The sequence below is a fragment of the Caretta caretta genome, chromosome 3 (genome assembly GCF_965140235.1).
Source record: "Caretta caretta isolate rCarCar2 chromosome 3, rCarCar1.hap1, whole genome shotgun sequence".
In the NCBI taxonomy this organism is placed as follows: domain Eukaryota; kingdom Metazoa; phylum Chordata; order Testudines; family Cheloniidae; genus Caretta; species Caretta caretta.
Window position 1 is genome coordinate 114,931,396 of NC_134208.1, and position 575,530 is coordinate 115,506,925.

The 575,530-nt window shown below is 41.4% G+C and overlaps 2 protein-coding genes across 6 annotated transcripts; both read left to right on the top strand.

Moving 5' to 3' along the window:
* Positions 1 to 5,473: 5,473 nt before the first annotated feature.
* PLEKHG1 (pleckstrin homology and RhoGEF domain containing G1) lies at positions 5,474 to 221,285 on the top strand. 4 transcript variants are annotated; one of them, XM_075126804.1, is made up of 20 exons: positions 5,474 to 5,764; positions 46,016 to 46,120; positions 65,678 to 65,752; positions 135,877 to 136,415; positions 162,848 to 162,948; positions 169,694 to 169,763; positions 189,956 to 190,002; positions 190,429 to 190,579; positions 192,595 to 192,726; positions 195,674 to 195,856; positions 195,953 to 196,048; positions 196,279 to 196,365; positions 200,539 to 200,572; positions 201,802 to 201,897; positions 204,367 to 204,405; positions 205,597 to 205,619; positions 206,503 to 206,721; positions 208,250 to 208,366; positions 210,833 to 212,519; positions 214,875 to 221,285. In XM_075126804.1, the coding sequence occupies exons 2-20, from the start codon at positions 46,093 to 46,095 to the stop codon at positions 215,981 to 215,983; spliced, it is 4,833 nt and encodes a 1,610-aa protein (XP_074982905.1). In that variant the 5' UTR covers positions 5,474 to 5,764; positions 46,016 to 46,092; the 3' UTR covers positions 215,984 to 221,285. The 4 variants fall into 4 exon arrangements, with proteins under 4 accessions (XP_074982905.1, XP_048700200.2, XP_048700201.2 ...); XM_048844243.2 differs by lacking the exon at positions 46,016 to 46,120; XM_048844244.2 differs by lacking the exons at positions 5,474 to 5,764; positions 46,016 to 46,120; positions 65,678 to 65,752 and adding an exon at positions 121,851 to 122,201.
* Positions 221,286 to 228,294: 7,009 nt separating this feature from the next.
* On the top strand, positions 228,295 to 484,177 carry MTHFD1L (methylenetetrahydrofolate dehydrogenase (NADP+ dependent) 1 like). Of its 2 annotated transcripts, none has more exons than XM_048844238.2 (28): positions 228,295 to 228,609; positions 230,302 to 230,386; positions 231,727 to 231,777; positions 231,862 to 231,915; positions 238,561 to 238,685; positions 239,709 to 239,809; positions 241,162 to 241,301; positions 254,334 to 254,445; positions 261,481 to 261,569; positions 264,733 to 264,830; positions 271,088 to 271,261; positions 298,127 to 298,263; positions 299,004 to 299,050; positions 301,369 to 301,476; positions 302,280 to 302,354; positions 305,116 to 305,218; positions 316,981 to 317,057; positions 325,040 to 325,180; positions 330,639 to 330,707; positions 347,084 to 347,195; positions 388,881 to 389,020; positions 393,056 to 393,097; positions 397,698 to 397,798; positions 398,514 to 398,691; positions 415,780 to 415,887; positions 418,316 to 418,468; positions 472,982 to 473,090; positions 479,141 to 484,177. In XM_048844238.2, exons 1-27 carry the CDS (start codon positions 228,422 to 228,424, stop codon positions 473,069 to 473,071), a joined length of 2,898 nt encoding a protein of 965 aa, XP_048700195.1. In that variant the 5' UTR covers positions 228,295 to 228,421; the 3' UTR covers positions 473,072 to 473,090; positions 479,141 to 484,177. The 2 variants fall into 2 exon arrangements, with proteins under 2 accessions (XP_048700195.1, XP_048700196.1); XM_048844239.2 differs by having other exon boundaries at positions 228,296 to 228,609; positions 241,165 to 241,301.
* Positions 484,178 to 575,530: the final 91,353 nt, after the last annotated feature.

Sequence of the window (575,530 nt, forward strand, 5' to 3'; positions counted from 1 at the left end):
AAGGCACATACAGCGCTCTGACTCCGGGGCTACACTGCTGGTACTGCACCTCGGCGAGTGGAATAACATTTGCTGCGTCCCCGCTGGAGCGCCGTGGTGCCAGTGTGGATGCTCTGGTCCTATAGTGTGCTCTGATCGGCTTCCAGAAGTGTCCCACAATGCCTGTGCTAGTCATCACTTTGAACTCTACTGCCCTGCCCTCAGGTAGCCAACCATCAGACCCGCCCTTTAAATTCTCTGGGAATTTTGAAAATCCCCTTCCTGTTTGCTCAGCCAGGCATGGAATGCTCTCAGAGAATCTTTCCAGGTGACCATTCCTCCATGCGCCAGGCAATCCCCAGTACGGAGCAATGGTGAGGTGCTGGACCTCATCAGTGTTTGTGGGGAGGAAGCTGTCCAGTCCCAGCTGCACTCCAGCCACAGGAATTACAATACCTTCGGGCAGATATCAAGGGACATGATGGAAAAGGGCCATGACCGGGATGCACTGCAGTGCAGATTAAACTGAAGGAGCTGCGGAATGCCTACCACAAAGCCCGCAAGACAAACAGCCACTCTGGTGCTGCCCCTGCAACCTACCGTTTCTACAAAGAGCTGGATGCGATACTTGGGGCTGACCCCACCTCCACTCCGAGTACCACCATGGGCACTTCAGAGGCCAGTTCAACAAGGTAGGAGGAGGAGGAGGAACAAAGCAGAAGCGAGGGTGCTGAGGCAGAGGAAGACACCCCAGAATCCCTAGATGTATGCGGCCAGGAGCTGTTCTCAAGCCAGGAGGAAGGTAGCCAGTCACGGTGGCTGGTGCTTGGGGAAGGACAGACACCAGAGGAGGTTCCCAGTGAGTGGCTTTTATTTTGGGAAGGAAGTTATTCGGTGCGGGCTCTTGGGGTAAGGCGGGTTAGGGCTGCATGCATGCCTAGATGCGGAATAGGGCGTTGATGTGCTCTCTCACATCGTGGTAATCGGCCTCAGTGATCTCTTCAAAGGTCTTCAGAGGTCTCATCCAGAACTTGGGCAATGCTCTTACGCAGGTTTCTCAGGAGAGCCACTGCGTTCCTTGTCCCAGTAAGGCTAACTTGTCCACGCCACTGTGCCGTGAAGGGCGGGGGGACCATTGCTGCACACAGGCAAGCTGCATATGGACCAGGGCAGAATCCACATTGCAGTAGAAGACACTCCCTTGCTTCTCAGGTCACCCTCAGCAGCAAGATATCTTCCAGGAAGAACTCCTGTGGAAAATGTGGGGACAGTGTTCAGTATAGGGGCCCCCTGCTGCTGTTGGCTGTCCCCAGGGCACAGAACCCCAGAGGACAGTACAGCCGTGAAACAATCCGTCACGCTTGACCCTGTGCTTACTCACGGTGGGTTACGTGCGCTCGCTTTGGGACAGACAAATTATGCTATTGTGTATACTGTGCTTGCCCTTGAGTACAGGGGAATCATTGCTCTGTCTGCAGTGAACAACGCTGCCTCTGTTAAGTGTTGCATTTTGCCTTCACAGATGCAACCTTGAGATCTCAGCCGTCCATGTTATCACCGGCTGAAAGACTCCAAAGAATCAGAAAGAGGCCACGTAGAAGCAAGGAAGACATTTTGCATGAAGTAATGCAGCATGCAAGTAGTGAAAATTGAAAAGTGCAGGAGTGGTGGGACAGTGAAAGGAGGATCCACCAGCAGAATGAGGAGTGCCAGCACAAAAACGCGGTGCTCCGGCAGCAAAGCATGGATTGGCTAATAAGCATAATGGAGCGTCAAGCAGACTTGATCCAGGTACTTGTAGCCATGCAGGCAGAACACTACTGTGTGTGACTCCCCTGCAGCCCTTGTCCCAAAACTCTTTCCTTTGTGCCCCCATGTCACCTCCAACCCACTTTCCCCAACATCCGGGTTCTTACCGCCACCAGCTGCCCCCAACACCTGTAGCTTCACCACCCAGCCCTGAAAACTATGTCCCTTACCCTCTGCACTCAACCCCCCTCACCATGCAGTACAGCCATCCTGAAGTGCAGCACTCATTGCACAGCACTCCAGACAGGAAGGCTGAGTATGATAATAGGACATACGCAAATCTGTGATTGTACCGTTCCCCACCCCACTCCTTGTCCTTTCTGCTTACCAAGCAGCTGTGTTTCTTTTCAGTAAATGAATTTTCTTTTCAATAAATGGATTTTTTGGCTTTGAAAACATTCTTTATTATTGCATAAAGTAAAAGATACCTTAGCCCAGGAAAGAAACAGGCACTGCAAGTCAGTGTAGCAAACACAGATTCCTACTAACATTGGAACCATGGCACTTCATTCCCATGCAGGGCACCAGACATTCCTGGTGGCTTTCAGCCTCAAATTGCTCCCTCAAGGCATCCCTATTCCTTGTAGCCCCACGCTGGACCCCTCTAATAGCTCTGCTCTCTGGCTGTTCAAATTCAGCCTCCAGCTGTTGAGCCTCCGAGTTCCATGCCTGAGTGAATCGTTCACCCTTCCCTTCACAAATGTTATGGAGGGTACAGCACGCGGATATAACCGCGGGGATGCTGTCATCGGCCAGGTCCAGCTTCCCGTACAGAGAGCGCCAGCAGCCCTTTAAACGGCCAAAAGCACACTCCACAGTCATTCTGCACCGGCTCAGCCTGTTGTTGAACTGCTCCTTGCTGCTGTCAAGGCTCCCTGTATAGGGTTTCATGAGCCACGGCATTAAAGGGTAAGCGGGGTCTCCAAGGATCACAATGGGCATTTTGACTTCCCCTACGGTGATCTTCTGGTCTGGGAAAAAAGTCCCGGCTTGCAGTTTCCTGAACAGGCCAGTGTTCCGAGAGATGTGTGAGTCATGCACCTTTCCGGGCCAGCCTGCTTTAGTGTCAATGAAACGCCCACGGTGATCCACAAGCGCCTGGAGAACCATAGAGAAATACCCCTTCTGATTAATGTACTCGGAAGCTAGGTGGGCTGGTGCCAGAATTGGAATATGTGTGCCATCTATTGTCCCTCCGCAGTTAGGGAAACCCATTTGTGCAAAGCCAGCCACAATGTCATGCACCCTACCCAGAGTCTTGGTTCTTCTGAGCAGGACGCGATTAATGGCCCTGCAAACTTGCATCAACACGATTCCAAAGGTCGACTTCCCCACTCCAAACTGGTTAGCAACCGATCGGTAGCTGTCTGGAGTTACCAACTTCCAGATTGCAATAGCCACCCACTTCTCCACCATCAGGGCAGCTCTCAATCTTTTGTCTTTGCGCCACAGGATGGGGGCGAGCTCCTCACACAGTCCCATGAAAGTGGCTTTTCTCATCTGAAAGTTCTGCAGCCACTGCTTGTCATCCCAGACTTGCATGACGGTGTGATCCCACCACTCAGTGCTTGTTTCCCAAGCCCAAAAGCGGTGTTCCACGGTGGTGAGCATGTCTATGAATGCCACAAGCAAACTCGTGTGATATGCGTTACTCTAGTCAATATCATCATCGGAGCCCTCACTGTTACTTTGGATCATAAAGAATAACTTGACTGCCAAACGTGACGTGCTGGTGAGACTCGTCAGCATACTCCTCAGCATTTTGGGCTCCGTTCCCGCAGACCGAAAGGGAAGACAGAGCGTGCAGTACAAAAAACATTGAAAGATGGTGCCAAATGTGGATGGAAGCACAGGAATTGCTGGGATGCAAACCAATGCATCACGGGGCATTGGGACAGGACCCAGAATGACCCGCACCTCCTGCCCCCTTCCTACAAGCCACATCGCCAGAATGGGAAGAGGTGCTCTGTGGGATAGCTGCCCATCATGCACTGCTCCCAGTGCTGTTGCAAGTGCCGTAAATGTGGCCGCGCCAGTGCACTTGTTTCTGTCAGTGTGGATAGATTGCAGCACTTTCCCTATTGCGGGTTTAACGCAAAGCACTCTACATCTGCAAGTATAGCCATGCCCTAAGGCTATGGCTACACTACAGAGCTTTCAGCTGCACCGCTGTAGCGCGGCTAGTGCACACGCTCTAAGTAGCTGAGACTCCTGTTGATTTAATTACTCTAGCCCCCCATTAGTGGTAATAGCTATGTTGGTAGGAGAAGCTCTCCCACCAACATAGCGCTGTCCACACTAGCACTTAGGTCACTGTATCTTACTTCAGTGTTTGAAAATGTGAATCTTAAAAGCTGAAAAACCAGAAGCAAATAGAAATAAGACAAAGTTTATTATTATTTTTAAAAATCTCATGAATTTTAAGTCACTTGGGTTTTTGACCCCTTGATGGTGTCAAGGCTGAGAAATCGGATAGCAAAATTGACTAGCTAAGGGTTACAAAAAGTGAACCAGGCTAGCATTCAAGCAGGCCACATAAGAAGTGAAACTGACTAATTATCCAAGCTGAGAGAGATACAAAGAGTGAACAAATAGCACAGGTGGAAAGTATATCACCCTTCAGCCTGAAAATTATTTACCTGCTATGTTTATAATAGCAAAGATGGTATAAATGGAAAACAATTAGAAGAAAAGAAATATCTCTATTTATTTCAGTTTAACAACTTTGTGCATTTGACTGCAATGGTGCATAGTCAGTTTTAATTTTTCTCTGTGTGGTCAGTTAGAATATCCCGATGTAGGATCGGGGCCTGAGAGCTTGATCCCTTGCCTTCAGTGAGGCTGCTTGGCCACAGAGTCTCATCCTGATGCAGGATTGGGGCTTTATGTTACACTTTTGTTGGCAGTTTCCTCTGTTTGATTGGATCTTTCATAAAGCAACACAAAACAAAAACACATGTTTAAAATCAGGAAGATGTGATTGTAAAGCCACAAAACTGCCAAGGAGACTCAGGGGGGCAGGTGTAATATGTAAAGCCACTTTGAACTTTTTTTTTTAATTGACTAGATTTCAAGTTGACATTGTCCCTTTCCCTTGTTAATGGCCCAAACTAAATCACAAGAGACGCAATTACTTCATTAATCACCGTCTTATAATGTTTTAAAGGGACACGGTCTGGTCTATCACCTTGCAACATCAAGGGGTGTGTCTCCACTCTCCAGTATGTGAGTTTCCTCTTGGGATGTAGACACTAGTAGCGTGATTTAAAGTGTAAGAAGGTAGTCACTCCCCCCATGGGGGGCGTTTAATAAAAACAAAAAGCCAAAAAAACAAACAAAACAAAAACAAACAAACAAACAAACAAACAAGGGAAAGGCTGTAAGTTTAGCCCAGGCCAGGAAGGAAGCCCCCGGAAAGTAGTGGAGTGCTTGCTCTTGTGTGTGTGAAAACAGTAGCTGAGGTTTTTTCCAGCGGGCTGTAATTTGACTGTTCTCTTTGGCTTCACTCCAGAGCCAAGTCCAAGTGGTTAATCTCTCCATCCCCCCCCCTTCTCCCACCCGTGGGGGGAAGTCAGCTGCAGCCCGAGGCCGAGCCGAGCCGGGCCTCCCTCGGGAGGGGCTGAGCCTGCAGGCAGAGCTGCGACTGGAGGAGGGGAAGGGGGAGTTTTCCAAGCCGCCCCGGCCGCACGGGAGGAGCAGGAAGTTTGGAGACTTTAAGCTGCTGCCCTAGAGCCTGAGCGGAGCGGCAGGAGCCGCCAGAGGACTTGGCGCTGCGGAATGGGCACCTAGCGCCGGCGAGCCTCGACGCGACTGCAGGAGACCAGCGCTCACCGCCCCCCCCCCCGGATTTAAACACTCAGGGGGTGTGCGGGGCTGGCTGGGGGACGCCTGTCAGGAGCCGCCGCCGGCATCCCGGGGAGAGCGAGCGCTTTGTCCTGCGGAGCAGGTTTCCTCCTCCGCTGATGCAAACCCTCAGGTAGCGCCTTCTCCTGCCCGTTCCCGGGGCTGCAGCTTCTCCCGCTCTCCCCGGGGAGCCCCGAGCGCCCGCGCTCTCCCCTCCGGGGCGGTGCGAATGGGTCTCCTCCCCCAGGGGGCGCAGGGGAGAAGAGGGCTGCCGGGAGCCGGCTGGGTCCCCCCACCCCGTCCCAGAGGCGACGGCTGCTGGGGGGAAGAACTATTGTCGGAGCAGGCAGCGGCGGGGCTAGGCTGTGGGGAGAGGCGGCCGGGAAGAAGGGCGGCCTGAGTCCGCTGGAGCGGGAAGGGGCGTGTGTGGGAGCCGCTCTGCACCCGCCGGGGTACGGCAGGGCTAAGCCGCCGCCCGCCCGCGGGGCCATTTGCCCTGCTGGTCGCTGTGGGCAGGGACCGAAACGGGCGCCGCTTCAGAAGCGCAGCGCTGGGGCGGAGAGAAAGGTGAGGCCGCGCCGCTCCCCGCCCCTGCGCGAGCCGGGCGGAAAAACGGGGTTCAGGTTCCCGGGGGATTCGCCGCGCGTTTGCTACCTGAAGAGAGAGGCGGGGCAGCCACGCGTTGGCTGGCCTGGCGGGGGGCTCGCGTCACGGATAGTCTCAAATCCTCTTGTGTCCCGGCACGCCTCTAATGCGGGGCCGGTGTGGCCCGCAGTCCTGTGTCGCTCGTGTGGAAAGGGGGACGCGGTTCCCTTGCACGGCTGCGTGTTTTGCTGGTGAGCACGAGCCTTTAGGTTATAACACAGGGGAAGGCAGCAAGCGTGGCTGGGGCTGGAGGGAAACACCTGGCGTGTTTCAACTTCGTTAAACTCTGGCGTCTGGGGCACGGGACAAGCTATTGCTTTAGTAGTACTCACCTTCCTAAGATCTCTCCTGCCTGGGTAGTCACTGAGAAGTGTAAGCCAGTGGAAGAGCTATTGTACCTATAACCTTTCTGAAACTGGGGGGTTTAGACTCCAGCCCATTCCTTCAGTTATGTTTGCTTTGAATGAGGAAAATCCATCCATTTAGAAGTTGTTGGGACTACCCTCCTTCTTTATGTGGCCCCTCTCTTTCTACTCCAGCACTGCAAAAATTGGTAGTGTAAATAATGCACTGCAGGCATATCACATCAGGTAGTAAAGCATCCTGTGTGTAATATATTTATGAAGGGTACAAGCAATATTCAGCTGTTTTTGTCCACAAAAGTACTTTTGTGTTTGGCTACAATTCAGTGTGATCTTAAAATCTGAGCAAGGGAGATATTTTGTACACACAGCACCAGAAGTAGTTTTCATTAATGTTTAACATACTACATTATCAAATCTCTGAAAATTTAATACAGGTTGTATATAATGCCTCTGTTTTGGACCACATGTTGTTAAAGCCAAAACAGATGGTGTTAATTATTTGGAATTAAACTCTACAAATTCTAATGTATTTTTATTAAACCTGACTCTTTTAAAATAAATGTAGTTAGTGTAAATTTGGTTCTGGTGTCTGTTCCCTAAAGCATTTAAAAATGTGACCAATCATATTCATATATATTTTCTCTTTTGGGTGAGGTGGTAGTCTTCCTGTTTCCCTTTTGGAGCCCTGACAATTTCCCTGTTCCCTGTCCTTGGTTTCTTTTCCTGACTGTGAAGGCCTTATGTCACAGCTGTTGTCCTTCTGGAAGGACAGAATGGGAGCCCTCCAGAACCCATCAACTCCAATCCTTAAATCAGCCAAAGGGTCATTGTTGAATAAGATTCACTTCATTTCCCCTTTTCTTTGCAAGCCCACAGCACTCCCAGCATGAGGCACAAGGGGCCTCGAACAAAACACAATTTAAACATTGGGCTGGCTCTTGGTATCTTTTTTCCCCTTAACTGGTAATTGGGGTACTGATACAGTTGTGATTTAACTTATTTCTTGCCCTTCCAATCCTAATGTTGTTTGTATCAAAAGTGTGAGCAAATAATGACATGAAACTGCCTACGTAAATCACAATGAATGGGTGATTTAAAAATAATAATTAATACTAACTCTATATTAGTAGTAGTCTTCTTTGCCTCTCTGTTTCCTTCTTGGAAGGAACTGCCTAACACTTGTGGTTTAGATTTCCACAAGTGTTTATTGCTCAGGTCTCTAGCTAAATTTATAAAGGAATCCTGTTAGCGTGTACAAAGCTAAATTTGGCTGTAGCAACCACTGGATGTATAACTTATTGTGGTTAGAAAGGTACATATGTAACTGTCTTAAGCTTCTGATTTTTTTGGCATGCAGTTGTCTTAATTCTGAGAACTTCTAAAGATGCACATGGATGCTTTGGCTGACAGTATACACAAAATATGAATAAATAAAGTTAAATGTCATTAACTTCACAGATGCTTCTTTTAGAATAGTAGAGGGGGGAAGCAGAAGTTCTTGCCCCTAGAGGGCATTAAATGGTTCCCTTATACATCCAAATATTCAGTTCTTTAACTTTAGCTCCTCTCTCCCTGACAAAGTTGACAACCTGGAAACTATGCACAATGCTCTGAGAATGTTTCAGTAGTTTCAATATTAAATGTTTGTCATATTACCATGGTGTTAGCATATTATTGGATATTTCTAAATGTTTGAACAGTGTAGAGTGGGATGTTGGTGGATTTATATATGTTATAATGTTTAGAACTTCTATAACTAAATTTGTTAGTCTCTAAGGTGCCACAAGTACTCCTCGTTGTTATAATTTCTCTGTCATTAATATACTAGTGTTTGTTCTTACTGATTCTAGTGTTTGTTCTTACTGGTATTTAATTTACCATAATTCTTTGGCCTTTTTAAAGAGGGAAAGCTCTGTTAAAATTATGGCACAGAGTATACCCTTCAAACTGGCTTAAGTTTGAGGTCAAATATTTCTCCTTTTGAAAATCCTGTGCAACTCTTTGAAAGCTTTCCACAAATTGTCCTTATTTTAATAGATGGTGCAACAAGATTTCTTAACTAGAATGCTTTTTAATTGTTAGAATCACATCTAGAGAGAGAAGTTTAGAAATGTAGCTTCTAAAGGGTTAATCTCTGTCCAGATTGTTAGTGCTTTGTGGAACAGAGGGAGAGGATTTATTTAACTTGCATATTTACGTGCACCTTTGAAGTGAAGCCCAGGTGGAAGATGATTTAATACATGGCTTTTGAGATCTTTTCAGTGGAGGACCTCTGCTTCCATTAAACTTTATTTATAGAAATCACAAAGAAGTAACCTCACTTGCTGTGAGTCATCTTCAGCTTTTTACTTTCCTTGAACAGTATGTAAGGGTGGGATCTGTGAAAGGATTTAGGCCTGGTCTACACTAAAACGTTAGGTGGACCCATCTACATTGCTTGGGGATGCGAAAAATCCATGGGGGCGGGGAAAGAATTCTTTCATCAGCCTAGCTACCGCCCCTTGGGGAGGTGGATTACCTACATTGATGGGAGGACCCCTCCCGTTGGTATAGGTAGTGTTTTACATTGAAGTGGTATAGTGGCGCAGCTGCAGCGTAGTGTTTCGAGTGTAGACAAGGCCTTATGTGTTGCAGTGCTGCGCATCACAGCACCTAGAAAATCACAGGAACAATGCTGCAATTCACAAAGCTGAATTAGGCACCTAGGATCCCTATATGGTGAATGGGGAAAGATAAGTACCTAGAAATGTGATGCACAAAAGCCAGCATGCTAGGCAGAGAGCTAGCTAAGCTAGCCAATGGGAGATGCTGATGAGAGGCATGTGTCTTAAGCCCTGCCCCTCTCACAGAGGTAGATGCCTTCCAGGAGCCTAGACTTAGGCCAGCGTTTCTCAAATGCGGCCACCAGGGGGCTTTTCTTGTGGCCACAGCCAACCTGGGTGGTGACTGGGGGTGGGGCAAAGTGGCAGCCCCTCCCTCAGGACTTCCAGCAAATGCTGGTCCATGCCTCCTCCTGGAGCCACAAACACTGTAAGAGCAGGTGACCGGTGTGAATTCCCCACCTTCCCAGGGGCAGTGGTACTTGGGTGTCAGCCCTGGGGTGGTGGGTGGCAGGCTCTGGCTGTGTGGGGGCAGGCTTTGGCCCCCAGCCATAGGGCTTTGGGCTCTGGCCCTGGATGTCCAGTCACAGGCTCACCCCCCCCACATGTCACTGCTGACCCCTCCAGCCCCCACATCACCCCTGGTCCCCCCATCTCCTTACCTGCCTCCCCATCCAATTTGTCGCCCAGCTTGCTGGGGCTGAGTAAGTATGCTGTGAAAACTGATATTAACAAATATCATTTTCGCAGTAGCAAACTTACTAACTAGCAAGTCTAAAAAAAAAAAATCAACCAAAAAAGCAAAACATGAAAAGCACCTTATTTGTATTTCTATTCTGTTAAGGTCCAGTAAATAATGGAGACAACTGTACATTATTTTTATTATTGAGTCTGCAATGAATAAATTACAATGACTTGGACACATATATGTGCATATTTATTTGTTTTTCCTAAAGTTAATTAAGTATTTTAGGAAAAATTGTCAGTGTGGCCACCAGCAAGTGCAGCCACCAAAAATTTTGTTGTGAGAACCCCTGATTTAGGCGCCTATCTCAGTTTAGCAGTCCGTGAACAAGAGCCCATCACCTGGAGTCAGGCATCTAAGATGTTTCTTGCAGGAATGAGTTAGGCATCTCCTTTGCTCCACACAAATCCGAAGAGGAGGGGGAGGTGGTGTTAGCGTCCACCTTATAACTTTTAGCCCAGTGGTTAGGGTACTTGCTGGTCACAGGGGGAGAAAGGATGTGAACGTGGATCTCCCACCTCTCAGGAGAATGCTCTAACTACTAGGCTGTGGGATGTTCTGATGTCAGGATCCCTTAGTCTATCCTACTGCAGCTGTTCCTTGGTGGATAAATAATCAAAGAGTGATTGGAGCAGGGGGGAGTGGACATGGGGTCTCCCACCATTCTCTCTCTCTCTCTCTCTCTCTTTCTGGCTGTTCCACGGTGGATAAATACTTGCTTAGTCATTGTGGGGGGGGGGGGAGAGAGAGAGTGACTCTGTATCCCAGTGTTAGGGCACTGCTTGGTGAAAGATACCTATTCAGGAAGGGTGTTTAAGCCCTATTGAAATAAACTGGATATCATATAAGCATGTTTTCCTGATTTTTTGGGCTTTAGACTGTAAACACTCCAGTGCAAGGATATTGTCTTTTCTGTATTTGTACAGTACTCGGCACAACAGGGCTCTGATCCTGATTGAGGTCTTCATATACTATCATAATCTATGACTAATGTTCTGAATGGACTCAGATGAGACAGTGGTAAAAATGCTGGTACCCTGCCTATAGTAACTCACCCATCATCAGCATTACTGGTGGGTCTGCATCAGTGTAGACACAGCCTCTATCTATCTATCTATATATATAGGCTTAAATAGAGACTGGGAGTGGCTAAGTCATTATGCAAGGTAGCCTATTTCCCCTTTTTTCCCCCCCACCCCTCCCAGACGTTCTGGTTAAACTTGGATTTATGCTGGAAATGGCCCACCTTGATTATCATACACATTGTGAGGAGAGTGGTCACTTTGGATAAGCTATTACCAGCAGGAGAGTGGGGTGGGAAGAGGTATTGTTTCATGGTCTCTGTGTATATAATGTCTTCTGCAGTTTCCACAGTATGCATCCGATGAAGTGAGCTGTAGCTCACGAAAGCTCATGCTCAAATAAATTGGTTAGTCTCTAAGGTGCCACAAGTACTCCTTTTCTTTTTGCGAATACAGACTAACACGGCTGTTACTCTGAAACCTCTATCTATATAGTAGCTTCATCTGCAGCCTATGGTTAGGAAAACTGTTGAAGTCTAACTAAAGATATCATAAACTGGGGGAGTGGGACACAAATATAAACTCTTATTAGTGTTTTAAAAGAATACTGTAATAGATTAAACACAGCACTCCAAAAACGACAAATTGAAATTAGTTTGTATATTGATAGACGTCTGATCTCTAAGACTTAAGTGTGCAACACTGGATTTTGTGTTTTTAAAAAACAAACAAAACATTCAGAATGGGTATTATAAAATGTTTAATAAACCCCAACTCATGAACACAACTTTTAAAAAATAGCCTGAAGTATGGAATTCATGTTTTCTTTTTTTAAAGACTCAAATCAAAGCATTTGATAAGATAAAGGAAACATTTGCAGAATTCCTCCTAGGAAAGTGTTTCTCAGATTTAATCTATAAATCAACATTTAAAATTCTAAGTTAGTTTAAAGGAATCTGTCCTCTGTATACAAAGCAAAATATAAACAGGAACCTACAAAAGAATAATTTTCTAGGTGAGTATTAGAGAAATACATCTTATCTGAATACAGTAGAAATTAAATTGCCCTAGGCTTCTTGGAAATGCATTAATAAAAATACATTATAAATATGTAAAATAGCAGCAACCATTAGTGTACTGTAAACATGAGACACATCTGAAGTGTGGTATTACTCTAAAAAGTAATGGTAGAATATGGCACTCTGTTATGCAAGAGATCTACTCCCTGACTCTTCAAAGTCTTCATACCTGCTCATGTTAATAACAAAAATAACATTTTACAACTTTTTATTCCCACCATATGTTCTGCAATTTTAAGAGACGGTGAGTGGGAGTCACTCCAGCCCTGTACCAAATTTGAAGAAAATAGGACTGTAGGAGTGTCACTGAATTCTTAGTTTGGCATGGAGAACCTATGGTGGTGATGAACGTGGACTGAATTTTCAGGCCAGTTGGAAAAGATACTGTTTTACTTGCAGAGTGAGAACATCTGACATAGAAATCACTGAGAGAGGACCAACAAGGATCCCTATAATACCATTTAACTTATTTTCTTACAAAGATGTTCTTCAGAGAAGAACTAGACTTAAAACTTTTTTTTTTTAACAGATTCTTTTGTTCTGGGGGGGGGCAGAGAAACTAGCCGAGCTCCTTTGTGTAGCTGTAACAGTATTGCCGACTGAAAACATTAAAAACAACAACAAAAAAATCACAGGTCAGGCGCATAGCTTAAAAATTGTGAGATTTTTTTACCCCCCCCCCCCTTTATTTTTGTTTTTTGAGCCCTGGGGATGGTATATTTTCCAGCTTTTTTCTGCAATTATAATTAATAGGATTTTTTAAAAAAAGAAACCTTAGATTCCCATGTAATAATAACGTGACGCCAGGACTTGGGTTTTGAGTTACACAGAGCTGTGTAGCTTGAAAGCTTGTCTCTTTCACCAACAGAAGTTGGTTCAATGAGAGAGATTATCTCACTTTATTTCTCTCATATCCTGGGAACAACACCATTGAAAAAGTTAATTAAATATATCACTTGAACAGTAACAAAGATATTGAAACAGTGTTTCGTCTGCTGACTTGAGCTTCCCAGGCTCAGGCTCTGGGGCGGCTTCATTGCAATGTAGACTTCTGGGCTGTGCCATCCCACCTCACAGGGTCCTAGAGTCCCGGCTCCAGCCTTAACCTGAAAGTCTACACAGCAATGAAACAGCCCCACAGCCCAAGCCCTGTGAGCCTGAGTCAGCTGGCATAGGCGTCTAGTTGCTGTGTAGACATACCCTAGAAATCTTCAGAAAAATCTGCTGGTGGCTAATTTCATTAATCAGTTACAAGGTCTTATGCAGATTGCCAGCAGCTTGACCCCATCACAACTGGCAGCTGCTGAAGACTTCTTGGTGTTGGCCTTCAGGGCTAAGTAACCAGAGCACAACCCTTTTTGGCACTTATTTGTGTCGCTCAAGAGCGTGAGGTGACTGTATGTTTGGGATTGATAGTCCAGAAAAAAGATGACTTCTGTTTTTAATGGTACTCCAGTATTTGACTCTGTCAGGCTTGTCAGCATCTCTTTATTACCTTATTGATTTGTATAAGGTAGCCTAAACTCTAATGCATTTTTAAAATGTGCTATTAACAGTCACTACATGTGAATTTTTACTTTAGAGCTCAATGCAAATTAATGAGCCTGCATTGTTGCTCTCTGGCTAATGTCAGTTCACACTTATGTAAGTAACATTGGGGTATTTAAAATATCAAGGTGCACATATTGTCTTAGGAAAACTATTAGTATTTTATTAAATTATTTTAAAAAACCCACTGCATTAGATTCTTACCCTCAAGGTTTTTTGTGGAGTGCGCAAATGAACCAAACGTGCTCTGTGTTGTCTGGATATGAGACTTAGTTGGGGATTATATGGGAGTATGGGTTAACAGGCTGATTTGATGGACTGGCATTCCATTTGTAGGAGTGTTTTGAAATCTGAATAAATTATTTGTAAGACTGTGGAATACCATTTGTATTGGGTCAAAAGTGAGACAGGTGGTCTCGGTTTGGGTTCCTCTTTTGTTCACCACAGCAGAGTAGAGAGAAAGCTCTGCTTTTAAAATATATTTATTGTGTTGAGACAACTTCTATGCTTTGGGAAAATCTTTTGAGAACATCCAATATTTCACTCAGCGCCATAATTCTGGCCCATTTGTGTGCTCCAATGATGAGTTAAGTGCAACTTCAGAATGCTGCCATAGGCAAATTTGGAAATGAGGATGATTTCAAAGACTAGTGTGAGAATAGTATATAGCACCTGTCGTCTTAATACTGGAAATCATTTTGGCTGACTTCCATCCAGAATATGTTCTGGAAAGAAAACTTTGTCCTGACATGTTTTTGAGAATGATGCAGTTTTCAAATTTGTGTGTGGTTGTTTTCTGTGAAGTGCTCCAAGCTGCCAAAGTGTTTTACATAGAAGAACGTTGTCATTACTGGATAAGGTTTAGTTAACTTTTTATATAAAGTGTCTACATTTTGCTTTCTTTAGTGGGTTTTGCTTAACTTGGTCCTGTATAAGGCTTCTCTTTAGGTCTGAAATACTCCTAGTTAGATCTATGGGATACTCACACATTCTAGAGATATCTGTTGTTAATGTCTTCTAAATGTGGTATGTTTTCTAAGAGTAAGTTTAGTTTGCAGTGTTTTTATTAGTTGTAGTGAATTTCCAGAATAACTATTTTATAAATCACAGTATCAAATCCTTATGTACTAGATAGCTAACTGGTTTAAGGAGACAACCTGCCTCCTAAATTTTCTGCACAACAGTGAAGAAAGAATGGCTTTTATGTTAGTGTATGAGAAGAACTTTATACCTGTTGACAACCTAGCTATTGCTAGGATGCCTGAATAATCTCATTCCTCTAGAATTTAAAGAGAGTCCCTTGTTTACTGGAAGTCTTTAGAACAAGAGAAACATATGAACTAAATGGAAAAATAGGAGAGAAAGTATACAGGCCATTTCTCATCTTGATTTTACTTTAATTACAGCCATAATGCAACCAGGTACCTGGACACGTGTGCAATTAGAATATAATCAAAGAGTAAACCTTGTGAAGTTACTTTTACATAATTGTTTCCAAATTCTGAGAAACTTTACTGGCAGTTATTCGACATATTTAAGTAGAGTAGAAAGCTGACTCAAAGTCTTCAGGAGTACATTAAAAGAATATATTTTTTTTCTCTTCAGGTAATTTTTTTACTGAGAAAAATATGGAAACAAGACTGCTTTCTTGAGTGACATGAACAGTTATCTGTTCTGAAGGTCTATTACAGTTTTCAGCATTGTGTTACCCTGTAAGTTTAGTAATTACGTGGTGAATATTTTTTTTATTAGCTCCTCCTAACTAATGTATCTAAGTTGGTGTAGTTTGGTGGCTATTTTTGTGTTTGTTTGTTTTTTTTGCTTAAACAGAGAATCTGTTTTGATGGGCATCATATCTCTTTGGTAAGAGTGCATATAAAGCAATACTGAATAATACAATTCATTCGGGTAGGGTCATTTTTTTTTTTTTAAGATGTAGAACTTTGCCTGTTTATGGTTTGGTTCCCCCTAAACCAAAGTAGTTTGGAAACCAGCAGGGATTCTATTTGTTCTGGCATAGGAATAAGCATCAGGCCGAGCTTTCTGGTCTCAAGAACTGGTAATGGTAGGAGGCCTCTGTAATATTGCCAGCCAGCTAAATGCCTGCAGTATTTTGCCATACAGGAAATCAATTGCAGCTGAATGTGCACAGCTTCCACTCCAAGTATATAAACATACCTTCCAGTGATTTTTTTTTAATCTGTTTTTTATCTAGAGTCTTAACTTTAATAGTTACTTGAAAGTTCAGAGTCAGAACACTTGATATTTTGTTTCCAAGGCATCTACCCACTCTCTGGTATCTTGGCATTAGATCATGGTGGGATAGAAGTATGAAACAAAAAACACAAATACTTAAGGAGGGATGATATCACTGGATCATGAAATTCTGAAAAGCAGGTAAACTTCAACCAGTGGCTTACTGAGACCTCATTAATAAAAGGAGGTACGTTTACTATACTGGTTCTAGAGTAGGAGCCATGTTAGTCTGTATCTGCAAAAAGAAAAGGCGTGCTTGTGGCACCTTAGAGACTAACACATTTGTTAGTCTCTAAGGTGCTACAAGTACTCCTTTTCTTTATACTGGTTCTGTTCCTGATTGTATAACTGCATGGAATCTGGAAATGAGCAAAGATGGAGGAGTTGCTGAATATGGATATACTTGAAGAACTGCTATTGGAGAATCTATTTTCTCCATGAAGTCCACAATTCTACATTCTTCGGGGTTTGAGATCAGTTAAGCAAAATTTGTTAGAATAGGCTGCAGCACCATTCTACCAAAATAGACACCTGATCTGGCTTCTGACAACAAACCAGAGTGTGTTGGTATTGATGTGCACCTTACTTTGAGTGGCTCCCTTAAAATATCCAGCTTAGATGTGGTTACCAGTTAAAACAAGTTTTTGAATCCTAAGGTGGCTCTAGTGGCTTTGAGGCCTTTTTTAACACACAGCTGCTTATATCAAGAACAGATGTGTGGACTATCCATTTTGGATAGATCCTGATTCCCTTTAGACTTGTCTCCATAGGTGACAAAAATATCTTGAGTCATAGAGAGGAAGGATTAAGCTAAGGTGATAGCCTGGAACTCAGGAGATCAGCTTCAATTTCTTGCTTCACCACAGGCATAGTATGTGACCTAGGGTAAGTTATTTAGGGTCAGTTTTTTTTAAAGGTATTTAGGTACTGAAAGATGCAGCTAGGTGCCTATTGGGATTTCCAGAAGTGTCTATGTGTCTAGTTCCTGTTTACAATGGGAGTTAGGCACCTAAGGATTTTCAAAAATCCCACTAGGTGCCAACTGCATTTTTAGGTGCCTAAATATCTTTTTTTTTTTTAAACTGACTCTTGACAGGGCAGAGATACTATCTAGAAATAGAGGTACTTTCCAGCCTCATGGGGTAAATACTTTAAAGATGGTGAGGAGATAGGGAACTACAGCAATGGCAGGCATGTAGCTACCTAAAGATAATTGCTATGGATACACTAGAGAGCGTATAGTGACACAGCTGCACTTATGCAGCTGTGCCGCTGGAAGCTCTCTAGTGTGGCCAGTGTGAACCGACAGGGGGAGGGCTCTTCCATCGACTTAATTAATTCACCCCCAATGAGCGGTAGCAGCTATTTCAGCAGGAGAAGCTCTCCTGCTAACACGGCACTTTCCACACCAGCACTCTAGGTTGGTGTAACTTATGTCATTCGTGAGTGGCTTATTCACACCCCTGCATGACATACATTATATAAATGGTATATTAATGGTAGTGTAGACATAGCTAATGTAACATCTAAAGGGCTAATGTGTTAGGACAGTATTTGTTAGGCCCTGCCCACTCTAGGACAATAATTAATTGCAACAACACACACTATTGGCCAACCCTAAACGTTCAAATATCCAAGTAGGACCTCCCATCCTCCTACCACCCCACCCCAAATCATGCGGCAGGTTTAAAATTCTAAAACAAAAAGAACTCAAATGGGGTTTTGTTTTATATGTCTTCTGTGTCTTGAGCCTTTAGGGAGCATTGAAGTAATGTCTTTTAAGTTTTTTTTCTCCAGATCCATGAGTGTAGCTAGTAGCTTAGTGTAAGAAAAGAGCTAGAAACCATATGATGATGTATCAATGAGTATTGGCGTGACCAAAATGTGATGTAACCTGGTTGAGTCACAACAGAGTTTAGCCACCATTGTTAAACTAAGCTGTCTTCCTGTGCAGATAGGACCAGGGTGATCATATGTATTCTGAGTGATGAGAGTTGAGCTCAGGGAGATACACCAAGAAAGATTTCAAGCATATATAGTGTGATTGAATCTGCTCAGGAGGAAATGATGTATATGTGCCTAATGCAAAGATGTGTGTTTACTAATATTATTATGCAATTATCTGCATATTCCTCTGTCTTAGAAATATAACGGATAAAAACAGAATGAAAAGGAAGTGCATTTTCTTACCAAGGAATGGTCTTGTGTTCCTAGCTCTGCCTGAGATTTCCTGTGCGAATGTCATACCATTTCAAGAACAAACTGGTAGTTTTCCTCCAGGCTTATGTTGTCATAGACCTAGAGGTTCTATATCCTGTGGTAGAATCCTGATTATCTGAAGATCTTGGGAGACCTCAGCTCCTTTGGATAATAGGAAAAGCTGACTCAACAACGTCTGAATCTGTATGACCAGAACAGACAACTTGTTCCCCCCAACTATCCAAAAGGTTCTGGTGTTCCTGAGGCCTTTAGATTAATAAGGATGGAGATTCTACAGTAGGTTTATTATACATGGCAACTGGGCATAGAAATGATTTCACTCCAACTCACAAATCTGACTGACTGACTTCCAACAAAAAAGGAGCCTTTGGAAGATTGTCTTGGAAGAAAGTGTGTATTCAGTGAACAGCCTTGTGGGTAACTCCAAGGGCACTGAAGAGGCAAAATACTTGGAGAAACCCAGTTACTTGCAAATAACCTGATTTTATTTCTTCCAGATGGAGTTTCTAAAGCTGAAACCAATGCGGTGTGTATGTATGTATAACTTTAATAGCACACCCTGTTTGTAATGCAGAGTTCTGAAAATCAGAGTTGCAAATTAAAAAGAAAAAAAAAAGTTACCTAAGATGGTAGTGTTAGAACATTAATTTTAATAATATCTTTCGTTACTAGCTGATGCCAGGGTTTAGAACATATTTCTGTGCTTTACCTTAGCAATCCAAATGCATTTGAGAGCGTAACCAATTCTTGGTAAGCAGCATTTCCTGGCAGAGCTAGTATATTGAAGAGGAAACGAGAGTCTGCTGTGTTTTTGATTGTATAGTATTTAATTAAAATGAAATTCTTTCCGTAACTTGCATCTGATGAGAATGAGAGGCCTTACGCTCTGTTGGATCAGAAGAATAACTATCACTTTAATTATCAAAATATTTCATGGAGGCCCAAGAAGAACTAGCAGAAATTCTTTGTCAGTATTTTACTAAAATAGCGATGCTTAGTATGCATATTTTAATACACAATTAAAAAATGTTATGGTCTAAATTGAATACATTTGTTGCTATGTTATTTGCTAAAAGTCAATTACAAAGAGATTTATTTGACCACAAATGTTGTGTATGTACATTTATAAACTGTACAAAATAAAGCATTTTATTAGTGTTCAGTATGATATACACACATGCAAAAATGCACATTGAGCTTTTGCTCTGGATCTGGAAAGTTATTGATTTTCATAAATTGTTCGTCAACTCAAATTACCCATTCCAATTCAATCTAACTTAAATCTACTTAAATCTAACCTTTTCAAATTTTGATGAGTTTAATATGTTCCGATGATGAACAAGGAATAAAACTGATTAAAATACTAACAAGGGCTCTCAGGTATTCCCATCTTCACTGCCCGCTGAAATAGCAGTGTTCAAAGAAGCAAAAGGATTTCTAGAGTTCTTTGGGAGATATGACAGGGACAATATGCATGTTGTCAATGAAGCACATCGGCAAGCATTGTATTGAAAAACCTGGAGTGTAGGAATATGCCTTAGAACAGGCTGTAAAGCAGAGAGACTGGGGGAAAACATGAAGTTTAAAGATCTAAAAAAGAATTAATGTCTTGTGAATGTGGGAGGAGAGAGCTGAAATATGATGCATTGATCTTGCTTTTCTGTAAAAGCTCAGTTCAGTGGTTGGGTCTGATATTGGCCCTTTGTGGCTTTACTTTTAATTATATAAAGAGCTACCAAATACTGGTTAGCGAATGTGCCACACCCATAATTCTGATGTTTCCGATGACATTTCCTCTGTAAAAGATTTTGAAGAGGAAAAAAAAAGGTTGGCTGTGTGAAGTTTATATTTGTTCTGATACATCCTAATTCAACAATTACATCAGCACTGTGGTTTCTCTCCCTCTCTCCCCCCCGCCCTTTTTTTTTTTTCTGATCGGTTTCTAAGCTTGATTCCTTTAAAAATAACATTAAGACACAGCCGGCCTGATTTTTTTTGAGCAGAATTAATGGGAGCTGCTGGTGCTCAGCACCTCTGAAAATCATGCCCTCTGTGTAATGGAGAAGGAAATATCAGATCTATGCGATTGCTCCAGGAATTCAGAGGCTGTGTTTAATATGCAAAGTGTGTTTTCTTAAAAGGCCAATGCACTTTTTAAAAAATGTTCACTGCTCATCTGAGCATCATTGTATTCTTTGTTTAGGCCAGATCTAAGCTTTGTTTCTCATGCCCCAAAATCAAATGCCTAAGAGCTAGAAAGATGCATGGGAAGGGAAGGGCACTGTACAGCCATATGGAAATTGGTTCCTTAAAGATCTTTTCTGTCATTAGTGTGTGAAGAAGGCGCATAGAATGAGCAAAAAGGGTTCCAGCTGTGGTGATGTCATTTTGTGATGTGGAGACTTTATTTATTTATTTATTTTAAACTGGTAAAGTAAGTAGTGAGTTGTTAATACAACGACCCTGCTAAATTTATAACCCACTCCAGTGGATTCTGTCTGACGTTCTCCAGCAGGAGGGCAAGAGAGATCATGCACAAATAAAACCTAATGTTCCCGTGTGATATTTAGACTCAATGTACTAGACCAGGGGTGGGCAAACTTTTTGGCCTGAGGGCCACATCTGGGTATGGAAATTGTATGGTGGGCCATAAATGCTCACGAAATTGGGGTTTGGCTGCAGGAGAGGGTGAAGGCTGGGTGTGCAGGCTTTGGGGTGGGGCCAGAAATGAGGAGTTCAGGGTGTGGGAGGGGCTCCAGACTGGGGTAGGGGGTTCCGGTGAGGGCTCTGGCTGGAGGTGCAGGCTCTGGGGTGGGGTTTGGGATGCAGGAGGGTGCTCTGGGCTGGGATCAAGGGGTGCAGGAGGGTGGGAGAGGGATCAGGGCTGGGGTAGGGGGTAGGGGCACAGGTTGGGGTGGGGGGAAGAGCTCCGGCTGGGAGCGCGGGCTCTGGGGTGGGGCTCAGGATGAGAGGTTTGGGGTACAGGAGGGTGCTCCAGGCTGGGACCGAGGGTTTCAGAGGGTGGGAGGGGAATCAGGGCTGGGCAGAGGGTTGGGGCACAGGAGGGGGTCGGGGTGCAGGCTTCGGGTGGTGCTTACCTCAAGCAGTTCCTGGAAGAAGCGGCATGTCCCCACTCTGGCTCCTACACAGAGGCACGGCCAGGTGGGTCTGTGCACTGCCCTGTCCGCAGGTGCTGCCCCTGCAGCTCCCATTGGCCGCAGTTCCCGGCCAATGGGAGCTGCAGGGGTGGCTCTTGGGGCGGTATGTGGAGCACCCTGGCTGCCACTACGCATAGGAGCCGGGTGTGTGTGTGTGGGGGTGCTGCTGCTTCTGGGAGCTGCAAGGAGCCCTGACCACGCCCCAGGTCTGGAGAGCCGGACCTGGAAATCCCCTGAATCATAGAATATCAGGGTTGGAAGGGACCTCAGGAGGTCATCTAGTCCAACCCCCTGCTCAAAGCAGGACCAATCCCCAATTAAATCATCCCAGCCAGGGCTTTGTCAAGCCTGACCTTAAAAACTTCTAAGGAAGGAGATTCCACCACCTCCCTAGGCAACGCATTCCAGTGTTTCACCACCCTCCTAGTGAAAAAGTTTTTCCTAATATCCAACCTAAACCTCCCCCACTGCAACTTGAGACCATTACTCCTTGTCCTGTCCTCTTCTACCACTGAGAATAGTCTAGAACCATCCTCTCTGGAACCACCTCTCAGGTAGTTGAAAGCAGCTATCAAATCCCCCCTCATTCTTCTCTTCTGCAGACTAAACAATCCCAGTTCCCTCAGCCTCTCCTCACAAGTCATGTGTTCCAGACCCCTAATCATTTTTGTTGCCCTTCGCTGGACTCTCTCCAATTTATCCACATCCTTCTTGTAGTGTGGGGCCCAAAACTGGACACAGTACTCCAGGTGAGGCCTCACCAATGTCGAATAGAGGGGGACGATCACGTCCCTTGATCTGCTCGCTATGCCCCTACTTATACATCCCAAAATGCCATTGGCCTTCTTGGCAACAAGTGCACACTGTTGACTCATATCCAGCTTCTCGTCCACTGTCACCCCTAGGTCCTTTTCCGCAGAACTGCTGCCTAGCCATTCGGTCCCTAGTCTGTAGCTGTGCATTGGGTTCTTCCGTCCGAAGTGCAGGACCCTGCACTTATCCTTATTGAACCTCATCAGATTTCTTTTGGCCCAATCCTCCAATTTGTCCAGGTCCCTCTGTATCCTATCCCTGCCCTCCAGCGTATCTACCACTCCTCCCAGTTTAGTATCATCCGCAAATTTTCTGAGAGTGCAATCCACACCATCCTCCAGATCATTTATGAAGATATTGAACAAAACCGGCCCCAGGACCGACCCTTGGGGCACTCCACTTGACACCGGCTGCCAACTAGACATGGAGCCATTGATCACTACCCGTTGAGCCCGACAATCTAGCCAACTTTCTACCCACCTTATAGTGCATTCATCCAGCCCGTACTTCTTTAACTTGCTGACAAGAATACTGTGGGAGACCGTGTCAAAAGCTTTGCTAAAGTCAAGAAACAATACATCCACTGCTTTCCCTTCATCCACAGAACCAGTAATCTCATCATAGAAGGCGATTAGATTAGTCAGGCATGGCCTTCCCTTGGTGAATCCATGCTGACTGTTCCTGATCACTTTCCTCTCATGCAAGTGCTTCAGGATTGATTCTTTGAGGACCTGCTCCATGATTTTTCTGGGGACTGAAGTGAGGTCCCTGAGCCTGCTCCCCGGCAGGAGCTCAAGGACCGGATTAAGAGGTTGTCTGGGCTGTAGTTTGTCCACTCCTGTACTAGATCCACCTACACCAGAATGGCACTCTTTCATTTTAAAAAGGTGACCAATCAACATGACCCTTTAACCAAAGTGTCCATTTACATGGCTGGAGTTCTAAAGAGACTAATACAATGAGAAATGTAATGATCAGATAAATATTTATGCACACTTGTCTTAGCAGCATCTTCTTATTTTAAGGTTTGGCATGTATACAGTAGCATTTTAAAGACCATTTTTGTTTGTCTACATTACAAAATCTGTTGTAGTTCTGAGGCATCCATATTTATTATATATATTGTCAATTTTAGTGAAAACATTTTCTGCCCTTTTTTCCCCCCCAAGTAAATTCAGCAAAACAGTGTGGACCTAATGCTACCTCCATTGTTGGATTAAGCCTTGTATGTTATATGGTGAAAAAGATATTTTGCCAAGAAATTCTTGCACATTAAAATGTCAAACAAAATGAATTAAAACAAAATGCCAAGACACATGCTCTACTTCCCGGCATATATACAAGCAAGTAGACAGCACTTTCCCTCTGACATTTTCTATTGTTACAGTCAAATGATCAGGGAAAAGTATACACTTCCTTTTGTGTCCAGCAGATAGGAATTCTTAATTGGTGACATTACTTTTTTTTCTCAAAAGGAAATGAATAGGCTACAGTTGATGATTGCACATCTGTTGTTTTGTGTAAAGCATCCTGTACAGCAGTGAAACTGTCCTGAAGATTTTTTTTTTCTTTTTAACAGGAGGGATATTAGTTACATCTGATTACATTGTTTCATAGACACAGGTGTAGCCAGAACATAGGAAAACAAAATGTAAGCTGGAGGGTGACTTTGCTTATACTTTTCCAAACAAATACGTTTAAAAAAAAAAAAATCTTGCAAAGACTTCAAGGGTATACTGAGTTGTTTGTGTGTCATTGTGGGGTGAGTCATGTCCTTGCAGTGTGATTAGGGTGACCAGATGTCCCGATTTTTATAGGGACAGTCCTGATTTTTGGATCTTTTTCTTACATAGGCTCCTATTACCCCCCACCCCCTATCCCGATTTTTCACATTGTATGTACAATGCTTTAAATCACAAACTGACCAGGGCTTCCACTTTGGAAAGGAGAGACAAATATATTATGTTGTATGTTAATACCGAAGTGTTACATAACTTTTATTACATAAGATTTCAAGAAAGTTATTTTTAAACTTGCCAGACCCTTGATCCCTACATTTTACTGTGAAATTTGTTTTTTGTTTGACAGTTATAAAATGTTTTAAAGTCTCTCTCTTTAAAAGTTAGTGGCGGAATACTCCTGTGGCTTGTGCATATGTAGTGCCGCTAGCAAATTTCAAAACTCTCTGAAAAGAGCTTAGGCAAAAATCATTAGAGTAAGCCCCATGACACTGTCTTTTGAAAACTGTGCAAATAATAGTGTGGAATCAGTTGCAGTGGTGGAGGCAATGTGAGAAGTGGGAGAACTGTTACAAAACAAGAATAGCTATATTGTACTTTCCACATACATGGAAAAATAGCTTTTTTAAGTCGTCATAAATAACTTGTGCTACAGTTAACACAGAATTGTTTTGTATGTCCTTGCTGTTCCATCAAAACAGGGATCAAATGTAGCTGCAAGTAGGAAAATCAGAGCAGAGCAGGAGAGACTTGTGCAGACAGTGCTCTGGAAAGTCTAGTACAGTGCAGGATAATGCTTTGATTTTATTTATTTATATTATATGTATTTTTACAACTATGAAACACGGATCACTGTGTAAAAAATTTCAACATTTGCCAAGAGTTATGGAATAGTGGCATCTGGCGTTACTGCATTCCCCTTCACCGTCTCTCCCCCCCCAGCCCCCCGTAAGTTTATATTCAATATTAATGGTACTGTGTGTTATCAATTTGCAAATATTGACTTTTTGTAGTGGCTTCTCCTGTTAAAAATTCATACTCGTATCTTGGGGAAGGCATAGAAATTGTGTATACATATGCACAAATCTTCGGCCACCTGTGAATTCATGTTATTGCCCACTATTACTTCAAAGGCAGGGCTCAAAAGAATGAAATGTCACTAGCAAACAAATGTGATTCCGTCCATCTTTGTATGAAGTTTATTCCCTTCTGAACACTTCACTTGCTTTTGTGTAGATCTTGAACTTCAATTTCCTGATTTTGTGGTGGAAGAAAACAAAACAAATAAACAAACAAATGTGGCATCACACCAGAAGTTTACCCATCTCTCTCTTGCTATTCACTTCTAAACAGTGGCCTGACTCTTTTCCCCCACAATATAAAATTACAGCCAATACAAAATAATTACTAGCATAAATGAAGTCTGTTATCTTGACCTCTTGCTCCTACATATGTGAATTATTATTATTTCAGAAACATTACTGTGTCATCTACAGTCAAATGCATACAAATAACTGGATGAAGTGTGGATGAAATATTAAGATCAAGCTTCATAAAAGGGGTAGTTCTCATATCCCAGGAAAAAAAGAAGCAGCAAAAAATGTGGACGTTTCTATTTTACTAGTAGTAAAGCTGGCCCAATTTTCTGTAAACTAAATTGTCCAAGAGTAGTTTAAACAATTAAGCAGTCCCCTTGCTTTCTGAATGCGAGTTGTAGACTTTCTATTCATGCCTCACAACTGTCATGCCTTTTAAACATTTAGCTTATCCCCACAGGATTTCAGACTTATCTTGCATCTGTTGGCAAGCCTTACATTGTAGCTAAATATTAGTCATGGCACCAGTCAAGTAATACAGGATAAACCCATAGAATTAATTGATATCTATTTGTATAACTTACAAGTGTTTGTAAATTCCATTTCAACAGTCCCTTAAAGAGACAGTTACACTGTACATTTTTATATTTATATCACATCTTAAAACATATTGGAGTTAGTTTTTAAAACTTGAGAGAGACATTTGTGTCTCAAATATTATACTAGTATAACTTTTACGTATATGTATAGAGTAATAGCCCTAATAATTAAAAAAAAATTAATCTTGATGAATTGCATGTTTAATGACACTGTTAAACAATAATAGAACAACATATTTTTGGGTATTTTCTACATTTTCATATATGGTGATTTCAATTAAAACACAGAATATAAAGTGTACAGTGCTCACTTTATATTTTTATTACAAATATTTGCACTGTAAAAAACAAAAGAAATAGTATTTTTCAATTAATCTAATACAAGTACTGTAGTGCAATCTCTTTATCATGGAAGTTGAACTTACAAATGTAGAATTATGTACAAAAAATAACTGCGTTTAAAAAATAAAACAATGTAAAACTTGAGAGCCTACAAGTCCACGCAGTCCTACTTCAGCCAATTGCTCAGACAAACAAGTTTGGTTACAATTTAAAGGAGATACTGCTGCCTGCTTTTTGTTTACAATGTCACCTGAAAGTGAGAACAGGTGTTCACATGGGCACTGTTGTAGCTGACATCACAAGATATTTATGTTCCAGATGCACTAAAGATTCATATGTCCCTTCATGCTTCAACCATCACTCCAGAGAACATGTGTCCATGCTGATGATGCATTCTGCTTGATAATGATTCAAAGCAGAGCAGACTGACACATGTTCATTTTCATCATCTGAGTCAGATGCCATCAGCGGAAGATTGATTTTCTTTTTTGGTGCTTTGGGTGATGTAGTTTCCGCATTGGAGTGTTGCTCTTTTAAGAGTTCTGAAAGCATGTTCCACACCTCGTCCCCCTCAGATTTTGGATGGCACTTCAGTTTCTTAAAGCTTGGGTCCAGTGCTGTAGCTATTTTTAGAAATCTCACATTGGTACCTTCTTTGTGTTTTGTCAAATCTGCTGTGAAAGTATTCTTAAAATAAACTTGTGCTGAGTCATCATCCGAGACTGCTCTAACATGAAATATATGGCAGAATGTGGGTAAAACAGAACAGGAGACATACTATTCTCCCCCAAGGAGTTCAGTCACAAATTTAATGAACACATTATTAATGAGCATCATCAGCATAGAAGCATGTCCTCCGGAATGGTGGCCGAAGCATGAAGGGGCATACAAATGTTTAGCATATCTGACACGTAAATACCTTGCAATGCCGGCTACAAAGGTGCCAGGCGAACACCTGTTCTCATTTTCAGGTCACATTGTAAACAAAAAGCAGGCAGCAGTATCTCCTGTAAATTGTAACCAAACTTGTTTGTCTGAGCAATTGGCTGAAGTAGGGACTGAGTGGACTTGTAGGCTCTCAAGTTTCACATTGTTTTGTTTTTGAGTGCAGTTATGTAACAAAAAAATCTACATTTGTAAATTACACTTGCATGATAAAGAGATTGCATTATGGTACTTGTATGAGATTAATTGAAAAATACTATTTCTTTTATCATTTTACAGTACAAATATTTATAATAAAAAGCGAGCACTGTACACTTTGTATTCTCTGTTGTAATAGAAATCAATATATTTGAAAATGTAGAAAAAGTCCAAAAATATTTAATTTACGTTAGTATTCTATTGTTTAACAGTGCGATTAATCGTGATTAATTTTTTAATATCAATTAATTTTTTGAGTTAATCATGTGAGTTAACTGCAATTAATTGACAGCCCTGCTAATAATATTTTACATGTTCAAACTCCAGTACAGACACTAGCTAAAATGCCCTTACTGTTATGGTATCCTGACTTTGGAAGCAAATGTAAACTTTCCTAATATATTTTAAAATAAATAAATTAAAAAATGCATCTTGTAGCAGTAATTTGTATCCTTATACCAAGCGTGATTAAAATAAAGCATTTTAAACTGACCTTGGATGTATGTATTTACTACGTGTGTATATAATAAAACACGTTTGTTTTTTGAAGTAACCTCAACAGAACACTTTTAACAAAATCTTGTGGTATGTATCTCTAGGGTAAAGGAGCTGTAAGGAGCACATCTTAAAAACAGAGGTTAATCTCTTTCTATATCAATAGCAGTTCAGTTTGCAGAAGAAATTAAACAATTTCCTTCTGGGAAACATATTTTCTTCTCTTGACCTTTACTAAAAATAAATATTTTTTTATTCTGTTTTGGAGGACTTTTCAGAAAGTATTTTATACGTGGAAAAATAAGGCCTCTCTGTACATATCTATGTAACTGAATAGCTGCAGTACATCAGAGGTTTGTTATGGTTTTGGTTTTGTTCCTGTTCCTCTGTTGTAATTCAGAATTGTGCCAGCATGGAACATGACAGGAGCAATAACTACTGTGTCCCTCAGGAGAGGATAATTTCTCCCTCCATCCCCTTAAACATTATAATGATGAATTTAGCCTTAGGTGCTTTCCGCAAGCTATTGTGATAATCTATAATTCAAGCCAGTGTGTATTGTATATAATTTAGATATGTGAAGTCACTTAGTAAGAGAAACTAATATTCTGTGTTGCTTTGCAATCTAAATGTACAAGAACTTTATGGAAAACTGATCTCTAACCCTGTTTTCAAAGCAGATCTGAGACCATATAAATACTTTAAAAAACAAAAAAACCCCACACATTACCAGGTGTATTTTCAAGTTTTCTTCCAGTATAGACAAATTTGAACCCTCCAAGAAAAAAAAAAAAGCAAGAGTACTTGTGGCACCTTAGAGACTAACAAATTTGTTAGAGCATAAGCTTTTGTGGGCTGCTCACGAAAGCTTATGCTCAACAAATTTGTTAGTCTCTAAGGTGCCACAAGTACTCCTGTTCTTTCTGCAGATACAGATTAACACGGCTGCTACTCTGAAACCCTCCAAAAGTATTTTCAGGTTTCAAACATGTTGAAGTATAGGGCTGCAGTGAAAAGTCTCTTCTGTACATATGGAGAGTAGATTTTAACATTATGATTGGTTTATAACTTTGGTATGTGTGTATTTAAACTAAGGAAATGTGTTGGTCTTTGAAATGTTACATTTAAAGAATGAATTGAACAGTTTCTTTAAACAAATATCAATGCATAATTAGTCGGAAGAATTTTTGTTTTTCTTTACTGTGAATTCTTCCTATTCCTTTATGAGTTTAGAAGAGTCTCCCCCTCCCCCCCTTTTTTTTGCACTAAGCAAATATTCCTTTATTAAACTTTTTTGTTTAAAATGCACTTTGACGTCCCTACATTTTTTTTCAGTGATGATCCATCAAAGAAATTAAGGATCTGGTTCAAATTCCGTTAAAGTTAGACTGGACTTTTAAAGGGGGATTTGTTTAAAAAAGTTATGTTGTGTCTAAACTGTATTGTACATCGTTCTCTATTGCCAGCAACAAATAATGGAGAGAAATAAGCTGATGCCTTTCAAAAGGATCTCTGCACTGTTTATGATTGTGGAACAGAGAACTTTTTGAACGTTTCGTGTACAGGATCATTGTTGAAATATGATACAATTCTATTTAAAATGTGGAATAAAAACTTAGTCAGATTTTTCTGTGTGTTTGCATGAGAAACAGGTTCACAGTTTAATGTCTGGCTTGTATAACAATATTTATCAGCAGTTACATTATACCTGCTTTTAAACAATGCAATAATAATGTTTGATTCTATTGTGTCTTCTAATAGCCTAACAGATGTGCCTCAATTTGGATAAGACAATGACTTCTTTATAAAATGAGGATTAGTCCATTTAATTTAGTTTGCTACTGAATTAATTATGAATAAGGGTGGATTTATTATAGTAGTGACCATCTGTTGTGCCCAGAAATGTCCAGCAGACTTTGAGAAGTGGAGATGACTTCAATCACAAGTCAGTACTGAACATAATATACACACTGTCATCATCATAGGGCAAGGAAATAAAAGATGGATGAATAGATAAATGTAAGATGTAAATAATTGTTTTATGAAAGCATTATCTTCCTCATCCCTTCCACATTTTTCTGGACCAATAACCATTTAGCTGTTCATATATATCAGTGTACATTAGTGAGGTGTGGAGTGCCTCCTGCAAAGGGCAACATTAGATATTGTCCATTGCTGTTTGCAGTGTTGTTGTAGCCGTGTTGGCCCTAGGATATTAGAGAGAGACAAGGTGGGTGAGGTAATATCTTTTATTGGATCAACTTCTGTTGGTGAAAGCGCCAAGCTTTTGAGCTTGCCTGATTTCGAGCTCGGTGTCAGCTCGAAATCAGGCAAGCTCAAAAGCTTTTCACTTTCATGAACAGAAGTTGATCTAATAAAAGAAATTACCTCACCCACCTTGTCTTATGCAAACGGGTAATTCCTTCTGCTCCCACTGGAGTAAATGGAAGTTGAGGGCACTCAGCACCCTGTAAGAGGAGTCCAGAATCCCACAGGATCAGGCTCTCCTGCCCATTCTTTCCATCACTCCACCTCCTTCCTCACAGCATCTGGCTGTGATGCAACCCCACGGGCCTATCTAAGTTATTGCTGTAAAGTCATTTTGTCTATATCATTCATTATGCAAAATGGAGTTCGTTACTGTATATTGTCAAATCATATTTTGTCTCTCAGTGATCTCATGTCAGGAGATTGTATATAAAAATTATTACTGTGATGTACGTAGTTATATAATGGTAGGAAAGATAATATGATTGCAGTAGAACCTCAGAGTTACAAACACCTTGTATATGGAGGTAGTTCGTAACTCTGAACAAAATGTTATGGTTGTTCTTTCAAAAGTTTACAACTGAACATTGACTTAATACAGCTTTGAAACTTTACTACTCAGAACAAAAATACTGCTTTTAACCATCTTAATTTAAATGAAACAAGCACAGAAACGGTTTCTTTACCTTGTAAAATCTTTTTTAAAAGTTCCCTTTATTTTTTTAGCACTTTACATTTAACACAGTACTGTGCTGTATTTGCCTTTTTTTTTTTTTTTTGTCTCTGCTGCTGCCTGATTGTATATTTCCGGTTCCAAATAAGGTGTGTGGTTGACTGGTCAGTCTGTAACTCTAACTTTCTACTGAATATTTTTTGTACTCTAGCTTTAAGTGTATGGAGTTTCCTTTCCCATGTGCTGGGATGGGGGCTGTAGAAGATATCCTCTACAGAGCAATAAACACATTGTATATGTGCTTGCATTGAGACTTTGTGGGTTGTTTCCTTAATGAAATAACCACTCCAGACTGAAGTACATGTTTTAGTCTTTCTATATGAAAAATAGAATGCTTACCTATAATGACATCTTCAATCATTAAAAGTGAAATAATTTTAAAAATCTGATTTTACTTTCTACAATTTGTACTGTTTAACTTTTTGCACTTCCTTCAGCTTGAATGATTAAAATAAGAGAGCCAATTTCACTTGCAAGTTCTCATGCACAACCCCATTGTTGCAATAAATGGATTGCTAAAATGCTATTTAAGCAGATATTTTTAAGGTGTCAATGGCCATCTTATCTGGACTCCATAGTAGGAATAAGAATAGACAAAATTCCCAAAGGAGTGTATTCTGTACTCTGCACAACATGTTGATATTACTCAGTGTGTTTAATTTTTGCTGGTGAAGTATTTGTTTTTCTTAGAAATGACATTCTACAATGGTAGGCTCAGTCATGCAGCTAGGATATTTTGATAACTGAAGATACTTTTCAGAAATGTTGCATCTTGAGGATGGAAAAAGGAAAATACAGAAGTATTTTAATTGGCTTTGATTTATTTGTTCAGCTTTGCCTGAACTTCAAAGAATTTTAGAGTAGTAATGTCTTGTGTTGTGATTACTTAAACCTGCTGACATTTTGTGGTGAACTTTGGTGGGGTGGGGAGAAGCAGAATTGTCTAACTGGAACATCACATGTTTTATATTTCTCTGCTCTTTAAATTGTTGTGGATGTTTAGCTGAAACCAGAATTGTCCAACTCCCCTCCCCCCCCCCGTCTCTGCTTTTTTGTTTTTTTTTTATGAGAAATCCCAACTTAGTGGAGTTTTTCCAATATTTTTGTCAGGTTTTCCGCAGTTTCATTCTTTTGGACTTGTATGCTGCTATGTATGACCATATATAATATGTTTATACTGTGAACAGAATTGCCAATCCCCAAAGTTGAAAAATCATGAAATTGGTCCCAAAATCTTTCCTAGGAAGTAGAGAAATGAGAGTGGCAACCAAACAGAGCTTCTTGGTTTCTGAATAGAGTAGTGCATTACAGGTGACATTGTCACATTTGTCCTGTACTATAGATAAGGTGTGGTTAGAAAAAGCATGTTCACAGAACTTTTAGAATGCACATTCTGCTTTTATATGGCACTTTTGAGACTTTACTAGATGAAAAGTGCTTTACAAACTGCGGTACATATGTACAGATTCTGTAAAATGTTTAACCCCTGTGTGAAGGGGAGCAACCATGTGGATAATTGCTGCATAGTATGTTGAACAATAGTGGGGATGGAAGATAACACAAATCTCTGTTAAGAAAATTGCTATGGATTCATTAGTGTCCATGAAGAACAGACAGGACATCTTCTCAAGTTCTAATAAAAGAAACCAAACTGTATGTGGCAAGGTACAATAAATTTTGTAGATCTCAGGCATAACCTGCACTTCTGGAAAACTTTGGATCCAGATCTGAACTGTACATGCATGAACTCATGTTCCTTATAATGCCTGGAAGGATAAAGTGATAAGTTATCCCTGCTAGGTTTTAAGCTTCTAGTTGTAGGTTATATAGTTATTTCAAACCTCCTAACCTAAATGAATTGTCACCCTAAATGAATTGTCCATTTGAACATTCCAGGTTTAAATTTGTAGTGCTCTTTCATGTCCTCCATATTTTTTAATTCATACATTCTTTTTTCAGTTGAAACGATAAAAACAATATTTCAATTGGTATGTTTCCAGTAACCTAGCAGCATATGATGTAAATGAGTTTTGTGGGTGCACTAATGGATCAGTTACTCTAAATCAGGGGTGGGCAAACTATGGCCCGGGGGCTGCATCTGGCCCTTCAGACGTTTTTAATCTGGCCCTCAAGCTCCTGCCAGGGAACAGGGTTGGGGGCTTGCTCCACGCGGCTCCTGGAAGCAGAGGCACTTTCCCCCCTCTGGCTCCTACATGTAGGGGTAGCCAGGGGGCTCTGCACGCTGTCCCCCTTCCCCCCCCAAGTGCCGCCCCCGCAGCTCCCATTGGCCAGCAAATGGGGCCAATGGGAGCTGCGGGGATGGCGCCTGCGGATGGGGCAGTGTGCAGAGCCAGGCTGTGCCTCTGCGTAGGAGGCAGAGTAGGGACATGCTGCTGCTTCCAGGAGCTGCTTGAAGTAAGCGCCACCCGGAGCCTGCACCCCGGATCCCCTCCTGCGCCCCAACCCCTCACCCCAGCCCTGATACCTCTCCTGCCCTCCAAACGCCTTGGTCCCATCCTCCTGCACCCCAGAGCGTGCACCCCTACCCCAGACCGGAGCCCCCTCCCACACCCTGAATGCCTCATTTCTGGCCCCCACCTCAGAGCCCTCACCCCCCTACCCACCCCAACCCCCAATTTCATGAGCATTCGTGGCCCACCATACAATTTCCATACCCAGATGTGGCCCTCGGGCCAGAAAGTTTGCTCACGCCTGCTCTAGATGTTTGAGAGAATCACTTTGGGGGGAGGAGACTGAAGTGGAAACAACACTTTGTTCTGATGACATTTAAATATTGTTGAGATGTAACAAAACAGGTGGTTTAAAGTAATATAAATCAGCGAACAGCTTCTTGTTCATATGATTGTGTAGCCAGGTCTCTGAAATGTGGAGTCACAGTATTGTATTTCCAGAAAAGTCTACTGAATCATTAAACTAGGATACAGATTTATAGAGAATCTGGTTTGGTTTCTGGGGAAGCGATGATTATTATGGGAAAATGTTCTGAGTGGTGCTATTAATTTAAAAACAACTGACTTAGACAAATGGTTTCAGTTATTAGCTAGATTAATCCAGAACAACGTCTGTCTGTCCAGCTTGTCCACAGTTTACTTTTAAAAATACAATCACTTAAACACATCTTATAGCTAAGCAAACATAAAACTTAATTATCATATGATTAATATAATCTGTAAATCAAATCTGTGTCTTAATTTTTTTCACACCATGCATTCTTCTCAAATAAAGCTAAGTCATAAGAACAATTTAACAGAAGCAATGTATTGTATTGATTTATACATTAGGTCAATTTTTAAACTTTTTTTTACAAAACTTTAAAAAGTGACTAGTAATTTTGGGTGTCCAACGTGAGACATCTGAAAGGGGCGATTTTAAGAAAGTGCTGAACGTCCACCCTCAGCAAGGTATCTCAAATCGGGCATTCAAAATTGCTAGTAACTTTTTCAAAAATCTTGGCCTTGGTTCCTTGTTAGAATTGTGATGCATTTAGTATGTACATGTGCACCCTTGAGGGAGGGTCTGATCCTTAATGGTTCTGTCAATGGGAATTGAGAAACGCTGAGCATCTCTAAGGATGACTACCATTTTTGCAGCCCAGAGCAGTGTTCTGAATATTCACATGTTGAGAAGATTTCTCTCCCCAGCTCACCATATACAAACTGCCAACTGTTTGAAAATAGGATGTAACTGACATTTCTGAAATTGACATTTCTGAACCTATTCGCTGCTGGTGTTTAGCTGAAAAGAAAACTTTTGTGACATTGGCAGTGTGGGTGGCCATTGAAGAGACTGCAAACTAATTCATACCTTCCTCTAGGAATTTATCAGTCAGAACAACTTCATTGTTAAAAAGCTGTGTCACAGGGTTCTGAACTACATCTTAAAGGAATTATTTATAGTGCTGACCTTTGCTACTTTCAAGAGCCTCGCCTACACTTGAGAATTGCACTGTCAAGAATAAATAAAACTGTTTTTTAAATTGTGTTACTGCAGAGGCTCAGGGCTCTAGTTATGGACGAGGACCTCTGTGTGCTAGGTGGTGTACAAATGCAGAACAAAAAGACTGTCTCTGCCTGAAGGCGCTATAATCTTTAACTGAACCTTTAATGGTATCATGTGGCTACAGCAGCCATTTTGGCTAGCATTAAATCTGCCTGACATATCCACAAACAGCATTTTCTCTGATTCTTGCACTCCCAATGGATTGTGGATGCCTACAGTTCCCAACCTGGGTCCTCAAAGCAGGGACTTGTGGCTGTGATAATCTAGAGTTGAAGAGATGCTGTAACAAGGTTCTTTTGGTTTTTTTTTTCCCAAATATGACCTCTATAGGGAGGACCAACTGCATATTGCTTTTTCCCTGCAGGAGCCACTGCATTGGTGCAGAGTGACCCAATCTGGTGCAAGTGTAATTACAACAGTTCTGGCAACAGTTGTGCATCATTTCAGGCTCCTTTTGTGCAAGAACACAAGTTGTGTTAAGAGCATGGCAGGTGCTCGCAACAAAGCTTGCAATCTTAATGCTCAATCTTAAACTTGGCAATGTGTGACACCAGCATTCTAAATTTGTGACAGATGGCTCAAATATGGAACTCATGTATTTTGCTGCATTTCATACCACGATTGAATGATTAGAATGGTTTTTAATTTTAAACAGTGTTTTGTCACTGTGTGAATTAAATAAAACATTTAAAAAAAACTGCACAAATTCATTCACATGTAAACATAAAGACCTCTTACATAGATCATCAGAAGGATTATCCCCAACCCAGACCTCTGCTGGAATAATTGTTATCCTTCATGTGCACCAGCTACTGAAGTTAAATTAGACAGGTATTTAGCTGGGGGTTACACAACTATTTACCAAACAGCAGTAGAATGCTGGGGATTAGGAAACCTGGCCTCCGATCCCTGGCTCTGGGAGATGAGTGAGGTTCAGGGATTAGAAACAGGATAACCAATGCCTGTCTCGTTGACGCACACCTTCCAGAAGTGTGGTTAATTAGATTGGATTTGTCTGTGGGTTCTATTCCCAGTCCTGCCTGAAATGATCTTGTGCAACCTCTCTCAGCCTCCTTTCCCAAATTTTACAAATAAATCAGTATTTGACTGCCTTCTAGGGTTGGTGCATAGGGTCTTGCTCATTAATGAGGGCTGTGAAATGCATGGAAAGAGTCAGCAGTTAGATTTGAACTTGGGTCCCTGAGGCCATGGGGTGTTTTTGCAGTGTAGTAGAACAGGCAAACTGATTCAGCCAAAATCTGGTATATTTGAGGAGTCTGTTTGCAATACCAAAATTCTCTAGTGCAGAAAAGACTCTGTGGTGTTGTAGTTTGGACTACATAACCATAAGGCTGGCTGACTCCCCCTCCGGCCCCTTCCAAACCTGATGTTTAATTTATTCTTTCAGATAGAAATATCATGAAGTAAACATAACTTTTAGCAATGTGGGCCAGGATTACCACAGATGTAAATACCAATGGAAGGGTTTATGCTGCCTCAGCAGTCCCAAGTTGGCAGCCTTTGCTTTTGTCCGCAAAAATAGCGGCAAAACCCTATAAAGAGTTCAGTGCATTACTGTGCAGTGAAAAATGGGTGGTATGCACTGAAAAGAGGGGTGTGACTTGGACAGCTGGAGCATGTGCCTCTTCAGTGGCTCTCTTCAGAGCCTCCTGCCAGCAGGATCCTCCCTGTGAAGTCCCGGCAGAAGTTAAATGTGATTGCCTGCATGCAGATAGACGCTCCCCAGCAAAACCTCTGCTTCTAGATTGAAATACTGCCTGCCGTGTACAGGGCTGAGTCCCTCCTCAGCCATGATAGGCTTTGCAGGAGCACAGTGCATCGTGGAATAGACTTTATGCTTTCCTCGGAGGTAGCTTTGCTGAAATTGGCTCAGAGTCCATTAATTTGTCTCCCTCCTTCACTTTCACCTATACTTAATTCTTAAGCATAGATACTGTAACATTTTTAATAGTGCTTCATGATGAGTTTAATAGCTTTTTTTAAAAAATTTAAAACTGTACTGGAATGTATTGGTTTGAGTTAAAATTCTCTTTTATAAATTCTATTGCCTTTGGGAGGCTAAAGGGCCCCTGTTTAAATTTGATACGTTAGGGCTCTCTAGATTATTTGTAAAGGATTTGGTGGGGGTTGAACTTCAAAATTGTACGTCTTGTTGAGGTACCATTTGAGAAATGTCTTGCCATCATTGCACTAAAAAGGAGCTGGGCAGTATTATTTATACTGTGCCTTGTGGCACTTTACAATCTAACACAAGAAAAGGAAACACCAACGAAGCTTTACATAAGAGTTCAAATCTTGGTCAGAAAGTTTTCCAAATGGAGAGTTAGAAAATGTTTCTGTTAACATGAGACGTGACTCATTTCAAAGGCTGTTCTTGAAATACCTTGAGTCCAATAACTGTACGCACAGGGAGAGAGAGCCGTTTAGTGGAATACAGGTAGGCTAGTGCACATAGCCTTCTGCATTTGAGAGACCATGAATATCTTCCTGTTTTTGTTTTTAAAGAAGGTTCCTGAGCTGGTTTAATTTTGTGAAACTGATTAGGCCAAGGGGTAAAAAAGAGTTTGCCTCCCCAGTGAGGGAGGGGGGAAGGGCCAGGGTAAGAAAAAGTAAGGAAAATGAGGAGCTTGTGACTGATGTGACACTTGTTAAATTAGCATGCCTTATTGGGTCAGCACTGAACAGGCAAAGAGAACTTCAGTAAGGCAACATATGATACATCAGCCCACTGATACCATGGGAAGTACTACAATGGATGTGGAGATAGTAATGGAGAGAAGGCTGAGATGGGAATATAGAAAAAGTGAAAGGAAACATGCAGTAATCCTGCAGAAACAGCCATGAAGTTGAATCTAATGAAAGCAAATGCTTCTTTCTTTTTCCTTTCCTTTCCTGAGGACCCAGAAAGCTCCCATATTTTAAGAAAGCTGTAACACCTCATATTCAGACTCTGCCTGATGAGACAAGACACCTGAAACTACAGTTAAATAACTGGCTCTCTGTGTGTTTGAAATTTTAAGGGTGTGGTGGTTCTTTGTTTTTTGTTTTTGTTTAGATGAATATACTGATGTGATCTCACAACTGGTAGATGACTCTGTGGTCTCCCTGTGTAGTTCAGCCAGGGTTGTCCTTCGGATTTATGGGGCCCTATGCAGTATTATTAAATTGGTGCCCCTATGGCTGATGGCAGCACGGGCTCACAGGCCGCGGGAGGGGGGAGGGACAAGGCAGCAAAGGATACAGAGATGCCCGGCCCACCTCATGGCAGAGGAGAGTCGCTGTTTCCCACAGCGAACCCCTTTATCCTCTCCCTCATGCAGAATGTGTGGCGCCTTTGGCTCTGTGAATACAGCCCCTGTCTAAGGAGACTGCAGTGCGTGCTGGGTGTGTGGGAGCCGACCCGCTCTTACCTGCTGTCATGGGCGGTGGGTGAAGCTGCTGCTTGGGGAGGCTAGCTCCCTAGCCCACCTCTTCTGCCTGTGGCCCCGCCCATACTCCACTCCTGCTCTGCCCCAGGCCCCACCCCACTCCGCCCATGCCCCGCTGTCTCCCCACTGTCTCCCTCCTCTGTTCCCTCCCCTACCCCACTCGTCCCCTTCCAGCCAAATCCCTGAACCCAAATGAAGCAAATGACATTTGAAAACACTCTTCTGCAATTTCTTTCTAAAGAAAATGGAGCATGTTTCCCGCTGCAGGCCAGATGGTGACGACTGGACATGCAGAAGATACCTAATTAAAAGCACTAAATTTGGGGAAAAAAAATGCCAGTCACAGGTTTTTTGATATGCCCTGAAGTTTGTCAGATTTATTTGCAAAAAACTTTGCAGTAAGGGTGAGTCAGCTAGCTGTCTTGCTGAATACAACATTAAATATTATGGAATACATGATGCAGCTCTTCTCTGTTTACATTTTCTTAATCAGTATTTCAGAACTGATTTTATAAGATTACTACATATTTAACTCATGAAACAAAGACATTATTTTAAATTAATCAGTCACAGGTTTAGTGCGTTCATAACAATGTTCATTGCCCTTAGAAAAAGGGAACACGGTATATCAACACTACGAAATTAGGTCGAATTTATAGAAGTCCGTTTTTATATAGTCGATTGTGTGTGTCCCCACACAAAATGCTCTAAGTGCATTAACTCGGCGGAGTGCTTCCACAGTATTGAGGCTAGCATCAACTTCTGGAGCGTTGCACTGTGGGTAGCTATCCCACAGTTCCCGCAGTCTCCGCCACCCATTGGAATTCTGGGTTGAGATCCCAATGCCTAATGGGGCAAAAACATTGTCATGGGTGGTTCTGGGTACATGTCGTCAGGCCTTCCCTTGCTCCCTCCGTGAAAGCAACGGCAGACAATCGTTTCGCACCTTTTTTCCTGAGTTACCTGTGCAGACACCGTACCATGGCAAGCATGGAGCCTGCTCAGCTCACTGTCACTGTACTTCTCCTAGGTGCTGGCAGACACAGTACTGCATTGCTACCCAGCAGCAACCCATTGCCTTGTGGTAGACGGTGAAATAGGCCTGATAGCCATTGTCATCATGTCCGAGGTGCTCCTCGCCGCCTCAGTCAGGTCGGTCAGGAGCGCCTGAGCAGATATGGGCGCAGGGACTAAAATAGGGGTGACTCGACTGGGTCATTCTCTTTAGTCCTGCTGGCAGTCCTATTGTACTGTCTTATGGCAAGCTGGCAAGAGATGAGGATGGCTAGCAGTCCTACTGCACTGTCTGCTGCCAGCCAAAGATGTAAAAGATAGATGGAGTGGATCAAAACAAGAAATACACCAGATTTGTTTTGTATTCATTTGCTCCCCCCTCCCTCCGTGAAATCAACGGCTGACAATCGTTTCGGTGAGGACTGTCAGGGGCACCTTGAAAAGTTTAATGGAGATTCAGTTGTGCCTGAAATACCAGGGGGAGGGATAGCTCAGTGGGTTGAGCATTGGGTTGAGCATTGGTCTGCTAAACCCAGGGTTTTGAGTTCAATCCTTGAGGGGGCCATTCTGTGTGTCAGTTGTTCTTGTTTCTCCTTGATGTGAAGTCACCCCCTTTGTTGATTTTAATTCCCTGTAAGCCATGTCGTCAGTCGCCCCTCCCTCCATCAGAGCAACGGCAGACAATCGTTCTGCCCCTTTTTTCTGTGCAGATGCCATACCACGGCAAGCATGGAGCCTGCTCAGATCACTTTGACAATTAGGAGCACATTGAACACCACACATTTTATCCAGCAGTGTATGCAGCACCAGAACCTGGCAAAGCGAAACCGGGCGAGTAGGCGACGTCAGCGCGGTGACAAGAGTGATGAGGACATGGACACAGACTTCTCTCAAAGCATGGGCCCTGGCAATGTGGGCATCATGGTGCTAATGGGGCAGGTTCATGTGGTGGAACGCCAATTCTGGGCCCGGGAAACAAGCACAGACTGGTGGGACCGCATAGTGTTGCAGGTCTGGGACGATTCCCAGTGGCTGTGAAACTTTCGCATGTGTAAGGGCACTTTCATGGAACTTTGTGACTAGCTTTCCCCTGCCCTCAGGCGCAAGAATACCAAGATGAGAGCAGCCCTCACAGTTGAGAAGCAAGTGGCAATAGCCTTGTGGAAGCTTGCAACTCCAGACAGCTAGCGGTCAGCCGGGAATCAATTTGGCGTGGGCAAATCTACTGTGGGGGCTGCTGTGATGCAAGTAGCCAACGCAATCAAAGATCTGCGGATATCAAGGGTGGTGACCCTGGGAAATGTGCAGGTCATAGTGGATGGCTTTGCTGCAATGGGATTCCCTAACTGTGGTGGGGCCATAGATGGAACCCATATCCCTATCTTGGCACCGGAGCACCAAGCCGGCGAGTACATAAACCGCAAGGGGTACTTTTCAATAGTGCTGCAAGCACTGGTGGATCACAAGGGACATTTCACCAACATCGTGGGATGGCCGGGAAAGGTACATGACGCTCGCATCTTCAGGAACTCTGGTCTGTTTCAAAAGCTGCAGGAAGGGACTCCCAGACCAGAAAATAGCCGTTGGGGATGTTGAAATGCTTATAGTTATCCTTGGGGACCCAGCCTACCCCTTAATGCCATGGCTCATGAAGCCATACACAGGCAGCCTGGACAGTAGTCAGGAGCTGTTCAACTACAGGCTGAGCAAGTGCAGAATGGTGGTAGAATGTGCATTTGGACGTTTAAAAGCGTGCTGGCGCAGTTTACTGACTCGCTTAGACCTCAGCAAAACCAATATTCCCACTGTTATTACTGCTTGCTGTGCGCTCCACAATATCTGTGAGAGTAAGGGGGAGACGTTTATGGTGGGGTGGGAGGTTGAGGCACATCACCTGGTTGCTGGTTATGCGCAGCCAGACACCAGGGCGGTTAGAAGAGCACAGGAGGGCGCGGTGCGCATCAGAGAAGCTTTGAAAACCAGTTTCATGACTGGCCAGGCTACAGTGTGAAAGTTCTGTTTGTTTCTCCTTGATGAAACCCCTGCCCCCACCCACCCCCTGGTTCACTCTACTTCCCTGTAAGATAACCACCCTCCCCTCCTCCCTTCAATCACCACTTGCAGGGGCAATAAAGTCATTGCTGCTTCACATTCATGCATTCTTTATTAATTCATCACACAAACAGGGGGATAACTGCCAAGGTAGCCCGGGAGGGGTGGTGGAGGAGGGAAGGACAAGGCCACACAGCACTTTAAAAGTTTAAAACTTATTGAATGCCAGCCTTCTGTTGCTTAGGCAATCCTCTGGGGTGGAGTGGCTGGGTGGCCTGAGGCTACCGTGTTCTTGGGCATCTGGGTGAGGAGGCTATGGAACTTGGGGAGGAGGGCGGTTGGTTACACAGGGGCTGTAGTGGCGATCTGTGCTCCTGCTGCCTTTTCTGCAACTCAACCATATGCTGGAGCATATTAGTTTGATCCTCCAGCAGCCTCAGCATTGAATCCTGCCCCCTCTCATCACGCTGACGCCACCTTTCAGCTTCAGCCCTCTCTTCAGCCTGCCACCTCTCCTCCCTGTCATTTTGTGCTTTCCTGCACTCTGACATTGTCTGCCTCCACGCATTCCTCTGTGCTCTGTCAGCGTGGGAGGACAGCGTGAGCTCAGAGAACATTTCATCACGAGTGCATTTTTTTTCACCTTCTAATCTTTGCTAGCCTCTGGGAAGGAGAAGATCCTGTGATCCTTGAAACACATGCAGCTGATGGAGGAAAAAAAAAGGACTGTGGTATTTAAAAAGACACATTTTGTAGAACAATGGGTACACTCTTTCACGGTAAACCTTGCTGTTAACATTACATACATAGTACATGTGCTTTCGTTCTAAGGTCGCATTTTGCCTCCCCCCACCACGTGGCTAACCCCACCCCGCTCCTCATGGCTAACAGCGGGGAACATTTCTGTTCAGCCACTGGCAAACAGCCCAGCAGGAATGGGCACCTCTGAATGTCCCCTTAAGAAAAGCACCCTATTTCAACCAGGTGACCATGAATGATATCATTCTCCTGAGGATAACACAGAGAGATAAAGAACGGATGTTGTTTGAATGCCTGCAAACATACACTGCAATGCTTTGTTCTGCAATGATTCCTGACTACGTGCTACTGGCCTGGCGTGGTAAAGTGTTCTACCATGGTGGATGGAATAAGGCTGCCCTCCCCAGAAACCTTTTGCAAAGGCTTTGGGAGTACATCCAGGAGAGCTTTATGGAGATGTCCCTGGAGGATTTCCGCTCCATCCCCAGACACGTTAACAGACTTTTCCAGTAGCTGTACTGGCCGCAAATGCCAGGGCAAATTAATCATTAAACATGCTTGCTTTTAAACCATGTATACTATTTTAAAAGGTACACTCACCAGAGGTCCCTTCTCCAGCTGGCAGGTCCAGGAGGCAGCCTTGGGTGGGTTGGGGGGTACTGGCTCCAGGTCCAGGGTGAGAAACCGTTCCTGGCTGTCGGGAAAACTGGTTTCTTCGCTTGCTTCCTGTGAGCTATCTACAACCTCATCATCATCATCTTCCTTGTCCCCAAAACCTGATTCCGTGTTGCCTCCATCTCCACTGAAGGAGTCAAACAACACGGTTGGGGTAGTGGTGGCTGAACCTCCTAAAATGGCATGCAGCTCATCATGGAAGCGGCATGTTTTGGGCTCTGACCCAGAGCGGCCGTTTGCCTCTCTGGTTTTCTGGTAGGCTTGCCTCAGCTCCTTAAGTTTCACGCGGCACTGCTTCGGGTCCCTGTTATGGCCTCTGTCCTTCATGCCCTGGGAGATTTTGACAAATGTTTTGGCATTTCGAAAACTGGAATGGATAGCATGGATTCCTTTCCCCATACAGAGATCAGATCCCGTACCTCCCGTCTGGTCCATGCTGGAGCTCTTTTGCAATTCTGGGACTCCATTATGGTCACCTTTGCTGATGAGCTCTGCACTCACCTGCAGCTTGCCACACTGGCCAACCAGGAAATGAAATTCAAAAGTTTGCGGGCCTTTTCCTGTCTACCTGGCCAGTGCATCTGAGTTGAGAGTGCTGTCCAGAGTGGACACAATGGAGCACTCTGGGATAGCTCCTGGAGGCCAATACTATCTAATTGCATCCACAGTAACCCAAATTCGACCCAGGAAGGCCGATTTCAGCGCTAATCCCCTTGTCGGGGGTGGAGTAAGGAAATAGATTTTAAGAGCCCTTTAAGTTGAAAAAAAGGGCTTTGTCATGTGGACGGGTGCAGGGTTAAATCAATTTAACGCTGCTAAATTCAACCTCAACTCCTAGTGTAGACCAGGGCTAATTTACTTTGTGTGATCTCCATAACAATAGATGTGTGTGAAATTTCACCAACTTTCAAAAATGTTTCCAAAGATTTTAGGCATAACAAAGGATTTTATATCTTACTAGGTACTGATTTTGCTGGAGCGTTCTCTTAAAACTAGTTCATCAGCTAGAGGTAAAGAAAAGGAAACTCTTTGTCCAGCTATCTGGAAGGACAGGGGTGTTGTTCCTTTATGGGCTCTCTTCAACAGGTGTTGGTAGTGGGGAAGAGGGTGAAGGGAGAAAGGGCAGGAAGACTTTGGAAGCATGTTTTTTTGTACTATAGTAATTAAAATTAAAATGTGTATTTTAGATAAGGGTGGTCTTTTGAAGGATTTATTTACAACACTATATGTCTGAAGATCCAAGCATTTAAGGTTAAAGATGATTATGCATCTAAAAATCTATGCAAGGATTTTTTAGAGATGTGATTTTTTTTTTTTTTTAATAATCTTCACCAACTCACTAATGAAATGTTTTTAAAGCACATTTTAAACTAAGGTCCTGTAGACTAACCTGTTCTGAGTAAATATTACAGTAATGCACAACTGTTTTGCTCAGTAAATTCAGAGACTGACAGTATATACTGGGGATTGGCAAATGCCTGTTAAATGGCTTCATTACCACTCAATGGCTCTTTAACAGTTTCAGTGTTGTGCTAACAGGTCTGGCAGGCTTTTTCACTTTTAAGTTATTAGATTCCCTCTGGAGTAAGAGTCGCCAGGCTGCAGCAGCCAGCTGTGAAAGCCTGCAGGAAGGGTCAGAACTGGGCTAGGAAGAGCCAGGAGGGTAGACACTAAGATCCAGTGGTGCCCCAAATTTTCAGGTGGCTTATGCAGCCGCGTATGCCTAAGGACGGCCCTGAATTCAGCTATGCCTTCCACTGATTAATTTAATTGAAAGTTAGTGTCAGTATTATGTACTGTATGTGCCAAAATTCTTTTATAGTATGAACTGTGGAATAGATCAGAAAAATTAGAAATTATTAGGCTTTCTTATATACCAACAATGGGATTACATAACTGGAAGCATTACAGGAATTCCATTATGGTTTTACTTAATAAATCAGTACTTTGATTAAACTTTAATGTCTGAATAAACCAGACAAATATATAAATACAGTTATGTAAAAATTAATATTTAATTACTATCATAGTTAGGTTGTGGTTTGTTTGGGTTTTTTTATTCATTTCTTCATTACTAATTTTGGGTGGCTACTCTGGAAAGGTTTCACTTAAGTTGCTTGTACCCTGAAAAATGGAAGAAGAGATACTTTAATCTGAATTCACTGGGTTTAACTGTGGGACACTAATGCTTCTGTGACTAACTAAGATCAATCCCTTCATAATGAGTTGGGAAACATTGTCTTAAATATTTACTTTTCTCGACTCATAGTTCTGTTTTTTCCACTTCTACTGTATTTCCAGCACTAGATCATATCACTGAGTAAGATCTAAAGCATGTTCTCCTCGGGGAAGGTGCTTCAAGTGTTGTTCAATCTGAACCTTGCAGTCTAATTCTGTATCTACATACATTTAAAAAAAACTTGATAGAATGCGTTTTACATCCAGCCCTGTGGTATGGCATTGTGCTGCCAAATAGAAAATGTAGAGTTAATTTACTGACTCTAGTTCAGCTTTTTTCAAATGTGGTCACCAGGGGCTTTCCTTCTAGCCATAGCCTTCTCTGGTGCTCCTGCATACACTGCCTTGGGTGTTGGTTGCTAGGACTGCCAACAAGGGTTGGGCCCTGCCCCCTCTGGAGACACCTGGGGCACAACACTGGAGGAGCAGGCAGCCAGGCAGCCCATCTTCCCAGGGATGGTGGAACTCAGGCTTTGGGCTTCAGCCCTGGGGTGGTAGGGCGGCAGGCTCTGGCTGCAGGGCTTCAGGCTCCGGCCCCAGGCTCCAGCTGTGTGTCTTTGGGCTCTGTCCTCTGGCCACAGGGCCTTGGGCTCCAGCCCCCTTCTGCCTCCCCCGATACCCCATCCAGGGCTTAATTTGTCCCCAAACTTGCCAGGGCTGAGTAAGTCTACTGTGAAAAGTGATACTTGTATGTTTTGTTAATATCTCTTTTCACAACAGATTTACTAGCTAGCAATAAATAAAATACTCTGATTTGGACATGTATATGTGCATATTTATTTGTGCATATTTTTGTTTTTCCTAAAGCTAATTAAGTATTTTAGGAAAAAGTGTGAGAGTGGCCACCAGCAAGAGTTGGTGGCCGCAAATAATTTGGCTGAGAACCCCTGCTCTAGTTGTCTTTGGCACTGGGCCTATGGAAATGTATATGTTATGAAAAATGACCTTTTTGGCCTTTGAAAGACGCATGCCAGATGGTTGCTTGTACATGTCTGGCTCTAGAGCAGGGTTCAACAACCTTTGAGAAGTGGCATGCCAAGTCTTCATTAATTTAAGGTTTCGCGTGCCAGTAATAAATTTTACATTTATAGGGGTCCCCAACGGAACCCCAGACTGGCAACAGACTGAGCGGAGCCAGCAGCCAGGACCCCGGCTGGCATGGAGCCGGATGGCTGGAAACCCAGACCAGCAGCGAGGTGAGTGGGGCTGGTGGCTGGTATCCCAGGCCGGCAGCAGGCTGAGTGGGGCTGGGACCCCGGATGGCAAGGGGCCGGAAGCCAGGACCCCAGACTGTCAGCGAGCTGAGCGGGGTGGCAGACAGAACCCCAGACTGGCAGCGGCTCACCCGCTGCTGGTCTGGGGTTCCACCAGCTCCTGCCAGCCGGGGTCCTGGCCTCCGGCCCCGCTCAGCCTGCTGCCGGCTAGGGGTTCTGTTCACCCAGGCTGGCAGCGGGCTGAGTGGAGCTGGGACTCCGGCTGGCAAGGGGCCAGTGGACGGAACCCCAGACCGGCAGCAGGCTTAGCAGGTTCGGCGGACAGAACCCCAGACCGGCGGTGGGCTGAGCAGCTCATCCCGTCACCGGTCTGGGGTTCTGTCCACGGGTCCTGCCAGCCGGAGTCCCAGCCGCTGGACCCGCTCAGCCCGCTGCTGGCCAGAGGGTTTCATTCACCCAGGCAGGCAGTGGGCTAAGTGGGGCCAGTGGCTGGGACCCCGGCTGGCAGCAGCGTGCTAGTAAAAATCAGTTGCATGCTGCAGGTTGCCGACCCCTGCTCTAGAGTTTTATATACAGAGACTTGATGAAATTCATTTCTTTGGCCTTTTCTGTGAGTTTTGTAAGTACACTTTTTAATACAGTACATGCAAACTTTCAAGGGAGTATAAATATTGATACTTTCCTTTTTTGGGTTGTTGCCTAATTGGGAAACAGATTATTTTTCATGATGCTTTGCTTGCCGTTAGCCTTTCTCCTGTATTTTTCAAGACCTAAATTAATGGCCTGTTTTCAAAGTAATTGAATACACACAGCTTAGTTGATGACAATGATTTGTGCATGCTTGGCACTTCTTCAGATTAGTTCCCAACTGCATACGCTCTGGAATAAGTGACTGTAATGAGCCATATAGAAAACTTAAGATGTGACATGTTTTGAAAATGGTAGGCAAAGGAAAAGGCAAGGCATCCTTATTCAATGGCCATTCCAATCAAAGCAGCAAAATTCCATTCAATGCCATTCCAATCAAAGCAGCAAAATTTAGTACAAGGGTTGTCTCTGGACTGGTCAGGTAAAAGGAGACTGGGTGCAACTCTCAAGAAGGTGAAAAGGGAATTTGAATAAAACTGACATGCATACAGATTGGTGCAGACAAGAAAAAAATTGTTTTGGGGTTAAAGATAGAACAAGGAAAATTGGTCTTGTTATCTGTGTATGAAGTGAAGAATATCTGTTAGCAAGTAGAAGTCAGAACAGACTGGAGAAAGTAAAAGCATTCCAAAATTATAAGGTGAGACAAGTAAAGATGCTTTGTTACTGTCACCCAGCATTACATCCACAAAACCTAGATAATTCTGTAGTGAATTATCAAATCATTGTGCAGAAAGATTTCTTTGGATTGGCTGAATATGGATTTAAATATCATGATTACTAGATTTTTGATGTTCCCTACCCTGTTAAAAGCCACCTAGCATACAGCTCCACCAAAGTATTTTATTTAGCTTTTTAATACAGTTGTTACAAAAGTTAAATTATTAACTATTAGTTTCAAGAACTTGAAGGAAATGATGAAACCCAAAAGATCTCCTCCTAAAATATTTCCAAACTGTGGTTGGTCTTGTATACTGTCCATATCAATTGGAATAAATAAAAGACACTTTTAGTTTGAACTCTGAATTTCCGTGTTTTTGTAGTTTAAGGCACAGCCTTCATGATCTCATTTATTTTAAGCTCCTAAAAAGTTAAATGAAACCTTGTCAATATGCACAGTGCATCTAACTCCATGGTGTGTTTGATAGTTAATTTTAAACAACTAATATATTCAATCATGGTTGTGTTTTTGTTTTTTGTTTTTTTTAAACTGATGTGGAGAAGAGAAAAGGGCATTCAGCTAAAGGAAATTACCTTCCCAAATATAACATTTTTAAATGATGTAATCCCTCTTCTCCCCCCCCCCCATATGTTTTTTTGAATAGAACTAGTGTTCTCATACAGGGCAAGTAATAAGTTGGGTTTTAGCCATACAATGTTGAGCAATAACTCTATATTTTCTAGGTAAGCATATTGAGATAAGAAACTTCATTTACGGAATGACAGAGATTGTGCTCCCCCCCCCTTTGGCTGGAGAACACTATTTTAAACTTAATTCAGTTTTTACTCAATTGCTTTTTCATTAGTCAAATTTATTCTCTGACATCCAGTTTCTGTTGAGATTATTTTTATTCAACTCCCACAAGGTATGTGGTTTTAGTTTTACATACAGTGGTCTTTAAAACTGCTTAACATAGAATCTAGAACGATGGAACCATGTCTCTCATCTTTCTGATCAATATGAAACACTTCCAGGATCACATTCATTGTAATGGCAGCTGAGAAAAGCTCTGATTTAGCAAAGCACTTAAACATGTGCTTATATTCCTCCCCATTTAGCAAAATACTTTAGTATGTGCTGAAGTACTTTGCTAAATTGGGGACTCAAGACCTGGGTTTTTAATTGAGTGTAGATGTCCACTGTATGTGAAACTAACGTGTGGAGGGAGATTTGGCTTCCCCAAGAAAATCAGTCAGTGAGGTCTGTAGATAATTGCAAACTTCAGTTTCAGGAAATATATTATTTGCAAACCACACTTCAACAGTTGCGCTTTTGTTGGAGTAGTTTGATAAATAACATGTTGCTTTTACAGGAAATGTCTCAGTTTAAATTGAGGCCATTGATTCAGGCAGATTAGAAGTTAGTATGCAGTGTGTTATTAGTCTGTTTTTTATTTCCTCCTCTTTTAATGTATATCCAAAATATCTTGGTGGGGGAGAAGACATGAACTTGTGCACCAGTGAACTGCCCAGATCGAATCTGGGAGGCAAACAGAATCGGCGTTTGGACATATGGAGCTTGTCTGAAGTTTTAACCCATGACTGTTCTATGTTCTCTGTTGTGTACAGTTTCTGATTGCATACGGTCTGTGATCATCAGTGATACAACAAAAGCCCATAAATCATTGAACATGATCAAAAGGATGGATAGTTTTATTTTTTCCTTCAATCTTTTATAGAAACTAATTTGTCTTTGTGCATCTGCCCAAATATCAATATCTGACTCTCTTTTTTTCCTTTAACTTAGTTGGTCTCCACTGTTGTTCTTTGGAGAATAACTCAAACCATTATTTCTGAAAAAGCCTGTTTTGAGTACTACATGAGTTTGTATAAGTGAGGAGCTCTTATATAAGCCTTTTACTGCAGTAGTTTGTAACTGTTCTTAATAATACAAATCCATTGCAATTATATAAAACACACCAGCCAGGCTGGTGTATCAGCAGTTTCCCTGCAGTTTGCTTATTAAGTCAAAACTCTGTGCATTTCCTACCTTGATCATTATGTTGGGAAGAGTGAGTCAGTGGAGTACGTGAGAGTAAAGTGATAGTTATCCATTATTATGGTTTTAAACAGGGTTTTTTTGGGTCATGAATAACCGTCAGCAGTGCCAAACCAAACATTCCTTTGCATCCTTTTTCTCTTGCTTTCCAAAACAATTTACAGTTGTAGAAAGAAAATCTGTCCTGTCTGTTACTCACTCTGCAACTAATTTGTTTAGGAAATTTTTTAATGGAGTAAATGGGCCTTCTAGACAACACTAACTTTTTGGCATTTATTGGCAGGAGTCAACGTCTGCTGGAGGTTCCATAATTTTTCTAATGCAATAGCTGTAAAGTTTAAAGAAGGAGAAGAAAAAGAAAAAACCCTCAAACAACTCTCAAACATTTTAGATAGAAGAGATAATCAAAACCTGTTGAGTGCATAGCTTTAGAATGCTGAATGTAAAATAGATTGCATTTGGGTATTTGATATATAGTATATTTTATATTGGTTTGATGGACAGCATTATTTTTGTTACTAGCCAAACTACTTTAAAATTCTAAACATAGTGCATAGGTACATTCCTTTAAAGTCTCTGTGTATTCACAATTTGCATTTGGTGCCAAGAAGAGTTTATTCCGCAGTTAATTCATTTTATAGATATTTCTTTAAATGGCTGGAATTTAATTCATAATGTTTTATCTTGTAAAAGTAGCATACTCAATCCTGAGGGATTGTTGTTCTATTAAAAGCAATGGGGCTGATTCAGCATAAGTGAGGCTCTGTAAAGGAGTCCTGACTATTTCTGTCGCGAAGTGGTAATGGCTTTAATACAAGATGTTGATTTATTGAATCAGGTATGCGAACTAGGAAGACTTATAGGGTTGTAAAAGGCTTTCTCCCCTATCTCAGTATTTCTGGCTTGAGGCATTTTAAAACCTTGAGTCAGATACCCAAAATCAAGAGATTGGTTTTAAAATCATGAGCTTTAGTTCCCTCCCTTCTCCCGCTCCTTCAAAATTGAGATTTTATTTGTCTTCTAGATTTTTTTAGGGCCCTTATGGTATGTTTCCAAGCTTAACACAGTTGTTTCGCTGAAACCATGAGGGCTAGAAACTTATTTTAAACAATCCAGATGAAAAGATGGGGGAGGTATTTGGACAAAGAAATTTATCTGGATTAGTGGGCCTTTTACATGGGAAAAGGGATATACATCTTCAATTTGTGGAGCTCATAAAGGAATTTTTTAAATAAATGTCTGTATAGACAGCATTTGTCTCCAGTTAAGATCATCATATTTTTGCTACTAGGGAAGTGCTCTGTTGGAGGGGTAAAGGAAACATGTGACAGTTATGTCTGGGAATAGATGGTTTGGGGAAGCAATTATTAAAGAGATTAATTTTATGGGGTGCCAGCATCCTCGAGATCTGCTTACTTAATGTTGCGGTAAAGCATCTACATTTTTAACAGAATGACAAATGTATTCCTTATTGTTAGCAGCTAGATTTTGTATACACTTTACTAGAAAAATGTGACTCTACCTTTGGAACTGTAATATAGTAAAATATGGACTGTCCTTGTTGTGCAAACTTTTCATTACAAACACCTACACAAGAGAAGTGCAAAAAAGTGGATAGGTGTTTAGAAATTTAGTTAGCCTTTTTAATCTACTCAGAGGAGGAGGGCTGCCCAGGCAGAAAACCAGAATCTTCAGCTAGGATTTTGAATATTAACCTGAATAGGTAATGTACAATGTAGTATTTGATCATTTTATTGTAACTTTGCCTTAATAAAGAATAAAAAACAAAATGTTTCTCATGTAATCCCATGATTTTCTAGAAGAGAAACACTGCAAGACTCACAATAAAATCACAAAAGTTGATAACACTTCTATCTGCTTCACTACATCAAATAAGTATGTAGCAGTCTTAACACTCTGTAGTTTGCAGGCTAGGAACCTTCAGTGACAGAGTAGAAGTCTGAAGTACAAGTGGCCGATGCAGTGTTAGCAAGTGATTACATTCATGTATAAACATTTTTCCCCAATATGGGGAAATCCTTCCTATATATTCTATCTCAGTGTTTTATACTGCCATATATCACTGTAGCATTTGAGAGCCTATATATTGGACTCAAATGCATTTAACATTCATATATATTTCTGTTACCTGTGTTTGTTGCTACTTTCCAAAGTTCTTTGTGTTTAAACAAAGCCTTTGTTTCTTTGCATCCTATCTTTTTCCTACTACTTAATCCTGTGGCGAAGTCAACAGTCCCTTTCCAAACAATGAGTTGTGATATCCTAAGCACAGGCTGAAACAAAAGGAGAAGCTTCTGTATTAAACACTCCCACACAGCTCCAATAATAGAAAAATAATCAGCAGAAACCTAATATGCCTTAGAAGTAAATCTCAGGGGTTTTCTTCCTCACATTCAACCTCACAGAAGTCTGGGACTTCTCTCTCTTTAGAGCCATTTCCTTTAGATTACTGGGCAACTGCTAGCCATTTGTACAGACAGTGTCTCTAACCCAGGATTTGCCCTTGCTGATGATCCCAACTCCTGACTCTGCTTGTGCCATCAGAGTAGCAGCAGCAGCCGCTTCTGACTAAAATCTGGAATCTGTGGTGCAGGTGCTGGGAATTAGAGAACCAAATTTAAAAAAATTAATTCTAAAAGGGAAATGAGCATGTTTAGGTGTCTTTTAGCCACATCAGAGTTTATAGGAACAGTTTTATGTTTTTTGAAAAGTAGTTCTGGTGTTTGACACCAGTGGGACCCATAAACCCATATTTAAGGTTTCTTTCCTTATGTGAGTGCACAAGAAAGGCATTCATTAGCGCTGAAGGAAATGGCTTCATACATACTGAAAGACTTTTGTTATAAGCTAGCGTTACTGGTCAAATGGTGGTGTTGTGCTATAATTAGTGGTACATTGTCAGTCAATATGGATTTATATGCACCACACTTATTAGTGTTAAATCTCTTTGCAGTCAAGATTAAATATATCTAATTGTTCTCCTTGTAGTTCTGTCTGTCTTTCATGCAAGAAGATAAGATGCTGAAGATCAATAAATACCCAAACCATGCGTTTCAACTTGAGGAGGGTGTGTGTGTGTGTGAGAGAGAGGAACTATCACTCTGCCATTGTGTGTGTATATCTGATCTTGACTCCCTCTAGTGACTGAGTTCAGTGGCTATACAGCTAATTATGATATTGCAGAGCTCAACAAAAACAGGCTTGTGCTTTTGGTGTTCAAAGTCACAGGTTTGGTTCCAGACAATTGTCGTGTGTGTCCGTGTGTCCAAAGCTCTTTACACAGCAAGAAGAGAATGTCACTGTTAGTTCAAGGAGAAGAAAGCTAGGAACTACAGTGCAGAAAAGATCCAAGTAGTTTTGAATACAATCTATTTAGGCTGAGAATAGATTGAAGTGTGTTACAAAGCCCGTCCAGTCTAAAACTGCTAATGACTCTTGAAAATGTCAGACCATTGTGTGCTAATTCTTGCCAGTACTCTGTCCTTTGAATAGGTTTGTAGATTAGATTTTTAAATCTGATTTTCCTTATGTAGGCCTAGATAGCATCCAGCAGTAAAACTTACTTTTTGTAAAAAGCAAATCCTATAGAACATAATGCTATAGCAATCCGGTTACTGTTTATCTTGAAAACTGTGCCCTAGCAAATTTTTATAATGAAAACCACATTGTTTAGATGTTATTGTGGAAAAGTGAATCTGATGCAATGCATTATACCTGGTGCTATGCCTTAAATCAGGGTGGGCAAACTTTTTGGCCCAAGGGCCACATCTGGGTATGGAAATTGTATGGTGACCCATGAATGCTCATGGAATTGGGGGTTGGGGTGCAGGGAGCATGCAGGGGCTCTGGCTGGGGGTGAGGGCTCTGGGGTGGGTCTGGGGATGAGGGGTTGGAGGTGCAGGAGGGTGCTCCGCGTTAGGACTGAGGGATTCAGAGAGCAGGAGGGGGATCAGGGCTGGGGCAGGGGTTTGGGGCATGGAAGTGGGTTGGGGTGCAGGCTCCAGGTGGCGCTTACCTTAAGGAGCTCCCGGAAGCAGTGGCATGTCTCCCCTCCAGCTCCTACACAGAGGCATGGCCAGGCAGCTTTGTGTACTGCCCTGTCTGCAGGAGCTGCCCCTTCAGCTCCCATTGGCAATGGTTCCCAGCCAATAGGAGCTGCGGGGGTGGCTCTTGGGCCAGGGGCAGCGTGCGGAGCCCTTGGCTACCTCTATGCATAGGAGCCGGAGGGGGAACATGCCACTGCTTCCTGGAGCCATGAGCAGGGCAAGCCCCCGACCCTGCTCCCTGGCTGGAGCACTGGAGTGGCTCGAGCCCCAGACCTCACTCCCCGGCAGGAGCTTGAGGGCTGGATTAAAATGTCTGAAGCGCTGGATGCAGCCCCCAGGCCGCAGTTTGCCCATCCCTACCTTAAATCCACTGAAATCAAGCTAACACAGAACACATTACCTGCTTGCTGACCAGTATATTGCTTTGTGAACACATGTCAGTAGTGTTCTGTGATCTGCACTGGCTGCTGTATGCGTTCCTGATGGAGTTTGTGTTGACTTTTACCTATAAATCATGAAACAGCTCGGGACCAGATTGCTTCTTTATTAGTATGATACTGCCATAAAGTGTATTCCAGGAAGGGCATAGGCTAGGCCAGCCACCTTGCCCTGGCTCTTTGAAATAGCCCAAATTTGTTGAACTTCAGGACAAGTTACAAAGTCTCTCAATATTCCTTATGCTTTGAGGGATCAAGGGTGTGTTCAGGACTAGTACGTGTAGATGAGGTGGGGTACCGTTTGGGTTAGTTTTACCTTTTTTCTAGTTATTGTCTGACTTTGGGGGAGTGGGGGATTGAAGAGAGGCTACTGGCTTTATTTGCACCTGTACAGTCGTGCATATATGTATATGTAAGGTGGATATATATATATATATATATATATATATATATATATATATATATATATATATATAAATTTAAAGTCCATAGAGCTTTGCATAGGAGCTTCCACACTTTTTTATATTGGTGTTATAAATCAAAGTAAATGAAATAAGGGTAGTAAATGGTTTGGTTCAGAAACTGCCTAGACACTGAAGCTAAGCAGAACCCCCTCAGATAGCCAAAAACCATATAGAATTATCCTGCCAGTTTGGGGCTGATCTGTAGCAATTGACTAAAGCTACTAAAGCATGGGTATCATCCACAAATTACAAAGAAACACAATGTTGCATTCTCAGGAAGTAGCCAGTGCCACCTGCAGGAACTATGTTACTACATGCTGTTTCTGTAGTTCAGTGGACAGCAACTTTAAAAACCATATGAGATAGAAGTAACAAATTCAAATATGATCATATCCGAGGATGTTGTATTCCATTTTTTTACTGTATAGATAGCATCATGATGATACACAGTTTAGGATAAATTGTTTGGTTAAATAATCCCCAAACAGCAACACTAACTAAACCACAGAAGTATGGGATGATATGGACACCACCTTGCTTACACTAGGAAATAACCATTGGAAGTTGTCGACTTGTAGACCCTTTTTTTTTTCCCTGGAAATCTCGTGAAAAGTATTACTGTACAAGTACAGAAATTACTTAAACTGTGGGTAAAGGATGAGCAAACCTATGTGTGATGGAGATCAGAGGTAAGTATTATTCCTGGACTACTGTTGAGTTTATAAATCACGCAGTGACTCCTGCATTGGTTTACATCACATTACTACTTCATAAATATATATATAAATACCTGTTTCACTGTTCAAAACCAGTGTTTGTTCATCTATGATATCGATACCCATCACTGACTACTTGAACATCTGCCAGATTAATAGATTGGTGTAACATGGTTCCTAGTATATGTTTGAAGTTTCATTTTTCTTTCTCCTCCTCATCTTCTCTGGTTATGGAAAACTCTGTCTGGGGTAGGTTTTCTTTTTCTTTTTTCCCTTGGAGGATTGGGGGCAGTAGTTGTAAAATGGAAGGTCTTGGAACATGACTGTAAATTGGTCAAATTCTGGATTAGTCTGATGTCCTCAAGATGTTCATTTGGCATCCCTTGGTGGAGAATGCCTTATCTCTGGCTCTTGCACACTTTATCCTGGATTTCATGATCTGCATTGCCCCAGAAAAACATGCTGTCTTGGTTCACAGATGGAGATGCCATCTCTAATGTAGCTGGGACCTGATCCAGTAATGGGTTTGGAGATCATTACCAAGGTCTTGAGCTGGCACTGAAAGTGGATTGGTAGCCTGTTATGAGCACATTGGCTAACTCATGGAGAAAGCAGACGGCCACATTCTGCACAAACTGGAATTTTTGCATTGTTTTCAGATTACATAAATCAGTGACAGTAATTCAGTCCAGAGGTGACAAACGCATGGAACACTGTGACCGGGTCTTCATTTGTGAGGAAGGGCTGAAGTTTCCTAGAAAGCTGGAGAAGGCAGGAGGTGTGTGTTATGTCACTGATGCTACTGGGACTGTTCGGTTCAGTGATTGTTCACATAGGGTCTTGAGGCTTTGCATCATTTTTTTGGAAATGGGGTGGTGTGGTGATGGTGCTGGTGCATGCCTTCATTTGACAGGGAGGACAGCATCTCTGCTAGCTCCTCAAAATGCTTCCCTTCACACCAAAATAATGTAGATCCTTGCCTGGACTGAGTTGGAGCCAGCTGCTCTTTACTCAGGAACTGGTCTCTTGTAGGTGTTGTGACATCTTAATAACAGTGATATTGATTGCAACTATGGGGAAAAGAGATAGAACTGAGTGCTGTCAGTGTGGTGTTGACAGTGGAATTCATGGCATCTTGCTTTAACTCTCAAGTGGTCTTTTGTATATTGTGATATGCAAGGAAGATAGCACAGACCTCTGTGAGACTCTGCGGGGCCCTTGGGAAGAAGAGCAGTTACTCATCAACACTCTGGTTTCTGCTGGACAGAAATGAATGGAGCCATTGTGGTGCTGTGCCGTGTACTCTATATGGGAACTTCCAAGGTGAAGATATCGCCAACTTAATATTTATCATAGACAAGAACTTAACTTTCAAGAAAGGGGTCTTAAGCTGCTGGAAACATATTAAAAGAATTAAGGCCTTTGGACATGCTTAACTCTGAATTTTCAGGATTTCTATTCTTTTATCCCCTCTTGTCTTTATTTAGAATTTTTCTGGGTTTTCAATGTATTTAAGAGTGGACTTGATTTTAAAGAATGTTCTTGTCTATTACCTTTATTATTACCATAATGACAGCATGGTGGAGATGTTTGTCTGAGGGTGTTCACCCAACCAGTGACAGTGTGGCTTATGTAGAATCCGTGACACCAAGGGGAAAGGTAGAGGGCCAGTGGACCAGCACTCCATGTTAGTGTGGAATATAGATCCAGAAGATTAGATACCATGTTCCCTTCCAAAGTCCTAGGGTGAAATCCCCATTCCCTGGAAGTGAGTGGCAAAACTTTTGGAGACAGGATTTAACCCTTGGCAATGCAAAAGGAAATCTCAGCTTTTCAATAGAAAGTATTTGATCTATACATAATAAATCTATACATAATAAATATACTATATTGTCCGTGATTCAGGAAAACACTTAAGCATGTGATTAACTTTAGGCAAGTGCTGAAGTCTGATTTGGGTTAAGCAAATGATTTATGTGTTGTCTTGAATAGGGATGCTTTCCTGAACTGAGGCCAACCCATGCAGTTGTTGCTGCTGGTGTCCTACAGGGAGATGTTTTGCTTGTCTCTCAAGAATTTGGCAGTGTCTACACTACAGACCTTACAGTGTCACAGCTGTACTGCTGCAGCTGCAAGGTCTCCCCTGTAGCCGCTCGGGTGCACGCACATGCTTGCGCGCGCACGTGCTCTCTCTCTCTCTCTCTCATATATAATTGGGGATGGTTTAATGAGTGGTGGTAGCTATGTCAGTGGGAGACCATCTCCCACTGACAGCACTGTCCACACAGGTGCTTTTGTCGGTGAAACTTATGAGGGCCGGGGTGTGTGTTTCTTTCACTGATTTGTTTAGTTCAAATAAGAATCCAAACACTGGGAGGTGTTTATTTCAAACTGCTGACCCTTTTTGGAATACAATTAGTGATTGCTGCTTCTATTAAGGCTCACTTTAGGAGAGCTATGCTATTTCACTGTGCTATTTCCTTATGTAATACAAACAAATTGCATTTATGTTGTGTTCTTTTTTAAATACCTTTTAATTACTGATATGCTAATCACTATACATTATTTTGAACATTGCAATGAATGGAAATCTGTCATTTTTGCTCCGTTTTTTGGAGCACTTCATTTTTGTAATATTAAATTTGACTTCTTTTTTGCTTTTTCTGTAACTCCTGAAGTATTTGCAGCAGTTCTGGGTTTTGAGAGGAAAACTGATCTACCATTAGAGAGTTGAAGAAATTTTTGCTCTGAGACCTCCCACTGGGCCCATTTGGGTGGCCCTGGCTGATTATGGCATGTAAAAATGCATGGCCACGGATCTGCATGCTTTTGGTTACTGTTAGAGCCTTGCTTATTTTACTTGAGAAACATAAACAGTATAGTTGTATGTATTCATAATATCACAGATAAATGCATATTGCATTTCAAGCTTCCTAACTGGATAATAATAATACAGAGCTCTTATGTAGCACTTTTCAATGTTCCTGCAAAAAATAGTGCCCAAACATATACAGTAATTAGAATCACAAATACTGTAACTTTTGTAAATAGTGATGGACCCAGGAATTTTAAGTGTCATGTGGCCTAACAGTTGAAGCCACAAAGGACAGGAATAATAATGGCTTTGTCAATAATTGCAGCTCAGATAAAAACATTCAGAAGTGTCCTGTAAGATTATTTTTCTTGAGGTCCCTTATATAATTGAACTCACAACTGTTTGTAACCCAGAGGTTCACAGTAGGATTGTTGTATACATTGAGTTATTTGGATTAGAAGGTAAGCGGGGTTGCATTCTTTTATCTCTTATCTATCTATCACCTACAAGAATATGGCCATTGCAAAAGGAAAGGATCCCTCCCTTAATTTGAAAAGTAGGCTTTATACCAACTGCTATTGGTATACCCCAAATGATCAGAATTCACGTTAACATCCCCTTTCAAACAACAAAGAAACATGAGATGAGAAAGGTTGAAGATGTCGCTGTCAATCCGATATTGGATGCCAATCCCCTGTGGTAGATGATCTTGAGTTAGTGTTTTCATAGCTGCTAAGAAAATGAAGAAGAGGGTGGGTGCCAGTACACAACCTTGTTTTATGCCAGTTTGGATGACACAGGGGTCGGAGGTAGAGCTGCTGCACAGGGTGGAGGCAGTCATCCGGTCATGGAGGAGTCTTACAATGGTGGTATAAGTATACGTATAAGTAGGGGCATAGCAAGCAGATCGAGGGACGTGATCGTTCCCCTCTATTCGACATTGGTGAGGCCTCATCTGGAGTACTGTGTCCAGTTTTGGGCCCCACACTACAAGAAGGATGTGGATAAATTGGAGAGAGTCCAGCGAAGGGCAACAAAAATGATTAGGGGTCTAGAACACATGACTTATGAGGAGAGGCTGAGGGAGCTGGGATTGTTTAGCCTGCAGAAGAGAAGAATGAGGGGGGATTTGATAGCTGCTTTCAACTATCTGAAAGGGGGTTCCAAAGAGGATGGCTCTAGACTGTTCTCTAGACTGTTCTCTAGATGACAGAACGAGGAGTAATGGTCTCAAGTTGCAGTGGGGGAGGTTTAGATTGGATATTAGGAAAAACTTTTTCACTAAGAGGGTGGTGAAACAGTGGAATGCGTTACCTAGGGAGGTGGTAGAATCTCCTTCCTTAGAGGTTTTTAAGGTCAGGCTTGACAAAGCCCTGGCTGGGATGATTTAACTGGGAATTGGTCCTGCTTCGAGCAGGGGGTTGGACTAGATGACCTTCAGGGGTCCCTTCCAACCCTGATATTCTATGATTCTATGATATATTTGCTTGGGCAGCCAAACTTTAACATGATTTTCCACAGATCCTCATGGTTGACCAGAGTTGAAGGCTTTGGTCAGATCAATAAAGGCCATATACAGCTCCTGGTGGTGGTGGTGACATTTTTCCTGAATCTACCTGGCTGCAAAAGTCATGTCGGTGGTGCCTCATGATGGTCTGAAGCCAAATGGACTCTGGAAATACTTCCTCTGCAAGAGGGAGCAGACGATTCAGTCAGATTCTAGCAAGAATCTTCCCAGCGATAGAGATGAGGGCAATGCCTCGATAGTTGCCACAGTTGGCCTGGACTCCTTTTTTGAAAATGGAGATGATGATAGCATTACGTAAGACATCATATATCATAAGACACAAAAAAAAATAGTGTTAGTTGGAGCACTGTGTCTACCTTCCTTGGAAAATGTTTAATTTATGTCAAAGTTCAGAATGTGTATTGATCATGGTTTTACTGTACTTATATTAAAGTCCTATCCTGCAAGTGCTTATGTATGTGAGTAACTATACTCAGACAAAGTCCCATCGAGATCGATCTGTCTGAACAATACAGAATTCGGGGTCAAGGCCTCAGTTTCTAACTTTGAAAATAAATCTTGCTGTTGCACACCTCTCCTTCTTCCCCCAGCCTTGCCGTTCCTCTAATCAAAAACACAAAACTAAAAAACGTTTTTCTGAATTCTGTTTACCTAAATATCCAAAGTGGAAGCTGTTATCTTGACAATTTGGTGATGTGAGTTGGAAAGAAAGAACTGCCTTTCTTCATCATTAAACTGGACTCCTGCATTTTAAGTATAATTTAAAATTGTAGCCTTCACTTAGTCCTGGTCAGTGCTGCTCAGAATAGATCTATACAACACTGGCTTAGAAAGCTCAGGTGTAAGCTGATGCTGCCACTGTTACTAAGGCTGGGGGAGCTCTGCTAGTACTAGAGTGATGATGGTAAACTTCTTTAAATTGTCAGTGTAGAAAAATCTAGGATAATCAGTATGATTAGGTTTACTGGTTTTATGAAACTGTGAACAAGTATTTCTAAGCAATGTTTTGAAAATTTCTTTTTCTAGAGCAAATGGGCCTTTTAAACTTATTGCATATTTATTTAGGTGAATAACAATTTGAACATTGTAGCAAATCACAAACTTTAGCAGCACTGTATTATACTTACATATAGTAAACTGGTAAATAGTGAAAATCCATCAATGGAATGATGGTGTTGAAATTCATTTGGATTATCCAAATGAGTTCTTCTCACAGACAGCCATTAAAGCTGTTGAAAGTATGAATCGGTTCAGTAAACACCATGTCTTGTGTGGCGTATTTGAAAATAACTCTTTCAATTTAGAACTCCATTATGAAAAATGTCAAGGTCATTCAAATGCCAGCTTGAATCTTGTTTGTTTTTTGTGCAGCAAACAATAGGGCATGCTCAGTGAAGAGTTGGACACATGCATGTCATTGGAGTCCTAAGATGTGAAAATTGGCAGGTGTCTCATTTTAAATGTAATGTTCTCTGGTAACAGATTGGGGTGTCACAAAGGCAAGGTTATGACTTCTTTTTAAGATCAAGCAGAAGGGAATGATTTATAATGTGAAGGGGAAGTGGTCTGAATTAAAAAAATAAATAGAAACAGAGGGAAGACAGAAAATGAGTGTCCAAGAAAATAGTTTTATGTGTAAATGTTTTCTTGCTTCTTATTTAGCCCCAGTACAAAGTTCCCCTTAAAAAAACCCATAGATTTGTGAAGGAGATTAGGAATTTTATTTCATTAAATTGTCATTGGCATTTTAGTGACTTAATACCACTTAAATGTTTGTTAATTCCATGTTGCTCAAAATGAAGAGACACTGATATCCATGTTTTATTCTTTATTTTTAAAAAACATGGAGAAGTCTGCATTTGTAATATGAAAACTGTTTTTTAAAAAACCTACAGGTTATAGAAACAGTTCTCTGGAATTCTAAAAGGGATGATAGAATTAAATACTGCATTTACTTATGTCATTTCAGTCAAACATATAAAGTAATTGATTAGTACCTATAGGCCTTACTGAATAAGCAGCATTTGACTTTATATATTGGCTAAATATTCACAAACAATATGCATCATTGAATCCAAAGTGATGGCAGTGAGCTTGCCAAGACTGTAGAATTAGTGTTTATGTATTTATTCCAGCCAACTGTTTCATGATGATAAGCATATGTAATTAATTTCTAGCAATCTGTTTGAAAAGCAGATGGAGATGAAAAATTAAACTCTGCTGGAGAATGGCTACAACTTGTGTTTCTATTTTATTATAGATTTGATTTTTTAAAGGATTTTTAGAGAACTTTTCTTAAATCATGTGTCAAGGCCATGCTTGTTTAAATGGTGTGGGAGGTTGTACAACTGCCCTTTATATAACTACATGGATGGTAATATTCAATTGGATAAATGTTGTATAAACTTATAACCAGTGAATTCAGGGTGGTGCGGAATTCAGAAATTATAATCAACTACTTCATAATAAGTAGTAGACTAATTATTTGTGGCTGAAATTTACATGCTAGGTACCAAATCTTGCAGATCTTACTCAGGCAAAACTCTTTCTGAAGTCAATGGAAATTTTGCCTGTGTAAAGACTGTGTAGGATTTGGTTTTTATGTGAGATGAACAGAACTCTTCTATAAAATCCCTTTGTTAACAGAGCTTCTGATGCTTTCTAAATAGGCATCAATAGGTCTCCTATATTCTTATGTTGAATTCCACCCTGAAACTTGTAAGACTATGCCTATCATTTATAAGATTTGTATGTATTTTTAAAATTGTGAATGCCTCCATAACACTGGACAGCTATGTCTGGTATAAATATAAATAAATATGCCTGAGAAATCAGAAATAAATTGTATTGTTGCATTTTATATATACAGATTATTTGATAAAGGTCAGTGCTGAAATGTTTATTTTTGTTCTAGGGATGGCAGTAGGGATTTGAACAAACCATATCTGATACACAGGGTTTGAAAAAATGGTTTGAAAAAATCTGAAGCCCCTTATTTGATTAACAGACACTCTATTCCCTAAGTCACCTTATACCAAAGCTAAGATGCAGAAGTCTTCCAAAATGCTGTATTTGGTGACCTTGTAGACCATCCTCTGAATTCCAGGGCATATCCATACATGTAAACCAACTCCCTTGTGTGAGGAAGCTGTTAAGTTGACTGATTTTTTTTTTGTATGCCTTTTAAGCTTCTAATGCCATAAACTGGGATACTATTACTTAATACAAAAATGTCTAGTGCCATAAACTGCATTGCACTTCATAAATCATCACCAGACATGTTCCATTCCCCAATGAGTGCTCTCTGTTTCTCTGGTTGGAATGCAAGCTCCTTGGGGCAGAGAACTGTCTTCCTCTGTTTCATAAACTTGCTGTAAGAGCTTAACTAATAGTAAGGAATGTATTTTTAACCAGTAATGGGAAAATGTTAAAATTTGCAGAGGCTTAAAAGTAGGACTTGAAAAATGTTTGACACATACTAGCTATAAGCCAATACAAAAGATGATCCATTAGCATAAACCAGTGGCAAAATCTTGTTGTGAAGTTCATTCAAGTTGAGAAACAGATTGGGAGTTGAAAAAGCAGCAAGGCTTGTTTTTGTTTTCCAATCTATAAATAAAAGCTAGACATGAGAGAATGACACCTACCAGTTCTAAAATCTTGAAGGATATGGTGATAGTGAATTGAACTGATTGTCTTGTAACTACAGATAATACTTCCTTTGTTTAATAAATCAGTTAGTTTTAAATACAAACATGTTTTGATAAACTTAAGAAAAATTATGTATCCAGAATATTTTAGGTAGCCTTATTTAACAAATGAAAAAACATTTTTAAAATGCTGTTTTTGTGCATTTTAATTGAATTCCAATATCCATACAAACACACCTTGCCACAAAGTTTAAAAAAAAACCATAGTGAATAAGAAATGCGTCATTTTCCATATTATAACATAATAAAAATGTAAAAATGTAAGGATCTGAATAAATGTACGTTAAGCTATGCAATTGTTTAAATAAATGTAGATTGACAGACATAGTGTATCCTCCTGATTAGCAAAAGAAGTACAAACTATAGTGTAAAGACTGTACTTAATTGTGAAATCGACATGTTTTAAAGGTTACTAACCAATGAGAATCAACCTTTTTGTTTAGGAAAATAACAAAGTACAAATGCAAAACAAGATTAAAATCAATTCTTTTTAAAGCAAGGTTTCCTGCTTGCTGATTCTTAAATCATGATTCAAATAGATATTTTAAATCACTTTGATTCAAAACCATTCCATCATGTTAGACACTCTTGAACTGGATGAAATGACTATTGAAGAAAGGTTGAAAGAATTAAATGTGTGTGGTATTGCTAAGAGATGATATCAAGCATAGGGTGTGACTGGGAAGCGGTGGTGGTGATCTACAAATGTTTGAAGGGTTTAAACTAGAGGAAAGTCAAAGGTATAAGGCTGGTGCAAACCGGCCAGGCTTAGTGGGATGCCACTGAGAGGGAAAAGTCAGGATGAATTTCAGGAAATACTTCCTGACAGTTGGTTCCATTAGGCTGTGGAATATTCTCCCAAGGGAAGTGATTAAAAGCCCCGTTGAAGGGAAACACCCCAAAATAGGCTGGACAATACGCTAATAAATACTGTGTACTGTTATGAAGGGCCTGTTTCCCAAAGGTGTTAACATAATCCAGAAAATGCCCAGTATTAAACAAGGGCTGGGGCCTGTTTAATACCATGGTGAACACATCATTAAAAATCCTTTTAACCTTTTATTAAAGATAAGGAAAAGAAGGAAAGCCATTAAAGCATTTGAAATATAAAGTATTGAATAAGGCTTTCATTTTAACATCATCCCTTGTTCCCTTTCCATTTAGCTAGAGAGAGCTTTTAGAAGGAAAAACTGCCTTGTTTAACAGTCTGTTAGATGGTAATAACTGTCATTTGGGGGAAGAGAGAAGAAGTTAACTGAGATTGGCTGCAGCTGTTGCTGCTGCTGTTAGTCTGATCCTGTTTCATCCCAGGTGGTGGTTTGGGGTTCAGATGGAGCTGGTAAAGGTGGCGATGTCATGTGGGTCCCTCTTTCTGGCCTAATCTGGTCATGATATCTCTCAGGATCAAAATGAAGAAGGCCCAGTGTCCAGGGAAATGGTGGGGGTGGCAGTCGTGATGGTGAAGCTTGCTCCAGGAGCAAATCTTCCTCTCCAAAGTCTCTCTCTTTAAGGACTCAAAAGGAACGGTGGGTGGAGTAGCCTATTCCCTCATCATTTTGTCTACCATCTTTCCAACACACCAATTTTCATTCACTGATTTCTGGTTCTGCATTTTACGTGTTTACTGAGCATGATCTTAACAGCCCTTAAGTTATATCAGTAGGCTTTTTTTGTTTGGACTAATTCAGTTTGTCTCTCTTTTGTACCATTTCTCACTTGTTGCTCTAGGTTATTGTGACATCTTGTGAACTTTTATATACTTTTCATAGTTGAGGGTAAATGTCACAATTGTCACAACAGGCCCTGCAGTGGCAGGGAGAGGAGTGACCTAAAAGATCTTTTCTCTCTCTAAATTCTATGATTCTGTTTTAAGACTGACATCAATAACCACAATACAGTGATATTTTAAATAAGCAAACACTATTTTTCCCAACAGACTTAAGTAAAAACATTATTTTTTTAAAAAGCTTAAGATATCTACTTTGTAGTCTTTCCCAGTGATGTTACTCTCAAAGTAAGAATTTTGTTACTACATTGGTTAACATGTGGCTATGAATAACCCTTCTATTGAATGGTTGCTGCAGAGGTTTTTGATTGAGAATTCACTTTAAAAAAAATTGCAACACTGAGACAAAAACAAAACAAAAACATACAAAACCATTTCTACTTTGCCTTGATCCTCTAAAGTTATTGCACATATCTGTCAGGTTCACTGCTACATCCAACTGTGTTTATAAAGCCTTAGCACTACATTTATTAATCTGAGATTCATATTATCGTGTTGAACAACACTTGCTGAAATGAATGGCATTCTTTTTTGGAGTGTGAGAGTGATCTAGGCTGAAATTGTATCCCTAACCTGGGGAAGGAAAGGTGTCCTTCAGCTGGAATGTACTGGCTTTGCTTTAGAATACTTTCCTTTCTTTCTCCCTCAGGTTTCACTAAACTGGTCTCAGCTGAGATGCCAGATAAAACACCAGGGGGTTCAGAAGCCATCCCCAGGAATGAAGGTTAGTATTGTTTTCTTCTTGAGAAATCTCTCATTTTCTCTGACTAAATATTGCAGGCAAGAAACCTTAAAACTTTTTGTGACTTCAGCCTGTGAAAAACTTTAAAATTAAAAAAGAGAGAGAGAGAGAGAGAATTGGCTTTTTCAAAGATATGACTTATAGGAGAATAGGAAAGCTTTCCTATATTGCCTAATTCAAAACATTTATTCCTCAAGACAGATTTGTTCGATATTGATTATTTTTCACTTATTTGTGAATAGCCTCTTTTTTATAATCTTTATTTCTTGATGGTATTTAAATGCATAATATTTGAAAAGATTGAGCTGTTCAATGACCTAATAATTTTTCACCTTTTGGAGAGGGTGACTAGTCGTCTTCAGTAAGAATAATGAGAATACTCTTATTGCCTAAGACTAATATTTTCAAATGTGGGACGCTTAAGTTAGCCACCCAGATCTGTATTTAGTCACTTAAATAAATGGCCTAAATTTTCACAGGAGCTGAACTTGTCTTGTTCCCATTGAACTTCAAATGCTCAGCTTCTCTGAAAATCAAGCCACTGTTTTTTTTTAGATGCATTTAAAACCTTTGAATGTGGTTACTAGTGAAAATTTGTCATTGCAAATATATCACATGCTCTTGTATGTTGAATGGTCTCCTTTTAGAATAGTCCCAGGACTAGAAATAGAAGGGTTTTCCAGATCAGCACTGAGGTAATTTGACAGAGCTTTGTGGGGGAAGCTTGCAGAGCTTGTGCCTGTCCCTGTGATCTTTAGCGCACTTATCCTCACTTTCATAATTACTGTATTCCCTCAGTCTTTTTTAAAAATAATTTGTTATGAAGGTAATTTGCAATTCAGGTTGCTTTACCCTACTCTCCATATTGATTTTTTAAAAAGAAATATACAGCTTAGAATTGGGATTTTTAAAATATCTATAAAGTATCTTTCTTGACACTTAGCCAGTGATATCTAGACCTTATTTGTCACTTTGACATATGAAAGATATTTTGAAACACTTTTTATAAACAACGGCAGACAACTAATTCCTTTTCCTTTGAAAACTTGATGTGTTTGTTTACAAAGAGCCTCTTAAGTTCTTGTTGATTAATTTACTATGTGGTTCAGTAGGCATTGCTAAGGGCATCTAAATGCAAGATTGAGACACATGCAACTTTACACCGAACCTTCAGATGACTGCTCTCAATACAAACCCTACAGACATTTTTATTTGCCTATGAATGATATATCTTGTGCAGTAAAAGCGTTGTGATTAAAGTACACTTAGAACTGATGTTTGTATTCTTCTGTTAGAAATTTTATTTGGAGCAGATTGTTGCATACCTCGTTGGTTGTATTTCTTAAAGCAAATTTCAAAAACATGTTTATGGTTGTCTCTGTAGTAGCATTAATAAAGCATGAGTGAGTTTTTTTGATGTAAAATTACCATAAATTCGTTGTGGAAATATTAGATTACAATTTCTGAATTGTGAATTCATTTACAATTTGTGTATGCAGGTGATAAGTCATTCACTAATCCTTTGCTTTCCAGAGAAGAACTGGGATAAACTAGCACTTGGATATAGAAACAATTCAAAACTTTCAGTGCACTTCTGTGAAAGATAATTTTTTTTGTTACTATAATACATTTTAATTCACCACTTCAGTGTGGACCAATATTCTAGTAAATGGGTCTTGTTTGTAAGGTGTTTTTTTCTTTTTACTTTCCATCAGGAAGGAAACAGGGACAGGGATTTAAAGGGACTCAGAAAGAACAGAGAGAGGAGATTTCAGTATACCTCCTCTCTAAAGCTGGAAAGGTAATAGAGATCTCTTTGATGCCACACCTCATGGCTGGACAGTAGGTCTATCTTTTATTCCTAGCTTTCTACCAGGTCTTGTTTTCTTTCTTTGTTCTTGCTGCAAAACCAGTTGGCTATTATTGCTCTTTTGGGTTTCTATCAAAGTTTTACACTCCTCAAACATCCCACCACCACCAGCGTTTCCTCCAATTAACCTCAAACACAGTGCTTTAGATTATTCAGAACACAGCTAAACATAGGGATTGGCCAAAATGTTGTCTGTCTAGAAATTTGCATTTGTACTTGTCATAAGGTGGCTCCTGCTTGGGATGCCTTCCTGCATCAGGCTGCAGCACAACAAATGGTGCCTACCTCAGTTTCCACTCAAGTGGTCCCCAGAAATAGTCTCATCAGTCTTTGAGTATAATTAGGGGGTAACTTATTACAGAAGAAAACCCTGTGTGTATAAACTATAACAAACCAAGTTCCCAGCTATCCAGCAGTGTACAGCCCTGGCATGTCTCACTGTATGCAGCTCTGAGGTATGACTCGGGCATCTCTCATCATGTATCACCCCAGACTTTACTCCTTTCTGGCTCTCCAGCTTCAGCTTTATGGCTCAGAGAGACAAACAAGCATCTCCCTCTATTGATCTCAGCCTTCAGCCCCCTCTAGCCTTCTCTGGCTGGGGCTCTCTGGTAGTTTCCTAACAATTCCTTTCTCCTTACAGGGATGGACTGTGCTCTCTAGAGTGTTCCTCTAAGCAATTCTGTACTGCTCCTTCTGTCACTCTCCTGTGCTCAGGAGTTCTCACATGCCCTTCTCTCTCCTCTCTACTCTAGGGAAGCTCTGACTCACCAGGTCTTTCTCCCCTCTGAGGCCCAGATGCCCTCTTTTAAGCTTCAGCTGGAGAGGGTCAGATGACTAAGAAGGAAGAGACCAGTGTACTGTCATAAAGGCCAGTGGCACCACTTGGCAATGCTGGAACTGAATTTATACTAAGTTTAAATACAGGTTGCTAACACAGGAAGAAAAACAAGCAGAGGTGGATCCTGTAGAAGCAGCAGTGCAGGGAAGTGATAGGAGGACACGGGAGAGGTGCAAACTATGTATATCCCAGTAGGGGGAAGTGACAGAAAAGAGAGACAAGGTCTACTCTAATAAACACTCTAAAAAAAGCAGTGTCCAGAGGCAGGGTAGGAGGGGTCTTCAGACAGAGGCCCCAAACCATTTACCCAATAATACCAGCCCTAACTGTAACTTACAATGCTGATACTAGGTAAATGTGTATTTGTAAGAGGGTTTTTTAATGATGAGAATATACCATTTAGTATATGGTTTCAATTGATTTTGTGAAAGAGGATGTAGTTTCCTTTCTCCATAGCTACCCACACGTGAAGAAATTTTCCAGAAACACTTCAATTAAGCCAGGATCTAGGGACTGCCAAGAGGATCCTCATCAGTTTCTAGTGAATTTTGGGTTATTGCTTCTTAGAATGGTGAGAGGTGAAGGAAAAATAACCTGAAATTTGAAGAATGCAAACACAATTCTTAAGTGGCCTCTGGACTTCCAATTTATTTGAAAAATTCTTCTGAATGCATGGTTTCTCAATGTCCCCATGGCTCATAAAGTGACCAACGGACACTGCGAAGGAAAACATTTTACAGGGCATCATGAGTGGTTGTGATTTAAAAAGGAGAAAGTTAGAGAGGAGGAACTGTGATTTCTCTTTCCTCTCAAGGTTATGCATCTTAATTTTAGTGTGCAGGCAAAAGTCAAAATTCTCCCTTATAATGTTGGCATTTTGTGCTACTCACTCATGGTAGCTAAAGTATGCAAAAAACTAATTTTTCTGTTTTGTTCTAAAGTTCTATGCAAATAGGTTTGCTGCCATGTACATCAGAGCTGAAACTTTAAATCTTTAAAAAAATGAATTTCAGAAGCTGATTCTTTTTATATTTATATTTTCCCATAACACTCTATTATCTAAAAGAACTCTTCATAGAGAGATCCATTCAAAGCGCTATTCATACTGTTGTACTCTTATAAACTGTTGTCTAAACAATTTTGTTTTAAGAAGGATGTTTTGTTTTCTTTCAAGGATGTTACCCCTCCAAATCAGGGAGTTAAGAGTAGTAATTTTGTTGAATTCAGATATCCAACATCCAGCAGGGATATCTGAATATTATCCAGGGGCAAGTGTGTTCTGTTAACCCTAGGAGTTGTTGTGATGCTGTCAGATGAAATCCACTCCCAATACAACAGCACTAGAAATATTAGTCACCACAACAAAAGTCCATTTAGTGTTTAGAGAGCCCAAATTAGGAGGGAGCTGGATTTCTCTTGTTTTCTGTGGTGGCTGATAATTAATAGTCACCAATTTAACTCCTACATACAAATTTATTTCCCTTTCAGCAGTGGATGTTCACATGGATCAGACATATTTTAGCTCCTGAGTCCAACGTGCATTATCAACTTCTTCTTCCCTGGTGTTGCTTCCCTCTGCTTGGGCAATTCAGTCTCAAATGGGCTTTGTGACATTACCTGCAAATGTCCTATGGCCTGGGACCCACTCGTGAAACAGTATCTCTCTCCTGACCCATTTCATGAAGTGCGGCTTCTGGTATAAAGGAGGCTCCCTGAGGCTGAGAATTAACTGCTGATACCTTTAAGGAAACCCCAGTTTCTCCTTCCAGATTTTGAACTTGGCATATAATTTGGTCCATAGGTTTATCCATTATGTTATCTTCCTTCACCAGCAGGTTAAAAAGTTCCCCTGCTAAACCATTTAGAAATTAATTTTTCACATGGGATTCTCTAATGACCACTGTGCATATGCCTCTCTCTGCATGGCTAGTTCCAGATTCAGCACAGTAGATTGTTTCACTTGAGCCATCTCCTGGCCAGGGTTCATGATAGGGCTTTCCATGTACCTATCTCCTTAATGTACACATATAACTATCTCCTCCTGGCTTCCATTCCTTCATAATATTTTGAAAGGGCCAATTCCCCCCTCATATCAGGTGTACAAATGCTTGCAGAACAGTCTCTAAAATACACAATCAGTCCTGGGAAACTGCTGGTAAAATGCTGGCATCACCATCCAAAACACTGCAGCAGATGGTCACTGCAGTTTTTGTCAATTGTTATGGCACGTCATCATATATTAGAAATAACCCTGCGAATTCCGGAAAACGGAATAATTATGAACAATGTGGGTTTTATCTGGATTGGAGTAGCAGATTCTAAGGTGCTTGCATCTGATTATGGAGTTGCTAGTTACTTTTTATGTGGCAACACTGGAAGATGTGATTAGTTAAACCTGTGAAATACTGCACGACATACCTGAGTATTTTGATAGGATTAACACCTATGCAGTTCTCTAAAATACTGTAATTTTTGCTAAGAAATCTGTGTTTTAAGTCTATATTTTAATATCACCTATGCAAGATAGATTAAACTGAATGTCTAATTGTTTTAATTTTTCAAACTTTAAAAAAATTCATTTTAGTAATTTTCATTTTCTTCCATGTATGTTTAAAAAATGAATTCCCATACAAAAACATTGTTGGCATAAGTAAAGGTTGCAACAATGAATAAAAGAAACCCCTACACAATATAAATATCAATAACACTGCAAGTAAAAAACAAACTAACAAAAACCCTAGAATTGTGGAAATGATCACTTAAATTTTCACAAATATTCCACTATCCTTACAGAACTTATGTAACCCTTCTGCCCGTCAGAGTTGGCAGCAACAAGGGCCGGGTTCAATATGTAGGGGATCCATTCCAATAACACAATGCAAACTGGCTCGAGCCCCCACCCAGTGACCTGGGACAAATATATACCACCCCCGCTGGGTGCCTCCAAGAGGCAATACTTCCCCTCTCGCAAGCACATAGTCTGAGTGTAGCAAAAAGCCTTTTAATAACAGAGAGAAACAATGTGGCATTATGTTGGGGAAACACCACCAACAGGATTCATAACACAACCCATGAGCGAAAAAACCCACCCCAAGCAAATTGGGGCATGCCCCTTTCCCTTTGGTTCTTGAGTCCAGCAACCCCAAATCACCCAAAGTCCCAAAAGTCCAATGACCCAAAAGTCTCTGTCCCTGGTCAGGGCAGCCCCAGAGTTCGAAAGTTTATCTGTGGAGCTTTACCTCCCAACCTGGGTGGAGATGGGACGGGGGTAAGAGGCACCTTACATGATCTGAAGCTGACTGCCCCACAGCTCCATAGGCCTTCGCTTCGCTTCGCTCCGCCAGTCGCCCCACAAACTCCTCCACCAGCCAGTCCACAAACTGCTCCGCGTCCCACCAGCAGCTCCCGCCGTCCTACGAACTGCTCCACCAGCTTGTCCACAAGGCACTCCAGCTCCCCCACTACTTAACACAACGCTCAGTGATTTCAGCTCTTAGTCAGTTCAGCTCTTTGGTGAATTCAGCTTATAGTAGGGGAGCCTCAGTGCTGGTGCACCATTAGCCCAAAGTGAGCTCAGCAGCCTGTAACTAGACTCCTAATGGAATCAAAATTAGCTCTGATATTCCACAGTGGAGAGAGGAGGAAGTGCAATTAGCATGTAAGGCCCTCACCAAGGGGCCCATGCCACCAAGTAGTATTACTTGTCCTCAGCCTCTCTCAATTCACAGAGTTTTAAAACCCATGACCCTTGCCTAGCGAGTGCTACTTAGTTGATGGTGAGTCCCTCCATCATAACAAAAGGCCAAGTACAGTTCCAAGCACAGTTCCCATAATCAGGGTAATAACAATTTATTCTTCCTGCCCCAATAACAGAGACACTGGGGATCCCACAGCAGCCAAAGTGACCATTTGGGCAGCTATGGCCTCATTCTAGGCGGGGTGGGTGTGCCTATGCAAATGAGATCGGCCCCTGAAGTTCTTTTCCACAACTTGCCACACCTCACCACCAGATGTCAGGGTGGAGCTCATCCTGACACTGCTTACACATATATACATCTTACAATATTTAATTATGAAAAAATATACATATGTCAATAACAGCTTTAATGTTGACTCACCACACCATATATAATCTTTTATCATCTACATCTCTAATTATATTTATTTAGAAAGTATGTGGTTAAAGATATATCTTATTTATACCTCCAGTGTCGTCTTGGTGTAAGAGTAAGGCTTATAAATCAGAATTAAGGTTGTTTGAATGTGTGTTTTTTCATGTTAAAATATTGTTAACTGAATGTATGAACTATAAGGGAAAAAGAATGTTTTTGAGAATTTTCTTCACTGATTACTTACAGACTTTTTAATGTTGCATTTTTTCCCAAGTAATATTCTCAGAACAGTCCTTATTTTATAGAGGATTTACATCTTTTAACCAAGCCTTTTGTGTGAGAGTAAAGGGTAGGAGTTTCAGCAGTGTATCAGTAAGATGCTAACTGAATTTTTAGAACTTTGCTTATCTAACAATTTTAGTATGACCCCCCCAGTAGTTAAACTGAACAATGTACAGAAGCAGACAAGTAAGAAATGAGTTTCCTGTAATTAGTTTACTGGAACTTGGTCCTTGACTTGAGGGCCTCTGATGTTTGCTTCTCTATTGCCTGCTCTGTCAAGCCCTTTAGAATCAACAAATAAACCTATAAATGCCACTGTTTGCTTTAAACCAGAGAAAAGCTAGAGGTACTGTAGCTGGATATTATGAGTATGTTTACCACATATATGTGAAATATTTCTCAGGAAGTCTGTGTGTGTAACAATGAGTAGTAGATAGACTCCATATTAAAAAAGAATCTACCATGATCCATTTATATACATTTTTCTACAGGAAAGCTTTTATATTTCAGTTACAATAGATGCATCTCGAACAATGAGCTGTATCAATATAAGGAAGTGGACAGGAAAGATTTCTGTGTTTTAGCTTGCAAAAGGTAATAAGCATTTGTTCTGTGTTATGAAAGCAAATCTTATATTTGCTGAAATGTCACTCTGTAAACCTGTGGCACACATTTCATTTTTAGTATAGACCATGGCAGCAGAATTCACCCACTGTGTACATTTTCTCTCAAATATGAAGAGCAGCAGGTCTGGTTCATGAACAGTGTTTTATTGGAGCTAGGGAATTATTTGCAACATTTTTTTCCAGTTATTGTAGCCCTTTTTCAGTTGGTGAATTATACACTAGCAGATGTAGATTAAGAAATGGTTGCACCCAATTTTTGGATGATTGACTTATGCAGCCATACGGTATTTTATACAATGTGGTGTTGGTGAGTTGTTGGGTGAATAACTGACTTTTTTGGTTTGCCCAAAACAAAAAAAAAAAATCAGTTTGGGTCAAACTGAATCTGAAAATTCCAAAAAAATGTTGACAAATTTCATTTGAGATCATTTGTTTCTTGACTTTAGCAAAGCTTTTGACACGGTCTCCCACAGTATTCTTGTCAGCAAGTTAAGGAAGTATGGGCTGGATGAATGCACTATAAGGTGGGTAGAAAGCTGGCTAGATTGTCGGGCTCAACGGGTAGTGATCAATGGCTCCATGTCTAGTTGGCAGCCGGTGTCAAGTGGAGTGCCCCAGGGGTCGGTCCTGGGGCCGGTTTTGTTCAATATCTTCATAAATGATCTGGAGGATGGTGTAGATTGCACTCTCAGCAAATTTGCGGATGATACTAAACTGGGAGGAGTGGTAGATACGCTGGAGGGGAGGGATAGGATACAGAAGGACTTAGACAAATTGGAGGATTGGGCCAAAAGAAATCTGATGAGGTTCAATAAGGATAAGTGCAGGGTCCTGCACTTAGGACGGAAGAATCCAATGCACCGCTACAGACTAGGGGCCAAATGGCTAGGCAGCAGTTCTGCAGAAAAGGACCTAGGGGTGACAGTGGATGAGAAGCTGGATATGAGTCAGCAGTGTGCCCTTGTTGCCAAGAAGGCCAATGGCATTTTGGGATGTATAAGTAGGGGCATAGCGAGCAGATCGAGGGACGTGATCGTTCCCCTTTATTCGACATTGGTGAGGCCTCATCTGGAGTACTGTGTCCAGTTTTGGGCCCCACGCTACAAGAAGGATGTGAATAAATTGGAGAGAGTCCAGCGAAGGGCAACAAAAATGATTAGGGGTCTAGAACACATGACTTACGAGGAGAGGCTGAGGAAACTGGGATTGTTTAGTCTGCGGAAGAGAAGAATGAGGGGGGATTTGATAGCTGCTTTCAACTACCTGAGAGGTAGTTCCAGAGAGGATGGTTCTAGACTGTTCTCAATGGTAGCAGATGACAGAACGAGGAGTAATGGTCTCAAGTTGCAGTGGGGGAGGTTTAGGTTGGATATTAGGAAAAACTTTTTCACTAGGAGGGTGGTGAAACACTGGAATGCATTACCTAGAGAGGCAATAGAATCTCCTTCCTTAGAGGTTTTTAAGGTCAGGCTTGACAAAGCCCTGGCTGGGATGATTTAACTGGGAATTGGTCCTGCTTCGAGCAGGGGGTTGGACTAGATGACCTTCTGGGGTCCCTTCCAACCCTGATATTCTATGATTCTATGAAATGTTTTGGTCAATCTGAAATGAACTGGTTTGTTTAGTTTGTGGGCACGTTTTCACAAGTAAGCACAGGAAATGAAGGCTAGATTCAAGTGGCTGGAGGAGGAGGTGTCAGTGCTGTCCTTAGAACTTCAAGCCCAACGCTCATATGAGACTGGGGCTTTCGAGCCCCCCGATGTGGAGAAGGAATGTGAATTTAGGTCTCCCATTCCTCGGGAAAGTGACCTAACTGCTGGGCTATGGGATATTCTGGTGTGGATCTCTGTTGGTCTCTCCTGTTGAACCTGTTCCACTGTGTATAAAATACTGAAATAGTCACTGGACCAGAGAGAGAAAGTGAGAGTAACTCTGTCGTGGTAGTTAGGGCACTTACTGCTGCTGTTTTATGAGTTGTGCCTAAGTCCTGTTCCCCTCCCCCAGCTTCCCCCCCCCCCCCCAATTTTTTTTTATGAGAACTGTTTGGCAAATTTGTGTTTAAATTTGCTAATAGTTTCAGATAGACTGAAACTGCAGTTTTTGATGGTTCTAGTTATCATGATTGCTTCAGATGACTTGTTCATAATTGGTTGTTTGGTCACAAAAATCACATAGCATTTGTCTCCAATTCCTAATTGAAAGGTTCCCAGAGTCTCACTGTTTTTGAGATCCCTGCCAAACATGACCTCTGGAAATACCTATGTGCAAAAAAACATTTACCAGTAATCTAATAGCTGCAGCCTTCATTATGTTTCTCCAATCAATTTGCTGACAGACCTTGCAGTTTTCCTCAGTGTCGTGGAAGGAGAATTTCTAAAAAGATGGGTGGAAGGAGTTCAACATAAAAAGGCAAAAAAATTAAGAGACCTTTTGGGAAGCATCAGTTTCCCACACTAGGAACCCTCCCCACTGGTTGTTTGTTGTACACTAGTGTACCAAAGTAAACTGCAGTTTCACTGTGCTCTGCAAACAGGCAGTGACAGGACACAGGCAAGAACAGGGGGGATTACAGACTTACAAAATATCCAAAATAGTAGTAATATTTTCCCATGTACAGAGCATGCCCGCACTTCCACAATCACATGATAAATTTTGTTATTCATAGTAAGACTCGGAAATTAAAATCTAGAATTCTACAAGTAGCAAACTACCACCTTCTGACAGATAGAGGGTTTGCATCACACATGCATAATCACCCACAAAAATTAAGTGCTATACATTAAAATTTCCCTGATTGACAGTAATGGTGTCATTCTTCTCACCACACACATAGTGTATTGTTTCCCCCAGTTTCTACCAGAGACAATTTCTCCATAGCTGTAGTCCCAATGTAGGCTGGCCTGTTGATTTTTGCACAGCAGCGTGCAGACTTTGAGAATACATAGCAATTTCTTGCTATATACATATATACTGAGAAATATAGATTAAAAATAAAAACAAAAAGCCCCCAAGGATGATATATAAATACATTGGAAAGCTGGGCCACTCTGACCCCTTTTCAGATTTTAAATTGTGTATAAAGTTTCAGATGCCTATAGCGGTTGTATAGTCATATGAAACAACAGTTAAACATTGTAGGGAGAGAGCAAAGTAGAAATGGTCCCTACATATTGATGGGTAGTGATATGAGATTGTCCACCCATAGTTTGTCTCTGTACCCCTTCATATTGATGCTAGTTTGCATTCAGTCTCTGTTTCTTTCTATGTGTTTCTTCCAGTCCCCGGCTTATTAACTGAAGTAAGATGGTCTCCGCAAAGGCAGCATGTGCTCTGTTTCAAAGAAATGCACTGGCAGGTTTTTTGCATGGAGTATATATTAGTGCTCAAAGACTGCCTCCACGCTATGCTCCTGCTCTGTATAGCTTTTCCCTACTGCTACTAGTAGCCCCATTCTGCGTCAGCCTATACTCCCACAAAAACCGTGATTCAGAGAAATATTGAATGGACATGGATAATAATAAAATCCAGTTATAATAGTTAATGGTAAAAAGAGATTTGAGGGGATATTAAACCTCATATTTCAGGGTTTAAAACAATCTCAAACTATTTGGGATTAGCATAACACCTTCATGGGGGAAGATTATCCCATGTCTGCCTACCTGTGGAGTTCTTACATCTGCCTCTGAAGCTGGTCACTGTCACAGATGGACCATGGGTCTCATCCTGTATAGCAGTGGTCACCAACCGGTCCACCACGATTGACTAGTTGATCCTAGAGGATCTCCCAGTCAATCCCATGATCTCCAGAGGTGCAGTGTGGCTGTCGCTAAGTGTGGCTGCCTATCCTGGCCCCACGCCACTCCCAGAAGCAGTGAGCGTAGCCCCAGGGACCGGGGGGCAGGGGTTTCCCTCCGCGTGCTGCTCCTGCCTGCAAGCACTGCCCCCGCAGCTCCCATTGGCTGGTGCTTGTAGAGAGGGGCATCAAGCAGAGCAACATGTCACCCACCTCCCACCCAGGGGCTGCAGGGGTGCATTGGCCCTTTCTGGGAGCAGTGTGGGGCCGGGGTAGGCAGGGAGCCTGTCTTAGCCTTGCTGTGCCCACCGCCAACTGGGAGCCGCTGGAGGTAAGTGCTGCCCAGCGGGAGGCCGCACCCCAACCCCCATCCCTGAGTCCCCTCCCAGAGCCAGCACCCCATGCCCCCCAGCACCCTGACCCCCCAGCACCCTGAGCCCCCTCCAGCCAGCACACCCCGAGCCCCCTCCTGCATTCCACCCCCCTCCCCCATCCCTGATCCCCCTCCTGCACCCAAACTCCCTTCTAGAGCTTGCACCCTGTCATAAATATAAAGGGAAGGGTAAACCCCTTTGAAATCCCTCCTGGCCAGGGGAAAGCTCCTCTCACCTGTAAAGGGTTAAGAAGCTAAAGGTAACCTCGCTGGCACCTGACCAAAATGACCAATGAGGAGACCAGATACTTTCAAAAGCTGGGAGGAGGGAGAGAAACAAAGGGTCTGTGTGTCTGTCTATATGCTGGTCTTTACCGGGGATAGACCAGGAATGGAGTCTTAGAACTTTTAGTAAGTAATCTAGCTAGGTATGTGTTAGATTATGATTTCTTTAAATGGCTGAGAAAAGAATTGTGCTGAATAGAATAACTATTTCTGTCTGTGTATCTTTTTTGTAACTTAAGGTTTTGCCTAGAGGGGTTCTCTGTTTTTGAATCTAATTACCCTGCAAGATATCTACCATCCTGATTTTACAGGGGGGATTTCTTCATTTCTATTTACTTCTATTTTTATTAAAAGTCTTCTTGTAAGAAACTGAATGCTTTTTCATTGTTCTTAGATCCAAGGGTTTGGGTCTGTGGTCACCTATGCAAATTGGTGAGGCTTGTTGGAGGAAAGGAGGGGTGCAAGTGTTGGGAGAATTGTTCATTGTTCTTAAGATCCAAGGGTCTGGGTCTGTAGTCACCTAGGCAAATTGGTGAGGCTTTTTACCAAACCTTGTCCAGGAAGTGGGGTGCAAGGTTTTGGGAAGTATTTTGGGGGGAAGGACGCGTCCAAACAGCTCTTCCCCAGTAACTGGTGGTGGTAGCGGCCAGTCCAAGGACAAAGGGTGGAATATTTTGTACCTTGGGGAAGTTTTGACCTAAGCTGGTAAAGATAAGCTTAGGAGGTTTTTCATGCAGGTCCCCACATCTGTACCCTAGAGTTCAGAGTGGGGGAGGAACCTTGACACACCCCTCACCCCTTCTGCACCCCAACCCACTGCCCCAGGCTCAGCCTAGAGCCCCCTCCCACACTGCTCCAGCCCAGAGCCCACAGCTCAACCCCCCTGCCCCAGCCCAGTGAAAGTGAGTGAGGGTGGGGGAGAGCAAGCGACAGAGAGGTAGATCCTCTGTTACCCTTAGGTTCAAAAAGTGATCTTGGGCATAAAAAGGTTGGAGACCACTGCTGTATAGCAACTCCTGTGTTTTAGTAAGTTGCATCTCGTCCCATGTCCTCCATCTTTATGTTGTCTGTCTAGACTTTTTTAAAAATTATTTTGTCTATTTAGGCCCTAAACTTGTTGGGCAAGGGCCATGTCCTCTTACTTGCCAATAATAATAATAATAATTAATAATTAACAATAATTATAATTAATAAAGTGTGGAATGATGGCTTCCAAAAGAATTATCCCTTCTCCTTCCTCCTTTGTCCATCCAGAGCAGAGAAGTCATGGGTAATCCTCAGAGAAGGAAGGGGAAGGCCCACCATCCTAGTCACCTCATGATGAAAGAAACTTTGTAAGAGTGGTTTTTATTATATTGGGGCATACCGGTGGGGTTCTGCTTTATCTCTTGCAGCTGCATGGGGCTGCTGGCCAGCTAGACTTATGAACTTTCACAGAGGAAGTAAGGCAAAAGATTGAGGAGTAGGAGGTGGTAGCTGTTCTGCTTCCGGGACAAAGGAGAGTGAAGAGAGACAGCAGGTTGATCTGGCTATCGTGAAATGCTGCACAAAACTACAGCACATACAAGAGCTGATGCATCTCACGTACTATGACATCATGGTACTAAATCATAGTTTAAGTAAGTTATTTTAAGAGCTGAGGAGAATATTAGCTGCTAGAATATTTTGTTCTTCAAGAGCACAATAGTTTCCATAGAGCTCTATCTGGGTTGTGTCTAATCAGAGTTCAGTATCCCAGTCATCTATGAACTAATACTCCTTTAATCAGACCTGGAAAACTCACATGGCTTGAACTGTTTAAAATTGAGGCTTGGAAAACTGAAGACTTTTTTTTTTCTTTTAGCATTGAACCAAAAGTGTTTTTTTTATTGCTGCTTGCTTCCCCCTCAAATAAGTTAAAGTATTCCTAGCTCTCAAGCAATTAGAGAGAACTAGGTGTGCTTAACCAAGTGTAGTACTTTCATTAAGAAATAATTCCTTTTGTATGCATAAGTGACGCACATAATAATAAATAGTAGACAATTATTAAATAACTGAAAAGACAAATTATAAAATGGGGAAGCCCAGACCAGCTTGTGTAAAACAATCAATTGTGAAGCAGCTAATCATAGTGAAAAATACCTAATGTCTACTGTGGTTTTTTTTTAAGCACTTGTGAATGATGGAAATTTCAAATCAGTCCTAACTTTTCCAAACTAATGCTTTTCCCCCCAGCTAACTTGAAACTTCCAATGAAAGTCAAACATTTTAGAGAAGTGAAGAATTCTGGTTAGAGCAAAGAACCAGAAGCCAAGACTGACACACTGATTTATTGTGTCTGTCATTGGGCAAATCATGTGACCCCCTTCTCCTTGTACTGCACCCTTCTCAACCTGACTTCAAATGATTAAAGCTGGACATCACTGGAAAAATGGCAAACAGTGACTTTTATTTGCTGACATTCAGCAACAGTCTCCCCTTCTGCTGCTAAACTGCACTGCAAGCCAGGTTTATCTCGCTAGCCTGAAAAAAAAATTGGGGAAAAAAGGAAGGATTTATGATATGAAGCGCACAACATTCATTGTAATCATATTTATTCTTCAAAGAAAAAGGGCCAAACTCTCCTCTAAAACTTACATAGAGTCCAAAATGAGAAGCTTGTAATTCTGTATGTAAGATGCAAGGATACCATAATCGAGTTCCCAGTCACTTGCTCTCAAATCAGAATGCAAGTGTTAATATGGACTGGAATAAATTATTATACAAGGTGCTGCACAACAGTGAATTGGGCTTAAGTGATGTGGTCTGTGTGGTAAAAAAAGGCAGGAACCAATCCTGAATCCTTGTCATCTTTTGTGCTGTACTGGCTGGCAGGCGCTGCCTGCTTATGCGTTGGGACCTCTTCCAACCTGAGAGCTTGAATCTCAAGGATTGTTTTTAATCCTCCTTTGATAGCCAAAAAAAACCCAAAACCCTGCATCATTAGGTAAATACTTTTCTACTCTAGTTTCTGGTTAGGGTAGCTGTACCCGACTTTTACACATTCTCAGATGTCACCTGAAATGATTGATGATAGCAGTATTCCTTGTCATTAATCGTAAAAACAATCTATCCTACTAGAACTATTCTTTGGTTTTGTGCTCTAGTATTATGTCAAGTGTAAATGTTAAATATAGAGAGAGCACTTGTTTGTACAGAACACTCAGGATTGCATGCACCAGCATACTTTATGTATGACTTCAGCATAGGCATAGCTACTGGTAAAAGGTGCTTATAAAAATATTTGCTTCAAAGTAATGTTGATAAATGTAAAGTAATGCACATGGGAAAAAATAACCCCAACTATACATACAATATGATGAGGGCTAATTTAGCTACAAATAATCAGGAGAAAGATCTTGGAGTCATTGTGGATAGTTCTCTGAAGACGTCCACGCAATGTGCAGCTGCAGTCAAAAAAAACAAATGGGATGTTAGGAATCATTAAAAAAGGGATAGAGAATAAGATGGAGAATATCTTATTGCTCTTATATAAATCCATGGTATGCCCACATCTTGAATACTGCATGCAGATGTGGTCCCCTCATCTCAAAAAAGATATACTGGCATTAGAAAAGGTTCAGAAAAGGGCAACTAAAATGATTGGGGGTTTGGAACAGGTCCCATATGAGGAGAGATTAAAGAGGCTAGGACTTTTCATCTTGGAAAAGAGGAGACTAAGGGGGGATATGATAGAGGTATATAAAATCATGAGTGGTGTGGAGAAAGTGAATAAGGAAAAGTTATTTTACTTGTACCCATAATATAAGAAGTGGGGCCACCAAATGAAATTAATGGGAAACGGGTTTAAAACAAATAAAAGGAAGTTCTTCTTCACACAGCACACAGTCAACCTTGCCTGAGGAGGTTGTGAAGGCTAGGACTATAACAGGGTTTAAAAGAGAACTGGGTAAATTCATGGAAGTTAAGTCCATTAATGGCTGTTAGCCAGGATGGGTAAAGAATGGTGTCCCTAGCCTCTGTTTGTCAGAGGGTGGAGATGGATGGCAGGAGAGAGATCACTTGATCATTACCTGTTAGGTTCACTCCCTCTGGGGCACCTGGCATTGGCCACTGTCGGTAGACAGGATGCTGGTCTGGATGGACCTTTGGAATGACCCAGTATGGCCGTTCTTGTGTTCTAAGTATCTTTTAAAATTAGTATCATTTATTTTTCTATGTTTACCCTCCTTAGCAGCTTGAAAATAAGCTTAGATCTGTGTGCTCCTGCTTCTAGACAAGCCAAGGCTCTTATCAGTTCCCAGTATTTGGTTCAAAGTTGCTTAGGTACAACGAGTGCCACACAAGATCCTAGATAGAGTGAATTCAAAAACACAGATATTCTAAACCTGCAGTTTAAAACTGTCAAATCTGGGGGTTAAACTACTTGACAGGGTCCCTTTAAACCACTATAAATGACAATAAATAGCAAGCTTCTTCTTTCTATAGGTCAGGAATGATTTTCAAGTATGTTAGCTGCATCTTTTGAAATTTCTGCTCCAAACCAGTTATTTTCTTGGAGGCAATTACTGTCACATAACTATTTTAAGGGACTCAGTCATATTGAAGTCTTGTCAGCTCAAAAAATAAGTATAGGTACACATCTTCCCCCTGCCAATTCCTATGATTTTGTAATCATGTTTCCCTTTTTATGTTTGTATTTCTCGTGTTGCTTGGTGGCAAATCTCACATAAACAGAAAGAATGGACTGTTTACAAAGTGCTGTCAACTGTATTATATAAACAAACTAAAAAGTAGGAGAAATATTTTTTCTCTGATCTTTCAGTTATATTAATATAAGGTCTTACTTTGTACCAAAAATGTGTAACATAGCTAAAAATAGAACTGATTTTTTTAAAAAGTCAACAGTGATCCCTTTCATGTAGTTCAACTTTTGATCTGCAAAACTTGCTCTGATGGATTTCTTTTTGAAAACTTTCTCAGAATTTTAGCTTGCATCCTTAGTCAAATAATATACTATTTTTTCCCTGCTTTATTGATTTTTTTTATTTTTTCTTCTGAGAAATAGCCATATTTCTTACAAAGCAACTTGAAGGGCATGGAAGGATTAAAGAAAAGTATTGATTGAATGCTATCTTTTTAAAGTGTGTTATCTCTTTCAAGGTAAATTAGAGTCCAAAAGTCACTAGTTTAAAAATATCTCTAGTCTTTTGGTGAACATATCCTTTTAAACTAGCAGATTTTTGATGATTTCAAAGTACTGAAAAATAGCTACAGATGCCCAGAAATTGTACTTTTAGCCCTTTAACAAAAGGGAAGGGGACCATGTAGCATGAATTGCTCTCTGTTAGGTAGCAGCTTCCCCTGAAACATCTCACAGCAAGACCAGAATTAGGTTGCAGATTCAATTGTTTTGGGTTTTTTCCTTTCTAATATTATTTTCAGGTAATAGTTCTATTTAACTCACTTCAATCTCCTAGCTATACAACTAGCCATTACCTCAAACTCTACCGATTACATTAGAATGAGACTGCGATAAGTCCTAAACTTAAAAAGATTAATATGGAGGAAATCTTAGTTATTAATCTTCACTTTTTTAATTGGCTCCCTGTAGTTTAATTTTAAAAAGGGGAAATTACTGCTTGCTGACAGACCAGGAAGATAAGCATCTTTGATGTTTCATGAGTAATAAAATATTTATAGAAACATTTGTATTTTGTACAGAGATGTGTCAAACTACTAAATATACTTTTGGAGGAGTCAGCAAACCGGAATCCTGGGTAGAATGGTTACAGCACTATCAAAGTACTTTCTAACCACAGGGGGAAGAAGGTAGCAATTTGGTTGGATCAGTCTATATTCAGATACATTAACGTTATTGGCAAAAAGCTGCACACTGGATTTAGCTCCAGCTAGGCTCTCTTTCTTAATTTAAAAGCAGCATTACTTCATGATAGCTACTTACAATCCTTTTGTCAGAACATACTGTTGAACTGATTTAGCAATTTAAAACATAAACATATCTTTTTAATAGTTACCGTGCCACAAGTACTCCAGTTCTCTTTGTTGCGAACTCTGTGGGGAAATATTTAACATGGATCCCATTATGTTAATTTTGGCAGTAATCCCACAAAATGTATCTCATGATGTAATGCAAACATTGAGACAACCTCTTGGTACAATGCAGAATAAAATGGGCTGTGTCCCTCTTCTCTTCCCTCCCACCCTCCTCCACTGCATGAGCTCATATGCTGGAAGGATTAAGAAATTGTTCAAGGTGGCAAGAATCCATATATAAAAGCATTATATCTCTAGTGCATATATACAGCAGACGGCAAAATGAAGGTGAGGAAGATGCTCCTTTGTTAAAGAGATTAATGTGATAGTGATAACAAATGTTTAACTCCCGATCCCAAATCTTTGCATATAGTTGAATGCAAGAGCAACAAGCAAGCAAGCCAACCAACCTTACCCCCACTCTGCACAATCCTGCAATTACAGCCCCAGTTCTACAATCAGATCCATTTGTGTAGACTGTTACACCCACATGGGACTGCAGTAGGGTGCAGGTATCCACCCCCAGAAATTTCATTGCAGGATTGAGGCTTCTGGGTGCAAGTTAAGATAGGTGTTAGGATATATAACTGTTATAACTTGGCCAGGCTGCATGTCATTCATTTTATGTTATGCGTTTGTTGACATAATATAATATTTTAAATGACACATTTCATAAGAAAATCGTGGAAAGAAAATAGTACATATGTTGAAATGTCTAAGTCTATTGTTTTGGAATATGTGCTCTTGTGTTTCTTAACCTCTTGTAAGTTTCACTGTGGAACCTTAATAGTTTTACCATTTTTTGTTTGCAGTGTTGTCGTAGCTGTGTTAGTCCTAAATTATTAGAGAGACAAGGTGGGTGAGGTAATATATTTTATTGGACCAACTTCTGTTGATAAAAGATATGAGCTCTTCTTCGGGTAGATCTGAAGAAGTGTTGTGTGGTTGAAAGCTTGTCTCCTTCACCAGCAGAAGTTGGTTCAGTAAAAGACATAACTTCACCCACTTTGTCTTAAAGGAAAAAAGTGAAAGTTGGCTAGTGAGTGAAGAAAAATCTAGAGCTATAATTTCTAATTTTCATGGCTATAACTATGGTAATGTGGATTTCATAACTTTGACCAGTTCCTCAAATGCTGTTTCTGCCTCATTTCTCTGATGGTGAGGTTTATGTGCTCAATAGCGTTGCGAATTTTTGCATGTTTATTGAGAGTAATGAGTCTTTGGCCTTTGCTATAGGAGTTCCCAATGATGTGAAAAGCTTTAGCCTTAATTTGATTTTTAGAAAAGCAAGAATCTGAGCACAAGATACCCTGTTGACTTGGGGAAAGTGCACTAAACTACTAGCCCAGAGACTGAGTTCTTGCCCCAGTTGTCTCTCTGATAACTATTAACTCTAAATATTTCTGTGCCCTTCTCAACCATTATCATGAATCTCATAGTGTAATGTTGGTGAGGTGGGGGTGGTAATGTTATCCATCTGCTTCACTGATAAGATAACTGAGAGCTTTGTACATCATTTCAAGCAGATGAGATAATGGAACCCAACTGTACAATAAAAAAAGTCAAGTCTAATCCACTTTGCCACACTGTTCTCTAGAGGAATGTGGCAAATTAGATACTTGGGTAACCCACACTAACACAGTGCGACTCTGTGGCATTCTAGCAACTAGGTTATTAATAAAGGTTTAGGACTCTGTTACTATTTACATTCTAGGTAATCTGGTTCTTTTGCTCATATGATATAGGATCATACTTTTACATCTAGAGATCCCAGGCTCAGTCCCCACAAATGGGTGTTGTTACTTTTGGCTACGCTGTCTGTAACCACTAGACCACAATCTGATTCCCAACCTGTGCAGTGCTTAATTTGTAATGAAAGAGGTGCCAGGGCTCAAGCTGTTTTTATATATTCATAACTGATGCAGCAAGCCCAGAGGTGCAGGGGTTATGAACTGCCAAGCCTAGAGGTGCGGGGGCTCAGCCCTGGCAGAAATTAGGCACTGGATTTGGGATTAGAAACCAAGAATCCTGATGTCCCCTATTCCGCTGCTCTCTCTCAAATACTTTGTGTAACTCGCTGACAATGTGTGTGTTGTGTCTCCGAGTAGGGACTGATCCACATATTAAATAACATACTGTGTCTTTATTGTATGCTTATAGCTGAAATGAAAGAGATCTGTGCTGTGGATCTGAAGACTGTGGGTTCAACTGTGCTGATGATCTGTGTGGGGATGGAAATAATAAATATTGTGTAAAAGGACCCTGGAATAATTCTTGGAAATTTGAATGATTTTACATTGCAGAAAATTGTATTGAGAAGTGAATTTGGATATTGTGTTAATAATAGTTTAACTATTATTTTTATGGTTGATATTTTGGTTCATGGGAAATGTCCCTTTTTGAGACCAGGGTATGATGTGCCAGAGGGTGAAAGATCCCTAAGGTCAGCACTTTATTTAATAAAAATTTACCTTTTCAGAAAGCAAGCTTCCTTCTCAAATGTGTGACATGAACACTTATGATGCACTGCATATATCAGGGCCTATAGGTCACCGGCTTGAATCCTGTCCAGCTCAGCAAAGAGTTAAGTTGTTCCCATCTACTGGTTGCTAGGTATCCCCCTTGTGATTTTATCACAAATCTCATTATATTTGTGGAGCTTTTTGTTTAAAGACCCCCAACTTCTGGTGTCATGTGATTGTGAGAATTTCTGCTTGCCTCTTTTTTTTAAATGAAAGCTTCTCGTCTTTTTGCTTGTGGAGGAAAGCTATTACCTGGGCATACCCTAAAGGCTCAAAAACCACAATATAGAAGAAAAAGGAGCCAACATTTATTTTTTAAATTCTCATTATTTGGGGGAGAGGAGCCTGACTTGTAACTTTTGAACACTTGGGGTTCACAGTACTGAACATGGGGTGAGTATGCATTCCAGTTCCACCTACATCACAAAGTCCTCACTATGCTTTGCATTAGATTTTAAGTTCTTCTGGTCAGGGACTCTCTTATTATGCAGTTGTACAGAATTTAGTACAACTGGGCTGTTATCTTCGTTGTGTCTTGTAACAGGAACTCCTACAGTTTGAGCCAAAATCACCTTATTCACTATAAATTTGCAAGAGTTGGAAACACTATAATTGTCACATACAGATTGGAGGTGCACAGTGGGAATTCAAAAAAAAAATCTAAAGACAGACCAAAAATGTATAATTTCAACTTTTTAAAATCTCTGAGTTCTGACTCATGATATTTTAACTCTGTCAGGAAGTGGCAGTCCTGCCCTCCTGGCAAGTGGCTCCTGATTCAGTTTCCCTCTTCTGGGGTCCCCAATAACTCTGCGCAAGATTTCTGAATATAAATAGCTGTTGCAGTGTTAATTTATTACACAAGTCCCACAATCATGAACCAGAATTGCCCAGCGCAGTCCATATAGTACATTCAATCCTTCAAGTCCCAATAGTCCATCAACACACCAGGTACTGCTCCAGCATCTCTGACTCCGCTTAAACTCTCAGGTAGGCATCTGGTGTGTCACACCACGCTCACCTCTCAGCCATGGCATCTCTCACCACTTCTCGCCCCAGCCCTTCTAGCTGTGCTCTGTTTTATGCTCTGGTTTGACTCTAGCTCTTGCTTTGAGATATCGGTAGCTTCACGACTCCATCATTCCCCAGCCTTCACCACTTTCTGACTTAAGCGTTTTGGCTCAGAGAGGCAGCAGGCATCTCCCTCTGCTGCTTTCAGCCTCTGGCCATGGCTCTCTGCCCTGGGGAAGTTTGCAGGTGAGCTCCTGATTACCTTCCTACCTGCTGCTTTCACCAGGTGCCTGATCTGGTTCTACTGCTCAATCAGAGAATTCTTGCTGCTTCTCTCCTGCAGGGGCATCCCCCCTTGAAGCACTCAACCCAGCTCTGCTCCTCTTCTGAGCTTTTTGTGCTCTCAGGACTCGGAGTTCTGAACTCTTTTGCCTTGAGCTGTCTCCCATTTAGAGCTCCCAGCAACCTCCCCATCCTCCTCATCCTACCAAACTAGGTCACACTTGGACTGAAACAGGAGAGCTGGGCTCAATTTCATTGAAGAGGCCAGCTGCCCTGTTACAAGCCCATATTTGAACCTCTGCATTCCTGAGAGATCGCATTGCGTACATATTCCTAGTGAGATGGGGAACTCAGGGGCAGTGCTGGAGAATAAAAAATGAGTGTGCAAACTTTAAAGTTGGAGAATTTGAAAAAGATGGAATTATTGCTGTGACTGAAGTGTATTATATCCATAACAAGCTTACATGAAGTAGTTTGCATTTAACCACAGTGGGAAAATGTCACTGTATTGTTGTTTGTTCTAACAACAGACAAATAACCACCCTTTTTGTAATCTAAGTTTATATAGGGTTGCTTGTTTTACAGTTACTTTTAAAGCTATCACACCCTCTCCTTTATGTGGAGGAAAGAATTGGGAAGGGCACACTGATGATGTCATACCAGGGCATTTTTAATGTGGACTAAGAAAAAGGAAAGTTCTGCAATACAATCATCTTGTAGGTAAAGAGATAGAAGAGGCAGCATGGTCCTAGGTTGCTTCTCTTTAAGTGTCTTATTTCAGTGTTTTGTCTTTTTTAATGAGTTGGGCGTGAAACAATATTATGTAGGTTGCTTTTCACATGACTCCCATAAGGGCAAATGTAAGTAAACTTTCCAGACAGTGCCTCTCCTAAGCCTTCCATCTCTGATGCTTTTAATTCTTGTAGAGATGAGTATAAACAAAAACATTAGCATCTGCTTGTATATGACATGAGTGAAGAGTTCAACATTCTCTGCTATGTATTGACTATACTAGAAGGTGCTTATTTTGCTACTGAATTTGCAAATTCTGCCAAGTTTCATCATTTCTGAATGTATTTGTATTTGACAGAATTTGTTTGTTACATTGGATAATTTAGGATCCCAGTTCAAAGATTCAACCCCAATGGGTTTTTCTTGCAGTCTGCAAAGAAGCACAGCTCATTGATGTCACAATGTATAAGCTGAATAACCTATTTCTGACGATATATTATGCATGTGGAGATAAGATTGGGAGCCTCATTCCAAAAATGTAAGAGTGTCCAAAAACTGACATGTTGGTTTCGGTTGGACCATATTGTAACAGATTTGACTTCTGCAAAATATGAGACAAGATAATTCATTCTGAACCTCTTCTATCCTTATTCAAAAGCAACCAATTTTTCTGAGTCTTAGATTAAAGTGTTCTAAAGTTTAACACTTGGACTGTTTATCTTAACTATCTTTTTAATTTAAATCTGAAATTTCATTGTGTTGTAACTGTAGGGGTCCTAACTCAAAAAAGGAGTTGTGGGGAGGTTGCAAGATTATTTGCGGGGGGGCAGGGGGGGTGGGTTTACGGTTCTGCTACCCTTACTTCTGCACTGCTGCTGGCGGCGGTACTGTTTTCAGAGCTGGGCGGCTGGAGAGCAGTGGCTGCTAGCTGGGAACCTAGCTCTGAAGGCAGAACCACAAGGGTGGCATGGTATAGTATTGCCACCCTTACTTCTGTGCTGCTGCCTGCAGAGCTGGGCCCTCAGTCAGCAGCCCCCACTCTCCAGTGGCCCTAAATACTGCGGCCCCCCCTAAAATAATCTTGCTACCCCCTTGCAACTCCCTTTTGGGTCAGGACCCCCAATTTGAGAAACACTGATATCCCCTGTGAAATCAGTATAGCATAAGGTAAAAACACACAAAAGACTAGATTTCATGGTGGGAGACCAGATTTCATGGTTCATTACGTGTTTTTCATGTCCGTGAATTTGGTAGGGCTCTAGTAATAATGTACTTAGTCAATTCTTGTTTTTCTGCTTTCAAACTTTCATCCTAGCATCTTGTATCTCCCAGAAAGTCTAGAAGAGCTCCTCTTTCTTTCTCTTTCCTCCTCTTCCAAAGGGTAGGCTAAAGATGATTCACACCTTTCCACCTGCTTTTTTTAGAACCTCCTTCAAGTTTTGTGTGATCTAGCTTTAGCTATGGAAGACTGGATGCACTTCTTGTCAGAGACAATAAATGCCAATCCTTCAGTCAGCCAGAGGGGTCACTCATAGATAATAGTGCCAGAACAGATTATTATGATCAACCAGTTTGACCTCTTGCATAACACAGGCCACAGAATTGCACCCAGTAGTTTCTGCATCAATCCCCTAACTTCTGTGTGAGCTACAGCGTATCTTTTAGAAAGATATCCAGACTTCATGTGATAGGTAATCTACCAGATCCTTAGGTAACTTATTCTAATGGTTAATTGCTCTCACTTTCTAAAATATTTGTATCCTAATTCTAGCCTGAACTTGTCTAACTTCAGCTTCCAACCATTGGATCTCATTTTTTTCTGCTAGATTAAAAAGACTTTTACTATCAGAAATTTCTTCCTCAATCAGGTACTTGTGGACTGTGATCAAGTCCCCACTTCGCCATCTCTTGGCTAAGATAAATGGATTGAGCCTTATAAGTGTCTTGCTCTAAGGTACTTTTCCAGACATTGAATCATTCTTGTTGCTCCTTTCTGAATGCTTTCCAATTTTTCAACATCGTTTTTCAACTGTGGACACCAGAAGCGGCCACAGAATTCCAGTAATGGTCTCTCTAGTGCTGTATACAGATGTTACATCACTTCTCAACTCCTGCTTGGTATTTCCCTGCTTTTACATTCAAGGATTGTGTTAGCTCTTTTAGCTTCATCTATCATTATCCCTAAATTCTTTATTACATTACAGAAGAATGTAAAGCATTTTCTGCCAGCCCAGCAATTGAGGGACCCTGGATTTAGAAAATATCCCAGTGGGTGGTGACAGTACCATACCAGCATAGACTAATGGACCGTGTGTGTAAATCCAGTATCCTGTTCATTGTTCTCCATGTTGGATGCTTTAAAAAAATGTCCACTATGCTATAATTTGGGTGAAATCCTGGTCTCACTGAAATTAATGGCAAAACTCCCATTGACTTCAATGGAGCCAGGATTTTACTCCTAATTTTGTAATATTAACCACGTGAAAAATGTCTTTTGGACCCCAGCTGTTATGTCTTATATTTCAAAACATTATATCTGACTAGTCCTTATAATTTTTACTGTCTAAATTCTTCCTTGGCAGAGAGTACATAATTTAAACAACACAATAAGACCCCATACTGTGTTGATAGTAGTTTGTTTGAAGCCAGACAAAGATTAAAGTAAATATATGAGCCAATATATATAACATTTAGATTTTGCTTGTGATCAAGGGGGAAAAAAGCCACTTAACCATCAGAATTATGCAGTGCAGGCAATAAATTCCATGAGGTTAAATATTACTGTGTTCATAAAATAATCCTGAGAGGTTTCTAAACAAAAGGCACTGTCCCTTTAGCAGATTACACAGTGTCAGATACAGATTCCCAAGTAATATAAGTTTTTACATCAGATTCAGTTGGAATGACCTATTCTGTCTCCTTACCTGATTGATGTAAATGATGGGAAATGTTTTATGTAGATGTAGGATAAAGGCTGATCTGGGTGAATCAGTAATTTATTTTATATACATAGAATATATGTATCCACATACTTAAAAAAAAGTTGGGGAGCAATCCATGGTCTAAAGCTCCAAACCAGTCTAATAGCCAGTTTAAAAGCTCAGAATAGAGTTCAGATTACAGGGTAAAATTACTAACAACATAGGCTTTACAGCAGCATATGGTGGTATTCAACTCTTGAACACTGAGTGTTTTTTGTTAGAAAAGTTGTTGTAGCAGTTCCTAGGCAAACTGATTTATTACATTATAAATAGACCTATAACATCCCTAGGGATTTTAAAAGGAAAAAATATGGAAAATTAATAAAATACGTTGTCCAAGCCTTGGGCTCAGACAGTTATCTTGAACTTTAAACATTGCTGCAGTAGCGCAGTAATCTGCAAACGGATATTTTAGCCAAACTGCCACCTGCAGCTATGAATGTCAGAACATGAAGTCATCCAAATATTATTATTATTATTTATTATTATTTATTTATTATACAGGAGATCAGACTGGATGTTCAAAATGGTCCCTTCTGGCTTTGGAATCTATGAATGTCTGAGAAACAACCCACCAAATTAATGGTTTAAAAAAACCTTTAAAATGCCAATCTTACAATATTATTTTGTTCCTTAACTCACCCAGTTGTACCTGTTGGAGGGTATAAATGTTAAACTTCTTTTCTGAGATCTCTGCAATACCTTAGCACAATGGGAGGAGCAAATAATGGTCTCTTTATGCTAATTATATCTGGATTTCTTTGCTTATTTTGGTTTCATTAAGATTCCCAGTCAGAAATTTTGTACACTGATGTTTCCATCTTCCATCAAGTTATCAATCTTAGTTTCTTTTATACATCTCATTGAGATCTGGTTAGTAAATGAATCTTGAAAAACAATGTAGAAGCTTGAAAGTCAGGAGTGTTTAAATCAGGGTATTTTATACATACAGAGTAGTAGTTTGCTATTGTAACACTAACAGAATGTGGCTTTTTGTACCTTTGTTGAGGTTGGAGGGCTGAGACTGCAGTTTCCTTATGTTAATGTATCTGACCCTGCCGCTCAAGCAGTAGAGGGTCATGCTTTTAGATCCATAGATTTTAGGTTCAGTCCCTACATATGACCCATGCAGGAATGTCATAATTTTTTCTTGTTGGAGAATATTCATACAGTGGCCCACTCTAGTTTTAAAGCAACCAAAAATCTTAAGTCATTCCAGAGTTTTTTGGAGAATTAGGTTCCAAAGATCTCAGTTAAGGAGGATGGGGTTTCTGAAGCATCAAGTGAAAGAATTCCCATAAAGGAAATTTAAAAAATTCCGTAAGGCTGAATAGCTGCATAATTTTAAGCATATGAGTAATCCTCTCCCTGTTCATCAGCAAAGCACTTGCATACTTGACTTTATCAGGCTTTTCTCAACAAAAATATATCAAAATGTTCTTCAGAGAACTGCAAGATACCTCAGATAAATTATTTGATTACTATTATATGACCAGCTCTAATTATTATAACGTAATCCAAAATGTTTCATATATCAAGTAACAAATAAAAAAAAATAGACCTGCTATTATACTAAAAGTTCTCTTGTAACCTTTTTGATTCTTTCACTATAGAATTGACTCAGTTCATATATCTGTGGTATTTAAATATTTAGCAAACTTCTTTGGTCTCCAAGTAATATGTCAAGTATATTTAGTCTAAGTAGTGGTGGCTAACACACACACCTCTGTCTTCGCCAAGAGTCCAACATTTCTAAGAAAACATGCATTACAACAAAAAGCTTGCAGTTTGATCTTCTTAATGCACTCTGTGCATGTATTTATGTAGGCCCTGATCCTGCAATGTGTATGGGTTGCCCCTGAAACTCATGGAAGACAATTGACTTTAATGGGCCTCTATATAGATGAAGAGGCCTGCTCACGTGTATCAGGTTCAAGATTAGGGCCATAACTAGTCATTTAGTATTTTTAAAATCATATGTGGTTCTTACATTTGCCTTTCTCTTTTCTTCAGTTTATCCCCATTAGCCTTTCATCTATATGTGGTAATGGGCTTCAGTGACACTGGGCCAAATTCTAATTGCCAACACCAAATTTAAGAGAAATACTGAATTTATTTCTAAAGCGCAGGACTGGGACTCAGGAGATTAATGTTTTATTCCTGGCTCTACCACAAACTTCTTGTGACCGTGGCAAGTCACTTAATAGCTCTGTGTCTGTGTTTTTATGCAGAAAACATTGTTCATGGATAACCATTATCTACCTAAGAGGAGTCTTGTGAGGACTATTTAGTGTTTTCACAATGGTTTGAGATCTCAGGCAAAAGGTGCTGTAGAAATACAAAGGATATATATAAGATGCAGGAAGACCTATGAGCTATAACAAGACTGAAAGGAAAATAAAAGAAAATTGAAAGAGAGAAAAGGTTTGTTAATATCCCCTTTAAGTCCTACCTTGACTTCAAACTTGTTCAAAAGAGGAGAAGTCAGTACTACCACAGATAACACGCACATTTTGAATATACCTATGGAAAGTAAGTAGTATCTCCATTTTATAGACTGAGAACTGAGGTAATGAGAGATTGCGAATAAATACTTAGTCCTGCCTCGGTGAAGGGGACTGGACTAGATGATGTGCTGACATCCATTCCGGTTCTCCATTTCTGTGGTTCTATGACTTGCCTAAAATTGCACAGCAAATCCATGTCATAGCCAAGAATAAATTTCATCTCTCCGAAGTCCCAGGCTAGTACTTAAACCAGAGGACCATCTATCTTCTTGTATAACCTCTTGATCATGTTTAACAAACACTCTCTAGAATAGTTCTCATTCTGTTTACAACAAAAGTTAAATAAAACCTGTAGTTATAACCTGTACTTCCAAAATCCTAATTCTCTGAAAAATCACTTAAAACATAGCAAACAGAAACTCTAATTTAAGATGTATTCCAGGTTTTACTGGGGCAATTTTAATTGTGTTTGCTCAGTAGTCACCATAGTTCCATTAAAAAGTTTTTGCTTTCTTGAGCATGTTCTGTCTTGTTGACAGTGCCTTATCACACTTTCATAACAGAGGAATTTACTTAATCTTACTGAAATCCAACAAGGTTCTGAGTTCCAACCCAGGCTAATTTTATTTTCTTTGTCATTCTGTTACCATTTCACTCTGAGCAAACAGGTAGCACTTTTGACAGCTATTCTGTAGCTAACAATCACACTGAAAGCATGTGAAACCAATTTTTATACAGAATAAACATTCTGTGGTTAGTAGGGTTTAATTACTGTCGGTGTATGTCCTTATCTTGAAAGCAGTATCTACTGACTAATCCTTTATTTTTATTGAACTTTGGAATTTCCCTTGCAATGCCTGTTTGTAACCTTTTGAAAGATAAATGAGAAATAAACTGAATGTCAAATAAGTGGGGAGACTTGCAGATAAACAAATTAATAAAATACATAAATATAAGTATGTGTAAATGAGGAGTAGACTGGTAGAGGTTTTGATTCTCCTGAAAGAGATCAGTAGTACAGTATTTTATTCCTAAAATAAGGGCATTACTTCTCTTATTGCTTCATTTAAAAAAAATCTTTTTGAGGTGTTAGTGTTAACGCACATGGGGACTGAATTACCATAGTTAACAGAATTTCTAGGCTATGTCTTCAATGCAAGAAGAGGATTTAAAACTGAGATAGCCATCTGAATGTAAAATCCTAGTGGAGATAAGGCACAAGTAGTTTTTTATCTTTGCAACTAGTAGAGGTCAACGCTATACTCTCCAACTGGGGTTTACCTTTAGTGTTATATTGAGGTGAAAACTACAGTAGCTTGTCTCCAAGAGGATTTTACACTGAGATAGTGAACTCCAGTAAGCTATCTCAATGTGAGAACATCTTTCTTTTTGCAATGAAAACAGGCTAATTTTGAACAGTCATGCAAACCATCTCAATCCAGATGGTTCAGAACAGATAGGTTGTTTTATACTCACCCCTCCTAAGTGGCTAAGTACATGACTATAGCACATTCTGTTGTGCTCGCTGTGATTTCTTAGATTTCCATTTTCTGTTGCTATATCATTGTCGACAAGAGTGTTGCCTCACAAAGTAAAAGAATCACAAAACTGGCCAAGCTCATTAAATATTGTGTGTCAAGAGATGTAAATATATTACTATTTCTTTTCTTCAATGTTTTGAATCTTAAAGCATGTGAAATGGGTTGACCTATCAAAAATAAGGTCCCCTCAGGTGAAGGAGGGGCCACAAGACCGGAAATCAAGTGATTTACATGAGGCAAAGAAAGAGAAAAAACCAGAAACAAGAGTGTGAGTCAAAGGCAGGGGTGAAAGTAAGTTGAGTGACTTACCAGTACGCTGGGTCCAGCCCGGAAGGGGCAGGGCCTAGGGCGGAAGGGGTGGGGCTGAGGGGGTCGGGGAGCCAGCCCCAGCCCACCCTGTAAGGTAAGTGCCCCCTTCTCCCCTTCTTCCCCCCTCCCCCACCAGGGTAGCAGCAGCCCGGGGCTCTGGGAGCTATTTGAAGGGCCCGGGCCCCCCTGCTTCTACTGTCCCGGTCCTTTAATTAGCCACCGGAGCCCTGGGGAAGCGGTGGGGCTCCAGCAGCTATTTAAAGGACCGGGGCGGCAGAGGCAGCTGGAGTCAAATATATCTATATTGTAATATATTTTAAGTATGTTACTTTGTTTAACAAATGAAATAATGTTTTATTTACTTGCAATTACCACATTGTACTCTAGAACACAGTAGAACCTCAGAGTTATGAACACCAGAGTTATGAGCTGACCAGTCAATCACACTGCATTTGGAACTGGAAGTACATAGGCAGCAGCAAAGACCAAAAAAAAAAAAAAAAAAAAAAGTCAGTACAGTACAGTACTGTGTTAAACAAAAACTACTAAAAAAAGGGAAAAGCAGCATTTTTCCTCTGCATGGTGAAGTGTCAAAGCTGTATTAAGTCAATGTTCAGTTGTAAACTTTTGAAAGAACCACCATAACATTTTGTTCAACTTCCATTCCCCAGGTGCTCATAACTCTGAGGTTCTACTGCAGGGGTCAGCAACCTTTCAGAAGTGGTGTGCGGAGTCTTCATTTATTCACTCTAATTTAAGGTTTCGCATGCCAGTAATACATTTTAACATTTTTAGAAGGTCTCTTTCTATAAGTCTTTAATATATAACTAAACTATTGTTGTATGTAAAGTAAATAAGGTTTTTAAAATGTTTAAGAAGCTTCATTTAAAATTAAATTAAAATGCAGAGCCGCCCGGACCAGTGGCCAGGACCTGGGCAGTGTGAGTGCCACTGAAAATCAGCTCGCGTGCCGCAGGTTGCCTACCTCTCTTCTACTGTATATTGGAATTGAGGGACTTACGTGTATATTAGTCCACTCTAAAGGCCTTAAGTTAGAGCCCAGTGCAATACCCACTGTCTTCAAGGATTTTCACAGATCTGTGGAAAATATATGGCCTTTATTGGATATTGCAATTGCAGCAGTTTGGCTGGAAGTGATCATGTGAGTTCCCAGCTGGCAGATAGTGTATCTAAGTGAAACAGAAATGCCCTTTTAAGCCTGTTTAAAACAAAAGCTCATGAAACCATTATTCTATTGTGTGATTAATCTTAATAGTAGAAGTGGTGTGACTGGTATAACTGAGGATTTATGTTAAGATTTCTCTAGAACAGAGAGGGGCCTGAGCCACAGATCACATACACGAATAGGTTGACACAAGGTGGATTACTTTAATGTAACTTTATAGTGTAATCCAAGACTCATTCAAATTTTGAACATCGCAATGTTTTCTTTTTTAGGGTGGCAGAAGCCAGAGTGTTGAATTTGGGTCCAATTCTTGTTTAAGGCCTCAAAAATTGCGGTGGAGGGGAGGGGGAAGAGAAACTGTATTCAGGGAAAATCCTGGAAGTGTGGTATTTCAATTCCCTTTAGAGTGGAGCCAGTAGTCTTTGGCTTTAAACACAAAGCAGGTCATAACCTCCTCCCACAATTTTTTTCCTCGTTTCTGGCACAGGAAACCTGTGGAGAGGAAGAAAGAATTGATAAGCTCCTTTTATTATTTTATTTCACTGCACCTCAGTAATCAGAAGTATTTCTTAATTTAAAAATTTGGGAACATAGAATCAAGCCTGAAGACATCTCTTTGGGGTCTACCTCGAAAGACTTATGTGCATGCTTAATTTTAATTTTAGTCCCATTGGGTCTAGTCCTCTGCTTAAAGATAAGCGCGTGGGTAAATCTGCAGGGTTGGGGCTTCCACTCTATCATTGTCTATTATCACTTAATTACTAAATACTTAGATGACCTCACATGGTACAGTTTATCTGATATAAATATTTTAATATGTATTTGTAAATTACATTTATAATCTTACTCTGGACAGGAAATCTATGTACCATGTAACTTTGTGTGAAATTTGTGCCTTTAAAGGCAACTTATCCTATAATTTGACAGTAAGTTGGAGGCAGTTTCCATTAAGTATAATAAGTAAAATAAAAACATAAAAAAGCCCTCAGAGCTTTTGATTGCAGCGGCTATAAAAATCACTGTAGCATTTGAAAAAATCATCCAGTCTAAATATTGATATTTGGATATGTTCCATACATGAGACGTTCACATTTGAAACAGTTTATTTGCCTTATATATTTATTTTGGTATATAAAGCACACATATAAGAGCATTGTGTTAGAGCATGAGAATACTTAGAAATAATAAACAATATCATCAATTGGTTCAATGTCAATAGGACTCAGTTCCTCCTCCATTTTATGAAGACCCCCCAGAACTCTTTCAATGTAACTTCCGGTAAAAACAATTATACATAAATAAAGCTATTGGTTCCACAAAAAGAATATAGATGGAAACATTTATGAATACATGGAGTTTGAAACTGATAAATATATACTTGACTATTACAAGAATAAAATTAAGTAAGAAAAATATCATGACACTAGATGTGTATATAAAGATGTAAGAAAAAATGTGTGGTATTTGAATAACTTACTGTTTCTCAAATACTATATAATGAAATTGTATCATCATGCAATCTCACAAGGCAGTAGAATTATGGTAGGGAGTGCCACATGACCTTAATTTTGGTATTTCCTACTTTTGGGTGCATGCCCATGCAACCTTAATGATAGATGAACGTCATTTGAGTATGTGTGTGTTGAAAACACTCATTCTCTCTTTTCAGAGCTTATTCTGAGGATCCTTTTTTTTTGCTTCTCTTTCCAATTTCAATCTCTAAAAATCCCATGCTCATTTTAAATTTAAAGTAAAAAGGGACCATATTTTTATTCTGTGTTTATATGATACCAAGCACATTGGAGCCCTGATCACTCACTGGGGTCCCTAGACACAACCACAATAAATAAATAAATGTAACTAGTCTTTGGGCTACAGAAACATGGTGGCAGCTTCTAGAATTGGGTGACATTTTTGGCGAATGGACATCCCTGAAAAATGCATTTTGGAGGTCACCGAACTTATTAGTGTATTCAGAGTAAAATACTTTCATCTGGAAAACAGGAGATTTATTTTTGGAAAAAGTTGAAATGGTTCATTTTATTTAGTTTCACTGTGATAATTAAAAAACAAAAACAAAAACCAAACAAACCACACACAGGTTTCAGAGTAACAGCCGTGTTAGTCTGTATTCGCAAAAAGAAAAGGAGTACTTGTGGCACCTTAGAGACTAACCAATTTATTTGAGCATATGCTCAAATAAATTGGTTAGTCTCTAAGGTGCCACAAGTACTCCTTTTCTTTTTGCGAAACCACACACACACACCCAAAAATTACCTTGGGGAGGAGAAATGTTTCAGGTTGAATGAAATATTGTGTTCAACATCAAACAAAAATAAAATAATAATTTGAGTCCAACAAAACTTTTTTTCATCACAAAATATTTTCCTGTTTTCCTTCCCTCCTCCTCCTCCTCCCTCTCCCCCCCCCCCCCCCCATTTTTGGCAAGAAAACCTGAAAACATATTTTGGTTTAAACCAAACCAGATATTTGGGAGGATTTTCAATTTGGCCCCAGAATCAAAATATCAGTTTGCTGAGCTCTAGTGGTTTCTGTTAGAAATAGCATAATAAAAGTGTCACAAACAAACCAAGAGTACTAAACGAATAGGAAGATAGCTTCTAATCAAATATATGTGATGTATGTGTCGCAGTAAATCACAGGAACTGAGTTTAAAAAAAAGAAAAAAAAAATCATGAGTCCCTGATCTGCAAACGTTCTCATGCTTTCCCCATGCAAATAAAGTTAAGCACAGGCGCACACATTTGCAGAATTGGGACCATGGTCATTGTCATTGATATTTTAACGCATTAGGCCCAATTCAGGGCTGCAATAAATGGGTACAACTCCATTGACGTAGTGGAATTGTGCCACGGCAGAATGTAATTCATTAAGTGTTGCCTCTTCCTTTTTAATACACGGTAACCTAAATAGATATGTCGTACACATCACATTCATATGCAGGTTTTCAAAAACACTAGAAAATCTTTCAATATGTGGCATATCTAAAATAATTGTGCTCACATTTTTCTTTGAAACACAACTCCTCACCCTTAAATGTAAATAAAAGCAATGAGAATGAATCTGCTAATCATTACATAGCAAAAAGGCATATTAAAATTCAAACCATGTATTTGCTTCCTAATTCAGGTTCAGGGAAATGTTAGCTCATCTGCTTAGTACTACGTGCAGTACATCTGCTTTCAGCATCAGGAGAATAGCTAAATTATTTTTCTGTTTGTTTGTATTATGGCTTGGAAGTGTATCACTGTCAGCCTTCTTGTCATTTTTGTTCCAAGTAGTATACAGGATTGATGAGAAGGTAATGGTTACCATGTTTGTAGTGGGAAGTAAGCCTGGCCTTCTTTTCTTCACCTCATGCTTTATTCCTTCCTCCCCCACCCCTTCCCTATAATAATAATAATTAATAACTTAAAAAACATCCTTCAATAATTTCTTTGTATGTGAATTTATGGAAATATTGCCAGCAGTCCAAAGCTGCCAATGTTAATTAAACATCAGGATTTGTCATCTCTTTTATTAACTTAAAATGGAGCTTTGTAAAGATTATCTACAGCCGTGACTTCCATTATCTCTCTCGGGGCACTGGCTTATTTAATGTCTTTAAAAGTATTTCTGGGGAGTAAATTCATTATATCTTTCGTAATTTACAGCTCCTAAATTTTTGGAACAGTAAACGAAATAGCTACACGAATTAGTCTTTTGCCATTGCCAATTTTTCTTGAAACAATCTGTGATCATAATTTTTAAAGGAGGAATCAATAAGAATCAATTATATGTATAAAGATAAATTTGAGTTTTTTCACCAGATAGTGAATTCTTTTGGATTTCTGCAGGGTTGGTTGGTTTGTTGTTGTTTTTTAAAGGATGATTAGGATAGTACATGGAGGCATGAGATTTAATGTTTCATTTTGCTTGATGATGACTTCCTTTGTTTGGGGGGCATGATGATGCACTTTCTCTGCCTTTGGAGATTTTTGGTGGTACATGTTGATTTTGGATTTTAAAAGTGACATTGCTCGCCAGTTCATTGCATTTTCTAGTAGCTTTCTCTTGAACTTAGCATTAAAGAAACATGAACAGATGATAGGAAAATAGGAATTGCCATACTGAAACAGACCAAAAACAACAAGGAGTCCTTGTGGCACCTTAGAGACTAACAAATTTATTTGGGCATAAGCTTTCGTGGGCTAGAACCCACTTCGTCAGACTGGTAATCTAAAGACCTAGACTAGTGATCTCTTGTAGTAGCTAACACCAGCTATTTTAGAGAAAAGGTACAAACAAAGGCTCTGTTACATTAGGCCACAGTTCACATCTAGCCAGACAGGAACTCCGGTCCACCAAAAGAACTGAACTGGAAATCTGAATCAGAAGCAGGATCGAGTTGTTGAATGTAGATTCCTTTTTCTGTGTCACAGGAATATCAGATGATCTGGCAGAGAGCAGATTTGGGACCGTGAAGTCTAAATAGCTGAATTGATGGTTTGATGTGCTGATTTGCTGGTTTGCTTGTTTTCTTTGCACTCTTGTAATGGAGTTCGCTGTAGGGAATCTGGCAGTGTGCTTTTGGATGGTGTCCTACAAACTGGAATGTGTGTTTTGGCAACAGCTGCAGGACATATACAAGTGCTGGTAAGACTGATGCAGCTGGTTGTCCACAGCACAGTTACATTTGTCACTTTTGTCATCTTTGTCCGGCTTGTCCTTGTCCGTCCCCCTATGAATGCAAGTTGACAGCACATCTTTCTATTTTGTTGTGAGCACATTCTTTCCATTTCTGGCCAAAGAATTTTGTCATGGGATCTGCCCAGTGGTCGCTTTTGATCTCTGGGGATCCAGTCACTGATGTGGGTTGCCCACCCATTGTCTTGTCTGCGGACTACATGACCTGCCCATCTTCGCTTTGCATCATACGCTGCCTGCACTACATTGGTCACCTCTGTACACCTTCTGATCTCCTCCTTCGGTATATAGTCACAGAGCGATATCTTGCACATTCGCCTTTCCATTGCTCTCTGGGTGACAGTGAGTTTTTCTTCATCCGCTTTTGTCGTCAACCAGCTTTTTGCTGTATATATTTGTGACTCCATTTAATTTCTTTGTCTTAAGGGGAGTTTGATTGCTTGAGTCAGAGCGCCTTTTTATGGATGTCTTTAGAAATGCAGAATTTTTCTTCATTAATCTCTTTTTCCTTGTTAAGTTTGTGCTGTTCCCTCTGATTTGCTATGTGGTCCAGGAACTTCTGACCCATGATCAGAAAGTTACAACCTTGTTCTGTTTCCTAGTTTTCAATGCTCCTTTTCAGTTCTTTTCCCAACTTTAACAGCTTGTGGATCTTTGACCACTTTCTCTCTTCTTTCAATAGAGTGCCACATAGACACACAGATGAACATAATTTGTTGGGGAAGAGTCAACATGGCTTTTGTAAAGGGAAATCATGCCTCACCAATCTTCTAGAATTCTTTGAGGGGGTCAACAAGCACATGGACAAGAGGGATCCAGTGGATATAGTGTACTTAGATTTTCAGAAAGCCTTTGACAAGGTCCCTCACCAAAGGCTCTTAAGCAAGGTAAGCTGTCATTAGATAAGAGGGAAGGTCCTCTCATGGATTGGTAACTGGTTAAAAGATAGGAAACAATGGTTAGGAATAAATGGTCAGTTTTCAGAATGGAGAGAGGTAAATAGTGATGTCCCCCAGGGGTCTGTACTGGGCCCAGTCCTATTCAACATATTCATAAGGGATCTGGAAAAATGGTTAAACAGTGAGGTGGCAAAATGTGCAGATGATACAAAACTACTCAAGATAGTTATGTCCCAGGCAGACTGAGAAGAGCTACAAAAGGATCTCTCAAAACTGGGTGACTGGGCAACAAAATGGCAGATGAAATTCAATGTTGATAAATGCAAAGTAATGCACATTGGAAAAAACAATCCCAGTTATACATATAAAATGATGAGGTCTAAATTAGCTGTTACCACTCAAGAAAGAGATCTTGGAATCATTGTGGATAGTTCTCTGGAATCCACTCCATGTGCAGCGGCTGTCAAAAAAGTGAACAGAATGTTGGGAATCATTAAGAAAGGGATAGATAAGAAGACAGAAAATATCATATTGCCTCTATGTAAATCCATGGTACACCCACACCTTGAATACTGTGTGCAGATGTGGTCGTCCCATCTCAAAAAAGATGTATTGGAATTGGAAAAGGTTCAGAAAAGGGCAACAAAATGTATAAGGAGTATGGGATGGTTTCTATATGAGGAGAGATTAATAAGACTGGGACTTTTCGTCTTGGAAAAAGAGACGATTAAGGGGGGATATGATAGAGGTCTATAAAATCATGTCTGCTGTGGAGAAAGTAAATGTCTATCTTTTAGTCTCAGTGATAAATGGGGGAACTCCATGCTGAAAGATAATTGTATCGTCTAAAAATGTAATTTCTCTTTATCCGTTTATAAATTTATTATTCAGCTTAATTGAAGGTCCTCATGCTCTTATATTGAGAAGATAAATAGGAGTGCCCAATTTTCCTGTTTACACCTTTCATTTTTGTGTGATTCTCTGTTATATTCCTTTGTTTTTTTTCATCTCGTCTCTAAATTAAACAATAGCAATCTTTTCAATCTCTGTTCATGTAGAATATTTCCCCTGCCTCGATCCAGTTTTGTTAATTGTCCCTGAACCCCCTCTATTTGTTACAGCTTTTTGAGATAGTGTGAAGGAGTGTCATCAATGTATACATTTGTATTGCATTTCAGACATCATTTGTATCCCATTCTTTAAACATCCCAACTTTTCCTTTTTATTGCCACTATGCACTGAGCTGTTCCTTATAACACCCATATCTCTTTCCTTGGTATAGTTAATGTAGAACTCCAGTAACGTACGTGTGTGTGTGTGTGTGTGTGTAGTTCAGATAAATTATTCCAATATGCATCATTCTTTGTCAGCTGTGATTATCATCTGCCATCATGCTCCCATTCACCTAGCTTTGTTAGGTCATTTTTAGTTTTGACTAAGGTAGGCTCTCTTGTCTTGGATAGAACTGGGCAACATTTTTCAGTTGAATAGGAAATTCACGAGGAATGCAGTTTTGGGGTGACTGAAACTATCATGAATTTTTGTAAAATTTTGGTAAATACTTTCAGATGTATTAAAAATTAGGGGAATTTTTTTTAAAAAGGTGAAATAGTTCATTTTGACATTTTGAAGATGTTTTGACATTTCATTTTGAAACAAACCATTTAATTTCAAAATGTCATTTCAAAACAAAACACTCTACAGTTTATTAGAGCAGCTGCCAGTAAAATGACTTCATCTGTGTCCCTTACAGCCTATGGTGTTTTTCTGGAATCTGAGAGTGGTTTCATATTTGTTTAAGAAAATGGAAGGAAGATGCAGCAGCCTTGGTTAATTGCAGGAACAGATTCCATTTAAGAAAGTTCAGCATGAAATCTGTTAGCAGGGAAGCAGTGCAAAAGTAGATATTAAATAATGTTGAAAAAATATAAGCTGTGTATGTGACAAAGGAGCAATTAATTTAGTTCCAAAATGAGTCCATTTGTAGTCAACTGAAGACTAATGCTGTAGTTTTTGAAATGTTCGAGTATTTACATATTTTAAAAAAACTACATGGATTTTTTTTTCAGGTTTAATGGTGCTTTAAGTGATTTGAGCAAAATTGAATGAAGGATTAAGTAAATGTTGCCATTGCTCTTGTCATATAGCAACATTTAACATATAATGAAATTCAGACAAATATCAAGCAAATTCATCAGAATAGGATTATGCTGAAAAAAATTGTTGCATTGCTGTGAAATTTAAAATTTGTGTTTGTAGCTTGATCATTTGCAAGGCTATGATGACTTCACTTCTGAATGCTAGCTTGTTCCTGCTCACATTGAAACAATGGCCCTTCTTCTGTTAACTGAGAGCAGGAACCAAGACCTCTCTATCGTTAGAACTTGGCACTTCTATAGCATCTTTGAGACAAGGATCAAAAAGTGTTGTACAAATATTTGTTAAATAAGCCTCGCAACATCCCGGTGAGGTAGGAAAATATTACTGAATCCATGTTACACAGGGGGAAACAGAGATACAGATTAAGTAACCTTCATACTGTTATACAGCAAGTCATAGACAAGCCAGGAATAGAGCTCAGGAATAAAATTCCCCAAGCTAGACATATTGTTCCCTGTTTTAACCTATACCATCATGCCTCATTATAATGATAGATTCAAAGATTCCAAGGCCAGAAGGGACCATTGTGATCATCTAGTCTGACCTGCTGTATAACACAGGCCAGCGAACTTCCCCAAAATAATTCCTACAACATACCTTCTTCAAGTGAGGGTCTCTAGATGTATTCCAACCATAGGTGCGCATGGGTGTCTTGTGCCGGAACTGTAAGTTTTTCAGTAACAGTGTCTATTGACCTGCATGGTCGTCTTTTGTCGCCACATGCTCCATGCAAGGTTATAAGCAGCCAGGCAGGGCGATGCACCCTCAGTTCTCTCTTACCACATGGTCAGAGTTGGAATTTTCTTTTTACACTCATAACCTCTATGAAAACAACAGTCAGTTGTAGGTAGGTAGATCTGCTTCTTTCTTCTTACCTCTGTAAATAAGTTAGTTGGTGTATATAGCAGCCCCGTATGGGGCCGAGCCCTTCAGGAGATTTGCCCTGCATCCTGGGGTTCATGAATTGTGCCTCATGCCCTGGCTCATTCTCCGTCAGCGACAAGCATATGCATTGTCTCTACTGCTTGGGCGAGATGTACCTTGTTGCGTGTTGCGATATCTGCAAGTCCTTCCCATCAAGGACAAGTGACGCTTGAGTTCTGCATCTCTGCAAGTTGCCCGTAGTGGAGGCACTCCAGCCTTGTGTGGAGTCTGATCCCAGATCATTGGTGCTGATGGTGCACCGCCCCTCACCGGTGGTGAGCACTCCGCCCTTGGCTTCATGCCCAGATCCACTGGCACCACTGAGATGTGAGAAGGCACACAAGGAGAACCACAAGCGCTCTCACAAACATTGCAGCAGGTCTCCATCATGCACCACTGCAATGCATTGCATTCCCTGCTTGAGCCAGGTTCGGTCAGGTGAAACATTGCGCAATGACCCACAGGGCCACCCCCTAAGGCAGGGGCAAGGTGAAGCAAAAGCGAGACCCACCGGCACCACATGGCTCCCATTGGTGCATGCTCCTCAGCCATGGCAGGATTCTTTGGACTCTGCTCTGCATACCCCTTCTCGGTCTGGCAGACAATGGTGATGTGCCCTGGACACTATGCCGGACCGATCCCCACATCCCACCTTGAACTGCTGTACCCATCCTCATGACTTCTCTCAGCCCCATGTGTACCTACACCAGCTGATGAGCCGCTCCTCCTCAGTCACGACCTGCCTCCAACAGTTGCAGTACCACCCACACCGATGGCTCTGCCACTTCCAGAGGCTTCTTCAGACTCAGCGGGCTTCTCAGCAGAAGAGTTTGGCTTCTCCCTGGTCTCCCAGCACAGTGGGGACTCCCGGGCATGCCCACCTTTTTCCGATGCACTACACTCCGGGCCTGCCTGGGTGGGTCCCCATCCTTGGGGCTCACAGTACCATTAGGACCCAGCCTTGTGGCACCCACTGTTGGTGGCCTCATACCAGCCCACCCAAACCCCTCTGCCAGCACCGATCGACTTGGACCCAGAGGAGGTTCTGGAGTTTGAACTTGCACTGCTGGTTCCAACAGCAGCCGCATCCTCTCCAGATGAGGCCTTCATCCCACTGACCCTCTCACCTCCTGACATCCATCACAAATTCCAGGAGCTGCTACAGACGGTGGTCCTCAACTTGGGCATTCTCCTGGAGGAGGTCCAGTTGCTGAACGTTCTCCAGCCTCGGGGACTGACGTGTATAACTCTTTTTTGCTCACGACTCCATTCTGCAACTCACACACGTGGTGTGGCACACACTGGCGTCCTGCACCCCTACGCTCAAGAGGGCGGAACGCAGGTACTTCATGCTGGCTGGGGGGCTGACTTTCTGTTCTCCCACCCCACCCTACCCCAGTCGCATGTGGCCAGAGGATGGGCACACCAGCACTCTCCACCTCCACCCTCCAACCCCCCTCACCTCCCTGATAAGGCAGTGAAGCGCCCGGACCTCATGGGCTGCAAAGTCTGTTCCTCACTGGCCCTCCAATTCTGCATCTCCAATTATCAAGCTCTGCTGGCGAAGTATGATTTTAATAATTATGCCAAGTTGTCAGACTTCTTGGAGGATGTCCCACAGGACAAATGCCAGCAGTTCCAGGCCCTGCTGGATGTGGGCTGCCTGACAGCCGAGGTCGGCCTCTAGGCTGCGATAGATGTGGTGGCATGTCCTCCCACTTCCTGACCACGAGGGTGGCAATGAGAAATGTGGCTCCAGTCCGGTTTTCAATGGGAAGTCAATATACCATCCAGGACCTTCTCTTCAATGAGAACAAGCTGTTTTACACAAAAATGGATGAAGCCCTGCATTCACTGAAGGACTCATGAGCAATCCTCCAAACCCTTGGGTTCTACACCCTCGCCCCTCACCACTGGCCACCTAAGCCAAAGTTCTGGCTGGGCCCCTACCTGCTGTACCAACCCACCTACACCATGTACTGAGAGCTGCCCTCTGGCATCCCCGATCCCAGTGCTCATGGCCATCGGCCACAGACACCTCCACCACCACGCCTCGCCACCCGCAGAATGCCCAATTTTGATGTGATGGCTGGGAGCTGTGAAGCCCCACCGCCCCCCGCATCATTGACTGCGGCCCCCAGTGCCACCTTCGGGGGACATCTTGCCCTATTCGCACACCACTGGGGTGAGATCACCATGGATCACTGGGTATTGGTGATCGTACGACACGGCTTCTCAGTAGAATTCCTCACCTTCCCATCTCACCAGGCACCCCCCGGTTCTATCTGGAGAGCCCTGCCCTCAACACCCTCCTACAACACGAGGTGGACACCCTCCTCAGGAAGGGTGCTACGGAACCCGTGCCCATCCCCTTCATCAGCAGGAACTTCTACTCCCTGTATTTTCTCATCCTGAAGGAGGACGTCCCCACAGCCACCCTCACCATAGACTCCTCCCTGGCGGGGTGGGACGCACACTTGGTCAGCTGTGCTGTTCAGGGGAAGTGGAGTCACGGGGAGGCGTGCATGCACATCGACACACTGGAGTTGCACGCGGTCCGCTGGGCCTGCCACGTGTTCCTGCCTCTGCTCTGTGACCAGCATATCCCGATCCTCTTGGACAATATCACTAACATGATGTACATACACAGACAGGGTGGCATCAGATTATGGTCACTCTGCACAAAAACCATCTGCATCTGGAACTGGTGTCTCTGCCACAACATCGTGCCCCATGTGACATACCTCCTGGGGGTACGGAACTCCCTGATCGACACACTCAGCAGGACCCGGTACCTCAACCACGAGTGGCAACTCCACAACCCCATGCTCCATTTTATCTGCTGGGCCTGGGGCACCTCCCTTTGGGACCTCTTTTGCCACCCATGCAAACTGCAAGTTCCCTCTCTATGACTGCGGGGAGCAAGGGATTAGGACTCCAAGAATAACACCCTCCTTCTTCCATGGTGCGACAACCTTCAGTGTGCTGTTTCTTTCCATCCCCACGTCCTCTGCAAGTTACGCTGAGACTGAGCCAGGGTCATCATGCTAGCCCTGACAGTTCTCGTTTCCTGATCTGTTCAGATTGTCAGCCCACCCACTGATCAGCCTCCCCACCCCGCCAGACCTTCTCACCGAGAACAATGGCAGGGTTTGGTACCCCAACACAGGCTAACTCCTAGTGATGGCCTGGTTTTTGGGTGGGGCTCATGCATAGACAACACCCGTTCATCACCTGTCCACTGTATTCTTACACACAGTGGGCATGCTACACCACGAAATGAAAGCCCTTCACCTCCTGGACACAACCCTCCATGCTGTCCCCATGCCCTTTGTCCTAGACTACCTCCTGGAGCTCAAGAACTTGGGCCTCACGCTCAGGTTGATCTGTGTCCACCTCGTGGCACTCAGCACCTTCCTCTGTCACATGGATGGTCGGTGTTTACCTACCCTACAACCACCTGGTTTCTGAGGGGCCTGATTAACTCCTTCCCACTGGTCCTTACCGGTATTCCTCCCGTTCCACCCTACCCCCCCAGCTGGGACCTCAGCCTCATGCTGTCTGCCCTTACCTGGTCTCCATTCAAATCACTGGCCACATGCTTCCTTGCCCACCTATCCATGAAGGTCCTCTTTCTGGTGGCCATCACTACTGCCCAGCGGGTCAGAGAATTGGCGGCCATGATGGCTGACCTCTCCATATGCCAGTAGTTCTCAACCAGGGGTCCGGGGCCTCCTGGGGGGGCTGCGAGCAGGTTTTAGGGGGGCTGCCAAGCAGGGCCAACATTAGACTCACTGGGGCCCGGGGCAGAAAGCCAAAGCCCTGCCATGCAGGCTGGAGCCCGAGGCCCCACCACTCGAGGCTGAAGCCAAAATCTGAGCAACTTAGCTTCACTGGGCCCTGTGTGGTGTAGGGCCCCGAGCAATTCCTCTGCTTGCTGCCACCTAATGCCGGCCCTGGCTTTTATATGCAGAAAAACAGTTGTGGCACAGGTGGGCTGTGGAGTTTTTATAGCATGTGGGGGAGGGGGGAATGTTTTTTATAGCATGTGGGCGGCTTCAGAAAGAAAAAGGTTGAGAACCCCTGCCATATACAGTTTTCCGTAAGACAAGGTCTCCTTGCGCCATCTTCCTAAGTTCCTCCCAAAGGTTGTCTCCGAGTTTCATCTCAACCAGCCCATCCATCTCCCGGTCTTCCATCCTAAACCGTGCGTCATTCCCGGGGACAGGATGCAATGCTCCCTGGAAGTCTGTGAAAATATAAACTCTCTTAAGTGGAACAATCTGATGAATGTCTAGCTTCTTTCTGCCCAACCCTCCCTACCAGCTTCCACCAAAAGTATAATGAACAGTTGTCTCACGTTGTAGCTAGATAAATGACTGCCTCAAACGTTAAACCAGCTCTTCTCTTGGTGCCCACACATGGAGACACTCACCTCTCATCTTTCTTGTCAAAATCCTGAATCATGTTTGCATACACATCTATCACTTCTAGGCTGCTAACCCCTAACCATATCTTCACAATTCCTTTAGTTGTAATGTGTACATTAGGCCCCAGGCACCAGTATATGTTATTATAGCAACAGTTAGGTTTTAGCAACATCTGCTGGCTGTGCTATAATTTAGCTGAGATAGTGTGGTCATTTCCATTTAAAACTTCATTTTCTTTTCAGGGGTTTATAACTCTTAGTTCCTGCCTGAGGCTCAGCAGCATAGGCAGCTTCAGTTCAAAAGAGCACCTTTGTACAAACTTTCTTCATTAAAAAACAAAAAGCCAATCTGTCTTGTTGCTTTGGGTCTGTGTAGCTGTACTACAGCAGTGTGTTTTCTTTTTTATGTTTATAAATTTTGGATTTCTTCTCTTCGATTCTGAAAATGGATCACTTACAAAAATGTTATATTAAAATATATATAATTCATTTGCAATGTATGCACATATATGTGTGTGTATTGGTTATAAAACTTGTGTATATTGTGTATATTAAGGGCTTGATCCTGCGTGAGGTTCCTAGCACCCTAAACTCCTAGTGACTCTAAACTAGACAGATTCTGATAGCAAGGTATTCTTCAGTATATTTCGATGTGAGCTACTACAGAATCAATGGGGGCACTTATGTAGTAAGGTGCTACTCAGCAAAAGTAAGGATACCCGTATCTGACCCTGGGGGAATTTCCATAAGTGCTGTAATAACTAGTTAGGGTGGGGAAAACTTATCAGTCTATTTATTTGTAGGTATTTTTTTATTTTAGGTGATTTTATATGGCCCCCAATACTGGGATATCCAAGCATCTGATAATCTTAATGGATTTATCCTCACAACACCCTTGTGAAGTAGGGCAGTGCTATTATTTTGGTGGGCACCGCTGTGGAACTGAGTCATGGAGAGACTAACAGCTTGTCCAGATGGAGACTTGGCAGCAAGCCAGCGTGTAAATCTTCAGTATTCTAGCCTGCCGCCCACCAAGTCACTGCATGCAGTATTGCCATCCTAATGAGTCTGACTCCGCCCTCCAAATCATGAGATTGGCTCAAATAATCATAACGTTTAAAAAAGATTATATTGGTGTTTTTTGGTCTCCTTTGATTTTTGAACTTCCCCTACCCATCTTGTGTTGTCCACTCTCCCAAATATATTGGAGAAGGTGATTTTGGCCCCTGCTGTGGAAGCTCTCACCCCCCGCATCTGCCTGTCCCGTGACCTTCATTAATCCTGTCTCCCAGGCTCACCTCTGCTCCTCTGGGGGTTCTTCTCTCCCAGGCGGGGGAAACTATCCCTCTCCCTCTTCCTAGGCTTGGGAAGGCAGCTCCAGAGGATCTTAACTCCCCTTGGCCCCTGCTTTCCAGGCTATAGATGCTATGGGAGGGAGGGAGGGAGAGGAGCAGATGTACTATCCTGTCTCTCTCTCTGACAGGAGGGGGATGACAGAGCAGGATTGCACTAAACTGCTGGGCTCTTTGCTGCTCCTCCTCCTCTCAGCAGGGGAGAGATTCTGCTGGCTTCCAGCAGGACTAAACTTTCCGAGAGGTCTGGAGCTTCTCCAGCACCGTCTCCAATCCCATCACTTGTGGAAAAAATCATGAGAGTTGGCAACACTGGTAAACCCTGCTACTGCCCATTAAAAGTTCTGTAGAGTGCTTGAACAGCAGCATGTAAAAGTGCACTGTAGAACTTTTACTCCATGATAGCAGGGTTTGCACACTCAGATCAGTGCTGTAGCCTGCCATGCGCTTATGTTTACACCTCGGCTTGCAGTGCACTAACTGACCGGGTAGACAAGCCCCAAGTTATATGCTCAAGATCCCACAGGAAGCCTGTGGTAGAGCAGGGAGTTGAATCTTGATGTCTCAGGTCCCAGGCTACCTCCTAACCATGGGGCCATCCTTTCCCGCTGTGGCCTAGAGAATGCGATGACGGGCACTTGAGAGAGACCTAAAAATAAGCATTTGGTGGCTTATGTTATATGAATCAATGTCAAAGTCTGACATTATTCTGCTTAATTTTTAATTTTTCTAATCTTAAAAGAAAAGGAAAAAGGAAATGGATACATAAAGGGGATACATGAATACACTCAGAAAGTTTGGCTTTATTGTTTTTAAATCCTCATATGACATATGTGGTCATAAAATATTTAATTAGTTCTTTCATTTCCTGAGGGGAGAAAATAAGATTTTGCTTCAGCTTTTCTCTCTCCTCCCTCCCCCCATTTTGCCTTACTTCACTTCTAATTTCAAGATAAACTAGTGATGGCAGTATGCAAAATATCTGAAGAAATGAGATTGTAGTTCATGTCTGTGTCAGTATTTTAAGCAGTCGTCTTCCTCTGTCGTTTCTGCAGTGTATACAGGGAATTCAAGTTAATACCTCAGGCAAATAATTTGACAATTGGCAGTTCCTTGACAGAAAGCTCATGAAAAGAAAGGCATGAGGATTCTTCAATTTTTTTTTTTATTTTTTTTTTAAATTTAATATGTGTTTTTAGATTTCTAAAGTTTTCTGGCATGGGGGAATGTGAAACAGGCATTGGAATAAACATGCATACCTTGAGAATATTGAAGATGCTGTGGAGCAGCAGACTTGAAAGACATTCTTTTGGGAAAATTCTTCCCTTTTTAAGCTCTTTACCACTTTGAAGCCTGCAGTGGTGGCAAGTTGCCAGGTATGGTATCAAAACTGCAGTTTTAAAATGGGAATCAGAGGATGGCTCTTAGTCACTTGTTAATATTGTGTTAAACACCTCTGAGACAGTAACCAGTTATACTGCTTCTTGGAGAATGAATTAATAATCACAGGAGTGCACTCTCTGATCTGTGCACATTTAGCTCACTTTGCAGATGTATTTCTGGCAACAGCGTGATGCATTTCTATATGTAAAATGCTTGAAAGCAGTCTTAAGCCAATTGCCATTTGGAAAATGAATAATTGATTTATTGGAGTAATTGTAATTTATAGGTTTATGAGTCCAGACTGAAAAATGAATGTGTTTTTTGCAGTAGAAAGGAGCCTTTTTAGGGTAAGCATTTATTTTCTTTTTCTTGTCTTATTTTCGACTGCCTCTCCTACCCACTTACACTTAGAATAAACCATGCTACTAAGTTTCAGTTTTATAAAATCCTGTAATGGAGCATCTTGAAACGTTTTGTTAAAAATGTATAATGTATTGATATGTCAGTTTATTATTAACATAGCCTTAATCTTATTACATTTTAAGTGGTTTTGGTTTCTATATCTTACACCATTAATTGAAATGACATTTAATAAACATAAATATATAAATATAAAAAATAATTAAAAAAACTTCAGAGCCATTAAAAATAAATAGGAAATGTACTATACCTTTTATTTTAATTTCTAAATATTGCAGAACTGAATATTAAGAGAAAACAGCCAAAGCAGTATTCTGTATTTTGCTGCCAAAAGTTTGAAGAGGAGTATTTACTACCCAAAAATCAGCATTGTAGCATTCTAAAATATGGAATTATCATGCTCCAATGAGCTCATTGCACCATGCTTATTTAGATATCAGTTATATGACTATGCTGTACACTGCTAAGATCTCAATCGTTTGTCATGATTTCTTCAATTTACAACTTGAGTTGAGAATATTAAATGTGATGTTATGTTGATTATTATGTTAACTAAGTTGTGTACATACTTTACACAAAACAGTTTTGCACCTCAGTGCTTGCACTGAAGGGATGAGCATATTGGTGGGTAATACTCTAGAAATTAGGGGGATTAAGGGAGAGGGGGATGGCTGAGAGGGAGAGTTATACCACTATTTTCAAATACTTCAAGTACTGCTTTAGGCTGAATAGTTCAGTGACTTGCACCTGAAGGTTTTCTCAAAAGATAAGTGTGTTTATAATTTTGACAGAATAAAACAGATGGCATATGAAGCCCTGGAAGTGAAGTACATTTTTTATTATCTTTTTGCATTAGTGTAACAAATGTTTTGTTCTTTGTGTGTGCACGTGAGTGGATAGATACAGATAGGTAGTAGATCACCAGTACAAAAGTTTGAGAACCACTGTAGTAGGCCCTTCATAGTTAGTCAGAATCAGCATCTGTTATAAAGTATTATTTTAGTCCACCTATAACTTTTGGAAAATACATTTGGCCTGAATGTTGCCAAATTTACTTTGCAGGTGAAGTTTCTGGCAATGTAAAGGGAGAATGTTTCTGCAAAGATTTAAGAAAATGAGTCAACCATTTCTGAATTACAAGTCATTAAACAAGTGTCCTGAAAATGTCTTTTGTCTATCATTTCTTTGTCTCCCTCTAACTTAAAAATAGCTTGTTTGTATACTTTAAACCTTCCATATAGCTCCTAAAATTTTTTTGCATTTGATATATTAAGAGAAAATAGCTTGTAATTAAACAGTTATTTGTGATTTTTTGTTGCGGGTACTTTTAGACACAGTCCTACTATCATTAATTTCAGTGGGAGTTACATCCACTGAAGTCAGTACAAGTTTCCTTGCAATTGACTTATGTACGGATGTGCTTTGGCCCTAAGTCAGCAACCACTAAACACATCCATATCTTTAAGTAAGTCAGTTATTCCAGTGAAATCAATTGGAGTACTCCTGGTTAGTTATGCATGTAATTAAATGCTTTACTGGATTGTGTGTATGTGTATATGTGAGCATGTATCTTTCTAATAGCTGGTAATAGTTTACAAAGAACATAAGCATCCATTGGTGGTGGGTAGCTGTTCCTGTAGTTATAATGTTAGATACCGGTGATTTTGGAGCTATGAGGCCAGGGCTCTAGTCTGAAGTCTGGTTTGTTAGTGTAGTTGATTGATCCTTCTTATAACTCCAGATTTAAAAAAACCCTAATTCTTTTAAGTTTTTATATGCAAGTCTAAGTAAAAAGTCATTTGTTTTTTAAATAAAATGAGTAAACTTGTTTTGAGATTAAACAACTTTAAAATGTCTCCTTTTTAATTTTTTCCCTAAAATGTCATACCTTTATTTCCTCTACCTGTCCAGTGAAATTATGTTATACCACAAAATTAAGATATATAGGTATATTTTGCTCACTATCCAGCACAAGGCTTATACCTGTTTTTTAATCCATATACAACTACTATGGGGAACACTTTATAATTCTAGATAGATAGATGTTGCCATTGGCTTATGTAAAAGGAAGTTTTCAAAGATAGGCATAGTAAAATGTTTAAGGATTTGCTATTTTTTTTTTTTAAAGATGTGATGCTGGATCCTTTGAAGCTGACAAAGAACAGAAGCCGATGGAGAATGTATACTATGACCGCCCTTGTTGTTGATTAATTCTGTGAATTACAAAAGCAAAGATACAGGGATGATCTGTTACTTGTACACAGTGTGCTCATTCAGTCAAGTGCTGTCCAAGATCCTTACAAACATACTTGCGTGATGCATTAGCTTCTGATAATGCATTTCACTGTAGACAGGGCATTTGAACAACAATTTTAAGGCTTCTAGAGGAATACAGATGTTGCTTCTCCAGTCATTATCTTGGCAAGATCTGCTCGTTCTTTTAATTTTGTGACCTGGTGACCCTCCATCTCATCTCTAAAAAGAAGAAAAAGTTAAGGTGCTAACTGACAAATGTAACTGTCACATCATTTCCAAAATACAAGTGCTTGAAACAAATAACTGAACAGTTAAGGGCCTCATAAATCTGGCTGCCCACATAATAAATGTTACAAAAACTTTTCTAACAGAACAACCTTAACTCTGCCCCATGATTTATGTTTAATGTACTGTATTTATTATTTTGGTGTCAAATAACTACTATTTAAAATGTTCTTTTATACATAATAGGAGAGAGACACTTTGAGTGGGTATATATTTTTAGATGCTTTTACTTTTCAAATTGAAGGGATATCATCCAGTTTTCTCAAACCCAGACCATTTGTTTAACTATTGCCATGTTTATTTTTAGGCTGATTGTAATTCTCCCTTCCCCTCCCCTCATTTAAAGCAACACAAACCATTTGTTTTCAATGTGTTTATCCCCTTTGGACTGGGGAGCTGAGATGATGTCTTCTGCTCTTGCACAACTGGAGGGAATCTCTCTCTTCTCTTCTTGACCTTGGTGTTCGTGATGGCGGATGTAAGTACACGGTAAGGACTACAGAAAGGAACATCATCTGTGAATGATGGGAGTGTAAATCTAGCATAGCATAACACGATATGGTACACTTACAAAAATCTGCTTATGAGACAACCCTTCCCTCCCTCATCCAGTTGAACAGTAATTTGCCACAATAACAAAGGGCATCCTGCACATATTTCTTGAGATGCCTTATAAATTAATCAATCACAATTAAACCATTGACTTTCCCCCCATATTTTACAATGAAGACTCTAAGCTGTCTAAAGATTATTTTCTGGTTTCGTGGGAAGCTTTGAGGGGGATAGTCACCAAGAAAAATCAAAGCAACTGACTTCCATAGGGAGACACTGAAACACCTTGAACGTTGGAATAAGCAGTTTAATTCAAAAGTTCAGACGTTCACAAAGGAATCAATTACTGAAACTGTATACTCCCTTGTATTTTAATGGCACGGTGTTTTTTGCCCCAAACTCTATACCTTTAAAGCCAAGCTGTTAAACGGATTCCCAGATCACTGGTGCATGTACTTCTCTTTGTTGCTAAAATAAAAAAATAGCTTCATCAGTCCTCTCTGTCCTAGGGTTTTCTATTCATCAAAGCAATTAGATCTTTTTGTAGGCGTCTGCAATTTAACACCCATCCTACTCTTATCACACCTGGAGCCCTTTAATCTTGAAAGTACAACATTATAGCAACACTACTTAACCTTTTCAACACCTCCCATTATAAATGGCAGTTTTGTAACAGCTGGGCACGATGACAGATTAATTTTTCATCCAGCAGCCTTTAACTACAAAGCAAGATACCATCAGGTTGTAACAACCTGTAGTGTTAGTATTTAGGATCAGCAGGGGTAACCATGTAAAAAGATCTTGGAAGATAGTAACAGTTTACTACTTCCCCCATGCTTGTATTCATGAAAACACGACTGTCTCCTCATATAGAAACTTCTTTCAAAGTATTTACCAATATTATTTTAGCCTTACACCCCCATAGAATTTATAAAAAGAAAAGGAGTACTTGTGGCACCTTAGAGACTAACCAATTTATTTGAGCATGAGCTTTCGTGAGCTACAGCTCACTTCATCAGATGTATGAAGTGAGCTGTAGCTCACGAAAGCTCATGCTCAAATAAATTGGTTAGTCTCTAAGGTGCCACAAGTACTCCTTTTCTTTTTGCGAATACAGACTAACACGGCTGTTCCTCTGAAACATAGAATTTATAAACTCCTACTGCCGCAGGAAAAGAAGCTGTAGCACCACAGAGATTAAAGATTCTTTCTAGGTGCCCAACTTGAGATACTTAGAGTAAATTGTCATAGTTATGAGGTTATGAAAATTTGTACTAGCTGAAGATCTGCCCCCAGGGCCTAATTTTTCAGAGGTGCTGAGAAAACTCAGCTCCTCTGGACTGCAACTGTAGTTATGAGTGCCCAACACTGTTGACTAGCAGGTGTCCCAAGTCTGGCACCCAAAATCAAAATGTGAAAATGTGCGTCTAATATTTTGACCAAGGTCATACAGGAAGTCCGTGTTATAGCAGGGAAAAGAAATCAGGAGGCTGAATTGAAATCTTGAACCTAAACTTTCACCTTCAGTGTCCTGTTTTATTCCTAACATCGTTTATATTAAATGGCTTCCCTTTTAAAGTGGTATTTAACCAGAAAATCCATGTGGCTGCTACTAGTCAATATGTTTCCATGTCTACAGTACACACAGCTACATTTTGATCCTGAATCATCTGTGATCTTGTGTGCCAACTTATGGAGGAAAAAAAAATCATGTTTATTTTTTCTTTCAGTCTTTCTTTTACAGTCTCCCAACTAATCCTGCTTATGGGATAAACTCCAAAATATTAGTTGTAATCATCACTCAAATCTCATTTTTAATCAAATTAAATGTTTTACAGTGGAGAAGAAAGAAATAGTAAGGAACAAAGTTTTACTAGTTATACATGGAAAAAAATAATCAAATCAAGTTCATTTTTATGGCAGGGTAGAATATAGTCTCCCTTAGAGGATTTGTTTTTTATTTTATTTTTATTTATCTAGTTTTAAATAATTAAAAAGATGGGTATCCAAGGCCCGGTCACATCATTAGTAATACTGTAAAATCCCAACAGCAAAGCAGAGTTTGCCACTAAGTGAATACAAAAGATACTTTTGAATTTGTAACCATGAGAAACTTTTTTTTAATTATTTCCAGTTCATGGTTAAATATGTTAGAAATACTTCATTAGGCTTAGTCAGGGAAAAGTCTGATAACTAGACATAGTAGAAATATACTAGAGACATTGTCATGTTCTATGGACATTTTTCTAATCTAGTTTCTGTGGATATTTTTGGCAAATCTGAAAGCATTTTTAAGCAAAACCTACTCATATGGGAGTGTGAAATTTTCTAGTAAATTGTTTTTATTACTTGCTAGTTTTGAATAAAACTATTATTATTTCACCCATTGTTGTCTTTATAATAAAGGAAGGCGGGGGGATAGGATATGATCATCATCATAATACTGTCAGTGAGTGAAAATTATGAGAATAGAAGATTCTGCTGTCACCTTCTGGGGTCTGAAGGGATGGCTAGTTACACCACTAAATGGGTAGTTTAGAGGAATATTAGTTTCAAATCAGGCTATCAGTGCTCTCAGACATGAGGTCCAGTGATGCATGATGCACTGTTGCTGAGTCTCATACCTCTTTAAAATATCAATATCTATATATATATATATATATATGGTTAAAGTGGACTGGGGGGAGGGGAGAAATGCTGGCCTCTAATGTAATAGGATTGGGGCATACATCATGATTGTTTGTTTAAGTTTCATATTGAACTTCTTTATTTTTAAAATAATCCTGCCATGGGAAAATAAGGTTCGCACTGGAATATCCAAAGTCCCACAGTGCCCTACTCAAGGCAGAGACCTGATAATAAATAACCAATAGTCACTCCATTAAGAGTTCTAACAAATCAGTTTCTGATTTTGCTTCAATTCCTGGATGGCTATTATGCTAGTAAGTGACTACTAAAAGAATCCTACATATAGAAAAATCGGAACTCAAAATCCTGAAGACTAACATCATAGTAGTGATTTGATAGGCCAGTTTACTTGCTAACCTCCATAATTCTTTCAAGTCCTTTTAACTTGACACACTTCCACCCATGCAGTGTTCTTCCAAAACTGAACTGTTGGCAAATGGAAAAACACTAGCAACAGAATATCCCTCATGTCAAGAACTTCTCTTTAATGTTTTGTTAATGTTGAATACTTTGTTCTCACTAGACACCAGTACTGGTTTTAAAATAAAACAAGATAAGTAAAAAAGTCAATATGCATTTATGGTAGTGATTAAATTTAGAGTAGGGTATATACTTGTTTTTGGTGAGAAAGACAGATATGTCAGGGGCACAGCTTATTTTCTCACTCTTCTTTCACTCCTAAAATGTATTTATGTAGCTCAATGGTTCCCAAACTTGTTCCACCACTTGTGCAGGGAAAGCCCCTGGTGGGCCGGGCAGGTTTGTTTACCTGCCACGTCTGCAAGTTCGGCCGATCGCGGCTCCCAGTGGCCGCGGTTCACTGCTCCAGGCCAATCGGAGCTGCTGGAAGCGGCACGGGCCAAGGGAGCTGCAATCGGCCGAACCTGCGGACGCGGCAGGTAAACAAACCGGCCTGGCCCGCCAGGGGCTTTCCCTGCACAAGCAGCGGAACAAGTTTGGGAACCACTGATCTCGCTAATCTGGTGGGGCTGATGCAGTTATTCAGGTAAATATGAGCAATAATGTAGAACATATTCTTTATACTTGTAGGGACAAATCCAGTCCCAGCAGCCAATCTCAGTTTCTCAGTTGAGGAAATTTGGGGATGGGGATCCTCCCACTAATGCAGCAGAACCCTTCAGCAGAGGTTGAAATGACCTCCCTGGCCCTAGTGCAGCCCTCTCCTAGAAGAATCCATAGATCAGTGGCTTGTCCTGCTCGGAGACAGCTCGTGTGCATTGTTGTAAGGCAGCTCCATCAGAGCCAGGTGGTGAAGGGCATAGGGACATCTTGTGCAGCTTCCGAAGCTTTCCATTGCCCTGTTGCACCAGTTCCGCTCCATAGAAGCCCTCCACAATTGTGGAGTTATGGGTGGGATTTGCCCCTCTGGTAATATTTGTAATGTCACTATAATAATGCCTTTAGTCTTACAGTAATAACTCTACTATGTCTGGTAGCAGATTTTGTTCTTTAATGTAAAACACAAATGTTACAATTTGTCCATTCAGCACTTATGCTTTTTCTGAGCAGAGCAACAATTTCCATAGTAATAGCAACAATGTGACCATGGTCAACTTGGCTTTCCTTGTTGTATGTTCAAGCTATTTGTGCTTGTAAGCCTTTGCTGTTGATGATGTTTTAAAATAATTCTGCTGTAGTTACAGGAAATGAAAGCTACCCAAAAACATTCTTAGTCTTGAAAATATCCTGCAATTAATTTATAATTGGCATGTTCAATTCATACTTAAAATGTCTTGAGTCCTGTACTTTGGATTAGTAAATTTGGGGTGGGGGATGGAGAGGGGAGTTAGACAGCTGAAAGAGCTTCGCAGTTGAAACTAGAGGAACTATGAATGCAAGATCAGATTATATTGGCCAAAAACACAAGTAAAATGAAGCAATTATTCTTTCTTAGGAATATTTGTATTTAAGAGAAAATATGGCCATATTGCTATAATCTATTTTATTAGCTGATTAATGGAGTCTGATTGCAAAAATACCATTATTAAATATTGGGCACATCTATGGATTCATGTAAAATGTAATGGAAAGAAAAAAAGGCAACTAGGGGAAAAAACCATTAGACTATTTTTTTTTATTTTAAAAAAGCAGGTTCTATCAAATAGGATAACACTTTTAAAAATTGTAATGAGTTTAATTAAGAGATTATTGAGAACTGCTAATTCCAAATCAGTGAATGTATTTAAATGTCTGGTAAAAATAGTCATAGTTGATAATCTGTCTCCTTTGTTACTGATTTAAATGTTAGAGCTTTTGCTAAGACTTTTAAAGTATATATATTTCTTAAAATGGATGCATATTCTGTACATTTACTGTAAAAAAGGGACCTTTTTAAGGAGAACTTGAATATATTTTTAAAGCAAAAGAAGAGGAATAGGGGAAACCTTAGCCACTACTTTTAACATGTGGCTCTTTGTAATAAAATAATGGTAGTCAGGGTTTCCAGAGAGATTGGGATTTGAAAAGTGAGCATGCCAGCTAATAGCTGTGGTAACAGGCTGTACTCTGTGAAATAATACCAATATAGTGGCCTCCTAGAGATTCACTGTGCTTCAGAGCTCAATAGTGAATGTGCAGCATTGTTCAGCAATGAAAAGTCTGATAGCTATAAGTATGTCTGGACAGAGCAAGAGAAACTGATTTTAAACTTGTAGCCTCATTATAACTGGGCTTTGAGGAAGTGTGGGGTAGAAAGTAGGAGGGAGGGAGGAGGATTTTTCTGTTCATGCTATACCATCTGAGACAGGTTGCCTTACCAGTCTCTCAGTGGTCGTATCCCCTGGGGAAGTTTTTCAGCTCAGCCCTTAACCTATTGCAGAAGGAAAGAGAATGTGGAAGGATTTCTTTATTTTCTTTCCAGTTCATGAGCTCCATGGTGGGATATTAAGTGGAAGCTTGTCTCAGGATAAGTTAGGAAACTCCATTTGAAATGAAGGAAAGGCATGAAAAAGACAGGAGAAGCTTCATTGAGGATTTGCAGCTTAAAGTTCTTATTTTGATCACAGGATCTCGGGGAAAAAAAAATGTTGCTTTATTGGCCTTCCTTTTAAGGAACAATGCCTACAGGTAAGTGGCAAGAGTGCTTCTTAAATGGCATGCCAGACATTGAATTTACTAAGAATTCATACTTATGTAGGATGGAGAGTTGGGTGACTTTTAATTAATTATTTAAAAACTTACCTGAAACAAAAGATGTCCTCCAACTTTCAGTTAGTTTAGCAATTCCTAAAATTACTACAGTAAAGGTTTAAAATCTCTGTCATATTTAACAAAGATTAGCCTGTACCATAAGGTTTGCATCCAGAACTGAACTTCCCCAGAGCTTGGCGGAGGAGAATGGGTTGCTGGATCTGGGCTTTTGGTTTGGTTCCCATCTCTAATATTTAAAGATTAGGAGACTTACAAACCCCGTTACCACAGAAAAACAAACAACCCCTCCCTTTCTCCCTCGGCATACCACCCCCTCCCGCACCAGAGTTAAACCTCGCTTTTTGAACAGGCAGAGAAAAATGCCCCATGTGAAAGAGGAGATCCCAGAAAATAAATCCACATTAAGGTACTTGTTAACAAGAGGGATTTCAGTAGAAACTTAAACTGAAGTTGCTCAGCAGCTAACAAATTGAATCCTTGTATGCTTTTTGACAGCTTGCTTACTGAATACTCTTAGCTATAAATTCAGTTATTCACACTGTATGGACAAACTTGAATATTGTTCACATACACTTGAATGCTTGGGCTACCTGGACCAATGTATACCTTCTAATTTAGAATACATGTTTGTATTATGTTTGGGCAACGTGACTGAAAAGTAGCATGATGTAGACTATAATTAGCATTGGAGTAAATGAAGCAGAGAGAAGACAGTTTCATGCACTTGTCACGTGACACATTTCCTCAACATTTTAACTGGCTTTTCCCATATCTGATACTGTCCCGTAACTTGGGGCAGTACATTTTTATGAACAAGATAATTTCAGGGTTTTCTTGTTCCTTTCTAAATTCTGATTTTTTGTTCAGTTGGTTTTCCTGATTGAAAAATATTATTAAAAAAAATCAGATTGCCACTAGAACTTTAAGATACCCCTTTGCTAAGTTTCCATATAGCACAGTGAGGAAAAAATGTGTGGTATGCATCTAATATAAGGTTCTATTAAAATGTGTGCCCTTTTTCATAGGATCATGGAAGTTAGAGAATGAAATCTTTTAAGACCCATAAAATTATTGCATGTAGCTGTCAGCAAAGGAGAAATGCAGTTCCTGCACAGAAGGTGTATTTGATATTGAGTTGAGTTGCTTGATCTTAGCCAGAAAGCTCATTGTTTTTGTAAGAAGAAAGTTCAGAGGAACACTCTTGGCAGAAGGAATCAACTAAGTAGTTCCTGAGTTTTACATCAAATGCTCAATTTAATTAAATCTAGGATTCGAATCTGTTTACTTGCTGCCCTGTAATATTTTACCTTGTAGTGTGAATTCTGGAATAGTTAATCTTAGATATTGAAAGGAGCATGGGTTTCTGTAAGTATTTGTGTAATCTGCACATAAATGCTGTGGCACTGATCTTCTAAGATCATCTTTCTTGCTCTTGTTTATTAGTTAGAACAGATGAGTGCAAAGTTGTGACGAAATTATTGTTTATGCCCTGAGCATTGTTGTTTTCAATGATTTGCCTGCAAGAAATAATAATAGTGGTAAAAATAATACCAAGCCTGCTGTATTAAACATTATAGAAGTTTTCAAAGCAACTCCCTCAAACTTTCTTACCTCTTTGAACACACCTCTGTGATGCTGATCTATTATTTTTTTTTCTCCACGAAACAGATTTAACGGGGATGTGTTAAGCTCAGTAACAACACAGTGGAAGACTACCAAAGGTTTTAAGGGGAAGGTCAGGGTGTTAGATGGACTTTCTAGGATCAACAACAAAGTGGAAGTGAGGGTTGGCTTCTGACTGAAAAATACAGATGATTAACAAGCTGCAGCTCTCTTGTGTGCTAGTACTGAGAGCAGATTGACCTTCTGGTATGGCCGACTACTTTGCTGCAGTTCAGTTGTTAGACTTTTGGACAAAGTTTGTAAAAGTACCCACATGCACATTGTGGAAGAGGAGGAATAGAGGGCCACTGTGTTGCTTAGAAACTGTTCCTGCAAAGTTTTCTTTTTAAAAAATGGTTTGCAGAATACTTGCCCAGACATTTCTTCCAGTTAAAATTACACATAACAATTAATTGGGGAAACTGTACTTTTATCTTACTTGCAGTATTTCTTATTGGCAAAACCTGACAATTCTTTATTCTTTGCTATAACAATTCATAATAATACTTTGAAATTTTATATCACCTTCCATTCTAAAAATCTCATGCTCATTTGGAAACATTTACTAAAGGCCTCGCTTATTTATCAGTCATTGGAAAAACTCCATCTGACTTCAGTGGGCTTTGGAACAGGCCCTAATTAAGCCCGGCAAGCTAAGAATACATTATCTCCTTTCAGTAGATTAGGCCTAGAGAAGATAAGTGATTTACCTAAGGTAACAGTCTGTGATTGAGAGGGAAGGAAACGGAGCCCATATTTCCTGACTCCCACTCCTGTGACTTAAGAACAGGGCCATCCTTCCTCCCAAACAAATAAAAGTGCAAGCTGTTTTTGTTTTCTTGTCCAAGTTGCACTAAGGCCTGGTCTACATTGGGGGAGTGGCGGGGGGGGGGGGGGATCGATCTAAGTTGCGCAACTTCAGCTACGTGAATAACTTAGCTGAAGTCAATGTACTTATATCTACTCACTGAAGTGTCTTCACTGTGGTGAGTCGACTGCTGTTGCTCCCCCGTCGACTCTGCCTGCGCCTCTTGCGGAGCTGGAGTACAGGAGTCGATGAGAGAGCACTCAGGGGTCGATTTATCGCGTCTAGATTAGACACGATAAATCAACCCCTGCTGGATCGATCGCTGCCCGCTGATCCAGTGGGTAGCATAGTCATAATGCTTAGACAGGAAGTTCAAAGGCAAGAATATTTACTGTTACTAGTGACTCAGTTTTATTACTTCAGTATTATTTCAATCACCAAGCGTTCTGAGATGCAAAGGCTTCTAGAACAGGGGTGGGCAAACTACAGCCTGGGGGCCACATCCGCCCCTTCAGACAATTTAATCCAGCCCTTGAGCTCCTGCTCCGGCTGGGGAGCGAGGTCGGGGGTTTGCCCCACTCCGTGTGTGCTGTGGCTCCATATGGCTCCCGAAAGCAGCAGCATGTCCGCTCTCTGGCTCTTATGCGTAGGGGCAGCCAGGGGGCCCCGCTCCACACACTGCCCCTGTGCCAAGCACGGCCCCTGCAGCTCCCGTTTGCCGGGAACCGCATAGGAGCCAGAGGGCGGACATGCCGCTGCTTCTGGGAGCTGCTTAAGGTAAGCACTGCCTGGAGTTTGCACCCCTGACTCCCTCCCATGCCCCAGCCCTGATCCCCCTCCAAACTCCTCAGTCCCAGCCCAGAACACTGGGAGCCCAGATCCCCCTCCCACAACCCCTCATCCCCAGCTCCACCCCCACCCCAGAGCTCACAGCCCCAACCGGAGTCCTCGCCCCTCCCCCCATGTCCGAACCCCCTTCCCCAGCCCAGAGCCCCCTTCCACACCCTGAACTCCTCATTTCTAGCCCCACACCAGAACCTGCACCCCCAGCGGGAGCCCTCACCCCCTCCCACACTCCAACCCCCAATTTCGTGAGCATTCATGGCCCGCCATAAAATTTCCATACCCAGATGTGGCCCTCAGGCCAAAAAGTTTGCCCACCCCGTTCTAGAAAGTGCTTCCAATTCAAAACAAATTAGTTAAATAATTTAGCTGGAAGTGGAAGGTGAGACCAACTTTAATTCCACTGAAATTCACCCCTGTCCAAATCTAACTTTCAAGAAAGGCAGCTATTCCAGAGAACGGGCTTTTGCAAAATGCATTTGTTTAGGGATTGTTGTGTCTTTTTAGCGGAAGAGCTTAAAGTTGACATTTTTAAAATGCTTTTTAATGGTAGTAATATCTGTTATGTTAAATGTTTTGAGTTGTGAATTCCCTGAAGTTACAACGTAAGAGATGAGTTCTAGAGAGAGGCCATTTTCTTGGTGGCATAATTGAGATTATCTTACTAAATATAACTATACTGCTTAAGAATTATTTGTTGAAGCTGCACAGTGCAGTTATTGAAAAGGTGATGCCTTTTTAGAGTGCATTTGTTATTTGACATCTAAAGTTCTGAAATGCCTGTTTATAGCCAAAAATTAATTTAATCTCAGAAAACAATAGGCAGAATAAAGGAACCAAGTGTGTTGTGTTCATGCGTGGAGAGACAAGTAAGAATTCCTGTGCCCTAATGCTACTATGGTTGAACTTGAAAGGTTGTGAACTTCAGCAACATTTTAGCCTGGTTGAAATGAGGCTGAATATGCAGATAACCCATGCTTTATCAGCATGGTAGGGGATTTGCTTAAAACAGTAGACTGAACAAGGGACGGGCAAATGAAAGAAATAAGTTATGTCCAGTCATGGTTACAAAGATGTAATGTAGACTAGGAAGGTGTGTCTTCTAACATAGCAACTGTGCATTTTCCTCTGTAGTACTGGGCACAGGAAAGAGACTGTGAATAAAGAAGAATTACCATTAATGTAATTGGATAAAAGTTTTGAAATGTACATACTTGTTAAGAATTCAAGCAGCATCCTGTCAGACATTTTACCATTAACCTTCTGCATTGAATGCCACTTGGGGAAGAAAGGAATATAAAAGCTTGCTAACTGTACTGTAATCTCATTTAGAGAGAATAGTGTATTTACTCCTATGTATGTACCTGTATGACAATGGTTTAGTTTAAACTAGGCTGCATAGGTACTAACAATAATGAGACAGTTTTTATTTTTCCAAAATAAATTCACAATGAGAATGAGCCATATTTTTGAAAGTCCTGTAAATGGACGGTTAGCTGCGTACATTTTACTTGTGTTGCAATGCATCAGCAGCACATGATACGTGTCTTTTGTTAGAAATCTCTGCAGTGCTGTATACAGATTAAATAGCTACTGCATTGCAGAGAGTTATTAATACATTACACTGCACTTTCAGTGAGGGCGTCAGAGTGTCCTACAGAAGAACTGGAGCCTGTGTGCGCACTCTTACTGTTGAATTATGGGTTGTTTTTTTTAATGTTGCTGAAGGGAACCTATTTTTTTCAGTAAGTTCTTAACTAATCATGATGAATGATAGAATGACATCACCCCAGCCTCTATAAACTCAGTTTGCTGATTAAGTTTAGAAAGATAAGGCTTTGTTTTTAAATGAAAAAATTTAATATTTTTACTACACTTGATGATTTATTAACAGTTTTTATAGCAGTCAAACCCAAAGACCTCTGAATACTTCATAGAAAAAAACCCTGTAACCCTCAGAAAAACAACAGCCAAAAACCAAATGAAATGGAACATGGACTAGTATAAAAATTACTTCCTACCCCATTATCACAGCTACCCTTCTTCTCTACCACTTTTATGAACTTTATTAGTGTCATAAATATTTTAATAACATGGTGTGAACTCTGGGCCAGATTCTGGAGGTCATCAAGTTTATTTATGAAGTGCAAAGTGAATTTAAAGTGTCCAAAGATTCCTACTGGAGAATCCCCTATGTAGCTGAATCTCCCCTACTTTCCCTTATGCCAGGCAGTGGGTGTTTCAGGAGCACCAAGGTAAATGGATGTGTGCAGGAGGTACAAGAGGGATGACACTGCTGGGATCTGCTGCACCCAGTTCTTTGCTGGTGTTGGGTACCTGATGGACCTTATGCCAGCAGCATAAATTAAAGCTGTAAGGAGGCAGATTTAATTTATGCCTGAGCCAAATGACTGGGAATCAAGGAGCTTCTATTGGCACCCTGTCAACCCCCACTGTGAACAAATCAAGCCATAAGGTTTTTGTAGGTAAAAGTTAAAGAACTTAGCAGCCTTTTCACTTCGTGAGTATATTATTTCGTTAATTTGTATGACCATCGCTCCTAATGGCACCAACTGATGGCCTCATTGTGCTAAGCAGCATACAAGCACAGCAAGAGATAATCCATGCCCCAAAGTGTTTACAACCCAAATAGATAAGATGGGGAAAAGGAGTGGGCTCCAAGCATCCAAAAAATCATGAGATTGTCACATAAATAATGAGATTTTAAAAAAGTGGGGTTCTCTTTGTATGTCTTCTGATTTTTGAGCATTTGGGTTCACACATCTTTGTACTGATAGAGCCTGGCTGGTATCCTCATGGCTCAGAAGCAGCTGATCTACCCCATTAGACAAAAGGGACCCTCACCCTGGCAGAGCAGTAGGTGAAGATGAAAATTATCAATGGCCTTAGAGTACAAATTTAAATGGAGACCAAGGTCATTTGATGCACAAGGAATGGGAGGGAATTCTGAGCATAAGGAATGGCTTCAAAGATGGTATGAAAGCTACATCCTATGCAGAACAGAGTTGGGCCTGCTACCATAGATGCATTCTCCGTTGCCTGTTCTGAGAATTAGGTGCCACCAGCTGAAAACCCAGCTGATTTCTGCTGAGCCTCAAGACTGTGGCATCAAATAACATCTCCTCTCATAGGAGATGGGAGAAAATGTCCCCTTCCTGGCTATTCAGTTTTGCAGCTTTTCTTCACTCTCCCTCCTAGGCCAAGACCAAACTAATCTATTATTACAGCGTTTAAATGCTCTTTCTAGTGCTAGTTATCCAGTACAGGCAGAACTAGAGAGAGTGGCACTGAAGAACTCACAGGCAATTTGAGAACAGGTGAAAGCCTCCAATGACCCTGCAGCGAGAACACTAAATCCCGCAAAGGTGAAGAGCCAGGAATAGGATACCCAGGCTTGCAGTATGGAAAATCTGGGACCCATGTCAGGGTGGAACTAAGGCAGGAGACCATTCTAGCCACAGGAAGTTATGCACTGGAGGAAGAGAAAAGTGGTGCCCACATTCTTCCTCTTCTCCTTCTCGGCCAGGCAACACCAACCCCTTCTTCCCACTCCCATTTCAGATTAAAATCTAGACATGACACAGTAAAGGGCAACAGCAGGGATAATAGGATGTATCCAGCAGTGCTCCCTCCAGTGCTTTCTACTTCTGCCAGCTCACTGTGTTTTGTACCCTCTGTTAATTTGTATGGCCAAAAAATATTCCCATCTTATTTCTTGTTCTGAGTCGCATCTTATTCCTTGTTCTTCTCCACTTGTAACTCTGCTTCTCCTCCTCCTAAGTGTGTTTTTCTTTTGTTTTTATATTTTCTATTCTTTTACCTTTTTTAAAGGTCCTTACTTTCTTTCATCTCTTTCCTCCCCCCCCCCCCGCCCCCGCCCCCGCATGCTTTTTTCCTGTCTGTTTCCCGATCCCCTAACCAGGCTCCTTTCTGTCCTGCCCTGCATCATCACAATCCAGTGGTGACTGATCAATGTGTGGGTTTAATATTGTTTTCTAAAAATCTCTTATTTTTTAACTTTAAAAATATAATGATTTTACAAACTCACTTGAAAAGTTTTTCCGGACCTGCTGTAGAGTCAGCATAAGGTCGAAAATGATCCCATTTAACTAGCAGCACAAATTCACATGGAATTTCTAGCATTGAGGGATTTCACAGTACCATTAAGTTGATTTATTTACTTTGCATGCTCATCAATATCTTCTAGTGAATCAAGGGGTGAAGCGTAAAATATGCTGTGGAAGTGTGGGTTGTATTTGATGTTTTTACAGTCTTGTGCCTGAAAGAATAGAAGTTCCAGGGTGTTGCTCAGTGAAGTGTGCATTTTAAAGTTACCCACAGTGGTGTCTATTGTCCTGTCCCTGAATTGAATGATGTCATGTTTCATTTAAGGCTCTTAGCGATGCTGAAGACTGTGGTGGGTACACTGGGAAAAAGGCAGTGGGAAAGTTGTGAATCAGGTTTCTGTGAAGCCTTTGTGTACAGGGTTTTTATATAAAAAAGCTGACTCATGCAATGTTTCTACCGAAGGAGTTGTACAGACTAGTAAGAGCTTCTCATTTTACCTAAGTGCTCAGTGAGGTAATTCTGGAGCCGCTGAAGGCAGAAGATGCATTTATTCTCTGTTACACAGGTAGGTTGTGAGTTGTTCACAGAGCATTTGAGATACAGAGAGGAACTTGTTCATTCACTGTGTAAGGAGCAAGATACATTCCACAGTGGTGAGATACTGTCGCAGAGGATTTTCCCTCACAACACTGTTCTGGGACATTAGTGTGATCTGATATGACAGAAGGCTATTCTACTTTAAATATAGAACAGTGGGGAGATTAATTTATGGAGGCAAGCTAGTTGATGGATTTTGTTCCTCCCCTTTTCTTGTGATCTCTAATAAATGGGATTTTTGTTGCTCAAAGTTCAGTTAAAGTACTTGGATAGCTGTTGTACATGAGGGTTACGAGTGAATCCACAAAATTATGTGCTCTAATGCTGCAAGTACTGTCTTTCCAATGCGATTTTGTACACAGAGACTGTTCAGTTGCAGATGATGCTATGTTCATGTACATTTATATTAAGTGTTCAGTAATGAAGTAAAAGCTAAAAGTTGAGTTTTCCAAACTTGAATACTTTATAGGAAGGCCAGTTGTTGTTGTGTGGCTTTTTATTTTATTTTTCACAAATGACTGTTCTTCACTTCACTAATATTCATAGTAGAGAATGCCTTCATCAGAGGAATGTATTTATGTAAATAGTAACGTAGTGGCATCATTGCATGCATTTTAATGTAACTTTTATTCTTTTTTTTTTTTTTCAAACAGGAAACTTCTCTCTCTCTCATTTAATTTCAGATAAGGCTATCCTTTAATTTCAAATATAATATATTTTGCAGGTTGGTTTAGTAAAACTTCTACGAAATGCATATACAGCATGGACCAATGCCTTTTTATTATTAAAAGCTTTAAACAAAACTATAACTAAGGATTGAAAGACATACTATAGTTATTATTTTTATTCAGCTAAACTTTCAGAGCATCTGAAGTAAAGACTGATTTCTGCAAACAGTGATCATGTAGATTATGACTTAAACTTAATTTTCGTATGTGAAGAAAGGCAATGCAAATTCTGAATAGTAAAATTCAAGTTGCTGGTCATGTGTATGTAATATATCTGTAAAATTACATGCACTAAACATAGAGGAATAAAAACTAATACTCTAAGGCTTACTTCTTGTTTCTATCTCAAATTGCATCGTACTATTGTATATATTATATAGTGGGAGGTTTTCAGAACAGACGAAAATGTGGCTTATGGTATTTGAAATAATAGACAAAAATCATGGTTATTGTGAATACATCTATTAAAACATGTAGAGGATTATGTATTAAAGAAATGCAGCAGGTGATAGTTGATATATCTGAGCAAGAAATTTTTGATAAATGCACGTTGAAAGCATTGGTCATGGTAAGATGTTTGCTTTATCTGTAGTCTTACTAAGCATTATAATAAGCATCCCAGTTGCCTGTTAGTGTGGAATGAATGTATTTTTCACCTTGCACTGCTATAGAATATGCACGTCATTGCTTTTATTAGTTAAAATTCTCCTATTGGGGAGGTGCAAGTGGGTTGCATGCTGTTTCACTGGGAGTCAGACTGACTGATTGGGAAGCCTAACTAAGGGTATGTCTTCACTAGCACCATTAAAGTGCTGCTGGGGCGGCACTTTAACGTGGCTGTGTAGTTGTGGCACCAGCGCTGGGAGAGAGCCCTTCCAGCACTGTGAAAAAACCACCCCCACGAGGGGAATAGCTCCCAGTGCTGGGAGCGCGGCTACTACACTGCCCCTTTACAGCGCTGAAACTTGCAGCGCTCGGGGTGGGAGAGGTTCACACCCCTGAGCGAGAAAGTTGCAGCGCTGTAAAGTGGCAGTGTAGACATGGCCTAGATTAATGGAAAGCCATGAACAAGAAAGATTTTGGTGCGGAAGCACATTTCCTCGTGAGTGTGGACAAACATGTAATTATCCTCATCTCTGTGCTGAACTAACAAGTAATTATTGTTATTCATTAATTAAAGTATGCAAATTTCAGGTTGATAGCTTTTCGGAACACAAGTTAAATACCATTATTCAACCCTTCCAAAAGATCTGTTGTTTTTTACTTGTTGTTGCAAAAGTTTCAGTAAACAACAAAACACATAACAGGTAATACTGTGGGTCAAATGTAGATCAAAGAATACAGCACTTATGTAAGTATATACTTCTCATTATGTAAGCAAAAGATTAGAGTCTTTTTTGCTCCAGAAGTACGGCACACCCACACAATGGCCAGATTATGTCATTGGCAACTGTGGGTGCTCAGCAACTTTGTAAGACAGCCCCGCAGTGTGTTTGAAAAATGAATTTGCTCATTATGAAGAGAAGTTTCTGAGGGAAACAGGATTTTGAGGGAGGTTTCAGTGTTCTTTGAGGCGTTCACAGTAAAAGAAGTTAAATCATTGGGATCATAATATTAGACAAATCTTTATTAGGGATGGTGATTTTTTCCATTGTTAACACCTTTGAGATTATTTTGCCAGTCAGGCAGTAGACAATTTGGGCAATCTATTGAAGAGAGATTTACAATGGAGATGGGCTCAAAAACCGAAAGCAGAAATCTGAACTTCACCCAGGGAGGAAGAATGGGCTTGTAGTTATGCTTCTGGAGTGCATTCAGTTCTTGGGCTTTTCCAACAGATTGTTCATGTGCCCTTGGACAAATATGTTAATCTATCTGTTCCTTATTTCCCCATCTGTAAAATGGGGATAATACTTTCCCACCTCACAACTGTTTTGTGGGGATAACTTGGGGAAAAGTCAGATATGATGGTGATGGGGGCTGTTAGAAGAACCTATAGGTAGAACAGAAGTTCAGTGGCATTCAGATCCAGTTTTTATTCGGGCTAGTCTCTGGGCTTATATTAAGCAAAACTTAAAAACAATTGTAGCTGTGCAAAATGTTTGTAATATAAAACAAAAACACTGGAAACAAATCTGCTTTCTGGTTTTGTTTTAAGCTCAGAACTCCAATCAAGCATGTCATACAATTTTGCTGAGATTCACAAAATTTTTGTAGAATCTGAACCCATTTTAAACAACCTGGGGTGACTTGTAGTTCTTGCATTGAGATCATGCAGAACCGTTGAGTTTTTTATGGGTTCAGCATGAAGTTTTGAGAGGTGAATCTGTAGGATCACTTACCTATTGACTTTAAAAAAAAAAAAAAAAAAAGTTTCTCATAAGCTGCTGTGAAGCCAAACTGCAGAGTTACACATGACTGTAAAAGTACTAAGAATTTTAATTAAGGAAAAAACTAGTTTCAGGGGAGCAGGAAGAAGGATAAAACAGAACAAGATCTTTAAGGGGGTAAATGGTTTGCCTGGTGTACTTCGTGTACCATTCAGTAGCATACTTTTACATGGTGCTGCATGTTTACCTTTAATGACTTTTGTGAAAACAGATGATCCTTCGTCAAATGTGTCCTATATACAGGTGCCCTGAACTCTGTTGTGTTTGCCAAGGTCATGCTTCTGTAGGCTTTTAAGAGGAAGTGCATTTTAACTACTGCAACTAATCCTTGTTGTTTCATAGGCCATTAAACTGTTGTAAAGCAAGCAAGGAGAACATTATGGAAGGTTTAAAAGGCCATGCTAAATTTTACTTATACCTTGTGTCTGTAAATATATTTATTTGAAAAACTTCTATTAACATTTCTTAGAACTTCAATTTTACTGACCCAAATTATTGTTTTTTTTATATTAATGATCACACAAATATTTGTGGAGCAAACATTACTTAGTAATATCTTCATGTTATCTAAAACCAGACAACATATCAGTGAAACAGGAAGATGGAGTATGAAGTAATTGAATGAAACAGGAACCTTTTATGTTCCAACCAAATGCAACTAATTATGTGATCTTTGTCATGTACTTTAGTAATATATTTTATGATAAGTTAGTGTAAGGGTATCCCCGTTACCTTATTTATCCTGTGCAGTTTTCAAGAGCCTCTAACTCTGCACTGCTAGCCTCTAATTTCTAACTTAACTTTTAAGGTGATTTCACACTGATAACAAAAATGCATACTTTTTTTCTTATCAAAATCAATAAGGATGTGAACATTTTTGCTGCCAACTTGGGGAAAAATAAACTTCAGTTTCAATATTTTGCTGCAAAAAATATATTTCCGTTATATTGTTCCTTTCGGAGTTTGCACTTGCTATCCGAGCTTATTCAAGAAAATGTTACATGCAAGAAGAAGAAAGGGAAAGGTAGAAGGTAGCATAGTCTTAAGATCTGGTCCTTCTCTTCCTTACAAGCATAAAACAGGGCATGGTGTTAAGCCAGTGTAAATGAGGACAATCAATTTAAGCCTCTAATGGCCAAATTGTGTCCTCTGATACATACTTGACAGTACCCATCAATGTTGATGTACACATATGCATCAGAGGGCAGAATATATTATAGACAAGACAGAGAAACCCACTTTTATTTATGTATTTTTAAAAGAGTTTGCTGCTTGTTTGCAAAAGTTGTCAGTCTTGCATTCTCTGGAGAATGAGGTTCTGGCTATCCACAGACCAAGTGTAGCATAAGTCATGGCAGTGCGAGTTTCCCATACCACCAATATGCCTCAATTCTGACCTGGAGGGGCCAGTTACAAGAGTAGGAAGTTTCAGTTCACAAGCTCATTCATTTCTTGGCTTCTCTACTGAGACAGACAGCTTGGTTTCTCAACTGTGGACAGCTACCCATTGAATTAAGTCTAGGGCAGAGTGAAATTCAGCATGTCCATCCCATGGGAAATTTGGACATTTCAGCACTTGTTTTCATCTGAAATTGGAATGAAAATGTGAAGTTTCAAAAACTTTACTGAAATGGAAATTCTAAAAAAAAATTGATTCAGAAATTAATTGTTTCAATATTTTTGATCAAAACAATTAAACATTCCTCCCCAAAATTAAACATTCCAAAAATTTGTTTTGATTTGTTGAAATGACATGAAACACTTAATTTTGAGCCACTTTTATGTTATACTGCATTTTCTTCTCAGTGCATTTCCTCATGGGAATTCGTAGTTTGAGACCCAATGGGCGAGGCTCCCTCCAATGGGCGAGGCTCCCTGGCCAGTCTGACTCTCTCACATCATGCACCGCACAGAGCTAGGCCGGAGGGAAATTTGTATTGCATTATCAATGATGATGTCCTCCAGAGAACTCAGTCCATAGGAAAGAATGGAGGCCCAATGCACTGATAGGCAAAAACAGCTTAATGTTTTATTGAACTGATTACAAATTAAAAGTTTGGAGTCAGATCAACAAAACTAAATATTCTATTTGAGTCGAACTGACCCAAATTGAAATATTTCATTTAAATTTTCCTAATGGAAAATTCAGTTTTCACCAAAATCAAGATTCTTCCTGTGGGAAATTTTGATTATGTGGAAACTGCATTTTCTTGCCTAATTGGACCACCAAATTGTTTTCTCGCAGGCCACCAAACTACTGTTGGATGACTATAATGATTAGCCACATTGACCTAGTGGTGAAAGGCATTAGATTGTATTACAGTGACCACCACTGAGCCTTCCAAAGCCTTCTGTTTCAGCCGTCTGTGGAAAAACAGATTTGCGTTTGTTTTGTGTGTACGTGGTTTTAGATGACTGTTGGCTAATTTGTATTATGAGATATTGTAACTGTGAAACACTTCCTTATTTTTCAGATGATTACCATTTGCCTCTTGATGTCTTACCGGCTGTGACTGAGGGTCCTGGCCCCAGATCAACAAAGGAAGATGTGTGCAGGGGGAACAGACCTTCTCGCTACTGTGGAATAAATACCATGGAACTGTCAGACAGCGACCGCCCTGTCAGCTTTAGTTCCACATCCTCCTCTGTCTCCTCCAGGGATAGCCACTGTTCCTTTGGCAGCAGAATGACCTTAGTTTCAAACAGCCATTTGGGTTTGTTTAACCAGGATAAGGAAGCAGGGGCCATAAAACTAGAGCTGATTCCAGCCCGGCAATTTTCCAGCAACGAGTTACAAAGATATAACCCCACAGAGCAACAGAACACCAAGGAAAGCCCTGAAAAAAGGCCAAATATGCCAAGGAAAGCTGAATCTAAGGGAACAAACAAAAACTGTGCCATGTCCCTGGTCACAGAGCCCACAAGTCCAAAGCTCCTGTATGTTGACAGAGTTGTCCAAGAAATTCTGGAGACCGAGAGGACGTACGTGCAGGATTTAAAGAGCATTGTAAAGGTAGGAGGCTTGGTTAGAGCTGCCTAATTTGGTAAATTGTATCACATGAGAGTTCTACAAGGGAGATGCACACAGAAAAGGACCCATAAAATATGTAATCTTCTAACCGGGGCACTTAAACTTTGCAGTACTGTAGGCAGCACTGGCAACTTGCCAGGAGCTGCATATAAACTTACTACAAGGCTTTTATAAATGGATGCAATGTTGTTGTACCTGTGTTGGTCCCAAGGTATTCAAGAGACAACAGGGAATGAAGGGTGGGGACAAGGTAGTATCTTTTATTGGACCAGCTTCCGTTGGTGAGAGAGACAAGTTTTTGAGCTTGTACAGAGCTCCTCTTCTTTATAAATGAACACATACAACACCATAATTCCTGCTAGCATTCGTAGCTTCTTTGGTAGGTTAACATAAATTGATGCTCATTTTAATTAATTAGTAATAAAACAACAAAAAACCCTTAGTATTTAATATTTTTACCCCTTGTAACCCAAGTGGTTAGCCAATATATTCAGGGTCTTATGGGTTGTTTCCATTAGGAAGAAAAACTGGTGGTGGAGTCCTGTAGTTCTTTGATGCTATCCTGTTGATTTACAAAGAATGTACATGAAGTCCTGTTTCCCTGAGCACAGTAAGAATCATAGACAACAAGAGGCAGTATCTTTGTTCACAGTTCCAAGCCTCTTTCCAGACAACACTTTACACAAAAGCTCTCAGCTTTTTCTCAGGATCACATTACAAATCTTTCTCTGGCTGTCCTTGCCTTTTTGCTGCCTTTCCTGTCTGTTTCTGTGGCATTTCTATTTTGTGCATGCACACACAAATGTGCAGCTGCTGTTCAATCAATCTCCCATCCCCGCATTTTTGTATCAGACCCTTTGGCCCGTATGGCTCAGCTTCTCCTCCAGCCTGTGGCCCATATTTTGGGCAGAAACAATTATTGTTTCAGCTATCTATTCTATAAAGGAGCTTAAAGGTGACTGTTACACCCAACAACTTCAAAGAGATTTCGCCAGGTCCCCAGCCAAAAAAAAAAAAAGCTCCGCTGTCACTTTTCAGCTATAGGGAAAGGATCACAGTGGCCTGCCTTTTAGGGCTCTGTATGTAATTCTGTCTAGGTTCTTATACCATGTCCATCACTATTGTACCTGCACACATTACCTACTTATTAAAATGACTCCTACGTTTCTTTGACCTCCTGCCCTGTGTGTATAGGTTTACTACAACAACAGGATGATTTCATAGGAGGTGAATGTCTAGTCTGGTAACTTTATAGTATGTAGCTTTAGGCAGCTATATGTGTTAAATACATTACTAATCTGGAAAAGAAAAGGTGGTCTGTTACTGACAAAAAGCAAAAGGATTTAGAAGAGTGAAGGGGGAAAATGATTACTGTGGCTTTGATAATACCAATGCATGTCTTTTAAAAAAAAACACACACAAGTCTTTTCCGGCAGAATTACAGTATTTTCTATGACTGATGGGATTACACTAATATCAGTTATTCAGATTTCATTTTTGGAAGGGTTTAAAGCAAGATTGTAATACAATGTTAAAACAAGTCATTCTGTGTACAGTCATTATTCAGTATATACAGGATTGATCCAGTAAACCTGGCCTGCTCTTCACTTTTACCCCCCTATTCCTCTCTGCACATGTTTATACAGACACATACAATAAATTATACAACACTAAGTACTGGAATCTAAAATAAAGATAATCTTGAAATAAATTATCCAATTAAATTTAGAATGGCCAATAAATCCCTGCTAGAAACAGCTTAAGTATCATCAAATGCTGAGTAAATGAGACAAATCATCTTGAAATTATGGAAGTGCTGTAACTTGCTCTTCAGGAGAGCATTTGTGAAACTGTTAAAGCATTTAGAACATCTTATTAAAAAAAGTCTTCACAGCTTTGTGGCAGATTAATTGAAAGTCAAAATACTAGGCAAGGGAATTTTTGGTTTAGCTTTAAAGGATAGGGTCCCATCGTAGCAAAGAAATCTCTTTCCAAGTAATAAGGATCATTGGACAAGAGTGGGACCCCATATCCCTCACTGTGTATGTAGTGTTTGGGTTTTTAACCCACTGTACATGACCCTGTCCCTGATCCCCTTTTTTCCCCCATCCACAGGACCTCAGTGATGCCATACGAATTTACCTAATAGCCCAAGCATCACAAAGAGAAAAAAGGGCAGAATCCTTGAAGATCTGCTTATTTGTATGAGCATTCCAAACTCTGAGTTCATTGGGTCCTAGGCACACAGTGAAGCAATGAGCCTCTTAGCCGTGGCCTTCCATAAGTGGCCCATACAAGTTTCGAGCCAGTTGACTTGAGGAGAAACAGCTAATGCATACTACCACATAAATACGTGTCGGGATTTGGTCCTTTGTCAGGAAACAGGGAGAGAAGGAGGAAAGAAAAGCTAAGGAAGAGGCAAAGGACAACAATCAGAGTGTGTGAAGTCTGGGTTATGAAGATATAACTGGAGGGAGGAAGGTGTTAGGAAAGGTGGACAAACTAACCAGTGCAAAGTTGGAGGGAAATAAGAGTAAATCACAGAACAAAAAAACAGAGAAGGAAATGAAAGAAAATACAGAAGGAGCAGAGTAAGAAATAAAGGAGGAACTGGAGCACAGGTTAATGGGGAAGCAAGGGGAGTAAAAAGGAGCAGGAGGGCGGGAGGGGGACCCTATTTGGACAGGTAGAAAGTACACTGAATTGGGTGGCCTAGGAAAAAAAGATACCAGAATATGGACAGATTAAAGGGCTATACAATTGTGGGAGGAGGAGGGGAGAAAACAGAAACATTTTCCAGTTTATCTGTTTGAAAATAGCAGACTGATGGCTCAAAGATAGTGGTGTGAGTACAAATTCAGTCTGTTCTTTCATGTCTATATATGAAATAGTGGGGATTTCATCAAATTCTGAAACTCTGTATTCTCTAATATGAGATGGAAATATGCTTAAAGGAAACTCTTTCCCAAACTTTGTTTCCAAAACTTTTTGAAATATGTGTGCCAGACACAGAGCTGTGAAAGTTTGACTCTCTTGCATGTGACTGCACTGTATGAATCTGTCATGTGAAACTATGTATGCTTTGCCAGTGAAATATGTTTCTGAGGACCTTTCTAATAGGTAACCATCCCTAATGTAGCTGTGATTCTGTTCCTGAAAAGAAATACCTAAAAATATTGGTGGGTTACATCTCAAAAGATTGACTCTGGGCTGTAAACTAAAATGAAAAATAAGACCAGCTTAGAGCTATGAAAATGGTTAACACTGGCTGGCTGAAGTTCCACATAAGAACACGGGGATGGCTAGACATGGGATAAGACTGACGAGTGTAATATCTCCGGCAGTATCCCTCTCTGCCCCTGTTGTTTTTTACAGCATTTAAGAAAGTTGCAGTTATCATCTCTCCAACCTGAGAATGCTAAGGTGGGTGAGAAAAGTAAAATTTCACTTTGGGGCGGGGGTGTCAATTATTTAAATATGGAATTTTGGTAGCATTACTTTAGTCTTCAAAAAGCAGGGTGGTCTTGATGCTAACAGCACCAAACTGTTGGACAGAGGCAAAAATTTCTTTCATAGCAAATGGCTGTTGTGATTTTTAACTGATATTAGAGGCTTGCTGAGGTTCCCCAGCTTTCTTGCAAATTTGTATGCAGAAGTATTTAGACAGTTAATGAATGACCGGAGTTAGCACAGGGTTTTCACTACGTGATCCTCTTTCTGTAGGGCACACTTTTAAAAACAAAGACTACTCAAGGAAACTGTTTTGTATGTTGTCTAGAAATGTAGTTTAATTATTATTGTTTTGAGGAATGACTTTGTGATTCTTAGGCATGGGATATACAGAGGACAGACATAGCAATAGGGTTAGAACAAGCTTTTTTTCTGCTGTTGGGTATGTTTAATCAGGTGACACTTATGGGGTAATTATAATTTTGAGTAGTACAGCTTGAAGCCTACTTTGGGAAACTAGTGATACCAAACCAGATTAGCTGGGCTTTCTGCTTGCCTCACTTTTAGAGCAGGCACACTGGTCCACAGCAAGGCTTCAGTGTCTGCAACATAGGTCTGCAGTGAGTCCTTACGACGCAGGGAAGCAGAAAAGCAAAAATGTAATTTTTAAATGTAATTTCTCAAAACGTGGTTCAGTTAAAAAAAATACATAAGACAAATAGAAATTCACTCATAATGATTAACTAGTGCTATGAAAATATTTGGAAAACTGAAAAATTTGATGGTTTTGTTGTTCTACAAGTTGCTACTAATGACTTATTCATAAACATTTATATTGTGATGATAGCTAGAAGACAGAACCCCATTGTGCTAGGTGCAGTATGACTTTATTATTATACACACATGCACACAAAACTATGCTTGAACCATTATTAAGGTTGCAAACTCAAGCACTAAAGAGTTAGCAAATGGCAGAATTGAAGTGGCCTGAGCAGCCTAAATTTGACACTCTTATGCATATGCATTATGATACAGTAGTTGCTACACCTCCTCCAGCTTCTGCAACAACTGAAGCAAGGATTCTACATGCAGCTGTCTCCTTCACTACACAATCCTAATTAATCCCCAGCAGATCCATTCTGTGCCCTGAATAAGACAAGGGTCCGGAGGGAAAAATAGTATTATATACTGTAGGTAATTAAATACTGTATCGTAATGCATAGGCACAAGAGGCTCAAATTAAGGTTGCACAGACCACCTTAATTCTGGCATTTCCTAGCATTTGATTCTGATTTTGCAATATTAATAACCTTTTAACATCATTTTTTGTGGCCAATTTTCTAGTAAACTGAAAAAACAGAAGTTCTATCATGTGGCATCATGTTGCCATCAGCATGAGTCATCAGTAGGGTTGGAGCTTTAGATCCATGAGCTAACAGAGTAATTGGTAGCAATAGTAGGTTACCATCCTCTGTATGGACCAGCTCTAAAGGGGGACATGACACTTTTCCAGTGGGTTTCACAGATAGTGATAATTTCACAGATTAACTCTTTTAATCTTGATAAATTTTTGTGAGTTAATTGCGTGAATTAACTGCGATTAATTGACAGCCCTAGTAACAAGCCTTGTGGATAGGGAGGAAATGGTAGATGTGATACATCTTGACTTCAGTAAGGCTTTTGATATTGTCACATGACCTTCTTATAAATAAACTAGAGAAATATAGCCTACATGAACCTACTATGAGGTGGGGGCACAACTGGTTACAAAAGTGTACTCAAAGTAGTTATCAATGTTTCATGATAAAGCTGTCAGGGTATATCGAGTAGGGTCCCGCAAGGATTTGTTCTGGGTCTGGGTCTGTTCAGTGTCTTCATCAGTGACTTAGATAATGGCATAGAGAGTATACTTGCGAAGTTTGTGGATGATACCGTGCTGGGCGGGGTTGCAAACACTTTGGAGGACAGGATTAGAATTCAAAATGATCTTGACAAAACAGAGAAATGGCCTGAAATAACTAGGATAAAATTGAATAATGACAAATGCAAAGTATTACACTTAGGAAGGAACAATCAATTGCACAAATACAAAATGTACAATGACTACCTAGGAAGAAGTACTGCAGAAAAGTATCTGGGTTATTATGGATCACAAATTAAATATCAGTCAATAATGTAATATTGTTGCAAGAAAAGCAAATGTATTTCTGGGATGTATTAGCAGGAGTTGTAAGACACAAGAAGTAATTCTTCCATTCTACTCAGCACTGATAAATCCTCATCTGGAGTATTGTGTTTAGTTCTGGGTACCACATTTCAGGGAAAGATGTGGACCAACTGGAGAAAGTCCAGAGGAGATCAACAAAAAAGATTAAAGGTTTAAAACACATGACCTATGATGGAGGATTGAAAAAACTGGGTTTGTTTAGTCTGGAGAAGACTGAGGAGGGACATGATGATAGTCTTCAAGTATATAAAAGGTTATTACAAAAGAGGAGGATGATAAATTGTTCTCTTTAACCAATGAGGACAGGACAAGAAGGAATGGCCTTTAAATTGCAGCAAGGAAGGTTTAGGCTAGACATTAGGAAAAACTTCCTAAGTGTAAGATAAGCACTGGAACAAATTGCCTAGGGAAGTTGTGGAATCTCCATCACTGGAGGTTTTTAAGAACAGGTTAGACAAACACCTGTCAGGGATTGTCTAGATAATACCTATTCCTGCCTCAGTGCAGGGGACTGGACTAAATGACCTATTGAGGTCCCTTCCAGTCCTACATTTCTTACCTAGCCAGTCTCCACTCCTCAGGATTCTCATCCAAGTACCACCAAGTCCTAGTCTCACCCTTCTAGACTCTCTGACTCAGTTCCCCTTTTGCTGGTAAAATCTAAGACATTTCTACTGAGTACGTGCAACTGCAATTTTTCAAAGGCTTTTAACTTGGCCAGATCTGGGCAGATTTTCACAGGGATGGGAAAATGCGCATTCCCAACGCAAAGGGACCTGCCAAATTTCAAGTCCCTGCTCCAAAGCACAGGAGAACTAGAGCTTTTGAAACAAAAGTTTGCCAGAATTTAATGTGGCCAAAACAATGTATTTTTCACTAGAACTTTTCTCATAGGTGGCTAAACTGCTTTGGCTGAAAACTTCCAGAACAATTCAGCCAGAGACAGATACCTAGGATTTAACATTTCAGCCCAAATTATTAAACTTTGGCAAAATTTTGTGAGCAATTGAAAACGGGGTTTCATAATGGGAAGTTTGAGGTACCCTTAACAATACCTGCGCTACTAGCCTGGGCTATAATAAATGGAATCTCTGCGCGTCTAGAGTATGAAAACTACATTACTCTTAATAGAATATGTGTTGCCACATTTATGCAAATTTAAAGACATAGGCTTCTTCTGTTCCCATTGTCTTTCCCTCTCCAACTATCATTTTCACTACTAAGTTTGGTGCTTGATGTTTCCTGCGTAATTATATGTGGAAATTTGTGTTGAAAACGGGAATAACTGGTAGTTTTTTCCATTTAAGAATACAAACTCTGGTACCCATCAAAAAAGAAATGAGTTGTCTTATAGCAAATGCCCTTCTCTAAAGAATGCTAAGAACATTCCAGAGGCTGCTCAGTGGAAAGTTATTTGAACATAGTTGAGAAGATAGCTGAGATGCTAAACGTCTTTACTGGGCCCCCCGAAGACAGGCATAAATCCATTGCGCTTTGTGACAGTGCTGTAATCGGCAAATAGTAATAATTATACCGATAACATTCTTCTTAGTGTTTTGAGATCACCTGGTATGGGAGGGGCTGCTATTGTGAACCTGACATCCAATCTCACAATCTGTATTTTCTTGAACACATTAAACCCAAAAGACTAGGTATGCACGAGCACAATGATGCCTGTAAAGCTGCAGGGCGATACCACAGCTTCAGGGATAGGCATTACTGTTTGGCAAGGGAATATAATCCTCAGAAAGATTGCTGACAGAGTTTATTTATTTATTTTAAATCTCCTGCACAAAAGAGAGAATGCAGGTGATAGGTGTGTGGCGTTCAAGCAGTTCACTTTAATTTTCTCCTGGAACAGTGTGACACTTTAGAAACAGGCTTTTCCCTCTTCGGGAGGCCAGTTAAAGACTTTTACATTGCCTGCCCCTGACTGAGAGAGAAGCCATTCAGTTTAGATTTAAAGCAGAATAATAAAATTCATACTGAGATATCTTGCTTCTTAGTGACACTTTCCCATTTTAGTAAGATAAATTCCAAGTAAAGGTAAGACTTTTTAAAAAGTAGTTATAAGCAGATTAGTTTTCCATTAGTTCATTCGCCTTTCTTGCTAACCAGAAATAACTCTGTAGGTCTTTAAAAGGTTTGGATGAGCAATTTAAATTACCTTCAAATACAATTTGTTCATGGCTATTAAAAATATTTATACTGATGAGATTTTTCTAACTGTGGATGGTATTAGATACACAGGTCTTTTATTCTGGTGAACTTTCTCACCGCTGGCACACTCAGACATGAAGGAAAAATTGTCAGATTTTGTTTTCATTTATACCTGTGCAGTCTCACTGATTTCCCTGAGGATAAATGGCTGCAAAGGCAGAGAGAATTTTGACTAATTATATTCACATGTGAAAGTTGAAGTTAAATTTGTCTCTGTTACCCCAATGTAAATTCAGAGTAACTTCCTGAAGTCAATGGAGTTTCTTTGGATTTATACCAATATAAATTAGAACAGAATTCTGATATATTAACCTAATTTGTGTTCCTTGCTATGGAAAATGGTTTCTGTAAAATAACCAATAAGGAGCTTGCTGTTTCTTTTAAATGTTTATATAATCAATGTTTTCTGTTTATTTCTATTTTTGGTGTTTTAAAAGTATGTTATTGTAATCCATATTTAAGATTATTGGAGGGTGAGATGTCTAGTTCAGAAACATACCTGGTCTTGTTACATGTGTAAACAGTTGTTCTTGCTTCCTGTAAGAATCAGCTAATGTAACTCAAACCTTTGCCTCCTGAGGCAAAATCTTATTGCTTTAATGGGCCCTTTCAGTTTTGCACATGGTATTTTTGCTTTTTGGACATAGGCCATATTAAATATCCTAAAGCCAGAGTGAGTGAGCTGGTGTGCATATTCTGTTCTTTACTATATGTTTGTCTTATATTGTTTCAGATTAAGATTTTACTATACTCCAATTTACCCTATACAATTAAAATCTTATAAGTATGTATACTTTTATGACTCCTACAGCCTGCACCATGGTCAAAAGGTTCTTTCTTGATATAAGAAAAGGAGTACTCGTGGCACCTTAGAGACTAAGGTGCCACGAGTACTCCTTTTCTTTTTACGGATACAGACTAACACAGCTGCTACTCTGAAACCTTTCTTGATATAGTCATTCTGCCCGGTGAAGGGGTTTATTACAGTATGAATAAAGTATATTGTAAACAAAGGATATCTTTCTAAACCAACAGAGCGGAGCTTAAAATGGAGATACTATGTGCAAATTAAGGGACGTATTAGGATCGGTTCTAGGCTAACCTCATACGAAATAGATAAAGCCTTGACTAAATGTGATTGGCTCATACTTTCATTTCTAATAGATATTATAATTGCCTTATCTCATTTCTCACAGTAAAGGCTGTTCCTATCCTTTGCTCGGTATGTCCCTAGTAGCTGGAAAACTCTGATGTAAAAAATAATAATCCCCTTGGGCTTTTCCCTATCTGTTTGTTTTATCCACCTATTGTCTGTCATCTTAGAATGTAAACTTGTTGGGGCAGGGACCATCTCTTTGTCTACCCAAAATGTGACTTGGACCCTATGCACTACCACAACACAAATAAATAATAATAATTAACAACTTAAAGCTGACTTTAAAAACCCACTGTTTTTTGGTCCGTATGAAATGGTAAACTATGCTACAGTAATAAGTAAGGCTTTTACAAATCCACTGTTAATCTTTGTAAAGCTTTCAGTGGAAGATAAGTGGCCAAGATAGCTGCTACTGCTGCTCCAATGAACTATCGAATTGCTGAAAAGACTTATTGCTATTGTGCTCACTATATTTGCAGCAATGGATAAATCACTCAACCATGCTGTCTGTTTACAGCCTAGTAAATGCTGTTCTAAATGCAAATCAAAGGGTGAGAGTTAATCTATCTCTGCTCTGGAAAGCTTTGATTCTTTTCTTTTGAGGGGATGGGGGGAAAGTGTAGTTATATGTGGAATGCACCATTTAGGAGTGCTTGTCATCCTCAAGAGATTCTGAGGGTGAAATGTTGTCTCTCTAACTAAAGTGAGGTTGGACCGTGGGGTTGTGTTACCATTTAGTGAGATGCATAGAACTTCTTTGTCATTTAGAAAGCCATAGATAATACATCTGCTAACCCCTGCCCTCTGGCTCTGATTTACTCCCTGGTAGCAGATGGGTAACTCTTGGTGTTATGTACATTTCTATGAAGCCCAGCAATGCTGGGAAGGTAAGTTTTCAGTGATAATTTTAAGGTTTGCAATAGCTTTTGAACATGACGACAGATCCAAGTAAAATGATTTTAATTTCCGTTCTTTCCCTCTTCCACCCCAACAACAAAAAACCCCAAACCAACAAAATCACGCAAAAGGTAATTTTGGTTATGTAACCAGTTAAAAAGCAAAGCAAAGTGAGTTCCCAATCAGGTCATAGCTTCTCAGAATTTTTTGTTTTTTATAATGAGGAAGCTATCATGACTGTGTTCTCTGGAATATATAAATAATTGACTGTTGATCTTTAAACTTGCATTATTATTATATATAAATTATGTCAGTAACTGTGTTATCTTTGTTAGCCAGAGAATACCTCTGACCTTTACACCTGAATAGGTGATAAAGCAAAGTATGTCTTTGAGTCGAGAGAGTGCTGTCTTGCAGTTTATTTTTTGGGTTTGTTTGGGGGAGGTGGGAAGAGTTGCCATATTTGTGGTTTCACAAGAAAACCCTTTGCAAACAAAAGAAACTCTTTTTTCCTTCAGTAACAAACCATCCACTGGCATGTCCTGCTTCAGCATTGTAACTTATCACTCACCCTGAAATGGTAGTAATTAAATCCCCTGCTAAATTTTTGGCCATGTGGCTAGTGAAAAAAGCATATGTGTTTGTCTTCATTATACTTGGTTTTAAGTTCTTTGTTTTTGTTTTTCCTTGGAAAATAGACTCACCAGACTTCCCATCTGTATTTTAAAATAAATGTAATTTTTCTTCTAGAATGTCTAATGTAAAGTGATTCAGAAGGTGTTTTAGAATGCCTTTAAAGATTTTTAGTGCTCAGTCATGCCATAAATTAGTCATAAAAGGAAGGCTCTTTGAACAGAGTAGGGGTCTAGGATTTGGGACTTTGGGGTTCTCTGACTGGCAATGCCACTTTTTCATTGTGTGACTATATCAAATACCTTAAGTTCTCTGTGCCTTGCTTTATCCATCTATAAAAAGGTTATAATCAGTACCTACCAATTCCCATTGTGATGATTAATCTATAAGATGTGTCAACAACTTTGAGACTCTTAGATGAAAGGTGCTTTATAAAAACAAAGTATCTGTGCAATACCTTTATTTGCATGCAGAAAAGTGTAATGGAATATAGCATTAAAAACAATGTTCTGTCTGAAGAATCATGCAATGTGTAAGCCAGTTGTTCTACTTCTAAATGCATCTGATAGGTTTTTTTAAAAAAAATTCTAGGCTATGGGACAGAGGTGGGCAAGCTACGGTCCGCGGGCCACATCCGGCCTGCGGGACCCTCCTGCCTGGCCCCTCAGCTCGTGGCCTGGGAGGCTAGCCTCTGGCCCTCCCCTGCTGTTCCTACTCCCCCGTAGCCTCAGCTCACTGTGCTGCTGGCGCAATGCTCTGGGCGGCAGGGCTGCGAGCTCTTGCCGGGAAGCGCAGCTGCAGAGCCACGGCCTGACCGGGTACTCTGTGCTGCGCAGTGGCATGGCTGGCTCCAGGCGGGCGGCACGGCTGCCTGCTCTGGTGCTCTGAGCAGCACGGCTGTAGTGCAACCAGGGTTGGATAGAGGGCAGGGGAGTTCAGGGTGGTGGTCAGAGGGCGGGGTTGTGGATAGGGGTTGGGGCAGTCAGAGGGCGGGGAACGGGGGGTTGATTGGGGACACGGGTCTTGGGGGAGCAGTCAGGAAGGAGAGAGGGGGCTTGGATGGGGCAGTGGGGGGCAGTCAGGGGTAGGGGTTCCGGGGGCAGTCAGGGAGAAGGGGTGGTTGGATGGGGCAGGGGTACTGGGGGGGGCGCAAAAAGTGTGTGGGGGGTCGGATACAGGGTGGGGCCAGGCACAGCCTCCCCGAACTGGTCCTCCGTACAATTTCGGAAACCCGATGTCGCCCTCAGGCCAAAAAGTTTGCCCACCCCGCTATAGGATGATAATGATAGTTTCTATTGATACTACCCAGTGTAGGTTGCAGCTTTAGCTTTAGGAACTTTGGGAGAGATTATTATATCTGTTCAGTGACCAGACACTATTTGACACACTAATTGCTGGGCCTTACTGTTTAATGTTTCCATTTAGTGTCCTAATTACTGAACAAATGGCTTCTTTTGTCTTGTGTAGTTTTCTCTTAAGAGTCCCTGGAAAGTGGAAAGTTTGATGGATGGTGACCTCACAAAGCCCGTCAGTAGAATGTCAGTAAAAGGCTTAAAGATCTGGGTTTTTTCCCAAGATTTCCATTCCTAATGTCTAAATTTACCTGCTACCCACGCTCCTGTGAGTAAAGATACCAAACACCAGTCTGTGGCTGCAGCCATGACTTGATAATCTTCTTAGCATATGTACAACATGCCTCAGGCGGCATGTGACCAGAATTAATCACCGAGTTTGGTCTGCTGGCTAGATCGTTAGCTTCCCCAGCTTGGGCCGGTACTGATGAGGAGTGCAACATGAACGCTGATCCATGTAATATCCTGGAACAGGCAGAGAGAAGATCATAGTGATGAACTAGGTGTCCCAAGAATTAGACTGTTTTTTGTCTAGGGTCCATTTGGCTAGTCCTGTCATTGCTAAGATGGCCCATCATTGGCTTGGCACAGCTTTGACGAACAAATGGTATGACCAGTTCAGCACTTCAGTAGTTTAATTTTGTGCTAGGGTGGACAATATTGTCAGAGTTTTGTAAATGTTTCTGTTGCATGATATTCTGTCAGTCCTGAGATACCTTTCATTTACTAATGCAATACTTTAGAATTTTGATGACCTGATAACATTGCAGTAGAGACTACAGCTTGCATCTATAGAGCCACGTATGAGCATCCCTAAATATCACAAGGACTTTCTTAAAGCACTGAAAGAGTTAATTTTAAATGGAGACTACTGCAACTTTTCACATTTAGTATTAGGATATTTGACATTAGGGTGACCAGATGTCCCGATGATACCTAGGGGCTTTGTTTTATATATGTAACTATACCCCTTCCCCTGGAAAAAAAGTCCTGATTTTTCACACTTGCTATCTGGTGACCCTGTTTGACACTAGTACATTGGTATTCATGCCATTTGAAAAAAATGTCGATATAGAAGTTTGTAGTACAGATTCACCTGTCTGTATGAAGTGATCTACAGCTTCTTTATGCTGAATAGTCTGGCCTTCAAATTTTAAAGCTATCTTTCTTGGCAGTGTAAACTTCAATTTATGACCAATGACAAGTCTATCTTTGTTTTTTAGTATGTTCTTAAAATCTTTTAAAAAGAGATTTTATTATTTTTGAAAATAATAGTTCTTTTAGTTGTGCAGTTCCATTAAAGGCAAAAGTAGCACCACCTTTGAATATAGTGGGCTGCAGTGATTGATATATTTAATGTGTAGGTTCAAAGGTTGCTATGAACTTATATCTTTAGTCAGATATTTTGGAGTAAAAGGCATGGATAAAAGGAGAGGGTTAATCCTGATTAATTTCTGGCACCTTTTAAACATATTTGAAAAGTCCAGTCTTTGTTCCTCAGTATTTTTTCCATAGAGCTATATAGACAGGTTTTACCAAAAAAATGATCAAATTTAAACTCTTGGGACAGATTTGACTCTGAAAACTTGATAATGTACAACCAAGTCTCCTGATTAAGCCATGCTGTTGCCGTTGTACACCATGGAAGATTTCTAAACAATAAGTAACCACAAGCTGCTTACTGCATATAAGTCAGCTTTCAAAGACTGGCACTATTTTGTCCATATATCTAAGATGTGAAGAAAGGCATGTCTTAGCCCCGTCTATACTGGGGGATTGATCTACGTTACACAACTTCAGCTAAGTGAATAACGTAGCTGAAGTCGACGTACTTAGATCGACTTACCGTGGTGTCTCCACTGCGGTAAGTTGACTGCTGCGGCTCCCCCGTCTACTCTGCCCGCACCTCTTGCAGCGCTGGAGTACAGGAGTCGATGGGAGAGCGCTCGGGGGTCGATTTATCTAGTCTAGACTAGACACAATAAATCGATCCCCCCTGGATCGATTGTTGCCCGCCGATCCGGCATGTAGTGAAGACATACCCTGAGTGGTCTAAGCACAGGGCTCGGGGGTAGGAATTCCTGACTGCTAATCTTGGCTAGGATACCAAATTCCTCTATGGCCTTATATAAGTGCAGATGAAGTCAATGGCCGTTTCCAGATCTCCGCACTTCTGGTCCTTAACATCTGTCTATTTCCCTCTCTAAAATGAGGACAGTATTAGTTCTGTCTCAAATGAGTGTTGTGAGGAAGTCGCCATGGGTATGGAGGAATTTTTCATTGTTAGATATGGGGATATCTTTCTCAGTTTCGTTGTAAGTGAAAGGTAAGGATAAAAATTCAGCTTGTTCTGCAATTATGGACAGCATATGGGGAGATCTGTCATGACCTCCTTACTCTGACATGCTGAACTTAAAAAATATCCTTCTCTATATATAGCCTTTCTTCCTATCATATTCTCATCAAATGCCTTCACCATCAATCTTTGCCCTTTCTACATAGAGCAAGTAAATAGAGGATCCTTTTACTGTATCATGATGCCCACTTGTATTGCTCAGCTATCTATGAAGAATTATCTATCCTTAATATGTAAGCTAATCAGTCCAGCACAAACTGTGGAAATTAGCCATAGACCAAGTGAGAATGCCTGTTAACTGGTATTTATTCTTGCCACAAACCCAAGTGATGCAGTAGTAAGTAAAGAAAAAAGGAACCTATGGAACACGTCCTTTGCTACATCCTTTGGAATCAGAAAACTGCAGTATTCTGCACCTAAATCACAGGTAAAACTTGCTGATTACAAACGAAGTGAAAAGAAAAGGTTTATATGAGGTATTTGGAAGATTGTTGCCGACCCCACCGAAGGGTATTGCTGAAAGTGTGGTGGTACCGCAGTCCTTCTAGCTGTCTGATAGTGTGCTCTGTGTACCATGAGCTTGGAGGCAAGGCCTGTAGGCGTTCCCAAGCACAGAGGCTCTATTGGCTGTCACCTTCAGTAGGTTCCCTTACACACTCATGTTTTGAGTAATGGATTGTTCCTGTACGAGGGCCACTGGAAACTAAAATCCTGGGCACAATTGCTGTGTTATAGTACCAGTGACGATCAGTTCCTAACGCAGACCCCAAGGGCAGTCCAGTACAGGAGTATACGGTTAACAGCATAATTGTAACTTCTCTTCACCATCCTATGTGCATTCAGGCTGCTCTCCTCTAGCCTCCTGCTGCAGCTACTGCTGATCCCCTGCCAATAACAGGATGTGACTCTGCCTGGCTCTCAGCCTTCCTGTCCCAGCGCCCAAATTGCCCAGACTTCTTTCAGCAGCCAGCTCTCATGTCGTTGCCTCTGGCTGGGGCTCCTGCTCTAATGCTGGTTCTGGAGCACTCTCAAGCCTACTGCCCTCTGACCTCAGGATATTGCTTCCTATTCCAATGTACTATGGGATTATGGAACCCTCTTCTGGCTTCATGTCATACTAAGCAGCACAATGCCTTGGCTAGATTCCCATCCTTCCAAATTAGCTGGAGTTGGAGGGAAGGTTCCCAGTGGGTTCCTTACACAGTCACTTTGTGTGCAAAGACTGGGAAAGTTGCACCATCCCCTCTCGATCAGGTTTTATTTGTTTGGGGTATCCTACATGTTCTGCAATTGTCCATAGTCTTGAAGAAAAACAGGATAAACAAGACATGAGTTTATGAACAAGGATAAATACAGGATGAGGAAAAGATTTCACTTCAGTTAAGTGGCTTATAAAAAGTGCATGTTCTGTAGACCAAGAACTTTTCCCTTTTTGTAAAATTGTGTGTTTCAGGGGCACAGCAAAATCATTTAACCATTCTTTTAGTATAATGATTTAATTACATGATTTTTGAGTTACTGCTTTAAAAATGCATCAGAAAAGGGTGGGGTCATATAAAATCTTTTTTTTGTGGTTTTATGTGAAATGAGCAACCTAAGGATTTAATTATCTGGCAAATGAGTGACAGGTTTATACTGAGTCTGTTTAGTATTGCCTGGAAAATATGCTTCTAGACTCACTGTTTAATTGTAGAGAAATCATGTGTCACTGAAAATCATTTGCTTTGAATTCCTTTTTTCCTCCCCAGTCCTGTGGATACAGATACCATCTTTCTTTTTTGATGGCAAAAAGCGCTAAGAATGTTCAGACATTTGGTTTATTAGTATCTTATGTTAAATTAACATACATTGTATGTAATAGAAGAAAACTATGGATCAGACATCTATGGCAATCAGACTGTACATATGTAAATATACATACGTTTACATATTGGTAAAACATTTAAATATTTGGTACTTTACTATATACTATCAGAATATATAGTTCACAGTTCATTTGGGTAGGGTAGTGAAATATTCATAAAAACATATGAGATGATTAAATTGCTTAATCAAAATAAATCGTAGCAAACAAAACTGCCAACAAATTTTATGGAAAGCTCTGATTTTTTTTAAAAAAAATTTTGGTGGTGGGAGGAGGGGTATCTGAAGTAAAGCTCTTATAAAATTGAAGGAAAAAAGTTAATCACAATATCACAATAGTTCGGCAACTGCATCACTAGCAATGTAAAATGCTAATATAACAGAGAAGCTATCCTAATAAGTATTTATTTGGGTAACTGAATTTAGTAGAAAACAGCCATAAATTGCGTGTCTGGAGAGGTTGTGTATAACTGAGATGGTGTAGTAGTGCCGGTTTTATCCTTGTCATCTTTACTGAATGCTTGGAGTCATCATTACAATGAGAGACTGAGTTGGAAGAACTCAATAGCTTGTGTATGTGACATTGTGCATGTGTGTTTTGTGTGTGCCTATAAGTTGTGCATTGTTTGATTCAGATAACACAAAGATGTATTTAAAGTTTAACAAAATGTATGTTTTGACTCCAGCCCTTCAGTAGAACAAAAATTTCCAGCTTAATTTCATATATTTTATGTGAAGAAACTTACATTACATTAGTCCTTTTTGTCTCAATAAAGAAGCAGTAAAGGATTAGGATGAAATATCTCCTTTGGGATAATTATTGATGTGAAAAATTTGGTCCATAAAGAATATATGAAATTAACTTGGATGTTCTTGTCTATTGAATTGCTGGTCTTAAAAGTAGGACTGTCAATTAATTGCAGTTAACTCACGGGATTAACTAAAAACAAATTAACTTGAATAAAAAAATTAATTGCGATCAATCACAGTTTTAATCACACTGTTAAACAATAATAGAATACCAATTTAAATTTATTATAAATATTTTTGGATTTTTTCTATCTTTTCAAATATATTGATTTCAGTTACAACACAAAATACAAAGTGTACAGTGCTCACTTCATATTATTATTTTTGAAAGCAAATATTTGTACCATAAAAAAGATAAAGAAAATAAATAGTATTTTTCAGTTCAGCTCATACAAGTAGTGCAATCTCTTTATCATGAAAGTGCAGGTTACAATGTAGAATTACTTTTTGTATATAACTGCACTCAAAAACAAAACAGTGTAAACCTTCAGAGCAGGGGTGGGCAAACTACGGCTCATGGGCCACATCCAGCCCATCAGACCATTTACCAGGGAGCAGGGTCGAGGATTTGCCCCGCTCCGGTGCTCCCGCCAGGGAGCAGGGTCGGGGGCTTGTCCCACTCCGTGCAGCTCCCAGGAAGCAGCCGGTATGACCCCCCTCCGGCTCCTACGTAGTACGCAGAGGCGTGGCCAGGTGGCTCCGCACGCTGCCCCATCCACAGGTGCCGTCCCCTCAGCTCCCATGACCTGGCCGCACCTTAGAGCCAGAGGGGGGGACGTGCTTCCGGAGCTGCTTCTGGTAAGCGCTGCCCGGAGCTTGCACCCCAGAACCCCCCACACCCTAATCCCCTGCCACAGCCCTGATCCCCCTCCTGCCCTCTGAACCCCTCAATCCAAGCCCAGAGCCCCCTCCCCTCCGCATGCCCCAACAGCGTGGCCCATCCCCGATACTCCTCCCACCCTCTGAACCCATTGGTCCCAGCCTGGAGCACCCTCCTTCATCCCAAACCCCTCATCCCTGGCCCCACCCCAGAGCCCTGACACACACACCTCCGCGCCCCAACCTGGATCCTCCTCCCACACCCTGAACTCCTCGTTTCTGGCCCCACCCCAGAGCCCGCATCCCCAGCCAGAGCCCTCACCCGCTCCCGCACCTCTACCCCCAATTTCATGAGCATTCATGGCTTGCCATACAATTTCCATATCCAGATGTGGCCCTCAGGCCAAAAAGTTTGCCCACCCCTGCTTTAGAGTGTACATGTCCACTTAGTCCTACTTTTTGTTCAGCCAATCACTCAGACAAATGAGTTTGTCTACATTTATGGGAGATAATGCTGCCTGCTTCTTATTTACAATGTCACTTGAAAGTGAGAACAGGAATTCACATGGCATTGTTGTAGCTGGCATTGCATTCATATGCCCCTTCATGCTTCAACTTTATCTTTTTGATTAATCACAATTAATTTTTTTAATCTTGTTATTCATTGCAATTAATTTTTATCTACTTAAAACCATACAATGAACCAGCATTTCAAGTCACTTTCTGATTAATTTCAAATTGACTTGCTGCCTTAGTCATGGGTGTTGTACCTGCACTTACAGCATATATATTGTGTGGAGCTAGAAATATTTTCTATTAGATAGCACTCCTTCACCATCTGTCTAATAGTAACATTTTCACGTGGAATGAAAGATGTCCTCTCTCTGCAGAGCATTTAAAAAATTTCCCTGTGAATATGATACCAAAAGAGCCAATTCAAATAATATATTGAAGTACAGCTGTGGCTGCTAACACAGATGACTTTTAGATGTGGCTGTTTAAGGTAGCTAATTATCTTGACACTTATGGATCGCAGCCTTCCCTGTGAGGACAGGTCAGCGTTTCTGGTGCAGATTTAAAATTGCAGTGGCAGAAAGCTGAGAGATTTGAAATAATTTGAGCAAGTGTGTGCCATTGGAGGAGTGATAGGAATGATCATCTAAGTCAAAGTGAGGCTGTAATGGTATTCATAGTTTTGCTGTCACTAGTGAATGCTTGCACTGGGGAAGGAGTGGAAGCAATCAGAATAATCTGCTAAGTGTGGTCATAGGACATTTTCCAGCAATTTAAATGGATATCCCAAATAAAAAACATAGTAAGAGGACCAGAAAAGTGCCACTGTGGCTAAACAACAGTTAAGAGGCAAAAAGGCATTATTTAAAAAGTGGAAGTTTAAACCTTATTGAGGAAAATAGAAAGGAGCATAAACTCTGGCAAGTGAAGTGTAAAAATAAAATTAGGTAGGCCAAAAAAGAATTTGAAGAACAGCTAGCAAAGGACTCAAAAAGTAACAGCAAAAAAAATTTAAGTACATCAGAAGCAGAAAGCCTGCTAAACAACCAGTAGACGATCAAGATGCTAAAGGAGCACTCAAGGAAGATAAGGCCATTGTGGAGAAACTAAATGAATTCTTTGCATCAGTCTTCGCAGCTGAGGCTGTGCAGGAGTTTCCCAAACCTGAGCCATTCTTTTTAGGTGACAGATCTGAGGAACTGTCCCAGATTGAGGTGTCGGTACAGGAGGTTTTGGAACAAATTGATAAATTAAACAGTAATAAACCACCAGGACCAGATGATATTCACCCAAGAGTTCTGAAGGAACACAAATGTAAAATTGTAGAACTACTAACTATAGTCTGTAACCTATCATTTAAATCTGCTTCTGTACCAAATGACTGAAGGATAGCTAATGTGACGCCAATTTTAAAAAAAAGACTCCAGAGGCGATCTCAGCAATTACAGGCCAATAAGCCTGACTTCAGTACCAGGCAAACTGGTTGAAACTATAGTAAAGAACAGAATTATCAGACACCTAGATGAACATGATTTGTTGGGGAAAAGTCAACATGGTTTTTGTAAAGGGAAATCATGCCTCACCAATCTCCTAGAATTCTTTGAGGGGGTTCAACAAGCATGTGGACAAAGGTAATCTAATGGATAAAGTGTACTTAGATTTTCAGAAAGCCTTTGCTTAAGAGCCTTTGGTGAGGGACCTTGTCAAAATAATCTGTCATGGGATAAGAGAGAAGGTCCTCTCATGGATTGGTAACTGGTTAAAAGATAGGAAACAAAGGGTAGGAATAAATGGTCAGTTTTCAGAATGGAGAGAAGTAAATAGTGGTGTCCCCCAGGGATCTGGACTGGGCCCAGTCCTATTCAACATATTCATAAATGATCTGGAAAAATCGGTGAATAGTGAGGTGGCAAAATGTGCAGATGATGCCAAACGATTCAAGATCATTAAGCCAAAGCAGACTGCGAAGAGTTACAAAGGGGATCTCACAAAACTGAGTGATGGGGCAACAAAATGGCAGATGAAGTTTCATGTTGATAAATGCAAAGTAATGCACATTGGAAAACATAATCCCAATTATACATACAAAATGGTGGGGTCTAAATTAGCTGTTACCACTCAAGAGAGAGATCTTGGAATCATTGTGGATAGTTCTCTGAAAACATCCACTCAATTTGCAGCAGCAGTCAAAAAAGCGATCAATGTTGGGAATCATTAGGAAAGGGATAGATAATAGGACAGAAAATATCATATTGCCTCTATATAAATCCATGGTACGTCCACATCTCAAATACTGCATGCAGATCTGGATATATCTAAAAAGATATACTGGAATTGGAAAAGGTATAGACAAGGGCAACAAAAATTATTAGGGATATGGAACAGCTTCCGTATAAGGAGAGACTAATAAGACTTGGATTTTTCAGCTTGGAAAACAGACTTCTAAGGTGGGATATGACAGGGGTCTATAAAATCATGACTAGTGTGGAGCAAGTAAATAAGGAAGTTTTATTTACTCCTTCTCATGACACAAGAACTAGGGGTCACCAAATGAAATTAATAGGCAGTGGGTTTAAAACAAACAAAAGGAAGTATTTCGTTACACAATGCAGTCAACCTATGGAACTCTTTGCCAGAGGATGTTGTGAAGGCCAAGACTATAATAGGGTTCAAAAAAGAACTAGATAAGTTCATGGAGAATAGGTCCATCAATGACTATTAGTTAGGATGGGCAGGGATGCAAAACCATGCTCTGACATATCCCAGCCTCTATTAGTCAGACGCTGGGAATGGGTGACAGGGGATGGATCCCTTGATGGTTACCTGTGCTTCAGAGGGAATGAACAGAACCTGCACTGGCCACTGTTGGAAGACAGGAACCCTGGGCTAGATGGACCATTGGTCTGACCCAGTATGACTGTTCTTATATAGCAGGTGTATTCATTAACAACTACAGAATAAGCGAGAGCTGTTTTAAAATAGTGACATGTCTTCTGCCAGTGTAAGTGAGTATATTACAGAGAGACTTCCTTTGTTCGAGAAGTCCTAGCTAAATAGTTTTGGTTTTTGAAAGGAGTGGATTGATTTAAACAATTTATAAAATTAACCCTTAGACTGATTCCTGTAGTCAAGCAAATAGGATATATTAACAAGGAGCAAACCTGTGAATTACTTACAACTGCATTTTCACTGTACTTTATATTAATTGTAATGAGCTGCTCTCAGATGAATCCAGCATTTAGCTGTCTTATTCTGCCTGCTTGATGTGACCAACATATTTGTCAATATTGTTTTTAATCTTTGTATGGTATCCAGAAGCTGTGGCATTGGATGCCAGATAAATATGTAGATAAAATATACACATAAAAGAAGCAGCTGGTGCAGATGGCAGTTGCCCACTTGCTTGGCAGTATTAGTCACAGGAAGCATGTTATAACAATTCTCCAAAGGCTGCACTGGCTTTCCACTTGCTTTCAGCTAAATTCAAGATATTGACATATGGTTTAAGTCTTGGCTATCTTCCTACATGCTGCTACAACACTTGAAGTCAGCTGAGGCATTCTTGCTAAATCTCTAGATATGAGCATGTTGGGGGCTGGAGGAGAGTGTTTGCAGTGAAGGGTCCTCAATTGTTGAATAAGACACTAAGACATGGAAGGCAAAATGTAGGGTCAGTCTGCTTTTTCCCACCTCAGGCCTTTGTCTGAAGAGGATGACTGTGAATTTGATATCTGGTTTTATTTTGTGGGTAAGAATCGTTTTAATGTTGATATTGATCAACACGTGTCATATTTTATGTGCTTGCCTTTTCGCAAAGGAGAATGTCTACATTGTTAGTTTGTTTTAAGCAGTTTTACCCATTGACCTGTGTCTTTTGTATCCTCTTCTTTAAAGATATTCAGTCCCATCCTGTAAATGGATAACTGGGAGCTTCTCTAACATTCATATAATGTCTTGCAGAGCTGAATAAATCTTACAAGACAAAGGCATAAGACCTTGTCTTTTCTATGCAGTGTGTTTTGGTAATGTAGTTCCTACCCTCTATGCTAGTGGTTTTCAACCTTTTTTCATTTGCGGAACACTAAATAATTTCAAATGGTGGTGCGGACCCCTATGGAAATCTTTGACATAGTGTCCACAGACCACAGATTGAAAACCACTACTCCTTGCCATAGGTATTCCCATATTTTAGTCTGCAATCTGAGCAATCTATTCTAAGGCTAACTTTTTAAGTGGAATACCTCCACATGCAAAAAATTCATAGGTGATTAGTTTGGTAAAAGTGCTACCAGTGAATTTGCGCTTAGTTCCCTGAGGCTAGGACTTCAAAAACTTGGTTTACTCAACATGTGAATCTGCACAAAACTCTCTTCTTACAAATTGACAGTTTATTCCATTTCCTAATTGCGGATCATTTACTGGATAACCTGAAGTTAGTTTCCATCTCCTTTTCATAGCCCTGTAGGGTCATTCTCACATGATTATGGAGGAGACCAATGGAAGGGTGAGATAAGAGCTTGTAGGAGATTTTTTTTCTCCATAGATTTGAAGGGTGATGAAAGATAAACGGAGAAAATGTCAAACCCAACAAGGGAGGCCAAGCAATCCTTAGAGGGAATCTGGCATGACTCTTCCAGGTGTGGAAAGGTTTGAAGAAATAGGACTAGAAAATTGTGTGATGTCATTAAAGCAATCCTTGCACCGTACATCAATTTGAGGAGGGTTCTTTTTTTCATAAAGTGAGGTTATGTGTTTTGCTGGGCCTTCTGGCAGGCAATAAAACAGCAATAAAGGCAAAGGTTATAAACAAATCCCTCGGCGCAGGCAGTGGGGGCCATGAGTGCTGACAAGAAACAAATACAATTATTAAGCCTTGTGCTCAGTCCTAATAAAGTTTGTTGGTTTCTGCACCGTATCATTACGTTGGCAGCCTGGCCTGTCATCTGAGAGCTTCAAACCTTTCATTCTGGCTTCAGATGATTACAGTTGTTAATACGCAGTATGCGGCAGTAGATTTCAGTAACTGACTTGGGGTTAAAGTATCGTACTCTAAAGAGGTCATTAAAATTAGGGGGGAAATCATGACTGTAAACCTTTGATCTGCTTTCATCATTGACCCACTGAAGGTTTGCATCCTAATACCACGTCTACTTCCTGAATGAGTTTATGAAGCCTTAAAGATAGCACATATGATGTTATAAAGCTGATACAAATTAAGGGGATAATATTTCCTTACGGTGCACTCTGTCTACTAATGCAAGTGCTGTCCTGTACTTTGTGCCCGGCCTTTGTCAAAGCCGCTTTGTGAATTAAAAGACACATTTTGGACAGGATTTCTCTCTCCCCTTTCCTCTTCTGCTTTGTTGAACGTCACTTTAATAGTTGCAGAACTTGTGCCTGTGAGTCAAAAGACTTGTGCCTACCATCAAAAGACATTAGGATTTTGAAAGCAGTCTCAAGTCTCAGCAGTTCCCTGAAAGTGAGGTAGTATACCCTTCATTAACTCCGTCATCTGCTTTAACAGATGCACTGTGTTCACATTAATCTGCAAAAAGCAAAAATAGAACAATGAGTTCCTAACTTCTCTCTAAAGTAATTTGGGGGAAGGGAGAGGATGAAATGTAGCTATAAGGGAAATTTCTCAAAAGAGAATAGCAATCTTGAATCTGTAGTTTCACTGTATCAAAACATAGGCTAGTCAAACAGTGTCAGCAGCTAAAGCACCAACTCATGTGGAGCTGGTTTTTTTCTTCTCTTTTTCTTTTTTGTGTACAAAGTCTTTTTATTCCTTATTAAGAATTAGTGATGGACACAAGAGTGTGTGGGTATGTGAGATATATGTGGAGTATAACTAGATGAGATGTGAAAAAAGTCACAAAACTGAGGTCATTCTCTGTACACTGGCTACAAGAAAATTTAAAAAGTGAAAGTATTTGTGGAATATTCCTCTTTTGGGAAAATGGAACACCAAGGTAAGATAGCACTAATGTGCAGAAGAAACTTTTCCTTTATTCAGTAAAAAGTGTGTGTAGGTGTTTTTTTAAACATGTTCTGTCATGTAACATCAGAATTCTGTTGCAATCCTCGGTGCTAAAAATAACATTAAACGTTTTTAAAGGATGGGAATTATGCCTGAGATTTCCATATTATTCATTTTTACATGGTTGGTTTTACTGGTAGGCAGGGAAGGTTAATTTATTACATTCATTCATTCATTCTTTACATTTTGTTGAAAAGAACCACAAGTTAAAACTATAGCTGGAAGTGTCCCTTCTAGCTCTATTTTGCATTTGCTTCTGGCTCTTTGACCTAGAGTGCTGTATCTAAGCTGCCCCACCAAACTTCTAAAATTGTCTATTCTTAGGCAGCTCCTGAGTAAAAACAAAAGGTCAGTTATAAGGTTTAGAAAGCCCCAGGGTCTTTGTTCCGAGGACTTATTATGCAAACATACTTCAAGAACAGACTTGGACTATGAGGTCACAGGCTGGTAGAGGTACTGGTGGGGTAGGGCTGTGCCTTGCAGAGCCTTTTTGAAGAATAAAGGCTATGCTGCTTACTTGCTGCCTACCACTTGTGAAACTGTCTTTGAGTAGTACAGTTTTCGAACGGTACCAGTTAGAAATAAGATGCTGTTTTTAGACGGTGCTGGTGAACGATCCTTTTAATTGAGGAGACTGTTGGGGTTAGAATTTGTGTGAGGTAAGTGAAGGAGGGAATGCAGGTGACCCAATGGTAGAACACAAAGGAACAGGAATGACTGATCCTGATTTTTCTTACACCTATGATTGTGCTGAAGCCAGTGCAGCTCCACTAGTGGGAAACGGGGATCAGTGAATGGAGACTCAGGTTCTGTAATTCAAAACCCTTCTTGAGAGGGCATCTAAATGCCAAGGGTCAGATTCATGCCTGATGTAAATCATTTGTCTTGGCGGGATTTACACTAAGGCTGAATCTGGTCCTGTATGTGTGGTGTTGTCTTTTTTCTTTACTTTTTTTTCCCCCTTTTGTCTTTGGAATGCCATTATACTGTAAAGATTTTCATGATCTAGCTGACATCTCACAGGGTTCCTTCCTTTTAGTGCTGTGGAATGTTGTGTGGCTTTTGGTACGGTGCCACACCACATTGTCTAACCCCAGGGTAAGGGACCTTTATTTATTTTCATTTCACATTTTCAGCTGTTTTCACTTTTCCTTTATTGTTTTCCTTCCTCCTGCAGAGTTTCTTTATAAATGTTGTAGTGATGTGCTGGGTTCCTTGCTTTATGACTTATGCTCTGCTAAAGAGCTCTGTGGATTTGGTTGCCCTTATCTGAGGAGCCCTAATACTGTAACTGCACAATAATGAAAGGTGACACGTTGGGGAGTAGAGCCCTTATCAGAACCAGAGGAAGAGTTTGGCAGCTATTACCCTGCAAGAATTATACTGTCCTGACTGTTTTAAGTAATCTAGTTTATATGCCATTAAATAAACCATATTTCTAGACATGAAAATAAATCTTTGCTAGAGTGTATGTCAATGTAACATTCAGTTTAGCAGTCCACATGGATGAGTTGTGTGTTTATGGATAAAAATATAGGAGTTCTATCCTGTACAAACTGGTGGTGAGTGCATTTTCTTCCTTTTAGGATTAAAAACAAATCCTCTTTATAGCTTTGAAATGATTGCATTTTCCAAGCCTCTAGTCATGGAATCACTATTAAATCCAGGTGTCTTACCAATATAACTCACTTAAAAAAAAATCCTAAAAACCACTGATTTAAAAAGAAAATGAATATGGAAGAACATCATTGACTTTATTGAGTAACTAACTGAGACAATTCAACTATCATGGGTCAAATGTGTACGTCTGTAGCTATAAAAACTGTACTCTGTCCAATGTAAGCAATATAGTGTAGCATTCAGTCTTCAGTAATTTTCTTGGTTTGAGTGAACAGATAAGTATTGTTATCTTTCGTAATAGAATGACTGCTCACAGAAGAGCTACTGAGGGGATTACTGTAATAATAATGTGAAACTGATAGGAAGGGACTAATCTCTTGCACAATTAAAGATAGCTCCATTTACTGATCTAGAAAAGAACAGGAGTGTTTAAGGCCTCCTTCTAATTTATTTCACAGGACTACCTTGATTGTATCACTGACCAATCCAAGCTCTCTCTGGGGACAGAAGAACGATCAGCTCTGTTTGGAAACATACAAGATATCTACCATTTCAACAGGTAAGTTAATATTTGACAAAGTGAAAACAAGGGAGGATACTGTATTAACGGGGGAAAAAAACAAACAAATACTTTTCCTTGGATTGGTACAGCCAATGAATGTAAAATAAGAAATTGATATTTCTTTGATCTCGACAAGATTTGTTTCATGTTTCTGATTAGGTCATCTATGCCCATCCTGATAATTTTAGCTGCTGATTGTATAAGTAAAAATTTCCCTTCATTTTTTGGTGTATTTTCCTTTCTGCCTTTGGAGGGGAGGAAATCTTCTCTAGTCTCGACAGGTGTTGTCAGGTTGTGTAGGTCTTGCAACATCTGCAGGCATAGAACCACAATCTTGCCAGTTCTGACAGAACGTTTAGAAGGAAATGCTGCAAACTGAAACTTGCTTCTGAATTTCCTGTCCCATATGCAGTTTCTTCCCACAAAGGAAAGAAATTTGGCCCCATAAAGATAACATTTTGCAAAGTACTAAAGTTTATTTCAAATGGCAAAACAATACATAAAAATAAATTTATATTTTTAAAATATCAATGTTTAAGAATTAGTTCTTTCTTTATTGCTTAGAACTATCTGCAAAGTCCCCCATCCCAAGCTAATTATGGTGTATATAACAAAAAAGTTTTAAAAACCTCTATCTCATGCTCCGGGTATTATTCACGAACATTTGAAAACACTATTGAATCTAGCAGTATAATTTTGCCTACGTACCCAAGGTCAACCGCCCAAAACAAAACAAACAAACAAACTTTATTGATCATATTGGTGTCCTACACTCCCTCAACTCCCTTGCCCATTGCTTATTTCTCCAGAAAGCCCAAAATAGTTGTTTTTCCTCATGCCCTGCAGGTCATCAGATTCAGACTCTCTCAAACCAAAATGTGGGAATGAATTCTAAAGTTGAGAGTTCATCACAAAGAATATCCGTGTCAACAGACCCCATCCCTATGGATTGCCAGACTAAAATGGTTCTGCTGATTATAACTGGAGCAGTATCAGATGGAGAGAGAGGTGGATTCTCAGGAAGGTCCATTAGGGCTTTATTGGAAAAAAACAATGCCTAGAACTCCTCCCAGAAACCCAAAGCAGATAATGCAGATCATGGAAAACTGGTGCAGTGTGCTCACAGTGAGGTACCCTGCACATTAAGTGGGCTGCTGCATCTTGCGCAATCTTCAGTTTCTGAATGGATTTAAGGTGTAACTTTATGGAAAGCATATGGAAGTAGCCTAAACATAAGATGATGGAGCCATAAAATCTCATGGTATTGAGATTATAACTTCTGGGCTAGACATAGGGAAAAATAATCTTGACCATTGCTGTCACCTAATCCTCCAACAGCAAGAACCCCAACTTCCCAATATGAGTAAGAAACAGCAGACAAATACTGTCAATTTAAGGGACCAATATAATCCTCACACTATGTTCAGGTTCCGTCCTGCAATCTACTAACATCAAATTTGACTTATTTGGTGTGACCTCCAGACAGTTAGTGCTTGACTTCCTCACCAGGTTGAGAATTCAGTCATCACCCCGTACTCTGTGTGGGGCAAGGTGTACACTACAAACTTCTGCTGACATAGCTACATAGGTCAGGGGTAGCATGAGGTGTGATTTGTGACCAACAGAACTGTGCTGGCAATAGCCCCTATTGTAGATGCAGTTTTTCTGGCAAAACTGTAAATACTGTTTAGTATATGTGCTGCTTAGTAGTATGTCAACTGTAGCAGGGGAATAGCAAAATTGCAAACAAAGATCTTAAGAAGTTAATAAAAAAACAAACTTTTCAAATCACTTTTGAGCAGAAATAGTTGTGCTACAATTTTAGAGAATCATCATGTGCTTTATACTTAGTTTTACTAGAACTTTGGAAGAAGTTTATCTTTAATGTCTTCCAAGGCCCCCAATTTAAAGTTCTATGTGGAAACTGTAGCTTTGAAGATTGACCATTTTCATTATAGATCCCAATATAGATTCAGGGATTTAATTCTCCTCTATAAAAATGTACTCGTGTCTGAAACTTGGCATGTAGCAGCTGGGTCTTAAATGCGCTCTAGAGTCTGCTTGCTAACTTTATTTATTTTTACATTTGAAAAAAGTTGCATTTGGCAGTTATGAGTTAGCAGTTTCAAGTGCGTGTGTGTGGTTTTATAGCTTCAAAGTGAGTTTGTTTTTCCAAACTTGTCTTTGGCCATTCATCTGGAATGTGGATTTTGATGCCTATGGGTATTCAGAGAAATAAAGATCGGTCACTTAATTTTAAAACGTGGTTATTGTACACACATGGTAGGATTTATCTATGGTGATTTCATAAGGGTTTGTAATACTGGGATTTTGTGGTCTTTACTAAGACATGGTAGACTGTGATCTAGTTCAAGTTGCTTCTTGTAGCTGAACCACTGTTGAGTTTTAGACTGCACCAATTATCAAAGTTGCTATTGTGATGCTAGTTCCAGTGCTTGCGTCATGGCCCCCTCTACTTTGAAAGCTCCCCTTGCCATTTCTCAGAAGAGAGCACCTGAATATATTCCTTCTGTCTTGCTTCATATCATGGAGGAAGACCCCACTCTCTTTTTCCAATGTGGCTTATGTTGTTTCACTCCTTACATAGGGAAGAAAAATTCTCTCCTAACCAGTTTCTGCTGTCTTGCTTCTCTGCCCCTCCTTCCCAGAGAAGTCCTTACAAATACTTTTCAGTGTAAAAGATAATCTAAGACAAACTCCCCACCCAATCAGGTACTGTACTTAAAACTTGAAATGAAGTTCTGCATTGAAGTGCTGTTGAATACTGCAGCTAACCTTTCCTAAGCATAGTGGAAGGGGGCCAGCATGTGCTGAATCTGTGCTGGAATAAGGGAAAACTGCTGACCTGGATCCTGCATTATCGTGTATCTACCACTCTGCTGGCCTGGACCTGCCATTAACCTCCTATTCAATTATACAGATACTGCGGCAGGAGCAGTATCTCTAAATATATCATGTTAGATGATTCCTGCTCTGTTATCTTCATGCTGACATCATTTGGATTGTTTTCAAGAGAAGCATTTTTTAGAAATAACTCTGGGTGCTACATTTAGGGGAAAAGTAACTTTATATTAAAACAGAAGAAACATAAGAAAAGTATGTGTCTGCTAAGTAATTTTGGCCAGAGGAACTTTATTGGGCTACATGTAGTTATGCTGGCGTTGTATTTCTCCCTTGATTTTTCTTTTTTACCGGTAGCCTGAAGTTTTCATTATAAACCTGTAAAAACACTTGAAAAATGAAAAATCAGTTTTAAAGTACTAATTACTTGCCTGCACTTGCTGTTTTTTCTTTTTTGTTCACCAAATGGTGCACTTTGTCTGTTGAGAAGATGAAGAATTTTTCAATAATGCCACTGCAACTGGATTACCCCTCTCTTTTAGATATGCGCAGTACTCCATGGCCATTTAACTGTTCTGGGCTGGAGACTAAAAATGCTCCCCCACATACACTCATCATTCCCCTCTCTGTTCCACTCCGTCTCAGATCAGGAAGGGGGGGAAAGCCTTGTCCTCAGCTTGCTTCTTTCTTTCTGTCTTTCTGTAGTATGTTGATTACAGATGATGAACAAAACAAAAGCATGCCTAACTTCATGTACAATCAAAAGGTATGCAGCATGCAAGGTATTTTCAAAGACACAAATGGGAGTTTAATCCCATTGACTTTCCAGTAGGAGCTGGGTGTCTTACTACACTTTGTCTTTGAAAATCTTCCCCTAAACTAGGCCGCTCACAGTATTTTGCCTTGAAACCAACAGTCAGTCCAATTAATCAAAGACTCCTCAAGGGGTTATGGTGAAAAAACTGACCAGCTAAAAGGAAAATATTGTATTGAAAACCTATCTGTGAATTCTGTTCCTCCCTCCCTCTCAATCACTGGATTTTAGTACTTGTTATTGTTACGATTGCCCATCCAGCCCATAGCAACGCTTGTTGTATTTCCCCGTTTGTCAACCAAACTGGACTATAACTAGTAGCGCACACCATTTTGATTCCTTTCAGTAATTTAGCTAGAACAATATTAGCTGCTTCCAAGTACTCATTCTGTACACTCATGAAGTCTGTGGCCAGTGAGCATAAGAGTGGCACAAATACTGAGGACTGTTGTTTTTCTGTTGTCTGTGAAAACCGTAACATACATGGCAAACAAGGCTAAAAGAGCTGCTGCCTTCTCATGCCATTGGACTCCCACAGGTCACTTCAGCAAATCAAGTGCCCAGCTGTAACTGTGATAGGTAGGACTTGGGAAGTATCCCTTTTTATAGTCTGTGAACTCTCTAGTTCCCTTTCTGGTGCAGTTTGCAAGATGGCATCTCTCTACTGCCACATGGAAACTTGAGTTGCTGATTGGCAACAAGGGAGGCAAGAGGATTATTACAGGGGATTCAGTTATTCAGATTAGAACCCCTGGGCAGTACTCCTCTATTTTATGTTACTCCCCCACAAGCAGGCCCTTCTTACCAATACTGATGTTCTAGATGTTCATTTCTAGAACCTACTGAAGCAGTGTAGAATCTTATAGGTAGTGACACTGGCACCTCTGAGAGAAATAATATAGCATTAGAGAACACCAATATCAGTAGAACTGACAACATGAGTGTTAGAAACGAGGTGGGTGAGATAATATCTTTTACTGGATCAGCTTCTGTTGGTGGAAGGGAAAAGCTTTTGAGCTGCACAGAGCTCTTCCTCAGATCAGCTAACAATATGTAACAACTCATAAGTGTTTACATATTCTAATAGCTCAAGAGAGCTTCTGCTATTGGACAACAGGAATTTCCTGGGGCTGTTCAGGACAGTTGGCATGATTTCCAAAACTCAATCGCAAAAAAGGAATCAGTCTTTAAAATAATAACTTGGCATTACTACAGCACCTTTCATTTGTGATTTCACAGTGTTTTACAGACAAGTAGTATGAGCAAGTGGTAGCATTATCCCCATATGCAATATGGGGAAGCTGAGGCACAGAGGTTAAATTACTTGCCCAAAATTACATAGTGAGTTGGTGACAAAGCTGGGAAGAAAACCCAACTCTTTTGACTCATAGTCCGACTACTGGACACACTGATCTTTTTGAAAGTTTGAGGGGCAAAATACAAGTCTGAACTCCTAGTTCTGTTACTACTTTTCTTGTTATCGAGTGGGAATTGATGTCCACTGGAAGAAGAAATCTTCCAGGTGCAAGCTTAGAATTCTCAGCATGCAAAACTGCAGTGGAAGAAGCCAACTCTCACCTGGGACAAAAATGGCACCTAAGGAAGGATTTCCTTAAGGGCAGTTGGGTCCTATAAGTAATTTGTTTGACAGGAAATTAGGATTATTGTTCCTAATTTTGTCTAAGTGTGACTATCATTGCAGCTCAACAAAGTTGAAGACTGTAGAAAGCTCAGAGGTTTTCTTCCTCTGCTTGAATTTTCTTGCCTTCATTTTCTGTGTGTTTTACACTACAAAATCAGAATGATCAAACCATGTCTTGACTCGGCCCTCAAGAATGGAATCTTGGGCAACAGTGACCATACTCCCTCAGTGCTTTGCTCACACTATAAAAGAATTCATGCTTGGAGTGTCAGAAGTATTACTTCTAGGGGTTTTATTTTCTTCTGCATTTTCTTCCAGACATCCAGTGGTCCAATTTTTATCTTTATATCTTTCTTTCAAGGAAAAAGCTTCTTTCCTCCAGTTATTAAAGGTAGATAAGGGTTTTTTTTACTCTGAAGTTATTACAGTTCTTTCTGTATATGCAATCCATTCCTGCTTCTCATCTGAGATTCTCCGAGTAGCTGAGATACCTCTCCTGATAGATTAGGAGAAGTTATTTCTAGCCTCCTAGAACATATGAAGTCAGGAAACAATTGTTACACAATAGGACATTTGCTTCACTGCATTTTACATTTCACTGTACATGAACATCACTATTGGTATTCAAATGTAACTGATGACCAGTTCCTTTGTGTGAGTAGGATAGAAACACTACAGCCAGCATATTTCAAGTTTGTGGGAAGGGACTCTAGTCACAGAATTTGTTCATCTCTTCTTAGAAGACCACTATCCCATGATCGTGTTGTGACTTGTGGTTTATAAATAATACAAGGGACAAGACCAGAGAATCCCATGAAGTCCACTAACAACTTTGTCTTGCCCATCTATTTAAACTGAAAGGCCCTCCAGTGCAATGGTGATGGGGTCTAGTAGAAAATCCTGAGGGAGAGAAATCTGAATTCATTTGGGTAGTAGTAGAAGTGCTGCTCTTTGACCATTTAATATAGTGTCAAAAATGAAACTCCCTGAATCAGGTGCATGTAATTCTAGACATACCTTTGTGTGTGACTATTTTATGCATGTGTTGAAATTGGCCACATGCAATTCTCCAGTCAGATGACTAATTGGCTGACATGTGAGTAGATACCCATTTGTGTGCACACAAATCAGTATTTTCATATGATTGTGTATGACTAAGTTTGCCTAATGAAGGGGAATAACATGAATAGCACAGAAGAAACTCAAATTACAGTTGTGTTTTTGCAGAAGGAAACAAGAAATGTGTAGCTATGAATGTTGATGTGGTTATAATTAATGCTTAAAAAGTGATGGCTGTTATGATGTGAGAGGAGACAAAGAAGCAGCATATATATGTGTGTGTGTATGTGTGTATGTATGTATATGTATAAAAATACTGTATATATGTTAAATTTTTCTTCCTTTTTATTTATTTGTTTTATTAGTGAACTTTTGCAAGATTTGAAAAACTGTGAAAATGACCCTGTGGCTATTGCAGAATGTTTTGTTTCCAAGGTAAGTGATGAAAGTCTTACTTCTGAAAAGAATCTTCATCAGAACACCTTGCCACTGTATGCAAAATTAAGATGAACCTATTAACTTCTGAATACCTAAACTTGATTTTTGGTGGTGATTTCAACAAGATAATCCTTGCAGAACAAAATAGAGGGGAAGAATCACTTTTCTGTCCATTGGGTTCCATGGGCACCATTTTTGGATCACTGTTCATACTTTTTTCCCTTTTTTAAATGCTGGGTGATTGTATAATTGGCCAGCAACTGGGTAATGGTCAGATGGGTAAGCAGCCTTGGAAGCTTTTTGGAATGTGAAGTCTTAGCAAGCAAAATCCCAGGAAGTCCTAACTTCATCCAGATAATTGCAGACAATTACAAGCAAAAACAGAACTAAACAAAAACACAAGTAAAGGACAAATGCAAAAGTACTCCACTTAGGAAGGAACAATCAGTTGCACACATACAAAATGGGAAATGACTGCCTAGGAAAGGATCTGGGGGACATAGACTTAAATGAGAGTCAAAAGTGTAACACTGTTGCCAAAAAAAAGCAAACATCGTTCTGGGATGGATTAGCAAGAGCATTGTAAGACACGACACAAGAAGTAATTCTTTGGCTCTACTTCATGCTCATTAGGCCTCAGCTGGGATATTGTGTCAAGTTCTGGGCACCACATTTCAGGAAAGATGTGGACAAATTGGAGAAAGTCCAGAGAAGAGCAACAAAAATGATTAAAGGCCTAGAAAACATGACCTATGAGGGAAGATTAAACAAACCCAATTTTTTCAGTTTGGAGAAAAAAGAATGAGGGGGGACATAAGTTTTTACCAGGAGGAAAAATTGTTCTCGTTAACCTCTGGGGATAGGATAAGAGGCAATGGATTTAAATTACAGCAAGGGCAGTTTAGGTTGGACATTAGGAGAAACTTTTAACTGTCAGGATAGCTAAGCACTGGAATAAATTGCCTAGGAAGGTTGTGGAATCGCCATCATTTGAGATTTGTGAGGGTAGGTTGGACAGACACCTGTCAGGGATGGCCCAGATAATGCTTGGTCCTGCCTTGAGTGCAGAGGACTGGACTAGAAGACCTATCAAGGTCCCTTCCAGTCCTACAATTCTATGGTTCTAAACCAAATTACCCCACCATTCGGTTTTTGTAGGGGTAGAATTCAGTATGGTAATCTCTGGTTATGTCTTAGTAGATTCCAGTAGTCAGTTCTGGGTCTCTAGTATCTTACAAGCCTATATCATGGAGATAAAACTGCCTCATTAAAGAATTGCATGTGCTGGATAGGTTCATTTGGGACTCTGGTGATCAAAATGTGCTACAAAGCAAGAACTTTGATCTGAAATAAACATGGAAAGGGACATTTATCGCATTAAACATCATAGGTTGGATCCTTAGGTGGTATAAATTGGCAAAGTGTCATTGTCTTCAGTAGAGCTATGCTGATTTACACAAGCTCTGGATCTGGCTCCATACATTTTTAAAAAAATTACTTCCCAGTGTTTTCATATTTTGTTTACTTTTTGTATTTCATTAAGCTTTGGAAATGAAAGTAGACTATTCAGTTTAGCTGAGTTTTGGTTTTAGGAAGTCAGTTTCACTTTCAGGCTCTCAAACGCAATGTGATGCTACAGCATTTGAGGGCACAGGATGCAGGAGATTATCTGTTGTAAAAATCCTGTGTTTATTGGACTGATAATATTATATTCATGAAAATATGTATGGTGTTAGGGCTGACGTGTGTCTGCATTTAATAAGCTTCATTTTGCAAAATATAATTTTGGTCCAAATTGGACCATACTCAGTCCCTTTGAACTTGAACTCACCATATGACCCTGTGCTAAATAAAATTTGCCACAAAACAATTTTGCTTTCATTGCATAATCATAAATACAAAGGAAAATAGGCTCACAGTCACACAGTACTTGATCATTTGAATTTCACCTAGAAAACATTCAGCCTTTAAAAATAAGTGCAAATGCATGATTTGATACAACTGCTTTGAGAACTGTGAACTTGTTAGTACATTTTCAGCAAAGACTAGTAATTGTGGATTTGAATCTTTATCTTAGTAAACAAAATACAGGCTGCCCATGGTAAATAAATACAGACTAAAACAGCAGTTTAGGTTTGTTGGCCTCAACACACCTTGGATAGTAAACTAGCTGATAATGTAAAAATCACTAACTGACAAAAGAACCATGCAAAGATATGACACTACATAAATATTTAATAATAACTTACAATATTTAAATAAAAACCTGTTCATACCACTTTGTATTTTATTGCTAGAAGCTGTCAATGGTTTGGCAAGGGACAAAAGGTTATTTTCTATATATTTTTAGCTATCTCACAGTTTGCCAATGGGTCATTTGTTCACAGGTCATAAATAGAATTTAAAAAATCCTGAAGGATTGAGACTAACAATATTTTAATACACTGTGGGCCAGATCCTCACCTGGTATGAAGTGGTGTAGTTCCATTGAAGCTAGTGGCACAATGCCAGCTAACACCAACTGTGGTTCCTACTTGTATCTCTAGAAGGAGAAGTATGTTAACTTCAGTACATTAGTTTTCTGAAACATTTTGGCTTTTGCTAATAACTGTAATCAGTGGCTGATAAAAGGCTTCCATTGCAAGCTCAACTATGGCTTAATTACAGGTTTCAGAGTAACAGCTGTGTTAGTCTGTATTTGCAAAAAGAAAAGGAGTACTTGTGGCACGTTAGAGACTAACCAATTTATTTGAGCATAAGCTTTCGTGAGCTACAGCTTATGTCATCGGAGTGCATTTATATATTTTCTTGCCAGCTCCCACTCTCTCATTTTCATTGTAAGGATGCCAATGTAATTAGAAGACTGACTTCAGTATTCCACACATTTAAGTGAGGAGTTGTCAGGGAGTGTTTAATTCTGGCACTCTGCACTTCTCACTCAGCACCCAGAAATTTAGAACGCTTCTGAAACACCACCAGCAACCTAATGGGGATGGGGAGACTTGCTTTTAATTCGCAAGATCATTAAAGTGCTTTTTATGTATATATATAAAACCACACAGCAGCAAGAGTTGAGAGAGGATTGGAGAGGTTGTCTTTTGCCTGATGTCAGGTGTAGGAGACATCCTGTTCCAAATAAAATTTGACAGTATTCGCCTTGTGTGTTACTCTTGGGTGGAGCTAAGCATAAGCAAAGTATAGTTGAGGTGTACAGGTTGTTCTATTGCATCTGAAATTCTTGCTGAATTGACTGAGGTTTTTCTTACAGGTGGCACTGAGGTAGCTAAGGCTTGTTGATTAAGGAGGCTTCATAGTCCATGTAAGGAGCTTTTTTGGGTTGGTGAGGGAACACACACACTTTCTGGCAACTGTGGGCCCATACAAGGTGATTTCAGACTCCAAGCAGAGATGACTACTGTGACAAAGTTCCTCCTCTACCTTGGTGGGTCCTGCACTTATTGGCGGATAAGCTTGCCTCAGAGATTCATGGCAGCCCTCAGTATGGCCACTTCCATGGCTCAAATCTGCCGTTCACTCAGATAACCTCATCACTGGCCAGCATGGGGGAAAAGAGAAGAACCACCCCCACAGTCTCTGCCGATCCACCATGTAGGTCGGGGAACAGCCCAGAGACCTCCCCTCTGGTGGAACCCACAGACCAGGTCGACTTCTCCTGTGTCCGACCAGGAGTTGGGAGGTTTTGGGGAACCCGGGCCCGCCCTCTACTCCAGGTTTCAGCCCAGGGCCCTGTGGATTGCAGCTGTCTAGTGCCTCCTGTAACTGCTACAACTTCCTGGGCTACTTCCCCATGGCCTCCTCCCAACACCACCTTTATCCTCACCACAGGATCTTTCTCCTGGTGTCTGATAACGCTTGTATTCCTCAGTCCTCCAGCAGCACGTCCTCTCACTCCCAGCTCCTCATGCACCTCTCCCAAACTGAAGTGAGGTCCTTTTTACACCCAGGTGCCCTGATTAGCCAGCCTGCCCTAATTGATTCTAGCAGCTTCTTCTTAATTGGCTCCAGGTGTCCTAATTAGCCTGCCTGCCTTAACTGGTTCCAGCAAGTTCCTGCTTGTTCTGGAACAGCCCCTGTCACCTTACCCAGGGAAAAGGGATCTCCTTAATCTGGGACTAATATGTCTGCCTTTTTTCACTCTTCTGTAGCCATCTGGCCAGACCCTGTCACATAGCCCTGCACTCTGCTCAACAACACGGGGTTGGGCAACTTGGGACGTCAGGCAGTGTACCCGTGGCAAACCATCTGCATTGCCATGGTGGCTTCCAGCCTGGTGTTGTATGGTGAATTGAAAAGGTTGTAGGGACAAGAACCATCTGGTCACCCTTGCGTTCTTCTCTTTATTTTGCTGCATCCACTGGAGGGTGCATAGTCAGTCACAAGGGTAAATCGTCGTAACAGATGGTAATAACATAGTGTTTCCATGGCCCATTTCACAGCTAGGCACTCTCTCTCAACCACGGCATACTTCTGCTCTCTCGGGAGGAGTCTCCTGCTGAGGTAGAGGATCGGGTGTTCTTCGTCTCCGACCATCTGTGATAGGACAGCTCCCAATCCTACTTCAGATGCATCTGTCTGTAAAATGAATTTTGTTGAAATCTGGGGCTATAAGCACAGGGTTACTGCAGAGGGCTGTGTGAAACCACGCATGCTTTCTCTGCGGCATCTGTCCACTTCACCATGTCTGGACCATGGGCTTTTATCAGGTCTGTCAGGGGACTTGCTCTGGTGGCGAAATGGGGAATAAATCATCAGTAGTACCCCACCACACCCAGGAATGCCCGGACTTCCTTTTTCCAATTCGGACGGGGCCAATTTTGGATAGCCTCCAGTTTGTTTAGTTGGGGCTTGACCATGCCCCTTCCTAAAATGTAGCCAAGGTATTTAGCCTTGGCTAGCCCTATAGCGCACTTGGCTGGATTAGCTGTAAGGCCAGCCTGTTTTAGGATGTCCAGGATTCCTTCCACCTTTTCCAAGTGGGTCTCCCAGTCAGTGGTATGGATAATTATGTCACCCATGTATGCAGCTGCATAACTGGTATGGGGCCGCAGGAGCTTGTCCATAAGACGCTGGAAGGTGGCAGGTGCCCCATGCAGTCCAAAAGGAAGAACAGTATATTGAAACAGACCCTCTGGTGTAGAGACTGCCATCTTTTCTTTTGCATCTCGGGTAAGGGGAATCTGCCAGTATCCCTTTGTTAAATCAAGGGTGGTCAAAAATTGGGCATTGCCCAGGCGGTCAACTAACTCATCAATGCAGGATATGGGGTATGCATCAAATTTGAATATCTCGTTCAGCCGGCGAAAGTCATTACAAAACCTAGTGGTGCCATCGGGTTTGGGCACCAACACAATCGGGCTCGACCATTGACTGTGGGATTCTTCAGTGACTCCTAGTTCCAACACCCTTTTTACCTCTGCCTTGATCGCCTCCCTTTTTGCCACTGGGACCCGGTAGGGCCTTAAAGTTACCTTTGTCCCAGGGTCTGTGATAATGTGGTGATATGCTTCGGTGGTCCAGTCTGGTTTAGTTGAAAACACATCCTGGTACTGGCTGATCATCTCAGTTACCTGCTTCTTTCTGTTCGATGTCAGATCAGGGGATATCCTGATCTGCTCATGTAGGTTATTTCCTTGGATTGGGGCTTCTTGGGCCACCACACTGGCCTCTCGCTAGTGCCAAGGTTTCAAGAGATTAATGTGATAAATCTGTTCTTGTTTCCAGTACCTTGGCTGCCGCACCTTGTAGGTTACTTCCCCCACGGGTTCAGCCACCTCATGGGTCCCTGCCATTGGGCCAGAAGCTTGCTTTCTGCCATGGGTACCAATACCATCACCCGATCCACTGGTTGGAACGGTCGGACTTTTGCCTGGCGATTGTAATGAGTTTGCTGAGCCTCCTGCGCCTTTTCCAAATGTTCCCGTACAATAGGGGTGACCTGGGCTATCCAGTCTCGCATCTGCAATACATGTTCAATTATATTTCTCCCCTCATTGGGTTCTTCTTCCCAGATCTCTTTGGCGATATCTAGTATGCCACAGGGATGATGCCCATATAATAACTCAAAGGGAGAAAACCCAGTTGAGGCCTGAGGTACCTCCCGGATGGCGAACGTAAGGTAAGGTAGTAGGGTGTCCCAATCCTTCCCGTCCCGACTTACCACCTTCCTTATCATAGCCTTGAAGTTTCGGTTAAACCTTTCTACCAGCCCATCGGTCTGTGGATGACAGACTGAAGTTCTCAGGGTATATATATGGAGCAGCGTACAGAGGTCCTTCATTAGCTTTGACATAAGTAGGGTTCCTTGGTCTGTTAATATCTCCTTTGGTAGCCCCACTTGGGTAAAGATCCCCACCAGCTCTTTGGCTATCATTTTAGAGGCCGCGTTCCACAGGGGTACAGCTTCTGGGTAGCGAGTAGCATAGTCCAAAACAACCAGTATATATTGGTGGCCCTGAGTCGTCTTCTCCAAGGGTCCCACTAGGTCCATGGCTATTCGCTCTATGATGGGAAGGGGTACTAAGGGTGCCCTCAAGTGGGGACGGAGACTGTGCAGCTGACACTCTGGGCAGGACGCACAGTACCTCTGCACTTCTTCATGTACTCCGGGCCAGAAGAATCATTGTAGGACTCGTGCCAGGGTCTTCTCTACCCCCAAATGCCCCCCAAAAAAGATGACTGTGGGCAAGATTTAATACAGTGTTCTGGTATTTTTGAGGTACTAGACTCTGTTGTACCTTCTGCCCCTGTACTGGTGCAACCCGGTACAAGAGAGCCTTCTTCATTATGAAGTAGGGTCCTGGTCCCTGGGTTTTCCATTCCAAGGGGACCCCATCTATTTTGGTCATCTCCTTCCTAATGTTGTCATACCTTGGGTCTTCAGCTTGGTCCCGTCCAAAATTTCCTCTCCTGGGGCTAATCTGCCCAACATCTAAGGGGCCAGTCTCTGTTGCCTCTGCTGGTTCAGAGGTGTTAGGGTGGGAGTCAGACTTGGGTGCTTCTTCCTCCTGGGCGGCCTCCTTTTCAGCTGCTCGGGTCTGCCTACCTACGAGAATGACCCTCTGGCTTTGGGTCAGTATTCGGATTCTCAAGGCCTTAGCTACCCTTCTTTCCCTTTTCATCTTTCTACCCTGTCTGGGAGTGGAGAACAAATCCGGGGATATTTCAGAGAAGACTGGGGGTTGACAATCTACTGTGGATGCCTCACTAATTTCAGGGTTCCCCTCTTTCTCCAATCCCCCTACTGGGAGTAAGTCTCCAAATCCTGGGAAGTCCCTCCCTATGAGCACTGGGTATGGGAGTTTAGGGACGACACCTGCTGCTACCTCAGTAGTGTTCCCTTGGATCTCGATTTTTACTGGGATGATGGGGTAGTAACTAACTGTCCCATGGACACATGTTATCCCCGTACGTTTAGCCTGCAGCAGCTGACTACAATTCACAGAGCTTCTCAGAGATAAGTGTGATAGCACTTCCTGAATCAATCAGTGCCGTGGTCTCTACCCCATTTAGTTTCACTGGTCTGGGGTACATATGTGGGGTTAGTGAGACTCCACAAGGTGGATCAGGGAGCATGGGTCTGCCCAGTTCCCCAGGTTGCACTGCATAGGCTCCTCGCCATTGGGACACTGTGCAGCTATGTGTCCCCACTCCCCGCAGGCGTAATATCTGTATGGGGCCCTAGGCATTTCCCAGTCTCTTGGTTTGGGCAGTCTAACGTCACAATCCTCTTCCCCCTCCGTGCTCTGACTCTTTGTGGCCTCTGGTGGGCCTTCAGCCCCTCTCTTTTTCCACCTGGGCCCTCCTGGTGGCCCAGTCTTCCGAGCTCTAGGGCTTGGTGCTGCTAGTTTAATCCGGGGTGCCTCTTCCTTAACTGGTCGGGTCAGCTCCCTCACCGTCCTTCACCTCTCTACCAGTGCGACAACCTTGTCGTAAGTGGAGGGTTCGTTCTGGCTTACCCAGGTGCGAAGGTCTGGCGGTAATCCCCTCATGTATAGGTTGGTGACCAGAACCTCTAGTATTTCTTCCAGACTCCGGGACTCAGTTCACAACCACTTTTGTGCGAGATGGATGAGGTCATATAATTGGGACCGTGGGGTTTTGTTTTCCTGATACCTCCACTCATGATACCGGTGGGCCTGCACTGCAGTCATTACCCCAGATCTGGCCAGGATCTCTGCTTTCAGCTGGGGGTAGTCTGCCGCAGCCTCTTCAAACAGATCATAGTAGGCCTTCTGGGCCTCCCCACACAGGAATGGGGTGAGGATGCCAGACCACTGATCTCGAGGCCAAACCTCCCGTAGGGCTGTCCTCTCAAAGGCTAGGAGGTATGCCTCTATGTCATCCTCCCGTGTCATTTCCTGCAGGCAATTGCTGGCCCGTCTGATCCGCGTCCCATCATGGCCACGGTTCACCTCTGTAAGGGCCTTCACTTGGTTTACCAGTTCCCGCAACATAGTACAGTCTTGAGTGGCCTGGTCCATCAACAAGCGATTGGTCTCATGCTACAGCCATACTGCCTCCTGTTGGGCAGCTGCCTGGACACGGGTAACCTCCTCCTGGGCAGCTGTGGCTTGTATCAGTGCCTGCACTACGTCTTCCATTGTGGTTAAAAAAAACAAACAAACCCTCTCCTTTTTTTTTTTTTAAACAACACCCTCCTTCGTCCACCGTGCTGTGCACACAAATCCCACTCCTGACACCAGTTGTGACAAAGTTCCTCCTCTACCTTGGTGGGTCCTGCACTTATTGGCAGATTTGCTTGCCTCAGAGATTCACAGCCATAGATAACCTCATCACTGGCCAGCATGGGGAAAAAGAGAAGAACAACCCCCGCAGTCTCTGCCAATCCACCATGTAGGTCGGGGAACAGCCCAGAGACCTCCCCTCTGGTGGAACCCACAGACCAGGTCAACTCCTCCTGTGTCTGATCAGGAGTTGGGAGGTTTGGGGGGAACCCAGGTCCATCCTCTACTCCAGGTTCCAGCCCAGGGCCCTGTGGATTGCAGCTGTCTAGAGTGCCTCCTGTAACTGCTACAGCTCCCTGGACTACTTCCCCATGGCCTCCTCCCAACACCACCTTTCTCCCGGTGTCTGATAACACTTGTACTCCTTAGTCCTCTGGTAGCACATCCTCTCACTCCCAGCTCCTCACACGCCTCTCCCTAACTGAAGTGAGGTCCTTTTTAAACACAGGTGCCCTGATTAGCCAGCCTGCACTAATTGATTCTAGTAGCTTCTTCTTAATTGGCTCCAGGTGTCCTAATTAGCCTGCCTGCCTTAACTGGTTCCAGCAAGTTCCTGCTTGTTCTGGAACAGTCCCTGTCACTGCGGCTCCCGCTTCTTCTATGCCCTGGAGAAAACGAGGGGGGCCAAGAAACACGTCACCTGCCTTCTAGCGGAAGACGGCACCCCCCTCACGGATCCGGAGGAGATGTGTGGGAGGGCCCGTGACTTCTACGCAAGCCTTTTCTCCCCGGATCCGACCGATCCTGGCGCTTGCGGGGTGCTCTGGGAGGAACTCCCCACGGTCAGCGTGGGCGACCGAGACCGACTAGAGCTGCCTCTCACCCTGGCCGAGTTCTCGGAAGCCCTCCATCGCACGTCCACCAATAAATCTCCGGGCATGGACGGGCTGACCATGGAGTTTTACCGCGCGTTCTGGGACATTGTCGGCCCAGACCTAGTCGCCGTCTGGGCTGAGTCTTTGCAGAGCGGGGTCCTCCCTCTGTCGTGCAGGTGAGCGGTGCTCGCTTTGCTGCCGAAGAAGGGGGACCTCCGCGATCTATGAAACTGGCGTCCCGTCTCACTCCTCAGCACCGATTACAAAATCGTAGCGAAAGCAATCTCCCTGCGGCTAGGGTCCGTGATGGTGGACGTGATTCACCCAGACCAGACCTATACTGTCCCGGGTCGCAGCATTTTTGACAACCTATTTCTAGTCCGAGACCTTTTGGAACTCGGGCAGAGAGATGGTCTGTCGTTCGCCCTCCTGTCTCTTGATCAGGAGAAGGCGTTCGATAGAGTAGACCATGGGTACCTCCTGAGCACTCTGCAGGCGTTTGGATTCGGACCTCAGTTTGTGAGTTTTCTCCAGGTACTGTATGCCTCCGCGGAGTGTTTGGTTAAGCTCAACTGGACCCTGACTGAACCGGTCAGCTTCGGGCGAGGAGTGCGGCAGGGGTGCCCCCTCTCGGGCCAGTTGTACGCTCTGGCGATTGAGCCTTTCCTCTGTCTCCTCCGCAGGATGACAGGGTTGGTGCTGCGGGAGCCGGAGCTGCGGCTGGTCCTGTCGGTGTACGCCGATGACGTACTCCTCGTGGTCCAGGACCCGGGCGACATGGCGCGAGTGGAGGCATGTCAGGCCATCTATTCGGCAGCCTCCTCCGCCCGAGTCAACTGGGTCAAGAGCTCTAGCTTGGCGGTGGGAGACTGGCGGCAGGTGGGCTCCCTCCCACCCGCACTTCAGACCATCCGGTGGAGTGCGGGTCCACTGCTCTATCTCGGCGTTTACCTTTCCGCCATGCACCCTTCCCCGCCGGAGAACTGGCAAAATTTAGAGGGTGGGGTGATAGAGCGGATCCGGAAATGGACGAGGCTACTCCGATGTCTCTCCCTCCGAGGGAGAGCACTGGTGCTTAACCAACTAGTCCTGTCCATGCTCTGGTACCGGCTCAACACCCTGGCCCCGGCCCCAGGTTTCCTGACCCACCTCCGGAGATTGATTCTAGAGTTCTTCTGGTCAGGAATGCACTGGGCCCCTGTTGGGGTTCTTCATCTACCCCTGAAGGAAGGAGGGCAGGGCCTGAAGTGTCTGTACACTCAGGTCCGCGTTTTCCGCCTCCAGGCCCTGCAGAGGCTCTTTTATAGTGCACGTAGTTCGGCTTGGAGCATACTGGCGCACGCCTTCCTGCGCCGCTTCCAAGGGCTTCGATACGATCGGCAGCTCTTTTATCTTTCTCCGAGGGGTTTTCCGCGAGACCTCTCCAGGCTGCCGGTCTTCTACCAGGACCTCCTCCGGACCTGGAAACTGTTTCTAACAACCATGTCCGTGGCGGCCACCATGGGAGCAGACCTCCTCACGGAGCCCCTGCTACACAACCCCCAGCTTCGTGCGCAGGTGGTGGAGTCCCGCTCGGAGCGCCAGAGGTTGGTCCTGGCGGAAGTCACGAGGGTCGGAGACCTCCTGGACTACGACCGGAGAGACTGGCTGGATCCCCTGACGCTCGCTCGGCGCATGGGGCTCTCCAGCCCCCGTAACCCCCGGCGCGTACTTCGGGAGGTGAAGGCCGCCTTGACCCCCGCTGCTCAGGCTTATGTTAGCCGAGCCTTGTGCAAGGGCGCACCCCGCCCATCCTTCACCCCAGGCCCACCAGACCTTTCCATCGGGCCCCTACCCTGTAGATCTCAACAAATCCCTCATCCTTTCACTGCAAGCCGGCTGCACGAACTGCAGCCGGTTAGTTTTCAAATTGCACCACGGAAATATTTATATACACTCACGCTTCACACCCTTCACACCCACACCCTGGTGTCCCGCCCCGATACAAAGTGGCGGGACCTCCTGCCACCTTTGGAGGGTGAGCAACCTCGGTGGGCCAGCCTGTATTCCACCTTGGTCCCGAGGCCCGTCGGGGACATCAGTTGGCGGCTCCTTCACGGAGCTGTGAGCACGGGCGTGTTTCTGACACGGTTTACCCCCATCCCGGACACTTGCCCTTTTTGTAATGTGAGGGAAACCCTGGCGCACGTATATTTAGAGTGTGCCAGATTGCAGCCCCTTTTCCGGCTCCTCACAAATATTCTATTACGCTTCTGGCTTCATTTCTCCCCTCACCTTTTTATCTATACACTTCCCATCCGTGGCCCCACAAAGTCGCGGGATCTTCTGGTCAACCTCCTCCTAGCCTTGGCTAAAACAGCGATTTATAAAACCAGAGAGAGGAGGTTGGCCCATGAAACGTCCTGCGATTGTGGGGCCTTCTTCCGATCCTCAGTACATTCACGTATCCGGGCGGATTTCCTCTGGGCGGCGTCCACCGACTCCCTTGACGCTTTCGAGGAGCGGTGGGCGCTGTCCGGGGTTCTCTGCTCAGTGACCCCGTCCGGTTCCCTCCGTCTGATCCTTTGATTGAGGGGAAGAGCGAGAGACGCCAGCCCCAGCCGTTGCCGCTGTGGATACCATCATTCCTGTCATCTAGGAGGGGTCCACTAATACATGGGTGTCTCCCCCCCCACCCCTAAACCACCCACCCCGCAGCCGTGCCCATCTTACCGGGCAGTCTCAGGAGAGGGAGGATCGGTGACACTGGGCGCGGCACTAGGTAACTCGAGGGGGTGGAAGACCACGAGTGTTGAGGAAGCCCCCCCGCTCTGGGCCCAGGCTAGCCTGAACACTTCTCGCTCCTGAAAGCTGCTGTGTTATACCTTCTGTTTGCGTTGTTTTGTTGCATAGTTTGTTTTGTTTTCTTGGTAACTCTTTGCAAGTGTTACACAATAAAATTCTTTTCTGTTTCTAAAAAAAAAAAAAAAAAACAGTCCCTGTCACCTTATCCAGGGAAAAGGGATCTCCTTAATCTGGGACTGATATATCTGCCTTCTCCAGTGGAGGTGCTCAAGAGATGTCTGTTAGCCAACTGTTATTTGAACTGGACACTGTGGCAAGGTACTACTGACTTTTATTTCGTACTTGCGTCTTTACTAACAATCCTGAGTGCAGCCAATGAAAAAAATGTAGTTTTGTTGGAATTGAGATCTTTTCAGTAAAATATTATTTTGACTGTTTTTGAGGCATATATATATGTAATATTTGTGTATCCAGAGGAATGTTTCAGTAAGCAAATTGGTTTCTGTTTTTAAAAGAAAAAAAACAATGTTTAAGTTTCTGTATGCTTCTCCCCCTCTCCCCCCCATACCGCATGTATCGGGTGTTCTATACAATACTTAGCAGGAAATGTGTATTTAAAATTAAGACATTCTATGGGCTGTAGCTTTAAACAGTATCTTTAAACTTAGATTATGTAAGCTTGCATATGAGTTCTTATGTCTTGGAAAGTCACTTGCCTTAGTTTGGCAATAAAGCCTCAAACCTGACTTGAAAAAAAATCACTCTTCTGTAGCCATCTGGCCTGTCCCTGTCATGCCACACTTTAAATCCAGTTTGGTGATTGCAGAGGTCGATATAACAACTTTGGCTTGGTCAGACCTTTTCCTGCTTTTGCATAGGCCAGTGTTCATCTTAGCTTCCACACAAGGATACAATTGGGTTTCAGAACTCTGTAAGGGATATAGTCCAGTTAGTTAGCCGCTGTGTAGGTTCCCCAGTAGTGGGATTCCTCTGGTTTAAAATATTCACAGAAACACATTATTTCACCACTTTGCTGGCTTCCTAACTATTTCTGTGTGCAATGCAAAGTGTTAACTTTAGTCTCTGTAGTTTGGGCTCTGGGTTGTGGTGGGGAGGCGGTGTGTGGGGTGGTTATGTCTTCACTGCAAAGTTAGCCTGGGCTGTAGCCCGGGTGCCTCCCTTCCATCCACACAGAAAAACATCTAACCCGACCTTGAGGTGCTTTAAGCCAAGCTAACAGGCATGGCTCAGGGTACATGATTTAACTTGGGTTTCACTTCAGCCCGGGCTGGCAACCTACTTGTTTTGCAGCAAGAACACAGGCTAATCAAACCTGGGTGCAGTTAGTCCTCCAGTCCTATCCCACAGTTCTATATGGGCTGTATTTTCTTGTCTAACTGCTCCCTTCATTTGTACTGCATTTTAACCCCACGTTTGTCTGCTCCATTTTTGCTTCACTTTCACAACATTTGCACATAGATACTGTCCAAGAAATCCCTCTGCCATGCTGCCACTTGGCCAAAACCTGGCATCCCCTTCTGGTAAAGCTGTGGCGTGACACCAGTAAGATCTGAAGAAGAGCTCCGTGGTAGTTGAAAAGCTTGTCTTTCTCACCAACAGAAGTTAATATAATAAAAGATATCACCTCACTCACCTTGTCTATCAGTAAGACCCATCATTTGGGGAAATGTATCCCAAATGACATTTTTGTTTAGTGGGCAGAAAAGAAACAGAGGCAGAAAAGTCACTCAGGTGCTCTATGAATCACTGTGGTTTGCAGATTGAATTCCTTAGGGAGATTCTCATTAAAAGTTCTTGCTACCAAATTCTGTTTGCTTTCACCTTCAGAACAGTCTGTTTTAGTAATGAGTAACTTTCCTTGGAAGTTATTTACATAAAGTATTGTTCTCGTGTCACTGGCATGGACAGCAGCTCCCTGCTAGGTTAGAGAGACTGAGCACCTAGCAAATGACTAGAGCAGCCCAGTTTAATGCACTGCTAAGAACCATGGGATACTGCACTAGAAATACATCCCAGTTAGATGGGTCTGGTACGAGTAGCACTTTGCAGTGGGAATGTTCCACCTGAGCTAGGCTAACTCAGACTAACTCTGTCATGAAGACATACCTTGGTAGTACAACCCTCTCCCTAGAATCTGTTATAAAGCAGATGATATCAGCTGAGGCATTTGAGCTAACAGGTCTTTACTGTAAATGTAGAGAGACAGGTACCCAAGCAGTCTTAGTGGAGGAACATTCAACTCTGCGATTTTCATCCCAAGCTGGTCCAGGGAGTTTGATTATTTTGACTTCAGAAGTGCAGTGCAAAGCTGTCTGATCTCTCAGGGACTTCTTGCAAGAGGAAATGGGGGGCGAGAGGGAGGATGAGTACCAGGTCATAATATAGGGGAATTTGATTTGATTATTCATAGGTCATGTTCTCTTTCTTTAGCTCTGAAGTGAGGTAGATTTTATTTTTCACTAAATTTTGTAGTGTGCTATGAGCCTTGTTGAAAGGCACATTCATGTCTAAAAATAGATAAGTAAAATCTAGGAAAGTTTATATAGTATGGTTGCTTTGCTTTTAATACTACAAGATGTTAATGTTTCTAAGAATTCGGGATTGTTGCATACTATAAATTGCAGATTTATGCCCATAGTCTGACCTCCATCCATATGTTTAGCTCTTGCAAACATCAAAGGAATTCTGCAACTGATTTAGGAAAATATATGATGTTGACTGATAGATTTATAGCTTTGAATGAGTCTAAATTATACCATACTGGAGATAAAATGTTCATGGTTCACTATCTACTGGCCTTTCTGCTTACCTAGCTTATTAAAATCTAATGCAGTTATGATACTGCCCTAGTTGTGATGAAATGCATTTGTGAATCCAAAGGTACCTTGAGTATAAAGTGTACAGTCTGGCCCAATTCAGAGGGCAACAGTGTACATGCCACTATTTTTAAAAAGACTTTAAAATGTTGAATGTGTAAGAATTTTCTGTGGTATCTCGCTAGATAAGCAGATAATTTTTATTTTGTCATTAATTTATTTAAAATTTATTTTTATTTTAAATATATAGGTTTGTCCTTCCTTATAACGAGACTAAAATTTATTATTATTTAAAAAACAGACAACCCTATCTGCCCAAAGCAGAATTTTAGCCTGAAAAGGGAGATGTGCCAGAGATTCTATGAAGAAGACTTCTCTGTTGCTACTGATTTTACAAGGAAGATCCTCAGATATTACATTGATGGGCAGCAGTGTAAAACTCTAAGCTAGATAGAGTTTTTTTATTTAACAATGAATGTTTTCTATTAAAAGTTTACAAACTATCCTTTTTCATGAAGTTTGAAAAGCAGGGCAGTCAAATGAAGTCATACATAGTTTAAGGTCAGAAGAGTCTGACCACCTGTATTTCACAGGCCACCCAGCACCTGCACAATAAACCCAACAACTGAAATGAGATCAAACTAAATAAGACCCCCCCAAGAGACTAAGCTAGTATGTGCCACAGGCAGAGAATAGGAGAGGTTGAGATGCACCATTGCTCCAGGCTATGGCAATGGAAGGGAAATGGTTAAATCAGATTTACCCAGATAATCCTGGCAAGTGACCCGGACCCACACACTGCAGAGGAAGGCGAAAAAACTCCAAGGTCACTGCAAATCTGACCTGGGGGAAAATTCCTTCTCAACCCCACACAGGGCGATCAGTTAGACAGTGAGCAAGCACCAGCCAGCTCGGCTTCTGAGAGAGAGAATTCCACCTCAGAACCCTGACCCACCCCACCCAGTGTCCCATTTTCAGTCATGGCCATATCTGATGCTTCAAAGGAAGGAGATTAAAAACCCACCCTCCCAGAATACACTGGCTGGGGAGAGAGGACGGAATCCCTTCCTGAGCCCTGCTGGTGGCTGGCTGAAACCCTGCAGCATGAGCTTTAGGAAGTTTATAAACTAGAAGCGAGCCTGAGGGCTGTTGAGTTCTGCCCCCCCCCCCACCTTCAATCTCCCTGTTATTTACCTTCCTAATGTATTTATAGAAAGCAATCATATCCCCTCTCAGCTTTTTTTTTTTTCTGCTAAACTAAACAAGCCAAGCTCTTTCAGCCTCCTCTCATAAGACAGGCCCTCCATTCCCCTGATCATCCTAGTATCCCTTCTCTGCACCTGTTCCAGTTTAAATTCATCTTTCTTGAATATGGGTAACCAGAACTGTACACAGTTTTCCACATGAGGTCCTACCAATTATTTGTATAATAGCATTAACACTTCCTCTGTCTCTGTTGGAAATGCCTCACCTAATACATTCTAGGATTGCATTTGCCTTTTTCACAGCTGCATAACACTGGTTTTCATTATCCTTCCATTTAATTTAAACTGAATCAACTCATGATCACTCGATCCAAGGAGATTTCTTATAACCAGCTCTTCCATAAAGTTCTCACTACTTACTAGTTTAAAATTGCATCCACCTCTTGTTGATTCAGTGATGATTTGATAAAAGAAAACTGTCATCTATCACATCCAGGAACAACTGGGCCATACCAACGTTAGTGGTATTTATTCTCTAATCTATATCTGGGAAGTTAGTCTCTCATTATTGCACACATCCCAAAAGTATTTATCTCTCTAATAATATTAGAGAGATCACTATCCATACCAGTCTGACACTGGGAGTCTATAGCAGACCCCTAACACTATCCCAAAGGACATCTTTTACAATCCTTCCCCAGAGTGTTTTTGACCCAAACAGATTCTGTTTTGTCCATTCTATCACTTCATATTTCTTTACAATGTATTGCTTCATTGATGTATAAAACTATCCCACCATCTTTACCTTTATTCTCATGTCTAGTAAACAGCACATACTCTTCACTATCTGTGTTGGACGCATGAGTGTGCTATTCCACCATGTTCCTGTAATCCCTATGATAGCTGGTTTGACCTTCTGCACCAATAGTTCCAGTTCCTCCATTTTATTGCCCAGACTCCTTGCATTCGTATACAAGTATTGCAGTCATTTCCTTCAGATTTCACCCAGTTTTCTACCTTGTGGTGTTCCATTATCCCTTACTATATTTTAATTTAGCTGATTTTCCTGCTCCTGTTTATTGAAGGGAGGCATGAAGTTTCCACAAATCTCTCTCAAACGTCTTCCCCTCATGTCCTAGTTTAAAGCCCTTCTTCTCAGTTGAACAGAAGAGAAGCATTATGAATTACTGGTCCCAGAAAATGTTATGTGCTGTACGTAAGTCATGTGGTGATGTTTATAAATTGTATGTTATGATTAAGTGGCCATGGGAATATACTGTACTTATAATATTGTAGGATTTCTTGTTATATTTTGCCTTTTCCTACTTGCATTTGATATTTTTTGTATTGTAGTTGTCTGTCTTTAATTGATACTGAATTTCATCATATTTATTGTCTTTATAGCACTCCTGACTTAATGAGAGTGATAGCTAGATTGATTATAATTTTCTTAAGCAACTATTCAGTGTAATGTCTGCTACAGGCTGAGGTTGGGTTGATTCCTAGTTTTTAACTGAGATGGTTTTTACCCTTAGCTGTTAATTCCAAGCATGTACGTTAATAGGTTATGACACAAGCTCATTGTCTCTGGGTGTGGATACAGGGCATATGTAAACCACCATGAAAACTAGCAGTAACAGCAAAATTAGTCCAAGCATGAAAGACTAAAATAAATTATTGAACTATATCTATGTCAAGACCAAACCAAAAATCAGTAACGGAGATGTGGGGTATTTAGAAGGAAATACCAGATCATAGCACATTAGTGAACAAATGAGTCCTGTGAGAACTATATTCCCCTGGAGAAATTTGGCCTGGAATTAGGATTTTTTTTAAAAAGACATTAAAATCAACTGATAAAAGCTGAAATAATTACTGAGCTGTCCCCAAAATTGACTCCACATATAGGACCAAAATGCACCACCCTTCTATCATGGTGAGTAGTCCCTAAATTTGCAAATAGCTCCAATGGATTCATTGGGGCTACTTGTGAAGTAACATACTACTCAGTGGGAGTAAAGGTGGCACACGCTAGTTTATAGTGAAGAGACTGGAAAAGGTGAGAGGGGAAGAGAGAAGTAACTGAAGGAAGTGTGGCTGGGAAGACAGGCAACTGAGTGTGCTCGTTCTGTCCAATGACCATTCTAAAACCCATTTATCCCCTGAGAGCCTTGTGCTGAAGTGACGCTGTTCTTAGGACTCCAAATATTACAATTGTGACTTTCTTTCAGCACAGATATTTGGTTTTTGCTTTAATAAGCTATAACTGCTCAAAAAGAACCACTCCCGGGGCATGGTGATTGTGTTGCATTGTGTCAGAACAGCTTATGAAGATATCTGTAGTGGAATCTGGGTGTCTTGTTTACTATTCAAGGGTTAAGTCCTGTAATCACAAGGATGGGGAGAGTGATTGCTTCAAAAATATTTTATAGGTACCCAACACTTTTTTTTTCATCCTCAGGATACCAAAACACTGCATAAATTGCACACCAATAACATGGGATAGAGGGTGACAGTCATACATCACATCAAAATGCAAAAAAAAATGTTGTTTTTAAGGTCCCATGCAAAATAAAGTGATGATGAGTAGGGGGGAAGTTTTGGAGCAAGCAGGAATGCAAGGGAAACCAGGTTCTGGCACCTAGAACCCAATTGATACAAAAAGCTATTATGAAATTGCATTTTTCAATGGGTGCCAGGTAACCCCACTAAAGTTAGTTAGAAAACAGCTTCAATGGTAACTTCCTGTTTTCATACACACACAATTTTCTGAAACACCCACCTTTGTGGCTAATATTTTCCATGCTTAGTCTCTGCTCAAATGTGAAATTACTTATGACAGTCTGAAAACTGCATACTCAACATGTCCTTAACTCTACAGGTGCACACATGCATGCAAGTTATTCCTTTGTCTTTTCTTTATGTAAAGAAAAAAAATAAATTTAAAAAATATAAAGCCAGCAAAATAATTTTAAGGTAGTGACAAAGATGTCAAGGTCAAGATAAAAGATTCATTAGTCAGGAAATTCAGAAGTTAATTGCTTAAGAACATAAGAATGACCATTCTGGGTCAGACCAATGGTCCATCTAGTCCAGTATCATGTTCTCTGTATGTATATATATCTCCTTACTATATGTTCCATTCTATGCATCTGATGAAGTAGGCTGTAGCCCACAAAAGCTTATGCTCAAATAAATTTGTTAGTCTCTAAGGTGCCACAAGTACTTCTGTTATTTATATAGCACTGTTATGTGTGTGGCATATTTACATGCCAAACCAATAAGGTTCCCTATACCCAAAGAGTTTGAATCTGATCCTCCAAGGTGCTAGATGCCTTGAGTGGGAGTTGAGGACAGTCCACATGCCTACAGAAGGAATTCAGCACTTCATGGGATAGGACCCTTAACATGCAAGTCAGTAAATAAAGAACAGTAAACAGAGAAAAGAGTGTCATTTGTTTCTTTTCACTCCAAGGCTTGTACAATAGCTGAATTTAGAGTTTTTGGAAGACTGGGAAAGGAAGATTGGCAGATGTTTTATGGGAGGTTGTTCCAAGGATGTGGAGTGATGTGAAAACAGGCATCCAGTTAGGATTTGGGCAAAAAGGAGTAGCCAAGGAACAACCTTAAACACTTTGTAAGGCGGGGATAATATTAGTGTAATAAGTGGCAACAATATGGTTGAATTTACATTGTCAAATGAAAAATGTGCATTGATCCTACTGTTTGTAGATAGTTTTGATAAAATCTGATTATTCAATAATCTTTCCTCCCTACACATAGAGTGAAGATTTTCACATATATACACAGTACTGCACCAATTATCCAAGGTAGGAATATTTTGTTCCCTTTTTTGCCTTTTCTTCCTGCGTTGTCCCTTTTTGGAAGGTGTATAAGTAAAGAATACACTTAAAATACAAGCAAAAATATTTTTTCATATACACAAAGGTGGTTATTTACTTTTTTTTCTTTCAACTCATGATGATACAAAAAGTGAAAAGTACTTATCCTAAGGGATTATTATTATTATTATTTTATAAATCCCCATCAGCCTCTACTACTAATAAAATCAGGACCTTATTCTGCAATGTAAATTCCAAAAAGAGTTCTGCATATGAAAGGAAAGTAGGATTGGGCTCAAAACTAATACAGGAATTTCATGATTGGCAGGAGTTTTATATTCCTAGTAGGGGGAAGGAAGGGTACATAGATACAGAAACAGCATATCTTTAAGGAGATTTATTATATGTTTTCAGATCGGTGGCTGTGCTAACAGAATGCATGAGGAACAAGACACTGGCCAAGTTCTTCAGAGAACGGCAAGAAGCTTTACAACACTCTCTGCCTTTGGGATCATATCTTTTAAAACCTGTCCAACGAATCTTAAAGTACCACCTGCTTTTGCATGTAAGTGCCCACACAAAAACATCTCTACCTAGCACTGCTGTGCCTCCGCCTCCCTGCAGTATTACTACACTGGGAGGTTCTAGATTTTTTAAAGATATGTATTCTTTTGTTGATCAACTTTTTACATGTGGAAGCATTTTCTGTCTCTAATCTCTTGACAATATATAAATACATTTTGAGTGAGGAGCGTATGGTAATTGTTTTAGACACACTGAATAGGTTAATGCATCCAAATAATTAGATTTTTTCCGGTCTGTAATTCCAGTCTTGCTTGGGAGTGTCTTGCTGTCAGGAGTAAGCAATTTTGTGCAAAAATTTCTTTCAGATGAAGAAGTTCTTTTTCTCCATGTCTAAATGCTGGGGGCGGTTAGAAGGGAAGATAAATACTTATAAACATGATTTATTTGTATTTTTGTGAGGAGTAATGATTGGGGAAGCAGGAATCATTGCTATAGCCACTGGACTGAATTCAGAACATTCTCAGAAATTCCTGCTTGGTTAACATTTTCCACATATGTTTCTGTTACAAGATCATATTAATTAATTAAAAGTAAAGACAGAGAGATTTTAAAGTATCTGGTGAATCCCTTCTGCCCCACCCCAGACTAATGCTGTATGTAATCAAGTTTCTGTAGGCAGGGTACATACACCCATTTGTTTTCAGAAATCAAATGAGCATTGGCCTAGAAAGGGGCAGTGTGGGGATCGGTGGTAAGGTTTTTCAAAATGCAAAAATGGGACACCTGCAGGAGTCCTGCCCCTCCTTGTGGCTTCGCCTCCTGCTCCTCCTCTTCACCCTGAGGCCCTGCCCCTGCGTAGGCCAGGAGATGGAGATGGAGCCAGGCTGTGGTAAGAACCACGTAGGGGAACCCCAGACCCTCCACCTGCCCTGGGTGGGGGACTGGGGTGTCCAAGAGCAGCCCGTGTCCTCCTTCCTCCCCCTTTCCCCTGGGGCAGGTGGAGGGTCTGGGGCTCCCTGGGCAGATCTTACTACTGCCTGGTTCTGACTTCTGGCCTAGCTAGGGGCAGGGCCTGAGGAGGAAGAGGAGGAGTAGGGGGCAGGGCCCCATGGTGACGGGGGAGGCTCCCTTCTTCCCCTGCCCCCATGCCTCCCCACCGGGAAGAGGCTGGCACCAAGGGTTACCATCTGGCCCAGTATTTGACCACCCTGGGTGGTTGTTTTTTTTTTTTATGAATTTGCCAGTTGCCAGAAAAATAATTTAATCTGCCAGGTTTTTTTATGTGAGTCTAAAGATTAGCGTTATTAGCACACTACACTGAAATATCTAATGTTAAATTCCAGCTAAAGACGCTGCAGAGTTCCCACTTCCACAGTTTAAGTGATAGCAGATCAGAACTGCTGAAAATAACAGCAGCTGTCTGCCCGCCCCTATGGAAGCACATCACAATGTTATCAGTCTTATCTATATGTGTTCTCTCTCTAGATACTATAAGTGGATGTTGAAGTGGGTTGCCTTATGGTTGGGGATTGGAGTTGCGGTGAGCTTACCAGGTGGGTGGGTGGGGAGCATTTTTTTTGCATTTCAAAGGTGGTAACGCTACTGGTGGCCACCCCCCACACACACTTTCCCACCTTGAGTCTTGGGCAGGCACAGAGCAGTGCTCAGGGAATCTGGGACAAATGCTGTTCCGGAGTCAATCAGCCCAGGACTGGGACTTGAAATGTACATTTTGGGACTGTCCTGCCCAATTAGGGGTGAATGATCACTTGTGTGTGTGTGTACGTATGTATATATTAACACATACCGTGTTGGTGGCTCAAATCTCATTCTGCTAGTGTGTGCATTTGCATCAGCAGTGGTACTACAGGCTGTAAGGCTTTGCCTTGCCAACTGTGCCTAGCCCAAATTGGTGACAATAACACACTAATATCAGAGGAAGCAATACTGGATTCAGGGATTTTGATGCCAAGACAATAAAGGCCTTGTCAACCTTACATCTGATTTGAAAAGTCAGGCTGAAAATAACTGGCTCCTTATTGGTTTCTTCATTAGGAAATAGAAAACCACCTGGATAAGGACACTGAGGGTTATGATGTGGTGCTAGATGCCATAGATACAATGCAGAGAGTGGCATGGCATATTAATGACATGAAGAGGAAACATGAACATGCTATCAGGCTACAGGTGAGTTCACAAAGAGATTTCATGGGCTATTGGCAACTTTTTCGCTTGTCTATGTGACTTGCTTTTGCTGTTAATACATACACCATCAGCATTTTCTATTACTCTGTTTTAATTTGTTCCTGTATTTGCTATATCTAGACTCCAGTTGAATATTGTGAGTGTGTCTGTTGGAACTCAGAAATGTTGGTCATAGGTGCTACAGAAGAACCTCAGAATGTACTATCTCTTACATGCAGCATCCTGTGAAATATTTGTTTGCAGAATTACAGATAACTTTTCTGTCGTCCTGACACTTCCATTGTACACCACTACTATTTAACCACAGGGCATATTTTTGTTGAGAACTCCTGTAGTTCCCTATTTCAGACTTTTGTCCTTTTTAATTTTGTTTGGTTTGAGACATTTCTCATCTTACTGCTTATTTTGTCTCTTCCTCTTAGCTATTGAAGTGTGGCTGTATCTGCCTATGAGTTGCTGTGTAAAATATACAGAGAAGTTGTCAGAGCCAGCAATATGCCTTATAAAAAAAAAATCCAGCTACTCTGCAATGAAGCATTTATTGAAAAGGGAGTGACCCTAGGTAGTCACCGTAGTTTATAGTAGATTTTCTTGTGCAGACTTTGTTTGAAGAACCATCATTCCCTCTAAAAGTTTCACTGATTCCAGACCTTCTCACAAAGGGTCGCATACACTTTCTATTGTATTAAGGAAACCAGCAGGGCTCTGGGGAAGGAGACATCTCCCATTCAAGTGATCTATAAGTTATTCTTTGTTTCTTGTATTTCTGAGCAGAGATGGCGCTCACTAAATCCCATATTTGTATGTTAATTGGGGAATATAAATAAATGAAGAAAAGATCATTCATTTTAAAATGTCTTCCCTGAGTCCATGTAACCTTTCCTAAGTCACTGACATAAATATGGATATTGATATCTGAAATACTTGGCAATAAAGTTGGTTAGATGCTGTGGAAAACTTAGTTTAATAATTTACAGTCTGAGCTGGTAAATGTGGAGTGGAGAAAACCTTTCGTCTCAGTTTGTCATTCTAACCGTAATTTCTGTGTTCTACAAGGGTACTGATGTCTCTTCTATGTACTATCATGTAATGAAGTGTCTGTAATTCTGCAGCTACTATGGCTGCATTTCTGCATGAATTCTCTTCCAAAGTGGATAAATTGATCTCTGGGGTACACTTTAACTGATGTACAAGTTACTAAAGAGAAGTGATAAAATTGGAACTTTTCCATTCATTGTGTTTTTTAATCACAGTCTTGTGTATATTCCAGAAATGTTGCTTCAATGTATTGTCAGATGTACAGCAATCACTGTGCTATTTGAAAGAAGCTCATAGATTCATAGATATTAAGGTCAGAAGGGACCGTTATGATCATCTAGTCTGACCTCCTGCACAACGCAGGCCACAGAATCGTGCTATCTTAGAAATATAATTCTATAGGGTCATATCTGTAATAGGGACATTTTCCCCCACATTGCTATCACCACCAGAGTTAAAGCAGTGCTAGCTTTGGTTGGAAATTTTTTGAAAATGTCTTAGTGTTGGTGGGGTCTAATCCTGGGTTACTAGCACCTGACATGTTAGATGTCATGCTTATAGAAGTTATGCCAATGGAGTTGGAGAACAAGGAACTAGAAGAAACAAGGAAAGAAGAGCGCAATAGTGTAGAGCTTCATTTTCTTAAGGCTATCACTGTGCTAACCTATGTTTATTTGTATGTATTAATTATTTTTATTTAAATAATAACTATGTTGTCACCCGAACGTACCATTAGCAACACAAATATATCTCGGCCACATTGAATGATCAATTCAATAGAAACTCAGCCAGTCATCTCCCCTTCTGTCATCTAGAAAGCATGCCCTCAGCTTTCTCCCCAAACCCAGTCAAACAGATGTCTTTTGCAGCCTTCCCAGAAGGTCGTCAAATCTGGACCATTTCAGACTGGGTTGGGGAGCAGCGCAAGCTGGAGTCCATATTTGTAAATTATTTTTTTATTCTCCAGGTTGCCTACATCTAACCCCTGCTAGGCCAATCACCAATAACAAGAATCACATGGAGAAAGAATATTAAGAAAAATTGGACCAAAATTGGGCAACTAAAAAGAGTTAGTGATTTTTAGTGCTGGTGAGAAGTGCTAGATTAACAGTCCTAGCAACTGAAGTTTTATAGTTCTTCACAGGACAGGTAATGGTACTGCAAGGTAGCAACATTACCAAAATTCAATCTCCGTGCACTTCAGTCCTTGTCATCTCTGCTGTGAATGGCAACCAGGGTGCCCATTCAACTAATTGTGATGGTAGTTTTTGTAACGTGGACACCTATCATCCACCATGAAGACCCCTAACTCTTTTCACATAGGCCCTTAAACAGCCGTCACGTGGGGATTTTACATTGTTAAACATAGGTTGTCAATAGAACTGAGCTAATAACAGATTTTTCAGTTTGCTGGTAATTCTGAAAAATTGGGGCAAAAATTGTTTTGGATTGAACTGAAAATGAATTTTCATTGAACAGAAAAATAAAGTAAAGTAAGTTTTGGATTGAACAAAATGCATTGTTATGTTAAAATTGAACCATTTCATTTCAATTTTGACCATTTAAAATGTTTTTTTATTAAAATTAAAGTTAATTTTGAAATTAAAAATTGCTTTGAACTGAAAATTCAAACTATTTCATTTTGAAAATAAAAGTTTCAGAATTTTCTTAGGTTTTTTACCAAAATAATAAAGCAAAGTCAACATGAATTTGCTAAATGTTTTGGTGTCAGTACATTTTCATTTTTCACAGAAAAGTGTTTTGTCAAAAAATTTCACTCAGCTCTAGTTGAAATAGAACATGTCCTAATGTCCTCAGTAGATCGTACTTTGAATGTAAAACTCATTTAATAAAATACTGTTCAGAAGGTGCATTGTTTTCTCTGTTTCAGGAGATACAAAGTTTACTCACTAACTGGAAAGGGCCAGATCTCACTAGCTATGGGGAGCTGGTTTTAGAAGGAACATTCCGCATTCAACGAGCCAAAAATGAGCGCACTTTGTTCCTCTTTGACAAACTGCTGCTTATTACAAAGAAGAGAGAAGAAATGTTTACATACAAAGCTCATATATTGGTATGTCATGGAGCACATTTTAATGTGCTGATTGAACCAATTTCCAGCTTTCTTTATACTTTCCTCTGTGATTCACTATCTCTTCTCTCTATACAGTGTGGCAATCTCATGCTTGTTGAAGTAATACCAAAGGAACCACTTAGCTTTAGTGTCTTCCACTACAAAAACCCCAAGATGCAGCACACAGTGCAGGTATGACAGAAACCTCCCTGCTCTGAACATAACCTTACATGTTGTTATACATGATGTCAAATAAAACATTCACCCAATTTGCTGTATTTAAAGCCCATCTCCCCTAATATTTGTGGTAACGGGGCCAAATTCTGCCCTTAAGTACTCATGTACACCCCTGTATTTATAGTCTCCAATCCCTGAGTGGCTACAGTAATGAGTAATTTGACTGTCTCATGATTTTACAACAGGCTAAATCACAACAAGATAAACGCCTTTGGATTCTTCACTTGAAGAGATTAATTCTAGAAAATCACCCTGCTAAAATTCCTGCTAAGGTAAATAAACTAACTCTCTAATCTTTGTATTAATAATAATATTTGTATTATTTAAGGCACTTTTATTAGCAGACAGTCACAAGACAATTTGGAAGCAGCTTTTGATATCGAAAGTCCTCTCTATGTGAATGAAATGGAATTCAGGAAATATGTTTTTTGTTTTTTTTTTATTTTATTTTTTTTACATCTTCAGACGATTCATAAAGCTGAAAGGGAAAAGCTCCAGCAAAAACATCTATGGGAGTTGGCACACGAAACCTAGAATCTCATCGGTTTGTCATACTCTTTGTCTACCCTGGGATTTGTCCTTTTGCACCTGTAGTTATACCAGGGTAGCTGCACCAAGGTAAACCTGTAGTGTAGATACATAGCACCAGTGTAAAAAGTGACTTGCATCAGTGTAATTTAGCTTGGTTTAAAACTGGGGTAAACTGGACTGATGTAAGTCACTTTTTATGCTAGTGTAGTACTTCTGCTCTGGGGGTTTGCATTGGTGCAGTGACCTTGGTATAGCTCAAGCAATGTATTTCTGGAATTGCCTACACCCAGCTGATGACAAGGCTTTAGAAAAAAGCTATGGGCTTGAACTTGTCATTGTATGTAGAACACCCACTGGAGTCAATATCAGTTTTGCATAAAAACTGATGGAAGGATATGGTCCCATATTTGTAATATAATTAACATTATAATAGAAAACTGAACACACACTATAAGATACATTTATACCAAGCTACTTATTAATCTTAGACTCTATTTAGTCCTTAATAGAATTTTTAAAAACATTTTCTACCCAAGTCTCCTGCCCAAATACAACATGTTGCTTGTATCACAAAGAGTAATCTTAAAGTTATCCCTTTGAAGCCCTGAGAAATAATTTACACTTATGGATTGTCTGGCTATGTAGACTCCCTCCTCAGGCCCTATGCTACCAGCACTCCTAGCTATCTTCGGGACACTGCTGACTTCCTGAGGAAACTACAATCCATCGGTGATCTTCCTGAAAACACCATCCTGGCCACTATGGATGTAGAAGCCCTCTACACCAACATTCCACACAAAGATAGACTACAAGCCATCAGGAACAGTATCCCCAACAATGTCACGGCAAACCTGGTGGCTGAACTTTGTGACTTTGTCCTCACCCATAACTGTTTCACATTTGGGGACAATGTATACCTTTAAATCAGCGGCACTGCTATGGGTACCTGCATGGCCCCACAGTATGCCAACGTTTTTATGGCTGAGTTAGAACAACGCTTCCTCAGCTCTCGTCCCCGAATGCCCCTACTCGCGCTATATTGATGACATCTTCATCATCTGGACCCATGGAAAAGAAGGCCTTGAGGAATTCTACCATGATTTCAACAATTTCCATTCCACCATCAACTTCAGCCTGGACCAGTCCACACAAGAGATCCACTTCCTGGACACTACGGTGCTAATAAGCGATGGTCACATAAACACCACTCTATACCAGAAACCTACTGACTGCTATGCCTACCTACATCCCTCCAGCTTTCATCCAGATCACACGATCCATTGTCTACAGCCAAGCTCTACGATACAACCGCATTTGCTCCAACCCCTCAGACAGAGACAAACACCTACAAGATCTCTATCAAGCATTCTTACAACTACAGTACCCACCTGCTGAAGTGAAGAAACAGATGGACAGAGCCAGAAGAGTACCCAGAAGTCACCTACTACAGGACAGGCCCAACAAAGAAAATAGCAGAACTCCACTAGCCATCACCTTCAGCCCCCAACTAAAACCTCTCCAACGCATCATCAAGGATCTAAAACCTATCTTGAAGGACAACCCATCACTCTCACAGATCTTGGGAGACAGGCCAGTCCTTGCTTACAGACAGCCCCCCAACCTGAAGCAAAGACTCACCAGCAACCACACACCACACAACAGAACCACTAACCCAGGAACCTATCCTTGCAACAAAGCCCGTTGCCAACTGTGTCCACATATCTATTCAGGGGACACCATCATAGGGCCTAATCGTATCAGCCACACTATCAGAGGCTCGTTCACCTGCACATCTACCAATGTGCTATATGCCATCATGTGCCAGCAATGCCCCTCTGCCATGTACATTGGCCAAACTGGACAGTCTCTACGTAAAAGAATAAATGGACACAAAACAGATGTCAAGAATTATAACATTCAAAAACCAGTTGGAGAACACTTCAGTCTCTTTGGTCACTTGATTACAGACCTAAAAGTGGCAATTCTTCAACAAAAAAACTTCAAAAACAGACTCCAATGAGAGACTGCTGAATTGGAATTAATTTGCAAACTGGATACAATTAACTTAGTTTTACTTTGTATAAGGACCCATCCACTCCCAGTCTCTATTCAAGCCTATTTCCCCATGTTTATTCCCCCCCCTTCCCGCTACCCTCCCTCCCCCCACTGTTCCTCAGATGTTCTTGTCAACTGCTGGAAATGGCCCACCTTGATTATCACTACAAAAGGTTCCCCCGCCCCCGGCTCTCCTGCTGGTAATAGCTCACCTTACCTGATTACTCTCCCTACAGTGTGTATGGTAACACCCATTGTTTCATGTTCTCTGTGTATATAAATCTCCCCACTGTATTTTCCACTGAATGCATCCGATGAAGTGAGCTGTAGCTCACAAAAGCTTATGCTCAAATAAATTTGTTAGTCTCTAAGGTGCCACAAGTACTCCTTTTCTTTTTTCAAATAAAATAAATATCTAGTGTCTACTCACACCTGCTGATTCCCCTCCACCTTCCCTCCCCCGCATCTTTTCACATATTAGTGGTAGTCAATTCATGACACCTAGTGGAAAATAACTGAACTGCATCCTTATCAATGCAAACACTCTAAGCTATTTATTTATGTATTTTTATTTTTTTGGCTTATATGTCCAATGATATTTTTTTCTTTAGAAACATGTTAACACAGGAAAAGTCTTGGGATATTGACTTTGCTATTTAAACAGTAATAAAATATTAATTTTTGGTGGTGGTACTTGTCTCTAGAGCAGATGACATCCAAAAGATAATTTAAAAAATAAATCTGGTTAGAAATTTAAAAAATAAATCTGGTTAGAAATTGCTTAGCGGGAGCAATGTTGATACTTGTTTTTCATGGCACACAATAAATTTTCTCCTCTTAACAAATGAGTAGTTTTCCAATTTAATTTTTTTGGATTTTTTTTTTGTTATAACTCTCAAGATTCCAGAAAGCATTCACATTCAAATGGACATATATTTAGAATCCCCAAATTATGTTTAAGATTCTGAACACAGCAGATGCGGTAGGTAGTGGGAGGAGCTGTTAGAGAATTAGTACAGCTCCCTGATTCTGATGTCAGTTGTGTGCTGGTCCCAGCAGAGGTTGGAGCAGCCTTTGGGCTGCTCTAAATTCCACCAGCTGACAACAATCCCATAAGGGTCTGTCTGCCAAGCCAAATCTAGCCAAAGGGCTACGTGTTCTCAAAATACTCACTAGAGGGGCTAATGTAATCAGGTATGCCAGCTTCACACCTGCTGGTATTTCCTCACACTAGAAAGATACCTAGCTAATACAGTGTAGCCATTCACTGCTCCCTTGGCAGTGCTGGAATGGTGGGTGGTAAGGGAAATTGTGGTGGAACCTGTACAGTGAACAGCAGCAGTTGTTACTTGCTACCTGGAAAATTTATTTTACTAAACTTGGAAGAATAAAATGCCAGTCCAGTATAATGTGTAGTGTGTGGAACCATCCACACCAGAGGTTCTCAAACTTTTGTATTGGTGACCCCTTTCACACAGCAAGCCTCTGAGTGGGACACCCCCCCCACCCTTATAAATTAAAAACACATTTGTTTATATGTAAATGTTACATATAAACAAATGTTATATGTTTATATTATAAATTCTGGAGGCAAAGTGGGGTTTGGGGGGTGAAGGCTGACCGTTTGCAACCCCCCCCCCCCACACACACACATAATACTTGCAACTCCCTGAGGGGTCATGACCCCTAGTTTGAGAATCCCTGATCTAAACTGTATATAAAGTGACCAAAGAAAAATTGCTTATAATGTTTATTGGGTAGAAATACATTTTAATTGTTGAGCTCCTGTATGTGTCATGTGACATTATTTAGCATATTTGTATTGTGTGACCTGGTTTTGCACAATTTATATCTTTCAGGCCAAGCAGGCAATTCTAGAAATGGATGCCATACGTAAGTTTTTTTTCTTTCGCTATAATTTTTTCAACCATTCATCTTTAGCTACATATTCTTTAGATTTCATCTAAAATACAAGAAACCTGTGTGTATGTTCCTTAAAATAAGGCTTGATCCTGTGCAGATTAGTGGGAGTTGAGGCCACTCAGCAACCAACAGGATGTGGCTGATAGTAAACGGGAAGGTTAGATCAGCCCTCCGATGGACCACTCCATCTGGCTCTTTCTTATTCTGAACAGAGACAGGGTGTGGTTGGTCAGCTGCTTTAGCAATGTTATCTCCTCCTGGCCAGGACCCATGGAAAAGCTGAGAATAAGTTAAATGCCATTTGAGGCTTTCATACTTCTGTCTCTTCTGCACGCTGGCAAACCTATGAAAGCAGGCATCATGGGGGAGCTGCTACTAGGGATTCTCTGGTAATATAGCAGTCTGGAATCCAGACAGAGCCACCAGGGAGGTATGAGGCTTCCTCATGGATGGCCTTGCTCTCTTGCAGACTAGAAGGATATGAGGGTAGAATTGTAGGGTATTCAACAGGAGGCAATTGCACCCAAAGAACCACCTCAAGAAAACCCCATAATGGGACCCTGACAGAGTTTCCCTTTCCTCCAGAGTTCTCTTCCATGAATATTTTTGAGGGATGTGTGTGCATGTGTGTCCATCCCATGCCAGAGTTAGGTAATGTTAGCCTAAGATGTTGCTAATGTTCGAAGATGAACCCAATCCCCTCTGTACCCTGTCTTTTTTTATCTCTCTTGCTTTCTGCTTTTACTAATGATATGGTCTGACCAGCTCTTCCTGTCCCCTATGTTATTAGAAATCTCTGGTAAGTTAGTAAAATTCACTCCAATTATAGATTTAAACACAATATAGCTAAATGCCCAGGAAACCTTGGAGCAGATCAGACTCATATTTTTTTGTGGGAAATGGGACAGGAGGGCACTGACTGTGACTGCAGTACACACATCCAGATTAAGTTAGACATAGTAATTGTGCAACAATATTGTTGTGTTAGCAATCCATTGATAAAGTAGTATTAAATATGTAATGTTTTTTCAGTAGCTAATTGGTAACACTACAACTACCATTATCAGTTATTTGTGCAGCTCTGACAAAGTATGTTCCACAATGTAAGACACAAAATGAAGGTAAACCCTTCCCAGAAGTGCTGATGTGACACATCAAATAATACTTAACGTTTATTGATGCCTCTGATTATTTTATAGATCATCCAGGATTCCACTATACTCCAGAGGGAGAAATGAAAGCATCATATAATTCTAAAGAAGGTCTTACCCCACGGAGGGTGAGAAGGAAGTCAGGTGATTAAAATGTGTACTGTCAAAGAAAGCTAAAGGAAAATGTATTTAAATGTTTTCAAATTATACATAGCATGGAAGGGGGCAAAGATTGAGTTACTGTAAGAGGCATTATGTGAAAAGAAAATGCCCTCCACTGATTGCTGTTTTAAAACTGAAATGTATTGCCTCCTACAGATTGTCATGTTTGTTTGCAATCAGTAGGTAACTCCTAATCTATAATTATCCCTATTGAAATAAAATTATCAGTAGAGCCGGCCAGAAAGCACCATCCATCCCATCAGAAATTCTGAGTGTTGGAGATTTTGTTTGATTCTGAATCAGAACAAAACCTCAAATCTCAGAATTTCTGGCAAAAGGGAATATTCCGTGATGGAAAAATACTGTTCCAGGTCCCTGTCCAGCAGCGCTGTTCCTGGGCTAACAACAGCAGGGGGCAGGCTACTGAGGAGGAACCAGGAGGCTGGCTGGCTGGCTGTTGAGGAGCTGGGAACCCAGGTTCCTGTGGAGCTGGGCAGGCAAGCTGGCAGGTTTCAAAACCTGGTTGGCAGGCAGGTTTTCATGGGAAAACCTGCCTTGTTTCTGTAGTAATTGGACATTCCCACTGGTACAAATGGGATTTTCTGGCAGAAAAATGGTCCACTGAAAAATTTCCAGTTTGTTCTAGTTATCAGTTTTGCTCCTTCAAACTCAAAACACATACACTCAAACACATAATAAAGTGTGTGTGGATTTTTGGTTTTTTTCGTCTTTCCTCACAAGCTACTAGCCTAGTTTAAGAGGTTTTTGGAGAATGATGAGGAGAAAGCTCTGTGGTTTATAAGACACAAGACTGGGAACCAGAAGACCTGGGTTCCATTCCTGACTGTACCATAGTAACCTTAAGCTTGTCACTTAATCTCATACAGTTTATACAGTGGGATTTAATACTGCTCACTTCACACAGGTATTGTAAAAGTTAGTTAATGTTTGAGGGGTAACTTGAGATTCTTAGAAGGTACTATAGAAAGACAAAATATTATTTCTATCTACTGAACATAGAAGAAAAGTAGGAATGTGCCGAAAATTAAACTAAACTAAAATTTCAAAAAAACAACTGAACTTGAGTCTTTTCAGTGCCAAGTATATTTGAAAGTGATAGATGCCTCTCTTGAGGGGGGGGTGTGTATGTGTGTGAGAGAGAGAGACACACACACACATACATTACTTACAGCTAAATTTTTTCGTGAGGTGACAGTGGGTTTCAAATGAAGCTGCATATTTCCACATCTAGGATGTATATTGCCAAGTGTCATGGCAAAGTGAGATTTTAAAGCCATAGTAAAACACTCATGCATTGGGTAGAGAAAAAATATGGGTATCTTTTAACAGCTTGTTTTGATAGTCTTATGGTATATGTGCCATTTGATTTTATTACGTTACCATAAAATCCAAACTGCACACTTTAAAAAACAATGGATGTTTGTGGGTGTGTATTTATTTATTTATGCATATATCAGAAAGCCAAGTACTTTATGTAATGCTGACATGCTTATTTTTTAAAAAGGTGAATAATTAATACCTTGGAACCTGTTTTTACCTTAATTACATTTAGCCTGTTGTTTTAAAATCAGAATCCTATCACCCTTCTGAAGGCTAGAGATTTGATAAATGGTACTGTTGGTCTTTTTTCATCTTTAATAACCTTTCCTGGTTATTTATTGTTTTTCTTGCTGCAGTTAAAATGTTTACATAGTTTGACCAGTTTTGCACCCTAACTTTTTATTATGTCTATCTTCAACTACTTAATTAAATATTAAGAGACAGTGATCAAGTAGATCAGAGAAATGTAATATTCAGTTTATACCAAGTCATTTAAGTATAGTTTGCAGGAATATTGATATAGTGACTTAACATAAAGCAACAATTACCACTGAGAAACAATCAAGTCAATAAAGATTTTCAGTTGTTTTTCAAGCAGAATCTTCTATATAATGTTTCCAAGGTATAAGATTACATTGACAATGTGAAATAGTAACTGAATGGTCCTGTTTGGAACACTCAATACTTATACTTTCAACCTACACTAAACTACAAATCTCACCAAATGTTTCTAATAGAGCAATAAATCTCCAGCAATTTAGACCAAGATTTTCAAAAGTGGAGGCCTCAAATTAGGCTCCTAAGTACAAATTTAGGCATCTAAACAAGTGGCTTCATTTTCAGAAATGCTAAGCAACTCCCACTGATTTCAAACTCATACATTGACTTCAGTTGTGTGCTCAGTACTTATGCAAACCGTGCTAGTTCCTAAGGGACAGGATTTTCAAAATCACCTGCGTGATTTAGGAGCACAAGTCCCATTATCCAACCCAAGGTTCCTATGTATGGACTCAGGAGCTTAAATTTTGGCATGCATTTTTTAAAATGTTGGCCAAGATACCAGTAACTTTCTTTGGAACACTGTAGGGTTAACTATGTGTATCCTTTCAGAACCTTCATCCAGAGTCCATAAAGTTATGAAGCCAAGTGGTAAGTTATATTGTATCCAATAGTATATGCTATTAACAGTAAAAAATCAACACGCTAAGCAGTATATACCATAAATTAGGTAAACTAACATAATGGAATTCAAAGATGTGCTATCATCTTCTTCATGACTCTTCCCATTGTGCTTAGTTTACAGCACTTGTAGAGCTGGACCCTCAGCTTTTGTAGACAGATGTAGTTAAAGGTAATGGAGTTGCACTGATTTACATCAGCTGCCTATCTTGTCCATAGTATGCAACCTCAGCCTTGAGAAAACTGCAATGCAGAGAAAGCAAAATGAGTTAGTGTATTATCCTTATCTTTGAATTTCCATGTTTAGGCCTGATCCTGCAAACACTGAAGCAAGTAAATAGTCCCACATACATACAGTTATTCATGTGTTTACAGGATCAGGAACTTAATTGGGATTCATCATAATGTTATTCCGAGAGAGACTGGTAACACAAACCTCTTGGAGACAGGGTGTGAACACACCTTTCAATAAACATCATTGTCAGGATAAATTAATCACAAGCGCTGCCCCCTCTCCTCCCCCCCACCCCCACCCCCAGCCTAAGACAAAATGGTTTGTGAACATGCCCAGGAGTTTCTGGACTGAATGGGCAGAGGAATTTTGTTGAGTGTTGATTTGTGTTAGAGGTGGGGGGGTTGGAGGCAGAACACAGATAATGAGAATACACAGAACAGAGAGAGAGGCCACAGCAAAAAGCAAGAAGGCCAAGCAGTAGCCTCTGAGCATGGTGTATGACGGGGGGGGGGGGAAGCTAGAGCGCTTTGGGTTCGCTGTTGGCTGAAGATACTTGGGGGTCTAGCTGCTGTTGGTTCCTCCTGCATTTGGAGAATTAGGACTTTGTACATTCCTTGCAAATAAAGATAGCATCAAAGGACATACCAGACTCCATCAGTTTCTGTTTCCAGCTGGAAGACCCCAGGCTTGGACAGCCATTCAGGTCAAAAAGGGGCAACAATAAAATTAATATTTTTAACTGTAATTATTATTTATTTAATTCTATTTGTGGGGAAAGTAAGGCTTTAGCACTAAAAAAATTTAATTCTAAATCTTAGAAAACAGGATTCAGAGTTGAAATATTAATGTAACATTAATAAAGTGGCACAAACTGACACCTCTGTGATTATTTATCATGCTGTACATATTTTTGTATATATTTTCAGAAATAAGTCCAGAGATGCACAAGGTAAGTCCTTTTTGTATTCCATATCTCAGTAGATTGAAATAGTACATGGGGTTGTTTGAATCCAGAATACTTAATAACTATAAAACTTTCAGAATGTATTGTGCTTTATTGGTTTTAAATAGGATACAAGAAAAATACATTTCAGAGACTCTCCAATTACATTATAAAGAAGTACAAATTTTATTTCAGCGATACCTAATGAATAGAACTTGATTGATACATGTCTGCGTGCCTAGATTTTATGATACAGTGCAATAAATCTATAATGTAAATATACTTTTAAAAATGCAGTTAGGATAACTAAAGTGCTATGCAAAGATGGCATCTTTTTTTGGCAGTTCTGCTACTTGTATATATTTCAAGTCACATGTCACATTTCTGCCAAAAATAAGCTTGTAATACACATTACTCCTGTTAGCCATGCTGAGTCAATATGGAGGAGTACGTTCAATAAGCCATTGTCCATTTGCAATAAGAATTGTTAATGACATTCTAATTGAAGCAGGAAAGACTTGTCTTGAGTTTCAGATCTTAGGCTAAGTTAGCAGGTCTGACACTTAGGGGAAAAATGTTTTTACATGCAAATGGAGCACATTTTATCTGGCATCATTGAGACACAGTAGCATCAAACACCATTATGCCATTTTTCACAGTCCTTTTACAGAGTATATCATATGATCCCTATATATCACAGGTGGAAAGCTTAGTGATCAATTCAAGTCCTTTTCTTTTATGTTTCCCTTAGGTACAGATGAATGCAGCAAAAACTTATGTTGTATTTTGGGGCTTTGTTTGTGATTTTTATTGTGAAGCATAAATAAATGTTGATCATGGCATGTTAAAATATAAACATAAAGGGGATACTTACTTTTTTTTTTTTTAGCGGAGCAGTATTGAAGGAGCCCTACTTTCTCAGGCTGCCAAACTGGGATCAAGTGAAGCCCTGCTCAGTTCTAGGAAAAAAGGTTCATTGAATCTCAGTGGGCTTGTCAATGAATTTCAAGGGTCCATTGAACCAGCCTACAGCAGTGATCAAGATGAAAATCTCCACCCACGTGCTACAGAACAGATAGATGCTGATGATGAGGAAGAGTGTGAACAGGTAATCTCTTTGCTTTGTGTGTGTGGGGTGGGGGGGCATAAATTTATTCACAAAACTATCATGTGGCAGAGTAAATGTTGTACTAATGCCCATTTAAAGGTGTAGATATATTGCTTACTACTGCTGCTGCTTCTAAGTATTGTTGCTTAAGCCATGGGATGTATCCCAAATATTCATTGAGCTTTGGCAGTAGAGTTTTAGGAGTTTCAAATGTGGAACACGGTAGCCATAATGACAGCAACATCCAAAATGAGCATTTGCATTTAGACATCATCAATCCTTTGTTGCGATTCAAGAGAGAAAGAAACTGAGTTCTTTCTGGACTACATTCTGGGGGTGAAATTCACCCCTATGCAGAGGACCTGGGCACTTATGCCAACAAAGTTTGTTTTTACTCAGTCTTTTCTACTCCTCCAGATTGCCTTTGATGTAAATGCTGCTATTCTTACTCATTGTACAGGACTATCTTCTTATTGCTCTGGTGCTTGTCACTGTATGCACTTAATTTATACTGTTAAAGAAGGTGATTGGCTACCATTATGTTCATTGTACAGATGGTATCCTTTCCACTCTACGGGATATCTTCATGCATGTGCAGCTGTTCTGAATGACTGTAGGCCCCAGTTTTTAAACGTGGACATGTTAATAAGGTGTCCAAATCCCACACTTGATTGCTATAATCTATGCTAGGGAACATAAATACCCATCCAGTAGTCTTAAATACCAATTTGAGTGGCCAGATATGTTATTTGGAGATATGTCTAGGCACTCATGGTTTTAAATTGAGCTACTCATCATTACATAAAGAAGTTTACAATGGGGCACACAAGCCTCCAGGCATGGAAGGAAGGGGTTAATGGGCTGCTGAAGGCCCAGTTAGCCTAAAGTGAACCACCTGGAGCTGGAGGCAGGTTTCCAGGGAGAGGCTTGGAAGGAGCAGGCAGAGAGAGAGAGCTGACGTAGGGCTCTCACTGTCAGAGAGAAGGCTGGCTAGGGCCAGGGGCTAGGGAGGACTTGTGGATCTTCCGGAAGAAAGGGAAGAGTTTATTTTGTACTTGTTTTGGACTTTGAGTGCCCAGCAGGTATAGATCTATAAGCGACCTAGCTGGAGGGCTAAGTTCTGCAACCCAGAAAGGTATTGGAGGTGGGTGGAGCAATGGAAGAGCAGCTGGGAAACTAAGGCTGAGAGGTGGTTGTGCTGCAGAGGGTGCTCTGGTAAGAACGTGCTATAACAGAGCCCACTCTGAAAACTCTTCCCTGAGCCTGCTGCCTGCCAGGCCATGGTAAACTGCATTGCTCTGAGAATTTTATTGTGAATTCTGGAGGCAAGTAACATTCTGTAATGAATGCGGTCTCTGATATCTAGCAACACAAAAGGGATAGCACAAGAAAATGTCTCTTCCACTGCAAATTCTGATTTAGTTGCTTCATGTTGAACTCTGGCATTTCCCACATTTGGCTGTGACTAAATACACTGCTTTTCAAAGAACCATAGATCATAATATACCCTTTATTTTTTTAATCACAGGGCACACAACAAAATTCACAGCAAAAACCAAAAGGAGGTAGAAAAAGACTTAATAGCCAAGCTGCTGAAAATGTTGAAAAGCGAAGAAGTGTTAATCTCAACAAATGTGAAATGCAGGTATTTAAAACTAAATGTGTCAGGCCTGATTCTCTCTTATTTTGTTACATCTCTGTGTATCATAGCTATGTCATAGGCATCTATATGTATCTTTCTAAATGGACAGATGTAGATAAAACTAAAATTGTCATATCTAAGTAATGTCTTCTGCTCAGAAATGCTTTCCCTAAAGCTTAAATACACTTTAAAAGAGTAAGAAGTAAAATCTGTAAAAATAATGACTCCAACAAACTGCAGGTATTTCACAATATGTGATCTTAAAAGAAAATGAACATTTACTTAGTTTTAATGTAAAGGAATACTAATAAAATTATCACTCCAAAGTGCTATTTTGTATGCACTACAGTTTTACGTTATTTAATTTAAATTTTAATCCTATTGTCTAAAAATAAATACTAAACATTTTAGTGCAGAATCTTCCGTCTGAAGATGATGATTACTAGATACACCCACTAATCTGATGCTATTACAAAACAGCTTGATGTAATATTGGGAGGCTGAACACCTGGTAGATAATAATGTACTTTCTTTTAAAGGACTCAGTCCTGCAAGGTAATGAGTATCAAACTCCCATGAAAGGCCTGATTCAGCAAAGCACTAAAGTATATTCTTAATTCTTCAAGCATAAAGTCAGTGGGAGCTTAGGGTGTGCAGCATCTCTCAGGGTATTAAGTAACATGCAGGATCAAGCCCATGCAGCTTTAGAACATCCTTGACATAAATTGCAAAGTTTTAGCCACCTCTTAAAAATGAAGTCATTGATATTTTGGAAAGAATCCAGTGAAGAGTCATAAAATGATGAAACTATCACGGAAAAAAAGTTTACCTTCTGTAGTGACCTGTGATTAATTTATATTGTATTAATTATATTATATTTTAATTCCAAGGCCATGCCCTGTGATGTGAACTTAGGGACCCCGATACATATTGTTTAGGGGAAGAGATGACTAAGGGGATCTGTCTTCCCTGCTTATTGCCGCCCCATTAAAGTCCTCCTATATGTAGGGGGGAGAATCATACTTATATATTCAACTGCTAGATAGTGGAAAGGATTGTGGGGGGTGGCAAAGTTTTACACATCCACCTCAGTTTGCAAGGGGTGACAATAGGACTGCAACAATAGAGCCAGATTGTTCTATATTCCTCTGCTAGGCTCCACACTGCACAGCATTAGGGTCAAGGTTATAGTCCTCAGTACCAAGGATATTACTGCAGAGAGAGAGAGACTAACAAAAGTTACCTACTACAGGACAGGCCTAACAAAGAAAATAACAGAACGCCACTAGCGGTCACCTTCAGCCCCCAACTAAAACCCCTCCAACGCATTATTAAGGATCTACAACCTATCCTAAAGGATGACCCAACACTCTCACAAGTCTTGGGAGACAGGCCAGTCCTTGCCTACAGACAGCCCCGCAACCTGAAGCAAATACTCACCAACAACCACATACCACACAACAGAACCACTAACCCAGGAACTTATCCTTGCAACAAAGCCCGTTGCCAATTGTGCCCACATATCTATTCAGGGGACACCATCACAGGGCCTAATAACATCAGCCACACTATCAGAGGCTCGTTCACCTGCACATCCACCAATGTGATATATGCCATCATGTGCCAGCAATGCCCCTCTGCCATGTACATTGGTCAAACTGGACAGTCTCTACGTAAAAGAATAAATGGACACAAATCAGATGTCAAGAATTATAACATTCATAAACCAGTCGGAGAACACTTCAATCTCTCTGGTCACGCAATCACAGACATGAAAGTCGCTATCTTAAAACAAAAAAACTTCAAATCCAGACTCCAGCGAGAAACTGCTGAATTGGAATTCATTTGCAAATTGGATACTATTAATTTAGGCTTAAATAGAGACTGGGAGTGGCTAAGTCATTATGCAAGGTAGCCTGTTTCCTCTTGTTTTTTCCTACCCCCCCCCCCCAGATGTTCTGGTTTAACTTGGATTTAAACCTGGAGAGTGGTCAGTTTAGATGAGCTATTACCAGCAGGAGAGTGAGTTTGTGTGTGTATGGGGGTGGGGGGGATGTGAGAAAACCTTGATCTATGCAGGAAATAGCCCGACTTGATTATGTAAAGAGTTGTCACTTTGGATGGGCTAGCACCAGCAGGAGAGTGAATTTGTGTGGGGGGGTGGAGGGTGAGAAAACCTGGATTTGTGCTGGAAATGGCCCACCTGTTGATCACTTTAGATAAGCTATTACCAGCAGGACAGTGGGGTGGGAGGAGGTATTGTTTCATGATTTCTGTGTGTATATAAAGTCTGCTGCAGTTTCCACGGTAAACATCTGATGAAGTGAGCTGTGGCTCACGAAAGCTCATGCTCAAATAAATTGGTTAGTCTCTAAGGTGCCACAAGTACTCCTTTTCTTTTTGCGAATACAGACTAACACGGCTGTTCCTCTGAAACCTAACAAAACTGTGTATTTTAAATCTCCACAGAGCTCCAAAGATCCTTCAGATGAAGAATCTACGCAGCTGAATACAGACCTTTCCTTTTCCTGTTCTGCTAGGCAGCCATCTCGACAGTTTAGCACACCGCAGAACAACTCACTAATCATGGATATCCTGGGGGGAACTACCACTGAGAGAAACATCTGGACTGACCATCAGATCAGACAAGCCTTGTTTCCTAGTAGACGGCCGCCTCAGGAGAATGAAGATGATGATGATGATTATCAGATGTTTGTACCATCGGTATCTACATCCAATTCAAGTTCAATTGTGTGTGAAGAGAGGGGCGCTTCAGGTCGTCCATGCAGTTGGCATGTGGGATTAATTAATCAAAATGAGATCTCTGGCTCCAGTCGTCATAGAATTGTTAGACGGGCAAGTAGTGCTGGTGAAAGTAACTCTTGCCGAAATAATGCAAGACGTAGAGTCAATGACTTTGTCCAGCACGGTTCCCAAAGGGAAGTGAAAAGTAGTTCTGGAACTGATGTGGGCAATATCAGTCCTTACCCAGAATCTTCAGAAGAGCTGACCATTGATGATATAGAGCATGTCTATGATAATATAAGTTATGAAGATTTAAAACTGATGGGTCTGACTAGAAGGGAAGAGTCTGGTCACAGTTCCCAAAGATCTACTAGAGACACTCTCTACAAAAGCCAAAACAAAAGCAGCTTGGTGGAAGCAGCCTCTGAAAAAAGGCAGGCAAATCAAAATAGGACCTCCATTCTTGCTAGTAAAGATGAAATCCTACTCAGAAGAGAGGCACCAACTTTAAGTTCACATGAGCTCAGGATTGTTGAGGAGAACATCTATGACACCATAGTGCTTCCAGAACCACCACTGTTGAATTTCAAATGCAACCGCCTTAAATGCTCTAAAAGGAGGAGTTTTTTGGGCCTGGAAACAGACTTTGCATGTTGTGATAATCTAAGGCAGTTTGTTTCTGAAGAGAGTCTCCAGTTCAGTGAAGATGAAAGTCCATATCATCATGTTCCTTTAGATAATGACTATTTGAGCTTAGTAGATAGCTCCTCCAACTCTGATTCCCTCTCCCACAAGTCTGCAGCTGATAAATTATCTGAAGAAGTAGATGAGATCTGGAATGACCTGGAAAATTACATCAAGAAGAATGAAGAAAAGACAAGAGACCATGTCCTGGCAGCCTTTCCTGTTTGTAAAGATGACATGCAGGAAAGACTCCATGTTGGAAGTACTCCTGAACTGAGTAAAGATGTGGAATATTCACTTTCCACACTCTCACTGCCAGAAACGCCTGTTTTCCGTAAAACTTTGAAACACAGGGTAGCCAGATTAAGTGAGGCCAGTCTCAGATTTGATGAAGCAACATCATCGAAAGATAATTCATTTCTGAGTCTTAACAGATCTTCCTTCTCCAGTGAGTTGCCTTTTATAGACAGCCCTTATGAATCTGCCAATAGTATTTTATCCAATGCACATACAGAGAGCGCTGACAATGAAATGGATATTGTAGATAAAACAAAAAACAGAGTATTTATGATGGCAAGGCAATACAGTCAAAAAATTAAGAAGGCCAATCAGCTTTTGAAGGTAAAAAGTCCAGAGCAGGAACAGCCATCCAGCCAGCAACAGAAACTGAGGCACAAAGATCTTGCAGCCATTTTGGAGGAGAAGAAACAAGGTGGTCCTGCCATTGGTATGTTAAAAATATTGTCCTCCTTAATCTCTCTCCCCACCCTGTCTTCCCCCAATAGATTTCTTTAATAATGTTCTGGTGAAATTTACATATTGATTTAAAATGCTATAACCCTGATCACCTCTTGATCTACCAGTTGGATGATGATGACCATATTACCTTTAATGTGTTACCACTGAGATTAAATTGAGTTCTTTATGTAACTTTAGTGCAAAAAGGATATAAATGCAATTCTATATTAAGAACAAAATTTTGCCATTCATTCATAGAAGAGAAGAGGAAAGAATGGACCAATGTCCGCCATCTTGCTTTCACAGGACAGGTCGGTTCAGGATAGCCTGGGAGTAGAAGTGTGATCCTGGACATTCAATTTTTTTTATTTTTTTTTAAATAAAAATTTTCTTGCTTAGGGGGGTCTGCAGATTTCAGCTGAGAAGGGGGCATAGTCACTCCTTCTCTGTGCTCCCTTGAGCAGTAGAATACCATCCATCACAAAAGCCAGGTTCAGCTCCTTTATAGAAACTTCCTGTTTGTTGCTTGCAAGCATGGGGTTGGGGTCAAGGAAGAAAAAGTCTCAGTCTTTACCCCTTTCTAGAGCACCTGCACTGTGGATGGAACAACAGAAGCTTCCTGTGAGAAATTTTTCCATGGACGATTTTAAAATAAGTTGGGGACTTGGATTCAGCAAACTCCCAGTCACCAGCGTGTGTGCATTCTCATTGTATCTATAGAATTTTTAAAAATACAGATATCTTATTTATCACATCTGATGCAGTTTTCAGGATGCTCTTAAAGATCAGATTTTTACCAGCAAAAAATATCCACCAAATACAATATAGTACGTTCTGTGCTCCATTATGGTGCATTGTGTGACATGGCATCATCAGTCAGTGGTGGTGATTCATCAGAACGATACGATGTTGAAAAACGTGAGAACAGCAGACCTTGCAGCCACTATAGCAATATGACTCTCGCAGTGGGAGAGCCTCAGAGTTGGGATAAACATCCCAAGATGCAGATGTTTAATCAAATCTCCGAGGTTCCCGGCACACTGCATGACCCTATTCCCCCATAGCTATCCCTTCCCTTGGTAACTTCTGGGAGGAGCCCCAGTGGCCTGCTACCCTGGCTGGTGTGAACTGAAGGCAACCTATAGGCCTGCGCCCTCTGGCATCTTTCTGAAGCATGTTCCTCTCTCCTCTATTTCCAGCCCTTCCATGGGGGCATCTCCCATCTCTTTCTCTCTCTGCCACCTTTGATGGATTCCATTTCCTCCTCTTCTTCCCTCTTCCACAAATGCAGGAGTCTTCCCCCCTCATCCCCCTCCACACCTGGCACCTGTTCTCTCTTTGTTGGAGGGGTTGCAGGCTGCCTCCATTCCTATGACAGCCAGCACAGGAGCAATGAACAATTGTAGGAGAAGACTCAGCCTCTTGTTGCCCAGATACAATAGAAGGAGGAGACTTTAGTGACCAAAGGTGAAAGCACTGTAGTGAAATATTCTTCCCAATCAGCCACTTAAGACAGGGCAAAAAACTGGGAGTGTTCCACCCCCAAATGGGGATGTTACCAGTATGCCTTAGTGTTATAGTCATTTAATCTATTTCTTAGAGGTTCTAAACTGTGGTCCATGGAGCACTTGCTGGTGATCTGCGGAGGGCTGACTAGGCACGTGGTACTGGCTCTTCCTCTCCTTTCCCCAGCTGCTCAGTCACTGTTGAAATACAGCTAAAAATATATCACTTTCCTAATGTTACTTTTCCATGTATGGACTTGCTGCCAGAGGTCTGGGATGAAAGGTGATCTATATGACTGCAAATGAAAGGAGAGGTATCCCTGCCACACTGTGTGTTTTTTAAGACTGAGAATGTCTGAAGTATCAAAATCAGTAGATAGAAGAAAATATATATGTGAAATAGTTTTCTTTTAAGAAGAAATAAATACTCCAGCAACTTTGAAATGGTGAACTAAAAAAGAGAACCGAACTACTTGATATTTTGCAGTAGCAATGTTTTTAACAGTTACATAAGTTATCTCTTCATAACTACAGATCAAATTGATGCTGGCATCTTATTCCCAGAATGTCTGGTACATAGTTGTTCACGGTTTTGTCACAAAACATTTCATGCTTGTCAGTTCCATGTTTTAGTATAATGAATGACTGTGTACATGTCACTGATCTGAAATGTTGGAGTCTAGAATTGCATTGTTTTGTCAACTGTAAGGATGAAAAATGTTGATTATAATGGTCAAGGACAAAGATTTAAAAGGGTTAGTTTGAAACTTTAATTTTCATATAACTTGTGTTTTACACTGTTGTTAATTTTGACTAGTTTATATATTTCTCTTCTCCAGGTGCCAGAATTGCTGAATATTCCCAGCTTTATGACCAGATAGTTTTTAGAGAGACTTCACCCAAAATGCAAAAGGATACATGGGCCACTCCTCAGAAACCATCAGCCTTAAGGTATTCATCCCCAGTGTCAATATCTCCTTCTCATTCTCAGTTAGCTAGTGAACGCTTAAGGGCAGAGGACTGGCTTTTGCATTCTACGTATAGCAATGGAGAACTAGCTGATTTCTCTCCCTGGCCCGAAGTCCAAGATCTGAAGTCAAAGAGCTCCCCTGTTGAGAGCGGTACAAAAAGCAATCCAAGACCATTGCCATCAGCTTGCTCAGTTCCTTCCCTTCAGATTTCTACACATCTGCATGTCCCAGCACAGAGGTGGAGTGCTATTATTAGTCAGCCTAACAAAGAGAATTTACACCAAGATCACATTTATAACTCACTAGGAAGGAAAGCAAATCATACAAAATCACAAGCATATAGCAGGTCACAGTCTTCTTCCTCAATTGTGGTCAACAGGTCTGAGGAACCAATAACTTACCTAAATGAAATGGACAAGAAACAGCTGTACTCAAATAGAAACTTTATATCTGACAGTCAGGAGTCTGTGCCAAGTGCTGCTTCAGGATTCACAGTATGTGATGTGAAGAAGCAGTTCCCTGAAAACTGTTCAGAGATGATTCTTCAAGACTCTCAAAAAGTTCTGAGAGTGAACAAGAACTCGCCACTAAATGCACAAATAGCTACGCAGAACTATTTTTCTAATTTCAAAGATACTGAAGGAGGAGAAGAGGATGATGATGATGACTATGTTGAAATAAAGTCTGAAGATGAGGGATCTGACTTAGAGACTTCTCAGAACCAAACAAAGAAATCAGACCCAAAGATAAACAATGTAGACTCTGCTTCTTCTGAGACTCTCTGTAGCAAAAGCATGTCTTGTACTCCTGCAAAACCAGTGAATAGCAAACTTGCCCTTACCCCGTACCTGACTGCATACAATGATTCAGATAAACTGAATGACTACCTGTGGAGAGTTCCATCTCCTAATCAGCAGAATATTGTCCAGTCTTTAAGGGAAAAGTTTCAGTGTCTTAGCTCAAGTAGCTTTGCTTGACACTTTCAATAATTTCTAATTGTACTGCCTTAACATGTCAGAGTATAGATTAGTACAACCAATACTGGCATCCTGTACTTTAATAATGTGTAGACATCGAGCACTGTATCACAGTAATAATAGGAAACTTAGATGTGCAATGTACCTTTTTTACAGTACAGAAAGTTAAAGTGGCCAGGTGTGCACTGTCTGGGATTAAGATCTACTTGTATCTTTATAATGCAGACTGATTTCTCCTAATCTGTCTCATTTAACTTTGCATATACTTTACATCTCCCTTCTTTCTCCTGTCTCTCCATGTGGAAATCTTAGTATTCAGACTGTTGGAAGGTAGCCAATGCTGAGTCCAAAAATGCATGTACAATTACTGTAATTGCACATGAGTGCTCAGTTGAGCATCTAGCCATCTGAGTATGCAAATACCAGATTTCTGAGCACACTTGAGGGAATGCACCAACAAACTCGGTGTGCAGTTGCACATACATTTTTTGCACATGATCTTTTGAAAATCAGACTCCAGGTCTGTGGGACCGATGCATAAAACACGATATATACTACTACTATAGAAAATAGAATTATTACATTTTAAATAAACTAGCTTGTGAATGGTGCCAGATTGATAACCCTGATGTCTGAAGACATTACCTTTACTATAGCTTGATAACAACTAAAGCACAGGCAACGGCAGAGTGCCTCAGTCCTGTTCTGGAGGTTATTAGCTTTAGGAAATGAGAGGGTAATTCTGTTTCTAGGCCAGTTCAATGTTTGGGCTTGTGGAGACTAATGCCCAATAGGCTAATGCCTATTGTGATTGTGGTGTTTGTAACATGGACACCTTTCTTTTAAGAATAAGACCATCAGTAGCAGATAAATGTAAGTTGTAGGTGAAAGCTCTTGGTTTTTCTAGTATTTGTAAGATGGTGGGTTCCTTTGGCTACATTTATAGGTAATACAGTCTTGTTATTCAATAACAAATGCTCATGATTGGGCTTCTTGCAATCTGATCCTCTCTTAGTTCTGAACGTATGTAGTTCTCAAAATGTCCACTGTCAACCTAATTTAATGTAAAAGATTTTAAAAAAGGGTCGTGCTATCTGTATTAGAAATGAAGTGGTATCTTCATACACTTTCATTATTACCAATAGTGTCTGGCCATTAAGAAGACTTTTTTTAAAGACCCTCTGAAGTAGAGTATTTTTCTTTGTAAGAGTAGTAACATTTCTGTCTTGAATATCAGAAAAGTAAAAGGAAGCAAAATACAATAGCAAATGTGTTTGTCAAAAGTTGTTAGCTCATATCATCTTAAGGCAAGAAATACCTTAAGGTTGGGTTGACATTGACTTTGAGGGCTAATTCAACTCTCATTAAAGTCATAATCCTCTATTTTAGACAATGTTACTGTTTGGTTAGCAGCCATTTGTGAACAAACAGGAGAATAAGTCATGTAAGACCAAAGTTCCTGTTACATACATATAAATAAAAGGAGTTGGAAGGGAAACTGAGAGAGCATGATGCATTGTCAATTTTTTTTCCTAAAGAGAGAGTTTTTCAAACTTTTCACTAACGTATCAGTTTCTCTGTCACGGAAGAATATGTGGAAAGCGCGCTCTTGCTCTCTCTCTCTCTTTTAAATTAGTAAGAGAGACCTGACTTAAAAATATTCTCCAATAACCTTTTGTTGGTCCAGGTTTTCCACTACCTTGAGAAATAAAATGACTTATACAGTGATGGGGATGAAAATGTTCATTTGTTACACAGACCAAAATGGAATATCTGGGATTAAATAGGGGATGAGGATGGCATCTTTACCTCTTATAAACATCATTCTCAATGTTTGATCTAATTCCAAAATGGCTGTGTGTGTGCGTGATTTTCCCAAATCTCATTATTCATTCCTAGCTGTTCTTCCATGCCAGCAGGACAGATAATGAATGTCACCTTGTACAATTTCAGAGAACAATCACTCCTCCCTTCACACAAAACAGGTTTTTCCCTCTCTTAATCTCCTCTCTTCTGTTCCTGGCAAGATTTATCCCATTTCCCTCTCTTTCTGACCACATAAATCATGCAATGCCTTTATTTTTAAAGAGGCTAAAAATGCTAATGAACCATTCCTTTTCAGTTGGCGTACCTGAAAACCCTGGAGATGGGACTTTTAAAAGTATTAGTCCTCACTAGCTGGAAAAGGAGACCAGCCTGGCTTTAGCCATTAGGAATCAAATTGAGCTTCCCAGAGGGGAAAAAAATACCAGTGGAAGTACAAACACTTAAAAATCTGCCCACAGTTTTGAGGTCCTCCTAATGGGAAAGCACAAACTACTTTAAGTTACTTCATCAGATTCTCTCCAGGGCCTACGCAGGGAAAAGTTAGTATAGCCATTAGCTCAGAGCTCCCAGCAGTAACAAGGCTTCCATGGAGGTGTGGTAGTGTGCAAAACATCTACAACTTCTAGGGTTGCCACCTTCAATATTCAGAAAAACTGGCCACTGCCCCCAACAGCCTGATCCCTCACCCTTTCACCTTTCAGGTGCCTTCCCTGCACTGCACCAGCAGCCTGCCCCCGTCCTGTCTGACTGGGAAGGAAGGTGGCTCTGGGTCCTGGTCAAATCCATATGCAGCTGGTGGGGAAGGTGGCCCCACAACAACAAACCCACTTGTCCCCTTTCTCCTATCTAGATGGAGGCTAGAGAGTCTGACTGACCCAGAGCATGCCAGGAAGAAGGGGAAGGGAGCTGAGTCCTCCAAAGCAGACCCAGCTCTTAAAGGGAGAGGTCCCTGGGAAGTCTCTGCTGAGTATTTTCTCCTCCTTTATCCTCAGGGTGGGGGAGCAGCCCATTAAATCATTTCACTGGCAAGGCTTGTTAAAAACTGGCCAGGTGGCAACCCTAACAACCCTCCATGTGCTGGGGCCTGCAGGAAATTTGCTCAGCCCCAAAATAGGTGATGCTGGCAGTGTAAAGGGGTTTGACTAGAGCAACTGGGGGATGTGTTAACTAACACATCCTTACTGCAGGTCTGGCTAGTAGGGTGCTCCTTTAATGCCTCTGACTGACTGAAGCTGCCCTTCCTGATGGGGTGAATCTCCTATATAAGAAGTGTGATCCTTGCTGGCGCACTTCCTGAACCAGCAAGAGGTGAATCTTGATCATTATGTTTAGAAACAATGGTTCAAAAACAACACAGCTTTCTTTTAGATTCAGAAAACATTCCATTATTTTGCAAACGATACATATTATACTGGCTTCTGTTTAGTTCCCTTTATTTTCTTTGTTGGACAGCTTTGGATTCTACTACTTGAAAACATTGTACTTAAAAGAAAGCCTAAATGTGTGTACTGTACAGCCATGGATATATCTTCTAAATCTGTTTTTGTGGTGCTTTAAATTTTTCAGAAGAAGTAGATGAACTGATACAAAGTTAAATGTATTGTAGTAAGCATGGTCTTATTAATGTTCTGTTTCCACTAATAATGCATTACTTCCCTCAATTACAAAGCACAGTAGCCCACCTAATTATTTTAGAACTGTCAACAGTTACTGTATAGGTTATTCTGAAATACATGTGAAGTTGCCAGGGTATATATTCAATGGCTTCTGTTTTGTGGAGATGCAGATTTCAGGAGTTGTGCTTGTTGATTACGTTGAACTGTCTACTACACAAGTCTTTGCCTTGCTAAGGAATGTGTACTTTGGGGTTTATTTGATCATTGTACCACAAGTTCCAGTTTTGTTATACACAAAGTCATTTTTGTTATAGTAGATGTTCAAACAGTTTTGGAACCTGCATCTACTGAAACACAGTTGAGGAATAAAGTTGTACATATTTAAGATACTGAAATTTAGTAATGCCGATATTTATTTAATATAGCTTGTAAAGTAATGTAAATATGAATAGAAATTAACATTTGTGTGTTAACTTTAGCATATCTAGATTTGTGTAAACTACTAGGAATTCTGTTTAAACTTTAGAAGTTAATGAAATCTCATGTAGTCAATGGAACAAAATGGAAGGGAGTTATAACAATGTGTAACTGTTTCCAGGGATCAATTTCATATGATTTTTAATTTTGGGTACTTTAAATTATTTTAGCTTGCTCTTGGCAGATAGGCAGCTGAAACTGACAAAAGTTGATAAGCACTGGAAACATTTTTGTCGGTAAAACAAGATTAACAGCTTTCAGCTCTTCCATGAGTAAATGAGATCTGAAAAGATACAAAAATATTTCCTAGGCTCTACTGGTAGGAAGTTTGAGTTGTGTTGGCAGCTCCTGTTACAGTTTACAAATAAATAAAATAAAATGACCAGTAACAGGAATAAGGAAAGTCAATACCAACTGAAAAATGTTGATCCATTAGGATTAAGTGCAGTATAATTGTTGTTATGGTGATTCCCACCCAAAATACATGTTACGAAGACATGGAAATAATGCCAGTAAAAATCCATATTGATTTAACTCAATACTTGTTTGATAATACTTGTTTGCATGGAGTTGGAGATACTGTACATATCTCTGCAGAAAAACATTTTTCTGCATATTTTCTCAGACTGTATTAGACCTCACTCCACCAGACTCAATTAGCTTGGTGCGAGCTTACTTTGATGGGGGGAGAAAAAGGGGCGAGGAATGAAGAAGAACAAGTTGTCCCACAGGAAAGGTTAAAAAGTTAATTTTCTAAACAGAACAAAGTTGATGTGAGATTGTCAGAATGTGAATTATCTGCAGCCTCAGGGCAACAAAAATGTGAATAGAATAAACATTGCAACAATTCTGTAATACAGGTGGTAAAAACTGATGTTTTTGTAGCATGTGTCTCTTTCTGTTGTTGCTGTCCCATAGATGGTTTCCTCATCCCTTTGGCAATAAACCCATCTTTTTTTTAAAGCAAATTTGTTTGAAAGAGAATTTATTTTAATCCTGTAATATTGCTGGTAAAACTCTCATGTTACTGTATTGTTTAAGCCTGTATTTGTTTGTAGTTCCTGCACTATGCTACCAGACAGGGTTAAAAAATGAAGTTACTTGTTCCAAGTTTAACTGTATATTTCTTAATTTCTGCATATATATGTAATATCTTGTTCTGTGGATAAGAGATGGAACTTATATTGCACTTTTTAATGACTTGTTTTGTAAAGAATATGTAAAAATATATGTACATGTAGGAAACTTCTTAAAACAAGCTTTTCACCATTTTTTTCCTTAAAAGCTGAGTTTAAAGCATGCGAAAACTAAGAAAAACATGGAAGTATGTACTGCTTAGAGAGAAAAAAGCAATAAATGCAAAATTTGTTTGTAAAAATCAAGGTGTCTGCAAAACAGCCGTGTTTAAATGAAATGTTTATAGGACAATACTATCTTGTAACAGGACTCCATTTTTTAGTATATGTACAGCCACTGACTCCTCTGCCTGTATATAACCTCCATCACTAAATCTGTGGCAATTGGCCAGAACTAGAACCTTAAATATAACACTTTCAGCTGTTGGGAGTATGGGTGAATTTTAATCCCTGGATCTAAAATCTCCCTTTCAGTTCTAATTCCAGTTTGGATGCAAAACCAGAAAGGGCCTATTTTTCTACTTTAAATCCAGCCAAATACTTGCAAGAACAGTTCATCAGACTTTACCAATTAAATAAAAAAACAAAATGTACTGCATGTAGTGTTCTGTCACACAGAGGTTGATGAACTTGCTACAGCTTTGGCAAAGAGAAATGGGTCCTTTACCTCATGGTATATCTATACTTAGAATACCGTGTAGAGTACATACACAGCCCACAGCCCTACCATGGGTATAAACAGCATTGTAGATGGTGAGGCACTGCTTAGGCAAGTAGAGTAATGACATGCCAGAATATTCGGGTATATACTGTAGACATTTCTCTACATGCCCAAGCAGTGCCTCTCATGTGGACGCTGCTATTTTTAACAGTGTAGTTTCCCACTGCAGAGAGAGGTTCTGGCAGGGGAAAGCAGCAAGGAGAGGCTCCAGGCTCCTCACTGCTGGAGCTTTTCCTTGACACAGGAAGCTGTTGGAGTCTTTCCCTGCCACAGGGAAAGACTCCAGCAGCTCCCCCCTACCAGAGCCTTTCCCCACTGCTTCACCTGTTCTGGAGCCTTCCACGGAAAGATAGACACAGCCTGCTTTTCACTGCAGTGTGCCACTGCAGCTATGCATGCCACCGCCAGTGTAGGCAAGGCCTCAGGCAGTAGTGTCTCATGCTTTTAGATCCAGAGGTCCAGGGCTCTATCTCTGCTGCTGACAACCTTGTATTACACTGGTCTGGCTTTAGACTAGAACCCAAACCCTGTTTTAAACCTAATTGTGTTCTGAACATCTTCTCCTTGGCCCATCTGATTTGTGAAGGTTTGCTCATCCCAGCAATTGGAGAACTCAGGTAAATGTTGTGTAGAGCAGTGGTTTTCAAACTTTTTTCTGGCGACACAGTTGAAGAAAATTGTTGATGGCCATGACCGGAGCTGGGGATGAGGAGTTTGGGGTGTGGGAGGGGCTCTGGGTGGGGGGGAGGGGGTTCAGGGCTGGGGCAGGGGATTGGGGCATGCTTAACCTTGGGCAGCTCTCGGTCAGCGGCGCAGCGAGGGTGCTAAGGCAGGCTTCCTGCCTCTCCTGGCACCGCAGACTGTGCTACGCCCCTGAAGCAGCCAGCAGCAGGTCCAGCTCCTAGACGGAGGCGTGCAAGTGGCTCTGTGGGCCTCTCACCTGCGGGCACCACCCCCCAGCTCCCATTGGCCAGTTCCTCCCCATATATTGGCATAAATCAGCAAGGTGCGTGCCTCCTGCTGGAAAGTCCAACACCAGTGCTGGGCCCTAGTTGGGAGATTAGGAAGCACTCACATAAGCATGGAATTAAGTCTTTCTCTAAATCCATTCTGAAGATATCGAACATACCTATGAGCAAACCCACTGGCTCGGCCCATGAGGACGTTCTATGTCCTAAATCCCATAAGCAAAACAAGAAGGTACAGAAACCTAGGGTTCCATCAGCTCCACACCAGGGACCTTTGATACCGTCATCCACAGCTCCTTATAAAACCTGAGACTCTCCAGACTGACCACCACAGGATAGCATCATCATCACTGGCACCGATGGCCTGGGCAAAAAGAGACCCTCTTATACTAGGGAGGTCCAGAACCATGGCTGCACCATAGGGCATTTTTGCTCTTTCGAATTCAGAATCCCCTCCACCCCCATCAGAGCCCTCCATTTCCAGAGTTTATATTGCCTCTGAGAGATCTGCTGGTGGGATGGAGTTTATCACCTCTCCCCCAAACCCCCCAATACACAATCTACATCTCTCCATTGGTACTGCCAGTACTGCCATTGGAACCAGAGTTAACTCTTTCCTCCTCAGGAGATTTGGAACCATCAGAGGAACCACTCCTCCTGTACCACCATTCCCCAGGAGACCCACACGACCCTGGGACCAACCACTACCTCACCTGGCTTGGAGTGATTGGTACCCCATGCCATGGGGACCACTGCCACCACCTTTAGACCCCACGTAGTGGCCATAGGCACAAATATCCCCCTTTGGAATCTATCTGATATGCTAGGGAGTTACCACCTGCGGTCCTTTCGAGGGAACGATCAATTTACCTTCGAATCCGATAGAAGAGGAGTAGGAGTACTACCACGCTGTCATCATCATCACCAGATGAAACAGTGGCTTCAGCATCTCTTCCCTCCCTCCACCCCTTTGAAAACATTGGGTCTATCCCTCAGTTCCCTGTCAGTCCACTTGATGGCTATCAGTGCATTCCATCCCTCTATGGAGGGCTACTCTATTTTTGCACACCCACTAACCACGCAATTATGGAAAGGCCTAATAAGAACTTTCCCACCTCCTTGAAAGATAATACTCCAATAAGACTTCATTCTCATTCTTTCGGTTCTGACATGCCCACCCCTCTTTGGACCCTTAGGGGACTTGCTCCATGTGCCTCTTCTCCATGAAGGTCGCCTTTCTTGCAGCCATCCCATTGTCGAGGAGAGTTGGTGAACTTGGTGCAATGATGGCAGACCTTCCATATGCTATTTCACAAATATATAGTTTCTTTACACCTACACCCCAAATTTATGCCTAATATGGTTTCAGAATTTCACCTGTATCAATCCATTCTTACCTGTATTCTTCCTGAAACCGCACGCATCTATTGAAGAACAGGTTTCGCTCCCTAGATGTTTGATGAGCCTTGGCCTTTTACCTGCAGAGAACAAAACCATTCAGAAAGTTCCCAAGGCTGTTTGCTCTATAGCGGAGAGAGTAAAAGGATACACCATCTCCACCCAGAGAATTTCCAAACATATCTGGTTGCATTCTACTCTATCCACTCTCGAACCTCTCCTCCTCCCCCTCCAGGGGTATCAGCTCACTCCATGAGAGCCCAAGCTGCAACTGTACTGTCTCTTCAGGACATACCCCTTCTAGACATCTGTAAAGTGGCCACTTTTCTGTCCACACATTTGCAAGACATTACACCCTGGTGCAAGACTCAGCTACTGATGCCTTCTTTGGGAAGGCAGTTCTCTTCTCAACCCTACCATTCTCATCCTCGCACCCTCCACCTATGTAGGTACTACTTGTCAAACACCCCCAATGGAATACAATAGAGACCATCACTTGAAGAAGAGGAGGAGGAGGTTAATTACCTGAAACTGGAGGTTCTTCAAGATGAGTGGTCCCTATCTTTATTCCACAACCTACCCTCCTTCCCCTCTGCTTCAGATATTCTCTGATTCGTGGTGGAGAATGAACTGGAGAGGCAGTTAGCCCGCCCACCCTTTATCACCTCAGAAGCACAAGATGAGCCAGAGCACATGAGAAACAGACACTACTTTCAAATTCTTCACCTTAGGGCGCATGGTGCGCATACGTAACCCACAGTTGCACACAGATAGGGACCACGCATCTCGAAGAACCTCCAGTTACAGGTAAGTAACCTCCTCTTTCTATTCCTAGATTTACATAGTGAAGTTTTAGAGTCACTCACATTACCTGTTCTTGGAAGAAAGAAGGATACAAAGCATTCATATGTTCAGACAAAGGGCTCAAATTACTCCTGCTGGCTTCAGAATGGGACTACAGTAGCTGTGCAGTGTTAGGATATAGATATTCAGGCCTGTCTGTAAAGGCCTATACTCTAAGAATTTAGGTGTATTCTTATCACTTGGCTAGTGATAGAGGTATAAAAGAAAGAAAGAATCAAAACCACTGTCTGCCAGTGTAAGGGCCTTCTCTTACTGTGACAGTTTGTGGCCCTGTGCTTAGGCTCAGGCCTTTGGCTAAGCAGCAGAGGCAGCCATAAGCTGGGAAGCGACCGGTCACATCCTCACATTCCAAACTAGTCACATTGAAATAAGGTGCTATTGGGCTGTTAGGCACTATCAGGACAGGATTGTATTCCTATCACCTCCAGAGAAAGGGAAGTGCCTAGAAAATGTAAAAGGAAACTTAGTTTGATAGCATCCTGTCTGGCAAGAACTCACTTATCAATAGCTGGGATGTGAAATCCTCACTTCTGTATTGTTTTGTCATTATAGTTCCCACTTTGCTGTTGTTTGTCTGTATAATCTCTGTCTGGTTCTGTGATTGTTCCTGTCTGCTGTATAATTAATTTTGCTGGGTGTAAACTAATTGAGGTGGTGGGATATAATTGGTTACATAATCATGTTACAATATGTTAGGATTGGTTAGTTAAATTTCAGGAAAATGATTGGTTAAGGTATAGCTAAGCAGAACTCAAGTTTTACTATATAATCTGTAGTCAATGAGGAAGTGACGGGGTGTGGGTGTGGGTGGGGGTAGGCATGTGGGTGTGTGAGATGGGAACAGGGAATGGGGGTAAGAAAATTGGAATCATGTTTTGCTAAAGGGGGAGATGGGAACAGGGAATGGGGGTAAGAAAATTGGAATCATGTTTGGCTAAGGGCAGGAATGGGAACAGGGACACAGGTGTAAGGCTTTGTGGTGTCAGAGCTGGGAAGGAGGATACTAAGGAAGGAAACTGGAATCATGCTTGCTGGAAGTTCACCCCAATAAACATCAAATTGTTTGCACCTTTGGACTTCGGGTATTGTTGCTCTCTGTTCATGCGAGAAGGACCAGGGAAGTAAGTGGGTGAAGGAATAAGCCCCCTAACATGCAGGATTACTGTGCTGATCCTCCTCTGGAGTCTTCCAGAGGGTATGGGAGGCAAAGCTACCATGATAGTAACTATGTGGGTGAACCATCAGGGGAAAGCAGCATTAAATTTCAGCTAGGGTTCTTCGGAAACACTGATTCAGGGCATCTCTCAGTCAGCCCAAGCCTGAATGCTGTCTCAGCTGCACCAGCTGGCTTTAGGCTCTCCAGCAGCACATGGTTTGCGGATGGTTTGTGCTATCATGCCCCACTCTCTGTACATGTAGGCCACCTTGGTTTTACAGCCTGAGTTCTGCCCACAAAAGACAGAATTAATTATTCATCATTTTCTTGCCTAAAAGATACTGTTACGTTCATAAAAGGTATGGTCATAGTATCAAACCACTTTATAGAGACAAAATTATTGCAATCTAGAAGTAATGAATGTTATACAGCACCCTATGAGAACAGTGAGGCGTGAATGTGAAAGTGTTGTTAGCCTGTGAAAACACTAAAAGGGTCTGCAAAAAGAAAAGGAGTACTTGTGGCACCTTAGAGACTAACCAATTTATTTGAGCATGAGCTTTCGTGAGCCACAGCTCACTTCAAAGTGAGCTGTGGCTCACGAAAGCTCATGCTCAAATAAATTGGTTAGTCTCTAAGGTGCCACAAGTACTCCTTTTCTTTTTGCGAATACAGACTAACACGGCTGTTCCTCTGAAACCTAAAAGGGTCTGGTGTCTGAGAGTATTTCAGCAAGGTTTTCAAAGACCTGTTCTACAGGTAGTAAATGACTTTCCATTGCTCTCCCTGCCTATCTTAAGTCCCTGCTCGTCCCTTAAAATCCTATTCTTTCATTACATCCCATGCTCAATGGTCACATTGTTATCTCTGCTGAAATCCTGCTGCTCTACTCTAAAGGGAGTGTTGGGTCACCATTGCCAAACCTCACCTAAGATCCCTAGAGACACTTCATTCCCTCTAAAATATTCCTGCTGTCTGACAGAGTGAGCAAGTTCCTCTTAATTATCCTGCTTGGTTATGGGAAAATAGAACAACCCATTACAATATGAAAGGCCTGGCACATCTCTGCTCAGCCTAAAGTTGATTCTACATTCAGGTCTCTTGTGCCCCATAGTTTTCATATCAGTGTCATTCGCTATACTGCAAGACATCTCTGACTGACAAGTCCTAGGTTGTGTACCATTTAAACTAAAGTGGATCAGCAGACTCCAGGATAGTTCTTGGTCTCTTGGCTGTTCTGAAGAATGAGACCATAGGACAAAGTGTCAGCCTGATCTTTATCAAACTGTGTGGCCTATTGACTAGATAGTGGTGGGGTAATACCATGACAGCCAGACATCATGATGCAGGGGTGGGTGGGTGGACAAACATAAAATATTTCTAGTTTTGTCTGAATGCACCTGAGCATTGGAGGTTGTTTGCTTACATTATACATTTATTTATAGCCGGTAGCAACATTTAGTTTTCATTACAGATGTGACCTTTGGTGAACGTAGGCTATTAATATTATATTACACAGAGGTAAATGTGACTTTGACTAGTCTGAGTAAGGTTGTTGTTCCATTGAGACAGGCCCTAAACTGCTTTATGAAACTTTTAATCTTAAAGGAACAATGTCAACTTAAACTGTAGTCATGTGTATTGGGGGGGGGAGGGCTTGCAGTGTGCCACCCATTGTAAAGATGGGAAAACTGAGGCCTATGGCACTTAAAGCTATGGGGTAAACCTATAGGGAAGAAGCTGGGCTCATACCAGTCCAGGTTTCTAAGCCTGTCCTGGAACATCTGCACTGCATTGTAAACCTGAGTTGAGGGTTGCTGAGCCCCAGGGTATTGCTCTGCTGTCCACACTGCACTATACAGCCCCTCTCTGACTCAGGGCTGGGGCTTGGGCTTGAGCTGTGCCGTGCTGCACAACACCGGGCTTGGGGCCAAGACTTAGCAGCCCTCTGGGTCCGAGGCCCTGGCTGCCGGCGGCGCACTGCTGACTCCTGTGAGGCTGGAAGGGGGCCCTGGCTTCTCCCTGAGGCCGAGCCCAGCGTTGCAAGGCAGGCTCGACAGCACCAGGGGGCCAAGGCTGCAGGCGGAGCCTGGCCGAGCGGCACGGGAAGCCGCTCTGCCTTTGCGGCGGGACTAAGGGCCGAGTCGGGGCGCCCCTAGCGGCTCCTGCTTCACCCTCCGCCCGAGCCCGGAGCTGCTGCTGCGCTGTGTCCCGCCCCTTGGCCCTCAGCCGGCTCGGCCCCCTCACGCCGCCCCGCTCCAGCCGCCGCCGCAGCATGAGGTTCTCCGCGCTCTGCCGACTAAGCCGGGGAGCCGCCGCCTCGCTAGCGGGCAGGAAGGGGCCCGCGCCGCTGCAAGCCGGCTCGCCCGCGACCCGCCGGGGCACGGCCAGCACTTGGGGCCGCTGGGAGAAGCAACAGGCTGGCGGCGGCGGGAGCTGCAGCGCGCGGGGCTCGGCGGCCGGGTAAGCGGAGCCAGCGCAGCCACGTGCCCCGGGGGCCGCGGCTGGGCGGGGAGGTGCCGCGGGGTCTTTTCTGCCCCCCGCTGACAGCCTCGCGGCGGCGGCGCAGCTCTTCTCGCTTGTCGTCGGGCTACGGCTTCCCGTGGGGGCTCCGGGCCTGCCTGCGCCCCGCTGCGTCTGATGCAAGAGCTTGGCGGAGTTGGGACAGAGGCTCCCTCTGGACCCCCAGGCCAAGGCGGGTGCTGCCATCCCCCGGCTCCGGGAGGTTCAGCTTTCCTCTCCCTGCCCGCGCCACCTCTTCTGGGGGAGTCACTTCGCAGCAGCCCCTGGGCATGACACGCTCCGTGGGCTCCCGTTGCTCCCCTCGCCTCAAGCACAACACTCGTGGGCGCGTAACTTTCTTCTGACAAACCAACGTGCCCTGATATCAGGAAAGGGAAAACTAAGTGAGGGCTCCGCGAGTACAGCTAACTCTGCCACGTTGCACGTACTCCATGGGTTCTGTGTAATAACATAAAGAGTAAAACCAAGTGTTGCTCTCAGTGAAGTCAGTTGTGTATTAAATTACAGTATGTATAAAATTATGTATTAAAAATCCACTGTGCATTAACATTATACACCAGAGGCGGTGAATTGATTCCTTTACTATGTTTTAGTAATGCTGTAGGTTAGTAAACGTGAAAGAATTTAAAAGGTACTTCTCTACTTCTGCCCTTTACTACTGTTTACTACTCATATTTCCTTCAGCTTGGAGAATAAGAATCATTGAAGCTTTTGTTTATAGTCAGTTTCACTTTCAAATTCTTGGTGTTGCATTGCTTGTGTTTCAAACTCTGCAAAGAGGTGGGAAATTTCTGCTGCTCTCTGGGGGTTTTAGAGCTTGTTTTTCCCAGCTCAATTTTAAGTTGTATTCCTTAAATGTACCTGTAAAGACTGTAATTTTTGTACCCCTGGACTTCAAAGTTTGTAATGTTTATGTATTTTATTTTCTTCATTACAAGCTTATATATTTTATTTCCTTAATTTTTGAGTGAGTGATTGATTTATTTCCCCATTAATACAGCAGTGAACTGGACAAGGCTCCATTTGTTTCAGTGCTGCTCACAGGCAGCGAATAGCAGCACTGAAACTTAGTCTCATCTCAGCAAGTTCACTTTGTTGCCTCTTGAGGAAGCTAGATAGCCCTAGAGCTACTGGAGCTATCTGCAGTCTCAGGAAGAGATTACTTGTTTGGATCACATTTGAAAATCGTTCCCACCCCCTAGATTTTAGGGATACTAGAAATGAAACAAACTCTGCAGAAAGTGCATATGTCAGTGTTACCCCTCCCCTCTAGCTAATAAAGTATCCTGTTCACTGGTGAGTGGATTTTCCAAGCCTTGTGGAATAATTAGAGGTGCAGAATCTAAAGGACTGGGCATGTCGGAGCAATGGTAAATGCAAGTTAAATAATGAAGTTATTGTGGCTGGATTTGTTACTTCAGTTTTGCTATACTCAGCTGCCAAATGTTACTGTACTTATTAATATATACATATTGCTTTGAAAATGAAAACCATTGAACATGTTTAAATATTCAGTAGTTCTGAATTCTGTCACTAAAATAGTATGGAAAATTAATGTCAACAGCTTTCTGGTCATGGTGTAACAGGGAAATGTGTAACAAACGTTGATACTATGTTACTGTTGTGTTGCAGAGAAATCATTCAGAGTTCAAAGAAAGTCCTGGCATCTTTGCAGAAAGGACACCCTACATTTATGCCGACGCTTGCCATTGTACAGGTAAAGTATTTGTTTGTTTATTTAACTAAAGGATTGTTTCTTCTTATTTTCATTTTGAAACATTTAAAAAAATTATTTATGTACTATCAGTAGAGTAGCAGAAAAAACTTTAATAGAAGGGCACTTGTACTGATTGGTGTTTCCTAGTTAGCTTCTCATAAGCTGTGGAATGAAATCTAATAATAGATTGGGTTGGGGATTGGTCCTGCTTTGAGCAGGGGGTTGGACTAGATGACTACTTGAGGTCCCTTCCAACCCTGATATTCTATGATTCTACGAATAAATGCTATATACGTACAAAGTATTATTGACAACTTTTAAAAGAAGCAACAAGTTCTACTATTTGAGAATTTCATGAGTGATCAACAGCTGGCTTTATTGCCAAGTCTTAAAGAACTGCTGTCTTAGAAGTATACATTCTTAGTGCTGTATAGTTGGTTTCCACAGAAAGTCATAGGATAACTCTCTTTAGGTTCCGTATGAAACCAATTTCCATTGTCAGAATTGGTGTCTAAGGCATCCAGACTGGGAAGATGTGTAATAATCCATTCTACTGAGTTGTTAAAATGAAAAATTACTAGACAACTAGAAGGATAGTGATGGGATGCAGGTCCTTTTACTTCTAAGTCATTGGTTCAAAACTGTCCCAGATCAATAGTCGCTAAAAACAATTGCCATAAGATAAATTTCTGTTGGGGTCTGTGAAAAGAGTTGGTGACTTTAGTCCAGTTCCCAGTAGATAGTGGCTCACATCACATACAATAGAGGTGGAAAAGACTTGAGTTGGGGCATATTTGGGGGGCAGTGTAGAGAATGCTTTTATTGCCCATTGACTGTACTTTACCTGTTATAGGGATTCAAAAATGACTTCACTTTCAAGTATTGTTGGACTGGTGCCTTTTCTAAAAACTAAACAAATTTGCTTAAAGTAGGGAAAACATCCAACTCTTATCTTTAAGATACGTATTTCAACATACCAAGCCAAGATAAATATTCCAAGCTGGCCTTCTGTCAGATTCCTATAGACTGGGCAACTTTAACCCCCTTTCACTACTGGGGTTTTTATAGTGGGGTTGCTGAGAGCCATTGAACCAAACTGTGAACCCTGTATATGATGGAAACTGCTTCAAGCCAGGGGGTGCAGCAATATACCTAGTTCCAGCATCTTGAAAAGAGAGAAATGTTTGCGCTGCACCTTCTTTCTGTAGATCTGTGGATCAGAGTGCACACAATTTTTCTTAAAATATAATCCTATATAATCATAAAATTCTCTTTGGTTTCAAATTCTGTCCTTAGATTACTTACATTCTGCCTTTTTTTTTTTTTTTGGTCCCCTTAAGGCAAGTGATGAAGATTTGGTGCAAGAAATAAACCAGAACTTTGCCAAAGAGGTGAGGATTAGGAGATGTGGTTGATTTTAATTGTGAGCCCTCTGACTGTTGTAGTAACTTAAAATATTTGTTTTCTCTTGGCAGATTGGTCTGCACGTTATTCACATTTGCCTTCCTCAGGGTAGCAGTGAAGATGAGGTAACTGTAGCACTTCGTTGGAATCTTTTTCTTTACACTTGAATCATAACACCAAATGGAAACGTTTAAAATTTATATTTATGGCATTCATCACCATTGAATCCTCTGAGCACTTTCCAGACATTACATAAACGTATACTCTTAGCACTCCTGTGTAGGTAGGCAAATATTTACCCATTTTTACCTATATATAGGAAGGGTCAGAGCAGAAAACAGAACTTGGATCTCCTTGTTCTCAGTTTAGTGCCTTAACCATAAGAACAGAGTGCATCATGGGTATAATCTTGCAAATACTCCACATGTGGAACTTCTGTTGAAGTCAGTGGAAATTCTACATAAAGAGAGTTTTCACAGTTGGGACCCTAACTTGATATCTTGTCTAATGCAGTTTCTTTTCCCTCCATGCTCTCCAGAATACATATACTCCTTCACTGTATTAGATCAGGTTTTAGCCAGAGAAACTTCTAAACTGAATATATTATTTCTAGAATTATTTTAAATATGTTTATAACTGGCTGTTTACATCACTGCCAGAGGTAATGTTAAAAATAGTAGTAATAAATTCCTTCATTTGGTAACATAGAGGTGACCAAATTCTCACTTTGGTTGCACAGTTTTGTCAGAGGCACTGAACTAATGTAACCGAGGTCAGGATTTGGGCCTGTATGTATTAAATACAGAAACCTCTTATTAACATTGTAAAAGGGCCAAATGAATTTAAAAATAAAAAGGGATTTCAGAGTTAAGGCTATCACCCTTTCCTCTCCTCATCTCATCTCATCGTGCTTGGGAAGTTTAGGGTATACAGTCGATAATACATTCATCCAGACCCTTCATACTTTCTAAATAATGACCGGGTTGCAAAGCACAACAGAAATGTAGATTTCATATACTGTGTTTCATGGATTTTATTAATAGAATTTTACTTTATTTTACTTTAGTAAAGTCTCAAAAATAATTTCCAAATGTGCTTTCTATAACAACTAGCTCTTACATACACGGATCCTTCCTGATACAGATTTTTCTGTCTCGACCTTGTGGTTGTTATGGATCCTTACTTTAATATTTTTGGTAAGCCGCTTTTACAAATAATGCATTGAATCTGTTACCCATTTAAGAAAACCAGACCTTTCAAACAACAATCAAGATACGGTTTGCTGTGTTCATAATGAATGGGAACCTCATCTGTTGAGTAACACAACCCAGAAGCAGGTAGAAGTTTGTGGATATGAAATCATAGCCTCTGCCATTGTGAACCATGGAGGTAAACAGCTTTGAGTAACACAAATCAGATGTCAAGAATTATAACATTCATAAACCAGTCGGAGAACACTTCAATCTCTCTGGTCACGCAATCACAGACATGAAGGTCGCTATCTTAAAACAAAAAAACTTCAAATCCAGACTCCAGCGAGAAACTGCTGAATTGGAATTCATTTGCAAATTGGATACTATTAATTTAGGCTTAAATAGAGACTGGGAGTGGCTAAGTCATTATGCAAGGTAGCCTATTTCCTCTTGTTTTTTCCTAACCCCCCCCCCCCCTCCAGATGTTCTGGTTTAACTTGGATTTAAACTTGGAGAGTGGTCAGTTTGGATGAGCTATTACCAGCAGGAGAGTGAGTTTGTGTGTGTATGGGGGTGGGAGGGATGTGAGAAAACCTGGATTTGTGCAGGAAATAGCCCAACTTGATTATCATGCACATTGTGTAAAGAGTTGTCACTTTGGATGGGCTATCACCAGCAGGAGAGTGAATTTGTGTGGGGGGGTGGAGGGTGAGAAAACCTGGATTTGTGCTGGAAATGGCCCACCTGATGATCACTTTAGATAAGCTATTACCAGCAGGACAGTGGGGTGGGAGGAGGTATTGTTTCATATTCTCTGTGTATATATAAAGTGTGCTGCAGTTTCCACGGTATGCATCCGATGAAGTGAGCTGTAGCTCACGAAAGCTCATGCTCAAATAAATTGGTTAGTCTCTAAGGTGCCACAAGTACTCCTTTTCTTTTTGCGAATACAGACTAACACGGCTGTTACTCTGAAGCTTTGAGTAGGAATTCTGTGAACCATGGAGGTAAATAGCAGTAGCAGCTGTCTCTCTTTCAGCTGTTAATTTGCACAGAATCAGGTTATTTTAAAACTCTAGATGTGGATTTGTCTTATTCCGGGCAGGTGTATTTTTAAAGATGGTACTTTAGCGCTTGTGTATTCTCTTTCTGTTTGCTTCTCTATTATGGTTTTGTTTTGCTTGTATATGGCCTGATATTTTAGCAATAGCCCCAAATGTAAAAAAAAAATGCTTAACTTCGTTTATCTTCTGAATTATGTATTTCAATAGAAAATAGGGTGTGTGTTCTGTTTTCAGGTGGGCTTGTTATTACAACTCACTGAAGAGAATTTTGTTATACGTTGTGAAAGGTTTTTTTAAAACACTATAGGGACCCCATAACCATAATACAGGCTGTCATGATTACAGGGATAACTGTACCTCTGTCCCCTTTTCTGATCTCTCTGAGAGCCCCCTCAGGTAATAGGCCTCCTGCCGTCACCTGCCCAGGGGTGGAATCCTACATTTCTCCCACTCTAGGACTGAGTCCTAAGTACAGCCCCCCATGTACTAACCATGATTACTCAGCAGGCCCAACTAAGTTTAGCACCTACAAGTCTTCCTTTTGAGAATTGTGACCAAACAGCTTCCTCACACCAAAATACTGTTTAATCATATCAGGAGCAGAGCATAACATAAAAGGAAAAAAGATTTTACACAACAGAAGGCCTACAACGTGTCTGTCTTACCCTAGGGCTCTACCTCTGGGGTAGAAGATCAGGCAGGTTTTGCTTTTTCAGATCCTCCAGCAGACTCTGCATCAGTCTGTCATGGGTGTTGTAACTATGGCTGGAGCCTGGAAATAGCATCTTCCCAGCTAAAAGCTCAGGCATTGTCTCCCAATGATTCCTGTCACATTTACTGGGAAGTTGCTGATTGGGAGCCATTGTGTTGTCTTCTGGCTAGTTTCTTAACAGCTCTACTAATCCAACATGTGCAAACAGTAAACATTCCAGTAACCCAGTGTAGCCATACTATCCCACTAACTGTCTCACTAGCCCCATCACATACAGGATTTGTAAATTATTACGGATCAGCCCCACATCCTTCACACAAGTTTATCTAGTACCACAGCACTTTCATGCTCCACTTCATATTGTCTTCTGACTGAACCATCAAACTAGAAATAGGAAAATGTGTGTTTCTCTTCCTGGGTCAGCTGTAGATGTCCTGGATAACCTTGAGAAAGTCACTTCGTCTCTCTGCCTCATTTTCCCATCTGTGAAATGGGGATAATATAGCCTTGACTCACAGAAATGCTGAGAGGCTTATCGGATTATGGACTTTGAGAGTTTGAAGTATACTTAAAAAGTACAAAGTACAAGTAAAAAGATTAGAAGTATAGGATAGTCATATGGAATGGTATTAAGCATGTCAAAATGATCAGGTGTTAATAATTATTAATAAAAGTTTAGCACTTGTATAATGCTTTTCTTCATTAGAACTTGCAACTGCTTTAGAAAGACCAGCCAGTATCATTATCTCCATTTCACAGATGGAGAAACTGACTCTGAGAGGTTAAATGACTTGCCTAGTATCACACAGCAGGCTCATTGCAGAGTCTGGAAGCAAATGTGGATCTCCTGATTGAGTGAGGGTGAGGTCTGTGAGGACTCTGTGCACTCAAGAGTTTCTTTTACATGTACATACAATTTACATAATTTTTTAAAAGCCAGGTTTTTTTTAAAGCTATTTAAAATTTATTTTCAAGGTAGTCTTCACAAGCTCTTACTTAGTGCTAGCCTCACTTTCCATTATAAATATAAGCTAAAATAAATGTAAAATTACATGACTTTATAGTAAATTTTCTTTGATTCTGTGATGCACAAACATACAGCTTAGCCAGGTAATGAAGAAGTGTGTGCTAGTTAACTTTTTTCAAAAGGAAATTTTGAAATACTGTAATTTGTTTACAGTATAAGTTTTAATTTTTGAAGCCACAGGAAAATGGAATGTATCACAATGGATCAGGTTTGATATAGATGTTTTTATTAGAGATGGATTCAGACACAAAATTCAAATCTGGATTGGGAGTGTTTTTGTCTAAAATATTGTTTCAACCAGATTTAGGTCAGTATCGAAGTTTTATAAACACTTAAAAGGTCTGGAAGTAGTTGGGCCTCTAGTTTTGGTTTGAGGCCCAACTTTGTGCTTCTTGTGCTGTTTAAGGATATGTGGCTGTATCACTTGTCTGTTATTTGGCCAGTTTAGATTATCAAGTTAAACACTTCGTAATAAGGGAAGATAAAACCTTTTTTCTGAGTGTCATTTTGTTACATCAAAATCACCTCCTGCACTAGATATCATTGTACGTATTCCTATATACAGAGGTTATCTTTTGTTTGGTGAAGAACAACATTTGCACCAGCTGAGCACAAAAACGTTCAATTGGTTGTTAAATCAAACTTTACATTCAGTCATTTTAATTCTTCTGGAAATGTGTTTCCCTTTTAAAATATGTATTTTTTCTTTTGTTCCTAGTTTATCATGTCTTCACCCTACCCATATTTAAAAACCAAACACACAGAGTTCCAAAAACAAGTGTTTAAATTTATTTTGGTGGTCTTACCAAAAACTAATTTGTTTTTTAAAAATAGTTTTGAAGGCTATACTTCATTAAAGTATATTAGGATCTTGATATTTTGAAAAACATGAGTTTAAAAACAAAACCCTCTTGTGATCATTTAAGTGCTCTTTTATTGTAACAAATTTCATATTCTTCTTTAGATGGTTTCTGTCCAAAACCACGTTTGTTTAAACTTTGACTTCTGAATATGTTCTTTGGAACCGTTATAGTGTCTAGCTTTTGCTAAGATTCTACACAGTAAGAGACCAAATCCTCTCAATATTCAGGATTTCAGTACATGGAAGAACGTTGCACCACAATGAGTGTTATGTGAAATGTAAATAAAATGCTGACATTATAAAATGCTACAAAGGAAACCTAGTGGTTTAATTCATAATATATTAGGTTAAAAGGAAAAACAGAAGATTTAAGCAAGAGCAAACAAGCTTTCCCTTTTTTATAATTTAAAATAGAAAATAAATTGCATGGGGAGGTGGGGAAGGAGGTTAAAGATGGCCACCAACCAATCATAGAAGTGTATTGGATTCCCCCTTAATTATGATTGTATGGGCCTGCATCATGCAGATAGATATCAATATAAAAACTAATTTCTACCCTCTGTTATTTCTAGGTCCTACAGACTTCTCTGACCAGTTTGATATAGTCATTCAAGAATGCAAAAGCCTACGTTGTTATTATGAAAACTCTTGTTTCATTGACAGGGCCTAGGGGTGTGTGTGTCTTGGTCTTTTGTCCGTGACATAGTTTTCAAAACTTATAATGTTTTTTTAAACATGCCATAGACAAGAATATCATGATTTACTGGGGATATCTGAATAAAAATGTAACATCCCACAATGATAAATTCTAGGACATCTGCAGCAAAGCCCAAAACAATCAGTGGGCCTACGAAGAAGACTGTTGTAGGGGAAGAGTTAGTTAATATGAAATGGTACACAGAATATTTTCCCTACTCCATTTTGACCTAAGTGTAGAAGGGAGCAAGATGGGAGATTGCAGGTGGGTTGTGACAGCTAGGAAGATTGCAGGATAAAGATTTTGGTGATAGAGAGTAATGAATGGATTTTAGAGGTGTCAGAGAGCAAGAACTGACAGGATTTGATGGTTGTGTGGATGCAAGAGGATGAGAGCAATGAGTTAGAGGACATGGGGTTGTGGCTTTTCAGACTTACGAGGCTAGTGGTACATTGATTTGAGCTGAATGTCTCCTTTGAGGTTCTTAGAATTCCTGACAAGTGGTCATGATCCTGTGAATTTTTGTTGTATCAGGTAATGGTTTCACAACTGCTATTTTTTATTTTTACTACCTCCAAAAGTTTAGTAGGTGCTATTTAGAACAAATAAGAGTGTTCCCTGTCACAGAGTTTACAATCTCTATTTTGGATGTGTTATAGGAAATGAGAGTGATAAACAAATGGGGAGGTAGAGTTATGGGGAAATGGAGGGTAGGACAAGGGTCACAACAAAATCACACAGTTAAACAGTTTTAGCCATGTAAACATCTTGATGGTTCTGAATTGTAGTTAGTTTTGTTTTTGGTTTTAATATGGCTAATGGAAATTGTTTTTGCAGGGTCTTATTCTGTGTCCTTGCCCTTTAAATATCATAATTAAGCTCTCTTCCCTTTTCCTTCATAGTGGAACAGGTCTCTTTACATACACTTATCTGTTGACCATCATTTCAGCAATGTTGGGGACAAATTCCCTCAGTTATACCCCTGCAACTCCATATGTGGGGATAACTGTTAATGTACTTAGTACTCACTAAGCCTTGTGTGTATACTCCACAGATTCGCTGCATGCTTCTCTTTCTGCTAAACCATGAGAGAAATAGCCAGATGACAAATGCCATGTGTTATAAGCATTATTTAAAGCTACAACCCATTTTTATTTCATAATGTTCTACTTTTGACTTTATCCTGTCTTCTAAAGCATTTTATTAACTTCCTAGATTGTTGGTGAAATCTTGAGACTCAATGAAGATCCTACGGTTCACGGCATTGCCCTTCACCTCTCTGAAAATGCATACAGCACCAAAATATTAAATGCAGTAAAACCAGAGAAGGATGTGGATGGGTAAGCTAAGTAGTAAGAGGTAGCCAGAGCAGATACAAGTTTTATGGCTCTAAAAATCTATTTTCCCCATTGCTTTTCACGAATGGACTCCTCAGTCACTGCGTTTAACTGTGTCATTAAATGTGGACAAAAGATTATAAAATCAAGCACACGGTGTCTGCTTAAATCATTTTGATGGCATTGTGCTTTAATCTTTGCTAACTGTAAGCCTGAGAAGTAGTGTACTTAAAGGCAACAAAAACCATGTCTCAGTTTTATTCTCTTCATTCAGTGTTAAGGTAGTCCAGTCCTGCGTGGTTATCATTTTTATTAATTTAATTGACAGCATTTTTAAAGAAAGCTCCAAGGTGAGGGTTTTTGCTGAACCTCTAAAGGGGGCATGGGTCTAAGGTAGTTTTAAGACAGGTTTTCACCCTCTCAGTCTATCCTGAACCGCTCCAAGGGCTGGAAAGGCCCTGGCATAACTTAAACAGTCCTAGGGTCCTGTCTAAATTACAGCAACTACCCTGGGCGGCCCTACCATTTTGTTCCTTTTGTCTCCTCCTCTCACTCTTGCCTTTTCTCACACGCTCCAGTCTTCTGGAATAACATTCCTTCCTATGCATCAGATATCCTGAGTACTTCCAAACATCTTTAAACCCTCCACTGCTTTTATGTAACTTTCCATCCACCCCTGACAGATGCTCCTGTATCCGTTTTTCCTCCCCTCTTTGTTTCCCTCTTATTCTACTTGAACATGTGACAAATTGTCTTGCGCTCATTTTATTTCTAATAGCCCTTGTTCCCCTTCTTTTATCTATCTTGATGGTTCTATGTTTGTTTGAAATCTAAACTCTTGGGAGTAGTGCTAGATATAGCAGTTTAGAGATTAAAAAAATCTAGTAACCATATACTATTGCTAGTTCTATGAGCCTTGCAGTCTGAATTTTAACACATAGGATGTAACCTATAGGGCAAGCTCTAATTAAAATACATCTCTCACACACATTCTGTTCTATATGTTTCCATGTTTTTCCTTGATAGAGTATCAGATGTAAACCTGGGACGGTTGGTGCGTGGAGATACTTACAACTGTTCAGTTTCTCCCACTGCCAGCGCTGTGATGGAGCTTCTTGACAAAATAGGTAAGACAGTCTTGCGCAATTCTATTTCTAATATTGCCAAGTACAAGATTTTGTTTTCTGGTTGATTTGTGAGATTCCTGTATAAGATCCTTGGTAGTGAAATCTTCCCCTAATTTTTTTTTTTTTTTTTTTTTTCAGTTTTTGTCATACATTAGTCTTGTTCTGTATTTCTTCATCCTTTTTTCTGATATGCACAAACTAAACATGTAAACTCAATGTAAATCCACTGTAGTAGTTTTGCCACCTGAAAAACCATGGTAACAAGTTAAAATAAATAAAGCCTACAAACACCCATTTGATCTGGTTTTTGTTTTCTTTTATAAAATATATGAAAGTAAAATGAAGACTGTGGTCCCAGTGACCCTCACAGCTGTATGGGAACACATTTTATAGACATAGAGATGAACTGTAAAGCAAAACTTTATTCGTTTTGTTTTGCTTTTTATTGCTTTTTTACTATGTACAGACACAGCCTCAGTTTTTCTTGCTTAATTTTACATTTGAAATAACAGCTCATTGCTTCCTTCTTTTGATGGAGAATCTCAGCAAGATCTGAATTCAGAACTGCAGATCTGTTTCTAGGAGTAGTACCATGGCCTTTGTCTATAGACTCACGTTTTATTGGCTTGGATGCTTCTATAGGCAAACCTATTTTATAAGGTCTCCAGAAATACCTGAAACTTTTATAAAAACAGAATTAACACAGATTTTACCTAGGAGATCAGAGATGAATTTTGGATAACACAAAAATTTGGATAAATCAAAAATTTCCTGTAGATTAGTAATGAATGGCTCTTTTGTTTTGGGTGACATTGTATATTTGGTAACATTGAAATTGCAGATGACTTTACCTGTAAACCCCCAATTTTTTTTTTTTAACATCTTTTATCAAGGCTTAAATCAATCATTCAAAAGCAGTCTCTTATCCCATTGCGCTTCTGAATTTTGGAAGCAACTGTCCTTTAAAAGTAGGTGAATTTTAAATAAAAAGGTGAAGTACCTGGTTACAACTGGATAAATTAAAGGATTATATGCAGACAAACCCAGACAAGTGACAATCTTACCCTTATTAGTGTGAATGTTCAGTACATATTGCTGAATTAAATGGAATCTGGGTTTGTGTTAGTTCTTCCAGAGACAAGCGTATGGCATTTTCAACATCACAATGATCAGAAATTTACTAGCATATGGAGCCCTTTTATAGTGCTTCTTGTAATTAAAAACCTTGTCTCTTAGTAAGGCAAATAGCAGAAAGTCCACTTACATGGACATCTGTGCTCCAATGAAGTTTAGTAGTGAATGTCTTTTACTACAATAGACAGCTTAACTGACTGATGGCTTTTTTTGTCAAGCAGTTAAAACCATAGATGGAAAGAAGGTGTTACTAGTGGGAACTTGTGGGCCTCTGGAAGCCTCTTTGCAGTGCCTGCTTCAGAGAAAAGGTGCCATGACTATGAGCTGCCAGTGGAAAACACAGCAACTTCAGAGCAAGGTAAATATTTTCTTATGTCAAATCATAAGAAGCCACTCAGCAACTCTCCAGTCTTTTTAACATTTTCTAACATTGTAGGATGATTCTGACAATTTACAAAAGGAAGTAAATAATTTAAGAAGGCTTGAGTTCATTCAAAACTTTAAGAGAGACCCTCTACCACTAGTAGTGGCAGGGAATATTTTAACTAGTGCAAATTGTTACAATTTATGAGATTTTTATGCTTCAGCATAGGTTTGGGGAGGGAGGATATTTAATGGCATAATTTCACTGATACAGTGATAGCAACCTATCAGAAAACACTTTAGTGAACTAACAACTCAAGAATAACTTCAGAACTGTGTGACTGACTTTTGCCCCTTTTTAACTGAAAGTGGTGAAGCTCTTTTAAAAAGCAATCTCGTAATTGGATGAGATGAAGAAAAATGTGTTGTAAGCATATGTATACTGTTTTATGTGGTATCTAAAGGGTTGCTCTTACATTTCATTCTCATCCTCCCACAAATTTTTAAATCTCCAGTTCCTTTTGATAATTAATAATGAGGAAAAAATCAGTTCGCGTATCCTTTGACCTCAGATTTCTCTCAGAATTTGACTTTACTTCCTGATTGAAGGAAGGGTTGGAGGAGGGGCCTGATGATGATGATCGGGGGTGGAAGCAGAGGAGATAGTAGCTGAAGGAAGCTGGTTGTATAATAAACTTCTAGAGGAGATACCTTAAAACTGTCCCAAGCAGAGCTATTTATAACCCAAAAAGAGAGAAGAGCCAGATGTTCCATGAAGTTCAGTAGGGACCTCTCTGTCAATCTGTTTTTTGTGGAAGGTGCTTCAGTACTACTGTATTGGGTGGCAGTACAAATCTCAAGCTATATAACTCATGAGAAGGCTCGCTGTTCCATTGCCCGGACCATTTCAGCACTCAGATAATTTTCCTTCCCCTGCTCGCTCAAAAGCTGTAGCTCAGTGAGACGTTAAGATCCCTGCTTCAGAATATTATGTATAGAACCACTTGTGAACTTTTTTAGATTGCAAGCTGTACACTGGTGTTCACACAAGTGTATGTTCTCTCACACAATTTAAAGCAAGTTTTATACACTTGTGTGCTTCAATCAACCCTTTTCCTCAGTGCTAGAAAGAGACACCTGCTTCTCGCTGCCATAGCAATAGGACCTCTTGCATGAGGGTACTGTTACATAGTTTATGACCTAAAGAAATTCACAAGTGCTTCCCTTGTTAGGACAGAGAGGAGCAGAACTCTTTCCAGCACTGAGGGACAATGGAAAAAGGTTGATTGAAGTCTGAGCATGCAGGATTTGTTATGAAACGTTCCTTTGAAGTTTGTACGTGTTTTTAATTTTTTTACACAACGGTTAGCAAAGGGACAGTCCTAGGGTCTCCAGGTTCTACTGTATTACAAATAATAATAAGCGCTAGAGAAAAGTGTATGTTATTCCACTCCCTTGTATCTAGTTCTTACATGTACTGAGCAATTTACAGTGAATAAATCTAATCTGATGTTCCATAGAGAATACCACAAGGTGGCAGCCAATTCAAAATTTTAATGTAAAATGTTTGTTTTGGATTCAAGGCTAGAATGAAAGAAGGGAAATATACTTTGAATTGAAGTTGAACAGGTGTGGTGTTTAAAAAAATTTTTCTTTGGCAAATCAGTGTTTTTGCAGCTGATTATATCATTATTTGGGCCATCTTAATTTTATGGTTTTAAATGATAGACAACATTTTAAAAAGTATACACTTCTTTCATCTGTGAAAAGACGTTTCCATAATTTTAATTTAAATCTAGTTTTTTAATTTCATTCTTTAATCATGTCTGTCTGTCTGTGTTTTATGACCATGTACTGCAAGGGTAACTAGAAGAGAAGGATGTGTTTTACTCATGTGGAGGGGTCCTTACTAATTATAGTAAGGGCTTGTCTACATACAAAATTAGCTCGACTTACAGCCACCAGAGTAATTACATCTGTTGGCTGTTGGTGTCCATAATACTTCCTTGTGCCAGTTGTGTGTGTCCTCACAGTGAGTGCTTGCACCAGTTGAAGTGGGGTATTGTGAGGCACTGACAGCTGGAGTAAGGGGTACTGACAGCCACTTGGGGCTCACAGCTGAAGCTCCTCCGCCCTGGGGCTGCCAGTTGGAGTGGGTTGGGGCTCAGTTTCACAACAGGGAGCCTATTAGTTGTGAAATTGACAAGAATGTCAATTTCACAGCTGCTATTATTTAATATTTGGTCTCAGGCTCTGGCTGTCAGCCCATAACCATGCTCAGCTTTCTGGCATTTCCTGTGACTTACCTGTCCTAGCAGATCACTGTTAGGAAGCAGAATTCAAGGCCCAGGCAGGATGAGGTTTGAGGTTTTACATGCCAGTCTTCTCCTGTACATTTTAACTTTTGTCTCCAAAGGAGTTTCCAGTTTGTCTGGAGGTCTAATCAGTGGAGCTCTGAGTAAACTTGCCTTTGCCTACCTCAATTGCAAGCCTGGACTACCATAGCACCTGAGCAGTAACCCTCCCAGTTCTAATAAACTTAGTCATGTTGTTGTGTAAGCTTGTGGCTTATAGATTGTTACTCTAACCTATTGCGTATCCAGAGGTCTTCACCTTTGTCATGTCCCAAGAGAGCCCAGGGATCAGGAGCTAAACAGAAGGTTTCTTGCTTGCCATCATCGAGCATTGATGGTCCCATATTTATAGTGTCACATTACAAGAACTATGGTTATATTTGAGGATGTGGACTTGTTAGTTCCTGTTTTCCCTTGCATGTTGAAAGGCCTGACATATGTTTTGTGAAAATTTGGTAAAATGCATTTTGCTTATTGATGAGGGTTCTACCCCTGCCCCTCCAGTTAATATTCATTGAAGTTAACAGAGAGAAAAGCAAAACATTAAATAATGCAATCATACTTGGAATTTCCTGACTTCTGTACATATATATCTATATTTGAATATATTATTGTGGGCATTTAACAGAGGTTTGCAGGGGTAGACCAAACAGGTTTGCTTTGTGGTATGTATCATGGCAAGGCAAATTAATTTAAACTATTTTAGTGACAATTGTGATAAGTGTTTATTTTATACATCAGTTTTTCAGACCAAGTTAATATGTCCATTTTCACTGAAGCATGAATCTCATTTTTGACATTAATTTTAGCATTAGCTAGGAATTAATCAGACATGTAACTCAAGATGGAGCTCTGCTAGCTTATTATTTAAAAAGGAAGGGGTTCTAATAACTGTTTTCCTCATTCATGTTAATTTGCTAATAGATATTTTAGTCATTGGGGCCTGATCCAAAGCTCAATATTGTGGATTGAAAAATTCCCTTGGATTTTAATGGGCTTTGGATCAGGCCCTGTACCTCCATTGCTTTTGTACTGCCTCTTTATTTCAGACAGTTTCTTTTGCAGGAACATTTTGAAGGAAATTGGGGAGTTGGTGTGTACTTTAGGCTGGTTAATTAATTTGAGTGAACATTTGTCATTCACTGGGACATTACAGAAATTACATTACACAAATACCTAAATGTTGCCTTCATTACCTTAAACATTACCCCGGAGATTTCTAAAGGAACAAATGGAAGTTAGCTGATTAATTCCCAGTTGCATTGTCTGCCTCTACATACTAACTTTCATATTGTCCTTCTGATCTTTAGAATTGTTTCCTGCATCCCTGCAAAATAAGCACTCTGGTAAAGTTTACTTTCTAATTGTACAGTGAAAGCAGAATGCTCATAAATGACAATAAAGTGCTTGGTTACAAGAATTAACCAGGATACAAAAAGTGCTTGAAACATGCCAACGATTGTGTGTCACATGAAAACTCGTGTTCTAGATACCATGATGATCAGTGCCTTTTAAATAGGCTTCTTAAAATAGAATACATTAGAGGCTGGCGTGGCCCTAAGCTTGGCTTACCAGCTGCATTTGAGATTTATTTATTTTAATTTTTTTGTAAATTAAATCTTTTCCTGCCCCTCTCAGCATACCAGAAGTAAAAGGACAGCTTTAACATTCCCGATTCTTATATTTTAATTTAGAGGTTGTGTAAACCATTCAGCCTTTTATTTTCCTCCTCTTTATTTCCTTTGATTTTGGTGCAGTGAACAGGCAACTACATTTCTGCCTCAGAATTTGTTAGCTTGACTTTAGCCATTGTAAAAATAATTGTCTTGTCACAGCTGCATTATGACCTGACTCTTAAATACCCCTGGATTTTCAAAGAGTTATAAATGGACAATTCCAATGTTTCAGAAAAATCTAGTACAATCATGTGCAACTGCTGTGAAGAGATACTATTCTATTTCCATTTACATTGTATGTAAAATGGGATTATTATGAACTAAGAAATATTCAAGCCTTTAGATAAATTAAGATAATCTATTAACCTTCTGTTAATACTTACATAGAAAGCTCTTGCAGATACTGACCCTTCAGAGCGGATTTGGCACACGGGGAAGTTTTAATGACATAATTTTAAGAAACAACTAATTTTGTTACTTTAAAAGCCAATAATCTGTTCCACTGTTCACAAATGATAAAAGGGAAAATGTAATGTACTTAATTGCTGTATGATATATTAATTTTCTACCAAGATTAGGTAATCCAGATGGTGGAAAACTATTGTACCTTCTAATGAAAAACACAGATAATTATTTTGCCAAAACATGAATAATACTTAGCACTCATGAGAAAATTTACTAAGACCATTTCTTCAATTATTTTTTGAATATGACCCATGTTGTGTCTATTTTAAAAGACCTTGCCTTGTGTTCATATTTATTGTAAAGAAGCCTAGACACACACACACACTCTTATGTAAAAAGAAAAGGAGTACTTGTGGCACCTTAGAGACTAACCAATTTATTTAAGCATAAGCTTTCGTGAGCTACAGCTCACTTCATTGGATGCATACCAATTTATTTGAGCATAAGCTTTCGTGAGCTACAGCTCACTTCATCGGATGCATACTGTGGAATATGCATCCGATGAAGTGAGCTGTAGCTCACGAAAGCTTATGCTCATATAAATTGGTTAGTCTCTAAGGTGCCACACGTACTCCTTTTCTTTTTGCGAATACAGACTAACATGGCTGTTACTCTGCAACACTCTTATGTGTCAACATAATAAAAGATGGATAAAACCCATCTGAACTCTAGTTCACATTTTCAACCAAATCTAGGTTTTATTTAAGTTTTGATTTGGGTGCCTCCTTCCCTCTCTTTGGCTCAAAGCAGGCCTGTTATCTTTGCTGAAACTCATCCTGGAGTTTCAGCCTATTTAGCTGTCTTTGTTGAGCCAGCTGTGGACTGTCCTTTCAAATCTCAGAAGAACCAGGATTTGTGGGCTGGGTGGGACTCTATGGTGTTTGACCCAGGCAAGCGTAAAAGAGCATAGACATAAATGGAACAGCTGTCTAGAGTATAGCAGAAAAAAAAGATTATATGGGAATTTCTACTGATAATACTTTGTTAGATTACTGTTCTACTGTGTATGTGTTTTCAAGACATTGCAATTCTTACAGGGTCATTGCTGTTTCTTGCATCTTAAATTTAATCAGGCATTCTAAAAGCCAAAGAGTAAGGATAGCAGAAGCTAGAAGGGATAAATGTAATGATCTGAGTTCTAGTCCCTTGCTCCGCACGCTGGTAGAACCTGGAAATACAACATGTAAGCATCTGTGGGATAGGGAGCACCTCCCATTAGTCTTCCCCCTGCCCTTTTTTTCTCCCTCTCCCCCCATCCATTGAGCAACACTGACGTGCTCCAGAATGAGCTGAGATCAGGCCATCTGAGCTAGGGCTTGTCAGTGGTGGGAGTTGAGGTTGGAAATTACTGGAAAAATGGTCTCTGCCTGCTTTCTTTTCCAGTGCCACTATCCTGTTCCTCCCCCAGTTAGAGGCTGTATGTTGCCATTATGGATGGAACCAGAATAATTGAAACTGATGCTTGTTTCAGATGTGATGAAGAATATTATGATGACTTTCTTAGGGTCACTGACAAAAAATATCTTAAAAGCTGGGGAGGGGGCCATCGCTGCTGCTAACTAATGCTTAGAACATACTGAGCTGAAGCACTGTATCTGCAGTAAGTTTATTTTGAAGAACTAAACACTTCGTGATAACAGCATTGTCCCCTATCATGGCTTGTTTTTATCCCTTTCTTTTGGTGAAAAATAATGATTTTGTTGTTGTGTTTGAACACTTAATTAGTCAGTTCAGCTGTTACACATATGCTACAAATCCTAGTGGTGTTAAAGTGGGGACCACTGGTTTTTAATGTTCTCTGAAATCAGTGAAAACTCCTTTCCTCCCTCCAGCAAGCATGTGTTTGTATATCTTTTGTCCCGTCCCCCCCATCAGAACAATGCCATTTGTCAAAAATAACTTGTATTCATTGTGTACGTGCAACTGGAAGAAGGTAAGGAGAGTATGCCTGGGTGAAAAAAATGAAAATTTACTACCTCAGTGAAGTCCAGATAAAATTTAAAACATTAGACCTGCAATGGCCACAGGGTTTTAAATGATTACTCTTTTTTTTCTGTTTAAATCAGTTTTTGTATATTTATTTCCACTGAATGTGGCTGCAAGGAATTCCATATCTGCTTCTCCTTCCCCTCTGCACTTATTAAAACTGAAATAGTCCTAAATCAGGCCTAGAAAACCCATGTCTTCATTATGCCCATTTACATTTCAGTTTAAAAAAATATATATTTTTTGTCTTTGATCATCTGGTTTAAAAATGGCTTTTGTAGAAATGAAGGAAATGAAATATTTATGCAACCCTTGCGGCAAAATAGGTTTTCAATTATCTGGAATATACAATTACTCCATATCATTACCATTAAATGTTTGGCTTGCCCTATTTGTATTGTTACTGTTATTTTAGTCTTTTGTCTTGGGAATGGGTGGTGGTACTTTAATCTGCTTCTACTTAAATCTCATTGGAGAGAGTCGTGTTTTGTTATGAGGTAGGGTTTCAAATTATTTATTTGAACATGTCTTCCCAGTTGAAAAGATTTGCCAGTGAGAATGCAAGATTCTTCTTGAGAATCTTTGCCCGTCCTTAAAATATTGCTTAATGTGGTATGGATTATTTCATGTGACATTTGTCATTCTTTCCAATGTGATCTGATAACAGAATGTTATTTTACCCATTTTACAATGTATACTTGGTTATTCCATGACTGCATATTACCGTTTGTCCATATCTTCTCGTTCTTTTGGCTAAAATGAAGTGTAGCATCTGTTTTGCATCTGATGCATCCTCTGTCTGGGGACTATATAATGCACTTGCAGGGGGATAGACTTGATGATTTAATAGATCTTTTCCATCTCGAAAGTCTGATTTATTTCTGATTTAGAAGATTAGCCCTCTGTATGCCTCTCTGAGCTTTTTTTGAGTGATTTATAAGCAGTGGAAAAAAATAGGTGAAGGCAAAAAAAAAAAAAAATCATCCTGTGTGAAATGAAACTGAAATGGCCTGATGGGGTTTGTGCAAACCTCTGTGACTCTCCTTGGTCAATCCATCAGCCAAGTTTATAGGAAACGAGTTTTTAAAAAAAACAAACAAAAAAAACCTGTTGTTGTAGCGCTGACAAAGACTATGGCTATAGAATATTTTTTACGCTTCAGCTGTTGGTTTTCTTTTATGAATTTGTTTTAAAACCCTTGCAAGGAAAAAAAGTATTTGTTGTCCTTTCTCTTAGTGTAATTGAACTTATAATATGTGGTTTTTCTTTCATTTTCTTTCTTTTAAAAGTGGGGGAAAGGAAATTAGCAGGGGAGGTTTATGCAGAGGTTATAAATCACCTGCTTGAAAGTTGTTGGTTACATATGAGGTAACCTTTTAAAAAAAAAAAAAAAGGCCAGCTGTTTTTGTGATATATTTACAGATATATACAATTTTGGCCATCCAACCTGCTGTTTGCATTGGCTATAGAAATATTATGTTACTCTTGTTAAGATAGTTATGCGATGTTATGATCTGTAGTCACGGAGATGAGAACAGTTGGTTAGGTCAATTGTTTTTCAACCTTATAATTGCATATATCAGAATTGATCAAATGTATTGGATAAAGGCTCTTTGGAATTATCATTTGTTGAGAGGTCTCAACCATATAGAGGTCTCAACCAATTCAGGCCACAGTGCTAGGCACTATACAAATGTACTGTCTTTGTCCCTGCTATATGGCATATACTAGTTGACACTACATATCTGAATTATACCTGTATTTGAATTATGCTTGAATTATAACAGTATTAATCTTTGTTTTGATGTGGAAAAGATTGGGTTCCTGTAACTCACAGGACACACTATTTTCTACACCAAAACATAAATTATTTCTTAGGGTGTAAGCACTCACTATCATAGTCTAAAGTACTTCTAATATTTCTACTTAGTAAACTGCTTGTGAAATGAAAAGTCTTTGTAAGTGAAGCTGTAAGTCTTTACAAGCCTCTTGGTGGGTATGTGTCCAAAGAGCCGATCTGCATATAGTGATATGTATAGATCAGTTTGTAGGGATTAAAAAAGTACCAGTATCTAGGAAAGAGCAGATAGTGATACAAGGGCCTGTATGGTACCTCAGTTTTCTTGAACCATTGAGTCCCTAATTTGGTAAACCTGTACCATTCCTTAACTGATCCATGATTACAGGTGCATGATCCAAGATTTAATATGGGAATACAATATTACACAATGCAAACTGAAACTTCTCATTGAAATTCTTATCAACCAAAATGTATCTAAATAACCTCAACAGTTGCTAAGATTATGAAACCAAGCGAAGTAGATATTTAACTTATTGCTAACACTCACATTTTAGCAGCAGGAAGACATTAAATAGCCCAAAAGTATATACTTATTGTCTTTCACTTGCAACGTAGAGCACATATGTCTGTTGTCTGTTCCAATAAGGGAGGGATCACGAGGAGTCTTAGAAGAAGAAGAAGAAGAAGAAGGTGTTTTTCTCAGAATTTTACTGCATATATTATTGAGAAGCAGTTTGAAATACTAAGAAAATGAAACCAAACAATATAAACAAAGCAAAAACCCAGCTCCATTGCACAAGAAATAAGATCAGATTAAATCAACATTGAATTTGACCAATATCTATTCTAGCAGTAGCCAGGTATAAGCCAAGGGTCTCTAATTAGATGAATCTTAATATCCTAGAATGAAGGTCAGGTATGCTGTTGATTAGTGTTTGAGACGAGCACAAGATTCAAATTCATGAAAGCAACTTGCTCTCTCATCCAAAGCAAGCAGTCATGTTCTAAAGCGTGCATGAAATTTAACTCGCAAGATTGACTTCCAGTGTTGAACAATATCGCACAAAGATTGGGGACCAGATATTAATTTCCTTTCCTTCACAAGAGAGTTCCGTACAAGAATGAATAATTAAAACCAAAACGCAAGAGAGCCTAATAACATTGTGTTGGTGCCCTTAATAATTTTTAATTTCTGGTTTTCTTTTATGTCTTGAATAAATAGGCTTATACAAAAAAGTTCTGCAAAACAAACATTAGTTAAGTTTTTTTTAACATGCTTAAGAAAATACATTAAAACTATTTTTTTGAAAAAATAGAAGTGCATTCTAAATTCAGCTAAGGTAACTGTAAAAGCCAAATCTAAATACAGAGTTCAAAGTTAAGAATAAGGTATTTTCTGCATGTATAACTCTTTGGACTATGATTTTAGCAGCAGTCAAAAAAGCAAACCAAATGTTAGGATGAATAGAATAGAAGATAATACAGAAAATATTTTTCTGCAGTTTCCACGGTATACATCTGATGAAGTGAGCTGTAGCTCACGAAAGCTCATGCTCAAATAAATTGGTTAGTCTCTAAGGTGCCACAAGTACTCCTTTTCTTTTTGCGAATACAGACTAACACGGCTGTTCCTCTGAAACAGAAAATATCATAATGGCTTTGTATAATACAGTGGTTCATCATCATCTGGAATACTGACTACAATACTGATCAACCCATTTCCAAAAAGATATTGCAGAATTAGTGGGGGTTCTGAGGAGAGCAACGAGAATGATTAAAGGGACAGAAAAACTCTCACATGAATAGATAGCAATTGTTCACCCTAGAAAATAGGTGAGTAAGAGGAGACAAGATAAAAATATATAAAATAGTGAATGATACAGGGAAAGTAGGTTGAGTGTTTCTATTCTCCCTGTTTCACAGTACAAGAACAAGGGGACAGCCAATGAGACTGAAAGGCAGCAAATTCAAACCGAATGAAACAAAATAACTTTTCATACAGTCAGTGATCAGACTGTGGAACTAATTGCCACAGGATGTTGTCGAAGCCAATTAATTTAGGAGGATTCAAAGGATTTGGGCATTTGTATGAATAACAAGACTATCCAGTGTTACAGTAGTTAATGTTAAAAGATTTTAGAAGGGATGTAAAACATTGTACTTCTGGGTTTAAGGCAATAGCTATCTCTCAAGGGCTAGGGTGAGACCATCATTGGGGCAGATTATTCCTCATCTACTGTGCGGTTTTTCATATCTTCCTGTGGAGCTTCTGTTTCTGGCCACTGTCGGAGACAGGATACTGGACTGGAAGAACCACACGTCTGATGCCCTATGGCTGTCTCAATGTTCATCAGGTCTCAATCAAAAAGAAATTGTGCTAGGTCAGTAGGTAGATGGGAGACCTCCATGGGAAAATGCAGGGAGGTGTAGGAAATAGTGTTTATCCGTTTGATGGAACCCTTAACTGTGTATATCAGTCTTAAATTTAGTAGCTGTGTGTTAACCAAGGCATGATGCAGGATGAGACATAAAAACTACCTGTACTTATCAAAGAAGATATTTCTCAAAAGTGTGGATGTTAACTGGTTCTGTTGACCTGGCCACATTCTGTTTTGAATAAATGTATTTTGCATACTTAAATTCCGTGCTCTTTTAATTAGAGAAATGTATTATTCTTCACTTACTGCCTTTACCGTTTGGTTAGCGGTGTTTTGTGTTTAGAAAATGGGGTGTAGTTAGTGGTAGGTGAAGTGATTCACATGAATTTAAGTTGCTGAGAGTTTTAGGATTTTACAGGGTGAGAGACAATATATAAATGTAAGAGATTTCCTAATGCCATTTAAAATAATTGTAATATTAGTAATACCAAAAAAAAATTATGGCTGGAATACAATTTACAGTGACACTGGTACATGTGATTTTAACTATGATAGAACAAAACTGAGCTGGAAGCCTTGGGGACACTGATCACTCTAGAAAGGAGGCTGCCTATTGAACGAGTAATGTTCCGTCATAAGGTTGTTTGGCTTGTCTCACTCTGCCTGCCTGCCTGCCACTCCTGCTGGGGAACGGGGTCTGGGGGCTTGCCTCATTCTGCCTGCCTGGCATTCCAGCTGAGGAGTGGGCAAGCCCCCGCACCCCAAGCCCTCTCTCCGGTGGAAGTGCTGGGCAGGTGGAGTGGGGCAAGCCTCCGACCTTGCTATGCCCCTGCCTCAACCAAGCTTCACAATCATCATTGGTGAGTACAATATTAAAATGTTTGTTTATAATTATTTAAAACTCATACTGTATATAATGCCTTTTGTCTGGCAAAAAAAAAAATCCCTGGAACCTAACACAACCCTCGCCCACCCTCCCCCCACCGAATTTATTCTTATAGGGAAATTGGATTCGCTTAACATCGTTTCGCTTAAAGTAGTGTTTTTCATGAACATAACTATAATGTTAAGCAAGGAGTTACTATATCTGATTTCAGTCTGAATCAACTTGGTATATCCTCCAGTTGTCCTGTTAGTAACTCTCTCACATCTCCCTTGCCTTGCAGCCTTATTCCAGTTCCTGAGGAAAAAAAAAGTTCAATCCTTTTTTCCCCCTGCCCCCGTTCTTTGTGCAGATGATAGAGCTGTTAGATTTCTCCCATTTCCACCAGATCCACCTTCCCCCTTCCTTGCCATTGGACAGTGCCAAAACTGCTGTTCTGATGGAATTTTTAATTGTTATTTCTTGGCAGGAATTTCTTTAATATTGCATCACACCTGATTTGGCAAGGATACTAGGCAGTCTTAAGTCAGTTTGTAGTGAGGCTTGCAGAGTTTGTGACGCTCAGCATCTATTGACACATCTTTAGTTATTTCCAAAACCTCTACTGTCTAGAAACTATTTCTGCATTCAATCTTGATGCAATGCAAGGCCTGTCTTTCCATTTTGAGTACCTTTGTATATGTCTGTGTGTCTGCTTATAATTTAGGATACATATTATTCCTTACCTTGTGTAGATTCTTGTATCGTTTACAGTGCTCTATTGGAGGTAGGGAGGAAACAACAGCTTATGCCTTTGTTTGTTACTAGAAGGGCAATGTCATGCTCTGTATTGTCCTTGACTCCACAGAGCCTGATAAAATCAGGGGCTTCTTTTGGTAAACATGAGTTAACAGGGAAAAAGGTTTTAATTGGAATTTTTTGAAGGCGCTGATGAATATAGGACAGCTGATCAGCTCTTATGTTGCCTTCCGACTAATGTGACTTGAGTATGTGGGTTTTTTTTGTTTTCACCACTTTCACAAATCCAGCTTTGAGCAGTGCCTTGTTTTGCCCACAATTGAGATGTTCAGATAGTTGTTCAACAAATTGTAGTAATTTTGAATGTTTAGTTTCTTGACCTCATTTCTAATCAAATGTTATCACATTCTTTCAACCCACATCTTCCACAAAAGAGAAGTCCCTCCAAAATGTCCAGTTGCACAGCACTTTCAAGCACAGTGGGTTTTTCAAGATATGATTTTCATGTAATATTATGGGCCCTGATTGTGATCTCACTTTCCTGACTTTACACTAGAATGTACATATTGATTTCAATGGAGTTATTCCTGATCCTCAGTAATGTAAGAATCAGGCCTGTAGTCTGGATCTTTTGCATTCACTTGTGGATACTGTGAGAAGTTAAGTATAAGTTGGGCTTGAATGTTAAGTCTACACTGCATGATATATTCCTGATTTTAGAATATTTTTGTTTGTCTGGTTTTTAGCTTCATCAGGCAGATGTGGTGGTGGTTGGCAGTACCAAACCTAAGGAGATTCCAGTCAGTTGGATAAGGCCTGGAACAACCATTGTCAGTTGTTATCCTGACTTTTTATCAGGTAAGATCAGTTTAAAATTGTATACCACTCGAAAGAAGTGTAAGGGATACAAGGATAAGTACAAGATATGGTAGCAAAGACCTGCAATGTTTAGAATAGCTCATTTAAAAATAAATGTATATGTATTGTGTGTATGTATGCATGTATATGAGTTCATCCCTTCCTGTACCTGATATTTATGAGCTTGGGGTTATGCAGGCAACAGTTGATGATGTTACTAGCTTAATTATCAGTATTATAGAATGTACATTATTCCTGGGGGAATTCTGTGCCACTGAGCATGTGCAGAATTTGTCCCCTGCAGATTTCTTTGCTTCCCCGCAGAAAAATCACTTTCTGATTGGGAAGCAAAGGGAAGCCACAAGAGTGGTCATGAGACCCTCCCAGCAGTATGTTTTGGGTACCCAGGGCAGTTGGCAGAGAAGTAAATCACTCTGGGGCAGAGGGTGGGACTGGGGAAGACCTGGCTGGTGGCTCCTACCCTGCACCGAGCTCAGCGGCTAGTCCTGGCTGGGCTGGGGAGGACGGGACTTTCTATTCCCTGGCATGGGATTTGGGGCCGTGTCAGATTTCTCCCCTGGCTATAGGAAGTTCTGCAAACTCTCCCCCAACTCCCTCACGCTTCCTGCACCCATCGCTCTTCAGCTTCACATGGAGGGATCACTGTACAGGGAGCTGCTTCTCCATCCACCCAACCCCCATGCATCCAGACCTCCTCATACCCAGACCTTCCTGCCAAGCCTCACCCTCCCTCTGCACCCAGAACCCCCCCGATGAGCCCCCTGCACCTGGACTGCCCTGAGAAGCCACCCGCACCTGGATCCCCACCCTACCACGCCCCAACCAGCTGCACCTGGATCCCTGCCCCACTGAGCCCCACTCCCCCAGCATCTGGACTCCCCCACACACTGAGCTCCCCACACCAAGACTCCCTGCCAACTTTATTCCCACCAAACCAAACCCTCTCCCCACTGAGCCCCAACCACCTTCACCTGGACCCCCCCTGCAGAATCCTATTACTGTTGCACCCAGAACACCCCCTCCCACCTGGATCCCCCACTGAGCCACCTGCACCCAGATTGCCCGACACCAAACCCTCTTAACCCACACCTGGATCTACCCACACTAAGCCCCTCCACACTTGGATCCTGCCTTATTGAGCCTGCCTGCCCATACCTTGTACACCTGGCATGGAGAAGCAGGGCTCTGAGGTGTTTCTGGGGCAGGCCCGGTCCTTGCACTGTGTCAGAGTTGGATGCAGCCTCATCGCTGAGTCAATGTCCCGGGGAGGAGCTGCACAGTGATTTCCCACCTCTGTGAAGCTAGTGCCCTGTACTCCCCAATGCCGTGCTGGAGCTTCGACATTTATTTGACATATAAAATTTGCAGAATTTTACAATACTGTGTGCAGAATTTTCAATTTTTTGGCCTAGAATTTTTAATCTTTTGGCACAGAATGCCCTCAGGAGTAGAACATATTCCTACAAATTAGAATGGTAAAAAACAATTCGGTCATCCTGTAGATCTGCTCCCACTGCAGGATTGTTCCCTACTTATTTTCTAATGCTTTATCCAGTTTAGTTTTGTACAGAAGTACAAGGAAGAAAAAACCTTTTCAGTGGGAAGGGACTTCTAAACTCAGCTAGTGTGTGAGCCAGAAGAGTACACCTCCATAAAAAAAGTCTACAAGAACAGACGGAAATTTGTTCCACATTGTACTTTCATTTACAAAGGAGAAAGTAGAAGCCAAGTAATTTTTTTTTATTTAGGATAGTTTACACGAGAGTAGATACTTGGCCTGTATTGCCACTCTATTACACCTACTGCCAATGTAATCCATTGAAATCAGTGGCTCATTAAACTGATCGAACTCATTGAACCCAGCTGTAAACTAAATTATCTAATTACTTAGTTAATTCTTCTAAAAGGTCATATTTCTTAGTAGTAACTTCACCATGTAATCGTCTATGACGTGGTAGAATTTGATTATGATCTAGATGTGCTTTTTTTTTTAAAGATGCCAGCGAGTGTTGGCCATTCTTCTTCTTCAATGATTTATGGAAGAAAGCCATAGAGATTATTTGTTTGATTATACAAACTCTTTAATATGTATCATTAGTCATCTAAGACTCTATCCTGCGAACACTTATGTGAATAGCAGTGCAAATGTGAGTAGTCCTATTAAATTCAATGGGACTACTCAGATGCGTAAAATCATTCACATGCATAAATGTTTCCAAGATCAGAATTCAAAGCATTACAATGAAAATAAATTTGTTTATGCCATGCAGCTCATCTTATTTTTAGTATAGGAGCTTGGATTGAACAAGCCTAAGTTTCAAGACATTAAAATAAAAAAATTTAGTGCAAAGGTATGCTACAAAAATATTTGACATTTTACTGGACAGCTAGCTGCTATAGGAGTAAAAGTGCATGATTTTTAGACTTTGAGTCAGGATTATAGTTGAACCTATTTGAATAACATCCCCAGAAAGTTCTAATTGTCACATAATAATACTTAGAACTTGTATGTCGGGATAAATGGATCTCACTTTCTGATGTCAAAGCAATTGACTTTTTAAAGTAATCTCTGTAGTTCACAGTAATGTAATAAATTCTATTCTAAAATATGTCGTCTCGCACTCTCCCCAAGAACAAATTACTTGGCTTTTTAGTTTTATCCACGTACCTTCTGTGTTATTTCATATAATTCTAACGATTTGTGGTCACTACCCAATGTGTACAAAACCAACCATTGCTCCCAGGTCACTCTTTGATTTGTTTTTTAATTTAAAAAAGCTAAATTATATGCATGAAATCTATATTTGATTCAGCTTTTTAAACAGAAAGTGAAAGCTGGAAGACCTCCCTAAATCCTATTGAAAGCCATAGCAAAGCTAGTAAGCTATTTTTGGTAAGCAAATCCTGTTTTAAAATATTATATAATAACCCAATACTATTTTAAAAAACAGAATTTTAAATAAACAGATCCTGTTCAAAGCGTACTAGGGAACATTTAGTGTGCAGCTGCAGGGTCCACATGGACAGTTAGTGTACGGCATGCCAGAGCACTATAGATTTACACCTTAACTTGCCATGCTCTAACTTGCTGTATAGACTTGCCCTTAGTTAGGGTTCCCAACTTTCTAATCACACAAAACTGAACACCCCTTTCCTACCCCTTCCCTGAGGCCCTGCCTGCCTGCTCGCTCTCCCTCACCCTCAGTTTCACTGGGCAGGGGGTTGGGGTACGGGCTCCAGGATGGGGCCAGAAATGGGTTCAGAGTGTGGGAGGAGGCTCCGGATTGGGGTAGGGGGTGAGGGCTCCGTCTGGTGGGGTGGAACTGGGGATGAGGGGCTTGTGGTGCTGGAGGAGGCTCTGGGCTGGGGCTGAGGGGTTTGGAATATAGGAGGGGAATCAGGGCTGGGGCCGAGGGGTTTGGAGGTATGGGAGGGGGTGCAGACTCCAGCTGGAGGTTTGGGGTGCAGTAGAGGGCTCCGGGCTGGGGCAGGGGGTTGTGGTGTGGGCTATGGCAGGGAGTATGGGTGCGGGAGGAGGCTCAGGCTGGGGCAGGGGTTTGGGGTTCGGGAGGGAGTGTGGGGTGCAGGCTCCAGGAGGGGGTGTTGGAGGGGGCTTAGGGCTGGGGCAGGGGGTTGGGGTGCGGGAGGGAATGTGAAGTGCGTGCTTCGCCCGGGCAGTGCTTACCTCAGGTGGCTCCCAGAAGCATCTGGAATGTCTGACTTGTAGGTGGAGGGCTCAGGGGGCTCTGTGCGCTGTCTGTGCCTGCAGGCACTGCCTCTGCACAGCCAATGGGAGCTGCGGAGCTGGTGCTTGGAGTGGAGGCAGCGTGCAGAGCCCCCATGACTACAGCCACCAATGACCTTTTTCGACCGGGCGTTCCGGACAAAAACCGGATGCCTGGCAACCCTACCCTTAGTTTTATGCTTCAATTCCACAGTGGTACCTAATAGGATAATAGTTCTTTCCTATCCCACAGGAACATTGTGAGGATAAATACATTAAAAGATTGTGAGGTGCTCAGATATGGCAATGTAGTCCTTATAGGTACCTAAAATAGATATGTAGAACGCATTGATTTCAGTCAGACTCTGCATGAGCGTATATGTGTCTCTGCATGTATCCGGCTCCAATACTGGGACCCTAGATACATGCATCCCTATGACATTTTTTGAGAGACAACACAGGATTTTAAAAAGAAAATGTGTTTTATTTAAACCATCTACAAATATCCATCTGTCTTCCTGCGTATGTTTTGCAGGAGAAACACTGGAAGAATAGCAGAAACACATTTTACCAATTTTTTTATTCCATGCTTGTTGAAATTTATAGAGAAGGTATACAAAAAATACATTTGTTTGTGTTGGACAGGAAGAATTCACTTAGCTGAACTGCAAATTATTTAAAGCCTATTGTTAGGTAATTGTGACATCAGTGAAGTCACAATCTTATATTTGATTTTTTACTTTAAACGCATATTGGAATTTTATTAATAGATGTGCTCAAAAAGTAGTTTTGGTTTTTTTCACACTTTAAAAATAGGATATTTTTAACATTTGAGATGTCACAGCAGTGAAATGCGGCCTGAAGGCAACAACAGCCATGAATTGACTATTATTTCTGCCTGGTGGTGGCTACATTTTTATCTCACATATGTAAATAGAGTATCCACCCTCACACACGTGCATGTTTTATTTCCCAGAATAAAAGATAAGTACCAAGAAATTGTGAGGACATAATTTTCTTGTGTAGTTCTGATGACATAAACTAGATGGATCTGAAGCATTCACTTTTGGTGATGGAATTTTCTTGGATGCAGCTTTTATTTTATATAATCTGATGTTTGGCATGTTCTTCATTTAGAATGTTTTTAAAAAGCAATTTCCATTAATATGGCATCCTGCTTATCTGTACTAATAACTAGGGTATTACTTCAATAATAATAATAATAGCCTCTTCTATGGGATCTTGCTAATCTTTGAAAATCCCAGCCTATACATAAGTATGTAGTTGTGAAACTCACCCATATGGAAAGGAACTAGCAAATCCCTCTGCACCACTTAAACCCTGCAGTGGGACTGCCTGGGGATACAGGCAGAGTCTCTGAATGAGGCAGCAGCTCTCTCACTCTGCACCCTGGGGTAAAAATAGGTAGGCCTGTAGGAGTCCTTGGGGCAGGATGGAAGAGGGGCTGCAGGATGTACACTTATACTGATCATAGGGGGCGTGGAGAGACTAGGGCAGCTATTCCAGCCCATCAGTTGGAATATCTGCCATAAATGAGACGTTGCAACACCACAGGTTTCCCCCTTGGTTAGAGTGTGTGCATGCATTCTACCTCTCTAACTTCATCTAGTTCCCTGCAAAAGCCAGATTAGTCTGACTTTGTGTTGTAAGTACATGGAGGCTGAGAGAACGCTGTTGAAGGGAAATCTCTGAGTCTAATGTGTATTTATACACATGCTAATCTCTGCATTGATAAAGAAGGCATATTAAGCCAATTCAAATAAAAACTTGAAATGTTTCTGTAAAGCACAGATGTCTGAAAGAGAGGGGAATTTAACTTCGTCCCTCTTACTTCATTTGTTGTTCTGGCAAAAATCCCAGAATGGTCTCAATGCAACTGTAGTCAGTTTATGACTGACAGACTGTTATAAATTCCAGTAAGTTGCACAGGATTCTAGTCTAAAATTGTAGAACACCATAAGATCTGGTTTAAAACAAGAAGTGTTAACACAAGCGGACGATCTTTTAAACATTTTTTATTGTGTGTGTAGTGTTAGGAATAGAATCTCTATTATTTAGTTAGCTTTGTCACTGAGGTAAAGGTGCTTGATGAGGTAGCATTTGAGAAAGTGTTAGAAGATTAATTGAATTAGGCTAAATGTGTATGTAAACAAGGTCTTTTGGTCTCTCAGTGACTTCAGTGTTCTAAGTAGGCAGGACATGATGACTAACAGCACTGGCTAGAGTCAAGCATTGTGTGGGCAGTTGGTGTTCAAATTTCTCTACACACTTATGTCAGCATGCCTTTAATTCTGACCCACAATGTCCCTGATGTTCTAGTTCTGAGACTCTTTAAGAGTGAGAATTGTGCCAAATTGTGTAGTTGTTTTTATGATGTGCACAGATGGGAATTAGAAAGAGACAACCTGACTGGGTCAGGATTTGAGCTCTGGTTCCCTGAGGTATAAGACTAATGCAGCAAATGCACTTTTATTATTGTAATGCCTAGAGTCTGCATTCAAGATCAGGGTCCCATTGTGCTAGCTAAAGTTTAGACTGAAAGATGGATCTTTGCCTGAAGAAATCACTAGATATAAGGCAAGAAGCAACAAGTGGGTTGAAAAAACAAACAAACAAGGATAATGGGAACAGTGACAAAATAATACATTGACATCTAATCTAATTCATGACCACTGAAAGACCTTGTCCTACTGGAAGCCAGTTGTAACCATTGCGTTGACTGTGCAGAAAGTCTGCATTAAAAGTAATATTGGTGAAGGAAACTTGCTACTCATTAATGTCAGAAAACTTTGTCTATTCTGAGTCTAGATTATAAATCTGATTGGCTAATGGTAGTATTTTTTTTTATGATCTTGTGCATATATTTCTTAATTTCATTACCCTCTCAAAGTGATATGCACAGGGAAAGGCAGACTAAAAATCTTTTCCCTATTTGTCCAATGGATTGTTTCAAATATATGTAATTTTCCAAATCCTAACACATTCTGTAGCTTTTTGCACAAATGGCACATTTTTGTGAACTGGAACTGGTTTCCTTTGGATATCTAATATGTATACACTCCCACACCAATCTTCCAGCTGCTGTCTGCTTAAAATTAAGGAGACAGTGGTAGTTCAGCAGTGAGGTTGTTAAATTTGGAATAAACAGTCAGACAATTTTTTTTTATTTATTTATTTTTTTTTGGATGAAGATATCTCTCCAACATGTTTCTGCCCATTCCTGCTGTCAAAGGTCTCATGACTCATTGGTGCAATGTTTTCTTTTACAGGGGAACATGGTTATGGTCAAGATTTAAAGTACAGTAACCAGTCTGCTGTAGAGGCTGTAGGTCCTCTGGCAATAGCAGTGCGGATGCAGGTTAGTATGACCCAAAAGTGTGTAAAACTCACTGTGTTTACTGGGCTCTAGAGTTCACAGAGTATGCACTTACAGCTGCAATTGGACAAGTCTGGCAAATTTAAAAGAGGGAAAATTATGACCTGCAACTCCCTTAATAATATAATCAAGGAAATTCATTGGGTGATTCATTCCTGTTTTATTTATCAAAATTAAGGTAAATGAGGAATTAAAATCAAAATACAATAACAATGATAACTATAACAAAGCTTGATAAAAAGATTTGTAGCTTGGTCTATAAAAATAAGTTAGGCACAAAGTGATAGTGAGGGAATTATACTTATGGCTGCCTGCAACCCAATAGTTTTATGAAGAGTTACTAATGTTTGTGAAGTGCTATGTAAATATAAAGCCAGGAAAACGAATCTATCTGAATATCAAGTATTTTTGCCTCGTTTTATTTCACAGTCAAGCGAGTTTAAAGACTGAGCACACACTTTAGCTTAGACATTTTGGGATTTTGTTTGTGTCATCACAGTCATGTTAAAATAATTTGGTGTTGGTTAAAGCTTGCTTTGATTAATTTGTCAATGTCTCTAAAATGTGGTGATGATTTAAATGCTTTTCTTTGGATTTCTTCTTATCTTGAAGTAGTAATATGTATGGTGTTTTGTATTTACTTGAAAGAATGGCTGTTGGGTTACATTGGCACTACATAATGTTAGCACACAGCTGTTTCAGAAATTAAATGAATGTTTATTATGTGTAGCAGAATAATCGGAGTACCCTAGTTTCCTGCAGTTATAATACAGAGTTATGCTTATGTACTTATGGTCCTGCTATGCTTACTAACCAGCCTGCTGCATATAGGTTCCCTGCCATGCTCACAACTTTGGTCTTGGTTACATTTGCAAGTTAGAGCGCATTAAATTAGCCCCGGGCACCCTAACTCCGTCCACAGTGGCAAGGCATGTAGAGCGCCTGGACTCTGCAGCTGGAGCGCTCCTGGTAATCCATCTCCACGAGAAGCATAAATCTTGCTGCGCCCCGGCTGAAACGCCTGGGTGTCAGTGTGGATGATGTGTTGCGTTACTGTGCAATGATTGGCCTCCAGAAACGTCCCATAATCCCTTGAAGACAAGCGGCAACTCTTGTCATTGTTTTGAACTCGGCTGCAGGCATGCGGATATGCCCTTTCAAAGCTCTATTTCTGACAGCCCGCATGCTTATCTGCTCCTGGACAAAGCAAACCATTACTGTGGAATGCTCCTGCTGCAGCGGCAGGCATTTGTGCATATGTGTGTGTGAGAACGAGAGAGAGAGAGAGGCAGGGGTGGGGGCTGATGTCAGGGTTTCCCCCTTCACTCTGCTGCTGTCTGAACTTACAAGACAGCATGCTGACACAATCTCTGCCCCCCATAACGCAGTCTCTCCCCCCAAATACACACAACACACTCCCTGTCACATTCCACATACACACACCCCTTCCCCCCGATTTGAAAAGCACACTGCAGCCGCTTGCATACTGGGATAGCTATCCCGATGCCCTGCTCTCCGTGGCATTGCAAGCGCTGCTAATGTGGCCACGCCACTGTGCTTGCAGCTGACTGTGTGAACGCATGGTAGTGCTTTCCCTGGTGCTGTCTCTGAGGGCTGGTTTAACTCCCATTACCCTACATCTGCAAGTGTAGCCATCCCCTAACATGATAAGTAAAGCGGAGGTCCGGAAAAGTTCTTTCCCTGCTTTATTACCACCACATCCACGTTGGTGGTGGTGAAAACAGAGTAGGGAGCATTACTACATTCAAATGCACAGATGCTTTGTTCTCACACAAGGCTGCAATATAAAAGCAGTTTTGAGTATGCAATCCAAGGGCATGTCTTCACTAGCAATGTTGAAGCGCTGCCGTGGCAGCACTTTAATGTGGCTGTGTACTCGCGGCACCAGCCCTGGGAGAGAGCTCTTCCAGCGCTGTAAAAAAACCACCTCCATGAGGGGAATAGCTCCCAGTGCTGGGAGTGCAGGTGTACACTGTCTACACTGGCATTTTACAGCGCCGAAACTTGCAGTGCTCAGGGGAGTGTTTTTTGACACCCCTGAGCGAGAAACTTCCAGCACTGTAAAGTGCCAGTGTAGACAAGCCCCAAGTCCCTTTCATGTAGCTGTGCTATTTAAAGCCTCTCTGTGCTTGAATGCAGTGCCTCTCTTTGCTGCTGCTAAGAGTTGAATAAATAAAGCAGAAAAGACAGGTTTCAGAGTAGCAGCCGTGTTAGTCTGTATCCGCAAAAAGAAAAGGAGTACTTGTGGCACCTTAGAGACTAACCGATTTATTTGAGCATGAGCTTTCGTGAGCTACAGCTCACTTCATCGGATGCATGCAGTGGAAAATACAGTGGGGAGATTTATATACACAGAGAGCATGAAACAATGGGTGTTATCATACACACTGTCTCTATGTAAAAAAATAAATGGACACAAATCAGACGTCAAGAATTATAACATTCAAAAACCAGTCGGAGAACACTTCAATCTCTTTGGTCACTCGATTACAGACCTAAAGTGGCAATCCTTCAACAAAAAAATCTTCAAAAATAGACTCCAACGAGAGACTGCTGAATTGGAATTAATTTGCAAACTGAATACAATTAACTTAGGCTTGAATAAAGACTGGAAGTGGATGGGTCATTACACAAAGTAAAACTAAAGTATATAAATCTCCCTACTGTATTTTCCACTGCATGCATCGATGAAGTGAGCTGTAGCTCATGAAAGCTTATGCTCAAATAAATTTGTTAGTCTCTAAGGTGCCACAAGTACTCCTTTTGTTTAAACAGTTGACAACTTGGGAGAATTCCTTTATTTTGGAGAGAGAGAATAGTAAAATGCTGGCCTGGAGGAAGAATACCTCCAAGTGCATAGCCAGAGATTTTAGTGCCATTTGTGCTGAATGACACTGCCCTTCCCTGAAATCTTGGTTAAACAATGCAGTAATAGTTTTTCTTTATTCCTAAAGACACAGAATTGGAAGATCCTTATGTTGTAGGTATGCCTATTACAATCCTTTGCATTGAGATTATTTTAGCAGTTATGAAATCATATGTTTAGGCTCTATCTAATTGAAATAAAACTGTTGAACATTTATAATGCAACTGTCATACAGTGTTTTTCTTTTCTCTGTGAAAGAACATGGTAAAAACCAGCGAGAGATGGATCCAGTCTCAGCAATACAGGGAATGGAACCTCCATTGCTTGAAACTTCAGCCCCTCTCCCCAGTGCCCAGGTAATAAGCATAATAAGCTTTGGGCAAGTGGTTTAAACATTAAACTGAATCTAATTATGTCTTTTTAAATATGTTTGTCTAGTATACAAAAGCAGCTATTCTGCTTATTTGCTGCTTCTGTTGTTGTGTCACTAAATATCCTGGTATTTAGTATTAGTTACTTTTTATAAGTGGAAACCAGTTTATGAATTCTAAAACTGAAAGGTGAACTGAAATAGTTCCCAAATCAGTGGGATCCCAATTCCGGAAAGTACATGAGGACATGCTTAACTTTAAGCATGCATGTAATTCCCAGTGACTTCAAAGGCACCTGAGCTCATGCATAAGTGCTTTTCTGTTTAGCCATGTTTTCCTGAATCGGGGCCCAACAATAGGTTTGCAGACTTGAAGTGTTACAAATACATTCTTTTGTATAAACAAATTATTTTCGGTCAGTTCCTCTTTCATTTACTTGCCTATGTTCAGGCCTTCAGGGATCCATGTTTACATTGCAACAACTGCTGACAGGAGGAATGTGGCTCTCCGCTTTGCTATTAGTATGAAGTTGCGTGTATGTGGTGTGGGTGGGTGTGCACTCGCGTGTGAGAGAAACTCGAGGGCTTGAACCCAAGTTATGGCCAGTAGACTCTTTGAAAATATATTCATTTATAATTTATATAAGTCTGCTGCTGAATGTAGTGCATTTTTAACGTTTAAGGTTAAAATTAGTACATGCTTTTAAAGAATGCATTTCACTTCACCTTTAAATGTCTCTTGTTTTAACAGTTTAATTGAAGCAGATTCAGTCTGTAACTTAAAACAGATGCCAAAAGAACAAGCATTTTATAGAGTGCAGATAGAAAGAAAAAAGTTGATATCCTGAGGCTTTTAATGGGCAAATATATACAATTTCAACCTTTTCATCCTTGAAAACTGCCCATTAAAAATATAGCTAAAGAAACAATAGATCAAACTATACTTCATGCCATGGGGTTGATGATGATAAAACTTCTACTCAACAAAAAAACTCAGCTTCCCTCCACCTCTCCCCCCACCATATATAAAATATGTTACCAGTGATAGGTTTTCCATTTGTTTAATTACTGGAACTTTGTGGTTGTATTTTTTTTCCTTTTAAATATACAGTTGCTTGCTAGGGTGAAGGTATAAAATATTCTTTTACAACAATACACAATTTTATATGGGAACAGATGGATTTTTCATTGAAAACAAGTAAGAAAGAAGCATAGGAACTAAAACAGGGAACGTCTGTTTTTTGCTCTCAAGGAGCTCTGGGGCGTTAATTAGATTCATTTCCAAAGACGTAATAAATTCTCAGTGTGCATACTGACTAGATGTAGAGATTTTTTTAATCTGTGTTTTGTAAATTCCCAGTGTAATTTACAGTGTAACACTGTTGCCAGCAGATATTTAACTTGTCTTGTTCTGACAGAAAACCTAATTTTCTAATCTTTTTGTTTAGTATCAAATATGTAAATTTATATATATTGAAAATATTTAAATTAACTATTTAAAAACTGGCCATCCATGTCAGATGTTGGAATAAGTTGGTACATATGAATATATTTTAGTCCAACTAACATTACCAAAAATTTCTTCAGGCTTAACATGTTGATTAAAAGTTATCCTTTATTTCCCATGTTTGTTTCATCCAGAAATCAAAACAATACATTCAGCAACAACAACCAAAAATTGACCCTCAAACATTTTTTAGGTAACAATAAAATAAATCTGTTTAAAATAAAGCTAACATCTGTAGATAGGATAAATATGTTAAACTATTCTGAATGTAATAAATGCAATGGAAAATAAAAATATATAACTTATTAATAAATGTAATACTTAGCAAAGGAACGTGCAGACATACACGAATGCAACTAATTTTTAATGCATGTAGGAAAGTACAATTGGAGACCTTTCTAATGTTTTAAAATAAAGTAAAATCTTTAAAGAGCTATGTTTTATATGGTGTTGTATGATATATACTTGGAAGTTATTGAAACATGGAAGGGGAAATTGTTTTTGCTTTTATCTCCTTCACCACAAAACACATACACAAATTCCAAGAAGAACAGTAGCTGGTCAGACCAAACTGCTGATGGAGCTATTTAATTGGGAATTGTACACGTTGGAGCCATTAGGGTAACCTTTTGCCAGGTAGACACATTGTAAGGGAATCAGAAGAGACAGTGAGTTCAGTGAGGCTGTAAGGGCCAGATCCAAAGCCCATCAAAGTCTATGGAAGAGTTCCCAATGACTTCATTGTGCTTTGGATCAGTGTCTTGATTCCTCACCCTTCCTCTGTGCTGAATGCTGCAGCTCTCTGTGTGACTGTTTCTAATTGGATTGAAGTTGTTCTGCCCCTTTGGTATATATTCCCTTTAACTGAGGAATCCTGCCTCAGGCACTCAGCCTGTCCCTTATTGCTGTTTCTAATGCTGAATTTCAAGTATGTGAAAAACCAAGAACAATTAGTACTGAAAACTGAAGTATGAGGCTTAAGCCGTCTGGAAAAACCTGCAAGTAGCCCTGAACGCAAAAGTCAAAGATTCTCCCTATTAATAAAAAAGGAAGTTGTCTGTTTCATAAACTACAGTTAAAACATATGGCTTCTGTATGAGGAGAGGTTAATAAGACTGGGACTTTTCAGCTTGGAAAAGTGATGGCTAAAGGGAGATATGATTGAGGTCTATAAAATCATGACTGGTGTAGAGAAAGTAGATAAGAAAGTGTTGGTTACTAGGGGTTACCAAATGAAATTAATAGGCAGCAGGTTTAAAACAAATAAAAGGAAGTATTTCTTCACAGAACGCACAGTCAACCAGTGGAACTCTTTGCCAGAGAATGTTGTGAGGGCCAAGACCATAACCGGGTTCAAAAAAGAACTAGATAAATTCATGGAGGATAGGTCCATCAGTGGCTGTTAGCCAGGATGGGTAGGGATGGTGTCCATAGCCTCTGTTTGCCAGAAGCTGGGAATGAGCGACGGGGTGGATTGCTTGATGATTACCTGTTCTGTTCATTCCCTCTGGCACTGGCCGCTGTTGGAAGACAGGATGCTGGGCTAGATGGACATTTGGTCTGACCCAGTAGGGCCATTCTTATGAAGAAATAAAACATTTTCCTGTTTAGGTATAAGGGTGATGCATTTCTGCTCAGGTAGTTGCTTCCAGAACTGAACAACAGAGCACAGAGGGTGTAGGAGACTTTGATTTTGATCTCAGCAGCAACTTTTTTCTATAATTGCGTAATATACCTAGGTCCATTAGGAAAGCATGTGATAGTTTCTGGATGCTGATTATAATCATCTGTGTGCTAGAAATATTATAAACTGTAATATTATAAACAGTCTTCCTCAGCCATTAAAAAAATGTTGTAGTAGTAGTACTTGTGTTCGCTGCACCATAGACACAGATGGATGTCTAGTAATATTTGCTTTCAGAAACATTCTGGAGAATATTTGTTGACAGAAATAATTAAGTGGCGAGACATAAACACTTAAAAAGCCTTATTTTCACCAGTTATAGTTAAGATATAAATGCCAAATCATTGAAAAGTCTTTTCTTGCACCATCTTGTGTGACGGGACAAGGCCAGATGGCTATAGGAAAGTAGTGAGAAACAGATATGTGAGCCCCAGCCTAAAGAAATCCCTGTTATCATGGTAACCAAATGGCAGTTGCTTCAGGTTAATCAAGACACCTGGGACCAATTAAGATCCTTCCAGAAAATAGTGGAGACAGCTAGGTTGATTGGGACACCTGAAGCCAATCAGGGGCTGGCTGAAACTAGTTAAAAGCCTCCCAGTTAGTCGGGGAGGTGTCAGGAGCTGTAGGAGGAAGCCATGCTGCTGGAGAAACAGAGCAGTACAAACCCTATCAGGCACAAGAAAGGAGGCCCTGAGGTAAGGGTGATGTAGATATTGAGGAAGTGGGGGCTGCTGTGGGAAAGTGGCCCAGGGAATCGTACTCGTCCTGTTTCCAAAAAGTCAGCTACCAAGAGCTGCTACTATCAGGGTCCCTGGGCTGGGTCCCAGAGTGGAGGGCAGGCCCGGGCTCTCCCCTGTCCTCCCCGACTAATCACTGAGGTTGAGAGACAACAGAGACTGTGCGAGGGAGGATAGCTTCTCCTCACCTCCCTTGCTGGGTTATGATGAAAATGGCTCAGTAGGCTGTGACCCTTGCCTCTAGAGAGAGAAGGGCTACATGGAGGGTCACAGTGAGCCTCTGAGGCTAGTGTAGTTCGCCAGGAAGTACGGGACCCACTGAGACAAGGTCAGAGCGTTGTCACAGTTGTTAATAGAGGAGTGATCCTGTTGTATTCAAAAATAACTGCATTCTGTTGGATGTCTCCATTTATATGTAACCTCCTTGGTAAAAGGCTTTCTGTTTGTATTAAAAAGCTGTTTCCCCCAAAGGTTCTTAAGAGCTTTTCAGCGAAGGAATGACAATAGCAGTTATTTTGCTTAGGTCGATCATCTGATGGAGGAAGGAGATTCTACAGAACTTTGTGTGGGAGTCACCTCTGTAAGGAGAGGTGAAGGAAGTAGAGAGAGCTTAGAGCGCTACAAGCAATTCAGGAAGTCCATTTTTAGGCTGTTATCTCTCAAGTTACAAAAAGACACTAATGATGATTTAATACACAATTCTGTATAGGAATTTCAATATCTTAAAAATGAAGTAGAGTTGAAAGAAAAAATTTTGCCAGCCACGCTTCTGTTTCTCTTTGCTGCTCAACAGTGTCGTCTTGCACATCCATATGGTGTCCCAGCTGCTGAAATTTGCATGTCTCACTCCCTTAAATAAACCAGATTCAAAGCTTATGCTCAAATAAATTTCTTAGTCTCTAAGGTGCCACAAGTACTCCTTAGCTTTTTTTAAGTATATATTTATAGAGTTTGATGCAGAAAAGCATAGAAATACTGAAACTATCCTTTATGCAAGAGGTCTCTTTGGTATGCACTTTTGTTTAGAGAGAAGAATTGATGCAAGGGAGGAGAATGCATTTAATGCGGGGGGAATGAGTAGAAATGGTCTGCAGCCAAATCGTCATGTATTGTGATCCTGTAATATCTCACTAGGTAGGGTCAGGTTTCAGAGTAGCAGCCGTGTTAGTCTGTATTCGCAAAAAGAAAAGGAGTACTTGTGGCACCTTAGAGACTAATCATTTTATTTGAGCATAGGCTTTCGTGAGCTACAGCTCACTTCATCCGATGAAGTGAGCTGTAGCTCACGAAAGCCTATGCTCAAATAAAATGGTTAGTCTCTAAGGTGCCACAAGTACTCCTTTTCCTTTTAGGTAGGGTCAGTATGTGGATCGGAGACCTCTGGAAAGACACCTCCCTACTACAGGAAATTTTGTTGATTGATTAAGTGGTATATTTGTCTCTGAATGAGAATTGAATAATAAATGACCTAATTTAGTGTTAATGAGTGCTAAGAGGTGACATCTGCAGTTGTTTTAACACTAGTCCTTATTAATGTGCAGATATTAAAGATCCCCTGGCATTTCTTTTTCAAGGCTAGGGCTGTTAAATCCCCATTTGGTTTATGATGTTCACCTAACCCACAGTAAATTCCCTGCAGTTTTAGTGTGTTGCCTTGTTCTTCTTTCCATCTTATCTTTACCTGTTGTGTAGTGTTATGTGTAGTTGAACAGCCACTGTGTGCTATCCCACATATATTGTATTTCAGTGGTAGGTGAACTGATCCCTGTATGTTATCTGCCTCCTTACATTACCTCATGGGGGAGCAGTGAGGCTTAAAGTTTGTTTTCACATTCTTTGACGCGTAAGTATGTTTGTCTGTGTTGATATGAGTGCTAACTATAAGGAATGTATATTCGTTGCAGTAATGTGTACATGTAAATGCTGAAATGTACTGCTACAGAGGAAGAAAAGAAACTGACAGAAAATTTCATTCCAAAGTGACATTCTTGAATATCCAGCAGACACTGACTAGTCTGATATGAAGTCATTGTGTAATATTTGGACCCCAATTAAAGAAAATAATACAATGAAATAAATGTTAGTAAACATTCCGGGGGCGGGGGGCAGGAGAAGGGAGATAACACAAACGTGTTTTCCAATATTACATTAGGCATTGGCTAGTATTTAGGTTCAGATAACAAAATCTGGGAGAAGAGATCATAAAGCGGTTACAATAACTTCATTGTTGCAGCGTTTGCTGTTATTTTGTGTTGTCATCGACCACCTAAGCTGAGAGAAGTCTCTTGGCTCCTATTTGTTTTCTTTTCAAGTGATATTGAGATTTCCCGAGGACAGAGTCCAAAAGCTGTTGATGTACTTGCCAAGGAGATAGGATTGCTTGCAGATGAAATTGAAATCTATGGCCAAACCAAAGCCAAAGTACGTTTGTCCCTGCTGGAAAGGTTAAAGGATCAACCAGATGGAAAATACGTTCTAGTTGCTGGGTAAGAATATACACTAAGCTTCCCCCTTCCCTGCTCTCTCTCTGCGAACACAAACATGTGACTCGTTTCTTTTAATTTACTGAATAAATTACCCATTATAAACTTGCAGCACTTGGTGTATTATGAAAGCAAGTATTTATTTTTCCCCCTTTTTAAAAAAAAAAACCTTTTTTTTTTTTCTTCTTCAAGCTGTGATTACAGAAATTAAGTATGTTTTTTTGGAAGGTAGATCGAGTTAAGCTTCTTAAAATGTCTTCTATAACTATTTGATTTTTCTTGATTCATCAGCTCTTAAAGTATTTGACTCAGAAGTGCAGTCTCTTTGTCTGCACTGTGGGTGTTTATAAACAATTTTTAATGGAAACGACATGGTAATCTATTGGTATTAATGGTAAATACTTTTTTATTGAATAGCAAAGTGCATAGTTATTTAAAATCCATGTTTTTCCCCTAAAATGTAGACACGTCTCCAGGCAGACTTATCCTACTCTCTGTTTCCATGATTATTTTAAAATGTTATGCTTCATCTAGAAATGCCTGTCTCCTTTTCTCACCCACTTTCCTTTGCCTCCTTTTCTCACCCACTTAGAAAGTAAATATTTTCTCTCTCACCTGCTTTGTGAAAAGGAAAGTTCTTCACACTTGCACTTCTGTGCAACCATTTTCATGAAACATTAGATTGCAGCATGTCCTTTGCTTTCTTTTTACAACAAAAGCCTGTAGTAATGCACTGGTGTTGTTTTTATTTTATGAATTGATAAGTTTTAGGTTGTTTTCATAAAATTCTCTGAAGGTGATTTAGCACCTTTTTTTCTGGCAACTGAGCATAGTATATATAAAGGATGGGGGGAAGAATGGAAGATACAGCAAATTTTTTTCATTGCCAAATGTAATCCAGCTCTAGTGACATTCTCTTTTTTTGTTGTTTTTGGCAGTAGTGCAACAAAATTGGGAAGTTAAGATTTCCAGATGGTCCAGAGTAGAGAGCCATTCTTAGTTGCCTTTGTCCTGCCAATCCCTTGATCAACTAGTATCTTCCATGCTAGCACAAACACAGTTAGCTTTTGCATATGCTTAGTGGGAAATCTGGATGCCTGGCATCAGTTCAGTGAATTTCTGTCACATCAATGTCACCCAGAAACTTGTGAAGTTGTCATCAAGGCCATCTTGTGGAATTACAATTTACAGAAATAGTCCTTATTTTGAAGGTTCACTGAGAGAAGAATACAAGAGCCTTTCTTTGAAACACAAAAGCAATTGTGTATGTCTATTGAGCTACATTTTTAATTTTAACTGAAAAAAATAAAATAGAAGCCGGTTCGGCCATGAGGTTGATGATGAGCAAAATTGTTCTGCTTTTTCAGGTTCTAAGTTGCTGCGTGATTTAGGCACTATGAAGCAGGGGAAGGCTGTTCCTAAAGCCCCGGAGAAGTGGAGCTTCACACAAGCACAGATTTAGAAGTAGCTTAGGAGGGAACATGGATGTGATGCCGAACTCTATTCAGATAGAGTTTAGGATGTGAGGAACTGCCTCCTTTACGCTTCCTCTTTTTACGTCCCAATCTGCCCTTTTAAGGGCAGCAACCTAGGAGAAAGTGCAATGCATACTCTGAATGCTGCTTTGTGGGAGTGAGAGAGAAATTATAGAATCGTAGGACTGGAAGGGACCTTGAGAGGTCTTCTAATCAAGCCCCATGCACTCAAGGCAGGACTAAGTATTATCTAGATCACCCCTGACAAGTGTTTGTCTAATCCGCTCTTAAAAATCTCCAATGACAGAGATTCCATAACTTCCCTAGACAATTTATTCCAGTGCTTAACTACCCTGACAGAATTTTTTCTAATGTCCAACCTAAACTGCCCTTGCTGCAATTTAAATCCATTTCTTCTTGTCCTATCCTAACAGTTTTTCTCCCATGTCCTTGTAACACCCTTTTATGTACTTGAAAACTGTTATCACGTCCCTCCTCAGTGTTCTGTTCTCCAGCCTAAAGAAACCCAATTTTTTAATCTTCCCTCATAGGTCATGTTTTCTAGACCTTTAATCATTTTTGTTGCTCTTCTCCGGACTTTCTCCAAATTGTCCACATCTTTCCTGAAATGTGGCACCCAGAACTGGACACAATACTCCAGTTGAGGCCTGAGTGGGTCGGAAGAATTACTTCTCGTGACTTGCTTACAACACTCCTAATACTTACCAGAATGATGTTTGCTTTTTTTGCAACAGTGTTACATTTTTGACTTATATTGAGTTTGTAATCCACTATGAACCCCAGATCCCTTTCTGCAGTACTCCTTCCTAGGCAGTCATTTCCCGTTCTGTATATGTGCAGCTGACTGTTCCTTCCTAAGTGGAGTACTTTGCTTTGTTCTTATTGAATTTCATCCTAGTTACTTCAGACCATTTCTCCAGTTTCTCTAGATCATTTTGAATTTTAATCCTATCCTCTAGAATCATAGAATATCAGGGTTGGAAGGGATCTCAGGAGGTCATCTAGTCCAACCCCCTGCTCAAAGCAGGACCAATCCCCAACTAAATCTAAATCCCCCCTCTCTAAAGAACTTGCAACTCCTCCCAGCTTGGTATTGTACGCAGACTTTATAAGTGTACTCTCTACGCCATTATCTATATCAGTGATGAAGATACTGAACAGAACCGGATCCAGAAATGATCCCTGTGGAACCCCTCTCAGTATGCCCTTCCAGCTTGATTGTGCACCACTGATAACTACCCTTTGAGAACAGTTTTCCAGTCAGTTATGCAACCACCTTATAGTAGCTCCGTCTAGGTTTTATTTTCCTAGTCTGTTTATGAGACAGTCATGCGAGACAATATCAAAAGCCTTATTAAAATTAAGATATACCACATCTGCCACTTCCCCTCTATGCACAAGGCTTGTTACCCTGTTGAAGAAAGCTATTAGGTTGCTTTGGCAAGATTAGTTCTTGATAAATCCATGCTGTTTCTTACCACCTTATTATCTTCTAGGTGATTGGAAATTAATTGCTTAATTACTTGCTCCATTATCTTTCCAGGTACTGAAATTAAAAGCTGACTGGTCTGTAATTCTCTGGGTTGCCTTTATTTCCCTTTTTATAGATTGGTACTATATTTGCCCTTTTCCAGTCCTCTGGAATCTCACCCATCTTCCATGTCTTTTCAAAGATAATCTCTAATGGCTCAGGTATCTCCTCAGTTAGCTCCTTGAGTACTCTAGGATGTATTTCATCAGGCCCTGGTGACTTGAAGACATCTAACTTGTCTAAGTAATTTTTAACCTGTTCTTTCCCTATTTTAGCCTCTGATCCTACCTCATTTTCACTTATGTTCTTTGTTGTCCAATAGCTACTAAAGATTTTGGTGAAAACTGAATCAAAAAAGATATTTAGCACTTTTGGTATTTCCACATTTTCTGTTTTTGTCTCTCTCTCTCTCCCCCCCCCCTTCTTCCCACCCCCCCAGTGATGGGGCATTGGCCCCACACTAGGGTAAAAACAGGTAACCTCAGCAGGGAGCAGTGGAGGTGAGTCCTCTGAGAGGCCTAGAGTGGCTGTGCCCCACGCAGCCTATCTGGGCCCAGTAGGCTCAGATAAGAGGAACGGCAGGGCAGGGTCAGTTGCTACTGGGAGCCCAGGGAATAAGGACTGCATCCCTGGAGGGCTGAGAGAACTAAGTACTTTGGACAAAGCAGTGGCTGGTTGCTGAGAATGAGCAACTGAGTGCCCTGAGGTGAGGGCAAAGAAGTGCTGGGGCCATGGGGAAGTGTCCAGGGAAAAATAGCAGCACTGACAGAGGTTAAAGAGGTGCAGCAGGATGCTGCTATTTACAGGGTCCCTGGGATGGGACCTGGAGTAGTAGGTGGGTCTCTTCCCACCCCCACCCCCTCCCCCACCCCCCATATTTGTAGAATGATTTCTTGTTACCTTTTATATCTCTAGCTAGTTTAATCTATCCAGACGTGAAGGAAGGATGGCAAAATAGTGAACAGACCAGGGATGAAACTGAGAGCTTTCAGGAAAATGGTGCAAAGAGGTGTATATAATATTTTAGCAATAAATAAATTGTCCCTATGTATAGCTGCATAATTGAATTATGCAGTGGATCCCTACTTAGAGTAATTTGTATGAGGCTATTGTAACTCGACCATTAGCTATACATTATAGTAACAACCATTGTTACATTACTCCTGAGGGTATTCTGTGCCACCCCCCACCCCCCAAAATTCTGTGCACCATATTTTAAAATTCTGCAAAATTCTGAAAATGTTATTTGTCAAATGTGGTGGCTCCACCATGGCATTGGGGAGTACAGGCTCTCCTACAGCTGCGGAGCGATGGGTACAGGAAGCAGGAATGTGGAGTTTGCAGAGCTTCCTGCAGCTGAGGGGGCTAGGTAGGAAATCCAGGGGTGGGTTTGACTGGGCCCCATGTGCCGTGCAGGGGAGGAGGAAGTCCCGTCCTCCCAGCTCAGCCAGAACTAGCAGCTGAGCCTGGCGCAGGGTAGGAACCACCAGCTGGGTCTTCCTCAGTCCCGCCTCCTGCCCCACAGTGATTTACCTCTTTGCTAGCTGTCTGTGCACCAGAACACACTGCTAGGGAGGGTTGCATGACCGCTCTTGTGACTTCCCTTTGCTTCAAGTCATTTTTCTGTGGGGAGGGAAAGACATCTGTGCGGGATATAAATTCTGTGCATGCGCAGTGGCACAGAATTCCCCCAGGAGTATTACATAAGGGTTAGCATAGAATGTTTCCTTACTGAGGGATAGGATGACTGTAGAACAGGAGTTCTCAAACTTCACTGCACCGCAACCCACTGCTGACAACAAAAAATTATTACAGGACCCCAGGACAGGGGGAATCAAAACCTGAGCCCGCCTACACTCCACTGCCCAGGGTGGGGCGGGTGGGGGGCAAAGCCCAAGGACTTCAGCCCAGCCCCAGGCTCAACATTGGGGTCGGGCTTCAGTCCCAGACCCCAGCAAGTTTAACTCCAGCCCTGGTGACCCCATTAAAATGGGGTCCCAGCCCACAGTTTGAGAACTGCTGCTGTACGATATTGACTCCTTTTTCTGTCCAGTGCCAGTAAGGTTCTGAGATGTGATTTATTTTATTTCCATATTTAAAATGTACTACTTCCTTGTGTGTGGTCTTATCAATAATGAGAGTGGGAATAGAGTTCAAGTTCCCCACAGTTCTTATTTGTTCAGTTGACTGTGGCTGATAATAATGTGAGGAAAATGGGCAACAATGCCTGTTGGGGGAAAAGGCCTTTCAGGGTGGTGAAAGAACAGTACAGAATTGGAGAAACTGGAGATGGAAATGATCTTGTCAGCCATCTGGTTTGTCCCCCTGCCAGAACAAGATTAACAATACAATTTTTATATTGGATTTTTATGTTTACTTCGAAACCAAAGAAAAATACAAACAGCTTTAAAAGGCTGTAGTTTTGGCCACTGGAGCAAGTGTGCTAAAATGGCTTAGTAAGGCATGTGGCTTCACAGGGAACTGTTGAGATTTTTGTGTTTCTGCATTTACGGGTTATTCCAGTTTATGGGGCGGAGTTAATTATGCATAATGTTCAGCATTTGATAAGCAAAGTAGATTTTCTGTATAATCTGTTCTTCGAGTGCTTGTTCACATCCATTCCAATCAGGTGTGTGCGCGCTGCGTGCACGGACGTTGGAAATTTTTTCCCTTAGCCGCTCCCATCGGGACGGCAGGGGAGTCCCCTAGAGTGGCACCCTTATGGCGCTGTATATAGTATGCTGCTGGCCCAACCCCCCTTCAGTTCCTTCTTAACGTCCATGGCAGTATTGGAACGTGCTCCCTCACTTGCGAGTGATCTCTTAGCAATCTAGTTTTTACCTGTTAGACAGTTTGTTGTTAAATAGTTAGTAGGTTAGTTAAGTACAGTTTAGTTAGAGGTGACTGGGATTTCGTTCCCGCCACCAACCTTGGGCTGCAGGGCATGCCACAAGCCTAGGGTTTTAAAGCTTCAGCAAATCTATGCCCACCAGCGACCCCCACAACTCCTGCCTTAGGTGTCTGGGGGAGGCACACCAGGCTGAGCGCTGCAAAATTTGCAAGGCCTTTAAGCCCCGTACTAAGAAAGAGAAGGACTTTCGTCTTAAGCAGCTGCTCATGGAGGCTGCTTTACAACCAGCGGCCCCAGATCACCTGGTACCGGGCCCAAGCTCCTCAGTGAGAAGTGCCCCGGTGTTGATACACAATTTGGCACAGGGCTCTAGAGATCCCCAGCACTGTAAATCCCCAGCACCGAGACGAGCCGGCGAGCCCCAGCACCGCTCAAGCTCCCTGGCACTGGCCAAGTGACATAAGAAAGGGGAAAAAGGACGATCCCCTCAAAGAGCGATCAAGACACCCAGAGAGGCTCCTACAACTCAGAGGCAGGGCTCTGTTTCTCATCAGGACCCGACACCATTGAGTCTGGCACCCAGCGAATTCACCGCGGACCAGTGTTTAGAGGAGGTCTTGGAACCCCCTCCAAGCCTGACACATTTGAGGCAGCAAAGGACCTCATTGAATTGTCGGCGCCCAATCCCTTTCCATGCAAGGAGAAACCTCTGGCACCGCCTAGACGGGTGCTGTCCAGAGGGAAACGGGCAATGGTGCGCCGCTCAAAATCACAGATCTGGCACCGCTCACAGCACCATTCTCATTCGAGCTCTCCACAGCGTCACTCCCCAGCACCGACAACCCTACATAAGCTTACGACACCAGATGATGAAGCGCCCTCACACCCCCTCCGAGGACCCGGCACTGCTCCACAACATCCTCAGTTACTTGGCACCAAAGCCAGGTACCAGCCACTTCCCCAGCACCATATTTGCTAGGATGGTCCAGGTCTCGGAATAGCCAGTACCGCTCACCATCAAGATCCTCTTGGCACCAGTCCCTGGCCTGCACATCTCGGTGCCCCACGGTGGTGCAACGTTCATCGGTACCGCCATGGTCCTCCCCTTCAGGCTCTGAAGCCGACTCAGGCCTCTCGAGTTATAGCAGGCACTGGACCAAGAGCAGTAGAGAATTCCACACAGCCTGGCAGCCGCAGTGGCTGGCTCCAGGTCAGTGGCCCTTTTGGACCCCCTGGGCCTATCACCAACAACAGAGTGCTTTTTCTAGAGCCTCCAGGTCAGTGCACTCAACAGGACGCCACTCAAGTCACCAAATAAACACACCTTGAGGTCAAGAGAGGCCACACTTTCTAGACCGACCTCAGATCCCTCAGAGCAGTCGACAGAGGCAGATCCATTGCCCACACTGCTACCGAGAGGTACATCCCCAAGACCTCAGGAGGCACAGTCTGCTTCTCGAGCAGTGACAGCCATAATGGGCCGTGGTACGGGAGGATCAGGACGATGACACTCAGTCTCAGCACACATCCTCATCCTCACCAGATGACGTGGCGGCGGGAACATCAATATTGGAACCCTCATCTGTTGACCACAGGGCACATCAAGAACTTCTCCACCAGATTGCCCTTAATATGGACCTTCAGGCAGAAGAGGCCATCGAGCCAGAGGATCTGATGGTTGATATCCTGGCCCTGGAAGCACAAGCGCCAACTTATCTCAGTGCTGGTGGGTGCCCGGGCTCTGCCCCCTCCATGCCCCTATTGGACCCCTCCCCAAATCCCCGACCCCTGAGCGCACCGCGTTTCCCCCTCCTTCCCAGCACTTGCCGCCATGAGACAGCTGTTTCACGGCGCAAGTGCTGGGAGCCAGGGGGAGAAGCTGGATGTGGCAGCAATCTTAGGGGAGGAGGCGGAGCAGCAGTGGAGGTGAACTGGGGCAGGGCAGGGAGCTGCAGAGCACCCACCAATTTTTCCCCATGGGTGCTCCAGCCCTGGAGCACCCATGGAGTCGGCGCATATGCCTGGTAACATTGACACTGATCAAGACTGTCTTATAATCACTCTGGATAGTCTGGCAAACCCCAGCTTCTAATATCCTGACCGCCAGGGGAGTAGAGAGAAAATACTTGGTCCCCTCTAAGGACTATGAATTCTTCTTCTCCCACCCTCCCCCCTAGTTCCTGGTCGTATCAGCTGTTAACAAAAAAAGAACGCTAGGATCAGCAGGCCTCGGCACCAAAGTCCAAAGAGGCCAAACAATTGCAGCTTAGGATAGTCAACCAACAGGCCATCCTTAACAGGCACAACTTTAACTCTTGGAATGCTATGTCCAAGTTCAAGGAACGCCTGCCGCAGGATTCACATGCAGAGTTTTCTGTGCTGATTGAGGAAGGAAAAGCAGAAACCAGGACATCCCAGCAAGCCTCTCTCAATTGGACTGACTCTGCGGCCAGAACCATCTCATCAGGAGTGGTTTTGAGGTGTTCAGCATAGCTACAGGCATCAAGCCTCCCTCCCGAGGTCCAAAACACATTGCAAGGCCTCCCTTTTGAAGGTACTGGCCTCTTTTCAGAGCAAACGGACTCGAGGCTGCATAACCTCAAGGATTCCAGGGCTGCAGTGAAATCCCTGTGAATGCATACACCAGCAACCCAGAGGAAGCCCTTCAGGCCTCAGCCTCCACAGCAGGAGCATACCATCCTCACCCCAGACCAAGACCCCTGCCGCAGGCGAGACAGGAATAATAGACGCAGACCGTCGAACAACGTGTCTAACCAAGGCCCAAACAAGCCCCAGCCCGGAACCGAGCAAGAGTTTTGAAGGCATGTGTGAGGTCAGCCTACCAATCCAACCCCAGGATCCCTCCCCACAGTTTTTAAATAGTCTATCCCACTTCTACCATGTGTGGTCCTGTATAACATTGGAATGCTGGATCCTACGCACGGTACAGGTGGGATACTCTCTCCAGTTTTCTTCCTTCCCTTCCTCCCACCCCCCTTCCCCTTCCCTCTTCAGGTACCCCTCTCGCGAGCAGCTCCTTATGTAGGAGGTGCAATCGCTCATCGATATAGGGGCAGTGGAGGAGGTTCCTCAGGAGCTAAGGAGGAAGGGATTCTAATCCTGCTATTTCTTAATCCCCAAGGCAAAAGGGGGGGGGGTCTAAGACCCATTCTAGACTTTCGTGGACTCAACAAATTTATGTTCAAGCTCAGGTTCCGCATGGTCTCCCTAAGCACTATCATCCCATCACTGGATCTGGGAGATTCATACGCTGCCCTCAACAGAAGGACACCTATTTCCACATTGCCATCCATCTGGCACACAGACGCTTCCTACGGTTTGTGATAAACTGAGGGCATTACCAGTTCACTGTGCTCCCATTCAGCCTTTCCACAGCCCCCCCCCCCCCCCCCGCATGTTCACCAAGTGCATGGCGGTGATAGCAGCTTTTTTGCGCAAAAGACACGTTCGAGTGTACCTGTACCTCAATGATTGGCTGCTGACTGGGCGCTCCAGAGAGCAGGTACCATCCCATGTTACACTAGTCAGGGACACCTTTCACAGACTGCGTCTTCTCAACATAAACAAGTCGTCACTCATACCAACCCAAAGGATAGAATTCATAGGGGCAGTCCTAGACTCAGTACGGGCAAAAGCGAGCTTCCCAGTACCCAGGTTTCAGGCCCTAGAACGAATTGTCAAAATGATGTTACAGTACCCAACCACGACTGTGAGGGGTTGCCTGAAGTTAATAGGGCATATGGCAGCCTTCACTTACATAGTCAAGCATGCCAGACTGGGGCTCAGACCCCTACAAGTGTGGCTCACATCATGTTACCGCCTAGCACAAGACAGCCTGGACATGATAGTAACTGTATCTGGGCAAGTCCGAGGGTCCCTGTGCTGGTGGCTGGACCAACCGGTAGTCTGTGCGGATGTCCCCTTCGTCATAACCCAACCTTCACTGACGTTAGTAACAGATGCGTCAGATTTGGGTTGGGGTGCACACCTAGGGGATCTGAGAACTCAAGGTCTGTGGACGCAGGACAAGATACCACTCCATATCAACCTGAAGGAGCTCAGAGTGGTTCGTCTGGCCTGTCAAACCTTTCATGCCACTCTACAAGGTCACAGCATGACAGTCCTGACAGACAACAACACTACCATGTTCTACATAAACAGGGCAGAGCTCACTCCTCACCCCTCTGCCGTGAGGCTATTCTCCTCTGGGACTTCTGTGTAGCCCAGTCCATACAGCTGGAAGCATCCTACCTCCCTGGGCTGAGAAACGAGTTAGCAGATCCCCTCAGCAGGTCCTACCAAGCTCATGAGTGATCAGTCTGACCAGCTGTCCTGCAGTCAGTTTTCCAAAAGTGGGGTTATACCCAAGTCGACCTATTTGCCAAGGATAACAAGCAATGCCATCAGTTCTGTTCATTTCAAAATCACAGCCTGGGCTCCATCTCCAACGTGTTCTTAATACAGTGGGGAGAATGCCTGAAGTATGCCTTCCCTCCAATCCCGCTAATCCACCAGGTCTTGCTCAAGATACGCAGAGACAGAGCAATCGTGATCCTGCTTGCCCCATCCTGGCCACGTCAGCGTTGGTATACAATGCTCCTCAAACTATCAGTAGACACTCCAGTAGCCCTACCCCGGTGTCCGGACTTGATCACTCAGTTCCACAGCCGCCTTCTCCACCCGAAACTACAGTCCCTGCATCTCATAGCTTGGACGTTCCATGGCTAAATGTGATAGAGCGCCAGTGCTCTCAGCCAGTGAGACAGATACTGGTTGGCAGCAGGAAGCCTTCCACTAGGTCAACTCACTTGACCAAGTGGAAAAGGTTCTCTTGCTGGTGTGAACCCAGACCCTTGTTACCGCTCCAGGTATCTATCCTGGTCATACTGGCCTACCTGCTTGATGTGAAGCAACAAGGCCTATCACTTTCATCCATCAGAGTACACCTGGCGACTATCTCAGCTTTCCATCCAGGGGATTCTGGATGCTCAGTGTTCACAAATCCTATGGTGGTGCATTTCCTCAAGGGATTGGAGAAAGTATACCCTTACTCTCGACCACCAGTACCAACCTGGAATCTGAACATGGAAGGTAACATTCTTGGTGGCCATTACATCGGCAAGGAGAGTGTCTGAGTTAAAGGCTCTCACCTCTGAACCCTTTACACAGTGTTTCATAAGGACAAGGTGCAACATAGACTGCACCCTAGATTCCTCCCTAAGGTGGTCTCCCAGTTCCGCATCGGACAGGATATTTGCCTGCCTGGGTTTTTTCCAAAGTCTCACACGAGCCCGCAGCACCAAAGCTTGCACATGCTAGATGTTCGAAGAGCCCAAGTTTTCTACATAAAGCGCATGAGGCCTTTTCGCAAATCAACCCAACTGTTCATGGCCATAGCCGATAGAATGAAGGGCCTTCCAGGATCTTCTCAGCGCATCTTGTCCTGGATCACAGACTGCATTCGCACGTGCTATGAGTTGGCCAAGGTCCCAGCCCTAGCAATCACAGTCCATTCGATGAGAGTGCAAGCGTCTTCGACTACCTTTCTGGCGCAGGTTCCCATCCACAAAATCTGCAAAGCAGCTACCTGGTCCTCAGTGCATACATTTACAGCCCACTATGCCATCAAGCAACAGGCCAGAGATGATGTGGCTGTTGGCAGAGCTGTCCTCCAATCAATCATTCCTTGACTCCTACCCACCTCTGGTGGTCAGATTGGAAGTCACTTAATTGGAATGGACATGAACAAGCACTCAAAGAAGAAAAGACGGTTACTTACCTCTCATAACTTGTTCTTCGAGATGTGTTGTTCACGTCCATTACAATACCTGCCCTCCTTCCCCTCTGTCGGAGTCAATGGCAAGAAGGAACCGAAGGGGGGTCAGGCCGACAGGGTACTATATACAGCACCATAAGGGCGCCACTCTAAGGGGCTCCCCTGCCTTCCAGACAGGCGCTGCTAATGGGAAAAGTTTCCGACGTCCATGCATGCCACGCGCATACCTAATTGGAATGGACATGAACAACACATCTTGAAGAACAGTTTCGAGAGGTCTTTTCTTCAATCTACTGTACATTATACATTTCTTGGTTATGATTCTGAACTTCTTTGTACCCAAAATGCCAGAACATAATTGTTTCACTTCCTGTGGAAATGACAAAGATTCTGATGTAAATTCTCACGTTTCAGAGACCTACTCAGAAAAGTCCACTGGTGTGTCTTCTGGAGTTGTTGGGTGCTGGAGATACTGAACATTCTCCCGAATTACAGAAAAGTTCTCCAAATGTCAGATGTATAGAAATATTAAGTGCCAGACCTAGTTTGGATAGCTGCATGCAGGATTTAATCAGTTGCCACAAGCTGGCAAATCTTTCTTACTTGCGCTTTCTGAATACAGCCAAACAATGGTACCTTATATGTTTCCCATATGTTGAAAATTACAAGCTGAGCAGCCACCAGGATCATTTCAAAGTATTTATCAAAATGAGGTGTGTTTCCTTACTACTCTTGCAGTTGATTGCATATTCAGACATCTTAAACTTCTATTACTTTGTTTGCCGTCCAGTATAGAAAGCTCCTGTCAAGACAGATACCACAGTAATGGGCATGGTATGAAACTTGTATAAATTTTCTTACGCTTGCTTGTGCTACCATAAGTCTGTTTTTAAGTGTCCCAAATTATGTGGCTTCCGCCACTTTCACTAGATTTGTCCACTATTTAATTGATTTCACTGACAAGAAAGCAGAATAATATAAGGAGTAAAGTGTGGGAATATGGAAAGCTGTGATAAAATATTGTGCCACTGAAAATACTGCTTTCTAGGTTTACTAGCATGAGAAGTTTTAATAGTTTTCTAACATAGATGTTATTTGAGATGAACTAGGATGTATGTTATGTAATTTGCCAAAAGTATGTTTCAATAAGCATCACATATAAAATACTTCTGCAGCCATGTAAAAGATGTGTTGGTGGTTAATGTCTTAGCTCCAGGAGGGTCAGGGTTTACAGATGCTGAGTTCAGATTGAGAATTCATTTTTACTTACAGTGGGGACAGATATGTGACAAGTGATTGTGTTAACCAGGCTGAACGGCCCAGGGAATACTTTAAAAAAAAGAAAAGAAAAAAAAGAGAGAGAAGAAAGTAAAGATTAAGTAGAAACAACTAGCAAAAATGCAGTCTTATGATGAGGCACTTCAACCGTTAGGGATTGGAATAAGAGATTTATGAATCTGCCATTGAGTTGAAGGCTTGGCCTATACTTAAAAGTTAGCTCCACATAGCAACTTCAGTCAGGGGTATGGTTTTCACTAATGTAGTTGACCAACTTAACCCCCAGTGTAGATGAAGCAATGTTGACAGAAGAGTGCTGCTTTCAATATAGCTACTGTCACTCAGGAAGGTGGTGTTCTTACACTGATGGAAAAATCCCTTCTGTCAATGTAGGCTACACTATGAGGTTATGCCAGCATAGCTGTGTAGCCATAGGTATGCTGATATAATCTCTATAGTGTGGACAGTCCTCTAAGCTCAAGCAGTAGAGGCTCATGCTATTAGATCTGTTGGCATCCGGTTCAGTCCTTGCTGATGACCCCTGCAGGACATTGTGACAGGGTGATGCCATTTTATAAAACCAGTAATGCAATAAAACCAATGTTTGGGCTTAAAAAGAAGTCTCCTACAGCTGTTGAAGTGACATTAAAAGGGTGGCCAGAAGTATCACTGTAACCATTTAAGTGAGGCTAAGTCATTCATTTAAGAGAGTCCCACATCCCATCCATTCAGAATGGAAACAGTGCAAGACCATGTAGCTCAGGGTTGTGTGAACAAGAGCACTGTAGAACAGCAGCAACTGTACATCCGTATCACCAGAACCACCAGTACTGAGGAGTTAATACCAAGAAAGCTAAGCGAAAAGTATGCATTGTAGTATCATCTTAAAATGTGTGTAGTGTGTTTCTTGCTGGGTTCTTAACAATACCCTTAACTATATGGAGGTTACTGCTGGTGCAGCATATCATCTCACTGTTTGTATGTTTTTTTTTTTTTTTTTCAGTCAGACCTCATGTGGCTTTCCCACAGAAATATTTCCACTATAAGTTGAATGTAGTGCATAAAGACAAAAGATAAATACGTGCAAACTACTTCTTTATGATCATATTTTGAAAAAACAAACTTTCCAAAGTTATGGAAAATTTCATATCTTGCCAGGAAATTGGTGACCCGATGGCACAAGGGGAAATGAGTATTATAAGGAGAATAATGATTATGGGCTTTTTATGTTTTCATTCAAAATCTATTAAAGGAAAATTCAAAGAAGAATGTAAACATGAGCATGAGTCGGCTCTATCTGAGTAAAAATGAGAGTGGTTAAAATTAATTCCTTCCAGTATTGCTTAAGATCAAAGCACAGGCTTATATTCCAAATATGACCTTTCTAAAAATGTGCAACAGAGCTATAGCTAGTCATTGGCAGCCAATTTAGATTATTTTAAACATAAAACTAACCAAATAATCTAGGTGCATAATGCGGAGGTGTTATGGAAACAGGGCTAGCTACACCATTGACTCCCCTCTCCTCTCTGAGTGCACCCCTCAAGAGTTAGGCCTCTTGCCTTCATCTGTGCTGGGGTGTAACCGTGCAGTTCTCCCACACTTAGGGTCGGTCCTGGATTACAGTACCCTCAGTGTCAACTGAGACTTCTCTGCAAGACAGATGGGCACGACACCTATAAATCTTCCATTTCAGACCTGGTGACGAGTGGTTAATACAGTGACCAGAAAGCATACAAGAAAAGGACTTGAAAGCAATAGAACAGTCTATATGCATGTCTGTCTCCCTAAGATTTACCATCTCCTGGTGTCTTTGGAAGACCCAACTGCTTCAGACCCCTCCACTGGGCCTGCCTCTGTGTTCTTCATGGGCAGCCCCTGACAGCTGCCTAACATTCTTTGTTCCTAGATGCATACATTTACATCCATATCTTGTTGTTTGTACAGCTGAGATGCTTTTGTTGAAGATTCTTTACTATAATCCTCATTGAACAGTTAGAAAGTAGTTTTCTTAGTTTTTATAACAAACAGTTTGATGTTGTCATCTTGTTAAATCTTTGCAGAAGTGTGTAATCCTTATTAAACACCAAAAGCCATTCACATCTTGCAGGGATCTTTAATGTATGCAGTGTCAGCACTTGCAGTAGAAACGTGGAGATAATGAAATTGGAGATGCGTACTGTCTAAATTAATGAAACTTTCTGTCACTCCCACTTGCACAACATTTTTAAATTCAGCAATTTGCATTTGGCTGGATATTCATATAGTTCTACACTTTATCTTCCCTTTTAGGATGAGTTTAAAACAGACTTGAAATTTTGTTTTCCTATCAAAGATGTTCAGTAACCCGAGTTAAATACATGACACCTATAGGATATTTTGTCTTTACCCTTTTTTTTTGTAAGAATTCTAGGAATTTTTCTTAAACTATCAATTTCTTATCAATCACAATTATGATATCATTTTAGTATATCCTGAACTGATTTTAGGGTCATGTTCATACACCCCAAGAAAATATTTAAACTCAAGTAAATTTAAAGATGTGGGCTGATATCTTGGCCCCACTGAAATCAATGGCAAAACTCCCTTTGGTTTCAGTGACACAGGATTTCATCCTTGAAAAGGGCTGGTGCATGTCATAGTAAAATAGAATAAGATAGTGTTTTTTAAAGTAACAGTCTAAAAAGCAGCAGATAAATTGATTTTTCTACTTTTCTCAAAAATAAATATTGTTTCTGTCTTTGGATGTGTGTTTCTGTTAATATTTACATACCCAGGGCCTGAACCTGCAATCTTTACTTTTGCAGAACTCCCTGTGGGCATACATGAAGTTCTTGCTGGAGTTATAACCTGAGTATTTTGCTATTGGTATGTGACAGGATGGATTTTTTATGATAAGTTAGAAAGAAATTACATTTTTAAGACAGGGAAGTAGAACCCTAGGAGATAAGGAGTGGAGTGAGGAGAGAACATTTACTTCAGAAATTGTCATATCCTGTGGTCTGGAGGAGAAAGTTCTTGTCTGTCATTCAGAATTTTCAGTCTTGGAAAACATGAGACTTTTATAGGGGGGATATATAAAGGTCTAAAAATGAGTCTACCATCTCTACCTAAATTAAATCATAAAAGTTTTAAGTGGTCACTTCTGAGTTCAAAGGGTTAACTAATAATAGATGGGATAGTTCTTCTTTTGAGCTTCAATTCAGGGGAGCACTTTATTAAATCCTTAAGCCCCAATGAAGTCAATAAAGTTTAAAGTTAAATTTCTCTGAACAGGAGAATTGCATGTGTTTTAAATGTTTTTCTGAATTGGGGCCAAAGAGATGTTCCTATTGATTTACCTTGCATACGTCATGAGATGTAAATCCACATTATCCTGATATTTTTATTTCCATTTAGAGATTAAAAAGTAAATATGTGACAAACTGAGTGGGTTTTATGTTTCTTTATTAAGCTATAAACTATTGGGTTAAGAGTCATCATCTTTATTATGGTCAAGAAATAGCTTAAGAATTTCTCTCTAAGCCAGACAATTTCATAACTGTCTGCAAAAAGAGGATTTCAGTTTGTTTTGTGCCTCATGGTTATGAATTGAGCTTATACCGGACAACAATACCTTGCAAAGTTTCTAGAGGAGGAAAATGGGATGTTTCTAATTAGAATTGTATATTTAGCTTGAATCTTGAAGAGGTCATAATATAGGAGGTTGCCCCTTTTGGCTAGCATATGCATGAATGCTTGTATTTCTGTGGGAATGAAAATGAAATCCTTAATGTCACATACGTTAAATAAACTATTCGTTTCACTGCAAGCAGTAAAGATACCACAAATTTAAACAGTGAAGTGTTACTTTTTTTGCAAAGCTTTTCCTTGAGAGTTCAGCAGGAACAAAAATGGACCCTTGGTTTTTATTCGTTTTTCTCTTGCAGCTGAAAGAAAGAAACACCTCAAGTGAATCATTTTGAGTGTGTCTGAAAATTTTCTGAGCCATATGTTGTTCATACTAAATTTTAGATAAGGGAGTATTCTTCTTCCAGTCGTGTCCTTGTGAGTGTTCCATTTCAGGTGTGCATATGCCTCTTGAGCCCTTGATTGGAGATTTTTCCATTAGCAGTGTCCATTTGGCTTGCACATGCATTCTGTACAACCTCATGCCATGCTCCAAGGGTACATAGGGCTGCTCAGACAAACCACCCTCAGTTCCTTCTCTCCTGCCTGGGCCTAAGATAGAGCTCTAGTGTATCTGCCTATTTTGTAGTCGTTTAGTGAGTTCAGTGTTCTAGTTAGTGCTGTGAGAGGTTTCAGTTTTTCCTCTCCCTGTTTTTCCTCCCCCATTTTTTTCTGGAGAGCTTATTTGGCCTGGTTTGGCATGCCTGACTCGTCAAGTTTCAAATGCCGCCAGTCTTTTGTCAGGAGATTATACCAATCAGCGACAGCCATTTTAAATGTACCTGTTGCTTGGGAGAGTCCTATGTGTCCCCAAAGTGTAACTTTTGCCTGGTTCTGAAATCTAGAGCTTGGAAGAATCGGGAGACCAAACTAAAGCTGCTGCTGAGATGCTCCCTGCCGAATCAGACCAGACCTCCCATACCTGTACATCTGTGTCTGGACAGGTCCAGTGCGCCTTCAACTTCAGCTAAGGTCTCACAGAAGAAGGGGAAGATCTTGGAGGACTCAGGAAAGGCTCTGAAGAAGAGGAGGAGGAGCTTGGTCTCCCATCACAAGGAACCAGCTCCCAAGAAATCCCGATCTCCTGCTAGGTCTATGGTGTTGGAGGCCTTGACCTCTCAACTCAGTATCATGCCGATGAAAGACTGTATTGGTGGAGAAAGGAGATCCCAGAGCACTTCAGAGAAATATGGCACCAGCAGGGCCCTGGTACCATCCACCTCCAGATTGGCAACGTCTATTTCAGATTTACCTGTGGCATCCTCCCTCTTGGCTCTGTCTGTACCGACAAAAGCTCACCCCTTTGGGCCCAGTACCTGCGTGCTCCAAACCAACGGTACTGCCTAAGTCAACTCCTGCGTTGATAGTGACCCACTCGGAACTGCAAGAATTCAGTTACTTCAGGGACTTGTCAGTGTCAGACAAGCTGGAGTCCCCTCTGCTTGTGACCTGAGTGAGTCTCGCTACCAAGACCCCAGTCTCCAGCTTACCAGTGCTTCCAGGCACCACAGGATTCTCCATCCATTTCTTCTCTCCCCCCACCCTCCCATTGGAAGATATTGAGGAGAATGAAGGCAACGTTGTTTCCTCCTCATCAGTGCAGGGTACCCCTCCACAACATTATGGGAACCCTTATGTTGATAAAGACCCTCGTCCATGTCGGGGATGCTGGGAAGATCAGTCCTGGGTACCACTCCCACTCCCATGTGAGCCTCCCCAATGGCCACACTGGGTCCTTGGGTGGTGTCTCGGCAGCAAATTGCTAGACTTCCTGCTCCACTGCACCAGGAAACTAGGATCTCACCATCTCCTCCACCAAACCCCCAACATGAGGAGACCTTTGAGGAATAGGAGACTAGGACAGACAATGGGGCAACTGCCCTCACCTCTGTTTTTTGTCTTTATCTCTGAATGAGGTAGTCATGCGTCCACCACCATCAATGGCTGATAGTTTTTGTCAATTCCAGGACCTTGCAAAGAAGGTGGTGGATATACCTCTTGAGGAGGAGATTCGCATCACAAGCTCCAGGATATTTTGCACTTGGCAATACCTGTCTAGGTTCTGCTACCCATTAATGATGTACTCTTGGATCCAGCAAATACTGTGGCAAACTCCTGCCACCATACCACCAATTTGTAAATGGGCAGATAAGAAATATTACATTACCCCCAGGGACTCAGAATTTTTGTCTCCCTACAAACGAGAAGATTTAGCAGGTCTCAAACTGCACAGAGATTGTACCTGGCTCAGTTCTTTGGTTTTCACAGAACCACTGAACCCACTAGAAAAAGACAGAGATTCCAGAGGAAAAGAGCTTCCCACCCTCCTTCAGCTAGTGCTCAGTCATAATCAAAACAGCAATTTTGACAGATAGGTGTAGGGCTCAACTCCTCTCCCACCTCTTGTGAGCTACAAACCTTTGCCTACCACCCCACTTGAGGAGACCGTCTTTCCCATTTCCAATAGGCCCGGCAGCGTATTACAACAAGTGGGTCATGGAGGTTATAACATTGGGCTACACCATCCACTTCCTGTCTCTCCCAACCTCCCCATTCCTTCCCTCTTCAGGGATCCATCTCATGAGACTATATAGAATCAAGAACTACACTCCTTCCTTTGTTTAAGAGCACTAGAACCTGTCCCATCCCCTGACAGGGGGAAAGGGTTTTACTCAAAGTATTTTCTCTTGCCAAAAAGATCTAAGATGATTGAATAAAGTCTAAAAAGTTTTGTATGGTGACTGTGGTGGCCATAAACCCCTTCTTTGGAGACAGAAGACTGGCTTTCTGTCTTCAACCTACAGGACATCATATAGCAATACATCCCACACTCAGGAGATACCTGCACTTCACCATGGGTCAGGATCATTTTCAGTGGCCCCAGGGGTGTTCTGGAAGGTTTTAGTGGTAGCAGGTGTTTACCTTTGGCAAGAAGCAATTTTAGTCTTCCAGTATATTGATGACTGACTATTGAAGGGCCGATCTTATGAAGCAGTACTAATCAGACAGCACTCTTAGTTTTCCAGGAGTTGGGTCTCCAGCTAAGCATAAAGTCCAAATTAGCCCCCTGTACAGAGAATACAGTTCATAGGGGCATATTTGGATTTGCTAGCAGCCAGCTCCTTTCTTCACACAGACAGACTCATAACTTTATCTAGTCTGGTTGGGACAATTCACAGAAGCCCCCGTACTACAGTAAGAAACTGTTTGCATCTTCTGGGTCATAGGGTAATGTGACCTTCATGACTGAGCATGCAAGATTATGCCTCCGCTGCTTTCAGGTCTGGTTCAGGATGACCTCTTCATCAACCAGAGACAGTATGGACAACAGGTTATGGTTCCTCTCCTGTAAAGATGTCCCTGGATTGGTGGAAAGATCAGTGGAATGTCTGGATGGGCTTCCCTTTCATCTGCCCAACTCCAACAATAACTGTGACAATAGACGCATCACTGTTAGGGTGGGGAGCATGCCTCAATGCACACACAGCTCAGGGCAGATGGTCTCCTCAGGAAACAGGTCTCCACATCAACTTGTTGGAACTCAAGGCAGTCAGGAATGCCTGCCTTCAGCTCCAAACCCTCATTATGTGCAACTCAATCAGAATCATGATATATAAAGTAGCTCACGTGATCTATGTCAACAAACAGGGAGGAACACGATCTCCCTTCTCTGTGCACCGAAGCTATAAAGTTATGGAACTGTTATATAGCCCATCAGATTGAGATCTCAGCCTTTTACCTTCCTGGAGTCTAGAACATCACAGCTGATATGCTCAGCAGTTGCTTCTCCCGGGACTATGAATGGGAGTTGGACTCGCAAATCCTTCATGGTATATTACAGAGGTGGGACTTCCACAGGTGAACCTATTTGCAACATCCAGTAACAGGAAATACTACTACTTCTGCTCAAGAGGAGGCCTAGGTTATCTCTCCTTCACAGACTCCTCTCTCCTTCCTTGAACAAAGGGTCTGTTCTATACAGTCCCTTCACCACCACTAATTCTGAGAATGATGAACAAGATAGGGCAGGATGAGGCCAGGATTATCCTTGTAGTACCGACTTGGCCATGGCAAACTTGGTATCCTTACCTGCTTCACCTTTTTCCACCCGATGCTCAAGCTTCCTACCATTTTCCATCTCCACTCCCAAGATGCGGGTCCTGTGCATTACTCCAAGATAGGGGGTCCTCCATCTCCAAGCATTGCTCTCGGATGATTCGCAGGATAAGAATCCATCTGCTCGACAGGAGTACAAGTTTTACTAAACAGTAGGAGGGAGTCAACTCAAATTACTTACCTTCAGAAATGGAAGAGGTTCCACCACTGGTGCCACTATCATCACCTTGTTTCTGAATCTTCTCCATTCTCAGCCATCTTGCATTATCTATTAGACTTTAAAAAATGGGGTTCATCAATTAGCTCTGTTAAGTTTTTCATCTTGCCACGATATCAGCTTTTTCTAATTTTTGAGCACCCTATATCTTGAAGTTTTATTAAGGACCTGGGGAATTTTATCCCCCAGGTTAAGAATGCTAATCCCACTTGGGATCTAATCCTGGTACTTAGATACCTTATGGGACTTCCTTTTGAACCTATGGCAATCGGCTTGCTGCTTCACTTATTTATGTAGACGAGCTTTCTGGTAGCTATCATGTCAGACTGCAGACCCACTATTTACAGTATTTTTCCAGGGCAAGGTCTTGCTACAACCACACCTCAAGTTCTTATCTAAGGTACAGTCAGTTTTCCAATTTAACCAGTCTGTTCCTTTACCAGTCCTGAACCACATACATCTCAGTGGGAGACTTCCCTTGATACATTAGATGCAGGACGAGCATTAGCCTTTTATCTGGATAGGACCGAGCAATTTCAGAAGTCACCTAGACTCTTTGTCTCCATCGCAGAAAAATCAAAGGGGTCCACAGATCTCTTCACAGAGTCTGTCAAGATGGATCCCTGGGTGTATTACTGTTTGCTATAATGCAGCTGGTGCTTTGCTCCAAAGCATTGTAGCACACTCTACCAGATCACAAGCAACTTCTACAGCATTGCTCAAAAATGTTCTGTTTTTTGAGGTATGCAGAGCTGCTACGTGGCCATTCAGTGCATATCACTTCTAAACACTATGCCTTGCTCCATACCGTCAGATCTGATGCAGCACTTGTTGTACTATCTTCAGTCTTGGAATTGATTCCAAAGCTCCCCCACCCTGTGAGGAGGATGCTGGGGAGTCTCCTGAAGTGGAGCACCCATAGGGACATTACTCGAAGAAAAGGTTATTCATCCTGTGCAGTAACTGGGGTTCTTTGAGAGGTGTCCTAAAGGGTACTCCACTACCCAGCCTCCTTCCCTTCTGCTTCAGACTGATCTTGATGGACGTTCAGATAGAGAAGGAACTGAGAGGGGTGATTCATCAGAGCACCCCTAAATACCCTCAGGGCATGGCATGAGGTTATATAGAGGACATGCGCAGCCTGAACAGGCACTGCTTGTGGAAAATCTCCAGTCAAGGACTCGAAAGGCGCATGCACACCTGAAGTGGAGGACCCATAGTGGGGGACATCTCAAAGAACCACAGTTACCGCACAAGGTGAGTAACCTTTTCTTTTCTTTTTTCAAGTAAGATGGAAATAGCCAAAGGTTTTGAACTGACGGTAGGAGGGACATCTATAAACTGGGCATCTTTCATTTCACTTAATCTTTTATCGCTAAAAAGTGTAGTATTCTCAGAAAATGTTCACAGAACTTCCACTGTTGCTAATGGAAGCCATCTGCTTGCATCAAGAGAAGAGTACACCCCAAAGCCACATTTATCTGAAACAATTAGCTTTGACAGGTTTCAGAGTAACAGCCATGTTAGTCTGTATTCGCAAAAAGAAAAGGAGTACTTGTGGCACCTTAGAGACTAACCAATTTATTTGAGCATAAGCTTTCATGAGCTACAGCTCACTTGCTTATGCTCAAATAAATTGGTTAGTCTCTAAGGTGCCACAAGTACTCCTTTTCAGTTAGCTTTGAGTGTCTTTGGATTTGTGCAGAAATTTAGGGACAACACTATAGGGATTGGTTAAGAAAGATTTTCACTATGCGAGGCACAGTGTTGTAGTATTCCTTTTGATCCCTTCCTTTTGTAATGAGAGTGATCAGGTGAGGTGAGCTATTACCAGCAGGAGAGCGGGGGGAAGGGGAAACTTTTTGTAGTGATAATCAAGGTGGGCCGTTTCCAGTAGTTGACAAGAACATCTGAGGAACAGTGGGGGGGGGGGGGGAGCGGGAAGAGGGGGAAATAAACATGGGGAAATAGTTTTACTTTGTGTAATGACCCATCCACTCCCAGTCTTTATTCAAGCCTAAGTTAACGGTATCCAGTTTGCAAATTAATTCCAATTCAGCAGTCTCTCATTGGAGTTTGATTTTGAAGTTTTTTTTGTTGAAGAATTGCCACTTTTAGGTCTGTAATTGAGTGACCAAAGAGATTGAAGTGTTCTCCAACTAGTTTTTGAATGTTGTAATTCTTGACATCTGATTTGTGTCCATTTATTCTTTTACGTAGAGACTGTCCAGTTTGGCCAATGTACATGGCAGAGGGGCATTGCTGGCACATGATGGCATATATCACGTTGGTAGATGTGCAGGTGAACGAGCCTCTGATAGTGTGGCTGATGTGATTAGGCCCTATGATGGTGTCCCCTGAATAGATATGTGGACACAGTTGGCAACAGGCTTTGTTGCAAGGATAGGTTCCTGGGTTAGTGGTTCTGTTGTGTGGTGTGTGGTTGCTGATGAGTCTTTGCTTCAGGTTGGGGGGCTGTCTGTAAACAAGGACTGGCCTGTCTCCCAAGATCTGTGAGACTGATGGGTTGTCCTTCAAGATAGGTTGTAGATCCTTGATGATGAGTTGGAGAAGTTTTAGTTGGGGGCTGAAAGTGATGGCTAGTGGCGTTCTGCTGTTTTCTTTGTTGGGCCTGTCCTGTAGTAGGTAACTTCTGGGTACTCTTCTGGCTCTGTCCATCTGTTTCTTCACTTCAGCAGGTGGGTACTGTAGTTGTAAGAACGCTTGATAGAGATCTTGTAGGTGTTTGTCTCTGTCTGAGGGGTTGGAGCAAATACCGTTGTATCGTAGAGCTTGGCTGTAGACAATGGATCATGTGATCTGGATGAAAGCTGGAGGGATGTAGGTAGGCATAGCAGTCAGTAAGTTTCCGTTATAGGGTGGTGTTTATATGACCATCGCTTATTAGCACCATAGTGTCCAGGAAGTGGATCTCTTGTGTGGACTGGCTGAGGTTGATGGTGGGATGGAAATTGTTGAAATCATGGTGGAATTCCTCAAGGGCTTCTTTTCCATAGATTCATAGATACTAAGGTCAGAAGGGACCATTATCATCATCTAGTCCGACCTCCTGCACAACGCAGGCCACAGAATTTCACCCACCCACTCCTGCGAAAAACCTCTCACCTATGTCTGAGCTATTGAAGTCCTCAAATCGTGGTTTAAAGACTTCAAGGAGCAGAGAATCCTCCAGCAAGTGACCTGTGCCCCCTGCTACAGAGGAAGGCGAAAAACCTCCAGGGCCTCTTCCAATCTGCACTGGAGGAAAATTCCTTCCTGACCCCAAATATGGTGATCAGCTAAACCCTGAGCATATGAGCAAGATTCACCAGCCAGATACTACAGAAAATTCTTTCCTGGGTTACTCAGATCCCACCCCATCTAACATCCCATCACAGGCCATTTGGCCTATTTACCATGAATATTTAATTACCAAAACCATATTATCCCATCATACCATCTCCTCCATAAACTTATCGAGTTTAATCTTAAAGCCAGATAGATCCATGGGTCCAGATGATGATGTCATCAATGTAGCGCAAGTAGAGTAGGGGCATTAGGGGACGAGAGCTGAGGAAGCATTGTTCTAATTCAGCCATAAAAATGTTGGCATACCTTGGGTCCATGAGGGCACCCATGGCAGTGCTGCTGATTTGAAGGTATACATTGTCCCCAAATGTGAAATAGTTATGGGTGAGGACAAAGTCACAAAGTTCAGCCACCGGGTTTGCTATGACATTATTGGGGTTAGTGTTCCTGACGGCTTGTAGTCCATCTTTGTGTGGAAGGTTGGTGTAGAGGGCTTCTACATCTATAGTGGCCAGGATGGTGCTTTCAGGAAGATCACCGATGGATTGTAGTTTCCTCAGGAAGTCAGTGGTGTCCCGAAGATAGCTAGGAGTGCTGGTAGCATAGGGCCTGAGGAGGGAGTCTACATAGCCAGACAATCCTGCTGTCAGGGTGCCAATGCCTGAGATGATGGGGCATCCAGGATTTCCAGGTTTATGGATCTTGGGTAGAAGATAAAATACCCCTGGTCAGGGTTCCAGGGGTGTGTCTGTGCGGATTTGTTCTTGTGCTTTTTCAGAGAGTTTCTTGAGCAAATGGTGTTTCTTTTGGTAACCCTCAGTGGGATCAGAGGGTAATGGCTTGTAGAAAATGGTGTTGGAGAGCTGCCTAGCAGCCTGTTGTTCATGATGACCTATTCATGATGATGACAGCACCTCCTTTGTCAGCCTTTTTGATTATGATGTCAGAGTTGTTTCTGAGGCTGTGGATGGCATTGTGTTCTGCATGGCTGAGGTTATGGGGCAAGTGATGCTGCTTTTCCACAATTTCAGCCTGTGCACGTCGGCGGAAGCACTCTATGTAGAAGTCCAGTCTGTTGTTTCGACCTTCAGGAGGAGTCCACCCAGAATCCTTCTTTTTGTAGTCTTGGTAGGAAGGTCTCTGTGGGTTAGTATGTTGTTTAGAGGTGTGTTCGTGGGGGTGGAGGGGCAGAAGGAGAGGCCCCGAGATAGGACAGATTCTTCTGCTGAGCTAAGAGTATAGTTGGGTAGATTAACAATATTGCTGGGTGGGTTAAGGGAACCACTGTTGTGGCCCCTTGTGGCATGTAGTAGTTTAGATAGTTTAGTGTCCTTTTTCTTTTGTAGAGAAGCAAAGTGTGTGTTGTAAATGGCTTGTCTAGTTTTTGTAAAGTCTCTATGTAAAAGAATACATGGACACAAATCAGATGTCAAGAATTAGAACATTCAAAAACCAGTTGGAGAACACTTCAATCTCTTTGGTCACTCGATTACAGACCTAAAAGGGGCAATTCTTCAACAAAAAAACTTCAAAAACAGACTCCAACGAGAGACTGCTGAACTGGAATTAATTTGCAAACTGGATACAATTAACTTAGGCTTGAATAAAGACTGGGAGTGGATGGGTCATTACACAAAGTAAAACTATTTCCCGATGTTTATTCCCTCCCCCTCCACCTTGCTCTCCTGCTGGTAATAGCTCACCTTACCTGATCGCTTTCGTTACAGTGTATATGATAACACCCATTTGTTTCATGTTCTCTGTGTATATAATTTTCCACTGTATTTTCCACTGAATGCATCCGATGAAGTGAGCTGTAGCTCACAAAAGCTTATGCTCAGATAAATTTGTTCGTGTCTAAGGTGCCACAAGTCCTCCTTTTCTTTCTAAAATATAAATGCTGTAGTAGTGCACAGACAAGTTTTTGGGCTAGATGCAAGAATCTAAGCATGAAATCTTTGACCTATGTTATGTAGGAGGTCAGACTACATGATCATAATGGTCCCTTCTGGGCTCTAAATCTGCAAAACTGTGAGAGAACATCATCATGTTTAACTGAACATAGTGACTATAGTTGGTTCCAGTTTTTTGTTGTTGTTTTAAATAATTCTTCCTGTCTTACATTGTTGCTGAGAGAGGACATGGAAGTTAAAGAACAAGTAAAGACTTTCAAACAAAATCTGTGCTGTTTTAATGAAAAATTAAATAGTATTTTATTTATGCATTGAGCAATAGGAAATTAAAAAATTCCATGATTTACAACACAATAGGTTCAATTGCATGCTCAGTTGTTTGATGCGTGACTTGTTCATGCGACTGAGACTTTTGTGTCTAAATGAAATGTATAGAAAATTCAATAGTCTTCAGAACTTCTGCCAAAATACCCTATTTTTCTGCTGTCCTAGTAAATAACTCACATGGACGACACATGTAAGTCACCATTCCAACTTTAGCTAGGGATAACAGGTATTGTGGCAATAATGCAATCTTGTTGAAAGTCATTGTACAAATACTCTTACTTCAAATAAAAAGACATAAGTTTTGATATCCTTGTTTCAGTTATCAGTAGAGATCCTGATAAATCTTTTCTCTTTGTTTTGTTAGGATAACACCTACACCTCTTGGAGAGGGGAAAAGCACTGTCACGATTGGTCTTGTTCAAGCTCTAACTGCACATCTTAATGTGAATTCCTTTGCATGTCTGAGACAACCTTCCCAGGGACCTACTTTTGGAGTTAAAGGTACTTAGTGTTTGCAAAACTTACTTCCGTTTTCATATCAGAAGGAAATACTGCATTTGGGTTTAGTTTGTTTGTTTTCAACTTCTTAGTTGTTTTATTGAAGTGTAGTTTGGCTGGAAGGTGTCGGTTTTCCTGACAAGCATGACTGATACTTGCAGGCCTCTTGTAAGAGCCTTGAATGGGAAGAAGCGATACATACAAAACGCTAGAAAACATAATGCAGGAGACAATATTGAACTAGCAAGGAGATGGATTGAATGTTCTAATGAGTTTTTACCATCTCTAACTTATAGGGCTCTAAGTTTGTTTAAATTACTGTGTAAACAAGTGCAACAATGCTGCAAAACGTAGATGGTAGTCTGAGATGTTCGTCAAGTAAAGTGATGAAAATAGGCATTCAAGGTCAGGATTTAATTCCTTCTTTGGTGCATCCTGTGTCGTCTTCAGGTTTAGTAATTAAATTAATTAACCTTGAGGGAGAATCTTAAACGTACCCAAATTCATTGCCAGATTTTGCTTTACAAGGTAGGTAGCATTCATCACTGAGATCACTGTCTAACTGCTGATGGCTTTTATTATTAATACACTTTTTTTGTTCCAGTGGTTGAGTGATTTCTGTAATAGAAATTAAAATATTGATTATATTTAAATATCAAAGCTGTGTACTTTATTTTTTGTGTGTTTAAGGGTTATTTCGGAATTGGTATGAATCTGACATGACCATGTGCTTAATTGCTCAGGTGGGGCTGCTGGAGGTGGATATGCTCAAGTCATTCCAATGGAAGAGGTAAGACAAAAGATGGAAAAAAGACCATTACCAGCTGCTCCCCTGTGCTCTCAGGGTAAGGCATGTGTGCAGGCAGCCAACTATGGACATGATCCAGAAAAGCACTTAAAGCATATGTTCATGTCAGAGGGTAAAGTGGGATAGAGGGATTGCCTTCCTCGTCCAATCACTGAGAGTTCAGGCTCTCCATCACTGTTATGGAGAAGGCTGGCTTTCATGGTCTTCTACTAGGGAGTGAATAGAATTTTCCAATTGTAACAATTGGCAGCTGCTTCAATTCTAGAGCTGTGGTTATAGACCCAGTCAAAAATAAACTCTGAATTACATGAACAATAAATATGAAGCCTAGAAAAAATGCCAATAGACTGTGGGTGTTAAAGCATGTTGCATGAAGTCCCAGCTATTATTCAAACACTACCCGATTTCCGGTGTACTGAAGAAAGTCTGCTAGCTGTGAATAAGGTACAAGGAGAAACAATCGTATCTGGCCTGCTGTTGCTAAGTGTTTCTTGTCTATATATCTCTGTTACAAAAGGTGTGAATATCTATTTCTTTTCTGCGGATGAGGGCAGGAACAGAGAGGCACAGTAGTTTCAAGAAATGATTTAATTTTAAATTCAGATTTCTTATTTATTTGGAGCAAAAGTCCTTCCACTAACGGTAGCCAAATTACATTATGTTCAACTAGGATGGCCACTCTCTAATGATACCTTACTGTAACTGTTTTGAGAAAACATCCCAAAAGTTAGGAGCTTTTGATGAACATCAGGAAAATAAAAGGGAAATTAATTTGATACCAAAATAATCGTGCATGAGTGTCTCATATTAAAGTGTCCCCCTCACAAAATGAAAGGATTTTTTTTTTCTGCCTCTGGTTGAGTTCATCTAGCTAGCAACTGCAAATTAATCTTTGCCAAAGATGACTTTATCCCTGGGCCTCAAATACTTCTGAAGAACATATGCTAGCCTTTTAAATAGACCAGATTGCTCCATGTGTGGAGTACTTTCAAAATATTTTCACAGGGGAAGATACAACCAGTCTCACTAAGGTATTTACTCTTCCTCAAATAATGCACCTTGGGCAGTGTGGTGTATTATTAATACACTTAGTGTATTTTTTAAGGAGCAAAATATAAATGTTTTATAAGCAGAGTGGCTAGATTGAGGGGGTGGATGAGGATCGTCTCATACATACACATGTCCCTCTATTGCTACCCATCCCATGTCACTATTAAACTGTTAAGGTCTCTGCACTAAAGATCTGTCTTTATATGGGTTTGTACCGCATCAAGCACAGTACACACGCCAGTTTCTGATTGGGACCTCTGGGCACTACTTTAATATAAATATTAAATTTATGTTTCCAGCAAAGTCCATCTCTCTCCCTTTTATCCAACAAGTGCACTTGTTCACCAAGTATTTTTCCATCTTCCTTGTTCATTGTTATGAACAAGGTATTGTTCAAATGACAAAAGCAGTGAAACAGATTCTTTGGTCACTTCCATTCTTACTGAATGTGTGCAACCCCTTTTATGTGAGTTTATCATTAATTAAGAGAGAACAGTTTTATAGGAGCGTCTTGTTAAAATATTTACAGCACATCATTGTACTAAAAATTCTGAATCCTTTAGGGTGAAGATGGGTGATGACTTAATCATTCTGTAAAACGCCAGAGATTTTACTCTATGATTTTGGATACATCTTTGAAGTGTAAGACTGACAATTCAAAGAAAATGTTCCATTAGCTCATTTCATATCAGTAAATCATAATTTTTATAATTTCCTTTGAACATCTTTCTTTCTCCATGGTAAATAAATAAAATCAGCATACCTTCCCTTTCCTCCACCACATGCTTTCAACTTTCCTATATAATTGGAGTGAACAATGATTTTGAGAGAAACAAAGTGTGGAAGGAAATGAAACTTTAAAATTTTCAGCTAGTCAAAGGCTGATGATGATCTGATTCCAAGTTTTGATACTCCATTACATTTGACTTTGAACTTAAAAGTGCATGTGTCAGAGTTGTGGTCAGCACATTAGATTCCATTCTCGGGTCATTTGGGTGAAGGCAAATTATATCTGTGTTTTGTTTTTGTCTTGTTGACTGTAGCCTCTCAAACACTGAGCTGAGACCAAGTAAATTCATTTGGCTTGTTACATTTTCAGTCTGTCTAATCATAATATTTTAGCAACACTGCTAAATGGCTGATCTGATGTGTAGTCCCAAAACGGAACAAGCAGTGATTGTTTTCATTAATCTGTACTAAATTAGTGAAGTGTGTAAAATAAATTCTTGTAATTCATCTTCAATCTGTAGTTCAACCTTCATTTGACTGGAGATATCCATGCTATTACTGCTGCTAATAATTTGCTGGCTGCTGCTATTGATGCGAGGATCTTGCATGAAAGCACTCAGTCTGATAAGGTGAGGTTTACCTGTACGATTTCCATCCGTGGCTTTCTTTTGAAGTTTCCTGTAAACATCTACATAAATATTTTTTGTTGATTATATCATTTTATAATTCTCTTTGGAACCCCCCCCCATCATGTTTTTGAGACAAGAAATTGTAGATAAATGACACTGTTAGGTGTTGATCCTAAGGTGTGCACTGGAGGGCTTTAACTGGGAAATAAGCTACCATAGACCTTTTCTCTAGCCCCTACTGAACTTATTGTGAACTTAGCTTAATTGTTACCCTGTTGCTCTGAAAACCCATGTTATGGGAAAGAGAGCCTTCTTCGTTTGTGGATCTTCTGTTGTAACCGGGGAGCACAGCCTTATCCCCTTAATATGCTGATAGTTATTGCTTTGTTGACATGACAGACTTCTGAATCCAGAAAAGTGCACTTAAATCTCTTTACAGATACTGATTACAAAATGGGTTATTTCAGACCTTGATTAAAATTTTCAAAAGCACCTAAGTTCCATTTCCAAAAGTTATGCTGGCATTTAGGAACCTAAGTCTCTTTGAAAGTTAATGTGACTTGGGTGCTGAAGGACCTAAATCACCTTTGAAAATGTAACTTAGGCACTTAAGTTCTTTTGAAAATTTGCTCACTAGTCAGGATTTCTTTTTAATTGGTTAAATGTAAGTATACACTAACAGTTTACATTGTTTCAAAAAATGTTATGAGATTATAATCTACATGATTTGAATCAAGTTAGACTTTATTGTATTTGTCTATTTTAGTTGTAACATTTTTCTCTCGTGTGTGTGTTTTTTTTAGGCTTTGTATAATAGGCTGGTTCCAGTAGTTAATAGTGTGAGAGAATTTTCTTCTATTCAGCTTGCCCGCTTAAAAGTAAGTTGCTAATGTATTTTCCCTGTTTTTTTCCCGCAAGTATAATATATCTTATAAAATATGCTATTTAAAATTATTTTTAACAAGTTACAAGGAGATTTGTAGCTGAAAGTGCCTTAATGTGGTACAGTCTTTCCTCAAGGATTTGGCTTTCCTTAAGTATTTAGCAGGCTTTCTAGAAGCTTCCTGTTTTGCAGTTACAGAGTCTAGTTCCAATATTTTTTTATAAACTAGTATCTCTCTTCCCACAAAGTGAGACCATAATGTTTTATAAACTGACTCTTCCGTGAATAAATGTCAAGATTAGTTTTTTTGATACTTTCCATTACGGCACAGTTAAATGGGAAAGCTGAATTACTCTAGTATTTTTCCATTTTTATTTTATTTTCTCATTTTTAAGAGGAAGTTACTGGAGATTTGTTGAGAACTACTGGCTGTCCTCACGTTTCTCTGCATGGAGTGATAAAAATGCATTTCTCCACATATTTTGTTTGCATATAAACTTTCATCCTAAATGTTCCCTGAGCTTCTCTGTCTATTATATACACAGTGTGAGGTGGCAACTGGTAGACAGATAAACAACTGGCTTATAGCACAATCTGCCAATGTTGGAAGAGGGGAAATTTTGGCTACAAACACCCAGGATATGTGCTATTTTGCTGTGTCCAGCTTTGGCACACGAAAGTTCCATATCACTGTTCTAGTCTTTTGAGGAAGCAGTTCATAGTCCTAACTAGTGTATTTGACAGCTACTGGGTGGCAGTGAATGTTTGCAAAGTGCTTATGGAGCCATGTTACACTTTTTTTAGGTTAATATCACATTGTTAAAAATGGTTCTTTTAATTATGTATTTTTAGTTTTTGTGCTACTCAATTGTCTTGTTGAAAGTAAAACAGGATATGTGTGGTGTCTGTTTACCTCTGTTGCAAAGTGGCTCTCACAGAAGTTTGTCTGAGAGACTCTAGTGGAGAATATTTTCGGTTTGTCTTCGTTTACATTAGGGTGCCTGGAGAAAAAAAGAGGTGCTGACATTGCAGTTATTCATGAAATATCAAATAGCTCTGCAGTGTGGGGTGGGTTTCTCTGTTCTACTAGAGCTGCAAATGATTTCAGCTTATTAACTTAAAAGCTTCTGAATATGTGCAGCAGAATCTCTATTGCAACTCAATTATTTTGGTGTAAATTGTTTTTAAAGTTACTAAAAACTATGTTAAAAGAATATTATCAAGGCCACAAAGTCAAGCACTCACAAGTTAGGAAATGCCAGAAGTGAGGGTACCTGTGCAACCTTTATTAGGCCCTCCTCTGCATATGCATTATGATACAATCTTTAACTACATGATCACATAGCAGGTGCTTAACACCCCTGGCAGCCAAGCTTCCCCCAGTGCTTCCTGCCTGCCTACAGCCCCACTGATTAACTCCTCCCCCTCCCTTCCAGTTCCTCCTGCATGCCGCTGAACAGTATTGATCTGAGTATTCAGTATTTGTGTTTGGTCACTTTAGTAATATATAAATATGTGTTTCTGCTTCCTGATTCAATGAACAAAGATTTTATAAGAAGGCAGAGGGTTTGAATAAGTTACTGATAGTGCAAAAACATCCATGTGAGTATTCATGACACTTTTGCTCTCTGCAAATATTATTGGGTAATATGTTTGCAGAAAGTGAATAAAGGAGTGGTGAATATCGTCAGAACAAATTTGTGGTTTTATTCAAATGTTTGTGAACACTTTTTTCACAATAGTCCCCCTTTTTCACAATAGTTCTATACCTACTGTTTGGAAGAATGCTACACAAATGCTGGGAGAGAGTGCTATTTAAAAAGAAATACAGTGGGGCTCTATTTTTAATAACAGTCTCAAAGGGACATCCACAACCTTTATGAAATAGGGACTGGTAAAACTGGGGACATATGAGCAAAGGTGTTTTTGTTTGGTATAGTACTTCATGTTAATTTTAAATGTTTCGTGAAACTGACATTCAAATATGTGAGTGTATTTGTGTGACTGAAACAAACATTACATCTAAAATTTATAAATGTTAACATTAAAAACTGAGTGTGCTTGGTAATTTACTGAAGAATGCTTTCTAGGGCCAGGGAGACACATTCATTTTGTATAAAATTGGGATTTTATTGTACAATTTTCTCTTGGTTCGTCTCTGTGCAGATTCATTTTTAAAATTTTGTTTGACATTGCTGAATTAGGAGCAAATAATATATTGTGCTGCTCTTTCTAAATGACAGGGTTTGGGGTGGTTTTCATGTTGTGTAGGAGCTGTTGAAATACCACATCAATTAGGCAGACAGAAGTTTATTACTCACTGCACAGAGTAGTCATGTAAAGCCACACATGGATATTTGCAAGGACGTGTCCTCTGGCAAGACAAAGAGTTATCAGGCATAAATTATTTGTTAATTATCTTTTTCATACGGTCTCCTTTGTTGCCTCTTCTCTTTGGTTTATCTTAAAGGGGTGGTGGTGTGTTTATATAGAGACCTTTTGGGTAACTGCCTTTGAGTATTTCTCCTTTTTCCTCTCCACGTTTTTCTCCATTGTTATAGGAGCTTTTCTGTATAATTTATCATTTGAGCCTGAGCGTTGTGATTTATTGAAGTGTTTCAGCCTGCTGCTTTTTAAAAAAATGTAAAAGTTTGTAAAAATATAAGAGGGGGGAAGAAACAGGGTGGGTACATGTGTTTGTATAGCTTTCTAAGCAGGAAGTCTGCTTTATTGCTTTTCTTCTCATTTTTGTCTAGAGGTTGGGGATAAACAAGACAGATCCAGGCACTTTAACAGCAGATGAGATTAGTAAATTTGTACGCCTTGATATTGACCCATCTACCATAACATGGCAAAGAGGTAAGTATTAACGGTCAATAAGGCCTCACTTCAGCACAGTACTTAATCACAAGCCTGTCTTTAAGTTTGAGGTGTTGAATGCCTGTTTTTCTTCTGTCTTCTCTGAAAAAAGCTACTTGTGGCCAGATGCTTAACATATTTAAATATATTAGACTATTTAGATAGATGTATTCAAATCAACGGGGCCTAACAAAATTTATACAGGGGTACTTAAGGAACTAACTGAAACAATGTTGGAAACATTTGCAATTATATCCAAGAAGTCATGGAGGATGGGTGAAGTCCCAGAGGACTGGAGAATGGCAAACATAATACATATCTTTTTACAAAGAGGACCCAGGGAATTACAGACCAAGCAGCCTGACTTTGATACCTGGAAAGATACTGGAATAAGTTATTAAACAATCAATTTGTAAGTGCCTAAAGGATAATAGGATGATAAATAATAACCAACATAGATTGGTCAAGAGTAAATCATGCTAAACCAACCTAATTTCATTCTTTGACAAGGTTGCTGGCCTAGTGGATGGGGGGAAGAAGTAGATGTGCTATATCTTGATTTTAGTAAGGTTTTGGCCACTGCCTCATATGACATTCTAATAAACAAGAAAGGGATATGTAGTCTAGATGAAATTACTATAAAATGTGTGCACAACTGGTTGAAAGACTGTACTCAGAGTAGATATCAGTGGTTCACTGTCGAACTGGGAGGGTGGGTATCTGCATGGGTCCGTTCTGGGTCCAGTGCTGTTTTATTCGTTAACGATTTGGGAAATGGGGTGGAGAGTGTTCTTATCAAATTGTGGATGGCACCAAGCTGTGGGGAAAAGAAAGCGGGAGGTTGTTAGCACTTTGGAGGACAGGATTGGAATTCAAAATGACCTTGATAAATTGGAGACCTAGTATGAAATCAACTAGATAAAATTCAATAAAGGCAAGTGCAAAGTACTACATTTAGAAAGGAAAAATCAAATGCACAGGAATAACTGAAACTGAACGGAAAATGAGGAATAACTGACTAGGCAGTAATAATGCTGAAAAGTATGTGGAGGCGTTATAGTGGATCACAAATTGAATCTGAGTCAACAATATGATGCAGTTGCAAAAAATGAAAATATAATTCTGGGGTGTCTTATTGTGTCAAATGTGAGACAGGTAATTTTCTCACTCTACTCGGCACTCGTGAGGCATCAGCTGGAGTATTGTATCCAGTTCTGGCTGCCATATTGTAAGAAAGATGTGGAGAGAGTCAAGAGGAGAATAATAAAAATGATAAAAACTTGACCTATGTGGAAAAATGTAAAAAAAACTGGGTATGTTTAGTCTTGAAAAAGGAAGACTCTGGGAGACCTGATGATGGTTTTCAAATATGTTCAGGGCTGTTATGAAGAAGAACAGTAATCAGTTATTCGTCATATCCATTGACGGTAGGACAAGAAGTAATCAGCTTCATCGTCCGCAAGAGACATTTGGCTTACATATTAGGAAAAAGTCTCTAACTGTAAGGATAGATAAGTCCTGGCATAGGTTACCGAGGGAGGTGGTGAAATCCCCATCATTGGAGGTTTTAAAGAAAAGACTAGACAAACACCTGTAAACTTTTGATTAACGTGGGGGGCAAAATGCACTTGTCACTAGTAACAGGTTCTTTACTGAGGTGGCTATGTAAGAAGTTGTATTAAAAATAAAATTGGTGGGCACACAGACTTTTTGAGTTTTATTTTATATAGACAAGTATAATTAAAATTATAGAAAAATAAAATCAAAATAAATACAACAAAATGATCCCCTACATTGTGCATACTCACAACCTTATGGAAACTAAGTGGAGAGCACCATAGGAAGGCTTGATGGTACTAAGGCTTCTGCCATTCTTTCATCTCTGATGTCCCAATTAAGGATTGGTCTGACCATCGTCTTATACTTTTTCTTCCTTCCATCCCCCCCACACATCCAGGACCATCTTTGATTTGGGTCTCACCCTTTTGCCTGTGTTGGTCATTCCAGGGACCATAATTAGGGTTTTGACTGCTTATTCAAGTTGTATGCATCAATGTACCTGCCCCTGATTTCAGTTTCAGAAATGCGCTTTCACTTCCTGGTTATATGTATCGAAAAATCCCTAGAAATCTATTATTTTAAGCTCACTTCTGCTGCTTTGCGGTTTCGGTATTTATCACAAAAAACTATTGCTAAATCTTGCTAACTATCCAGGCCTATTAATCCTTAAACTTATTACAAAGCCTATTTCAAATACTTTTACATTTTGTTTTCTTCTACTTGTGTTACAGCATTAATTATTTAACAACACTTCCTTAAGAAGCTTAATTTATTCTAAAATATAGATTACTGTTTATTCTCAGGTATGGACCTCCTAAGATCAGGTCAGGGGCCAAAGCTCCTGGATGGTCTAGATATACATGATCCTGCCTAAGCATGGTCTTTCTAAGCGAAGTCCTTTCCAGCCTTACATTTCTATGATTCTGTGTGAATTAAGACCTAAATTAACTAGCCTAAAGAGTTGAGTCTACTGATTTATATGAACAATCCATTTTCAAACCACTAATATGAGTACATAACAGAAATTTTGAAGTAGCATGCTGAACAATTAACTAGGTTTAAATTACAAACAGAATCATGTGTTGCTCTTTTAAAGCTGTGGAAATGTTCTCTTAACAGTCTCCATTTTCATTAAAAGTTAGTGTGTATTTTTAAAGAACAGATTTTTCTGTGTAAGTTGCCATACCATACCTTGTCACCCAGATGAAATATTTCTTAGAAATCCATGTAAAACGGAGAGCCCCTTAAATTTTTCTAAATTTTCCTCCTGTCCTTGTTCCTTATTGTTCCTTACAGCTGTTTAGATTATTTGTTACACTCTATTTCATATTCCATGTGCCTGCCGTGGAAGTTTAGACTATGAACTATTCCATTGCTTTTGTCTGACTAAAGAAGCAATAAGAGATAATGATTTTAAGAGAGTGTTTGAACGATTGTACTTTTGACAGTAGTTTCCTCTGATCATAATGAAAGTGAGGGGAAAGTTACGGTACTGTTTAATCCAAGCATGTTAACCAACAAACAGGTATAAGTAGTCATCCTTCTAGTCTGGCAGCTCTCTACATTCAGTCACAATGCTCTTAGTTTAGTGCTAGGATTCAGAAATACAGCAATGAGCACAGGTTCTGGATCTTGTCAGTATAAGAAAAGGCTGTGGAAGGCTTAGTGCCAAATGACAATCTTCATATTTAATTGGTGGGTTAAAGTACTATGTATCCTTGCATCAGTTGTAGAGAATATGACAGGTACGCATTAATTTTAAAAAAAAGGAGTACTTGTGGCACCTTAAAGTACCTTAGAGTACTCCTTTTCTTTTTGCGAATACAGACTAAGATGGCTGAAACCTGTCATTAATTTTAAAGTTTTTCAAACAAATATTATTCAACGAAAAATGCCTATTAATGGAACATGGGGTTCTGACTACCACTATAAAAGACAGGAAATTGAGCAATTAAGTTTCCTTACCACCCTTTTACTCTGTCTCCTTGTGTGCATACTTTATAAGATACAGGTTATTTCATTAATATAGTATTGGGCTATGCAATATGCTATGTTTATTATTATGCATGCAAGTGTGTGTGTGTGTGTGAGAGAGAGAGAGAGAGAGAATATGGCACTGTGATGTGGCATAACATTTTCATCAGCATTGTTTGGCAGAGTTGCATTACTCAGAAGTCAGTTATTCAGTTTGTCCAAAACAAATGCCAGTGAAGCCTTTATACCACTCTGCATAGAATGCATATGCCACATACGTTACAGCAAAACTGTTTTGGCAGTGTTTGAGATTTGAAATGTTTTATTGGGATTATTTCTGGAATCCTTCTACCTGTAAGCCAAGTGCCTAGGTTATCAAAGATTCTTGTGGATGGAGCTGAAGAGGGAGACCGGGAACTATCTAAAAATGACTTAAAAACAACATTTATGTTTAAATTTAAAGTCAATTACATTGCTGTGCTAAACTAAGCACATGCTGCACATCATTGGAAAGTGGGAAATCTCCTTTTTTCCAGTAGTACAGTGGTATAAAGCTCCCAGTTTTACTCTTGGAGGATCAGGAGATAATAGATCTTAAATCCATCACTGACTCAGGATTAAACCTGGTCATAGATTCATAGATTCATAGATATTTAGGCCAGAAGGGACCATTATGATCATCTAGTCTGACCTCCTGCACAATGCAGGCCACAGAATTTCACCCACCACTCCTAAAAAAGACCTCACACCTATATCTGTGCTATTGAAGTCCTCAAATTGTAGTTTGAAGACCTCAAGGAGCAGAGAATCCTCCAGCAAGTGACCCGTGCCCCATGCTACAGAGGAAGGCGAAAAACCTCCAGGGCCTTCCAATCTGCCCTGGAGGAAAATTCCTTCCCGACCCCAAATATGGCGATCAGCTAAACCCTGAGCATATGGGCAAGATTCATCAGCCAGATACTACAGAAAATTCTTTCCCGGGTAACTTGGATCTTACCCCATCTAAAAACCCATCACAGGCCATTGGGCCTATTTACCATGAATATTTAATTACCAAAACCATGTTATCCCATCATACCATCTCCTCCATAAACTTATCGAGTTTAATCTTAAAGCAAGATAGATCTTTTGCCCCCACTACTTCCCTCGGAAGGCTATTCCAAAACTTCACTCCTCTGATGGTTAGAAACCTTCGTCTAATTTCTAATCTAAATTTCCTAGTGGCCAGTTTATATCCATTTGTTCTTGTGTCCACATTGGTACTGAGTTTAAATAATTCCTCTCCCTCTCTGGTATTTATCCCTCTGATATATTTATAGAGAGCAATCATATCTCCCCTCAACCTTCTTTTAGTTAGGCTAAACAAGCCAAGCTCCCTGAGTCTCCTTTCATAAGACAAGTTTTCCATTCCTCGGATCATCCCAGTAGCCCTTCTCTGTACCTGTTCCAGTTTGAATTCATCCTTCTTAAACATGGGAGACCAGAACTGCACACAGTATTCCAGGTGAGGTCTCACCAGTGCCTTATATAATGGTACTAAAACCTCCTTATCCCTACTGGAAATACCTCTCCTGATGCATCCCAAGATGACATTAGCTTTTTTCACAGCTATATCACATTGGCAGCTCATAGTCATCCTATGATCAACCAATACTCCAAGGTCCTTTTCCTCCTCCGTTACTTCTAGTTGATGCGTCCCTAGCTTATAACTAAAATTCTTGTTATTAATCCCTAAATGCATGACCTTACACTTCTCACTATTAAATTTCATCCTATTCCTATTACTCCAGTTTACAAGGTCATCCAGATCCTCCTGTAGGGTATCCCTGTCCTTCTCTAAATTAGCAATACCTCCCAGCTTTGTATCATCTGCAAACTTTATTAGCACACTCCCACTTTTTGTGCCCAGGTCAGTAATAAAAAGATTAAATAAGATTGGTCCCAAAACTGATCCTTGAGGAACTCCACTGGTAACCTCCCTCCAACTTGACAGTTCACCTTTCAGTAGGACCCGTTGTAGTCTCCCCTTTAACCAATTCCCTATCCACCTTTCAATTTTCCTATTGATGCCCATCTTATCCAATTTAACTAATAATTCCCCATGTGGCACAGTATCAAACGCCTTACTAAAATCTAAGTAAATTAGATCCACTGCGTTTCCTTTATCTAAAAAATCTGTTACTCTCTCAAAGAAGGAGATCAGGTTGGTTTGGCACGATCTACCTTTTGTAAAACCATGTTGTATTTTGTCCCATTTACCATTGACTTCAATGTCCTTAACTACCTTCTCCTTCAAAATTTTTTCCAAGACCTTGCATACTACAGATGTCAAACTAACAGGCCTATAATTACTTGGATCACTTTTTTTCCCTTTCTTAAAAATAGGAACTATGTTAGCAATTCTCCAATCATACGGTACAACCCCTGAGTTTACAGATTCATTAAAAATTCTTGCTAATGGGCTTGCAATTTCTTGTGCCAATTCTTTTAATATTCTTGGATGAAGATTATCTGGGCCCCCCGATTTAGTCCCATTAAGCTGTTTGAGTTTCGCTTCTACCTCAGATATGGTGATGTCTACCTCCATATCCTCATTCCCATTTATCATGCTACCATTATCCCTAAGATCCTCTTTAGTCTTATTAAAGACTGAGGCAAAGTATTTGTTTAGATATTGGGCCATGCCTAGATTATCCTTGACCTCCACTCCATCCTCAGTTTTTAGCGGTCCCACTTCTTCTTTCTTTGTTTTCTTCCTATTTATATGACTATAGAACCTTTTACTATTGGTTTTAATTCCCTTTGCAAGGTCCAACTCTACTTGACTTTTAGCCTGTCTCACTTTATCCCTACATATTCTGACCTCAATAAGGTAGCTTTCCTTACTGATCCCTCCCTTCTTCCACTCCCTATATGCTTTCTGCTTTTTCTTAATTACCTCTCTAAGATGCTTGCTCATCCAGCTTGGTCTACAACTCCTGCCTATGAATTTTTTCCCCTTTCTTGGGATGCAGGCTTCCGATAGCTTCTGCAGCTTTAATTTAAAATAATCCCAGGCCTCCTCTACCTTTAAACCCATAAATTCTTCAGTCCAATCCACTTCCCTAACTAATTTCCTTAATTTTTGAAAGTCAGCCCTTTTGAAATCAAAAACCCTAGTTGCAGATTTATTTTTGTTAATCCTTCCATTCAGTTTGAACTGAATTAGCTCATGATCACTTGAGCCAAGATTATCCCCTACAACCATTTCCTCTATGAGGTCCTCATTACTCACCAAGACCAAATCTAAAATGGCATCCCCTCTAGTCGGTTCAGCAACTACTTGCTGAAGGAATCCATCAGCTATCGCATCTAGGAAAATCTGAGCCCTATTATTATTACTAGCACTCGTCCTCCAGTCTATATCTGGGAAGTTAAAGTCTCCCATGATCACACAGTTTCCATTAGTATTTACTTTATTAAAAACATTAAAAAGGGCTCTATCCATATCCAAATTAGATCCCGGCGGTCTATAGCACACCCCAAGCACTATCCCAGGGGAGGCTCTAATAGTTTTCTTCCCCAATTTAATTGTTGCCCAGACAGACTCAGTCATATCCATTTCATCGCTTCTTATTTCTTTACATTCTATCTCATCCTGGCAAGTATAAATTTAGGGTAAGAAGGAAGAAACATTTGTTTGGCAGATTGATTTTTTAGAAGTGGCAACTGTTTGAAATGGCAACTCATGGAATTGAAATATTGAAATAAACCTGGAGGAGCTGGATTAGTGGACAGAGAGCAGATGAACTGGTCAAAAGACATAAGTTTAGCATATGACCCTGTAACTTATCACGTGGTCCTACAATTTAGCACATGGATATTATCTCCACTTATTATGTTCTGTTTTTAGATTTTTATACTATGCCAGTCACCATGGCACCTAAGTATGTATAGTGTATGTTTTATATAAAATATAACTTATAAAACAAAGATGGATTTACTATGGAGAGACAGAGAAGTAAATTTGTTCATTTATTATAGTGAGCTATCAGGATTTATAAACTGGTTATTTTTGCTGGACTTAATGCTAAAAGGTGACCAGTGGGAGTTGGGGGCTTTTGACACCTTGCAGGATTCATCCTATAATAAATACGTTCAAGGAGTTGAGGGTGGTTTGGCAACCAACTATCCTAATTCTTTTAGTCATGACAATAGCTATACATCGGATATTTTTTTTAAATATGCAGTCTTTCTTTTTAGAGGAAGTTCCCACTGCCACCAGCCAATCCTTGCTTTCCTCCCTCTTGCTCTCTGGTGCTGGTAGTAATCATTCTGTCTCTATATCCTCTCCTTTCCTTGTCCTCATCCATTTAAAAAAATACTTAAAAGGTGCTGTTCACCCCACAGAGAGATCTCCCTTGCTATCACTCTGAATCATGTTGGTAATGCTTGTGCTCTTCAGCGGCTTTTGGCTCTTTAGGGTCACCAGTGAGCTGCTGGGTTCCCATTTGGGTTTTTACTTTTATTTAGCACCAAACCAGCAGGATTAACCTTTGTTTACAGATTTAGTAAAAGATGGCCCTGGTTGAGACCAAATATGCCGATTTGAACACTAAGGCTCCATTCATGCAGTGAGCTGTGAGTGGGTGGGCCCATTCACCTGTGTAGACATGGATCTCCAGTAGAAATGCAGATGAACCCTTAAATGTAGTGCTACTGTAACCAAACCAGAAACCTTGGTTTGGTTTATGTGGTTTACCATTTTTTCCAAAGAAAATGCTAGACCCAGGGTCTCAAACTCAATTTACCTGAGGGCCACTGCCAGTCCTCAGATCCTCACAGCAGGCCAATAATGTCACTGAAGATGGTGTTCAGAAAATAAAATGTTTATATTGTATTTTTTATTTTGGATTTCTTAGAAATAATAAAACTGTCATACAACTTTATACAATTCTTCCCCTGCCAGAGAGTTTTCAGTGTTTGTCAGACACCTGGCAGTGCTTCAGTTCTGTCAGTTTGTTGATGTTTGGCCTCAGAGACTGAGCAGCTGAAACCTTCAGGATTGCAGCAAGGTGGGCATCAGATAGTTGTGTTTGGTATTTTGACTTGTTTATATTCATTGAGGAAAAAAGTGATGCCTCCATGGCTGACGCTGCCCGGCAACTAATGATGCTGCCTATATGGCTGACTCTGCCCGGCAACTAGTGATGGTATCTCTGTCCCTCTCCCCCAGCCAGTGAGAGCTGCGGGCGCAGCGCCTGCAGCAGACATTGGTGGCAGCGTGGCTGCATGCGTCTCTCCTCTGTGAGCCGCAGTGGGGAGGTTGTTGGGCTGCAGATGGCCCGTGGGCCAGGACTTTGAGACCCCTGTGCTAGACTTTCTCTTTATCCAGTATCTTTTAAAATGCAAGTTTTATCCACTAATCGCTTTAGTTTCATTAGAATTGTCTTAATCTATGTGAAAATTGCTTTTAATATTAATAAGGCATTGTGGAATCATGGAAGTGTGGGGGTGGAAGGGACCTTGAGAAGTCATTGCATTCTAGCATTTTGGCAATGTGCTGATTCTCAGGATACTAAGAGCAAAGGCTTTGCTTTTAAGCTCACGAAAATGAGTTACCATTGCTTTGACCATTGCAATCCTCTCTTTGCATCCCTTTTGCTGGCTCCCTCTTTTCTGTATCAGACATAAGCTATTTCATTTTCAAGACCCTTTATGACCTATCCCCACCCTACCTGACTTGACATAAGGAATTTAAAATGGGAAAGGCTTCATTTCTTGGAAGACAAGATTAGGGTGGTAACTAGATCAGCAGACTGAAAATGGAATGTTTTATTTACTAAGATAGTAAATGGGTCAGTAAGGTAAAAGACAATGTCTGAGCTAGCTAAGATGAGAGGGAGAAAACCCAGGGAACCATTTACTACAACAAAAAAGATAATGGACAAGAGAAATCAGGAGCGTAACGCCTGAGGTAAAGAGGAAAGTTGAACATGGACAGAGCATGCATGCTGTGGTGGGATTGATTCCTAGAAAATGATCAAGCCAATCCCAAAAGGTCATCTTTCACCTCCAATCAGTCCGTGATGTCAGCTTCCTTCCCCCACTTGTTGAATTTTCAAGCAAGCACTTTCATACTTTCTCCCATGTTGCCCTTCACGCTTGGGAGAAGCTCCCCATAAGCATCTGCAGAACTCTCCTTAAAACTTTTTTGCCAGAAGGCCTATAAAAAACATGACTGTGATTAGGCTGTTGGTGAGCTGAGACCATTGCCTGTCTTGCTGACCAGTATTACCTCATTGTTTCCATGTGCTCCCCCATCTGTCTGTCTCTGCCTCTGCCTCTTGTCTTATATATAACACGTGCACTCTTTGGGGAAAGCACTGCCTTTTTGTTCTGTTTGTACAGCACCTAGCACAGTGGGGGCTTTGCTTATGAGCAGGACTCACAGGCAGTAGTTGAGTATAAATAACAAATCATACGCAAAGAATATTTTCCCCAACGAATCTTTAACGTAAGTGTACTGATGGACTTCTGGGAATTTCTAGCAAAGACTAAAAATAAAACTGAGATTTTGAGTGATATTAGATTTTATATCAAAGTTCTTGTGAATATTCAGTCTATGAGACCTGATGCAGTGTATATGGTAATTAGCCATCATGAGTGTGGTTTGTTATAGAATATGTAACTGATGCTGAGTCTGAATCTCTTAACAGGTAAAAAGGATACAAGGTTCATATAGTTATAATATCTGTTTTGTGCATGGTTGGCTTTTTAGTGGGTAAGGAATTAGAAAAATAGTTGGGTGGTTCTTCATTTTGACTTCAAATCAGAAACAAGAAAGCTTAATTTTATGTCTCTTTTTTGTTAACGAGACAGCCAGAAAGGATAGTATAAATATAATGATATACTCAAGAGCCAGCTGTATTTTATGCCATTTGCCAGTTCAGATACTGCTACATTAGTTGTATGTAATGTAATTATTTTGTTCTCAGAATGTAAGGATTCTGATAGGGTTGATTTTTATTCAGTTTGGTTTCTGCCTATCTGTTGTATTCCATGTGCTTAAAAAGAAGCAGCTAAGTTGGAATCAGTGTGGACTAGCACAGAGGATATTATAAATTTAAAAGAAAAGTGGTATGCCTCAAAAAGAGGATGCTGAGTAGAGGTCCCAGTTTAATTCCCAGGGATACCCACATGGTAACGGTGAATTCAGAGGCACTTTTAGTGGAACTTTGCATTCATACTTGGCTAAATACCAAAGGCATTACTCCACCACAGTGAACACCTACCTTCACACTAACTTGCTGGCCTCTTCACAGCAGGAGCTCTTTCAGATTAGTGGGCCCTTCTTTCTGGTGCTCAAAAACGCACGCTTTAAGTTAAATGCTGCCAAAAATGCACCCTTTTCTGTAGTTGGAAGAACTAAGTTTGCTTCAGCATAAATTTAAATAAAGATGAGGGAGGGGATCCATGAAATGGATTTGGCTGCACTTTGAGTATTGTGAAGATATTTCTCAGTTAAGAGCTCAGTGGATATTCAGATAAGGGTTAAGTATGTTAGATAGATGTTGCTTGCTTGTCAATTGGAAAAGACTTCCTGCCAAATGGCGTTAGATAGACATGGAAGTAAAATAGGAGATGGTAACTGCATATTGAGATGCAGAAAAATGACATGGTGTGGAATTTCTTGGGACCTAATTTGCTAATGTAATGCTGTTTTTGAAGGGGAAGGGCTTAAGCTAAAGGTACATTTACAGCATGGGAATACTTATTTGGCCATCTGGTAGTCTAAAAATGTATTTTCAAAACCTTGTCATGAAGAGGTGTGCAGTGGGTGGGTCTGGAATGGTGCTGATCCACTAAAACAGGCTTTTGTTACACCTGGAGATGGAGATTAAGATTTTGTTGTAGTAGCTAAACAGAGGGATTCCAGTAAGATCTTATTGCTCCCAACAGAAGATTATTCTATCAAAGAAGTTACAGTTGAGACATTTCAGACTGGACATTTAAGAGTGTAAAAGCTAGTATATCTCAGCTAGGAAAGAGGAGCCTATGTGCACTACTGCAAAGTTAATCTAGATGTAGAAGTATGCTCAACTGAGTACAAAAGCATATACAGTACTGCAAAAAATAATGTATTCTTATATCAGGCGTATGTGGAGAGTAACTAGGTGGCTGATTCTCTGTCAATGTAAATGTTTCATTTTTCTTCTTTCCTCTCTTTCCTCCCACCCTCTTTCCAGTATTGGATACAAATGACCGATTCCTAAGAAAAATAACAGTTGGGCAGGCAAATACAGAGAAGGGATTTTTCCGACAGGTATGTACTATTATATACTAGATGTTGTTTTTCTGGGCAGAATTTGTTTTCAAGCATGAGAAATAGTTGCTGTTCTACAATCCTTTCAATAAATTGTTTAGGACTAAATTGCCAACGTCTAATTGTTGTATGTGTTTGTAGTATCCTAGCCATGAAATTGGATGCACTAGTGAGTAATTCAGTGTCATGTCACAGAAACTGAAACCAATGTGTAGGGCATGGTGTTTCACAAGTAGTTTAAGAAATTTGTAATTGTTATCTGTAATCTGTAACTTTTAGAGTCTCAACTTTATATATTTAATGCAATTAACTAATTTATGTAACATCTTTTCTTTTTGTATTTTGTAAATTTACAAAAATTTTTGCCCTACTTAAATTTTATTATCTTCTGCTTAGGTCCTCAGTTTAGTTTTGTTTAATTAATATTTATTTATGTCTTTGATTTAATTTAAATGTGAAAAAGGGTGATTCTTCGTGTGCTTTAGATGCTCTTGTTATAACTTACAGCGCAACATCATTTTCTTTACTTTCTCATACATTACAGACTTGGGCCCTGAAACAGTTAAGACTTAAGCATGAGCTTAATTTTAATGGAAGTAAATGGAACTGCTCAGTGTGTAAAATGTAAGCACAGTGAGAGTCTTTGAAATTTCAGCACCTTGCAGTGATAACTATACCATTTCTCAAAATCCAGTTGGAAACAGTTAATGCAGAACTTTCTGATGAACTTAGAACTAACATCTATTGGCTTTAAATGCACCAGTTTTCTTGAGCTCAGATTTATAGAAATGTATTTTTTGGTCCAGTGTGTCATAAGTCACTAAACATTTCTAGGGGGTTTAGTGGTGGTAATAATCTTCCCACCCACAATAGGAAGTTAATGACTTAAAAATTAGCTTCATTTGAGAGTACTAAGTGTATACACAATAATGAATCAAATTGGAAATTGATGAAAATGTTCCTTGCAAATATTCCATAGGCAGCAGTTAATTCTTTAGTTTCAAGCATCCTTCATGTGTAGAGCTTGTCCCACTATTATTCCAAGGAAGTTAGTGTTAAGTATTTTTTTCGGTACGATCCCAACAATTTATTAACAGCATGACATTGTTAACATTAGCAAAGCATGTCAGATATGACATACTGTGCTTAGTGCAGTTTAATGCACACCTTGGTTGAACAGAGTGGCATGAGGATTAGAACAAGGAAGTGAATAAATCAGCAAATAGTGGGAGGAGAACACAGGATCAAATCGAGGATTAAAATAATTTTTAAAAATAACTAAAATCCGTACACCTCAGAACAAGGCTTTTGGGGGCCAGGAAGTATCAATCAGGAGGGCTTATCCAAATGAATCCATCAGATTATATTTGATGTTTATAGGTTAGGGCACCAGCACAAATGAAAACAGGAGGAAGGGGAAAGCAGGAATAGTCAAATGAATACCTACAAATTGATTGGACCATGACATCATCTTAATTACTTTTAGCACATTTGCATTCCTTCCGACAAAACATCTCTCATTTGTTTTCTCTGTTAGTATTGTAAACTGTTCAGGGCTGGAAACCTGGCTAACTTTCTGTTCTGTGAAATGCTTAGCATGCTTTATGCAGCAGAGAGTTGTGCCTTCATTGCATCTGAAGTATCCGTTAGTGAGCACTAATACGCAGTGTGAAATAAATGCCCATTTCATTGTGATTATTTATATTAAGGTCTCAGCTAGAATCAGGGCACAGTTGTGCCAGGTTCTGTACAAACATAGAATTTGTAAAATTTAAAAGTTTGTGTAAGTGTAAGACTTCAGTAGGATCTGAGTTTTGCCAACACTTTGTGCTTTTGAAAATCCCATCCTTAAGTTTCTTTCCCATTCCACAGCTGCTCTGGTTTATGAGACAGGAGGATGCAAAAGGTGAAGTGCTATAAAGAAGACTTCAGCACCCATATTCAGACTGATTTTTTTTTCACCTATTGAATTATTCAGATGATTAGGGATACAGATAAATGTTCACTTTGGATTAATACATATGTGGAAGAGAATTTCTTTTCAACACCTACCTTCTATGACAAAAATAGAAAATTAAAAATTAACTGATGCTCATCTATGATGATTGGCTCTGACTGAAACAGATCCTTTCAGCTCTTGGAAGGGAACATTTTTGTGTACTTAGATTTGGTTCAGTCATTCATTGTAATTATTAGTTCAGAGCCAGAGTCTATACTGCAGGGGAGGAAGGGGAGTATGTTTTAAGTTGGGTTAGCTAACTCAGGTTAAAATAGCAGTGATGACTTGTTGACTGAGCTTTAACTTGGTTAGCAGCTGGAGTTCAAGCCTATGAGGCTATTGGAGCCAAGCATTGACAGGTTGATAGTGAATGAAAGACGATAGGTAGGGTGGAGACTGACTCTGAAGGGCTTTGAAAGTGAATATAAACAGCTTATGTCTGATATGATAGAGAAGGGGAAGCTAGTGGAGGGATTAAAAGAGAGAGGGGTGATCTGGTCAAAGCAACAGGCAAGAAAAATAGTCCAGTCCTTTTGGTGCAGTGCTCACAGAACCTTATTAAGTTCACTGCTTCTTTAGAGAGACAGACACAGCACCGACCTGCTACTTTAGGTGAGGACTTAGGCATCTTGTTAGTATGTAGCACTGAGGTGGATTATAGTCAAACTAAAAATAAGTTTGTGATGGGTTCCCCCCAGAGATGCCACCTGAAACTGGGGTACCACTGAGCCCGCCTGACCTACCAGCCTTGGCTCCCTTTACACCAGAGGTGAGCAAACTATCTGGCCCACGGGACCATCCTTCCCTGCCCCTGAGCTCCTGGCCCGAGAGGCTAGTCCCCGGCCCCTCCTCCGCTGTTTCCCCTCCCTCACAGTTTCGCTGCCACTTTGAGTGGCATGGTAAGGGGGCGGCAGCGGCGTGCGCGTGGCGGTGACTAGGTTTGGTAGGGGGTCCCGGGGGACAGTCAGGGGACAGGGAGCAAGGGGCAGTTGGATGGGGCGGAAGTTCTGGGGCGGGGCGGGGAACAGGGGAGGTTGGATAGGTTGTGGGAGTGCAGGGGGGGTTTGTCAGGGGGTGGAGGTGTGGTTAGGGGTCAGGGCAATCAGGACAGGGAGCAGGGGGTTTTGGATAGAGGGTAGGATCCCTTTGGAGGGGAGGGGGCAGTCAGGGGACAAGGAGCAGGGGGGGTTGGATGGGGCAGGGGTTCTGATGGGGACAGTTGGGATGGGAAGTGGGAGGGAGCGAATGGGGGCGGGGGCCAGGCTGTTTAGGGGGCACAGCCTTCCCTACCCGGCCCTCCATACAGTTTCGCATCCTGATATGGCCCTCAGGCCAAAAAGTTTGCCCATCCCTGCTTTACACTATATTGCTTTGACAGGCCGTCAAGCCCCCTCCAGCACACATGCAGGTAGGGACACACAGATGCTGAGATCAGCTCTCCATGGGAAGTCTCAGCTAAGGAATTGCCCAGTTACTGAAGTGCACACCTCCCTTTGTAGGGTAAATCCAAAATTATACCATCTTGCACTACACAGGGAAGTGTACAGTGTAAGCTCATGAAATTCGCCCCCTCCGTCAATGTGGAGAGGAATATACACAGCTTTCTGCCCCGAGTTATGACTCCCACACACACTGGTTTTAGACAAAGCAAAAATAAGTTTAACTACGAAAGATCGTTTTTAAGTGATTATAAGGGGTAGCAAACAGATCAAAGCAGATTACCTAACAAATAAACGAAAATGAAATCTAAGCTTAATATACAAAAGAGATAGGATATGAGTAGCAAATTCTCACCATAATTGTTGATTTAGGCAGTTTGCAGAGATTCTTGAGGGCAGGCTGCACTTGCTTGCAGCTTAAAACCCCAGGTATTCCTTTCAAAGGCTAGAAATTCCTCTAGCCTGGGTTCAGTCCTTCTCCCCCAGTCCAGTCTGTTACGGTTCAAATACAAGACAGCACAAAGCTTTAAGCAAGCAAACAGGCTGGTCTGCCAATGGACTGGTCCTGTCAGCTTTCCACCCTCTCCTTTATTCTTTCTCTCCCCCCACGCATTACGTTCTCCAATAGATAAAAGGAATACACTGGCTTTGTTTAACATTCTTATTTACCAATTTCTATCTACCGCATTCCTTGCTCTCGGGCCTTGAGCCCAGTCCTGGGAGGCTTCCCACGGTTCATGTCATCTGGGCGAGATTCCAAGGTTCATGCCCTTGAGAGGAGCTGTGTGTGCACTGCTCCTACACAACACTCCGGGTGTGCCCTGAATGTTGCCAAGTGCATGAACCTTGAATGAATCCTACACCAGTTCTTGTTCTTCAGGTGTTTCCAGCAGTCTTCTTGGGCGGGGAGTCAGTGAAGAACCACGATGATGTCACTCTCCTGCCTTAAATAGCTTTTGCATAGGGTGGGAACCCTTTGTCTCCAAGCTTGGTTCCCATGCCCAGTCAGTGGAAAAACACTGGTATTCCAAGATGGAGTCCAGTACCAGGTGACTTGGTAGGGTCACAGCAGCTGTAACTTGGAGGCTGTTTGTAGCATCCTCAGGAAGGCTCCCTTAGCATTATCTAAGACCTATTGTTCTCCCTAATGGCCCTTTCCAGACTGCCATCTAGACTGATTGTATTCTGCCTAGTGGGCATTCCCCAGGTGTAAACATATTTGTAATACAGATTCACAGTCAATATTCCTAACTTCAAGTGCAAAAATAATCCATCCATACAAATAGGATAATTAGATTCAGTAAATCATAACCTTTTCAATATCTCACATGACCCATCTTGCATAAAATATCATAGTTATGCCATAATCATATCATATATATATATCAATATATATATATAATAGCTCTATGAAGAATATGGGCTGCAGTGTCACAAAGTTTATTAACAAAGAACATAGGGTGAAGTGATTTCTAGTAATAGTGAAAGGTATGAAGGGTTATAGACAAAACAAACAAAACACACTTTCTATTGATTAAATTTAACTTCAGCAAGTTATATTCATGGTTTAAGCGGGTTTCTCACCTATATTCATTTTCCATAGACTTCAGCCTCCTTGGCTGAAGGACCCACTGTTCTGTGATTTCGAGAGCTCTGGCCTCTTCAGTCACTCAAGTGATGGATAGCTCAAATGTCTTTTTGCCCCTCCTTATATTATCCCCAAAGTTCATTGTCTTTGTTTCAAGAGCTAGGAAGGCTTTCTGTTGTTCTCTTCCTGTGAACTTCTCATCCTTCTGCTGATTCATATGTAAATAGAGCTTCCATTGTTTTTTGGTCTCACAGTCAGTTGATTTAATTGCTTTATTCTTTGGGGTTCCGATTCCCTGGGGTGTCTGGACCCTGACTGTGTCACAGAAAGTAACATTGACTGATAGTATAAAATAGTATGTATTATCGTAATAGTTAGGGTTGTGGCTGGTTTTTTAATAAAATGTTATATCATTCCTCAAACATTTCCCGGTGGTGGGTTCTTTCCCCTTTCTTTTTAATTTATATAAAAAAAGGAAAAACCCTCATATACACAAGGAGAAATAGGCATTTTAATTTTAATGATGGTGATGAAAACTCTGGAATTCACAATAAAAGCATAAACTCTGTTCTTAAAACCATCCTAATAAAATTAGATGGTGTTGCAATTTATGTGGTGTGTGAAATCTCTCTTTGATCTCAGATTCATTCACTGTCTCTCAGTGCTGCAAGGATAAGTTAGAGGAGTATCATCCTTAACCCTGGATTTTCTTATTTTCGTTAGTTCAAGGAAGGCTTGGCCATAACACTGTTTTAACATAGCTGGGGAGGTTTAACTATGTACCCCCAGCTGTTTTGTTGGATACACAGCTTTTTTCTCTGTTAATAAAGAGCTAGCCCAAATTAAAGTTTGAAAATATCTGTTTTATAACTTTACTGTTGTCATTTTGGATCCAAATGCTGTAAATCTTTACTCACATACAGATAGTCTTTATTGACTTGTGTGTGTATGTATGTTTACCTATTTATATCTCTGATCCAGAAAAACATTCAAGCATTTGTTTAACTTTACATGAACAAGTTGCCACGTTGACCTCAGTACAATTATTCACATGCTTACATTTAATCAAGTGCTAAGAGATTTTCTCTAGCAAAACTGTAGCAACTTGCATGAAAGCTGAAGGGAGGCGCATGGATTACAAGAGAAAAGAGTTGGGAGGAACACCAGGCAGTCATTCTTTGTGGCTTATGCAGATGCATAAAATATTAAGTTGCGGCTGGAGCAGCTGTGTATACAGATGCTTTAATAAAGAGCCAATTTATTTTAATAAATCTAGAATCCTCTCATGTTAGTACCCAGCATGAGGTACATGAAATAAGGGCCTGTTGTGGGTCCTGATCCTGCAGTCTTTGCAGAACTTGGGCCTAATGTATTTACAAAGTGCCTGTCACTTTGGTGTCTAAGTCAGCGTTTCTCAAATGCGGCTGGGCTTTTCTTGCAGCCACAGCCTCCTTGGCAGTGATGGGGAGGGTGGGGGGGGCACAAAGCAACAGCCCCTTCTCTGCGGCTGCCAGTAGTGATTGAGCCCTGCCCCCCTCTGGGGAGACAAAAGCTGGAGGAATAGGTGAGTTCCTCACCTTGCTGGGGGGTGGGGGGGAGGAGAGGTCGAGCTTCAGCCCTGGGGTGGTGGGTGGCAGGCTCCAGCCGTGGGGCTTCAGGATCCATTCCTTGGCTGCCCGGCAGCAGGCTCTGGCCCTGAGCTCATCTCTTCTCTTCCTCCTCGCCCCCCGTCACCCCTGGCCCTTGCTGCCTCTCCCAGTGCCCCATTGCCACTGGCCCCCGCTGTCTCCATACCCACCTCCCCATCCAAGGCTTAATTTGTCCCCAGGCTTGCCGGGGCTGAGTTAGTCTTCTATGAAAAGTGATATTTGTATGTTTCTTAATATCACTTTTCTTAGTAGCTAGCAAGTCTTTAAAAAAGCAACCAAAGAAACAACAAGAAAAAAAGACCAGGAACACAAATAAGGTGCTTTGCACGTTCTTTCTGTGTAGGTCCGGTAAAGAATAGAGACAACTGTACATTATTTTTATTATTGTCTGAAAAAAAAATCCTACATAAATAAATTACAACGATTTGGACTTGCATATGTATTTGTTTTTCCTAAAGTTAATCAAATATTTTAGGAAAACTGTCAGAGTGGCCACCAGCAAGAGTTGGTGGCCGCACTCTGAGGCCACCAAACAAATTGTTGTGAGAATCCCTGGTCTAAGTATCGTCAATGAGATACTTCACTTGTCAGGGGTTTAGTTTGAATCCTTCTAAAGAAGTATTGCAGTTTATAGATCTATTTCTACAAGAGCAACAGGACTGGTGTTGCACAAAGTTCCTGTGTTTTTAAAGTTACTTACATGTTAATCCAGGAGGAGAAAAAAACACAAGTTTTATATGCTAAATCCAAGAAAATACTATTTTAAAGGAACATTGTCCAGTAGTTTAACCCCCCAAATTCAGAATTTTGTAAATTAAAAATTACAAAATGTAATATGAATATATCTTCATGAAATGGAGGATTTTTTAAATATTCAAATCCCTGACCAATATTCTAAACCCAAATATAAAGGCACTTGTGCCAGTGTATGTGATGTGGAAAGTGAAACTGACCAGTGTTGTTTCACTGACCACACAAGGGCCTGCTGGTTCAGCAACTTGAACTCCCATTAAAGGAAGTAGCAGTTGAGGGGTTCAGTCCAGCAAGGTGCTGAGTCCCCAAATGAGTGAAATGCCAAAACCAAAACAAGAAACTCTCCAAAATCTTATCATTTTAAACATCTAATTTCCTATTCACTGTTAGTTATTTCAGTTTAAATAATCTTAGGTGTTGTTAATAACAGTTAAGAACTTTTTAAATTTCACTCTCAAGGTAATAATCATATTGTATTTCTTTTAGTTTTGCTCTGAAAGTATTCTCTTGCCTGCTTCTGGTGTGGTTTACTACTCTTACTTTTATCTTTGTAGGCTCAGTTTGACATTGCTGTTGCAAGTGAAATCATGGCAATCTTAGCACTGACCACCAGCCTGGCAGATATGAAAGAGAGACTGGGAAAAATGGTGGTGGCTAATGACAAAAATGGACAACCAGTGACAGCTGAGGATTTGGTATGTACGGTAGAAAAGCCCTGTGAATAACTCCTGACTCTTTTGCTTTGGCTGCTGAATCAGTAAAATGGCAGATGTACACTATCTTTTAGTTTGTTTTTAACAATGCTTGTAGGGCTTTAAGGGTTAGGCCCATTTGATCCATAATCTGGCCACAGTTGGAACAGGATGTAAACTTACCTTTGTCCAAGCCTTCTGGTAACTCTGCTTTGAAACCACTTGTCACATAAGCTACTTGGGTAGATTTCCACATCTCTAAGGCAAGCTAATTAGATGCTACAGAGAATGAAGGAGCTCCTTTTCAGGTGGTAATGTTTGCTATTGTACTTCTATAGTATTCTCAAATATTACAGTGGTGGCTGCCTGATGAATACTTGTAGCAGTAATCTTTTTAAAAAAAAATGTTCTTAACTGAGGTTAGTGATAATGTTTGTGAAGAATTAACTTTACACATCTGCAAGATCTGTTTTTTAAGGACACACATTGGTTATTCTTATTCAAGCATCCATCCAGCAATCCAGGTTGTCTGCTAAATTGCCCCTTCCCACTTTCAGCTATGAAAGAAGTATATAAACATTTTTCTTGGCACCAAATCCTAACCCCATAAATAGCCAGAATGTTGTCAGCAGCCAGCATTCTACACTGTACGTACATTTATGATGTCTGCCTTGTATCCCTTCATCTATACAAATCCTCCTTCTTTTCTCTTCTTTGGCCTGTGGGATCCTAAGTGGATAATAGCAGTTAGCAGGTTTTTCATGAGTAGACAGTACATCCTGGCCTCAGGAGCAGTGGAAGTTTCCTAAAAAGGGGGGGGAGGGGGCAGGCAATCAGCGCACAAGCCGTGGCCCTTCCTCCCAAGGCACTGCCCCGCACCGCTCCTTCCCCCTCCCAGGGCCCCGCTCCCCCCTTGCTCCTCTCCACCCCTTCTCCCCATTGCTCAGTTTAGCATTTAGCTGCTAAAATCCTAAGTCTCTGCAGAGCGTGTTTAAACTGATTTTTTGAAAGCTTGTAACTTGGCCAGATGTGGACAGTTTTTCACAGAGACTGCAAAAGGCACATCCCTGACACACAGGTCTATCCCCTTGCCAGATTTCAAGTGCCCGCCCCAAAGCCTTGGAACGTTAGAGCTTTTCAAAGAGACGGTCACCAGAATTTTTTAACATCAAAAAGCATCATATTTTTCAATAATCTCATTCTCAAAAATGGCTGAACTGTTCTGGCTTAAATTTGACTAAATAAAATAAAATACATTTCAGCCTGAGGCAGATACCCAGGATGGAAAATTTCTGCCTGAACAGGTAAAGTTTTCCAAAGCTATAAGCAACTGAAAGCAGGGTTTTTATAATGGGCAACCTTAATAATAGGCAACACTACCAGCCACGCCTAGAATTTGTATAGATAAACCAAATTCCACGAATTTCTGTTGCCCAAAATTTATTTTTATACATTAAAATGATATTTTGACAAATAGTTTCTAGTTCATTATTTAATTTACGTTAATCTAAACCATTAATCCTCTGTCTCTTTCATTTGTTTCTGGATGTGAATAATGTTTAATACTCTGTACAAAAATGCACTTGCTCTTAATTTCATCCTTCTATGCCACATATTTATGATAATACAATAATAAAACCTAAAATATACATTGGCAGATGGAAACCAGATACAGAGCAGGTTGGGGAGCAGGAGAAGAAGTAGAGAGAAATTAAATATTTCATGAATTGAGAAGACGGCTTCCACAAGTGTAATGAATTAAATATCTAGCATCTGTAATGGAACGTAAAGAATTATTTGCTAAAATGTGAGGTCCATTGTACAATATTCAGAAGGCTAAATTTCTTTTTTGGCTGCTATAATATAGTAGAAGCTTGATGGACAGGTATCATATCTCCATGTCAAATTAAATGGGTATGCCCTAGTTTAGTATTTCAGCAGCCGTGAATAATATTAAACAAATATGTAGCTATTTGTTTAGTAAAAGAAGCTTCTCAGGTTATTATGCAAGTTTTTTTTAACAATTATTAAAATATATTAGATTTACAGTGTCATTTTTATTTTATAAGTACTTTATAGCCCAAATATTTTTTTTCTGCAAACTTAGGCCCCAGTCCGTCAAAAACACATATGCTTAACTTTAAGCACAAACAGGTCTTGTTGAAGTCAGTGGGACTACTCAGATACAGCTATTGACAGTCAACGTTTTTGTGTTTAATAAACAGTTTACTGTACTAAAACTTCAGAAAAATGTATCCCACACTTGGTATTGTTATGACTGGAACAAAGAAAAGTCACAGTTACTCAATTTCCTCCTAGGGAACCCTCTGTTGTTCTCCTCTGCCCTATGGTCAGTGTTCTTGAAATGTCTTTAAAATCTGTAAATCAGCTTTCTCATTTCCTAATGCGCTTCATGCAGTCCAACCTCCTCTCTAAAGCCAGATCTTCTCAACTGAGGGTGCTTTGGATAAAGCTCTCATGCACTTTGTAGTAGGCATTGTCTTGGAGGAGCACAACTGCCTCAGTGTCTCACAAATGGAAATGTGGGGTAAATTTTTCAAAAGCACCTCATTCCTATTTTCAAAAGAGACATAGGCACTTGAAGACTTAAGCTCCTAGATGTCTAAGTCATTTTTGAAACTGGGACTTAAGATTCTAAGTCACTGAAGTGCTTTAGTAAAATTTTCTCCATGGCCTCTAATGTAGCTGGAACCTGATCCATGAATGGTATTGAAGATTAGGCCCAAGACTTTGAATTGGCTTTGGAAGTGGACTGGAAGCTGGTGGAGAAGTAACCGTTCAGATCTGAGGTACTCATGGTGGTCTAATCCATGGAGAATGTGGGCAGACACATTATGTACCAGCTAGAGGCTTTACATTATCATCACATTGAGCTTCAGACACAGAAATCGAGTCCAGAGTTGACAAATGTATGGATCACTGTGGCCAGGTTCTTGTCTGGGAGGAAGAGAAGAAATTTACAAGCAAATTGGGAGGTGTAAACTAGTTGTTTTTTTTTAATTCAGTAGCATTGTTAAGTCATCTAAACTCAGTCAAGAGTCAAACAAACTCTCGGCTTTGAACCACCTTGAAACATATTGCCAGTGGGAATGTGGGGAGGGGTGCTTCTTGGTTAGTTCTACAAAGCATTGCAATACGAATATTTTTCCATTCGTTCTCTGAAAATATCAGTGTGTGCTTGTTTCTTTTGGCGTGGGGTAATGATTCAGGTTAAATAAATGTGGTTCCATTACCTATGAAAGTGGCAAACAATGTGTGATGGCATAAAGAATTGCATCATAGGAACAAAATTTTGTCTTTGTGTTAATTAAAGTCCTTACCTTCATTTTTTGGCAGTGTTTTTACTATTGGAATGTACTGTCTAGCATGTATGTATTGCACTGCTTTTCACGAGGTGGAATCTGAAATGCTCCGCTGTGTATCATAGTCCCTATGCGGCTAACAACCAACATTAGTTCAAATGGTAGGGGACTGCGCTTTTGGAATGGGAGAATGAGAATTCTACCCCAACTTACTACTGTAGTGTTCTGAGTGGCCATAGTGTGCAGCATTGGCAAAACAACAGGCTTTTATGTTCATGACTTTAAAATGTCCGCTTGTTTAACTAGGAAGAGCAATTTTTGACATGTTCTGTATTTGATTTCTAATCTCACAATTCAGTAACCTGAGATTTAATGGAGAAATTGCTAAAAATGAGAAATGTTTAGTTTAATTTTAAATTGTTAGGCTTTGGGGTGGGGAATTCAGTGCTTCAAGTTTTGTTTGGTAAATGCTTCAGGTTTTGGAAATGAGTCAAGTTGTTTCCTTGTACAGCAAGTAAAGTCATGTTGAACAGATGAAAAATCTAATATCCTTTAAAATCTACGCTTTACAATTTTTTTTTTTAAATGTCCAGAATATAGGGAATCTAAAGCAATGGCATCATCAGTCATTTTTACTGAATAGCTTGGGGGCAATAAAGAGGAAAAATATATAAATAAAGTATAGAAGTGAAAATGAAGGTTTATAAACTTTCAGAATATAGCATTATGGTACACTAGTTGATTGAGTACTTAACTTGATGCTGACTTTTCGATGGCATTTCATCTCAATTTTTTTCTTTGTCTAAAATAAATGACCTGTTCTTAGCTACAATATGTTATTTTGGTGGGTTTGTGGCTGTATGAAAAGGAACAGTGAGACGTGGTGACAATCTGATTTTTTTTAAATATGTCTATTTCATGTGTCTCTGTGTTTATCATTAGACTGTTAGTCAGAGATGGAATAGCACCTTCTCTCTCTATGCGAGAAATGATAGACCCATATCCATTTTGGTAACCATCGGAATTTTGCGCTTCTTTGTTTCTGATCCCCAATATGTAAACAAGATTTTTTTTTTAAGAAAGTAATGTGCAATTGAAAATCTATTCAGTATTAATCCATAGACAAAGGACAAATATATTATCTCATTACCATTGTCTCATCCCATTTCAGTGTAGTTCATTTTGTGATGACTGGATATTTAAACTCTTGTAACAGAGAGACTTACAACATGGCAATATTTAACAAAGAAATCATAAAGTGTGGCCTCAGTTTCCTTAATTCATTATTACCAGAGGAAAAGTATCATACATTATTCCTTTCTCTTCTGGAGACCTGGGTTCAAATCTGATGTTACAAGTGAAAAATTAATTTGATGCAAATTGGTAGTAATAGGAATTATTGCAAAATTGCCTCATAATGTATTATTTTCAGGGTTTACATTGCTGGGCCTGTTGGTTCAAATGTAGATTAATTGGCAGAGCTGTTTGAGGAGTTCTGTACAGTTAGTACAGGGGAATAAAAATGAGAGGCAATCTCATGGTATCTATTTACATTCTCTTCTCAACCATATGATTATATAGATCTTGCAGAGACTACCAGTTCATTTCTCCACCTTTGTACCTAGAAACCCATGCTACTGATGTCCATTCTCTCATGAGCGAAGTACGTCTTTCATTTCTTTGTGTAGTATTGGCAAGCTTGTTGTCCTTTCCTTTCTTAGTGTTCTTGATGGGCCTACACTTTGGTTCTCTTTCCTCTCCATTTTTGTTCTTTCTCTCCTGTGAGTGACCTTGGGCTAATCACTGTTTCTCTCTCTGTCTCAGTTCTCTCTCTGTGAAACGGAAAAAATATTTCTCTACCATATTTCTCGCGGATGTTTTGAGGGTAAATCCATTGATATTTGTGAGGCATTCTGATACTATTGTAATAAAGGCCATAAAGTAACTAAATCTAAATAGATTTCTCTTATAATGGTGATTGCACAGTATTACAATGTGTACAGTGAAAAACATTTCCCTTTTTTTGTGAACCAGTTTTCCCTTTAGAACTAAAGTTTTATATTTCAAACTCATTAAACTTAAACTGTTTGAATGGGTGTAAAATAGGGATTCTTATAATGTGCACTCTTGTTTTTTAGGGAGTAACAGGTGCTTTGGCAGTTTTGATGAAGGATGCAATTAAGCCAACACTAATGCAGACTTTAGAGGTGAGTTCAACTTGTGAACCTTTTTTAGAGGTCTCGTTAGTCCTTGTTTTAAGATTCCATATTACTCCAGCCATTCTTCCTTCACTTAACTTTTTAGGGCTCAAAGCAAATTTATATGCTTTAACTAATTAACTTGAGCTGTGTTAGTTCCTCCCTTGTATTTGCTTTCCATGAACCTTTTGGCCTCACTTATGGCTTTGACGTGAGTTCCAGACAAGGAGTAGTGAATTGTCCCAATCACAGTCTGCCTTCCATTTCCACCTTAATGTGATAGGAAGGAAGTACCCTGCACTAGGTTAGGTTTCTACCTGATGCATACATCAGGTAGTTATGCTGTTGGCTCGTTGAGTGGGTGGAACCAAGGCTCTCACTAAATCCTTCCTCCTTGGGTGGGGAATAGTGGAGAGGAAATAACAGCCTCACAGAGGTTGCTCTCCCCTACGCTGCTGTCTGATTCTGAATTATGGAACATGGGAGACCTGAAACATGGGTGCCTTACACCCACTTATTGCCTTGCATGACTGGGCTTGCGCCTGCAGTCTGACCCTTTATTGATGTAATGTTTGTAGAGAAGAAATTGAGCTTTGTTGCTTTTGGAAAGAGAATTTAAAATTTTCTTCGGGTCAGTATTTTTACCAGAAATCTGACAAGGATTATGCTTCTCCAGCCAGAAACAATACAGGGTGACTTCTGACCAATCACAACAAGTGAACAATATTCTTAAAAAATAGTTTTGAATAGTTCATATATTTTAGGGAAATTGGAATAGCAACAAAATTCTTTGAAATAAATTATTAGTTGTGGATTATTCGTTTGGTTCTATTACAGGAATTTCTATTGAGCAAAATAAATAATGGAGTGTTAGAAGCTTAGTTTGTGTCATCCTAGAAAACTTTGTGCCAAATGCAAGTAGCTCTCTGGCTTTTTGTACATAGATTTTTATTGTTGAAAAATTCAACTGTAATAATATTTAGTCCATGCCGTGATACACACAACTCCCTATCCACTCAACATATTGAAATCAATTCCCCAGTTTATAAGAATTTCAGCACACAAGAATTCAAAACATCATCAATTTTTTCGTTTTGAGTTTTTTTTAATGGATTATTGGTTACGGAAGGAATTTGATACAACATGTTTTTGATTTCATCCAAGGAATGTTGTTATATTAAAATAGTTTGTCATGCTGTGCATTTCACTGTAGTTTTCCTTTTTTGAGCAGAATAGGTTTCTCTTGCAAAGGTTTTTCTTTCATGCAGCTGTATAAAGAAATGTATCCGCAAAAAGAAAAGGAGTACTTGAGGCACCTCAGAGACTAACAAATTTATTAGAGCATAAGCTTTCATGAGCTACAGCTCACTTCATCAGATGCCTACAGTGGAAGATATAGTGGGGAGATCTTATATACACAGGAACATGAAACAATGGGTGTTATCATACAGACTGTAACAAGAGTAATCAGGAAAGGTGAGCTATTACCAAGTAAAACTATTTCCCCTTGTTTATTTTCCTCCCCTCCCCCCATTGTTCTTGTCAACTGCTGGAAATGGCCCACCTTGATTATCACTACAAAAGGTCGTCCCCCTCTTCCTGTTGGCAATAGCTCACCTTTCCTGATCACTCTTGTTACAATCTGTATGGTAACACCCACTGTTTCATGTTCTCTGTGTATATAAGATCTCCCCACTATATTTTCCACTGTATGCATCCGATGAAGTGAGCTGTAGCTCACGAAAGCTTATGCTCTAATAAATTTGTTAGTCTCTGAGGTGCCACGGGTACTCCTTTTCTTTTTGCGGATACAGACTAACACGGCTGCTACTCTGAAAGAAATGTATGTGTGTTTTGGTGACATTCAATAACAGAAACCAGAGATCACCCAGAACCAAGAAAAATGCTTCCATGAATTTGGGTACTAAATTGGTATCCAGACTACCTTTTGGGGTACATCAGTCATGAAGTAGCTTTGATTCTGCTGTCTGGTTTGTATCACTCTATTAGCACTGTGTGTATCTGTTCGGAAATGGTATCATGTAAAGAGCTGTTGTTTTGCTGTGTTATTTTAAAAGAAAATGATAAATGTTAGAATAGTTTTATTTGATTCATGGGCATTTAGTCATGAGAGCCACACTTTTATTTTTCAGTTATTTTTCATTGTGTATTTCTTTATTCACCCTTCTACACAGTACTGATTTCTGCCTTTTATGTGGCACTAGTCTGTTCTGGTTCATTCCATGCTATGGCTGAAACATCCTGTGATGGTTTTCAGGGTACCCAGGACTGTGAGTCACCTTCTCACTGTGTGCCATCCAGTGAGAGAAACTCGTTGTGCTTAACAGAGTATCAGCTCCCTGATACCACTAGCCTGTTGGCCACCCAGTCACTCCTTTGGGCAATGCCAGCCCTGACTTTGCCTTGCAGGTTAACAAACAATGCACTTGAGTCCCTTTGAAACATTCCTCTTTAATGTCCGGGCTCCAGCCCCTTCTCCACTGAACACTCACAGAAATAGCAGGTCTGCTGTCCTCAAGGGACAATATACACATCAGATGATATGATTCACTTCAGGATCAGCACTTTGCTTATTACCACAACATTGAGATATGCTTATTGTGAAATCAAGGATAAGTTTTTACCCGAGGTTTCCCCACTCTCTCGCCCTTGTTGACTTCATATCCCTTTGTTGACTTTGCATGTAAATGTGTCTCCACTGTGTTAGTTTGCAGTGCTTAGTCTACGTCCCAACAGAGAGACAGGCGAATAAGCATTTTTATCTGACAGGAAACCTGTTTCTCCATATGAGAACATATTTTCAGGATACATATATAACTCCTTACCCTGTATCTGTATGTCCGTTTCACCAGCAATATTAATGACCAGTGTGACTCTGGCTTTCATTCAAGACCCTCCTCCAAAGCTTAATGGAGGACCTAGAGCTTCAATAAGAGGAAGAATTTTTTTTTTAACATGAGCAAAATACCTTACTCCTAATTTCATTCTCGGAGATGACTGAACCATTTTTGCTGAAACTTTTAAAATAAAATAAAATCAGCCTAAGGCAGACACCTGGCATGGAAATTTCAACCTGAAGAGTTGTTAATGTTTAGCAAAACTGTAAGCAACTGAAAACAGGAGCTAATAATAGGAAGTATTGGGCAACCTTAACAATAAGTAATGGTACCAGCTCTGCATATAATAAATGTCGCACTTCAGGAACTTTTACATCTGATGTGGCTATTATGCTAGTTTTAACTGTACATAATGTTTTCATAGTGTTTTATCCATGTCTGTCATGAATGATACTCTTGTGAACTGCTCCTATAACATTTGACATTTATTTATACAATGTGTAGCAGAGAAACAACAGTATCTAACAACTCTGTGGAGTGGTAATATGGTTGCCCTGTAACTCATGTTGTAGTTAAAGTACAAATCATAGCAAGGGGTGATAAATACCATAAACACCTTGTCAGCTATTGATAATCTTGCATATTTTGCTTTATGCATGATTTGCTTCCTGCAATTTTTTGATAACCAAGAATTTCCCTTATTAAATGTATACACTATGCTGTTGATAGTTTGTATATATAGTTTTTTAGGAATGGGTCGCAAAATAAGTGGCAGCTGTACATTTCGAGGCATTGTGAAATTCTCCATAAATTTTTAAGGGGCCTTTGGAGATGTCTGATGTGGGTCTTTGGGGGGGCATTGCTTTTATAGCTACAAACGTCATTCTGAGAAGATTTTTAATCCATTTGTTCAAGAGTGTGCCTGAGGTGCCAAAGGTCTGTTCGGGGTTCATTCTCATGGGTAACCAGCCCGTGCTTTTTTGCTCCAGGAGTTTTGTTGCCTACAAGAGCTAATGAGAGAATGAAACTTTTAACTAACTCCCTTCTATTTTCTGGATTTTCGAACTCCATTGAGCTATTTTTGGAGTCTTCGTTTGTCTAGTGAAACGAAGATTAAAAGCTCTTAAAAAAGATTAAAAGCTCGGGCCCTATATGTATCTAAAAGTGTGTCAAATTAAGGTGCCTCAGATGCAGTTGTCTCTGATTAAACGTACCTTTGGGGCTTTTGCGGCTGAAGGTCACTTGAACCAGACAATTCAGGACACATAACTTTAAAAAACATGCTTTAAGAGCAGACACTGTGGAACTCTTTTTCAGCTAGCTTTAGTTGTCATGTTTTAAAACAGATCGCTCGCAGTGCTGTATGAAAACTTACTGAACAATAAAGTCCAAGGTAAAAATAAATTCAGTGGACTAGAATCCACAGTAGATTTTGATATGTTAATTTTACAGCTGTGATAGTTATACAGGTAGTTCATTTAATGTGAGATAAATTGTGGATTATAGAAACAAACAGGCTAGATTTGTAGAAACTATTAAAAGCCTTATTAAAAACAGCATAGGAGGAAATGGTTTGTTGTTTGTTTTACTTAGATTTTAAGCTGTTTGGAGCGGGGGCCATCTTTTTGCTATGTGTTTTGTAACTTGCCTAGTGCATGATTAGGGCCCCTAGGATCTGCTGCTAACAATAATAAGCTTTGAATAGAGGGGAGGATCATATGTTTAGAAGCTCACTTGCAATTTGAAGGTTTCCCTAGTTCAAGCTGAGTTTTTGCATAAAACTCTACTGGCATTTCACTTCTGTAGTCCCTAGAGGACATAAAGGAACACTGACTCAAAAGAGTGGGAGTATAGTGATGTTGATAAGCTATATCATTCTTTTTGTTCTAAGACATGATGTTTGTTGCTCTTTCTTTCTGGTTTTGTTCCACTGTTTCATCTTTAAAACATGTACAGCAGAGTAGCCATCAGATGGTTCATGGGAATTGTCTATCTTTTCAATAACATCCCCATCACACACATGTGCACTCACACAGATGTGTACACGCATTCTCCCACAAAGACAAATTGTGTTCTCACAGAAGGATCCTGAAATTTTATACGTAGGAGTCTAAAGTACTCTTTTGTCTGCTTGAAGGAAAGTGCTTGTGTATGTGCAAATCACACACAGATAAAATATAAGATTAGATGATTGTAGTTGGCATTCTGTAATGGTGAGGACTAAAAATAGTGTCATTAAAACAGAAAAATCATTTTAAGGGTTAAGAGTAGGTCTGTCAAGCGATTAAAAAAATTAATCATGATTAATTGCCATTTTAATCTCCCTGTTAATAGAATATCAATTGAAATTAAATATTTTTGGATTTTTTCTACATTTTCAAATACATTGATTTCAATTACAACACAGAATGCAAAGTGTGCAGTGCTCACTTTATATTTATTTTTCATTACAAACATTTGCACTGTACAAAACAAGATTTAGTATTTTTCAATTTACCTAATACAAGTACTGTAGTGCAACCTCTTTATCATGAAAGTTGAACTTACAAATATAGAATTATTTATAAAAAATTACTGCATTCAAAAATAAAACAATGTAAAAATTTAGAGCCTTCAAGTCCACTGAGTCCTACTTTTTGTTCAGCCAATCGCTCAGACAAATTTTGTTTACATTTGCAGAAGATAATGCTGCCTGCTTCTTGTTTTCAGTGTCACCTGAAAGTGAGAACAGGCGTTCGCATGGCACCATTGTAGCCGGCATCGCAAGATTTTACATGTCTGATGCGCTAAAGATTCATGTCTACCTTTATGCTTCAGCCACCATTCCAGAGGACATACTACCATGCTGATAATGCTCATTTTAAAAAAAAAAATGTGTTAATTAAATTTGTGGCTGAACTCCTTGGAGGAGAGTTGTATTCTGCTATATATTTCATGTTATAACAGTCTCGGATGTTGTTGTTTTAAGAACACTTTCACTGCAGAGTTGACAAAATGCAAAGAAGGTACCAATGTGAAATTTCTAAAGATAGCTACAGCACTTGACCCAAGGTTTAAGAATCTGAAGTGCCTTCCAAAATCTGAGAGGGACGAGTTGTGGAGCATGTTTTCAGAAGTCTTAAAAGAGCAACACTCCAATGCAGAAACTATAGAATCCAAACCACCAAAAAAAGAAAATCAACCTTCTGTTGGTGGCATCTGACTCAGATGATGAAAATGACCATGCCTTGATCCGTACTGCTTTGGATAGTTATTGAGCAGAACCCATCATCAGCATGGACACATGTCCTCTGGAATGGTTGTTGAAGCATGAAGGGACGTACGAATCTTTAGCACAGGAGTCTCAAACATGCGGGTTATTTTCTGCAACACCCTCCCTCCCAGCGTTTACCTAGAGCGGCTCTGGCCCAGCGCACACCGGGGGCAGGGCAGGCTCCCTGCCTGTCTGCCCTGCCCCCGTGCCACTCCAGGAAGCGGCCGGGACCTGCGAGAGGGGGTGCACAGGGATCTATGTGTTGCCCTGGCCGCGCCTCCAGGTACCTCACCCGAAGCTCCCATTGGCCGCCGTTCCCCGTTCTCAGCCAATGGGAGTTGCGGGGGGCGGTGTCTGGAGGCACAGCCAGGGCAACACAAAGACCCCCATTTGCTCCCCCCCCAGGTTCCGGCCACTTCCTGGAGCTTCCTGCCCCCCCCCCGGTGCGCTCTGGGCCAGAGCCCGGCCCCCAAACCCCTCCTACAGCCGAACCCCCTGCCGCACTCTGAACCCCTCCTGCACTCCGACCCCCTGCCGTGAGCCCCCTGCTTCACCCTGCACTCTGACCCCCTGCCCTGAGCCCCCTGCCTCACCCCGCACCCCTCCTGCACCCTGACCCCCTGCCCTGAGCCCCCTGCCTCACTCCACACCGCTCCTGCACCCCCTGGGGTCAGGGGGAGGGCAGAGTTGGGGTGGGGATTTTGGGGAAGGGGTTGGAATGAGGGCAGGGAAGGGGTGGGAAGAGGTGGGGCAGGGGAGGGACCTCATGGAAGGGGTTGAGTGGGGGTCGGGCCAGGGCAGCTGAGGGGCGGTCAGTGATGCGGCCCTCGGGCCAATGTATTTGTCCTCATGTGGCCCTCGTGGTCATTTGAGTTTGAGACCCCTGGTTAAGATGATAGGAAGGAGGCCAGCTACAGCGGTACTATGTGAATGCCAAGTGACACTGTAAACAAGAACTGGTCAGCATTATCTCCTGCAAATGTAAACAAACTTGTTTGTTTGAGTTATTGGCTGAACAAGAAGTAGGACTCAGTGGACTTGTCAATTCTAAAATTTTACATTGTTTTATTTTTGAATGCAATTATTTTTTATACATAATTTTACATTTGTAAGTTCAACTTTCATGATAAAGATATTGCGCTACAGTATTGTTAAACTGATTAATCGCCATTCATTTTTTTGAGTTAATTGTGTGAGTTAACTGCGATTAATTGACCACCCTCGTTAAGAGTAATCTGGGTTTGTTAATTCTCTGAACTATTTTCTCTTATCAGGACTGAAGCATTTTAAATAATGTAAAGCAGATTTTAATAACTTCATTACTTCACTACCTGAACTCAATTACGATGATATTCTTTGCAGAATATAGACATTTGAGGTTAATTCTCACCTATAACAAATAAATTATTTTAAATACATTTTAGTGAAAATTTTAAAAAGAAGCAACTAGCTTTATTATCTAGATAATCTCAGGCTGTTTGCTTCCTGTCTCCAGTAAAGCATTAAAATATTTAATATAAAATAGGACTACTTGTGGCACCTTAGGGTATGTCTACACTACGGAATAAGGTCGAATTTATAGAAGTCGGTTTTTTAGAAATCGGTTTTATAAATTCGAGTGTGTGTGTCCCCACAGTAAATGCTCTAAGTGCATTAAGTGCATTAACTCGGCGGAGCGCTTCCACAGTACCGAGGCAAGCGTCGACTTCCGGAGCGTTGCACTGTGGGTAGCTATCCCACAGTTCCCGCAGTCTCCGCTGCCCATTGGAATTCTGGGTTGAGATCCCAATGCCTGATGGGGCTAAAACATTGTCGCGGGTGGTTCTGGGTACATATCGTCAGCCTCCCGTTCCCTCCCTCCCCCCGTGAAAGCAAGGGCAGACAATCATTTCGCGCCTTTTTTCCTGAGTTACCTGTGCAGACGCCATACCATGGCAAGCATGGAGCCCGCTCAGGTAACCGTCACCCTATGTCTCCTGGGTGCTGGCAGACGCGGTACGGCATTGCTACACAGTAGCAGCAACCCCTTGCCTTGTGGCAGCAGACGGTACAGTACGACTGGTAGCCGTCATCGTCATGTCTGAGGTGCTCCTGGTCGCCTCTGTGAGGTCGATCAGGAGCGCCTGGGCAGACATGGGCACAGGGACTAAATTTGGAGTGACTTGACCAGGTCATTCTCTTTAGTCCTGCAGTCAGTCCTATTGAACCGTCTTATGGTGAGCGGGCAGGCGATACGGACTGCTAGCAGTCGTGCTGTACCATCTTCTGCCGAGCAGTCATGAGATGTGGATGGCATGCAGTCCGTCTGCTGCCAGCCAAAGATGTAAAAGATAGATGGAGTGGGTCAAAACAAGAAATAGACCAGATTTGTTTTGTACTCATTTGCTTCCCCCCCCTCCCCTGTCTAGGGGACTCATTCTTCTAGATCACACTGCAGTCAAGGTGCAGCGAGGTAAATCTAGCCATGTATCAATCAGAGGCCAGGCTAACCTTCTTGCTCCAATAAGGACAATAACTTAGGTGCACCATTTCTTATTGGAACCCTCTGTGAAGTCCTGCCTGAAATACTCCTTGATGTAAAGCCACCCCCTTTGTTGATTTTAGCTCCCTGAAGCCAACCCTGTAAGCGCCCCTCCCAGCGTCAGAGCAATGGCAAACAATCGGGCATCTGAGAGTGCTGTCCAGAGCAGTCACAATGGAGCGCTCTGATGGGGCTAAAACATTGTCGCGGGTGGTTCTGGGTACGTGTCGTCAGGCCCCCGTTCCCTCCCTCCCTCCGTGAAAGCAAGGGCAGACAATCATTTCGCGCCTTTTTTCCTGAGTTACCTGTGCAGACGCCATACCACAGCAAGCATGGAGCCCGCTCAGGTAACCGTCACCCTATGTCTCCTGGGTGCTGGCAGACGCGGTACGGCTTTGCTGCACAGTAGCAGCAACCCCTTGCCTTCTGGCAGCAGACGGTGCAATACGATTGGTAGTCGTCCTCATCGTGTCCGAGGTGCTCCTGGCCGCGTCGGCTGGGAGCGCCTGGGCAGACATGGGCGCAGGGACTAAATTTGGAGTGACTTGACCAGGTCATTCTCTTTAGTCCTGCAGTCAGTCCTATTGAACCGTCTTATGGTGAGCAGGCAGGCGATACGGACTGCTAGCAGTCGTACTGTACCATCTTCTGCCAGGCAGGCAAGAGATGAGGATTGCTAGCAGTCGTATTGCACCATCTTCTGCCAGGCAGGCAAGAGATGGGGATGGCTAGCAGGCGTACTGTACCATCTTCTGCCAAGCAGCCATGAGATGTGGATGGCATGCAGTCCTTCTGCACCGTCTGCTGCCAGCCAAAGATGTAAAAGATAGATGGAGTGGGTCAAAACAAGAAATAGACCAGATTTGTTTTGTACTCATTTGCCTCCTCCCCTGTCTAGGGGACTCATTCCTCTAGGTCACACTGCAGTCACTCACAGAGAAGGTGCAGCGAGGTAAATCTAGCCATGTATCAATCAGAGGCCAGGCTAACCTCCTTGTTCCAATAACAACGATAACTTAGGTGCACCATTTCTTATTGGAACCCTCCGTGCAGTCCTGCCTGAAATACTCCTTGATGTACAGGCACCCCCTTTGTTGATTTTAGCTCCCTGAAGCCAACCCTGTAAGCCGTGTCGTCAGTCGCCCCTCCCTCCGTCAGAGCAACGGCAGACAATCGTTCCGCGCCTTTTTTCTGTGCGGACGCCATACCACGGCAAGCATGGAGCCCGCTCAGCTCACTTTGGCAATTAGGAGCACATTAACCACCACACGCATTATTCAGCAGTATATGCAGCACCAGAACATGGCAACGCGATACCGGGCGAGGAGGCGACGTCAGCGCGGTCCCGTGAGTGATCAGGACATGGACACAGATTTCTCTGAAAGCATGGGCCCTGACAATGCATGCATCATGGTGCTAATGGGGCAGGTTCATGCTGTGGAACGCCGATTCTGGGCTCGGGAAACAAGCACAGACTGGTGGGACCGCATAGTGTTGCAGGTCTGGGACGATTCCCAGTGGCTACGAAACTTTCGCATGCGTAAGGGCACTTTCATGGAACTTTGTGACTTGCTTTCCCCTGTCCTGAAGCGCATGAATACCAAGATGAGAGCAGCCCTCACAGTTGAGAAGCGAGTGGCGATAGCCCTGTGGAAGCTTGCAACGCCAGACAGCTACCGGTCAGTTGGGAATCAATTTGGAGTGGGCAAATCTACTGTGGGGGCTGCTGTGATGCAAGTAGCCCACGCAATCAAAGATCTGCTGATATCAAGGGTAGTGACCCTGGGAAATGTGCAGGTCATAGTGGATGGCTTTGCTGCAATGGGATTCCCTAACTGTGGTGGGGCTATAGATGGAACCCATATCCCTATCTTGGCACCGGAGCACCAAGCCGCCGAGTACATAAACCGCAAGGGGTACTTTTCAATAGTGCTGCAAGCTCTGGTGGATCACAAGGGACGTTTCACCAACATCAACGTGGGATGGCCGGGAAAGGTGCATGATGCTCGCATCTTCAGGAACTCTGGTCTGTTTCAAAAGCTGCAGGAAGGGACTTTATTCCCAGACCAGAAAATAACTGTTGGGGATGTTGAAATGCCTATATGTATCCTTGGGGACCCAGCCTACCCCTTAATGCCATGGCTCATGAAGCCGTACACAGGCAGCCTGGCCAGTGGTCAGGAGCTGTTCAACTACAGGCTGAGCAAGTGCAGAATGGTGGTAGAATGTGCATTTGGACGTTTAAAGGCGCGCTGGCGCAGTTTATTGACTCGCTTAGACCTCAGCGAAACCAATATTCCCACTGTTATTACTGCTTGCTGTGTGCTCCACAATATCTGTGAGAGTAAGGGGGAGACGTTTATGGCGGGGTGGGAGGTTGAGGCAAATCGCCTGGCTGCTGGTTACGCGCAGCCAGACACCAGGGCGGTTAGAAGAGCACAGGAGGGCGCGGTACGCATCAGAGAAGCTTTGAAAAACAGTTTCATGACTGGCCAGGCTACGGTGTAAAAGTTCTGTTTGTTTCTCCTTGATGAACCCCCCCGCCCCTTGGTTCACTCTACTTCCCTGTAAGCTAACCACCCTCCCCTCCTCCCTTTAATCATTGCTTGCAGAGCCAATAAAGTCATTGCTGCTTCACAGTCATGCATTCGTTATTCATTCATCACACAAATAGGGGGATGACTACCAAGGTATCCCAGGAGGGGTGGTGGAGGAGGGAAGGAAAATGCCACACAGCACTTTAAGCACAGCACTTTAAAAGTTTACAACTTTAAAATTTATTGAATGACAGCCTTCTTTTTTTTGGGCAATCCTCTGTGGGGGAGTGGCTGGTTGGCCGGAGGCCTCCCCACCGTGTTCTTGGGCGTCTGGGTGTGGAGGCTATGGAACTTGGGGAGGAGGGCGGTTGGTTACAGAGGGGCTGCAGTGGCAGTCTGTGCTCCAGCTGCCTTTGCTGCAGCTCAACCATACACTGGAGCATACTGGTTTGGTCCTGCAGCAGCCTCAGCATTGAATCCTGCCTCCTCTCATCACGCTGCCGCCACCTTTGAGCTTCAGCCCTGTCTTCAGCCCGCCACTTACTCTCTTCAGCCCGCCACTTACTCTCTTCAGCCCTCCACCTCTCCTCCCGGTCATTTTGTGCTTTCCTGCACTCTGACATTATTTGCCTCCACGCATTCGTCTGTGCTCTGTCAGTGTGGGAGGACAGCATGAGCTCGGAGAACATTTCATCGCGAGTGCGTTTTTTTTTCTTTCTAAGCTTCACTAGCCTCTGGGAAGGAGAAGATCCTGTGATCATTGAAACACATGCAGCTGGTGGAGAAAAAAAAAGGGACAGCGGTATTTAAAAAGACACATTTTATAAAACAGTGGCTACACTCTTTCAGGGTAAACCTTGAAAGTTAACATTACATACATAGCACATGTGCTTTCGTTACAAGGTCGCATTTTGCCTCCTCCCACCGCGTGAACGGATTTTGGTTGAATGCCAGCAAACATACACTGCAATGCTTTGTTCTACAGTGATTCCCCAGTACGTGTTGCTGGCCTGGAGTGGTAAAGTGTCCTACCATGAAGGACGAAATAAGGCTGCCCTCCCCAGAAACCTTTTGCAAAGGCAGAACCGCAAATGCCAGGGCAAAGTAATCCTTTCACATGCTTGCTTTTAAACCATGTATAGCATTTTAAAAGGTACACTCACCAGAGGTCCCTTCTCCGCCTGCTGAGTCCAGGAGGCAGCCTTGGGTGGGTTCGGGGGGTACTGGCTCCAGGTCTAGGGTGAGAAACAGTTCCTGGCTGTCGGGAAAACCGGTTTCTCCGCTTGCTTGCTGTGAGCTATCTACAACCTCCTCCTCATCATCTTCTTCGTCCCCAAAACCTACTTCTGTATTGCCTCCATCTCCATTGAAGGAGTCAAACAACACGGCTGGGGTAGTGGTGGCTGAACCCCCTAAAATGGCATGCAGCTCATCATAGAAGCGGCATGTTTGGGGCTCTGACCCAGAGCGGCCGTTCGCCTCTCTGGTTTTCTGGTAGGCTTGCCTCAGCTCCTTCAGTTTCACGCGGCACTGCTTCGGGTCCCTGTTATGGCCTCTGTCCTTCATGCCCTGGGAGATTTTCAGAAAGGTTTTGGCATTTCGAAAACTGGAACGGAGTTCTGATAGCACGGATTCCTCTCCCCAAACAGCGATCAGATCCCGTACCTCCCGTTCAGTCCATGCTGGAGCTCTTTTGCGATTCTGGGACTCCATCATGGTCACCTCTGCTGATGAGCTCTGCATGGTCACCTGCAGCTTGCCACGCTGGCCAAACAGGAAATGAGATTCAAAAGTTCGCGGTTCTTTTCCTGTCTACCTGGCCAGTGCATCTGAGTTGAGAGCGCTGTCCAGAGCGGTCAGAATGGAGCACTCTGGGATAGCTCCCGGAGGCCAATACCATCGAATTGTGTCCACAGTACCCCAAATTCGAGCCGGCAACGTCGATTTAAGCGCTAATCCACTTGTCAGGGGTGGAGTAAGGAAATCGATTTTAAGAGCCCTTTAAGTCGAAATAAAGGGCTTCATTGTGTGGACGGGTGCAGGTTTAAATCGATTTAACGCTGCTAAATTCGATCTAAAGTCCTAGTGTAGACCAGGGCTTAGAGACTAACAAATTTATTAGAGCATAAGCTTTTGTGGGCTACAGCCCACTTCATCGGATGCATAGAATGGAACGTATAGTAAGACGAGATATATATGTGTGTATATATATATATATATACACACACACACATACATATATACAGAGAACTTGAAAAGGTGGAGTAAGAGGCTAATTAATTAAGATGAGCTATTATCAGGTGCCACAAATACTCCTGTTTTTTGCGAATACAGACTAACATGGCTGCTACTCTGAAACCTGTCATAAAACAAAACAGTATTTCACTTTACAGCATTGGTGCTAAAGTCCATGTCTATTCAAAGAGTTCAATACACATAAAATTAAAAATATTCCCAGGCAATGAGTTGTCTCACATGTTCTGATTCATGCAAAAGATTTTTGTCAGTATCAGTTAGATAATATGCTTTGTTTAATTCTAATCCTATTTTGTGGATGCTCCTTTTCTGTGATGCTTACAAAAATCTTGACAATGGTTAGACTGCTGGTGTATGGAGACCACATCCTATTATACTGACCAATATTCTCTCATTGGTTCACTGTACTCCCTCGGGATCTGTATACATCTGTTCTCTCATCTTATACTGAGGGCTTGTCTACACTACAAAATTAAGTCAACTTGATCTAGTTCGACCTTGAGCCTCCGAATTAAGTCGATTGTGCGTTGCCACGCCATGCTCGTTGTCTCGTGGAGTGCGTCCTCACTAGCAGTCCTGCATTGGCACACAAAGCAGTGCATCTTGGGTAGCTGTCCCAAAGTGCAACTTGCCGTAGTATGTCTTGGGAAGTTTGTGCAATGCCTCATGGGACCAAAACACTGTCATAGTGGAGAATGGGAACATTGCGTCGGCATACCATGATGCACTGTGCTCTCTCCCTCATATCAACAGCAAACAACCCAGTGGTTTTCGCGCCTTAAAATTGCCATGCGTACACCATAACCCCAGAAGCATGGCGCCTGCTCAGTTATGCACTCTCGCTATGAGCGTCTCAAACACCTCGCACCTTCTTCTTCAGTATTTCCAGACCCGAAGTAGGGCCCGCCACACAGAACATAGCGATGTCCTGCAAGCAGCCCTGCTGTAAGCTGTTGAAAAAAAAAACAATTCACATTTACTGCTGGCAGTCACAGAGCAGCTGCACTCTGTTGAGCACCGTTTCTGGTCCCATGAAACAAGCACTGACTGGGTGACCGCATCGTTTTGCAGGTATGGGATGACGAGCAGTGGCAGCGGAACTTTCAAATGCGGAAGGCCACCTTCCAGGAACTTTGTGCAGAGCTTTCCCCTGCCCTGCAGTTCAGCAACACAAAAAATGAGAGCTTTTCCCCTCGGCGACCCTATGTTATATCAGTCTCCTGAGGGTAACAGAGGCGGAAAGGAAGGAGATGCTGCAAGCGTCTGGGTGTAGACCCGGTCCTTATGCTGCTGTGCTGTGTACCGCAATGATGCCAGCAGAATTAATTCAGGAGTTGCGTGGGAAAGTATCCTACCATGGTGGAAGAAATAAGACTGCCCTGCCCAGAAACCTTCTGCGAAGGATTGCAGAGTACCTCATTGAAAGTTTCCTAGAGATATCCCTGGAGGATTCCCGGGCTATCGCAGTCCACATAAACAGTCTTTTCCAGGGGCCACCCTCTGCGTAGCTGGAACGGCCTCTTTTAAGCAGAGAACCAGAGCACCTTGCTGCTTCTTAACAGTAAACATGCAATACCACCGAATGTGTGTGCCCATTAAAGTTTAACTGAACTTTGATTGTAACTGTATACTCATCAGAGGTGCCTTTTCTGGCATCACAGTCGGCCACAGTGATGTCCTGCGACCCACAGGGCTCCAGGGTTAAAAATATTTCCTGGCTCATGGGGAGAATGGATCCACTGCTCGCCTGTCTCCCATTATCCTCCTCTTCCTCATCCACCATAGAATCCTCCTTGTTGTCCCTAGATTCACACACCTGTGAGGTGTCCACGTTGCTTCTGGGGGTGCTGGTAGGGTCACCCCTGAGAATAGCATGCAGCTCGTTGTAGAACTGGCATGTGTGGGGTTCCGCACGAGAACGACTGTTTGCATCTGTTGCCTTCTGTTATGCTTGGCGAAGTTTTTATTTTCACACAGCACTGATGTGCGTCCCGCTTGTCACCCTTCTCCCCCATTCCACGAGTGATCTTTGCATAGATGTCAGCGTTTCTTCTTCTGGATTGGAGCTCTGCCTGCACAGACTCTTCTCCCCACACAGCGATGAGATCCACCACCTCCTGTGCAGAACAGGCTGGAGCATGTTTGGAGCATGTAGTCTCTGTGATCAACTGTGCTCAAGCTGGCATGCTCCCAATGCTTAGGAAATGGGAAATCAAACATTCCCGGGGCTTTAGCAGGGGAAGGACTGTTTCCTGTGTACCTGGCTGCAGTGCAGCAGAGTTGAGAATGATCACCAGAGTGGTCACAGACACCATCTGGAGGCCAATTAAGTCAAATTACACAATGCTGCATCTGCACTACCTCACAGTCGACCCATGAAAATCAAATTAAGCACTATGCCTCTCGGAGAGATGGAGTACAGAAGACGACATTAGAGGCGACTTAGGTCGGCATAACGGACCCGGTAGTATAGACACCTACTTTAACAGGTCGACTTAAGGCAGCTTCCTTCGACCTAACTTTTTAGCGTAGACCAGGCCTTAGATTGGGTCTGGGACCATCTTTTATTCTGTGTTTTGTACAGTACTGTGGGCTCCTAGGCACTACAGTAATGCTAATATAATATGTTATGTGTGTAGTTCTGCTGTTTTAACCGCTGTCATTTAGTGTTCTGTTATGAATGAAGATCCTAAAAAAAAAGGCGATCGTTTGTTGCTTCTTAGCATCTAGACTTTCACATGAATGGCACTATATGCCCCTGAGATTTCACTAAACCCCCCAAAAATTATCTGTTAACAATGTGAGTGTTATCTCTTACTATCATATGGCTTCCAGTCCCTGTGCCCCCAGGCAGTTTTCTCAAAACTGTGTACCTCAAAAAAGTATACACCTGTGGAGCCAGTTCCCTTCTCCGACTGTTTTATTACCTGGAATATAAATTCTCTCTTTGTATCTTCCAGGGAACTCCAGTATTTGTGCATGCTGGACCCTTTGCTAATATTGCACATGGGAACTCTTCAGTTTTGGCAGACAAGATTGCCCTGAAGCTGGTTGGAGAAGGAGGATTTGTGGGTAAGGATTTTTGGGTTTTTTTTTGTTTTTTTGTTTTTTTCCATTTTATTATTATTATTACTCTCTCTTGACCAGTTCCTGTCAGTTGTTGGGTTTAGTGTGAGGGTGGTGGTGGTGGCTTGTGATAGACTACATGATCGGATGGTTCCTTCTGGTCTTAAACTCTGACTGTACAACAAGGCGCCAAACAATAGCTGCATAGCTGCCGCAATCCATAAGTTAATATTGAAGGATAAAATTGTAGTGACGAACTATATTGCTAGTGTGTTCCAGACTGAAGTTGAGAATATTGTTTAATACGTCTTCAAAAGTCATAGTGTAAAAATGGCAGCTTCTTACCCTGTCTCTGGTCTGTTCACATTACTAACTACATTCCTAGCCTGCACTGAGAGTCACGTGAACGGACAGAGCCCTATTAACACCAAAGAGGTTCTGTGGATTTCCACTTGCACAGTTCTTATTGCAGGACCAGGGCCTAAAATACATTTTTACTACTTATTAGCAGTTCAGGACCAATACAGATGTGGGAGAGGACTGGATTCTATTATAGCTCAAATCTCTCAGCAGAATGATTAGTTAAATTACAAAAAATTTTAGTAGTGGAGATATCAGAATCAGAAAGAATTCATCTTGAGTTTTAGATTCCAGGTTGAGGTTGTACTGCTGACATTTAGAAATAGAAAATTGTTTACATGTAAACGGACTAAATTTTATATGAAAGTCAAACATGGAATCTGATGGAACAGTTTCAAGTAACTTTTTAATAGTATAATTTCTATTTAAATACTCCTCCACTGTGTTGTGAATCCAAACAAAAACAGCACAGTTGGAGAGCAGGAGAACCAGAAAGTCTCTTTCTAACTATTTAAACTGAGTAAAACGCAAAATAAATGCAGACCTTACATAATGAAACGTAAATTAGTTTTTCAATAGTCTTGTTTATTAATAATCTCAAAATTAAAAGTAAAGATTCTTTTTATCATTCCCAGAGTTATGCGGATATAAATTGATGATTCTGGTTAAGCAAATGTAAAGATGTTTTTGTAAAATAAGGTGCTATGTAATGGTAAGTTGTTAAACAGACACAGCTATATTTTTACTTCATTCCAAACATATTCTAATCAATATTAGACATTTTCTCTTTAGAACCATTTTGTCCTTTTCCATTCAGCGTTTTCATAAAATGGCATTACGATAAACATGCTCATTTGGTCTGTTTTCATGAACAATGTATAACCTACAAAAGAAGGGTGGGCTATGCAGTGCAAGCTTGGTAAGTAAGAATTTGTATTTCTGGATGTCAAGGTCAGCAGTAGATTAAACATTCCTAAAACAAGTTCATATGCCTTGTCCTTTTAGCATGCACATGTACATCGTACAGAGAGGTGAGGCTTTTATTTTGTGAAAACATTTCAGTTACTGCTGCCTATTTCTCTGGTTCCTGCTGAGTTCTAAAATATAAACATCTTGTGTAAGGGAAGATTTTTTTTTTTTAATCCTCACTGTAGATATCAAAGGTAACACTGAATTTCTTACAATTTAGTTATTTTTACAAATATGCTTGTGATGACTGAAAACAAACTGCCCTGCTTTTCTAACTTTTCACATCTTGGAATCCCTAGCAATCTTAGATGCAGTTTATTTTTACTATGACTACGTTGGGAAACTGAATGACTTACTATCTAACCTATTTTGTCACCACATAACACCATGGCTAACAGATCTCAAGTGTACGGATAAATGTCAGTGGTATGTGTCTGCACCCTTTGAGGAGTTGTGCTCACCCTTTGTCAAGGAAGTTCCCATCTAGGGATTCTCTGAAACCTTGTGTGCCCTTGGATTCACAGGTAGCAGTGGAAGAGAGTCCTTTTATCCACTGATGGATTGGCTTTGACATTATGACTTTTTATAGCTGTGTGGATGTGAACTTTCCCAGAATTGAATCAAGTTATTCATCTAACATGTTAACATTAAAATCCTCCATAAGTAGTAGCTTGCTATTAGGGAGACTTTATACAGGATAGAGTACAAAACTGGCAGTGAACTCTTTGGGGTATTATCTTTAGCAAAAGTTTCTTCCATTTCTGATCTTAATGCTGGAGAGAGTCATATATATATGCATGTTTTATACCCAGACATTGGTATAAACTGCACACAGAGGACAAATTCCTCTCTCAAAAGAAGTTGAATATTGAATTTATCAGCTTACCCTACCAAATCAAAATAATTGGTCGGGTATGTGGGGATCTGAGACAGTTACAGATGGTTTGTCATTCACTGTGCTGTAAACCAAACAAAATTCACCCAGGTAGAGAAAAAGAAGGTAGTCTTGCATAAGATGATGATAATGAGCCTTATAAAAATAATGCAAACATATGTATAGAGGAAAACTTTTTAAAACATATTGAAGCTGAATAGCCATAATAACTGTGATGAATTAAACCCCATGAAAATCAACATTGGATATAACAGAAGATACATTAACTGTGTAAAGTATCTGTTCATTATACCTTTTCTCTACAATTTAAGTACCAGAGGAGATTTAAAACCAACCAGATGTAAGGGACCGGGGCACAGGTGGTCTGGCCCAGCAGTCACAGCTCGGCTGGAATCTGCACATGAGGGACTGTAGACGGTGAGCAGGAGTTGGAGAATCATAGAATATCAGGGTTGGAAGGGACCTCAGGAGGTCATCTAGTCCAACCCCCTGCTCAAAGCAGGACCAATCCCCAATTAAATCATCCCAGCCAGGGCTTTGTCAAGCCTGACCTTAAAAACTTCTGAGGAAGGAGATTCCACCACCTCCCTAGGTAGCGCATTCCAGTGTTTCATCACCCTCCTAGTGAAAAAGTTTTTCCTAATATCCAACCTAAATCTCCCCCACTGCAACTTGAGACCGTTACTCCTTGTCCTGTCATCTGCTACCACTGAGAACAGTCTAGAGCCATCCTCTTTGGAACCCCCTTTCAGGTAGTTGAAAGCAGCTATCAAATCCCCCCTCATTCTTCTCTTCCGTAGACTAAACATCCCCAGTTCCCTCAGCCGCTCCTCATAAGTCATGTGTTCCAGTCTCCTAATCATTTTTGTTGCCCTCCGCTGGACTCTTTCCGATTTTTCCACATCCTTCTTGTAGTGTGGGGCCCAAAACTGGACACAGTACTCCAGATGAGGCCTCACCAATGTCGAATAGAGGGGAGTGATCACGTCCCTTGATCTGCTGGCAATGCCCCTACTTATACATCCCAAAATGCCATTGGCCTTCTTGGCAACAAGGGCACACTATTGACTCATATCCAGTTTCTCGTCCACTGTAACCCCTAGGTCCTTTTCTGCAGAACTGCTGCCTAGCCATTCGGTCCCTAGTCTGTAGCTGTGCATTGGGTTCTTCCGTCCTAAGTGCAGGACTCTGCACTTGTCCTTGTTGAACCTCATCAGATTTCTTTTGGCCCAATCCTCCAATTTGTCTAGGGCCTTCTGTATCCTATCCCTACCCTCCAGCATATCTACCTCTTCTTCCAGTTTAGTGTCATCTGCAAACTTGCTGAGGGTGCAATCCACACCATCCTCCAGATCATTTATGAAGATATTGAACAAAACCAGCCCCAGGACCGACCCTTGGGGCACTCCACTTGATACCAGCTGCCAACGAGATATGGAGCCATTGATCACTACCCGTTGAGCCCAACAATCTAGCCAGCTTTCTATCCACCTTATAGTGCATTCATCCAGCCCATACTTCTTTAACTTGCTGGCAAGAATACTGTGGGAGACTGTGTCAAAAACTTTGCTAAAGTCAAGGAACAACACGTCCACTGCTTTCCCCTCATCCACAGAGCCAGTTATCTCGTCATAGTAGGCAATTAGATTAGTCAGGCATGACTTCCTTTGGTGAATCCATGCTGACTGTTCATGATCACTTTCCTCTCCTCTAAGTGCTTCAGAATTGATTCCTTGAGGACCTGCTCCATGATTTTTCCAGGGACTGAGGTGAGGCTGACTGGCCTGTAGTTCCCAGGATCCTCCTTCTTCCCTTTTTTAAAGATGGGCACTACATTAGCCTTTTTCCAGAGAAATCCACTAGAGCAACAGTTCTCAAACTTCATTGCATCATGATCCCCTTCTGACAACAAAAATGACTACATGACCCAAGAAGGGGGGGGACCTAAGATCGAGCCCCGCCACCTCGGGCGAGGGAGGGGGTCAAAGCTGAAGCCCAAGGGCTTCTGCCCTCGTTGGGGGGCATGTAACCTTAGCCCTGGGCCGGGGCGGAGGTGCAGGCTTGGGCTTCAGCCCTGTTGCAGTGGGGCTTGGATTTCAGACTTGCTGGGGCCCAGGGTCAACACCAGCCTTGGAGACCCTGACCCATTTTGGGGTCCTGACCCACAATTTGAGAACCTCTGAACTAGACCCAGGTTTGGTAAGCAAGCATCAGGCTAGAGTCAGAGTCAGATTCATGCTGGGATCTGAGACTGGAGATCAGAAGACCCAAAGTCTGTGTGGTTGCCCAGATAATTTCCTAGGACACCCTCCTGGGTTAAATAAGGTGCTTGGCCAATCAGAGGGCTGCAGGATAATGTCACTCTGAGTCCTTTGGGTTGTACTTCTTGTGGTGCCTACTTTTCAAAGTGCTCCCTGGTTGTGGGTCTGCATGGCCTCCCAGTGGTACTGTGGGAATGTTTGCAGACCCAGGTTCTAGTCCATGGATCCTTACAACAGGTAGAAATTGCTTGATTTGTCTGTATTTCATTAACTTGAATTTTATATCTTTTTTTTTTATATATACTATGGATTTACCATTCACTTATCACAGGATATTCATCTTGCACAGGTCATTTTTTAATCTCTCCTAATACTACTGTCCTTGGAAACAAAGACTCACGAAACGAGGATTTTTTTTTTATTTGTTTGTTTTTTCCTGAACAGCAGCAAAATTAGTTGCATAAAATCATTTTGGATAAAGTTTTTTTTTAATTTTTTTTTAATTTTCAAAACATTGAAAATCAAAGTTTTAATAATGGTTGTAATATCTGGAGTCATTTCAGGCCTTTGTATCATTGGGCAGTGATTTGTGGGTATTTGAATTTAAATTTTGTTTGCAAGAACAACGTTCTGCTCAATGTTTGAGTGGGACCTCTGACCTGATGTATTGTGGCTGTCAAATGAATAGCAATAATTAAGAAAATGGTGAATTATTAATGAAAATGTAGAGTTGTAGTCATCATGGAAAATGAGATTTTCCAAGTAGACTGTATGCATTTAAAAATGTTCAATGCAATGGTGGTAATCCATTTAAAGTGCACTGATATTGTAAGAGATGGATTTTCTTTATCACTAGTTTTGCTGATGTACATCTGGACAGGATCTGTTCGTTCCCACGTGATAGTTTGAAAGCCCATACTAGGTGGGAACACTTTGTACTCTTGATACATTAGTTATTCTCTGATAATGGAATCTATATTGCATTAAGCTGTATAGCAGATATAAGCCCTGTTCACTGTTATGTGCTTTCTTCGAATAAATCAAAAGCTTTTTAAGGGTTTAACATTTTTAATGTGTTCATTTTAGTGACTTCTATTGCTATATCCAGTAACCTTTCCACATGGCAGTTCTGATTCATATTGTCACAATGGAAGGAGGATGTGGCAAACACATTTGAATCTGTATGCAAGATGTAGAAGGTGAAAGAACTACCTTTGTTGCTGACTATTATTTCTGCGTTCAGTTCAGCTTAGTGTTGCTCTCAAGCATTCACAGTCTGTATTTGCACTTCATATCATTTGCTATACAGTTGTCTGTTTAAAATTCTTTTCTCTTCTGTTTGTTTTTGTTTGTTGGATCCACTTCCTCTGCCAGAGTGTTAGGCAGTGTAGTTAGGATAGTTTCGTCAATTCTCGATTTTCTTCTTTAGCTACTCCACAGGAGTGCACCTGAAATGTAGAAAATAAATCTCTATAAAACTGGGCTCTTTTTAGCTTTAAGTTAATGCAGTCTTTGGTCCACTAAGAGAAGGCTTTCCTGTAAACTCTGAATTAATAGACTCTTATGCCTCGATTTAGCAAGCACTTCAGCACATGCTTAACTTTATGCACATTTATACCTATCTCTGTTCAGCAAAGCACTTAGGCATATACTTTAAATTAAATTAATAATGTATTTAAGTGATTTGCTAAGGTGGGGCTTTATATAATGGAGAGATTTTGGGGGGAAATTTCTCACTGTTGCTAGTAAATAGCAGTAGCAACAGCGAGAGCTTTTTAAGTATCAGGTTATCTGACTCTGTGCAGAATAGATCTAAAACAAATGGTGTAAAAACTGCCCCAGCCCCCACGGGGGCCCTGTCTATTAGCGCTACCACCAGGAGCTACACTAAGCTGCATTGTGAAATGTTCACTAAAAACCCCTGCTTTGTGTCATTGAGTCTTCAGATCTGTGACATGGAGATTGTTCAGTTGCAGACCCATGGCATCAATACTTCTGTCCTCAGAGAGAGGAGGAGGATGGTCTTGTAGTTAGTGCATAGGACTATGACTGAGGAAAACTGAATTCAGGTTCGGGTTCTGCCACATACTTTTGGTGTGACCTTGGGTAAATCACCTACTCTCTCGGTGCTTCCACTCAGTATCTGTAAAATGGGGATAAAAATACTTTGTCTATCTTGTCTAATTAAATTTGGCTTTTCAAGGCAGGAGCTGTCTCCTGCTGTGTGTTTCTACAGTACCTAGTGGCACAATGGAGCCTTGCTCTCAGCTGGATCCTCTAGGTGCTACGATCATATAAATAAATAAATAAATAAATGAAAGTAGAGAGAGCGCTATCGTGAATAGCTAATTGTTCTAGAGACTCAGTCAGACTGTTTATTCCCCTTACTTGGAGCTGAATGTTGTTCAATTCATGGGGAAAGTATTTTATCCTTTTGTATCGACCAAGAGTATTTGTGTCTGCAAGCACAATAAACCACCTTACCTTAGTGTTCATTTCTGTGGCATGAGCTCGTGTTGTCTTTTCTTTGTCAGATCAAGTTATATGAAGAGTTGTCATGTTGAAAAACTGCAAAAATCTGCATGAAAAAGGCTCCATCTTGAGTTTGTAATAGTTTATATAAAACAGGCACATATTATAATACAGTGTACTTAGTATTAAAGGTGGTGTGTGCTGTCCTGTAACTTGAGTCTAGAGAAGTCTGGATCCATTTTGTTTTATTACCCCCTTTGCCAAATATCACAAAATTCTGTCATTTCTGTTGTTGTAAAAAGATAAACAAAAGTGTCCTCAGCACCCCCATTTATTATTACTCTTCATCCGCAGGAGTTGATATTTACTGTATTTTACCTCTAAAATCGATTGTTAATATATTTTGATGGAACTTCCATTTTTTAAATCAAAGATAAAGGTTTTGCAAATGAAGCTTTTTCAGAAGTTCAGGGTAAATTCTGTCTTCCATTTCTATAACCAGTTATTTATTCTACAGATGAGTTGGAAATGCATGGTGCTATGCTTTTGGAATTTTTTTTAAATGTTGATTTAAAGTTAAGTCCATATGTATCATTTTAACTTTGACTTTTTGATCAAAGTACAACCAGAGCTGAAGTCAGGTCTCTTTATTGTGAAGTCTTGTATTTGTCGAACTATCTCTGCTTGGGAGTTTAATATGCGAGTCATTCAAGTGAACTGAAGTCTTATATGGGCAATCATAGAGACATATAGAGTAGGCGTTTTAAGTCACTTCCCCAGGGCAGGATTGTTCTGTATAGTGTAACCTTATGTGCTTTCTAAATGTCTATTTCTAAAATGTCTCTCTTTTAGAGCTTTTCTTTTGCATCTATATCTCTGATACCCCAATCAGCATCTAGTTCTTCATTTGTTTGCGTTGTCAAAGCTTCTCACTGCTTCATCCCTGGCTCTGTGCACCATTTATCTACACATTCCTCTTGTTGTTGCTGTCAACAGGAGTTTATAATTTAGTGTTGTTCTAATGAAGACAACTCTGGAGAGACACACCCAACCACTTGTCAGTTTGTTTCCAATTTCTGTACTGCACTGGTGTGTATCTTGCACTTTATAGACAAAATAAGCTTAACTGTAGAAGGAAACCTAACCAAACTAACGATTCCCATAACTTCATGCTTCCTGCCAGGTCTTCAATATTGATCTTTACACATTATGTTTTAGACCTTTGCAGCCTGTCACATGCCTCTTTATCCTGTGTGCCAGCAATGTGCAGTCCCTTCCTTGGTCTTCATTTTGCTTTTATATGAAAGCTTGCTTGAATTGGTTTCTTAACTCAATTCTAAATCATTTCCTTGTGGTTTAAATTTATAGTTAAACAAAGCTGACAGCTGGTGTGGCAGGGAAAGAAATTGTGAGCCTAGTTTGTATGTCACATGCTGTGGTTCAGGAAATATAATGTCTTTATTTATATTCGGTTACAGTGTTTTTCAGATTTCCCTTTTCCCCAGTTCTCTCAGGCATGTGTTCTAGGAGTAGTTCCGTACTTGGGCCTGATCCACAAAAGCTAGTCTATAATGGGGGCCAGTCCTTAGCTGGGGTAAACTGGCATAGATCCATAGACCAACTGAGGCTCTGACCTCCTTGAGGATAAGCTTCCTTGTTCTAGAGAATCTTTTGTACTTATTTATTGTATCCATATTTATAATTTTTCTTCATAATTGTTCTTCCGCTCAAGTTTAGAAAACTGGCAATTAGTAAAGCTGTATCTTGAATCTGCTGTCAAACATTTGTGCGGAGAGTACAAAATACCTTTCTCTTCCTCATGATTTCTCACTGGCACTTGGAAGATTATCTTTTAGTATTTTTTTTCAAATATGTAAAGGAGAATATTTGCAAACATAAGTATTTTAACAGGCTTCTGTCTATATCATTTGCTACCTACAGTAGCCATTAAAGTTACATTAACCATTACAGTAAAGAAACACTATTATTTATATAAAATCTTAGATGCTATATCTGACCTGGAGCAGTGCAGTAGACAAACTTACAACTCAGTGGCACTTTGACATGGTCAAAGTGACAAGCTAAGAAAACTGTCTTTTGCAGCAGTGTTTTGATTGGCTAGAAGAGGGACAGGATTGCATTTGTGAAGGCCAGAGAATAGGATGTTATAATAATCCAAGACATAAGATGAACGCCTAGCCTGGAGTTTTCACTGTGTGGATGGAATTGAAAAGCCATACCTTAGAGATGTTATTCAGTAAGAGTCTGCAAGATTTAGATACAGCCTGGATAAGAGGATTTAGAAAGAGGGCTAATTTGAAGGTGTCCCCCAGGTTATGGGACTGAGTGAAGGAGAGGATGTTGGTTTCGTCTTGGTGACTGAGAAGGAAGGGAGCAGAGAAATTGAGCTCAGTTTTAGCCACACTGACATTAAGCTGATAGATGCCAGAGACCGAGGCCAAGATTTTAGTTTGGATGGTCAGACAGGTCTGGAGCAAAGAGGCGGGTCTGAGAGTCATCCATATAGTATGATAGTTTAGTTAAATTAGTGTTTGCAGATGAGCATACACGGAGATAAAGGTATAGAGGGAGAAAATAAGGGGACCGAGGACAGAGCTCTGTGGGAGGATCATCTGAATGACACACTGAAGGAGCAATTAGAGAACTAGGAGAATCCTGAGAGAACAAGATCAGAACAATATATCAGGAAGAGAACTAACAGCATCAAAGGCAGCCAGTAGTCAAGAAAGATGGAGAGCGCGCACTGGTTCTGAACTTTGGCCAGGAATAAGTCATTAGAGAGTCATTTTAATTGGGGGGTGGGGCAAGCCAAATTGGAGAAGAGGAACTTCAAACAGCAGTTGTAGAAAGCCCATTCAATGAATTCTTGATGGTTCAACTATATGTTTTTAAATTTAAAAAATTGTTTAGATAAGTGAATCTAGAAACTACATAGTTATATTATTTGTTTAATATTTCTTTGCTCAAGTTGAATACCAAAGCTTTTCTCTTCAGATGATAGTAGGTTGCTATTGAGCAGAACTCAAATGTCTGTTATTAAAGCTTTATGGCTTGCTTTATAAAATATTTTTAGAATCTGTAGTTTCATGTGTATAGATATAAATAAATAAATAAATAAAATAATAAATTAACATCCTAAATTGCCTCAGTGTTAACTATAGGGCTCAAAGTATTTCCTCCCTGAAAAAATCCTTGAAGCCCCATAAACCATCACTTCATGTAAATGTGTGTGTACACATAGTCTATACATCATAGTCTGAATTCTCAAATTTCAGGACTTCTCAGATCAATGGAGAGAGTAGGTTTCAAAGTCAACAGAGACTCACTGAGAAAACTCTCCCTTCAACCCACATAAGCTGAAATCTCATTTTGGCTAGCTTGAGTATATGAACGGATCTCAAATGTCTCAATAGAATACAAGACAAGTTAAGATTTTTCTTGAATTGAATTATTTCAAGAAATGAATTTAAAGATTCCGCCTAATAAATGCTACTGAAGGACTAGATTTTGCAACCCTTGCATACACTTATGAGTGTTTACACCAGTCATCCCATTGAGGACAAGAAAGGAGACATCAAAAAGAAAAGACCTTGAGAACCTCAGCAATGTAGAATGCAGCTGGCCACTCACTCACAGCTAGATTGGTGCTCACGTTGGCAGGTCCCTTGTGAGATTAGTTATGTAAGTGCTCACTAATGTGAGCAAATGTTACACGACCTAACCATAAGCAAGCAGTCAGCTGCATTCTGCACTGATAAAGTTCTCATGGTCTCCCTTTTCTGTTTTGTTGGTCTACCATTCCCTTCCTCTACTAGTTCTGTCCCATTACTGCCCTCTGTTGTCCTAAACCAGTCAAATCCTTCTCTTTTCCTGACTTTCCACTGCTTTTCTGCATCAGTTGTATTACCTGTGGTCCACTGGGGGAATAGAAAGACAGAGTAAGTGGCCTAACAGATTGCCACATCTCTCGAAACTCTTGGATGAGTTTCAGCTAAGGATGAGGTCTTTTGTAAATCAGGGAGTTGAGAGTCAAGTGAATGTTTGTTTTTTAAAAGGTAAAATAAATTGATCCTGAACTCTTTGGGCTACGGTTTTGATAATTACTTGCTCGTCCAAGCAGTTTGTCCTGAACTGGTTCCTTCATACAGAATGACGCCAGCATTAGAATGAATAGAATACAATTTTGTCATTCCCAGTGTAATTTGAGAGGTGCTTTGGGCAGGGGAAGAGGGGCTTTATTGTGATCCATTATGGTTTTTTCCCCTTCAAAAAAGGTTCTTTTTTTTTTTGTTATTGCTCTTAGCTGACACACTTAGCATAATTGGAAAGACTTTGGCAGACATTTTTACTGGTGTAAATCTAAGTAGCAGCAGTAAAGTTTTATAAGCTGTCTAAATAATTGACTTTCTTTATATTGCACTCGAATTCTTGTTAGAATAAACAAACTAGTGATGCTAGCTTCTTAGTGATCTATTCAGTACATATGCAGTTGTATTTCAAAAGTGTATCCTTTTTATATACACTCAAAGCAGACACTGTGTAACAAAAGTTTACAAACCACCTTATAAAAATAGTGTGTATGTGATTAATGTACTAAATGAAAAATCTCCAGTAGATTTTTTTTACATTGTAAAATACTTTGAAGTATTGTTTTAGTAGCAATATTTTTCTAAAAAAGGAAATAAAGCCTAAATGCTTTGGCTAAACTTCTTTTGACTCTGGTAGGACATGTGATGTATTAACTTTGCATGTTGAGTTAACGGATCTTATTTTTATTTGTTTTTGTTGCTTGATGTCACTGAAAAGGTTCCATGCAGTGGCCCTCCGGAGAATTTTAACTTTTAAGGTTTTTCCCAGCTTCTGGTTACCTTGATTTATAGCATTCCATCTCTAACTTCTTCAATCCTACTTGTTTTCACAGTGGAGAAAATGTAGTATTTGACAGCATTCTACTGTGCTAACAAAATTCCTTCTTTTGTGGGGGGGTGCGGTAGATTTCTTAATCTAATAATGTGGCACAGTGATACCGTATGTGCAGTAAGTTATCACTGTAGTTAGAACACCCTTTACAGGTCCTTGACTGTCCTTCAGATGTGATTAAAAACATGGTTTACATCACCTGTGCACATCTTTCCTTAATTCTGCAGCCCAGTGTCTCCAACAGTTGTGGACATCTGAGCTGCTCCCCGCTCTCTGCAGTTCACAGAGGCAGATCAAAGTCTCAGTGCTACATACTCTAGCCATGCCCCCTCTGCTCCTGCTTGCTGACAAATTCTCTGCCTACAGGGCAGTGTGTGTATAGTAGTTCTGTTGCTGTTGCCTAATTTCTCCATTTCCATGAGTTCTTGGCTATTTTGGGGGCCGTGGTGAGGATCGTTCTCCCTCTCTAATCCTTTCCTCCTCCCTGGGTCGGTTTACTTAACCCACCTCGAGCCTCCATTCCATTGTCTCCATGCTGGCTCCTCTGCACCTCCCAGGGCATGTCTACACTTACAGCATAGCGATGGATCCACCGGGGGTCTATTTATCGCATCTAGTGAAGACAGGCTAAATCAACCGCCAAGCGCTCTCCCATCGACTCCGATACTCCACCAGAGCGAGAAGCATAGGTAAAGTTGACGGGGGAGCGGCAGCAGTCGACCTACCACAATGAAGACACCGCGGTAAGTAGCTGTAAGTGCATCAACTTCAGCTACGCTATTTTCGTAGCTGAAGTTGAGTAACTTTGACTGACTTAGCTCGCCCCTCCCCCAGTGTAGACCAGGCCTCAGGCGTGGCAGAACAATTTTAAAAGCACAGAACAAAATTTAAATGGTGTTCCATCTGTGAGACAGACTTCCTGGGCTTGGCAGATAGTGAGTTGTGCCAAGCCTTCTGTCCCTAACTCCGTTAGGTCCCAGGGCTATGAATTGGACAGACATTTACGGTCCACTACCCACCAGAGTGACTGTGACTCCCAACATGGGGAAAATGCAACAGGAGTCTCTGAGGGGAGCAGAGGGGGCCTCTAAAGATGAAGCAGGGAGAAAGAAGCAGGGCTCATAAACTGTCCCCTCCTTCACAATTCAACCAGGAGGGCAGTGACATCATATCCCCTCTCCACTCCCTGGGGGAATGGGACCCAGCAGGAGAGGACTCAGAGAGATCCCTCGAGAAGGCTTCAAGCCTTAAAGAAGATTAGCTGCAAAAGGCCTCAAGAAAGCAACAACACAACTCATACGCTTACAAAGCATGCAAAAAAGTTAAGAAATCAAAGAAAGGAAAGAGAAAGAAAAAGCACAAAAGGAATTGATTAGGGATGAGTGGGACAAGCTCGATAAGGGCAAGCACATTAACAAAACAAAAAGACCTTAAGTTCTGTAAGATTCAGGAGCATGGGACCCTACTGCAGGAGGTACTGAAGGTTGATGCCACTGTAGTGCCCCTAGCAAGAGAGATGATTATCCATTCAGAAGGGAAGTTCTACCCGAAGGATCTCATGGATAGAAAGATGGTGACCACTCTCAAAAAAGACTTTGAGGCCTACTCAACCACCCTCAGGCCATCTCTAGCAGCTACCTGCTTTGCAAGGGCATCTCTCTACTGGCTAGAAGATCTCAGGGCCCTAAGGGTAGAGATCACCCTGACTTCGACTCTATTTTAAATAAAGTTTTCCTAGCCACAGCATTTGTAGCTCAATAACCATATGGATGCAATAACATTCTCAACTAGAGCCAGGGCTTCCAGCTCAGTAACCAGGAGCCACCTATGGTTCCAATCCTGCAAGGTGGATACCCACTCAAAGCAGGTTCTGTGCTCCCCTTTTCGGGGAGAAGCTAGACAAAGAAGTGGCGGACAGTGAGGCAATATCCAGTCAGTCTCTCTTGATGCCACTGAGTGCCTTTAGGAGAGAGGACAGACCAGACTTCAGACAGAGGTGCTCTTTTCAGCCTCATCCTCACAGAGATACAGCAGATTCTCCAAAGAAAAGCAATGGAACTGAGGTTCGAGGGGAGGAAGGGGAACTAGAGGGAACCCCACCCCTCCCAAAGACTCTTTATGACAAAGACCGCATGGGCCTCACTCAGAGGTGAAGCTAGGGGGCCGAATTTTCCACTTCCTGGAGGAATGGGTTGCATTGTCCATGGACAAGTGGTTCAGGAAGATAATTAGGGATAGCCCAGTTATGGGCTTCACCCCAATCCATTCTTTATCAAGTCCCCTATCTCCAGAAACCCTATAAGGCACAATCTGATCCAGACCGAGATAGCTCATCTTTTAGATGTGGGAGTAATAGCATTCCCTCAGAAGAAATATTCTCAGGGTTCTACTCCATCTTCTTCATTGTACAGAAGCACACAGGGGTATTCCAAGGTATCATATATCTCAAAAGGCTCAACGAGTGGGTGAAGAAAATGAGGTTTTGGATGGAGACCTAGGCCTCTATGGTGTTGTCCCTGTCCCAGATGGATTTTTCTGACTTTAGTGGATGCATATCTCCATATTCCTGTCTGAATATGCCACTGCAGATTTCTAAGGTTTGCTTACGGCAGAAATTATTATTGGTACTGGATGCTTCGTTTGGGCCTCTTCTCAGCCCCCATGGTCTTCACAAAGACGATGGTGGTCACCATAGCCAGATTCACATTGCAGTGTATCCGCCTGTATTATGCTTTCTTGGAAAATATCTTCATCAGAGGTCCATCTCCAGCAACAGCACACACAGCCATGTCCTTGATGCTGAATCTCAATGCACAGCTTTGTTATCAATGTCAAGAAAAGTTCCCTGACTCAGTCCACCTTTATAATTTACCTAGGAGTGGACATAGACACCTCAATAGCAAAGAGCTACCCATCTCTAAAAAGGTCCGGAAGATTCAGGACCATCTCATGTTGTTCTGTAGCTGCAAGAGGCCTGCCACAGCATTGGACCTTCAGCTGCTAGTCCATCTAGTGTCATGCATAGGGATCTCTTCACGGGTACAGTAACGCCCCAGTCGCCTTCAAGACTTCATCTTAAAGGTGTGGGCCCACTTCCTGGAACACGTGAAGGATCAGGTAAAGGTCCCGATGCAGGTGCTCAGCTCATTAAAATGGTGGTCAGCCTAAGGCAATATCTGCACAGGTATGCCTGTATGTTTTCCAGATCTTCTGGTTCTCACAACTGACACCAAGCTAGAGGGCTGAGGAGCACACTTGGGGACTGTGATAAATGAAAGGGGGAGTAGCTTCCTTTTAAGGACCCAGCCAGCCAGTTAGCTATAAAATTTCTTTTAGTAGCTGTTTTTTATTTACTTGCCTTACCTGTAAAGGATTAAAAGAAGTGAGTGGGCACCTGGCCAGGAGAACCAATGGGAAGGCTAGAACTTTTTAAAATTGAACAAGACTTCCCCTGTGGCTGTTTGTGGTTGTTCTCCTGGAGTGAGGAGACAGGGCAGAACTATGCTGTAAGAAGCTTGGGGCCAGGTATGAAAAAAATCATCAGGATCATACCGAGAAGCTACTCATTTAAAACCCCAGATATGTAAGTAGATAGGAAAGATGCGATTAGGTTTATCCCTTTTATTTCTTTATGGTTTGTGGACTCCTCTGTCCTAACCCCAAATGTTTTTGTTTTGTTTGTAACCTTTAAGCTGAACTTCAAAAATGTTAATCTTGATGCTTAATCCTTGTACGTTTTTTTTTTTTCCTTAAAGCTAGCAATAGCCTGAGTTTCCAGATGTATTTTCTTTTTTTGTTTTTAATAAAATTTACCTTTTTTAAGAACAGGATTAGATGTTTGTGTCCTAAAAGGTTTGTGCACATATTGTTTAATTAGCTGGTGGCAACAGCTGATTTCCTTGTTTTTCTTTCTCAGCTCTTCCTCAGAGAGTGGGGTGAAAAGGGTACCCCACAGGAAGGAATTCCCAAGCGTTCTATTCCATTCTCAGAGGGGTTTTGCACTTGGGTGGTGGCAGCATTTACCAATCCAAGGTTTTTAAAAAAAAAAGGCTGTAACCTTGGGAGTTTAATATAAACCTGGAGTGGCCAGTATTAATGTTTAAAATCTTTGTGTCACCTTCTGCATTCAAATTCTTCTGCATTCAAAGTGCCAAAGTGGGAAATCAGCCTTGACAGGGACCCAAACAGCTCAAGGCATCTGGAGCCCAGAAGAAAGAGTTCATGGTATAAACCTTTTAGAGCTCAGAGTGGTCAAGCTGGTGCTGTGACACTGTCGTCATCCTCAGTTATCGGTTGGTGTCTGAGCACTTGTTGTTTTGTCGGGGGAAGGCATAGTGAGACACTTTTAGCAATATCTAGTCTTCTCAGGGTCCTAGTCTGTTAGCCCTACTATCTAAAGTGTAATTAAAGGAGGGCAGGGAGGAGAGGCAGTTTGGATTGCAGTGTTGGTCTGCTGATGGTACTCAGCTCTATCTCTGTTTCATCAGACCCAAATGGTGCAAGCTATTAGCATTCCCACTGTCTTCCCAAGACGGTGGCTGGGATTTGAGTGAGTGCTGTCTGAAGCTCAGCATGGAGAATTGTAGAAGCAAATGCAGGAGATGGCAGAGAGTACTGTCTGTCTCTTCCACTGAGGGAATGTGTCTGCCTTTTGTTACTCAAGTTTGCAATTTGGGAGATTTTGGGCTCTTCATCTATTTTTGACTGAGCCTGTACCTGCAACAGCAGTAATCAAAAAATGTTGTTTTTTCATCTGCTTTTGGCAAGAAGGCTACAACTTTCCTCTTCAGATTAGATTACTACAATCCACTCTACTTGGTACTATAATCGAAGACCACCTGGAATATTCTGCTGGTAAGCGCACTTGAGCTAATAATTATTATGTATGTTTGGTTGAAAACTACTGTTTTTAATGTCCTGGCAAAGGTCCTTATCTCTGAACATTCTTTCCCCCTCCCGTCCCCCCTGAAATGTATTGATCTTCAGAAAACTTTGCAGAACTTCTATGTCTGACCAGATATTTTCTGAGGTGGTGGCTTGACTAATTTTGTGGGTTGGGAAGTGTTTTAGTATTGACATGGAGTCAGCACGCATTATTTTGTGATGTGTTTCAAAGTTGGAGGAGTTCAGACACTTAGTTTTGGATAGTTGAATTATGTCAGCTGGCTAATAGAGCAAGGTTAGTGATATCCTGTATTTAGAATTCATGAAAGAAATGCTCAGCACAAAGAAGGAATTTGGCCTTTTTTTTTAAAGCAAAGCTGCTCCTATCTGAAAGTCCTCAGTGATTTTGTTGCTGAATTCTGACCTGTGGAGAGGAGGTAAATCCACATAGGTGTTAGAACTCCAAATGGCTTTTTAGTAATACTCTTGAATAGGTTCTCATAGATGTGCTATCCCAGCTCTGTTCCTGACCTGCTGTGACTTCACTGACCAGGCACTTGATTTCATTGTGCCTCTCTTTCCCCTCCTACCTTTTTTCTGCCATGTCTATTTAGCCTTTAAGTTCTTTGGGGCAAAGATTGTCTCTTACTATTTGCTCGTACAGTGCCTCACACAAGCAGGTCTCAATTATGGTTGGGTCCTATAGGGACTATAGAATAAATAATATAATAATAAATTATGTCAAAAGAACCACAACCAGTAAATAAGAGAGTAAAATAACACAGGATTTATCCACACAAGTGTTGGTTTTATTCCTTTTCTTCCACCCCCTCACCTCCCCCCAAAAAAATTAATAAAAAGATATTGAAATTTATCTCTGGGAATAATAGTCCCATGTGGGAGAAATATTTCAAATATAAAGGTATAGCATTTGGAATGACATGATACTGTAAATGAAGACTTGCGTAGTGGACTTGTTTCTTGCGCTCAGATACTGTGGTGACAAACTTGGTATAAAAACCTACCGTATTTAGAATAGAATTCTTATCCAGCTGTATCTGTTTTCTAGCCAAATAATCAGCAAAGTTGGATTGTTGATTGATGGGATGTAAGTAACCAGGATTAACGCTGTGATGATGCATAGAAGCAAAGGAGAAAAAATGCAGCCACTACAGAATTGGAGGGTTTTTTTGTTAAATCTAAAAATATATATTCATATGGTTTTGGTAGCTTCCATTGTGAAGCCAGTCATATGACAGTTGTCATCAGAGTACTCTCACTGAAGCTAATGGACAGCATCCCAGTGTAATAAATGGGCTTACCCTAAATTCTCCTTCACTCATTGATATATTTGATTTTCACAACTAACTCTCTGTATAACTTTTCAAGAGTGATGTACCCAAATACTTGGATGCTAATATCTAAACTAAAAAGAAAAGGAGTACTTGTGGCACCTTAGTCTCTAAGGTGCCACAAGTACTCCTTTTCTTTTTGCGGATACAGACTAACACGGGTGCTACTCTGAAAAATATCTAAACTGTATTGTTAAATTTATTCACCTTAATTTGGATTATTGCTGATTATGCACTGTATGTATCTTATGACTTATAAAACAAACTTTGTATTTGTGGATAATCTAAGCACTATACCCAGATGTACAGACACTCTTTTCTCAACCTATATGTTATAACATTTTTTAACATTCGCTTTAATAAAATTTTTAAATCCGTGGGGTAGAAAGGCCTGGAGTCCCATTAGGTTGCATTATTCAAACCAGAAAATTACCAGTTGCAAAACTGCAGTTTATAGTTTATTTAGATGGTAGGAAACCTTTAAAATAATTCTGTATTTTTAGTGAACTTAGTACTGACTGTGAAATATTACATGCCCAATGTTGCCATCCTTCTGGGTATTAGAACATAGCTGTTCAAATTACTTTTCCTCTCCGTGATCTGAAGGTATCATTATGTGCAGTTCTTAGGCCAGTATGATGTAGTGCAGGACTGTAGTAGTGAAAATCACCTCATCTGATATTTTAAGTTAGGCAGCACATCTGGAGGAGCATGAATTCATCTGCTGCTAATATTTCATGCAATCTGGAAGTTTTCGGTATGACGAGGGAGCGTTTTTGAAAATTAAGGGTAAGATGTAGCAAATTGGTGAGGAGGTAGCATAGCCTACTGGCTAAGGCACTGGACTGGGAATTGGATGAGCTGGGTTCCCTTCCTAGCACAGCCAGTTACATCAATCTCTAAAAAAGAGCTGCTGTGGCTTGGCTTAACCATGTAAAAGAAGCAGTGAGAGATAAAAAGCCATCTTTTAAAAATTGGAAGTCAGATCCTAGTCAGGTATATAGAAAGGAGCATAAACACTGCCAAATTAAGTGTAAAAATGTAATAAGAAAAGCCAAAAAGGAGTTTGAAGAACAGCTAGCCAAAAACTCAAAAGGTAATAAAATGTTTTTTAAGTACATCAGAAGCAGAAAGCCTGCTAAACACACCAGTGGGGTCACTGGACGATCGAGATACCAAAGGAGCACTTAAAGATGATAAAGTCATTGCGGAGAAACTAAATGAATTCTTCACTTCAGTCTTCACGGCTGAGGATGTTAGGGAGATTCCCAAACCTGAGCCGTCCTTTGTAGGTTACATATCTGAGGAATGGTCACAGATTGAAGTGTTGTTAGAGGAGGTTTTGGAGTTAATTGAGAAACTTAACAGTAACAAGTCACTGGGACCAGATGGCATTCACCCAAGAGTTCTGAAAGAACTCAAATGTGAAATTGCGGAACTATTAACTATGGTTTGTAACCTGCCCTTTAAATCAGCTTCTGTACCCAATGACTGGAAGATAGCTAATGTAACACCGATATTTTAAAAGGGTTCTAGAGGTGATCCCGGCAATTACAGACCAGTAAGTCTAACGTCAGTACCGGACAAATTAGTTGAAACAATAGTAAAGAATAAAATTGTCAGACACATAGAAGAACATAAATTGTTGGGGAAAAAGTCAACATGGTTTCTGTAAAGGGAAATCATGTCTTACTAATCTATTAGAGTTCTTTGAAGGGGTCAACAAACATGTGGACAAGGGGGATGCAGTGGACATAGTATATTTAGCTTTCCAGAAAGCCTTTGACAAGGTCCCTAACCAAAGGCTCTTATGTAAATTAAATTGTCATGGGATAAGAGAGAAGATCCTTTCATGGATTGAGGACTGGTTAAAAGACAGGGCACAAAGGGTAGGAATAAATGGTAAATTTTCAGAATGGAGAGGGGTAACTAGTGGTGTTCCCCAAGGGGGTCAGTCCTAGAACCAATCCTATTCAACTTATTCATAAATGATCTGGAGAAAGAGGTAAACAGTGAGGTGGCAAAGTTTGCAGATGATATTAAACTGCTCAAGATAGTTAAGACCAAAGCAGACTGTGAAGAAGTTCAAAAAGATCTCACAAAACTAAGTGATTGGGCAACAAAATGGCAAATGAAATTTAATGTGGATGAATGTAAAATAATGCACACTGAAAAAATAACCCCAACTATACATACAATATGATGGGGGCTAATTTAGCTACAACTAATCAGGAAAGAGAACTTGGAGTCATCGTGGATAGTTCTCTGAAGATGTCCACGCGGTGTGCAGCGGCAGTCAAAAAAGTGAACAGGATGTTAGGAATCATTGAAAAAGGGATAGATAATACGATGGAGAATATCTTATTGCCCTTATATAAATCCATGGTACGCCCACATCTTGAATGCTGCGTACAGATGTGGTCTCCTCATCTCAAAAAAGATATACTGGCATTAGAGAAGGTTCAGAGAAGGGCAACTAAAATGATTGGGGGTTTGGAACAGGTCCCATATGAGGAGAGATTAAAGAGGCTAGGACTTTTCATCTTGGAAAAGAGGAGACTAAGGGGGGATATGATAGAGGTATATAAAATCATGAGTGGTGTGGAGAAAGTGAATAAGGAAAAGTTATTTTACTTGTACCCATAATATAAGAAGTGGGGCCACCAAATGAAATTAATGGGAAACGGGTTTAAAACAAATAAAAGGAAGTTCTTCTTCACACAGCACACAGTCAACCTGTGGAACTCCTTGCCTGAGGAGGTTGTGAAGGCTAGGACTATAACAGGGTTTAAAAGAGAACTGGGTAAATTCATGGAAGTTAAGTCCATTAATGGCTGTTAGCCAGGATGGGTAAAGAATGGTGTCCCTAGCCTCTGTTTGTCAGAGGGTGGAGATGGATGGCAGGAAAGAGATCACTTGATCATTACCTGTTAGGTTCACTCCCTCTGGGGCACCTGGCATTGGCCACTGTCGGCAGACAGGATACTGGGCTGGATGGACCTTTGGTCTGACCCAGCATGGCCATTCTTATGTTCTTACGTTCTCTTTGTGCCTGTCTCCCCTCCCACTCTGTCTGTCTTGTCTCTTTAGGTTATAAACTCTCTGGAGTAGGGACTCTGTGTGTGTGTGTGTGTGTGTGTGTGTGTGTGTGTGTGTGTGTGTAGCATCTTAACACAATGAGGTCCTGATTTCATGGGACATTCTAAGCATTATTGTAATATAAGTAATAGGGCCATATTACTTTTAATGCCAGCCATCTCTTGTCATTTGAAAATGCATCAAGAATTCACTGACAAGCTGACGTGGTATTTTAATATAGTTTTGTATATTTGCTCTTGACATCTCCCTTTAAGTGGTGGAACTCATCACTCAGGACATAACCCTTTCTTTTAACAGTGATGTAAAGTCAGAGCACAGCTCATGTAATATCCATTATTCTGGATCACAGGTCCATTCTCCTGAGTTAAACCAAATAAATAAAGCCTGTCACTCATTCAGAAGGCAGACTTGCTGTCTGAATCCTACTGAATAAGATGCCACTCTAGTAAGTTGAATTTGAGACATTGCAATGTCCTCTCTGTTCCCTTCCCATTTTAGTAATCCAACCTAGTTGAAAAACCCCAACCCTCCATGAAAAGCCAATAAAGGCCTTTCATTACCTTCTAGCTCCATTGTTTTTGTTTTTAGAAAAACAGTTGATTCCAGAATAAAGATATTACTCAAACACAACTAATAAAACATCATGTGTGCTAGGAAATACTGCACTTAATGCAATACTTGGCATGGAAAAAAGAGCAAGCTCCCGAGCTAAAAGCATTTCTTGTGTTTAGGATTATTTGGCAGGAAATCCTTCATTCTGTCTGCTTCTGAGTATTTTAAATTGATCTATGTCCACCCACCAGATTTACAGAGTATTGTATGTGTTACGTTGAGTCCCATCCCTAATGCTGACTTTTTATTTTAGTAGCTAGTTTATTTTTAATATCATTCAAGAATTAAACACCTTCAGTAGACTTGTTTGATTTAATAACAAATTTTTTACAGTTAGAACTGGAATGCCCTTAATTATGGGCTACTTGCTTGTCAGTTAAGGTTGCCTAAATATTTCCATTGTAAAGGGCTGTTTTTAGTTGCTTTGCACTTTCTCAGTCATTTGCCTTTTCAGTTGAAATTCATGGGTGATAGGTATATGCTCAGGTAGGGAGTGATTTCCCCCCTTCCCCACCCATAAAGTTGCATCAAAAATGACTGAGTGGTTTTCAAGCATGGAAGAAGTGAAAAAATGCAGTTTGCAAAGGAAAAAAATGCTGACTTTTTAAAAACAAATGTTCCAGCAACTCAGCAAATGTCAGTGGAAACTTGAAATTTGGAAAGGACAGAGGTGTGCCTTTCACTGGTCTTGGTAGAAACTGGAATTGATTGGCAGAGCTATAGATGTTTGGGAAACATACTTTGTGCCTGGGCACTGTATTATGTCAAACAAGGCTAACTATCTCCCAGTTTTCTATTGACACTGAATACGCATGCATACATACATAAACAGAATGGGAATTTCAATTGAATAGATGTCACTTCAGGATTCCATTAGATGTGCACAATCTGAGGCACACTGATTGGGAATTGTCTAAATTCATAGATGGAATTGGTGTTTGCTGTGGGATTAAAACTCAGATATTCCAGGCCCATCAGTCCTGTGCTACACCCAGCTATACGTGTCTTGGCGAAACAGTATCAAGACTTGACAGCAATTTTCTGGGGATACTTTTATGAGTCTCAAAAGCAAACAAGAATTAGAAGAATTCCCTGTGTATTGGTATCTTCAGCTACTGTGTTTTGCTCTACACATCTCAGTGGTCTGAGATTGGATGTGATTGAGAGAAAAGACAAAACACTGACCAGCCAATAAATATACAGACTTCAAACTGGAGATTTGGTTGCATATGCTGAAAGTTGCCAACAATTGGTGATTGGCACTGTGTTATACTGCAAAACACGCACTGTACATGAATATAACTGTAGAATGTATCTCATGCCTACGAAACTGGACTCTACTAACAAAACATAGTTGCTGTTCTGTTGATTTAGTGAGCTAGGCTCAGTAGTACATCTGTCCTAGCAATGCTGCTGCTCAGTCCAGGTAGACTGGTAGAAAGTACTTTTCTGTAGAAACATTGGGAGCTCACTGAAGCCATACTGGGTAACATTTCTAGCATATTCCAAATCAACACTTGATAAATTCTAGATAGAATGTGGCTCTTATAGACCTAAAATGGAAGAGACCATGGAACCTATGCTAATATGGCTGAACCACTCCTGGAGAATAGCAGAATTGAGCAAATTGGTATATGGTTTTGAAGACTGGGTGTTTACGTTTGAAAGTGACTAGCAAAGGACTGTTCTTTCATTATACGGCGGACCCTCACTAGAGCATGCATCGCTATAGCGTGGATTTGCATAGAGTGTGGTAGCGGTGATGGATCCCAAATTTAAATATTTAAATTGGGATCCATGGTAACGCGGCCCCTGCTATAACGCTGTCCCCGCGGTACTGCACATGGATCCCAAACCTCACGTTCTAGCAAGGGTCCGGTGTATAAAATTATATTGAACTGAGGCCTGGCCTACACTGGGAGGGATCGAGCTAAGTTACGCAACTTCAGCTACATGAATAACGTAGCTGAAGTCGACGTACTTGGATCTACTTACCGTAGTGTCTTCACTGTGGTAGGTTGACTGCTGATGCTCCCCCGTCGACTCCACTACACTTCTCGCTCCGGGAGAGTACTGGAGTCGATGGGAGAGCACTTGGCAGTCGATTTATCGCCTCTTCACTAAACGCGATAAATCGACACCCCTCCCCCCGCTGGATCGATCGCTCCGGAGGTAGGTGTAGACATGCCCTGAGTTGTCCATCCTACAGGATGGTTAAAATAGTGAATTGTGGTGAGATTGCTATTCTAATGGCCTTATTTTTCATTCTTTTTTTTTTTTCATTTTATACTTTTTTATAACTTTTGCATTTATTTAACTTGGTGTTCGAAAAGATGGATTAGATTCAAACACATTAAGAGTACATGTGTGCTACAACTTTTAAATATTGGGCGAACTTATCTGTCTTCTTTCATTGGATTGTATGTCTTACTTTTTGGCTCTAATTAATACATGATTTGCTATGTTGATAACTTGATTGAAGTTGACAAACGAAACTTTTAGAATATCTACACTGCCTCGCTTTCAGACTCCAAGGGTGTGAATAGCAGTGCAAACCAAAGTGCTGTGCTGTAACTCGCCTGTTTTGGATGCTACACGTGTGAACTTAAAGGTTCCTACTTTAAATTAATGCAGTCCTCTTCAAACAGGTCTACATTAATGCAAAATAGGAGCCTTTTACTTCATGACTGCTGCATCCGCATGGGAGAGTTACGGTGCAGCACGTTGGTGTGTACTGCTATTCACGCTCCCATAGTACAAACTGTGAGGCAGTGTAGTCATGCCGTTTGTTCCCCTGCAGATGCATGATAAGCTAATGCTTCTAAAGTACCTTCAATTTAAGCTCTGATTATAAATTCAGAGTGGGACTGTGGCTCAGGAACAGTGCAGATGCTTTTTATGCATGAGGACCCTGCATCAAACCCCATATCACAAGAAGAACTCCCGAGGGTTGAGTAAGTAGTCTCATAAATCAGGGGTTGCAGATTCAGTTTTTACTGCAGCCAATTTGGAATCCAGCATGCAATTTGGGACCCTTCATTACGGTATGAGTGAAAGGACACAAAAATTTGAAGTTCAGAGAAGGGCTCCTAAAATGATAAAGGAGATAAAATTATGAAGAGTGTGTGAAAGAAATGTATATGATATAACTGTAACCTTAGGCAAAGGTGAATAAGGGAGGATGTGAATACTGTATAGATATTTGAGTGATTATTAATAGAATGTTGCAAAGGGACTTTTCTTGCTGAGTTGGCTAAATGAAGTGTGATGGTCTTAAATGGAAAATGGAGAAATTCACATTAGTTATTAGACAAATGGCTTAACCAGGAGGAGAGTGAGATAAATTGGCTTGTAATCTAGCTGAGTTAGCTAAAAATCTTAGTGGGAAATGTTACAGTCCTGCTCTCTGTAGGAATAGGGGACTGCATGACCCAAGTGGTTTCATTTCACCCATCAGTTGTGATTCTATTCGATGATCACTTGCAGAATTGCACTGGAGTTACTTTCTCACAGTGATTTTCAGCAGCTGAATCCTTCTTCCTTTCCCGAGCATACAAAGCAAAAAAATAAAAGTATGTTAGTGTCATTTCAGTAATTTTATGATGCAGGCTGTAGACCTAGTAGTTTTGTGTCAGAATCCTGAATGCTAGGATTTGAAAAATTTACCAAACAACTTCTAATCAGAGGACTAACCCCACTAGCCAGACATAGACATAAAAGACGTAGGTGGGATTCCCATTAGTAAAGTTCATGGGCAGTCTTGGAAGCTTCTAGAATCAGCCATCAAGGCTCCTCTGCATTTTTCATGCCTCTAGGTACCCCACCCACTCTGATTTTTGCAGTGTCATGGGTGTAAGTTACCAATTATTGTTCTTTGACTTATGTTGCATATTCCTGCCTCATGAGAAGATTCCTTTTTTCTTTAACTACTACTGCCATGAACTGGTACTTTTTCTTCTTGAACAGTTTATGGAAGGACATGCTGTTTGTTAATATTATCTTCTCCATGAATTTGAAACATTTATTGTCCTCTTTGTAGACTCTCACCAGCAAAACAAACTCTTTCTAGGCTCCCTGCATAATCTTGAAAAGTAATTTATAGACTTAGTGTCATGCATGTCAACATTTTTTTTCCCACTGATACAAGTCGCTAACACAGTGAAATATGGTTCCTCCTGCAGGTAATAACTAGGAGATGTCCCTTTTCACAAATTCATAAAACACGGCTCAGCAACTTTGTCAAAAATACCATTCCTGGTAACTTCCCTGTAATCAGTTCACAAAGAGAAGATACCCTCCAGCTAAAATGAAATATGAATGAAAATAACTAGAAGCTACTTTCCATTTAGTAGTTTCACCAGACAGGTACAGTAAAAAGGTTGTTTAAATCATGGTGAAGAGCACTGTCCCTGCCCATAATGAATTGGCACTAACTGCATTATGGGGCAGAGTGGGGTTGAGGGAACTATCGCTTTCAACGTTTTTGTCTTAGTGAAGAATGTGGGGGATTGAAGCAGGCTTCACAGTGGGCAGGCTGTGGCTGAACAGTCTCCAAAGTCCTAGGATCGCCAGTTTGTGGGCCCGTAGCCACACTGGAGTCTGTCGTTCCCTGGTGCTCCCAGATGGCAGGGGGTGGGGGCGAGGGCGAGGAGGAAGGTACGGGGACCCCAGCCCTTCCTCTCCACTGGATCACTGCTCAGGGATCAAGGGGGAAGTGAGCAGTGTCTCAGAGTTGCCTCTTCCTGATACATCAGACCAGCCTCCCCTAGACACTTTCTACCTCCTGGCTCTCTCTTCAGTTTGGTTGCTGCACTCTCCCCACTCCCAGCAGAGGGTTCCCAATCACTCTCAGCAGTCAGATGGGTATTCCCCAGTCCATTTCTCAGTTTCTGGTTATTCTTCCTTGGCAGGGAGCAGGGGACAGAAAAGGGTCAGGTCCTTGACTTCCCAAGTTGGGTCTTATCCACTGTCCAGACCCTTCTTCCTGGCTTCCTCCCTTCAGACACTCTCTCCTTCACTCTCCCCTGCTTGACTGTCAGAGTCCCCTTCTAAGCAGATCCTCCATTTGGAGCAATCTCTGCAGCTGCTGAGGTGTGGGGACCCTCTTGGGCTATTACTGCTCCTTCACTCCCTTAGCCTTTGTTTGGGGTCTGTAAACCACATCACAGGGAGGGAGATTCTAGCTGAACAGCAACCAGATCCAGAATGGTACATACATTATGATGTAGCCTTACATAGGAGTGATTGATGACTCAGTACTTGGCATGCCCTGAGTGATTAGACCAAAAGATAGAAACATTGATCATTCTGATTCAACACTGCTCTCTGCAGTGACATCTGTTATATTCTCTGTGGGCACCAACCTTCGCTGTCTGTGTGCAAACACTTTTTGTTTTGGGACCAAAGCAGGTTAAGGGGAAGTGGCAAGATATTCTGTCTGCCTCCCACTTCTGATAATTGTGCCCATTTGAAAACCCCCCTCCTCCCCCCCCCCACACCCCGCCTAACTCTTGATGGATGTTGATTTAATACTTTAAGTATTAAGTGTTCTTGCTCTGTGATTTGTGGCAGTCTCCAAGGTTACTACTTGATATTGCAGAAAACATGCTTACTCAGCACACTCTACATTTCCCTTCACGACCATTTCCTTGTATTTCCACTGCTACTAAAAATACATTCTATTCAAAGATGCACGTTCAAGTTTTATTCTGCTTTCACCCAGAATGCCACCCCACTCAGCCACCCCAACATTTTCATGAGATGGACAAAACTGCAAAAGCCATTGCTAGAAGAGGTGCTCAAGCTAGCAGTCCACAGGCTGAATTGGGAGAGGACAGGGTTTCAGTGCAGCGGTCCTAACTCTCTTCCTCCTTTTTCCTTGATTTTTCAGAACCAATATTGATTGACTTTTCAAAGCATGTCGCAAAGCCTCTCTCTTTTCCTAGGTTTCTTTCTTAGGTATTTACAGGGGCGAGATGTGAAGGTTGAAGGAAGAAGGAGTTTAGTCGCATGAATTTGTACTTGTGTCCAGAGCTTTAGAGAGGTGTGGGTTTACAAATGGAAGTAAATATCTACATATTTCTGGTATCGAGGTGTCCAGAATTAAACACTATTTAGTTGTAAGAAAACCCTTTTCAGCTTAAAGCATCCAATACATTACCACAATAGTTAAAAGGGAAAAAGATACCGTTCTAAAATTACAGACTGTATCCCAGCAGAGTTCTTTTAAAGGCTATGAACAGCACTGGCCAATGATCTTGCCACAAAAATTGCTCAGTCAGATCTACTGATGCTGCTATTGTGTTAATTGTTGTTCCATGCAACTACGCATACAAAGTAGAGGTTTTAGTTTTTTAAACACTACAATAGTTCTTTGCTAAAGACTGTTATGATTTATTATGCATGAGAAAATATGTAGTTATCTTGGTAACATCATTAAGTACACTCTTTTTGAAGACCGGGTCATCTGTCCTAGCAAAAGGAAGATTAGAGGAAAATGTAAGTGTGTGTTTTTTCTGTTAGCAAAGGTATTAAAAGGACAGTTGACTTGAAAAAAATTACACTTCTGTCTGAATTCTTCTATCTACTATTGCTATAAATAACACCTAAGATGATTACAACTGAAATTCTAAGAGAGAGAACTGTGCATTAATAGTGCATTAATTCAACAACACTTCGTAAATAGTCACTTTTACTGTTTGCCCTTATTAGCAAGATTCCCCTTGTTGTTTTTGTGGGTCTGTTACACCACACCAGGGAAGAGAAAATAAGAAAATGTGATTGTAAAACCGCAAAACTTGGAAAAGAGGTTTAGGGGCATGTGTGGTACATGAAATTAGTTCTTTTTGTATTTGACTAGATTTCAAGGTGGTGGTGATGGATCTTTAATATTTCTGTTGTATAAGCTTTAGTAATTTTATAGTGATATAAATAGGGGACCCTCTCATTGGTAGTGGACAGCACAAGCATCAGAGACCTATATCTGAGATCTCGTGCCTGCTCCAACGGGAACTTAAGCACGCAGTAAGCTGGTACTGTGCACAACCTCTGGAAGTGGGAGCAGCAACAGTGACTCCACATATTTTCAAGAGGGAAAAAATATCAGAACCGTCAAGGTGTAGAAAGGAAGCTTTTTGCACAAATGTGGCCAAAGCATCTGTAATGTCCTGCTTTTTATTTTACTAATTTCAAATCCAGTATCTATACAGCAATATGAAATGCTCTCGAATGAGGAGTACCTAATACAGAATTCATATTACACATGAATATTTCTACTTGTACATCCTCACACTTTACAAAACAAAGGAATTAGATTAAACTGATACTTTGATTATATGTGTCTTTCTGGAAAATGGCTCATAAATCAAATGAAGAGGAAGCATAGTCTCAGTGGTATGGAAATCAGGAGATCAGAGCTCTAAATCCTGCTATCTGGCCTGAATAAATAAGTCAAGTTTTCTTTATCTCAGTTTCTCCATTTGTAAAATGGGGATAATAATACTGACCTACTTACACCAGAGTCATTGTGACAATTAATTTATTAATTGTACATGAAGCATATGAAAGCATTAGATGGAAAGAGAGAGAAACACTTAAATCAACTAGCTAGAGGTGGTTGGAAAATGAACTGACACTCTTCCCCCCACCCTCTGAAAATTTCAACAAAAACTTTTCTAAACATTGTTGCTGGTGAAATTTTCAATGGAAAAAGTTCTGCTTTCTGGTAAAAATCAGAAAACAAAATATTTCAGCTGAAAATGTAAATACTTTGATTCAGAAATGCTGCTGTGGTGCCTTGTGTTAATTGTAGTGTAGGTGCATTACATTCCTATTCTATTCTGGATGATCTGCCTCCCTGTTGAGACTACATCTCCCGTGATGCACCACAGTCTCATCTCACAGTGAGGAGAAGCAGTTGAACCATTGGGATTTCTGGGCATGGGCTGGAGCACCCATGGAAAGAGATAGTGAGTGCTCATCTGGAGGCGCTGCCAAACAGCTGTTTGGTGGCTGGGGGAGGGCGGAGACTAGCGAGTGGGCAGGGGCCTCGAGGAGGGTGTAGAGTAGAAGCGGAGCGAGGGTGGGGACTTGGGGCAGAATGGGGGAGCACCCCCAGGAAAAAGAAAAAATTAGTGCCTATGCCATGGAGCATTATGGGAGACCAGCTTGGCTTAACAGTGAAATCCTTGCTGATCTTGAACACAGAAAAGAAGCTTACAAGAAGTGGAAGATTGAACAAATGACCAGGGAAGAGTATAAAAATATTTCTCGGGCATGCAGGAGTGAAATCAGGAAGGCCAAATCACACCTGGAGTTGCAACTAGCAAGAGATGTTAAGAGTAACAAGAAGGATTTCTTCAGGTATGTTAGCAACAAGAAGAAAGTCAAGGAAAGTGTGGGCCTCTTACTGAATGAGGGAGGCAAGCTAGTGACAGAGGATGTGGAAAAAAGCTAATGTACTCAATGCTTTTTTTGCCTCTGTCGTCACGAACAAGGTCAGCTCCCAGACTACTGCACTGGGCAGCGCAGCATGGGGAGGAGGTGACCAGCCCTCTGTGGAGAAAGAAGTGTTCGGGACTATTTAGAAAAGCTGGACGAGCACAAGTCCATGGGGCCGGATGCGCTGCATCTGAGAGTGATAAAGTTGTTGGTGGTTGTGATTGCAGAGCCATTGGCCGTTATCTTTGAAAACTCATGGTGGTCCGGGGAAGTCCCGGACAACTGGAAAAAGGCTAATGTAGTACCCATCTTTAAAAAAGGGAAGGAGGAGGATCCTAGGAACTACAGGCCAGTCAGCCTCACCTCGGTCCCTGGAAAAATCATGGAGCAGGTCCTCAAGGAATCAATTCTGAAGCACTTAAAGGAGAGGAAAGTGATCAGGAACAGTCAGCATGGATTCACAAAGGGCAAGTCATACCTGACGAATCTAATTGCCTACTATGACGAGATAACTGGCTCTGTGGATGAGGGGAAAGCGGTGGATGTGTTGTTCCTTGACTTTAGCAAAGCTTTTGACACCGTCTCCCACAGTATTCTTGCCAGCAAGTTAAGGAAGTATGGGCTGGATGAATGCACTATAAGGTGGATAGAAAGTTGGCTAGATTGTCGGGCTCAACGGGTAGTGCTCAATGGCTCCATATCTCGTTGGCAGCCGGTGTCAAGTGGAGTGCCTCAAGGGTTGGTCCTCAGGCTGGTTTTGTTCAATATCTTCATAAATGATCTGGAGGATGGTGTGGATTGCACCCTCAGCAAGTTTGCAGATGACACTAAACTGGAAGGAGAGGTAGATACGCTGGAGGGTAAGGATAGAATACAGAGGGCCCTAGACAAATTGTAGGATTGGGCCAAAAGAAATCTGATGAGGTTCAACAAGGACAAGTGCAGAGTCCTGCACGTAGGACGGAAGAATCCCATGCACCGCTGCAGACTAGGGACCAAATGGCTAGGAAGCAGTTCTGCAGAAAAGGACCTAGGGTTTACAGTAGACGAGAAGCTCGATATGAGTCAACAGTGTGCCCTTGTTGCCAAGAAGACCAATGGCATTTTGGGATGTATAAGTAGGGGCATTGCCAGCAGATCAAGGGACGTGATCACTCCCCTCTATTCGACATTGGTGAGGCCTCACCTGGAGTACTGTGTCCAGTTTTGGGCCCCACACTACAAGAAGGATGTGGAAAAATTGGAAAGAGTCCAGCGGAGGGCAACAAAAATGATTAGGGGACTGGAACACTTGAATTATGAGGAGAGGCTGAGGGAACTGGGATTGTTTAGTCTGCGGAAGAGAAGAATGGGGGGGGATTTGATAGCTGCTTTCAGCTACCTGAAAGGGAGTTCCAAAGAGGATGGATCTAGACTGTTCTCAGTGGTAGCTGATGACAGAACAAGGAGTGATGGTCTCAAGTTGCAGTGGGGGAGGTTTAGGTTGGATATTAGGAAAAACTTTTTCACTAGGAGGGTGGTGAAACACTGGAATGCGTTACCTAGGGAGGTGGTGGAATCTCCTTCCTTAGATATTTTTAAGGTCAGGCTTGACAAAGCCCTGGCTGGGATGATTTAGTTGGGGATTGGTCCTGCTTTGAGCAGGGGGTTGGACTAGATGACCTCCTGAGGTCCCTTCCAACCCTAATATTCTATGATTCTGTGAGATGTAGTCTGGCTGGGGAACCAGCCCACAGACGACAATGGGGACATGAGTAAACTGCAGCTGCCTGAGATACCACCACGATATCTGAATCACAATATTTTGGCCTTCAGCTTAAATATTTTGGTTTATGTAAAAAAAAAAAAAAAATCAAAATGTTTCTTAAAAAGCAGACATTTTGTGTCAAAAAAAATTGTTCAAAAACCTACATTTCCATCAAAAAATCGCATTGATAGAAAATTTTTGACCAGCCGTATAAGTAACATATCTGCTGTTTGGTTTAAAAGGCATCTTTCTAGATTTCATATTTTCTTCAGACTTTTATGTCATTTCCCTATTAAAGGACAACTTTTTAAAGACAAAAAGAATGAGCAGTACTTGTGGCACCTTAGAGACTAACAAATTTATTTGGGCATAAGCTTTCGTGGGCTAAAGCCCACTTCATCAGATGCATGCAGTGGAAAATACAGTAGGATGATCTATATATACAGAGAACATGAAAAAATGGGTGTTGCCATACCGACTCTAACGAGACTAATCAAGTAAGGTGGGCTATTATCAGCAGGAGAAAAAAAACTTTTGTAGTGATAATCAGGATGGCTTATTCCAAACAGTTGACAAGAAGGTGTGAGTAACAGTAGGGGAAAAATTAGCATGGAGAAATAGTTTTTACTTTGTGTAATGACCCATCCACTCCCAGTTTTTATTCAAGCCTAATTTGATGGTGTTCAGTTTGCAAATTAATTCCAGTTCTGCAGTTTCTCGTTGGGGACTGTTTTTGAAGTTTTTTTGTTGAAGAATTGTGACTTTTAGGTCTGTAATTGAGTGACCAGGGAGGTTAAAGTGTTCTCCGGCTGGTTTTTGAATGCTATAATTCTTGACATCTGATTTGTGTCCATTTATTCTTTTGCTTAGAGACTGTCCGGTTTGGCCAGTGTACATGTCAAAGGGGCATGGCTGGCACATGATGACATATATCACATTGGTAGATGTTCAGGTGAATGAGCCTCTGATGGTGTGGCTGATGTGATTAGGTCCAATAATGGTGTCCCTTGAATAGATAAGTGGACAGAGTTGGCAACGGGCTTTGTTGCAAAAACACCTGGGTAAGTGTTTTTGTTATGTGGTGTGTAGTTGCTGGTGAGTATTTGCTTCAGGTTGGGGGGGGCCTGTCGGTAAGCGAGGACTGGCCTGTCTCCCAAGATCTGTGAGAGTGATGGGTTGTCCTTCAGGATAGGTTGTAGATCCTCGATGATGCGCTGGAGAGGTTTTAGTTGGGGGCTGAAGATGACGGCTAGTGGAGTTCTGTTACTTTCTTTGTTCGGCCTGTCCTGTAGTAGGTGAGTTCTGGGTATTCTTCTGGCTCTGTCAATCTGTTTCTTCACTTCAGCAGGTGTTCCTATATCGATGTGATGCTATAATATCATGCTATAGATTTACCTTTGGAGGTGAACTATTTGGAATAAGAAATTCAGTTTTTGGTAGCATGTTGTTGTTCTGTATTACCGTAGCATGTAGGAGTCTGTCACCCCATTGTGCTAGGTACTGTACAAACACAGAACAAAAAAACAGTCCCTGCTGATAGAATATTGTAAAATAATTTCATTTTCATATAATCTAGCTTTCATATAATCTAGTTTCCCAGAATGAAATTTAACTTCAGTCAAAAACATTTTGCAAGACAAAACAATGAATAACGGATACTGCTGCTAATTCAGTAATACCAGCAGTCTGGATTAGCAGTCAATGCTGAGGAAATCCCTGCTTTCAGCTCTGTAGGGACCATCCTGCCATAGCATAGGACATCTTTCAATTGATATCATTGCAGTTAAGGATGAGCCATCCTCATGGTTTGGAGTCTGAGCTGAATGACCATGTGTTCGGTCAAACTGAGTGGGAAAATACTATATACTCAGTTTGGTGTGCACCTCTGCCTCTCTCAGCCATGCAGTGAAACTGGAGCTTAAATCTTTTAAAGCAAATTCAACTACCTACTTTACAGAATGAAAAATGTTTCTCATGTCCATTAGAGTATCCCCCAATGTATGTCCCTCAACTTGCTGGTAGCTGCAACATCTGCCATATGTGCTCTTCTAGCTTCACAAACTTTTGTTGCAGCGTCGTGCATTAGACACGTATGGACAATGAAAATAGGAATATGTGTGTCAGAGTATTTTAGAGAATGGGTGTACTGGCTGAGTTGACTGGAATCTGAGGACAAATCAAAGTAAAGGGAACAGAGAAGCCTCATTCTTTTAAAATTTTGAATAAGTTTGAGCTTACTAAATTCCAAAATCAGTCATGAGGGTAGAGGGTCAGGTCAGATAAATTGCAAGAGTCAAAATGGACAAACATCTGGTTTATTCATCCCTTGCTGCACTAACAAAAATGTGGTATCCTGTTAGATAAATCACTGATCCAACCTCGTTTATTTTGGCGTCTCTGCACCTTGGTACTTTTGACTTAAACAAGAATCTATCAGTATATTACAGCTAACATGCCTTGAGCTCCAGGTTCAAAGTTCGTGTGCTCCTGTGACTTTGAACTCTTCTGTTCCTGAGTTTACCAGCAGACAGCTGCACCAGAACAGATCTGTTTACATCAGAGGAATAAAAGGCAGCTCGCAGTTCATAGTTTCCATTTCCTTTTGCATTGTTCAGGAATTCAGGCTCACAGTTCTGTGTCCTGAAACTTAGCCTCATGTGTATGTCTCTGACTTGGTACTTGCAATACAAATGTTTTGTTTTGATTTGTTGATAGAAAGTGCTGATGGGAGGGAAGTTAGTTTCATCTAAAATCAGCCTCAGTTTACAAGAAATTCTATTGTGGAATAAATGAGCTTTCATGTCACAATTTCACTGTAGCCTGGCTGATTAAAAATGTTGGTCTTTTTGTAAGGTCTCCTGCAGTCCATAAATCTAAACTAGTGTGAAACACTTAACATGGAACTGTTTTACATATTTAGATACAGCATGATAAATATATTTTTAGGTGAAGAAACTTTACTGTTTTTCTAAAGTGGTCATGACTATGAAATCTGATCAGGTGCAGGAACCACAACTCTGTTTGTTCTGGTTTTTCTGACATCCTTCATACTGTACAAGAAATAAAATATCCCCAACTGTGCACAGCCAGGGAATAATTCCATTAAGATATTCTGGTGATGACATAACTGTGATAGGGAACCATTAGAGAGGTTTGCTCATACCCATCCTCACCCTAAAGTGGAATTATAGACTTCAGTGACAAGTACCTACTTTGTAGAAAGTTGGAAAAGAATCTTTTCCCTTGGTTTTTCTTTTATACCTCTCCCACAAATATCTTTCTTGTTGTTATCCTTTTTCCTGTCTCCACATGTTTCTGAGCTTTCTCTGATTTTCTCCCTCCCCTTGGCCAAACCGTCTGGGGTGTTTGGTTTACATACTGCATCTCTTTCCTAAGTAAGTATGTTTTACTTTTTAATTGTTCTGGTAGCTGAATTGACCAAGGTATAAGGAAATTAAGTGACTTGTCTAAGGTCCCATACTAATTCACTATTTTGGGCTTGGCCCAATTTAGAGTGGAATCCTCTTCCAAGTTACTTGCACTATATTAAAATGTACTTGCTTTTTAGATTATTATTACATGAATCTTAAGCAAAATAGAAAAAGCATTGCTATTTGATTTAGAGTAAATATATATATTATCCCTGTAGGATCTGAGTGCCCTTTATATTACTAAATTGTGTGTATATATATATATTTTTCTAATAACAGGCCTCAAATACTACTGGTGGTGCAATACAAAATTTAGAGTAGAATTTAAGCAACAGTATATTCACAGAAAAAGTTTGCATTCCAGTAATAGATTGATTCTCATTTACAATAGGGCTCCTTTACACGTTTCTGCAGGTGTAAAGAGGCCTTAATATGGGAGTAAATTGCTTTTATACCCAAGTTATGGTTGAGGTCCATTTACGCTGACAAAGCAATTTAAAGATATCTTAATGCAAACAAGAATCCAGCCTTATATCTTCTCAAAGAAGTTGAGCTGCAGTTAAGATGGTTACAGACCATTTCAACTAATGTTCTTTTAAAGTTAACCTTATTATAGCAAGTCTAAATGAAAAGTGTAGCTTTTAGAACATCTGTTGAGTTCTGTCAAGGTTCCTCCCCCACTCTGAACTCTAGGGTACAGATGTGGGGACCTGCATGAAAAACCTCCTAAACTTATCTTTACCAGCTTAGGTCAAAACTTCCCCAAGGTACAAAATATTCCACCCTTTGTCCTTGGATTGGCCGCTACCACCACCAAACTAATACTGGTTACTGGGGAAGAGCTGTTTGGACACGTCTTCCCCCCCCCAAAATACTTCCCAAAAACCTTGCACCCCACTTCCTGGACAAGGTTTGGTAAAAAGCCTCACCAATTTGCCTAGGTGACTACAGACCCAGACCCTTGGATCTTAAGAACAATGAACAATCCTCCCAACACTTGCACCCCCCCTTTCCTGGGCAATGTTGGATAAAAAGCCTCACCAATTTGCATAGGTGACCACAGACCCAAACCCTTGGATCTGAGAACAATGAAAAAGCATTCAGTTTTCTTACAAGAAGACTTTTAATAAAAATAGAAGTAAATAGAAATAAAGAAATCCCCCCTGTAAAATCAGGATGGTAGATACCTTACAGGGTAATTAGATTCAAAACATAGAGAACCCCTCTAGGCAAAACCTTAAGTTACAAAAAAGATACACAGACAGAAATAGTTATTCTATTCAGCACAGTTCTTTTCTCAGCCATTTAAAGAAATCATAATCTAACATGTACCTAGCTAGATTACTTACTAAAAGTTCTAAGACTCCATTCCTGGTCTATCCCCGGCGAAGACAGAATATAGACAGACACACAGACCCTTTGTTTCTCTCCCTCCTCCCAGCTTTTGAAAGTATCTTGTCTCCTCATTGGTCATTTTGGTCAGGTGCCAGCGAGGTTACCTTTAGCTTCTTAACCCTTTACAGGTGAGAGGAGCTTTCCCCTGGCCAGGAGGGATTTCAAAGGGGTTTACCCTTCCCTTTATATTTATGACAAGTTCTGTCCTCTTGAAAAAGGAATCCAAAATTCTATATACTATTGTATTCTGTATACACTGTAATATCTGATTGCCTTCCAGTAGTGCATTAAGCCACATGACTAACTTCTGTCATGTGGTGGTGGTTCTCTCATTCTCTCCCCAGAGGAAGAAGTATGTGCAGTGGAGCGTCTTGGTTGGTTTGTTTTTGTTTTTAATTATTTATTAAATAAAAGTAATCTTTACACATGAGCAGTCAGAAGTGTGAGGAAAAATGTATGTAGATGCTTCATTGTTTATGGGGTCAAAGGTATAGATATTAAAAAATAGAGTAATAGACATTCTAAATGTTTTTTTATCGAACCAGCTTTTTTTAATCAAAGGTCAGAGCTGCTTCAGACAGTTCTGTTACACACATTTATAATGTGCATTGTCCTAAAAGCTGTTTTCAAATATTTGTTATAAATCCCACTGTAGGAGCTTTACAATAAATCAATAACAACAAAGAACAGGGGCTTTTTTAAATGAAAGAAATGAAAAGTGAAAAATCTGGGATTATTCTGATTTAGCTTCCTTTACTAAAACCATAATTCTGTTCTGTTCTATATAGGTTCTTATAGTGCACTCATCACCATAGTAGCTGAACACCTTCCAGTAGTGCATTAAGCAACATGACTACCAATCAGTCATGTGTTGTTTTTCTCTCATCATCTTCCCAGAAGGAGAAGCAGGGGAGTGGAATGTCTTATTTTGATAGGTTGGTTTATTAAATAAATATGCCTGTTGCTACTTGCTTATATTAGACAAGGCAAGGTCAAAGAAATGTGCCTTGCACTTGGAGTGGAAAGTGGTGAGGATTCTGATGGTCCTTAGTTACCGGAATTCATTCCACAGCATCGAACCATCCCCAGAGAAAGTTCTGTCTCCCACATAGACAAGCTTTACTCTGTGCCAGAGAAGCTAAGTTGTCGACCACATTCTTCATCCTGGAGCTTTAGATGGTCATTTAGGTATCCTGGGCCCAGGCCATGGAGAGCTTTGAAGATAGGGATCAAGACTTTGAATTGATTCAGTATTCTGTGGGAAGCCAAGTGTAGAGAACAAACAGGTGTAATGTGTGCATGGTAGCCCGTGTTGTTGAGGAGCTGCATGGCACCATTTTGTACTAGTGGCCCCAGTAATCTATTGTGGTGATTTTTAGAGATTGTCTATGCTTTTTTTTTAGTTTAAAACCACCGTCCTGAGTATTTTTATTTGAAAAATAAAACTTGTGAAACCGGCCACCTAGACTGTTTCCTCTGAGAGAATGAAAAGTGACAACCATACTACTGTGCTGCATCTCACCTCCTTTGGAGGACTGGAACTAGTTCAAAAAGAAGTACATTCATAAAGAGTACCATTTCCTGTTTTTTTACTGGATATCCTAATGCAAGATTCACTGAGTTTTTAAAAATAAGCTCTTTATGATTTTTTTAATTTCTACTTGTAAAAAAGTCAGGCAGTAAGTAAGTCACCTTTCCAGAAACAGATTTGGACTGACCATTTGACATTGTACTTCGTACTGTATAATTGCCTTTCTGGTATTTTTCTGTTTGTTAATCATAGTTTTGTCCATTACTTCTCATGACCATGGCTTAGCAAGGGGTTATTTATTATATATTTATTTCTTGCTGAAAACCCTTAACATTTCATGTGTAACAGCTGATTGCACTTTTGTTTTTGAGACAAAACACACAATATAAATTATAACCCTGAAATCAATAACTGCGTTCTTTTAAGTTAATAGTTTTTCATAATAGCTGGTTAAATTGTTTCCTTAAACTTGTAATCATTAAACTAAAACCAGTTTGAACCCTCCTAAGTCCCTGTGGCCTTTATTTGTTTATGTTTTAATTGGCACACTGATTTGAAAGCAGGAAATAATATAAAAGTGATTGCACTGATTATTTGAGCACAAACAGGATTCAGAGTACAAGAGTTTGGCACATTACTTAATCTTCTCATTATTCTGCATTTTATTTCCTTTGCAGTTGGTAGCCTTCATCCCAGCAGCTTTTCTACTGCATCCTGTTTCCTTCCTCACACAGAAGTCAAGCTCTGACGTACCTGACTTTGTGTTTCTCCCTCTTTGGCCTTTATAATAAGAAAATCCATTCTGTCTGTAGTTATATTGTTCACACCTAACTTTTCTCTCATTGTACAGGGTTCAATTCACTTGTAAAATGCTGAGTTTAGGTATTTAAGCATTTAAAGGGAAAGAGGACTTAGGAGGATGAAGAGTTGTAGATGCATAGCTGAACAAATAAGGATGTCCCCCTCTACTGAATTCTGGGGATTCCCATCCAGTTTTTAATGCAACAGGACACAACTAACTGGGAAGCCATGGAAAGTCATGCATGTTGCTTTGATGTCTCGCTGGGAGACTGCATAAGGACTGTTGTGTCCCTATTAAGAATTAAGGATAAGAGACAATCCCGAAGAATGGAGTCTGTTGGATGATGAAGAAGTTCAGGGGGAGGGCAGACAGGGAGCAGAATCATTACTGATTTGTAGTGAAACAGGAGGGAATGGAACAGAACTTCTTAACTTGCTCCCAGGCAGCTTGGCTGTCTCTATGGACTGCTGGGGATATGGGTATCCCAGGGAGCCTAGCACCCCACCAGGTTTGAAGCAATTGAATATATGGCAAGTGGGGAAGAAACTAGTACAAATGGCTCAAGAGACACAACAATATTGTTATAGTAACTCCTCACTTAACTTTGTAGTTCTGTTCCTGAAAAATGCTCCTTTAAGCAAAATTATGTTAAGCTAATCCAATTTCCCCATAAGAATTAATGTAAATAGAGTGGAGTTATGTTCCAGGGAAATTTTTTTGGACAGACAAAAGACTATACGTGTGTCTGTATATATGTATACACACATTTTATATATATATATAAAACTGTTTGTTTAAAACGTGTGCTGTGTGTGTGTATAAAATACACACACACACATATACACTGTATAAGTTTTAAACAAACAGTTTAATACTCCACACAGCAATGATGATTTTGGAGCTTGGTTGAGGTGGTGAAGTCAGAGGGTGGAAGAGGGTGGGATTTTCCCAGGGAATGCCTTACTTCTAAATGATGAACTAGCACTTGGCTGAGCCCTCAAGGGTTAATACATTGTTGTTAATATAGCCTCATACTCTACAAGGCAGCAGGAATGGAGGGAGGGGAGACAGCATGGCAGAGAGAGACAGAGACATACACCGAGTGAGTGAGTGAGAGACACGCATTGCCCCTTTAAGTACGTTGACTCCACTCTAAGTACACTGCCCTTTTAAGTAGATCAGCAAGTTGATACAGCAGCTGCTGCCAGCAAGCTCCCTCCGTTCTGATCCCTGTCATGTTCCCCCCCCCCCCGGCTCTATGGAGGTGGGGTAAGTGGAGGGGCAGGAACAAGGGAAAGGGGGGCACCCTCACATTAGCACCCTTCTTCCCACCACACAGCAAGCAGGAGGCTCCCGGGAGCAGCTCCAAGGCAGAGGGCAGGAGCAGCACATGGCAGTAGGGGGAGGGACAGCTGAACTGCTGGGCCATTGGTAGCCTGCTGGGCAGCTGCCGCACAGGGAACTTAGGGGAGTAGGGAGCTGATAGCAGGGCTGCCGGTCTACCCTGGCTCCAAGCCCCCACCAGCTAACTACAACAGACTGCTCTTCCTGCAAGCAGTGGACAAAGCAGGCGGCTGCCAAACAACGTTATAAGGGAGCATTGCCCAACTTTAAACAAGCATGTTCCCTAATTGATCAGCAACGTAACAACAAAAGTTAACCCGGACGACTTTAAGTGAGGAGTTATTGTATTTCATCTAATATGGACATTTTCCCTTTGATATTTTTAACTCATGGATTAATGGTTTCATAGATTCCAGGGCCAGAAGGGACCATTGTCATCATCTAATGTGACCTTCTGTATAGCACAGGCCATAGAACTTCCCCAAAATAATTCTTAGGCCATATCTTTTAGAAGAAACATCCAATCTTGATTTAAGAATTGTCAGTGATGGAGAATCCACCAGGACCCTTGGTAAATTGTTCCAATGATTAATTACTCTCATTGTTCAATTGAACAGTATCAATATGATTGTATAGGTATTTAGTATTGTATTTGTTTAAATATTGTCTGAGAGCAGATGATTGTGAATAACCCTGTCTTTCAATTTTGAAACTGCATGTCTGTTCTGTAAAAGCTAGAGATGAGCCACACATTTCAGATTTGGATTAAACATTCCCAAAATTCAAGGGGTTTCAGATCCAGGTCCACCCCTATCTAGTAAAAGTATGTGAGAGGGAATAATAGAGGGAAGGTTTGTTTGGGTTTTTTAAAGTATTTTAATGTACATAACTACGCTAAAATAGTTGTAACACAGGACTGGACGCTACTAAAAGATCTCAGTTAACTTTTTTATGCAGTCTGCTTGGGTGACATATTGTAGTTATCAGGGAAAAGAAAACTTGTTGTGAGCAGTAAATGGTTGAAGATAATCAAAATCATGTAAATAGAACTCTGGAGGTCTGGCAAAACGAATGCAGTTGGATTTTCAAAAGTATGTGGCATACTAGAATAAAGTGAAGCATCCCTTGCCTTTAACTGAGTTCTTTATCCTTAACAGTAACTGAAGCTGGTTTTGGTGCTGACATTGGGATGGAGAAATTCTTCAACATCAAATGCAGAGCATCTGGCTTAGTTCCCAGCGTGGTTGTGCTTGTTGCTACAGTGAGGGCTTTGAAAATGCATGGAGGAGGGCCAAATGTAAGTATCTGCACCTTTCTTGGAACACAAATGATAAACCTTAAAAATTGTCATTAACATTTGAAATACGTATAAAATTCTGAATTTTAAAAGTGGCTGGAAAAGCTCTTAATGTAAACCATTGTTTAGAAATTCTCATTCCTAAACTCCCTCATCACACTGATGTCCATTCCTGAATTTCCCTAGGAGATTATTGGACTCAAACCAAATGAGTAAGGATTAGATAGCTATGAAGAATTACTAATTATTAGAAAAGGGAGTGAAGTTTCTTTATATTTTTTTTAAAATCCTTTATATACATTCTCTCCCTTGCCTCTTAAAATAGTGATTTGTAAATCTCAGTGGTGTTAATACCTAAGTGCATGGTTGTTACGAGCCAGAGAGCTTGGCAGCTGAGGGGGAGAGAGGAATTCAGATTGCAGTGTGCTTAGTGGAATCAGGGAGTTTTGAGTCTCTTGTCTTGTGACTGGAAGGCCTAAGGCTTTTGCCACTGAGGTGGAGGGAACTTCCTCCCTCTCTCCGCTGTAGGGGTGACTCCTTTTCTTCTCCAAGCCACGTGATACCAACAAATGTGTGGTGTTCCCCCATCCCCATTATATCACTCCCTCTGCTAGGGCCAAGCAGGGTCTTGTAGATTGCTAATCACAGAGGCACTCTTCACTCAATCAGGCAGAATCAGGAGTACTCCTGTGAGTGATTGGCACTCTACTAACCAGGCAAAGAGACTGAAAGCCTAGCAACATGCTTCAGCTCCTCTCCCCAGCATTCTGAAAGGATCTGATACTGCCAGGGAAACAGCTTTCTGTGGAGCCTCATATTGGGGGAAAATTCCAGAGCTATTTCTACAACCACAGAATTGTGGAATGCACAGAGCCTTCCTTATATCTAATCATCTCAGAGAGAATCAGTGCTGAGATTTTCCCTTATTCATACCTTTTGGTGCCAAATTTTCTAAGATTAAAAACCCAAAATATTGTTGTCATAGTGGTACCTGTGTATCATTCTCACCCAACACATACAGCTCTTTTGTCTTTTAACATGTTGTTCCTCCATAAATTTCACGATGGTACGTTGTGGTGAAAATTTTCATTCAGTCTAGCAAAAGGGGAATTTAAACCTGCCCTTTCTAACTACGTATTGATTTTATCTAACCCTGGTCTTTCACAAATGGATGTTGTAGGTTGCCCCACACAATATACTGTACAAGGACGATATAGGCCAAATTGTAGATCTGGAAGGTTAGCTATAAAAGTGGCTCTATAAACCAAACCTTTGTGACTCCTTGATATTTGTGCTGCCAGTCTGATCCCAAGGAGTCATGTAGAGCAGCCTTAGTGTTGCTCTAATTTGCAGCTGCCCACAAGGCATGGTTCCATCAGCCACAAGAATGCTGTGTCCATTCCTGCTGTCAACTGCTTATGCCCTCTGTGCTGGATTGCTATCCCCTCAGTCACTTGGTTAATACAGAGTTCCACCTTCTTTATGGTGCTGGGGAGTGCAATATGTATATATATGAAAGATGACCATGTCTGTGTCACCTGTGATCAACTATTTAGTAACTTTAAACCTAAATCTGTACACTAATCATGTGGCTGGAGGAAAGGCAGTGTTTCCAATTCCTGTAAACAGTATATATTTTCTTTCTTTTATGGTTGGGTAACAGTCCCTGATCTAATTTAGACATCCCCTGAGAGCTGTATAAGTAATAGCAGCATCCCTGGGCTGCCTGTGTACTGCAGCCCTGCTCTCAGTGTGCTCCTTACACCAGAACTTTCCAGGGGTCCTTGGAAGGCAGCATTATGGCAGTCTTCCACAATTCCAGCAATGGGAGAATCCTCCTTCAGCAATGCAGGGGGGCCTCTTTATGCTATTCCAGCACTTTTGCCCAGTGTAAAGTGACTGCAGTCGGGGTGAGCATCTCATTCTTTGATCTTTTTAAAAAATTTTCACTCTCTTCCCCAATGTGGGGGTGCACTTGGAGCCAATAGCGTGACTTTTCCTAAATCTTTTACTAAAATGTATACAGAAGCCAGTTTTCTATTTCAAGAAATAGGTATATTCTTAACATTGGTTTGTTACCTGAAAACGCACGGCAAGACTTTCACTATAAATAGGATTTTAATTGTATCCTGATATATTTACCACCTTTGTTGTAGATGGATTATACTGTAGGATTCTGCAAAGGTGTGTTTTACCTTCTCAAGTGAGTTATGACCAAAAATAATCACTTAGAATACCTACTCGTTATCTGATGTACTGAGTTTCTAAGAAGTGGGTATTTTAATATGTGGATTTCAATTGCCATTTTTTACGTGCTCATATTTCCATTCTGAAGAAATCCTAAATGAAATTGTAGGAGTTCTATACATGTTAATAGTGATTTTTTTTAAGCAGTAGAGCCACCTCAAATTTGGTGAGGAACCAGCTTTTAAACTCTGATTATACACTGAAAAGTGATTCTAAAATGGCACCACGGTCTTCCATGTTTGCATCTCACTGACTCCATATCCATTTTGCTCCTTTTACATGTCCCACGAACTCGGCCTTGAATTTGAAAGCCGAGCAGGATTCTTGCCGTCTCTCATATCATCACTGATAAAAATAGGATTCTACAGTCAGAACCTAGTTAAAGTTCTATAGATGCCCAAGCCAGGAGCAAAGCCAGCTCACTCTCCTAAAGTTGTCACAGTTCAGTGCAATTGCACCTGTATTCCCCCTCCATGGTCCCTCAGGGGCACCCACTCTAGGCACCTGGCTTCTCAGGTGTCACATCTCTTAGGCAGAAACCCATGTCTCTCTCCCTCCTGACCAGGGTTTTTCCAGGCTTCACAGTTCCCTGCCTACAATGTGATATTCCCAACAAGCCAGACTACCTAAACAAGCCAACATCTGTGGTTTGCTTTCTCTTTAAAGGCTGTGAACAACATAATTGACCGAGTTATATGTTACCACACAACATAAGCAAGCTCATTTATTCTTAAGGTGAAAGCATTCCAGAGAATTTATTCAAAACAATAAAAGAATCTACACACATGCTAAAATGTTTACCAGAGGTCCTCCCAACTCCAGCCTCAGGCTCTGTCCTTTGAGTCCTTCAAAACCCACAACTGGGTTTTTCCCATGGTTACAAGTTCATAACTGTCTCAGATTCAGAACTAGAACCCCCAGGAACAGATCAGTCTTTCCTTTATACTGATAAGGCTTGGGCCTTTGATCTTGACTGCATATAATAGTGATCAGTAGACAGTGGCTCACTTCTCAGGGCAGAGCTTCAAAAGGCTGGATTTTTGCATAATGGGAGGTGAGGAATTTGCATTCACCTCCTCCTAGATATTCCCCAGGAAAACGACTTCACACATTTTGATCCAAAAGTCCATTCTTGTCTGGCACGTTGTTCAGCATAGTCCTTTGAATCCCCAGTCTCACATCTGTCACATCTCCCCTGTTGAAAGGTTACATACAATCCCAGCCCACAAATATACGTAAACCATTCAATATGATGGATCCCAAAGATACTTAATTCAAGAAGGTATACCAAGGAAATTGCCATATCTGTCTCAATAGCTATATTTGCCTTAGAGTACAAACATTGTATAAAGTTGTAAAAATTCATTGTGTCACCAAAATCAGCAGATAGGATTTAAAATGCACACCGAGAACTGATTTCTTGAGTAACCAGTTGCCATTTTTTCATAGTAATTTTCTGACCATTACTGCTTTTTGGGGAGGGGAAAAGAAAACCCTGACACTGAGTCACTGCTGTAATAAACTGAGAAGACATAAATTCTTATCTTTGGGTCAGGGGAAAGTGATTCATTTTGCCATTTGCTTTGTACAGCTGTAACTTTCTCTAGGGCCATGGTCTGTGGTTGTACTGAACTTTTGTTGCTGGAAAGGAAGGTCTTATTGTTTCATATTGGCAATGGGCGTGATGTTTTGGAGTACAAACGTTTTTAAAAAGTTGTACTCCTGACCAGGCAGGTAGTTGACTAACATTGTTAGATGATTGTTAATTTTACTTGCTTACGATTACAGGTAACTGCTGGTGCCCCTCTTAAGAAAGAATATACAGAAGAGGTAAGAGCAATTACTGTAAAACTTAATCCTGTCCTTTTTAAAAAGTTTTGATTTGAAAAGATCTAAAACAACACAGTTGCCAGTTACTTTGCAAACGATAAAACAAGAGGAGAGTGGCGAGTTTAGATGCCGGCAGTAGATGCAGCAAGCGCTTCTTGATTGAGGTTTTATGATACAATTTAAAAATAAAGATGAAAAATACCTACAAAGGGAAGAAAATCTCTCTATTTGCTGCATTGTGTGGATTGAGTGCAATATCATAGTAAGATAGCAATGGTAGTGTTCAGACTTAAGAAGCCATTTCCTAGTGTTAGATATCTTTGATCTTGGAAGTTACTTCAACTGAGTAACTCTCAGATATTTCTAGAGCACCCACCACTATAGTATTGGAGAGCTGAGCCACCTATAAAGGAACTCTATTTCACTTCAGTACTCTGATGAGAGAGATCCACTGTAAAGTGTAGCCTCCTTTTTTCCCTGATCAAAAGATGTTGTTTCATGTTAAAAATTGAGTTTTTCTATTTACCTCAAAACAAATACACTTGAATTCAGATTATCAGACAAATATGGTAACTGTAGTAAAAAAGTTGTGGAAACTTCTTTAACGTTCCAAGTTTCGGGAGATGAAAATTGTTCTTGGTATATTATCTGAATTCATGGACTAACCAAATGCCCATTAAGGAATCTACTTGTGTCATTACCATATGAAGGAACCTGATTATTCATTGCGTGTGTACAGTTACCTTTTTTTCACAAGTCTTTTATTTACCCTTTACAAAGGCCCTTTTGTAAAGGCCCTTTACAACTTAGGAGCTGAAATGTTGGCATTTCTTTCCCTTTTTCTGTCCCTCCTTCCCTTGACATTTGTAAGTAAAATTAAAGTATATATGAAAATCTATAGAAAGTAATAGTTATATTATCTCTGTTCGTGCTAACGACAGGGAGCCACTATTTCCAAGCCTCACCTTATACAAAAAACCCCATAAACAAATGGCCCTAGGAAATGAAACAGGAAGAGATTCTCTAACACATTCAAAATAAAGAGTCATATCCAGTCTCAGCTGTTAGGATAATGTGCTGACTCTAAGGCTTAATATTAATCCTGCTCTTCATGCCTGGTGTTAGACAGCAAGATGGCACAGCTCAAACATAGGCTATATATGTTTAAAGAATAAATATGTGGGCTATGTTTCATCTTTGTGGATAAAGCCTTTGTGTAGCCTATTACTTGTGCTTTAGCTGCTGTCTACTTTTTTTTAATTACAGTTTTGCAACCTGGTTATTACTAGGTTTAGTATGTGTTTCTGATATAGAAATCTACCAACCACTTTACTTCTGTAAGGCATTGCCATGGTATGTTTGGCTTATAAAAATAATACCTAGTTCTCCTATAGTAGTTCTAAACAGTGGATTCAGGAATAGAGGGATTAATGAAGATAAAATATTTTTTATATCAGTCCTTACGTTACATGATGGGCAAATTCCTATTCCAATGTACTTTTCCATGGAAAATCAGTATACAGTCTTGGCAAAGCCTAAAACCTCTAAGGGTATGTCTACACTACAAAATTAGGTTGATTTTATAGAAGTCGATTTTTAGAAGTCGATTTTATACAGTCGATTGCGTATGTCCACACAAAGCGCATTAAGTCGGCAGAGTGTGTCCTTACTATCATGGCTAGCATCGACTTACAGAGCGGTGCACTGTGGGTAGCTATCCCACAGTTCCTGCAGTCTCCGCTGCCCATTGGAATTCTGAATTAAGCTCCCAATGCCTGATGGGACAAAAACTTTGTCACAAGTGGTTTTGGGTACCTGTCGTTGGGCCCCCCCTCCCTCCGTGAAAGCAACGGCAGACCATCGTTTTGCGCCTTTTTTCCGGGGTCCCGTCTGCCAGCCCCGCTCAACCCGCTGCCTGCCTGGATGATCGGAACCCCAGGCAGGCAGGAGGCTGAGCGGGGCTGGCAGACGGAGCCCCAGACCGGCAGCGGGCTGAGCAGCTCAGCCCGCTGCCATTCTTGGGCTCCATCCACTGGCTCCTGCCAGGCAGGGTCCCAGCCGCCAGCCCCGCTCAGCTCGCTGCCATGCTTGCCATACCACTGCAAGCATGGAGCCCGCTCAGCTCACCGTCACCGTACGTCTCCTGGGTGCTGCTGGCAGTTCTGCATTGCTACACAGCAGCAGCTCCTTGCCTTTGCGGCAGATGGTGCAGTAGGACAGATAGCCGTTGTACGTCTCCTGGGTGCTCCTGGCAGACCTTGGTGAGGTTGATCAGGGGTGCCTTGACGGACATGGCTATCCTCCTTTTAAAGCACCGAATGGGAGTGACTCCAGGTCATTCTCGTTTTTAAGTTTCGTCTCATGGAGATTCTGTCCTGCCTGGAATATCATGCGAGCTGGAGGCTTCTGCCTCAGGCTGCTCTCCCAGCCAGCAGCACGGCGTGGTCACACCTACCCCAGCCTGCCCCTTGTTCCCATGGCTCATGAAGCCTGGACAATAGTAAGGAGCAGTTCAATTTGTGGAATGACAAATCCAGAATGAAGGATTGCACTCCATGGGCCACGTTAAGATTATTTCAGAGTCCTAGATAGCATTTCTTCCCTATAAAAGGCTTCATGAAAATTTTCCCCTGCCACTTACAAAAATGTTAATTTATCAGAGCAGCTGAAAGGGTAAGGAACCTGGGACTATAACTTAGAGAGAGCTGCCATATTATTTAACTCATAATTGATATAATTCAAAGTAAAATTTCACAGCACGGTCTGTTCTAAGACTAAAAATGCAGGAGGGGAGTCCGAGAAAGAAACAGTGACCTGTTTCCACCCGGTTTCAAACCGGGGACCTTTCGTGATAACCACTACACTACAGAAACCCATCTTGAATGGGGCTTCTCTTTTTTTGCCACAGATTTTGTTGAATGCACAGGAATGTTTTCTCTAGCTACAGAAGCTACCTAATGCAATGTCTATACCTATGGCCTTCCTGCTCACAAAGCGGTAATGCCCCCTCCCAAGGCTGACACAGCGTGGAGTGTATGTGAAACACTGACCTGGCTTGGGCAGGATCTCTAGTGAGGCATGATACTTTTGCTGTTAAGCAAACACAGCAATTCTTTCCTGGCCTCTGCCACTGAATGCCCCCATGCATTAAGCTGTGCCCTGTGAGTGCGGGAGGACTGCATGAGCTCGGAAAACATGTCATCGCGAGTGCGTTTTTTCCCGCCTTCTAATCTGCAATAACATCAGGGACGGAGATGATAGGGGGAGCGTAGAAACATTCTACGTTCTACGATTCTGGAGGGACTGCATGGTCACCAGTGCTGCTGAGTTCGCCACCCTGACCAAACAGGAAATGAAATTCAAAAGTTCCCAGGGCTTTTCCTGTGTACCTAGCTAGTCCATCGGAGTTCAAAGTGCTGTCCAGAGTGGTCACAATGATGCACTCTGGGACAGCTCCCAGAGGCGACCCCAAATTCGAGCCGGCGATGTAGATTTTCGCGCTAATCCCCTCATCGGGGAGGAGTACAGAAATGGATTTTAAGAGCCCTTTAAGTCGAAACAAATGGCTTCATTCTGTGGATGGGTTTAGGGTTAAATCGATCTAACGCTGCTAAATTCGACTTAAACTCGTAGTGTAGACCAGGGCTAAGTCAGGAACAGGATGGAACAACCTAAGAAAATCAACAGTAGTAAATCACCTGGACTGTATGCTTGTATGTTCACGTGTGTGGGAAAGAGAGAGCTGTCTGAGTGGGCTTGTCTTGTCTTGTATTTTAAATGTCCCAAGTTTGAGAGGCTTATGATCTGAACCGCCTCCCACTGAAGTCAGTGGGTTTTTCCATTCACTTCAGTGGGAGTTGGATGGGGCCTCATGTCAGGTAGCATCCCTGTCAACCATCCTCTCTGGGAAGCTTTTGGTATTTGGGCCTTTAATAGAATGCCCGCATTAGTGTTATCTCACAAATTAAGTGGCATCACACAAAGGATTTTGATTTGAGTGAACTCTCCCTGCATTTGAGCTTGGAAGGAGAATGAGAAAGCTAGTCCATCTCCTCCTTCCATTTGTCTTCCCTGGGCCTGGATATGTGGTGAAAAAGGATCCTAGGAGGAACCAGATGAGATAGCGTCAGTCCTGTGATGGAAAGCTTCAGCAGCAAATGTCTTAATGAACTGTATTACTGTGTAACTCCTTTAGATGGAGCCATGAATTAGAGTGGGGGGAACTGGCAGCAGTCCATACCACTGCCAATGTCAACTGGCCCACAGATGTTTTCTGACATCTTGTTTATTGATTGGCAGCCAATTGGCAGCAACTCTGTCTTGCTTGTGTCCCAGAAGGGAGCAATCTGGCAACGTGCTCAAATGTAAAAGATCTAGACCCTGCTCAGTTATGTAAATGCGGCTGCTGCTACTGAAGTCAGAATTAATAGGATACATAAAAGTATTTTGTCTGAAGCCTATTATGAAGGTTACCCATAAATATAAAAATAATTACAACTAACCATGTTTGTTGTAATTTCAGGAAATGTCTTTGGCTAGAAAAGATGTGACACCTTGCCATTTCTTTCCGTTTGTGTTTTTTTTTGTTTGTTTAATGTAGAATCTCCAGCTGGTAGCTGACGGCTGTTGTAATCTACAGAAGCAAATTCAGATTGCTCAACTCTTTGGAGTTCCTGTTGTAGTTGCTCTAAATGTCTTCAAGTAAGTCAGTCCATCCTTTACTCATGCTAGTGGGCCCAAAGCTCAAGCTCATTGTTGTTGCATGAGGTGTAATCACTTACTTCCTCACCTCATATAGTATATTAAATATATTGCCACTCACAGCTGGGTGAAAATCCAGGAAGTAAAATTAGTATTAACTTCATATACCACTCAAAAGAGTTACAAAGATTCTGCTGGTGTTGTGACCTAATTAAATATGCCTGTTCAGTCCTGAAAATGTTTTAAAATTCAGAAAACTGTAATGCAATTTTCAGCGTTTTATTTAGAGCACCTTCCTATTTACGTTTGTTTGTTCAATCCACCAATCATGGCATGAAGAGAGAAGCTTTTAAAGGAAAGAGAGAGAAGTTTATATTTGACTTGTAGAAAGGATTTCTTTTAAAAAAAAAAAGAGTAAATTTTTTATACATCCCGAAGCATATAGAGATTTAAAAAAAACCTCTAGCTGCCTCTTTTAGAGGTTTTCAAATCACATAAATATAGAATGGTATTGTATGTGATTTGTAATACTTATTTAAATGAAACATTCCTACTTCAATGTACCTAAGACAGTTGGGGTTTTTATAAACATTTAATAGTTGTATGATTTCCATAACTAACTTGTTTCACAACTGTAACTACAGAGCATTGCTTAACAAATAAGGCTGTACAAGAGTAAATAAACAAAATAATGACAGAACTGTTTGGTTGGCAGAACTGACTCCCATGCTGAAGTTGATTTAGTCTGTGAGATTGCAAAACAGTCTGGAGCATTTGATGCAGTACCCTGCAATCACTGGTCAGCTGGTGGTAGAGGAGCTGTGGAATTGGCTCAGGCTGTGAGAAAAGCTGCCAGTCAGGAAAACAGCTTCAAATATCTGTACAACTTGGAGGTAAGATGATTAAAAAGAATGTTGCAATAGTTTCAGATGGAGAACAAAGAGGATGTTGCAACAAATCTATTTAGTGTTCCTTTCAGATGTCAGCTATAAGAAGGTGCTTGCTTGGCTTAATAATATCCCAGGCGTTGCAGATTAAAAAATAAAACTATTACTGAAGATGAAATAGTGAGTACTTCTGGCAGTACAGGACTGCTCGCTGCATGATAGCATACTTACTAGCGCTTTGTCTTGTTTAGCTTTAAATATCCCCAGTGATGAGGCTTCTGCTGGTCCTAGGAGGCTTTTCATGGCATTCAGCTGAAATTTCATTTTCTTGATGTCATCCTGTTTGAAATGCATACACCTGTGACTCCCTAAAGTGTTCCTTTCCTTCTTTAGGCAAAGGATAGTTTCTCAAGACTTAGGTTGTATGCACATCTCTACCATTGATCTGCTCTCTGACATTGAAAAAGTCACTTACACTCACTGTTCTTCAGTTTACTTGTCTGCAAAGTGCCCAGTGTTACAGCATCCCCAGGTTGCCAGGAGGAGCAATTGCAGACAAAGTCCTTCTTGGCCCCTACAGCTGCAGGGTGGAACGCACTCAGTGCAGACAGAATGTTTGGAGAATTATATTGCCAAGAATTTTGCTAACAAGCCTCTACTGAGCTTGTGCAAATGATGGTTTTCAGAAGCTTACAACTTGGCCAAGTCTGGGTGGATTTTCACAGGAACAGCAAAATGCAACTGTCTAACTCCGTGGTGGCACCCTCCCCCACAACACTGCCAAGTTTCAATCTCTGTTTCAATAGATGAAGGTGCTAGAGCTTATCAAGAAAAATACTTGTAAGACTTTTTTTTTAACATAAGCAAAACCAGTTTATTTTCCCTAATTTAATTCTTGCAAATAACAGAATTGTTTCTGCTGAAACTTTCTTAAAATTTCAGCCTGTGGCAGACATCCAGCATGGAAAAATTTCATCTGGAATTGTTGAAGTTTGGTAGTTATAAGCAACTAAAAACAAGGTCTCATAATGGAAAGTGTCAAGCAGTCTTAACTCTAAGTGTTGCTATCAGTCTTGTCTGTAATGACTTGGCCTGTTCATACTTAGAGCTGAATAATTGATTTCTTCGGTTCAGTGGCTGATCTGAAAAAGAAAAAAATAGGTTTGTTTCGAACCAGAACTGATTTTTTTCAGTTTTCCTCACCTGAAATAAAAAAATAAAAAATTGTTTGGCTCTAGGGCAGGGGTGGGCAAAGTTTTTGGCCGAGGACCACATCGGGGTACGAAACTGTATGGAGGGTAGGGAAGGCTGTGCCTCCCCAAACAGCCTGGCCCCAGCCCTCTATCCGACCCCTCCCACTTCCCGCCCCCTGACTGCCCCCCTCAGAACTCCTGACCCATCCAAACCCCCTGCTCCTTGTCCCCTGACCGACCCCACCCCCTATCCAATGCCCCTGCTCCCCGTCCCCTGACTGCCCCCCGCCACCCCATCCACATCCCCGCCCCTGACAGGCCCCCGGGACTCCCTTGCCTATCCAACCGCCCCCTGTCCCCTGACTGCACCCCCGTCCAACCACCCCTTGCTTCCTGTCCCCTAACTGCCCCCCCCCGGTACCCCTTGCTCCTTATCCAACCGCCCACTCCCCGCCCCCTTACCAGGCCGCTCAGAGCCCCAGGAGCTCGCAGCCTCGCTGCGCAGCGGCGCAACTGCGGAGGAGGGGGGACAGCACGGGATGGTCCTGGGGTTCAAGGGCCAGGCAGGATGGTCCTATAGGCTGGATGTGTCCTGCAGGCCGTAGTTTGCCCACCTCTGCTCTAGGGGAATGTTTGAATGTCTGTCTGGAATGAAATTTTCTAAATAAAAGGTTGATTTGAAACGACATGTTTGAAATGAGAAAAGGAGCACTTGTGGCACCTTAGAGACTAACCAATTTATTTGAGCATAAGCTTTCGTGAGCTACAGCTCACTTCATCGGATGCATACTGTGGAAAGTGTTGAAGATCTTTTTATATACACACAAAGCATGAAAAAATACCTCCTTCCACCCCACTCTCCTGCTGCTAATAGCTTATCTAAAGTGATCACTCTCCTTACAATGTGTATGATAATCAACGTGGGCTATTTCCAGCACAAATCCAGGGTTTAACAAGAACGTCTGGGGGGGGGGGGGTAGGAAAAAACAAAGGGAAATAGGTTACCTTGCATAATGACTTAGCCACTCCCAGTCTCTATTCAAGCCTAAGTTAATTGTATCCAATTTGCAAATGAATTCCAATTCAACAGTTTCTTGCTGGAGTCTGGATTTGAAGTTTTTTTGTTGTAATATCACAACGTTCACGTCTGTAATCGCGTGATCAGAGAGATTGAAGTGTTCTCCGACTGGTTTATGAATGTTATAATTCTTGACATCTGATTTGTGCCCATTTATTCTTTTACGTAGAGACTGTCCAGTTTGACCAGTGTACATGGCAGAGGGGCATTGCTGGCACATGATGGCATATATCACATTGGTGGATGTGCAGGTGAATGAGCCTCTGATAGTGTGGCTGATGTTATTAGGCCTTGTGATGGTGTCCCCTAAATAGATATGTGGGCACAGTTGGCAACGGGCTTTGTTGCAAGGATAGGTTCCTGGGTTAGTGGTTCTGTTGTGTGATATGTGGTTGCTGGTGAGTATTTGCTTCAGGCTGGGGGGCTGTCTGTAGGCAAGGACTGGCCTGTCTCCCAAGGTTTGTGAGAGTGTTGAGTCATCCTTCAGGATAGGTTGTAGATCCTTAATAATGCGTTGGAGGGGTTTTAGTTGGGGGCTGAAGGTGATGGCTAGTGGCGTTCTGTTATTTTCTTTGTTAGGCCTGTCCTGTAGTAGGTGACTTCTGGGTACTCTTCTGGCTCTGTCAATCTGTTTCTTCACTTCCGCAGGTGGGTATTGTAGTTGTAAGAAAGCTTGATAGAGCTCTTGTAGGTGTTTGTCTTTTTCTGAGGGGTTGGGGCAAATGCGGTTGTATCGCAGAGCTTGGCTGTAGACGATGGATCGTGTGGTGTGGTCAGGGTGAAAGCTGGAGGCATGTAGGTAGGAACAGCGGTCAGTAGGTTTATTTCCAAAGTGTCAAAATATTTTGTTTGGACATTTAAAAAAAAAAATCCGGATGAAAGTATTTGGTGAATTGATCCAAATTTGCAAGTTTCAGTGCCCTCAAAGATGTATTTTTCAGCAAATTTACTATATGTCAAAAAAAGGTCCCCATTTCTATTTATCTTGCTTGAAGAAGCCTTAGTGCTTCATTTCTCATCTATTTCTGACAAGTGGGCACTATTTCTGATGGGGAAGATGGGGGAGGACTTTTTCGTGACTCCTTTCTCTTGAATCTCTGCCTCTACTGTTTGTTTGTTTTCCTCACCCCCAGGCCCTTATCACTCCCCCTCTGTCTCCTCCTTTCCTTTGGCACCCTCATCTCGCTACTTTTCTCTCCACCACCTCTTGTCCACAGAGATCTCAGAGAGGGCAAGCACCTGTAAATGGGCCAGTCAGCAGCTTTATAATTACCTTAGTGGAATGAAAAAAGGGTATTTGAACATAGGGCATAGTGGGTAATTTTAGCCTGACAATACTGGGCACTGAATTCTTCTGCTCAACAAAAGACCAGGTACCTCATGGTGACAGTCCCAAGGAGATGAATGTGGTATAAAAATCAAGAGAATTAGATATACAGGAAGTAGGTATGCAGGATGATATAGGGGTATTTTCAGTGTCTTTCTGCCTCAACTTTGTCCTAAAGGGACACGGATGAGAGGATAGTTGAGTCTTCATTCCTGTTCCAGTCCTATCCAGAGACTGCCAAATTCAATGAGTCTTCTTTGGTTTGGTTTGGTTTTTATGGGGATTTTTTGCTGAGGGTCAACAGACAAGGGGCAGTGGTGTGGGGAAATGCTTCAGACACCCTTATAGCCAACATGAAGGAGTGGAATATTGACAAACTCATGGGAAACCCAAGCTCTCAACAGACCAAAATGGAAAAGGACCTGGTGGCAAGGATCCCAGTATTTCGAGATCCAACAGAGAAACTGGAAAGGAGGAAACAACGTGCCGCACTCTGACTCAGCAATCCAGATCTGCCCCTTCCATTGGGAAATGTCTACCCGAGTTGTGACAAGATCTGTGGATCCCAGATCAGTCTCATTAGCTATCTGCGGATCCACCAGTGATAACTGGCTTTCATTTTATGAAAGCCAATCATCCGCGAACTCCAAGAGATCACCAATGGGGTTGCCAAGGGATCAGGGTGGTAAGGGAGGAGTGAGAATATTGCAGAAAGCCCTTTATTCATCTCTTACTCCTTCAGATTCGCTCTTCATCCATTTAGTCCATTGATGTTCATTGATTTCCCCTGTTGTGGATTAATTTCAGATATGCATGAAGTCCTAACCACTTCCAACAAGTCAAGTTACTTTGGGAGAACTTAAAAGCCCCAGGGTAAATTCATTCAGTATCTTAACATTGTGTTCCAAATGTTTCCCAGAGTCGGGTGAAAAAAACTTTAAATCTGATTCTTGGATCCTTTTTATTTTTCTCACTTACGTAGTAAAACAAAAGGTTGTAGTATATTGTTTTTGTGTTTCAAATTAGGAGAATACTTCAAATCAGCTGAACTTTATTTCTCTGAATTTTTTCTAAGCAGCATGTCTAACTTTGTATTGCTTCACATCATGTTTCCAACTTCGTCTTCTAAGAAAATTCTGTTTTCACATGTTTTGAAATCTGCATAGTGTATGAAAAACAAAGAAATATTTTCAAGATGAACTGGTGTGATATAGTGTCACATACAGTCAAATAGTGGTAGGAATTGAGAATCAGTTACTCTGTTGTATTTCAGTCTAAATGTAGTCACGTGCACATGTAAAATAACTTTCTTTTCAGACTCCACCAAGTTATTCTTGCTTATAAAACAAGCTACATTAAATTTGATTTTTCCCCTCAACGGTTATTTTTTTAAACATTAGGTTTAGCTGGCATTTAGCACCATATTAACAAATACTTTTCAAGAGCTAGTATGAACAAGTAAATAAGTACTATGAGAGCAAAATAAATTTCAAGCATATTTGGAGGGTGGTGTGAAGAATAACTGTATATTGATTCTGAACATGCAAGAAAGAGATGTGAAAATCAGCATGTCTGGTGTCCAGGACAAGGAACAGCCTACAACAAGTTTCCCAAAGGGCCTGTCATATTAAAAGTGTAGGGAGGAGCATACATAAAGGGCTTGTAATATCAGAAATTACACATGGGAAACTTTAAAAAAAGGAAAAAAATAGTCAGAAGTAAGGCGGAGATTTTATGATAGGCTTTGAAGAGCCATAACTTTGTTTAAAATATTATTAGCAGTGGTAAGAAATATTTTATTAGCATGTGATTTAAAAAAGACAAAGTTTGGTCCCGGTGCATACACTAACCCATCTTATTTTGTCATTTGAATGTTTTTTCTTGTCGAGTATTTCTTTTTTGGTGGTTGGAGAATGAAGTTGGCTACAAAGACCTTCTGAACTCTTTACAAAGTAATCTGTACTTCATTGTGTTTTTTTTGGAGAAAATATATTTGGCACATATGGAAAATATCAGAATTTCAATTCTTATCAGTGTAGACTTCCTTTCTGGGTTCACTTTTCTTGAAGTACGAGTCTTTAAATTACAGCAGAAAGCTATTACTCAGAATAAACTGACTGATCTATTAACATAAGCTTAGATAACCAGGGTTAAGGGGGGGAGAAGAGCAGGGGATAGAAGCATGTGCATCCCATTCGAAAAATTTCCTGGCTTCAATGGTTAAAGTACTCTTTCTTAAACAAAAAAAAACAGAAGTAGAGGTAACTTGCCGCAGTAGTGCATGCCCAGTAAAGTGTCTGGGTTCTCATATCCCATTGTTTTGGCAAATGAAAAGATTCAGGGTTTAGTCTCCCTGCGGGTGCACTGAACTCTCTCTGTTAGCATCAACATACCTGAGACAAAGAGATAAGGAAGCACTGGTTTGAATCAAGGCACTTCGCTAACTCCTCTGCTGGAAGTGGTGTTCTGTCCAGCAAAGCAGCTTGAGCACAGTGAGCCAGTGCATGAGCAGGAAAACAAGACTGACACAGCTGGAATTAGAGAGAAGAGAGAGATGAGACTAGGGGAGAGGTAACTGGTGCAGAGAATCAGCACATTCTGTCAGTCACAGAGACTTACCAGTGTCTCTTAAATAGATTCGGACATAGTGAACTGACAGCTGTGATAGGGAAGCCAAAAATCACCTAACTTCTGCTAAAAAGGAAAACTAAATTGGGAGAGGGGAGAAATCACAGGAGAAGGAAGGGGAAGGGTTTCTTTGGCATTTCAGCATTTCCAGATTACTTCTATTTTTCTAATATATTTGTCAACTTCCTGTGTTGGCATGGAGTACTTGTGGCACCTTAGCGACTAACCAATTTATTTGAGCATGAGCTTTTGTGAGCTACAGCTCACTTCATCGGATGCATACCGTGGAAACTGACAGTTTGCATCCGATGAAGTGAGCTGTAGCTCACGAAAGCTTATGCTCAAATAAATTGGTTAGTCTCTAAGGTGCCACAAGTACTCCTTTTCTTTTTGCGAATACAGACTAACACGGCTGTTACTCTGAAACCTGTGTTGGCATGACATCATGATGTCACCAGTGTTGCCACATTATGGTGTAGAGTCAGTCTCGAAGATATTTTGGAACATTTCCAGTGTCCTGCATAGCCAGTTTTCAGGGCACAGGACAGCATCATCACAATCAGGGCCATTTTGTGGAAAATCAAACTAGAGGGGCAACCATTTTTAGTGAGTATTCAAAGCCATTAGCAACTTCAGCAATGGTGTTTTTCTTCCTTCTCTCTAAGGGTGACAGTGCCTTATAGACAGTGACATATAGAAAATGTTCTAGCTCTTTTATGCTCCTGTGGTCGTTCAGCGCACACGTTGGCACCAGTTCTGCTGATCTCAATTTCAAGTGGAAGAGATCTGGTGCTGCCACAAAGCAGGAGCTCAGTAAAGCATCAGACAGTGCAAAAACTGCAGGCAGGAGCAGCTCTGCATTGTTTGGCTCATCTTCTGTCTACATCTCATAGTCAGAAAAGGGGTAGAGAATAAGAATGAGTTGGAGCAACAGAGGAGGGGGGAGAAAAGAGCCTGTAAATTAAAAGTGGGTAGGAGAGGGAATGGAAGGGAGGGCAAAAGCCTAGGACAGTGGTTTTCAGACTGTGGTCCATGGTCCCCTGGGGGTCTGCAGACTGTCTAAGGGGTTCCACAAAAGGTTATCATTACCAGAGAACAGTTATTTTCCACCTGGGGTCCACAAACTCCTGAGGGTCTGCACAGTATGTCTAAGATTTACAAAGGCGTCTGCACTGCCATTTGAAATTTTTTAAAGGTCCACAAATGAAAAAAGGTTAAAAACCACTGACCTGGAAAAATAAGAACAGCATAAAGAGGAAGGCAGGAAAAGCAGTAAGATTTCAGCAGGGGAGAAAACACAATTGTTATTAAAAGGAGCTAGGTTTATGGGCTCCTGGTTTGAAAGTATATTAAAGGAGCTGGAAGTAGGGATAAACAGTAAAGGGGGCACAGAATTAAATACTCCTTATGCTTTCCTTTAGTGTAAGATAGTTCTGTTTTTTTATTCCGAAAAGATAAGGGAAGAGGATGGCTGAGGCAAGTTGGGGGAGGAATGAGCACTTATCTTCAGTGACAGCCCCGCTACCAAAACCATCACATTCTAAGGTCACCGTGTCATCCCATTTGTCTGTCTGTTCTCTTGTTGCCTTTTGTCTAAATCCTAGACTATGAGCTCTATGGAGCAGGGAATATCCTTAGGGTGGTGTTTTATACCATCAAGTGAGGTACCAAATCCTGCGTGGGGTCTTCAGATGCTACTACAATAGAAATAAATAATAATACTCAATTTGTCCCTTTGCTGGAACACCTCCCAACCCATGACTTGTGACCATTTTTCACTCACTTTGAAACTCAGGCCACCCTGCTTTCTCTTCCACCCATTTGATCAAAGAACCATCTATCAGCATAGCCACTGTGTGTGTGTGTGTGTGTGTGTATATATATATATATATATTAAAAAGCCAATTTCCACACTGCTGTATAAACCCCTTTCTCCCCCAAGAGAGCTTGCTTCAAGCAGAATCTGGATGTGTTTTGCACTGAATCAAAAGTTCTGAGGTTGGAAATTCTTTGTTCCCATCCCTCTCTCGCTTTTTTGGGGGTAGGCTCTTGACAGCATGGCAGTTTTATGTTTGTTTTTATTAAATATTTTTCCCATTCTTTTCGTCAAGCAATTTTTAGACACAGCTGGGGTTTGAATGTTGGGGAGATGAAAATAAATCTCTAAGGCCACAGGCTTAGGTGTTGTTTCATGAACTGTTTAACTCAACTAGATATGAGCTTTTCCACAAATTAAAAAACAAAAATCTGTCCTATGCCTGCAGAGACAGGGTGTGCTGTGGGCTTGGGAATCATCTGGTCAACCACAGAACTTCTGGAACCAGAATATACAGATGAAATAAAAAACATATTTATTAAAGTGTAGAGGAAAACTCAAAGAAATGAAAGCTTAGCTATGCAGTCAGCTATTATTTTAGCCTGGCACTCTATCACCCCACAACACCTTCAGCAATACTGTTGTCATGTGTTTTTGCTTGGCAGTGTTCCTGATGCAAAATGAGAGAGATGTATAAAGACGGTTTCATTTAGTCGAGAGATTATTATTTATTATCTTTTCAGTGTGTATATACAAGTTAAAAAACATCAATCGCAAGCTCTATGCTATTTTAAGAATTTTTTTAAAATGCAAGCCATATAATAAAATAACAAACCCAGGGGTTTCTTCTCATCAAAGAACAATAAACCAGTCAACATATTGCTAATGGACAACTGGACTAAGACAAATGTTTAAAGTATGTAAATTGTAAAACTTTTAAAGAAGAAATGATGGCACAGCAGCATGGACATACATAACACAGGTGTTTAGAAAGCTTCCATGGGTGAACGCCATCAGTTTCTGCAAAATATAAACTTTCTTAAAGATAAAATAACCTGAAATCTCTATCCCTTATAATTGTGAAGAGAGCCTTTCAAACGTAATGCAAGCAGGAATCCATGCAGTGCTGTTTTCTTAAATCTCATTCCAGTGACTCCTGTGCTTCTGCTGCTGCTCATAGCTTTGCCAGGCTCCACCAAAGTGAAGACTGAATAGAGTCTTGTAATTTTTCACTCCCGCCATTCGGAACAATGTTAGATTTGACTCTGCTGCCATTTGGGAAAGGCACGGGGAAGGAGGATTTAAAAACTAAAGTAACAGACCACATCCACTCATGCAGCATTCTCTGGGGTTGGATGGGGAAAGTGAGAGAATGCTCCTTCTGCTAGCAGCCAGAGAAGGTTGAAGGGGCCTCAAATCTATTAGCCAGTATCTGATACAAAAGTGGGAATTCTGAGCAGAGTCAACACCCTAGCTTACCATCTTTACCTTTCCCATCTGGTAAGGTAGGGAATTGGAGTCTCACCTTGGAGTTGTCCCGGAACGCATTCCCCGCTCCCACCTCCTTCACATTGGTCTTTGGATAGTAGGTTTAATCTCTGGCTTATTGGTGTCTGGTAAAATGACAAGGCATTACATGTGAGAGGATGGGAGTGATTGGGTGAGCAGGTGGGTTAGTGAGACTGATGTGATAAATTATACAAGTACTTTATTGAGAGGTGTGAGAGAGGGGGATTTTGGTGAGAAGAATAAAGAAGAGAAAAAATCAGAAAAAATGTATGTAAAGAGAGAACAACAGAAGGGGTGGGGGTAGATGGAGAGAGAAAGAAAAGAGGAAACACACTGAAGACAACTCAGGAAAATATAGCCCGTGATCTACTATTGTAAGAAAGCAAATGGGGAAGGGGAAAGTCAGTGAGTAAGGCTGGGATATGAGAGTCTATTATAAATGAGTCTTTGTAAGTTACATTTTTAAATAGAAAGTGTGTTGACAATGTTGGAATTAAGTACATTAAGTAATAAGTAGGGCCCTACCAAATTCATGGTCAGTTTTGGTCATCTTTATGGTCATAGGATTTTAAAAATCATAAATTTCATTATTTCAGCTATTTAAATCTGAAATTTCATGGTATTGTAATTGTAGGGAGCCTGACCCAAAAAGGAGTTGTGGGGGATGGGGGCCACAAGGTTATTGTGGGGGGGGTGTTGGGGTACTGCTACCCTTCTGTGCTGCTGCTGGCGGTGGGTCTGCCTTCAGAGCTGGGCAGCTGGAGAGTGGTGGCTACAGGCCTGAACCCAGCTCTGAAGGCAGACCCACCGCCAGCAGCAGGAGAGAAGGGTGGCATGGTATGGTACTGCTACCCTTCTGCACTGCTGCCTGCAGAGCTGGGTCCTCAGTCCGCCACTGTCTGGCCACCCAGCTCCGAAGGCAGCAGCACAGGGGTACAGCACAGGGGCATGGGATGGTATTACCACCCTTACTTCTGCGCTGCTGCTGGTGGGGTACTGTCTTAGGAGCTGGATGCCCAGCCAACAGCCATTGCTCTCCAGCTGCCCAGCTCTGAAATCAGTGCAGAAGTACTGCTACCCCCCTAAAATAATCTTGTGACCCCCCTGCAACTCCCTTTCGAGTCAGGCCCTCCAATTTGAGAAACACTGGTCTCCCTGTGAAATCTGTCTTAGAAATATCTACCAGTGCAGGAATTAGCTGTCATAAGTATGCATATTGGCATATAAATGTCCAATTTATAAAACAGTTTAAGCAAATCCATTAAAGTAAAAAAAATTAAATTCCAAAACTTCAGAATCAGACAACACATTCTTATATGAATCTTTCAGGTCAGAGCTCCAGGTGGTTTTAGACAACAGCATCATCATACCTAAACAAAATGTACTTTATCTTACTAATAATCACCCACAGTTCAGCAGTGAATTCTATGGAGGAAGCATTGGAACAGTGTGTGAACTCAGATCTTTATGGATGAGATATTCAGCAGCGCTCAGCATTGATCTATCTCTGATCACATTGAAGTCCACAGGAATTTTACCACGGAGTTCAATGGGAACAGAGTTAGGCCTATTCTGAGAGCTTCTGAAAATCTCTCCCTTAAAGATTTTATCAGGAAATAGGTGAATTTTGCCCCTAGATATTTTATTACCATTACTGTACATCTCAAATAGACTCTCTCCATGTCTGGGATAGATTCAAAGTCATAATTAAAGTTGGACTAAGTATTGAGGAGTCAGAATAGTCAGAAATCTAGTTTAGAGCTAATCTTTATTAATTAGATTATTGTTGTTATTATTGCCACTGTCTTTGCATGTATAGTTTGCAGTATTGTATAGTCCGGTTAGTCCCAGGATATTAGATATACATGGTGGGTGAGGTAATATATTTTATTGGACCAACTCCTGTTGGTGACAGAGACAAGCTTTTGAGCTTATAAAGAGCTCGTCTTCAGATGTTATGTAACACATTATGTTCTATATTATTATATATTATCTACAGTAGAACCTCAGAGTTATGAACACCTTGGGAATGGAAGTTTATAACTCTGAACAAAACGTTATGGTGGTTCTTTCAAAAGTTTACAACTGAACATTGATTTAATACAGCTTTGCAACTTTACTGTGCAGAAGAAAAATGTTGCATTTAACCGTCTTAATTTAAATTAAACAAGTACAGAAACAGTTTCCTTACCTTGTCAAATCTTTTTTTAAACTTTCCATGTATTTTTTTTAGTAGTTTACATTTAACACTGTACTATGCTGTATTTGCTTTTTTTGTCTTTGCTGCTGCTTGATTGCATACTTAGATTCCAAATGGTTGACTGGTCAGTTTTTAATTCTGGTGTTCGTAACTCTTCAGTTCTACTGTATATCTTGCATATGTAGTTTTATTCAGGTGGATTCCTCGGTGTAATTATTTTGTATTAAAATAATGAAGTTAATATTTCTGACTGTCACTATCGCACTTGTTGCATTTTGCTGTACTGTATTAAGTGCTGCAGGATGGAGGTAATATCCAGCTCTTGGAGCTAAGGAGTTAATCATATTCATGGTGTTTGTGACTTCCTGTTTGAATTAATTTGTTTCCACATTCTGCATTCTTATGGGTTGAAGCATGTACCGCAGGTGTCTCTAAATGTGTCACTTTCCGGCAATATATATGCTTTCTAACAAAGCTGTGAGGGTCTGTTGTTTCCCCAGAATGGCACCAGCAGGTATGCATGTAATGTGACCCTACTGCATTTCATGTCATGTTCAGTATAAATATACATTGACTGTTTCATGCTATATTTTGCAGAAGGAGCTTATCTGAAATTAGTTCTCCAATATCTTTAATTTATACTGCATTTAAAGACGCACCAAAACTACCAAAATTAATGAGGTGGTTGCTGGAAATGTCGTTTTTATCAGCTGTTTAAATTTATTCAGTTTATGTAAAAACATCCACAACCTTATATAAAGCGGGGGGAGGGAGGAGGGATGATTTTGTTTTTTAATTTTCATTTTTAATTGTTTGTAAAATGGAGTTAATACAGTACTTACGTAGATAGCAGGAGCATTGTGAAGCTGTTTGTGAGATGTGTTGCCAACATCCGATGTAAGATACTATGGATAACATTATTTAAAAAAAAAAAAAAAGAGTAAGTGACTTAGCAGTCGAATTCTCATTGTGATTAAGTCTTTTAGGCTCCTAATTGTCAAATTTCTAGAGGTCTAAAGATGCAGATAGGCACCTAGTGAGATTCTTACTAATTTCAATGGGGTAAAGCACCTCGGTGCTTTTGGAATCCCAATAGGCACCTATCTTAAGCACCTAAATATGTTTAAAAATCTGGTCTAAATCCCTTTTGCAAATGGGGCTCAGAAGCCTACGTTATTTAGGCACTTCTCAAAATTTTACCCTGTGGCCCTGAGTCAGCAAATGCTTAAGTCTCATTGACTTAAAGTTAAGCGTGCTTTGCTAAATTGGGAACCATAGAAGTGCAAAGTATGGGCCAGATCCTGCAACTGGATCTGCAAATGTGGATCCCTGTGCCAATCAGTTACAGGATCTAGCCCTACGAATGTTGTTGTTGTTGTTAACATCATTGAAGTTATTGGTTCCTATACTGCAATATGCTGAATGCTCTCAACTTCTATTGAATTGCCATGGCATCTCTGACTATTATTGCACATTATTGCTGTTTAATATGCTGTTTGTCTCTTAGAATTCTCTTAACAATGCACATTCAATATCCTTTCTCTGATTTGGTGGCCACTTTTTCAACATTACTAGAATATTTGTGTTCTTGCAACTTGGGATTTGTATGAATACAGATTCTTCTGACTTGTCCTCTCCACTTAGAAATTTCTATCTCATTGGATTTGTGGAATCATTTCAGTATGGAATAGAAACAAGACACTTTAACATTTTTGTTTGAGGAGTTTTAGTTAATTCTAACTGGTAAAATTCATAACATAAAACCTTTGTTATGAAAAAGATGTTTAGGCTGTTCTTGTTTCTTTGAGTGACCTGGTAGTTGGAGATGTTACTCAATGACCGTATTAGGGTTTTAGGATTTTGGTAGCAAAGCGTTTGATAACTTTATTGAGAAAGTAGGGACAATAAGCTTTCTTAAAAGGCAAACGCAAGAAGAATCATGAATTGTTCATAAATGTTATGTAGACATCCTGCTTACTGCTGTGGTAAATAGGTAAAAACTGACTTCAATTAGTAGAGCCTCGATCTTGATAAATCCTTTTTTTGTTGTTTTAATTGAATTGAGGGTATGCATCACATACTGTACCTTGTGGTTTCTATTTAGAAGATAGTTCATGAAATTACATTGAATTGTTTAGATGTTTTACTTAGTCTGAGTCATGGAGAAAAATTTTTAGTTCCAAACTCTGAACTGATATTAAATAGGGATAGCCATGGACTCTAAAAAATATAATACCTTTTGAAAAGGTTAGTTTCAGATAAACAGGGGAATCCCGCACACAGTACAGTGCCCCTCAAACTCAAGTGAAGTGTGTGTGAGAGCAAGCTCAGGGCTGATTAGAGCAGTGATTCTCAACCAGGGGTCCAAGGCCCCCTGAAGGGTCGTGAGCAGGTGTCTGGAGGGCCACCAAGCAGGGCCACCATTAGACTCGCTGAGGCCCAGCGCAGAAAGCCGAAGCCCAGCTGCATAGAGTTGAAGCCCAAGCCCAGGCCCAGAGCCCTGCCACCTGCAACTGAAGCCAAACCCTGAGCAATGTAGCTTCATGGGAGCCCCGGTGGCCTGAGACCCCAGGCAGTTGCCCTGCTTGCTACCCCTTAACACTGGCCCTAGCGTTTATAAGCAGAAAGACAGTTATTGTGGCACAGGTGGGCTGTGGAGTTTTTATAGCATGTTGTGGGGGCCTCAGAAAGAGAGAAGTTGAGAACCCTTGGATTAGAGAGCTCCTGGCTTGCTCCTGCCAAGACAATACTTAGCTGGTGCACATCCAGTTTGACCTAAGTTCCATGCAATTCTGAAAATAGGCTCAGGCATATATGCAAGGCTTTAGCCACTAGCCTCCCCATTGGTGCGTACGCGTCCTACTCTTGTGACTGCCTCTTCCACCTTTGAAAACTGCATTCGCACATACTCTTACAAAGTCATGTTTCTGCCTGGCCAAACATTCAAAAATTTTGGGGCATTATCATTACCCAAATGTAGTTTAAATAGGAGCTTGAGAAGTATTCTAAATTCTTGTAAAGCAGTACCATATACTGGTACTCTCATACAACTCCATTGATAGGCTTGAACTCAATCCTGCAAGTTTTTGAGCAACTTCTGGGAGCAGCAGGACACCCTCTATCCTGATTCAAGTAATCAGAGCTGGTGGTAGCCAGCACCTGGCAGGAATGGGCCCTTGGTTTGGAAATTATAAATACGGCCACCGGAGGAATAAGTACAAGAATTGTCTTGGAGTGGCCTGTTTCTGGAAAAATAGTCTGCAGTATTGTGAAGCAAATACAGTTTGACTCTAAATGAACAGCTCTGCCTTTTGAACACTTCATTGCGACTTTAACACATTCTGCTTCTTAAAAAAAAAAAAAAAAAAAAAAAAAAAGTTAAAAACCAGACAAAGAGGCAACAGGAGGCTTTCTGTTCTCTGCCAGTCAGCTTATTGACAGTAGACAGTGGAATGTTTTCTTGTGCTGTGGCTTTGAGTACTTGGCTGCATTCAGGCAGCACCCAAAAGACAAGTTAACAGAGATGTTTTGCATTTTTTCCTCTGTATTTACAACTGCAGCTGACATGAAAGTATCATAATAATGGTCATGGGAGAGGTTTAGTCTCATGATGGCTATCTATGCCAGCTGAAGTATTCCACTCAGTTTAGTGTTGCCAGGAATTGCATCCAGGATATTTATGATCCATTATCTCCGACCTTCATTAGATTTTATTGCATGGGTTGGAATCTGTTAGAAAGCCTAGAGTCAAGAATGTTACATAATCCCATGCAGTTAAATGGCAGTAGCCATGCAGTCCTCATGTTCAAAAGATAGCCAGGGGCATAGTTTTCATTAGACCCCATTTTACCAGACTTTTGTGGAGGAAGGGTTTGGGACAAGACTTAGAAGCCTTATTTGTATTGTGATTTAGTTTATTCTAATGGGTGGCAAGCCAGCTTTTTGTTCTTGCTATGCCTCTAGTACTGGAGATCTCATTAATGTGCAGTCGGTCTGCTTTGGAATTTTCTCTTTCAAAAATAAATCATAAAATCAGAAGTAATAGGGGCAACAAAAAGAGTCTGGCTGACACAAACACTTGTGTTCAGTTGATATAGCTCTGTGTAATAAGGATATCTTTAAAGGGATACTGTGGAACTCTTATAAACAAAAGTTGGTGCACACATGCTCTGTGTGCTAATATTCACGAACCAGTTTCTTGACTCTGAGTGTCAAAATAAATATTTCTGCTTTAAAAGCTCAGGGGAAATGAGAGATTATCAGGTCTTTCTTTACAGTTTTTTGAAGTACTGTTTTCATCTCCTAATGTACTTACTTTAAAAGAGGTCTGGAATCCTAATGGTAAAACTTTTAAAATTGGACACTTATCAAGTTATACATGATTTTAAAATATAACTCTAGAATGCTTTGTACTTCTATAACATCTTTCCTCCAAAGATCTCAAAGTGCTTTACAACATAGGTGCTTACAGAGTCGGGGGGGGAGAGCAGGGAAGGAGAGAATGAGGAAGAATTTTGGTCAATGCAATATTGACCCCTATATGGTACCCTGCTATAAAGTTTCTTTTACTCCTGAGGAGCAGGCATTCACTACCACTCGATACCCTGTCACATTAACTGTAGTTTTTGTTAATCATCATAGCAAACACAACTGTGTAGTGATCAGGTCTGTTGAGAGAAATTTGAGGGCCTCAGTACATTGTTTTCTGGGGCCCTGACCTCTACAATTTAACTTTTACACAGACATTTTGGAGGCCCCCTGAGCTTGGGGCCCTGGTGCAATTGTTTCCTCTCCCACTCCTTCCCCCCCCACACACACACAGAGTCAACCCTGGTAGTGATCACTGTTACCCACTGCAGCTTTTTGGCTCATGTCCTATGTCAATTGCTGCTGCTTAAAACTAAGCCAAGAATGTCCTCCTTTCTTGTAGGCCTGCAAATGAAAAGTAAATTTATACTTTTTTGTTTATGAAAATCCCTTGCACCCCAAGATGCCTTCTGAGGAAGGGCAGATGATGTTGCAATCCCCACTATTTTTGGATTTCTGCCAGAGGGAAGGGGAATCAGTGCATCGCCCCAGCCATTCTGGCTGTGCCCTGTGCCTGGCTATTACTGCCTGGTTTGGGGGCTGCACAAACCATCTATAGCTTCCATCCCCACAAAACCATTTTCCACCCCATGTACTCCTCCAATATAATGCTTTTTCTATAACAAAGGCCCAGAGGAAACCTGCCTACCTCTGGACTGAATCTGACTGAGAGACTTGGACAAACCCTCAGTACAGAGTATCTTAGTCCCTCAATGACCTCTATTAATATTTTTGTGCTCTTCTTTGTTTCTACAGCTTCCTATTATTGAAAAAATAAGAATCATTGCTCAGAAGGTTTATGGAGCTGAGGATATAGAATTGTCTCCTGAAGCTCAATCTCAAATCAGTCGTTACAGCAAACAGGTAAAAGTGACATCAAAGCATACAATCAGGAACACACTGGACTTGATTCTCCACAGCCTTGCAGCTTATACTTGTGCAAATGGAGTACAAAATGATTGTAAAATATTATCACATCAGTATGGACCATTTTAGGGCTTGTCTACATGGCAAAGTGCATTAAAGGGTTGTGATTTGTAAAGTCCACTAATGTAATTGATGTTAATTGTTTCAAAGAGGACTGTGTGTTAACATGAACTAAGTACCTGCGAACCATCAGGGTCTACAAGGGGAAGATAGAGCACAACATAGAATCATAGAAATGTGGGGCTGGAAGGGACCTCCAAAAGTCATCAAGTCCAGACCTGCGCTGCGGCAGGATCAAGTAAACCTAGACCATCCTCAAGAGGTGTTTGTCAACTCGTTTTTAAATGCTTCCTATGATGGGAACTCCATGACCTCCCTTGGAAGCATGTTCCAGATCTTAACTACCCTGAAAGTTAGAATTTTTTTTCCTAATATCTAACCTATATCTCCCATACTGCAGATTAAGCGCATTACTTCTTGTCCTATCTGTAGTGTACATGGAGAACAATTGATCACCATCCTCTTTAGAACAGCCCTTACATTATTGGAACAATGTTATCAGGTTTCCCCTCGGTCTTCTTTTCTCAAGACTAAGTATTTTCCTGTTTTTCCTAATAGGTCAGGTTTTGTAAACCTTTTACCATTTTTGTTGCTGCCCTCCTGGACTCTTCACAATTTGTCCACATCCTTCCTAAATTGTGATGCCCAGAATGGACACAGTACTCCAGCTGGGGCCTCACCAGTGCCGAGTAGAGCGGGACAGTTACCTCCTGCATCTTACATACAACATTCCTGTTAATACATCTTGGAATCATACTAGCCTTTTTTGCAGCTGTATCATATTGATGACTCTCATTCAGTTTGTGGTCCACTATCTCCCCCAGATCCTTTTCAACAGTACTACCGCCTAAACAGTTATTCCCCATTTTGTAGTTGTACATTAGATTTTCCCTTCCCTAAATGAAGTATTTTGCATTTGTCTTTATTGAAGTTTATCTCTTGAATTCATACCAATTCTGCAATTTGTCACAGTCATTTTGAATTTTAAACCTGTCTTCCAAAGTGCTTGCAATCCCTCCCAACTTGGTGTCATCTGAAAATTTTATAAGCATACTCTCTATTCCGTTATCCAAGTCATTAATGAAAATAGTACTGAATAGTTCAATAGTACTGGATCTAGGACTGACCCCCATAGGACCCAACTAGATATGTCCTCCCAGTTTGATAGAAAACCTTTGATTAACTACTCTTTTAGTACAGTCTTTAAACCAGTTGTACACCCATCTTATAGTAATTTCATCTAGAGCACATTTCCCTAGTTTACTTATGAGAATGTCTTGCGGAACTGTGTGAAAATCCTTACTAAAATCAAGGTCTAGTCTTTCCCCTTATTCGCTAGGTCAGTAATCTTTTCAAAGAAGGAGATGAAGTTGGTTTGGGATGATTTGTTCTTGACAAATCCATGCTAACTTTTCCTTATAACCGTATGATCCTCCAGATGCTTACAAATTGATTGTTTAATAATTTGCTCCAGTATCTTTTCACGTATTGAAATTAGAGTACTGGTCTATAATTCCCCAGGTCTTCCTTGTTTCCCATTTTAAAGATAGGTACTATATGTCAGAATACTTTACAAATCACAGCCCTCTGTTATGCTTTGCCGTCACCATGTAGACATTTCCTTAAGACTCACTTTGCACAAGTGTAAATATCTACACAAAGTGCAAAATTGGGCCAAAAATTGGACAGGTTTGATTTTATATTTGACAGAATATAATAAATTCAACTTTTTTCTTATCTAATACACTCAACATTTGTTTGTTGATTTTTCAAGCTGGTGTATAAGCCACAGCACATGTATCAATAATGTTTTTTTCAAGATAAATTTCATTTGTACAAACTTTCTTCCGTGTGGTTAATCGCAATCGCTTTCCTGCTAAGGGATCAGTTACTCCTAGATTGCATATAATAGGTGCTATTTGTACCACGGCTTTTTAGTCATTCTGGTGAAAGGAAGCCTTTTCTCTATCAAGCATCTCTTTTAAATATCGTGAGTGTGTCTACATGTTTGAAAACTGTGTGCCTTTATTTAATCTTAAAACAGATAATTAAGAAGATGTGTAACAGGTAAGATGTTGCAGGTTAGGGACTTCATTTGCAACTTTAAAAATCAGAATTAGATGTTTTCCTAAAAGATAGGCTCTGGTTCAAACAGGAATTATTTTGGGGAAGTTCTGTGGCCTGAGTTAGACAGGAGGGCAGACTAGATGATCACAGTGGTCCCTTCTTGCCTTGGAATCTGTGACTCTTTTAATCTGTGAATAACCTTACAAATAATATTTCTTCCTTCTTTGTCTTCTGTCAGGGTTTTGGAAATCTTCCAATTTGTATGGCAAAAACTCACCTGTCCCTCTCCCACCAGCCTGAGAGGAAAGGTGTTCCAACTGGCTTCATTCTGCCTATTAGTGATGTGCGGGCCAGCATCGGAGCTGGGTTCATCTACCCATTAGTAGGAACGGTGAGTGACAAATATTAGACTTGAAATGTATCTTTTCTCTCTCTCCATAACACAATTTGTCATGAAAGCACATTCTCTTTTGCTATTCAGAGCAACAGACTATATGTAGTTAGGTGAGTTTTCATTTGTTATATAAGTGATCCCAGAGAGTTCATGTTTTAAAAATAATTTTATTCTCCTGTGTCTTTTGGCTCCAGGCCAGTAGGACAAGATGGGCTAATGTAATTCCTCAACTGGAGTTTCACATTTCATTTGAAAAAGTAGCTCTTGTGTTGGTGTTTTGGACATTTTCAAGTGAGTTTAAGGGAATTAGGCACCCAAATTACACAGAAAATGAGATTTACAAGCCTGACTTCCTTAGTTCCTTGAAAATTTCAGCCTGTATCCACAGCCTGCTGGATTTGGATGGATGTACTGAAGGCTTTGCATGTGTATTTTTAAATATATCTGCCAGTATCAGCTATTCTACTATGTTTGCATAAAGTATAAGATACTAATAAGAACCCATCATTGCATTTTTAGGAATAACTTTGTAACTCTGTTCATTATAGAAACATTTTCTTCCTACCCATCCCTTAAAAGTAACAGCTTAGAGTACAAGGCGTATAATATGTAATGTTCCACTTCTTCATTTGGTGTACTGTTGTGATTCGTAGAAGCTGCTGCCTTTATCGCCAGCCCCATAAATTCTGTTGTGAACAGCTTCTGACATCACATGGCATGAGCTATTACTAGTCATGTAGCTGAATCATGGAATGGTGCTAGAGAAGGGACACAGGCACTACTGCATTTCCGGAGAACACTCGCCTGGCGTTATCTCATCTTCCCAGAACGCAGCATGATTTCCTTACATGGCAGCACACTGGGGAATGGCTGAGAGCATCTAACTTATTTTTTTAAATTCCCTCTGAAACATTCAAATGTTGGAAGCAAGGAAGGAAGTCGTTCCTGAGAAGGAGAGGTCCTGGAGTTCAGGGAACTGGGTCATTAGGACTCACTGGCCGTGGGGATATGCTTTCTATGTACATGACCAGGGTAAGTGCATTCACCACAAGTGCGGCACAGTGGCTACTAGGATTTTCTAAAAGTGCTGTCAATCGTATGGTTGGACCCTTCCATGTACAGTTAGTAAATGACACTCATAACATCTGATACTTTGATGAAGAAGACTAAACTCTAATTACTGACAGTAGAATGAAATAATTAAAAGTTATTTTCTTACTGCCAAATTTCAGCTTGGATTGCACACATACATAGGGCCAGGCAGGGAAATGAAAGTCAGATACTGTCTGGTGCTCCTTCAAATTCATGGAAATGTTACTCTTTAGGTTGCCAGAGAAGGAAGTGCTGGGGTTGGGCTTAGTAGTGAGGCCTGGTATGCATGTTTTAGTGCATACTAGCCATGACTTGGCATAAATCTATGTTTTGTGCAGATTACTGTTAGGCCTAATTGGAGTAATGTGCATGGGGAGGGTTGTCCATGGGTCAGTGGTGGCCAGAATAAGGGCTCAAGTGTGCCTTTTATAGTGTTTGCCCATCTGGGGCAGTTATGGCAGTTTCAAGGCTGGAACCAAAATTTGGGTGGTCATGGAGCAGGTTTTGCATATGTAATTTCCGACTGGACAGACTTTGAAAGGCACATGTGAGCCAGGCACTCTGTCTTTAATGAGAGATGTAGTGCTCTCATGCAGATCTTTTTCATATCAAGAACTGAATGGACAATTTAATGTGTAACCTACAGTGTGTCTGTATGTACTTTTAATTATTATGTATTTTTATTCTAACAGAGCCTAAAGACCCCTATTGTACACACATAGAGTAAGTGTCCAAAGAGTTACAATCTAAATAGACAGACACTGGATGTAACATATAAGCAGAATGATCATATGATTATATGCAAGAGTCATATTAATTCTTCAATTTTCTCTTTTCTTGTTGTTGTTTGATTGTTTTCAGATAGACTATACTTTTAACTAGTTTTTCTAATATTGCTTACATAAGGTAATCATAACAGCCCCTCTTTAAAGATTTGTTGACACTTGTGAACTTGTTAAGCAAGACATTATAATCCACTGACCACTAAGGAGTCCAAATAAGATTTCTTCTGTGGCTCTTAATTTATTCATTTCTACTTTATATAAAAAGTAAAGGAAACCTATAAAATAAGCTCCTTAAAACTTTTGTAGTCATATGCAAACTAAATGTAATTAAATGAAAATAAATGTATATTTCAAAATACAGATCCTGTTATGAAGTTCCTGGTTTTAGTAGCATTTTGGAGCTCTGTAATCAGATTTCTAGAAGGATCACTCATATAGAGTTATCATTGACATTACAGAATTAAAGGTTATGATTGTCATTAAACAAACTGTAGTGATAGTTCTGTGCATTTTTCTTTTTCACCCCTGTCCAGATGTTCCATGCTCTGGAAGTGCTATGCTGTCAGCAAATTTGCATGTTTCATTGAGCCCTAGGATTTGCAGGCATTACTCTTTCTTGCACAGCTCAATATTCCATAGCCACTTAGTCTAAATATGTAAGGAAGCCACCTGAAAATATTTGGTTAGCCAAAAAAAAATTAGAAGGGGATGAATGCTGGAGGTTTTTACCTTGATCATCAAAGTAACAAGTGATCCGATACTATGGTACTATCCTTAAAATAGATAGCATGTGGGTAAACATCCCATTTTAAGATCAGGTTGGATTAGATTATGAAGAAGAAACGCAGTGTTTTAAAAATTATTTTGTTGGTTGTTGGTTCAGTTAGGGAAAGGACAAGAATCCTAATATTTAATTTGCAGAGACCCTTAAGGTGTTCAGAAGTCTCTTAATTCCACAGTACATGATATAGCACAGCACATTCATTGAAACTGCAATGATAATTCTAATACTAATTAAGTGTCGGACATCACACTGTAGTTTTAAAGTATGGTTTTCACCTGTAGGTATTCCCTTCACTTCAACATGGAAGAGCTGTTCAGTTGTTTTTGTTAATTGCTTTAGTACAGAAAACAGCTTATTATAACTCTGCTTTAATTGGCATGGCTCAAAGCTCTCTATTATAAGAACAAACTTAACCTGAAAGAGTATTTTCAAGAAAATAGGTAATAAATTCTCTTTCAGCAATAATTATTTGCAATAACAAACATGTGATTTAACCTTGTATTACTAGAATGTGTAAATTAATGCAATTCATATTTAACCTAGCATTGAAATGGGACATATAGCTTCTTGTGTAACACAAACATGGTATGTTGTCTTCACATTCTGTAAGCAGTGTTAGCTTTGTGTTATGGTTGGCTCGGTTTCCCTTTCAGCATGGAAGTCTTTCCAGGAAAAATGAACTGAGCCTTATCAGAGGAAATCAGCAGTAAAACAAGAGGTGTATGTAATTAACATTGCATGGCTTTTATCACAGTTCCCTGTGACCCTGACCTAGGGGCTGCATCACTCTCACAGGTGGACTGTTGACATCATTGCTTGGCTTTACAAAGTGGAGGCAGGAAGGCTGTTGGAGTATGTTTAGGAAACCAGTGAAGTCCTTCACTAGTAGTGCTTGGGTGGAGAATTACTCGATTTTGTAATGTGATTCTACCCACCCTCAGATAGCCACTGCAGTTTTGTACTTTCTCACTTTTCAGTTAAGCCACTTTTGTTGTTGTTGCTCTGTTCCATATACTGCACAAGTATGCAAGCTTCTTTTATTGCAGTCTGGTTCAGTTAAGAAACAGTATTTTCAATCATGCAAAAAAGTGTCTTCTTTAAGGGATGAGAGAGAAAACTTATTTGACTTTGAATTACCTCACAATTAATGGCATAGTACAACTCCAACTTTTGCTGTGATTCATCTCTGATAACATCACTGTGAACTTGAAACATTTATACCCCAAGTCACATTTTAAATAAAGATTTTTAAATACAGGTTAATGTTATTTGTAAGGCAAGATCCAACTAAAAATATGCACAGCCTTCTGCACCAGACAAGCCCTGCAGTGTCACAGATGCTGCATACTGACCTATCTGGAGGAAAGGTCAGCCTGTCACAGAATGTTATTCCTCCCCCTCACACAAAAAACACCTCCAGATCCTGTGTGATGAATTGTGAAATGATACACTGTCACTCTGCTAGCAGTGATTCTTGGGACAGCCCATCTCCTTGTCTGATTTGACACTAGCTATAAGAATTACAAAGCCCTCGTTAATTTTCAGGTGTGGCCCACAATGTCTGCCATGCTAAAATAATTCCTTGGATGGTATTAAGAGTAGGCCTCTTAATGGTCTAAACTGTTTGAGTGCTCTGTGAGGAGAGGAATTTTTCACACCACTAGTGCATTTACAATTTATTGGCATCTTATTATTGTGGCAAATAACATAAATATGTTTAGTGTGGCTGACCCTTTAAGGGGAGTTGGGCCCAGCCCCACCTCTGACTAATCAGCTGCCTACCAGCTGAAGCTGTGAGGCCAGGGATCAGGTGATAGTTTGACGATCACCCACTCCAGCTGGGAGGCAGCTGATTAGTCACAAGTGGGTCTGGGCCCAATTCCTCCTAAAGGGCCAGCCATCCTGTGGTGTGGAGGAGTTATCCTTTTAAAATGTGTATGGTGGTGAGATTTATAGCTAGCTTGCAAACTATCTAAGTTAAGAGCTTTTAAGTACGATCTTTAGCATGCTCGCAAAGAAACAGTGCCCAGGAAAACTGCAGGCTAAAGTATAACGGGCTGAAGAGTGCACCACTTGGTCTGCCAGTTGTGCATCTTGTCCTGTAAGTATTATGCTGCTGTCTGTATTGTGGTAGCACTAAAAAGCCTCACTGTGCTGCACAAACACGGATGCAGAAATGATCCCTGCTTATACAGCTTTCAATCTAGTTTGAAATGAGATGTGATAAATAAATAGAAGTGAGGGTTGGGGAAGAGGACAAGATCATCTGGTTACACAGGTTAGCTATTGCATAACATAATGGTTTCACATTGAAAAGTTTTAATGAAATGAGCTGTCTCCAACCACCACACCAGCTAGCCTCATTGGTTTGGCTGCTTCCCGGTAGACATCACAGTAGAAATAGGTCTTGGGGAGGAATTTGAAGGTGGAGAGAGAACTGGCCATATGGATTAATTCAGGGAGGATATTCCATGTATAAGGGACAGCATATAGATGTGTACAGGAGAAGGTTGAAAACGCTGATCAAATGATGGCAGTTAATGTGATAAAAGATGAGCAGATTAGTGTAGATCGAGTGGTGAAGAGTCTTAAAGGTGAGGACAAGAAGTTTGAAATGCAACTTTGAAATGAAAGTTTGATGCAGAGGAAAATAAGGATGGAAAGAGGGGCTTTTATGTGGTCATAACTATCTCAGCAGCTGCATTTTGAATCAATTGAAGGAGTGATGTGTGTATTTAGGGTAGGACAGAGAGGAGAAGGCAGGAGATGATAGGATCTGAATGAAAGTTTTAGCTGACTGGAAAGAAAGAAAAGGTCAGACTCTAGATATGTTACAGAGAGAGAAATGGCAGCATTTGGACTCAGCCTAAATGTGTGGGGCAAGGGAGAGGTAAGAGTCAAGAATGAACACCAGGTTATGAGTCTGGAGAGAGGATGGGGTATTGTCAACAACGACAGAGAATGGGAGCGGGGATGGTTTGGAAGGAAAGATAAGCTCAGTGTAAATCATGTTAAGTTTTACAAGAATTATAACCAACAATGTCGTAGAAACAATGTGGGTGAGGTAAAACAGAAGTTGCTCTTGTAAAAGATATTACCTCGCCCACCTTGTCTCTCTAATATCCTGGGACCAACACGAGTTCAACAGTGTCATAGGCAACAGAGAGAGAAAGAATAATGAGAATGGAGTACAGGCCCTGAGACTTGGCCATGAAGAGGTCATGAGACCAGTTGATTAGAGTACTTTCAGTGAAGTGGAGACGGCACTGCTGATTATTAGGGAATTCTTTGAATGAGCATATGAAATAGATGGGAAAAAACAAAAGGTAAAGTTGGTTTGAGAGAAAGCTGCTCGGAAACTTCACAAAGAACCTAAGACATTTAACAATTGAATAAAAGAGAGAGGGCCATGTATTTAATAGGACAGCCAACTCAGACTTCTTCATGAAGTCTAACATTAACTGCTGTTTGCCTGAAGCACTGGAAGAGTAGAGCAAAGGCACAAGATAATCATGTCTCTCTGTCACACACATTTATATCTGGTTATGTCGTTGCGCAAATGCTTATTTAAATCAGTGAGATAGTACCATAGAAAATACATCTTCCTGGAAAACAGGGAGAAGAAAAATCACCTGGCACATACCATTTCTTGACACGTACTCAAGGTATTTTCATTCTCCATAAATAGTGCATATTTAGTTTTCTGTTGACAGTCGTGTTTAGAAGATATTAATGCTAGACGTACTGCTAACCCACCACCTTATGCTGACAAATTGGCAACTTTATTCTAAATCAAGCCTAAACCCAGCTGCAGGGCACCAATAAAACAAATTACAACATACTGAATTTCCTCTGCACCATTCTGAATTGCTTTTAGATTGATCAAGGTCCAACATCTGTGAGTTTAGCAGAGTGCATTATAACCTGAAACGGCTAAGAAATTTCTTGTTGAGAAATAACATTTGCATAGACCAGGGCATCACTTCTGCAGATCGATTAGTCACCTGGGTCACTGCTTTGCAGAACTGTTTCTGGGCAGGAGGTGGAAATAGTTCAATTTGTAAAATTAGACAATAGATCCTAGCATAGCAAAAAACAAAAAGCCTTTATCTTGATGGATTATTTAATCCTTTGGAGCAAAGAGCCTGGATTTGCCCAGTTCAGTGTGCCCAAGAGCTGTCACACTCAAAGTGCTTCTACTAAGGAATTACTCTTGCTTTGTATATGCAGAACTATCCTTAGCCATATATATTCCATGGGCACGACCCCCATTAAAGAGAATTATTGTAATATGACAGTATTTATACATATCTCTAAACACTTCAAAGGATACCTTGCGTTGAAAAATCACAAGTGTACTCTGTGAGGTTTCATAAGTCTTTTTTTTTTTTCAAGGATTTTCAATATGCAGCTCTAACATGAAGTTAAAAGATGATATGCAGGTTCTTAAATCTGCATAATATTTTAATAAATAAAACAATTTATTGCATACAATGAAGTGAGCTGCAGCTCACGAAAGCTTATGTTCAAATAAATTGGTTAGTCTCTAAGGTGCCACTAGTACTCCTTTTCTTTTTAATAAATAAAACGTGTCTACAATTGTCACTTTAAAAAAAATCATTTAAATGGATTTTTTTTAAATTAGGTACATGTTTATAGGAAAGGGTCTTATATTTCACCTTCGTCAATAACTAGGACGCTTAACTTAATCCACCTCTGACACTGAATTTTAAAATCTCCCTTTCTCCACCCCAGATTAAACATGTATTATATGAAATTACATAGTTATAAGCAATTGTGTTGTTAATCTAAGTCACCATTATTTATACTGAAAGAATTTTAACTATCTAGTTTATTTTTCACCATGTATGCAGGAGGCTTTTTTGGATTTCTAGCACTTTGCTCAAGTTGTACAATGAAGTTAGTCTGATTTTATTAATAGTCATTTTCACTTTGTTCCTGTGTATCCAGAGTTCTCAGCTGAGGTGAACTGTGCTGAAATGTGGTTAAAATTGTATTGCGGACAACCTGAATTCTAGTATGGTTTGTCTGGGCAATGTGGCCGGGTCAAGTGCTGTTATATTAAACAGTAATGTAGTTATGTTCATGAAAAATGCTACTTTAAGCAAAACACTGTTAAGCGAATCCAATTTCTCCATAAGAATTAATGTAAATAGTGGGATTAGGTTCCAAGGAAATTTTTTTTCCAGACAAAAGTCATTATATACATATACAGTACAAGTTTTAAATAATTTTAAACAAACAATTTAATACTGTATTCACCAATGATGATTGTGAAGCTTGGTTGAGGCAGGGGCTGAGCAGGGTTGGGGCACAGAGGCTTGGCCCACTCCACCTGCCGGACGTTCCAGTCAGGGAGCGGGATCAGGATGTGGGGGCTTGCCCCATTGTGCACAAATTTCCAGCCGAGGAGTGGGGTCGAGGTATGGGGGCTTGCCCCATTCCACCAGCCCGGTGCTCCTGCCAGGGAGCGGGGATGGGGGCTTTCCCACTCCCCAGCGGGAATGCTGAGTAGGTGGAGTGGGACAAGCCCCTGACACCGCTCCCCAGCAGGATCGCTGCGTGGAAGGGCGGAGCAGGGTGAGCCAAGTAACCTTATAATGGAACATTGCACAACTTTAAAGGAGTATGTTCTCTAATAGATCAGCAACCTAATAATGAAACAATGTTAACCGGGACAACTTTAAGTGAGGAGTTACTGTACTACAAATAAAGCTGTAGTAGAGGAACTCATTATACCATCATTACAGCCATGGTTTTGGTACAGTATGGGGACAGTTAAAGTCCGTGCTTCAAAATCTTGGCTACAAAATCAGTTATACTTTAACCATAATGTGTGACAATCATGTTGTAATGAGGCCCACCATCTTGGCTGCTTTTTCTGAACATTTAATTTACCTGTCTGATGAAGTATTGATGATAACGTCGGTGCAGGAGAGAAGGTTGTCTTTTCAGCAGTTATAAAAGGAGAAAAGAGATGAGGATCTTCTGTGGATGTAGGAACTCTTTAGATCATGCTTAGTAGCTTGTTTTCAGATATCTTAAAAGACTTGCAAGAAAATAACACAGCTGCACATGGGGAGTGCCATTTGGGACAGAAACAAACAGTAGATTTTGGCTTCAGCTTTATTTGCAACTAACATAACATGAAGGGGGAAACTCTGCATGTCCTGAATTGCAACCCAGCAATGGGAAGTTAGGGTTTTGAGCAGTTTACCCACAGTGTATGTATGGCATGTGTTCACTGGTGCTGAAGGCAGAACAGGAAGAGGCTGCTCTGCCACTGCATTTTTATAGCTGGCAATCTGCTGACTGATCCCAATACTGCTCAACATTATAAGAAGACTGCCATTGGTCAACAGCCACTGTGGCACTGCGTACCCTTTCTGTGTGTTTGAGTTCATATATGGTTTGGGGGAAAACAAAGGCCTGATTCGATACCCATTCAGATCTCTAGAAAGACTCCCATTGACTCCAGTGCACTTCAGATTAGGCCCTATATTTTCAAACAATTAATTTACAAATTCTCTTGAAATTGTAATATTAAAAGCTGTGTGATTATGTATGTCGAATGTGCTACCTTTGTAGAAGGCAGATAGAATTGAATGTACAAATAGTGTGTCAAGTTTATTGGAAGAGCATCTCTTGGGATTTTTATTTTGCTGATCATTCTTTGTTTTCTATAAACCATTTATCAGATGGTTGTTAGTTATATGATTTGGAGAGAGAAATATCTGATATGTCCCTTGTGGGCAGCCAGAAATTAAAAGAGTGGAGTTTGTGTCAAATTATTCAAATTCATCCTATCTATATATGAATATGGAAAATATGTAGTGTATATATGTATGAGTTTGGAAATATAATGTCATTTCAAGTTTAAGAGTGATTTAAGGGCCTCTAGCAGGAATCTAGGTGGAGGCTGCTAGTCTGTAACTGAACTGTTTTATTGAGTCCAGATAAATAAGGTGAAAGGCATTTTGAACTTAATAATGTTCCCAGCAACTTGCTTTCCTTCATTAAACTCTGTAATATATGATGAATAATGCACTAATTGACAATAAAGAGGACTGAATATTTGTGCCTATTGGTCAAGGGATTATCCTTGTTAAAACAGGAAATGAACTCTCATTTCCTGTTGTAAAACTATTTTGTGCTTAATCTTTGAAAGAAGATGTGAGGTTAAAAACAGGTTACGCTGTACATAGTAAACATATGCCTCTATTAGAGGTTTTATGGGAAAGGAATGTGCATTTGGCAAATTATTTTAATCTTTTTAATTGAAAAATGAAGCATGTTGTCTTATTAAGTGTGCAAAGCATATAGAGACACCAGAAACTGATCTCCTGTAATTTTCGTGCTACTCTGGTTTTATAACTATAATACCTTTATAGTTACATCCTGTGCACTTCAGTTTAGGATCTTAGTATTTCACAAATGAGGCAAAGTGTTGTCCCCATTTTATAAATTGGGAAAGTGAGACAGAGCTTAAGGAAGACCTTTTACAAGTCAGTGACAGAGCCAGGAACAAAACTCCAGTCTCTTGACCTACAAAATCATTCTTTAATCACTTGATAGACTACCTGTATGAGACTTTTAGTTGTAAGAATTTGAAATACCAAACTTGTGAATCCTCTCCATTGAAGTGCCCTGTCTTTCATTTTGTGAGGATAAGATGGAATTTAGAACACTAGAAAAATTTGCCCTCCCAGAAATTTGCCCCCCTCCCCCATTCATTTAATCTTTACTCAAAATCATAGGACAAATTCTGGCCCACTATATCCTATTATCTGATATGTACAAAAGAATTGCTTTGAAATGACCAAACATTTAAGGATATCAGCCTCATACCTAAATTTCAAACCTACTTCAAGGGAGAGAAGTTCCATAAAGATAGATCAGAAACTGCATCAGAGGCATATAAATCCAGAAGAACAACAATATATGGCACCAGATTAACTTCACAAAGCACTCTAAAATTGATCCAAAGGCATCTGCAGACACATTTGAGGTACTCACTTCCTTAACATGTCATGGAGTATAGAATGTCCTTTTCTGTCTTATCTCCAATTTGTCTTTCCTGTCTACTCTTGCTGATGATCCCTTCCCCAAAACAGGAAAAACCTTAGTGGCAAAACCTCTTTAAAATAGTTTCAAGAAATTATAAAACATTATATTCTTATTCTTGAGGCATAAGCCAACTGCTTGCTGCCCAGGATGAGAGAGAAATTTTCCCAATGGGAGGACTGTTCCATAAATTATCACCACAGGGTTTCTTATATCTTGCACTGAAGCCTCTGGTATGGGCCACCAACGGAGGCAGAATAATGGATTAGATGGACCAGTCGTCTGGCCCAAATTGGCAATTCTTGTGCTCCCAAATACTCTTCTCCAAGACAAACCTATCTGCCAATCTGACACATTCCCTCTCCTGACCCTCTTCTTTTCTTGGGACAGAGATATGTTCATCTACATGCCAACATTAACCCTTTCATCCAGTTTAAATGCCTGTTCTGCATTACTACATTAAAATGTGGTTAAATGCTTCTTTAATGTTGTTATGGTTAGCCTTAGAAGTCTGGAAAAAAAATCTTTCTGATAAAAGCTAGTGCTGGGCTCCTAAGAAGCAGGGCCCTCCCTGCAATTAATAGCACTAGCTGCCTCTGTGGTCCCAGGAGAGAGGAATCTAACCCAGCTGTAAAAAACAGTGAATGTTCCTGAGAAGAGGAATTGGTAATAAGGCAAAAAATTGTCTTTATCTCTCCTTACCTTTGCCCTCCAACACTAACATATGGTGCATGGCTAGTAGTATCGCCAAAGAAAATAAACTTGTACAGTGATATTTGTGGTGGAGAAGCATGTATTATAGCATCTTGTTATCACCCATATAGTTAAAGAACTATATGCATTATTTTCCTTCAGGAACATTGGGTTTTATTTTCTTTATTATTTCATCATTAAATTTTGCTTCCAGATAAAACTTGACACACAAGCTATGGGCCCAGACTTGATATTTTTAAAAATTGAATTCAATTTAAACAATTTAAATATAAGTTTTTGATATTTTATGAATTGGGATGTAAAATTAAAATACACACCGAATAAAGGATTTGCATTGTCATGAAAGCTTTTTGTCCAAGTTGTGTTGTATACCTTCTTCCTTTCTGTGCTTCACTTTGCCAGCTATGCTCAGAGGGAATGTTTGTTAGAAACCGTAGGGCAAAATCTTGAGGGGATGGAGAAATAAGGTATTAATAGTACTGACCCCTTACCTCTGGAATTCAGTACCCAGCAAAAATATGTTTGAACCCTAGCCTTGCCATGGCTAGTGGTGGTAAGGTCCATCTCTTTATTTAGGCATTCTAGTAATGGCAGTTTCTTGATTGAAATTTAATCCACTGCACTGTGATACCATCTTAGGTCACTTAAAGGAAACAGATCTAGTTAATGCAGAGTATGTGCTTCCCAGTCTATAAGGATATTTGGTAACTTTAACAAATGTGATGGGCACCTTACAATACTTAATAACTATTGTCTCTGTATGCATCCAGTGTGCTCCAGTGCCATGTAGGGTATATCATAAGAATGGCCATACTGGGTCAGACCAAAGGTCCATCAAGCCAAGTATCCTGTCCTGTGACAGTGGCCAATGGCACGTGTCCCAAAGGGAATGAACAGACAGGTTATCGTCAAGTGATCCATGCCTTGTCATCCAATCCCAACTTCTGGCAAACAGAGATGAGGGACATTATTCCTGCCCATCCTGGTTAATAGACATTGATGAATCTTTCATGAATCTATCTAGCTCCCTTTTGAACCTCATTATAGTATTGGTCTTCACAATACCCTCTGGCAAGGAGTTCCAGAGGTTGACAGTGCATTGCATGAAAAAAAATACTTCCTTGTGTTTGTTTTAAACCTGCTACCTATTAATTTCATTTGGTGGTCCCTTGTTCTTGTATGATGACTTCCTTATTTTTTTTCTCTATACCACTCATGATTTTATAGACCTCTATCATATTCCCCCATTAGTTGCCTCTTTTCCAAGCTGAAAAGTCCCAGTCTTTATTAATCTCTTCTCATACGGAAGCCATTCTATACCCCTAATCATTTTTGTTGCCCTTTTCTGAATCTTTTCCAATTCCAATATAAAAGAACCATGCTGTGATATTTTATTGACTAACCGCTAGCAATCAGCAAAGAGTCAGGACTCTGGGAGCTGTTTAAGAAGCAATTCAGTTCTCTTGAAATTACTTAAACACTTAAGTGTCCTCTTAAACCTTTCAGATCACTAAAAGAATTTAGCATTCTTCACTAAGTCTTTTTTTTAAATGTGTTACAGTTCAGAATTAGCTGTACCTTTTACCTCTCTCTGTCTCTCAGTGGGCACCCCTGCAAGTGACAGACCGAGAGCTTGCACTTCTCTCAAAATAGAGTTCTGCAATTCACCCCACTTTTAGACTGGGTCTCCAGGCCACAGCATCCTTGTTCACCAGCTGTGTTTCTTTAGCAGGCCCAACTAAGTTTGGTACCTGCAAAAGACTTCCCATTGGGAGCTGTAAACAGTAGGAAAATGCAGCGACACCAGACTGCTTCTTCAAAACATAAAATACGACTATTTATGTATAGGAACATAACAGTTGGAGAGAAAAGGATTAAAACAACAAATGACTTACATGCATATTGCCTTACCAAAAGTTTAGCGTTTCCCTCAGGATTTAGGAAGGCCCATCTTATCTCAGGTACCCAACTTCTTCTGGGGACTGAGTTTCAACCTGCTGCTCTGCAGATCCTGTCTTTCCTACTCTATTTATAAGGGATACCCCTTTAGCGATTCTAAAGTTTTTAGTTTTAAATTTAGTACCTGAAAGGCTTCTCACAGAATAAGAGATATGGTGCCCAGCTTGGACAGAGACAAAATCTCAAAGACCTTGAATCTATATTCTCAATTTAACACTGGTGATTCAGCTATCTAAAGCCATTGACTTTAGTACCTACAGATGTGCAAAGCCACCTAAGAGTGACTTAACCCTTGGGGTATGTCTACACTACGTGAAGGTGTGATTGTAGCCTGGGTAAGTATACCTGTGCTAACTTTCATCTAGCTAGCATCAGTAACAATAGTAGTCTTGTCATATTGGCACGGGCTAGCAATGTTTACATATGCAGGGTCCCTGGTGTGCTTGTATTCTGGTGGCTAGCTGGTACCGAAGCCCATGCCAGCACCTCTACACTATTAATGTTATGCACGCTAGCTAGATTAAAACTAGCCTAGATATGCCTACCTGGGCTACAATCACACCTTCACTTGCAGTGTAGACATACTCTTAGTAATCCTTTAGCAAGCAACACAGTAACTATCAAACATGCAGGGGATCATGTAATAGTAATTAAAAAATTATGGTCGTCTCGCAGAAAAGCATTCACAAAATGCTTTTCTGATCACCTTTAAAGTTTGGTTCTGCTCTGAAAAGTAATTCTGAAAAAATGACGTGGAGCCGTGACTATTGGAAAGTTCTAGTGATGCACAAGAAGAAACTTAATCTACCTATCAGAGCTGCATCAGCTCTATATTGCTAACTGGAATAAAAACAATACAACGTTTTTGTGAAGATACCAAACTATTCAGACCCCATTTTTGTTCTTTAAAATCAGCAGGTATGAATACACTTGGAACAGGTCTGTTGAGCAGGGCAACGAATGAGACCTATTATTATTATCATGTAGTAGTGCACAATTATAAATTCACTAATTAAAGGTCCTGAAGAAAGTTAATTTTAAATGTGCTTTGAGATTCTTTTGCTTTCAGTGTTGAACATAATAAAAAAAAGACAAAATACTGGGGAATAGCAGTAGAGTGCAGGTAACGTCATTTTACTTGCTGCAAGGTGTAATTAGTCACAAACAATTTCCATGTAATTCTATTTTGAGCTGATATTTGTTTAATTTTAAAAAAGAGATTAAAAAAAGGTCTAGGTGAGACAGGTCAATGGACTAGACTAGCCTGTCACCTTTAAAAACCTGGGTTTTTAAAATCATAGAATCATAGAATATCAGGGTTGGAAGGGACCCCTGAAGGTCATCTAGTCCAACCCCCCGCTCAAAGCAGGACCAATTCCCAGTTAAATCATCCCAGCCAGGGCTTTGTCAAGCCTGACCTTAAAAACCTCTAAGGAAGGAGATTCTACCACCTCCCTAGGTAACGCATTCCAGTGTTTCACCACCCTCTTAGTGAAAAAGTTTTTCCTAATATCCAATCTAAACCTCCCCCACTGCAACTTGAGACCATTACTCCTCGTTCTGTCATCTGCTACCATTGAGAACAGTCTAGAGCCATCCTCTTTGGAACCCCCTTTCAGGTAGTTGAAAGCAGCTATCAAATCCCCCCTCATTCTTCTCTTCTGCAGGCTAAACAATCCCAGCTCCCTCAGCCTCTCCTCATAAGTCATGTGTTCTAGACCCCTAATCATTTTTGTTGCCCTTCGCTGGACTCTCTCCAATTTATCCACATCCTTCTTGTAGTGTGGGGCCCAAAACTGGACACAGTACTCCAGATGAGGCCTCACCAATGTCGAATAGAGGGGAACGATCACGTCCCTCGATCTGCTCGCTATGCCCCTACTTATACATCCCAAAATGCTCTTGGCCTTCTTGGCAACAAGGGCACACTGCTGACTCATATCCAGCTTCTCGTCCACTGTCACCCTAGGTCCTTTTCCGCAGAACTGCTGCCTAGCCATTCGGTCCCTAGTCTGTAGCGGTGCATTGGATTCTTCCATCCTAAGTGCAGGACCCTGCACTTATCCTTATTGAACCTCATCAGATTTCTTTTGGCCCAATCCTCCAATTTGTCTAGGTCCTTCTGTATCCTATCCCTCCCCTCCAGCGTATCTACCACTCCTCCCAGTTTAGTATCATCCGCAAATTTGCTGAGAGTGCAATCCACACCATCCTCCAGATCATTTATGAAGATATTGAACAAAACCGGCCCCAGGACCGACCCTTGGGGCACTCCACTTGATACCGGCTGCCAACTAGACATGGAGCCATTGATCATTACCCGTTGAGCCTGACAATCTAGCCAGCTTTCTACCCACCTTATAGTGCATTCATCCAGCCCATACTTCCTTAACTTGCTGACAAGAATACTGTGGGAGACTGTGTCAAAAGCTTTGCTAAAGTCAAGAAACAATACATCCACTGCTTTCCCTTCATCCACAGAACCAGTAATCTCATCATAAAAGGCGATTAGATTAGTCAGGCATGACCTTCCCTTGGTGAATCCATGCTGGCTGTTCCTGATCACTTTCCTCTCATGCAAGTGCATCAGGATTGATTCTTTGAGGACCTGCTCCATGATTTTTCCAGGGACTGAGGTGAGGCTGACTGGCCTGTAGTTCCCAGAATCCTCCTTCTTCCCTTTTTTAAAGATGGGCACTACATTAGCCTTTTTCCAGTCATACGGGACTTCCCCGGTTCGCCACGAGTTTTCAAAGATAATGGCCAATGGCTCTGCAATCACAGCCGCCAATTCCTTCAGCACTCTCGGATGCAACTCGTCCCGCCCCATGGACTTGTGCACGTCCAGCTTTTCTAAATAGTCCCTAACCACCTCTATCTCCACAGAGGGCTGGCCATCTCTTCCCCATTTTGTGATGCCCAGCGCAGCAGTCTGGGAGCAGACCTTGTTAGTGAAGACAGAGGCAAAAAAAGCATTGAGTACATTAGCTTTTTCCACATCCTCTGTCACTAGTTTGCCTCCCTCATTCAGTAAGGGGCCCACACTTTCCTTGGCTTTCTTCTTGTTGCCAACATACCTGAAGAAACCCTTCTTGTTACTCTTGACATCTCTTGCTAGCTGCAGCTCCAGGTGCGATTTGGCCCTCCTGATATCATTCCTACATGCCCGAGCAATATTTTTATACTCTTCCCTGGTCATATGTCCAACCTTCCACTTGTTGTAAGCTTCTTTTTTATGTTTAAGATCCGCTAGGATTTCACCATTAAGCCAAGCTGGTCACCTGCCATATTTACTATTCTTTCGACTCATCGGGATGGTTTGTCCCTGTAACCTCAACAGGGATTCCTTGAAATACAGCCAGCTCTCCTGGACTCCTTTCCCCTTCAAGTTAGTCCCCCAGGGGATCCTGGCCATCTGTTCCCTGAGGGAGTCTAAGTCTGCTTTCCTGAAGTCCAGGGTCCGTATCCTGCTTCTTACCTTTCTTCCCTGCGTCAGGATCCTGAACTCAACCAACTCATGGTCACTGCCTCCCAGATTCCCATCCACTTTTGCTTCCCCCACTAATTCTACCTGGTTTGTGAGCAGCAGGTCAAGAAAAGCGCCCCCCCCTAGTTGGCTCCTCTAGCACTTGCGCCAGGAAATTGTCCCCTACGCTTTCCAAAAACTTCCTGGATTGTCTATGCACCGCTGTATTGCTCTCCCAGCAGATATCAGGAAAATTAAAGTCACCCATGAGAATCAGGGAATGCGATCTAGTAGCTTCCGTGAGCTGCCGGAAGAAAGCCTCATCTACCTCATCCCCCTGGTCTGGTGGTCTATAGCAGACTCCCACCACTACATCACTCTTGTTGCACACACTTCTAAACTTAATCCAGAGACACTCAGGTTTTTCTACAGTTTCGTACCGGAGCTCTGAGCAGTCATACTGCTCCCTTACATACAGTGCTACTCCCCCACCTTTTCTGCCCTGCCTGTCCTTCCTGAACAGTTTATAACCATCCATGACAGTACTCCAGTCATGTGAGTTATCCCACCAAGTCTCTGTTATTCCAATCACGTCATAGTTCCTTGACATCACCAGGACCTCCAGTTCTCCCTGCTTGTTTCCAAGGCTTTGTGCATTTGTATATAAGCACTTGAGATAACCTGTTGATCGCCCTCATTCCCAGTATGAGGCAGAATCTTCACTTCTGGGTGGTGATCACATCTTACCTGTCATTTGTCTACACCACATAGTCAACACCAAATTAAACATGGTTTGAAGATCACCCTTGACTCTTTACTTCATGCACATCATTACCAGTCATAAAGATTCTGCGGGATGAATTGTGCACTCGGTGTCATTTGTGCAACCCCCTTGTAGCCAAGTTATACCCTTAAAAGTGTTCAATAGAAGTACAGGCCTGAAATAGCAACAGAGTTCGTAGGTCAGGATTGAGATGCATTGGCAAAGCTTTGTAAGGAAGCTTACATTATGCTGTTTGCATTATGCCTGGTTTAAGCCAATGGTATTCATCCCTTGATTTAGCAAATTAACCCACAAAATTACAAAGCAAAAAGGTTTAACCAAAGGTTAAAAATAACTACCTTGACAGTTTATATCACTAAATTATTGTTTCCCCTTGGCACAAGTGGCCCCAAGTTCTTGCCACTCAACAATGATTTATTTTTGCATTAGCACTTACTGCTGAAAACTTCTGACCCTCAGAGGCAAAGAGTTAACCTCTGCACTTGTCAACAGAGCAGTACAAACCATGAACATAAAATGGTTGTAATTGGAGATTAGATATAATGAATATATCAGTCATCATTTGGTGTGTGAAGAATTCCCTTGTAATAACCTTAAATACAGAGGGATGTAAATCATGAGCATGAATCTGTTGCTAAAAGAATGTGTATAGTTTGGGTGACATGCTGGTGTACATGCCATATTTCAACGTAATTGAATTATAACGGGTCAGTTTTGCAGTTGTGACAGGTCAGCAGTATTCCCAGTTCCATTTTGTCATTCCGTTGGCTATCCTCAGTTGATTCTGATTATAGAATGTGATGACAGCATATATTTATTATTTAATCACTGTATACTATACTAAACAGTGCACCATTTGTTTCATTTTATTGTGCTTTGTTTCAATGAATGAGAATAATTCCAGAGTGACCTTAGGTCTTTTTTGTGTAATGAAAACAATAGCTTTTAACAATGATTTTTTTTTCTTGAAGCTGTTATGGCAGCTGGAAACAGTTATTATAATTTTAATAAGTTTGACATAAGGAATGGAATGTGTTCAGTTTTGGAAACAGAAAAATATAGAGGAGGGCAGGAAAAGGGATGCATCACCTTCATATGAAAATGGGAATATGCTCTCCTTTCAGTTGCCTCAAAACAGTTTTAATTTTCATTTAAGGATATAAATAACCTTTTTGGTGTTAGATGCTTCATGTGAAGCAAAAAAGAATTGGCTGATACTGTAGGCATTGCAAAAATTTCTTTGCAATTAATTTGGTGGAAACAAGATGGAAACAAAAGTAGAGATCATGGGGTATGCTGAATGTGTTGTGTAAAAGTTAGAACTGCAGGTTTCTAGCCAGGAGAAAGTTAAATGTGTAAAAAAGCACACACAAGCTCTTATGGGGAACCCTTTTAGATTTATAGACATGTGCATACAAAACCTGACCAAGTGTTTCTTCTCTGTGGTCAAAAATTCAAACTGTGTATGCTGAGGGATTGCACAGAGTTCAGTTACAGTACTTGCTCATTTTAATGGACACATGCACATAGGATGGAACTAGTGGTGCGGGGGGTGCTGTAGCACCCCCAGGTTTCACCTGGGGCTCAGCTCCTGACCCCGTATGCAGGGTCCTGGCTGCCAGCCCTGCACCCGGGATTCCACTCCTGGCCCTGTGCCCGCCTCCAGCTGTGGTCCCAGCCTCAGCCCCCTTACCCCTGTCCAGGTACCCCCCCTTCTGGAGACACGGCCCTGTTCCCGGCCCCAGCCCTGGTAGGGGAGTGGACGGAGATAAGGGGGCTGACTTTCCGCGCCCCCACTATTAACAGTGTTCCAGTGCACATACATGCACTTAACAGTTTTTGCATGCAGAGGTGGTGGAGCATGTACACAAGAAAAGAGTCTCTCTCTCTCTCTTTCTCTGATTGGGCCAGTGACCCCTTTCTAGATTTATTTATCACTCTAGCCCTTGTAACCATGTTTTAGTCCATGACTGTTAAATGTTATATCCTCTTGCATTGGGGCCTCAAAGAGGATTCTTTCTGTGCTCTGCCAAGCATTGTAAGACTTGCCAGACAGAGCAAAAGAGAAGTATGCTGACTGGAGTGCTTCTGGCTATGCCTGTGAAGGACCGAGCCATTGGAGTACGGATCAGAAGATTACTCCTGTCTCTGCTTTCCTGAGCAGTAATCACCTGTGACATCAGGATTCCATTCCCTGAAGTCACTGAACTCCTTTTCCCTCCCTCTCCTCCCCCAGTTTCCAACCCCAATTCTTCTATCCTCTTATTGAAAATTTTTGAGTTACTACCGAAGAGTCTGATCCTGCTGTCTACTCTGTATGCAACTCCCATTGACTTCAAAGAGAAATACATATGTAGCTTATAGTTTATAGCATTAGGCTCTAACAGGCTGGGCCTAAGGATACTATTTGCAAATATTATTTGACCCTCACCCATATAATGAGTCAGACACCCATGGTTCAGTTTCTAAATATTTTCCTCCCAATAAGCCTGTTTTGTACTAAGGAGTGAGGAATCTGTTCTTTCATGAGCATGAGGACAGGCTAACGTAAGTGGCAGCATTTGTTTTAAAAAAAAAAAAAACACACACACAACCATGGTGGTTTCATAGTGGGTGAACAGGATTGGGGCAATAGTTGGGTGTTAAAACATCCAGAAGGAAATTAGGACATTATAGACTTTCCATGCTACAGTGAGATGAGCCCAGAAATTAAGGGTTTTGTTTACAATATTATGTATAGTTTATTAGGTGGCTATAGAGGTTTAGTTGGTGGTTGTGAGGGTTTTTTAAAACATGATTGATAAGCAGGATGAAAGGTGCTGTATGCAGTAGATGGAAGATATTCTGGACAAACACAGTGAAGAACAGGGGGTCTCCCTCAAGCTAATTTCCCTACCTGTCAGAAGCACAATAGGGTTATAACAGTTGTGTGAATTCCCAATTTTGGAGTTTTCTAGAGAATGGACACCCACTCAGAAAGGCTTCTTACACACTATACCTAGAGAAGTACTTCTGGTAACTCCATTTTGGCTCTGTCCCTCTTGAAACTGCATGTATCATGCATGATGATATGATTATTATTCATATTAGAGCAATCTGGGTCCCATTGTTCTAGATAATGTACAGACTCCCTGCCCCCAAAGAGCTTACAACCAAAATAGACAAGACCAAGAAAATCTGGGAGGGAAAACAGAGGCCAAGAGAGGTGAACGCCTTTCCCAAGATCACGCAGCAGGTCAGTGGTAGAACCTGGAATAGAACCCCAGTTTGCTGAATCCAGTGCTCTGTCCACTGACCTCACTGCTTTCACAGAGTTCTGAGCATGCATAAACCTGGGTGGGTTCTTACTGATTGCTAATAGTCATTCAAAAGAACTTGGGTAGTGTACATTTTAGAGCTGGACTGCAGGAGGCCTGCTTTGGTATTGCTACCTTGTCACTTACATCTGTTGTCGCTCTAGGTAATAATACTTAGGAGTCTGTGAAGGATAAAATAAACTGACAAGTATGTAAAATATGTTTCATCCATTCTCTGAGTGATCTAAAAGGAGGGTGGTGGTGATGACAGCTGCTGTTGTTTTTGTGTTTCAGTAGCATCTAGAAGCCCCAATTATGGACCAGGAACCCATTGTGCTAGGCACTGTACAAACACAGAACAAAAGATCCAGAGGTGGGGGAGAAACAATTACCACAGAGTAAAGTTGAAATGCTTCACAAAATAACATCATTATAAAATGAACCTACAAACATTTACAGAAAAATAATTAAAGCTGTTTTCATTTCACTTTTGTGCGGAGGTTTTCCATTCTAAACAGATGGGGTTATGTGTTAACCAACAACAACAAAAGCTACAAAGGAAGCCCTGCCACATAGTTTATTTTAGTTTTGTTGCTTGCCTGTAAAAAAAGTCCTAATGCAGCTCAGCAAGACAAAAATTTCAGAACATAAATTTTGCACTAAGCAAATAAAAGCAGCTGCACCCAGAGGTTATGTTATATGAGAAATCACAGATACACTGTGACAGGAGCTATTGTAGTTATACAGAAGAAATCACAGAAATGCAGGGGGGCTGTTGTAATTTTATAGAAAAGGATCCAAGATCTAAATTGGTGCTCTCTGTAATAAAATTACAAAACCCTAATTTTAAATGAAAAAACACTGGGCCTAATTTTCAGAAATTATTTCATTTATTTGGTTTGTGGTAGCCCTTAACAGCCCCACTCATGGACCCAGAGCCCAGTGTGCTAAGCACTGTACAAACATAGAACAGGAAATAGCAGATGGATACAGATGGGAAAGCACAAAGGAATAATGAAATAATATTAATCAGCATGATAGGTTGTAGTCTCAGCACACTAGCTGCCTAACCATTAAGAAATGTCAAGCACCCACAATTCCAGCTGAAGTCAAATGGGAGCTGCGGGTGGCTAGCACTTCTGAAAAATGAGGCCTACTAGTCTTTATTACATTAATGTATTGTATTATGTTTTAACCAGACATTAGGTCTTTTTAAATCTGAAACTAATTTTACTAAAGATTTTTCAGCAGCTATGAGCTAGCTCTTTGCAAATGTCCCTTTTTTATGCAATCTGTTTCCATTTGAGTTCGGTTGTGTTCAGCAGCATTAAGACATTGCTAATATTCTTCATGTAATTATATTGCTTGTTAATTAGACTTCCAGATAAAACCATAACAGTTAATAGGAAGATTGGGAGTGAGAGAGGAACTAGTTGTTGAAATGTCTGTTAACAATCTGGAAAAATGGTACAAGAAAATTATCCTTTAAAAAGAAAAATAGAATGTTAAATATTTCTGTCTCCACACCATCTTGAAAGGTGATATTTTCATTCCACAATTTCCATTGCTACATGCTATCTCCATGCATTAAAAGACTAATTTAATGCAATCCTGTGCCAAAACAGGCAAGTAGAATTTACATTCCATGAAACTGTCTGTTCTTGGGTGTGGTAATATCTTGATTCCCAGCTCCATTCAAATTTGGTTAAGAATTAACTACGCACATGTTGGTAAGAGATGGTTCCTTAAGTACTTCAGGATAGTACTGTCCATAGAGAATCCAGCACAATGATGCCCGGTCTGAAGGCCTCTATGCCTTTGCATATTACAAATACATATAATACTTAAAATTATTTACTTTCTCAGCTTTCGGAAGCTAAGATGTGATAAGTTTCGTGTAATATTGTTACCACCATATTATTTCCATGCTTTGCTCTTCTTTTGGATGACTCTCCTTTTGAGGTCTTGTCCCTCCCTAATCCTTTTGTTCTGCACTGCAGCATTCTACCTCTCACCTCCTAACCTAGTCAGTCCTTCCCCTGGTCCCCTCCTTTCCTTTCTTCCTAATTCTCTGTGAACCAGTCACTGCCTTTCCACAGAGTGCAGTTATCTCAAGTCAATCTTCCTAACTTGCTTCATACTCTCACATGTGCTGTTTGCTACTCCCTCCGTTTTTCTGTTTCTCCTGTCACCCCTTCCTTTCCAGTGTCAGTCCTGCCTCAGATAGGCCAATCAATTTACATTTAGTGATACAGTCCCATGGTGGAACTCTAGCAGATTTGTATGGTCTTAGCTGGCTGCTTCCACAGGTTTTGTATGCACTGGGGTTTTCCTATATCGGAGGTGTCCCAGATGCACCGTGCAACTGCTACCCTGCGAAAGCAGTACTGTGTTTGAGATTTGAAGATGCTAATTTGCCTAGGTTTTGAGGGAGAGAAAGCAAACATTATTTTACTTCTGGGTAAGGAGAGTAATGTATCCAAACACTCTTAATCTTCAAATGTTTGTTTGGAGCTGAAGCTCACCTGGTTCTTATTTTGTTAATTTTGTTGCTGTGGATTTTAATTGAATAATCCTTGTTTCTCAGAAGCTCTTGTTGCTTAACTCACTCCAGGATTGCATTTACTACAAATCAGAATCTTTCCTGTTCTGCCTTTTGAAACACCCTTCTTCCTGACACCTTTGTGCACTTTTAATTACTCGATTTAATTATTATATCACCTTTTTGTTTCTTATATTTGCTTACTCTATTATTAAATACTCTTTTCTCAGTGTCCAGTAATCAAATACTGATACTTTTGTGGCACTTCAAATAGTAACATACATACACATATATACACACACACATGCTTTGCTCAGAAATTTTTTTCCATTTTTAGTTGAATGATGAAGAAATATATAAACACATTCCAATCTTCCTCATGCATTCACTTATTAGATATGATTCTTTTCTGGATAATACTTTAGCTTATTGTTAAAAACTGTGGCTGTTTATGGAGAATTTACAATTGTTCTTTCAAACATATTTGATTACTTAATTACCAGAGTCCTTGTTGATTCTCAGCATGCCTATCTAGTGCCTCAAGGTATTCTTGAAATCTCATAAACAACTTAGAGCAATGGAGTGGATTGTGACTCCCTATATTTTAAATAGTCTATTTTTATAGCTGATATGAAGAGTTACTTCCAATACTTCTAATTTATGGACCGTAAGAATACATTAATTTTCTGCCTCAGGTGGACAGAAAATGACAAAATGTTGAGCATTAGATGTTTTTCATATATCTTTAGCATTATCCAGAGTTATCTGATGATTAATTTCAATTTTTGTAGTCTCCTTTTTCAAAATCAGATTATGCCACAGATATACAACCTGTCCATTGAGGTCTGTTTTGCTACTTCCCAAGGTGCCGGTGCAGTATAATTCCTAGCTCTATATAGTGTTTTTCATCATACATCTCACAGCTTCACAAAGGAGGTAAGAAGTGCGGTGTTATCCCTTTTTTACAGATGGGGAAAGTAAAGCGGAGGTGAAATAAATTGCTCAAAGTCACCCAGCAAGCCAGTGGTAAAGCTGGGAATAGCAGTCGAGCCTCCTGAGTTCTAGTGTAGTGCTGTATCCACTAGGTAACACTGTGCCATTGTGAACAGCAGTCAGGCTTCTGTTGGCCTGGCTTGAGCAGCAGTATGTTCTAAGACTTTAACTGCAGTATGGTTTCCACTCAAATTTGAAAAAGTGTAACTATTCAAAGACATACCCTAAAACAGTGCAGTATTAGAACACCACCCCATGTACTTCACAGTCTCATTCAAATCTGCACTTTAAAAAGCAGCTATTTTGAATGCTTAGGTAATGGAAATTACTGATTTAAAGATGCATGCAATTTGAGAGTTGTTTTACTTGAAGCATGTAGATTCTAAGAGAATTTCTCCTACCCCTGGCTGGCTCCCCTTAGCTGCTCCTATCCCTTGCAAGCAGCAGTGCCCCTCCCCTCGCAACCCTGCCAGCCACTGAACAGTGGAAAGTGAAAACCAGGTAATCTCCCCAATGTGCAGCTCAAACCTGGATTAAGCAAAGCAGAGGATCAAAGTGTAATTGGACTTCCTTGTTGCCTCTCTTTTCAGGCTATGATCAACTTGGCCTTTGAGAGGAGGCACTGTTCTTAAACCAAGCATGGTTCAGGAGTAGAGAAATGAGAGAGAGAGATGGAGGAGGTAGTGTTTTATCGGGACAGTCCCGATTTTTGGGTCTTTTTCTTATATAGGCTCCAATTACACCCCACCCCTGTCCTGATTTTTCACATTTGCTGTCTGGTCACCCTAGGAGGAGGTGAGAGAATGCTGAGAAACGTTGAAGAATGGAACGAAAGATGGGGAGAGAGGGCAAAGAATAAAATGGTGAGGATAGAATAGAAAGAGAGGGAAACATTTTGAAAGGGAAAGAAAAAAGAAACAAGTGGCAGGTGGAAGTGGAGAATAGGGAAAAGGGTAAAACATAATCAAGAGAAGACTCAGTGCTTTAAGGTTAGAATATCTTTCATTTATACACTTCATTTATTCTAAATACAGTGTTGGTGGGAATCTGTTTCAAGCACGTGGAAATATGCTAGGCATTCAGGCACCCAATTCATGTGAACATGCAAATAAATTGTAGCTGTTGGGTTGCCGGTTAGCTGCCAGTGCAATCTTTGTTACTTCAAAAGTTGTGTTCTACTGGTCTTTACCACTGTCTTGTTGGCCTCAACACACACTATACTGACCAGGAGAGAGGCTGATCCTCCTATTGGGAATGACAGTCATGTTAATTTCTGCATTGAGGTTCTGGCCCTGTATGTACTGTACCTGTAGTATTTTTTCCTAATTTCAAAATTGGAAATATATAAATGTTGCGTTTTTCAGAATTGTTTTTATGAGATGAGAGAGACTAATTGGTGATAGAACCAAGCAGTTCTTTCACAAAGAAATTTAAATGACATGACACTGGTTCAAACCTAGAAATGAAACAAGCCGAGTTTCAGGCAACCTAGAAATGAAACAAGCCGAGTTTCAGGCAACGTTTCGGTGAGAGCTGCCAGATTCTGTTTTGAGTTTTGTTGAAAACCTTTCTGCTGCCTGTGGAATGGAGTTTCTGTGGTTTGCTTTGGTTTCCTTATGAATCCTGGTCTTCTGGGTTGAGTAAAATGCACACAGCCCTAACCTTATAAAATCCTGCAAATGCTTACAAAATGCATAATGGCTTCATGAATCTTACCAGTTTCTTTCTGAACTTCCATCTTTGCCCTATTGTTGAAAATAAATAAAAAATATATGAGATGGTCTTTGCCAGACCTTCCTCTCACTGGCCACACTCTTTAAGTGTGCGTGGGTAAGCTACCAACAGCTGCTGCTCAAGGCTAGTTTCACTGCCTGCGGTTGGCCCCAACTGAGTTTTCCTTTGGGATATTCCTCCTACCCATATGAATATTCTCTTTGCTGGTCAACTTTCCTCTAGTTAGGGAGATCAGGGGGAGGGGTGGTTTATCCCTCGTACACAAGGTACCAAATGTTTTGGGGAATAGAAGTTCTCTTCCCACAGTCCACGTAAATCTTCCTGGGATTGCCTCTGCTTTAGGAAACTGCAGCCAGTGACTTGTCTGCAGGTTATCTTGGTCATATGGTAATGACACAGCAGGCAACTCACAGAAGAGTACTGCAAAGACTATGAGGAACAGCTGAATTATTTTAAAATATCTGAGCCAGATCAGTGGTATCGCTGCTTTTAAAGTGAAACTAGAGGGATACATAATGGCAAAACCAAACCCAACTCAAAACAACCGGATTTGCAGAAACCTAGGTACACTAAAAAGCGTTTCACACATCAGTAGTGGAAAATGTGCTCTTTTGTTTTCAGGGCTAGTTAGACCAGCCTTAAAGCTCCTGGTAATAGGTGGAGCATGCCATTTAGGTTAGAAATAGGCTGAACAAGTTCATGTGCCATCAAACCTTAGAGTTTTATTATCCTGTCCGTATTTTATTACTCATTATCAATTTTCTCACTGCCAAGCACCCTGCCAATTCATGCTCCTAATCCAATCCAGCACTGGGAAAGTTTGGCAAGCTTCTGTGTTTATGCAAAGGACTCCCCTTCCTTTGAAAAATCACCCATCTAGTTACTTGGACTCTTCATGCTTATCCATGTATGCTTGCTCATGTTCAGTTCATCTCAGTCTTCGGGGAGGGGCCAGGAGTTGCATGACAAGAAAGAATCACTTCCCTTGCTGTCTGGAGAGAAACACTTGATGGAAGAAAAAATGTAAAAAGAAAACGTTAAGATTTCCAGTTATGCTTTTCTTCAGTGAGTGAAAGGGGTAGGGGTGCTCAGTATTGCTGAGGTAGTTAGACTGTATTGGGCAGTTTTATTTCAACTTTATATCATACCCCACTCACAAATTGGTGCTATAATTCTGTAAAGGCAGCATTCTTCCTTAGCAGCAAGAAGAGAAGAAAGAAAAAAACACATGTACTTTTATGTTGTTAGGCACATTGAGTTTCACTGCAGTGCTGCTTTGCAAGCTGGACAGATAACAGTTAACACATTGTAAATCAGAAAATACATTCTTTTGGGGTTTTTTTTGTTTAAGAGCATGCTTTTATGTAGTGAGTATGATAGCACTGATGGTGAGTTTCTGGGGAAAGCCTGTAGCCTCTGACAGCACTGCATTCCCTGTCTTAGGCCTCAGTTCAGCCAACCATTTTAACCACATCAGTTTAAATCCATTCCTGAGCAGCAAAACATTTAAGCAGATGCTTACAAGTGCTGAAGTGCTTTGCTGAATAGGAATGGATGTAAATACAGGCTTAAAGATAAGCACATGTTTAAGAGATTTGCTGAACGAGGTCTTAGGCCTGGATTTAATGTACTGTTGATTTTTCTCTGGTTGAAAGGAATACTCGGTATCCAGTGCCTTGTGTAAATGTTCTGTCTGCCTTTAAATGAGATCTTCAAATTTGTGCATGTCCTACATCTTGTGAAATGGTTTGTTTAGTCTGTCTTCTGTGCTATATTTAGGGTTAGGGCCAGTAATATTGCTGGTACTAAGTTACAAATTTGTTGGTAAATGAAAATATTTGCTCCTGTTCCATTTTATACTGTATTGGAGTACTTATTTAATGTGATGTGTATTTAATGAAATATTATGCCACCCCATTTGTATCAAACCAAAGAACCAGGCTTAGTTCAGACACAGTTCCATAGTAGCACTCTTTCTTAAAAAATGAATATACATATACCTTTCTACGTTACCCTCCTGAGATTAATGCATTGAAGAGAAATGTAATTTTGAACAGTGGACAAAGTGCTGCTATTTATCTTTCCGGGGACGGACTGTTTGTTATCCTTCAAAAAAAGTGCAGAGACTGGCCAGACGGCAAGCAAATGCAATCTCATACACCTGTATTCCAGATGTTATACAGCTCTGTGCATACTTCTACCGATCTTTCTCTAGTAAGTGCCACGAGATAGTCTATTCAGGATGGATATGGGGGGGTTGTTTTAGGGGACACTTTGTGGGGGGAAATTGTCAAAGAAATGACATGGCACAGTTAAGAAACAGTTCTGGAACGGTTATAGCATATCTCTAGGGACATACCGATTTTGTGAGTTCCATAATAGGTTTAATACTAATGCAATTTCCTTTACGTTTTAAATAGTTAACCAAATATCCTTTAGAATCTCTTATTTTATCATGGTTTGAAGCAGGTTTTTCTGAGTTTTGTTTCAATTAGACACAGGTGAAATGGTCCTAATATTATAAGAAACGTAGACTGAGCTTTTCAAAGCCACATGGAGGATTTGGGCACAAAATTCATATTAGTTTTAATGGTAACTGGGCATCCAGATCCCATAAGCATCTTTGAATCCTTATTGAATTTCTCTCTCTCTGAAACAGAGCTTTTATTTACTTTTTTTAAAAATTGGGGATCAGTTTGATTAAAGGAAAAATTTCTAAACCACTTTATTTCATGGTGATCATGTTTGTCATGTCCAACCTCAGCTGCTCTCCTTTCCCTGTCCTCCAAAAAAAAATTAAATCCAAGCAACCCTTTTTAAAAATTGCATTGCAGGATCTGTTTGGAGTTTTTGGTGATCAGAGGGAACTGGGTTGTTTTTGCTAGGCGACAGCATTTCCACATTTAATCTTTTATTTCTTCAGCAATAATCACACATTAAAATGCAAGTTCTAGGTATTGATATACTCCAGCTGGTATTTGCAAGCCAACTCTCATGAGCTGGGCTCTGTGTCACATCTTTAAAGAGGTGAAGGGGATATCATACTGGTCTTGGAAGGAGGCCAAACGATTGCAAATGAGGGTGGGTTGCCAAATGGACCTTTATTGGGAGGAATGAGGAAAAGGAATAGTCATGGAGGCCTGGATGAGGAGAGATGTGCTTTCTGTCACTTCAGAAGTTAGAATTAAATTTTGGATTAGCCATCCACATTGCTGGACAGTTAAATCTTTTTTTATGTCCTCATTCTGGTACTAGTTTCAGTAACACATTTACTACTGATTTCATGATTTGAAGTTGAAATAATATTTGTCCCAATCCATTAGGGAATAAAAAGTTTAATCACAACTACTGTTTGGCTGTTACTAATGAAAGCTTGACTTGAAGAAAGGCGGTGTCACAGCTTTCGGAAACTATGAAGGCAATCTATGTTAAGCGCAGTTCGTAGTGGGATTCGTAGTAGAGGGTGATAGTGTTCAGAGGAGACAAGTAATATCCAACTTCCAAAACGTGTACTCTTATGCAGCTAAAGGTTTCTAGTTGGTAAATTAACCCCTTTCATAAGTGATTTTTTTCAGCGCTTTACAAAAATGCCAGATTGACCCCTCTGCAGTCTTGAAGACTCTCCACAGAACACATCCAGCATAGGTAGCAGCAGCACAAAATTTCACATCCTGCCCTCCAAAGTGCCTTAGCTTTGAACTTGGGGAAACTAGCTCTGACAGTGAGAATGTAGCTCAGGCTCCATGGCTACTTGATACTTCTGTTTCCACACCATGATGTGTAGTTAACATTTTTTTTCCTTTTGTGTGTGGCAGTGTTTTACAGTAGCTTTCTATACAGTGCCCTGAGTTGACAGACTGTAGGCAGCTTGTGTGCCAGACATGTCAATGCTCTTACGGTGGTCTTTCTTAACAAGCAGCAGTGTTGTGGGTTATTAGTTTCATATGACTATTGAGTGAAATATAGAGGATTACTGAAGTCTGCAGAAAAATGTATCAGCAATGTTGCTCTATATCATTAACTTGCTGTTCTCATCAGCCCCTTGGTGGGTCAAGTCTTGCGGAGCATCCATTGATGTTTAGTCACAGTGAACAAAAAAGTGAAAATACATAAGTCTCCTCTTCCAACTTTTAGTCGTATCTACATATCTTGTCAGAGAAACAAATGCAAAGAGAAACAAGTAAATTACTGCTAAAAAGAAATTATCCTTTTTCTGTCATCTTCTTAAGTTTAAAATAGCCAAATATCCATAACCAGCATTCTCTTACCTGTTGAGAAGTGATAGGCGAGGGGAGAACTATTCTGAGAAAACAGAACACACTGCTGACAGTGTTTTTATTATATCAAGTGCTATATTTCGTAATATAAATTGTTTTCACATGTACTTGGATCATAAGGTTCTTGAAAGAGAATTATCTGGATGTTTACAACATATCTGTAATGTATCCCATTCAGATTTGTCAGCTGATTCTCATTGCCTTGAAATGTGTCACGGTATCCTGCACAAGCATGCTTTTTCCATTGGTTTGCAAGAAAGCTAAAATTCTACTATTTCCATTACAGTGCCAAAGATATGGAGACATGAATCCAAAGCTGGTGGCACCCTAAATAATTAATCATTTCCATTATAACAGATCTATTCTTTCATCAGTGAGCACACGTAATTCCTGTTGTTAATAGCTCTCAAGAACAGTAGGTCAGAGGTCAAAGTTCAACACCGCAACCTGAGTTTATATTCTATGTAGAACAGTACTAAGGGGATACTGCACTGTTAGAGGTTCTATCCTTTGGATGAAACTGAAACAAATGTGCCTCATGCCAATCTCTGTTGATTATTCAAGTGGCTAACAAAGATCAAATGGCATTTGTTTTGAAAAGAAATGAGGATAATCTAATTGGGTTGACCAACATTCCATATCTATTTATCTACCATATTTCTTTTTCCTCCATGTATGTAGACTATGTGACGAGCTCGCTTGAAGGAAAACTAAGTTGAAGAAATTAGTTTTACATTTAGTTCTAAAAGTGGTGAGGTCATTCTTATTTCTTGCAGGAGTGCATTCCAGAGCATAGACCCAGCTCCCATTAAAGTCCTGCCTTCTGCGTATCTTCTCTCTGTTGGCAACAGTTTCATTGTTCCAACAGAGTGTAATTTTTTTGGGAGGCCATGATCACTGAGGGAAAGATGATTAGTCAGCTAGTTAGGGCCAATCCCATGCAGAACTTTCGGTATGAGCACAGAAACCTTGGACTGGATTTTGTATTCAGAGGAGAGCCAGTGCAGAGAACAGAGCACCTGAATGATTTGTTCATACCAATCTGTATTTCTAACCAGGTAGGATGCTGCGTTTGGTATCAGATGAAGCTTTCTTGGGCTGTTTGGCTGCATTCCGAGATACAAATTGAAATAAATGAGCCTGGAGGTCATGAATGCATGGATCAGTATGACAGATACTGTGTGTGATGAACTGGGAGCACAGGTGGAAGGGGACCTGAAGTGTTTTTAACAGCCCAGTGGCTGCTGTTTGCTTATGCAGTCAATACCCTACCTTCTCAGTCTCTAACTCATTATTTTGTGGAGTGTTTTGGAATAGTTGGAATAAGGAAAAGCACAATATAAACCTAAATTGTAACCTGAGTTTTTAAATTTACAGCAGGAAATAAACAGGCAGGCAATTCAAAATAAAATGGTCATAGCATTTGTAAATCAGTGCATTTTGTCAAAGCGGAACAGAGAGGAATGCTGTGTTCTATCCACAGGTGCTCAGATCAGTGGGGGAATATTATACCTACTCACAACAGGATGAGTTAAAGAAATTTCCAGCCAAGACAATGTATTTTCTGGCTTGTGCTGGCTTAATCTAGTCCTGTGGGTCAAATTTTCACACATTGGCCCCTAAATTGTGGCTGGAAGATACGCATGTTGTGTCAGTAAGTAACTGTGTTCACAGAGGGATAATTTCATGCACAAGTAGCCATTTGCAAATGTAGTTACAAATCCAGTTTGTATGCACAAATACATCTTCATATTTTGTGGGCATAACAGATACTAGTGGTATTTTTAGTCCTTGATGTATTTAACGTGGTGGAATAGGGTTACATATTTATAAAGTTTCACTAATTCTCAGGGTAAAGTATTTAAAGATTTTTGCCACTTTCTTGACAAAAACAAAAAAATCACCGGTTTGGTTAGTTGCAAAATAATATCTTTGTTATGTAGTGAACTCAGATATTTTTAACCCACTTATAAGTCTTTATCCTGACAAACTCAATCTCTTTTGAGCCTGTGTCACTCATTCCTGGATTGCAAAGAGAGAATTTCATTCCTCCATTCCTCACTTTGGCCCTCTGTTCCTTGGCTAGGTGCTGGGATGCTATTTTACATTTGAGATGGTTGAAAAATGTTTCTGGGATCTTCATAATCAGCACCTACCTATTTTCTCTCTTTTTTGTGTGTTAGTTTCACTCTGCTCTCTTTAAATCAGTATTTGTGTTACATCTTGCCTTCTGCTGACTGAGTGGTAACAATGGGGAGATTTCTCTGAAGCACTTTGTGTGCAGCTTTCTCTAATGGTCTTGATGAACTGGGGGAGAAATCCAGAAGACTCACTCAGTATTTTGCTTCTACTGTCTCATTACCCTGTTGTAGACCTATGGTATGTCTTCCATGTGACACTGCACTGTGCTGTCAAAGAGCTAACTTAATTTTCATTAACTTTCCCTTAATTGAATTTTTGCAAGACAGATACAATTACAAATGCAGCACAGGAAGAGAATAAGAGGAATGCATGGCACAGCTATCCAAATAGATTTATTAGTTTCCCCTGCTAGTGTATGGGACATGTAATCTGTCTATAAGTCAAAGAGAGATAAAGATACTTAGGGCAATATTAAAGTTTACCCAAGTGGTCTGAAGCCAGGGGGAAAAAAGCTTTCTGATATGCTATAGAGACATCAGATTACACGAGTGCATCCAAAGGGTGCTGGTTAGCTCCAGTCTCCCAGAAATGTGATCAAAAAAGGAAATAAAAAGTAATTCTAATGCCTTTGTTTGGTCATCATTTCAGGAGAAAGATTCAACATAACATAACTTACCATTCCAACATACCAACTGGTTTCTCATGGGGCAATTACAGGTTAGCATTCCAGTGGTGAGACTGAACAAGGGCAAGCACAGGGGATACAATTCTATGTGTTATTAGTTAAACTTAAGTCATTCAAGAGTAAAAGGAGAAACTCTTATTAAAAGCAGTAAATAGGTAACTCATTTGTGGTACAGTATTTATTTCCCTTTTCTGTATGCCACAACATTGAAAAATGAAGTCTAAGAGTACACACAGGCTCACAAACTGTTTTGTTTTGATAGGGATGCAAAATGGACACAACTTATAAAACCCAACTAGTCTATTACTACTGCTAAGCCGTATGAGATACTTGGTCTCATAACTTTGTCCATAATTGTATACCTCCTCATGCTCAGAAAGTTACAGAAGCTTGATTCCCGGACCTCAGATGCCAGTATTATAAATGAAATAACTGTGAAATTGAAGGAAATTCTTGGGTACTGACCTGCAGGTGGGTATGCCAGCCATTTTAAAAGGAAATAACAGTTTCAAATAATTTAAGTGCCTTTTAATTTAAGTACCATGCAGCTTTAGGGATCCCTGAAGAACATTTGATATGCTTCAAAACCTCATTTTTGAAAATGGTGGTGATTCTATTTTCCTCAGACCGTTAGTGTCAAATAGACCATTTAATTACATCCTTATTCCAAATTCTCTCTACAGATATGACCGCCATGGCTATCTAAAATGTGTTTATTCTATAGGGCTTTCAACATTATTCCCATATAAAGTAGAAAAGAGGCACAAAGCAGAAAGTATTTTATAAGGTATGTACAAGACTGATACTAGGTACCCACACGCTTACCTGTAGGACACCAGTTTCCAGGGATTCATTGACAGACTCAAGGCTTAAAGTGGATAAAATCTTTGATCTTTTGAAGGATTTAATGGCCCCTGATTTGATGCCAACATGGGTCTTCTCTTGGCCTTGAGCCAGACCTAAATACTGTAGAAGAAAATTCAGCTTCATATTTTATCCCTTGAATAAGTTGTGACCAGTAACATTACTGCTTCCAGATGGAAAAGAGATTTACTGTGAAAGTTTTTATAGGATTGTCTTACGGCTAAATATTCTTCCTACTCATCACAGTAGGCAGAAATAATGTTGATAGTTTCTTGTGTCTTTCCTCTTGAGAAATTGCAGTCTTATGCCACTATTTTTTGACATTCAAGTGAGTGGAATTCTTAAATTCCCAAACTTTAAGGGAGGGTAGGAAGAATAAAGAGCTGTCAGCTGGGTACACTTCCAGTATCGTACATGATGAGAGTTTAGTGTGAGACTTAATGCTTGTTTTTATCTTAACGTGCAAGAATGTGGGGTATTCAGTTTTCTTTTTTGTACTATAATTTGATTGTAGGTTTCACAATAATTTGTCATTTGTATCTCCAATTTTTATATTAACTGAATTCAGCAAGAATTCAATATAAATACAAATGAACTCTTTGAAGGAACTGTAGGTTAGAAGTTAGGACAAGGGACAAGAAGTCAGGACTCCGGGTTTCGGTTTCCAGCCAGTGGGACTTTAAGTGATTTTGAAAATATACCCACAGGGTATGTCTACACTGCAAGTAGACAGCTGTGTCTGGCCCATCTCAGCTGCTTCAGGCTCATGGGACTCAGGCTATGGGGCTGTTTAATTGCAGTGAAGACATTCAGGCTCGGACTGGAGCCTGAGCCCTTGGACTTAGTGTGGTCCCAGAATCTGTGCTCCAGCCTGAGCCTGAATGTCTACACTGCAATTAAATAGCCCTGTAGCCTGAGCCCCACAAGCCCAAGTCAGCTGACATGGGCCAGCCTCAGGTGTTTAATTGCAGTGTAGACATACCCTGAGTGACTTGGTCATGGTTGTACAGTGAGTTAGTGGTAGAGGTGGAAATAGAATCCAAAAGTCTTAAGTCCCATGGCACTTGGGAGCTTTTGAAAAATGTACCCCACCCATCATCCACTAGCCCTGATGCACTCCCTTCTCTGTAGGAAGATCTCCAAAGGTGGTTGGCTATAGCTGCACCCACTTCACGCCAGCGCAGGATTCTCCCTCCCTGGGGAATCCTACTTAGTAGCATCTTTAAGCCTCACAATATCTGTATGAGGTGGGTAAGTATTAACAATTCTTTTTTTATAGAGAGGAAGAGTGAGGTACAGAGATGTCACACAGCAGAGCCCATATCCCTTGATTCCCAGCGCCATATTTGTGAGAGTTCCCTAGTCTAAAAGTCCTTTTTAAAATAGTAGCTTTAATGACAATGAATGGATCTAAGTACATGCTAGCTTCCGCATGCCACCTTCCCTTTGCTCTGTGTCCATCTGCAGATTCAATTATAAAACCATCTGCTTTCCAAACTGACTTCCTGACTCTGTCCTGTTTTTCAAAACTGTGGCAGGCTCCTAATCTCCCTTCTCCACTAATCCCAGAAGATACACACACAAAACCAAAGATCTTTAAATACATAATATCAGAGTCACTTCAGCTATATTATTGGAATCCAAAAGCTATTTAATAACTAAAGCAGCAAAGCACTATTATCCAAAAGAAAAAATGTTAAAGGTACAGTATTCTTTAGACTTATACAATGTGCCTTTTAAACATATACAGCCACATTATATCTTGGAGTTTATAAAATGATAACTCAATGAACTGAGTTTTTTAGAAAATGCTCTCTCCTGGGAAAATTGAATCAATAGTTAGGTGACCAGATACTATGTTTTTAAAAAGTAAAAGTGTTTCTGTGACAATGGTTGGGAATAATTTATTAACTTTTGGGTTCCCTCTTTACTATTATGATCAACTGTAGTAACAGTTATTTATTAACACCAATGTAAATACAGTATTGTACATACTCCTGTACATAGCTTCACTGGTTAGATAAATTCTGCGCTTTGAGTTAATTTGTGGTAGCTAGATTCTACTCTGTTGTGACCCTCAAATCAGTTTGGCAATGTGTTCATATTGTTGAGTGATTCAACCATTTTGTCTTTAATCGTTCATTTATTAATATTTGTTGCTGAGTTATCAGGTTACCCCAGCAGCCCGATGTCCCTTTCTTGTCTTCTTTCCTCCAGACACGGTCATCTCCCTCTCTGGGACCATACGTACACTGGAGGCATCTCCTGTTGCTAGCTGAAAAATGTCATGATCACTGCTGCTACTGCACAGTTATCAATTGGCCAAGTAGTTGAACTAATAACTCAGAACAGGCTGGCACATTGCAATCCGTAGTGCAGCAGCAATCTTAGGACTCCTGATGTATTAGTCTTTATGTAATATTTGAAAATATTGAGCGGACCAAGGATTTGTAAACATCACTGAATTTGTGTGGAGATAAGCTTCTGTCCTGTGGACTTCACGGCCTTTATTATATGTGAAATTGCATTTGGGAGCCACCTTAGGCCTCCTACTTCTTACTTTGAGGAAACTAGTGTTTTGTTTTGTTAAAATATTTCTTTAGTCTGTGAAGGGAGGTTAGCAGGTGCCCATGTTCCTCCACCAAACACTGCCTTCCCCCCTAAATAAAGGAAATACTACTTCTCACAACGTGTGATTAAACTATGGAACTTGTTAGCACAGGAAGTCATTCAGGCCAAGAATTTAAGATTTTAAAAGAGATTGGACATTTATATGGATATCAAGAATATCCAGAGTTATAATTTGTAACCACAAATTGTGGAAGGAATATTAAACCTCATGCTGTAGGGCTTCAGCCAATTTGCTAAGTATTGAAGACCAGGATGAAACCTATATGTGGGGCTGATTATCACACATCTACCCTCCTGCTGGGGTTCTTACAGCTCCCTCCCTCTGCAGCCTCTGGATACTGGTCTATTATCTGGCAATAATCCTATTATCTTGTGTTTTAGCTGATCTAAAATTGACAGTTCTTTTTAGCTAACCCGTATTGTTCTAGTTTTCTACCCATATGCAATGCCCTTATGTTACATACATCTAGAAAGCAAGGAAGGGGAGCAAAAAGCATTTACAATTATATCATTGATTGGATCGCTGCCAGTGATTGACTGAATGTTATAATTCATAGTCTGCCTAGTGACCCTGTGTGAACTCAGATGATTATATCTCAGTCTAGTTTCCAGTCAATAGCCATCTTTGTTACCAAAAACACCACCAAAATTGTCACCCTTATTAGCAGCCTTAACAAAGAAGCAGAGGCCTGAGTGTAGGTGTGGAGATTAGCTACCCTACCACTGGACAGCTATTCTCTTCAGATAAAGGATTGAGATGCATTTGTAGAACAGCGTAGAGAACCTCTCTATATTTGTGAAGTGATATTTTTATTCACTTTTTCTGTAAATATAAAATCTCAGTCTCCAGGACTCTTAGTTCAGTAACTTTTGCAAAAATTGTGCTTGTTTTACATTTAAATAATGTGCAGTGAAAGAGAAGTAGATAGAGTGAGAATAAAGTGTAAAAAAAAAAAACCCCACCCCCCCAGTTAAAAATACATATATAAGGCGAGTAATACACAAGAATCCTGATTGTTTGGAATGATGTCTAGCTATGAACATGGATACTCACTAATACATACAGAGAGTATGTATTTGGAAATGCCGTAGACTTTCTTGGCTGGCTTCTGTGGGAAAATACATAGTAAGTTGATGGCATCACTCTGCTTAAACATGCTGCAAAATTACTTAAACCCTTGAGTAATGTATTATTTGAGAATGTGCCATTATGGGAAGCTTTCATTCACCAAGGTCACAAAAAGGGGAGTAAGGAGAGGCAAGTTGAACTTTAGATGGTTTCTGGCTTGTTGTGTTTCTGTTATGCCTGTGGCTAAGCAGTGAAGTTGTAAACGATTTGTTTGCCAAAACTGAAAGTTTATTAGAAACTTGCTTGTTTTGATTAAGTGGAGCCAGAGGCTGTGACATAAGAATAAATAACAGCTTATGGTTTTATTTACTAATTTGTTTAGCTTAGCATTGTAGATATTTTATTTTATTAACCCTATTTTAATTCCCATATTATCAGATTAATTGCAAGCTGATAACATTTTATGATTTATGCTGGATGTACTTTAAGCCATGTCAAGGCTTAAAACATGAAGAGAGTATGCAAAATATGTCATCATCAAAGAGAGGATGGAGAAGTTCCTACTGCATTATTGTTCTGTTACATATGAATGTAACATAAGAATGCCTGTCCTCACAAGATGGAGACTTGGAGCTTGCAGAAGTGGTCATAAATATCAAGAAAACACTAGTTTTCCTCCTTTTAACATTAAACCCTTACATACCAGTGTTGAATGTAACTGTGTTGTCTTATCATTCTTCTGTAGTTTGGATTAAAACACTTGACACCCCTTACAGAGCATCTGTTCATTTTTGACACCATGACAAATACAAAAATTAGGGTTTCCAAATGTTGATTTTACAATATGTTTAAACAACATTCCTTGGTTATTTACAGGAAAATATAATCCCCTTATTTTATATAATATGAACAATGGTTTAAAAAGTAATTTATAGTAGAGGTTCAAGCACTGTACTTCATTTCATGGTGCAAGGATTCTGAGAGGGTTTCTTTATTGATGAACTGTGATGTGAAGACTTCATAGGTTGAATCCTGTTCTTTTTCATCATATAATAGAAGGCATGGGGAAGGGGACTTTTCTGACATAATAGATAGCAAATTTTAATGGTATGAACCCAGGACAGGAAGCCTTCTAAATTCTAATCTCGGCCATGAAACTGACTCCTCTTGTCGCCTTTGACAAGTCAGTTAATCCTTCTGTCTCATTTTCCCCCTTGGTAAAATGGGGATTCTATTTACGTGTGCTTCAGGTGTATTGAGGATTAATTATTTCATGTTTATAAAGTACTTTAAAAATAAACAACTGTAGGCTTGGAAGGGTTTGATTTTTATCAGTAAATGTTGATGAACATTGATATCACTGTACACACACAAACCAACACAAAAAATTTCCATCAATAATAATCAGAATTGACAGATACACAAAGTAAGAAAAATCCACTTGAGAACTTATTACAGTTTGACTTAAGGATATTTACTTTTGTATATTTTGAAATCTGCTGTTGACAATTTCTTTTAATGGTTATAAAGCTTAAACTTCTTTTAATCGAATTCTGCCAAGCCTATATATAAATGCCTGGTGTTATTTATTTATGGTTGTAGTATTAAGAATACTGTAAAAAAAAACTGTTTTCCAAAAATTAAATATATCTAATGGCATTTTGTTTTTCCCACAGTAGTCATGGCATGTGTGCATGTGTTCAGAAAATAAGAGTATTTATTTTAGTCTCTCTCTCTTTTTAAAGTAAGTTTTGATATGAATATTGTAGTGATGAGGGAATTCAATCACACTTAGAATTTCTAAAATGTTTTTTCTTTTCTTCTTGAATCCATTTTTTCCATTCAGGAAATATCCAGAGAGTGTGATTCCGTTAATGCGTTAGCTGTCTGCCCTTTGGGCCATTAACTTGATTCCTATCTGGCAGTTCAAACTCCCAGTAAGGCTATGTAGAAACTCTAGATTTCAGCCATATGTTGAAAAGGAAGATTGTCGTTCCTTAATTGGGTAAGGAAGGGGCAGATTTGTGTTGTACTAAGTAGATAAATAGGCACCAGCTACAAGACAGCCTGCAGTTTTTCTGCAATCTTACCACATTTTTAAGGTGCAGTGGGGACATTATTAATACTTTGCCAGTGTCAGGATGTAGATTCATCGCAGCTGTTTTAAAAATGGCTGTAAAAGCAAGCTGGTCATCCACTAATAGAAATTGCAAAGGTCTTTTTGTTTGAAAACCTTTAAAATAGTAGTATGAATAATTTTCTACCTTAAACACTACTCATTTTCATAGTTTCATTTTCACCTCCAGGCTCAAGTATCAGAAATCAGACAAGACTCATCATTCAATGTAGCAGGCACATAGATATGCCTACTCAACAGACTGCAGTCATTAAACATCTTGATATCTCACTCTTAATTAGAATGCAGGAACAAAGCCAAAAACATGAGTCAGAGTTTATCCAGAGTTTAAAAAGAAAAAAGCTTTAATTCTGAATCTTATATTCGCGCTCTCTCTTTCTCTTCTATTCCTTCAACTTCTCCGTTACAGGTCTCTCCACTTAGTACCCACAGTGGTGTAAGCATAAGACTCTCCAAAAGAAGGGGATCCATTTTTTTAATACACTATAGACATCTGTCCTTGGCCCCCTCCTCCTATGACAACTTTCTCCAAAACTTTCCATATTCTCTATTGTTAACACCACCATTCTCCTTGTCACCCAGGCCCAGTTTTGACTTCTCTCTCCCACCCCCACCCCCCTTGCCCCCTTCATCTAGGCCATGTCCAATTCCTTCTGCTTTTATCCATTATAACTTTTCTAAACAGTTACCTTTTCTCTATTCACTCAACTAAACCTCTTGTCTAGGGCCTCCTCATCTTGTGTCTTTATTTCTGTAACACCCTCACCGGTCTCCTTGATTTAACTCCCAGTCATCCGTCTCCAGCTGCTAAGATCTTCCTCTTTTCTTGTCATGCTGACTATATCACATGCAAGCCCACAAATATCTTCACTGGCCCCCCATTTTCCACTGCAATTTCAAACTTCTTGTCCTCAACTTCAGGACCCTTCATGACTTTGCCCACACACACTCTCAACATATTTGTCCTTGTTGCTTTCTCCTTTCCACCAGTTGCCAGTCTCTAGCATTGCTTCCTTTGTTGTCCCACAACCAGTTGTCCTTTACTCATGGAACTACCCCCTCCTCTCCTTCTGGTCCCACTTTTGCCATGGGTTCTACAGGAAGTCAGCCAACTAATATCTGATCTTTTTGTTAAAATGATAATAAAATATTGTACCTGATTTGGAACCATTAAGTCCTCTTTCTCCCCTATTTTGTCACAGTCACTTGTGCCTTGTTTTTAATTAGATTCTAAGTGCTTCATGACAGGGACCATGCCTTCATGCAGCACTCAGCATAATAGAACCCCATCCGAGTAGGGCCTTTCAGTGCTATTACAATATAAATAATGTGTCTGACTACTTTGAAAAAAATAATATAGATTTTAAAACGCTCGTTTTATTTTTAGGGAGAGCAGAAAGAAAACACCGAGAGCATATGGTATCAGGGATGATATCCAATGGAAACAAAACACTGAAAAAGTTACTATGCAAAGTTGACATTCAGCAGAGCTATAGTTTGTTTCTGTATTTCTACCTACTTGTCAATGGGAATTGCTGTACGATCTGGACTGGTATAAGGGATATGGCAGAACTTGACATTCAACAGAGTTATCAGTTCTGTGATATACTTAGGAGAATACCCATTAGGGAATCCAGTTCACTGAGTCTGAGAAGTCAACAGTTTACTGTTCATATGTCCAGACAAATTGGTTCCTTTCTGGATTGTCTCAGTTAAAAATGAGTTGATGTAAAGCTTACAAGTCATGGAAAAAATGGAGGAAATTAGTCTTTAGAAAAGGCACTTAGCTTGGGGCATGATACGTAGCACAGACACAGAACGCAATGTGCTACCACACTGGATGGCGAAGAGTATTATACCTTTATTACTGATCCAGGACTAAAAATAAAATAAAGTTGAAATATGTTGTAGCTATGGAAAAGTTTCAGTTTTTTAGTGGGGGTGAGAAGACAGTATTTCCACTTCTTTAGATATGGGATCCATTGTTTATTTGATAAGAAAACTGATTTTTTTCCCAACAAAGGAAATGTGGTAGATTTAGTCTGTCCGGGACTTCAATAAAGCATTTGGCATGGTACCACATAGGAAATTAAGCTGCAGAAGATGCAGATTAGGACGAGAATTGTAAAGTGGATAAGGAAGTGGCTAAGAAAGAGTTGACAACGGCTTATGATGAAAGGAGAACTTTATGCTGGAAGGAGATTACTGTTGGAGTTCCTCGGTGATCACTGTGGGTACTTATCTTATTTAATATTTTCATCAATAGCCTTGGCATGAAAAGTAGGAGTGTGGTAATGAAATTTGCTGGTGACACAAGTTGGAAGGCATCATCAATACAGAGGATCATAGGAATATTACCCAGGAAGAATGGGATGACCATGGGGACTGGAATAATAGAAGTGGGATGAAATTTAATAGTAGAAAGCAAACAGTCATGCACTTAGGGACTAATAACAAAAAAAATTCTACTATAAAGTAGAAGGCTCATCAGTTGGAGATGACAGAAGAGAAGAAAGACCTGGGTGTATTTGTTTGTTGATCACAGGATGAGTATGAGCCAGCAGCGTGGTATGGTACATCGGCACCAAAAAGGGCAAATGCAATTCTAGGATGTATCAGGTGACACATCTCCAGTTGAGAGAAAGAAGTATGAATGCCATTTTACAAGACACTGGTAAGAGACTTCATATGGAATACTGTGTACAATTCAGGTCACCGATGTTCAAGAAAAGTGAATTCGGACTGGAACAGGTGCAAAGAAGAGCTATTAGGATGATCAGGGGAATGACAGGCCTGTCTAATGAGAAGAGACTGGAAGAGTTTGACTTGTTTAGTCTAGCAGAATGAAGGCTGAGGGAGAAAATTATTCCCTTCTATAAATACACTGAATGGTAGTATGTGTCAGGGTTGTCTGCACTAGCAGAGAACCGGACTCTTAAGACCAAGCAGTTCCCTTCAGTCCTGTGTTTCTGATCAGTGATGCAATAACCCACAGTTTGGATGGGCGACAAAGATGAGGCAAACAAAACTGTTGTTTTTCAATAAGCAATCTCCCTGTCCACATTTAAAATCAGTGGCTGTTCGTATGAGTGTGTATTTTCCATTAATTTCACTTATAGAGTCACAAGGGTCTTATTTCAGTTCCTTTACTTCCTTTTCCTTTAAGAGGAAAGGAAGAGGAAAAACACCTCTAAACTGTTAGTCCAGGCAACTGGTGACTTAAATTGTTACCATCTGGTGGCTGTTCATGGCTTATGTAAAATAAATTGGTGGTGTCAATGCAGTTCCTAATGGATAGGTGTTCACATCACTAAACCACATGGATGTGGAGACTTAACTAGTCTCTGATGTCTAGAGCTGATCCCCTGGTCAAGGCTGAGGCACACTGATGTTGCAGTGGTGGTGAAGTTTGTGCTGTTGCTGTCTGCAGTGCACCTGTTCTTAAAAAAACATTTCAGTCTCTGGAGCTTTCAATTAGGCACCATTCATAAGAACTAAATAATGACAAAGACAGAGAAATTGAGCTGTTCTGTGAAATCTGCATCCTGAATTTTATTATTCCATTGTCCTGAAAGCTAGGTAATGTCTGCTGAAATGAGATTAACATGATGAACACAACTCTATCTCCCCCTCCTCATGAAGACCTCTCACTTCAGATATTTTCCAAAAGACTGCAACCCTTTTGGTAATTAATAGATGGCCACTAGCTCTTTTTAAGTACTTTTAGAAGTTAAAGTATGAGACCATGTAATCAACCCGTTGTCAGGATTAAAAATGAAACACTACTGTGTTTAAAAAAAAAAATAGCAAGCTGGTCCTCTGCCATATTCCCTCTCTCGGTAACCTAGAAGTTGACATTGTACAGAACTAGTTCATTTTTTTATAGTATACCCTCAGAATTCTGAAACCTGTGCATCAGTTCAGAGACTGGTGGATCTAGTTAACTATACCTGATAGTTAACTATACCTGATATATAGGTATATAACTATATCACTTTATCAACAGTTACATATTTTTCTACTCAGTAAAATTTTGCATTATTCTTGGGTTTTTCAATGCTGAAATTTGATGTCCGTTAGGGGCAGGTGAACCTGGCCATTTTTCCAAGGCATCAGTAATTGGAAGGAGTGAAATTTACTGAGTACTGAGCACACATTGCGTCTGCTTTATGCAATTACCTGCTACCATTTTCCTTCATCTACTAAGATTTATAGAGGCTTCACATTTTCAGCAGAGGTGTCAATCTGTCAGCAGCAATCAGCTGAGATTCCATGTGAAAATAAGAGGCTTTTAACCAAAATGCCATAGTAGGGCAGCAGAATGCCAACTTGGACTTTCCTCCATGATATCTGATTTATAGATAGGTGTGGGAAAATAGTGGGTGTCAAATATGCAGGTTTCGATAAATGCAGAGAAAATTAGTTTGGAGATGCTACACTAGCAGGGCTCAGGGTATAGTCCCGCCCCAGAACACTTCTTCTATGGAACCTGGATACCAGCAGGGAAGAGGGGAGTTACACTGAACTGGAAGGGACCTCGAGAGGTCATCTAATCCAGTCCCCTACACTCATGGCAGGACTAAGTATTATCTGACCATCCCTGACAAGTGTTTGTCCAGCCTGTTCTTAAAAATACCCAATGATGGAGATTCCACAACCTCCCTAGGCAATTTATTCCAGTTCTTAACCACCCTAACAGGAAGTTTTTTCCCAATGTCCTACCTAAATCGCCCTTGCTGCAATTTAAGCCCATTGCTTTTTGTCCTATCCTCAGAGGTTAAGAACATTTTTTCTCCTTCCTCCTTATAACAACCTTTTATGTACTTGAAAACTGTTATCCAATTCTCTCTTGTCAGCCTCTGGATTCCTGTGATGTCAATGAACCTGTAACTTGACGTTTGGTCCTCGTCATCAGATGATTCAGATAATTGAGGCCACCAAGGCCACCAAGCATCAGTGATACCCATGCTCCCTGAAGCCGTGTGGGATAGGACCCTCTTTCCTGCCACCTCCGATGGACTAGTTCTTCCTGAGAGAATTTATCTGCATTTTCTGATCAACTTGTCAGGAATGGAAACAGCCCATGGAGGCTCTGCTCTTAGAAGTGAAGTTGAGGGAAGAGGATGATCATTCATGGGAGGTGTAGATGCTCTCTACCCAGAGTTGCTGTGTGGAGACAGGGTAGTTGAATGGTGAGGGAGGATGTGGAGGTTGGGTAATGGAGTATGTTGTTCTGAAAGGGGATTTTAGTGGGTTGTGATGGAGAAATTTTGTGAAACACTTCAGAGCAAGTCACCTCATATGTGTAACCCTAGTTTTCTCATCCTCGTATTTCTCTGCCTACTGTTTGTAGCTCTCACTTGTTGCATTATGTTTGTCCTTGACTGTTAGCTCTTCAGGACAGGCGACATTTCTGTATTATCTGTAAAGCATCCAAGAATATTGTGGCTGCTGTGGATAAATAATAATATTAGGACAAGTGACTTTGAGAATTGTGTGTCCCCAAAGTAGACATGCAAATTTGGAAGCTGCATCTGAACACTTGACCCACACAATCTCAGAGTAGGTGATTATTTTTCCAGTAAAGCCTAAAAGGTTGGTATTGTATTGTGATTAGGGGGAGAATTTTCCCCAGCTTCAGATGTACTTTTGTATCTTCAAAGATGAAAATGCAAGAGTTATTCAACTTAGAGAAATTGCTGCCTTGTATGTGATGCATAAATATATTTTACTTATTGAGGGAGATTCGCCCAACTCACCTCTGAGTTCTATCCATACACTTCGCTTATTTATTTATTTATTTATTTTTCTTGAAATAACTAAAGAGATGCCCATTCAAGCCTCCAGGTTCCCTAATATGCTCACTGACAATAACATTTAAATCTCAACTGTGTTAAAATTCGACAGGAACTCAGCCAGCCATATACCTACAAAAACTTCTTTCTGCCCTTCCATCATCTTCTAGCCTGAGCCTTCTCCAAAAGCCTGGTGAAGATGTCTTTTGCGGTGTTCCCAAAAGGTCACCAAAATCTGGACTAATTTGGACCAAAGGGGAAGAAAATTCCAGAGTCCTAAAGCCCTGCCAGTCATCCCCTCTTTTTTATAAGGGCAATCCAGCTCAAGCAACCTACTGACTGGAACTGTGACAATACGACATTGAGAGAAAGGGGTGATCACTCAAGTAGGCTGGTCCCAGGCCATTTAGGGCTTTCTGAAATGTAACCAATATCTTAAACTCCAGATGGATGGCAAAAGCAGATGAAGAATGTGTGTCTCTTTTATTGCCAGCGATTATCAATCCTTCCTCGAGGCAGAGCAACTCCAGCACACCTCAAACGTGGGGGCCCATCCCCCTTGCTTAAGAAGCTGTCAGAGAAAAAAATCAATGGAAAAACTGATACCAGGCGGTAGTGAGCACCTAAAATCAGGCAACATGCCAGTGAAGCAGAGCTCTTCTTTGCAGACAATAGTGTGAGATTAAAGTTGCGGGTCTTCTTTCTAAGCATTATCTTGTTCTTTGGGGAGGAATTAACATTTTAAGTGTCTTGTTCTGAGGCTTATGAGTGCAACAAGCCTCTTTTACATTAAGCTTTCCCCAAAAAAGAAATGTGAACTTCATTTTATTGTCTGAATATTACCAGGTTTGGACAAATCTTCATAAAACCTTATAAATAAACTTTTATTTTAAGCACTGACCAAAAATTGTTGCTGAGCAACTTTCATAAACTATGTATTTGTTTTGAGGCACTGAAACATATGCTGAAATTATATTTTTAAAATATTTAGTTAGTACAATAGCTTTTTTGAGAAATAATATCATTTCTAAGTCTACATTTATTAGGGTTTTTTTAAACCCTTGGTTCTGTTCCAAGAAAGATCCAACTTGCCTACATTATGCGTGTGTTTTTCCAATCTGAGGGGGGGTTTTTTTGTTTGTTTTTTTTTAAGAGGCAGGTTGAAGGTCACTTAAGAGAACTAATTCTGTCTTGGGGATAACTCTACACCATTCCCTTAGCAGGTATATATTTCCTCTATTGCTTCAAGCCAGCCATATCAGCTGTATTTCTTTTAATTAAATATTGCTTTTCTTCTTTTAATTACTTGCATTCTGCTTTCACTTTTATGCTATTTTACTTTCTTATTGGAAAAGTGAGCTATTATTGAAGTTTTCTAGGGCCTCAATTCTGTAAATTGACCTGCGTTGATGTACAAGTCTGATGGATGTCAATGAGATTACTCCCATGCTTAAGGTTAAAAATGTGTGTAAGTGTTTGCAGTATCAAGGATCTACACGATTGCTTCTGGTCAATGAGGTCTCTTTATCTTCACAGACATTAAGATTGTGAGTAATTCAAGCTAAGAAAATTGTTGGCCAGATCCTCAGCTGGTGTAAATAACCATAGATCCTTTACATCAGTTTAGGACAGGTGGTCTCCAGTGGTCTAGGAGGCACGGAGGAACGTTCAGGGGCATGCAGCAGGGCTTGGGCTAGCCCCCATGGGAGGCAGGGAGGTAGCACCACCCAGCCGCACTCTGACCCCAGCTCAGTTCCGGCCCCAGCCGCAGCTCTGCTCTACCCTCTGCGCCACCTGCAGCCCAGCTCTGCCCTCATTTCCTCTCCACCCCCAGGCCAGCTCTGCCTCTAGCCTCTAGCCCAGCTCCTCCCCCATCCCAAGTTTAGCCTCCAGCTCTGCTTGCAGCCCAAGCTCCTCTGATGAGCCAGCTATGCAGTAATGGAGGAGGGTAGGGGGCATGGACAGATTCCATGGGGGGGGGGGGGGCATGACAGGAAAAGTTTGAGTACCACTGGTTTAGGAGCTGCCTGTGTCTTTATGTGTAATAATATAACCACGTTAAACATAATGCATGCATGCAGTGATCTTCATAAATTGGGTTTTTCTCTTGTATTGATTTTAGTTGAGAGGGTAGAGAATATACAATCCTCCCTTTTAGGATTTTATTGATAAACTATCCCAAGTTATAAGTCTACTGTGTTCCCTTGAGAAACATCATCTGCTCTCTGTACAATTTCAAAGTTTCAAAGGGTTCAGAATTGTCTTACATTGTTTAATTAGCAAAAGGACACAATTAGATAATGTGAATAACTCAGATTCCACAGTGGGAGCAACATAACTCCATAAACCGCAACAAGGAGAAATTTCCTGACTGAGTTCTTCAAAGATTTTTCATATCCTGTATTCTTTTAGTTTCTACTCTTTGTCTGAGATTCATAATCTTCTGTTTTTTTCCTCTAATTTACAGATCTTAGCAGGTTTGTAAAGCAGACAGATGTTGAACTGTATCTGAAAGACACTAAACATAAATTGCTTGTTGTCAAACCATCTGTTTTTAAAATCATACCATTGTGCTAATATGGTATGGCATTGTCATGTCCTCTAAGGATTTTTAATATTATTTGTTTATATATTGGAAATAAGAGACAGATTATGTCCAGCACTGACGGGCAGCTGTGTAATAAAAAAAGGAAGCTAAGCAAAATAGTTCCTGTTGGGAAACCTTGACAAATCTGGTTAACAGAACCTCAGAGCCTGATTGTGCGACAGTTACTCACGTTGGGGTGAAATTCAATGCTGTGCCTAGGCCTTATGTATCACCTAAAGCTTCAGATTAGCTTTTAGGTGAGACTTAAATGGTACGCAGGCCTTCTGTCTGGCCCTTTGCACTGGGGTCAAGCTGGTAAGGGGGTAAGTGGTGAACATTTACTCACCCACATAGTCACATTAACTCCAATACATTTCTCTGTGATTTCAGAAGATTAGTTTGCCTGTAGGTGAGTACCTATGTCTTTTATTTGTCAAAGAGTGCCTACCTCTTGTAGCAGTAAGCACTTTAGAAATGCCTAAAATGCAGGTAGATTGAGATTTTAATTTGTATTACTTAGCTCATAGTATAGCACATGTTGACAGCAATGCTGGGCAAAAGTGAAGTACCAGTAATATGGAGGAAAACAGAATCAGAAATGGCTCATCCTTTTTTTCTATATTGTCATTGACTGTCTTTGAGCTTCACAGCCAAGTCCTGTATATACAATAGATATTTAGATCAATTCTGTTGATTGAATAATATGTACCGAAGGAAGTTGGTAAATAAGCTCCTCTTATGGAATAAGTCCTTTTTAAAAACTGACAAAAAACCTCCAGCCAGTTCTTGGCAAGGAACTAGTGTATCCTCTATAGAGATCTGTATGTAAACAATAATTTAATGTGTTGATTAAATTTTATGAGACATTATTGCAAGAATAAAATCTGTTACACAAATAACAAATTATCTGTAGTGGACATATCCAACAAACACACGTACTTAACTAGTCTGAAAAATTAAATAGCTTAAAATGTTATTTTTGCTAGTGGTCAGTGGGATTCAATTCTAGAAGTGTCACAATTAATTGTCCAAAGTTTCTCTCTGGGACCTCTCATGAAGAAAGGAACAGAGGCCATGGAGCATGAGTTAATCCAACTCTTCTAGGGATTATAGACATCTCAGCAATACCTCGCAGTTAATGATATCAAAGGCTGCTGTCACATCCATAATGATCAGCAAAAGACACTCTGGGACTCAATGGTAAAACTCCCCTTGATTTCAGTGATAGTAGAGTTAGGCTAATGCTGAGGGCTTTGAAAATCCTACCTTTTATCTTCTGTGATCACTAAGAATTAATCATTAAACTCAACCAGAGCATTTTTTGTCCAATACGAAGGCCTAAAATATGGTTGACTGGGATTGAGAAGACTGGAGATTTGCAGAAACTACCAGAGTGCTACTACCCCAACTTTCTAAATGAACTTTCACCACCCTTCCCCAAAAAGGAAAATTACATGTAGCTCAATATTAGCAACATTTCTGAGAACAGCCTTAATGAAGCTTCCTTCAGAATAATTGACACCCTGCTCTTGTAAGGAATCATAAATATCCTTCTACCTTTTTGTCTAGGTATGTGTATGAAACTCCAACATCATAAATACGTAAGACAGATAGTGGTTGTATTAGACCTTTTTCAACTAAAATCATGCTTTCCTTTTGCCAGTGTTGGTTTCTGAGAAGTATAATTATTAACATAATCCCCACAATAACTTATATTTAAAGCATATTGCTTTTTCCTCCGAATCTTACTGTTTATGTAGTACTGTAACTACATGCACATAATAGTGTAGCCATCAACACAAGTGTTGCACCTATCACAAAATGTTTCAAAAGGATTATTTGCTGTAGTGCAGAGTAACAAGAAAGGTTTCAGGGGTTTGTAGAGAATTGCAAATATCTTATTGGAAATGTAGTGGTCCAAGTGAGTTCCTACAAATTTGCCCCAATTTCCTTGTTGCATTTCTTAGCAGATGTTTAAAAGCTGTGTGAATTCTTGGTAGATGAAATTTCCTGGATGGAGAAAACATTCAGATATACTGAATGAAGAGTTTAAACTGGAAGTCCACACCACCCGTGGTTACTGAAGTTCCACTGCAGTTTTGGCAAGAGAAGATACGATAAGCGTAGTCTTGCTCAGATTCCAGTTTTGGTAGTTTTATTCTGCCTACCTAAATTCCACCTGTAATTTCATTTGGATAACATTCTTATTCATGGCTACTTACCCCAACCTGTTTTTGTAGCCTTGCTGTGTAGTGTTACTTAGCAGACACATTACATTTTAGAGGTGACTGAATATTAGGGGTGGGTGAAGTGATCCCTGTCTAGTATATATGATGTGTAAACTATGAGGCACATTGGGATCTGGTGTGCATGAAAGGCACTGTAGGAGTGTGAAGTTCTTATTTGCTGTTTCAGTGCATTTTTCCTGCTGAAGATTGGCTAATTACCAAAGTGATTTGTTTTCACAGGAGAATTTGCTCTTTCAAAGCCCATTATCTGCTTCTATTTTTTACTTTTAAAATACTAGTGTCAATTTAGTGCTTATTTAAGATGAAAACGCCTTGGAGACTTAAGTCTTTTATTTATCCACTGAGCAGGTACAGCATGTGTAGCAACCAGTGGTAGATTAACAAGACCCTCTGTACATGAGGTTTCAGGCTCCTGAGTTACCTGCTGGGTTTGGGATCAGCCTATAAACTCTCAAACATTAATCCCGCGCTGTACTCTTTTGGGAGAAAATAGAAGGCAGGAGAGGGGAGGGAGCTTTGCTTCTGAATATGCAGCCATGCAGAAAGTATTTGTGCATCCAACTGGCAACAACAGCAGAGAATCTACTGTTTCACTATTGCTATTCAGAACTGTGGGCAATGGTGAAACTGACAAGGCATATCAGTTTTACTCTGTGATCCACTGAGGCAAAAGATGTTTTCTGTACTGTGATTTGGATAAAATATACTTTTTTATGCCTCAGGGATTTTAATACAGTTGATATCACTTCCTTATGTTGACTTCATTCCTCAGTGTCAGAAGAGCTACAGGTCCTCCATTAATATTAAAGTGTTTGGAATTCACACTTCAGGAAACTCAAATGTTTGTCATCCATTAATGAAAGTTATGTTGGGTGTCACTCTGCAAGGAATTAGAAGCACACACACTGATCCTCAGCTGGTGTAAATCAGCATCACTCCATTGACTTTAGTGGCCTCTGAGTGATTTATACGAGCAGAGAATCTGGCCCACTGTATTAACTAATTAAAGAAATGTTTGACTTTAATTTAGAATCGGTGATTTTAAGAATGTTATTTCTGTTAGGATGTGGTGCTTATATAGAGTGAGTGAAGACTGTCCATGCGTTTGGGTGTACATATCTGTAGATCTACTTTACAAATTATAGGGAACTTGGGAGCTCACTTTCGCTGGGTTATAGCAAGGCCATCTCCAATACAGCCAGAAACCAAAGTCTCAGAGGAGGTGTTATGCATGTAATGTTGTAAATTTTATTAAGGCAGTTTCATATCAAGGTAAGTCCTTAAATTTGAGAAGTCACAAATGGAAGAAACCTGCTATCCCAATTAGTGCACCCTCTGCAATTGCATCCCTGCAGGATACGATCCCCAGAGAAAAGACCATATTAAATTAATCCCAGATTTTAGCCTGGGGTATGTCTGCACTGCAGGCTGAGGTGTGATTGCAGCCTGGGTAGACATACCCCTTCTAGCATGGCTTAACATAGCAGTGTTAATATGGCAGCTAGGGCTGTACCAGCGCCCCACAGATTCTAGATACATGCTTGCATTGCTAGCCCGCACAGAAGCCGGTTCTGCTATGTCTACACTGTTCTTTTTAGCTGTACTGGCACAGGTAAAGCTAGCGTCAGGACATCTGCCAGCGCTGCAGTCAGACCTGAGACTGCAGTGTCGACGTTCCCCAAGCAGCCAAGGCAACACAATACGTATGTAATTACCCAGTGCTGCGTTTCGAGTAAGAACCTCTCTTTAATGCAAACTAGCGGGGTTTCATACCCCTGTAATGTCATAAAAGACCACAAACGACTACATTGGAACTACTTTTTTTTTTTATTATTAGGAAATGTTATGAGTCTGAATTTTCTTTTCCCGTCAGCAGTTGGTCTAGAAAAAGACAGAACACATCACTAATCCATGTTAACTGAACTCCATTCTCCAGGAGATTAACGCAAGGAGGGAAAGTGGAGTTACTTCATATAATATACATGGGCATTTAAGTTTCTGTGAGGACATCTTAAGTGATATTGTTATTTCGTTTCCACTATTGTAATAGCAACACTAAACTCAATTTCAGAGCAAAGGTGCAGTGCAAAGCACTGAGTAATACTAACTAGATCATTGTACATGCATTAAAACCGGTTGACTTTTACAGAGAAATAGAAACAACTCTAGTCAGAGAGGGGCCATTAAATTTGGCTCTCCGGGGCTAAAATAGCAGGCGTATGTTTTCCTTTTCTGAGACCCATCAGCCCGGTGCTGCTCTCACTGTGGCCAGAGAAAATGTCATTTCCTTAGCAGATACATAAAAGTATTTTAAGGAGAGACCCTCAGGGCCAGATTGAACATTGGCTTTAGTGGAACTATGCTGATTTATCCTAGCTGAGATCCTGGTCCTCAAAAGTCTATAGATCTTCTTTTTTTGTTTTTAATAAAATTTTGATGCCAATAGGCTCAACACTTGAGCACATGCTTAACTTTAAGCACATATAGGCTCTGTCTCCACTACAAGCCAAGTGTGTGATTCCCAGCTACCACAGATATACTCGTGCTAGCTCTGGTCTGAGCTAGCACACTAAAAATAACAGGGTAGCACAGCCAGCAGCATGTTCTAGCCACACTGAGCATGTACCCTCAGGGTGTGGGCGGGTTTGTACTCAGGGCAGATAGCCTGGGCTACCTTGGCTACACTGCAGTTTTTAGTGCGCTAGCTTAGAGTGAGTATGTCTGCACAAGCTGGGAATCACACCCCAAGCTTGTAGTGTAGATGTAGCCTTAGTTAGATTGTAAGCTCCTTGGAGCAAGGGCCATTCCTTTCTTGCATGTTTGTCCAGAGCCTTGGTCCATGACAGGGATTAAAATTCTCAAAAGTGTTTAAGTGATTTAGGAGCTTAAGTCCTATTTTCAAAAGCGATTGAGGAGCATAATGAGACGTAGGCAGTTAGGAACCCTACCTCTCATGTGGGGCTCCTAAGTCACTTAGTGATTTTTGAAAGGTGCTACTGCAATACAGATAATAAATAATAGTAGCATAAGTAATCCAGTTGAAGCTAGAAGTAGGCAGTATTTGAGACTACTCACATTATTTAAAGTTAAGTGCATGCTGAAGAGCTATCCTGGAGCAGGGCCTTAATTACCAGTAATTAGAAATAAGCAGGCTTTTGTGGCTTTATATTTCAGCCAACATATAGGGATTGGCTCTTCTGCTGTAACTGTTACTGCTTTAGTGCATTGTAGTGCTCACTACAAGCTCTATAACTTCATGGTGCTGGGAACTCTCAGGAAAAATGCACGGAGCCCAAGAGCTGGGAACTCCTAAATGATGATGAATTAGGAATCACCCATAATTATTTTAATCATCTCAGTTCACGCTTGGTGTTAATTAAGTATTCATAGTCATGAAGGTGTTAAGGCTAATTCCTTTGCCATGTGCCGCTTTCATTCACAAAGACCCACAGTTTAACATGTGTAGTACCAGTGGAATTCGCGTAGTATTGCCCTTTGATCTACAGAATTCCTGGTATCATAACTTTAAATGGATAAATACTCAGAGGCACAAAGAAATCCAGTGTGTCTGCATTTTGTGAAGAAGGTTACTCTTGCATCTTCCCAGTTTACAACCTTAAACTGTGTGACAATTTTTATTTTCCCCCTTTGTCTCTCATAGGCTCAGATTTAAAAAATAAATTGAAGTAGCAGATGGTTTGACATTTAAAAAAAAAATTGCAGCTGTAGTTGAGTGCATGAAGAACAATCTAGCCTTTCACTTCGTCAAAGGTATATATGTACAGTGTGATTATGCGCTTACAGTTGCAGGAATGTAACTTTATTTTATTGTCCCCACAGATGAGCACCATGCCAGGACTTCCTACAAGGCCTTGTTTCTATGACATTGACCTTGACCCAGACACAGAGCAAGTAAAAGGGTTGTTTTGAGAGAAGTGTCCAAGTTCAGGTGGGTAATGTATAACAGTGTTTAATGGGCTGTTTTCTTTCTCACTTTACAAAATTACTAATTATTTCCAAGAGTAAGAAATTGGTAGAGGTTTTGTCATTGATGCATCAAGGAACCAGTGTTGAGGTTTGGGAAATATTTGTTTCATTATTGCATCATATTGTATGGATATATGGTAATAGCTGGTACTAAGTCCTCAATTGGTATAAATTGGCTTGGCCATTGGCTTTAATGGAGCTATGTCAAACTATACCAGGTGAGCATCTGGCCTTCCACGGGGCCAATCAACAGAGCTTTTATTTTCTGAAATCATCCCTAATAGACGTGTCTAATCTAACCTTGCATATTGCCTCTGATGGTGATTCCCTTTCACCGCCTGTTTTTGTTGTTATATAGATTTTCCCAATAGTTTTTCCAGAAAAAATTCTGCCACATCATAAACCCATTATTACCCTTTGTTCTGTCCTCTTAAACAGAGACTAACTGATCCCTATCCTCTATCATATGACAGTATGTTTGAGAGAGACAAGGTGGGTGACATAATCTCTTTTATTGGACCAACTTCTGTTGGTGAAAGATGGGACAAGTTTTCAGGCTTCACAGAGCTCTTCCTCTGGTATGGGAAAGATCATTAGCATGTCACAGCTACCTGATTGCATTTCACAGACCTGAAGAAGAGCTCTGAGGAGCTCCAAAGCTTGTCTCTCACCAACAGATGTTGGACCACTAAAAGAGATTACCTCACCCACCTTGTCTGTTTCATAGCCTGGGACCAGCATGGCTACGACACAGCAAACAATATGTTTATTGTATGTATTTGAAGACTTTTTTTCTTCCATTTGTTTTTCTGCACACTTTTCAAATCCAGGGCTCTTCATCTTTCCTGAGAAGGTGCATTTTCCAAGCCCCTCATCCTTTTTACTCTAAATTTCCTCTAGCTTGTCCATCTTTTAAAATCAAAGTGGTTACCAAAACTGAATTCAGAACTCCAGTTGAGGCTTAGAACATGCCAAGTGGCGTAGAATATTGCCTCTCTTTACACATAATAACCCTGTATAAAATCAACTAATGAGGCTTTTTTGTTACTGTTACTCATTCAGTATATCATAGATGGTAACTCTCAGATTCTTCTCAGTGACGCTACATTCTAGCTATTCTTTGTCTGCCCTATATTTAGGATAAATAGGTTTACTTCATTTTAGTATGCCCCAAGTACCCCAAAAAAGCAAAATTAACTGTTCATATGCCTATGCTGTAAGATAGTATCCTTCAATCTGGTCAGGGCAGACTCTTACATTTTCCTGTATTCTTTCTATTACAGCAAAAACTGGTTAGACTGAAAGTTAAATGATAGGTTTAGACAATTATCTTATGTACTAAGTGCCGTTGGCTATTTACTGCTGTGTAGCTCTATGCATAGCAGTTCTTGGTACATACCCTGTTGTTTTGGGAGGAATTAACAACACTATAAACTAGATGGATATTTGCTTAGAAAGTGGTATGTGATCCTCTTTGAACAATCTAAAATGACAGCAGAATCCTAAGGTAAGACCTATACACAGACACGTGTGCTTTCTTCAGTGAAGTGGTTCAACCACTATGTTTGCTACTTTTAGTCTTGTTAAAGGCCATCATACCCAAAGGGCAAGAAAGAGTTTTCCTTTTTGCTAAATACATCTTCAAGAACAATAGTTGGAAAACAAATAAGAAACTCTCCTCCCACTATAAGGGACTTTGCTTCGGAGTAATATACAAAGTGAAAATGTTGAACTTGGTTTTTTTAATCAGCTTGGGTATCTTTTGGGGTTGAAGAGGAAATGCCAGTAAATTAAACTCTAATCAGGTTCTTGAGAGTTATGTGCATCCCAGCCTATAACAGTAAGGCTATGAATCTATTGGGGATGTGCTGATAATATCAACCACATGAGGAGAGAACCCTGTGAGTTTGAGTTCTGAAGACATTTTGACGATAATATGTTGAAAAATATGGGCCTAGCTTTTCCAACGTAGGTACCTACAGTTAGGCACCTAATAAGTGTTCTGATTTTCCGAAGTGCTGTGGATATGCAGGGCCCATTAACTCCAATGACAGTAATGAGCATTCAGCACCCCTGGGGTCAGATCCTATGTGGTTTTTGTGCATCTTCCCTTCACTCCCAAAATGCTGAGGTCTGAATAAGAAGTTCATTAGGCTTTCTAGGGACCTGGAAAAAAAAGTAGTAGAGCTAAAGACAGGGAAATAAGAGAAATGGCAGAATTAAAAAAACCAAAAACCTTCCCCCAATTTTGATTTCTCATTTTTTTCCCACCACAAATTATATGCGCTATCGTAAACTGACTTATATTAGCCTAGTCAAGAATCATTCTCTGAGTTCATTTTTCACCCATGAGAAAGGTCTCGGCACTGAAGCAGCCTGCCCCAAGGGCAGATGGACTGCACGGAGGTATGCGTGGGTGTGTTCATATGATGACAGCTACAGTAATTTTCTGTCTGCTTGATTGAAACTCTTTTGTTGTGGTCATAGTGTATAATGTAAATTACAGGAATATTGTATTTTGCCAGCTAAGATGTGGCAATTGTAAAGTATTCAGAGATTAGTCCAAGAACTACAGCTGTTTCATTATAAACACACATGCCTAGCTGAGAACAGTTGTGCTAATGTGCATTCTGTATCCCATTCTGCACATTGCTTAACCTCATGAGGCTTTATAAGGATATTCAAACAGGCAAAGTTTGTGCTACTAGAACAATTCTCTGGTATGCCTTGCTAATACTGAGCTAAGCTTTGGACTCCCATCAGTCTGCCTGACTTGTCAATACTGTTAATAAAGCTGGTGATAGTTCTCACAAGATTCTGCAGAATAGTACAAGTCATGGTGTGTACTGTAGTGTAGCTTGGGGTTTGTATGAATTTTTAGAGTATATGCTAACCAAAAAATTAATTGAAAAAAAGTCAAGGTTGAAAATACTTTTCATTCAAATGCAGCCAGTGCTCAAAGGACAACTTCACACTTTCTTTGCAAAAAGTACCATGAACCATTAAAAAACACCCAAGCCTTTAAAAATCTGGCAACAAGCATTCAAGGGAGTCAGCTAATTCCCCACTACCACTACCATATAATTCTTCATCACTCATCATTGCCCCACCCAACATCCACTGCTTAATGAAGCTGACACTCTCTCCCTAAGCAGAAATTCTGCAACGGGTGTCTACCGTCACTACAGAGATTCCTAGGGAGACCAGCCAAAGGCATTGGGCTAGATAAAGGCAATTGTGCCAGCTGGAGGAACTAGAAGAAGAGCAAGCTGTTGAGTTATTTGTGCTCTGGATCTGGAAGGATCTGAGAACCAGACCCATCCTGGGAAAGAGAAGGCTAGAGGGATCCCATGCTATGGGTGGCAAGAAGCCCTTTTCACTTTGTCTTCTGGTCCAGCTTCTGAACCTAGATAATGTAGGTGTCTCCTGTATCTACCCTCCTCTTACCAGTTACCAGACTTCCATTCTTTCATTGTCCTTGAGTTCTTGTGACAGGCAAAGCCCCAGCTGTCAGTCATGTTCTTGCATTTTACCCTTCCTTCCAGGCCTGAGGTGAAGCAGGATGATTTGCAGCATAAAGAACTGATACTGTGACACTCCTGCAGCTTTTCTAAAGAGCTGTTAACCTAGGTCATCTTATGCAAGGCATTATGAGGTGCATCAAACCCAGAAGGAAGCACAAAACAGGAGACTACAACTGCCTGATGACAGAGAATATAAAACCGTTTGAGAGGAGTTTTAGCCTGTATTCATTCAGACATAGTCACCTGGAAAAGAGGTTCTTGAAATCTTTTTTCTCCTTTTGTCATTCTTCCCCCTCCCCTTTCTTTCCAACTTTACCTTTATTCCCCTTCCAGTCTATACCTATCCTGCATTTTAGGCAGCAGGAGTTTGGAGGTCTGTAAAAAACTATCTTTTTGCCACAGGGAGAGAAGAGGCAAGTACATCATGTCACTACCTAGCAACATCATACATACACAATGTGTCTGGCAGCTTGTCTACATTACCCGCTGGATCGACGGGCAGCGTTCGATCCAGTGGGGGTCGATTTATCGCGTCTAGTCTAGACGTGATAAATCGACCACCGAGTGCTCTCCTGTCGACTCCAGTTCTCCACCAGGGCAAGAGGCGCAGCCCGAGTCGACAGAAGAGTGTCAGCCGTCTACTTACCGCAGTGAAGACACCATGGTAAGTAGATCTAAGTATGTTGACTTCAGCTATGTTATTCACGTAGCTGAAGTTGCGTAACTTAGATCGATCCCCGCCCACCCACCCCCAGTGTACACCCGCAGTGTAGACCAGGCCTGGATCTTGAGGGAACTTATCCAGTTTACCTTTGCCCACGATGGGCCTTTGTATATGGGTGGGGACAGAGCGTTTTCCTATACTTTAAGCCCCCTTAAGAAAACAGAAGAATCTAAAATCTCCATGTATACAAATCCACATTTTTAGAATTGTCCCTTGATTTTACATCCAAATATTACTGTACTGCTAACCTTTGTTGATTGTACACTCTTCTTATATTGCTACCTTGGGGAGAGATGGAGAATTAGGGACAAGAACATGTGAGGAAGAAAGATTGTTAAAGCAGGATGTGTGTGTGTGAGAGAGAGAGAGAGAGAGAGACTAACTAAACTGTACTTAGTCTATTATGGTCTTTCTCCCTTTCCAGCTTCTGCATGTACTTGTCATGTTTGTGTCTTTTAATTGTCTACATAACTCCTTGAGAATACATTGTAGAGTCGTCTGCTGCCTTTGTTAGTGCATTGTATGCATTAATTACAGCCTGTGTAGCAAAATTTCCCAACACATTGTCTCACTTCCATTCCCAGTTCCCTTCTTTTGTATCTGTTACCCTCTAGAAATTTCACTCCTCAGAAGTTCAGTCATGTCCTATTCAGATTTTTAATGACTCTGGAAGAAATCGTAGCCCCACTGCATGGCAGACCTACCATTGACTTCAATGGGCCAGAGCTTCATCCTCTAAGCCCATTTTAATAACCTTTCCACATAATGATAACCACGGTGACTCTTGATTATGCCCCTTCTGAATCTTTCCTAATTCTTCACTAGAATCCCTGTAATATGACTCCACAAATATATTTATTTGAATTTCTAAAAAGCCTACCTATCCTTTCACCATGGGCTCACATATATTTAAATAGAGAAACAGGTGACACAAAGCAAGTCAACAGCAGTGCACACCCCTTCAACCTGTTAGATTTAACAAAAACCCTTCGTCTTTATCCCCATATACAGTACCTATCACAATGGGATCCAGTTACAAATTGGGGGTGGTAGACACTACCTCATCAAAAATTATAACACAATACTTCACTTGTGATCCTGCCAGCGCCTTTGTTACATTGCCATAATTATCTCCTGTGAGTTGTGCTTTATTCTGCTGTTGATACACTCCAGATTTCTGTTTGCTTTCTTAATTGTTGTTAGATAGTGGGGTTGGGATTGTATTTTTCTATGCAGTATTTCCCCCAGATCTGTCTGCTGACAACTTTCTCTCCATATAAATGGGTTGAGATTATTCTTAATTAGCCTTCACTACCAGTGAATCATTTGTGTTTTCCTCCTGGAAAGGTGATTAATGTTTATATTGTTTTAGTTTCTTGATCAGTTCTTGTTGAAAATGCATCTTGTTGGGGTTTTTTTTTTTATCACTTAAACAAAAACTTTCCTAAATTCTATGCACCAAGTTTTAAGTCAATGGAACTCTCTATTGCAAAATGTCAACTCTTCAGAAGCCCATAATAGTGCTAGCGTGTGTATGTTTTGTGTTTTCCTTCCATTGGATATACAGAAAGGGTTTGTATTAACTGGAAATATGTTATTTGTAGCACATGGTATAGTTAAATGTTTGATCTAATTATGCTCAGGGCAAAAACTTCTACTATTGAAACATTACAGAGCCTCTTGTCATACCTTAGCTTTTGTTTCTTTATTCCTGTTTCTTCACCCAATGAAAATTATTTCTGCAATACTTTTCTTCTTTTCCAGAATTCTGAAAATACAAACTGCTACTTCACTATTTCCTGCAATAGGAGACGAGTGAATTTGAAATATGCCTGTTATGTGTCTCTGGAGAGATATCAAGAGAGACCAAAGAGAGAAAATCTACACTTCTTTCTACCCATTTTTATGACACACACAAAAAAAGTTTGTTACAAACTAATTTATTCTTGGTTTAGTGCAGAGAAATCTTTTGCCATGCTTACTATTGCTTGCATTTCAGAATGTTTGTTTTATCGATAATATGGTGTGAACAGAAAGGTGAAATTTTCTACTCCAGGATTTTGTATTCTTTATTTGAGCTGCTAACAAAAGTATTTCCTTCATCAGTGGCCATCTAAAAAATTAACATAAACAGGATTACACTGCTTGATAAAGCCTGTTGCTCTTGAAAAGTACAGTTCAGCTGCTGGCATTCAGGAGCTGAAACCACACACAAATTAGCTGCACATTTCTGAGTTATCAGCAAGTGTTGCTATGGGCACTGCTGGGGAAGAGCCAAATTTCAAATGAGGGGACTGTTGAAGAATAACAAGCAAGAGTTTTTTAATACAGAATTTGTTTCCTCTGAGGCCAATCAGCTCTGAAAAACTTAAAACATAGTATGTCCAATAGTCATAGGTACTTTCATCTGTCAAAGGCGCTTGTTACCAGTTTTACAGTGTTTTTGGTCTATTTTGTTCAGTATCTTGACCATAAATCCCAAATGTCAACAAGCTTTGTTTCTTTTTAAAATCAGCTGTCTAAGGAGAAAGAAGGAATGTCTGTCTTGTCAGTTTTTTGAAAAATGTCAACCTCTAACCTTGTTTCCCAGTGGAGTGGGTTATTGTCATTATTCTGGAGGGTTTTTCTTACAGTGCAATATTGAGGGTCTGGTGTTGCTTTACAGTCAGCAGGTGGTACTGCCAGTGAAAACTAACCATTCTTTATTTGGGGGTTGTGGTATGCTGTTCCCATGCTCCAGCCACCCTCTGTAGGGACAGTTGGGTGCTGTAGCATGTTAAAAATCCAAATTGAGCAGTTCTTTTGACTTTCTTTGAGTGCCCATTGAATGAATCACTGCTACAGTAAGGCAAACTTTCACACAGTACATATTTAACAGGTTACTTTTGAATATTTCTTTTCTCGTTTTTGCTGTTTATTTTCCAAATATGTGCCTGAAAGAAAGGTCTTCCTCCTAGTGCACATGCTCCTTTGACCTGATTCATTCAGTGAACTCCTTTGCACAATATTTTGGACATTGAAAACACATTATTACAACACCACCTAGTAAAGTGGAGAACAGCCCAAAATGTCATGCTACTCAGATAATACATTGTACACCATCAACCAAGTCCACATAATTATCAACCTAGATGTAAGGGCCAGCTGCTAAAATTGTCTGGTATTTTATGCAGAAGTAATGCTCATATTTAATACTTTAATATGGCCTCATTTAGGTTTCCAGTAGCAAAATGTTGACTCCATCCAGTTATTTCTGGGCACAAACAAAAGTCCTGAACCTCCAAAAGTCGCATTAGTAAGCTCCAGCTGCTCTCTGTCACCCAAGAATGCATTGCACTAGGACTCCATTCATGCCATGGAGGATCTGGCACTTCTCTATTTTGATTATTATATGCAATTTATAATTTAAAAAAGAGATGACGCCAGTTTTCTAAGCTCGTTTTCAAGAACTACAAGCTGGTACGGCTTGGTTTTCAAAAAGGAAGGCACACAATGAGAAAAACAAGCTGTCTATGTGATGAGGTGGTTACAATGATGGGGTTGGGTGCTAAACTAGGGTGCTGCACTTTTGGGGGTCCTTGAGTAATTTCAGGCATACGGTTGGTTATGGCTTTCTCCTACTAGGCTGTTTTTTCTATATAGTGTGTATCCTGTATGTGGTGAACAGGATACATATGTGTAGTCTCAAAAACAGAGCATTTTTGAAACCATGGCGCTTTCATATGACACAGAATTTTGGGCCTCTCAAGATCATGTTTTCCATTTTTAACCATCATACTTAACATATAAAACTGAGTGTGCCTCATAGCTGAATTGGATATTCATTTAAACAAGTATTCAGCAGATTGCTGAGTAGAATCTCACGCAGTATGCTTTTAGACCACCACAGTAACTGACTCTTCTTTCTTTGGACTTTTTTCTGACAGCAATCCAGAATAAAATAGAGGCTTCTGAAAATACACAGAATATTGTATTTTCAAGCTTTTGAAGTGCTCCTTCTCAGGAAATGCTCATGGACTGGTTCCTTCAATAAAAGAGCAACAAAACAATGGGGTCTGGAGAGACACTATATCATTGTCCTTTTAAGTGAAAACAGTGAAATAATGACCTGAAATAGTTTATTTCCCAAGTGACATCCTCCAGTGGTGCTCCACCCAGCTTACTCATGTCTATATATGTTATAGGCTTGAACAATGTCTCTTTGGTCCTGTTTACATCGCTACTCCCACCATGTTTGGGGACTCCATTACATCACACGGTTCTCTAACCAGTTTTTGTAAAGAGTTTAGTCTTGCAGGGATTGAACCTTGTTTCAACTGTGTACCTTAACTGTGCCAGAGCCTTGGACGCTAGTGAGACAGCAGCACGGACTGGGGGCACAGTAGAAATAATGCTCCTTCCAGAAACATATTTTAACTATGAGGACTACTGTGTTGTAACTCGGACATCTAGCATGGAGTTACAGTAAAGATGGGACTCTAATGGTTCCAAAGCATTTGACATGTTCTGTTAACAAGGTTCACTTCACAAATTTAGCTTATGCCAGGCTAGACTCTGGGCCGTCTGTGATTATACCATACCAGCTACAATGATGTATAAACAAACCTGTTACTAGCAAGATTTGAGCCCAGTTTTCCAGACAATTGTGGGCAGAGATTTTTGGTCTAAGAGATTTTATTAAACTGTGCCTTAGGCTCAATCTACGCTATGTTTATACCTATATTGTCGTCTAATCCCACAACTCATTTGTATTTGTCATGTAGATAGGCTCAAACACCACCTGGGAGAAAAATATAAATCTACACTTGGGGGGTTTCCTCGAATGGTTGTCAGAAAAAGTGTCTATTCCACACTGCTTAAAGAAACTTCTAGCAACAGCCATGTTCTACCACAGGGCTTCTACTACAGCTAACTCAGTTCTGACCTCAGTGCAGTGCGGATTCTAAGCACTCCTGGTTTTGAAGCATCCACTGCTATTGACCAGTGAACGCTGCATGAGGAATGTGAGGCTCTCAGAGTGATAGGATTTAACAAACCATTCCAAACTCCCATTTTATATACACATGGCTCCCCATAGCATATGTTCCAGGTAAATATTTTTAATTTAGACTATACTGTCTTTCCTCCCTGAACAATATTTCTGGTACTTATTTCTCTTACTGCAGCACAAGAGTCAGTGAAGATAGTCAGGAGTTAATGAGGTGCGTGTGATTTCTTGACAGTCATCTGGGTAGGATTTTTTTTTTAATGCTACAATGTTCTGATGTATTCATCACCAAGAAATCTTTGAGCCATTTCAATCTCTTTCATTATTTCCCAGGTTTGCTTTTCCCTACTCAAATATCTGCAGAAATCTTTTGAACTAACCAATTTCAGCTTCTTCACCTATTTATCCTTTCAAGTTTTAGGGTGAGATGTTCTAAAGCACTCAGCACTGCCATCGTTCTGGTCCCATTGACATCAATGGCAGTTTTACCATTGAGTGGGAGCAGATTTAAGCCATCACTGAGCTCTTCTGAAAATCCTGCCCTCAGTGTGTTATTTTTTCCTTTCATTTGCTTTATTTAGAATGCCTTCTAGGTTATTTATTCTTAAAAGTGGAAAAAAGTATTATGAGTATCATTATTTATATAGTGTTGTAGGTGTTACTGGTGCTTTGTGGACTTATAGGAAGATAAGGTCCCTTACCTGAGGACTTTTCATACCACTGAGGATAGCACAGATGCTAACAGATCGTGGTTGGGGAGGAAATGTAAGAGAAAGGATTGAAGTTACAGAAGAGAAGGCAGTGAATATTGCTTATTTTAGAGAATCTAATTGTTACGAAATATTACAAGTGACCTGTATACTATGCCTGCAAATTGCAAAGTATTGTGGAATGTCAGAAGCTTTTAAAACCCACTTCATGCTGAGGTATGAGTGGTCATGAACATATTGCTATAAAAGGTTTGGAATCCTTTCGCATTGCGTAGTATATAGCAATATTTGTGAAGGCTGCAGCTCTTCATAAAAACTGCAGCAGTCTCAAGAGATAAATCCTGAAAAATATCCTGGGTGAAGAGAGGAAATCAAGCAATGATATACTTTTATAGAGCCTTTTTTGGAAGATTTCGAAGGAGTTTGCAAAAGTGGGTAGCCAGTAGTATTCCTAGGAAGAAAGGGAGTACTAGTGGCACCTTAGAGACTAACCAATTTATTTGAGCATAAGCTTTTGTGAGCTACAGCTCACTTCATCGGATGCAGTGAGCTGTAGCTCACGAAAGCTTACGCTCACATAAATTGGTTAGTCTCTAAGGTGCCACTAGTACTCCTTTTCTTTTTGCGAATACAGAATAACACGGCTGCTACTCTGAAACCTAGTATTCCTAGGTTACTGGTTTGCAATATGCGGCACAGAGAAGCAACATTATGTGCTTGGTCACAGTGAGTCAGTTGCAGAGCTAGGAATAGAATCCAGGTGACCTGACTCCCTGCTCTGGGCTGTAACGCCAGACCAGTTTTAGGACATGTTCCATAATCACAATTATGGGAAAAGACGTGAACTATTTTTCTTTGCTTCTTATTTTTTATGTTAGGAGCCACATGGCAATTTCTGTATTATCATTTATATCCATAGATCTGCTTTTTTTGTACTTAATACTTAGTTGCTACCACTGGAGTAAAAACCTGACTGCACAGAAATATGTTCAAGCTACTTAAAAGTTTTGTTGTCTTTTTTTGTATTTCAAAATCCAAAACTCAGTGGTGTGTACATTTAAAAAAAAATAAAGTATATACCTTCTTATGGATACCGATGAACAATTTGCAGAAGTGTTTTTTATCCCCTGACAGCCTGTGGAACTCATTGCCAGAGGGGATGCTGGGAACACCAAAAGTATAATTGGGTTCCAAAAAGAATTAGATACCCTCCAGGAGCTTAAGTTCCTCAATGGCTATTCGCTAAGGGGTCAGGGATGCGATCAAGTTGCAAAACCAGCTTTTCCTTTCCTTACCCCCCTTCTTGATGATGGTGTAAGCAGAGACTGAATGAGCTCTTCCCTGATGTCTAGTGACAAGCTGTGGAAGAGGACTTCATTAGCTGATCTCGTTTACATGGGCACACCCACCCTGCCTAGGTGCTCAGCATGATGGGATTGCTTGCCTAAACAGTCACTTTTGGCTGGTGTGGGATCCCCAGTCTCCTTGGTTTGGGGGCAGGAGTAATAAAGGGAATCAAGGACAACATAACTGTACTTGACGTTTCCCGATTGAGGGACTCACCCTCAACTAAATGGCACTCACTAGGCAGGTGACATGGGTTCCAAAGCCCAGTGAGTGGAGAAAGGGTGGGGACGGGTTCTTGTACCTGGTGGTGTGGGCCCTGCCTAAGGGTCCCAAACACCGTTTGACCCTTTCTCTCTCTCCACTGTGTAATAACAGAGCTAATTTAGACTCAGTTGCAAGTCTTGTTACATGCTGCAGAGTTGAAATCGCTGACGCTTAGGTCTAAGCAGTGATGAGCTGCCAAAATCTTAACCGGTTCCCTATAAAAAGTTCTGATTTAAGGGATGTGCCCCAGTATGTATTTTTTGTACCAACAGGGTTACTATATGTCCGTATTTTCCCGGACAGCAATTTAAGAACCAAAAAGCCTGACCTGTCCAGGAAAATACAGATGTATGTTAACCCTGCCTAAAGTTCTTTTTTAAAAAGATGGGCCTGATCTAGAAATGAGCTCCGTTTCACAAGTGTGGGTCCCCGCCACTCCCTGGGGGTGTGCTAGGGTGACCAGATGTCCCGATTTTATAGGGACAGTCCCAATTTTGGGGTCTTTTTCTTATATAAGCTCCTATTACCCCCCACCCCCTGTCTTGATTTTTCACACTTGCTGTCTGGTCACCCTAGGGTGTGCACATGTTTGGGTCCCAGCTGCTCGCTGACCCCCTCATTGAAGCAGGTGTGCAGGGTTATTGCCCTGGGAACTGCAGGGCACCAGTGGACGTGGGGCCAGCTGCAGACGGGCATGGGGCAGGGCTAGCTGGAGGAAAGGGGGTGCGGGGCTGGCTGCGGGTAGGGCAGGGGATGCGGAGCTGGCTGGAGACAGGAGGATGCGGGGTTGGCTGGAGGCAAGGGGGAGCAGGGCTGGCTGCGGGCAGGGCAGGGGGTGCTGTACGGGCTGGCTGTAGGCAGCGGGTGCGGGGGTGGTGGGAGACAGGGCCTGGCTGCGGGCAGGGGGCGCCGGGGGGGGCTGGAGGCAGGGACTGGCTGCGGGCAGGGCAGGGGGTGTGAAAGGGGCTGGCTGCAGGCAGGGGGTGCAGGGGTGGCTGGAGGCAGGGCAGGGGGTGCGGCAGGGGTGGCTAGAGACGGGGGCGTGGGGGGGCTGGAGGCAGGGGCTGGCTGCGGGCAGGGGGAGCGGGGGGGGATGGCTGTGGGCAGGGCAGGGGGCGCGGGGGGGGCTGGCTGCGGGCAGGGGGTGTGGCAGGGGCTGGCTGGAGACCGGCTGGCTGCGGGCAGGGGGTGCGGGGGTGGCTGGAGATGGGCTGGTGCGGGCAGGGCAGGGGGAGCAGCAGGGTCTGGCTGTGGGCAGGGAGTGCAGGGGTGGCTGGAGGCAGGGCAGGGGGTGGCTGGAGATGGGGGCCGGCTGCGGGCACGGGGCTGGAGGCGGGGGCCGGCTGCGGGCACGGGGCTGGAGGCGGGGGCCGGCTGCGGGCACGGGGCTGGAGGCGGGGGCCGGCTGCGGGCACGGGGCGCGGGGGGGGCTGGAGGCAGGGGCTGGTGCGGGCAGGGGCTGTCTGCGGGCAGGCGGTGCGGGGGTGGCTGGAGAGAGGGGCTGGCTACGGGTGGAGGGGTGCGGGGGTGGCTGGCTGCGGGCGGAGGGGTGTGGGGGTGGCTGGAGACAGGGGCTGGTTGCAGGCAGGGCATGGGGTGTGTGTGGCAGGGGCTGGTGCGTGCCGGGGGTGCGGCAGGGGCTGGCTGCAGGCAGGGGGCGCGGGGGTGGGTGGAGACAGGGGCTGGCTGCGGGTAGGGGCTGCGAGGGTGCAGCAGGGGCTGGAGGCAGGGCAGGGGGTGGCTGGAGACAGGGGCTGGCTGCAGGCAGGGGGTGAGGGGGGGCTGAAGGCAGGGGCTGGCTGCAGGCAGGGGGTGCGGGGCTGGCTGCGGCAGGGTGGTGGGTGTTCACGGGGAGAGCGGCTCGGAGCAGAGCAGCCGGGGACCCACCAGGCAGCAGCGGGAGCCCCAGGGCCAGGGGAGCAGCAGCAGCAGCAGCAGCAACAGGGCTCATGCCCAGGGCCAGGCAGCAGCCCACATGGCTCCTGCAGCGCAGCGCCCCCGGTGGCCGGAGGAGGAATTACATCACTTCCCGGCTGGAGCCCATCAAAGCCTCAGCGCCCCCTGCAGGGAAGCGGGTTAACAACCGGTTCTAAAACTGCTTCAAAATTTAACAACCGGTTCCAGCTCACCACTGGGTCTAAGTATGACCTGCTTTGGGATAGTGTCTCCGAAGCAAGAGACTGCCCAATGTGCCCCAGCAGTGAGGCTCCCCACTAACAGCTGACATCACTAAGAGCTGAAATCACTGAGAGCTGTGTTAAATGGTGGGCCCTGAAGACATTTTGGTGAGAGGCCAGCAGGGTAGTTGGCGGAGAGGTGTGGTGAGCGGCAGAAGGAGGGCTGGCGGAGAGGTGTGGCGAGCACCCAGCAGGGCAGTGAGTGAGTGCCCGCCCAAGCAGCCCTGGAGCACCCACGGAGTCGGTGTCTATGACTAGTACGTCAGTCAGGTTGGAAGGCTATATCACAGGTGAGAAGTCAGTTCCTGGAATAAGTTTCGTCCTCCCTTCTGGTAGTTGCATCCACATGAGGCAGCATCAGCTGTGTAAACAAAATTCAAATCCAGGATTATTTATGCTATGGTGTTTAAGCCTAAGAAATGCCAGGCACTGTAGGCATTGCACTCCCTTAACTGGAGCAAAAAACAAAGAGAAGCCAAGAAATGGGAAGAGACAAAACAAATAGAGAAAATGAAGTCTCCTTCCTGCATTTCTGTCCCCGGAAAAGTACCCAATCTGTCCAGAGCAATCCTTACCAGAGTTTAATAGTCTTTTTAATCCAAACAATATTAATTCATAAACAAAGTGCCTTGAACACAATCTCAGAACATCTATACAAAGTTCTCATAGCAAAGTTCCCAGCATGCACCGGGTTTTCCTTAGCATAACTTAATTTAAGTGAATAGTTAGTCTTTGCTCGACATTCAGGGATAATAGTCTGTAGGCCATAAATCCAGTAAGCATTCCATTGTCACAACACTCCCTTTGATACTGCATATTCAGAGCAGTAACTAATCCCCTCTCAATCTACACTCTAATAGAAAAGTTGTATTGGAGAGAGTGGTGCACACAAGTATTTACTTTGATTCAGGTCACCTCAGATTTAAATTTAAATCCTAATGAAATAATGATGGTAACTGGATACAGAGTTGGCAGAAACACAGGCTGCTTTCCACATTATGTTGGGGGTAAAAATTGGGTGCTCAGCTTCACTGCCAATCAGCTCCTCCACCTCCCCCCAAGTGCCTCCCGCCTGCTGACAGAGCCCTTCAAACAGCTCTTCCCCAGCGCTGCCCACCAACCAGTGATCAGCTGTTCGGTGACATGCAGGAGGTGCTCAGGGGGGAGGGAAGGGAGGAGCAGGGGTGGGGCATGCTCAGAGGGTGGGGCAGAAGGGGCTGGGAAGGAGCAGGGGTGGAGTGGGGGTTTGGTGAAAGGGATGGGGGCGGGGCCTGGGGCAGAGCAGGGATCAAGCACCCCCTCGGAAATCACAAAGTTGGTGCCTCTGAATATTAGTATGTAAATACTTCCCCACCTAAGTCCACTTGCATATGAAATGTTATATAAGAGAGGTTTTCCATGTCAGATCCATATCATGGCTCTGGCAGGGGCAATATCTGAGACTTTATGGAAAAAATATTTTAAATGTTTTAAATGTGTAACTGAGCACTGCTCTTAGAGGGAACAAGTCTGTCCTGATTTTTGCAACACCTCACTGGGGAAATCCCATAGAAAAAAAAGAATTAGCATCAAAATTCCCTTCTCAGACATAGATTTTGCTGTACATGGTGAGAGTGCATCACATGTGTGACTGTCCATGTTATTTCATGCTGCCTGCTCCCGCTCTCTCTCTCTCAGGAATCTCTGGCCAGGTGAGTTTTACAGTCTTTTGTAATGGGTGATCTCCAATAGCCTGTTCAAATAGTAAATGTTTCTTCACCCTCTGCAGCATTTTCAGTTTGGAAGGGAGAAGGAGGAGGGAAAACAGCCAAGTCTTTGTCTACTTGCTAAGGCGGCTCAGTTAATTCTTTGCGTGTGGCTGATTTATGTCTCTTGTAGCTGATCAGGATTGTTGGGGTCAGCTGTAGGATTCTGTTTTGTAACTGTCTCTGCAAAGCGCCTGAACTTACCTCCCTTCCCGTACATCAAAGTTCCCCAACCCCATCCTCACAGTGAAATTTTCCCACAGTTCTTGCTGCCTCTCCCAAAAACTTCAATGAGCAGATGCATCCAAACTTTCTCGCACCTGCCAAATCCTCTAGTTCTTACCCTACCTCACATTTGATCCTGACCCATCAGCTGCCAAAACACCACCAACCTCTTGACACACACCCCACTGCTCCTTCCAATGCCCCACAGCCTTCCATAGTCAGTGCCCGATGCAGAGCAGCTGAGAGCTCCACCAGGGGCATAAAGCTCTACGATATTTTGTCCAGCAGCAAGAGTATGCCAGGAGCATAGCTGAGGAGGAGGTGAAGCTGGAACACTGCTGCACTTCAGCGCTCCTTGGAGGGCATAATGTCCCCTTGGGGGCTATGACCAGATTACATAAGTTAGAGATGCCCGGAGATTCCTCTTACTTGAGAGCACAGGTAATGGACAGCTCAGGTCCTGCATCATGCACAGCTCTGCAGAGGGCTCAAAGATTGACCCCTAAAATCAAGGAGAGCAAGTGGATTTGAAATTGGAGGCTGGATTTCTTTCTTTTCCTCACTACCCCAGCACCAACACTTCACTGAACTCTAAGGATTTTAAGTCCAACCTTGTGTGGCCCTTTAACTTCTTAGGTCTGGAGGCAATTTGTCTCTCTTTTTAGTTTTTCACAAAGGGAGACAGTCCTTAAAGCAAAGAAATTTCAACTGGGTTTAAATTTTAGGGGCTGAACTAGAATCCCCAGTTGAGGGGATCTTAGAAACACTGAAAACGCCTTTGGCTTTAGGGCTGAGACTGGGACTGCTATAATGGAGCAGTGTGATTACACAATGCTTGAGGCCTCAGTGTTTATGTAACAAATCAGTCAAACTAAAATATTTCTACAAGTGTGGTCATAATAGTGTTCCTCTGCCCAATACACTTGAGTGTAATGTATTATACACACACAGCCGTGTGTGAGTAGATACATATTTGTGCGTGTGTGTGGTTTTCATGTAAAAACTCAAATATTTATTCACCCAGTAAACTTTTTGATTCTCAAGCTTTGAGAAATGTTTGGACAGAGTTCCACTCTGGTCAGCACCAATACAGTCGGGACCTGCCAGAAAAATAAAAGGAATTAACAACACGAGAGTGCAAAACCTTATGGGGCAAACCTTATGGACTTTAAAAGAAATGTAGAAATTGTATATTTTTGTTCCTAAAACAAAGTGTTCGTGAAGAAAGAACATTTGAAAAATCATCCAAAGCCCATGTAAAACCCATTCCTTATGCGCCACTCACAAGAAGTGAGTGTATAATTATAGGAGGGGAAGGATGGGCTAAGTATACTTACTTGTTCCTGCCTCGGCACAGGTCTAAGTACAAAATGGCCTCTTGAGGTCCCTTCATCCCTGCATACCTATGAGTCTATAATAATGAAATATTAATTTAAGATGCCAAATTGTCACCATCTGTTTTTCCATAGCGCAGCACCGACCACATTGTTAACACTAAATGATAATTTATTAGTAATTGCCATGGGAGGTAGATTGCCAGTGCAACAACAGAATGTAAGCTCTTTAGGGAAGGGACTATTTGTTCATTGCATGTTTGTACGACACCTAATATACAAAGAACAAGGAGTCTGGTGGCACCTTAAAGACTAACAGTTAGTCTTTTTTAAGGTGCCACCGGACTCCTTGTTGTTTTTTGGATACAGATTAATACGGCTACCCCCTGATACTTGACACTTAGTACAAAGGAGCCCGGCTCCAGAGTGGAACCTCTGGAAATTACCGTAATATACGGTTTTTCTCCAGACCAATAGGATTTATTGAAACAGTTCAGTTATATCATAGATTTTTTTAAATGTACTTTAAACCAAAATGTTGGAATTTCTCAAGGTATGATGCCAAAACAGCCCATTTCCAAGCAGGGACTTAAACCTGGTTGACACTATGCGGTTACATCAACGTAAGCTGCCTTGTGTCAACCTAGCTGTGGAAGTGTCTTCACTTAAATTTGGCTCCCATTGACTAAGTGCCTCTTTATGCTGCTCTAATAACACCACCTGTGGGAGCACCACAGAGTCCTGGTCGATGTAGTTAGGTCGACACAGTGTCAGTGTAGACAGTGTTGCTTATATTGACTGTTACTGGCTTTCAGGAGCCATTCCACAATGCCCCACGCTGACAGTACAAGATTTGACCTGGTAAAGAAACTCTTTCTGTGCTTGTTTCATTTAAATTAAGATGGTTAAAAGCAGCATTTTTCTGATGCCTAGTAAAGTATCTAAGGTGTATTAAGTCAATTTTCAGTTAACTTTTGAAAGAACAACCATAGTGTTTTGTTCAGAGTTACAAACATTTCAGAATTACGAAGAACGTCCATTCCCATGGTGTTCGTAACTGAGGTTTTACTGTATGCAGTGGCATGTGTATATGGCAATAGTTCCCAAATTTTTCATACCACACCTCCCCCCTTACTCCAGTCTCTCCCGCTCCTCTCCCCCTGAGGTGCTATCAGGAGCTGGGGCTGGGCACTGGGCGGGGGCTCCCACCGGTAGAAGGGTGCAGACAGGGTAAGGGGGCCAAGGTTGGGACAAGAGCTGGGGCTGGGCCGGGAGCCATGGGCTGAGGCCAGGGCTGCAGCTGAAGGAGGCTCTGGAGCCCAAGCCAAGGATGGAGCTGTAGTTGGGAGCCAAGGCTTGGGAGGGGGGCTAGAGTGGGGCTGTGGTCGGGGCCAGCAGCTGGGGCTGGGAGTGGCACCATGGCCAAGCCAGGAGCTAGGGTCCAAGGCTGGGGCTGTAGCTGGGAGCGGGACTGGGGCCAGAGCAGAGCAGGGCTGGGTGGCACTCCCTCACCGCCTTCTGTGGGGGCATGCCCAGGCCCCACCACACACCCCCAAATGTTCCTCCGAGACCCCCTACGGGGCGTGCCCCACAGTTTGGGGACCACAGGTATATGGCATGCAGTTAGTTAATATTCATTATTTATGGAACAGTAATTAAAATTTTATAAAAACCATGACAACATGCAGCCACCAGAAGTGGTGAACTCTCCTTCCCACATTGATCCACTTTAAACTTTGGTTCAAACAACCACAGTTCCTAAGTCTAATAGCAGCTTGTCACCTACATTTCTTGTTAATGAAAACTAAACAAATTGAAAACAGGAAACTATTCAATCCCTGTAAAACAATGGAAGATACTCTAAACAAATTTCAGAATAACAGCCGTGTTAGTCTGTATTCGCAAAAAGAAAAGGAGTACTTGTGGCACCTTAGAGACTAACCAATTTATTTGAGCATGAGCTTTCGTGAGCTACAGCTCACTTCATCGTCCGATGAAGTGAGCTGTAGCTCACGAAAGCTCATGCTCAAATAAATTGGTTAGTCTCTAAGGTGCCACAAGTACTCCTTTTCTTTTTTCTAAACAAATTTGTTAACATAATTTAAAGTTCTTAGAGAAAAATAAAACTGAATAAAAAATATAGGATGGCTTTATAAGAACAAGTTTTTCTAGACAAATCTGAGCCCTATGGGGACTGAATTATAACTCCAGTGGATGAAAAGAATGCAGTAGATACATCTTTATTTCAGAAAAGCATTTGACTTAGTGCCTCACCAAGTCTTATTAGAAAAACTTCAAGTGGATATGAGCACCTACTGAATCAATGACTTTTAATTAAAGTGCATTGATCAATGACCATATGTTGAATTGAGGAATTATAAATCTTGAAGGGAGCTTCAGAGGTTGGTGTTAGGCTTGCTTTTATTAATGGGTGAGGTAGAAGGAGTAAGCATCATGCTAATAAAATTCACAGATGATGCTAAATTGGGAGGTGATGAAGACTGTCAGAAGGGAAGAAGTATAAAAATACATTAAGAGGTTAGAAATATGGACAGGGATTGATAAAATGAGATTTAAATCCCACAATTCAACAGGATAAATATCTTTGGAAAGTTCTATCTGACAGTGAACAACAAATTAGATATGAGCTTGCAATGGGATTTCACCACAGTACAATTTTTGACAATTTATAGAGAAGTGTCTCAGATTTCTCTGTGTTGTCCTAGCAAGATTACACCTGGATACAGCAGACAGTTTGGAATGGGTCAGTGCCGGAAAGTTACTGACAAACTGAAAGGAATTTACAAAAGTACAACAAATTATTAGTGGGCAGGAGAGAGTGACACGTCTTATATTCAGGCAATTCTCTCTCATCACCACAGTTCCCAAAATGTATTATTCAGGTTACTTCCTCTACTGAAATTCAGCCACCTGCATACTGAAATACAGCAACTGTTTAACCGTACTTAGCAATGCTACAGACCAGCATGGAAGAGGAAATGAAAAAGAATCTTGTGTGTGATTTTAAACTGCAGTGGGAATTTCAGTAAGTAGACTGTAATTACCTGAACTGGAATTAGGTGAGAATACCCAGCTCACCATCTCCTAATCTCTTGGAAAGTGCCATGAGCTCTTTAAAACAACAGGTAACCTGGGTTTTACATTTCATTCAAAAGACGGTACTCCCAGCAGCAGCATGCAGCCTATCACCAGTCTGGAGTAATAGTGCAGTACTGATCTGGCACTCCTACTGAATTGTCATCACCGTTTCCTGTAGCACTTCTGCTTTTTTCCTTGCTTTCTTTATGCAAGAAAGGATTTTCTTAAATCAGATAAGAGACTCACGGGTTCCTTCCAAGAATGCCAGGATTAATGCAAAGAACATGCCAGGATCATACCTAATTAAGGGCACTTGCATATTTCATGTATGTTCCTTGCATTATCCATCTGATCCTTGAGTTTTTACCAATATCAGAAGACAAGCATTAGGAAGCCAATTACTTGTCTTTTAAATAAGAGGCAAGTAAATACAGTAAGAGAATATTCCTGTGCTGGGGGGTGGACAAATGAACGTGTGGGATCAGATCTGAGCATTTACATTAGGGGCATAAAAAGGTATGTGTGTGATTACACATGCCCAACTTTGAAAATATGGCCCATGAGGGCTTTCTCAACTCTTAATTTCTGTGAAAATTACCACAGTACCAGACGGAAAGAAAAACTTGCCATTGTAACAGCCATACCTTATTTAGTGTGCTTAAAATGGAACCATTCCAAATAGCATTTGTTCATACACATAAACACTAAGCTCAAGTTTTGCAGTGTGTTCGCCTTTTGACCTTGCATTTCACATTACTACAACCAGCTTGACTTGAGCTTGAACAGTTACAGAAATGTTTACAGCCATTCCCTGTAGCAAAATTGAATGAAGTTTGCTCATATCTTGAAGCTATGGTAACTTACTCAAAACACTGGTACATGTTTTGTCATTTTTTGTTCACCTAAATATTAGCTATTGTAGCATCAATATTAGTGATCAATATCAATAACATCAATATTAGTGATCATAAACTGTGGGATGGGATGTGCCACAGAATTCAGCAACCATCTGGAGGCTTCTGTCACCCACTCAACTGCCTAAATAGTCTTCTGATGGCTTCCAGCATGAGGCAGTATGGTCCAGTGAATAGCGCATCAGACTGGGAGTGAAGAGAACTGAATTTTTTTTCCACTGGAAAAAATGGTAATTTGTCAAAACTGAAACTGTTTGCAGGATCTCCAGACTCAAAAAAGTTGGAAAAAAAAAGTTTGTGAAATAGTCAAACACTTTGTTTTGACATAAAGTTCTGATTAAAAACAACTTCTTTCATTTAGAAATTTAAGCTAATTACACAAAAAAATTAAAAGCTAATAAGGTCAAAATCAAAACAGTTCAAATTTTTTTGAAACAAAACATTTTGATTAACCTGAACCAACAAAATGTTGGTGTTTCGGTTTCAGAAAAATTTTGAAATTTCACATTTTTGTCCCAAGTCAAGATGGGGGGAAAAAATCTCTAACACTTGAAAATATTTGAGGTAGGAAAACTGCTTCCCACCAAGTGCTAGTCAGGATTGGAATGAGGATGGGATGTCCATGTTAATACCATGTGATGAAACCTTTCCTAAGCAAGCATCAAAGAAAGCACTACTCCACACTATCACACATTTTGTTTATGATGCTTGTCTTATTTTGTTAATTTTTTTCCTTTTTTTGTTTAGTCTTCCTCTTAACTCAAACTTCACTATGAAAACACTTGCACTGTTAGCATGGGAGAAGTTTAGCAGCCTCAATAAGCGCAGAATGAAGACCCATGCCTCTCTGCCCCCCGCCCCTGAGGGCTCCCATGTCACCTGTGCCTCTCTGCCCCCTCCCCTGTGGGTCCCCCATCTCTGTCCTCTCCCCCGAGGGGTCGCTCCCACCTCCCTCCCCTGAGGGCCTCCCCCCTCTGCTCACACCTCTCTCTGCCCCCTCCCCCAAGCGGCCCCACCATCCATGCCTCTCTCTGCCCCCTCTCCTGAGAGGCCCCCCGTCCGCCGCCTGCACCTCTCTGCCTCTGAGGGGGCGAAGAGGCACAAGTGGCAGGGGAAGTGGTGGAGAAGTGTGAGCGGCAGTGGGGGAAAAGGGCGGAGCGGGGATGGGAAGAAGAGCAGTGTGGGCAGAGCCATGGGGGAAGAGCGGGATGCAGGAGCGGTGCCTTGGGGCGGAGCATGGGTGGGGCCACAGCCCTGGAGCCCTTTCAGCAGCGGTGCTCCAAAGATGGCAGGCCAGCAGTGCACGGCCAAAGGGAGGTGCACTGCATTCTGTCTGGGGAGGCTTAGCCTCCCCTGGCCTGTTATACCTGCTGCCATGTCTTAGTGCTTGTGCTTTTGGAGGAAATGGAGTTCAGTTCCTATAAATTTTGTAGTGCCTCTGGTATGCAAGATAGTGACATTTGCATCATAGATGGCCACACATACAATACATATAACAATGTTACACTCTAACAACCGTGATTCAAATTCTTGGGGCACGTCTATGCTCTCATTAAGGACCTGCAGGCAGCCCTTGCCAGCTGACTCAGGCTCACGGGGCTCGTGCTGTGGGTCTGTTTAATTGAAGTGTAGACTTCTGGGTTCAGGCTGGAGGTCAAGCATTAGCACCCTTCGAGGTGGGAGGGTCCCAGAGCTCGGGCTGCAGCCAGAGCACAGAAGTCTACACTTCAGTTAAACAGCCCCTTAGCCAAAGCCCTGCAAGCCTGAGTCAGTTGGCACAGGCTGGCCTCAGGTTTTGAATTCCAATGTAGACATACCCGTAGTGGGTAGTTTTCAAAAGTGCTCAGCACTGACCTAAATGTACTCCTACTGACGTCAGTAATGACCATTAATAACAATTAAACTCACCTTCTAGTCCAATGTCTAACTCTTTAGCCTTAGTTCAAAAAGAGTGAGGCCATGGTGCAAATCAGTGAACAACTCCCAAGAGTTTTTCAAAGGCTTCAAAGAAAAGCTGCTTTTACTGCTAAGGCCTGGTCCACACTAGAAAATTTGGTCGGCTTCCCTATGTCACTCCTCTGAAAAATCCACACCTCTGAGCAACAGAGATAAGCCAGTCTAAGTCCCCATATAGACACTGGTAGGTTGACGGAAGAATTCTGCCACTGAACTAGCTACTACCTCTCAGGGAGGTGGATCATCTGGAGTACTATGTCCAGTTTTGGGCCCCACACTACAACAAGGATGTGGATAAATTGGAGAGAGTCCAGTGAAGGGCAACAAAAATGATTAGGGGACTGGAACACATGACTTGTGAGGAGAGGCTGAGGGAACTGGGATTGTTTAGTCTGCAGAAGAGAAGAATGAGGGGGGATTTGATAGCTGCTTTCAACTACCTGAGAGGTGGTTCCAGAGAGGATGGTTCTAGACTATTCTCAGTGGTAGCAGAGGGACAGGACAAGGAGTAATGGTCTCAAGTTGCAGTGGGGGAGGTTTAGATTGGATATTAGGAAAAACTTTTTCACTAGGAGGGTGGTGAAACACTGGAATGTGTTACCTAGGGAGGTAGTAGAATCTCCATCCTTAGAAGTTTTTAAGGTCAGGCTTGACAAAGCCCTGGCTGGGATGATTTAATTGGGGATTGGTCCTGCTTTGAGCAGGGGGTTGGACTAGATGACCTTCTGAGGTCCCTTCCAACCCTGATATTCTATGATTCTATGCCGACAGGAGAACCCCTTCCATTGGCATAGGTAGTGTCTACACTGAAGCACTACGGCAGTGCAGCTGTAGCATTTCAAATGTAGTCAAGCCCTAAGAAATGTGACCAAAAAGTATCAAAGTACTGCATATACTATATTGCTCCTGTATGAGCCATAAGTAATTTGGTAAGTTTTTCAACGTTGAACAGTCATCTGAAAAAGAGACAAAGATTTCATAAAAACATGGTCTGTGTTAATGAACCAAAATAAGTCAAAGGGGGGGAAAATAGGCCTATCTCTGCTGTGTTCTCAAATGTACTACAGATGAGTCAGCTAAATTTATCTCACTATTTATTTATTTATTTATTTATTTATTTGTACTGTGGTGGAATGTAGGGGACTCAGGGCCCCATTGTGCTAGGTGCTGTACAAACACAGAACAAAAAGACAGTCCCTGCCCCAAAAGAATCTCTGGTCTTTCCAGTCACTTGCAGGATCAAGGCATGGGCATGGTAACATGAATGGATTTGTTGCATGTATGCATTTATGTACATCTGATTTCATAACGACTGTGAGGTTTATAAAGCTACACTCTAAATTCCAACATTCAAACACACTCATTTAATTTCTCATTACTTTGTTTAAACTCCAGTCCAGTTATGTAAATGTATATGAGCCATGATTTACAAAAGTATGGTTGCTGATACGTATCAAATAAACGTTTCTTTTTCTTCTTGAACCAGACGCTAGATTTTGTCAGATTTACACTTGGGCTTTTCTACATGTCTATGTACAAACCTTGAAGTGGTGCCAGAAATCTGCAGCTGTCATTAATCAGAAATAAACAACGATGATAAATTGTTTGTTCACAAATAGACACCAGAGAGCAGTTGAGTGTCTTCTTGGTTGGTAGCTATTATGAACAAAGTCAAGTTCTGTGTATATGCTGTAGAATTGTGTATTAAAAAGGTGACAATGAAAAACCATCATTAGCTAGCCAAATGCAACTCCTTTAAAACACACACGCACAGGAGTTGCTCTCCTCATATATCTTTGGGTTAAACAAAGGAAAGTAGCAAGTGTGTGTTCAACTATAAAACACATTGTCCTCTCACAGTTATGTAACGTATTATATAACAGTTAATAAAAAATTGGACACCAATTCAAGCTATCAGAGAAGACCAAGACTACTTTGAAATCTATGTAAAATTGAGTGTAGCATTTTTCTGGTCTGTTTGTGCCAAATAGGAGTCCTATTCAAGTACATTGGATTTGTGATAAAGAAAACCACAGCTGCCCATTGCAACTCTTAGCTATGCATTCAGTCCTCTCTTTCAGAGACTTTATGCCATGTTTAAAATCTATTTTCTAATACTTTGAGTATGCAGTTTGTTTTAAAATGTTCCATTTTTAAAAAAAAGTTCTATATATGTAATAATTTTAAAACAAAAAAGTTAGCAGTTGAGAGAGTTTGTATTTGCTATGCTAATGAATTAATACAATATTTACTTAAAAAATAAAAGAATAAAAAAATAGCACACATTTTTCACTAGGCATCTAGTACAGACACTGCTATTAGTAATTGTATTTAATTACTAGTAAACAAAAAGTTAGTCTAGTGAGCTAGTCATTGATCCAGTGAACAGTCTGCTACCCCCACCCCCAAATAAAAAGGTATGTTATATTGTTCTGGGTCCAGTTACCAGTGTAAAGCAACTAAGTTGTGCAGTCTGTAACATCATTAATATTTTAGCACTTATTCATAAATATGAAGAATCACTGTTTGCAAGAAAAACGTGGGAAGAGATTTGATCACTGAGGTCTAGACTCGTTAGCAGTCAGACAATCTTCACCACCACCACCACAGATAAAGTCTGCATATCTTATCATCACTTCACCAAGGGACTACAGTCTCTATCTTCTAGGATCCTCAGCTGGTGTAAAGCAGTATAGCTTCACTGACTTCTGAGGATCTAGCTTATGGGTGCAGAGTGCCAAGCACACTCAAGCCTTCATCCCTAACTGTGGCCTCTGTGTGCTTCCACAATGCAAATAATAATATATAAATGCAGGGGGTCTCAATAAGTCACAAAGGATTGGCTTATTTGAATACAGACACTGTCATGATGATCAAACATTCTACAAGACAGACCATTTTAATATTAGCATGCCATGGCTCTAAGTGACATGATCATCATATAATATGTATGAAATTATTCAAAATTCACTCTTATACATATGTCACTCGTCAGTTAATTCAACTAAGCTTGCCTGGATTTATAGCTGAATTGAATACCAAATGATGCTGTATCACATCGCCAGTGAAAACTTTTCTTTACCGAGATTTGTTTGTTTAATGAACGATGGCCCAGACCAAATCCTAAGACTTCCCAGCTTCTACATCTAAACTCCATGGGCCAAATTTAGAAGTGATATGTAAGGTTGTAGAGTAACAGCCGTGTTAGTCTGTATTTGCAAAAAGAAAAGGAGTACTTGTGGCACCTTAGAGACTAACCAATTTATTTGAGCATAAGCTTTCGTGAGCTACAGCTCACTTCATCGGATGCATACTGTGGAATGAAGTGAGCTGTAGCTCACGAAAGCTTATGCTCAAATAAATTGGTTCATCTCTAAGGTGCCACAAGTACTCCTTTTCTTTTTATGTAAGGTTGTGTAACTCAGGCTCCCTAAAACTAACTCAGGCTCCCTTATAATTACATTCATTTCGGACAATTGTGTCCAAAGAGTCCATCTCTTACACCGCTATAAATAAGGAGTAGCTCTATGGAAATCAATGAAATGTAAAAACAGTTCATGTGAAAGGAGAATCAGTGCCTTTTAATCACACTTACAACCATTTAGGGTTCAATAATAGAGTCTAAAATTATAAATCCAGGTGCCGGGTGGCACACTGCTTTAACTAGTGCATTCTTATACCTTATTTTTCTTGCTATCCTCCTCTCTTTTGGCACTTTGCACTCAGGCCTCATCTACACTAGAAAGCATATGCCGATACAATTATGCTGGCATACCCTCTTAGGGCTTGGCTAAACTTGCAAGTTAGAGTGCATTAAAGCAGCCCCAGGCACCCTAACTCATGACCAATCCACACTGGCAAGGCATGTAGAGCGCCTGGACTCTGCAGCTGGAGCGCTCCTGGTAATCCACCTCCAGGAGAAGCATAATGCTTGGTGCACCTCGGCTGAAACACCCCAGCGTCAGTGTGAATGAGGTGCTGCATTTACTGCACTGCGATCAGCCTCCAGAAACATCCCATAATCCCCTTAAGTTAAGTGGCCACTCTTGTCATTGTTTTGAACTTGGCTGTAGGAATGCGGATATGCCCTTTGAAAGCTCCATTTCTGACAGCCGACTGCTTATCTGCTCCGGGACAAAGCAACCATTAGTGTGGAATGTTGCTGCTATGAGTGTGTGAGAGAGAGGCAGGGGGGAGGGGGAGGGGGTCTGCTGCTATCTGAACTTACAACAGAGCATGCTGACATGCTCTCAGCCCCCTACCCACTCTCTCTCCCCACACATACACACAACACACTCCCTGTCACAACCCACCCCACCCCCATTTGAAAAGCACGTTGCAGCCACTTGCATGCTGGGATAGCTACCACAATGCACTGCTCTCTGTGGTGTTGCAAGCGCTGCTAATGTGGCCACACCAGTGAGCTTGAATCTGACAGTGTGAACACACTGCAGCACTTTCCCTACTGTGCTCTCCAAGGGCTGGGTTAACTCCCAGCGCTCTACATCTGCAAGTGTAGCCATGCCCTTAGTAAAGATGTAGCTTATACTGGTCCAAGAGTTCTTTAGCTGGTAGAACTTAAGCCAGTTCCCTGAATGAAATAAGCTATACTGGCAACATGAGTATTTTACTGGTAATAACCATACATATGCCTATAATAGCCCTTGTCTAGATGTGTTTTTTACAGATGTTATTTTTTTTAGAGTAAGCCTCAGCATAGACAAAGTGTAAAGGGGAGAGAACATTACACATTGGAAAGGGGTGTGTGAATATAAGCAAGGGTAAATAAGTCTAGGGCCACGTCTACACTATGGGTGCTACAGCAGCACAACTATAGCGCTATAGCAAAGTGCTCGCTGTACAGCCAGAGTGTAGATGCGTCCTACAGAATGGGTTTTTCTGTCGCTGTAGGTAACCCCTCACAGTAGCTAGGACAACTGATGGAAGCATTGTTAAGTTGTTGTGACATATATATTTAGGGCACAGAAAAAAATGTCAGGTTTCAGAGTAACAGCCGTGTTAGTCTGTATTCGCAAAAAGAAAAGGAGGACTTGTGGCACCTTAGAGACGAACCAATTTATTTGAGCATGAGCTTTCGTGAGCTACAGCTCACTTCATCGGATGCATACTGTGGAAAGTTTAGAAGATCTTATTATATACACACAAAGCATGAAAAAAATACCTCCTCCCACCCCACTCTCCTGCTGGTAATAGCTTATCTAAAGTGATCACTCTCCTTACAATGTGTATGATAATCAAGGTGGGCCATTTCCAGCACAAATCCAGGTTTCTCACCCCCCCCCACACACACAAACTCACTCTCCTGCTGGTAATAGCTTATCCAAAGTGACCACTCTGTCACCTTGGATAAGCTATTGGTGTAACACCACCCTGGCCACTATGGATGTAGAAGCCCTCTACACCAGCATTCCACACAAAGATGGACTACAAGCCGTCAAGATAATGTCACGGCTAACCTGGTGGCTGAACTTTGTGACTTTGTCCTCACCCATAACTATTTCACATTTGGGGACAATGTATACCTTCAGATCAGCGGCACTGCTATGGGTACCCGCATGGCCCCACAGTATGCCAACATTTTTATGGCTGAGTTAGAACAACGCTTCCTCAGCTCTCGTCCCCTAAAGCCCCTACTCTACTTGCGCTATATTGATGACATCTTCATCATCTGGACCCATGGAAAAGGAGCCCTTGAGGAATTCCACCATGATTTCAACAATTTCCATCCCACCACCAACCTCAGCCTGGTCCAGTTCACACAAGAGATCCACTTCCTGGACACTACAGTGCTAATAAACAATGGTCACATAAACACCACCCTATACCGGAAACCTACTGACCACTATTCCTACCTACATGCCTCCAGCTTTCACCCTGACCACACCACACAATCCATCGTCTACAGCCAAGCTCTGCGATACAACCGCATTTGCTCCAACCCCTCAGACAGAGACAGACACCTACAAGATCTCTATCAAGCATTCTTACAACTACAATGTCCACCTGCGGAAGTGAAGAAACAGATTGATAGAGCCAGAAGAGTTCCCAGAAGTCACCTACTACAGGACAGGCCTAACAAAGAAAATAACAGAACGCCACTAGCCGTCACCTTCAGCCCCCAACTAAAACCCCTCCAACGCATTATTAAGGATCTACAACCTATCCTGAAGGATGACCCAACACTCACAAATCTTGGGAGACAGGCCAGTCCTTGCCTACAGACAGCCCCCCAACCTGAAGCAAATACTCACCAACAACCACATACCACACAACAGAACCACTAACCCAGGAACCTCTCCTTGCAACAAAGCCCGTTGCCAACTGTGCCCACATATCTATTCAGGGGACACCATCGTAGGGCCTAATAACATCAGCCACACTATCAGAGGCTCGTTCACCTGCACATCCACCAATATGATATATGCCATCATGTGCCAGCAATGCCCCTCTGCCATGTACATTGGTCAAACTGGACAGTCCCTATGTAAAAGAGTAAATGGACACAAATCAGATGTCAAGAATTATAACATTCATAAACCAGTCGGAGAACACTTCAATCTCTCTGGTTACGCGATTACAGACATGAAAGTCGCTAATTTACAACAAAAAAATTTCAACTCCAGACTCCAGCGAGAAACTGCTGAATTGGAATTCATTTGCAAATTGGATACAATTAACTTAGGCTTGAATAGAGACTGGGAGTGGCTTAGTTATTATGCAAGGTAGCCTATTTCCCCTTGTTTTTTCCTACCCCCCCCCCCAAGACGTTCTTGTTAAACCCTGGATTTGTGCTGGAAATGGCCCACCTTGATTATCATACACAATGTAAGGAGAGTGGTCACTTTGGATAAGCTATTACCAGCAGGAGAGTGAGTTTGTGGGGGGGGGGGGGGGGTGAGAAAACCTGGATTTGTGCTGGAAATGGCCCACCTTGATTATCATACACATTGTAAGGAGAGGTCACTTTAGATAAGCTATTACCAGCAGGAGAGTGGGGTGGGAGGAGTTATTTTTTTCATGTTTTGTGTGTATATAATAAGATCTTCTACACTTTCCACAGTATGCATCCGATGCAGTGAGCTGTAGCTCACGAAAGCTTATGCTCAAATAAATTGGTTAGTCTAAAAAAATGTCAGTTACACCAATTCAGTATCCCATTTGCCTCACTCATATTGGCCCCATAACACTGGCCCATCTCCATTTTTAACATTCAGCCATGTCTTCATGACTTATTATAAGTAGGAGTTGAGCAGTGTGACTTTACCTTATTGATGTAGAAGAGGAAGGCAATCTGTAGAACTGGGTGATGTGTGTGGCATCTCACGCCTTTGTCCATGATAGACTGTCTGAATTAGACCAGATGCATTTCTCCTAGAACAAGAAGTCTGCATGATTTTTGGGGGGACAAGGTTTTCCAACATTAAGATTTAAAATAAACTGGAATAGCATATTGATATGAAATGTCTCTTTTGCCATCGGGGTAAGGAGGTGTGTGGGGTTAGAGTATGAAAATGTTCACATAAGAGGACCTAAATGCGGGGTTGTTTACAATAAAGAATGTCTGAAAAACTGTGTTGTGTGCAAACAGACCAAGTACTGGTATTCAGACATCATTTGCATCCAATTAGATAAATCAGCTGTGAGGAATCACAGGCATGTGACATGCATTCATAATTCTAGAGAGTGCATGAAGGGAGGAAAGGGGATGGAAGGAATGCTCAGTTTACTTGGGATTGTATGCTTTGCATCTGGAGTCATTACAGTGCTGGCTGGTCTCTTGGTATTTGGAAAATCTGTTTAATCCCTATATTTCTTCAGAGATGCAAAACATTACTCCCTAACAGTCTGTTACTTTAATCGGCTATGGATAATTACTACTGACTAGACAATTAGGTGTCAAAGGTCATGGAATAGGTTATTCAAAATGTAATTTTTCCTAGATTTAAAATAAACCTTGAATTTGATTTGACCTTTGACTTTTGGGTAATTATAATTAGATGATTTTCAATAGACAATTTATATCAAGAAATTGTGTGTGTGTGTGTGTAACAACATGAGTTGGGGGATGGCCACATTACACATGAGTGATATAGCCACCAGTAAGTTATGCAGCTCATCTCTAAACAAGTACTAATTAAGCTTTTATACCACCCTACACTATAATATTTTCTGTACGTATCATACACTTTACAGAAAAACTATTGTCGAATGTTTCAGAGAGGGGGTTTTGGTTGGTTGATTTTGTTTTGCTTTCAAATTATTTGGAATATTTTTATGGCTTTCTGCTTGTAAACCAGAGTTCATATGTTAGTACCATGAACATTACTGCACAGGTTTCATACATTGGTTAGAAGCCAGTGCTGTGTCTCTCAGCCAGAAGCTGGGAATTTTGCTATTTCATAGAATCGTAGGACTGGAAGGGACCTCAAGAGGTCTTCTAGTCCAGTCCCTGCACTCATGGCAGGACTAAGTATTTTCTAGACCATCCCTGACAGGTGTCTAACTTGCTTTTAAAAATCTCCAATGACAGAGCGGAGATTCCACAACCTCCCTAGGCAATTTATTCCAGTTCGTAGTCACCCTGACAGTTAGGGAGTTTTTCCTAATGTCCAACCTAAACCGCCCTTGCTGCAATTTAAGCCCATTGCTTCTTGTCCTATCCTCAGAGGATAACGAGAACAATTTTTCTCCCTCCTTCTTGCAACAATCTTTTATGTATTTGAAAACTGTTATCACATCCCCTCTCAGTCTTCTCTTCTCCAGACTAAACAAACCCAATTTTTTCAATCTCCCCTCATAGGTCATGTTTTCTAGACCTTTATTCGTTTGTGTTGCTCTTCTCCAGACTTTCTCCAGTTTGTCCACATCTTTCCTGAAATGTGGCACCCAGAACTGGACAGAATTCTTCAGTTGAGGCCTAATCAGCACAGAGTAGAGCAGAAGAATTATTTCTCTCTGCTCCAAGTTCAGGGACTGAAGCCTCAGCCTCCATTTTGTCAGAGCTTCACTGCTAATTAAAGGCCCGTCTCCTGTGACTGCAAATATGTCCTTCATGCTAAGACTACAGCTCAGGGCATCCACAGGAAGCCACCAACTCAGAATAACACTTTGAGCTGTTACAGTCTTGACTCAATCTATCAGAAGCATGTGGCTATTCACAGCTTTGTTATTAATCACTTCAAAATGAAGAAGCATGTTGAGTCTTCACCCTAGCTATTCACTACCTTTTGTCTTCAAAGATAAAGACAGGTTTAGGGGCAGCCCAGCAGTGCGATACAGCTACAATACGGAGGGGAGACATCAAGGTTGTAAACCATATGCTCAACATGTTATCTGAGCAAAAATGCTAAATAAATTTTGTCCTCTCCATGGGAACAAGATTAATAATTGCCCGGAGTTTTCTTTGGAGTAGGCATGAAATCTATGTGGGAGAGGATTTGTCCCTGTTTATTCAAGATGAGGTGAGGTCTGGGAAAGTAACTGAGGTATTTTTATTCTCTGACCTCTGTTGCCTCAGCGAGTTTCAAATACATACCGCCCCCAAGTAACCAAATGTTCTTTAGAGAGGTACCATTCTTTGTCAGAAGCATGGACAGCTTCTCCTTGCAAATAATTATGCGTGGGTGAGGAAAGTAATAGGATGGGCACTACAAGAAAGGGCTGCCAATGTGTGAGAGAGTTGTTTATAGTACCTTTCATCCGGATGGATCCCAAGCCACTGAAACTTATAGTACTAGGAGTCACTTTGACCACCACCACGGTGTAACCATTTCTAGGGTACAATGCAACAACATCACAGATAAATACTATACAACAGTTCAGGAGAGGAAGTGAAGAGACATGCCATGTCAAGTTGAATCGGGAATTATTCCAACTGGAATTTGGCCAACACATCAGAATTAGTGCCAAGGGACATTTTGGAATGGGAGGCTAAATGTCTGTATGCAAAATATTCAAGTGATCTGGGGAGTCTCTCGGCTTTCATTTCTTAAAAAAGGAAGCTTTTAGACTTAATGTTTGCAGGGAAAAGCTTAGAAATATGACCTGAGTACATCCTAAAGGCTCAGGGTTCAGAAGGCAAATAAGAATCCATAATTTAATATTTTCTTTAAAATCTCACCATTTTTTGGAGTCCTGGTGCAAGATCTTTAAACATTTGGGATTGGTAATACTTAGGGTGACCAGAGAGCAAGTGTGAAAAATTGGGAAAGGGGATAAGGGGTAATAGGAGCCTATATAAGAAAAAGACCCAAAAATGGGGACTGTCCTATAAAATCAGGACATCTGGTCACCCTAGTAACACTGCACCCCAGAAGAAAAAAGTGTGACAAATAGCATAGGCTGCCATAAATTCAGGGGATGGAGTCATAGATTCCAAGGCCAGATGGGACCATTGTGATCATCTAGTTTGACCTCCTGTAAAACACAGGCTATAGAACTTCCCCAAAATAATTTCTAAAGCAGATCTTTAGAAAAACATCCAATCTTGATTTAAAAATTATCAGTGATGGAGAATCCACCAAAACCACTAGTAAATTGTTCCAATGGTTAATTGCCCAAACTGTCAAAACTTTATGCCTTATTTCCAGTCTGAATTTGTTTAGCTTCAACTTCCAGCTCCTGGATCATGTTATACTTTTCTCTGCCAGATTGAATAGCCCATTATTAAATATTTGTTCCTCATATAAGGTACTTATAAACTCATCAAATGACTTCTTAGCCTGCTCTTTATTAAGCTATATCGATTGAGTTTTTAGAGTTTATCACTGTAAAACATGTTTTCTAATCCTTTAATTCGTCTCATGGCTCTTCTCTGAACCCTCTCCAATTTATCAACATCCTTCTTGAATTGTGGGCACCAGAACTGGACACAGTGTTCCACAAGCATTTGTAGGAGTGCCAAATACAGAGGAAAAATAGCCTCTCTATTCCTACTCAAGATGCCCCTGTTTATTCATCCAATGATCACATTAGCTCTTTTGGCCACAACATCACATTAGAAGTTCATGTTCAACACAACCCCCCCAGATCTTTTTTCAGAGTCACTGCTTCCCAGGTTAGAGTCCCCCAGTCTGCAAGTATGGCCTATATTCTTTGTTCCTAGAGGCATACATTTACATTTAGCCATATTAAAACACATATTGTTTGCTTGCACCCAGTTTACCAAGCAATCCAGATTGTTCTGTATCGGTGACCTGAGCTCTTCATTATTGCCCACTCCCACAATTTTTGTGTCATCTGCAAACTTTATCAACGATAATTTTATATTTCCTTCCAGGTCGTTGATAAAAAAAAATGTTAAATAGCATCAGGCCAAGAACTGTTCCATGCAGGACTCCACTGGAACTGCACCCACTCAATGACAATTCCCCATTTACATTTACATTTTGAGACCAATCAGAACATGAGAATGGCCATTCTGGCAGTAAGTTGAGTTGCTCTATCAATTCTTTCCCAGTGACTTGGGGAAGAACTTGCCTGTTCTTTCTGGGCACATGGCAGTAAATTGTGGAAAGGCATTATAGGACCAGTGGCACCTGCGTGGAGCTAGCCCGTGTCCACACTACAGAGTGGTTGTGTTGCAGCTGATTAATTGTGCTAACTCAAACTGTATCCTGTACCCCTTGACAGGCCCAGCTAAACTGAATTAAAAACACCACCACCACACTTGAGTGAAGGGGTTTTCTGTGTGAACAAAACTCAAGTTGGGGCAACACTTGAGACATATCTTGAACTGTCTTTGTAGTGAAGACAAGCCCAATGTAATGCTATTTTAAAATTTCTCTGAAGACTAGAACAATTCTATCCCTATAGGGGTTTTCATTTTGCAGTGGTCTCCAATGGTAGGAGATGCTGAGGGTTGGGGAAGCTGTGCTTGGTCCAGAAATGGTAAAAAACCTCTACAAATGTTTCAGTTCACATGTTTAAGATAGGTTTCAGAGTAACAGCCGTGTTAGTCTGTATTCGCAAAAAGAAAAGGAGGACTTGTGGCACCTTAGAGACTAACCAATTTATTTGAGCATGAGCTTTCGTGAGCTACAGCTCACTTCATCGGATGCATGCAGCTCACGAAAGCTCATGCTCAAACAAATTGGTTAGTCTCTAAGGTGCCACAAGTACTCCTTTTCTTTTTATGTTTAAGATGGGGCACTTAGAGGAAGTCAAGGATTACTTCTCATGGTTCGATATGTATTTAATGGGTTATAATTTAAGAAGAGAACAGAAAAACTTGAAAGCATCACTTAACCTACAGAAAGTATTCAGTGTAGTTTTGCCCTTGTGTACGGTCCAATCCAGCTCACAGTACAATCAATAGGAAGAAGTTAGCCCCAAGTCTGTGAAGAGCTGATTGAATTCAGGGGATGCTGAGGCACTCAGCATTTCATAGGATCAAGGCAACTGAAAATAGAAGTTAACTAATAAGGGTTTCAATGCAATAAACAGTGTTAATGGAATCAATTGAAGAATTACTTTCAAACTGTGCAGCTAATACTGCCACATTTCATGAGAGAAAAGAAGAGTCTCTCATTTTTCTGCAAATAACCTTTCTAAATCCTGTGGCTCCTTCCCTGGTCCATCTCTATGACCGCCCTTTGCCCCTACTAGAGAGTCACCCTCCAAGGGGTTCAGAGGGTCCAGAGGTCCATTTAGATGGCTGGTTTGTTGATGGCCCACAGTGGCAGACCAGTGCTCACTCTCGTCCCAGATGGCTGGGGAAAAGAATCATCCTCTCTCTGCCACAGACAAATGAAACAGTGAATTCACACTACTGTGGCTCTTTTGGGTATTACTGATCACTAATTTGGCTCCTGAACCACTGAGGTCTGAGTATCACTGCCCTAAATCAAAAAGATCAAACAAAGGGTGGGAGGGGAAACAGTGGCAAAATGACTTCTTCAAGGGCACACAGAAGGTCAGAGACAGAATCACATCACTAGAACTCTGGTCTTCTGAGTGCTCTCTATCCTTGGGACTTTCTGGGCCCGCCCCAGACAGGAGATGCACCCCGCTGGGTGGAAGGGACTCCTGTCTGGGAACATGCAAACTGTTTGCACACACCAGCACAAGCAGGTTCAGCTGTTGCCATGTAGGAGGAGCTGCCTGGGCTGGGCGTTGGTTCCTGCGAGCAGCAGCCCGACATGCTGCTGCTTTTGCCACTGCGGTTCCTGGTAGAGCCCTGCAGCTCCGCGGATGTCCACTTCGTATCCATGGATATCCGCATCTGGCTATAAATTTTGTATCCATCCAGGGCTCTAGTGATGTTACAAATCACAGAGGATGAAATCATGGTCCCACTGAAGTTGATGAGAATTTTGCCATTGGCCCTGGTACAAAGCCCATTGAAATCAATGGGATTCTTTTAACTGATGCCGATGAACTTTGGGTCAACAAGTCCTACAGGATCCAGGCAGTGCTTAATTTGTAATGAAAGTGTTGCTGGGGCTCAAGCCATTAGGTCCTGGGGCTCAAGCAATTTTTTTACTTTCATAACTGATGCAACAAGCCCAGAGGTGTTGTGCTTATGAACTGCCAAGCTAGAGGTGCATGGGCTCAGCCCTGGCAAGCCCTGACAGAGGCAACATGTAGGTGAGGCATGGGGGGGTCAAGTGTCCCCCTAGATTGGCCTGCTGGGGCAGGGAGGGAGAGCGGCTCTGTCCTTCTCTCCCTCTGCCTCTTCCCCAGCATGCTTGGGCTGCTCTCGCGGGGGGAAGGAGAAGTAAACAACAGGGTCCTGTAGTGTTTGGTTTTGAAAATATGGAAAGTTGGCACCCCATTTCTGCCTGAGAGAATATCCGGGGGAAGGGAGGTGCAGGGAGAGCAGGAAAGAGAGCCTCTCCCTCTCCTGCAGGTAATATTGGACCAGGAGAGCACTGCAGCCCTGGACTGGGCACAGGGCAGGAAGGGTCACTGGGCAGGGGAGACATGTGGGGCAGTCACATGTCCTCCCCTTTCGGCCCCTGTATGGGGAGGCACCAGATGTCTATGACAGTGGTTCTCAACCAGGGGTATGTGTACCTAGGGTTGCCAAGTGTCCGGTTTTCGACCGGAAAGTCCAATCGAAAGGGGATCTGTGCAGTGTCATGTCAGCACAGCTGACTGGACATCAAAAGTCCAGTTACCACAGTAACTGCCATCAGCCTCTGCCACCAGGAGGACATGAAGAGCAGCTGCTACTGGAGGAGGAGGGATCCTGACAGTGCACGGCGCTTGAGGAGCAGGGCGGCAGCTGGGCTTGCCGCCCATGACAGCCCATCCTGCTTTTCAGCCTCCCAGGGTGCCAGCTCTCTCCAGCTCTACCTCCTTCCAGGGGCAGACATTCCCTCTGCCCTCCTGTGCCCCGATTGGGCAGGCAGGCAGCCTCTGCATCAGCTCCTCCCATCCCAGCTCTGCAAGCGGCAGTTGAGTCCCAAGGGAGGGGGAAGTAAACAACAGGGACCTGTAGTGGTCAGTTTTGAAAACATGGAAAATTGGCAACCCTATGTGTACCCCTGGGGGTACACAGAGGTCTTCCAGGAGGTACTCAAATCATCTAAATCAGTGTTTCCTAACCTAGGGGTTGCAGCCCCCAGGAAGGTTCATGGGACAGGTTTAGGGGGACCACAAATGCAGGGCCGGTATGAGGGGGTGCAAGCAAAGCAATTGCCCAGGACTCCATGCCACGGGGGTTCCACGCAAAGATAAGTTACATACTTCAGCCCCACTGCCTGGAGCACAGGCTTCAGTGATAGTGTGGTGTGACACTTGTATTTTTATGTCTCATTTTGTAACCAAGTAGTTTTTTCAAGTGAGGTGAAACATGGGATAGGCAAGACAAATCAACCTCCTCAAAGGGGTACAGTAGTCTGGAAAGGTTGAGAACAACTGGTCTATGAGCCCTGGCACAAATTAAGGACTGGAACCAGGAGAAAAGGGAGGGTGGGGCTGCAAAGGAGAGGTTCTAAAACAAATTCCAAGGAAAGCTTTGTAGTAATGAGACCTTTTGTAAACTTTTGTCAGAGAGGGCTGCAATGATGTGAGGAACACTTCTCCTCTCATCTTTCTAAACCCTTTTGTTTTCTTGGTTAGTGATTAAGGTTTGAAAAAATGTATAGACTGACCAAAGCTATGTGTGGATGTTATCCTATTTAGCTAAGGGTTTAGGATAAGATAAAACACAAGGTATGTTTGTTGACAGATGGTGGGGAGGGGCTATTCTTTCATTCCACCTATCTCTGCCATTATTAGTACTAAGGTCTTGACTACTTGGAGAATGGGTGACTCATTCACTCTTACAAAGGCAAGCAGAGTACTTGAAATTTTTGTGTCAGAAAAGGGGGCTGGTCAAAAACCAATGTTTTTTGTGGAAAATTGTCATTTTCAATTAATTTTTTGTTTTTTGAAAATACAATATTTCAAATGAAACGTTTTGAAAAAATAATCACTTTTAAAATATTTTTGGGTTTCAGAATAGTGAGGGAAATCCCACTTTCTGTGTTTCTTAACTCTCCCCTCCCCACCCTTCTCAAAAAAAAAATAAATCAAAAGTGAGAAAAAGTTAAGGGAAAAACCTCCTCATCTCATTTTTTCACTCAAAAAGCTTGTTTAGAAAACGTTACTTGCTCACACTTTTCAAACTCTTTATTTTCAAACTCATTCCTGGGAATCAATTTTTTTTTAAGAGAGAGAAAATAAGTGTAAAAGAGAGAGTGGTGGGACAAGAGCTCAAAATGAAAGTTTTCAAATGAAAAGTAAATGTTGGATTTGGTTAAAAAAATTAGTTGTTTTTTTTCCATCAAAGATGGGGTCAAAAGTTAAAACATTTAAATGGTTTGAAATCTGATTCATTTTCTTTTGAATTTTGTTGGGAAAAAAATAAGGAGGAAGAAATATGAGTGGCTCTAGAGTAGACGCTGCACAAGGGAATGGATGTTCCTTGGTTGGAAAGAGGATCAGGACATATGGAAGGATTGGGAACTTCTCAGACAAAAGAAGACAGGTCACAACCTTATTTTGAGGAGAGCGAGGAATGATGCCCAAAGTCATCTCAGACTCAGCTGCACTTCAGCTCTGGATCCAACCCTGGCTACCTTCAACGCCCATTTCCTGGGAACACAAGCACACCCACATCTACACCCACACCTACACCTTTATTCGCATGAATAATCCCATGGATTTCAGTGGCAGCCAAGTGCTCAAGCGGTTGTAGGATTGGGGCCTATGAGGGTCAATACAATAATATAGCACTTCCTTGCTGGCAAATTAAATTAATTTTACCTTGGTAGCCACACTGTTCTGTTTGCTAACATTTTGCTCTGAACTAATGAGATTCTGTCATCAACCAGTGATACAGACCTGGCACTTTCTTCAGATGCCTTTTAGCTCTTATCCGACATCTGTCTGTATCACAGCCTCCAGGAACCCACAGAGCCTCCAATGTAGGAACTCACACTGTTCTCTTTTCTTATCAGTGCTCATTTTATAGTCTGCTTGGATGTAAATGAAGTATTTTGTGCTAAATTTTATGGAGAAGGTCTCCTGAACCATTCTCCCTTTTTTAAGACTAAAAATTGGGTGAAATCTTGTCCCCATTTAAATCAATAATAAAACTCCCATTGATTATGGTGGAGCCAGGATTCCACCCTGTTTTCTAATAGCAAAAAATTAATTCCCAGAAATGAAATTAGAATTGTAACTTATGAACATTTTTAGTAACACTAAAACAATTTCAATTTGCAGATAAGCCTGAGAAACTTGAAAACATTTCCACTGAAAAATTTTGATGAACTCAATCCAATTTTCATTCATAATCTAAAATAAAACCTGCAGAAGACAGAGTAAGGATTTCCACTGGCTTCTGTTAATAATTTCTAGCTGTAGCCATTATACTTTGTATCAGTGGAAGTTCTGCACTTTGAGTCTGCAGAATTCTCATTTTTATTTGCTACAGTTCATTCCTTAGGGAAAACCTTGGTATTGATATTAAAGGCCACTATTTTAACAGATTTTAAAACCTCACAAATTTTCATATGAAGTCAACAGGACAAATTCTCAGCTAATTTAAATCGGCATAGCTCCTTTATGGCCCAACATTTTTAAAGCTTCCTTATGAAGTTGTCCAAAAACTTGGAAAAAAGCTTGAAAGATTTCTAAACAAATGGATAGAATGGGGAGTGTGTTTGTACAGTGAAGCTACTGGTTTGCATTCCATTCATTGAGTAAGAAAGGAAAATAATTCTAGTGATTATTCTTGTTTGCAGTAAGTATCGTAAATTAATCCTCATGACAAAGAGTTGGATTTATGCTTTTATTCAGTTACATACCACAAAAAAGCTGTTCAGACCAATCTAAAGAAGCAGATAGCTATAATCCAGGGCCTTTACTTGCAGGATTGTTTAAATGGACTCAAGAGCCATGTTTGAGTATTGCTTGCATCCACCTCAGGAAGCTTGACATGACAGCTTTTCTTGACAGATGCATACTTGACTATCTATGGAGCTTTATATATCAGACTTTGTATCATTACTTTTTTAATAACAAGGAGGGAGAAGATTGCTATCATCATTTTGTTTTTCCACCAGTTCTGGGAATGGGTTTTTTTAACCGGTTGCCTTTAACTGCTGAGCTGAAAGTATTTTTTTTAAGTCTGAAAGCCTGCTTTTAAATGAGAAAGAAAATTATAAAAGGTTTCTGTAGGCCAAGCTTGTTGTCATACATAAAGTTCTGTACTGTCATGTGGGAGACCTGAATATGACTTGCCGTCCTTGGGTCTCACTTCCCAGGGTAATAGAGGGAAAAGTGACCCCCAGGACAGCATGCGTAGTCTCTGAAAGGCGGAGGGAGGGAATGAGGGGAACAAACTCTGGTGGCATCTACATCCAGAACTACTCCCTGGCTGGCTGCAGTTCAACCACCTGGCTGTTCCAGATGTGATGCTATTGCTGCCTCTAGACAGCAGGGAGCCAGGTAGCTAGGCAGAGTAGGAGCACAGCAAACAATTCACACCTGGGTCCAGCAGAGGCAACATGTGCTGGGATTAACTCAGCCTGCCCTTGAGTCTTCCCACCTCCATTCCCACAGAAAATGGGAGGCAAAAGCAGGACACTAAAGGAGGCAGGACAGAAATAATTGGGGTGGTTTCCAGAGGTGGAGGGGGTGGGAAAGGGAAGTGATTTGGGGGTGAGGGAGTAAGGGAGGTTGGTGGAGTGATACAGGGATTCAGCTAAAAATGGAGAGAGTGTTTAGGAGATTGCAAGAGGAAGGCAGAGATGGGGGACAACGGGAAGAGGGCCAGGAGGGAGGAGAGATTGAGAAAGGTGGAGGCAGAAGGGTGGTTCATGGGGTATGTGGCAGAGACTGGAAGGAGTTCCTGTGAGAGGAGTTCAGAGATCTGGTTCCTGAGATGTGGCCAGGAGTGGAGAGAAGGGTGTGGGTAGCAGAGAGACTGATGAGGCCTGAGCAAGAATGGAGCAAACAAACTGGAAACAGGGAGGTGAAATAGTGGGGGAAAGGATAGGGTTGAGGAAAGGACAGGAGAATGAGGGAGGGCTAGAAAGGTTATGTTGGGGGTGGGGGACACATGGAAATGAATGGGGAGGAAAAGGGGCTTGAGGAAGAGAACTAACATGGAGGAATAAGAAAATCTATTTTCCTTCAACCTGCTCTAAATACTATGGTAATCATAGGTGCCAGGTTTGTAAAATTTCTAATGAGGGTCAGGGGGCAAATCCCCCAGCAGGATGTAAGGGACAGAATCCACTTATTTGGGGCTGGGGTTGTGTGTGAAGCCCCCTAAGTAGGAGAAATATTTGAAAATAATTTCCAGACCGGGCTCCCTGCTCTAGAAGGAGAGATGGCATTTTGGTAACCTGGCAGACCTCAGGGGCCCTCCAAACCTAGCTCTGAAAGCAGAGATGGTGACATGATAACCTGAGTGAACTCCAAGGGAGCTGGCTCCCTTCTCCAGAAGTAGAGATGGTGGCTCAGGAACCTGGGCAGGTTACCAAGCTGCCATAACTCCTTCTGGAGTGGGGGGCCAGCTCAGAAGTATCAGAAAACTGTTCCAGCTCCCAATAAAAGTGCTGGAACACCATTCTGGAGCATTCCAGCACAACACAAGCACTGGTGTTGGGCATTTCCCCTCTAGGGGGCACCAACTCCAATCCAGTTTCTGGATATTGCTTGGGCCCAGGCCCCACAGGCCCATATAACCCAGGGCCCATGATGGTAACAGGAGCTATACAAAAAGCTCCTGAGCAATAAGTAGCAAGGAGTGAGATGTATGGAGGTGGGTGACTTGATATAAAACCTACAAATTATGAGTATTTTGGAAATGGAAAGTAAATGCCCCACTAACCGGACTATGGAGTTAGACTGTGTGATCCAGTGGGCAGGACACCATACTGGGGCTCCGACGACCTGTTTTCTGTTCTCAGCTCTTCCAATGTCTTGCTAGGAAATCTTGAACATGTCAGTCACTTTCCCATGCCCTAGTTTCCACATCTGTAAAATGGGGATAAGGTTATTGATGTCCTCTGTAAAGTGCTTTGAGATCAATGATTAAAAAGTGCTATATAAGAGCTAGGTATTATCATTATTGATGTAACACGGATGGCAGTTAGATACTACAGTGATGGGCAGCAGTATAAAACCCTAAAATAGATGGATTACTATTACATAATTTTAAAAGAATTTCTGTTCCAAAAAATCACCTTCCTATCTCCAGGTTCATCAGAAACACCCCTGAGAGCAGCTCTAACAGACAGACTCCTTTCCAGCTGCCGTTTTAAAGGTAAAAAGGGGATAAAGCAGGGGAAATGGGAGGTATTTCCAGTGCTCCATCAGAGTTGCTCCTGAGACCAGTGTTTCCCCAGGAATTGAAATTGGGGGCAAGAGGGGTGTGTGTTCGAATTTACAGGGGGGTGAGGACTGATGAGAGGTGAGACTGTTAGGGTGAAGGTGGGCTGTATGGCACCATAGTAAAAACTGAAAAATGTTTCACATTTTTTCACAATTTAAATTTTAGATTTAACTCACATTTTAAAATCATCACACAAATTAAAGTTGGCTACTCAAGCCTACTATGAAGCACTATATCTACATCCTTCTTGGTTTCTTGTTGTAATTTTGAACAACTCTCTTAATGAACTTCTCGAATGCAGTGCATTTGTATTTGGTGGTTTCTTGTATGTCCTTTACTTCCAGTTCTTCATGATATGCTGATGATCAGATAGAAGGCGACTTCTTTCAGAACCAAAATTCTTTTCAATAAGGGGAAAAAATGCTCAACTGTAGCTGTTGTGACTAGGGGTAGCAAGAGATGAATTCCCACTTCTTTCATCCCAGGAAACATAGCACAAAGATTGTGTTGAACCACTAGTGATGATAAAGAAGAAGTTGAAGTCAATTTTCTTCATTCATTCATTGTATGACCTTCCACTCTGTATTCAAATTTTCTGTTCTGTCCTGATCACATGGCAGCCCCATTGCTGGTAGTGCCTCACTTCACTCAACTGTCGGTGTTTTATAATACAGTACAGACATTATACAGTATGTATACAGACAGTATAATACAGTACAGACATTAGGCTGGAGTCCCTTTGTGTAGAAAGAGTGTAGCATAGAGTTTAGTCAGGATATGATGAAATCTACCAAGGACCTAAAATTACGGTTCATATAGGAATAGCTTTGATTTAAAGATAATCTTTCATTATACTTCATTTAACAGACAACCAGGCAAGCTGTAACTACCTAGAGGCTTCTGAGGCTGTGCCAGAGATATAAGAGAACCTGACAAATTACATGCAAAACTGTTTGGAAAAAAGGAATGTGCTGTGCTGTTTCTTATATAATATATTGGAACAGAACTCATGCTATAGATAGAGAAAAAGCATTTTGGATACTTACTATTAGTACAGGTAATGACATGATATCATGTGTTTGCACAGGAACTCCCAAACTCTGGGAAGTGAACAAATAATAGATGTGGGTACAGGTAGTACTCTCCTGTCAATCACTGGCTACATTGGCCCAGCTGTCTCTCCACTCAGTAGTGTTAGCCTTTCCCTCATCTCCAATAAATGACCTTTAATACAATACATCTATCATTGAGTCAGATGTATCCTAAAACGATTTAACACCAGAGCACCGCAGTGTTACAGAGTGAGGACATGCATGAATTCCTAACTAAATAAATTACTAATGTCACTGCTTCCCAGAATTATATTCCCAAAGTGAGAGAGGCTCATCTACTATTTTTATTTTGAAAATAACTGATATTTTGAGTCATAATTTAATTCCCTTTGGAAGAATAATGACCCAAAATCTAGAGGTAGACAAATGTCTAATGGTTTGAAAAGTCAGATAAGCGTGCAAAAGTTTGGACACTTATGCAAACCTGTCCTGAGAAAAGGGCTTCCTATGAGATTTCCAGTACTTTTTGCTTCTGGTTACATGCAAAAATCATATGAACACTCTTTCTCATTGTATTTTGTTAATTCTACTTCTTGTCTAGGTCAAAAATTGGAAGGGCAAAGACACACAAACATGTAAGAGAGAGAACCAGTATTGTTTTGAGTCTCAAAAAACAAAAAATTGTTTGAGTATTAGGTAAAAGCTTCCCTAATTATAGTGGAATTGATTTATTTCTGCTTGAAATCCACTCACAAAACACTGCTCATAGTACTGAAGGGACGGGACAAGACAAGTGCAAAGCAAAATGAAGGGGTGTTAGTCTATTCCCTACTACAGAAAGGAATTTGTATTATAAACCCCCCTAACTCCTTATTTGTCACTGTTACTGATGTGATACTTGAATGAATCGCTAAGATTACAGTTTTATAAAACTGAAATAACTCACTAACTCAGCAGAAAGTTCCCCACAGATTCTACCTCAGCTGCACCATGAAAGGAGAAATGATTTAAGAGAGGTTTTCATCATACTTCTGTACTGCTTGACCTCCAAATATGTTGGTGTATTGTACTAAAGTATTATTTAAACTGGAAAGAAATCCCCCAATTTTATTTACCCAATAGTAGGGTGACCAGACAGCAAGTGTGAAAAATCGGGACAAGGGGTGGGGGGAAATAGGAGTCTATGTAAGAAAAAGCCCCAAAGATCGGGACTGTCCCTATAAAATCGGGACATCTGGTCACCTTACCCAATAGACTCACAGGGTATGTCTCCACTGCAAAGCTCAGGGTTAGTAGAACTTGAGTTAGCAGACCATGGGTTTGTTAACTTAGGGCTTGCAGCTATGCTCATTGGTAACCCCATTTTAGGAATTGTTGACTCCTAGGTTCCAACCTGAGCTCCAGCATCTACACTGCATTATGTGGGCCTGAGTCCAACCACCCATATCCCAGGCTTCCTAATGCCTTCCCGAAATATGGGGCCCTTTTTTCGTGGTGCAGCATGGGAAAACTCAACTGTCTACCAAACTTGACTGTCCAGAGGACAAAGAAAGTTGGCCTGTAAAATTGTGGGATACTTTTGGCCGATTCCCAGAGCACAAGCCCAGTGGGGCTACATCTATATTGCAGAGCAATAGAGCTTGAACCCTGTGTCCCAGCTTGACTCACGCTCAGACCCTCTACCCCTACAGGGTCTTGGGACCCTGGGCCCAAGGCCTGAATTAGCACAGTCTGTGAGTACATGGAAGTGGGGGTTAGGCTTGAGCCTGCGTTCGAACCCTCAGCTTACACTGCAGTGTAGACATACCCATAATGGTTCAATGATACCCATTAGCGTATATATAATGTTAAACACAAATATTTAAAATACATTCTAACTTCAGGTATCATTAACCCCAATCAAATAAATACCATTTTTTAGAAACAATACTTAATAAAAGTCCATATGGAAAATAATTACAGCACATAGGCAAGGATTCTGTTTTATAAAGTAAAATATTTTGGGGACAGATTGTAGCTGATGATTATAACTATAAGAATGCCAGAAAAGCTGTATGCAGAAAAGACACAGTCTGTCCTAATGCTAGCTCGCCACTAATTCCCGCATCAAAACAAACAAAACATCAATGGGGATGCCGATCCTCAGGCTTCTTGTGACCAGTGATACAGTGGACTGTTACAAGGCAGCACCTAAAGCTCAGGACATGCAGGGGGAGATTTAGAAGACACAAAAGGGAGTTAGGTGCCCAATTTCCATTGAAAGTCAATGGGACCCATCACCTATCTTTTCTTTGTGCCTTTGAAAATGTCCCTCCTGGTCTGCATCGTTCTGTACATAGGCCCATAACCTCAGCATTAGAAATTGTTCCTCATTTGTACAGATTATTGTTAGCAGGACACCTGAGTGTAGTGGGAGAGGGTGCTGGGCTCCATTTTGGAACCGGTTCCACAATTGGCTAAAAATGTGTTGTGTACTTATTGTTTTCTTTCCCCCCTCCCCACCAAAATGTCAAAACCTATTAGACTACATAAACCCAGACAGACATCTGAAACCTTCTGTATTAATTTGCATTCTAGTGACCACTGCATGGGGTTTCCACAGTATATTTTAGGGGCCAGTTTGGGATTGTATGGGGGGCGGGGGAAATGCTTCTGGGCTTTGAAATTCTGCATCCCAAGTTCCATCCTCAAGTGAAATTCAATACCTAATGCTATGGGGGACTGACTCCCCGCCCCGGCCCAACAATTGACTAAACAAGAAAAAAGACGACTAAATATGTTTTTGGTGGGACACAATGTCACTTTTCAATCTTGCAACCTCTTAATAGTAATTGTCTGTTGTCATGCTGATGGCTTGATGTGATGTCATTTAATAGAGACCAGTCTTAGTGTCATCCACACCTTTTGCAAAACAATTGGAAAGGTTCTAATTATGGAACCTTCAGAAAAAGGCCTTTTTTAAACATGGGACTAACTAGGTTCAGAGTATGTCTTATCATGTCAAGAATTCCGACAGTTCTTGTTCAGATCAAAGCTTTTGTTTCCAGGGTTGTCCAGTGTGACCAGGATGGTGATCAACTTTTTCACCTAGTCAACTTGTGCAACTGCACACTGAACAAACTCCCATCCTACTTGAGTCAAATCTTATTCCTGGGCTCTCTATCTGTACATTTTAAGTGATTAAGGACTCTCTAAATAAAATGCCACCTAATGACACTCAGCTATAACTAAGACACTATAGTCTATAAGGTGCCACAGGACTCTTTGCCACTATATACCCGAATGCATCCAATGAAGTGAGCTGTAGCTCACGAAAGCTTATGCTCAAATAAATTTGTTAGTCTCTAAGGTGCCACAATTACTCCTTTTCTTTTTGTATATACCCTATGTTATCTAGTGATCAATTTAGGCTTCATGGGCTGTTAAGTACTTGATGCTTGTTGAACTATAGGGTGTGACAGAGGGTATTTGCTACCATCACATGTTCTCCTTGATCTTTTTTCAGAGTAACAGCCGTGTTAGTCTGTATTCACAAAAAGAAAAGGAGTACTTGTGGCACCTTAGAGACTAACCAATAGTCTCTAAGGTGCCACAAGTACTCTTTTCTCCTTGATCTTTATCTATCAAGGAACAGATAAAGAGAGAATTCTTGATCATGTAAAAAGCTGTACCTTATTTATTTCTAAAGAGGTTTGACCAACACTGATCATAGTGTATGTCTGTGTGCACCAGTCTGAGTAGTTAAAGGAAAGAGAAGCCTTTTATAAGGGTCCCAGGAAGGTTCTAGATGGGTCGCAGGGCCCAGAGCAAATATACACTTAAATCTGAGTGAATGGCATTGCAAACTGGCACACAGGCTCACAGCACCACTCAGGTTAGTCCTGACCATCCCTACATCATGAAGGAGGGGCAGCTAGGAAAATCTGAGTGGTGCTGTGACCCTATGCACCAGGTTGCAGTACCCAGAGCAGAGACCCAAGCCCAAGCCCAGGCCCAGCCCCATGGGACAGGAGCCATCATTGCAGGGTGAGTGCAGGACGGGCTCCCTCTCTAACTGCAGCCTCCCCTCTACACAAGGTCAGGATTAGGGTTGTGGTGTTGGGGCAGAGGATGCATATATGTAACAATGGGTTACCAAAAAAGACAAAATGCAGTTGGTGGGTTGCTGCGATGGGGTGTCCACCCAATGATGAGCTGCCAAAATCTTAACAATGGGTTCCCTCCTCACCCCACGAGGGGGTTGTTGCCTACCCCCTCCCCTCAGGACTCTTGCTCCATCCAACCGCCCCGCGTTCCTTGACGCCCCCCCCAGGACCTCTGCCCCATCCACCCCCCTCACCTGTCCCCTAAGATCCAGAGGCACCTGCTGGGGGGGCGAGGTGGGAAGTCCCGGAGGTGCTTACCTGGGGCAGCTTCCAGGAAGCATCCGGCAGGTCCCTCTGGCTCCTAGGGATGGGGGAGCATAGCTAGGTGGGGAGCAGGGGGAGCAGCTGCTCCCCCACTGATGATATTAAAAGTGGCACCTTAGGTGCCAACTCCCTGGGTGCTCCGGGGCTGGAGCATCCACGGGGAAAATTTGGTGGGTGCAGAGCTCCCACTGGCAGCTCCCCGCCCCACCCCCAGCCCCAGCTCACCTCCACTCCGCCTCCTCCCCTGAATGCACCACCCCGTTCTGCTTCTCCGCCCCCCCAGGCTTCCTGCGAATCAGCTGTTCGTCGGGAAGCCTGGGAGGGCTGAGAAGCAGGCGGCGGCTTCACACTCAGGCTGAGGGTGGCGGAGGTGAGCTTGGGTGGGGAGCGGTTCCCCTGCGGGCCCCCCCCCGGTTACCTGCTGCAGCGAGGGCAGCCCTCCTCGCGCCCCCCCTCCCCAGCTCGCCTCTGCCTCCCTGGGCCTGAGCGGGAAGCTGCGGCCCGCTTCTCAGCCTGCCCCAGCTTCCCGCGCGAACAGTTGATTCGCGGGAAGCCTGGGGGGCGGAGAAGCAGGCTGTGGCTTCACACTCAGGCCGAGGGCGGTGGAGGTGAGCTGAGGCGAGGAGCGGTTCCCCTGTGCCCCCCCCACCCCCCCGGGTTACTTGCTGCGGCGCGGGCAGCCCTCCTCGCACCCTTCCGCCCCAGCTCACCTCCGCCTCACTGGGCCTGAGCGGGAAACTGCAGCCTGCTTCTCAGCCCTCCCCAGCTTCCCGGCAGAACAGCTTATTCGTGGGAAACCTGGGGGGGCGGAGAAGCAGAGCGGGGCGGTGCATTCAGGGGAGGAGGCGGAGCGGAGGTGAGCTGGCGCCAGGGATGGGGCGGGGAGCTGCTGGTGGGTGCTCTGCACCCACCAAATTTTCCCCTTGGGTGGTCAAGGGCTGGAGCACCCGTGGAGTCGGGGCCTAAGGTGCCACTTTGGGCTCGTTAAATTTAGAAGCCCTTTTAGAACCAGTTGTCCCTCGCAGAACAACCGGTTCTAAAAGGGCTTCTAAATTTAACAACCGATTCTAGCGAACCAGTGCGAACCGGCTCCAGCTCACCACTGTGTCCACCCCACACAAGATTTGAAAGAGTTAAGGTGGCTAGGTAGGCTAATTAACTGCCCAGCCTGCACTTAGAGGAGAAGACAGGGAGCAGGGATTAATTAGATGAGGCTCAACTGGCCAGGAACCGGAGAGGCCTGTATAAAGCCCAGTAGCTGAGACCAGCCAGGGGGCTATAGGGAAGTAGTCTGCAGCCAGGGCCAGCTCCAGCTCCAGGCACCAGCGTTCCAAGCAGGTGCTTGGGGTGGCAGTTAGAAAGGGACAGCAGTTACTCCGGCCGCGGTGGCAATCCAGTGGCAGCTTCTCTGTTCCGCCCGCTGCTGTGGCAAATGGCCGGCAGCTTCTCCCCTACCTTTTGCCATCCAAGGCGGCAGTTTTTTTCACTGCTTGGGGCGGCAAAAACTGTAGAGCCAGCCCTGTCTGTAGCTACTCCCTAGGAGAAGGGAGTTGTGAGGCTGGCAAACACAGAGAAGTGGGGAGAGCCATAAGGAATAGAAGAAGCTCAGGGAAAGGCAGGGGGAACAGCAGGGAACAGACCTTGGCTGCTGACTAGAGGGTCTCTGAGCTGACCCCAGAGTAGAGGTCAGGCCTGGGTTCCCCAACTAGCAACTGGGGAAGTGCCACAATGGGGCAGGGAAGGGGAAGACAGCTAGTGAGGAAAGACTTTGATACCCCAGAAGGAGTGACCTGGAAGGGGAGCCAAGTCATGAAGATGAAGCCGCAGCTCCTGAAGTGAGAGGGGCCTCAGAGTAAGAGAAAACAATGTGTGAAGAGTCTGCCAGAAGAGGTCACGGGACTTGAGTGTTGCTAATTCCCAGAGTGGCCAGGAGGAGGCGCCCATGATGGGTGAGTGCACCTTGTGACGGTTGCCTTAGTAGAAGGTTATTGAACCTCTGGTATTGGGTGTGTGGCAGGGGACAAAAGAATGTGGCTGGAGCTCTTTGCTACCCAGTAATCTCTAGGTGCTGTAATAGCTCTATGAGGCTGTTGACCTAGTGCAGGTTAAGACAGAGGCAATGCATGTGGAGAGGTATGGAGGGTCCTCAATTGGCCGATTGGCCTGATGGGGGAGGGAGAAGGGTTGTCTCCTTCTCTCCCTGTGCCTCCCCCTGGCATGTTCACTGGTTTCCCTGGCAGTCAGGCGGGGAGCATGTCAGAGCCACTTCTGCCTGAGAGAGCTTTGCTGGGAGGTAGTGGTGGCCCACTCCCTGTCCGGCCTCAGCTGCTGGGAACAGGGGCTGAGTGAGCCGGAGCCCCTCTCCCACCTGGCACGCTCGGCCCCTGTCCCCAGCAGCTGAGCCAGGGCTAGGGGCAGGCTGCCACTGCCTCCCAGCCAGGCGTTCTCAGGCAGAAGTGGTTCCATCCTGCTCCCTGCCTGGCTGCCAGGAAGAGCAGCTGAACCTGTCGGGGGAGGCTCAGGGAGAGAAGGACAGAGTGTGCCCTGCCCCTGCAGGTAATGTGGGCGGAGAAGGAGAATGTGGCAGCTTTGGGCGGGGTGGAGGGGTGGTGTCATTGGGCAGGGGAGACATGGGGCGGTCACATGTCCTCCCCTTTAGATTGTGTGCCCCTCCCCAACATGAGAAGGCACGGGAGTCATCTACGGGTTAAGACAACAGAGTCTCCCCAAGGTTGGGAGAATGCAGCGGTCACTTTTGACCCCTCCACTCATCTGCTTTGCTGAGTGCTCCTTGACTACAGCTGAAGATATGGCCCTTTATGTGGTTATTCCATCTGTAGATTGTTTAAAATGAATATTCCTTTAAAAAAAATCAAATAACTGAGAATTTTATTATACCTTTGTCAGATTTTGATAATTTTCCATGTTGCCCTAGCAATATAACAGATTACAAAAGCTGTTTAGTGTTTTCTTGACTCAGGATTGTATTTTATTTAACTTGGAAATCTCAAACCTCAACTGTGTGTTAGAAACAATACAGACCACAGAGTCTGACTTTGATAAAAATCCATCTTTTAACATTACCACAGGGTCACAACAGGGGACTAGTATCTGGATCACACATGCTGACTGTTAACCGGTGGTTTATGTATTATTATTATCTTAAAAACCACACACTGCAAACTTTGGACCTGATTCTCCAAGATGAGGAATGCTCTTAATGCAGGCATTGGGGGCTCTCTGTTCGACACAAAAGACCTGTACAGAACATCTCACAGGATCAGGCCCTTTGAAAGTAAACATACTTTAGGTTTCCTATTGACAAGGAGCCACTTTGGGCCAGATCCAGGGCCTACTGAAGTCAAAATGTCACTTGAAAAGCTTGAGACGATTGCACAGCTCTGCTTTCATCTTACTATTTATTTTTCCATTTTCTTTTGCATGGAAACATTGATATTATTTCAGTATGAAATGATGGGCAGGGAGGAGACCAATTCCAATATGCTAGAAATTCCCTGTTACCATAGAATAGGGCTCTGGCCTGATCTTCCACCCATATAAACCAGGAATAACTTCCCTGAAGTCTTATTACATTATGTAACACTGGTATAAGATCACAATCAGCCCATATGTTTCTTGTTACTCACTGGCCTTCCCCTGAAAATTACTGAGCATTTGCAGCTCCCCTTGGCCAGTCTTACCCAGTCCTCTCTGCATCTAGAGAGTTGGCTGTGATACAGGATCTCAACAATGGGGGAATCAAAGAAAGGAAAACAGGGGGAATCCTCTGGTCTGCAATGCAGATGCTGAGGAATGTATTTTAAAAACCAAATCCAGATGGTTTAAAAGCTATGAGTGCAAACAAACTTTAACCCCATCTCTCCTCAGCCTCAGATTTTTCACCATTATGCTTAAGTGCACCCCTATCTTTACACTCTCTAATGATTGTTTTCCTTAGAAAGATTCAGGCATGATTCAAAAATGTTGTATACAGGTGAACTGAAGGGCTGACTCCCGTACAGAGGACATAGTCATCGTCATACATACAGACACAAAAGTAAACCTTTTAGTTCCAAGCTGTTAAGTAGCTTTCACATTAAGCTATGACTAACCCTGACTCCAGAATCCTGTCTGCAGGCTATCCTTAAATGCAATAGAAATGCAGAAGCCAACATCTATCACACAGATTTACACAACAGATCTCTCTTCACTAGGAAAAAAAGGTGTTAGTTCCTAGACACACCCAAGGGCCAGATGCTCAGCTCCTGGGGCTACACCAACCATTAGTGAGCAGTTAGTATGCTGGTATGTGTCAATGACCTTAATTGCTCAGAAACTGCTGCCAAAAACAAAGAAGGACTTGGAGCATTGCTATGAATGGTTACACCTTGAATTTAAACTGTATTCCTTCTGAGCCAGACCTCCACGAAATATGCCTTTCTACACATTTGATATTCTTCTTCAATACATGTAAAAGCAAGTACAAAGTAATGTCAAATCTGAAAGCATGAGTCAGTGCCCATTGAAAATGCTCAGTCCCAACCATTTCATGTGCATTTAGATTCCTTATTAAAGGCAGAAAAAAAGAGCTTTTAGAAGGCGTGTCTGATTTAGTCTGTTAGAACCACAATTACTTAAGAAGTGGGGAAGAGAAAAGGAATGTTTATCTTCAACATATTTATAATCATCTCCTCTCCAGAATAAACAGAAACTGAGAAAAATTAGAGCAGCTACATATGTTTCAGCAGTTCCAGCTTAGTTGGTATTCGTAAAGCTGTTTGAAGATGCAAATCTCTTTACAAAGTGCTAATTAGATTTATTAATGCTATTCCCCAAGGATATAATAATTTATCTATTTAAATGCCTTCTGACTCATGTCTGGTATTGTTCAGATGGTGATCTTTGATAATATTGTCATTCAAATGCTGTTTCAGTAACCCTGATGCTCTGCTGCCAAACAGACACATTCTTTCACTGGTAGCTGATTAGAAACTGATGCAAATGACTGAGATCTGGGGAAAGGGCGAGGCCTTCATTTGAAGAATTCCAGCTCGATCTGGGAGGATATCTCCCTAAACATGCCTAGCCTCCTGCCTCTTAGATTTGTTGTTAAAAATCTGCCCTCCCCTAGGCCAGGACCCTGTGAACGTGGCCTGCTCCTCCCCTGAGAGAGGGAGTTGTCTCATCTTCTGATCTGTAATAACCTCACCAGATAAGGGGAGTATACAAATCATGCCTCCTATTCCTCTCCAAGAAGGCCAGCAGCCAAAATGTTATGCTTCGAGGGATAAGATGAAGGGGGAAATACAGCTCCCTCCTCCAACTACTCACTATACACCAATATGTAAATACAGAGCCAGATTGAGCCATTAATTCACAGCCCTGTGCTGGAGGCAGAATGAAGTTCCTCATGCACCAAGGACAGAGATGCACAATACCTCCCTGAGCACATGAAGAGAGTGTGCTGTTCATGCCACCCCTTAGAAGCATACAGCATGCGTGCCTGCCTGCCTGCTGTGGTATGGGAGGAAGAGCGCCTTCCCCTCCCTGCCCCTTTTGCGGGTGGCTTGTATCAAGGTGGCACTAACAGGGTACTCCAAGTATAGTGGTGATGTTATGGGTTCAGAATGTATGGCATGTGGATTTAGAGCTGTTTGTAGCTGTTTCAGAGATTAGATAAAATAAAGGGCCCTTAAAAATATACTCAAAAAGAAAAGGAGTACTTGTGGCACATTAGAGACTAACCGATTTATTTGAGCATGAGCTTTCGTGAGTTACAGCTCACTTCATCGGATGCATAAAAGTGGAAAATGCAGTGAGGATATTTTTATACACACAGACCATGAAAAAATGGGTGTTTATCACTTACATTGTAAGGAGAGTGATCACTTTAGATAAGCTATTACAAGCAGGAGAGTGGGGTGGGGGGAGAGAAAACCTTTTGAAGTGATAAACACCCATTTTTTCATGGTCTGTGTGTATAAAAATATCCTCACTGCATTTTCCACTTTTATGCATCCGATGAAGTGAGCTGTAGCTCACGAAAGCTCATGCTCAAATAAATCGGTTAGTCTCTAAGGTGCCACAAGTCCTCCTTTTCTTTTTGCGAATACAGACTAACACGGCTGCTACTCTGAAACCTAAAAATATACTGTATAATAGCATCAGTGCTATGTGTGTGTAAAGTTACCATCCCCTCCACATGCTTTTGAATTAAAACAGAAGTTGTGTCCCATGGCTGTGTGTAGAGCCCTGCGCAGATACATATTTATATCCATGGATGCAGATATCCGTGGAACCGCTTGGCTCTCCTGGGAAAGGAGCAGAACATGGGGCCGCTGCTCCCAGGAGCCAGCGCCCCATGCCAGCAGCTCCTCCAGCGCAGCTGTCCCACCTCCAGTCCTGCCCACTGGGGCGGGCACCAGGCTCACCGGCAGCTGTCCTTGGTCACGCTCTTGTGTTCATTCAGCGCGCACGCCCCCAGACAGGAGACACAGACAGCTGCGTGGAAGGGATGGGGGCAGGGCTGCAAGCGGTACAGCTGCGCCAGAGGAGCTGCCGGTGCAGGGCGCTGGCTCCTGGGAGCGGCAGCCCCACGTTCTGCTCCTTTCACCGCTGCGGTTCCCAGGAGAGCCCTGCGCTTCTACAGACACCAATTTACATCCTCATCCACGGATACGCACAGGGCTCTAGCTGTGTGTGCCTCATTCCAAATGTATTTAACATACAGGTATATTAATGTTTAGCCATTACACAGTTGTAATGTTTGCATTACACAGTTGTACACTGCTGTTTGCATCTCTCTCAGGCATTGCGCTGTATACAAGCCAACTGCTGTGCTCTGGTAAAACAGCTGCCAACCTCAGAGGATTATTACCAATCCTGTCAGCTGCTTTCCTAGGAACTGAGCATTGAAGGAAATAAATTCAGACCCGTATGTCAAACATTTGAGTATGAAGATTAAATCTCTAAAATAAGGAAGAACTTGAAACTCCAATGCCTGCCTCACCATAAACACATACACATACACCTCCACAACAAAAAGAAGGGAGATAGATGCTAATCCATTCACTCATGGTTCTCTGCAGCAGCTGCAAGGGCTGCAGACAGGATTTTTGCAGCCCCACAGCATCTCCCAGGCCCACTGCCTCCCTGACAGGCAGTGCTTAATTTGTAATGAAAGAGGTGCTGAGGCTCAAGCAATTTTTTTACTTTCATAACTGATCCAGCAAGCCCAGAGGTGCTGGGGCTCAGCCCTGGCAAGTCCTGCTGGCACAAATTAAGAACTGCTTACAGTACTTACCTCCTCACTTAGTCTCTGACCTGGCCTCCCTGGTGTTATTTCATCCAATCGTTTTCACCATTTGTTTCTCTTCCTCCGCTTTTCTTCTCTCTCCCTGTTTTTGTTGCAATCTCATTGCCTCTCTCCAGTTTTTGGTCTTCTCCTCTTTTTCCCCTTTTCTCTGCACACTCTTTCCCTTTGTTTGTGCCCCTGATTTCAGCCCTGGTCAGGACATCAGCTTTCCCACCTTGCGATGATGGGCCTGGTAACTGTCATTCTATCCAGATTCCATCCAAACCAACGGAATGGTAGGGTGACTGGGCTGCATTTGGCACATACTGTTAGAGTTGGTCTATACTAAAAAAGGTTTGACATAAGTCAACTTTTGTCAACCTAGCATGTGTCTACACAAAAATTTGTCTCTTGGGGACATAAGTGTGCCAAAGTAGAGTGATGCCCTAACACCACCTCCCCGAATGACACAGATCCACTCTCAACCTGCTTAAGTTAGGGCAATGGAATCTGAGTGTAGACACCACATTAGTTGTGCTAGCCCTAACAGTCTGCCAGCAGCTGTCCCACCATTCCCCTGTCCCCGCGACAGTGACTACTCTGGTCATTACCCAGGGGTCACAGAGACCAGAAGCCGCCCTCTCTCCCTTTAAAACTCCTGCATGTTTTTGAAATGCCTTTTCTTGATTGCTTACCCTGGTGAGCACATCTAGCTTCTCACCTTTGTTTGCATCCAACTGCCCAACCAACCATGCCTGCTCCATGCACACAAAGGTAATAGATGTGTTCCTGCCTGGAGCAGGGAAGAAATATTGGATCTCCTCAGTCTGTGGGGAGAAGAGGCTGTGCAAGCATAGCTCTGGACGAGCCATAGTGACATCAACATCTATGAGCAGATTGCAGGGGGGATGCAGATAAAAGGGCACAGCAGGGATCAGCAGTAGTGCCTCATCAAAGTGAAGGAACTACGCCAGGCGAACCACAAAGCAAGGGAGGACAAGAAGAAATCTTGCACTGCCCTGTGGACCGGCTGCTTTTATAACTAACTGTATACCATACTGGGCAGTGACCCCACCAGGACCCCGCAGATGACTGTGGATATCTTGGAGGAGCTCAGGATGGAGCTAACATGGAAGAGGGGACTCAAACCATGCTGTGAGCCAGGAATGCTGCAGGAGTTTAGCCAGTTCCACCAGGCAAGTGCAGATCAGCCCGCCAATGAAAGAGAAGGGGACTCGGTAAGTGTGTACATACGTTATTCCTTGCCTTTTTCTGCTTTTCCTTTCCCTCAAACCTCATCTTCCTCCCCACACCTTCCCCTCCCACCTGTCTTGGTTACCCATGTAAAAATGGCATCTGGCCCATCCACAAGTTAAGACAAAAGTATTGACTTTTCATTCCTTTGCTGGTATAATGTTAGAAAATAACAAGTTAGGGAACAAATTCTAAAAAGGATTATAGGGCAGGCCAATTACACAGTCCACATCAGATCAGTGTCCTGTGGAGCAAACAGAGGTGGAGTCAGCATCCACTCTCTGGCTTGTTGGGGGAAGCTGGGGTTGGGGACGCAGTAGAGTACTCTGCTTATCTGGGCCCTGGTCGACACTGGGGGGGAGATCGATCTAAGTTACGCAACTTCAGCTACGTGAATAACGTAGCTGAAGTCGACGTACTTAGATCAACTTACCGTGGTGTCTTCACTGTGGTGAGTCGACTGCTGCCACTCCCCCGTCAACTCCGCCTGCGTGTCTCACCGCGGTGGAGTTCAGGAGTCGATGGGAGAGTGCTCGGGGATAGATTTAGTGTGTCTAGACTAGACACAATAAATCGATCCCCACTGGATCGATCACTGCGTGCTGATCCCGCGGGTAGTGAAGACATACCCTGAATAGGGCTGCCCCTTTTATCCTCCTGAGAGATCTTAATGAATTCAAGGAGATACTTTGCAATCCTCTCCAAAGATTTATAGGGATGGGAGCTTTGTAATTCTTTCACCATGATAGGACACTTTTTCCAACACCACTCTGCCATGAGTTCGGCTGGCACCATTGCTAGTAGCGTACAGGCCTGGGCAGCTTCGGGATGCCAGCAACTGGATTCTGTGTTCCTTCGTCACCCTCAGGAGTGAGATATTAGCTAAAATCACCACTGCCTGTGAAAACAGCCAGTAATATTCACTACTGTTGCCTGATCACCCTGACGAGGATGCACTGGAGAGAGTAATTTGCAGGATTTCCTCACCAGCAGACCCTCCACCAGGGTTTAATTTGTGAAGGGATTGTCCTCAAAAGCCATATGCATTTTCATTGCCTTGGGAATCTATTTTGGGTAACCCTATCTGTCACTTGTTGCTGTTTGCTACTGTTTGAACTGTATTTATGCTAAGCAGGGATCTACAGGAGGCCAGAGCTGTCCATACCAAAGGCCTCTCTACCTGCTTTGGTCCCTGTGGGTCTCTGTCTCCTTGGCAGCACTACTCTATCGGAGCCATGCTAAGAGAGACTCCCCCTGGAAAACTCCCAAAGAGGGGCTTCATGGAAAGACCATACAGCCCAATTTCCAATGGGCCATTTCCCCCTCCCCACCACCTGTCCTTGACTCAGCCTGCTTACTTCTTCCCAATGACTCCCAACTCCCTCCGCCAGCATTGACCTTAGACCCACAGATATAGGGTCTGGTAGGGGTAGGGAGAGTATTGCAGAGGCAGCTGATCCTCTCTTCCACAGAGGGATGGGGAGATCTGTAAGCAGAGTATCCTTCCATGTACTGATCTGGGGAGGACAATCAGCCAAGATGTCTCAGTGTTTTACAATGAAATTAGGGGTAAAACTAGATTAAAAAGAAAAATATTAAAATGAGATTTAGAAACCGGTGTGACGGGGCAAGGCCAGGCGGCTATAGGAAAGTAGTGAGGAACAGGTATGTTAGCTCCAGGCGAAACAAATCCCTGCTACCATAGTAACCAAATGTCAGTTGCTCCAGGTTCATCAAGACACCACAATGGAGGAGGTGGTAAGAGCTCTAGTACAAGCCACCGCAGCCCAGCAGGAGGCCACCTGAGTTCAGGCAATGGCACAACAGGAGTCTATGCGGCTACAGTAGGAAACCAATCCATTATTAATGGGCCAGGCGACCCAAGATCGTGCCCTTTTGAGAGAGGTGGTGGACCAGCTGAAGATCCTCACCCAGGCCCAGGGGTCTGATGGGACACAAACCCTGAGGGCCACTGGTTGTCTATCAAAGATGACATCAGGAGATGATTTGGAGGCATATCTCCTCTCATTTGAAAGGACTGCTCAGCTTGAGGCATGGCCCCAGGAGCAGTGGACCAGCATTCTCACCCCTTTTTTGTGCAGAGGGGCCCAGAAGGCCTACTGTCAAGGTTCCTTCCCCACTCTGAACTCTAGGGTACAGATGTGGGGACCTGCATGAAAACCTCCTAAGATTACTTTTACCAGTTTAGGTTAAAACTTCCCCAAGGTACAAAATTATTTTACCCTTGGATTTCCACTGCCACCACCAAACTTTATCTGGGTTTACTGGGAAACGTAGTTTGGACACGTCTTTCCCCCCCAAATTCTCCCAACCCTTGCACCCCACTTCCTGGGGAAGGCTTGGTAAAAATTCTCACCAATTTGCATAGGTGACCACAGACCCAAACCCTTGGATCTTAGAACAATGAAAAAGCATTCAGTTTTCTTACAAGAAGACTTTTAATAGAAGTAAAGGAATCACCTCTGTAAAATCAGGATGGTAGATACTTTACAGGGTAATTAGATTCAAAACATAGAGAATCCCTCTAGGCAAAACCTTAAGTTACAAAAAAGACACACAGACAGGAATATTCATTCTATTCAGCACAGCTATTTTCTCAGCCATTTAAAGAAATCATAATCTAACACATACTTAGCTAGATTTCTTACTAAGTTCTAAGACTCCATTCCTGTTCTGTCCCCGGCCAAAGCATCATAGAGACAGACACAGACCCTTTGTTTTTCTCTCTCCTCCCAGCTTTTGAAAGTATCTTGTCTCTTCATTGGTCATTTTGGTCAGGTGCCACTGAGGTTACCTTTAGCTTCTTAACCCTTTACAGGTAAGAGGATTTTTCCTCTGGCCAGGAGGGATTTTAAAGGGGTTTACCCTTCCCTTTATATTTATGACACCTACTTTGACTTGCCTGCCACTGACACCATTAACTATACCCAGCTGAAGGCAGAGATCCTAGCACGATTAGGGGTGACGGCAGTGGTACGGGCCCAGAGGTTCCATGAGTGGAAACATCTGGAGAACAGCCCCCCTAGGTCCCAACTATTCGACCTCATACACCTCGCATGAAAGGGGTTACAGCCTGAGGTGTGCAGCTCGGAGGAGACCCTGATCATGGACCATTACATGACGGGACTGCCACCAGATCTCCATAAATGGGTAGGCCAGAATGATCCACCCACCTACAACGAGATGATCTCACTGGTAGAAAGATGGATGACAGCCAGGGAATTGATCCAGCTCCCCAAGGAAGGACCCTTACGAAGCAAGCATCCGACCCCAACCCTGAAAGGCTGGGCAGCCAAACCCCCAGGGAGTCCTTGGTGGAAGAAGGAGAGGGCTGAAAACCAGCAGGGACCCCAGAAGGAAGGGATTGGCCTGAGTGGGGGGAACCCTGGGACTAAACCCCCTAACCTCTGAGATAGGGGAGTGATTAGAATCAATTATATATGTTATGCATGTGGGGAGTGGGGACACATAGCAGCACAGTGTCCCAGCACTGAGGAGCCTATGCAGTGTAACTTGGGGGATTGGGAGGTGCCGTGCTCCCTTATCCACCTCCCGGGGGTCGCATTAGCCCCGCATAATGACACCAGGCCAGTGAGGATAAATGGAGCAGAGACTACAACACCTGTGGACTCAGGGAGTGCTATCACCCTCATATCGGGTAAGCTGGTAAAAAGTAGTCAGCTGGTGCAAGCCAAATGCGTAGCAGTGATGTGCATGCATGGGGCTGTGAGCCATTACCCCACCATCCAGGTTCAGGGGAACCCCATTGAAGTGACTGTGGGCGTAGTTCCTAAACTCCCATATCCTGTAGTCATTGGGAGGGACTATCCAGGGTTTGATAACTTACTCCTCCTGGAGAGGCTGGAGGGAGGTGGGGACCCTGAGGACAGTGACTCGTCACCGGGGGAATGTCAACCCCTGATGTTTGCTGAGATTTCTCAGGATCTGTTCTCAGACCCCTGAAAGACCCGGAAGACAAAAAAAGAGAGGAAGGCCGCGAAGGTCTTGGGAACCCGGATCCTGACCCAGGACCACAAGACTGCCCTAGTAGGCAGATGGACACGAGCAGCCAACAGAGAAACTTCCACCCCAGAAGGTGAGCCAGAGGCTGCCTCCAGCCGTGACGGCAGCGAGCTGTTGGAAGAAGCAGAAACCAGCCCCTGAGAGTTCGGGCAGGTTAGTCCTGGGAGAGAGACTTTCAGGAGGGAACAGGTGGAGGACCCCAGATATGATAACACCAGGAAAGAGGTGGCTGAGATCGATGGGATACCTGTGGATGGGAAGGTCCGGGGTCCTGGACCTTACTTTATAGTGAAGAAAGATCTCCTGTACCACATGGTGCAAATGCAGGAGCAAGAGATACAACTTCTGGTGCCACGAAAATATCAAAAAGCCATAGTGAGTCTTGCCCACAGTCACCTGTTTGGAGGACACCTGGGGTAGAGAAAACTCAGGCACGGATCCTGCGGAGGTTCTTCTGGCCAGGAGTACACAAAGATGTCCAACAATACTGCACTCTTGTCTGGAGTGTTAGTTACATAGCCCTCGCCCGCACTTGAGGGCTCCTTTGATACCTCTTCCAATAACAGAGGTTCCTTTTGAATGCATAGCCATGGATCTGGTAGGACCACTAGAGAAGACAGCTCAGGGCCACCAACATGTGCATGTTGTACTGGACTATGCAACCTGGTACCCGGAAGCCATTCCCTTATGCAACACGGCTTCCAAGACAATAGCTAAGGAGCTAATACAGATCTTTGCCCGGGTTAGGCTACCCAAGGAGATATTGACTGATCAAGGGACACCTTTCCTGTCCAAGTGGATGAAATATCTTTGTTCATTGCTCCATGTACAAGCCCTACGGACTTCTGTATACCACCCACAAACAGATGACCTTGTGGAAAGATTCAATAGGACCCTCAAGGCCATGATCAGGAAAGTGGTGAACCGGGATGGGAAAGATTGGGATACCCTATTGCCTTACCTCATGTTCGCCATCCAGGAGGTTCCGCAAGCCTCCACGGGTTTCTCTCCATTCGAACTACTATACAGGTGCCACCTCTAGGGCATATTGGATATAGCCAGAGAAGCCTGGGAAGAGGAGCCAAATCTCGGAAAGAACATAGTCAAGCATGTACTGCAGATGAGGGATCGGATAGCCCAAGTTATGCCCATTGTACGGGAACACTTGGAGAAAACACAGGAGACCCAACAAACCCATTATAACCACCAAGCAAAGCTTCGATGGTTCCAACCAGGGGATCGAGTGATGGTCCTGGTGCCCACAGCAGAAAGTAAACTGTTGGCCCAGTGGCAGGGACATGATCAAAGCCATGGGAGAGGTGAACTATAAGGTGCGTCAGCCAGGCTGCAGGAAACCGGAGCAGATTTACCACATTCATCTTCTAAAACCTTGGCACAATCGAGAGGCATGCTTAGTCACCCAGGAGACCCTTCCCCAGGAGGATAACTTACACAAGCATCTAAGGATATCACCCTTGATTGATGCCGATCCAAAAGATCAAGAGAGCCAACATGATTAATTGCAACCAAGATGTGTTCTCTACAAAACTGAGGCAGACAACTGAGACCTATCACCATATCCGCACGATCCCTGTAGCCAAGGTAACATTGAGACCCTATCGAGTCCCAGTAGCCAAAAGAGAAGAAATCAAGGCTGAGGTAAAGAAAATGTTAGAATTAGGGGTTGAAGAATCTTACAGTCAGTGGTCAAGTCCAATCGTTCTAGTGCCTAAACCTGACGGTTCCACGAGATTCTATAATGACTTTCACCGACTGAATGAAGTATCCCAATTTGATGCATACCCCATACCACGCATCGACGAACTGGTTGACCGACTGGGTAGTGCCTGATTCTTGACTATACTGGATCTGACAAAAGGGTATTGGCAGATTCCCCTGACCAAAGAAGCTAAAGAAAAGACTGCGTTTTCCACCCTGGACAGGTTATTCCAATACACCGTCCTCCCTTTTGGGCTACATGGGGCCCCAGCCACATTCCAGCGCCTCATGGATAAACTGCTGCGCCCCAATACTAGTTATGCAGCTGCGTACCTAGATGATGTCATCATCCATATGCCAGACAGGGGAACCCACTTGTAGAAAGTTGAGGCAGTACTACGCACCTTAAGGCGGGCTGGCCTCACCGCTAATCCAGCTAAATGTGCCATAGGGCTTGCAGAGGCTATGTACCTGGGATATATTGTAGGAAGGGGCATAGTGAAGCCCTAAACGAATAAGCTAGAGGCGATTCAAAATTGGCCCCAGCTGTCCCAAAAGAAGCAGGTCCATGCGTTCCTAGGCGTGGTAGGCTATTACCGACGTTTTATTCCCCACTTCGCCACTACGGCAAGTCCCCGATGGACCTGGTGAAGGTCCCAGGTCCAGACATGGTGAAGTGGACCAACACAGCAGAGGGGGTGTTCACAGACCTTCGGACGGCCCTCTGTAATGACTCCATACTTTTAGCTCTAGACTTAAACAAGGAATTTATTTTACAAACAGATGCTTACGAGGTGGGGTTGGGGGCGGTTCTGTTGCAAATAGTTGGAGAAGAAGAACACCCAATCCTCTACCTAAGCAGAAACTTGCTCCCAAGAGAACAGAAGTACGCAGTAGTCCAGAGAGAATGTCTTGCTGTCAAATGGGCCATGGAGACACTGCGTTATTACCTCTTAGGCCGGTTATTTACTCTTGTGACGGACCATGCACCCCTTCAGTGGACGCAGCGGAATAAGGAAAAGAATGCAAAGGTCACTAGGTGGTTCTTATCCCTGCAACCATTCCAGTACTGCATACGGCACAGGGCTGGATGCCACCACAGCAACGCTGATGGTCTGTCACGAGCACACTGCCTGGCGTCCCAAGTTGCCCAACTCTACGGTGTTGAGCAGGGGGGCGGGATATGTGACTGGGCAAGGCCAGATGGCTATAGGAAAGTAGTGAGAAATAGGTATGTTAGCCCCAGGCTAAACAAATCCCTGGTACCATGGTAACCAAATGGCAGTTGCTCCAGGTTAATCAAGACACCTGGGACCAATTAAGATCCTTCTAGAAAGCAGTAGCGATAGTTAGGTTGATTGGGACACCTGAAGCCAATCAAGGGCTGGCTGGAACTGGTTAAAAGCCTCCCAGTTAGTCAGTGAGGTGTGTGTGTCACAAGCTGTAGGAAGAAGCCATGCTGTTGGAAGAACTAAGCAGTACCGATCCTTATCCAGCGCAAGGAAGGAGGCCCTGAGGTAATGGTGAGGGAGATATTGAGTGAGGGCTGCTGTGGGGAAGTGGCATAGAGAATTGTACACATCCTATTTCCAAAAAGTCAGCTACCAAAGCTGCTACTATCAGGGTCCCTGGGCTACAGCCCAGAGTAGAGGGTGGGCCCAGGCTCCCCCCTCCCCTCACCGATTAATCACTGAGACTGGGAAACAACAGAGACTGTGGGAGGGAAGGTTGCTTCTCCTCACCTCCCTTGCTGGCTTATGATGAAAATGGTTTAGTAAGCTGTGACCCTTGCCTCTAGAGAGAGAAGGGCTACATGGAGGGTCACAGTGAGCCTCTGAGGCTAGCGAAATCCACCAGGAAGCGTGGGACCCACTGAGACAAGGACAGAGTTTGTCACACCAGTGAGTTTCTGAATTCCTGACATCAGAAGATAACTGCCATAAATAAGGCTCACAAAGGCCAAACTCTTGGCACCATAAGAATTTAACCCTTAGAATGCTGTCTTTTTCCATATTTCAGACAAACTTGCTTGGAGGGATTGTAAGAACATGCACTATTGTTTTGCATTAATTGTATTAGCTTGTTTACATTGTTCCCAGCTGGAAGGACTGGGTTTGTGTGTTAATTTTAGTCATACCTTCTTCAAAATGAACAGCTGGGAAGTGGGGTGTTCCAGTATGTTAGCCAAGGACAAAAGATTACAAGAACATACCTATAGTCAGTCTGCAAAGGGTCAAATTCAAAGATGGAACAGTTCAGAGCACTTATTTAGAGGACTGCTGTGAGCACTGGTTGAGAGCTGGAAAGAGAATAGGGAGCAGGCAAATCAAAAATAAATGAAGGACCAGACCAGGACATTTCTTAGAAGTCATAAGTAAGATGTTTAAGTCCACATAACATCTTGCTCGAAGCCAATGTAATTACTCTAATGGGGCGATATGCTGAGTTCACCCAGTCCTAGTTTAAAATCTAGTGGCTGAATTCTGAATAAATTCAAATCTGCGCATCAACGTGGCAGAATCCAACAAACAAAATTACAGTGATCAAGTGGTCTAAAATCACGAATTAAAACCACCCAGTTAACTCTGATGAGAAAGATAAGTTTCCTGACAATATTCTTGAGATGAGGATCTGTCAGGCAGGCCTGATTATAAGGCTTTGTCTATAGAAAGAGTTGCACTAGTTTAACTAAAATCAGTTTTTAAATCAAGTTAGTTAAACAGCTACAAACGCCTGTGTGGATACCCTTATTTCAGTTTAGGGGCTTGTCTCCACACACAAGTTTGTACACTGTTAACTACACTTCCTTACAAGAAGGGGAATAAGCAATACCAGTATAAGCCACTTTGATACTGGTATAATTGCATCCATGCACTAGGATTATCCTGGTATAATTATTTTGGTAAAAACCACTTCTAAAAAAATAATTATACTAGCACAAAAAGTGTGTGTAGACTAGGCCTAAGATTGGGTTATTTCAGTGTAGCTTAAGCCAGTTGCTAACTGACTGAAGCTAAGTCAAAATAAACCTAGTTTAAATAGAAATAAGTGCCTGCACCGATTTTGCACCATCTTAAATAAAATGGTTTAAAATCACACCTTTATTTAAATCAGTGCAACATCCTCATGTAGACAAGGCCTAATATTAGTCCGATTTAACAGAAAAAAACAAAAACAATTACAGCCATCAAGTGACAAGGGCACGAAACTATTTCTGGGGATGAAAAAGAAAGCATCTAACTTCTAACGACACTTTATTTTTAAAAGTTATTTAGCATCCATACATTTATAGTGATTAATATTCCTTTGATTCAGTAAGTAAAGTTTAATGGATTTCTTGATATCTGTGATCTGGAAAAACATACAATGTACAAAATATTCTCCTTGTTCCTCTCAACAGGCCCTGTGAAACTTGCTACAAAAGTCTACTCACCTAGTATACGCCCCCTCCCACCACAAGCAATCTTTCTTCTGTAAGAGTATGGCACAATGGCCTGTTACCTCCCTACAGTACCAGAATTTCCTTTTAAGGTAGCAACCCTGTGCCTGATCACCTTAAAGAGGCTGTACTGGGAGAGGGAACCCTGCAGGATTTCTTCACAAGAAGACCATCCATCAGGATTTAATTTATATACATTTTAATTGCCTTGGGAATCTATTTTACATTTGAATAACACTATCCTTGGAAAACTGTCATTTGCTTCTGATGGTTTGAATTATATATGTTCTAGCTAGTACAGGTATAAGGAGGTAGCCGTGTTAGTCTGTATCCACAAAAACAACAAGGAATCCGGTGGCACCTTAAAGACTAACAGATTTATTTGGGCATAAACTGAAGAAGTGGTTTCTTACCCACAAAAGCTTATGCCCAAATAAATCTGTTAGTCTTTAAGGTGCCGCCGGACTCCTAGCTAGTACAGAATCACTCGCCAGTTTCCTCTAGATGGGACTTCCATCCCTTCCCCATTACACTGCTTGGCATGATGCAGGGAATCGAAAAGAATATCTTTCCCAGGCCTCTATTTCTGTTTCAAGTATTCTCTGTTAATCTCTTGTGCAGGGATTTTTTTTTTTAAGCCAATTAAATAAGATTACATTGAAGTTCATACAGAAAAGTAAATTTCCCAGGTCAAGCATGCAAAAGCTAACATTCCCAACTCCACAAGGTGGTCTTGCTTTGCCTAGGAGGTCAAACTTAACACACATAATTCATATTTCAGCTATCTTCAAACACTTCCCATGTTTTGATTAAGTAGTTGACAGAATGTAATGCTTCTCTGCTCCCCTGAATTGCTAGGGAAGGCTCCTTTGAAAGAGGAATGGTGTCAGGTTAAACAGCTTGTCTTTTTTAAAAAAACAACCACCTGTGTTGTTAGATTATTAATAGTGAATGACTCTTGAAAGTCCAATTTATTTCTTTATTAATGCTTGGTGTTTATTTTTTGCATTTCACTTAGCTTGGGCTGTATAAATAGACACCAGTTTTATTTTTGTTTGTAGTTTAGTTTGTTTCTAGTCTCTTATGCTTCTGGCGGGCAGGCACTTACACAGTGTTGCAATGTTTTGCCTTAGCAAGCACAGCAAGGAAATGTTTAAATCCAACCAAAATGTCTGTTTTCACTGGTCTATAAATAAATAAATAAATAAATAAATCACGGAGACACTTCCACTGGCCATGGATTTTACAAAACCTACATATGACCCTAAATCAACTGGACAGCTTCCTTTTAAGCATACTTGATTGCTGAAGGTTATTACTTTGTTACTATGAAACACCCTCAGAAACTGGCCTTCACAGAAGGAAAATTATGCGGTCAGTGTGTGTTTTGTGCATTAGAAGCTTCATCCTGCACCATTGAATTAACAGGAGTTTTAATCCTGACATCAGCAACAATAGGATCAGACCCTAGGAAAGGATTTCCCTGAAGAACAGGTGCTATTATAAAATCAATGAAAGCTCTTCTAAACACCAAGTCTGTGCTCACATTAAAGACTAACTGCACTTTTAATAACATTCTCACGTTTGATCAGTTTCATAGCCATCTACAGAGAGATCTCCTCCCCCCACTCCGCCCCCTCCCAAAAGATTTGGAGAATAATGTTGTGGATTAATGTGACCACTTACAATTCAGGAAATTAAAGTATGAGTATATGAAAATTTAAGGGGAAAGGTAGTTTTTAGGTGCAATCATAGTTTATTCATAGTGTAAAATTATACATTTGTATCACAGACTATGATCATATGCTGGAATTTTGCTTGAAGGCATATTTTTATCTGAGTGAATTCATTTTTGGATATGCTGTATGGGACATTAGGCAACAACTCAGTGGTGCTCCTTAAAAAACAGTATGTATGGTCATTCAGGCTTTCTTCAGTCTGATTCTGCTTTATATCAGATTTCAATAACCACTGTTGAATTATTTATTGGTTTCATTTTTTCAAGTGCAGCGCTGTCGATTCTCATATTCAGTCTAGACATAACCAGGAGAGCTGGCACAAACTGAGTAAATATTTACCAAATCCACCCTGCCCTGAGAATTATTCTTGTAACAATGACAGGATATTAAAAGACAAGCATTCCCAGACACCTACCCTTTAGCTTCTGTCACCTGAGTAAAATTTTTTGCAGTACAAAAATTAACCAACTTAATAGGATTATATTTAGTGGTAAGGTTCTCTGTTAATTTTGGTCACACAAGTTATGCGGTATGTAAAGATGAAGAGGGACATTTTCAAAGTCACAAAATGGAAATTAGGTGCCCAATTCCCATTAGCTTTCAGTGAGAACTGGATATCAAAGTGACCTGCATGCCTTTGAAAGTCTCCCCTACACCAATTTATTTCTGGGTGTGAATGATCAAATAACTCTGGTTCAGAATACACTGAATACTAGAAATGGAGACATTGTAGAACAATTCTGGACCCAGAACATGGTGGCATTGAAACAAAAATGATCAAAAATGAAAATAAAATATATTTGCAACGTAAAATATCCCTATGTACTGCATTAGCAACAGAATGTTCTCTCAGTTTGGATAAGAAATTAGTGTGTGATTCAAAAAGAAACGTTGAACATAGTTGCACTCACTAGAGACTCTGTATTTATGGGCCTGTCAACATTTCCAGTATAAACACTAATTCCAAGAATTTAAAGCTCAGCCCTGAAAACAGGCTGCAGAGTGGAATGCAATATCACATTCAAAATCATAGAGTTTGGGGATATCTTTTATTTTACTTTGACTTTTTTCCCTCTCCTTGCCCCCCAAACATGGTTTAAATCAGCCTGGCCATTTTTAAAGTTCTGAGAGTGTTTCAAATAAATAAATAAATAAGTTGCAGTTTTGGACACTTAGAGTTTTTATAAATCAAAGTTAGTTCAATATGGATTTAGGTTATGCAAATAATACAGGCTGCTGCTCCAGGAAGTAGACTCATGGGCCCCTCCCCTTTTTTAATTTTAAGACGTAACCGTTTTGTTAAGAGTAAATCCTAGATTGTCTTTCCTTTGCACAGGTGCTTGGGAGAAGAGGGCATAAGGGGCCTTTCCTCTCTGTATATCCCCCACATAAGAATCAGGGACAATAACTTTACTTTTTTATATACACTCTCTCTCTCTTTCTCTCTCTCGGCCACCTTACTTGTTCATTCTTCATTCTCTGCCAGTTTTATCGACCTTGATCCTGCAGTGAGATCTAGGTGGGCAGACTGTTTATAACCATGCAGAGTCCCACTGAAGTCAATGGAGATCTGCACTCCCACAGGGGTCCACTCAAGCAGATCTGAGTGCAGGATCGGGATCATGTCCAAATTAGGAAAACAGGTTTTGTTTAAAAATATGTCAGCTAATGTATTTTAACTAACATGTTTTTAAGCACTAGGGTAGATAGGGTTTAACACCTTTAAAACATGTTCAGGAGTTGAGGTCAATGCTAGAGGGGAATGGAAGCTGGGCCTAGCAGAAAATCTGCCCTACTGTCTCCCGAATTGCTTGGGCAATTTTACCCCTCCTCTTAAGCTGCAAATCACCCTCCTGAGCTTTCTTGTTTCCATATTTAGCTGTTCACAATATGAGTAGAGGTGCTTATACAAGTTTTGTTTTCAATAAAGGTTTGGATAAGCCTCCATTCACGCAGGAATCTGAAGTGCTGAAATACGATCTCTAGATTTCTAAGGAATCTTTTACACTACAGATTTTTACCACAATGTTAACTGGCTCAGAGCATTGTTGATTCTGCACAAAGTTTGAGTATTATTGTTAGCACCTTCCTAAGTGCTGACAATGTACTCCGTGCTGTACCAGACACAAGATACACACAGGGCCTGCTCCAATAAGCTTTCGGTCCAAACAGGACAGAAATAGAGTGGCCTAGATGCAGTAGAAAATCTATTGGAGGGAATGATTAGGATTTTTTAATTATTAGGCATCAAACATTGTATTTCAATTATTAAGTATTTAGGAATAATTATTAATATTTATATGATTACTAGGGCTGTCGATTAATCAGTTAACTCATGTGATTAGCTCAAAAAATTAACTGCAAATAAAAAAATTAATCATGATTAATCGCACGGTTAAACAATAGAATACCAATTGAAATTTATTAAATATCTTTGGATGTTTTTCTACATTTTCAAATATGTTGATTTCTATTACAACACAGAATAGAAAGTGTACAGTGCTCACTTTATATTATTTTTATTACAAATATTTGCACTGTAAAAATAAAGAAATAGTCTTTTTCAATTCACCTCATACAAGTACTGTCGTGCAATCTCTTTCTCATGAAAGTTGAACTTAAAAATGTAGATTTTTTTGTTACATAACTGCATTCAAAAACAAAACAAAATGTAAAACTTTAGAGCCTACAAGTCTACTCAGTCCTACTTCTTGTTCAGCCAATTGCTAACACAAACAAGTTTGTTTACATTAACAGGAGACACTGTTGACTGTTTGTTTACAATGTCACCTGACAGTGTGAACAGGCATTTGCATGGAACTTTTGTAGTCGGCGTTGCAAGGTATTTATATGTCAGATATGCTAAACATTCATATGCCCCTTCATGCTTCGGCCACCATGCCAGAGGACATGCTTCCATGCTGATGATACTCGTTAAAAATATAACGTGTTAAGTAAATTTATGACTGAACTTTTTGGGGGAGAATAGTATGTCTCCTGTTCTGTTTTACCCACATTCTGCCATATATTTCATGTTAGAGCAGTCTCAGATGATGACCCAGCACATGTTGTTCATTTTAAGAACACTTTCACTGCATATTTGGCAAAACGCAAAGGAGGTACCAATGTGAGATTTCTAAGGATAGATACAGCATTCGACTCAAGGTTTAAGAATCTGAAGTGCCTTCCAAAATCTGAGAGGGACGAGGTGTGGAGAATACTTTCAGATGTCTTTAAAAGAGCAACACGCCGATGCAGAACCTGCAGAACCTACAGAACCCAAACCACCAAAAAAGAAAATCAACCTTCTGCTGGTGGCATCTGATTCAGATGATGAAAATGGACATGCATCAATCCACTCTGCTTTGGACTGTTGTCAAGTAGAACCCGTCATCAGCATGGATGCATGTATTCTAGAATGGTGGTTGAAGCATGAAGGGACACATGAATCTTTAACACGTCTGGCACGTAAATATCTTGCCAGGGCCATTCCTAGCTATTTTGGTGCCCTATGCAGCCCCCCGCAGATGGGCTGTGTGGGGCCCCAGGTCTCCACAGAGAGGAGTGGGGGGGAGGGGCTGGCCTCAGGCCTCCACGGGGAGGCTGTGTGGGCCTCTGTGGGGGTGGGGGTTGGCCCCAGGCCTCCATGCGGGACAGGGGGACCCAGCCCGAGCCTGCTCACCTGGGAGCCAGGGGACCGGAGCAGGCTGGGGCCTGGTCACTCCACTTACTATGCAGTAAGTGCAGGGTCAGGCCTGGCTGCAATCTTCAGGGGGGTGGGGGAAGGGAAGGGAAGGGAAGGGGCTGGGGGAAGAGCCGGAGCATAGTCTGGAACAGCATGCTGGTGCCCTACGCAGCTGCGTGCTTTGCGTATGGGTAAGGACGGCCCTGTATCTTGCAATGCTAGCTTCAACAGTGCCATGCAAATGCCTGTTCTCACTTTCAGGTGACATTGTAAACAAGACTGGGCAGCATTATCTCCTGCAAATTGTAACCAGACTTGTTTGTCTGAGCAATTGGCTGAAGTAGGACTGAGTGTACCTGTGGGTTCTAAAGTTTTACATTGTTTTATTTTTGAATGCAGTTATTTTTTGTACATAATTCTACATTTGTAAGTTCAGCTTTCATGATAGAGATTGCACTACAATACTTATATTAGGTGAATTGAAAAATACTATTTCTTTTGTTTTTTACAGTACAAATATTTGTAATAAAAAATAATATAAAGTGAGCACTGTATACTTTGTATTCTGTGTTGTAATTGACATCAATATATTTGAAAATGTAGAAACATCCAAAAATATTTAAATAAATGGTAGTCTATTATTGTTTTAACAGTGAGATTAATCGTGATAAATTTTTTTAATATTGCAATTAATCACAATTAATTTTTTTAATTGCTTGACAGCCCTAATGATTACCACTTGGTCCCTAAATTTGTAGATGGCCAATGTTTCAACCCAGCTTGTGACAAGAGCTTTATCATAATTATCAGACTGTAGCTGAGTTATAGTATGATACTTCTGCTGTGTGGAAAGGACAGCCCAACTCTGTGTATCCAGGATAGCTACTTTCTGAGCTCAAAGATCTCTCTGTGTGAGGTTATCCTGAAGTCTGTTGTCCATGGAGAAAATGCCCTTTTTTCTCCCTTACCATCAGTATGGTAGCTGATACAAACACAGTTGTGTAGGATAGCATTCAGCCTAGCCCATGTAGCCCTGACATGTAGCTGTGCTAAGGAAAAGCCTACTATGTTACTGCAATGTTAGTTGTAACCATGGAGCCTGCTTGAACTTAACAGGTCTCTGTAATGAAGATTTTTAACCAGTGCTTTAATTACAGTGGGTTTTGGGGTGGGGAGAGGGCCCCATTACTACTTTTAGGGGTATATCACTTCTGCCTTCTCAGTTGTGAGAAATAAGTGAGTCCTCTGATGTTCAGGGCCCTCCTACCCTTTCACCTTAATTTAAGCACTGCTTTTCATTACGTTTGATAGCATGTTCACTTTGGCATCATGCACAATTTATATAGTTACAAATAGTTTTACAATCACGTTAAGGACTTGTCTCCAAGGGGAAATGGAAAAAAGGGCTCTTATTCCAGAATCAGTGTATCCAGATGGGCACTGCTACCAGCCCCACCAGTAATAATCTGTACAACGTATGGATGACACTTGTATGTTTTGTTCAGAGTTTACCATCTAGCTGCTCCAGATGTCCATTAACTCTAAATTTTGGGACCACATTCACTGGGATTCTTTTTCACTAGTAGAGGCTCAGCATAATTTGTTTCCTATGTTTGTTTGTTGTAGTAAGGAGGAAAATCAATTATGACATTTGCCCCATAATACATATCCTTGTCTTTTAAAATCACTTTTCAGTCAATCCTAAAAGAAACACTGAAGTACTGGTTCATTAAATCACCACCAAATGTTCTCTTATTTTTAGTACAATTACCTATTTTCTTAAGGTAAGGGCTTGTCTGCATAAACTAAATTAGGTAGTATTTTATAATGTCTAAGACTGACTAGCCAGATTGAAACAGTGATTGGGATCTTTGACTACCTGACAAATGGGCTTGTATAACATATATAGTGGTAAGGCTGAATGTCTAGTTACTTTCCTTTTTTGGGATGGAAATGCAAATGTTATATTCCTGTCACTTCTCAGCCCTCATGAAACAGAGCCATAATTTTTACATGAGATGCACTGTGCTGACAAAAGCAGTAGCTGTATCCAGTACTAAAAGACAGGTTTCAGAGGAACAGCCGTGTTAGTCTGTATTCGCAAAAAGAAAAGGAGTACTTGTGGCACCTTAGAGACTAACCAATTTATTTGAGCATGAGCTTTCGTGAGCTACAGCTCACTTCATCACATGTATACCGTGGAAACTGCAGCAGACTTTATATACACACAGAGAATATGAAACAATACCTCCTCCCACCCCACTGTCCTGCTGGTAATAGCTTATCTAAAGTGATCAACAGGTGGGCCATTTCCAGCACAAATCCAGGTTTTCTCACCCTCCACCCCCCCACAACAAATTCACTCTCCTGCTGGTGCTAGCCCATCCAAAGTGACAACTCTTTACATAATCAAGTCGGGCTATTTCCTGCATAGATCCAGGTTTTCTCACATCCCCCCCACCCCCATACACACACAAACTCACTCTCCTGCTGGTAATAGCTCATCTAAACTGACCACTCTCCAAGTTTAAATCCAAGTTAAACCAGAACATCTGGGGGGGGGGGGTAGGAAAAAACAAGAGGAAACAGGCTACCTTGCATAATGACTTAGCCACTCCCAGTCTCTATTTAAGCCTAAATTAATAGTATCCAATTTAGGCTTAAATAGAGACTGGGAGTGGCTAAGTCATTATGCAAGGTAGCCTGTTTCCTCTTGTTTTTTCCTACCCCCTCCCCCAGATGTTCTGGTTTAACTTGGATTTAAACTTGGAGAGTGGTCAGTTTAGATGAGCTATTAGCAGCAGGAGAGTGAGTTTGTGTGTGTATGGGGGTGGGGGGGATGTGAGAAAACCTGGATCTATGCAGGAAATAGCCCGACTTGATTATGTAAAGAGTTGTCACTTTGGATGGGCTAGCACCAGCAGGAGAGTGAATTTGTTGTGGGGGGGTGGAGGGTGAGAAAACCTGGATTTGTGCTGGAAATGGCCCACCTGTTGATCACTTTAGATAAGCTATTACCAGCAGGACAGTGGGGTGGGAGGAGGTATTGTTTCATATTCTCTGTATGTATATAAAGTCTGCTGCAGTTTCCACGGTATACATCTGATGAAGTGAGCTGTAGCTCACGAAAGCTCATGCTCAAATAAATTGGTTAGTCTCTAAGGTGCCACAAGTACTCCTTTTCTTTTTGCGAATACAGACTAACACGGCTGTTCCTCTGAAGGTCCTCAAGGTTGCAGAGAAAAGCTTGAAAGAGTAAACCCAGAAGGCAAATACAAAGAACCCCAATCTTACTATTTTTGAAAATCTCATGATTTTTAAGGCCAACACCACGATTTTTTAGAGTTTGACCCATAGTTTTTGAATTAGGGCTAATAATACTGAAGGATAAGCATCCCCTGTTTATACCAAAGTAAATGCAACATATGCTTTACAAGTGTGAAGACAGGGTAATTGCAATATTATCTCATTAATGCAACACCCTGCATCATATGAATACCATTCACTAGCAAAAAGCAGAATACAAAAAAGATTCTTACAGGACTACGCTACCCAGAAAGTTTTGAGTTACGGTTAAAGTTCACACATTAAAAGCAACAGGTCCTGTTTCACCTTCCTGCTATGCAGGGCTCTCCAAGTGCAAAGAGGACCCCCCCCCCCCCCCCAAGTAACAGGCTTTCAAGCAGTCGTTGCCCATATTGTTACATAAGCAAACAAAAAGACAGAAAATAAAATTACCTTCTGAAACAGCACAAACATCTTATACATTTTAATTATCAAACCTCACAGGGTACATAGAGGCTCCAGTACTCCTCTTAAACAAATGTGAGCTTTTTATGATATTTTTTTCCAGTATGCCTGCTCGTATAGCATTCAGGTTTGTGTGCCAGGGCAACTCAAGGATGCAAACAGAAACAAAGAAAATCTTCTAAACAGCAAACGAGTAAACTACATTCATACTCACTCATCCTCGTGCATCCTACATTCAGTGTCTCATGTTAACTCTTTCATGCAGCATTAGCCTATATCTAGGGAAGATATCAGATAATTGAATTTCTCTTATCTCCTAAAAATACCTTGTTGTTCTTGTAATGGTCATAGGCCCCTATAAAGATTCCCAAAGAAAATCTACAAACAAATAACACAGCTGGAAGCCTCTAGCTGGGTAGAAGTTTCAAAGCCTCATAAGGAATTGCCAACATAAGAAGGTGCCTTATTTAAGATCCCATCTACACTGTAATTAATGATGTGTTGGGGGATCTGATTATAACTCAGTAGACCCCTGAGGTGGTTAAAACTCAGGCCATAGGAGGGGACTTTTGGGGGGTGGTAATTGATTCCCCTGCGTTATCCTGATAGAGTGGCAGAATTTCTGCCTCCCATCCAGCACCCATCCATGGAAAAGCTACTCGCAAACCTGACTGATCCTCTGGGATCCACAGGAGGCCAGGGTTAGCCATGTGGAAAATCTGAACCCCTGTAGCCCCCCTGTAGCCCTATGGGGCACCATTTCATACAGGATCTTGGGGCAAGGGGAGCATGCTGGGTGTCTGCTTGCTTTTATAGTGTAGATGTCTAGACAGGAATCACTTATTTCACTATCTTCCAGCCTTGGCATTTTTGCAGAGCTATTGTATAATTTAGGAATATGGTTACAACATGGCTCATGTTATTATTATTATAGCATGGCAGGTAGTCACAATACTGCAGGGTCCACAGCAAATGACAGGCAGACTGGGACTTAAAAGTTATTTGCAAAGAAGCTTAATACAATTTAGCAGCCAAGGAAATAAAAATTAAAATGATAAAACCATCAACTTTAATACAGGGTGAATAAAACCTGGAAGATTTAACCACCTTTTCTCCATCAGACTTATTTCTGGCATTGCAAAAATAAAGTTAGGCTATTCTTCACATATATTTGTACTGGCCTAAAATGAGGTTTAAAATAAACATTATATAGGATAAAAAATAAATAAATGAGCAATATAAACTAGGGCTGTCAAGCGATTAAAAAAATTAATTGTGATTGATTGCGCTATTTAAAAAATTAATCACGAGATTTATCGCACTGTTAAATAATAAAAGAATACCATTTATTTAAATATTTTTGGATGTTTTCTACATTTTCAAATATATTGATTTCAATTACAACACAGAATACAGTGTACAGTGCTCACTTTATATTTATTTTTATTACAAATATTTGCACTGTAAAAAACAAAAAAATTAGTATTTTTCAATTCACCTAATACAAGTACTGTAGTGCAGTCTCTTTATCATGAAAGTTGAACTTACAAATGTAGCATTCATACAAGGTTCATGCACTTGGCAACATTCAGGGCACACCCAGAGTGTTGTGTAGGAGCAGTGCACACACGGCTCCTCTCAAGGGCATGAACCTTGGAATCTTGCCCAGATGACATGAACCGTGGGAAGCCTCCCAGGACTGGGCTCAAGGCCTGAGAGCAAGGAATGCAGTAGATAGAAATTGGTAAATAAGAATGTTAAACAAAGCCAGGGTATTCCTTTTATCTGTTGGAGAATGTAATGCGCGGGGGGAGAGAAAGAATAAAGAAGAGGGTGGAAAGCTGACAGGAGCAGCCCGTTGGCAGACCAGCCTGCTTGCTTGCTTAAAGCTTTGTGCTGTCTTGTATTTGAACCGCAACATACAAATGTCGAATTATGTTTAAAAACAACAACAACCTGCACTCAAAAATAAAACAATATAAAACTTTAGTATCTACAAGTCCAATCAGTCCTACTCCTTGTTCAGCCAATTGCTCAGACAAACAAGTTTGTTTACATTTGCAGAAGATAATGCTGCCTGCTTCTTGTTTACAATGTCACCTGAAAGTGAGAACAGTCATTTGCATGGCACTGTTGTAGCCAGTGTCGCAAGATATTTATGTTACAGATGCGCTAAAGATTCATATGTCCCTTGATACTTCAACCACAATTCCGGAGGACATGCATCCGTGCTGATGACAGGTTCTGCTCAATAACATTCCAAAGCAGTGCGGACCAACACATGTTCATTTTCATCATCTGAATCAGATGCCACTAGCAGAAAGTTGATTTTCTTTTTTGGTGGTTTGGGTTCTGTAGTTTCCGCATCAGAGTGTTGCTCTTTTAAGACTTCTGAAAGCATGCTCCACACCGTGTTCCTCTCAGAATTTGGAAGGCACTTGAGATTCTTAAATCTTGGGTTGAGTGCTGTATCTATCTTTACAAATCTCACATTAGTACACCTTCTTTGCATTTTGTCAAATTTGCAGTGAAAGTGTTCTTAAAATGAACAACATGTGGTGCGTCCTCATCTGAGACTGCTATAACATGAAATATATGGCAGAATGTGGGTAAAACAGAGCAGCGGACACACAATTCTCCCCCAAGGAGTTCAGTCACAAATTTAATGAATGCATTATTTTTTTAACGAGCATTATCAGCATGTCCTCTGGAATGGTGGTTGAAGCATGAAGGGACATATGAATCTTTAGCGCATCCGGCACATAAATATCTTGCGATGCCAGCTACAACAGTGCCATGCGAACGCCTGTTCTCACTTTCAGATGGCATTGTAATTAAGAAGTGGGCAGCATTATCTCCCGTAAATGTAAACCAACTTGTTTCTCTTGACAATTGGCTGAACAAGAAGTAGGACTGAGTGGACTTGTAGGCTCTAAAGTTTGACATTGTTTTGTTTTTGAGAGCAGTTATGTAACAAAAAAAACTACATTTGTCAGTTGCACTTTCACGACAAGGAGATTGCACTACAGTACTTGTATGAGGTTAATTGAAAATACTATTTCTTTTATCATTTTGATACTGCAAATATTTGTAATAAAAATAAATATAAAGTGAGCACTGTATACTTTGTATTCGTTGTTGTAATTGATATCAATATATTTGAAAATGTAGAAAAACATCCAAAAATATTTAATAAATTTCAATTGGTATTTTATTGTTCAACAGTGAGATTAATTTTTTTGAGTTAATCGCGTGAGTTAATTGTGATTAATCTTCAGCCCTAATATAAACCCTTATTCTTCAAGGCATAAACCAACCACTAACTGACAAGGTTTAGGAAGAAATTTATTCTATGGGAAAGTTATTCCATAATCTTCCACTATTGATTTATTCTTCTGAAATGTCGGGTACTGAATGCTGTCAGAGACAAGACTAAATGGACTTTGGGTCTGATCCAGTATGACAGATCCTCCATTCCCATAATTTCTGACCTATGATTCATCAATTGACGGAGAGTTTATCAATTTAGGCCCCAAACTATAATTTCCTCCACACAGACTGACCTTTGTACCACACAGTGACCTATGTAAGTCAGTTGGGCTGTGTGTGAGTGTAGGCATTAGCCCACACAGTCACTTGGGGGTTCAGGGCCTTAGTTTTATTGGTATTTTTAAGATCTCAACAAAACAGACAAATTCATAGTATTTTTTTCTTTGTGGTGTGCCTAACAAGCTAGAACTGAAAAATATAACTTGATTTTTAAAAAGGCCTTCCTCAGAAAATAAATAACCTCCAACATACACAAGCTAAAATTACCACTCACAAGAAACCGCAAACTAAAAAGGAAACCACAAAGTCATGAACTCCCAATGGAAGGATATCTCAAGATTTACACTTGAGCATGCTGAAGGAGAGAGCATTCCAGAGTTAGATGCCTGTCCTTCCAAGAGTACATCAAGAGAGAGAGTCAGCAGTTTTAACCCTCCCAATTTCAGTAGAAGTAGGAGATAAGGCAATAGATGGTACCTCAAGTAGACTGTCCAATATCATATGAGACCTTATCTACTAATATTAACATATTAAGAACTGCATGCTAGGCATTAGGCAATCACTGCAGGTTGCAGACACAGACAGCTCTTATGAATGAAAACTAGGTGATTAAACAATAGGGAAAGTGCATGGAAGGCATATATTAGAGCTTAGCTAGCTAGCTAAGATATTCTTAAGACACCTATCAGCTAGCTGTCTGTCATAGACAGAGCAAGCTGCTAAGAAAGGCCTCAGAAGAAAAGAACAATGACTAGAGAGAACTTGAGGGTCTTTACATAATCCTTGCCACTCTTCAACATGGCTTCCACCCAAGTGAATATTATAAGAAAAACAGGGATTCCAACAAAACAGGCACAGGGACTGCCTCAAAATAATTTGTGGGGTGGAGAGTGACCCCTATGGAAAGGTTAATTTGAGAAACTGGTAAGTGCATGTCATAAATATAAAGGGAAGGGTAAACCCCTTTGAAATCCCTCCTGGCCAGGGGAAAGCTCCTCTCACCTGTAAAGGGTTAAGAAACTAAAGGTAACCTCGCTGGCACCTGACCAAAATGACCAATGAGGAGACAAGATACTTTCAAAAGCTGGGAGGAGGGAGAGGAACAAAGGGTCTGTGTCTGTCTGTGTGCTTCTTGCCAGGGACAGAACAGGAATGGAGTCTTAGAACTTTTAGTAAGTAATCTAGCTAGGTATGTGTTAGATTATGATTTCTTTAAATGGCTGAGAAAAGCATTGTGCTGAATAGAATAACTATTTCTGTCTGTGTATCTTTTTTGTAACTTAAGGTTTTGCCTAGAGGGGTTCTCTATGTTTTTGAATCTAATTACCCTGTAAGATATCTACCATCCTGATTTTACAGGGGGGATTTCTTTATTTCTATTTACTGCTATTTTTTATTAAAAGTCTTCTTGTAAAAAACTGAATGCTTTTTCATTGCTCTCAGATCCAAGGGTTTGGGTCTGTGGTCACCTATGCAAATTGGTGAGGCTTTTTATCCAACATTTCCCAGGAGAGGGGGGGGTGCAAGTGTTGGGAGGATTGTTCATTGTTCTTAAGATCCAAGGGTCTGGGTCTGTAGTCACCTAGGCAAATTGGTGAGGCTTTTTACCAAACCTTGTCCAGGAAGTGGGGTGCAAGGTTTTGGGAAGTATTTTGGGGGGAAAGACGCGTCCAAACAGCTCTTCCCCAGTAACCAGTATTAGTTTGGTGGTGGTAGCGGCCATTCCAAGGATAACGGGTGTAATATTTTGTACCTTGGGGAAGTTTTGACCTAAGCTGGTAAAGATAAGCTTAGGAGGTTTTCATGCAGGTCCCCACATCTGTACCCTAGAGTTCAGAGTGGGGGAGGAACCTTGACATGGTGGCACAGTGGTGGGATTAACCTGAAATCATTTGAGATCCAGTTGAGATTTTTTGAACTAGAAATACAGATTTTAAAAAGGAAATTTTTTTTCTTTGGAAAGAAAGTCCAGAAAGCAGCTTTGAAACTGAAAGCAGCTTGGTTTCTCTCTGCTTTGTGGCCAAGCAGAGACAAAAGGGGATTATCTTGTGAATTGCAGGTTTTCTTTGCCTGGAGGCAGGGTACTTAACTCCTGCAGGGAAATTCACAGTCTTCCAACCCAGAGGTTTTTTTTTCTTTTCTTCCTAAAAGTAAATAGGGGGTGTGTGTTCTACCCATTTGCTTTTTCTTTGGGCTGGGTAAGCAGGTTTCCAAGTAGTTGGAGGTTTTTTGCTTTAATTTGGGCCCAGAGCAGAGACAAGGGAATTGTCTTTTTCTGTAGGCTGACAGTCACTATCAGAGAATAGGTATTCTATTCCAGCACAGCAAAATTTTACAGCCACGTTTTGTTTGTTTATTTCTAAACCTCGGGTGTAAAGTTAGTTAAAAACAGAGAGGTTAGAATGACCAAATCCTCAGCTCGACTACAGCTGGAATTAGCCAAATTTCAGGCTGAGGAAAGACAAAGGGAACATGAAAGACAGATAGAACTCATGCAGCTGAAGAAGGAACAAGAAAGGGAGGCAGAACTACACCAAGAGGCTGCCCACAAGAGGGAAATGGAGGCAAGGAAGCATGTGGAGGAGGAGAGGGAAAAAGAGAGGAAGCATGTGGAGGAGATGGAGAGGATAAAGGCCCAGCAGAATATACCAACAAACCCTAGCAATCCTTCTCCAGGTACCACTTCCCATCCCAGAAAGTTCCCCACCTACAAGGCAGGTGATGATACTGAGGCCTTCTTAGAAAACTTCGAAAGGGCCTGCCTTGGGTACAACATCTCTACTGACCAATACATGGTAGAGCTGAGGCCGCAGCTCAGTGGACCCTTAGCTGAGGTGGCAGCTGAAATGCCTAAAGAACACATGAACAAGTATGAACTGTTTAAATCCAAGGCGAGAGTCAGAATGGGGATAACACCCGAGCAGTCTCGTCGGAGGTTCAGAGCCCTAAGGTGGAAACCAGACATGTCATTTACCCGACATGCCTACCACATTGTAAAACATTGGGATGCCTGGATATCAGGAGCAAGTGTTGAATCTCCAGTAAATTTGCCCTTCCTAATGCAAATGGAACAATTCTTAGAGGGTGTTCCTGAGGAAATAGAAAGATACATCCTAGATGGGAAACCCAAAACTGTAATTGAGGCAGGAGAGATTGGAGCCAGATGGGTGGAGGTGGCAGAGAAGAAGAAAACTGGTCACAGTTGGAGCGGAGACCAGAAGGGACCACCCCAGACCACACCCTATTACCGGGGGCCGCCCAAAGCCCCACCTACCTCCCAAAGAACCCTCCAGACCCCTTATCGTCCCACCACCCCGTTCTCCAGCAACCCTCCTCGCCCCAGTGACCCGTCAGCTGGACGATGTTTTAAGTGTAACGAGCTGGGGCATGTAAAGGCCAACTGCCCCAAGAACCCCAACAGATTACAGTTCATTGCACCGGAATCACACCAGAGGTCCACAGGCCCAGATACCTCCCAGATACCCTTGGAGCGGAGGGAAACTGTGAGTGTGGGCGGGAAGAAGGTCACCGCGTGGAGGGACACCGGAGCACAAGTGTCAGCTATCCATGCTTCCTTAGTGGACCCCAATTTAATCAACCCAGAGATCCAAGTGACGATTCAACCCTTCAAGTCCAACTCTTTCAATTTGCCTACAGCCAAGTTGCCTGTCCAGTACAAGGGCTGGTCAGGAATGTGGACTTTTGCAGTCTATGATGATTATCCCATCCCCATGCTGTTGGGGGAAGACTTGGCCAATCATGTGAAGCAGGCCAAGAGGGTGGGAATGGTCACCCGCAGCCAGGCTAAACAAGCCGTGAGGCCTAGCTCTGTTCCGGAAACTTCTATCAGGACCCAGTCAGAGGTGATGGACCTGGACCCCAGGCCAATGTCTGCAACAGCAGTAGTGGATCCAGTCCCAGAGACCCAGACGGAACCAGTCCCAGAACCGGAACCAGCCGAACAACCAACACCAGACCCCGTGTCAGCACTGAATCCAGTACTTGCAACCTCAACACCAGAGGGCCCCACCGAACCTGAACTGGCAGCAGCCGATAACCCGACCCAAGAGGCTCAGCCGGAGCCTGAATCCCAACATAGTGCACCAGCGGAGAGCGGTTCACAGTCAACAGAAACAGCTCCATCCCCTATATCACTTCCAGAGGGACCAAGCCTAGGTCCACAATCCCATGAGGAACTGATGTCTCCAGCATCAAGGGAACAGTTCCAGACCGAACAGGAAGCAGATGAAAGCCTCCAGAGAGCTTGGACGGCGGCACGGAGCAACCCACCGCCTCTCAGCTCTTCTAATCGATCCAGGTTTGTTATAGAAAGAGGACTTTTATACAAGGAAACTCTTTCTGGTGGACACCAGGAAGACTGGCATCCTCAGAAACAGTTGGTAGTTCCAACTAAATACCGGGCCAAGCTCTTGAGCTTAGCCCACGATCACCCTAGTGGCCATGCTGGGGTGAACAGGACCAAAGACCGTTTGGGGGGATCATTCCACTGGGAGGGATTGGGCAAGGATGTTTCTACCTATGTCCAGTCTTGTGAGGTGTGCCAAAGAGTGGGAAAACCCCAAGACCAGGTCAAAGCCCCTCTCCAGCCACTCCCCATCATTGAAGTTCCATTTCAGCGAGTAGCTGTGGATATTCTGGGTCCTTTTCCGAAAAAGACACCCAGAGGAAAGCAGTACATACTGACTTTCATGGATTTTGCCACCCGATGGCCAGAAGCAGTAGCTCTAAGCAACACCAGGGCTAAAAGTGTGTGTCAGGCACTAGCAGACATTTTTGCCAGGGTAGGTTGGCCCTCCGACATCCTCACAGATGCAGGGACTAATTTCCTGGCAGGAACTATGAAAAACCTTTGGGAAGCTCATGGGGTAAATCACTTGGTTGCCACTCCTTACCACCATCAAACAAATGGCATGGTGGAGAAGTTTAATGGAACTTTGGGGGCCATGATACGTAAATTCGTAAATGAGCACTCCAATGATTGGGACCTAGTATTGCAGCAGTTGCTCTTTGCCTACAGAGCTGTACCACATCCCAGTTTAGGGTTTTCCCCATTTGAACTTGTATATGGCCGTGAGGTTAAGGGGCCATTGCAGTTGGTGAAGCAGCAATGGGAGGGATTTACACCTTCTCCAGGAACTAACATTCTGGACTTTGTAACCAACCTACAAAACACCCTCCGAACCTCTTTAGCCCTTGCTAGAGAAAACTTACAGGATGCTCAAAAAGAGCAAAAAGCCTGGTATGATAAACATGCCAGAGAGCGTTCCTTCAAAGTAGGAGACCAGGTCATGGTCTTAAAGGCGCTCCAGGCCCATAAAATGGAAGCATCGTGGGAAGGGCCATTCACGGTCCAGGAGCGCCTGGGAGCTGTTAATTATCTCATAGCATTCCCCACCTCCAACTGAAAGCCTAAGGTGTACCATATTAATTCTCTAAAGCCCTTTTATTCCAGAGAATTAAAGGTTTGTCAGTTTACAGCCCAGGGAGGAGACGACGCTGAGTGGCCTGAAGGTGTTTACTACGAAGGGAAATGTGCTGGTGGTGTGGAAGAGGTGAACCTCTCCATGACCCTTGGGCGTATGCAGCGACAGCAGATCCAGGAGCTGTGCACTAGCTACGCGCCAACGTTCTCAGCCACCCCAGGACTGACTGAACGGGCATACCACTCCATTGACACAGGTAATGCTCACCCAATTAGGGTCCAACCTTACCGGGTGTCTCCTCCAGCTAAAACTGCTATAGAACGGGAGATCCAGGATATGTTACAGATGGGTGTAATCCGCCCCTCTGAAAGTGCATGGGCATCTCCAGTGGTTCTAGTTCCCAAACCAGATGGGGAAATACGTTTTTGCGTGGACTACCGTAAGCTAAATGCTGTAACTCGCCCAGACAACTATCCCATGCCACGCACAGATGAACTATTAGAGAAACTGGGACGGGCCCAGTTCATCTCTACCTTGGACTTAACCAAGGGGTACTGGCAGGTACCGCTAGATGAATCTGCCAAGGAAAGGTCAGCCTTCATCACACATCTCGGGCTGTATGAATTTAATGTACTCCCTTTCGGGCTGCGAAATGCACCCGCAACTTTCCAAAGACTTGTAGATGGTCTCCTAGCGGGATTAGGAGAATATGCAGTCGCCTACCTTGACGATGTGGCCATATTTTCGGATTCCTGGGCAGACCACCTGGAACATCTACAAAAAGTCCTTGAGCGCATAAGGGAGGCAGGACTAACTGTTAAGGCTAAGAAGTGTCAAATAGGCCTAAACAGAGTGACTTACCTTGGACACCAGGTGGGTCAAGGAACTATCAGCCCCTACAGGCCAAAGTGGATGCTATCCGAAAGTGGCCTGTCCCAAAGTCAAAGAAACAGGTTCAATCCTTCTCAGGCTTGGCCGGTTATTACAGACGATTTGTACCGCACTACAGCCAAATCGCTGCCCCACTAACAGACCTAACCAAAAAGAAACAGCCAAATGCTGTTCAGTGGACCGGAAAGTGTCAGAAGGCCTTTAACAAGCTTAAAGCGACACTCATGTCTGACCCTGTACTAAGGGCCCCAGACTTTGACAAACCGTTCCTAGTAACCACAGATGTGTCCGAGCGTGGTGTGGGAGCAGTTTTAATGCAGAAAGGACCTGATCAAGAATTCCACCCTGTAGTGTTTCTCAGCAAAAAACTGTCTGAGAGGGAAAGCAACTGGTCAGTCACTGAAAAAGAATGTTACGCCATTGTCTACGCTCTGGAAAAGCTACGCCCATATGTTTGGGGACGGCGTTTCCACCTGCAAACCGACCATGCTGCACTGAAGTGGCTGCACACCGTCAAGGAAACTAACAAAAAACTTCTTCGGTGGAGTTTAGCTCTCCAAGATTTTGATTTCGACATCCAACACATCTCAGGAGCTTCTAACAAAGTGGCTGATGCACTCTCCCGTGAAAGTTTCCCAGAATCAACAGGTTAAAATTGTCCTTGAGATGTGGAAAATATTGTTAGTCTTTATGTACTTGGTAGTATATTTAGAGATGCATGTGTCTTATTAACTCTGTTTTCCTAGAGCTCCAGGAAGAAATCCCAGCCAGTGTTTCACCCTAGCTGAGATTTGGGGGGCGTGTCATAAATATAAAGGGAAGGGTAAACCCCTTTGAAATCCCTCCTGGCCAGGGGAAAGCTCCTCTCACCTGTAAAGGGTTAAGAAACTAAAGGTAACCTCGCTGGCACCTGACCAAAATGACCAATGAGGAGACAAGATACTTTCAAAAGCTGGGAGGAGGGAGAGGAACAAAGGGTCTGTGTCTGTCTGTGTGCTTCTTGCCAGGGACAGAACAGGAATGGAGTCTTAGAACTTTTAGTAAGTAATCTAGCTAGGTATGTGTTAGATTATGATTTCTTTAAATGGCTGAGAAAAGCATTGTGCTGAATAGAATAACTATTTCTGTCTGTGTATCTTTTTTGTAACTTAAGGTTTTGCCTAGAGGGGTTCTCTATGTTTTTGAATCTAATTACCCTGTAAGATATCTACCATCCTGATTTTACAGGGGGGATTTCTTTATTTCTGTTTACTGCTATTTTTTATTAAAAGTCTTCTTGTAAAAAACTGAATGCTTTTTCATTGCTCTCAGATCCAAGGGTTTGGGTCTGTGGTCACCTATGCAAATTGGTGAGGCTTTTTATCCAACATTTCCCAGGAGAGGGGGGGGTGCAAGTGTTGGGAGGATTGTTCATTGTTCTTAAGATCCAAGGGTCTGGGTCTGTAGTCACCTAGGCAAATTGGTGAGGCTTTTTACCAAACCTTGTCCAGGAAGTGGGGTGCAAGGTTTTGGGAAGTATTTTGGGGGGAAAGATGCGTCCAAACAGCTCTTCCCCAGTAACCAGTATTAGTTTGGTGGTGGTAGCGGCCATTCCAAGGATAACAGGTGTAATATTTTGTACCTTGGGGAAGTTTTGACCTAAGCTGGTAAAGATAAGCTTAGGAGGTTTTCATGCAGGTCCCCACATCTGTACCCTAGAGTTCAGAGTGGGGGAGGAACCTTGACAGTACATGTCATGCTCTCAGAGTGTGAGCTGCAAATGAGTCTGGTCATCTGATGTAATGACTCTAATAATGTGTCATTGGCTTCCACTTTAAATCCTGCATTGGAAAGCCTTACATAGGCACTTCCCTATTGTACAACTCAAGTAAACTCTTAGGATGTGATTTTCAAAATCACTCAGCATTGGCCTACCTCTATCCACACTGAAATCAATGGGAGGTTTACCATTGACTTCAATGTGAATAGAGTTAGGCCAGTGAAAATGTTTGAAAATCAAACACTTACAAAAGCCCAGTTTTTATTTTTCTTACTATCTTGTGGACTTTGTATTGCCATTACTCCCAACTCAACCATTTGTAAATTATCAAACTGGCCAAAGTGATTTATTGTGCTTCTGAATTATGTAATTGATTTATGAAGAGTTGGCTGATGCTCAGCAGAACAGTTCCGGATAATGACTGATAATAGCTTTATCACTGCTGTGACATTGTGCTGGACAGACTTTTTTTTTTTAACTTCACAATCACAGGATGGCTCTCTAATTTCTTCCAAGCACTGACAAATGCAACAGTGACTTGTAGACAAGCAAAGCCACTGTTTCTCTGGAGGTAAATTATAGAGTAAAAAGAACAGGAGTACTTGTGGCACCTTAGAGACTAACAAATTTATTAGAGCATAAGCTTTCGTGGGCTACAGTCCACTTCATCAGATGCATAGAATGGAACATATATATATATATATATATATACATACAGATAAGTTGGAAGTTACCATACAAACTGTGAGAGGCTAATTAGTTAAGATGAGCTATTATCAGCAGGAGAAAAAAACTTTTGTAGTGATAATCAAGATGGCCCATTTAGACAGTTGACAAGAAGGTATAAGGATACTTAACATAAGGAAATAGATTCAATATGTGTAATGACCCAGCCACTGCCAGTCTCTATTCAAACCCAAGTTAATGGTATCTAATTTGCATATTAATTCAAGCTCAGCAGTTTCTCCTTGGAGTCTGTTTTTGAAGATTTTCTGTTGCAAAATTATAGAGTGACATCCACACCCCAGAGAGAAATTGTTTATCTTTCCTTAGATGGCTACTTGTGTACTTTGAACACACATTTCTCTGCAGAAGTTTATTGCTTTGTCATAACCTCTAATCCTGCTAGTAGTGTAGCTTTGCATAATGTGAGTGTTAGCTATAAGGACACACTTCCCAAAGGTGGGAGTACAGTAGGGTGACCAGTTGTCCCGATTTTATAGGGATAGTCCCGATATTTGGGGCTTTTTCTTATATAGGCTGCTATTACCCACCACCCCATGGCTGAGATGTGTCTGTACGTAGCTGATTTCTGGTTATGTAGCAGCCTCTATGGGGGCTCTACTGTATGCTGCGCACTGATAGGGACAGCCACAGGATCATGGGAGGAGGATGGATCATAGAATCATAGAATATCAGGGTTGGAAGGGACCTCAGGAGGTCATCTAGTCCAACTCCCTGCTCCAAAGCAGGACCAATCCCCAATTAAATCATCCCAGCCAGGGCTTTGTCAAGCCTGACCGTAAAAACTTCTAAGGAAGGAGATTCCACCACCTCCCTAGGCAACGCATTCCAGTGTTTCACCACCCTCCTAGTGAAAAAGTTTTTCCTAATATCCAATCTAAACCTCCCCCACTGCAACTTGAGACCATGACTCCTTGTCCTGTCCTCTTCTACCACTGAGAATAGTTTAGAACCATCCTCTCCGGAACCACCTCTCAGGTAGTTGAAAGCAGCTATCAAATCCCCCCTCATTCTTCTCTTCTGCAGACTAAACAATCCCAGTTCCCTCAGCGTCTCCTCATAAGTCATGTGTTCCAGACCCCTAATCATTTCTCAGCCTGGTCCAGTCCACACAAGAGATCCACTTCCTGGACACTACAGTGCTACTAAACAATGGCCACATAAACACCACCCTATACCGGAAACCTACTGACCGCTATTCCTACCTGCATGCCTCCAGCTTTCACCCTGACCACACCACACGATCCATCGTCTACAGCCAAGCTCTGCGATACAACCGCATTTGCTCCAACCCCTCAGACAGAGACAAACACCTACAAGATCTCTGTCAAGCTTTCTTACAACTACAATACCCACCTGCAGAAGTAAAGAAACAGATTGATAGAGCCAGAAGAGTTCCCAGAAGTTACCTACTACAGGACAGGCCTAACAAAGAAAATAACAGAACACCACTAGCGGTCACCTTCAGCCCCCAACTAAAACCCCTCCAACGCATTATTAAGGATCTACAACCTATCTTAAAGGATGACCCAACACTCTCACAAGTCTTGGGAGACAGGCCAGTCCTTGCCTACAGACAGCCCCGCAACCTGAAGCAAATACTCACCAACAACCACATACCACACAACAGAACCACTAACCCAGGAACTTATCCTTGCAACAAAGCCCGTTGCCAATTGTGCCCACATATCTATTCAGGGGACACCATCACAGGGCCTAATAACATCAGCCACACTATCAGAGGCTCGTTCACCTGCACATCCACCAATGTGATATATGCCATCATGTGCCAGCAATGCCCCTCTGCCATGTACATTGGTCAAACTGGACAGTCTCTACGTAAAAGAATAAATGGACACAAATCAGATGTCAAGAATTATAACATTCATAAACCAGTCGGAGAACACTTCAATCTCTCTGGTCACGCAATCACAGACATGAAGGTCGCTATCTTAAAACAAAAAAACTTCAAATCCAGACTCCAGCGAGAAACTGCTGAATTGGAATTCATTTGCAAATTGGATACTATTAATTTAGGCTTAAATAGAGACTGGGAGTGGCTAAGTCATTATGCAAGGTAGCCTGTTTCCTCTTGTTTTTTCCTACCCCTCCCCCCCCGATGTTCTGGTTTAACTTGGATTTAAACTTGGAGAGTGGTCAGTTTAGATGAGCTATTACCAGCAGGAGAATGAGTTTGTGTGTGTATGGGGGTGGGGGGGGATGTGAGAAAACCTGGATTTATGCAGGAAATAGCCCGACTTGATTATGTAAAGAGTTGTCACTTTGGATGGGCTAGCACCAGCAGGAGAGTGAATTTGTGTGGGGGAGTGGAGGGTGAGAAAACCTGGATTTGTGCTGGAAATGGCCCACCTGTTGATCACTTTAGATAAGCTATTACCAGCAGGACAGTGGGGTGGGAGGAGGTATTGTTTCATATTCTCTGTGTATATATAAAGTCTGCTGCAGTTTCCACGGTATGCATCTGATGAAGTGAGCTGTAGCTCACGAAAGCTCATGCTCAAATAAATTGGTTAGTCTCTAAGGTGCCACAAGTACTCCTTTTCTTTTTGCTAATCATTTTTGTTGCCCTTCGCTGGACTCTCTCCAATTTATCCACATCCTTGTTGTAGTGTGGGGCCCAAAACTGGACAGAGTACTCCAGATGAGGCCTCACCAATGTCGAATAGAGGGGAACGATCAGGTCCCTTGATCTGCTCGCTATGCCCCTACTTATACATCCCAAAATGCCATTGGCCTTCTTGGCAACAAGGGCACACTGCTGATTCATATCCAGCTTCTCGTCCGCTGTCACCCCTAGGTCCTATTCCGTAGAACTGCTGCCTAGCCATTCGGTCCCTAGTCTGTAGCGGTGCATTGGGTTCTTCAGTCCTAAGTGCAGGACCCTGCACTTATCCTTATTGAACCTCATCAGATTTATTTTGGCCCAATCCTCCAATTTGTCTAGGTCCCTCTGTATCCTATCCCTGCCCTCCAGCGTATCTACCACTCCTCCTAGTTTAGTATCATCCGCAAATTTGCTGAGAGTGCAATCCACACCATCCTCCAGATCATTTATGAAGATAGTGAACAAAACCGGCCCCAGGGCCGACCCCTGGGGCACTCCACTTGACACCGGCTGCCAACTAGACATGGAGCCATTGATCACTACCCGTTGAGCCCGACAATCTAGCCAACTTTCTACCCACCTTATAGTACATTAATCCAGCCCATACTTCTTTAACTTGCTGACAAGAATACTGTGGGAGACTGTGTCAAAAGCTTTGCTAAAGTCAAGAAACAATACATCCACTGCTTTCCCTTCATCCACAGGACCAGTAATCTCATCATAGAAGGCATGACCTTCCCTTGGTGAATCCATGCTGACTGTTCCTGATCACTTTCCTCTCGTTTAAGTGCTTCAGGATAGATTCCTTGAGGACCTGCTCCATGATTTTTCCGGGGACTGAGGTGAGGCTGACTGGCCTGTAGTTTCCAGGATTCTCCTTCTTCCCTTTTTTAAAGATTGGCACTACATTAGCCTTTTTCCAGTCATCTGGGACTTCCCCGGTTCGCCACGAGTTTTCAAAGATAATGGCCAATGGCTCTGCAATCACAGCCGCCAATTCCTTTAGCACTCTCGGATGCAACTCGTCTGGCCCCATGGACTTGTGCACGTCCAGCTTTTCTAAATAGTCCCTAACCACCTCTTTCTCCACAGAGGGCTGGCCATCTACTCCCCATGCTGTGATGCCCAGCGCAGCAGTCTGGGAGCTGTCCTTGTTAGTGAAGACAGAGGCAAAAAAAGCATTGAGTACATTAGCTTTTTCCACATCCTCTGTCACTAGGTTGCCTCCCTCATTCAGTAAGGGGCCCACACTTTCCTTGGCTTTCTTCTTGTTGCCAACATACCTGAAGAAACCCTTCTTGTTACTCTTGACATCTCTTGCTAGCTGCAGCTCCAGGTGCGATTTGGCCCTCCTGATTTCATTCCTACATGCCCAAGCAGGATTTTTATACTCTTCCCTGGTCATATGTCCAACCTGCCACTTCTTTTAAGCTTCTTTTTTATGTTTAAGATCCGCTAGGATTTCACCGTTAAGCCAAGCTGGTCGCCTGCCATATTTACTATTCTTTCGACTCATCGGGATGGTTTGTCCCTGTAACCTCAACAGGGATTCCTTGAAATACAGCCAGCTCTCCTGGACTCCTTTCCCCTTCATGTTAGTCCCCCAGGGGATCCTACCCATCCGTTCCCTGAGGAGTCGAAGTCTGCTTTCCTGAAGTCCAGGGTCCGTATCCTGCTGCTTACTTTTCTTCCCTGTGTCAGGATCCTGAACTCAACCAACTCATGGTCACTGCCTCCCAGATTCCCATCCAGTTTTGCTTCCCCTACTAATTCTTCCCGGTTTGTGAGCAGCAAGTCAAGAAAAGCTCCCCCCCTAGTTGGCTCCTCTAGCACTTGCACCAGGAAATTGTCCCCTACGCTTTCCAAAAACTTCCTGGATTGTCTATGCACCGCTGTATTGCTCTCCCAGCAGATATCAGGAAAATTAAAGTCACCCATGAGAACCAGGGTGTGCGATCTAGTAGCTTCTGCGAGTTGCCGGAAGAAAGCCTCATCCACCTCATCCCCCTGGTCCGGTGGTCTATAGCAGACTCCCATCATGATCATGATGATGGCTTAAAGCCACTTTTGCCCCTCTCACCCTGGACTTTTGCCAAGCAGTCCTTTGGTCAGACTGGAAAACTAGAGTCATTGCCCCTAAAGTAGCCTTCCAGAAATATACATACATTTGAATCTAAGTGTGCATGTTTTGAATGACTGTGACAGTGCCCAGGATAAACCTGTGTATTTGGATTTGCCTCACCAATCATTGCAATGGCAGCTTTGAATTGCTAATTGCACCTTTAGTGGCCCTAGCATTTTTAATATTAATAAAATTGATACACCTAGGCTTGTAGCCAGCCAGATAAAACAGAATCGATTTCTGTCAGCAATGCTTCCTCTCCTCTCCCTGCCTTGACACACACTCACACACAATGAGAATTCGGTCTACTAATCATATTACAAATTGCAGGGACAGAGGCAGACCAATGATTAGCAATTCAACCTGAAAGTGAACACTGGCACAGCAGCAAAAGAGATAATCAGCAAGACTGGTTAAGCCTCTTCAGTTTACTTTGCATTAATTTTACAAAGCAAATTATGGTGTATTTGCAAAACCCTATGAAAATGACCCCCCCCTCCTCTTTATCCTCCGTTTCCTCTCTCTCACTTTTCTGTTTCTCTCTGCTTCCATTTCCTGCCTCCCCCACTGCTGCCATATGTCTCTCCTCCTACCCCCCCATCCTTCCTCATATTTCCCTCTCTGCCAATTTCTTCCCTTCCTCATACTTCTCTGCCTCTCTTTGTACCTCACCCCCTCTTCTCTTCCCTCTCTCCTAAGTAATTCTCCGTCTCCACTGGAGACATATAAAATATTGACTTCCAGCTGAATGAGGCTTCACACAACTGCTGCCAGTTAAAGCAGGGAAAGCTTCCTGTTGGTTTACCTGCTACAAGGATGCCAGGTTGTGTCTTTACGTTCATAACAAAGGTCAGCTGCACTCATAAGAAGTCCAATAACCAAATAGGAATCTCTGTTTAATGTTAATCTGCTGTAGCATGTGATGTTCGCACCAGTTGGTAAATAAAATTGTTGTCTTCCCTTCTGTGCTATTGCACATCTTTCCCCAACCACCTCTGATGCTCGTCTCTCTCGGCCTTGTCTACATTAGAGGTTTTTTGTTCAAAATATCCCACCACTACTACCAGCACTTCAGTTCCACTGCTGTTAGTAACATCGGGAGCCCCAAAATATATGGACTGCTTACTGCCCAACAATGTTTTAAGCACTGTGTTGGTAAGATCGGTGCTTAAAACATAGGTCTCCCAACACTAGGGCTCCCAACACTGGTGGAGTTGGAATTGGTCTTAGCAAAAAGGGGAAATTTTTATAAATATTTTAAAATGCAAATAAAGCCAGAGTCAGGATATTTGGCTCTATTCCCAGGCTCTACCACAGATTTCCGTTGTGACCTTTGGCATGCCTCTTAACCACAGTGTCTCAGTTTCATCAAGTCAGTGTTCCCAGGCTTTGTTTATAAACCACCTCAAGAGCCTCTTGATTTAAGATGCTGTAGAAGAGCAAATTGTTGTTATTTTTATTCTTTCCCTGCTTCTCTGCTCTATTCCCTGCACCGCTTCTTTGCAGCTATTGGACATTTAAAGAAAACATGCTTCCCAGTGAGCAGGCTCTCTACAAACATGGATTAGATTAAGAGGTAAGAATCCTGAGATCACTCTCAAAGCCAAGTACCCACCTGGCTTCATGTAATGCTGTTGCTGCTGAGTTTCAAGGCTGATTTAGAAAGAAAAAAAATACATTTTTTTCTAATTAACATAAAAACCAGTGAATTCTGACGATCGTGAGAAAATCATATGGTTTTCCAAATCCTGCCTTTAATTAATAGTGTTTTCAGTTGTGCTTTTAGACTCTGCAGTTTGAATCAAAGCAAGAAAGGGTGGTAAGGATAAAAAAAAAAGATTATAGAAAGAAGATGACCTGCCGGGGCAAATCTTAGTTAATACAGAGAGGCCTTGATGTCTCCCATTCCATAGCTGGTTGAGAGAGACAGAAACTTTTTTTCCACTTGGAGTTCAGGGAACACCCCCAGTTTACAAGGGAGTAATATTTCTGCCAGATATGAAAGCAGCTTCTAATCTGCTTTGACCTTGCCCAGAAATTCAAGTCCAAATGTAGTAACATAGAAGCTGACAGGTCAACCAAAAGAATTTTCAGGGGGAGGAGGATCTTACCCCATCTTTCTTTTTTCTCCCCCCACCCACCCACTCCTGCTTGAACTCTTATCAGGGATTGCTTGAAATGCAATGGTGGCTCAACTGGCAGTTGAAATAACACCAGCTATGTTAATTTTTTTTTAAAGCAAGAATAAATAATGTGGAGGGCATTTATTGGATTGATCCAGAATGTACTCCTGCTCTTAAAAGCCATGTACATTTTTACAAACATGTAAAAAAATTACCTTTTTACATGTTAAAAATTGAGAACTTGAATTGCACATTGTTATTGTTACGATGAGTTATGATGAGTTAGCATTTACACTGAGCCATAGCTGTGCAGGATGCTTTAACAGTGAATGGACATTGCCCCTGCCCTAAGGAGTCTATAATCAAAGTGCCTGATGCTGCAAACATTTATGACTGGTTGTAGTGGTTAATAATGTGAATAGTTCAGTGGGATTTACTGCCTGTCATGGTGAAGTCAATCAGGCTACTTACGATAGTAAGCACTATGTCTAGTGTTTGTAATGCTTGAAGCCTTTAGCTGGATGAAACATAACATGACAGAGAAATGGCATCAGGCAAGGGAGGGGGAGTGAGGTTTATACAGTATTCAGTTAGTACTTCCTCCAACCTTGTATGCAGTGTTTGTTCCATTTTCTTTTATTAAGTGGACATGGGAGTTTGAGCCAGTGCTAGAGTCTTGCCATCAACTTTGTGTTCTGTTAACAGAACTAGGTTTTTTGTTTCTCTAGTTAAAGACCAGTTTAGGAAACAATGAGAAAGTAGGAGATCATTCTCATCATTCCAGTAGTTTTATAATAATAAATAAAATGGTGCCTTCTTATTGGACTGTCTTGGACAAATAATTTGGGGCTGTAGAAATAATCCACGTATGCCCCCTCTTCTGCTTAATTCCTGTATCATCTACACATATGCACATGCATATTAATACATACATTACATTGGCTCTAGAAATCTATTTTTAATTTACTTAATTGTCACCTTGACACACTGAATTACAGACTTGCTTCAGTAATAATAATTTTAAATGTCTGGAGGTTGCGTCTTCTCTTTAAAAATGATAATAAGGCAGCCCTTTTCACTTCTGCTGATAAACATTTTGACAAGTGATCAAAGGCTGTAAGAGCACAGAGGAAGACTGGGTGCACGTTAATGCTTTACCAGTCAGTAATGGTGGGACTGTGCTTTTTGCTAGTCTGGCAAAAACTGTAATGTGGACTACTTCCTCTTCATTTTTTTTCCTCACTCCCTCTGTCTTTTCCCCACTCCAGAAAATGTTTTGCTGTTCTCCACTAACCCACATACAGCTCGCTGTATCCACTTCCCAGATTATTCCATTTAAGGTACTGGAAATTCAGCAAGTCTGATTCTCAGTTTCCACTACATCAAGAACAGAAAGGAAGTTTGGACCCTTAAACCTGAAGATACCAACTGCTTCTGCATGGACTGTAGAGCTCCCCAATGCTCTCAGCCCCCAGGACAGCACGGTTCCAAACAGTCTGCATTGCCAAAGGCTCTCTCCATAGCCACAGTCCTCAGAACCCCACCTCAATGGGATTCCACATTTTCAGACAGGGACAGTATTAATTTACCTGCTAAAGTCCTGTGGGCCTGGTGGGGTGATGACATTGTTGAGAGCATTTCCCTGCTGCATGCCCTCCTTTACCGCTGAACCTGAATCCCACAGAGCACCTAGTGAAGGGCTTATATGGGGGAAACAACACAATAGAGAACTCCTCCCAACTAGATTCACTGTTTCCCTGGAACAATGTACTAGTGGTTCATCTGTCTTTCCCTCAGGAACAATAAGAAATTATCTTATAGATTAGGTCCAGGACCATCCAGCCTTTCTAAGTGTAGTTCCAAGATGCCAAATGATGTCATCTGAAAACTCGCATAGCGTAGAGATGTTTACAAGATGGCACATCAGTTATTCAAATGTACAGCCTCTACCAAAGGAAACTTCCATTCAGGCCTGAAATTCAGCTAATACTTCTCTTTAAATTGCACACTTATAGTCAGAATGATTTATTCAGTAATATGTCTCTTCTCTTGAACACTTCAGAAGCTGAAATGAATTAAATTTTTTTTTTTTAAAACCTCTGAAATTTGTCTGCGGTAGTTAGATACAATGAACTAATGGATGATTTTCTCACATCTTGTTCTCCAATTTTATTCCTTTCCAATCATATCCTTCACATGGTCTTGGAGAGTGTTGGCTACAATCAGATCTTTTATTTTTCTTCACTTTCTTCCATTTACGCATTTAAATTCTGCTTCTCAGCATTTTTTCTTCGATTGACAGACACCTTATCAACTTCCTAGGTGCATGTTTGTTTCTCACAGCACTGGGTGATTTCTTACCACAACTGGCAATGTCTGCATGCACCCAAAGCTAATGGATAGTTGGTTATGACAGCAGATGATCTCTATAGTCTGAATCCACATCCATGGTCTGCTCCATTGCAACTTCACCTTTCTAGGGGGCACTTATATGTTATAACTACATCAGATTTTTCTGCCAAAAATATTCCAGTGTCAATACCACCAGTGCAGGTTCACTGTGTATACCATCAGTGTAGATAGGGCTTCAGGCAGCTGCAGGAGCTTTAAGCACAGTGACCCTGATTCTCAAACGTATTTAGGCTTCTCACTACCACTGATTTCAATGGGTGTTGAGAGCCTAAATACCTTTAAGGATCTGGGCCAGTGTCACCTAACCTTGCTCATAAACAGCCTAGATGACCTGGTGCTTCAAATGCAGTCAGTGGTTTGTCTTGTTTACAATAGTGCTATCACCATTGCTACTACTGGTGGAGTTGCACAGGTGAAACTCTTAGGAAAAAAAAGCTTGTTTGGATACGTCCCTGTCTGCAATACCCTAACTTTTAAACCAGGTTAAGAAAAATATCATGCTATAGAAGAGTTTATATCTACACTATAAGCTCTAAAAATTTGTTTTCAGTTGTGTGGCAGAGCTACGTGAACCCTTCCATGGGAGTCTTCTGACACATGGGTAATTTGAACATAATAGAGCTTACAGTGTGGATTGTACTTTAATTATTATTTCTCTGATCTTCTGTATTACAGTATTTGATACCCCTGCCTTTATTTATCTTTTTGACCATTTATTATACACCTCTACTCCAATTCCTGTATATCACTCAAAAAATTCATTATTCACAAAACTGAACATCTGCTTCCTCACCTAAAAGACTTTTATTAGAAATTATGTTGTGTATAGTTTATTTCTCTCTGTTGGCACCTAAAGTGAGACTGCTCCACTTAAAATCTGCTTTGCCATATATATCAACACAGATATGAGGAGATTAGCGTTATTCAAGACAGAGAAGCCATATGTTGGAACAAAAATGCAAAGATCCAAGGCCTTTAAGAAAATCAAATAATGTGGAAAACATATATGTCTACTTATGGCAAGATCCTCAGCTCCATTTAAGATATTTTAAATATTCAAGTAGCAAGGGGTGAGAATAAATTAGCTAATTTGTAAGTAAACCTTGAATTATTTTATTTGGTTTAAACGACCTCACTAAGGGATTATAGCTGAAATAAGAAAGGCAGAAAGACTGGGGTTTTAGCCTTATTTTTATTCACAAAATTGTTTTTGTCCAGGGTGATGGAAGCTTTGGAGTGTTGTCTCACAGAGTGTCCTTTAGTAAAGAGAGTCATGGAAGAGCTTGCCAAGGGGATAGTACTTTCTGTTTTGTTAGGGCAGGGCAGACAGAACATAGAGTCCATTACATTTAGGATAAATTGTCCCATCTGAAATGTGGGGACAGACAGTAGTGTTTAGAGAAGGCAGGTCAAAGGTAGAGACATATAAGGATTTGAGCATCATGTGGTGTTATCTGGTTTTATGGAAAAGGAGCACAATCTGATCCACATTAAGGAGACTCCTCTTCCATACAATGGCCCAGTCCTGAAACTCTTACATGTATGAGTAAGAATTACTTCCTTGAATGATGACTGAAGGATCTGTTATGTCATGGCTTGTTATGTGAGCCGTCCGCAACATCGTCCATGGAAAAAGGTCATTACTAAGAGAAACAATCGGGAAAATTTACTGTTATTAATTTCAATGCAAAACAAATTGCATACAAATAATCTATGTTAAAAATTGTTGTTTAGATTGCAAAATCAGGAATTAAAAAGTTAGAAAATGCCATATTTACAATAGCCCATGCAATGTGAAAGCAACTCTTTCACTTCCAATTTCCCTAACAAGGTCTTGTGTAATGTCCCACCAATTAGAATGTAGCAGGTTAATGCATACAAAGCATCTCCCTTTAAAATATGCTGCTGACCTCTGGGGCCTGATCCTGCATCACTGAAATGAATGGGAGCTTTGTTATTGACTTCAGTGGTGCAGGAACTCCCAATGGACTGAGGGAGACCTTGCTGACATCGTGATGGGCCATCGTGGCAATCAGGCTGGAGAGCTCTCTGACAGCTGTAAAGAGCAGCAGAGGATGGAGAGAAAGCAGCAGCAGGTGGGGGAATAGCGTCTTCCAGCTCCTCCACCCCCAGTGGAGTTTGAGGACAGAGTGTGACCAACAGAAGCAGGCAGGGAAACAAGGTCTGCCAGCTCCACCGTCACTGGTGTCACAGCTGTTTGGGAGTAGGTAAGTGTTGTATTAATTGGATATTGATATGTTCTTAGACTTAATGAACTAACAGGTCTTTCTCCCCCGTCTAGCTTCTATGATCCTAAATTTGAACAGGAAGGTCTGATTTTCCATTACATTGCACCTACAGGAGTCATCACCTGCACAATTTGGATGTATGGCAGTGCCAGATTAGAATGGTGGTGTTTTATGCCCACCTTGCACCTTTACACCTTGTGTAAACAGCTGCACAAGGCATAGTGCAAGGGAGAACTTAGAGAATGAGGTTCCCTGGTAAGAGGGGGAAGCAAAAAGTACCTTGGAAAACAGTGATTAAATCACAGAAGAAGGTAGTCTGTGCATTTTGTTAATAATAATTAAGGGCCCAATTCTGCCCCCACCCACGTACTCACATTAATTAGTACCTTCCTACAAGAACAGTGCCACTTATTTCAGAATTTTGTTTCAGACTTGTGCACTAAAGAACTCAGATTAGGCCCAGTCTACACTATTAATATCCATCATGTTGTGCAGTATCTACTTAGAATATCTTAGTGCCTGACAGTTAAAACAAGGATTCAGCATCTCTCTTATCAAAGGTTCTGGGTTCTTTGCAGTATATTAGAACTCAGTTATGTCACACATAGGCACCAACAACTCCTGGCGCCGGTGCTCGACCCCCTTCATCCCCAGCCCTGCCCCGACTCCACCCTGCCCCCTCCCCTCCTGCCCCATCCCTGCCCCATTGGACTCCTTTCCCAAATCTCCGCCCCGGCCCCGCCTCTTCCCTGCCTCCTCCCCTGAGCGCACCCGTTCCCGCTTCTCCCCCCTCCCTCCCACAGCTTGTTATGTCATGAAACAACTGATTTGCAGCGGCAAGCGCTGGGAGGAGAAGCAGGGATGTGGCACACTCAGGGGAGGAGGCGGAGGTGAGGTGAGCTGGGGCGGGGCAGGGAGCTTGGCTGCCCACCAATTTTTCCCCGTGGGTGCTCCAGGGCTGGAGCACCCATGGAGTCAGCACCTATGATGTCACAGGGATTCAAGCATTCAATGGTTCAGATACCCTTCTCCAACCCCTCTCCCTGCCTAATGTTCCTGTGTGGTTTATTTTGATGCATGTTGTGTGTGCATTTGGGGAGTGAGTTGTGAGTCCCAGGGTTGGATGTGTGCTGACAAACATCTAGAAGGGGCTGCCCTCCTGTTTCTCCTTGCTGATTTGTCATTGGAAGCCATCTCCTGTCCTGTCAGCATGTTTCACTGGAAAGTGGCCTTTAAAGTTCAGCAGCACACTTCCCTCTATCATTGGCAGTGCACCTGATGCCATCAGCCTGCCCCATCAGACAGAGAATTGACACTCTTCTCCTCTCTAACTCCCACAACAGCTTCCTTGATCTGCAGTCTTGGAAGAAAAGAGGGTGGTGGTAAAAGATTGTATGAGTCCAAACTGTTTCAGCAACAAAAGCTGCTACATCTAAATTACAACACCTATATCTACCACGGGAAGTGATTCTGGCCCCTGACATCACTGTTAGGATGACTGAAGGGCATACCCACCTAAAATCAGGAAGAAGAGGTTAGTTTGAAGGGGAAAAATGATTACAGTAAATTAAAACATGGAATCAAATAATTGTTGTTGTGGGGGGAAAAGACTGTGGTTTCACTCCAAATGATTTCTGAGGCAATAGTTATAGGATCAAAAGAGAGAGCAATTTGTATGTCAGCAAGGCATACAATCATGAATTTTGGAAGAAGGCTATAAAAGAAGGCTGACTGTGAATAGGGAAGTGGCGAGGAAGAAGAAAAAGAGATGTTGGCTCAAAAACACTTTTAAGACCCGGATTCTGCAATCAGAACTGTAAAGGCAGACCATCAGTGACACACGGGTAGGGCTTTATCAACTTCAGTGAGGTTCTCCGTGGGTGCAGGGCTTCCAATTGCATGATCAGGGCCTTTATTCATAAAGCAGATACTGCAGTGCTCACTTTATTTCACAACAAACGTTCATCAAAGTGTGCATTTCTCATTCAGAACCATAGGGGTCAAATCTGAAATTTTAAAATGCAGCCCTTTTTTTCAGTTATCAAAGCATAAAAATATGACAGCTATTTTCTTAAACCATGCAAACCATCATTTGCTCATGCTCAGATAATTTAAAAAAATGAATGGATTTTCTCCACATTTTCTAAATTCGTTTTTGGAGTAAGAACACGCCTGAGAAATTACAGCTGAAAAAGTAATTTTTTTAAAGTTTATATGTGATAGAGTAGAGGAAGTTAGAACAAAATGGCTCTCTTAGATATAACAATATTATAATAGGTTTCAGAGAGGTAGCCATGTTAGTCTGTATCAGTAAAAACAACGAGGAGTCCTTGTGGCACCTTAGAAACTAACACATTTATTGGTGCATAAGCTTTCATGGGATATAAGCCACTTCATCAGATGTATGGAGTGGAAAATACAGTAAGCAGGTATAAATATACAGCACATAAAAAGATGGGAGTTGCCTTACCAAGTGGGGGTCAGTGCTAATGAGGCCAATTCAGTTAGGGTGGATGAGGCCCATTCCCAACGGTTGACAAGAAGGGGTGAACATCAACAGAGGGAAAATTACTTTTTGTAGTGCTAATGAGACCAATTCAATCAAGGTGGATGTGGCCCATTCCCAGCAGTTGACAAGAAGGTGTGAGTATCAACAAAGGGAAAATTATTTTTTGTAGTGACCCAGCCACTCCCATTCTTTATTCAGGCCTAATTTGATGGTGTCAAGTTTGCAAATTAATTCCAGTTCTGCAGTTTCTCATTGAAGTTTGTTTTTGAAGTCTTTTTGTTGAAGAATGATGACTTTTAAGTCTGTTATAGAGTGTCCAGGGAGATTGATTTCAGAGTAGCAGCCGTGTTAGTCTGTATCTGCAAAAAGAAAAGGAGTACTTGTGGCACCTTAGAGACTAACCAATTTATTTGAGCATAAGCTTTCGTGAGCTACAGCTCACTTCATCTTATGCTCAAATAAATTGGTTAGTCTCTAAGGTGCCACAAGTACTCCTTTAATTTTTTCAGGGAGATTGAAGTACTCTCCTACTGGTTTTTGAATGTTACAATTCTTAGTGTCTGATTTTTGTCCATTTATTCTTTTGCGTAGAGACTGTCTGGTTTGGCCAATGTACATGGGAGAGGAGCATTGCTGGCACATGACAGTGTGACTGATGTGGTTGAGTCCTATGATGATTGTGACGGTGCCCCCCATAAGGCTTTATGGAAATATGCTTATGAATG

What these genes read in the sequence shown, in the direction of transcription:
- PLEKHG1 (XM_075126804.1), top strand. Translation starts at nt 46,093, where the DNA reads ATGGCTGGAAACCCAGACCAGCAGCGAG. An exon ending in AACATGCTATCAGGCTACAG is followed by an intron (nt 192,727 to 195,673) that starts GTGAGTTCACAA and finishes TCTCTGTTTCAG; the next exon opens with GAGATACAAAGTTTACTCAC. An exon ending in ATGAGGAAGAGTGTGAACAG is followed by an intron (nt 206,722 to 208,249) that starts GTAATCTCTTTG and finishes TTTTAATCACAG; the next exon opens with GGCACACAACAAAATTCACA.
- MTHFD1L (XM_048844238.2), top strand. Translation starts at nt 228,422, where the DNA reads ATGAGGTTCTCCGCGCTCTGCCGACTAAGCCGGGGAGCCGCCGCCTCG. An exon ending in AAATACGTTCTAGTTGCTGG is followed by an intron (nt 271,262 to 298,126) that starts GTAAGAATATAC and finishes TTGTTTTGTTAG; the next exon opens with GATAACACCTACACCTCTTG. An exon ending in CACTAATGCAGACTTTAGAG is followed by an intron (nt 330,708 to 347,083) that starts GTGAGTTCAACT and finishes TGTATCTTCCAG; the next exon opens with GGAACTCCAGTATTTGTGCA.